Raw genomic sequence first — 540,686 nt, 5'->3', positions numbered from 1 at the left:
AGAAGAAATCTTGGCATGGGATCGTGCTACAAATCAAACATCTCACGGTTTCTCCCCCTCATGTTCAGTCTCAAGGAAAGGAGTTCTGTGTATCCTGGCAGAATGCTTCCAAGATACCAGTGTCACTTGAAAAACACGGGAATTGAGGGAAGTCTGTGTGTGTTTTGTCTGAAAAAGAAGATTTTAGAATCCTAAAAACCAGCAAAGTTTAATTCCCACCAAGGTTCTGGTGGAAAAAACCTGAACACCAGAGCAAACCAAAGTGGAATAGGAGAATACTTTTAATACCAGCAAGTCCAGCCATCAAATTCCAAGATCATGGAATGGTTTTTGTTGGAAGGGACCATAAAGATGATTCAGTCCCACCCCCTGCCATGGGATACCTACCACTGTCCCAGGGTGCTCCAACCTGGCTTTGGACACTTCCAGGGATGGAACAGCCACAGCTTCTCTGGGAAACCTTTGCCAGGGCCTCCCCACCCTCACAGAGAAGGATTTCTTCCCAATATCCCATCTATCCCTGCTGTCTGGCAGTGGGAAACTATTTCCAATTGTCCCTTCATTTCAGGCCCATGAAAATAATCTCTCTCCATGTTTCTTGTAGCTCCTTCAGGTCCTGGAATGCCACATTTGGGTCATCCCAAAGCTTCTCTTCTCCAGGCTGAACACTTGGAGCTCTGGAACACCAATGACTTTTATGGATTGAGGCGATAAATGAATTAAATAAAATATAATTAAATAAAAAAAATAAATAACAAATCAGTTAAAAGCCCTTTTCACCCTTCTGTGTTCCCTGGGGTTATGGAGCGAACACTTTGGATGCCAACTCCATGTTCCTGATGTGGGGACACATCCAAGAGTCACTGGAAGGGCTCCCACCAAGATCAAGACCCCAGTTTGGGAAGGTTTCTCTGGAATGAACTTGGAGCCAGCTCAGCAGCACCCTGGGCATGAAGGAACACAGGATTTTGGCTCTGGGCTGTGAATTCCGGACGTTCCCTTTAATTTTTCTCGGGATCTCATTCCTGTGTTAGTGGTGTTTGTGATAGGATGTATTCCCACAGCTTCAGGGGAAGAGGGAGTGGGGCTGCTTTGGGATTCGTTCCCTGCAATCCTGATCCTACACTCCTGACAAGTGATGTGTTAGGGCGATGGAAATCCAAATTCTGGGAGTGTATCTATGATGTTTTCCTTCTGGCACAAAATAAATCCTCAGCACAGCTCATTTACTTGTTTATCACACATTTTTAAGCTCTTGGCACTTGGCAAACTTCTTTTCCTTCTTCTCCCAAATATTTTAACCCCTGCTAAACTGTGGGCACCAAACCCAGAAGTTGCCTCTGGAAGCAAAGGATTTTCCATCACAGTCCATGGATACTGAAGGCCTGATCCATGTATTTTTAACTCCTTAACACTCCCCAGTCAAGCCCAAATTGAAATTGTTTTAATTGATTTTTAAATAGTTGAGTTCTGGTTGAACTTTGAAATAGGCGAGTCTGGGGGTTATGGAATATCCTAAAGATCCTGTTTCCCCATCTGGGGTCTGGAAAACAGGTGGATAATGTTTAGTCTCCAGCTAATGGACAGGATGTTAATGCTTTTCCCGCTTGGAAAGGAGCTGCCTCCTGTTTAGTTACAGTTCAAAATAAAACAAATATTCCATTAGCAAAAGGAGGTGGGAAGGAAAATCCCTTTTTTTGCTCCCCTCTTCTCCACAGGGTTCCTTCCAACTCAATATTCCGCGATAAAGCTGTACGGAATGCAGAGGATCCCAGGGAGTAAATTCAGATTAGCACCTTGCTGCCAGCCAGAAGAAATCCAGCAAAACAACCCCCAAAGTTATTCCTAATGGCAAGAAAAGAGGGAATTCCTGCCAGATTTACTCTCCTGGTGTTCCAAGACTCCGATTAAAAGAGCTGCTGATTTCATGGAGGTGATTCCGGACAAATTCCAGCTGATCCCAGCTGTTCACCAGGGAAAATTATAAGGAAAATAAATCTAAATACATCAGATTAAGTGGTGTTTTTCCAACAGCTGGCTGTGTTTTTTCGTTGTTCCGCAGAAAGCAGCATTCCCTTGTAAGATCCCAAACTTCATGTCCTCCTACAGAAGCCTCTTGACTTTTAGCCACCAGAATTATCCCAAAAATTTTTTTTTAATGTAAATATCTGGCTTCCCAGCAATAATATTTTTCCCTCAGTGTTTATTTTTCCTTAGTGCTGAGCGCTCACCGTGGTTTGCAAATCCAAATTATTTGGGGGAAAAGCAGGAATCTCAGTTTATATCTGCGTCCTGAGCCTGAGTGTTTTCAGGGAGAGTATTCCTGCCTCCAGGTGCTCCTGCAAGGATGAGAAAATGCCCTTTTTTAGTCCAAGTTTGGGTGTGGAATCTTGGCACAGGAATGGCTAAACATGGAAGGAGCAGCTGCCTGGAGAAACAAACACCTGGCAAAATATTTTGGGGAATTTCAGGATGAGTCATCCTGGGCCTTGCTGGGGAAGCTCGGCCCCAGCTGCAGCTCAGGAGGTTGCCTTTAGTTCCACAGAATCCCATGGAATTACTGAGGATGGAAAAGACCTCCGGGATCGTTGTGTCCAACCTGTCACCCAGCCCAGGAGTGACACATCCATGTATTCCTTAGACTCCGCCAGGGATGGGAATTCCAAACCCTTTTGTGCCGTTCCAATCCTTAACAACACAGTCCATGAAGAAATTCCCATCTGCCTTCATCTCTTATTCCATCCAGGCCTGTTCCAGGGTTCCAAATGTCCCTGGGTGATTCCAATGCTACTATTCCATTCCATTAAGAAATTCCTATCTCCTTCATCTCTAGGAGTTCAAGGACACTTCCAGGAGTGAGCCTCCAACCTTCCCGGGCAATTCCAACCCTTTTCATCATGAAATTCCCATCTGCTTTTATCCCGTTCCAGGACTGCTCCAGGGATAGGAACTCCAAACTTCCCTGAGCCGTTCCAATGCTAACACCTCATTCCATTAAGCGATTCCCATCTGCCTTCATCTTATTCCATCTTTTCTCCTTTCAGCTCTCCTGCTTGGAGAAGGTCTATGCCAAGATCCATCCCCGCAAAGCCGATGGAACGCCAGGAACTCATCGCAAGCCAAGTGTCCAAGATCATTAAAATCCCAATTAATCCCTTTTGATCCATCACCAGCGCGGTCATTAGGCACGGTCATTAAGCTTCAAACTGCAGAGTGAGACTTGCATGACCATGAGGGTTTTGCCAGCCTTCAGGATAAAAGTGTGGATTAGGGATTTCTGGAGGAGGAGGAGAAGGATTTGCTGAGTTTTCCCACTGCTAATTTTCCAGCTTAGTACTTATCTCTAATAACAATAGCAGTAATGATCCCAATTAATTTCAGGAATGGCTTTTGGAACCATGTCCACCTTCAAATATACAAAAATCCATCTCCAGAAGTGTTCCCAGACCAACCACTCATCTTTAAAAGGAATATTTTCCCAACTGGGATTAAAAAATTAATATTCCTAGGGAGCAGTGGGGTTGAGAATGGCCGGATAACCTTTGGAAAAGCAGCGGGAATGGCTTTGGGTCAGGCCATGAACTCTTTGTTAAAGCATCTGCTTTTACTCTGGAATATTTAATGATTGCCAGGAATTCCAGGGATGGAGGAATGCCAAGGTGGATAAAGGAAAAGTATCCCTTTGGATGGAGCTGGAGTTCCAAACCCCAGAACGTCCTGCCCCAATTTTTCCCATCTGGATTCATTATCCCTTATAAACTGGGATTGCAGGGAAGTAGGAAAATGTTGCTGCAAGCACAGAGAAGGCTCCAAGTGTGGAGGAATTTTCTGGGATACCCACAGGCAAGGCAAACTCCAGCACTGAAAAGGACGGATCCAACCTTTGGGACCTTCTTCTCAGGGAAAACACATTCCATGGGGAATTATAGCAAACAAAAACCTGGGAGCTGGACATAATGTGGCACCTCGTTCCATCTAAAATTCCTTTACTTTTCCGTATGGGAATCACAACAGCAGATACAGGGTACCCACCAACATTCCAGAGGCTGGTGATTTTATGGATCCGTTTTTATAGCTCAGAGGAATCGGCTCCAGGTTATCCCAAAAATCTGTTGGGAGCACCAGGATGGCTGCAGTGGGATTGCCAAGCCCAGGCTTGCATTGGAAGCTGGAAGAACATCCCAAAATATGATGGATCTGTTTTTTTTACTGCCTAACTGCTCCCAGGCATGTGAACACATGGAACCGCATCCTTGGAAAAAATAAAAATAGGAAAACAGGTTGGAGCCTGAAAGTGTCAGGGAAAAATGTGGGAGAGACAAGGGAAGGAAGCCAAAAGGAAGGGAAAAAAGATCTCAAATTCCTTAAACGTCATTTTTAGGTCCATGGATCCATGTCCAAGGATCCATGCTCATCCAGGAGATGCTGAGGCTGCACATTTCCAACTTTCCAAGGGAAAAGTTCAAGAATGGATCCATGTGACTCCACAAACACTTTCCTTTCCGGGGCAAAAATTGAGAATTCTGGACACAGACCTGGAGCTGGGATAGGAGCAGGGAGCCATTTATAGGCCCAGAATGCCCAACTGCAATGCCAACATCCAAGCTTTCCTGCCTTTTCCCAGAGCTGGGACAAGGTCACTGTGGGCTGAGCCACAAGGATCAGGTGGGAACTTTGTTCCTTTGGAAAACAGGAGTGTATGGGAAGGAAGTAGAAGCTCAGAATTCCAGAATTTCAAGGACAAAATGCAGGAGCTGCCCCTGGCATGGAGCGGCTGGGAATGGAGCACAGGAGAGTGCGTTGGCATCTCTCCCTTCTTCTCAACATTCCCAATAAAGGTGGAAAAGCCACTTTGGTTGTTTTGCTGGGAAGAGAATTCCAAGGGTATCTCCACACCTTGCTCCTTCCACAGAGGCTGCTCATTCCAAGCCTGGCAGCTCCACGTGACCCAGGATAACCCCTCCTTATCCAGGCTTTGGAAAACTAAAGTTCATCCCAGCTGGATAGCACTTCTTGGGGATTCTTGTGCTGACACATCCCATCCCAGGGGTTCACATCTGGGACACTCATGGATTCATCACCTCACCCCTGAGTAATCCCAAATTCGCATCCAAGTGGGAATGACGTTGGATCACGTGTGCCGTGACGGAGGAGGCAGATCTCTTCTGGGGATCCGTGTTCCTTGGGGCTTTTCCAGTCCTTTCAAGCTGTTCCCAGCGAAATGTTGGCAGGAGCCAGAGTTTGCTCTGGCGGAAAGAGGCTGTTCCCTCTAATCCCCCTTTCCCAAGAAACTGCTCCGGCCATCCCAGGGCATTCCAAGCAGGGAATGACCGCCAGACCCTGCTGTGTCCAGCAGCAGAAGCTGGAACAGTTCCCTTTGGAAAAGCAGGATGAGGATGTGGAGCTCATGGTAAGGAGCCCTGTTCTTGCTGGGATCCCAGCTGGAGCAAGCAGGAGGACTGGGAATGACCCCACCCCACTGTGCTCTTGGAATCCAAGAGCTCCTTACCATGGCAACAGAGCCAGGACCACAACTTGGGATTTTTCCAGCTGCTCTGGGTACATTCCAGGCTGTTCCCACGGGGAGTTTGGGCTCCTCAGTTTGGCACCAAGACCTCCAGAGGAGGAGGGAATGAAGCGGGAAGTACAATCCCTAAAATCCCACAGAACTGGGAAGAACAAGTAGCTGCTATTCCCAGGAAACAGCTGGAATACGTGGAGAGCAATTCCAGTGGGAAAAATGGATCCCACCAAAAGAAACCACTCACTCCTCATCCCTGGAGCTGTGGCTGTTTGATCCTGGATGGATCACACCAGGATAGGGTGGATTCTTCCCCTTTAGGGAATGGCTTTTGGAATCCAGGTGGGAGTGTTTCAACATCAACATTCCCACTCAGAGCCAGAACCGACAGGGAAATTTATAGTCTGAATTCCATAGGAGATCAGTGTGGAATGCTACAGATTTAGAAATAAAGATTGGGAAATCAGACAGAGAAGCTCTGAAGGAAGGGCGATGCCAGCACTGCACATTCCTAAAATCATCAGCTGAGCCAGTGGATGCCACTTTTCCATCTCTTCCTGTTAAAAATCCTGGAGATGGTGCCTGGTTCCAATCCTGCCAAGGCATAGTTCAAAGGGAGCAATCCTGGTTAGCTGCTGGGAATTCCCATGTCCAGGTACCACAGTGGGAAGAGGAGCCATGGATGCTGTGGCAATGCTGGCAATAAACCAACCAATCCCATTTATTCGGGATCAAATCCATCCCATCTCTTTTCCCTCTGTTTATTTGCAGCAGGATGAGAATGACATTCCCATTATTTTCCAAGCTGCCTCACTTCCAGTTCATGCTTCCCACTTCCCTAGGGATAATATTGGCTCTATCCAGCTCTGGCTGCCCTGTTGGGGTTTCCCAATAGCTGCCTATCCTTTCCAGCTTTTCCAGGGAATTTTGGAAAACCCACACCAAACCTGGGGTGTTTAACTGGGAAACGAATCAGCTCCAGTGGGATAAATTAATGGGAAGCTTGGCCTTGGCACAGCACATTCCTTGGGGAAAAGACCTCCTGAAGCTGAAAGTATCCAGCTGGGATTTCAGTTGGAGCCCTCAGAAAATCCCAGGAGGATTTGGGAATGGGCTCAGCCTTTAGGAACAAGCTCCTGGGTTTTTTTTTTTTTTTGCCATGGATTTTTCCTTCAATCTTATGCATCCAGTGTCTCATTCCCTGCAAAACCAGGGAGGAGAGAATGTTTACCCAGTGAGGTCAGTGAAAAGCTGCCTCCAGCTGGGATCTGACCTGCAGGTGGCCGGGAGGGACAAGAACCCAAGGATTTCATCCCTTTGGAAACATCAGCCCTGCTCAGAGCATCTCTGGTTCCTCCCCACCTTTCTCCTGCTGCTCCTTTCAGGATAACAATGGCAGGATCCAGATGCTTATCCGCAGGGCTCTTCCCATTTCCACGCTGGCCTTCACCAAATTCCATGGGGAGGTCCGGAAGCAGCCACAGATAACCTGGCAAGCTGGGCTGGCTCCCCGGGAAAGGTAAAACCCTTGGAATTACAGCAGGGCAGGGAGCACCTGGAACAGGATCCCTAATTCCTTTCCAACATGGGAATGTGACCGAAATTAACCAGTGAAATCCCATCTTGGGAGCTGGAGAATGGGTCCCAATCCATGTTTTTTGTGGCTGTTTCCATTTTCCCAGTGCTGCACCAAAGCCCCAGAATTCCCTTTGCTCCATCTATTACCTTTCCATAGGCAAATCCAGCACTGTGTGCCCACAGCCATGGCATGGAGGAGGATCCTGTGGAAACACCAATGAATTATGCTGGAAAAGAGGGAAAATTCCTTTTAAACCTCTAAGGAAGCATTTTCTTCCCTGCTTTCAGGGTAAAAAAAATCACCTTGGAGCTGGGTGTAGAATCAAGGGAAGATTTTCCTCTAGCTGTGATTCCCTGCCCAGCAACCCAGGGAATTTTCCCTTCGTGTTCTCTTTTTTTCCCTTGCTGAGGCAGGGAAATTCCAGCTGAGGCAGTCCCAGCTCCGGCACATCCCTTGGCAGTAGCACCCACCTCCTGTGGAGCCGCGATAAGGAGGGAAAGGAGCAGCCTTGGGACACGTTCTCCAGCCAGAAAACTCTGCCCAGCCTTCCCAGCCCTTATCTTTATTGCCCACATTCCTAACAATCCCAAGTTTTATTTACAGAGCTCTCATCCCCAAGGTTATGAGAAGCTCTGGGCGCATCCATGGGCAGGATCCAAGGTGAGGATTGACAGCAGTGCAATTCCAGCAAAAATCACAGGATTGATCCTCCCTGCTCCGAAGGCAGCTGGGAGCAGGGAGGCAGAGCTGGGAGCCTCTGGAAAAGTGCTGATGTTTTCCTGCCTTGCTGGGACCCTCCCAGCAGGAAATTGGGCATTGTACTGGGAGCGCTGAGTTTTCCGGACAAATCCTGCCAGGATCTGTGTTCTGCTCCGCCGTGGGCTGGGAGCTCTTTCCTTGGCCATGGAGGGACGCCCTGGCTTCCCAAAGCAGCTCCAAGAAAACCTTGGGATGGGGTTTAGAACCTGGCTTAAGGCAGGGATTTGATCCCTAAATTCTGTTAATCCAGCCTCTGTTATAATGGAGCGAATCCAAAGGGAGCTGCAGGTCCTGCCCCAGCGGTGGTGACCTCTGGCTGGAATCCAGTCTGGGATTCTGAGATTCTGGGAAGATCTGGGGACATTTCCCTGGGCCACTGAGCCCTGTCCCAACACCAGAGGGATTGGGAACACATTTAGGATTGAATCCCAGCCACTTCCCAACTTCCCAGCTCAGCGACTCCAAATATCCCGGGGTCAGGAGCAGGGATTGATTCCCATATAAATCACCCGCACAGAGCAAAGGCCATCCCATTCCAGGAAAACCTGAGATCGTGGTGATGCTGCAAAAAGGGCAGGATTTGCTTCTTCCCAGAGCCCAAGCAAGGAATTAAAACCTTGCTTGACTTTTCCCAGGAATTGTAGAACTTGTTTTGTTTTCCTTTCCCCCTTTCCCAAACTTCCCAATACCTTATCAGCTGGTTTGCTCTGGCTCCAGCTTTTGGGATCTTGTTTTTCCATCAGTTTTCCAGTGGAGTTGATAGGAGATTATTCCTCAATCCCATTGAAAAGTAGGGAAGCACCTCTGGATCCCCCCGGCAGCCCCCGGATGTGGAGCCAGCAGCTCCTGCCTTCCTCCCATTGAATTCCCAAGCAGCCCCATTTCCTTGGATAAATAGGAGGGGGAAGAGGGAAAAGAGTTAAACTGGACAAAACTAGAGGGAAGAAAACTTGGAGCAGCAGGGAAAAGGAAAAGCTCTTGGAATTGCTCTGGAAATCCCACCAGGCTTTGCTCAGGACTGGGAGTCTTTTCCATGAAAAAAAGGAATTTTGGTGTTTTTCCCAATCCAAACCATGGAATTGGTGCACCAACAGCTGGGAACAGCACAGGGCTTTTCTTCCCTCCTGTTTGCCATGGATTTTCAATCCATCTGTTCCACACAAACCGTTGGAACTGAGGCCACACTTGCCTGGGTTTGAAGAGGGTAAAATGGGAATTCTTTGGGAATTCTGTCATTCCAGCAGCTCCCAGAAGGAGGTGGGATACTTCTGATCCTGCCACAGGGATTATCCTGCTGGGATAATCTTTCAATCCAACCATATGATTCCAGTGGGAATATCCAATTTTTCTCACCTCCCAGCCACAAACTCCATCAGCAGAAAGGAAAACGGATGATTTTTCCCTCAGGATTCCCCTCCTATCCCTGGAATCATGAGTGCTACCCAATTCCCAGGGCAAATCCAAGGCCCTGCCGGAGTCTGTCCCTCTTCCTCCTCATCTCCAAGGAGGAAGATTTGTGGGATAGAAGGGAAAACCTGGAAAGGAGCCCAGTGTGGGAAGCAGGAATGGTGATGCTGCTGGCTGGATCAGTCTGGGCTTTGCTGGGATCAGCTCCTGCCGGGAATGACCCCAATGTTTTCATGTGCTTCAAGCCATTTTCCTGCCAATTTTAAGGAATATTTGAACTTTCAGCTCCTCTCCCTTCTGAATTTTGGGATCTCTCCTTGGATGGAGAGAGGGGCTGGAGCGGCCACATCCCGATGTGGGGGGGCTCTGGATTTCCCAGTGGATATTTATAATTTCCTTTTTTAAAATGTAGTTTGTTCTGTGACATGATCCAGCAAAGGGATCCCACATTCCCCACGGGATCACCTGGGGGGAGAAGATTCTGGAAAGATCAGGATCAGGAGAACAATAATCCCAGGCTGGACTGCGTTGGGAATGACCTTAAAGCCCATCTCATTCCAACCCCTTTGGAAAACAAGGAATTGATTATCCTGCTTCCACTGCAGGTTGGATTTTCCCCTTTGTGGAGCCACATCCGTGGGTTTTTTTGGGATGTCCTCACTTTTATCCCCCTCTCCGAGCCCATCCCAGGCCGCTGCCGTGATCCCGGGAAAGCTGGGCAGGGTCTGGAGGAGCCGCTCGTCCCTTTGGAGAATCCCACCCTGCTTTTCCTTCCAGTTGTTGCCGCCCTGCCCGGGCAACACCCGGCGCTTCCCGAGCCTCGGGTGTGTTTCCAACCCTGCCTTTCCCTTCACATTCCAGAGCCACCTCCTTCCCGGGATTTGGCACATCAGCGGGAACAGCGATTCAGCGCAGCTGGGCTGGGACGGCGTTAAAAAGGCGGGAGGAAAATGGGAAAACAGGGAACAATCCAGCTGGGGGTGTTAGAACCTCTGGGATTGTGCCAGGGCTGAGTCATTCCCGGCCCTCCCAGCCCCTCCGGCCGGGAATGACATTTGGGAATGGCAGCAAAGCCCGATTGGCTCAGCGCAAGGTGGAGCTGGAGCCGCCGGAGCCAGCCCAGATCCTGCTTTAACCCCATCCTTGGTTTTTGCTGCTTGCGGGAATTTGGGAAGGACTGGAAGTCTGGATTGTGCCACAAATGTGGGAATTCCAACAGGATGGGATGAGCAAAGGGGGGAAATCAATATTTAATAAGACAGCCTGGTGCTTCCCTGCCTCTCCTCCAGGAAAAATAAAAAATGGATCTATGGATACACCTTCCTTGGTCGATGTCCTAAACATCCCAAAGAAAAATGGGATTACCCAAATCCTCCACCCCGGATTCCAGTGCCTTTTCCAGACCTGGCTGTCCCCATTTCTGGGATCACAAGGCTGGGTTTTAAACTGCTTCCTTTGGAATTCTCCCTCTGGCACCACATGGCAATACAGGTTTCGCCTTGGATCCCCTGCTCTTGATTTTAGGTGGAAATTGGGAATTATGTTCCCTAGAGCTCTTGCGGGCAGAGAAAACCCGTTTTCAATGGGGAAAAGAGTGTGAGACAGAGGGGGGAAAAAAGAAGGAATCAACTCCTCATGGATCCCCTGGAATGGTTCATTCCCATGGTAATTCCCATGGTAATGTTTATTCAGGCAGCATCTGCCTAAGGACACACTCCCTTTTATTTTTATTTTTATTTTTATTTTTATTTTATTTTTATTTTTATTTTTATTTTTATTTTTATTTTTATTTTTATTTTTATTTTTATTTTTATTTTTATTTTTATTTTTAGGTTTAGTTTTAGTTTTATTTTTATTTTTAGTTTTAGCTTTAGTTTTAGTTTATTTTTATTTTAGTTTTTATTTTTATTTTTAGTTTTAGTTTTAGTTTTAGTTTTAGTTTTAATTTTAGTTTTAGTTTATTTTTTTAATTTTTAGTTTTAGTTTCCATTTTAGGCTGGTTTTGTTTTTCTTTTCATTTTTACTTACTCCTTAATTATTCCACCTGGAAAACCAATCCTGCCACCAAACGGATGAGCTAAAAGTGGGAATGTCCAGCAGAAAATCCCAATTTATGCAAAAAAATCCCTCCCAAATATCCTAAAGATGTTCCCTCTTGCCTCCAGCTTCCCACAAGGAATAGACACACAAATCCCTGTAAAAACCACACAGGAATTCCCCATCCTTAGTGAGTTCTCCACTTTCTTTGTGTTTTGGGAGAGAAAATTTCCCAATTTTCCTTTCCTTAGGCAATCCCTGTTTAGGGAGGTGAGTTGGAATTCCCTCAGGAACAGCAGGAGCTGCCAAATTCCCTGATGGCTCATTCTGGATGACCAGGAAATTTGGAAATGAGAGGGAATTTTGCAGAGTTGCAGCATTTTCCCCACTCTGGCTGGTCTGAGCTCCAAATCCCAGTGCAGCCCCTCCGGATGGGTTGGATTGTTTGGAGAAATCCTGGAGTTTATTTGTGTGTGTGCTCTCCAGGTGTCCTGGTGGCATTCCAACACTAATATCCCCAAACCTCCTGCTGGAATGAAAGCAGGGAATTTGGCTTGGGATTTAATGTCCATCCTCCCCTTCATCTTCCCCCCTGCCATTCCAGAGCTCCCCCAGAAATATTCCTTGGAGAATATCCTGGTGGGAGGAGTGGTCCATCCCCATGGAAGCCTCTGATTGAATTCCTGTTTTATCCTAAACTGGCTCCATCTGGAGGAGAGGTTGTCCCCACCCCACATTCCCACCCTGGACCACCCAGGATAGTCCAGTCAGCAATTCCAGGGCTCCAAACACATGAAAAATTCAGGAACAATAAAAAATCCCTCAGATAACAAAGGAAGAGGGTAAACATCCCTTGGAGTGAGGATTTTCCCTAGGGTGATTGCCCTGTTCCCACTGGGATCTGAGGAGCTTTTCCTTCTTGGATGGAAGGCTTCCAGAGGCATGATTCCCACTTTTCCAGCTGCCATCCAGCCTAATATTCCAGGTGTGCTCCACTCCTTCTACTTCCAGGAGGAAAGAGTTTGGGAAGAGTGCCCCACTTCTATCCCAAAGAAATTTCCAAGCACGGATCTGCTGGGGGCAAGTGGGATTTCTCCTCCCTGGAATCGAAGCGACTGCTTCCAAATGGAAACAGAAATTGAATTCGTGGTTTTAAGCACAAAGTGGGCTGGAAAAATGGGACAAAACTCAGGGATCGTGTCCTGACTTGGCAGCCAGCAAATTCCTTGGAGCTGCTAAAAACACCTGGAGCTGGCAGAGACCCCATGGAGCTCCTGGAGTTTTGTCTTGGATTTTATCTGGAGAAATACAGAATTCCTGGATTTGCTCCAGGTTGGTTTGAACATCCCTCCTCCTCCAGCTTTAGCCTGGAAGTTGCTCCAAAGTTGGAAAAATGTGGACAGGATAAAGGGAGGGAAGAATCAAAAATGCCAGCATTGAATCTGGACCCAAGGAACCAATGCCCTGCTTCCATGAAAAGGAGGGAGATGCCTGGAAGGAATGGGATATTTGGGATGGGAACTGCTCCTTCCTTTCTTTTTTTCCATCTAGGTGGGCATTCAGCCACTCCATGAAAAAAGTCATGGAATGTTTCAGTTGGAAGGGATCTTAGTTCCTTACCTCATTCCATGGGCAGGGACACCTCCCACTGTCCCAGGGTGGTCCAAGCTGGCCTTGGACACTTCCAGGGATGGAGCAGCCACAGCTTCTCTGGGAATCTGTGCCAGGGCCTCCCCACCCTCCCAGGGAAGGATTTATTCCCAATATTCCATCTTGGCCTGTTCCCTAACAGCAGGAAGCCATTCCCCTTCTCCTGTCACTCCATCCCTTGGGAATAATCTCTCCCTGTTTTCCTCCTCGGCTCCTTCAGTTCCTGGGATGCCACAATTGGATTATCCTGAAGTTCTTCTTTGCCAGGCTGAGCAATTCCAATTCTCACAGTTTTTCCTCCTGGCAGAGCTGCTCCATCCCTCTGATTATCCCGGTGCCTCCTCTGGATTTGCTCCAATAGCTCCACGTCCTTCCTGTGCTGGGAGCCAGACCTGAATGCAGAATTCCAGGTGGGACTTCCCCGCAGCACAGGAGGAGGGATGTGAAAACCCAAACAAAGCAATTCCTTTTCCTGGCGCTTGGAATTCTGTTCCCATTAAACCCCTTCTAATTCCTGCTCCTCTACATTGCCCAAATTCCCAAAATTTTGTGGAACAGGAGCTCCCCCCCCATTCCAAGAGCCTTCCCAGAGCTTCCCAGCCCCGTCTCCGTATCCTTGTGGTGTCTCCAGAGGGAGCCGAGTTCCTCCAATTCTTTTCCCCCGCACAGGTGTCCCCGCCTCCGGCTCCATTGTCCCTCATCCCAGTCCTGGGATTTGCCGCCGCTGGCGTCACACATTCCACGCCCTTTTCCTTCTTTAACCTCCGAGCGACACTTTTAAACCAATTCCTTCATTTTCAGCAATATTGTTATTGGTTTTAATTCGTTGTATTGGATATTCCCTTTGGTGGGAATTCCGCTCTCCAGGAGATCATTTGGATTGGATTCCTATGGAAAACAGGGGGTTATGGATGTGTTCATCCAAAGAGGGTTGGGAAAGAAAATCCTTCTAAAGTTTGGAGCAAGGACTTGGATTTTCAATGGGAGCATCCAAGAAACTTTAAGGAGTGTGGAATATTCAATAAAAATCAAAGAAGTACCAAAAATTCCCCAAAATATTCCCACATAAGCTTGGAACATAGAGATGTTCCTAAAAGTGATGGGAGGGAGATTTCCTATCCATGAAACTCTTGGAAACAGAGGTAAACTTTTTCTTTTTTTTTTTTTTTAAACCAAAACCAAACCACTGGAAAATGTTTTTAGCTTTATTTTTGCAAACATTCCGTGAATATTCCATGGTTTTGAACAAGAAGTTCTTCCCTGGGACAGGATTCCTGATTGGACATCCTGCATGTCCTAAGAAAGAACATTCCCATAAATTCCTTGATTATCCTGGAATGACTTTTAATATTTAAATGATATTCAAATATTTTGGGATTTTCCCCAGTTTAGGAATATCCAGAGAAGCTTTAGTTAAAAATTCCCTGGTTTTGTCCAGGAAAATTTTCTTGGATAAAAAGGCCAGACTGGGTTGTTGGAAGAAGTTGTTGGTTGGAAAATTGTGGGATCAGCTGGGTGGACAAACCATTATCCGTGTTTTTCCAACAGCGGAGCTGTGTCCTGGGCTGGCAGCAGGGAACTGCTCCTGTGCTGAGCTCTCTCATTCCAAGTCCAAAATAATTCCCCCCATTCCTGGAATTCTGGATAAATCCAATTAGAAACAGCATGCAGGTGGGGTTTCTCCCTCCCATTTTTTTGGGAAGTTTTTCCTCAATGCTCTGGTTTGGGAGTGTTGGCTGTGGCTCCCTGAATCTTCACTCAGATGGAGATTCCAGAAGATATCCCAGCCGTCAGGGCTTTCCCAGGAATGCTGTGCATGAGCAGGTCTGGGGATAATACAGGGTTTTAATGGGATTTTTGGCAGCTTTTTTATTTAGGAGGGAAGTGAAGGAGCAGATTCCTGGTTTTAATTTCTCTGTTGGATCACAGCTGTTCCCTCAGCAATTGCAAACCCACCTAACCCGAGAAATCCTGGAATGAGCAGTGGATCCATGGCTGTGCCAAGCAGGAAATGACTTCCCAGACTCCCAGGGTTAAATCCTGAATCTGCTGCTGCCAGAGTGACGCTTGAGGACAAATCCTGGGAATGCAGGGAGGGAACTGGGAGCATCCCAGCATCAAAGTCTGGGACAGCCCATTCCAGTGGGATTGTCCCTGCCCTGCTCATGGATGAGCTTTTCCAGCCCAATCCTCAAATTCCATGAGGAATCCTCATCCATGGGATGCCAGGACAGTGCTGGCTCGGGATGGCACTAGAGCCCGGCCGAGCTTGGCTCCATCCCGGTATTCCCAGGACCTTCCCACGACCCAGCTCCTATTTCAGGGCTCTTCCATCTATTTAAGGAAAGGGGAAAATGTGCTGGAATCTTTGAGCATGCGCGGGAGAGGCCGCGTCAAATATTCCCTCTTTTTTAGAGGCTGCTATCCGCAGATCCCACGGCTTTTTAGCCGGGATGTTTTCCTTCCCCTTTTAGCAACACGTGCCTGAAAAATCTCGGCCCCTATTAGGGCTTGGAAAACTCAGCTGCTGCCGGAGGGAATAAATCAAATTCTTGGAGGGGGAAAAAAAAAATAAAAAAAAAAGCAGGAACACCACAAAAATAAAAGCATAAAAGCAGGAACGCAGCGTGTCATACCCAAAACTTTGGGATGGGAGCGAGGAGCCGGCGGGAAAGGTGCTATAAATACGTATTGTACTGTTGGCTTTTTGCAAATATTAGGGTGAATGCTGTGTGTGTAATGTTAAAATAACTTTGTTTTTATTTCTGCTATTAACAAAATTTTAGAGCAGTAGGGGTAGCTGATGTGGGTATGAGTGAATTCTGTTTGGTCGGGATAACATCCAGCAAACGTGCCATGAGGACCCTGCTGCTGATATGCCAACTATCAGCATCTGCCCTCTGATGAAATTACGGACCAGGGCCCGAATTGGAAGCGATAAAGAGGAACCCAAACCACACCCGAGGGACACGCACGCTCTGGAGGGGCGGACCCGAGGAGAGGCCGTGCAAAACAGCTCCCGGGATATGTAAACTGCCTGCCTTATGGATATGCCTCAGGGTCTGTGAAGATGCAAAGGACCGAGGTAATGGGAAAGGTGTTTAAGGGGTGTCCCGAAGGTGAGGGGGTGCTCTTGGCTGAGTGCCAGGATGCACCTTGCCATAATCTTTGCTTTTCTTTGTCTCCTGTTGCCCTTTGTTAAACTTTGTGAATTTTCACAGGAGAGCCAACGTGTTTCTTACAAAGGGAAGCCGGGAAGCACAACGGGGTGCACGCTACAGGAAGCCGCGGCCTCCGGTGATAAATAGGAAAGCCTGGAGCACAGGATGTGTTTCGGGAGAGCTCGGCGGGACAGCGGGATGTGACTCCGCTGGTCATTTGTCCACTTGTCCGGCGGCATGGCCACGCTCCGGCCGCTCCTGCTGCTGCTGCTGCTGGCCTGGCGCTGCGGAGGGGAGGACGCGGAGGTGCTGTGCGCCGACAGCGCCTGCTACACCCTGCACCGGGATGAGAGCAACTGGAAAAGCGCCCAGGAGCGCTGCCAGGATAACGGAGGCAACCTGGCGCCGGCGGGCAGCGCGGGCGAGGCCGAGCGGCTGCGGGAGCTGCTGGCCACCGCCGGCTGGGCCGGCCCGGCCTGGCTCGGGCTCGCCCTGCCCCGGGGCCACTGCGTGCGGCCGCAGGAGCCGCTGCGAGGCTTCTCCTGGGTGGCCGGAGGGGAGCCGGGCAACTTCTCGCAGTGGGCATCCGAGCCGGCCGTCACCTGCGTGAGCGCCCGCTGTGTGGCCCTGAGGCCGCCCGGCCCTCACGGCCCCGCCGGCTGGGCCGACCGGGCCTGCCGGAGCACGCTGCCGGCCTTCCTCTGCAAGTTCAGCTTCCAGGGAATGTGCGGGCTCCTGCCGCTGGCCGGCCGAGGCACGGTCACCTACGCCACGCCGTTCGGGGTGCGCAGCGCCCGCCTGGCCGCCGCTCCCTTCGGCACGCTGGCCGAGGTGCAGTGCGACAGCGGCCGGGCCGCGGCCTTCGCCGTCTGCAAGGGGCCGCTGGCCGGGGGCGGCTTCGCCTGGCACCCGCCGGGTCCGCTGTGCCCCGTGGACTGCGGGCACCACAACGGGGGCTGCCAGCAGCGCTGCCTGGACGTGCCCGGCGAGCCCCCGCGCTGCGCCTGCCACCCCGGCTACGTGCTGGCCGCCGACATGGCCTCCTGCCTGGCCGAGGATTCCTGCCATCCCAACCCCTGCCAGGGCTCCTGCCGCCCGCGGCCCGGCGGCTTCGAGTGCGGCTGCGAGCCCGGCTACGCCCTGGCGGCCGACGGGCGCGGGTGCTCGGATGTGGATGAGTGCGAGTCCGGGCCGTGCCAGCACCAGTGCCACAACATTCCCGGCGGCTTCCAGTGCCTCTGCCGGCCCGGCTACCGCCCCGCGGGGCCCGCTGGCCACCAGTGCCACGACGTGGACGAGTGTGCCCAGCCCCACGCGTGCCCGCAGCTCTGCATCAACATTCCCGGCTCCTTCCGCTGCACCTGCCGGCCCGGCTTCCAGCGGCAGCCGGGAGGAGATTCCTGCCTGGATGTGGATGAATGCCTGCGGGATCCGTGTCCCGGCGCCTGCCGCAACTTCCCCGGCGGCTACGAGTGCCTGTGCCCGCCTGGCTCCCTCCGGGACGCGGATGGCCACGGCTGCAGCCCCGGAGAGGCGATCCCAAACAGTATCCCACAGAGCTCCAGCAGCATCCCACAGAGCTCCGGCAGCATCCCAAAGAGCTCGGGCATCCCACAGAGCTCCGGCATGCCACAGAGCTCCGGCATGCCCCGCACCACGCGCATCCCATGGACCACGAGCATCCCGCGTTCTTTGGGAATGCCCACGGCGGGATTGGGGGCCGGCTCGGACGAGCACAGCGCCGACGGGCCGCGGCTGCTGCTCTACTACATCGTGGGCAGCCTGGTGGCCATCCTTCTCCTGCTGGCGTTCGCCCTGGCGCTCGTGGCTTGCAGGAAAAGGGCGGCCAGGAGGGAGAAGCCTCCGGCCAAAAACGCGGCCGATAATTATTGCTGGGTGCCCGAGCAGCCCGAGAGCCGCGGGGAGCGCAGGTAGGAGAGGGTTAAAAATCCCAGTGGAAGGGTGGGAGGGAATGCTTTGTGCCCAAAGTGAGCTCCTCGGGCTGTTCCAGTGGGATTTGCAGCCCTGCTGCTCCAAGGGTTAACGAGAGGGAAGAGGGAATGGGGTGGAATTTGTCTCCTCAGCTCTGCTCCAAAAGGCAAATTCGAAATTGTTGGATCGTTTTCCTAAAGGGAAACTCCTCACTTGGAATCCTCCTGCAGCCCCTTGTGCACTGCTCCCTCTGGATTTGCCTCGTTCTTCTGGAAAAGGGTTTGAAGTTGGGATGGGAAAGGATTTGAAATTGGGATGGAAAAGGGTTTGAAGCTGGGATGGGAAAGGGTTTGAAGTTGGGATGGGAAAGGGTTTGAAGTTGGGATGGAGAAGGGTTTGAAATTGGGATGGGAAAGGGTTTGAAATTGGGATGGAGAAGTGTTTGAAGTTGGGATGGGAAAGGGTTTGAAATTGGGATGTGCCTCAGCAGAGCTCGAACAGGCCCCTGCAGGCACAACCAGGGTGGGGTTTAAGAGTTATTTTTGGGGTTTTATTAAAAATCTGTCACCTGAAACCACGGAAAACTGCTCATCACGGAGCCAAGGAATGGCATAAAGGTAGGAAAAGCTGTGTTTGGAGTAACCACCTCCTCATTTCCTGAGTATCCTGCCTAAATCCACTTCTAAAAAGAGAAAACAATGCTCTCCTTCCCATCAGCCACATGAGAGGCTGGGCTTTTCCTGTTGGATCATTTGTTTTGGGAAGGATCCTTCCCGGCTCCAGGCTGAACATGCTTTCCCTCTCTCCCTGTGTAAGGAACATGCTGGAATTGGAATATTTGCTGTTTATTCTGTGTAAAACTCTGTAACTCCCAAAAAACTCTCTGGGCCAGGTTGCTCCCCAGGTACTTCCCAAAACTCCTTGAGCCTTTTCCAGCGGGAATTCTGCCCAAAATCCTGAGGGGCATACCCAGCAGCACCTCCCTCCATGGTTTATCCATGCTGTGAAGGGCTGGAAAAGATCATCCACGGGATTTGAAGGGTCCAGCAGGTTCCTGAAGTTTCTGCTGGAGTTATTTTGTCCCTGGAGCTGAATTGCTCCAGGAATGGGAATAGAACACAAAGGAGTTTGTGGTGGGCAGGGAGCTGCATCCTGTCATTCCCTGTGCTGAGCAAAACCCTTTCCTGCTTTTTTCTTGTCTTGGGGCTCCATTGTGAGCTGCAAACAGGAAAATGGAGCTGATAGGAATGTTTTCCTTGTGCTGCCTGGGTTGGGAGAAAGGGAGGGAATGCAGCACAGGATTCTTGGAAATCCTGCCGAAAATTCCCAGATCCCAAGGCAGCAGAGCATTGGAAATAGCTGGATCAATGAAGGAAATCCCATGTAATTATGCTGGATTGGGATCTGTGGGAAGTGACAGCCTTGGGGTTTTTTATGGGATATAAGGCTATAAAAAAGGAAAAGAAAAGGTGAGGGTGGAATCAGAGCTGGGAAAAACCTGAGGTGTGTTGTTTATTCCCCAAAAATCAAAATCCTGATTTCTGTTGCAACCTCTGTGTATTCCATTGGGGAATGATGATGGATCTAGGGGAAGACAGGGATTTGTGCCAAGGTTTAGGTTTGATTCTCCCTAATGGAAGGTTTCCTGCTGTAGCATCCTCCCTCCTGGTGCAATTCCACCTGGATCCAACGTCATGTCTCTCATTTTTCCTGACACATCTTGATCCATGGCCTCCTTAGGGAGTTGCCCAGGGACTTGTGAATCCCACAAAGTTGGAGCAGGATGATTTGGTGCCCTGTCTTCCCCAGAAGATGGGATGTTCATCCTGCTCCTTGGAATTTTTTGTCATGGATGAGATGAGTGTTTTACTTTCTCAGAATGAAACTCTTGGATTTACAGGATAAAGTTATCCCAATAGCTCTCTCTGGAAGAAATTCCAAGAAAACCTGTATGAAAATGTGTTTGCAGTGGGTTTTAATAAAGATATTCCTAAAAATCCATGGTCTGGTGCTCCTAATCTTTGTGCTCCCCACGGTGGGTGGGTGGTGATCCCAAATCCTTTCCTAGGGCTTATTCCATGATCTCAGCCTTTCCCAGGATCGGTGCTCCTGGCCAGGGGCCATTCCCTTCATCCCTGCTGAGGCTATGGGGTGGGAGCATTGGGATGGGCTGTGTTGGATCCCAAAACCACAAGGTAGGTCCTAAATCCATGAGGAAAGTCCTAAACCCGTAAAAAAGGCCCCAAAGCCACAAGAAAACCCTAAATCCATGAACAGGGTCCCAAACCCACAAGCAAGACCCTAAACCCAGGAGGAAGGGCCCAAGTCCATGAGCAAGATCCTAATCCCATGACCAAGTTCCTAAAACCAAGAGGAAAGCCCACGAGGAAGGACCTCAACCCACGGGCAAGGTTGTAAGACCATGACCGAGTTCCTAAAACTGTGAGCAAGGCCCCAATCCCATGACCATGTTCTCAGTCCCACAACCAAGGTCCTGAGTCCATGGCCATGGTCTCAATCCCACAACCAAGGTCCTAATTCCATGGCCAAGGTCCCAATCCCACAACCAAGGGCCTGATTCCATGGCCAAGGTCCCAATCCCACAACCAAGGTCCTGAGTCCATGGCCAAGGTCCCGGTTATACAGCCAAGGTTCCAGTCCCATGACCAAGGCCCTAATCCCATGGCCATGGTCCTAATTCCGTGGCCAAGGTCCCAGTCCCACAACCAAGGTTCCAATCCCATGACCAAGGCCCTAATGCCATGACCAACATCCCAAATCCATGAGCAATCCCTTTGATTTCATCACCTCTCTGCGTGAGGGACTTTTTGGGATCAACTAATAGGATAGACCCCTTTTAGATCCTGTTATCCCATGATATTTCACATTATTTTACATTCCGTTGCTTTCCATTCCTTCGTGGACAACTGCCAGCATTCCAACAGAGCAACCTCATCCCAAAACCCTGCAAAGAAGCCAGAAATTCCCCCCCCTGTTGACACAAACTCCCGGATTCGGGGGTCAGGACAAGCATTCCGAGTGCCCACTCCGAGCAGAGTGACAGGGACAGCCGGGATGAGTCAGAGCCAAAGGCAAAGGCAGGGAAAACATGATTAATGGGATTGGGGAAGAGGAAAGGCAGCCTGTCAGCAGGCAGGGCAGTGCTGGCACCCTGACTCAGCCTGCAGAGCACTGGGATAAAAGGGAGTTATGAAAGCGTGATTAATCCCATTCCTCCCACCCCATCCCGATTATCTTTTGGGGACAAACGTTGTCAGTCGGGCAAGGCCAGTGAAGTGGGATCATTGTTTGGGAAGGCTCTGTTTTTTCCTGAAAAAAACCTTGACAAGGAATTTTTTTATCTGGCTTTGCAGTTACTGAAAAAAAAAAAATAACAGCAGGAGCAGAAATTTATTGTTTTGGGTTTTTTTTTTTTTCATCTCCACCGCGTTCTGTTTTCCTTCTTTTCCTGTGGTTTGCCAGGATCCCTTCTCTTGGTGGTTTTCTCCAGAAAACAGAAGCAGAAGTAAAAGGAAAAGTGGAAGAAGAATTGGAAATAGTGAAGTGAAAATTGTGGGAACAACAGGTGTTCCTAAAGCCAGATAAGGTCAGAGTTATCCAGCTCCCAGGAGATTTCTGGGAATGATCCTGCTTGGATAAATTCTTTGTTCCAAGCTCCTCCATGGACACTTTCTCCTTGAGGTTCATCCCTGCTGCTGGAATTAAATTCCATGGACATTTCTTTTCAATATTTGGGGCAGATCTGAAAGGTCCAATGGGATTAAAGAGTTGTTGTTTTTATTATTATTAATAATAATAATAATAATAATAATAATAATAATAATAATAATAATAATAATAATAATAATAATAATAATAATATCAATATTAATATTATTAATTACTACTACTACTACCACTACTAGTCACAACTTCCTAACTTCCCTTTTCCCCACAGCTTCACGGGATTTACGGGAAGCACCCAAGGTTGTGAGAGGACAAAACAAACCCCAAGGGTTCAAGAAAGGACAAAGAAAGTTCAATAAAGTTCACTAGAATTTAATAAAGAAACCTCCTTGCCGTGATCCGAGGAAATTGGGATTTGCTGCTCATCCCAAAGGCCAATTGCAGTGCCCGGGGCTGTTGGAATTCCGTGAAAAAACAGCCTCAAATCCCCTTTTTGTGGAGTGGAGAAGCTTGGGACATTTGGGCTGCATTTTTAGGTTGCTCCTGTCTCTGTTCTGGCAGCACAGAGGGATCCCCAAAGGATAAACTGATGGAATGGGATATCCATTCAGAGGTGTCTGTGGGGAGTAGGGGAGATAGGGAGAAAAGTCATAATAATGCTTAATAATAATAATAATAATACCAACTAGTAGAACTAGATAAATTATATATAATTATAGATGGAAATATATAATTATATGTTAGTTTTTTATTGAAGAAGTTTTCCTTAATCAAACCTAAACCGTTCCCCTTCATCCCATTCATTATTCCCCAGGAACATATCCCGATTCCACCTGACTCCACCCTCCTGTCAGGGATTGCCGAGAGGGAAAAGTTCCCCCTGGAGCCTCCTTTTCCCCAGGCTGAGCCCCTTTCCCAGCTCCCTCCTGGTGCTCCGACCCCTTCTCGGCTCCCTTCCCATGTCTGGACGCAGAGATGCTCTGTGCTGGATGCAGAGCTGGACACAGGGTTTGATCTGCGGGATGAAGATCCCAGCGGGATGAAGATCCCAGCGGGGTGACAATTCCCAGCGGGGTGACAATTCCCAGCGGCGCTGCTCCCACCCCGAAACCCCGCTGCCGTTTCGCGCTTTTCCCGCGGCTCACCCCGTTTCCCCCGTGTCCCGCGGGACGCCCCGGGCGCTGCCGCCGCTCCCCCCGCGCAGCCGGGCGGGCCCCGCCGGGGCGGAGCCGCCGGGAGGATGCGGGCGGGGGCCCGGGGCGGCGGGGCGGGGGCGGGGGCAGCGCCCGGCCGGGATTCACCGCCGCGCTCCCTGCCGGCCCCGCGGGCGCTTCCTTCCCCCGCCGGGGCCGCTATAAAGGGGGCGGCCGGGCGGAGCGGGCCATGCTCAGTTCGGGGCGCCGCCGGCCGCCCCCTCCGCGGGACATGCGGCCGCCGCTGCCGCTGCCGCTGCCGCTGCTGCTGCTGCTGCTGCTGCTGCTGGGGACGGCGGCGCTGGCACAGCCGCTGGACGTGTCCCCCGCGGGCGCGCAGTGCCTGGAGCACGAGTGTTTCGCCGTGTTCTGGGCGTCCCGCTCCTTCTCCGTCGCCAGCGAGGTCTGCCAGCGGGGCGGGGGGCACCTCATGACCGTGCGCTCCACCGTGGCCGAGGAGGCGATCGCGCTGCTGCTCCGGAACCGCGAGGGGCGGCTCTGGCTCGGGCTGTCGCTGTCGCCCTCCTTGCCCTGCACCGTCCCCAACCGGCTGCTCCGCGGCTTCAGCTGGGTCACCGGCGACCAAAGAACCGATTACACCAACTGGGCGCCGTCGGGGAAGCGCTGCGGCGAGCGCTGCGTGACCGTGTCCCGGGAGCTGAGCTGGGAGGAGCGGCGCTGCGAGGAGCCGGCCGACGGCTTCCTCTGCCAGTACAGCTACGGGGGCACCTGTCCCCGCCTGAGCACCCAGCCCGGTGTTCCCGTCACCTACAGCACCCCTTTCGGCGCCCGCGGAGCCGACTTCCTGGCGCTGCCTCCGGGCAGCGTGGCCGTCATCGCTGACCTCGGGCTGCGGCTGCGCTGCGACGACGGGGACGGCGCGGAGCCGCGCTGGGGCCGCGACACGCCGGGAGCGTGGACGTGCGAGCTGGGCGGCGGCGGCTGCGCGGGGACGTGCTCGGAGAAGCGCGGGCGGCCGCGCTGCTCCTGCCCCGAGGGCGCCGTGCTGGCCCCGGACGGGCGCGGGTGCCGCTCGCCGTGCGAGGGAGCGCAGTGCCAGCATCACTGCGTGGTGGCCGAGGGCTCCTTCGTGTGCATGTGCTCCGTCGGGTACCGGCTGGCGGCCGACGGCGTCAGCTGCGAGGACATCGACGACTGCGCCAGCGAGCCCGGGCCGTGCGAGCAGCAGTGCGTGAACACCAAGGGCGGCTTCGAGTGCCGGTGCCACAGAGGCTACAGGATGGAGGACGGGCACTGCCAGCGCCAGCCGCCCTGCTGGGACCTGGCGTGCCAGCAGCGCTGCGAGGAGCGGCCCGACGGCGACCGCTGCGGCTGCCACCCCGGCTACGCCGTGGACCCGCAGAATCCCTCCCGCTGCCTCCCGTACTGCAACACCACCGAGTGCCCGGCCCTGTGCGGCGACGACGGCGGGGACTGCGAGTGTCCCCTGGGCTTCGTGCTGGACGAGGACGAAAACCTGTGCATGGACGTGGATGAGTGCGACAGCGGTCACTGCCAGTTCAACTGCACCAACACCCCCGGGAGCTTCCAGTGCCACTGTCCCCACGGCTACTTCCTCCAAGGCATCGACTGCATCCGCATCCTGGACGGGGACGGCGAGGAGGCGTCCTCGGGGGATTTGGAGCTGGAGCCGCGCACGCCCGTGCCCAGCCGGCCCCCGCCGCAAGCGGAGCCGCTGCACCCCGGCGTGGTGGTGGGCATCGCCGGCGGGGCCCTGCTGAGCGTCCTGGCCCTGGCGGCGCTGGGATTCCACCTGGCCAGGAAGCGCTGCCGCTCCCACGGCTCCATGGATTACAAGTACAGCGGCCCCCACGAGAAGGAGCTGGGGCTCCAGCCCGTCCCCTCCGCACAGAAGCCGTAGGGACAGCGGGTAGGACAGACAGACACTGGACACTGGGAGGCCGAACTGGGTGACATTTATCCGCCGCTACCCTCTCCCCCCCGCCGCCCTGTCGCGCCCCGGCTGGAATTTTTGAACGATAATTCGGGAAAAGCTGGGATAGCATCACTCCCAGAAATACCCGCTGCTTCCCTGCCGGCTCTTGGAACGCCGGCGCAGGAGAGCGGGGACAGCAGAACACCCCGAGGCTGCTCCGCTCCCGCTCCTTGTTCCCGCTTCCTCGGCGTTCAGCTTTCCTTTTCCCGAGCCGGCGGTCGGGAAAACCGCAAGGAAAAATCCAGGAGGGATTGCTCCATGTGCAAGTGACTCTAAATCCGTGGGATGGGAGCACGGTGTGACCAAGGCGGGGACTTTGGAAGAACACCTCCACCCAAACCCCCCTCTCCTGGGCTGGATGATGTTCCCGAGCCGGGAGGCTCCTGCTTTTCTTTGGGATGGGGTTGGTTTGTTTTAAGCTGAGGGAAGGAGGAGCAAAGATGTTGTGGGAAGCACTTGTCACCTTAAGCCACTGGTGACAGCAGGGACTCGGCTCGGTGTCACCAAGGTGGGACTGAAATTCCTGATTCCCGTTCCCTCTCCTTAGTTTTTGCGGGATGTGGAGGTTAAACAGGGACACGAAGGCTGCTGGGGTGAATTTTGTAGGAAAGGTTTGCGGTGCTGCAGAGCCACATCCAGGTCCTTCCACGACTTTCCGCTGGTGTTGCCTAAAATTTGATTGTTGGATTTTGGATTTGTATTTGACCCCTCCTACCCACAGGGATTTTCTCTGTTCCCTCGTGCAGGGCTGACTCTAGCCCAAGGCAAAACATTCCCAGGGGTGGGATTCCAGCAGCCACAGCCTGGGGGGGGATTCTGAGAACAATCTGGTTTTCCAGCTCCATCCTTCCCTGGGGAGCCAAAGGGGGTCCTGCTCCGGCTGCTGTCCGAGCGGCCGCTGGCAGCTTTACGCCAGTGAAATATTATCCCAGAGAAGTTTTGGAAGGCTGGGATCAGAACAGGGGCGTTCTGTTCCCCCACATTCCCCCTTCCCACCCTATGAACTTCCCAGCAATCAGCATCCCCCCTGGAATGCTAAACCTCCTCTGCACATTCCCAGGAAAATCAAAATGAGGCGTTTGTAGGAATTGTGGTTTTCCTAAAAGGTCGTTATCCTGAAGGCTGCATAACTGAGGGTCCTGTCCCTGGATCCCTGGGGATGGATTAAAGTGCAACCACATGGAGTGAGGGCTGTAAGCCTGTGGATGTGCCAGGTTTATTTTAGGACAGTTTGGCTGCAGTGGGAGGGAGGGAGGGAGCTGTTGTGATTATCCATAATTATCCAGAAAGAGATATCAAAATAGGTGTCACTTGGGAAAATAGCCAAGGAAAAGGAAGGGAAAGAAAGGATAAGGTTTGAGAGTGGAAAGACTTTGCTGAGGCATCATCACATGTGCAGGATCTGCTTCCCATGGATCTTTCCTTGTTATCCAGCTCAAACCCCTGCTCATTCCTGGGTGGATCCCAGGTTTTGCCACCACACCCCCAAAATCTCCTCCTCCCCTCTAATCTCCAATTCCCACTTCGAAGTTTTATCTTATCACAAATTCCTTCCTTACGGTGATGCATCAGAGTCCTGATATTCCCAGCACTCCCTGTTTTATCCTCTCCCCCACCCCGGCCTGCTCCCCCCGGGCCCATTTCTAAATCCTTATTTATTTATTGGAATTTTACCCTGTCTGATGGAATTTTTTCATGGAGATCCTGTGTGGACACCAATAAAGTTTTGCCAGTCTGGTTTACAGGACCTGTTCTTTCTCCCCTTCCCAAAAATTCCTCCAGAAATCCAGGGAAACCCAGGAGCATTCAGGGATGAAAATGTTCCCAGCTGGTTACTTCCCCAGTGGGATTAAAATGGAAGGAATGAGCCATGAATAATGGACAACACCAATCCCATTCCAATGACAAAGTTAAACCCCAAATAAGCTGGAAGTGGCTCGCTCCATGGGACCTCCATGTGCTGCTCCTCACCCTGGGGTTCCAAGCTCACCAAAATCTGGTTCTCCTGGTTTTTTGGGTTATTTGGTGGAAATTTGGTCCTGGATGTGCTAAAATCCTGGGAATTTTGGGTAGGGAGATGTGTATGATAGGATATTCTGCTGCAGATGCAGCAGAGCTGACGGGCTTCGGGATTTTTCCCGCTGTCTCCCTGTCTCTTGGGAAGAAATGGGAATTTATCATTTATCAATCAGGAGGGCCATGTGCTCCCGATTAATATCTTGGGATCCTCCCCATCCCCGGGGAAGGCTCCTGGATGCCGGAATGATGGCAATCAATCAACGACAATAACCACTCAATCAACGGCAATAACCACTCAATCCATGGAATTTGCTCCATCCCAGGCCAGTCTTATGGCTTTTTATTTCGGAGAGCGGCGCACCCGCCAATCGGACCCGGCATCGCGGGCCCTCTCCATCCAACATCCCCTTTCACCCCGGGTTTTTGGGGTCCCCTAGAAGGGGGTGGTTTTGGGGAGCAGGGCCCCGGGCGCGCAGCAGGGCTGGGGGCGCAGGGGGTCCTGCTGGCAGGGCAGCGGGGGGCACACGCAGCCCTTGGCGTCCCCGCGGGGCGCGGCGCAGTAATCCAGCGGCTCCTCCTCGTCCTCGCTGTCCCCGCCGTCGGCGTCGGCGGCGCGGCAGCAGCACAGGCCGGCGTCGCGGCAGCGGCGCAGCACGCCGTGGAAGGAGTTGCGGAAATTCTCGGAGAGCAATCCATAGAGGATGGGGTTGGCGCAGCTGTTGGAGTAGCTGAGCAGCAGCGAGGCGTTGTGCGCGCTGGCGTCCAGGCGGCCGGGCAGCAGCAGCTCCAGCAGCTGCACCACGTAGAAGGGCAGCCAGCACACGACGAACATGGCCACCACGGTGACCACCAGGCGCGTCAGCTTGCCCTCGGAGCGCCGCCGCTGCTGCCAGCCCACGCCCTGCGCCACCACGCGCATCTTGCCGGCCAGCAGCAGGTAGCACAGCGCCATGGCCACCACGGGCAGCACGAAGCCCAGCGCGCTGCTGTACACCACGAAGGCGGCCGCCCACGCCGGGCTGGGCCACAGCAGGTCGCAGGCCACGGCGCGGCCGTCGCGGGTGACGGCCGTGCCGGCGAACACCGGGATGGGCGAGGCCACCAGCAGCGCCAGCAGCCACACGCCGCCGTTGACCAGCTTGGCGACGCGCGGGCGGCGGTAGGAGGCGGCGCGCAGCGGGTGCACCACGGCGATGTAGCGGTCCAGGCTGAGCACGGTGAGGCAGAAGACGCTGCTGAACATGTTGAGGCCGTCCACGCCCAGCACGGTCCGGCAGAGCGCCCGGCCGAAGGGCCAGCGCCGCAGCGCCGCCGCCGTGGCCACGAAGGGCACGCTGAGCATGAAGAGCTCGTCGGCGATGGCCAGGTTGAGCAGGTAGATGTTGGTGGCCGTCTTCATCTTGGCGTAGCGCAGGATGACGAAGATGACGAGCGCGTTGCCCAGCAGCCCCAGCAGGCACACCAGGCCGTAGATGCACTGCAGCACCACCATGCCCGCGATCTCCGCCGCGCTCCCGCCGCGCTCCGGGGGCCCCCTGGCATCTCCCAGCGCTGCCACGGCCATGCTGCTGTTGGGGGGCGGCTCAGAGCCGGCCCAGCTGGAGATGCTCCAGAGGGGGATCCCGGCTGCCAGGAGCTGCTCGCCGTCCGTGCTCATGGCGGGAGGTGATCCATGGACAGCAGAGCGGTGATGGGGTCAGCCTGCGGGCAGGGCACAGGGGTGAGGGCTGTGGGGCACAGAAATCCCAGTGGCCACATTCCCCTTGGAGTGGGAACCTCCATCCACCACCCCCTGACTCCCTCCATCAACCCTCTCCCCGCCTGGACACCTCCACGTCATTCCTCAGGCCGGAGCATCCTGGTTTTTTGGGATCTCAGAGGCTGTGGGGTGGGGTGGGAGTTAACCCTCCGTGGCGCTCCTCAAACCAGGTGGGATGGCCTGGGAATCCCAACCTGGCCTAGGAATCCATCCCAACCTGGCCTAGGAATCAATCCCGGCTCGGCCTGGGAATCAATCCCAACCCTGCCTGGGAATCAACGCCATCCACCTTAAGGAGCCCCTGCAAATCTCGAGGATTTCATTCACCCTGCCAAGGAGAAAGCCAGCCGGGAATATTTTACCTTTCAGTATTCCAGGGATTGAAGGAGCCTCGCTACTTCCTGCCGGGGGGAAGAAGCCGCTGTGGGAAGATGCTCCGGTGGGATCCGTCGCCAACGGAAAGTCCTACTTGACCTGGATCAGATGACCGGGAAGATCCGGACCTTTTAAAGCGAAAGACAAAGCAGGGATGGACCCGCAGGATCTTCCTCCTCTCCCGCATCCCTATGCCGCAGGCATCGGCTTTCCGTGAAAAAATAAACGCGGCGCAACTTTCTGCTCCAGGATTTCCTCTGGAAAACAGCGCAGCGCCCTCCGCCCTTCTCCCGCCGGGCTGCGCTGTCCTGCGGCTCCCGGCCGGAGCATTCCCGCTCCAGCGGCTCCTTCCCGGCGCTGCGGAGGGCGGGATCCGCAGCCCGATCCCCCCCCCCCCCGCATCCCAAATCCCGAATCCCGAATCCCGCATCCCAAATCCCTCACCCCGCCCTCGCATCCCCCCGCGGCTCCGGGGAGAGGCAGGAGATGGAGAAGGAATGGTTGCCTTGGCAACGCATCCCTCATCCCGCATTCCTGCCGCGCATTCCCGCCTTCCCAGCGCCGCAGGGCCCCCGGATCCTTCCCGCTAGAGCCCTTTCCCTGCGGCACCGCATCCCAGCATTCCGCGTTTGGAGAGGTGAGGGCCAGCCCGGCCTGGCCCCACATCCAAACCCACCGGGAATTCCACCCCGTTTCGCAGTCTGTGCTGGAACTGAGGGTGCAAGAAGTAAAAATGGGAGGAAATTCCATCTTTTTTGGGTTTTCTTTTTAAATCCCTTGCTGGGTTTGGAGGGGTTTTTTTTTTTTGGATGGGAGGGATCCAGGGAATCTTATTCCTGGCAGCAGCTCAGCCCAGGTCATGGAATCATAGAATCATGGAATCACAAAATCGTGGAATCAAAGAGTAATAGCGTCATGGAATAAAGGGATCACTGAAGTTGGAAAAGCCCTCTAAGATCATGGAATCCAATGTTAACCCAGCACTGATCCAGGTCCCCCAGTGCCACATCCACGTGAATTTAAATCCCTCCTGGAATAAGGAGTCCACCACTGCCCTGGGAGAGAAATTTTCCTGATATCCAACCTAAACGTCCCCTGAGGCCATTCCCTTTTATCCCTTTTGTTCCCTGGGAGCAGAGCCCAGTTCTCACCCAATTCCTCTCACAGACTTGTAGGGAATGAAATTCCCCCAGATCCTCCTTTTTTTCCAACATTCCCTTCTCCCTCAGCTCCTCCTTATTCGATTTATCCCAACCCTGGCCTGGAAGTGATGAAGCAAACTTGCCTCAGTCATCCCAAAACCTCAGCACTGGAAATTTTTGGGAATTTGGAGCTGTCTGAATGAACCCATCTGGGGCCCTACTGCCAGGATGGGAATAGGGATAAACATCCACATGATACTCCTGGGAATGGGCTTGGAAATCCTGGGAAAGCAGGTGGATTTTCTCCTCGCTGCTTAAATCCATGACCGTGGTTAATGGTGCAGCTGGCACTGATCCCGCTGGGAATATCCAAGATCCAGGGAATGCTGGCACCCCATCTCAGCCCCCAATTCCATGGCGTGTTCCAGTGGGATAAAGGGCAATGGGATCCCACTGTGCTGACACAGAAATTCCCGGGTGCCAGCTCAGGAGCTCCGGGCGTTCCCGTTGCAGCAGGAGACCGGAAAACATGGAATTAAACAATGGAAGCGGCCGCGGATTCCATGGGCCCCCTCCACCTCCCGGAGCAACAGGAAACCTTTAAATGCTCCTTTACTGTAAAGGAGGAAACTCCGCCATGGATTTGAGCCACGAGGTGGTCCCAGAATTCCATGGAAAAATCTGGATTGGGAGGAGCAAGAATAAACTTGGCCCCAGGGGGACAATTCCAGGTGATTGGAGCATCGCTGTGGGATAAGGATGCTCTGATTAGGAAGTCTCGGGCTTCTTCCCATTTCAGGAACATCCATAAAATCCTGGGATATCTGCGGTAGGAAGGGGCCCACAAAAAGCCCAACTCCTAAAAGTCCTGGGATTCTCCTCAATCCCACCCTCAGGAGTAGCTCCAGATCCCAACCTTGGAGCCTGCTCTGATGCTGAGGGAAAAGTGGAATTTGCTCGGTGCATCCCAAGGAATGCGTGGCTTTTGGGATCGGCAGTTCTGGGATTTTAAGATTCGGGGTTTGTAAGGAGCCTCTAAGTCAAGGAATTCCAGGGAAACCATCCTGGGGTTTAGTGGAATGTGTTTTTCCCGACGTCCAAGGGAATTGTTCAGCTCTCCTTATCCTGGAATCCCATTAATTTTCCTCTTTATTCCCATTATTCCTGTCTAGAGATCCCTCTCCTGCTCTCTCACCGGGGCTGGATCCCAAAGACTTGGGAAAAGTGGGAAAAGTGGACAGGAGCCTGTGGTTCTGGGAATTAATGAACCCCTGAACGGGGTGGAATTTTCCTGGACGAATTCCCATTTAAAGGGTCCCGCTTCCCTTTTCCAGGCAAATCCCCTATGGAAACCCTTTTCCATCCCTTGGATCTTCCCTGAGCCTCCAGCAATTCGGAATCCACGAATCCCACACCATCCCAGAATATTTGGAAGGGATCCTAAAAGACACGATGTTCCAGCCCCACTTCCATGGGCTGCTCCCAAATTTCCCCACCTCCTCCCCCGCCTTCCTCCCTCCTTCCCGATTTTCCTGAGGAAAGACCGAAACGTGGAGATTTGCTGCCCTCTCCTGGGAGCCGCCAAATCCTGGGATTTGGGATGCTTGGAAATGTTCGAGCCTTATGGATTGTAATTTTGTACGGTTTTGTAATTTTTTAAAGCTGATTAAAATCTCCAAGGTATCCCCACGAATGACAAGAACTGTGGGAACAGGATCTTTCCCAAATTCCAGAAAAAACAATTTTGAATCTTTTTTTTTCCCTCCTTAACCTCCAATTTTTTGGGAATTGTGGGAAAACCTGGATTGGGAGCAGGATCTTGGCCAAAATCTGGCCTTGTCTCCCAGGAAAAAACCTTGAAACTTCCCAAGCTTTTTCCCCCTCTTAACTCGGAGCTTTCTGCTCCTTCCTGGGAAAAAAAAAATCAGAATTTGTTTTTGGAAGTAAAGGAATTCACAAAAATTCCTGTGGGGTTTATGAATATATTGGAGAAAAATTTTGGGAGAATCTCGGGATGAAGTGGAAGAAAAAGGAAAAAGGATTTATCCACTTTGGGAATTTATAAAGTGAATATCCCCCAAAAATTCGGGAAGCCTGGAATTTTGATGATGTTTGGATCCTGGATGTCAGTTCTATGGATCCATGGCTGATCCTCAGGGTGTTTCCATGCTGTTTTCTCCCTGGAAAACCTGGGAAACGTGCAAAGGCCACTGTTTCCCTTTCCCGGTGGGAGAGGAGGTGGCATTATCCCGGCGGGAAGTGGAGCCGGAGGTCAGAGGCTGATTCCCGATGCCAGGTGGGAGCTGGGGTGTGTTTATCCAGTCTGGGATCCACACTGCAGCTCCTTATTCCCGGCCTGGCGCTTTTCCCGGGAGCTCCTGGGCTCTGGCAGCCGCTGCCACATTCCAGGCCCCGCTCAATGCTCCTGTGTCTGCTCCTCCAAAAAATTCCCACTGGGATGGGGGATCGGGATGCAGGGATGGGGGACAAACGTGGTGGTGTCCCAAAGCTTGGGGATCCCGGGATTGTGGAGAGGAATAAGGAGTGGATCTAGCCCCCATGGGGTGGGGTCGTGACCAAGGAATGCAAGGAAGCTCCAGTGGCTCTTCCCATTCCATGAATTATCCTTGTCCCTGCTCCAATCTGATCCCAATCTCAACTCCCGAGGAATTTGGGGATGATGAGGCAATTCCCTATGGCTCTTTTCCTAAAATCTGCTTGAAAAATTCCTCTCAGGTTTGGAGGGATGAGAAATCCTGATTAACATTGAAACAGCACCTGGAATTTGTCTGAATCCTGCTGGATTCAACAGCAATGGATGAGCTTGGATTTCCAACTTGGAAACACCAAAGGAGCGCTGGGAAGCAAATTCCATGGGAATTTGGGCTGGATATAAGGTGTGGTTCTCCTTGCTGGGAGCTCTGTGTCCCAAAACTGATGGAAAAGGAAAGAACTGGGAATACAGAATAGAGGGAAAGCAAGGACAGCTCCATATGAAATCCCTGAATATTCCCTGTGTGGTTGTGGTGAATATTTGGGAAGAGCAGGATGGAGCCGGGACAGAGGGATGCATTATCCACCCTATATCCAGGCTGACATCACCTCCCCACTCCCTCATTCCATGATAATTTTGGAGCTCTGGATCCAGAGGCTTTGCTGCTTCCTATGGGCTCCTGGAGGTTTTCCTGGGGAGGCACCAGGAATTTTTATGGAAAGCCGGCTGGGGATGAATGGAGTCCAGAAATAGAAAAGCTGGAGCAGCTCCAGAGGGAGGAAATCAGGGAGCCAGGAAGCTTCCTGTGCTCCCAGAGTTGGGATGGGGACATTGGGATGGGCTTGAACACCTGGAAATGTTGGATACACCCTCACTGTGAACTTGCTCCTCCTTTTAATTCAGGCATTGATTTCTCTTCCCACTCAAATAATGGATTCTGCCCTTTCCCAGCCATTCCCACAGCCTGGATCGCTCTCGAGTGGAGGAGAGGCTTTTCCCAGGAATCCCAGCTGCTCATCCCATGAGGAAACCCCCACTGTGCTTCCCAAATTCTGGCACCAAAGCCTCCTCAAACCCATCTGCAAACAGCTGGAAAAAAACACTGGAAAACATGGAAAATCAATTTCTTTTCCTGGCAGCAGCTCCTAATTGTCTCTTTTCACCGCTTTCCCACTTTTCCAGGAGTGATTTTCCCTTAAATCCGGCTTTTCCCGCTCAGATCTGCCTCTGCACCTGCAGGATGAGAAAGAATTCCCTGGTGCAAACATGGCTGGAGCAGCATTCCCAAGGGAATGTTCCGGTGCTCCCAATCCCTTCCCAGAATCCCAGTGTCCCTCAGGAGGCGCCCTCCTGTTGGATATCCCATGGAATTCAGCCCAGGAGTGTTTTCCTCCTGTATCCCTGTGCTCATCCTCTGCCAGAGGCTCAGGAAGGGCAGCAATTCCCAAGGTTTTGATTCCCCAGAATGTGGTTCCTGCAAGCCCCAAACCTAATCCCGGTGGGAAGAGGGAATGTGAGGGATGGATCCCAAACCTGTGGAGTCCTCTGTGAGCTGGTTGATCCCACAGAAAAAACAGGCAAAGGTGGATTTGCTGTTGGTTTTGGGGATTGGAGCAGCTGGTGGGACAAGGAGAGGGATAAACCCCGAAGGGAAGCTGGGAATATCCTGGAAGGATCCAGAAGTCCCTAAAAAAAGCAGTGAATCCATCTGTTCCTGGTAGGGGTTGTTCCCTGTTCCTGGAGCAGTGGGAAGGGCTGGATTTTCAGGATTGGATGATCCCAGCTCTGCCAAGGGGCCTGACTTTTCCATATATCAATTCCATATTCAGGTCCTTGTATCCCATGGCTGGGACTGTGATGGGAATTGCTGCCACGGATTCTTATAACAATCTGATGGGGAAGTTTGAAAACATCTCCCTAAAAAGATATTAAAAAACCCTGGAATTTTAGTGGTTGAATTTGCCCCAATGCAAGGAAGAAAGGAAGGAAAAAGGAAGGAAAAAGGAAGGAAAAAGGAAGAAATTTCTTGTTTCTTCCTCTTTGCTTTCATCCATGGGATGAATAAATAAAAACCTAGGAGCAGGGAATGGGAAGGATGATGCAAGGAATGGGATTTGGGATGGGAACCGTGATATTGCAGGAAAATGACCCGGCACAGCAGGAATTACAATAATGTCATTCCTGTTTGCTCTGGCTCCCATTTAATCCTCCAGGAACTCTGACATTTCCCAAAGAATTCTGCACCTCGGGAAGTTTGGTCAAACGTTGCACCTTGCCAAAAGCCAGGGGATATTGGATCCTGCAGGAATAAATGGGAAGCAGGATGTGATCCATGGTCTGTGGATGGATGGGAGCCAGATGTGATCCCACATCCATGGTTGGATTGGGATAATGGGAATATGGGATCCCATGGGATAGTTTGAGGTTATCCCATGCCAGCAGCAGTGTTGATCCCAACCCAGCTTTTCCAGGGGTTTGGGCTTTTTTTGGGGTATTTAACATGTTGGAATTAAAAACTGGGATGTGAAAAGAAGACAAGAGGTTTTCCTCTGGAATTCCAGTGCTTGTGTTGCTCCTTTTCCTCAGGGAATGGTGGGGAAGGGCATCCAGGGTCTGAGCCTCACCTGTGCTGCCCCTTTTCCTTAGGGAATGTGAGCTGGGAAAGGGGAACTGGGGCTGACCCTCCCTTTCCCTCATAGAATATGAGTTGGGAAAGGGATCCGTGGGGTGCTGCCCCTTTTCCTCATGGAATATGAGTTGGGAAAGGGATCCATGGGATGTCATGCCTTTTCCTCATGGAATATGAGTTGGGAAAGGGATCCATGGGGTTCTGCCTCTTTTCTTCATGGAATACAAGTCGTAGAAGGGATCCATGGGGTGCTGGCCCTTTTCCTCATGGAATATGAGCTGGGAAAGGAATCCATGGGATGTCATGCCTTTTCTTCATGGAATATGAGTTGGGAAGGGGATCCATAGGGTGCTGCCCCTTATCCTTATGTAATGTGAGTTGAGAAAGGGATCCATGGGGTGCTGCCCCTTTTTTCTCATGGAATATGAGTTGGGAAAGGGATCCATGGGATGTCATGCATTTTCCTTATGGAATAGGAGTTGAGAAAGGGTCCATGGGGTTCTGCCTCTTTTCTTCATAGAATACAAGTTGGAGAAGGGATCCATGGGGTGCTGGCCCTTTTCCTCATGGAATATGAGCTGGGAAAGGGATCCATGGGATGTCATGCCTTTTCTTCATGGAATATGAGTTGGGAAGGGGATCCATAGGGTGCTGCCCCTTATCCTTATGTAATGTGCGTTGAGAAAGGGATCCATGGGATGCTGCCCCTTTTTTCTCATGGAATATGAGTTGGGAAAGGGATCCATGGGATGTCATGCCTTTTCCTTATGGAATAGGAGTTGGGAAAGGGATCCATGGGGTTCTGCCTCTTTTCTTCATGGAATATGGGTTGGGAAAGGGGAACTAGGGCTGACCCTCCCTTTCCCTCACGGAATATGAGTTGGGAAAGGGATCCATGGGGTGCTGCCCCTTTTCCTCATGGAATATGAGTTGGGAAGGGAATCCAGGGCCAGATCCAAGGCGGAGTTCCGGCAGAATCCATAGAGGGGCTCATTTGCTGGGATAATTGTATGCTTTGCCCTTAAGCGTATTGATTCGGAAAAGTTAATCAGGACCATTTGGAAGCTCTTCCATGAAAAACCAGAAAATCCCATTAAACTGATTAAAACTGAATCCATCTTAAATAACCCCCTGCTCCTTAAAAATGTTGAAACAGGGAATTGTGTTCAAATAAAATTATTTCAGTCAAACACGGCTGCCGGCAGCTCCCGCCTGCAGAGGTGTGCGCGGAATTCTGGGATAATGGGAATGCTGGGAAGGGGACAAATCTCTTTCTCTGGGATAAATCCTTGGGAGGCAAAACTGGGAGCAGTGGGGGAGTGCTGGAAGTGTGGCCACGTCTAAGGGAGGCATGGGGCACAACCTTTTATTTTCCACGGATTTTAGGGAAAAATTTCTCATGGAAAAGGTTGGAAAACCCTGGCAGAGCTGCCCAGACATCCCAGTTCCTGAAGGGATTTAAAACTTGGGAATGTGGTTTAGTGGTGAGGGAATGGTTGGATGCTTCCAGCCTTTACTCTGCTGACATTCCGTGATTTTCCTTTAAAAATGATGCTTCACATTCATTTATTCCGAAAACATCAGATTCTGTGGCTGGGGAATATTTCTGGAAATTTTAAACTGAAACCTGGGAAGGTCCTGAAAAATGGTCCTCATAGAAGGGCCCAGCTTGAAGATGGAGTTTGGGCTCTGCTCATCCGTGACTTGGAATCCCAAAGGATTTGGGATGACGGGTGGAATGCGGGTTTTCCAGCCCTGGAGGCTCCGGCCCACAGGCAGAGCTGCTCTTCCCATGTGGGGGCGCTGCAGGAGGAGACTGGGACAGAACGGGATGGCGGGGAAACCCTTGGGATGCGCCTTGGGATTTGCCTTGTCCCGGGAGCCGCCCCTGATGATGTCAGCCCCTGGAATGACACAATTCCTTCTGGGAGGAGCCAGGGGATGGGGCTGATCCTGGCAGCATTCCCATCCCTGCCACCCCATGGAATACTCCAAATCTCCCAAACTGGCTCTTCCCAAATAAACAGCTGCTCTTGGATGAGGCAGCTCTGGGAGTTTTGTTGAAATTCCAGCATGGAGAATCCAGCAGTGGGAACTGATTCTGAGGGGTTGGGAAGGCGTTATCTGCTCGGAGCTCAGGATTATCCCTGATTTCATCACTCAGCCAGAGCCACTGGGAGATAACCGGGATTCCTCCCAGTTTGCTTCCCAATGGGTTGATTTTCCCTTTGGAGCTTCCATGTCTCCCTCTGGATAAATCTCATGTGTAAGACAGACTTTTGTATTTCCAGGGAGCAATACCCACATCCCTAGGGAATTATGGGAATAATGGGAATGATGCCACTGGCTCCCATCCCGAGCTCCATCAGGGATCAATCCTGAGGCATTCTGAGCATCCCACTGTGGCCAGCCTGAGGTTTGATTCCCCTTTCCCAATGTTTTCCAAATAGAACAGGCTCTGGCACAGTGAGGTATGAAATTCCATAGGGATGTTTTGGAGCTTGGCATGGGAAGTGTGTCCTATGCTCCACGCCCTTGGCATGGACTTCTCTTTGCCAAAAATCCCCTTTTTTGGGTCACCAAAGCTTTTCCAGAGGCAAATCCTGTTAAGAAATGCTTGGAAAAATGCCTTCAGCCACAGGGTGGGATTCTGGGGTGTCCAGGAGTGGGAGCTGAGGATCCCTGCGGATCAGAATTTTCTGGGAGGTGATGCACAGGAAAGTGGGAGCGGATTGCAGGGATTGAATCCTTCGGGATGGATCCAGCAGCAGCGGGATGAGCTGGGGATGCCTTTCCCCATTCCCGCTGCTCCAGCGGATGTTCCCTCCTGAATTTTGTCCCGTTCCCGGTGAGCGGGGATGGATGAGCATCCTCAGTTCCCAGCCCTGACCTCCCCGGAGCTGCCAGGCTGCTTTATCTCCGCCGCAGCCCCCGGATGCTCCTTGCAGCATTCCCAACAAAGGAGGTGCCAGCGGCGGCTGTTTGTCAGCGCCTTGTTCCTGACCGCGGGAATAAATCCTGGATCCCTCCTTCCCTCCCTTCCCTTCCCAAGGCCGGCGGCCGGGTGCCAGCCGAGCCCCCCGCGCTGCTCCTAATCCAGCAGCGGGAGCATCCCTCGGCGGGAGCAGCGGGAAGTCGGGATAATGGGGAGCCCATTAGCATCTCCATGGAGCAGCGGGATGCGGGGATGCTTCCTGAATCCACATCCTGGCTTCCCTGCGCTCCCAGGTGCTGTTTGCCCACCGAGGTGCTGGCCTTGGGAGCAGCTGCGCCTCCCAGGGCCAGGAAATATCCCGCTCCTCATCCTCCTCCCGCTCCGGGGGCCCTGCATCACAAGGCCCGCGGTATTTCCTTGGATAGCGGCGCTGTGTTTGTCGGGATCCCCGGGAGATGATGAGGTGTTAATGGGAGCAGGGATTGGGATTGACACTCGGGGGACACGGCTGCATCCCGGCTTCCCAGCCAGATGGGAAAACCAGTGGGAAACCCCCCGCCCCAAGCCTAAAAGGGCAAGGAGTGGAGTGGAAGTTCGGGATGCAGGGATGCCTCAGGGGCCAGGGGTGGTGCCTGTGGATTGGGAATGTTGTCCTGTTAGGGGGTCTTTTGTGATGGAAGTGGAGGGGGAAAAGGGGCGGGAGTGAAAGTTGTGTGCTCCAGTGAAAGTTGGGCTGCTCGCTGTGGAAATTGGGATGCCCTCCGTGAGAATTGGGATGCTGGCTGTGAAAATCGGGATGTTGGCTTTGGAAATTGGGATGCACACTGTGGAATTTGGGATGCTCGCTGTGGAATTTGGGATGCTGGCTGTGGGAATTTGGGTGCTCATTGGGGTAATTGGGATGCTCATTATGGAAGTTGGGATGCTCTGGCACCCTCACCCTGAAAGTTGGGATGCGCCTGCATCCTCCCAGTGAAAGCTGGGATAAACCCCAAAATATAAACCAGAATCCCGGTGCTCCATCAGGTGAATCCCGGTGGATGAGGTCACTCCCAGCCGCTATCTCTGGAGATAAGGAGCAGCCCCGCCGTTCCCAAGTGGAGCTGGGACTGATGAGCTGTGTCCTCTCCAGAGTGGATTTCATCGCTGGTGGGAGACCTCGGGAAGCCCTGTCTCCTCGGAGGAGATTGAATCAGCAGAAAAATGGGGCTGGAAATGTTGGGAATGGAGACAGGGAGGCTGCTCCTGCAGATAAGCCGAGTCCTGAGCCCTCGGTGCTTCCCGGTGGGATGAGGGCTGGGTGGGACTAGAATCATCGCATGGCCCCAGGGAATGGCTTTTCCTTGCTGTAAAAGAGAAGGAAAATCGGGAGCTCCTGCTGTGGTCCAGCTGAGTCCCCTGTATTGGTACCAGCAGAGTTCCTGGGATTTTGGGATATCTCCTTTCCACGGTCATTTGGGACTTTGGGCATGGAGTGAGAGGACAAGGGGAAAAGCTGGAGGAGGGTGGATTCGGGTTGGATATGAGGGAAAAATCCTTCCTGGGAGGGTGATGAGGCCCTGGAACAGTTTTCCCGTAGGAGCTGTGGCTGCCCTATCCATGGAAATGTCCAAGGGCAGGTTGGAGCACCCTGGGACAGTGGAAGGTGTCCCTCCCCATGGCAGGATGGAGTGGAATGAGCTTTAATCTCCCTTCCAACCCAAACCATTCTGGAACTAAATGATCCATGGCAAAAATAAAATTAAAATCTTATGGATATTCCTGGGGGGGTCTTGCCCCATGACTTTTCATCCATAGGACTGGAATTGCCCATGGAAGCTCAGGGAAGGACCAAATCCACGTGTGTGCCACGTGCCGCCATTCCGGCCTCTCCCGAAATCCCTCGGTGCACACCTGGCCCAGGGAGGGGGAGCGGGGGGGCTCTATCCCTGCTCCCAAAAAGCTGGAAATAGCAGCAGCTCTGTTGATTCACAACCACAGCCCTGACTTCCCTGCTCCGGATCCGAGGTGTTTTTTTTCCAACAATCCTCCCTTTTTCCCCGGTGAGCCGAGGGCACACGGAGCGGCCAGGGCTCCCCTGGATATTCCCGGGGGGCCACGCCAGCTCCTCTTTTTCCCCTTGGAAAAAACAACCCCCGGTGCATGGAGCATAAAAAAGCCTTTGTGCGGCCGGGCCCGCATCCCTGGGGAGCGGCAGCGGGATCGCACCCTGGGCAGGGAAGGGCTGGAGCCGCCCCGGGAGCCCCTGCCATCCCGCAGGGTGATGCCTCCCCGCGCCAGCCCCGGCAGGAATGTTTGCTGTCACCGCAGCCTGCGGCAGGGAAATATTTTCCAAGGGAAAAAAAAAAGGCCTCCCAGTGTATTCCGCGCCACCAGCTCCAGCGGGCTCTGTAGCCGTCTTGTTCTGCCGCCGCCGGGACACCGGGCTGCAGGAAGAGAGGAGGCAAAGGTGGGAGAGCTTTAAAAAGCTCTGGTTAAGGTTGTTCCACCCTCTGGAAAAGGGATTGGGAAGCTGCAAAACAGCCCGAGCTGCAAAACAGCCCGGAGGCTGCTTTTGGGGGAGAGGGCGGTTTTCCTCCGGCCTCCAAATCACAGCTTCATATCCCGGGATGTTGAGAGATAACCTGTCTTTTTCCGAGTGGAGAATGTAGGTCAGAGCCCACTCTCCTTCCCAAAACCCAGTGAGGATGCTGCTGCTGCTGCTGCTGCTGCTGCTGCAGGTTGGGCTGGAGTCTGTCCCTGCAGCTCTTTACTCTGGCACCAAAACAAAACGCACTCAGAAAACTGTGAAAAATAAGCCCAGCTCGGGAATGCAGCTGATTGGGAGTTTTTCCGACAGAAAGTGCCGTCCGATCCGCGGAAAACCGTTCCTGGGGCGGGTGTTGATTTGGGCACTGTTTCCTCTGAGGGGGAAAAAAAATTCAGAGTGAGGGGGGAGAAATGTTTGGAGAGAGCCGGAGCTGCCGCCATCACAGAGCTTTTCCATCCCTCTGCGGAGCAGCTCTCCCCTGGAAATTCACTGGATTCAGCAGCCCAGTAGCCCCAAAAATGTTTGATTTAAGAGGCCAAAAGCACTGGATTTAGCAGGCCAAAACCACTGGATTCAGTGGCCCCCAAAACATTGGATGTAAGAGGCCAAAAGCACTGGATTTAGCAGGCCAAAACCACTGGATTCAGTAACCCCTAAACCATTGGATTTAAGAGGCCAAAAGCACTGGATTTAGCAGGCCAAAACCACTGGATTCAGTAGCCCCAAAAACATTGGATGTATGAGGCCAAAACCCCTGGATTTAGCAGGCCAAAACCACTGGATTCAGTAGCCCCTAAACCATTGGATTTAAGAGGCCAAAAGCACTGGATTTAGCAGGCCAAAACCACTGGATCCAGTAGCCCCAAAAACATTGGATTTAAGAGGCCAAAATCACTGGATTCAGTAGCCCCAAAAACATTGGATTTAAGAGGCCAAAAGCACTGGATTTAGCAGGCCAAAATCACTGGATCCAGTAGCCCCAAAAACATTGGATTTAAGAGGTCAAAAGCACTGGATTTAGCTGGGCAAAACCACTGGATTCAGTAGTCCCAAAAACATTGGATTTAAGAGGGCAAAAGCACTGGATTTAGCTGGACAAAACCACTGGATTCAGTAGTGCCAAATCCATTGGATTTAAGAGGCCAAAAGCACTGGATTTAACAGGCTAGAAACAGTGGGTTTAGCAGGCCAAAACATCGGATTTAGTAGCCCCAGAAATGCTGGATTTAGTAGCCCAAGGCACTGGGTTTAACAGGACAAAATCACTGGATTTAGTAGCCTAAGGAATTTGATTTAGGAGCCCAAAGGCACGGGATTAAGCAGGCCAAACCCACTAGATTTAATAGTCCAAAATCACTGGATTTAGCAAGCTCAAAAGCATTGGATTTAGCAGTCCAAAGGCACTGGATTTTGCAGTCCAAAACACCGGATTTTGTTGCCCAAAGGCAATGGATTCCATAGCCAAAGACATTGGATTTACCAACCCAAAGGCACCGGATTTAGTAACCAAATCCACTGGATTTCAAAGGCCAAAATCCCTGGATTTAGTAGCCCAAACCCACTGGATTTAGCATCCAAAGGCTCTGGATTCAGGTCTGAATTCAGGTCTGGATTCTACCTGCCAAAGGTCAGCAGTGCAGGGGACAAGGTCCCAAGGACACAGGAATTCTGAGTTTTCACAGTGTCCAGGGGAAAAAGGTTTTTAGGGGAAAATGTCTTGGAAATATTCTGAATTCTGGCTATGGGAGCCAGCCTGGCTGGCATGAACTGTGCCATCATCCTACTCAGGACAGGCAGCCTGAAATTCCCTATTTTCCACCTTTACCAGTGCTGGGAGCAGGTGTCAAACGCTCCTCCTCAAACTGAAAATAATTTTTCTTAGTGGAAACAAAGGATTTCCATTTCTCTGCCAAAATTAGGCTGATCCCACACTCAAAGCTTCCCTGGATTTTAAAGCATGAGTTGAAATGGATTATTTTTGCCCCTGGAAAAGAGTGGAACTGAATGAAAATATCTTTGCAGGTGGCAGCGACCTGCAGGGCGGTGCTGGGATGGGGTGGCTCTGGAATTCCCACCGTGATCCATCTGGGCCAGGCTTAGGGCAGGGGGATCCGAGTGTCCCGCTGTCACCGCGGTGCCGCCAGTGCCTCATCCCGAGGCACAGACCCGGGATTGTGCCGACCCCGAACAGATTTATGGGGTGATCCTGGCCTGCTATTAGTGGTCATGGAACCGCAGACTCCCAGACAGGGCCCGATCCCAAGCTCCCGTGGTTTTTTTGGAAGCAGAAATCTCCCCTCCGGCTGTTTTGATGCAGGCTCTTGCCAGGGACACCTCATTCCCAGGAAAACGGGGTGCCCTGGCAGCAGACTGCCAGGAGGGGACATGGAGGGTGACATGGAATGAGAGGTGCCTGCCTTGCCGAGCTCAGAGCAGCTCCGCCGGCTATTTATACCCGGAACGCGGGAATGGAGCCGCTCGGGATAAATGGAGCTATTTTCAAGGTCTTGGCCAGGTCTAACTGGTTTAAACAAGGCCGGGAATGACTCACAGGGCTATAAATGTCCGTCAGAATCCTCGGAGAGGCTGTCTCTGATGGATCTCCTTGGAAAAGCAGCCTCCTGGAGCTCTGAGAAAGCTGGGACACGTTCCTGTCTCCCTGCTCCGGCACCCATTCCAAATCCCATCAATTCCAAATGGCTGGGACTGGTGGGACTGGGCCCATCTCTGCTTTTATGGGATGTGTGAGGAATTTGGGAGTTGAATCCCTTTATTCTGCTCCTTGGATGATGTGCTGGACCATCCTTGGGGGTCATTCATTCCCCCTGCCCTGAGCAGCAAATTCCCAGTGGGAATTGAAGCACCTCAGCCAGGCTGGAAGCTCTCCAGCAGCGCAGGGGTTTTGTTAGGAAATAACAGGGAGCTATTAAAGCCCAGGGTTTTGGGAGGAGGCTCCAGATTCCATTTTCTTCCTGTTTGTTTTCTTCTTGGGAACCCAAGGACATTTCAGTTTTCAGCAACTGATCATTAAACATAAAAAATAATTCCCGGGATGAACCCAAACCCTGGATATTTCAGTCAGGTGAAAAGTTCCCTGCCCGCTGGGAGAAAATATCCACGGCTGGATTTTCCTGGGATGCGAGGAAGACTTTCTCTCCTTTCTTTCTTGATCTGGGCATCTCCCTCCGCTCATCCTTCTCCCTGTGCCGTGGGAGCTGGGGATGAATCCGTTAACTCCCGGTTTTCCGCAGCCGCCCGGCTCCTCCGACCGTCATTCCAGATGCCTGCGCATCTTGTTTATCCAGCAAAACGTGCTGCTGGAAAGCCGGGAATGGGCATCACGTGGCCCACGGCAAACAGCCGGCAGATGCCCTCTGTTGATTTTGCTCCGGAGCTTTTCCAGAGGCTGCTGGGCTCTTCCAAGGGGGTTTTGCCCATTCCTGCTGTTATCCCATCCCACCATGCCAGGATCCCCACCTCATGCCGGCATTGTCCCCAGGGAGCATTGGGAATGCTGTCCCAGGAAGTTGTCGTTCCCATTGGGATAAATGCTGGTGCTCCATTCCTAATAATGGGGCTTTATTCCCATTGGGATTTTCCAGGATTTTATTTTATTCCAGCAGCTCCTTCCCTTCATTGGTGGATTGGATAATTACAGAGCAGGAAGGAACGTTAAAACAGGGAGTGAAAATGCCAGAAATAGGGATGTATCCTGACTGTCTGGATCCTCAGGAATCCTTGTGGATGAAGCCAAGTGGCCTGCCCCTGGGATTGAAGGATGTCATTCCAGAGTTAAAAGGATGGATATCCTTGGGATATTAAAGAGACAAAATTTTTGCACACTCCCGACTTTTCCTTTGTTAGCCTTGCTAAGGCCTTGGAAAATCTTTCCCGGAATTAAGCAGCCCCATTTAATATGGAATCTAATTAGGAGGGACTTGGTTGAAGAGTTCCTCAAATAGTTGAGTCAATATTGGCCGGTGTAATTGTGGGAATTCCCAGTGGAATTCCGGCACCTGTTCAGGAGCTGAGGCTCCATGGGTGGGGCAAAAGAGGGAATTTCAGTGGTCCCCATCCGAGTCTTAAAGTAGGTTTCCCAGTATATGGAATTTGTGGGAACTTGGGAGCGGGATCCTGGTGTGTGTTCCCAAATTGGTGCTGAATGTGACCTTGGGATGTGCTGTTGGCTCTTCCTGGAGAGCTTTGATAGGAATGCTCAGCTTAATTCCAAGTTTCAGGAAAGTGAATCATCTTCGTCCTCATCCTCATCCTCATCCTCATCGTCATCCTGATCCTCATCCTCATTCCCATCCTCATCTTCCCGTGGTTTGTTCTGCTTGTTGGAACAGAAGCTCCTGGGAATGCTCTCAACCCAGCAGAGCTCTTGACCTTACAAAGATTGATCCTACAGGAAAAATTGGGAATAAACCCAGCCAGAGGCAGCACAGGAGCAATGGGAGCTTTCCTATCCCACTCCACCTTCACCCTTTTCTCTTCCCGCCTCAATCCCATCTCCCACCTCTTCCTGAAGTACTTCCAGGCACTGATTCATCCATAATTTCCATCTCTTATCAGGAAAAGGTCTCAATAAATCCGACAAGTTGCCTTTTGTCTCCAGCAATCCTCCTGAAGGGCGGCTCTTCAGGAGACACCGTCTCCCAATTTCCTGATTTCAAGGGAAAAACCCAATCCTGCCTTTCTTTCAGAGGAGCAGCACAACCGGGAGAGTTCATTATCCTGGATTAATGATGATAATTATCAGGAGAAGAGGGATAATTATCCAGCTTGGAGGGAAGGCGCCGGCGTTGCTGCAAGGGATGGATGCAGGAAAAGCCCATCCAGGCTCCGGCCATCCCTTGGGAAGTGGGAGCTGCCTCCCAAGCCTTAGCTCCCAATGCAAATAAGAGCATCATTTCAAAATTAAATTTAAAATAAATATTAGTTAAATATTAAAGAGAAGAAATCAGGTGGAGATGGCCCGGAACTCGCTCTTTCCAACCGGGAATGTTTAAATAAGACACCACAGAAAATTTTTCTTTTTAGCAGTCCCGATGTTCCTTAAATGTACTTTTTATGGGAAAAATACCAATTTTCCTGCTTCTTCTCCTTAGGAGAGATGGATTTTATCTGTGTGGAAGGGGAGAAGGGAATGGGAGGTGGTTGGATGTGGGAGTGGAGCCTCCGGAGTCGATCCCACATCCAGCCGCTTTTCCAGGCCCTCTTTGCTGAATACAAATGTTGGAATTGCTCCGTGTCCTCGTGTTCCCAAGACAAAGGCTTTGTCTGAGGAGCAGGAGTGGGATGTGGTGGCTGTGGTTGTCCCTGTGGGCACATGGAATGGGATGGGCACCACCATTCCTGGTGGGATGTGCTCCATGGATGGATGGAGCAGGATGGGGGAATTGTGGGACAGACAAAGGGAAAATGGGATTTAAGTGTCTGGGATGGTAGGAACGTCCTGAAGGATCAAAAATCCAAGGATTAAGGGCAGCTCCCAGTCCACACCTGGATGGAAATCCTCACCTTTGGTGGGGACAAAATTCCAAGTCCTGTGGAGCGAAAGCCTGGCAAAGAGGAAAAAGCAGGAAATTGGGAAAGGCTGCCGAGCTCGGGATGGTGTCACCTCCGGCCACCCTCACGTGGAGGTGCCAGACGTGCTCACATCTGTGCCAACATCTGCCCCAACATCTGCAGGGCCCAGGCCTGAGGGTGGGAATTGCCCAGGGAAAGGCTCATCCCGGCCTCTCCGGAATCCATCGGAACAAACCTTGCTGTCCGAGGGAAAAGGGGGTGGAAAATTATCCGAAACATCAGGATCCAGCCAGGAGCAGAGAGCAGGATCCTTGAGCTTGCCCGGCAGCCACATCCCAAATTTCACCCCATCCTCCCAGAATTCCCCCTTCCCGAGCCTTTGGACGAGCAGAGAGCCCCTTGGGAAAGCAGGGAGCGGGGATCCAGCACTCGGGGTGCACCGGCCCCTCCTCCCAGCCAGGACGGGCGCTCTGGGGCTGAGGGCCGGGGGTCTCTGGGTGTCCCCCCCACCCCGGGGCGTCGCTCCCGTCCCCCCCACGGGCGCAGCAGGCGACAGAGGGCGCCCCGCCACCGCGCTGGGGCCGCCCCTCCTCCTTGTGGCGTGTCCCCCCTCCTGCGGGAGCATCACCCTCCGGGCCGTCCCCCCAAAATCCCCCAAATGCCGGCAGAAAGCGCCTGGAAGGGGCGGCGGGTGGCTGGGAGGGAGGTGGGCTGTGGCTATCGCCGCGGCTATCGCGATAGAAGCAAGCGGACGGGGTTGTTTTGCTTCGGCCGTGGATCGTCCTGAGGGATTTGGGAGCGCAGGGAAAGAATCCTGGAGGGGTTTTTGGGGGGTTAAAAACTCTGGGCGATGTGGGGCAGGGGGAGCCCCCTGGGGAGAGCAAGCTCCATAAATAAATAAGTAATTAAATAAATAGACTAATAAATAAATAATCAAAAAAACAAATAAACCGGGTTTGCGGTTGGCTTGGGTTTTCGGCTTCTTTTTTTTTATTTTTTTTAATGACGGTGGTCAGATCGAGTTGGGGATTCATGGAGCACTCCCCGGGAGCGGCGGGGATGCTCCCGGAGGAGCCGGGCGGGCACCGGGAAGGGGCGGCGGGAATGGGGGGAAGCCCCCGGTGCCTCCCTGTCGCCCTTGGTGCCCCCCCGCCGTCACGATTTAGACCACGGGGGGGGTGATTTTGGTCACCCGTCCGTCCTTCCTTCCTTCCTTCCTTCCTTCCTTCCTCTTTCCCTCTTTTCCTCCTTCCCTGCTTTCCCCCGCTCCCGGGCGCTCGGGCAGCGGCGCTGCCCCGACGGAGCGCACCGGGACCGCACCGGGACCGCGCAGGGCCGGCCCCCGCGGCCCCGCCGGCGCTGCCCGCCCCTTTCCCTGCTCTCCCCGCTCCCTCCACTCCCGGTTTTCCTGCCGGGAAGAGCCGCGTCCCGACCTGCCGGCCGGGCAGAGCCCCGCGGGGAGCGAAGGTGAGCGGGGAGGGCACCGGGCACTTCGGGGGGACACTCGGCCGCTCCAGCGGGGCCATTCCCGGCGGGAATGCTGCGGGGGAGCCGCTGCCGTCGGGGCTGGGAACGGTGTCCCCCGGGAGCGGGATGGGGTGGCAGCCGAGTCCGGGGTGGCAGCCGCGTCCCCCGGCGCGGGGCGGCGGCGGAGGCGCGCAGAGGTGCGCGGGGCCGCGGAGGAGCCGCTCCCGCCTAGGTGTGAGCTGATTATTCAAATGGGCAGCCGAGGACCTGGGGATTGGAGGCTCGCCCGGCCGCTCCGTGCTATATCACTGGGGCACCCACGTCACTGCAGCACTTGTCCTCCTCTTCCTCCTCCTCCTCTTCTTCCTCCCTCCTCCCTCCTCCTCCTCCTCCTCCGGCTCCTCCATCGCCTCCGGGCGCCTCTCCGCCGCGGAGCGCTGCGAAAACCCACCCAAGGAGCGGCGGCGGAACAAACCCACCCCAGCCCCAGCGCCGCTCCATCCCCCCCTTCCTCCCTCCCTCCTCTTCCTCCTCCTCCAGAGGCTCCGGCGGAGGGGAGGGAGGGTTGGGGACTTTTTTTTTTTGCCTTTTTTTTTTCCTCCTTTTTTTTTTTTTTTTTTTTTTTTTTTTGGGTCGCTCTCCGCCGTCGTTTGTTGTGGCTGTTAAATTTTAAACTGCCATGCACTCCACTTCCAGTATGCTGGGAGCGGTGAAAATGGAAGGCCATGAGCACACGGACTGGAGCAACTACTACGGGGAGCCCGAGGTATGGACGGGGCCGGGAGCCCCAAAACCCGCCGGTGTCCCGGGCCCGGCACGGGATTAACTTTGGCACCGGCTCGGCACTGCGGGCGGGGATCCGAGGTGCGGGTGGGGGTGCGGGCGGCTCTTCCCTGTTTTCCCTCCCACCCCTCCAGGTATTTTTCTCTCTCCGGGCAGCGATGTCCCTTTCCCTTCCCCTTTCCCTTCCTCTGCAACTCCGCTGCCCGGGACGGCTCCGCCGCTCCTGCTGGCACCGCGGTTTTATTTAATGTAGATACCAAAATATATTTGGGTTTCATTAAGAAGAAAAACAACCCCCCCTACCCCCCCCCCCCGTGGCGTCCCCCCACCACCACCCCGCTCCGGGATTTATTTAACCCTTTCCTCCCGTGCCCTCCGCGGAGCCCCGCGGCTGCGGCGCCTCCGGCTCCGGGCTGGGCTTGGCTGGGCTGGGCTTGGCTGGGCTGGGGCTCCCCCCCGCGCCATCCCCGTGCCCTGTGTCGCTTGTCCCCGCAGGGCTACTCCTCGGTGAGCAACATGAACGCGGGGCTGGGCATGAACAGCATGAACACCTACATGACCATGTCGGCCATGAGCAGCACGGCCAACATGACGGCGGCGGCCACCTCCATGAACATGTCCTACGCCAACACGGGCATGAGCCCCTCGCTGACGGGCATGTCCCCGGGCGCGGGGGCCATGCCGGCCATGGGCTCGGCCGGCGTGCCGGGCATGGGCGCCCACCTGAGCCCCAGCATGAGCCCCATGGGCGGCCAGGCGGGCTCCATGAACGCCCTGGCGCCCTACTCCAACATGAACTCCATGAGCCCCATCTACGGCCAGTCCAACCTGAACCGCTCGCGCGACCCCAAGACCTACCGGCGCAGCTACACGCACGCCAAGCCGCCCTACTCCTACATCTCCCTCATCACCATGGCCATCCAGCAGTCGCCCAACAAGATGCTGACCCTCAGCGAGATCTACCAGTGGATCATGGACCTGTTCCCCTTCTACCGCCAGAACCAGCAGCGCTGGCAGAACAGCATCCGCCACTCGCTCTCCTTCAACGACTGCTTCCTCAAGGTGCCGCGCTCGCCGGACAAGCCGGGCAAGGGCTCCTTCTGGACGCTGCACCCGGACTCGGGGAACATGTTCGAGAACGGCTGCTACCTGCGCCGCCAGAAGCGCTTCAAGTGCGAGAAGCAGCTGGCGGCCAAGGACGGCTCTGCGGGCGCCGGGGCGGCGGCGGCAAGAAAGGCCCAGGCCAGGCCGCCAGCCAGGCCCTGGGCGAGGGCAGCTCCTCGGGGGGCTCCGACGGCTCCGCGGGCGCCGAGTCCCCGGCCAGCTCCTCGCCCTGCCAGGACCACAAGCGCACCCTGGCCGACCTCAAAGGGCTGAGCCCCGGGGAGCCTTCGGCCTCGCCGGGGCAGCACCTGCTGGCGCCGCCGCACGCCGGGCTGGCCCACGAGGGGCACCTCAAGCCCGAGCACCACTACGCCTTCAACCACCCGTTCTCCATCAACAACCTGATGTCCTCCTCGGAGCAGCAGCACCACCACCCGCACCATCAGCACCACCACCCGCACAAAATGGACCTGAAGGCCTACGAGCAGGTGATGCACTACTCGGGCTACGCCTCGCCCGTGCCCGCGGGCCTGGCCATGGCGCCCGTCACGAACAAAAGCGCCCTGGAGGCCTCGCCTTTGGCTGGAGAGACTTCCTACTACCAAGGCGTGTATTCCCGGCCATCATGAACTCCTCCTAAGCAGGAAAAGCTCCTGGAAAAAGGGGGAAACCTTTCTCCCCCCCCTCCCCAATACCCCTCGCAGTGGACTCTGAGCACGGTACATATCCGGTATATATATATATATATCTATTTTTATTTTTTTTTTCTGTTGGCTCCAGATGTTTGCATCCATTCGGAAATCTGTAGCCGTGTGGCCCCTTCCCAAATCCACCCAGGGAGGGGGCGAATCTCCACGTGGGGTGGTTTTGTTTGGCAGGGTGGGCACGGGGGGGACTTGTTTTGATTTTTTTCGTTGTCGTTGTCGCCACGAGGTCTAAATATATCTATTTTTTTGTGTGCGAGTGAGGGGGGCGAAAAATAACCCCAACCGAGGCAGAACCAACCCCTCCTTCCTTGTGAATACTCCTAGTTCGGAAACCGAGAACCAAAAGTCTTGCAACGTTGTAAAAAAAAAAAAAAAGAAAAGAAAGAGAAAAAAGGGGTGGGAGGGGGGGAAACAGGGGGAAAGCAAAAAAAAAAGAAAAGAAAAAATACGAAAAAAAATTTTAAAAGGCAGGATAGATTGTTGTAATTGAAGCAAATGCTTGATGTTCCCGGGAGAGTAAACTACTTGGATCTGATTAATTTATCGTTTCTGTATGCTTTATTTATGGCTTCGAGCTGTGTACTCTGGTAGCTGGCGGCCGCAGCTGCCGCAGAACTCCATTAAAGTCGTATTGGCGGTGCTTTTCCCCCTGCATCTCTGTTCCGCCGCCGCCGCCGCCCGACGGGACCCCCGCCGCTCCCGGCTGGCATCGCCGCTCTCCCTGCCGGCATTCCCGGATCCCCGGACCCGGCTGCGACCGCTCCCAACCCGGCTGGGATCGCTCCAATCCCCCGCCGGAATCACTCCAGCCCCCGCTGGGATCTGCGATGTCTCTGCCGCCCTCCTTCCATCCCTCCGGACCCCCTCCATCCCTTCCAGGATCCCCCCTATCCCCGCAGGATCCCACTATTCCTTCTAGGATCCCACTGTTCCTTCCAGGATCCCACTGTTCCTTCAGGATCCCACTATTCTTCCAGGATCCCACGACACCTCCGTGCCCGCGGGATCCCCAGCCAGGATCCCGCTATTCCCACCCATCCCACCCCGGCACAGCTGCCAGGGAAAACCCGCACCCGCGCCCAAATTGGGAACCAGGGACCCCTTTCCCAAAGCCCCGCGATCCTGGAAAAATCATCCCGGCTGCGTTAACCGGGGGGGATTGGGACTCGCAGGACATCCCTGCCTTTCCCGGGACAGCATCCCGGTTTTTCCGCGGGCAGTGGAAAAGGCACAGATCTTTTTATTTTCAACATCCTCTCCTTCCATTCCCTTTTTCCCCCTCTTCCCAACCACTTGTTGTTTTTCCCACGCGGCGCCGCCACGCCGCGATGTTGCTTTTCCCAACTAACACCCAAATCCTTCTTAAAATTCCGCATTGTCCGCGGCGAGAGAAAAGGGGAGAAAGGGAACGAGCGGGGAGGAGCGGGGCGAGGTGGGGGGGGGGGGGGGGGGGGGGGGCAGCAGGGGAAAGAGGAGAAGGGGAAAAAAAAAAAAGAACCTTCCCAAAAAAACAAAACGGGGCTGAAATGTGTCGGGATCTCGGCAAGGACACACACGATGGCAAGCGGGGCGTGCAATGGGTGGCATTAGCACATAAAAGGCTCCCGCGGCCAGCGGCACGGGGCGCGGGGGTGTCGCCGCTTTGGGGACAAGGGACACCCCCCCCAGCCCCCGCTCCCGCTCGGCTCCGATCGCATCTCGCTCCCTCCGCCGAGCTTTCGCCTCTTTTTTCTTCTTTTACCCTTCTGTTTTCCTCCTTTCCCCCTCTATTTTCTTCCTTCTCCAACACTTTTCTTCCTTCTCCCCTCCTTTTCTTCCTTCTCCTCTCCTTTTCTTCCTCCTCTCTCCTCTTTCTTCCTTCCACCTTTATTTCTTCACCCGTTTTTCGTTTTTTCGCCCCCTTTTGTTTTTTTCCCCTTTCCCCCTCTTGTTTTCCTCGCCCCTTGCATTTTTCTCCCGTTTTACTTTTTCTCCTTTCATTTTTTTCCCTCGGCCGTTTCATTTTCGTCTCCTCCTTTTCATTCTCTCCCTGTCTGTTTTCTCCTTTATTTTTTCTCCTCCTTTTACTTTCCTCGCTCTTCCCCCCCCCCATTCCTTTCTTTTAATTTTCCTCTGCCTTTTATCCCCCCTCTTATTTTCTCCTTTTATTTTTCTCCCTTTTTATTCTCCCTTCACCTTTTCCCCCTCCCTTTATTTTTATTTCTCCTTTCTTCCGTTTCTTTTCTTTCTCCTCCCTCGCCTTTTCTCCCTCCTTTCTCTCCACCTTCATTTTTTCCTCTCTGCTTTTTCCCCCCTCTTTCCCCTCCCGCTTCCTTTCTTCTCCCTCCTTTTTTCTCCCTCCTTTTTTCTCCCTCCTTTCTCCCCACTTTAATTTTTTCCCCTCCTTTTCCCTCCCTTTTTTTCCTCCCACTTCCATTTCTTCTCCCTCCCTTCATTTCTTCTCCTCCCTTTCTTCCCTTCCTTTTTTTTTCTTCTGCTTGTTTTCTCTCCCTCTTTCCTCCTCACTTTCATTTCTTCTCCCTCCTTTTTTCTCCTCCCTCTTTTCCTCCCTTTTATTCTTTCTTCTCACTTTTTTTCCTCCCTCTTTCTTCCCCAATTTCAATTCTTCTCCCTCTTTTTCCTCCTTGTTTTCTCACTCCTTTTTCCTCCACACTTTCATTTTTTCTCCCTCTCTCCCCTCCCTCTTCCCTCCCCACTTTTCTCCCTCTTTTTTTCCTCATTTTCCACTCCCGTTCCTCCTCCCCGCTTCACGATTTGAGTCAGAAACCACCCCCCCCAAAAAAAAAGGGAAATAACCCAAAAATCCTCCGGCTGGGCGCTATTTCTTCCCTTTCCCTCCTCCCCTTGGCATTTTCTCTCTCTCCTCCACACAATCCCAACCTCGCAGCGAGCGCATTCTGCTCCTGCCTGGTTAAGCAACCGTGAGCTGTGAATAAACAAAGTCAGTAAACAAAAAAAAAAAAAAAAAAAAAAAAAAAAAAAAAAAAAAAGGCTAAAAAAAAAAAAAAAAAGGACGAGAGCAGCAGGAGCGGCGGAGGGGGGGGGTGGCTGGAGCTCCAAATTCCAGGAGGGTAAACTTTCCCCACCACGTCAGAGTTCAGCAAATTTACACAGATCTTATATTGCGGCCCTTTCCCGGCGCGCCCCCCCCCGCGCCGCTCGGAGCGCGGCGAGCTGGAAGTGAATTTTATAAAGCTTGATCGATATCTTGGTAAAATATTCATTTTTAAACGGGCGCCCGGCGAAATCTTTGCTTTGTGCTAAAGTCAACAGTGGCACAGTTGGAGCTCCAATAAATGCCGGGATGCTCCCGAGCTGCCGCACAGCCGGGCCGGCGGCCGGGGCGCAGGTAGGGGGACACCCGCCGCTGCTTCTCCTGCCTTTCCTGCCCTTCCCTTCCCGCTTCCCGCTTCATTCCAAGCCCTTCTTTCCCAGCCCTCTCCCCCTCAGCCCGCCCGGAGCTGCCGGGGCCGCGGAGGCCGCGGGGGGATGGATCCAGGGTGGATTCAGGGTGGATCCACGGCGGATTTAGGGTGGATTCAGCGATCCGAGGAGCCCGCGCGTTTTTTGGGATCCCATCTCCCAATCCTGGAGCACAGGAGGGGTTTTGGGCGTGGGAGCCACCTCGAGGCTCCGATTTAACCCCGAACCGTGGACAGGGAAGGGACGTGCGGGCCCGGCTCCCTCCCTCTTCCCAAATTCCCAAATTCCTGAGCTTCCCCGAAATTTGAGAGTTCCATTTTAATCGTAGCGGATTTTCCCGTTTCCCCCTATTTTTTCCTCCTACAATCTTTTGTTCCTGGAGAGGATTTCTCCCGGTGACATTCCCGCGGCCCCCGCTTTCCTGCACGCCCGTGGGCCAAAAAAACCGGGATCCAAACATTCCGCGGGTGCGTTTGCCGGGAAAACCGGGAATTTCAGCGGCCCTTCCCGATGTTGGGACGGGTCACAGCTCGGAGAGGGTGTCCGTGTCCTCATGTCCCTGTCCGTGTCCCCTCACGGCGACAGGTGACACGGCTAATGAGCTCTGGCTAATTAGCGCTGACAGCTCCAATTAGCGCTCGGTGCCCGCCCGTCCCCCCCGCGGGGGCAGCGCCCGTCCCGGTCCGCCGCATTCCCGCTCCTGCCCCGCCGCTCCCGGCTGCTTTTCCCGCTTTTCCCGAGCATTCCCGGCTCCCCGCGATCGCCGGGATCGCTGTGTCCCTGCTCCGTTCTCCCGTCAAATCCCGGGTTCGCTTTTTTTATTTATTTTTGGGATGCGGTTGGGGAATGCCGAGCGGGACCGGGCAGGGCCTGAGCTCCCAAATCAGCCCCACTCCAGCCGCCTCTCTTCTCTTCGTTATCCATAGTTTTCTTCTATTTTTCCATGACTTCTCCCTCAAGGAAAAGCGACTTTTCCCCCTCTCCCCCCCCCCCCCCCCCTTTTAATTATCCCGGCCCTCAATGACATTCAGGGATGGCTCCAAGGACATCAAAGCACAAAGGGGACGGGGAAGCCCCGGTGGGATCCCAAATTCTCCCCCAAACCTTTCCCCCAGGATAACGCTGGAAGAGCCGGCCCTGCCTTCCCTGCCCGCAGCATCCAGCGCATTTCTGGATGATCCCAAAGAAAAAAAAACCCAACCAAATAAATCCCAAAAAAACAGGACAACTCGGGGCTGAGGATGGGACTAATTATTAATGGGGCTAAAAAGAGCTGGAACACCCAAGTAGGGCTTATCCCGTCTCCCGGGAAACTGATGGAGCCTTCTTTTCCGAGCTGTAATTCCGCTCAGGCTCAAGGCAATTCCCACTATTTCTCCCAGAAATTGTCCTAATCCTAGATTATTTTTGGAAAATCCGCTTCGGTTAGTCCAAAACCCCACAAAACCCAGGTAGGGTTGGAAAAGGGAAGGAGAGGGAAAAAAAGGTTGGAAGCTTATTCCCAGTGCCCGGGAATAGGAGAGGAAATATTAAAGGATGAAGGGGAATCCGCCGGGTCCGGATTTCTGGGAATGTTAAACCCGGGATTGCGAAGCTGCTGGATATGGGAAGAGCGGGGATTTTTTCTTTTTTTCTTTTTTTTCCTTTTTTCTTTTTTTTCCTTTTTTTTTTTTTTTTTTTTTTTTTTTTTTTTTTTTTTTTGGTGTTGTTTCCACATCGACCCCGCTGGAATGGAGGAAGGTGGGAGAGATGGATTTGGGAGTGGTTTGGTATAAAAGAAAGTAAATTAATTAAATTAAATTAAAGGGAACAAAAGGCAATAAAAGGGAATAAAGTAAAGCAAAAAAAAAAAAATCCAAAAATGGAAAAGAAAAAAAGATAAAAACAAAAGGAAAAGAAAAGGAAAAAAAAAATAGGGGAAAGAGACATAAGGAAAAGGAATAGGAAAATAAGGGGAGAAAGAATTAAAAAAAGAGAGAAAAAGAAAAGAAAAATTCAAAAAGGAAAAAAAGAAGAAAAATCAAAGGAAGCAAAAAATATACAAAGAAAAAATGGGAGAAAAAGAGGGAAAAGTAGAAAAAATATCCCCGCAATTGGTTCTTTTTCCACGAAATATTCTGAAAGGAGCACTCCCGTCCCGGAGTGTCCAGAGGCTGTGTAACGCTGGGAAAATCCCAGGATCGGCTCCAGACGACGGGGACAGGGGTTTTCTGCCCTCCGCAGGGATGGATCCCAGAGGGACAGAACCGGGAAGAGGGAACGGGAGAACGGGAAAAGCTGCCCCGAGCCCGGGACCGGATTTCTTTGGAAAAGATGGATGGAGGGATGCGGGGAGGGATGCGGGGATGGATGGAGGGATGGACGCTCCCTCCGGGGCTGCTCTGTTTGCAGCGACAGCTGGAAGTGGAATTCCAGGGAAAAGAAAGGAAAATTAAGGGGGGACAAAAGGAGAGGAAAAGAAAAAGTGTTTAAAAGCGGGGAATGAGGTGGAGGCAGCTGCAAAGTGAGTGGACTGCTCCAGCTGGATTTTCCTTTTCCTTTCCTTTCCTTTCCTTTCCTTTCCTTTCCTTTCCTTTCCTTTCCTTTCCTTTCCTTTCCTTTCCTTTCCTTTCCTTTCCTTTCCTTTCCTTTCCTTTCCTTTCTTTCCTTTCCTTTCCTTTCCTTTCCTTTCCTTTCCTTTCCTTTCCTTTCCTTTCCTTTCCTTTTCCTTTCCTTTCCTTTCCTTTTCCTTTCCTTTCCTTTCCTTTCCTTTTCCTTTCCTTTCCTTTTCCTTTCCTTTCCTTTCCTTTCCCTTTCCTTTCCTTTTTTTTCCTTCCCATTTCCTTCCCTTACTTTTCCCTTTCTCCTCTTTCCCCATTTCCCTTTTCTTTTCTTTTTTCCTTTCCCTTTTCCCTAATTTTCCCTTTTTCCCCTTTCATTCTTTCCCCCCTTCTCTCCTTTTCTCACCCCATTCCAGCAGCTCCCCCTCCTCACATCCACCTCATTCCCACTCCACCCTCTCCGCTTCCCCTGGACCACAGAGCCATTTTCCAAGGAAAATGTGGGAAAGGCAGGGATCATCTGGGATGAGGCTGTGCTTTGCCTCCCACCAAAACTGGAATTCCTCACACTCCAATAATTCCTGCATCCAGATCCCGGGGAAGGCCGGGCAAGGAGCTCTTCCTTGGGAAGCAGCACTTTTCCACAGGGTTTTCCTCCCACCAGCATTACAAGGAATGCTCTTTTCTCTGTTGGAAAACAGCTGGAATGGAAAGGCGGGGATTTGATTCCTGCCCCTGCTCCCCAAGGCAGCGATACTGAGGGATTTGGGAGCCCTTGGAATGCTTTGCTTATCCCTGCTCCGTGCTCCCTGCTCCCACTCTCCCTGCCCTCTCCTTTATTTATTCAGCTAATGGACAGGGAGTCGGTGGCAGCGGGAGTTGGATAAATCGGGATTCATCCATGTCCTCATCCTTATTAAAGGCCAAGATTCCCATCTCTGACTGCCTCTTTGTGTCTGTCCTCGGCAGCGATACCTGGGTCACGCTCCAGTAATTCCCGACAGGAACGGGGACATGGCCTGGATATGGATCCTGCCTGGGATATGGATCCTGCTGGCCCTCATGGAAACAAACAGCTGTAAATTCACAACAGCACCTCGGGAATGCTGAGCTTCCCAGAAATTTGAGGGATGCACGGGAGGGGGGTGGTTTCCTAAGGAAAAATTCGGCGGAAAAATCCCATGAAAGTGAGTGGGGATTAAACCCTTTCCAAAGCTTTCCTGAAATGCCCCACCTTGGATCCACAGTGGGAGGAAAACAGGGAAGGAAGTTTTTTGGAATCATTCCTGAGAATGGGGGGAAACAAATCCAGCAGCCCTGGGTGGTAAAAGGGACAGAAGGTGGGAATTGTTTCCAAAGGGGTTTTTCCAGGAGTTTCTGTCCCCTTGGGTCCGATTGGAGCCACCATTCCCAAACCCATAAAATCCCTGCAGATGTCAAGCTGATGGCAGAGTTGTTTTTTTGGGAGCATCCAGAGGAAATCTCTGCTTTGGGAAGTCACTGTTTCATCCCTGCTGTTCCCTTTGTTTTGTCTGCTTCCACACCCTCTTCCCCATAAATTCCCAATGTGGGTTTTTAGGGGGAGAAGGAAAAAGACTGGAAAGGGCCTTTTCCATAAGGAAAGGCAAAAATCAGTGCCTGACCAGGAGAAATTCCCATGAGGAAAGACTCTCCAAGGAATAAATCCAGCAGGAAGCAGGTTCTGGAGCAGGGCTCCTTTTCCCAGCACAAGGATGTGAGGAGAAGGAAAAGGAGGAGCAGGAGGAGGAGAAGGAGAAGGAATTAATCACTTGGGGGTGACGGGAGCTGCTGAAATGGGATCGGGCTTTCTGCAGGAATAAAAGCCCCGGAATGGGGTGGATCTCCTGAAGTGCCTCTTAACCTTTTCCCTATCCTGTTCCTAGAGGGGAAAATAAATCCCACCAGGAGTTTTCCTCGCAAGGGCGAAGAAAAGAAAGGAGTGTTATCCAGCTCTCCAAGGTGCTGGGATTCATGGAAAAGGAGGAGATGTAGGAGAATGGAGAAGTGGACAGGACAGGGAGCTTGCTCCAAGCTCTGGATCATCCCATGGATAAAGCAGGAATTTCAGCCAGTTTTAAGGCAGGAATATTTTCATTCAGCTGAAATTTGAGATATTTGGGATCAGGAATAGCTCCTGTTGGGATGAGGAAAGGGAGAACCACCTGGATGTGCAAGAGGCTGATCCCATGGGATCATATACAGGAATGAGCAAGGGGGGTTGGAACAAGGAAAGGTTTGGGAATCAGTGGGGTTTGGGATGCACCAACGTTTGGAATGGGGCAGGATTTAGGATGTAGCAGGGTTTAGGGTGTCGTAGGGTTTGGGATACAGCAGTTTGGGAAGCAGCAGGATTTGGGATAGAGTGAGGTTTGGGATATGGCAGGGATTGGGATAAGGGAGGATTTGGGGTACTGCAGTTTAGAAGTTTAGAAGCACAGTTTTGGGATTCAGCAAGATTTGGGATATGGCAGGATTTGGGATACAGAAAGTCCTGAGACTCCCAACACCCCAGAATTCGGGGTCTCCCTGTGGGAAGCAGGGCCCTATCCCAGGCTCTGCTCCCAGATCCAAAGGGGGCCAGGAGCCGTATCCATGCTCAGGCAGGGAGCCCAGACAGATCCGGCATATTTTTCCCGGTTACTCATTAACTGCAGTTCCTTGACAGGATCAATATTCCAAGCAAACACTTGAGCAGCCCCACTCCGCTTCCCTCTCCTTTCCTCGGCAAAATGATTTATTCCGAAAATGCAGCTGCCTGGAAAAGCGGCTCCGGGGAAAGGGGAGGGGGCTTTATCGGTGGGATATGCAAAGCACATTTATTCTGGCTTTTATCTCTCCCATTCCATGTTGATCCCATCCATACAGATGGATTTGGGGCAGGTAGATAATGAAAAGTCAAGTGGAAAATTTACACAAAGGCGCTCCCGGCTCCTGCTTTTCCAGCGGCGTTGGAATTGCTTTATTCCTTCATTCCTTAAAGCGGGATTTCAAAGCTTTCAAACGTTTTATGTCTAACACAAATCTGTTTAATTCCCACCTGGAATTTTTTCCAGCGTTAATTTCCTCGTTAATTACCGAGGATATTTGGATTAAACACGATCCAGCTCCTTCTCCCGCTGATCCATCTCCGTCTCCTTCCCGCTGTGCCCGAAGTCCTACCGGGAGCTTCCCGTGCCACCAAAACCTCCGGACCCATTCCCCAATTCCCTGTAAGTGGCTTTTCCTTGGGCCAGGCACTTAATGGAGGGGCATGGGATGGGAGAGCACAGCTTGGAACAGAAAAAAATCCGGGAGGAAACCGGGAGAACCGTTATTAATAAACATCTCCTGGCCATTTGGAGGCTGCTCCAGCTTAAAGCAATTAATTCAGGATCCGGACATAAACTCTCCAGCTCTTTGACAGCTTGGAGCTGGAATAAAAATGCCAGTTCTCCAGGGAAAAGCCAGGATAGTTGGCTCTTTTCCGGACTGTTTGCTCATAGGCCCAGGGAGCAATCTTCCTGCGGAATGAAATGCAAGGACACAAACAACGTTCCGGGGAGAGAATGGGAGATGGGAATGAACAGTTTGAACTATTTGCTCAGCAGAAGGGCGTCCCACAATGCCGGGCCCATGGATTTTCCATGGATCACCCGGCTCCCCAATCCCTTTTGTTGTGGAGCCCCGGCCTCCGGCCAGATAAGGGCACAGCTGCAGCCCTTCCCTGATTCCCTGATTCCCTTATCCCGCTGATCCAGGAAAAGCTGCCTCCGCTGGCATTCCCGAGCCAAGATCCGGGCTCTGGCCCATGGTTTTTCCATGGATCCTGAATCCTTTTGTTGTGGAGCCCCTTCTTCCAGCCAGGTAAAAGCTCTTCCCTGATTCCATGGATCCAGCAAAAGCTGCCTCTGCTGGCATTCCCACAGCCTTTGGTTGATATCTTTGGGAATAGCCAGGAAACCCTTTTGGGACAAGGAAAGGTTTTAGGGGCAGGAAAACCCTTTGGGGCAAGGAAAACTCTTGGAGCAAGGGAAAAGAAAACCTCTTGGATAACAGGAAAAGACTCTTGAAAAAAGGGAATCCTCTTAGGGCAAGAAACATTTTAGGGAAAGGAAGCACTTTTGGGCAAGAAAACCCTCTTGGATAAAGGGAAAATCCTCTTGGATAAAGGAAAACCTCTTGGAGCATGGAAGCCCTTTTGGGCAAGGAATTCTGTCCTTATTCCAAGCAAGTTGCAGGAATGCCACATTCCAAGGGATATTTCCAGTCTGGCCTAGAGATGCAGAGCTGCCAAATGCAGAATTCCATATTTATTTAGGGCATAGCAAGCCTGGAATGTGAAAATCCTAAATAGGCATCGTCCTTCCTGGGAGCTCTATCTGGGAGCCAGATGTGAAATACTGGGAATATCCTTGCTGGGCACCACTGCATCCAGGCCCCAATTCCCTGAAAATCCAGGGAAATTTCTCCCTCTTCTAGTCCAGGCCACCTCTCATCTTGCTCAGGGTAGGGAAATGCTGGAATTCTAAATGAATTGGGAGCAAGGCCAGCAGGGATGATCCATCCTTTGCTGTTCCCACTTTTTGTCCTGTTGGGTTCTGGGAGCTGGGAATAGCCCTGGGCTGTTGGAAAGAATCCTTTTAAGGACTTTAGGGTTGAAAAGGGAAAAGGTTGTGGATTCGGCTATCCAGAGCTCCATTGATGTCCCAAAAAATCATGGAATCATTGGATTTTTTGGGGTTTTTTTTCTCCCTTCTCCCATTTTTCCTGCAGGGTGGTCAGACTGAGGCTCCCGTTGTTCCTGGGGCTGCCCACAGCTCATCCCACATATCTCTGAATCCCGGACCACCTGGATATTCCTGATACTCTGATACTGCATTCCTGGATGGCCCATCCCAAAATCCCTTAGGAAGAGGGCTGGGCACCTTGGTTCTGTGAATTCCCATGGAATATCCCAAGTTGGAAGGGGTGAGGCTCACCGAGCCTATACCAATTCCCATTTTAAAGGTAGATCCAACTGGATTTCCATTCCTGGGATTGTTCATCCCAAAACCCCTCAGGAAAGGGGTTTTATGTCTTTACCATAGTTGGACTCCTTAATTCCATGATTTCCCAAGGAATATCCCAAACTGGAAGGGATGAGGCTCACCAAACCTATCCCTATCCCCATTTTGAAAGGCAGATCCAGCTGGAATTCCTTTTCCATGCTCCACCAGCTCCAACCTCATCCCAAAAGCAGGATGGGTTAATTAATGAGACGTTAAAGAGGCGGAATGACACTTCCAGGAGCTCATTCCTGAGCCACTCTGCCGGAGACAAAGAGAAGGTGCCGGTGGTGCCGGGTAATTTGCGCGGCGTTCCCGGGGAATAAATTTAGGGAAGCAAATATCGTTATGCGGGATTTAAATTAAAGTTGACACTAATGTAAATACGGCCAAGCAACTCCGTGTTTAAAAACTGGGATGAGGCTCCCGCTTTTTAATCAGCTCCTCTTAACTCCGTTGGCATTTCAAATCCAGCGGTTAAATTGGATACAAAGCCAGGAGAAGGAGCTGCCAGAGGGAGCGGCTCCTTCCCGCAGGATGCACGGGATCAAGGGGTGGGATAACATAGGGAGAGGTGGCCAGGAAGCAGCTGGAGATGATCCAGCATTCCCATGTCCTATAGAGATTCCCAGCCTTCTGCTCTGGATCCAACAGCACTCGGATTCTCTGGAACCCATTGGCACTTGGTTCTTCCCACCCGTGTCCAGCTCATCCCAACATCCAAACCCAGAGCCAGAGGCAACATTCCTGGTCCTGGGGGGGTTCTCCCAGCTTCCCACCACGCTGCTTCCAGCCTGAATCATGGAATGATTCATGTTGGATGTGATCCTAAAGCTCCTCTATTTCCAATCCCCGTCAAAGTTAAATCATGGAACTGGGGAAAAAAACAGGGAATAAAAGCAGCAAAGCGGAGAGGAAGGAGCGTTCCTGCCTCAGCTACTTCAAAGTTGGGTGATCCTGAGCTCTGGAATAACAATGGGAGCTCTGTAACCTGGCAGGGCCTGGAGTCATTCCTGTTCCAGGAACAATGGATTTGGCACTGGAATTCTGCTGCCTTCCTTTCCAAGGGAATAAAGTGCCCCTGGCAGCAGTGCCAGCACTGGTTCTCTGCCATGAGATAAGGCCCTGGAATGAGGGATCTTTTCAGCACCATTCCAGCACCATCCCAAAGTTTTCCAGGTCCAGCTGGATGGACTTGGGGCCCCTCATCCCCTCTTTGCACTTCCAATATCCACGTTTGTTTCATTTGTTTTGGGAGTCAAATCCCACCTGATGTGGGATAAAATCCAGCCCAAATCCGTGTTTTGTCCGTGCTGAGAATGTTCAGCTCCAACCCCAAAATGACTTTGGGAATGGTGGGAATAATAATAAAAATATCAAAAATATCAGTGGAATATCAACACTAATATTAATAAAAATATTTTAAAATATAATAAGTCCTTTTCCTGGAATTTTTTAACAGCTTGCATGGAATTCCTGGTGTCCCAAGTTTCTTGGTCAATTGGGGCTGCCTAGATCCAGCCTGAGGCACAGGGTGGGCAGAGGCAATTCCTGTATGGGGAATTGCCAAACACAAGAGGTGATGGGATCGGTGTTATCCCAGGAAGATCCCACCCAGAAGAGATGATTCCCACAAGGCATCTCCCACTCCTGGCCTCATACCCAGATCCCAGAATTTCACCTGCTGCCCTGGCAGAGGATTTCATATTCCTAATCCCAAATTATGGTTTGGGATGTCAAACAGTCATGCATCCCATTAATTAACCCCTCTGGATATCCCAGGGATTTTAGGAACATCCAGTTCAGGGGGAAACACTGGGAAAACTCCCTCAAAAGTGCAGACAAAAACCTGAGGTGATGTGATCCCATTTTTCTGGGTAGGAAGGGGTGTCCCAGGAGCAAGATTTTCCTGGGAGCCATCCCCCAGCACCGGGGCTGTGTCCACAAACCCCCCCTTTCCCGAGGAGTTAAGGAGCTTCCAGACACCCATTGTCTTGCACAATCTGATGGAAAGCAGAGGGCTCCAAGGGCTGGGAGGGGAGGGGCCGCCCTGGCTGCCTGGAAATGGGGATGGATGGGGCTCTTGGATAGGTGAGACCTTTGGAGTGGGATAATGGATGGAGGGGAGCAGCCGAGTGGCCCTGACATCCCATTCTTTAGTGGCTCGTCTCCGCTGGGAGACGCCGGGAAGGGATTTGATGGAGGAGCAGGGAAGGAGGTTGATGGAGAGCAAGGAAAGGATTTGATGGAGAGTGGAGAGGCTGATAGAGAGGGAAGCTGGTAGTGGAGAAGTTGATGGGATCTATCCTGATTTTCTCCCCAGGCCAGCTCACACCTCATGGGAAAACAGGGAAGAGGTTGCCTGGGGATGTTGTTGGCTAAGCCAGTTTTAATTCCACGGTTTTCTCAGTTTTTAGGGAGAATTGATCCTGCAGGCTGGATGGATCCCATGGTCAGAGGTGCAGCACCCGGGGAGGGCAAAAATCCCATGATAAAGATGCTGGAGCAAATTCCAAATTGCCCAACTGGGCAACCCTGTGGAAAATATTTGGAAGGGGAAAACCAGGTGGAGACATTGCTGCTCTCCCAAATTCCTTATGCTGGGAAAACTGGGAGCCCCTGGCATGGCAGCCCCCACTGGGTAGGGTGGGTTTGGACACCTTGAGACAGCCAGGAATGTCTTCCATGTCCTGGAGTGCCTCTGGAATCCCTAGATCACCTCTGTGCGAGCCAGAGATAAGGAAGAGGGTAGAAGTTGGCTGGAATTGGTTGGATGCACCACCCCAAATCCTGGCTGCTGTTTCCAGTGACCCAGGAATAGCTCCAGCCAGGTATGCTGGCAATGTTTAACAACCCATCCGTCTTTCCCTGCTCCCGCTCCCAGATCCCTTTGTTTGAGCCACGGGGCCCTCCAGTCTCACCGTTGTCCTGCTTATCTCTGGGATTAATCTCCCAGGAATCCTGGTATTAATGTTAAACCTGGTTTTACCATTCCCAGTCTGCTGGATCCACGTTGGTGGGACTCATCCCATCATCCCAAAATCCTGACTACCTCCCAAAGTTTTGTTTGGGGGTGGTATCCCGCCAGATTTTTTGGGATGCTGCATGCCCAGCACCATCTCCCCAGCACGATGTGGGAGCGGGAGCAGCATGGAATATTTCCAGTGGGAATGGGAAGGGTGAAGGGGCTGAAGCCAGCGTGGCTGAGGCACAGAGAGGGAGCCGGGAGCAGGTGGATGTCGGGAAGGGAGGTTGGGCTCAGAATTGCTGGTGGAGAGCTGTGCACACAGCCCTTATCTCATCCGGCCGTGTTTGCCCAGCAGGAGCAGGGAGCCGGCTGATCCCGCGGGAAGGGAGCACAGCTGGAGTGCCCAGCTCCCGGCTTTCCACCATGAAGGGGCTCTGAGCTGTTCCCTTGGCTTTTGAACAAAATCTTGGAGCTTCCTGGTGCTTAAACACTCTGGATGGACCTGCTCTCCATGACTCCAACCATATCCATGTCTTGGTCGCATCCATAATCCAGCCACATCCATGCCTTGGTCACATCCATATCTCAACCACATCCCCGGCCTGGTCACATTCATAATCCAACCACATCCATGGCTTTGGTCACATCCACACTTTGATCACATCCATAAGATGGCCAGATCAATACCGTGGTCACATCCATGCCTCGGTTCCATACATAATCCAACCATATCCATGCCTTGGTCCCATCCATGCTTTGGTCACATCCATGCCTTAATCATATCCATAATCCAACCACATTCATGCCTTGGTCCCATCCATGCTTTGGTCACATCCATGCCTTGATTGCATCCATAATTCAACAATCCATGCCTTGGTCACATCCAGACCTTGGTCCCATCCATAATCCAACTTCATCCATGCCTTGATCACACCCAGACCTTGGTCCCAAGCGTCACCTCCAGGTTGCACGTGCTCCGCATCCTCCAAGCCTCTGGAATATCCCACCTGGAAGGGATCTGCCATGAATATGCTGGTGCTACACATCAGGATGATCCATGACTTCCTTGGTTTCCTGGGAGTGAGCCCAGCCTGTCCTTGTGGGATCCGGTGGGATGATGGTGAGGGGACACAAGGAGGGTGGGAATGAGCTCTGGATTTGCGGGATGCAGGGACAACTGCCACTGGAATTGCCAGGAGGAGAGCAGGAAGGAGCTTTATTTGGGAAAAATCAGGTTCTGTGCCACTCACCCTCTGCTCCATCCTGGCTGTATGGAGAACCTTGGGAATGTCCAGATCCTGATTTACAATGGAAAATAATCCTGAAACTGCCAGTGGCTCCTTCCAGCCTCTCCTCCATGGGACAAGGGTGTTTTTCCATTACATTAATGGAATGGAGATGCCTGGAATGTGCAGCCACATCCCAGCTATCCCAGGCCTCCGGAGCATCCCCTAGAATTCCTTATTTCCCTGAAGAAGACTCATTATCCCATTAACATCGGAGCAGCTCCGGGTCACTGTGAATGTCACCAGGAAGGGGCTGATTGACTCCCTGCTGCCGAGGGGTTTTCCTGAGGGGGCTTCCCAGGACATTCCTGGCTGGATTGAGGTTGGATGTGATCCAAGAGGCAAATTGAAGATCCTCACCCCCCTTCCCTGGAATACCTGGCCTGGAATAACCCCGTATTCCCGCAAATATCTGTCTGATTCCAACTCCAGGAATGAACTTTTCCAGCCCTCCCAGACGGAGCTGTTAGAGGAGTGACCAGGCTTTTCCGTGGAAACCCATTTCCATGCCCAGTCTTCTCCCCGAAACATTCCCTTCCATGGTCATCCATCCAGGGAGTCCTGACTGTCCCGTCAGTGTGCAGAGCTTGGAAAAAGCCCCTTGGAAAAAGCAGGATTTCCACCCCACAGCTGGAAAAGCGGCCCCTTCCCTTTCCCTGCCTAATTCCGGGCGGAAACCCAGCCTAGGCTGGCAAGGGACAGAGGCTTCCCTGTTTGGATTCGGGATGGGGATTTCTGCGGCTGAAAGTGGCTTTGTGATTTTTCCAGGAACGCTTCCTCCCTGGCTCCAGCGTGGGATGCACACCGCAAACGGGCTGTCGAGGGGAAGGAGCAGGGAAAATATTTAAACAAGGATTTGGGAATGAGCTTGGATAGCTCACTCCGAGAGCAGTTTCCGAGGCCGGTGTTAAAATGTGCTTTTCCCTCGGAGCCTCCGGAGTTTTTTAAGGACTGGGATTGGAGTTTTGCGGCTGGAAAAGGCCATAATTAATCATTTGTGTTCCCAGTGTGGATGTGCTTCCAGCAGGTCCTGTTTATTTATCCCATTTATCCCATTTATCTTCTCCCCTCTGGATCAAAGAGCCTTTTAGCACCCTGGAGTTTTCCCCCCAGGAAGCTGATCCCAGGCTCATTTATCCATGATCCCGAGCAGCCCTGCTCCTGCTTCCAGCACACTCCAGCTTCAGGTTCAGTGTGTTAAATCCATGGATATCCCCCAGGGCAGAGACACATCCAGCACCCAGCTAAAGCCTGTGGGAAGCAGGAAAATCTTTCCTCTGGGAATTATAACTGGGAAGCTGCAGCCTTTACCTGGAAGGAGGGTGCAGCCAGGTAGGAATCAGGATATTTCCTCAGGAAACAAATGATAAAATAAGAGGGAATGGCCTCAGGAGAAGGTCAGTTGGATATCAGGAATTTCTTTATGGAAAGGCTTGGAGTGGGACACTGGTAGAGTCCCCATCCCTGGAAGTGTCCAAGGAGCAGCTGGGATTCTCACTCAGCGCTCAGATAAAGTGGGAAATGGACAGAGGTTGGATTTGATATCTCTGAGGTCTTTTCCAGCTGGAATATTCCCACAATTCCATAAGGGCTGAGTGAAGCAAGGGCTTCACATCTCATTTCGCTGGAGGTTGTGGGGATAAATCCAGAGGCTCCTTTCCACCTCCTGAGGCCTCTTCCCACCTCCACAGTGCTGGGATTTGGCAGAAAGGAGGGGAAATCCTGCTTCCCAGCTTCCTGGCGGCCAATCTCAGAGAGCCCCACCCTCCAAAGGGATTTGGCCTCCTTTCCCAGCTGGAATCCTGAGGGAGCTGGGGTCTGCTCCGAGGTGGGAAGGAGTTGGGCTATACTTCCCATATCCTGCATCCCCAACCCCTGTGTTTCCCTGGCTGCCTTTCCAAGGTTTCGAGGAGCCAGTAATCCTGAGGGATTGGAGCTGGAGGTGCAGGAGTTGCAGCTCCCAGAGCGTTCCAGCCATGACGTGAGCACGGAGGCATTTCCTAGGCCTGGAGAGCCCTTGGGAGTCTGGCCTGGGGGTGGATCCGTGTTCTCCAGGGGCTGGAATCCTGGCTCTCCAGCTCTAGAGTGGTTTAAGTGGAATTCTTGGTCGGAGTTGCAAAAGAGTGGAGCCTCCCTGGGTGTTCCAGCAGGTGAGGGGATGGATCAAAGCTCTGCGTGGCCTTGGAGCTCCAATGTTTCCCTGGATTTCAGCAATTCTGCTTTGGATTTGCTCCCAGTTCAGGGCCTGATCCTTAAATTCCACCCAAGCCAGGATATTCCAGCCTGAGGTTCCTGGGGGGATGCTGCAGCTCCAGGGATTGCTTGGAGCTTGACCAGGCCCATCCCAGTGGAGCAGGGAGCTGGTGGGGGAGAATTCCAGGTTTCCTGGCTCCTTCCTTAGGTGACCTTGGAAGCTTTATCTCCATGAGTCACCCGGACAAATCCTGGACATTGAAGGGAGTTTCCTCTTGGATCTGAAAAATCGGGAGCCAGCCGCACATTCCTTTGTGGTTTTGGGGTGTGCCAGGATCAGGAGAGATCAGGGGCAGAATTGCCTAGGGAAAAGTGGCCTCAAAACTCTTCCCAGGTGCTGCAACCCCTGGATAATTTTCCAGGAGTTTCCCCCCTCGGAATTCCAGAGGGAGCAGTGTCAATCCATGGACCCACTGAGCTTTCCTACCCAGCTTCCAGAGGCAGAAACAGGGTGGCCAAAAATTGAGGAATTGTTTAATTCCTCCCTAAATTCTGGGACTTGGGATTTCCACCTGCACTGGGAGTTGGGATGGAAATTCTCCAGCTGGGAATATGGGAGAAGTCCAGCTGGATTTCTATCCATGGGTGCTATAAATGGGGGGGATCCAGCTGGATTTCTATCCCTGGATGCCATAAATGTGGGAACAGGGCCTTGGGAAGTCCCTGGCACAGCTCCACCTCCGTCCCTGTCCTGGCAGCTCCGTGGAGGAGCTGTCAGGATTTGATGGAGTCAAGGAAAAGTTCAGGAACCTTGGAGTTTGACTGTGCCTCGGAGCTCAGGGAGCACAAATCACATTCCCAACAGTTTTACGGGAATCCTCCTGTCCTCTGGGGGGGCTTCTGCTCCAAAATGATTTTATGGGAGAATTCCAAGGAAGTGGAGCTGTGTTCAGTGCCCAGGGAGAGTTTTCCCTTGCTGTGTCCACTTTCTCACAGCCTCTGGAAAAACAGGGCCTTCCTTCAGAGAGGATTCTGCTCCAAGCTAGTGGAAAACTGATTTTATTGGAGAATTCCAAGGGAATGGAGCCATTGTTGGTGCCTAGGGAGAGCTTCCCCTCTTTCCTGCTCCCTCTTTCCCACAATCCCTGGAAAAACTGGGCCTTCCTTCAGAGAGGATTCTGCTCCAAAATGATTTTAAGGGAGAATTCCAAGGATGTGGAGCCATTTTGGTGCTTTCCCTCCCTGCGCCCCTGAAACAACGTGGCCCTGGGAAAAGCAACAGGGAGGTGGAAATTTGGGAAGGGACTGTGAAGAAGGAGAGGAGCTGGAGCAGCTGCATTCCTGTCCCAGCACCCTGCAATTCCTAGGAATCCCAAAGCTCCGGGGGGGGGGGGGGGGGGGGTATCCCAAAGGATTTTTACCCCAAAAGAAGAACGAGGTTGGAGCAGAGGGCTGGATGGGCTGCAGGAAAACTCCTGGATGGGCCCAGGGGTGCACGGAGCACCCCAGGAAGCGAATCCCAAGGGAAAGGCCTGCTCCAGGCTGGCTGCTCCTCAGTACCTGGCTCCAGGCGCCGCTGGCAAATCTGGGATATCAAAGGCCTGTCAGGCTGGGGAACGGGACAAAGGCCGGCGCATTAATGATTAACTCCGCTAAAAGCTGCGGCTTTTTCATTCCCAAGGCGCCGGGAAGCTCCAGGCCCATGTGACAATCCCGGGCATTTTGTGGCAGATTGGGAAAAGCTCGTGAGCAAACACAGGTGCTCCGGAGTCAGGGACAACCACAAACAGCCGCAGCTATTCCAGCCGAAATTAACTCCTGTGTTTGCCTCCCGTTTTTCCTGCCGGGAGATTTTCCCTGCTTTTTTTTTTTTTTTTTTTTTGCCTTTTTTTTTTTTTTTTTTCATTTGAGGCTTTCAGTGGTCGGGGAGAGAGAAGAAAAGGAGTGGGAAAAAAAAAAAGGGAAAACTTCCCCAAAGGCTCGTCACATGGAAAAAGCTGAGGGAAGTTATTAAACAGGGAAATAAAATGCGCATCTGGTTTTTTGGGGGAATTTACTGGGGAATCCCAAGAAAACGCGGGAGGGATGTTGTGGGATAACCCTGGAGCAGCGGGAGGGGAGGGAAAAGGGGAATTTGGGGATGTCTCCCCCCGAATCCGGGTGTGACCTCGCTGTGGCTCAGCCCGAAGGTCCCTCTAGTGGCTTTCTTTGCTTTCATGAGGAATTGCCGGGGTTTTATTCCCCGTTCCAAGATTTATCCCAGCTCCCAGCCACTGTAGGGAGCAAACAGCAGAAAATTGGGGTCGAGTTCCAGAAAGGAATATTGAGATGGGAGAAGGGGCGCAAAAATTCCGGGAGCAGCCTTGGGAATGAACAGCAGCGCTGGGATGGGGAGTGGGAATGTGGCTGGAAGGAGGAGTGGAGCAGCATCCCGCTTTTCCAAGGGAGGGACTTGCAGCCTTGCAGCGCCGGGTGATCCAGGCTGGAACAATTCTCTGGATTTTGCTGCAGGAAGGGCTTGGCTCCCGCAGGTTTATCCCTGTGGAATAAAACTGGATTAGCACCTCAAAAATTGGGATAACTCCCCCAAAGGGAGGAATATTCCAGTCTGCACCTTCTGAGGTTTTTTTGGGATGGGGCTAGTCTTCGGTGCAAATAGGGTGTGGTTTTGGGATAAGGGATGGAGGGGTAGGATACAGGGAATGGTTTTCCACTGCCAGGGATAGATGGGATATTGGGAATTAATTCCTTGCTGTGAGGGTGGGGAGGTCCTGGCACAGTTTTCCCAGAAAAGCTGTGGCTGCTCCATCCCTGGAAATGTTCAAATCCAGGTTGGATGGGGCTTGGAACAGCCTGGGATAGCTGAAGGGGAATGATCCACATGCTCCCTTGCATCCCAATCCATGATGGAATTCCATGATCCATTGCCTTGGTGACTTCAGCACAAAGTGGATTTAAGGAAAAATCACTCTGATCCAGCTGCTGGATCATCCGGAAAATCCAGGAAAAACAACCAACCTGCCCTGGTGAATGGAGCATGAGGAGAGTTGGGACAGAGAGCAGAATTCCACAAGGAGAGCTGGGAAGCAGCATCCAGACTTTATTCCAAGGACAACGGCTGCAGATGGGGACATTAAAAGAGGACATTAAATTCCATGTGTTCTGTGGGATTATCCTGGAAGCGATCCCGATTTATTTTGCCAAATTGAGCTCCAGCCAATTCCTCTCCCAGGCGATGATGGATAAATATCATTAAATTGGGAAAGATGGAAGCGAGCGATGCCCTTGGATCAGTGGGAACAAACACTCGGGAAGGGAAGGACAAAACCGGGAAATTGGGATGCAAATCGTCCAAATGAGGGAGATTAAACATGAGGGAAAAGGGGATGGAGGCTGGGAAAACTGGGAAAACTGCAGGGATGTCTTTGGAACTTTGTTTTCTAGTGAAAAAATGGGGGGGGGGGGGAAATTACAGAAATGCGTTGGGAAAACTTTTGGGGGGGTTTTCTTGAAAAGGGAAATATTGCTCAGCTTGGGAATGTTGTTTCTATTGGATCTCAGCAGTTTAGGGATTGCAGTTCTTGGGATTGAGGCCAGAATTCCTGGGAATGAATCTAAGTCTCACAACCCAGGCGGGGAAATCCCAAGCACTTCCCATTATCCAATGTGGATTACCATCCTGGAACATCTCCCTATTTCTGTTTTTGGAAAAGCCAAATCCCTGGACTGATCCATAGCAGGTGGAATTTAACCCTTCCTTTGCCTCCTTTCCAAATAAAAGATTTTAATCTCCCATTTTTTTTCAGAGTTTGGAATTTTTTCCTATATAAATTCCCAGAATACTTTAGGTGGGAAGAGACCTTAAGGATGATCCCATTCCCACTCCCTGCCATGGACAGGGACAACTTCCACCATTCCCAAACCCCATCCAACCTGATTTTAACTCCTTGGCTGAATATTTCCCATTGATCCACTGCTTTTGTTTTCCAGGGAGGGAAAATATGGAAAACTGGGATTTGGGATATGCTGGGCTGCTCTAGGACAGGGACATCCCTTGGAATTGGGAAAGATGGAGCAGATCCAGCTTTTCCTGCTTGGAAATATCCCGTCTCCCTTTCTGCATTCCCAGTGATTCCAGACCCTCCAAAACCCCAAGGGAGTTTTATCCCAGCATCCATAGGGAAATTCCAGGGTATTTGGGGGTTTGATCCCATTTCTCCCGTGGGATAGGGATGACTCTTGGCAAAGCTGGATTCCCAAGCCCAGCGTGGAAAAGCAGAAGGTTTGGGCTGTTTCCAGGTGTATTTTTCCTAAAAAAAACAAAAAAAACAAAAAAAACAAAAAAAAAAAAAAAAAAAAAACAAAAAAAAAAAAACACAGGAAAAAAAGGAAGTGATCCCGTGATCCCATTGGAATCGGGATAAAGATTTATTAGGGAGAAAGCAAATGAAAGGATGGAAATAATTCCTTTATTGCCCAGATCCTGACTGGGTATGTGATCAGTGACCTGGAATACGCTCAAATCCAGGATAAATTAGAGCTGGATGGAATTCCTGCCCCACACCGCCCCTCTCCTGCCTTTTTGGGCAGCAGAGGGAGCAGCCAATTCCCGACTTTCTCCGCTTCCTGCTTTTCTGGGAAGTCAACAGGCCTGGAAAGGCTTGGAATTCAGGAACTCACACTGGTTTAAGTGAGGTCACTGGCAGAAAAATGGGATAGGGAATACAGGATTTGGGAAGGAGTTGCTGTGCCAGGCTCATCCCAAGGTTGATCCTTTACCTTTTTCCAAGGTTTTTCCAGGTAAAAGAGACAAAAATATCCCAAATATCTCCCAGAGCCCACAAAGGGATCCCAAACTCAGAGAGATCCAATACCCACCATCCCTGATGGATTTTCCCTTGGAAACTCCCAAAATCCCACCAGCTGTACCTCTGGAATGGCTCTGAAAAGCCTGGGAATTCAAATCAGCTCCAGGTTTTCTCCTCCTGTGAGTTCATCCATCCATGGCTCCCTTTTCCCTTTATCTCCAAATTCCCTTTGTCCACCTGGATTTGCCCCTGGATTGTCCATTGTATTCCAAACCCGATGGGATTCAAGGAAAGGTCCTTTCAGATAAAAACAAGGAATTTGCACCTCGGGATTTATTGTTGGAGGTGGAATTCCTGCTAGGAGGTGATTTCCAAGGAAATTTGCATTTGGAGATGCCAACATCTGAGCAGCAAATTTTCTTGGAATCGAGAGTTTGGATTTGGAAAAGTTGTGCTGTTTTAATGGGAGAAAAGTTGGAAAAAAACTCCCCAAAAATCTTAAAATGCCAGATTTTATTGGATTCCTGGCAAGGTGGGAAGAGGGAATATTCAGCTGTGTTTTCCCTCTCCCTTCCAGGTTTATCCCTGGCAGTGGGAAGCGATTCCTGCAAATCTCCAGGAAGAGCCATGGATCTTCATTCCCAGGCTCATTTCCATGAAATAAATGTCACCATAAAAAACTGGGATCTCGGGAGAAGGCGGAAAACATATGGAGCTGTGCCAAGGAGGGCTCATTAATGTCCCACTTCCCAGCTGGAGTCCATAAAGGCTCCATTTCCCGGGATAATCGAGCTCCAAGGGCATGAGGAAGGCTCCACGGGGGAGCCATAAAACCTTGGAATTGCACATGGACACTGTGGAATCCCGAGAGTGGGGCAGGGCTTTGCTCATCCCAGGAATATTTTCCAGAAAACCTGGGAGCAGCCAGTGTTGGAGGCATGGAAAGGGCTCCAGGAGGAAGCACTGAGCTTTTCCCAGTTATCCTTGGAATGCTGGGATGGGTGGCATGGAGATGAGGGGCTGGAATTCCATTGGGAAACAGCTCATGGTGCAGTTTTTAATTCCACCTTTCCCTCCCTGCATTCCCATGGGCTCCAGAGGATTCTCCTTGGATCATCCCATGGTGGACACCAAGGAAAGTGGATCCTGGCTCCAGCCATATCCAGGAGGAAATTCCAGGGGATTTTGTGGGTTCGATTCCATTTTTTCAGGATGGCTCCTGGCAAAGCAGAGGCTTTGGGCTGTATCCAGGGGGATTTTTTCCTAAAAAAATGGACAGGAGGGAGAAAAATAAGGAAGTCCAGCCTGTGAGGTAGGATGAACATGGAATATCAACCTCATCCCACCCCCTCACATTCCTACTCTCACCCCCTCATATTCCTACTTCCAGTCCCTCATATTCTCACTTCCAGCCCCTCTCCCATCTGCTCCCAGCCTTCCATCCCGGGCCTTTCCATGCTGCCTGTTCCCTTTTTCCCCGTCTTGTTTGCTTTTCCCACCGCCGGCCCCTCTCCCTTCCCACCCTGGCATTTATTGGATTTCTCCCTCTTTTCTTTTTTCTCCCTTTCCTTCATCCTTTTCCAAGCAGAGAAAACACTCCCGGGAGTTGCTGAGGCCTGGATGAACTTTTGACCCTCCTGGGTTTGGATTTTGGAAGGAATTTTAGCCGGGGTTGTGTCCCTGCTCCAACACCTGGATCCCAAATTTCCTCCTCCCGGGATACTGGGCTCCAAGTCACATCCCAGTGGGAAGAGAACAAGGAATCTGCTTGGAGATTTCTGGGAATGATGAATTTTTGGGGGTCTGGGGGTAAAGGAAAAGCAAAATGGAGCAGGTGGGGTTGTTCTGGGATATTTGGAATGCTCCTGATTTTCAGACTTATTTCAAAGCATCATTCACAATATCCCAGTTTTTCCAAATCCCACAATTTTTTCATCCATTAACTATATTAAAAAAAACTTTTAAAATCCCAAATCTACAAAAATTAATTAATAAATCTGCCCCAATTAACTCCAAATTAAACAAAAAATGTCCCTTTTTAAGTTTTTACACAAAAAATTTCCAAAATTCCCAAATCCTTTCAGGTCCCAGATTTGACTCTAAAAAATGAGTGGGACACAGGATTTAAAGGCACCTGGATCTTATGTGGGATCTGGGAATTCTCCCTGGATCCTGGCCAGCTCAGCATGGAAATATCCCTGAAAACTGCTTCTCACAAATCCCCAGGAATTCTGTTCCCAAGTATTTAGGCCCAGCTGGAATTATCCAAGCAGAGCCCTGGCTTTTGGGATGGGTTTTGCAAAGCAAAGAGCAGTTCAAGGTCATTCCCAAGGATTTTTGGAGAGAGATTTTGGGAAGAGGAATTGCCAGGGCATTGCTTCTCCAGTAGAAAATTCAGGAGGCAGCTCTGTGGGATTCTCTGATCCTCCCTCATCCCAGAAAAGGGGGGCAAAGGTGGATTTTTCTTTTCCTGGAATAGAAACATTGGGCCATGGTGCTGTTTTCCTGGATTTTCCCAGTCCTGGCTCACACCTGCCACCATTCCCACCTTGCCAAGGGTGTTTTTCCCACTGAACAAACGGCTGGATTTAACCCTGGAGTGGGTTTTTTTTGGGATATCAAACCCTCTGAGTATTCCCACCCCATCACAATTCCCGCTCTGTCCAAGCCCTTCAGGGAGGCCTTGGAAAAAGGGGGAATGAAATTCCATCCATTGAGCCAATCCTGCTCCTCCCAACACCCTCTGGATCCCCTTCCCTCTCCATAAAGGACTTTCTATCCACAGCAACCGGGAAGCAGGAATGTTGTCCATGGTTTATGGCAGCTCCCGGGATAGGGAGCAGCTGCCCCTGGCCAGCTTGATTGGAAAAGAGGGAATGAGCCATAAATTAGGGAAAGTGGGAAGGAAAAAAGCAGGACCCTCTGGGACTCTCGTGGCTGTAGGGTCAGAATCAAAGGAAGGCTTGATTTGATCCCATAATTTCCACTGGCTCCCGGTTTTTTATGGGAGCAAGGACAAGGCCGGGCAAATTCCAGTGGCCATAATTCCCGGAGAAATACTGTACTTACATCAGGAAAAAGCTGGATAAGCTCCCGAGGTGCTGCGGGTCCTCCTGCTCTTGGAAAACGTGGATTTGGGAGTTTGGGGGATGTCAGGTGCCTGTGGTTTTTTTGTGGGAACAGGGAATTAAGGTGTGTTTCCCTTTGGTTCAGAGTGGGATGGGAATTCCAAAGCCACCATCCCAGGGATGCCAGGGAGACCCTGCCAGCTCTTTGGATGTTGCTAAAGGGAATGAGTGCCCAAAGCCGGGAAGGAGTGAGAGGTTGGAAAATTCTCACAATGTTGGATTCCCAAAGGCAACATTGACCACGCTTCTCCCTAGAACTCCAAACAAAATTCCAATGGAAACACATCAAAGAGACAGTGGCAGTGATGGAGATTCCTGGGATTTGTGGTGCTGGTGGACATTCCCAGTGCTGGGAATGATGTTTTAGGAATAATTCTCCTCCTCCCACCTTGTTTCATGTATCCATGGGGACACAGGATGGAGTTATCCCAGAATCCCATATCATCCTGCTCCCAACATTTATGCGATACCTCAGCTTGGGATGTGGTTTTCCATGGTTTAGGGGCTGGATTCCCCCACATCCAGAGGGACATCCAACCTCTCCTTCCCCTCATCTCCCCCAGGCACCAGGAATTCATTCCTTAAGGGAGATGATCCGGGGAAATCTCCCTTTATATTGGATAATGAGCCTGGCATTTTGGGAATGGGAAGAAGAGTGCTGCTGTGGAAACACCAGGGAAACATCAGGAAAAGCCCCATCCCTAAGGAACATCCTAATTGTCCTTGCTCCCAAGCAGTCGATAGCATCCAGCAGGCTGATCCCGAGTTTCTGGGAGCTCTTGGAATGCTCTGTTTTCCCCGGGATCAAGGAATTAAGGTTGGGGTTATTTGTATTGATTCCAGAGCCTCCAGCTCTGTCAGTCACGCTCGGATTTGTGGAGCACAAATTCCTCCTTTAAATGTCACCGTGCCTCATTCCCACTTCCATCAATAATTCCGGAGCCGGGATTTGTTTATTAACCCCCAGAGTTCCCTTCCCACCTTCCTCCTCCTTCTCACGCAAAAAAAGGGGGAATTGGAGTTCATTTCAGGAGGGAAAACCCTCTGGTAAAATTTATGGGCCCTCTAGCGGTTCAGGGGAATTTGGGATGGAATTTGGGGGTGCAGATTCCTCATGGTAATGTTTGGATGGAATTTTGGGATGCGGTTTCCTCATGGTAATGTGTGGATGGAATTTTGGGATGTAGGTTCCTCTCAGCAATGCTTGGGTAATGGGAATTTGGACTGGAATTTTGGGATGCAGGTTCCTCTCAGCAATGTTTGGATAGTGGGAATTTTGATGGAATTTTGGGATGCAGTTTCCTCTCAGCAATATATGGGTAATGGGAATTTGGGCTGGAATTTTGGGATGCAGTGTCCTGTCAGCAATGTTTGGATAATGGGAATTTGTTCTGGAATTCTGGGCTGCAGTTTCCTCTCAGCAGTGTTTGGATAATAGGAATTTAGGGTGGAATTTTGGGATGCAGTGTCCTGTCAGAAACGTTTAGATAATGCAAAGTTAGGATGGAATTTTGGGATGCAGCTTCCTCTCAGCAATATTTGGGTAATGGGAATTTGGGGCTGGAATTTTGGGATGCAGTTTCCTCTTGGCAATGTTTGGGTAATGGGAATTTGGGGTGGAATTTTGGGATGCAGTGTCCTGTCAGAAATGTTAAGATAATGCAAAGTTAGGATGGAATTTTGGGATGCAGTTTCCTCTTGGCAATGTTTGGGTAATGGAAATTTGGGCCAGAATTTTGGGATGCAGGTTCCCCCCCGCAGTATTTTGTTAAATGGGATTTGGGCTGGAATTTTGGGCTGCTGTTTCCCCCTGGTAGTATTTGGATAATGGGAATGCAGAGGAAGATTCCTGTAGCTGAGACAGCTCCATCGGGAGCCTGCTGCACCCGGGGATTCCCTGGAAAAGCGGAAGCAGCGGGGTTGCTACGTCATGCCGGGGCTGCCTCCCAAGATTCGGGATAAGGGCAGTATTTATGGAAGTTCTTTGGGATCCCTGGGCAAACAGCAAACATTCCCTGAGTCCTGGGCGGGCGCTTCCTTAAGCTCTGGCTCTATTTGGCCACGGGCCGTTTGTAAACTTGCTGATGATATCAGGGAGCCATTTTCCAAACAAAGTCCCGCTCCCGCCACCTTGAAATTCGGGAATATTGACACTGCGCCGGGCGCACGCTCCACAAACATTCCCGCCAAGGCCGCGGCCAAATCCAGCGGCGTTGTTTGGAAAACCTTTCCCACTCATCAGCCTCTCCTCACACGCTGGCACTGTTCAATTACCATCACTTCCAGAGCCTTAGGAAAACACCCCGTGTCCATGTAAATAGAGAGATCCGAAAACTCCCCGGAATGTTGGCTTTTCCAGACTGGAGGTGATGTTTTCCTTCGCTCCAATTTGTTCGGGAAACTAATCAGGCTGGGATAAAGCCGTCGGCAAATATGGCAGAGATTGACAGGCACATGTCAGAGTTTACACAGTCTGGCCAAGTGTACAGATCCTGCGGGATCATGCGCCGGGAATGCTGCGCTGGGCACCGGAGTGGCTGACACGGCCTGGAATGCGGAGCCTTCCCAGGGAGGGGGGAAAGCTTAGGACGAGGAGGCTCTGCTGCATCCTGGATTTTACTGAGGGGCTGGAAGAGGCCTGGACGGGGGTGTTCCAGCCCTGGGATGTTCCAGGCCTGGGATGCTCCTGGTTTTGAATGCTCCAGTGCTGGCATTCCCACCCCAGTCTGGAATGCAGAGGCTTCCCAGGGACTGGGGGGAAAGCTGAGAATGAGGATGATCTCCTGTTTCCCTGATTTCACTGGGCCATTGGGATTGGGATGCTCCTGGATTCGGATGGTCCAGCCCTGGAATGCTCCTGGACATGGAATCTCCTGCCCTGGGATTCTGATCACAGCCTGGAATGTGGCGGCTTCCCAGGAAGGGTGGAGGAAATGGAGTTATTCCAGTGCATACAGCAGGGATTGGCCTGAGATAGGGATGTTGTGCCGAGGGATCAGGGACTTAGATGCTCCCAGACTGGGATGTTCCAGGCCTGGGATGCTCCTGGTTTTGAATGCTCCAGTGCTGGCATTCCCACCCCAGTCTGGAATGCAGAGGCTTCCCAGGGACTGGGGGGAAAGCTGAAAATGAGGATGATCTGCTGCTTCCCTGATTTCACTGAGCCATTGGGACTGGGATGCTCCTGGACTGGGATGGTCCAGCCCTGGAATGCTCCTGGACTTGGATCTCCTGCCCTGGGATTCTCTGCACCGCCTGGAATGTGGCAGCTTCCCAGGAAGGGCGGAGGAAGTGGAGTTATTCCAGCGCAAACAGCAGGGATTGGCCTGGGATAGGGATGTTGTGCTGTTGAGATTCCACTGAGGGATCAGGGACTTAGATGCTCCCAGACTGGGATATTCCAGCTCCTGGATTTGGATGCTTTGGCTCTGGGATGTTCCTGGACTTGGATGCTCCCGCCCTGGAGTGCTCACCACAGCCTGGAATGCAGAGACTTCCCCAGGGAATGGGATGAAAGAGGAATTATTCCAGTTATTCCAGTCTTGGCTGAGTCCAGACAGGATGCTCTGCTGCATCCCTGGCTCTCCCAGGGAATCAGGGACACAGCACTGGGCTGCTCCCACTGGGAAGATCAATCCCTGGGATGCTCCTGCAGCAGCTCCAGCAGCCACCTGAACTTCCCTTCTGCATCCCAGTCAGAGTCACTTCCTTTTCCAGGAGGGAAATGAAGCTCTTTTCTCCCAGGATTTGCCCCTGTTGGAGCGGACACGGAGCTGCTCCAGGAACACCTCCAGGACAAAGGCATGGAAAAAATGCAGGAAAACCTTTGAGACAAAGCTGGGGAAAATGTTTTGCCACAAAACTTGTTGTCCTGCTGTAGCAAGGTCCAAAGGCCGGATTCCCTTGGGTTTTCCATTGCTCAATCCCACTTTTGTTGACTCCCACTCCAGAGCTGGAGCCAGCCCTGCTGGCACCTGGATCCCAAAATCCTGACTCATGAGGAGCAAATAAATCCCTGACGTTTCACTCCATCTTATCCAGAAAGAAAGGATTTAATGGACTTCCCCGCCTTGTCTTAACCAAGGGAAGTATCCCAGAGCCTGGATGTTTGCCTGGAGGGCATGGAGAAGGAGCCAACTTGGAATGTGTGCTGGGGGCAGCTGGAAAAAGCCCTGGGCTGGGAGCCCACAGCTCAAATCCTCATTTTTCAGCCTTTCAGGATCTTGAGATCGGAGCCGCTGCTGTGATGCCCATTCCAAACCTCAGGACATGGGATTTGTGGTTGCTGTGGGAATTCCTGATGGAAAAGTGAGGATTTCTTGAAGCAGAGGGTGGAAATACCACCCCCAGCTCAGGGATGTGGAGCTCCTCTCCTGCACTTTTCCCAGGTATATTTTTTGGAATAGCATTTCTCCAGGGTGCTGTGCTGGAAGTTTGGTATCTGGCTGATCCTAAAAGCCATGGATGGGTTTCCCCATCCAGCTTTGCCTCTGGATTTCCAACGTAAAATCCTTTGTGATAGATGCAGAGAGATAAGGAGATACTGAAAGAAAATTCCTGCCTTTCCCTATCCCGCTGTTCCCACAGGCTGCTCCAACCTTTCCAAAGGGGCGGAGCAGCCTCTGGAAGGACTTTTAAGGGAATGAATGGGTAAATCCAGGAACTGCAGGTCCATATGGTTATGGAGACTTATTTGGAATCACATTGGGAATCAGGGCGGCGCCTTTGGGGATGGCGGGGATCCAGCAGGAATGGGGGAGCCCTGCAAGGGATAGAGGGATCCTGGTGGGAATGGTGGGATTCTGGAAGGGATAGAAGGATCCTGGTGGGAATAGTGGGATTCTGCAAGGGATAGAGGGATCCTGGTGGGAATGGTGGGATTCTGGAAGGGATAGAAGGATCCTGGTGGGAATGGTGGGATTCTGGAAGGGATAGAGGGATCCTGGTGGGAATGGTGGGATTCTGGAAGGGATAGAAGGATCCTGGTGGGAATAGTGGGATTCTGCAAGGGATAGAGGGATCCTGGTGGGAATGGTGGGATTCTGGAAGGGATAGAAGGATCCTGGTGGGAATGGTGGGATTCTGGAAGGGATAGAGGGATCCTGGTGGGAATGGTGGGATTCTGGAAGGGATAGAAGGATCCTGGTGGGAATGGTGGGATTCTGGAAGGGATAGAGGGGTCCTAGTGGGAATGGAGAGAGTCCTGGAAGGGGTAGAGGGGTCCTGGTAGGAATGGTGGAGTCTGGGAAGGTATAGAGGGGTGCTGGAAAGAATAGAGGGATCCTGGTGGGAATGGTGGGGTTCTGGAAAGGATAGAGGGGTCCTGGTGGGAATGGTGAGGTCCTGAAAGGGATAGAGGGATCCTGGAAGGGATAAAGGGGTCCTGGAAAGGATAGAAGGGTCCTGGTAGGAATGGTTTGGTCCTGGAAGGGATAGAGGGGTCCTGGAAGGGATGGAAGGATCCTGGTGGGAATGGTGGGGTTATGGAAGGATCCTGGAGGGAGTGGTGGGGTTATGGAAGGATTCTGGAGGGAGTGGTGGGATCCTGGAAGGGATAGAGGGATCCTGGTAGGAATGGCGGGGTTCTGGAAAGGATGGAAGGATCTTGGAGGGAATGATGGGGTCCTGGAAGGGATAGAGGGGTTCTGGTAGGAATGGTAGGATCCTGGAAGGGATATAAGGGTCCTGGAAAGGATAGAATGGTCCTGGTGGGAATGGGGGTGTCCTGGAATGGATAGAGGGGTCCTGGTAGGAATGGTGGGATCCTGGAAGGGATAGAGGGGTCCTGGTGGGAATGGTGGGATGCTGGAAAGGATAGAGGGGTCCTGGTGGGAATGGTGAGGTCCTGGAAAGGATAGAGGGGTCCTGGTGGGAATGGTGAGGTCCTGGAAGGGATGGTGAGGGTCTGGCAGGGACAACGGGGTCTCAGCAGGGATGGGAATGTTCCAGTGGGAATTAGAGGGATCCTGGCAGAGAAACCGGGATCCCAGAAGCGGTGACGGAGATCCCAGGCAGAGCTGGAGGCTGCAGCCAAGGGCACCTTGTCCAAGGGGAAAAGCAGCCTCTGGATAAATCCAGCGGGTCGGGGCTTTCAGGAGCCTTGTTCGGGATCACGGCGGCATCAATCACTGTCGGCTGCTCCCGGCTGGAGCGGCGGCAGCGGCGCTTTGTCCGGGCCCCGCTCCCGCCGCGATTCAATTAGTCATGGTCAGGGGGTGCCATTCTTGTCCCGCCATTCCCGATTGTTCCCAAAGCAAACAGCGCCGGGATAGGCTCTGTGATCCTGCCGTGCCCTCGGCCGGGACACAAAGGGAAGCGCTCCCCGCCCGCCCTTTGGAGCTTGTTTGCCAACTCCGCGCTGGGATGCAAAAATCCCGGGATTTTTCACCCTCGTACAGCGCCCGTAAATATTTCTTTTTTTTTTTTTTTAATTTCAAACCCAATCATCGATCCCTGGAATGCCGCAAATCCATGTCCGCTTGGAATATAATAATGATGGACAGCCCGGCAATTAGCCGGGAACAACCGCGCTGCCACCGCGGCGGTGTCATTTACATCCCTGGAAAATTGTCACTCGCGGCTGGAATAGCCTCGGGAGCCATCTGGCCACCGGGCAAGCCGATTTCCTGCCCGGGGAGCTTTCCCGGGAATGCTGCTGGGCTCGCTAATTGCCTGGCACCTCCCCGTCTGTGCCCCCCGCGCCGCTGTCACCTCGCCCGTGGTGGTGGCAGTGCCACCCAGGAGCAGCTCCCGAGGGGTTGTAACCCCGGAGGAGCAGCAACTCATCATTCCCAGTGATCCCGCACGGCTGGAAATGCGGAATTGATGGAGCAGTTGGGGCGCAGGGTCTGGGTTTAAGTATGAGCTAAACCCTGGTCTGAATTGGTCAGGACTAAAGTCTGTCCTAAGGGTTTGGGCTGAAATCTTTCAGGAATGTTTTTAGCCTGGTTTCCCGACCTTGAGGCTTGGCTTGCTGGGAGGATAAATGGATTTCCAGGCTTGGAAAACACAGCATTTCCCATACAACAGGAATGCAGGAGGTTTTGGTGGGCCTGAGGTGTTTGATCGAATCCCATGCTCTTCCTTAATCATGGAGTGGTCTGGCTTGGGACATCAACCATCTCACCTTCCATAAATCCAGGTTGTTCTAAGTCCAACCTGGAACAATTCTTTTCTGGGAAAACCGTGCCACCCACTTAAGGAAGGATTTCTCCCCAATACCCCATCTAATTTTCCCTTTTTTCTGTCTGTACCATTGCTCCTTATCCTATCATTCCAATTCCTGATGGAGGATCCCTCTCTGATCCTGGAGATCCTGGAAATTGTGGTGTAAGGGAGGAAAATTCCTCAGGGCAGGATGAGGATGGAGAGGAGCTGCCTCCTACGTAGAGAGAGGGAAGAGGTTGTGATGAACTTGGAATCCCAGGATTTTATAAGCTGCAAAAAACCTCCAGGACACTTGGATCCAGCCCTGCCAACCCCAGAATTCCTGAAGGAAAACCACCGCCTGACACTGCAACAAAAGGAAGAAATGGGAGCCATCCCCACCATCCCATTGATATTCCTGCCTTGCCCCGCTCCTCTCCCAAACCCAAAAAGCGGGAGCGGTGGCAGCGATCCCGAAATGCCAGATGCTCCCGGGGTGTCACTCAGAGATGTCCTTTTTCCATAGTGGGATTCTCCCGGCCCCTTGACAGCTTGATTTAGGGCCGCCCTCGCCTGGGGGGGTTGACATGACAACTGCGGGATGTGTCGTAAATATCCCAGGAGAGGCCTGGAATGGTGGGGTGGGATTGTGCGGGGGGCATTGTCCGGCATGCGGCTGAGCCGGCGGCGGCGGTTTTGTTTGGGAAAGAAAGCGGGAAGGGTGAAAGGGAAGGGGAATAATAATGGGAAAAAAAAGAGGGAGCTCCATTGGGAGTCGATTTGGGCTTTGGTTGTGGGGCTTGTTGGACCACACGGCATCTCCCGGTGATCCCGAATCCCATTGATGGCAATTAGGCTGGAGAGGGACTTTTGACAAGGGCAGGGAGTGATGGGATAAGCGAGGCTGGCTTCCCACTGCCACAGGGATGCTGGGGAGGGATCCTTCCCCGGCAGGCTGGGCAGGCACTGAGTTTTCCCAGAAAAGCTGCGGCTGCCACGTCCCTGGAAGTTTTAAATCCAGCAACTTGGGATAGTGGGAAGTGCCCCTGGGAATGAAACCTAGATTTCAATCCCAACCCAAACCATTCCAGAATTTTTTAATACCCAGTCTTTCAAAGAGATGGTGTTTGAGCATTAAATTTTACTGGAACAGCAGAATTCCAGGATTCCCTGGACTTCACCACTCTGGGGTAAAACACAGCAACCCATGCTTGAAAAACACCTCAGCCCTGACACAATTCCAAGGCCTTTTCCCAGCTGGAATTTATAAAGCAGCACACACAGGTTGATTTTGGTTTCAAATTGAAATGAGACATTCCTGAAACAAAGGAAAACTTTCCTCTCCTCTCCCCCTTTTATTCCTGCTTTTATACCCAGCAAGACAAATGACAGGGAAAAGCTCCTTCCCACTTTTTTCCTTTTCTTTTTTTTTTTTTTTTTTTTTTTTTTTTTTTTTTTTTCCCTTTTGTAATTTGGAAAAAAAGAGCCCGACTTGAAAGGAAGATGAGCCCGAGCAGCAAGGGAACAAAACCCGTCAGCGGCTCCGTGGCCGGGGGGATTTCCAAATCCTGGAATGCACCAGGGTTGCAAGGGAACAACCTCTGTCATTCCCAAAGCTTCCCGAGGTGGAGGAGCTGAGGAAAAGGGGCAAAAATGGGGAATGATGGCAGTTAAATATGGAATATTAAAGGGGAAAAGGAGTGTCAGGGTCATTCCCAGGAAGGCTGGACTGCCTTGATCCCAGGAGGGGTGTGGATTTCCCATCCCAAGGAAGAGCTTGGGTAGGGCTTGGAGCAACCTGGGATAGCAGGAACTGCCCCAGGTTGTGGTGGGTAAAGCCTGGATGAGCTTTGGAGTCACCTCAGCGCTGGGCTGGGTGCCTCATCCAGGAGAAATCCAATTCAGGACCTTTGGCATTATCCAGGGCACATCCATGGCCTGGAATGGGATCAGGAGTCATGAATGCACCCCCAGTCCTTCCATTCCTTCCTGGATCCAGGAGGAATGTCTGGACCAGTTCTGCTTGGTGTGTGTTGGGTGTTTGTTCTTGTGGACTAGTGGGATAATGGGAAGGTTTCCAGGAGGAGATGGAGCTCGGGAATTCGTGGATGTGGCATTTCCATTCTCCCTTCAATATTAGTCCAGACTGGGATGTAGTTTGTGGAGGAAGCCACAGAAAAAGGGAATCCCTTCCCAAAAATCTGGCTGGACCCATCACCAGGTTGAAAGGAGGAATCTCATCCCATGGGAGAAGGGGATGGGATCATAGGGAATGAATGCCCAGGACAATCCTTGGCATTCCCACCTCCATCATAGTCCCGGGTGACATGAATCCATTCACTATGGGAATGCCAGGATGGCTGGGATGGCTCTGGAATGGTGTCACCTCTGCTCCCAGGAATCTCAGCCCTCCTCCTGGGAAGTTCAACCCCTCTCCTGGGAATCTCATCCCTGCTGCAGTCCTTCCTGTGGCGCTGGAAGCTCCAGGCTGTGGAGCTCCAAATTCGGGAATTTCAGGACGCCCAAGGTAAATAAAGGACCCTTTATTTTTCGGGGGGGACAGGGGGGAAGAATCCAGACTCACCAAACCTGTCTGGGGTTTTTTCCCTTTGAGGTTTGTCTCCAGGGATTTAATCCCTGGGTGGGGGGAAAAAAGGAGGATGAGGCAGGAGAGAAAAAGAGGATGACACAGGATGGGAAAAGGTGATTTTAATTGTCACCTGTGAGTCACACTGGAGGGGCCTTATCCCTAATTTTCCCTGGATAAACACCTGTTTTCCCTCTCTGCTCCAATCCATAAGTCCAAGATTTAGCTGCAATTGGGAATTTGAGGTTCTTTCTCCCAAATTATCCCAGAAAAGCACCCCTAAAAATCCAACTGCAATAACACCGATAATCTCCAAGCTAAACCCAAATCCCCCCAAATTCATCCCACTGGATCCTTCCTGCTTCACCCTGGCTGGAGCAACAAATCATTGGGATATTCCCAGAATGTCCAAAGGTTTGGGATACAGGTGGCAACATCTGCAGCTGCCCCGGGCAGGCGGGGAGAGGCCGCTGTGAATTATTTAACAGCGGTGCCATGACCTCCATTAACAATGGGAGATGCTTCCCGACCTGCGGGAAGCGCCCTGGGAAGCAGCTGGATCCAAATCAATCTACCGGGAGCCGGCCTTGAATTTATTATTGGAAGCGGGCTGGGAAGCAGCGAGACACGCCGGGATTTTCCCCGGGAATTCGTGGCTTAAGCGAGGCTTGGAATCAGCTCGGAAATCACCGATTTTCCGCGGTTTGCTTTTTTTTTTTTTTTTTTTTTTTTTTTTTTTTTTTTGCTTTTTTTTTTGTAAATTTTTCCCCTCTCCAACACTCCAAGGCTTTTCCAAGCGAAACTTCCTAATCCCCCGAAGTCGCCACTAGACTTCTTGCCTCCATGGCAACCCCAAAGCATTCATGCAAGTGATTGGCCTCCAATGAATTTTAGATAAGGCGGGCTGGCAGGGAATTGATGGGATTTTAATGCAGAAGGAAGCGCGGGGAGGGAGGGGCGGCGGGTTCATATTTGAATAAAGCAAACACGGCGCACAAAGGGCTGACAGCTGTAAATGACATTGTCAGCACCGAAATTATCAGCCAGTTTACAATCTGTTTGCTCGCCGTGAACAAACACCATGTGTGTGGCATCCCGGCGCTCCAAGGAATGGCAGGAATACTTCCCGCCTCCTCCGCGCCGCCGGAGCTGGGGCTCCAAGGAGCCGCTGCAAAAGGAAAATTGCCTTTCCCCCCCGCTTTTCTCCGTCTTTTTTTTTGCCTTTAAATTCAATTATTTTCGGGGTTTTTTCCTCTCCTTTTTGCTCTGTTTTCTGCAGGTTTTTTGGAGCATTGCTGGCTCCACCATTCCCGGCTCCAAACCTCTCGTTTCCCAGGAAAGCTGCATCCCAACATCTCTGCGGTTCTTTTCCCCCTTCCTTTCTTTGCTCAGCAGATCCCGGCCTTGATCCCCAGGAAGGTCAGCCCTGCTCCCGGGAATCTCAGCTCCCGAGAATCCGAGCTCTGTTCCCGGGAATCTCAGTCCAGTTCCCGGGAAATTCGGCCCCTGCTCCCGGGAATCTCAGCTCTGTTCCCGGGAATCTCAGCCCAGGATCTTCTGGGCCTTGGCTCAGCCGTGCCCCAAATGTCTGTGAGAAAGCACCCCAAAAATCCCAGTTTTCCTTTGGAATCAGGCTGGAAAAGTGGTGCCCCTTCCCCTCTGGATTCGTGAATTTTAAGGACCAAAAAAAAAAAAAAAAAAAAAAAAAAGCCATTTTTCTTTGGGATCAGGCTGGAAAAGCAGCATCCTTCCTCCTCTAGATATCTGATTTTAAGGTACCAAATAAATCCCATTTTTCTTTGGATGAGAGCTGGAAAAGCAATGTTCCTTCCCCTCTGGGTGTGTGAGTCTAAGAGACAAAAAAAAAAAAAAAAAAAAAAAAAGCTGGTTTTCTTTGGATACAGGCTGGAAAAGCAGTGTCCTTCCCCACCTCTGGAATTGTGAGACAAAGGCACAAGTGCAACAAGTTGTGGGATCTCAGCCCACCTTGATCCATAAATCCCACGATTATTTGTGTTCCTTCTTTGATCCATAAATCCTACCATAATTTATGTTCCCTCTGCCTCAGGTGCTGGGTAGATTCCCGTTTTTGGGGATTTTTCAGGAAGATTCCCATTATTCCCTGCATCTGTGGGCCCTGGTAGAAATTTTTGCCCTCAAGGTCCTTTATTCCTGGGAGATTCCTGGGAATGAGCGTCCCTGCAGCCCAACGTTCATCTCAAACCTTGTCCAGCTGGGTTTATCCCATCCCATCCTGACATTTCCATCCCAAACCTGGGAATCCACCTTGTCCTGCCAGTTCTATTCCATCCAAAGCTGGGAATTCACCTGGTCCTGCCAGTTCTATTCCATCCAAACCTGGGAATCCACCTTGTCCTGCCAGTTCTATTCCATCCAAAGCTGGGAATTCACCTGGTCTTGCCAGTTTTATTCCATCCCAAAGCTGTGAATCCACCTTGCCCTGGTGCTTTTATGCCATCTCATGCCATCTCATCCCATCTCATCCCAAACTTTCCAGCTGGAAGAGGCCATCAATCAATTCCCCTTCTTTCATGCAAATACAAGGGGGAAAAAATGGGAAAAAGCAGGATTTATTTGCTCAGCAGGGAAAATGACTGAGAGGTGAGCACGGCCTGCTCAGAGCAGATAAAGGAGCTGGAAAAACACCGGGAGCACCCGGAGCCGCCGTTCCGGGCAGCCGAGCATCCAAGGCCGGGGCGTTGGGATGCAAAGTTGATCCAATTACGGCTGAGGCTCGCTCCATCGTGTCCCTCTTCCCATTTGAATCCAAATCACTGCTCCCTGCTCCCTGGCCTGGCAGTGGGAAGAGGGGGCCGAGCCCCCAAAGGTGTTTGATTTGGAGTCGGGAATGTTTGCCCAAGAGCGGGAATGCAAATGCGATTCCCGCAGCCGGATAAATTTCCATATCAGCTCCAGCTCACATGGAGAGAGTAAACATTCTGTTTATCTCGAGTGTCACTTGATGATTCCCGGAGAATATCAACCTGACCTTGTGCAGACATTGGAAAAGCGGGAATGAAATATGGAGGTGGCCACATACAATTGACTCCAGCAGGAGGCGTCGGAAAAGCCGGCGTAATTCAGGGAGAGGGGTGAGACAGCGGGGTCGCCGCGGGAAAATTGGGATAAAATTGGCCCCGAGGAATGGCTCCACCCTTTGGAATCTTCTCCCTAAATCACAGCTCTGGATTGCAGGGAGATGCCGAACTCCGGGTGGGAAGGGCAAATTTAAGTGGGAAAATGACGTTCGAACGCAACACAGCACTTGGATTTTGGGGGATTTCTTTTAAACTCCTGGATGGAGTTTTTTCCCTTTCCTGAAGTTTATTCCTGCTCGTTCCAGGCTGGCACCTGGAAATAATGGAACTGGGGGTTGTACAGGGAATTTCTACATTGCTGCTTCCATGGCGTTTGAGATTTTGGGGAAGGAATATGGAGCTTTAGCAGGGAACAATGTCATGGTTAATGGGGGAAGTCAGTGATTAATGGGAGAAAATTTAATGGATAATGGGGGAAAATTCAATGGATAAATAAAGAGGGGAAAGGTCAGTGAATATTGGGTGAAAATTCAGTGGGTATTGGAGAGATATTCAGTGGTTAATGGGAGAAATTCAATGGATAATGTGAAAAATACAATGGATAATGGGGGGAAAGTCAATGAATATTGGGGGAAAATTCAGTCGTTAAAGGGGGAAACTTCAATGGATAATGGGGGAAATTTAACATAATGGAGGGGAAATTCAGTGTTCAATGAGGAAACTCCAGGGGATAATGGGGAAAATTCAGTGAATAATGGGGAAAATTGAATGGACAATGGGGAAAATTCAATGGATAATGGAGGAAAATTGAATGGATAATGGAGACAACTTAATGGGGGTAAACAAGGGAAAATGGAATGGATAAAGGGGAAAACTTTGTTACTGGGGGAAAATGGAATGGATAATGGGAATTCTTCCTCTGCCCACAAATCTTTCCAGGCTCTTTCAACTAGACTGAGTATTTTTATTCCCTGCTCCACCCAAAGGCAAAAGAAGTGTGGAAAAGAAGGAAAATTTTTCCCTGATGCTGCTTTAAGGAATGATTTTGGGTATTTAACAAGGAAAGGAGCCATGACTTCCCAAAAAATTCAGGAATGATGGGATCTGACATCCCGAAGCGCAAGGGAGCCAAACCTATTTTCCCAGGTAACTAAATCCATGTGAAATCACCATGGTCCCTGAAAATCCAAGTTTCCTGCATGGCATGGGATCCACAGGATATGAGCAGGGGGATTCAGGGTGGATGCCCACTCTGGATATGGGAAAAGCTGGAAGGATGATCCCAGGAGGGACAATTCCCAGCGCTGATCCAATGGCTTCAGCACAGACAAAGGCTGGAAAGGGAACAAAAGGCGGAGGAAAATAAAGGAATTCACAGCACCTATTTGGGATCCATTCCTGCCTTATCCACATCCCAAACCTGTCAGGGAATGTTTTGCCATCCAGATTTCCCAGGATTTAGGATCCTTCATTAATCCATAAGCATTGATTATTGAGGTAATGCTTCATATCCCAAAATCCTGGTGGGGATGGTTCCAATCCAGAAGCAGGGTAACAGAGCAGGGATGAGTTTGGGAAGAGAGACCAAAAGTAGCCTGTTCCAAAAAAAAAAAAAAAAAAAAATCCAGGAAAAATAAACCAAAGTGGATAGAAAAGGCTCCTGCCTCATCCTTGATCTGTTCCCACATTTTCCAGGGAATATTTGTGCTTCTAAAAGGCAGAACAAGGCTTTGGGCTGATCCCTAGAATTCCCTTCTGCTGCTTTGTCTCGGGGCAGCCAAGGAAAAGGGGGACTTTTCCCGGTGGGAAGGGAGGGATGGATCCTCCCTCACTGAGGGAATCATACTGCTGGATGGAAAAATTCCCATCTTATCCATTGGGATACAGAATTAATATTTAAAGTTCCAGAGAGGAATAAAAAAAATTCCTGAGAGAAGCACCCAGAATTCCCAACTCCTCTGCCTGCCCCGTTTTCCTGGACTTTTGAATCCCGAAGGAGATAATTCCATAATGGTTTCTCTGGGTTTTTGGAATGCAGGGGGTTCCAGATGACAAAATTCCCACCAGTTGGGGTGGGGGTGATCCCTACGGACCAACAGCATCCAGGATGCTCCAAACCTTCTTTAATCCTCTTGTTCCCAGGTGGTTTTCTCAGAGTTTGAGGAAAATCTTGGCTCTGTAGAGGCCACCCTGGAGCAACCTCCATGTCACTCCACCTGGGAATCAAATTCCAGTTCTTTCCTTGGCTCTGGAACTGGCAGAATCCCACCACTCCTGCCAGTCTCCCAAAGCCAGATCTGGTTCCGGAATGCCACATGGGAATTTCCCTTCTCACCATCCCATACCTGGAGAAAGGAGGAATGTGGCCACTCTGGGCTGGCAGCATTGGAAGTGCCGACTTTTTCCCCCATGGAATCTGCGGAGTTGCTGGCACCACCTCAACTCCTGCTCCATAATGAAGGAATTTTCCTCTTTTCAGGGAATTCTGATTGAGCAAGAATCCAGCGCAGGAGGATGGTGCCATCTAAAGGAACCAGAGCACACGGAGAGCAGCGTCCATGGATTCATTCCTCCTGCTTCCCAAGGGAATTTCAGATGGGTGTGGGACAGTCTCACACTTAGGGATAATGAAGGCCCGCATTTACATGGAATTTGCTTATTCCTGACAAAGCTGGCATCCAGAGATATTTCCCACCTGGCTTCTTTTTTCCATCCAAAGGAAGGTTGGATGTCTGGGATCCCCAATCCAAGGAAAACAGTGCCATCACCCGAAGCCCAACTGTGTGATCCCACAGGATTTAGGATCAGGTTTGGAAATGCCATATCCAAAGTAGAAAAGCTCCATCCTGCCCCAGGAGCTGCACTGGAGCATTGGGAATAATCACTGGGAACCAGAATCGTGAACTCTGGCACTGAATTCCTAAAATTCCTCTTGGCATACGCAGCCAACAAACCCAAACCAATCCCAGCATTCTGATTCCGCCTTTTTTCAGACTGGCTGCATGCTATGAAGGGAACAGTCAGGATTTATGGAGTTGTCACAAAATTCTGGCAAGGTGGGACTTCCCACCAAATTCCAGGTGCAGGAATTCCTTTGGGCAATGGATGAATTTTCCCCAGCTTTCCCCTTTTCCACCCTCTCTTCCCAGGCTGCTGAACTCCAAGGGGATCAGACCACCTGGGATGAGCACATCACGTCCCTGTCATTAATCACCGCAGTTACCTTTCCACCCGGAGCATTCCCTTTGTCGAAGCCTTGCCTGGAAATCCTGGAAAAACAAAGGGACACCACCCCGCAGGGCTGAGTCAACACCGCATTCACCTCCTTAATCCACAGCCCAGGCTCAGCTAAGCCCAGCCCTAAACCTCCACAGAAAGCTCCAAAGCGGGACCCGGCCTTTCCCGCTGCGGATAAATGGGATGATGACAGAATCCATTGAAAAAGTTTTCCTGGGAGTCCCAAAGCCACAGCTCCACATTCCCATCTCTGGTGGCACTGGGACAGCACGCTGGGACATGCTGCCCCATGGAGGTTTTCCTGGGAGTCCCAAACCCACGGCTGCGCATTCCGATCTCCGGCAGCAGCGGGAAGACGCGCCGGGACAGGTTTGTCCCATTAAAGTTTGGCTGTGGAGCAACAGGAGATGAAAGACCCGGAATCCGTCGTTGTCAACCATCCAAAGCACACAGGATACGGATCGGGAGAACAGGTCCCAACAGGATAATCCTATTTTTAGGCAGTCTCTGTAGGACATTGATGTGGAATCAAGAGCCAGAGGGTCTGGGATCATCAGGGATGCATCCATCCATCCGAAGAACTTGCGCCAGTCTCCTTGGGAATGGGATTCCCTGTTTGCAGGATCTGGCACTTCTTAGGTTCCACTGGATCCTCCATGAAATCCTGGAGTGGTTTGGATTGGAAGGGAGCTTAAAGCTCATCCCATTCCAAACCCCCTTGCCATGGACGCCTTCCACTATCCTAGGTTGCTCCAAATCCCATCCAATCTGGCCTTGGACACTTCCAGGGATGGACTGGCCACAGCTTCTCTGGGAATTCCATTCCAAGACAGCCCTATCCTTGCAGGGAAGAATTCCTTCTGTAATTCCAATCCTGAAGCTTCTAGCTCCAATCCAATCCTCCAGCCAGCCAGGTGCTCTGTTCTCCTGAATGCCGGAGCCTCCACCGCAGCATTCCCAGCATTTTTGCCTGGAAGTGTCATTTGGGGATCCTCGGCGTAGTCCCACCTACCCGAGCCTATTTGCAAAGTAAATTTACTCGGGATTTCCGATCCCTTGGAAAGTTTTTCCTCCTCTATTGATTTAAAATTACTGGAGTTGACATTAGGAACAGCTCAAACAATTAAAGGGAGAAGATAAATAACTGCATCCAGGTTCATTTTCCAAAATGCAAACACACGGCTCTACTTACTCCATGATCCTGCAATGAAGTGCCGTGGAATTGGCCGATGTATTTCCAATGGATAAAATGGGATTTTAGCCAAAAAATCCTGATTTTCTCTCATAAAATCCTGATTTTCACCCCCCAAAAAATCTTGATTTTCCCCTCTTGTGTAAGCAGCTCAGTTTTTTGAGGGACACCTTCCTCCTGGAATTCCAAGAGTTGGAATTTGATTGGAAAAGGACACAATCCATGCTGTGCTTCCTGTCACCAAACGTCCCTCCAGGGAACGTGCTTATTCTCTGGGATGCGATTATAAAAATTGGCTTTGGGATAATCCTGTTAGGATTTAAAAAAGAGGGAATAACAGCAGGGTTATGTTGTCAAGTGGTACCAGAGGGCTTGGGAAGAGTGAGTTTGGGAACATCCGAGGCATATCCTGAAGGAAGAACAGGGAAAATTAATTGTAAGTTGATGATGATGATGATGCCAATTAATCTTATGGAGAAACAGGAAAAGAGGATCATGGAAAAATAATAATAATGCCCATCTTGGAAAAGGCTGGTGGGAAGATTGGAATTTTGGGAAGCAGCACATGGAGCCAGGATCCCCTGGAAGTGGGACAAAGGCAAGCAGAGCTGCTCGTGTGCCCCAGATCCCAGCGCTAAAAGCCAAGGGCACTTGGAACTAATTGGGGTGTAAATTACAGATGAATCCCATCCTCAGGAACTGCGGGCCAGGAGCACAAAAGTCCTGGATCCTTAGGGATAATCCCATCAAACCTCATCCTGCAGCTCTTTGAAGGCGCCTCCAGCGCTCAGTGACCCAAGAGGAGAGCAGCGTCTCCCAGCAGGCTGAACATTCCAAAGGGAACTCCGGCCTTATTCCATTCCTCCATCGGCTCCCCAAGCCAATTCCAAAACCAGAGGAACTCAGTGGAATCCGATGGATACCACCACATTCCCCATAATTCACCACCTACAATCCCAGACCCTGGGTGGAAACCGTGCCCAGGGACTGAGAAGTGGAGTGGGAAAATTGCAGGGAAATTATTATTATTATTATTATTATTATTATTATTATTATTATTATTATTATTATTATTATTATTATTATTATTATTATTATTATTATTAGTGGTGGTGGTGGTGGTACAGACAGAAAATATATTTTAATAATATTTATTAATTTCATAATACTTAATAATAATTTTAAAATTATTGTTTAAAAGTATTGTTATAATAATCTTACTATCATTATTATTATTGCTTTAATGATATTAATATTTTATTGATATTCCTATTTTAATGATATTAATATTATTAAAATTTTAATTCTTTTTTTTTTCTTGCCTGCAACCTGAAAAGTCTGAGGAAAACAGTAATTCATTAAATTTATTTATTTATTTATTTATTTATTTATTATCAGCCCGTAACCTGAAACATTATTATTAGCATGATTGTAATTATAATCTAGTAGTAGTAGTAGTAGTAGTAGTAGTAGTAGTAGTAGTACTAGTAGTAGTAGTACTACTACTACTACTATTACGATTACTTTATTAATAATCACCATCCTTATTATAAGTATTATTGTTGGCTTAATGCTATCAATATTTAAATTGTATTGCAATTTTATTGATACTCATATTATTAATGATATTTGTATTATCAACATTATTAAATCAATTTTTTCTGCATGTAACCTGGGCTGAAAATTCACTCGGAAACTTATTGATTAATCAATTAATTACTAAATTAATTTTATTCATTTATCTCTCCACCTGCAACCTGAAAGATCATTGTTGCTTTCATAATTATTCTTGCTATTATAATAATATTTTTGTTATTAATAATATTTTTATTACTAATTATGATTATATTAATATTGTATATGTTAAAATATCATTTATCATCATTATTATCACCATCATCATCATCATCATCATCATCATCATCATATTTGTTAATTTTAATGTTAGTTATTATTACTATTGCGGTCTCTTTTTTTTCTACTTGTAACCTGAGCTGAAACATTGCAGGAAAACATTTGATAAGATACTAATACTAATAATACTACTACTACTAATAATAATAATAATTTGTTATTATTATTATTACTGTTGTTATTACAATTATGAAGGGAAAGGGAAAGGGAAAGGGAAAGGGAAAGGGAAAGGGAAAGGGAAAGGGAAAGGGAAAGGGAAAGGGAAAGGGAAAGGGAAAGGTGAAATGCCATTTGGAATTGTGCCTTAGGCAAATCTTGGTGTGCCTGGGAATCCCCTGGGCTGGGATGCACTTCCATTTTCCAGGAATTGGATTTATCACCCTGGGCCGCGGGCAGGGAGCATCTCAGTGCCAGGCCTGGCTGTGCCTTTCCCAGTCTCCAACCAGGAGAACCATGATGGGCATCCCAGTAAAACCTCGGCACAGGTGGGATGGGAGCTCCAAAATTCCCCTGACTCAGGCAGGATTCACCGCAGAGATCCCGCCAGGAGCGGTTCATTCCCCCAGGAATGCTCCCACCCCCTCCAGAGGAGAGTGGAGCAGGGTCCTCACCTTTCCCTGTCCTTTCAGTTTCCCGGGACAAGCCAGGAATCTCCCCAGCCAAGTGCTCTCTGTGTTTGCTGAGCCATTATCCCCTCCTGGCTCCCGAGGAGTTTCCAGGGAATCCAATCACAGCATTCCAGAGGCTTTCAGCCTCTCCTCTGGGCAAACATGGCCATCTCGGCCCACTCCAGGGCTTCTCTTTTTTGCTGGAGTTCAATATTTGTGGAGCTCCTTGGAAAAACATTGGGAACACCAGGCATGGCTGGGCTTGAGCAGGGAAAATCCTTGGAAAAGGGTGGGTGGTGGGGAAGGGATTCCCTCATACCACCCAGTCGGATTGGTCATAGAAAAGGCAAAACCAATGGGAACCACTGTCCTTGGAGCTGACTCGGTGATCCTTATGGATCCCTTCCAGTTTGAAATATCCTATGAAATCCTGGAATGGTTTGTGTTGGAAGGACCTTAAATCCCCTCTCATTCCAATCCTCTTCCACAGACAGGGACACTTGCATTAATCCAGGTTGCTCCAAGCCCCACCCAACGATTATCCAATGGTTCTATAATCCTTGGAAAATGGAACCTTCTCCATGATCAGACTTGGCTGTTTCCAAACCACTCAAATTTCCTGGGGGATTCCATCAAGGAATAACCAGATGCCAAAGGATCCCCTTGGAAATTCCTTGGACACTTCCAAAACTCTGAGCCCAGCGAGGGGTTGGAATGGGAGAGGGTTTGGAAGGGAATTCTGGAATTCCAGACAGATTTCTCTTGGCTCCATCCCCAGTGAATCCCAGAGAAGAGGCACCTGTGGAGTCTGAGGGATATCATGGCAACATCCCCCACCCCAAATAAAACAAGGATGTGTTAGAATTCCTGCCTTATTCCCAGATAAATTTGAATCCTGGCTATTCCAGCCCAAATGGAAGACTGAACTTTTGTAATTATTCCCTCCTTTAATTCCAGAGCTTGGGAATGGGAGCCTTTTGTTCCTGCAGACAATTCCAGAGGATCTGGTTGGATTCTGGAAACAACCTGTCAGAAACCAGGCTGCGCATTCCCACCAAATCCATGGATTGAGGAGAGAACATCAGCCCTGTTTTCCAAAGGGAGTTACAGCCCTGGAGATCATGATCCCAGTGCTATGAATTCCCTGGAATGGTGTCAGTGGAGTTGGATCCAGTGGCAGCACTGTCTCCAGGGAAAATTAGCTTGGAATAATCCAAAGAAAAAAATGCCACTCCCAAACTTGGTTATTTCAATTACAAAAAAAAAAAACCTCTTTGGGATTGCAAATGTTTTCCTGAGTCAGGGAATGATGGGAGGTGCAACCCAACTATTCAGGAAAAGAAGCAAATCCTTGGAATTCTAATAATTGCTGCAGCAGGTGGGAGGAATTTTTTTTCCCTTAGCTTGGCCAAGGCCAAGAATGAACTTCCAAAGGAAGGGATGGACAGAGGCAGCTGGAATTCTGTCTCTAAAATCATGGAATTCCTTAGAATTCAATATTCCATATTCCTCTCTCAACAGAAGTGATAAAGAGAGGGATTGAGGGTCTTTCTTTATGGAAGGTCCTGGTCACTATTCCCAAACTTTTCCCTTTGCTCCCCCTTCCCTGTGCCCAAGGACTGACATTTAGGGATGATCCATAAATTTGGGAACCACTGGTTACCAAAGGAAGAGGAATTCCTGGAGAGTGACAGGGTGGGAATTAGGGAATGCTGCTCCTCTTGTCCCTCTTTTCCCTTCCCAGTGGGGAAAACTGGAGCAGATTTTAAGGTCTGGTTCAGCAAAATATTGGAATCTTTCCCATTCCCACTCAGCGACTTCCAGGATTTCAGTGGATTTCCTTTTCTCTCCATGAATTTTATTCGTTGAGAGTGATGAGTTTTACACTAAATTAACTCTCAATTCATAAATAATTAACTCTTAATGACTCAGTTATAAATAAAGGGAAAACTCCCTGGATTTTCCCTGCTGAATATTTTCTCGGTTGGAAAACTTTTGGAAAGGGAAGAAATCCCAGCTCGGCTTTAAACAAATCGCATTTGTCTCCCGTTTTAAATGGATTTAATATTCCTTTGATCCAGGGAGATCTTTTCCTCAGCTTTCCTTAAATTCCAACCCTTTTCCAGCCCGTGTCCCGAGCATCCAAAGGTTTGCCGGATGCTCCCTCCAGTGGGCAAAAGATCGCAGAGCAGGAATGCTCCCATTTTCCACAAGAGCTGGGAGCATTTTGGGATTGACATCCAAAGGTGCTTTTCCATGTGAAAAATCCACTTTTTTAGGATCTCTCATCCATCCATTCCTGTGGAAGTGTGGCTGACCCATCCCTGGAATGTCCAAGGCCAGATTGAATGCGTTTGGAGCAATCTGGGATAGGGGAAGGTGTTGAGATTGGAATAAAATTCCCTTTAAAATCCTTTCCAACCAAATCCATCTTGGAATTCTGTGATCCCCTCCAACTGTGAATTTCACTTCCTAAAGAATCCACCCCAAACCAATTATTCCTTGCAGAGCCGATATTCCACTAAAAAATCGTGGATTTGCCACCCTGGAATGGCCACAACTCCCGTTGTTCCTCATCAATTCCAACACCGGCGGCTGCCAGGTGGGAATGTTTGGTTAATGAACAATGGGAAAGGCATTGTTTGGGATTTGGGAAGCGGAGCGGGAAGAATGGCCACGGTCAGCAGCATTCCAGGGTTCCGGAGGAACACTGGGAGAGCACCGTGACCCATCCAAAGGCAGCTTTCCCATTAAAGTGCTAAATGTGCTTGGAATGCTCTCCGGATTTGGGATTTATGGAGCACTCCGGGCTTGGAATTGGCCGTGCAGGAGGGTCACGGTGCCTGGGGAGGCTGGATCTATCCCAAATCTGCGGATGCTGGAAATGGGGGGCATTCCTTGGACACGCCGAGCCCGAGGTGTGTGTAGGGAATGTCATCCATGTGGTTGTATCTCCAGGAACTTATCCCATCTCCCTCCAACCCTCAGCATTCCGCGCAGCCCCTTTTCCCTGAAAAAGGCCAGTTTTCCCCAGCTTGGAGCGCCTCAGGACGGCTCTTTTCCGGGGAATGCCGCGTCCATGAGCGGGATGGCTGCGCCAGACGGGTTTAATTTGGGATCACGGCCTCTGTCATTCCTGCTGGCATCGCCTTCCCGGGAACAATGGAGCTCCCTCTGCTCCAGAGCACCTCCAGCAGGAGCGCCATCCAAGCCTTTTCCCGATCCACCCCCCCCCCCTCCCCGCCCCTTCCCGAGAAAACGCCGTTTTCCCATTAAGCCTGCAAGCAATTATCTGGGATTAGCAGCAGATCAAAAGGGATTACTTCCAGGATTGTTTTCCAAGCCCTCAGGGAAGGCGGGATGCTGATACCGAGCGTGCCGGGATGCGGAGGGGGGGATATGGGGAGTGGGGGTGGTCGAGCGCTGGGATCGATCCCGCTGGATCCAAGGATTTCCAGCAGGCTCTGTCCCGAATTTTGTCCTTTTCCACGGTAATTTTGGGACAGATCAGCAATTTTCTTCCCTCTGGGAAAGGGCATAGCTCCTGCTCCAAGCATTCCAGTGGGAAAGCACTGCCCTGGCTGCCTCAATTTCCCCATTTTGTGAGGGAGTGAAATTCCCTGGGAAAACCCTTTGGGAACATCCACCACGGATTCCTTGAAAAACGAGTGCTGCGCCTCGGGGGTCTCCTTAAGGAGCAGGAAAAGAGAGAATCTTTGGAGAGGGAAGCAGCCAGAGGTGCTCCCAAACATCCGCATTTCTCCATCCCGGAGTCCCAAAACAATTCCTGAAACAACAACTCTGGAAATTGTCAAAAAACCCTGGATGTGAGGAGATCCCAAGAATGATTCCCGATGATCCCTCGCCCAGCTCCGCACTGATCCCACTCCTTTCCCCGCCAGGATTTAGTGGGATAGGGATTGTCGTTGAAGCAGGAGCATCCCGGTGCCTGCGGAACTCCATGGATTTGAGCTCCAAAGGCTCCGTGAAGGGTGGGAATAATCTGGACGCAGCGGGATAAGGAGGCAGCTCCACTCCGATCATTCAGGCATCCAAGGGAATGGAGCTGGGAAGGGGCTGGAATACCGAGAGGGAGCTGGGAAAGGGGCTCAGACAGGAGAAAAGGAGACTCCAGAGGGACACCCGCATTTCCCACAACTCCCTGCCAGGAGGGAGCAGCCAGGTGGGATCGGGATCTGCTTCCAGGGAATAAGGGATGGGATGAGAGGGAAAGGGCTCAAACTGGGCCGGGATTGGGCATCAAGAGGAATTTCCTTATGGAAAGGGAGGCCCGGCATTGGAATGGGATCCCTGTCCCTGGAGGTGTGCAGGGAATTCTTGGATGTGGCACTCAGAGCTCTGGTGGGGATCGGGACTCGATTCTGGAATCTTCTCCTAAATAATTCTGTGATTTACTTCCCTTGTCCTCCCTAATATTTCTCCGTACCTCATTCCCTCTCCCACCACAACTGACGATCCCTAATTTTCCTGTTCTTCCCCCAAACCAACCCTTCCTTAGCCAGGTACCCAAAGCCAGGGGAATTTTCCTTTGGAAAAAGCAATTTCCATAAACGCCGTCGCCGCTAATGGCTCCTGATCGCATCTAATTCCCACAGCAAATTCCCGCTAATCCAGTTTGTCTGGGCTGCGCTACCTGAGGGAAATAATATCCATCCTTCCATCCCCTTTTCCCGCTTGTTTGCCAGGACTTCTCCAATATATTTTAATCCCACCATTTATCTTTGTCAACGGAGCACAAGGAATCATTTGCGGGAGAGCAAACGGAGGAGCGGGAGCTTGGAATTATTAACCAGTGGAAAGCAGGTGTTCTTCAATCCCGCCTTGATATCCTGGCAAAAACTTGGATCATTCTCCTGCTGAATCCCTGTGCCGGCAACAGGAGGGGAGGGAAATTCCAGGGGTTGGGATTTAGTCACGCCAGGGACGAGGTGGGAATAATCCACGGCTTTATTTGCCATGGAATATTATTTTGGCTCTTTTTCTTCCAGCATTTTTTGGTGGGAGAGGTGCGTGATGGGATACTTTTTGGAGTGATGGATCCTGTCTGGATCCAGGCAGTTTCCAGCCGGGATCCGCCCAGTTTCCAACCAGAATCCAGGGAATGAACACCCCCCCACTCTCCTTCCCTGTATTCTGATCCTGCTGGGAAGCAAAGCCCATTCCCGATGTTTTGGCGAAAAATTAGAACTGAACCCCCTCTGGAACGTCCCTGATCAACTTCCAGCCCCTTCCCTGTATTCCCACCGCTCCTCATCATTCCCATATTTGGAAGTTTTAACTGTTTTTTCCCAATTCTCGCTGTTTTCCCTGGCACCGCATTCCCGATGCCTTTGGAGACGCATTCCTGCACTTTTTGGGAAGAGCCATCAGCAGCCACCTCTAATTGGGGCTCCTGAGCCGCTCCTGCTTTTTTTAAGGAGTTTTTTTTTTTTTTTTTTTTTTAAGCCCGGCTTAAATGGGGCTTTAAATGGGGCGTCCTAATGAGCCTCATTACAGCAGATCCCGGGATTTAATTATCCCGGGAAAGGAAATTCCCGCGGCCGCAGCCACCCCCCGTGTCACCCCTCGTGTCACCCGCGCCCCATAAAGCATCGGAATGAGGCGAATTCCACTCAGGAATTCGCTTTCCCTCAGCGCTGTCACCGGGAGCGCGGGGTGCCGGGAGTTATGGGGTGCTGGGGACACGCGTCCCTGTCCCCAATAAATCCAGGAAAATCCCGGGATTTTAATAAAGGCCGCTTTATGGAGGGGCAGAATCCAGCGGCGCCTTGGAGCAACCGAGCGCCGATGCCTTGGGATCGGGAGGAGTCTCCCCAAAAAAGTCCCCAGCGTTCACCACTCTGCTCCTTTTCCGTGTTATTCCCATCCAAAAATCATCGTGCTCAGAGCCACGGAATCCCCGGCTCCTACAAAACTAAGGGAAGAGATTCCCAAAGGAAAACTCTTTCCCAGATATTTATTCTCATTTTTGTTTGGTTTTTTTTTTTTTTTTTTCCAGCTGTTTTCTCCCACATCCCGGGAGTTCAGGAAATCCAGGGAGGGGACAGGGATGGGTGGCACGAGGGGCATTCCAAGATGGAAAGCTGGAGCTGGGAGATCCTCGGCTTCCCGAGCTCATCCCGAGCCCAGACTCAGTGGGAAACTGGGATTTAGGAGGAGGAAACGGGATACAGGGAGTCCATGCTCCATCGGTGGGTTGGGGTGATGTGGTTTTTTTTGGGGAATCCCAACATCTGGGATGAGCAAACTCATCCATAATTCCCTCTGGAAGTGCTCTCTCCCCAAAAGTCACTAGATGGCGGCATAAGGCATCCTTTGCCTTTGGAAAAGCGGTGGAAATTGGGAATGCCAACTGCCTCCCTCCCTTCCCCAGCCATTCCCGGATTCTTGAAATCCCGAATTTCTGACACACCGACGGCTCAGGGGCCAGAGCGCCTCTGGATCTGCTTCATCCCAGCATTTGTGCCCGGGAAAAAGGTGGACAGCGGTCACAAATCCCAGGAATGATTTTTCCGAGAGGAAAACGGTGGCTGAGTGTGGGAAATGATCAGGTCCTGTTGGTGAGGTTAAAAAATGCTGGAATTCCTGGATTTGGGCCAGGTTGTGGAATTCTGTGGCCACTTTATTGGGAATTCATGGTTTTATGGCCTTTATTCTTTGCCCATTTTTGTGGGTTCTTTCCCTGGGCTTTTTCAGGGAATTCTCTGAAAATATAAATTTTTTATTTAGTTGGGCTTTTTTTTTAAGAGGATTTTTTTTTTTTCCCAGAGGGAAGGGTGTTTCCCAGGAGCACGGAATTCCTTACAGGTTTGCATCCCATAAAACAGCCAGGATTGGAAGGGAGGATATTTTTCTCCCAAATTTTCCCATTGTTTGCAGGGATTTTGTGGAGGTTTGATTCCCTCCAGATGTGCCCAGTATCTTTGTGGATGTCAGGCAGGATCTTCCCACTCCTTGGAAGGGGATTTGGGAAGAGCAGCTCCTTCTAGGCCTGGAAAATCCATTCTCTGAGGAGAATATTCCTTGTAGGTCTGGAATATCCTTCCCCAACGAGAATATTCTTTCCCAGCCTGGAATCTCCATTCCCTGATGAAAATATTCCTTATAGGACTGGAATATTCTTTCCCCGAGGAGAATATTCCCTCTAGGCCTGGAATATCTTTTTCCTGAGGAGAATATTCTTTCCCAGCCTGGAATAGCCTTTTCCTATGGAATTTCAGGTGATTCCAAAACCACCTTTGGACATCCAGCTCACAAATCCCAGGATGATGAACTCCACACTCCCAAATCCATAGGGAAGTGCGCTCCCAATCCTATTCCTGGCACAATCCATAAGGTTGTGTCTTACCCTTGACCAAAGAGAGGCTAGAAATGAAAAAAATATCTCCCAAAAAAGTCCAGGATGTGCCAGAACTTTTCCTTTTTATTAAAATCCAAAGCGTGGCTGACGAGGGACCCACCTGGATTTGATTTCTTGCAATAAAAATTCCAATAATTTCCCCCAAAACAATTCCTGAGCACTGGTTCCAATCTCCCGACCCTCAAGATGGATTTTAAAGGCTCTTGTAAAAGGAAGAATATTCCAATAATTCCGGTGCACGATTCCAAGTTCATCTTTGCCTTTATTTGACAGGAAAAGCGAAATGTGTAGAGGATTTTATTTCTATTTTTCCATTCTTTTTTTTTCCTTAGGATGCAGCAGGTCCAGAGAAAAGATTTCTTTAGGAGAAGGGGAAAGAGAGAGGGATCCCTGAGCTTGGAATCACTGAGGGAGAGGAATCCCAAGGTTTGGAATCACTGGGAAGATGAGAAGGGAGAGGGAAAAAAATAAGGAAAATAAGGAAATAGTTGAAATTTTAAGGATTTTCCCTCAAAAGCCTTCAAAAGATCAGGAGAAGAAAATGTTTATTTGACAAAATAATGTCTATGGGATTTTATTTATAATTGCTTTAAAACATGGGAAAATGGAATAAGAAAATGAAAATTAATTAAAAATAATTAATCAGGGATTTAACATTGAAATTCCTTTAAAACACGGGGAAATGGAATAAAATTAGGAAATATTAATTAAAAATAAACAATTACTAAAGAATTTGATTTTGAAGGATATTAATGATTTTAAATGGAAAAAAATTAAAATTAAATTAACTTTGAATTCAATTTGAACTAATTTAAAATTAAATAGAAATTTAAAGGTAATAATTTTAAATTGAATTGACATTAAATTGAAATTGAATTCGAACATAACTTTCAAGAAATTCCATTAAATCTAGATTAAAATAAAAAATAAATTTAAATTACATTTAAGTCTATTTTTAAAATTAATCCCATTTTATTGCATTTAAATATTAATTAGGCATTTTTATTAGAATATTGCATATTTATTATTTTGGAATATAGATAAAATAATGGAAAATTATATAATGGTTGATTTATTTAATTAATTTAACATAGTGAATTAAATTGAATCAATTGATTAAATTAAATATTTCAACTAGTCAGAGGAATAAGCCCCAATTTAATTTAGATCAAGAGCCATGTTAATAATTTATTCCTAATTTTTAAATTAGTTCCTATTTTCCCCACATTATTAAAATTTACATCCAGGTAAGAGCTAGAATTCCCTTGCTGGGACTGTTGGGACCAATACCAGTCGAAATTCCAGAGCTCTCCATTGTTAATAACTATTTATTATTTTAAAATATTTGATTGATTTGTTAATTTTTGATAATTTTATATTTTAAACATTTTTTTAAAATAATTTTGAGATCTGGGAATTCCTCCTTTCATTTCCATGGAATCTCTTTCTCCCTAAGGAATGAGGAAAGCTGGAATTTCCTCCAAAACTGGGAATTTCCTGGCAACAGTTTAAACCATTTACAAATCTCCTGGATTTAGGGAAATTGGGATTGATTTTATCCTAGCCTTGCAGGAAAGGAAAATATGATGGGAAAAGAAATAGAGAGAAGGGTTTTTGTGGGATTTGCATGAAATAACAGCTGAAAAATCCAAGTTAAGTATTTACAGTTTCCCATTCCTGTAATTCCCCAAGCACAGACTGGGAATTCCTTGGCATTTGTGTTATTCCTCAGGGTGACCCCAAAATTCCAATGTCACCTGGTGCTTCCAGGTTATTCCCAGCAAAAACTCAGGAATTCTGAATCCAGAAGAGATTTTCACCTTTTCCCCCCCTCTTTCTCATTTTCCCACCTTTTTCCTCCTCTGTTTTTCCACATTTCCGTGTCTGTTCCACGCTGAGGAAGCAGAGGGCCAGAAAATCCCCTTGGGTTGGGATTTTCCTTACAACAGCCTCACACCCAGCTTCAAATCCCTGGGAATGGGCAGGGGGAAGATTGGGAAGAGGCAGAAGTCACTCCGAAGCTGTTTTCCCAGGAGAATTGCCAGGAGAATTCCCATTCCCAGCGGTCACATTCCACTGCAGGAAACAGCAAGGATCTCCTTTAGAAAGGACGGTCAGGAGTGAAATTGAGTCAAACGAGGCAAACATTGTGTCTGAAAACCATTTATTGGTAATGGAAAAGGAAAAGGAAAAAAGGGAAAGGGAAAGGAAAAAGAAAAGGGAGAAAAGGGAAAGGGAAAGGGAAAGGGAAAGGGAAAGGGAAAGGAAAAGGAAAAGGAAAAGGAAAAGGAAAAGGAAAAGGAAAAGGAAAAGGAAAAGGAAAAGGAAAAGGAAAAGGAAAAGGAAAAGGAAAAGGAAAAGGAAAAGGAAAAGGAAAAGGAAAAGGAAAAGGAAAAGGAAAAGGAAAAGGAAAAGGAGTTTCCCAGCCGAAAGGGGGCCAGAAAAGACAGAAAAGAAGGAAGGAAAAGTCATTATCGGAGGTAGATCCTGATCGTTTTCCAAATCTGGATTCAGTTTTTATCAATGGCCTCGGCACAGCGCTGGGCTGATGACGTTTTTTAAATTTTAAATTGGTGGCAGCGTAAGCAAAAGTCCCCAAAAGAGGAATCTCCATCTCCGAAAGCACCCAGGAAAAACTCAAAGTCTCCAAAAAGCACAGGATCCAAGAGGCCCCCGAAAGACGCCTCTCCCAAAAACCTCATCCCAAAAATCCCCAAAAAGCCGAGAGCAGAGTCCCCAAAGCCAAAAGGTGCCACCCATCCTGTGCTGTGGTTCCTTTTCCTGCTCTCCGGCTCTTCCCAAGGGTTGCCATTGCTCCAGCCCAACTTTCCTCTGCCGGCCATTGGTGGGGACATTCCGGTGTCCCACTGGAGGAGCTGTGCTCCTGCTTCCTGCTCCCACCTCATCTTCCAGGAAATTCCATCCATCCATCCATCCATCCATCCATCCATCCATCCATCCATCCATCCTTGTGGATGAGCAAGCCCCAGCTCTGGAGATACCAAATGCTCCTCCTAGGCAGGGAATTCCCACTTTTGGAGGGGAATCCTCATGCCAGCTGGAAGGTTTGGATTTAATATTTTAATTCTGTTACTTCTGGATACTGAGGAAATCCGGATGGGTTGAAGGGATGCTGCTCCCACCAGAGCAAAGCCACATTCCAGACGGTGCCACAGCCTCTGGCGCCTGTTATTCTCTAAAACAATTCTTGATGGGGAATTCCCACCCTTGGGAAGCTGAGCTTTGGTCCAAGGGCTGGGCTGAAACTTGGGATTCATTGGTTCAAATCCTCCAGATTTTATTGGTGGGAATAACAACCAAAAGTATTTTTGGTTTTCCACTGGCATGAGGAAATCTGGGAGGCTGCAAGCACCTGTTCCAGGCACCTCGATCCTGTTTGTCATGGAAAAGCGGGAGCAGGATTTTACTCTGGGAAAATTTGCTGCTGACATCCGGAAATACCCAGCTACATCCCTTTGGATATCCCAGGTATGCATCTGGAAAATCCCCTTTGGATAAAGGAGGGACCAGGGCAGGATTGGCAGGGCTGGGGCTTTTCCAAGCTCATTCCCAAGTGTCCCAGAGGGGTTGGAATGGGATGATCCCATCCCAGGTGAAATCCTTCTGGGTGAATGCTGAAGGAAAAACGGGAAGGCAGGATAATGAAGACCTCTCCAGGCATCTGGCTCCCATTTGGAAGGAGCTCTGGGAATCTCAGGTCAGGCGGGATGTGCTGGAGTGTCCGTGCATCCATCTGTTTTCACACGGCCGGGAATGCTGGAAGCCTCCAGCCCCAGAGGGTCGTAAATCCCGGCTCCGCTTTTCGCTGAAATTCAGCCCTGTCCAAATCCCGCACAAAGGCCCGGCTCATTCCCTGGATTTATGGCCTCCCGGGAAGCGTTGGGTGATTAAGGCTTGGCCACCAACACGGAGCAAACAGTAGGAACTCCGACAGCTCCAACTGGGAATGTGGGCCGGGATTTATCAAACAAATCCGGGAGAAATCCATCTCTGTTTGGAAGAGCGGGAGATATATGGCATGTTTGGGAGATGGATCCGGCTTGGGAACGTTTGGGAGGGTTGGAATTCCGAGTCGGATCCGAGCTGGGTGTAGCCAAGGCAAATATACAACTCCAGGCAAGGAGCTTTTCCAAGGGTAACAACAACATTCCTGGGCAAGTGAGGTCATCCCAAATTTTCTAGGTTGGGATTAAAAAAGCTGAGGGGAAAAAGTGCTGGAAAAATACAGGAGAGGTAAAAAATAGGATAAAATATGTTGGAAGTGGCTGACAAAAAAAAAAAAAAAAAAGGGAGATGGGAAGGGAGAAGATGCTGGTGTTTCATTTCCAGGGAATAAAATAGGATGTTTGGGAATTTTTTTGACTCAATCAATTTTTTCCTGATTTAATTAATCCATTCCACTCACCAGCATCCCAGTTCTTACCAAAAAATCCTGTTGGAGATGAAAAAGCAAAGGAAGAGAAGGAAGGGTGTGGTGGGTAAATCCTTTTGGATGGATCCAGGTGTGATCTGACTTTCCTGTGGGATGGGCAGGGAAGGGATATTTCAGAGTAGTGGGAGCACGGCTGTGCCAGGCAGGAGGGGATTTCTGGGATTGAACAGTGCTGGAAAGGAGAATTCTGATGAATCCCAGCATGGAAGGAAGGAATGATGGGGAGAGGAATCCCAGGAAAGTGCCTGGACATGGCTGAGGTGCACCGGGAATATCCTGGATCTATCCTTAGGGACTTCCTTATCCCATGGCTCTGCCTGCCAGGAATGTAGAATAATTATGGAATGATCCTTAAGATCCCTCTGGTTTTCCCCAATTCATTAAAATTCTGGGTTTTCTCTTTGATTCCAATGATTCTCTGGAGTAATCCTGCATTGGGAAGGCACTGGAGCGCTGTGGGTCTGGAATTTCCTTTTCCCAGGGAACAGAACTCCCACAGCTCCCATAAAATTCCCAGCAGCTGCGTTTACAAGGTGTGAAGCCATAAAGCAGCTCCTGAATTTTCCACACCTTCCTCCTGCTCCAGAGGCTGATGGAGCACCGAGAGTTGTTCCTCCCAGTCCTTACGATTATTGCCCGGTGTTCCAACAGGCAATTCCTGATTCCCAGCACAGGAATCCTAAGGATCATCCTGTGAGAATGGCCAGGGACACCTCCCACTACCCCAGGCTGCCCCAAGCCCCATCCAGGGATGGGAATTCCAGGGATGAGAAAAGGGTTGGATGGCAAAGTTATCCCAAAAAACCTTTGTGCCATCATTTCTCTCCCATCAGGAGAGGGAAACGTGGAATTATTTTTCCCTTGGGATGAGATGAAGCTTTCCAACAGGAGCAGTGAAATCCCTGTATAGTTTAGGCTTCCCAGGAGGGAATATTTGCCTTGAGAATGCTCCTGGGAGCAGGGAAAAGTGAGGCTGGGAAGAGAGACAAATGAAATTAGCTGGAATTCTTGGCAGGAGTGGGAAGAGGGAAGCACCAATGGAGATCCAGACTCCTGATGGAATTCTATCCACAAATTGATAGACAAAAGAAGGATCAGCAGCATCCAGATGGAAAACACGGCTCTGCCTGGCTTGGAGTTCCTGCCCCAGAGTTTCCAGATACCATGGACCTCTTGGACTGCAGCTCCTGGGATTAGGAACTCCCAATCCCATTTATTTCCAGCCACCCCTGGATCCAAAGGCGAGGTTCCCATGCCTGGCAGTGATTTGGGGATTTTGGGAATCCTTGGAAGTGTGTGGGAGCCACGTGGAATCAAATCATTCCCAGCTCCTGGAGCTGCCACCTGTGCCGACATCTCCAGCATTTTCCTGGGAATTCTCAGTTTGGGTGGCACCAAATGCATCCTGATCTAAATTTAGGGAATTTTGAGTATCCCACTTATATTTTGTCCTTATATTTGTCTAGCTACAGTTCAAGCTGGTGGGAATGGCATAGGACGAGGTTTTGTCAACCACATTCCCATTTTTCCATGGAGGTGGATATGTTTGTGACCTTTCCATGAATCCTTTGAGAATTTAGTGAAGGAAATAAACAGGGAATTCTTGGAATGGTGAATTCTTTTTCCAAGAAATCTCAGGACAACTTTGCTTTCATGTTTTACATGATTTTGGGGATTTTTTTCCAGGGAATGATGGAATTTTAGGGCTGTGCTACTGCAGAACAGTGGGAATGGTTTCCCAAGCCTGGATCCCATTTGATTCTCAGCTCCTCAGCTGGAAGGGAGGAAAAGCTTGGAATGGCTCCCCTTGGGGTGTTTTCCATACATCCAAGAGCAGATCCATAAGGACTCTCTGTTTCCATTGAGAGGAAAACACCTCAGGCTGTGCCAGGGGAGGCTCAGGTTGGATTCAGGAGGAATTTTTTCATGGAAATGGTGGTAAAGCATTGGAATGGGATGGATCCCCATCCCTGGAGATGCCCAAACAATGTCTGGCTCTGGGAATTGGGCACAGGTTGGACTTTGATCCCAGAGGGTATTTTGCACCTAAACAATTCCCTAATTCTAGTTTTGTGCCTCCCTTTCCAAGGAATTCCATGTGTGCCCATGCCCTCTGCCCACTTGGCAAATTAATTCCTGACTCCAGCAGGACAGAACCAATGGAAAATGCTCCTGGAGCTCATTCCAAGCTCTATTTTAAAAACTCCCTGATTTTTTACCTTCTCAATGTCCAACCACAGCCAAAAAACCCAGGAGCCTCCAGCCCTGAGAAGCTGGAGAAGTCCAAACGAGCTCCAGGTTTTCCAGGCAGTTCATTCCTCATTTTCTGTGGCTCGGATTGTTTATGTTCCCTCCGCTTCCATGAAAACGACGTCTTCATTAAAGCTGAAAAATGGATTTTGGGATTGATGGGAAGCGCTGATTTCCCTTGGCCACCGGCAGGAATGGGAGTTCCAGGGAACAGCCCCGCGCTCGTTCCCGGCTGATGGATGGCCTTGGAATGTTATTTATTTCACTCTGGGTTTTTCAGCTGGTTGGATTAAAAATTAAAAATTAAAAATAAAAATAAAAAGCAGGAAAAAAGCCAAGGAAAAGCCCGGCCAAGCTTTGGGATCACAGTGAAATAAAATCATGGGCATTGTTTCCACCCTGGAGCTGAGGGATAGGGAAAAACTTTGGAATGGATTTGGAGTCCTCATTGCTGGAGGTGTCTGAGGATTTAGGGGGAAAATTCTGGGAATAACCAAGTGGTCTCTGTTTGATCACCCAAAGGTGCCCCAAAATCCTGGATCCGGATATTGGTCCCAGCTCCACCCCCAGCCATAGGATAATCCCATTATTGGGATTCTGGCTGTTCCAGAAATCCCCATTCCATCCCCTTGGAGTGCCAGGATTTAAGGGTCAGGGTCCCAGAATTTGGGATACATAAGGAAATAAATTCCCCAGCTCCCAAGTGCCTCCCCTTCGTGGCCACTCTGGATTTGCCATTCTGGATTCGCCATTCCCTGTGCCTCTGGAGCCATCCCTCCTCTCCCAAATGGAAACCAGGGGAAACTGTGGAAAATCAGGAAAATACTCAACACATCCCAAGATCCCCGCCTCAGGAAGCTGTGGCAGCTTTTCCTTCCCCTCACCCAATGTTCCCAATATTCTGGATGATGATTTCCAGTTCAGATGCCCCTGATGTGCAATGGGGAATTCCACTGCTGCTGTTGGAATTGAGGGAAAATGGGGTGGGAAAAGGAGAAGTGCTGCAGTTAAAGCCAAACAATTTCTGGTTTTATTCTGCATTTCCCTGAGCCAAAGTTTTCCCTTTTTTGGGGGGAGGAAAAGGAATTCCTTCCCTTCCTGCTCCACTACAACTGGTTTATCCCAAGCTCCTCCAGATTTCCAGGACTCTGGAAAATTGGAGGAATGGGGTGTATTTTGGGCTGGAATGACAATTCCAAACTGGGATTTGACATGATTTTCCCCCTTTTCCAGGCATCCACCACTTCTCTAAATCCCCACCTTGGGATTCACCTGTATTCCAAAGTTGCTTGATTCCCTTCTGGAGTTATTGTGTCTCACTTAAAAAACATTAAAAACTGGATTTTCCCATTTTCAGGTGTTATTCCCATATTTATGCAGGTTTAAATATTCCCTTTACCCAAAAAAACTGAGCTCACAGCTGTTTGGTTTTTCCTAACTGGGAATGATCAGGGATAAGGGACAGGAAATGGATGGGTTGCATCCATCAGCTGGGGACAGGAATATCCATCAGAAAACTAAACATTAAATTTCCTTTTCCCAAGATTTAGCATCCAGGTGTATTTAATCCAGGGAGTTAAAATCATCAGAGGATAATCCAGGTTATCCCATTTCCCTGTTTCCTTGGTGTGGATTTGGTTCTGTGGGATTTCTGGGATTTGATATTGAGCCGCGCTAGGGGAAATGGGATGAGGGATGCATGCATCCCAGATTTATTTGGGAAGGACTTTTCCCTGCAATGCAGCAAAATCTGGGATTGCACTGCCCCCCTGGACCAGGGATCTAAGGGGAGTTATTCCCAGGATTTTTCCTCTGCCTGGCAGCAACGCCTGGAAGCTCCGTCATGGCACATTGGGCTTTGTTTTTCATTCCAGGCACCCCGGCTGGAAAAATAAGGAGAAGGAGGGGGAATCCAAATCCAAACAACCCAGCAGCTGGAATTTTGTCTGGAGAAGGGCAGGGAAAACTGATTAATATCGACTCCAGGAGCAGCTCCAAGCTCCTGGCATGGGAATGGGAGCCTGGGGCTTTTCCCTGCCTTTGGAATTCTCAGGTGCCAGACTCCGGAGGGTGGCTGTGCCCGGCTTTTCAGTGATTTATGGCTCTTCCTGGATCTCCTGGAACTGGAATGGGTTCTGGCAGGGTGTAAATCAGTCCAAATATCCCAAGTCCCAGCATTCACAGGGTTGTGTCCCTGCTGAGCCCTTGGCTTTCCTCCTTCTCCCAGTTTTCACAAAAAACGGTGGGAAGCCAAAATGTTCAGCTGCTCCAGAAATGCTCCCAAAGGTCACAGCTCTCCCTAACTCCATAAAGGATGGAAAAAACTGGATTTGGGATGAGAAGTTGGGAGGGAGGAGGGCAGATGTCTTCTGGATTCAGGGATTTGGGGTTTTTTTGATCATTCCTGCTAAAGCCACTCTTGAATCCAAGCTCTGCCTTGCTTCTTCCAGGTCAATAAAACTTTTCCTTGTTGAATCCTTACCCTTCCTCCATTGGAAGTTGGAATCCCGGATCTCCTTGTTGCCTGCTGAAAAACTGCACAAATCACAGAAAATGGATCTTCCAGGGCTTGGAGATTTTTGTGGAAAAGCCAGAGGGTAGCTGGAGTTTGGGGATTTAAGGATGATTCGTTAGGATCATCTCTCCCAGTATAACCAGTGATTCCTGACTGGTGATTCCTAGAGATTCCTGGAAACCTGGGAAATGCCATTGTTGGGAATGGAGGAGAGAACCACCATGGACAGCAGGGGTGGGAATGGTGATGCTGAATCCCTCTGGAATGATTGTGTCTACCTGGAGGGTGTTATTTTACCCCAGGAATGATGGAGGAGTTGGGAAAATCTTGGGATCATTAAATGGTTTGAGTTGGAAGGGATCTTAAAGCTCATCCCATTCCATGGGTGGGGATACCTTCTGCTATCCCAGGTTTTTCCAACCTGGCCTGGAACATTCCAGAAATGGGCCATCCATGCATTGTTTGATCCTTCCTGAATCTCAGGATACACTGGATTAAAACCCAGAGTTTGGGAAGTTTTTGGATTTTTTACAGGAATTTAAAGACAGATAATTCCAATGCCTTAAAAAGAAAAAAGGTTTGGGATGTGCCAGCTACAAAACTTGGGAGTTGGGAACAAATCCTGCATGGTTTCATTGGATTTTCCTGGAATTTTTATGGCCAAAAAGGGAACTGGTTAAAGGACAATGAGGATAAAACATCTGGATGGAAATAAATTGGATTTTTCCTTGAAAATTGCATTTCTAGTGGAAAAGGGGCTGTGCTTGGCCTCAGGCTGTGCCGAGGTCAAGGGACACCATTCCAGATGGATCCCTTTAAATGAAAACACAGGCAAAATGGGGAACAGAGCCCAAAATTCCCTTAAATCTTCAGGAGCAGATAAAAATTCCCAAGGAACAGCTCAAAAAATGCCTCATCCTAAACTTATTTCCATCTATTCCCAAAATTCCTGTTGTTTTCCCAGGTTGTTCCTTCTGGCTGCTGGAATTTCTCCATCCTGTCCTGAACGTGTTATCCCGAATGTGTCAGCTCCCACTCCAGGATTTCATTGGAATTGAGTGCTGCATTAATCCATTGGCTGGAGTTCATCCTTTTCCTTGTAAATCCATCCCCTCCCGCCTCTGGCACGTGGAGCCCAATATCCGGGGGGAAATGGAGCCTTTGATCTTCCCTTGATGGAGAGGCTTCCCGGGATTCCAGGCAGATCCCTTTGCCTGGCCGCTGTCCATAAGAATTTGGGAGCACCAATGGATGGATTGAGGAGGAGGGGAAGGTCTGAGGTTTTCCATAGCTGGAATTAAATATTAATTAGTTCTAATAAATTGGATATTGGGAAGGAGTTCTTCCCTGTGAGGGTGGGGATGTCCTCTATAAGCTATGGATGCCCCATCCCTGTAAGTGTCCAATTCCATGTGGGACAGGTCTTGGAAAAACATAGGATGGTGGAATGTGGCCCTGCCACGGGAATGAGAGGATCTTTAATGAGAGGTCCCTTCCAAGATTTCCCTCTGGCATTCCCAAACTCTGGCTGGTATTTGCTGCCTCTTCAAGGGCTCTTTTCCATGTGGCTGGAAGGACAGACCCTGATCCAACGGTGTGGGATGGAACCATGGAAGCACAGCTGTGCCATGCCAGTGCCAAAGGATGCCGGAGCTTTTCCCTGGCTCCCGGGAGCGCGGTGATGGATATCCATCCCCAACACACACATGCCAAGGGATTTGTGTTTTTCTGGGATGCAGGTGTTGTTTAGAGAGAAGGTGGGAGTGCACAGCCAAGGAATATCTCATTCCCACATTCCTTCCATCCTATTTTTTCGGGAAGCGCGGGATGTGTCCCAGTGCTTGCTTCAAAGGCTCTCATTCCATCGGAAGCTGCAGGTGGAGAAACGTGGAATGCTGACAGGGATGGATCAGGTGCTCCTGAGTCATTCAGGAGCTGGGAATTGATCCCCATTTGCTGGGTCCATCCATGAGGTTCTGTGGAGCAGGGACACAGGGAATTGTCATGGTGCTCCATAGGGATGTCTCATGGGATCACTGACTCTTGGGATGTTGGTCCAGGCAAACTGGGATTACCCAGACCAGTGCAAACACTGATCCTACAAATTCAACCCCATTCCCAGAGTGTTCCTGGCAATGTCACAATCCCAGCTTTGGCCACTTTAGTAAACTCCTTGGGTGAGTTTTGGTTTAAATCCCTGGATTTTGGGTCAAATCCCTGGATTTTGGGCCACATGTTTACACACAGCCAGTTTTAACAGCATCAAACCCCAGGGAAGTAGCACTGCAGGGAAAAACTCTAAGGAGGGATCCCCAGTAAAAAAAATGGGAAGAGAAGTGAGAAGAATCAAGGATTTGCTATTTTTAGTGTTGTGCTTGTCTGAATTCTGAGCTTGCCTTGTGTTTTCCTTGGATACAGCCGATGCTTTTGGAACTCCTGGGGCTGCCGGGGCTAAACCAACAACCCTTAACCCCAAAAGGAGCCAGCCAGGAATTCTGTGGGATGAGGGAGTGGGGCCTGGAGCTCTTCCCAGATTATCCAGCAGCTCGGATGCACCTGGGTTTGCAGGGCAGATTCCCATGGCACGAGGCAGGACCATCATGGAATCACATCCCCAAGTGCCACATCCATGTCTGGGAAATCCCTGCCGGGGCAGGACAACTGTTTTTTAAGGAATTTTCCCAATATCCAACCTGAAACTTCCCTGGAGCAACTTGAGGCCTTTCCCTCTTGTCCTGTCATTCCCTGGGAGCACATCCTGATCTCACGAGGCTGCACCCTCCAGTCAGGGTTTGTAGGAAGTGGGAACGTCCCTTTGGAGTCTCCTTTTCTCCAGACTGAGCTTTCCCAGCTCCTTCCTGGTGCTTCAACCCCTTCCCACCTCCATTGTCTTCCCAGGACATGCTCCAGCCCCTCCATATCCTTTGTTTAGTGAGGGGAGACCTGGATTGCTCCTCCCCATACTCACATTTTGGGATGAATCCCTATTTCAGCACAACTAATCTGGACCTGATCCCCAAAGAACATTCCCAAACCTGACAGGAACGTGAGGGAGAAATAAGATAATCCATGGCTTTTCTCTGGTTTTTTTTTTTTTTTTTTTTTGTTAGAAATCATGGATCACAGAGCTGGAAAACCTCAGGCTGGGATTTTTGGTGGCTCTGGAAGTTCAGCAAAATTTAGGGAGTGTAGAGGGATCCAGTTTTTGTTCTTGGAACTGGAGGAGATAAGAGAGGATGGAGAAAAATCTTCTCTTTTCCTAATAATTGATTTTGGAGGAGCAAATCCCAAGGAACAAATCTGCTGGGCTTATCTCAAACTTCATCTTATACTCCATTTTCTGCCCTAAAAGTCCCTAAATTTTCCCACTCTGGGAAAGTGTCAGAGATGCTCTCTTTTATCCTTTGCTGCCCTCTTTTGCTTCCCAAGATCCAGATATTTCCTTGGATTTATTTCCTGTGGCTCCCCAAAACCACTGGAGAATAAATAAGATGAGGGAATATTGACTGATTAATTAATTAATTAAGACATCTGGGGAAGCTTTGAAAGGTGATTTTCCCTGACTTTTAGTCCTTTCCTGGATTTTTATCCCCATTTCTCATCCTCCAAGGCTCTGCTTTTGCCTTGTAATCCTAAGGGTTTGGGCTGTTCTCATCCGCCTGTGCCAAGAATCCAACTTGGAGGGTTGTATCCAAGGTTATGGATGTGTTGGCAGCAGTATCCCAAACTTCTGCAGCAATTCCACTGGATAATTCTAGACCGGATCCATGACTGGCTTGAAAAGAGGGATGTTTCTATTCCTAGATAGAACACAGGCGTTTTTATCCATTGGGTTTCCAGGGATTGGAATTTCATTGTAGAAAACACTGCATTTATTGGAATTTTACTTCCATAGATTCCCAGCCTCATGGGAGTGGGAAGTGTCTTCATGTGGCTTTTCCTTGCTGGGGCAGCTTGGAAGTTTGGGAAGGGGGAATTTGGGATTATTGGGTAGATTTGGGATAATTTTTTTTAAGCTGTAAATCTGCCAGGGATTAAAATAAAAATATCTCCCTCCTTGTGTTGGCTTTGGACACTGAAAGATGGCTTTTTATCCCTGAAAAAAAAAAAAAAAAAAAAAAAAAAAAAAAAAAAAGAAACGTGGAACAAGTCTGGAGGTGGCCAGGCTGTGCAACAGGAGCCGACTGTAACATTTTTCCAAGGATTCTCCTGGGCTCCAGATGTGCGGGCTGGGAAAGCCGTTAACGGCCCCAATTAGGCTTTAATTTATCTTCGTTTCCTCGGCCTTGCCGCTAAAAGTCACACCCCGGAGCCATTAAAGCTCCGCATTCCCATTCCCGAGTTTTGTCAGGTGCTGCCCAGCCAATCCAGCCCGAAACTGGACTTCATTCCCACCACCAAACAAAAAAAAAGGTTTAAATGGGTCAGGAGCCTTTCCCTGGACATCTGCTTGGAGGATAACACGGGGATATTTAAAAGGCTTGGAAGGAAAACAAAAAAAGGCTTCCACATTCCCAAGGAGTTTCAGCCCCTCGTCCAGCCCGTTCCCGAATCTCCCTTTTTGGCAGGAGAGCGATGGCATTACACATCCAAGGAGATTTATTAGGGATAATTTATGGCCGGAGCAGCCGAGCCGTGGGTTCGGGGGAGCAGAGCTCGCCACGGGCAGTGTTTTCCTTCCTGCACATTCCGATTGTTTTAGTTTATTCCAGAGGCACGGCTCGGGAGCTCATTTATTCCCGGGACACATCAACACGTGGAGTGAGATCACTCCCGTTCCTGGGGGTCGGCGGGCTGGAGGTGATGAAATCATGGATTTATCCACAGCTTATTCCAGGCGTTTGATTGACCGGGATCAATTTGGGCTGGACCGACAGCGTTTCCCGATGTTCCCAAGCAGCCGCTAAAATAATTATCGGGATCCGGGAGCGCGGAGCAGCTCCCGACACATGTTGGGAGTGAGGAGAGGACAATTCCAGGCACTAAAAATACATCCCAGATGGAAAACTCATCCAGCTCCGAGGGGGGAAAGCTCAACCTGTTGGAGGTTGTTATAAGTCGGGAATGGGGCAGCGAATGTTTGGGATAAGCCGAGTCCCCAGTAGGTCTTTCCTGCCATCCATGAACTGCTGACCTTTTTTCCTTGGAGAGCTGTTAAAATGGAAGCAGAGGGCAGAGGGAGTTGTTTTCCAACCCCTTTTGCACTTGTGTGGTCTGGAAAGGGAACAGATTTTCCCTGCTCTTTTCCAGGAGACAGACACAGGGATGAGGGGAAAACAGAGACGGCTTAATGAACCTTCCCAAGGTATCCAGGGAATCAGGAGCTGCGTTTCCATCCCACCAGGAATGTTCACTTTGCTGACAGCTTTGGATGGGATTTGGGATATTCCTGGTGGGGCGGTGAAAACCAGGGAAAATAAGAGGGATTTGCTGCTCATGGAAGTTTAAATCCATGGTTGGGAGGGGGTGAATTCCCTTTGGGATGCCACTCACCTTGGAGAGTGGGCAGGAGGGCAGATTGTGGGATGCTGGGCATCACAGGGATGAGGGAATGAGGGAATGAGGGAATGAGGGAATGAGGGATGAGGGAATGAGGGAATGAGGGAATGAGGGATGGGATTCCTTGTGGGTTAAGACGAGACCTGAGAATACTTTTTCAATTTATTTGGTAGCTGGACAATGAGCCAAAATAGAACAAAATGGGAAAATAAGATTAAATACATCCCAGGATTTCAGGAATTCATCCAAGGACACAGTCCTGTGGGCTGGAGCCATGGGAAGGTGACATTTCCAAGAATTACCATCCCGGAAATGTCAGGTATCCGACCTCAGAAGGATGCTCTTATCCAACCAGCCATGGAGATGAGTTATCCCAGAAAACAGTGGAGCACTTTCCCAAAATGGATCCAAAAGTTAAAACCAGGCAGTGGGATCCCTTTCCCTCCAAACAGCCATTCCCTCCCATGCTGCAATTCCAAGGACAATCCTAGGGAGCACCGAGTGATTTCAGCTGTGCTGGAGTGATGAAATATTTCAGACACACGGTCCCAGGGCTGATCCCAAGGTAGACAGTGCCTGGAAACACAGAGAAAGTTTTTGGGATTGAGCAGTGCATGGAAGTGGATTCCCAGAGTGTGAGGCACATGGAGGGCTCTGGGTGTAGGATGGAAGGAATTCCCCCAGGAATCTGGGGATTTAGTGACAAACTGGAGGATTTGAATCTCATGGAATTCCAGACTGGTTTGTGTTGGAAGGCACCTTAAATCTCATCCCATTCAAACCCTGACACCTTCCTCTATCCCAGGTTGTTCCAATCCCTGTCCAACCTGGCCTTGGACACACCCAGGGATGAGGCATCCACAGCTTCTCTGGGAGCCTGTTCCAAAACACAACCCAAACGTTACTCCTAAAAAATTAAACTCCCTAAAAAATTAAACTCCCAAAAAATTAAACTCCCTAAAAAATTATAATCCCTCCGAAAGTTAAATTCCCTCCCTTCTCCCATCATTTCATCCTTGGGTCTTTTCTCTTTGGAATGGCAGCTCCCTGGGAGGTGCAAGGTATCCCTTGCTTCTGGATGTCACCCAAGTATTCCAGTCTGACTGGGCAAAATCCCAGTGGTTGGTTGATCCCCTGAATAAAAGAGAAAGCTTTTCCAAGGGAATTAGAATGGGAAATCCTCCCTGTCCATCTGCAGCCAGCGGTATTTGGGAGATTTGGAGCTGCAGCTTAAGTGGGAGTTGAAGGATCCACAGGAGCATGAAAGAGTGGGAAAACTGGGCAATAAATAGGATATTTTTCTCCCAGAACACTGGAATGCTCCAACGATCCCATCTGGCCCTCAGGATCATTGGAACAGCCTGGACTGGGGTGGGTGGTTACAAATGTGCCAGAGTTTTCCCTGTGCCTTTGCAAATCCAAGGCTTTTGTGACTGGAAGGCTCGGCTTTAATGAATCCAGTCCCTCATTCAGCCCACTCTGGAGGCAGGGCCTTAAATCAGGAATATTCCTGAGGTTGCCTTAAATCAGCTTTAAGTGACTTTAATTCAGCTCTGGCCGATTCCTGATCGATTCCAACGACTCATTTCATCCCAGCTTTCACATCCATCCATCTTCCGATCTCGCTCTCCTCTTCCCAGCCCGGAGAAATGGGATCCAGCTGTTGGCGTTTAGGTCGGGAACGGCTGCCAAGGCGGGGAATTGCAGAGTTATCCAAACATTCTGGAAGGTTGGCTCTCCGTGCGGGAGGCATCCCTGACAAATCGGACTGGAAAGGGTGTGGAGAGGTCTCCTCATCCAGCCCCACCGCAGAGCCCCTTCCCGGGAATTCCTGCCTCCATAGCCAGTGGAAGGAATTAGCGACAAGTGGCTGGATGTGTCCCAGCTCGAACCCCCATTCCTTAGGGATGAATCCCTCTCCATCATCCATGAGATACTGGGATTGGGTTGGAATCCCAGGGCCATCCCATTCCATGTCAATGGAAGCAGGGACGCTTCCACTATCCCAGGTTGCTCCAAGCTCTATCCAGCCCATCCTGGAACAATTCCATGGATTTCTGAATCCACCACTCACATCACTGGAGGTTTAACCCAGGTTCATTCCTTCCATGGAGCAGGATAGGGATTTGGGTCTTAGTCTGTTCCTTCCTGGTCCCTCCAAGGTGTCTCCATCCTTCCTGAGCCATGGATTCCATCCTTCTGAGCCATAGATTCCATCCTTCCCAATCCTGGACTCCATCCTTCCCAAGCACGCTCCAGGCTGGAGCAGAGCCACGCATTCCATGGCCAAATTCCCAGTGATGGATGCAAATGTCATCACTTATTTATGTGGACATTTCATTATTTGTTTTCCTTGGTTTTCCAGCAATAACAACTCGTCCTCCATCCCGCCACCAACTTTTCATCTTCTGCCAGAGGCTTCCCCTCCTGACTTTCTCCAAATTATCTTAAAAACCTGGAATGATGGACTTAAAATAATTTTTAAAAGGCATTTGGTTGGATTCTCCAGGCTGTGGGATTCCGGCCAAACAGGAGCACAGCCGGAACACAGGAGGTCATTTTATTTTTGGCACAGCAAATTAAAATAATCCATGGAATTCCAGCTTCTCCAAGACATCCTGCATTGCATTTGGGAGCTCTTCATATTTCAGGTTCTTCGCTGCCTGACAGTGTTGGATTTTAGGGATGATTATGCGGATTTGGAAGTTTCCTTTTCCGTATTTACTGTCAGAGCCTTAAGCGCTGCATCGTGACCCAAGATGCCAAAATATGATCCTAAATCCATGGGTATATGGATATATGAGCATGAATATATGACCCTCTGGAATATTGTCCCAGAACTGTAAATTGGAGTGGCTCCCCTCATTTCCCTGGCACTGCCCAGCCCTGACCTGCCCCAGGCCTTAAGTCCAGCCTAAAATCCCTGGAATATCCAGCCAATAAATTTCCCCATGCTTTGAGCTTCTCCAGCATGGGATATCTGGGATCAAACCATCCCAAACCTGGCCCCATTGGAATTTTCCCCCTTCAGCCTCAGTTCATCAAAAGCCTCTGCAGTTCCTTCTTCTTCTCCTAATGAAGGTGGAAATGTCCATGGCAAGGGGAATTTATGGATGAAGAAATTCCAGTGGCCATCATTCCATAATAAGGCTGACAGGCCTGTAAAATATTGCCCAGAAAACCCTGGAAAAGGCTCCGGCAGCTCCCTGGAAGGTGACCCAAATATTTTATGGAGTGGGCTCTGACGACCTTCCCTTATTTATGAATTTTTAAATGAGCGGGACCTGTTTAAAGGGGGGGAAAAAAAAACCTGAGATATGAAAAAAAAAAAACCCAAACCAACTTCAGATGGTGACTTTAACCTCCCGTAGATTAAAAACCATTCCATCTTTTTATCCAAATTCCAATAAAAATCCTGTCTCCCATGGATTTAGGGACTGCTTCCAACGCCACTTAAAAGCTGATTATTTTCAGGGCAGGTCTTGCACTCCAAAGATTTTTTCTTTTTAATTATTTTTTAAATCCATTTTAAAGGATAACAATTTCTTTGGGAGATGTTTGGGACTGGGATAATTTTACCCAGGAAAACTGAGGGAATTTTAATGGAAAACCTTTCAATTCCATCCACCCTCCACTCACTCACTCACTCACTCTCCAAGCCCCATCCAACCTGGCCTTGAAGAATTCCAGGAATGGAGCAGCCACAGCTCCATAGTCCAAGGGCTGAATCTGGCTGTTTGGAATCTCCCTTTACTCCAAAGGAAGCCAAAGTTATTGGGAATGGTGAAAAGTCTAAAATACTGGGATAAACCAAGCCACTGATATCCAGACTCCTCCTCTGCCCATTTCTGCAGCCAGAAATGGGGAGAAAATGCTGCTTTTCCATCCAGGAGAGTGTTTAAGGAATATTTTACACCAAAGCCCCTTCATTCCCGTCTGGAGGGGTTATAAATGGGACAATCCTGCCTTGGGATAGAGCCCTTCAAACACCACAACATCAATATCCCGGCTCCTGGAAATCCAAGGAATATTTCTCCACGTCCACAACCCATTAATCATTTGGAAAGCCATTTATGGACCCAAATTACCAAGTGCCAAAACGCCCCTGACAGGGAGGGAAATTTATTCCTCTGCTTTATTGATGTTCTATTTATTATTAGAAATCAAATAAATTCTTCCCAGATTGGGAATTTTAAAGGGAATTCTTCATGGCTGGGTCCCATTTGTGCTCTGAATGCTGTGTAAAGGGGGAGCAGGGAAGATAAGCCAAAAAAAAAATCCTTTAAAAACTCCTTTTTTAGGATGTACTTGATGGGAAAAAAAACCCTTCCAGCCTGGCAGTGAGGTCGGGATCAAACACAGATTCCGGGACTCTGATAGGAAAATTTGGAAAGGTCTTTAGCGTAATCCTTTAATCTGTTTGCTGGGAGATCCATGAAAAATGCTTTATTTACCCTTGTAAACAGTGGCTCCCATTTCCAACGGGAGGTTAAGCTGTTTGGAGAAAGGCTTGGGAGGAAATCATTCCAAGGATTTTAAAGCTTAAGGTGTCATTGTTTGGGTTTTTTGGGATTCCTTCCGAGGAGGTGGCGGGCAACTTTCAGAGGGAGCAAATTCACTCAAATTCACCTGGAAGGGCTGAAAATCCTCAGTGACTCCGCTTTGTGGGGAGTCTCAGTGGGAATGGGCAAGTTTGGGGATGAGGCTGGAAGCTGGGAAGTGCCTGGAGCAGCATCAGCTCCCGCTTTAATCCAGCTCCAACACATCCCAATTTTCAGGAGATGCCATGATCCCCTTTATATTCTGCTTTAATCATTCCAGTCCTTCCCCATTCCAGGCATGGTTATCCAGCAGTGCCTTCTCCTGAGGTCGGGATAAATCTCTTCCCACGTGCTGGAATTCTGCTTATCCCATGAAAAAGGAAGAAGGGACGTTCCCATTCAATCCTTCAGGATTCCCAAACCCTGTTGGGAATGGCGAAGGGAGGAGCTGCTCCCAGGTGAATCCCCAGGAATCTTTTGGCCACCAGATGCCCCCACAGAGCCATCCCAGGTCCCTGAGGGAAGCTGGACACAATCCCTGGATTTTGGGAAATCTCCAGCTCCTTTTCTGCCACCTTTTCCCAGTGCCACTGCTCTCCAGGGAGGGAGAGTGGCAGGGATTTCTTTGGAAGTTCCCACCGCGTTGGAAGTGGTCTCCTGGACACTGGGAATGGCTGGAGGTGTCCCAGTCCCCATTGTAAGGGTTTTTGTGGTGAACTGGGAATTCCCAGGATTTCTGTATGCACCCAGGACAGTGCTGGATAAGGCTGGAGTAGGAGCAGGATAAAAGCAATGCTCCCAGTGGGTAAAGCATTTTTCCAGCTAAATTTTCTCCGGAATTCTGTGCTTCAGAGATTGTCCCACACTACAGAAATCAATAAAATCAGTAATTCTTTGGAAAAACGTCCTCCAAGTGCTCTCCCTGTAAACGCCCTCGCTCCAAGCTCCCCTGCCTTTCTTAAATCCCTTTGAAAGCCAGCTCCTGCTTCCCTCCATGCTCCCAGTGCCTTTCCCTTCTCCAGAAATAAATTGGGATGTCTCTTGAACTCATTTGCGCTCCTTGCTGCCTCCCTGCTGCCTTCCCGGCCTAACTCTTTCCATATGGCCGCGGCCCTTTCCATGGAGCGCCTCCGCCTGGCTTCCCCCGCTCACTTCCAAGCTCCTTAATTTTATGAACAATTTCCGAACAATTAGAATGTGGAAAAGTCCTCCGAGGGAAGCTGGAGGATCCTTGCCCCCGGGATAACGCGAATGCGGGCCAGACAAAGCCGTTCCGCCTGCTCCCTGCGGAACAATCCCGGGATGGGCTGAGCTCGTAAAGCCGAGATTTTCCATCTCCGCATTCCAGGGGCTGGATCCTCCTCCCGGTGCCACCAGAGTGACGTGGAATCACTTTGGGTTATTCCGGCTTCTTTTCCCAATTAGAGCCACTGATTCCCTCCCCTGTTCCCCTTCTTCCCGTGTTTATCCCGAGTAATGCCCGACACATGCTTATTTCATGCTATTCCAGTGCAAGGAAAACATCGGGAATGAAACCAATCCACTTTTAATGGATCAAATACCGGCCTGCGAAAAGCCACAATTTTCCAATCAGAGTTTGGATTGAGGCAGCCCCTCAGCATCCCATGGAATCCCAACAGTTTTCCAACAGCCCCTTTCCTCTTCTCATCCCAACCAGGTCATTTTCCAATCAGCCCCATTACACTGAATCCATTTATATTCCCCAAAAACACATAATGACGGGAATTAGCCCCAACCCCAGGCCTTTTTTTAATCCCTCGCCTGTTAAGTGGAACCACATCTATCTCCGAGCGGGAATTCTTCCGGAGCCCGATGGAAATGGATTCCAAACAATGCATTCCTATTCAAATTCTCCTCAGTTTTAATCAAAAAAAGCTTGGATTATCTGCAGCCAATATCTCTGAAGGCAGCCTGGAGTCAGGCCCCTCTGCTACCCCCCTGGTTTTTATGGAATACGCGGAATATATGGAATTAATCCATCTGAATATCCAATGTGATGCCTAATGACTTTGGGATCATAACACAAGCGAGTTGTTTGCAGTCCATAAATAAGGAATGGCTTTTGCTGGGATTTCCCAAACCAAAACAGGCTTTGATTGGAAACAGGAGGCAGGTCCAGCTTCTCCCTTTTTCATGGCTGAGGGAATTCGGGCTGGGAGGAAGGAGCACCCACTGGCAGTGCTTGGCAGGGGTTATTCACAATTCCTGCTGTCCCAGACCCACGGGATGATGGGAATATCTTGGCATGGCAGGGATGGGGATGAGATGGTCTTTAAGTCCTTTTGAATCCAACCCATTCCATGATTCCATGATCCTGTCTCTACCTGCCTGGAGCTGCCACTGGATTTTCTCCATGCCTGCCATGTGGTTGTTGGCAGAAATTCCATCTCCTCTCCCAGCTGGAAGATCCTTTCTCCAGGATATCTCGGAGGTCTTCTCAGCACTGGCTGCACAGCTGAGCTTCCTCGCAATTCCTGAATCCCAGCCCTGAACTGCAATCCCTGAATTCTCTGTTAAAGATCTTCTGAAACAGGAATAAAATCTCCCTGTCTGGGTGGATTTGCTCCCCACAATCCATCCCCTCTGCTATCCACCTTTTCCTGCCTGGGGCTGAAATTCCAGCTCCTCATTCCCACAATTATCAGGATCTCACCTGGCTTTGGATCAGCCTGAAATATTTGGGAAAGAAAGGTGATTCCATAGGGCAGCTGAGAACACCCCTGGGAGAGGCTGGTCTTCCACCAGGACCACGAGAGGGATCAGGGAACAAGAGATACCTGGAGCACAATTTCTGGGAATGCTGATCCGTGGATAGTCAGAACATGGACAATGGGAAGGGGAAGAGATGCAGGAAATTTCCCTGCCAGATCCCAGTCTCCATCCCAGGTTTTCCTGGCTCCTGCTCAGGATGGGGCTGGCATTCCCATCCCTCTGGACAATGGGAAATTCAGGAATCCTGCCTGGCTAAATCCATTTATTCCTCTGCATGCTCCTTGACTCCTGGAGATGCTGAGCCAGCTTGGCAATATTCTGGTATTCCAGTAAAATTAAAGATTAATTTCCCTCTAAATGCTCCATAATTTGATTTTATTAAAACTTTTACAAGGAGACAAAAGGGGGATTTTCTTCCCCCATCCCAAATATTTGCCAATAAATCCTTTACACCCCTGCAGGGTCAGGTACTCCACGGTTGGGAAACAAATTCCATGTAAAAAAGCAAATATTAGGGGGAGGATATAAAACTTTATTGGCACTAAAATTCCTACCCCCTTCTTTCAGGGAGCCAAAAAGGGAAGGGAGGAAAGAGGGAAATAAACCCTCTGGAAAACAGGGGGATTGCTGAGAGCACTTCCATTCGTTTTCCCTGGGAAGGTAAGACCTGGATTTGACAGCCTGGAGCCCCAGGAATTGAGGGGGGATTAGAGGAGAGTCAGCCCTGGGTTGGAGGGGCTGGGAAGGGAAATTCCTTGGCTGGAGATGGGAATTCCCAATGTGAACGTGTTGCATTCCAGCATTCCACGAAGGCTGGGGTTGGAAAGGTCTTTAAATCCCACCCAGTTCCACCTTCCACTCTCCCAGGTTGCTCCAAGCCCCATCCAGCCTGGCCTGGAGCATGTCCAGCTGTTTTCTCTGGGATTAAAAATCACCTCTTGGCTTTTCATCCCAGAGTTTTCAGCCCTGCTTAGATTTTTCTTCACCAGCAACTCGTCCAGAGCTTATCCAGCTTGGATAAAATGGAGTAGCCACTCCTTATTGGAACTGGCCAAGCATCTGCTCCAACTTTTTCGTTTTTATCGGGAAAATTTGTTTCCTGGGTGAAGGAAACACCAGCAGTGCTTCCACATCTCTTATTCCCACAAATCTTTAATATTGGATAATATTCCTTAATAAAAGCTGTTACGAGGTCCCTAAGCAACTCTTCATGGCCCTTCCAGGATTTATGTCCTGAGGAATCCCCGGGATGCAGATGTTTGATGTTATTCCAGATATGTAAACTGATATTAATTGTACACATTTCCCCCTGAAAAAACAGGGATTTTTTATTCCCCTTTTTCCCCTGGCTCTGGAAGCAGACATCTCATAATTCCTACAGCAGGGAAAAGCAGCACACGGAGTGAAAAAAAAAAACAACTGGATGAAAAATGTTTGTGCAGCTCAGCCTTTCCTTGGAAATGAAAATAAATGTCCCTAAATGTCATAAATTTCAATTCCTGCCAAGGCCGGAGCCCATCTCGGGATTGAATCCCGAGGAAAAATAGGAAACATTTGTTGGATCCGTCTGCTGAAAGCAGCGAGGAAATGATGTCATGGTTGGGAAAAGTGAAGTTTTGGAAAAATCCAGTTAACACACCTGGCTTTGCTGGGGAAATTGGGATGGCTGGAAATGGGGAAAACCCTACTCCATAGCAGGGTTTTCCAGGGAATATCACTAAATCTGGGATTTTTGGGGGAAAACACCCATCATCATCCTTAGTCCCGCTTGCTGTGCCATAGCTGGCAAAACAGTGGATACAGGATCATATCCCAAATCGCCAGGAATTGCATCCCAGCTTTCTGTGCATGCAGGATTTTCCAGCCCCAAATCCATCTCTGTAGCCTGGGAAGCCCCGGCATCCCAGAGAAGGCAGCTCAGTCCGGGATACCTTTCTCTTCCCATGGGATTTGCCAAACATTCCGGCATCTGGAGCAAGGGACATTCCCTTTGATTGTTTCCTGATGAGATTTATTCCATTTGTTATCCTTAACGCTCTCCTTGTTTTCCCTTCTCTCCCTCTGTCCTTCCCTTTCATCCCAGAATTTCTGTCCGTTTGTCAAGCACAGGGGAAAATTCAGGGAGACAGAAATAAAGATTGAAATATGTCCCCAATGAGGCTTTTTTTTCCCTTTTTTTTTTTGGGAATCTGCCCAATCCCAGGCCAATCCTGCAGCAGGGAATTCTGGTGAGATCCCACCTGGAATCCTGCAGGGATTCTGGAGCAGAATTGCACTTAGGCTTGGGGTATTTTTTCATTTGCCAATGAAAGCAAATCCATTTAAAAAAATAGAATTGCAGAAGAAAAGAGAAACTCTTCACACTTCAGGGTCAAGCTCAGCTATTGATTCCAGCTCGGGGAAAGCACGGATTTTCCCTTTCTTTTTTGAGGGAATGTCAAAACATTTCACTGCAGACTCGGTAAAACATTTGACATTTCCCAAGCAGAACCTTTTGTTCCCAAAAGCGTTTGTTTATTCCCGATTTGACCCAAATTAAAGAACAAAAGAGTTCAATAATTCGGGAAAACCAAACTAAACCCTCGGGATGGTTCAGGCTGACCCAGCATGACATAGTTGGGATTGGAGATTTTCCCCAAAAAAGTTGGGATTCAAAATGTTCTGGGATTTTTTTTTTTTTTGGCCACAAACTCCACTATGGGCTCAGCTTTTCCAAGGCTTTTGTGGTAGGGGAAGATCCCAGTGTTTCTTCTTTGGGATAGGAATGGGAAGGGGGAAGAGGAGCCCTCTTGGATGGTGGGACAACACATGGAAGTGGAGAGGAAGGAGATTTTAGGTTTAGTGGGATATTAAGGAAAAATCCTTCCCTGGGAAGGTGGGGAGGGACTGGAATGGAATTCCCAGACCATCTGTGGCTGCCCCATCCCTGGAAGTGTCTGAGGAGAGGTTGGATGGGGCTTGGAACAACCTGGGATAGTGGGAGGTGTCCATGGCAGGATGGAATGGGATGAGCTTTAAGATCCTTCCCATTGCCCACACTGGAGATTCCCTGCAAACCATCGTGGTGATTGGAGGTGGTGCCACCATTCCCAGGAATCCACACCATTCCAGGAGGAAAGTGAGGCACCCTGGCCAAAATGCAATTCCTAAATTCTCTTTCCTGTGGAAAACTATCCTTCCCTAAAAGTGCATTTCTGGCCCCATATCACCACTCCAGGATTCAGGGATTATCCCACTCCAGGATTCGGGAATTATCCCGGCCACACTCCCACATGGATCAATGGAGAAATTTAATCCCAGGAGATAATGAATCCCAGCTCCTCCCAGCATTTGTTGTTGGCATTTCTCAGGGCTTCAGGGGATTTCAAGGAATTATCTGGAGATCTGGCTCCTTCCAGGTGCTTTAATTAACTCCAGTGCTCCTCGGACACCTTGGAATCTGGGAATGCACTGCCCATCCCAATTTTCCTCCCAGATAGCTTTAGGAAGCATTTCTTGGTTTTCCCTCCAAACTGGGAAGTTTGTAGGGAAAAGCTGTGCCAGGTGAGTCAATAACAATAATGCTTAAATTCATTTATACAAAAAATTATGGAAAATATTACATTATATCAGATTTATTTATTTATTTATTTATTTATTTATTTATTGGTATTTAAATATAATCTGATTTTATTCCAGTTTAATATATATCCCTATTAAAATAAAATTCTGGGATTACACCTATTAAAATAGAAACTGGGATGTTACCAGTTAAAACAATTGGAATTCCATTGCTTTTTTACAGGATTTATGAATAAGTGGCTTCTACAAGCACCTGGGCATGTTACTGCAAATTTCCTGCATAATTCCAGGGATTAGCAAAAATTCCTTCAGGATCCTAGCATGGATCATCACCAACCCATCCATAACCCCTGCTCATCCTCAGTATTCTCTGATTTTCCCACTCTGGAGGGAAGAAAATCCAGGTCATATCTGGGATTTCTGGGCACATTCTGGTGCTTTGGATCCTTCATTTCCCAGCAGGCAGAGAATTCCAGGGCTCAGGACTGATCCCTACGGAAGGCTGAGGAGCTTGGAGCTGCCTTCCGTCAGATTTTCCAGCGGATGGAGCATGTTCTGCTCTGGAATCCATCCCCCCTGGAATATCCAGCATATCCATTTTATTAACCAAGATCCAAGGAAATTTAGGAGCCTGGCTTAATTTGGGAGAATTCACCCCACTTAAGCATTTTTCCATGTCCTGCCCAAGCTGGTTTCTGATTAATCAATGACCTATTTCCCATCTATCCCACCTTTCACTCCATAAATCACATTCCTGCTTGGAGAAACACCGGGGTTTTTATGATTCCATTTTTAAAAAAACCCTCATCTCTTTCTTGGAGTCTCCATATTTTCTGTGGAATATTGAACCATCACTTCCAATAGTGATGAGTCTGAGGATTTGTGGGATGTTCCAGAGGTTTCAGTGACTTTTGGAGCATTAATCTTTCCTACAAATAATCCTCATTCCATCAATAACTGCCTGGATATATTTTATGCTTGCTCACTATTCTCTATTTTTTGGGAAAGCAGGCATTGCATGGAAAAGGAGCAGCCCTTCCATTCCAGCACTTTCCATGGAGAAGGGGAGGTTTGTGGGAGTCCGAGCCTGATTTTGGGAAGTGCTGCCTGAAAATACAAACACGAGGCTCCAATCCCTCTTCCCATTCCCAAGGGATCCAACCCATTCTCTCCAGCAGGTGGAAATAGTAATTCCAACAAGGAAAATTAATATTTTGGGAGGTTTGTTGTTAATTGTGTCCCATCCTGAGCCATTTACGAAGACCTTCAAAGTCACGGGGAAAAAATCCTGGCTCCCCAAAGGAAACTTCCATGGATTTAATGAGCTCCCAGGCTCTCCCCATGGCTGGTTATTTATGGGGTGGTTCCATGAAGCATTGGCTAATGGATATGGGGAAATGGCTCTGGAGGAGAGTGGGATCCCTGCAGTGCTTGGAGCTGCGTGGTAATGGGATGTTGGGCTCTTTCCATCCCAAAAAAACAGGAGGTGAGTGAAAAAATAGGGAGAAGGTTACTGGTTTGTGGTGTCACTCCTGTGGCATCAGGAAAGGGAATGATTTTGTGGCAAAAATTCCTCAAAAAGCAGGACGCCCGTGATGCAAATGATTCAAGGCTGAATCCCACCACAAACCTGAGGGATCCACAGGGATCATGCAAAGAACCAATGGGATGATTAAGGGAGGGATTCATGGATTCACCTGAAACACAATCCAGGGTGAAAATGCTTTTATTGGGTGGTTTGCACCAATGGCAAGAAAAGCAGGACCACAGTTCAGGCTGAGGATATTGTGGAAACCTCATCTTCCAAAATCATTTTAAAGCAATTACAGAGGAATCAGCGGCAGCATCCGAGGGGGCTCTGCCAGGCCCCAGCTGGGTGCAGAGGTTTTGAAATGGAAACAACTCAGAAATTCCTAAAATATTCCCCAAAAAAGAGACATTTTCGCTTTTCCCCCAGCTCTGGTCTTGATTTTCCAGGCTGGAGGAGGAATGTTGTTGAATTTTATGAAAAGTGATAGTGGGACTCTCTGGAAGTGGCCATAAAAGATAACAGATTTTGTTTTAAAGGCAGATAAAAGTTACGGGCCCATGTTCCTTGGAACAGGAATTTCCTTGGATACCAATAAAAACGTTTGTTATGAAGCATTTCCTGAGGAATGGCTCTAACCCCGAATGATCCTGGTTATTTGCTGAGGAAAATGGGTTTTATCCTGGACAATAAACTTGTGGAGATTTATTAACCTGGGAAGCACATTCCAGGCTCCAATCCGCTCCCAGCCCTTGGAATTAATACCGTGGATAGAGTGAAAAATCTCTCTCCTGCTCCAGAGCCATTCCCTGCAGAATGTCTCCCATAAAAGAGTTCCCTGAGCAGCCCTTGAGCTGGATTTTCCCGGTCTTTGCCTGGGTCCTTCATTCCCAAAACCTGGGCTCTGTTTTAATGGGAAGATTTCCTCTGGATCACATTACTCTGGCACTATTCCCTGCAGGAATAACAGGAAAAATATTTGGAATAGGAGTATTTGAAACCACCCATTGGCGCTGCCAAGGTGATCTCAACCCTCTTTGCCTCATCCAGGGCCTGAACCCCCAGGAATTCCATGGAAAAATCAATGGGAGAGGGCAAAGGGAAGAGTTAAGGCATCTCCTTTCTCCCCAGCAATGAAAGCTCAGGGAATCCCACAAAATATTGGAATGGAAGTGGGAAAAAAGCACTGGGAACCCCCAAAATACTCCAGCCTCAGCTGCCCTGGGATGCTTGGAACGGGAGTGGGAGGGTTAACAGAGGAATTGGCATTTTGGATAAATCAGCACATTCTGCTCCTAAAAACGCCTGGATGTGGAACGGGAGCCAGGGCAGGCCCAGCCCTGGGTTTTGCAAAGCTTGGCCCAAGTGCTCAGCCCAGCCTTACAGCAGAGCAGGTAATTAGTGTTCATAATCAGTTTGTAAAGCTCAGGCGACTCCAGAGTGCCGGGCACTCCAGGAAAAAAGGGAATTTTCTCCTTCGGGATGCATGCGAATGCCAGCGGAACATCTGCACCCAATCTAGGCTCCGCTCAGCCCCCAAATATTGTTGTGGTTATGGGCAATTCCCTTAAAAGCCGATCCCTTTCCAGCCCCGCGCTACTCAGGATGAAATGTTTGCTGCTCCTTTAACTCTTTTTAGGGTTGGGGTTTTTTTGAAGTCAGAATTCCACATTCATGGTACTCCTATCCCACAGCTGCTTCCCTGCTCCCCTGCAATGACGGAGTTTTGTTTGGGAATCTTTGTGCTTACTCAATCCTTCCAAGCCCAAAAAGCAACCCCACTCATTCCTTGAAATGGAGAGGGATCCGTGGTGTTTGGAAAACAATCGGATTCCTGACAGCTTTTCCATAATGTTGGTGTTTTGTTATTGCTTGGGAGACGGGAGGGAATTTAATCCTGGAGCAAGATGGAGTTTGACAGCTCTGGCTCTGGAAGTTCTTTCTGGCATGGAATTTTTCCTGGAGGTGATTCCCAAAGTGGATAGAGCCAGGTGGCCCCGCCTCATCCAAGGTGGAATGAAGGAAAAGGAATTTTCATGAGGCAGGGAAGTTTCTGGAGGTGCAAAACTCCTTGGAAGGGTCTTGGGATCAACCCAGCAGGTGAAATGCAGGGAATTCCGACCATCCTTCCATGGACTCCCTCGGTGGTTTCTCACCTCCCCTTCAGCCTTGCTTGAGGTCTCCAGGCCCTCCTGGAAGGATAGAACTCACTCAGGATCCAAGCTGGGAATCCCTATGGATGTACTTCCAAACCCCACGGACACAGGACCCTCTGCTGCCAATTCCGGGTGGAGCGTTGGGTTTGAGGGACGTGGCTTTGGAATTCACCGGCTGCCTCCAAGAGCAACCGAGTTCCTGCCAGAGGGAATTTTATCCTCCCTTTCCAGCAGATTTCCAGCACTTTACTGGGATTTTTTTTCTCTCTCCCAGCACATTTCATCCCTTTCCCCAAACCTTTGGTTCTCCAGGAGAGGTTTTGGAGCGGCCTCATCCGTAACCTGACCTTGCCTCCTGTCTCATTTGCATCACCGGCTCCAGGGGCAGTGCCTGGATGCTGACAACCATTCCCAACCTTAAAATATGGCTCTGGCAATCCTAGGGAGCCAAAAGATGAATTCTCTGCTGGCTCTGGAGTGTTCCTACAGGAAAAGTTTTGGGCAGCCGGGATTCTCCTATGCTGCCTGGTTTATTCCCACTTTACCAAGCCCAAGGAATGTGGATCCAGCCTCCTGTCTCCTACTAGAATCAGGAAAATCTTTGGCAAACTGTGCTCCTCACTATCACACAGGGCATGGATGCTTTGGGACCTTGGGTCTTTCACTTCCCGGGGATTTTTCATGGATTCATGAGGCTTGGCAGCTCCAGGATGAGCTCCAAGCCCCTTCCTGGCAAAGGGAGGTGTTCCCTGTGGGAAGGGGCACAGGAACAGCAGTGGAGCAGAACAGAGGGAATTACAGCTCCTGAGGAATGAGCAGGGACTATTTTAGGGCCACTTCCCAAGGTTTAGGAATCCAACAGTGCCCATCAATCCATCCCAGCTCCTCTTCCTCGCTCCTTCTGGCGGCATCCGCGAGGTTGGGACCAACGGAGGCTCCAGCCAGCCCCGAAATGAAAAAACGTAAATATGGAATATTAAAACCAGACCTGCTCCAGAGAGGAACTTTGACATCGCCACAAATCCAAAGAAGAAAGGGAAAACTCTGGCACAGAGATCCCACATGACATCATTTTCTGGGATCACGGTGCCAAAACGGGGATATCTCCAGGAGTGAAAGCTTCGCTGCTCCTTGCCAGGTCCATATAACTTTGGGACTAAAAGGACTTTCATATTTCTGCTGCAGGAGATGGGATGGCAAGGAGGAGGGAGGTTTTCCCCACGGGAATGATTAAATTCCTATCAGTAATAACAAGGAAGAAAAGGTTTGTCAGCCGTGTCATTGATCTCCCTTCGCAATTCCTCCAAAATCCATTGGAAGCTTCTGCGAGGAGCCCCGAACCCACAGAGCTGCGTGGTGGTGGAGTGAAACTATTATTAGGGTTCAGGGAAATTCTTTCCTGCCATTTATCATCCCCAGTTTTCTACAAATTATGGAGAGTTCTGTCAAAACTCCGCCAGGGCCGCACTCCTGCAGCCGTTCAATCCCAGGGAATGGCTGATCCCACAAATCCCAGACCGATCCTTGGCCCTTCCCCTCAAAACCTTCCCATTCCAAACCTCTCCCAGCAGCTCCAGGGAATAAAAGCCCCTTCTCCAGCCTCTGGCTGGGAAATGAGGTGGGATTTTCCTGGGCCGTGGGCTGGGAGCAGCAGAGAACTTTTGGTGAAGGTTTCCAGAGGTAAAAACCTGCCGGATTCCCCGAAAATGAAAAACTCCCTATTAAGGGAGAGGTTATGAAGTGCCTGAGGGAGCTGGGAATCAAATTCCCGTTTCCAAGTGCAACTTAAGGAGTTGTGGGCAGGTTTATAACCCTGCAAATGAGGGGGGGGATTTGCAGCTTCTCCGGAGATCTGGGCACGGATTTTTCCAAGTTCCTGCACAAGGAGGAGGATTTAGCTGCAAAGAACCCAAAGGATTTGCACCGATCTGACTTTGGGAATTTTAGATCAGCTCTTTTCCAGCCTGGGCCCAGTCTTTGGTACCTTGGGATCATCCACAGGATGATGAGCCTGGATCTTCCCTGGGCCATCTGAGGGGATCCCCTCCAGCCCCTTCCAGCTTCTCCAGCCTGGAGCAAGGAGTGCTGGAATTCTGGAAAAGCAGATCCTGTGCTGGTGCCAAACATCTGCAAGCCCCAGTCCCCCAGCCCGTTCCTGCAGCAGAGGGATGGGTTTAAATCCTTAGGATTCCAAACACGCCAGGAAAGAAATCAATCTGGGCTCCACCAGCCAGTCTCCACTAACATTCCCCTCCTGCTCTGTGCTCCCCAAAGGGTGCTAAAGATATATGGAGCAGGTAAAGCTGATGGAAACGGTTCCAGCCTCGTTTTTTTCCAGGCTGCAAAGCCCATTCCATCGGAATTGCCGTGTTCCGAGGGATGGGATCGATTTTGACAGGACCACGGCTGCAGAAGTGTCAGGGCTGATGGTTTCCACCCCCTCACTTTGCTCCCATCAATTCCAAAAGTTCTGCCCCCATCAAGACCAATTTTCCCTGGATGCTGTCAGGCTGCCTGCTCTGTGGCCAGGCAGAGCAGCACCTCACCTCACCCTGCCTAAAAATCCCATTTTATTTTATTTATTTTGGGGATTTTTTTTTTTTTTTTTTTTTTGTGAGGGGGTCCTCTTCTCCCAGTATTTTCCATGAGCTGAGGTGCATGGTGCAGGCACTGAATTTCCCCAGGGATTTTCCCTGTGCTCCCACGGGAATACAAGTCCTGAGGGTGTTTTCCCACCCAACAAATCTCCTCCTTTATCCCTCTTCCCTGGGGATCCCAAGCCACGATGTCCTGGACCCTCCTAACAGGTGCCAGCTGGTTTAGGGCCTTTGGATTGGGGGTTTTGGTGGCTCTGCCTGCTCCAGGAATTCTGCTGGGCACAGGGAAATATTCTGGGGATGTTTAAGGAGAAAATCCCTTCTCCACAGGAAATCATGAAAATGGCATTTTTAATCACAGCCAGAGAGTGCCCAGGAATGGCCACCTTTGCCCTGTGGCTGTGCTCAGCAACCAGCTGTTTTTCCAGGGTTTTGGCAGGTCCATGGCAGTTTTGGATGGGAATAACTCAGGTGGTCATGCAGGATACTGGCAGGACAAGAATGGAAAGGATCTGACTCCAGCCTTGCTCATCCAGAGCCCCAGTCCCATATCCACAGGAATATTCCTGCCTGGGATATGGGAATGAGGAATCACATCCCAGCAGGACCAGAATGGAAAGGATCTGACTCCAGCACTGGTGCCTTGCTCATCCCAGAGCCCCAGTCCCAAATCCAGAAGGACATCCCTGCCTGGGATAAGGGCATGAGGAATCACATCCCAGAGCCCCAGTCCCGTATCCAAAGGGATATCCCTGCCTGGGATAGGGGCATGAGGAATCACATCCCAGAGCCCCAGTCCCGTATCCAAAGGGATATCCCTGCCTGGGATAGGGGCATGAGGAATCACATCCCAGAGCCCCAGTCCCGTATCCAAAGGGATATCCCTGCCTGCAATGCAGAGATGAGGAGCCCCAGCGGATGCTGAGAACTGGCACACAGCAAACACCACGCTTTAAGGTTTTTGCTGTCCCGCATCATTCCCAAAGCTGCTCTTCCACGCTCTGGAATGCGGTTTTTAATGGATAAACCTGGCAGGGGACGGGGCAGCTCCTCCTCCTTTTCCATCCTCATCCATCAGCTCCTCCATCCTCACATCCCTAAAATCCACTTAGCCGCAGTCGGGCTGCAGATCCTGCCCTGGGACTGTGCTCTCACCTCCTTGGATTTCCCGGGAACTTCCCTCCCTGCCGAGCCCTGCATTGGGAATCAGAGCCTGGCTTCAGCAGAGCCAGAACCGAATTTTGCCGCGCCGAGGCTGGAGACAGAGCCGTGTCCCGGGCTGGGCTGCGTTGGCATCTCCCTGTTCCCTCCCTCCCTCCTACCGAGCCGCGCTCTCCGCAGCAATCCCGGCGTGTTTTCCGCTGCCAGGACCTTCCCTGCCTGCCCCGCTGCAGGACCTGCCCCTTCCCACACAATGACGGGATCCACGCCAGCTGGAGCAGCCGGGAATGCGGAGCCCCATCCCGAGCGCATCCCAGCCGGCTGCCCGGGACCGCGGGGACACGGGGACAGTCCCCTGGATATGGGCAGCGCCAGCGGCGGGGAGGCGGCCACGGAGCCCCGGGATGCGGGAGAATCCCGGGAGGAAGCTCAGGGAGAGATTCCAAGCGATCCCACCGAGTCCTCCCGCTCCCGGTGAGCTCTGGAGAAGGGACGGTGCTCACCCTGAGTAGGGAGGTCACTGCAGTGTGCCCGCTGTTGTCACTTTTTATTGAGGTTCCTTGTTATAGAAATATCCCATAAAAAGTCCTGGAATTTTGGTCCGTTTCCATGGCGGGGCAGAGGCACTGGGAAGGGGCTGGAGAAACGGCTCCAGCACGGAGGGTGCCCCTTGGGGAAGCCGGGAATTGCTCCCCCGGGCTGGGAGAGAACCGGGAATGCTCCCGGAGGGAGGGAGGCAATCACGGCACCCAACAGTCCTCGGGAGTAGGGGGGAGGAGAAGGAAAAACTGAAAGCGAGGGGGAGAAAATACAATAAAATAAAATAAAATAAAGGAAAACTGAGTCTCTTCCGTCATCCCTTTCCGATCCAGTGGAGGCCAAGCGTCCCTCCGGGAATGTCCTGCCGGGGGTGTGCCGAGGCAGAGAGTCACCTGTCACCGCCCGGGCTGTCCCTTGTCCCCGCTCCGGGCTGCACGAGCCCATCCCAAGGTTCCAGGAGTCGCTGGGCGCTGCTCGGCGGCTCTAGGACGAGGAGGTCGGGATGGCGATGATGCCGTGCGTGGCGCTCAGGGGCTCCGCAGCTTTCCCCGCGGGGCTGGGCGCTTTTCTGTCCACCCCTGCAGGAAGGGGACAGGGGAGAAGGACAGGCGAGGCAGGGGATGGAGGCGCTCCGAGCACGGGGGGGACACCCCAAAACCGCCCCCAGAGCCCCCAGGAGCCAATGTGACCCCCAGTGACAGGGACAGCGCTGGTGGCACTGCCGGGGACACGGGGGGACCTGGCCAGGTGGCCCCGACCAGCCCCAGCCACGCACAGAACACATCCCTAAAAATTCCTAAAATTTGGGGTGTCCTGGACGGTGACTGTGCCGGGAAGGGGACAGGACCGTGCCACCGTTCCTGAGGCGATGGAATTCCTGCTGAGCTCCGTCCCACCCCGGCTCAGCGCTCGGGAATTCTGCCTTCAGGGATCGGGATATTTGTCCCGGGGCTGCTGGAGGCACGGGGATAAGCAGGGAGGGAAATCCAGGAAGCTGGGAAAGGGCTGAAATTGCCTGGCTGGGTTGTCCTTCCTGCTTTCCTGCCTTTTCCCAATTTTCCCACTCGCTACAGGTACCCTCAGCCCACCCTATCCTTCCTCCTCCAGCTCGTTTGTCGGATAAGCCAAGAAACCAATTTTAATCCGATTTTCCTCGTCCCAGACAAGTGGCAGAACAAGAAAACCGATCCAAAGGAAAAAATTGGAAAATTTCAAAATAAAAATTAAAGAGAAAAATAGAAACAAATTTTAAAACCACACGCAAAAAAAAAACCAACCCCACCAATAAATTTAAAACCTACACAGGTTTAGAGATAGTCTGGGGACAAAACAGCTTAAAAATTGGGTAATCAGAAAATTCAGGCCTCAAATAATTTTAAATACCTCGAAAATATGTTAAATATGCAAAGGTGACTGTGGTCGTTTTATATCCTTATTTTTTCCTTTCCTTCTTTCTCATTTTTTTCTTCATTCATTTTCCTTCCTTCTCTCCCTCTTTTTTTTTTTTCTTCTTCTCCTTTTTTTTTTTTTTTAATCTATAAATAATCTGTTTGAATTATTTATTTTCTCCCTCAATCGCTCCTCCCCGGCGCAGCTGAGGTTACGACTCGCAGCGGGTTAGAAACGGTAAAATTATTAAAAACCAAATAAATAAAAAACTCAATGAAACAAAAAAAAAAAAAAAAAAAAAAAAAAAAGGAAAACAACAACAAAAAAAAAAATTAAACGCCGGAGAAAACAACATAAAAAAGGACGAATAAACGGGGAATTAATTGCTAATTAATTAAAATGATAGAAAGTCAAATAATGCGGGGAAAATGACAAAAATGTCGAAGGGGATTTTATAGCCAGGGCGGAAAAATCGGGATCTTTAAAACGAGGGAATCGAGCTCTATTAATGAGGTTAAATAATTAACGGGAGATAAAAGCAACCCCCCCCTCGGACAGCTCAAATTGCTCCCGTGGGATTCCCGGCGGAGCGCTCGGAGGGAAATAATTCATTAATAACCGCGGGAGCCAATTAAACAAAACAACAGTTAATTACGATAACTAATAACCATAAACAAATCGTTAAATCATTGCTGTCAGTTAATGATTAATAGGTAATAACTGCGAATTAATGATTCCCTGTCAAGGCTTCTGTTTTGGAATCGGTGGGATGGGGGAACGCGAGGAAAGGCTCCTGCTTTGTCCCCGGCATTCTTACATTCCGGGGGAGATGAGCAGCCCGGGAATCCTCCCCATTCCCTGGCGGGCAGAGAAATTCCAATTCCAAACGGGATGGATCCTTCCCATCCCCGACGGGGCGGCCCCTCCCGAGCCCGGGGGTCCCTCCCGGCGCTGTCCCCCTCTGTCGCCGCTCACCTTGGCCGCCGGGCTGCTTGAAGGCCATGGCCAGCTCGCCGTGGTGGTGGCCCAGGGGGTTCCCCGGCGGCTGCCAGGGCGGGCCCGGCCCGATGTAGGCGCCGGGGGAGCCGCCGTAGACGCCGGGCTGGCTGGAGGGGGGGTACGCGCAGGCCGGCAGGAAGGTGCCCATGGAGGAGAGCCCCGCGCCGGGCTGGGGACAGGCACACAAAGGGGACAGGGGGCTCAGAATAGCGCGGACGGGGCTCCCTGTCCTCTCTGCCCACCTCCCTGGCCCCTCCCTGCTCTCCCTTCCCTGCCCCGTTCCAGCCCCACTCGTGCCATGATTCCCTGTCCCCCGTGTCCCTCTAACCCTCACCTGCGGGTATTTGATGTCCCCCGTGTCCCTCTAACCCTCACCTGCTGGTATTTGATGTCGCCGTCCATGGCAGCCTTGTCCTTCCCTGTCCCCTCCTGTCCCCCGTGTCCCCCAGCGCTCACCTGCGGGTATTTGATGTCCCCCGTGTCCCCAGCGCTCACCTGCGGGTATTTGATGTCCCCCGTGTCCCCCAGCGCTCACCTGCGGGTATTTGATGTCCCCCGTGTCCATGGCAGCCTTGTCCAGCCCGTTGACCGCCTGGCCCGGCCCGGGAAAGCCGCTCCTGTTCACTCCCGGGGGCCAATCCTCCATTTTCGGGGGGTACGCGGCCCCCTCGGTGCCAGCCAGAGCCCCTGCGGAACGAAACGTCAGCCCCGAGCAGCTTTTGGGGTGAAACAGAGAGAATTCCCGCTTTCCCAAACGCCTGGTTGTGTAAACCCACGGGCTGGGGGCACAAGAATCCGCGTTGCCTCCAGCGTCCCGAAATTTGGGATCACAGCGCGGGGAGAGTTTGCGGTGTCCCCCCCAAAACCCGCTCGCCGTCTCCCCCCCCGTCCCTCTCCCAATTCCCAATCCCCGATAATTTAGGGGCTCCAATTTCTCTCCCGACGAAGGGGATTTGGAGAAGTGACATCGGAATTTTAAGGATAAATGATTGCGCGGGGGGAAACGCATGCGGTTGATTTACTCGGGCTTTTGGAAGGATAAAAGGACCCGCAGCCCCCTGCCACGGCACGCTTGTCCCCCCTTGGAGCCGGCGGGGCTCGGCCTTGGTGCTGCCGGAGCCCCAAAATTCCCAAATTCCTCGGAAGAATCCAAAAGGCCGGATCCCAGTTGCCTTCTCTTCCCTTTCCTCCCTGGTTTTCCCTCTCCTCTTGTTTTCCCTTCTTTTCCCCTCCTTTTCACATATATATATATTTTATTTTTTTTAATCCCCCTTTGCAGAGAGAAATTCAGGGCTCCGAATTTGCGGTCGGCAATCTATCATCCCTAGGAAAATATTTTCCACATTTTTCATAAAAAGTTCAAGATGTGGCTGAGCCGAGGCCGCATCTGGCCCCGCCGCCCCGACGGGCTGGTGGAGCGGGGGGAGGCCCTTGGGAGAAAAAAAAGGGGGAAAAATTGGAATTGGGGGGGGTTGGGGGGGAGGAAAATATAAGAAATGAACAAAAAATAATTGGAAAAAACAGCAAAAAATTAAAGAAACGACAGCAACAAAAACTCGAATAAACTAAGGAGCTGAAACTAATAAAAAAAGAAGGAAAGACGCAAAAAGGCACGAAATGAGCTAAGAGGCACGAACCAAAGAAAAAGCCGAAAACAAGCAAAAAAAAAAAAAATCCCCGAACGAGCCGAAAGGCACGAAACAAACAAAAAAAAAAAAAACCCGAAAAAACCAAAAAACAACAACAAAAAAAACCAAACAAAAAAAACCCCAAACAAATTAAAAACCTCGAAACAAACAAACTACAAAAAAACCCCAACGGAACAAAAAAAATCAAAGGGACAAAACAAAGAGACAAAAACCGCTAAACCGACCAAGAAAGCGGGCTAAAAGAAGGACGGTGGGGGCGGAGGGGAGCGGAAGGCGCGGTACCCACCCGCCTGCTCCACGAAGGTGCGGATGCCCAGGATGTTGGTGACCGAGTGCGCCGAGGGCCAGGAGCGGGGCAGCGGCACCGGGGGCGCCCCGAGGTGCGGCGCGGGGTGCGGGGCGGCCTTGGCGGGCGGCGGCGCGGCCGGGCCCGGGTACGGGTATTGGTAAATGTGCGCGCAGGGCAGCGCGGCCGGCGGAGGCCCCGCGGGGGCCAGCGGGCCGATCTTGTTGCGCAGGATGCGGCTGATGGAGCTGACCGAGGGCACGTTGTACTTGTCGCACACGCCGTCGGCCAGCAGGCGGTCGCGGATCTCCCAGGCGAAGATGCCGGGGTCGCCCTGCTTGTAGTCGCGGATGTGCTTGACCACGGCCGGCGTGGTGACCCGCGGCTTGCTGCCGCCGATGGCCCCGGGCAGGATGGAGCCCGTCTCGTGGTAGCGGGCCAGGATCTTGCTGACGCAGCCGTGCGACACGCGGAGCTGGCGGCTGATGTCGCAGGGCCGGATGCCGAGCTGCGCCAGCTCCACGATCCGCAGGCGGATGGCGTTGGGCAGCGGGCGCCCGTTCACGAAGACGCCGCCCAGCTGGTTCACCTCGCCGTAGGTGTGCTCTGCGGGGCGGGACGGCACGGATCGGCACGGCACGCATTGGCGCGGGTGGGAGCGGCCGTGGTGCCCGCGGGGTGGGGATGGAGCTGCAGCGGGAAGGGGAGAGGGAAAAGAAGGGAGAAAGGGGAAGGGGAAGCGAGAAAGGGAGGGGGAAAGGAGGAAAAGAGGGAAGAAAGGAAAAGGAAGGGGAGAAAAGGAAAAGGGGGGGAAGGAAGAAAAATGGAAGAAAAAAAGAAGGGGGAAAAGGAAAAAGGGGGAAAAAGGAAAGAGGAAAGGGGAAAAGGAAAAAAGGAGAAAGGAAAAAAGGAAAAAAGGAAGAGGAAAAAAGGAAGGGGGAAAAAGGAAGGGGGAAAAAGGAAGGGGGAAAAAAGGAAGGGGGAAAAAAGGAAGGGGGAAAAAAGGAAGGGGGAAAAAAGGAAGGGGGAAAAAAGGAAGGGAGGGAAAAAGGAAAAGGGAAAAGCAAAACGAGAATGAGAGGGGAAGGGGAAAGAGAGAGAGAAAAAAGCCCAAGGGAAGGGGGAGAGAAGGAAAGAGAGAAAGGAGAGATAGAGACAGAAAAAAAAAAGTGAGATAAAAGTGACAGTAAAAAAAGAAGGAGGAGAAAAGACAGGGAAAGAATGGGAGAGAAAGAAAAGTCAGAAACGACGAAGGGGGGGAAAAGAGAGCACAAAAAAAGGAGAGCGGGACAAAAGGAGAGAAGGCAAAAGAACGAGAACGGGAGAAGGACTCGCAAGGAAGGAGCGGAGCGAAAGCGAAGGGAGGCGCGGGGAGGACGGAGCAGCGCGGAGCCCTCCCGGCACCCCGGCACCCCCGGCCGCCTCCTGCCCCTTCCCGGTGCCCTGCTCCGCCGGGAGCCGTCCCGGAGCGTCCCGGAGCCCGTGCGGGGCCGCACTCACCCATGGCCCGGCGCGGGGAGGGCGCAGCGCCCGCATAGAGAGCGCGGGGGGCGGCCGGGCCGGGCCGGGCCGGGCCGGGCCGGGCCGGGGGGTCCTGGCGGCGCCGGGAGCGAGCCCCGCTCGCGGGGAGCCCCCGCCGCTCCTCGGGATCAATTTGACGTGGGAACCGCGTCAATCGCGGCCGTCACGGCGGAGGCGCCGCCGCCCATTGGCTCCCGCCCGCTCCTAAATGGCCGCGGCCGGCGGGGCCGGGGGAGCCGCCCCCTCCGCCCGCCCCCTCGGGGCCGCGCCGCCGCCACCGGCACCCCCCGAGCGCCCCCGAGCTGCGGGAGGGCACGGCCGGGACACGGCCGGGACACGGCGGGGACACGGCGGGGGCTCACGGACCCCGGGCTGCCGGTGACCCGGAGCCTCCCCACGAGGGACAGGGGCACGGACAGGGACAGGGACACGGACAGGGACGCGGACAGGGACACGGACAGGGACGCGGACAGGGACGCGGACACGCACCTGCCTCACCTCCTGCCCAGACGGACGGGACCGGACCGGACGGGCGCGTTTTGGGGGACACGTATCCCTGCCCGGGGGTGTTCCCCCGAGGAAGCGCTGCTGCTCAGCCACTGGAGGCGAAATCCGCCCGTTTCGGCCCCAAAAAACCCGGCCCGCAGGCGAATCCGTCCAACGCGGCTGGATTCCCGGGGATTTTTATCCCCGCTCACGGAGAGCTCGGTGGGAAGACCGTGAGTGCTTCCCGCAAAAGACTGGAAGGGTGGGGGGCAGGTGCGGCCGTGACGGCCCTGCGGATCCCTGGGGATGGGTTTTTGGGAGGTCTGGGGGTCCCCTGCCCTGGTGGAGGAGCCTTTCCCCCTGTAGCCCTGGAGCCTTTTCCTCCCTGGTGCCGGAGCATCCCTCGCTGCCTGGGGATGAGGTTTTTCCAAGGAAAAAATCCCGTAAGGAAAAGACTCCCCAGCCTGCTCCCCGCACGCCACCCGCGTTCCCCGAACCCTGCCGAGTTCCCGGGAACATCACCGGGATCCAGGAATTCCCCGCAGGAATGCGCGCCTGGATATAGCGGGGGTGGAAAGGGAGAAAAGCAAACGGGAAAGGGAAAAAGCGGGAAAGGAATAATAGGAAGGAAACTAAGGAAAAGATGTAGAGGATGGAGGGAAATCAACCTGAAAAGAAAACGAGAAAGGAAAACAAAAATAAGAAGGGAAGAGAGGCAGATGATGAAGGGAAGTTAAGCTGGAGAAATGAAAAAATGAAGGGGAAAAAAAAGCAAAAAGAAAATAGTTTTTAAAATTAGGATAAAGAAAAATAACTAAGGGAAAATAAGGGAAAACAGAAAATTGTTGAAAGGAATTGGGAAAGAGAGAGAGGAGAAGAAGGGAAAGGAAAGGGGCGGCTGCTCAGGTGAGATGCGGCGGCGGCAGGAAAATCCCAATTAATTTGCTCCCTGTCCAGCTCCCGGCGGAGCTCCAGGAGCAGCACCGCACCCCCAAATCTGCTCCCCCCTGGCCATTCCCTGCCCTGTCCTGGTCGCGATGGTTTCCATCTGCTCCGGCTCCTCTTTCCCTTCTCCAGCCCCTCTTTCCCAGCTTGAACACGATCCAGCGCAAAAAAAAAAATTTAAAACCCTTAATTTTCCCTGTTTTTGCCAAAGCTGCTGGAATTTTGTGGGTATTTTCATGCCGGGCTGAGCCTCGGGTGACAGGCGCGATTTTACGTCATTAATTTTGCTGAATAAAAATCAAGAGGAGCAGGGAGCTCTGGAAGCTTCTCCCTTTTTTTTTTTTTTTTTTTTTTTTTAATTTTAAATATATTTATCAGGAATAGTGGATGGAAATATCAAGGATATTGGAAAGGAATGTCAAGGACGTTCTGCTGCAGCAGCTGGAGATTAGAATAGTTAAAGGTAGGGGGTCCTGGGTGTTTGACCAGTATTTATTCCCTACTATTTGTTACAAAATAATATAATTAATATTACACTGTAATAGAATAAAGCTGTTAAATTATTATTCAATAACAATGATATATTCTATTGTTGTGTTGCTATCTAATACTGCCATCCTGTGCTACATCATTTTATTATTATTAATTCATTGCTGATTCAGGAACGCTGGGGCTCTTGCAGGAGTTTATGGAGCTCCTTTTCCATCGGGATCAAACCAAACTGGAAAATCCTGTGGGATCAGGCACTCTGAAAACCCCCAGAAAGTGCTGGGTGCCTCAGCCTGTGCTTTGTGTGTCAGAGACAGCACAGAATTCCAACAGGATTTTTTTCCCAGCCTTTTGCCCAAAGGCAGGGAGTTGGAGGATCCCCAAAAATCTTCCTGGTCGCTGAAGAGGAGCGTTTGAGAGCTCAGCAAAATAAAATCCTTCTCCAGAGCTTCCCTCTGAACATCTCTGTCAGGTCTGTCAAGGCCACAGCTCCGATAATTAACAATAATATTTGTCAAAAGCGATTTTCTCCCGTAAAATCCCTCCCCGCCAGAGGCTCCTCAAACACACCCGGATTAAAACCACACCAAACCCCCGGGAGTTTTTCCATTTGAGTTTTTTTGTTTGTTTTTTTTTTTTTTCTCTCCCTAAAAAATCCCTCTGCGTTCTCTGATGAGAGATTCTCAACGTGAAAACCAGAGCGGGATCCCGGAGCCTTTAAATAAAAAATTCCTGATGGGAAAGGTTGCCGATCCGAGGGCAGCGCGGAGCGCTGAAAATCCTCAATAAATCGCATGGGTCCATCCTGCTTTTGTCTTTATTTGGATTTTCTCCTCTTTTTTTTTGCCCGGTAGCCGTTTCAATGGCTTTTTTTTTTGTGGAATCTCATTCCATGCCCTGAGTGCAGCGTGGGGATGTGCGGCTCCAGCCGCATCCCACAGCTCTGGATGTGCCCGGGATCCCCTCTCCTTCCCAGGGCTCGATATTTAAAAACACCGAGTTTTTGGGGAAGAATCCCGGTTTATCGGCGGAGCCCAGGGCTGGAAGGAGCGGGGGCATTGAAGGTCGGTCCCTGCGAATCCCGCTCGCCACATCTGGGAGCGGCGTGCGAGGAGCGGCCTCTGGAAAGGACCGGGAGAGACGGGAATGTGGGGAAAGGACAGAGCCGGGCTCCTTCCTCTCCCTGCCGCCATTCCCGGGAAAACCGGCATCTCTGTGCTGGGAATTCCTCCGGGAGTGCTGAAAACGCGCAGGGCCTCTGGTGGGAGCGGGAGGTGCCGTGAGACACCAACAGCTCTTTCCCATAGGGAAGGATTCCCCTGGAATTGTGAAATCCTTGAGGCTGGAGAAGCCCCCCAAAACCATGGAGCCCAGCCCTCTCTCTCCCTGGGGAATGAATATTCCCTGGCTCCTGCAGTGCTCTGAAAGAGAAACAAAATTCCTCCCAACATTTCCCTTCGGGTTGAGCTCCCGCTTAAGGCTGAGCGAGCCCTGGCTGGGTGTAAATCCAGGCGGGATCAGCTCCCGGCTCTGCAAACAAACCCCACAAACACGCGGGGCTGGGGCCGAGGGGCTGCTAAAGCCATTCCCGGTGTTTTCCTAGCGGGATGGATCCCCCCTCCCGGCCACCGCCGGGCCGCGGGCTTGGCAGGGAGCGGGATGTGGAGCTGTGCTGCTGGAAAAACACCTCGAGGAGGCTGGAACAGCACCCGGGGCTCGCTGGGGTTGGCACGGGGAGAGCAGGGAATCTGCTCCTCCACGGAAAGAGCTGGGAGGAGATTCGATAGGATTTGGTAATGTTAAAGTCAGGTTTTAGGGCATGGATGCGTCCAGCAGCGTTTGGGGCATGGATGGGTCCAGCAGCGTTTAATGCAGGATCTTGTCGTCCTGAGAGGGTCTCGTAGGAAAGAGGGTGGGGTGTACACGAGGGTGGCCTGAAAAGTGAGATAAATAATCCATGGATTTCCCCAGGGATGGCTCTGAACCTGCCGGGCTGCTCAGCCTGAAAAGGAGGAAGAAAAATCTTGAATTCCCCGTTGGTTTTCCTCGAGGTGAATTGGCTTCGATGGTGGAGGCGGATTTTAAAAAACATTTTATAGGGCTGGATATTAATTTATAAGTGCTGAATATGACATTATTGAATATATAAACACTGAATTCAATAATCCTGGATTTTCCAACGTCCCCTTTGCAGCTCTTTCCGCTGGTGCCACACTCCAGAGCCCCTGGCTGTGCCCAGGGTGCCATTCTGCCCCTCCAGAGCTCCCTGGTGCAGCTCCAGAGGATTTCCCGAGGGTTCTGGAGCCATTTGGAGGCAGGTAAACTCTTTTCAGGGCTCATTTCCCAGCAGAAACTCGTCCCAGTGCGAAGATGCAGGGCCAGAGCGAGGTGAGCAGCACAGAACATTGCAAACACCATAAAGGCCCCGAAGAATCACAGCAAAACTCTGTTTATTTCTCCCTGTGTGGGAATGGGGGATATAAAATGGGATTTAAAGCTGTGAAGAGCTGCCTTGTCCGCTCCAGCCGATTCCTGAATCCCAAAAGTCCCTCGGCTTCCCATTCCTGCCTGACAGCTCCTCCGTGCACATGGCCTTTAAAATTAAATATGGGAGGGGATAAAAAAGAACTTTTCCTCACTGCTCTGCCTCCCTGAATCTGCAGGAGACCATCCAAATAAACCAGAAAATAATTATTTACAGCCTTATAAATTACTGTCACTGATTTCTCCAGGAGTAAAAACACCTTTTTGGAGCAAAATGGGATTTTTCAATGTTTTTGTTTTTTGCAGGTTTGTGGGGTTGAGTAGATATATTTTGAGCTGGGGAAGATTTGGGGGTTCAGACTTGTTTGGTAAGAGAAATACGTAAGAAAAAGTGGCTGGAAAAGTTTAATTTTATTTGAGAAAATCTCAAATTTTGGTTCAAATGAGGTTTTTGGTAAGGTGAATTGTGCTGCTCTCCTGGAAGAGCAGTGGTGGGATGGAGCCTTGGAATGGGAATATCTGGGATGGGGCGCATGGACTGGGAATTCAGAGGAATTCCCCCCCTAAATCCAACACTGGGAAAGCACCCGGGATGTTGGAGTTATTGTGCATTACCGGAAGCGCTCCATGCCAGAATTCTAAGGCAGTAATTGGGATAAAATGGGAATGAAATTTCACATCTTGTCCTGGCAAGGGGGAAGTGGGAGCTCCCTTTGGAAAGGCTGCACACAAACAATGCTCCTGCCACTCATCCCGTGGCACCGCCAGCTCTCCGGGCACTGGTTTCCATTTATTCCCCGGGATTCTGGGAGATGTCAGCAGGATTTAACACACATGATGTGGGCAGATGAATGAGCTGGATCCTTTTCTGGGAACGAGAGCTCCTGGGGCTCTGTGTGGTTCTGCAGCTCCAGAGATGGAGGGATTTATTTCGGGAGATCTGGACTCCATTTCAGGCCGGGAAAATCCTGCTGAAGTCAAGGGGGAGCTTCCCACTCCCGTCAGCAGGTCCCAGGAATGCACTCAAAACACAGCTTGGCTTTAAAGCCAGGCTTAAGTCTTCCTTCTGAAAGGTGAGGGGTTTAAAAGAGCATTTCTCGTTTTACCTGGCTCTGGGATTGTAAAAGAATCCTGCAGGATGCTGGAAGTTTTATGGATCCAGGTTGGGACCTCTGTGTTGTCTGGGAGCTCTGATATCCCAGAATTATCTGGATAAACGCCATGGATGTGCCCAGCCAGCAGTTTTGGAGAGCCTGCCCCATCCCTCCCCTCTCAGCTGTGATTTCCTCATGGGAGGTGAGGGATTTCCAGCCCAAATTCCCGCTCCTGCCCCTCTCCACCTTCACTCCATCAAGGATCAATTCCTGTTTTAATCCTCCCTCCAAAGCAGCCCAGGAAGTGAAGAAATTCCCCCAGGGCAAGGCCCGGATTGGGTCATTGTCCCCCAAAACACACTTGGGAGTGGCCCAGCGCTGGGGCCACAGAAGCCTGATGGTTCCAGATCCTTCCATGGGGAACAGGATCCGGGGAAAGGGAGCATCAGCTCCAGGGAATACTGCTGGGAGCTCAAAACCCAGCCCAGGCAGGGAGACAAAGGAGCTCCCTGGGATGGAGGGAATTCCACAGGACACCCTCTGCCATGATCTTCTCTTCCCTCTCCTTACCTGCTCCAAAATCCAGCAGGGATTCACTTCCTCAAGATGGAATTCCTCTGACTGAAACCAAGAGATAACATCCACGGAAGGGAACCATCCCCATCCATCCCGAGCCCGGCTCTGGCATTCCCCATTGGAAATAATTTATATCCTCTGGTCTGCCGGGCTTGTCCCACCAGCCCTAATGACTGGTTCTGTTTAATTTTCAGCTGCTTAATTGCAGCCGAACACTTCAACACCACTAAATTAAAACAAGCTCCCAGCGTTTCCTTGCCTGGGCTCCTGGCCCCGCTCCAAGGGGCGCTTAAAGCAACCTCACACGGTTTGTTCCTGCCACACAGGCTGCTCCCTTCCCGAAAAAAACCCTCTGTGTGCCTAAACCCAACCAAGTGGGAGCATGGAAAACAAATTCCAGGTGGGATACGACTGGGATGAGGCTGCGTTCCCTCCCCCTGAGGGTATCCAGCCATTCCCGTGGCTTGGAAAAGGGTTTTGGGGCCAGGAGCATCCTACAGGGAGCAGAGCTCAGCCTGGAGATGCTGCCCTGATGGAGAAGCTGCTGTTGGTGGGGTTTTTGCCAGGCAATTCTGCATCTTGGAGCAAATTTCCCAGTGTGGAAGCACTGTGGGTGTCAGGTACCCATTAAAAAGGAGCCAGAGGAAATGGAGCTCCTCCAGCAGTTCATATTCCAGGGTAATAATGGATGTTTAGGGTTGGGATGTGCCCTTTCCAGCGCCATTCAGGGGGGGGATTGTTTGCTCTGGGAGTGGATGTGCTTGTGGAGGGCTGGGAATCCATCAGCAATGCCAGGGCTGGGACATGGAGCCGGGAGAGGGAAGGACAAAGAGAATCTGCAGAGAGTGGGGAGAAACGAGCTGAGGGCAAAGCTGGCTCCTTTCCAGCCACAGGAGCCTCATGGCTCGAGATCCTTCCATGGGGAGCCCATCCCATCCCATCCCATCCCATCCCATCCCATCCCATCCCATCCCATCCCATCCCATCCCATCCCATCCCATCCCATCCCAGCCAGGACAGAGGGAAAAACTCAACCCCCGAGGGAGGGAGGGAGGGAGAGCAACCCCCTTTAATTGGGGGGTAAAAATAACCCAAACCTGCAGGAGCAGCCCATGGAAAACTCCTATAAAGTTGAAAGGCCCTGGAAGCCGGGCAGGCTCCTCGTGCCCATAAATAATTTCCTCGTGGATCAGCGGAAACAATGCAATTAGGGGCCGGCTGCTGCAGCACGGTGGGACGGCAGCCAGGCAGGCCCTGGGAATGCTCAGACATCGTGCACAACTCCTCCCTGCTGCCTGGAGGTTTTTGGGCTTTCACTGGGTTTTTCTTGGCTTTTCTGTGGCCGAGATGACCCCAAAGTCTCTTTTTTCCCAGCCCCGCTACCGAAGAAGTCGGGATTCGTCAGTTCTGCTTTTCAGAGTTGTTTCTTTTTCCTTATATATAACTATCTATTTCCTTGTCTATAACTATCTATTTCCTTGTCTATAACTATCTATTTCATCTATTCTTTCTCTGATCCACTGAGGTCTGACCAGCAGGTTGGGTTGTGATCGCCCTTGGGGTGGTGTTAACTTTTTATACTATTAACTACATGTACTTTATTTACAATAATTTTCTAATATCTATCACCTATATTAGACAGTCTGTCTCTACTCTAAACCAATCCAGAAGTGTCACCATCGCAGCAGAAGATGAAGGACAAGAAGAAAGACAGGACACGCCCAGATTCCTCCATCTTGCTTTTTGAACCCCCATTCTAAATCCCCCAAAATTCTACATTTTCACCCTGTGACGAATTAACTATCATTGTACTCAGACCCTTGTGGCTTGTAAATCTTCACACAAAGTTGGGAATTGTTTCCATGGGATAAAATCGAAGGCACGGGTATTTTTCACTCCGTGCCAAGGTCTCTGAGCCCCCTGCCAGGGTCTTGAATCACCCAGAGGAATGTCCTGGGTTCTGACAGGTTTTTGCCTTCTTTAGACGAGACAAGGGGACAAGGGCCAGGCCTGGCTGCTGCAGGGACCGAGCAGGATGGCTGGGATAAGAGGGATGGGATGGATTGGGAAATGGGAGTGATGTGCCCAGTAAGGAGCTGTGGGATGAAGGGATGGTCTTCCATGGGGCTGTGTCCACCCTCCTCACCTCAAAAAAAAAAAAAAAAAAAAAAAAAAAAAAAAAAAAAAAAAAATCAAAGGAGGCCTTGCATGGACACCTGGAGGGAGGAGGAGCCCGGACAAAGCCTGAAAGCCGCGTTTGTGGAGGGTTACCTGATCCCGGTGCGGGCTGAGGTGAGAACAGCGGCTGCCTGATCCTTATCTCGGCAGCAGACACAATGCCCCGCGTCTGTCCCTGTGCCAGCATGGGGGGAAAACACCTCCAGAGCATTTCCTTCTGCTCAGCCCCTGGGCAGCAGCGAGGAGAGGAAGCCCAGAGCCAGCGACCCGCACGGGATCTGCTCTCCTGCAGGAAATTCCTTGCCCTGGGATTAACAAAGCCGCCAATAAACCTGAGCAGGATTGATTTTTCTCAAAAAGCTCAGTGGTTCAAATCTTCTGGGGTTCCTTCATATCTCCCTTAGGAGATGGATTGGCTCTTACATTTTTCCAAGAGAGTGAGAGTGACAGGGGACATCCATCCATCCATCCATCCATCCATCCATCCATCCATCCATCCATCCATCCATCCATCCATCCATCCATCCCTCCACCCTTTGGACTCCCATTGCTCCATGCCCACCCTTTTTACCATCCACTGGCCAATCTCAACCCCAAAAATCTTCATTTCTTCCCAGTGGGACACAGAACCGGGGGTGACCCCAAGCTGTGTCCCTATCCCAAGGAGGGGGCTTCCTCAGGGAGCCACTGGTACATGGAAAAAGGCTCCTGACCTGCTTATTCCTCTGTCCAGAGGGATTTTCTCTGGAGAGGGTTCAGGCAGGATCCTGGCTGCAAAAGAGGGATGATGAGCTCAAGAAGGGTGAGCAAACGTCCCAGGATAATTTGGAATATGGGGGAGGAAAAGAAGCCCGAGGGAACACAAGGAAACTCCTTTTCCACCAGCCCGTTATACCTCCACCCTGAGCTGCAATTCCCTATCCCTAATTAAGGATATTTGAACCCCAAACTCCACCTGGCAGAGCCTCCAGGGAAGTTTTCCAGCGTGGATCTGCTCCCTGAGGGCTCTGGTTCTGCTCCATGCCGGGTGGATGGTGGCAAAGCTGCGCTGGCCCAGGAGATGGAGCCACCACATCCCAGCCTCTGGCTCCTCCTGGAAAACCCCGGCAAGCCAGGGCCTGCCGAGCAGGAAAAGGCCCCTGAAGGGGATATCTTTCACCTCTTGGTGACTTCTTCCACAAATATCCCGTCCTTCAACACCTTTCTGTTGACAGAGTCTTTGTCAATAGCGCCTGAACTTCAAGCTCGATCCCAATCTCCGCTCCAGTGGGGGGAACCGGTTGTGCCAGAAGTGCCCGCCAGAGGCGTCTGGGGGGGAACACGGCCCTTTCCATGGAAAAATTCCTCCTCAATTCCCTGCGTGCAAGGGAATCTCACAAATCCCTGGTTGTGGGACACCCGAGGTGCTCAGAACAGACAGGAGACGTGGAGCTGCTCCATGAAGGTGTTGCTGGCATAAAATACATTTAAATTCCCAAAATGCTTCTTGGATTCAGCAGCACGTGGAGAATAATCCACAAAGAACCCCAGAATTGTTTGGGTGGGAAGAGATTTTAAAGATCATCCCGTTCCATGGACAGGGACACCTTCCACAACCCCAGGCTGCTCCAGACCCTCTCCAACCTGGCCTTGAGCATGAACAGGAAAAGTTGTTTGTTACTTTAAAAGCGTCCATGAAAAAGTCTCTGGAAAAAACAACAACAAAATTTAAATATCAATATGCAGATTTTTACCTTAAAAGGGTTTTTTAAAGTGTTACTGGATTAAAGGAAAAAACGGAGCAGCAGAGGTGAAGGAAGCACCTTTATCCTATCAGCCGTGAAGATCTGAAATTTAGGAATGGAGATAAAGTTCACCAGGGTTTCTCTGGAAAAGTTAGAAATATTTATGGATTGTCAGAACTACCCCTTAGCTGTGCATTTTCAGCAAAGATTTACGTTTTTTAAATAAGAGGGGGAAATAAATTTTCCTTTTAAAATGGTTCTGGAGAGGCAAAGCTCAGGGCTGGGCAGGTTTTTGGGAAGAACCTTTGGATGGCTCCAGTGGGAGGCATGATGTGCCTCCATGCACAGCTCCGGAGCAGGTCAGGTGTCAGAATCCTTGACTGGGAAACCTCCTGCAGGGGGGAAAAAGGAGGAAAAAACCGAGAAAAGAGGCAGGAATGCGCTGCCAGCCTGGAGGCTCCCTCTAGCGCCGCTTCCCAGAGCTGCCAGGGGCCGGGGATCCTCGCATCCCGGCAGGAAAAGCTGTGGAGGGGACAGCCAGCAGAGCTGCCCTCCCCGGCCATTCCGTGCCCCATCTATTCCCTGCTCCAGCCATTCCCTGCCCATCCATTCCCTCCCCGGCCATTCCCTGCTCCATCCATTCCCTGCCCCAGCCATTCCCTCCCCATCCATTCCCTGCCCATCCATTCCCTCCCCATCCATTCCCTGCCCATCCATTCCCTCCCCAGCCATTCCCTGCTCCAGCCATTCCCTGCCCATCCATTCCCTGCCCATCCATTCCCTCCCCATCCATTCCCTCCCCATCCATTCCCTCCCCATCCATTTCCTCTCCAGCCATTCCCTGCTCCAGCCATTCCCTCCCCATCCATTCCCTGCTCCATCCATTCCCTGCTCCAGCCATTCCCTGCCCATCCATTCCCTGCCCATCCATTCCCTGCCCATCCATTCCCTCCCCATCCATTCCCTGCTCCATCCATTCCCTCCCCATCCATTCCCTGCCCCATCCATTCCCTGCCCATCCATTCCCTGCTCCAGCCATTCCCTGCCCCAGCCCTCAGGACACTTTTGGGTGTCCTTTTCCAGCTGGTGCCACCAAAACCCCGGAGCAGGGACCCCAGGGACACTGAGCAGTCCTGGATCCCGGCGTGGCAAATCCCAGGAAGGGCTGACAGCAGTGGGAAGTGACGGCTCCCAGCCCTGGGGACATTCCCGTCTGTGTCCCCTGTCCCTGCCAGCACACACACAAGTGCCACTCGCCAATGTTTGCCCTGGCTGAGCTGAGATGGATCCATGTGGCAGTGTCCAAAGCCAGAGTTTGGTGTTCCTGGATACACCTGGGCACTCACCTCTCTCCCACACGCGTCCCCTTCTGTCCTGTCCATGTCCCCGAGGAGGGAGAGGCACAGGGACAGCCATGGGGACAATCACTGAGGAGCAAGGGACAGCCAGAGCATTTTCCAGCATCTCAGGGACTGCCCCAGATCCCAAATCCCCATCCCATGAGGAGCAGTCCCACCCCTCTATGCCCTGAGGGATGTCACTCTCCCAGGTCCCAAATTCCCAAATCCCCATCCCATGAGGAGAAGCCCCCATACCTCTGTGCCCTGGGGGTTGTCACTCTCCCACATCCCAAATTCCCATGAGGAGCAGTCCCATCCCTCTGTGCCCCGGGGGATGTGACTCTCCCAGGTTCCAAATTCCCAAATTTCCAAATCCCCAAATTCCCAAATCCCCATCCCATGAGGAACAGCCCCATCCTTCTGTGCCCTGGGGAATGTGACTCTCCCAGGTTCCAAATCCACAAATCTCCATCCCATGAGGAGCAGCCTCATCCCTCTGTTCCCTGGGGGATGTGGCTCTCCGAGGTCCCAAATTCCCTGATCCCCAAATCCCCAAATCCCCAAATCTCCAAATCCCCAAATTCCCAAATCCACATCCCATGAAGAGCAACCCCATCCCTCTATACCCTGAGGGATGTGACTCTCCCAGGTCTCAAATTCCCTAATCCCCAAATTCCCAAATCCCCATCCCATGAGGAGCAGCCTCATCCTGCTGTGCCCTTGGGAATGTGATTCTCCCAAATTCCCAAATATCCAAATTCCCATCCCATGAGGAGCAGCCCCATCCCTCTGTGCCCTGGGGGATGCTCCCACTCCAAGGCCTTCCCAGAGCTCCATCCCATGGAATCTGTGTCCCCACCCGGCACCATCTCCTCCCTCTCCCTCCAGGACCGCAGCTGGTTCGGGGGGAAAACAAAACGGGAGAGGGATCTGGTGCTTCCCAGAGCACGGAGGGTGGGATGTGCTGCTCCCACGGGATTTGAGCCCGGCCAGGCCGCTCCCAGCAGCGCTGCAGCATCTCCAGGCGCCGGGAGATGGCAATCTCCATCTTCCGATGGCATTCCCGGCGCCGGGAATGAGCCTGGTGAGGCCCTGACACCCCCGAGCTCCCAGCAGGGAAATCCCGCTCCAGCCCTTCCAGAGGAGCGGGATTCATTCCCCGTGCTCGAATCAATACCGGGTATTTACCCTGCGCCGCTTTATCCGCCCCCATCTTCCCGAATAAACGGGGCAGAGTTGGAGCGGCCCCGTTATCTGTTTGCCATCGGCCCCGGGTCTGGCGGCTGCTCGGGCTAAGCTCTGGATCAACACGGGTTCATTGGCTCCTGTCACTGCGGGCCGAGCCGAGTGAGACATCAAACCTCCCTCCTTCCCTCCTCCCTCTGCTGGGCTGCGCCATCCAGGCAGGTTTTTTAGGAAAGGCAGAAGAAAATGGGGATTTTGGTCAAATTTCCAGCATTCCATGAAGGGAAGAGCAGGGGGTGCTTCCCCTCCTGGTGAAGGAGGACACAGCTCCTTGTTTAACCCTATTTCTAGGAATAAATATGGGATTTAAAAGCAGCCTGGGAATCCAAATCTTGCTTTCTGAGATTCCCATTGCTCCTCTCACCTCTGGAAGATGGGGTGGGATATGTGCAGAGACAACCACAGCAGAGCAAGAGGGCACAGGGATGGGGCTGGGACCTCTGGAGTTCTCCTCATCCCTGGAGCTCATCCTCATCCCCTTCCCTGGGCAGGAAAGGCTCTGCCAAATCCCAGGGATAGACAACGATGGAGCCTCCCTGCCCAATTCTGTGCAAATTTGGGATGGTTTTAAAAAAATGGTGAAAGGGTCACCCCTGGGAGGCCTCATCCCGATGTCCCTGCCACAAACCCAGCAGGTGACAGCCACGTTTGGGTTTGATGACCTGTTCCATCCCAAAAACGGGAACTGAGGGCTGAAATCCTGGTGGATCTTGGGCATCGTGGTCCCACGCATTCCAGGAGCAGGGAATTGATGAAGCAGCACGTTGGCTTTATCCAGCTCCATTCCGGCTGCCTCTCCCAAGTTTCTGAGGGGAAAAGAACCATGGAGATTTGATTTTCCATCATTATAAAGGGAAAAAACCCCAAGTGTTTAAATAGGAAACATCTCTGCGTGGGATCCCACATTTTACAGGTGTCATGTCCCTTATCTGGCTGTGAGGTGAAAGGGGACACTCATTCCCAAAAAAACTCATTGGAAACGCAGCCATGGCATGTGGAAACACATCTCCTCCTTCCCACTCCTTTTTTCCCCCCCTTTTTAAGGGTACAAACGCCATTCCACCGGTCCCAAAATTCACCCGAGGGAATTTTCACTCTGGGAATTTGAGCCAGGCGAATTCCAGCCTAAATAACCTGCGAATGTGCGAATGCAGGGCGAGCTCCCTCCTCGCCAGAGATGCCCTGGCTGGGTTTTTTCTATTACTGCTATCAGGAGGATCTCGGCAGACAGATGCATTTACTGTTTGCCGCCCGAAGATAATGAAAAGAAACAGTTTATAAAATCAGATTAGGGGTGGAAAAATTGCCTAATGATTATAATTCCCAACCCCGCCGCCGAATAATGATGTATTCAAGAGTTGTCAGCCCGTGATGAAAGGGGCCTCATATGAGAGATGCTCGCCTCTGAAGCATGACTGCGGATGAATTGCAGCCAGATACAATCCCGAGATAAGGGACAATGAGAGCCTCGAGAACACTTCAGAACGGGCTCCTCAGCGCGGAGCCACAGCCGCAATAAAAAGCCCGTGAATTAAAAAAAAAAAATAATAAAATAAAAATAAGTTTCCGAGCGGTTTCTGATAAAAGACGAGCCAAGGTGAAGGGGGGAAAAGAGGGAGAATCCCTCAAAGCCCGGTGGGGAAAGGGAAAACGCGCTCTGTAGGCCCCAAAGGATGGGTTGGAAAGGGAATGCTGTGGTTTCTCCTTGGAAAATCTCTCCTGTAAGGCAAATCAGGGTGTGGGTGGGTGTGCCCTGGCTGGAGGGAGGGATCGGCTGCTCCCAAGGGCAAAGGATGGATCCACAAGGAAGGAGGGAGGCGTGGCTTGGGCATCCACCAACTCCTTCCCAGCCCAGGAACCACCCAGCTTCAACCTGCCCCAAATCCCTGAATGCCAGTAGGGATCAAAGAGCTCCCAAGGCCTTTCCAGGAGCACCCTGGGCATGAAAACGCTCCCAGAGCAGCACCAGGATGTGTCCCAGCAACGTGGAGAAGCCAGGAGCCCACATTCTCCAGCCCCAAAACCAAAGGAAGCCAAAGGATGGGATTGGAGTCACCCTTCCCTGGGGAGCAGCAGGCCGTGATCCCACCAGGAAGAAGGGAAAAAGTGGATTTTGCATGTTCTCCGTGGTGGTCTCACCAGGAAGGAGGGAAAAGATGGATTTTCCCTGTTCTCCATGGTCTGAAATGCAGATGTCTGCACTCAAAGCAGCCGTGGCACCGGGAGCGGCGATGATTTATGGGAAGCTGCACCAGCATTCATTATTCATGTGGAAAGCACGGGAAGGGCTCTGATAGGGATCGGGAAGAGCTTCAAATCCATGGGGGAGATAAACTGGAATGGATGGTGTCACCGGGAGCGGGGATGGAGCTCTGGGGCGCAGCTCAGTGTCACCAGGACAGCTGTACTGCCAGGACAAGGTGGGCCCTAATTCCACAGCTGCATCCCAAAATCCCAGCGGGAATCGCTGCTCCAGATTGATGCCAAGGCTCTGTTTGCTGTGGGTGCCCACAAACCTTCCTCAGAGCACATTTCCCTCTAAAATCCGCTGATTTTTAGCTCAAAATTCCCCCAGTGACCCCAAACTCCTGGGTTATCCCACTGGCATCCAGGACAATCCTGCGGCAGTGTCACGATCCCAGATCCCAAAAGGCAGGAAAAGGCAGGAAGTGGATTTTGGGGACAATCCCATAGCAGTGTCATGATCCCACGATGACCCCAGATCCCAAAAGGCGGAAAAAGGCGGGAAAAGTGGGAAAAGGCGGGAAAAGGTGGGAAAAGGCGAGAAAAGGCGGGAAAGGCAGGAAGTGGATTTTGGGGACAATCCCATGCCAATGTCTCGATCTCAGGATGATCCCAGATTCCAAAAGGTGGGAAAAGGGAGGAAAAGGCAGGAAGTGGATTTTGGGGACAATCCCATGGCAGTGTCATGATCCCAGGATGATCCCAAATCCCAGAAGGCAGGAAAAGGTGAGAAAAGGTGGGAAAAGGTGGGAAAAGGTGGGAAAAAGCAGGAAATGGATTTTGGGGACAATCCCGTGGTAGCGTTATGATCCCAGATCCCAAATGGCGGGAAAAGGCTGGAAGTGGATGTTGGGGATGATCCCATGGCAGTGTCATGATCCCAGGATGATCCCAAATGCCAAAAGAAAGGAAAAGGCAGGAAGTGGATTTTTGGGATAACCCCATGGCAGTGTCATGATCCCAGGATGATCGCAGATCCCAAAAGGTGGGAAAAGGCAGGAGTGGATTTTGGGGACAATCCTGTGGCAGTGTCATGATCCCAGAATGATCCCGGATCCCAAAAGGCGGGAAAAGGCTGGAAGTGGATGTTGGGGACAATCCCATGGCAGTGTCACGATCCCAGATCCCAAAAGCCAGGAAAAGGCAGGAAGTGGATGTTAGGGCTCATGAACATCAAAGGCTTTCCCGTTGCTGATTCCCTTGGATAAAAGCAGTTGTTTGTGGGATCAAACCCAGGCCTGCAACACCCAAAACTGGGCTGGCATCCCGAAAAAGCCAAATCCCACAGGAAGCAGAGCCAGCAGCACGTCCCAGCCCAGCACATTCTCCCCACTCTCCCTTCGCAATTTTCCCTGCCCTTGCTCAATTTTGGTTTGGATGATTGGGTGTTTGTATTTATTCCTCTGGCATTATTTCTATTTTTAGCTTCCCAGACTGCAGGGAAAAAATAAAAACAAAAACCCTTTAACTTTTCCTGTGGGCTCTCCAATTCTCGCAGCTCATTCCCAGGGAATGCCGCAGGGCAGAGCCCAGGAGCCCCAGCACCTCTCACCCCAGCACCCTGCTGGAGTTCCAGGGGCAGCACGGCCCTGCTCCATCTGGCAGCCAGGCCTGGAATTCGGGAGGAAGGAATCTTTGCCTCGTTTTCCCTGTTTCCCGCAGGATCCGTCTCTCTGTCACCTCGTTACAGCTCCTGCTACCGACTCCCAGCTGGGCTGGAGGCAGAGCACAGAGGGAACAGGAGATCCCACAACTCTTTCATCCCCAATTTTCTGCCCTTTCAGCCTTTCTCCACAGGTCCAGCTCCTGATTCAGAGGCACCCTGGATACAGACACCTCCAATCCCCAGCACTGGGCACGGATTTCAGCTTCCCAACCCTACCACATCCCATGGGAGCCCTGAAATCCCTGCAAATGGAGCTTCCCCAGCTCCAAAGCGGCTTCCCTGGGAGAGGTTCAGTCCCTTTCTCCACTGGAATATTTTCATATAATATAAAATATATAATAAATATATATAACATATAAAATATTATATATGATATATGGTATATGATATAGATTATACAATATACAATATACAATATACAATATACAATATACAATATACAATATATAATATATAATATATATAATATATTATATATTATATTATATATAATATATAATATATTATATATATATGATATATTATATATTATATATTATATAAATAATATATAATATAAAATATTTTCATATTTTCCCATCCATGCCATATTTTTAGGCCCTTTCTCTCTATCCCTTCCTGGTTTTGTTTTTTGGTGTTTTTTTTGTTGTTGTTGGTGGTGGTGGTGGTGGTGGTTTTGGGGTTGTTTTTGCTTTTGTTTTTGTTTTTTTTTTTGTTTTGGTTTTTTTGGGGTTTTTTTGTTTTGTTTTGGCTTTTTGGGGGTGGTTTTTTTGTTGTTGTTTTTTGTCTTTTTTTTTTTTTGTGGGTTTGGGGTTTTTTGGGGGGTTTTGGGGTGGTTTTTCTTTTGTTTGGTTTTTTGGGGTTTTTTTTGTTTTGTTTTTTTCTCGACAGCGAATGTTCTCCTTTTGTCCCCGCTCTTTCTGTGGCCCTGATCCTGTGACAAAACACTGACACCCGAGCATCCGAAGTGTCCGAGCCCGGCTCCCTGGAGCAGAGCCCCCATTCATGCCCTGCGCTCACCCCGTGACTGCGGCGGCGGCACAAACTCGCAGGGCAGCAGCAAAGTTGTTTGTTGTCCCTCAAACGCCTCCATTGTCCATTGTTGGGGCTCTTTCCTGAGCCACAAGGCACGGCCAGCACCCTCGGGGCTCCTGGCATGGTGATCCTAAAATTCTGCCCCATTTGGGAGCGCTGGGTAGGAATCTCCCTGCCTTCATCCATGGGATTGCGCTGCACAAATGAAGAATAAATTTTGCTCTCAGCAAGACCCCCCTGCCCGTCTGCAGCCCCCAGCCCCATCCAGCTGCATCCCAAATGTGCAGCTTTTCCCCCCAGATGCCAAATCCCTGCCAAATCCCTGTGGCTGGAAAAGGCTGAGGAGAAAAGGGCTTTTTCCAAGAGTGGCTGAATGCATCGGGCATGGTTCCTCTCCAGGGCCTCGTGCCTGCCCAAAGGAGACATAAAAGGTCCTTGTCCTCCCCAAATCAGCTGCCTGGTGGGAACAGGAGGGATTAAAAATATCCAAAAATATCTTGGAGCAGCCAGATCCAGGCCAGGAGGGCTTTTCTGGGAAATCTCTGCATGGTTTGGGATGGAGGGGAGCTTAAATCTCATTTGGTTCCATCCCACTGCCATGGGCAGGGACACTTTTCACTCTCCCAGGTGGCTCCAGCCTGGCCTTGGACAATCCCAAAGATCCAGGGGCAGCCACAGCCTGTCTGGGCACCCTGGGCACCCTCACTAACCCCACAGTAAAAATCCCTTCTGATATCTTATCTAAATTGGCCTCATTTTGTTTTAAACCAAGTTGAGTTTTATACTGTACAAAAAAAAAGCCTGAATCCAGCTCATTGGAAGCATGAAAAGTGCCCAAATCCAGCCCATTTGGAAGCACAAAGAGTGCCCAAATCCAGTTCACTTGAAAGCACTAAAAGTGCCCAAATCCAGCCCATTTGGAAGCACTGAAAGTGACCAAATCCAGTTCACTTGAAAGCACTAAAAGTGCCCAAATCCAGCTCATTGGAAGCACTAAAGTGCCCAAACCCAGCCCATTTTGAGGGATGCGGGGATCCAGGCACGAAGCTGGCAGGGGAGCGGGCCAAGGTCCATCTCCTGCCTCCACCGGCTGACACTTCCCTGGGCTGGGAGGTGACTTTGGGGACATTTCGGGGCTGTTTGGGCTGAATTCCCCCTTTTGCCGTGCGCCGGGGCGAGATGCGGGCAGCGGCCACACGGTGTCAGCGCAGATCGCGACATCGCGGCCCCGTCCCCAGCCCAGCCCCATCCGGAGCCCCCGGACACGCCGAGGGGGACACGGGGCTCCCTTCCCGCTGCACCCGCGCTGGGTGACACCGCTGTCACCCGGGTGGGGTGGCAGCAGGGCTGGGCCGCGCTGTCCCCTCTGTGTCACAGCGGATGGGACCGACGGGTCCCAAGGCAGTGACAGATGAGCTGTGCCACATCCCCGCTGCGGTGTGGTGATCCCAGAGTCTCCCCGTCCCTTTTCCTGCACGTTTCCTTCCATCCGTTCCTCTCCTTGGCGCTCCTTGTCCCACCCATCCTCTGCTGCCACATTCCCGGAGCATTTCCAGCCCCGGCCTCCTCTCCATGCGCCTCTCTTTGTCACGGAATGCCAGAAGGGTTTGGGTTGGAAAGGAGCTTAAAGTTCATCTCATTCCAGCCCCCTGCCACGGGCAGAGACGATGCCACTGCCCCAGGTTGCTCCAAGCCTCATCCAACCTTCTCCTTCAATAATGGGATTTTTTAGAGGCACGGAGAGATTTCCCAGCTCCACCCCTCTGGACACAGGGAGTCCTGCAGGTCCCTCCTTCCCTGAGCACCAGAATTCCCGAAAATCCATCGGTGCAGACACTGGCACAAGGCGAGAGGCAGCAGAGCCCCGGGCTTTGCTCTGAGGAGCAGCACACTCCAGGTGGGAATGTCCCATGAGATTTGGATTGGGAAAAAATCCACCGAAATCCCTCTGCTCTGCACGGCGGCTGTTTTGGGAATCTGGTATTGACCAAAACTCTGTTTTCCTGCCCTCACTTCCTCAGCCTGGGAATTGATGGCGCCTAAAGAACGAGGCCAGGCTCCCTCAGCCATTCATTCCCTGCATTATCCCTGCTCTGGGGAATTCCAGGATGGAATTCCACCGGCACAGAGACGGCTGTACCAGGGGGAATCCTCGGAGCAGAGAAACAATTCTGCTTCAACACCATCAGGTGTTTGGGCTGGGAAGTTCTCCCCGCAGGAAAATCCAGTGGGATTTTCCCCCTGGGGCAGATGCTGTGAATCCCTGCAGAGGGAGGGGAAACTCCTGCTCCGACTTTTGGGATTCTCCTCTCTGCCTCCAGGGGAATTCCCATGTGCTGACAGGGCAGGGAGCAGGAGGGAGATCTGCTCCAGCTCCCGAGCAAACCGCAACCCAGGGACCCCCCAAAAAAGCCCTTTCTGAACCCAAACCCTCAGGGCCCCACGGACACAACCCCAGGACGAACACCGGGCTTTGGAAGGAGAGGGTGGAAAACCGGAGACAGGAGTGATTAGGGGACATTTTGATAAGGGTTCTGCACGGGGGCAGCCCGGTGAAACAAACCCTGGGAACAAACCCAGGCTCTCCTATTGCCCAGAGGAGGCGTGAAACCCTCAGGAATTACCTGCAGCGGGTTCCCGGTTTGTGCCACCCTTCCGAGCCCCCATTCCCCGTCCCCAGCATTCCAGGGAGTGTGTCCCGGCCGGCTCCAGAGGGATGCGACGGGAGAGCCGCTATGGAACGCGGCTGCCAACATTAAATTCTGCTCCAGCTCTCCGCGTCACCTTCAATTTCTCTCTAAGCCGCCGTGTTTATTTAACCGAATCTGCCTCCCGTCACTCGGAGCAGCAGCACTCAACCTTTAAACAGCCCAAGAGCCACTTCAGCCCGCGGCGGGTGCCGAGAGCTCCCGAGCCGGGCAGGAACAAAGGAGCCGCCGCTTTGTGCCGTGGGCGCCGCCCGCCCCGCTCCATTCATCCCGCCCGGGCCGGAGCTCATCCCGAGTTTCCCAGCCGTCCCTCACTGGGGAAAGCTCCGGTGCCGCCAGTGAGTGACCCACGGCATCTCCTGGCCAGCACCCACCCGCTGGTGCTCTTCCCATCACCATTCCATCCCCAAATCCACTTCCCCGATGGATTATTTGGGACCATCGTCGCTGTGCATCAGCCTCCAGAACAAAACTCCTTCTCCCAAGGCTCTCCGAGCACCCAGAACTTCCCAGACTCCAGAGGAACCCAAGGGACACCTTGGATGATCCCCATGGGAGCCCCAGCTCCCAGCAGCTCCCTAATCCCACTGGAACCTCCCGAATCCCACTGGAACCTCCCTCTCTGTGCCACAGGGGCCAAATCCAGCAGGATCTCAGGCCCCGAAAGCTGGGAAGCCTCCCCAGGCACTTCCCTTGGAATCAGCCCTTCCCTTGGCAGGGGCTGAGGAGGGGACAGGGAAACCGAGCTGTGACCAATCCATCTCCACACTTGTCACCCTGGGAACGAGCCCAGCTTCCCGCACCCGTTCCCGGGAGTTTCGTGCTGGCTCCGGGCTCACCACGAGGCGTTCGGGAGCCCAAACGCGATTTGTAGGGAGGGAAAACCTTGGCTGGCTCCGCTGTTTACACTCGCCGAGCATAATGAAAATGTTAAAACGCCGAGTCACTTGACACCTGCCACCCCGGTAATGCACTTCCTTCACTTTTTTTTCTTCTCTTTTTTTCCCTTACGAGAGTTGGCGAATTTATTTCCAGCTCTTCAATTGCCTGAAGTTGAGGAGGACTCGCTGCATATTCAGCGAGCCGCCGCCAGCGCTGACACGTCTCACGTCCTCTTGCCGCGTTAAGTCTTTTCATTTATTCTCTTTACAGACAGCCCCGCGCTGAATGAAATTATCCCGGGTGTCCTTCAGGGAGATAATGCAGGGCTCTGGGAGCGGGTGCGGGAAGTTCAAGGCGAATAAGCCAGGCGGCCAGCACGTGAAGAACGAGCCATTGAACGCCTCTGACGGAGCTGTCATCGTCCCCTCGCCGGGCTGCAGACAGGCTCACCGGTGAGTGAGTGATGAGCAGCCCCGCAGCCCCGGGATGCTGCTCCCACCCCTGATGCTCACCTGGGCGACACCTCCCTGGGCGGGCAGGGGGTGGCGAGGGGTGCAGCCCCCAAACTGTGGGGATTTCGGGGCAAAATTGGGGTGCCCGTGCCTCAGGAGGGGCTCCGAGCCCTGGAATCACAAATAAGGGGAGGCAAGGTGAGCCCGGGCTGTGAACACTGAGGGTGAGGGAGGAGATGCCTCTGCTGGGGTTTTTGGGGTTATTTTTTGCCAATGATGATCCTCCTCCTGTTTGCTGGTTCAGGGAGAGGCAGGAGGGCAGAGGACGAGCGCTGCACCCCACAGGATGCCCCGCTGAGCACCCCTGATCCCGGCTCAGCTCCAAACCCAAAGAAAACCGAGATTCCACATCCACACGCTTCCCCTTCCACTCCACCAGCTCCGTCCTGCTGGGAGCTGGAGAAACAGGAACCAAAGAGAGCCTGACCTCAGAAACACCAACCCCTTTTCCTGCTTCCCCAATCTTTCCTTTCCCTCTTCTCTCTCCCTGCTGCAGCCACGTGTTTTCCTCCTGAGCCCCGGGGTGCTCTCAGCTATTGAAGGTGGCCGGAGCTCTCTCTGCCTTTTGTGCGAAACCGAGCCCGAGCAGCCCGGGAGAAAGTCGATCCCGGTGTTAATTTGGATTAGGGACGCACACACGCAGCAGAATAAAGCTGGGGCTGCGGGCTCCTCTCCCCGAGTAATTTGTTCTCCATTGTCAGCGTCGTGGTTGATCCCGAAATTACAGAGCCCGAGGAGTTATTCAACACGAGATGCTGGACATGAAAAGGGAGAGGGGCTCGGGAAATGACCGCGAGGGGAACGTTCAAATCAACCCTGAGATTACAGAGGCACAAAAGGGACTCCGAGCTCCTTCGGTTTCCTTCCCCCGCCTTGGAGCGTTACCTGAGAAGGGAAAAAAATCCCGAATGGGTTCAGCACGGCGAGGAGAAGCCCAGGAATCTCCTGCCTCCCCCTCACAGCCCAGTAATTACCCTGGGAGCAGCACAGGTCAGGCATTCAGCACCCGGCTAATCCCCAGGCAGGAGCTGCATCAGCTCACCTGCATCCCTGCTCCCTGGAAAAGCTTGGAATGGGGAGGGATTCATGGAGCCATCCCAGAGTGGTTTGGCTTGGAGAGGCCTTTAAATCTCATCCAGTGCCCCCTCCCCCCCCCCCTGCCCTGGGGCACCTTCCACTGTCCCAGGTTCCTCCAAACCCCATCCGACCTGGCCTGGAGGGATGGGGCACCCCCTGTACAGCTCACAGCGCTGGTGATCCCCAGTATTTCCCCTCTTTTCCATGTATTTTCCTCCTTTTTCAGGCCTCCCTGCTGCTTTGCTCTGCCTGCACAGAAATTGAAGGCTGATGTAATTCCCAATTTCCCACCAAATTTACAGCAAATTCCTGGGTGCGGAGCCGGGTTTGCCAACGCCGCTCCCCTCTCAGCAAAACCAAGAATCACCCCCTCCACACTCCCAGCCAGGAGCATTTCCAAGGCCCCCAAATTCCTAGAAAATCCAAAATCCAGCCAATTTCTCCTCTGTCTCTCACTCAAATCGGGGTTTTGTGAGCCTTCCAGGGGGGAGGAAACCAGACCTTGCTATTGCTGTGAATAATATTTGGTGATAAGGAAATCTTTCAGCTTTACTTCCAATTATCTTCTTTTTTTTTTTCCAAACAGCGAGTTTTATCTCAAAAAGAATCAACTTTTCTCCACCTTTGAAGAGCAGAACCCTCCTGATATTCATTACATGACTCAGAACCTTCCCTTTGATGGAAAACTTTGGATTAGAGGCAGCATTCGGCATCCTGATTAGTACGAATGTGACCTACTACTGCAGGAGTTTGTTCAGAGGAGCCATAGAGGAGGAAACAAACCCTCAATGGGCATTATCCAACATAAATACTGAATTTATTAAAGGAAAAAAAGCAGGGGGAGAAAAAAAGCAACCAAAATGGGCACATTTTTCTTGCTGGAACTGCAGGATCCCATCCCTGTTCATCCCATCGCCCCAATGGCTTCTCCTGCTTCTCACAGGGTTGAGTCCAAGAAATTCAAGTCTGAGTGGGCAAAAAAAGGGGGAACATCCCTAAAGCCCGAGCCCCACAAAGGAGAAGAGCCAACACAGGTATTTTTTAGTTGTTCCTGTGGCAGGGCTGTGCGGGGATGAACAACAGCCACCCAACACCTTGAGCTGAGCAGCACAGACTCCAGCAGCCCAGTTCCCACCATTCCCAGGAAAACAAGCAGATTTTAACAGGAAAACGAGCAGAATTTAACAGGAAAACAGTCCCTGTGCAAGCTGGGCTTGGCGCTTCTGTCCCTCAGGCTGCTCTGTGCCCACAAGGAAGCATCCAGGGCTGCTGGAAAAACATTTATCCATAAAAGCCGAGGAGATCAAACACTGTCCCTGCACACCCGAACTCCCGAGCCAGCCTAGCTACTGGGACACGCTGGCGGGCAGGAGCAGCAGGGCCGGGGTTACACATTATCCAGGGCAGCCGGGCCGGGCTGGTTGCGGGCAGGAGGGAGAGCAGCGCTGCTGTCCCGGTTAATGTGTAACTGCAGCAGCTGCCAGGGCAGGCTCCAAACCCGGGCCAGGCAGGGCCGAGGAGCCCCTCGGGGGGCACGGAGGGAGCAGGGGTGAGGGAAAGCTGGGGGGTTTTGCTTTCAGGTCATCCTGAGTGGGCCAAGTCCTGCTCAGAGCTCTCTGGCTCCCTGTGCCTTCCCCTGATGTCTCCCACTAATCCATGTCCCTCCTCCTCATGTTCTCCTTTCCCCGCCTGGATGGCTGTGGCAGGAGCTTCCCCCAGGGTTGGGTTCCGGGCCACAGAGGCCCCAGGGACAGATTTTGTCCCTCCTCCCACCCCACAATATCTGCCCTGTTTCCTCTGGGATTCCACTTTTCCTACCAGCCGTTCCCGCGGAAGTGGAAGAAGCTGGGAATGAGCCCTTCCCAGCCCAGCTTTGAAGAGCCCCTGGAGCTCTGCCCTGCTGTCACTTGGGATGTGACAGGGTTTCCCAGGAATGTCCTTGGTGCTGGGATCTGCTCCCACTGGGATCCGCTGTGGCACACAGGGAATTCCTGGGAGGGTCAGCAGCCAGTGCTTCCATCAAGGTTTTCCATTAGTGACCAGCAAGTCCAGATGGAAAACGAGACAAGCACCACCCTGATCTCCCAGAGTATCAGAGAATCATGGAATATCCTGGTCTGGAATGACCCGCCAGCATCATCCATTCCAGCTCCTGGCCCTCCACAGACACCCCAACAATCCCACCCCGAGCATCCCTGAGCTGGGTTGGAGCCATGACCATTCCCTGGGGAGCCTGTTCAGTGCCTGGCCACCCTCTGGATGAAAAACCTTTCCCTGATGTCCATTCCAAACCTTCCCTGTGGCCCTGTCTCCACTGGGGACAATATAGGGATGTGCCCCTTGTTGATGGAGTGACAAAACTATCTTTTGCCTCTTTAAAAAGGAAGAAATCTTTGAAGTTTCTTTCTTCAATTAGTGAAAAGACACCTCATAGGATTTGGGGAACTTCACCTCAAACTTTAGGACAGCCAATGGGACAAAAGCTAAAAAGTCTTGCCTAAGCAATTTACTAGAAAAAGAAGAGAACAAAGAAACTAATGGTTTCTGTGAGGTGTTTTACCAGGAGCAAGAACTTCTTACACCTGGGCTCGACTTTTCTCTGTAAAGAGCTTTGCTATTTTGCCTTTTATTAAAACTTTTACATTTCTAACACTACCACAGAAGCCATCTTGCTGATTGTGTGGCTTCTAAGGTAGCTGAGTGTGATATAGATCTCCAAGAGCTTATGGGACCTGGCTTGAGGAGAACAGATATCATGACAATCCTGCCTGGTCCTTCCCGGGAAGCTGGCCGGCGTTGAGGCCACCACTGTGGTGTCCCCTTGGGCACAGCATTCCCAGCCTGGCTGCTGATCCTGGCTGCTCCTGGCTGCTGCTCCTGGCTGACAGTGATCCCACCGTGCGTTCCCACCTCGCTGGGCGGTGGGAGACGGACGCGTGATTGATGGGGCGCCCGCGATACGGCGCGAGCGCTCCTTATCTGCGCCTCGCCGGGGGCTCCACGTCGCTCCCAGGCTTTGTGGCATCACTGTCACTCGCCTTGCCTGGTTTTTTTTTTCCCACCCTGCTTGGTTCTTTCCCACCAGGGAGCCTGTTTCACCTGCAGGGTTTGTGGGGTTGGGTGAAGCATCCCAGGTAAAATTGTTGTCCGTAAGCGTAGGTGGGCGCAGGGGAGCTGGAGGAGATGTTTTCCATGGCAGGGTGCTGGGAGATAAATCCATCCAGAGCAACTTCCTGAGGGATTCCAAGCCCAACACTGCAGTGGAGAATTCCATCCAAAAGGTTGGGCGTGCGTGGCAGGACCACCAAGGTTGGCTGTGGAGACAGGGGAAGAGGGGAGGACAAAACCAGTCAGAGTGGGAATGTCATTGGTGCCACCGGGGCATCCTCCCACTCCCTCTGCTTCCCCAGGAATGAGGGCCTCCACTTGGAAATGCTGGGAAACCTCCCCTGCTCTGCCAGGCAGGTGAGATGAGGCCAAGGCCACAGTGTCCCCAAGGCCACAGTGTCCCCATGGTGTCCCCAAGGTCCCCATGGTGTCCCCAAAATTGCTGTTGTCACAGGACCCCCACAGCCCACACATCCTCCTATGGTGTCCAAGATGGTCCCTGGGACTGCTTTGTCCCCACCAGCTCTGACCAGCGCCTGATCCTGCTCCATCCCAGGGCAACGCCCAGGAAAGGCAGAATAACATGAAATTAAATTCAATTCTGTATTTCACAAAGTGAAGAGTGGGTGCTTGCTTCCAGCCAAAACCTGGCTGGATGGGGCAATCCCCATCTCCCTCTGCACAGGTTTCCTCCTTCCCTGCCCTGTTCCAGGTGCCAGGAGCAGGAGCAGCAGCAGATTGTGCTGTGTGCTCAGCCTGGGGACAGCCCGTGGCCATCTGTCACCCCCAGGTGTGCCCAGCCCAGCACAGGGACAGGGCTCGGGCTCCTCAAACACACCAGGGTTGTAAAGAGGGGTGTGGGTTGTGGGGGTGCTCCCCCAGCCCCTCCACCTGCTCCTGTCTCCCCCCTCACCTTCCCTGCTCTGCTGGACTGGGCATCTTTCTAATTCCTTCTGCAAACCAGGCTGGAAAAAGGAACTGAGCCCAGAGCTGCCAGGTCTCGCTCTTCCCTGCCATGTCCCAGCTCTGTGCTTGGGGCACTCTGGATTCCTTCACTTTTGGGAGAGGGCTGTGGATGACAAGTGGAAATGCATCTCTTCAGCCAGGGAATTTTTGGGGCATTCCAAGCCCAGAGGTCCCAGGCGGCTCCCAGTCCTGGGACACAAAGAGGCACCAGCGGATTCTGCTGGCGAGGAGCTGGGTGACGGCAAATACTTGGGAATAAGCACCCTGCAATGAGGTGGAGCCCATCCCAACCTCCCCAGATTGGAGTCCAGACCTCCACCTTCACAACAGCCCCTCCAGGAGATTCCACACGGGATGTTTGAGGAGCAGAAAGGACTAAAGGCTTTACCTTCATTCCCAAGGCTGAGTGAAGCCCGCATCACTCTCCAGCGCCTGGGCCTGATGGTTTGGTTCATGCAGCTCTGGGACACGGTGAGATCCACACACCAGGTGCCAAAACACCCCCAAAGTATAAAAATAATGGATAAAAATGGGTTTAGTAATTAAATAGGGAGTTCTTATTCATAAAATAGGAGCTGGTTTTCAGCACAGCCCAGGTTTTACAGCACAGCCCAGCTGTCCCAAGGAATGCCTGTGGGGACCCAAATGCAGCTCCTGCTCCTTTGCCTTTTCCTGCACTTTCCTTCCTCTCTGGATGAGGGGAGACAGAAGCTGGAGCTGGTTTATAACCAAACTTACAGAGTTCCAATCCCTCTGGGCAGCATTCCCTGGGAATGGAGTGAAACATGGCCTGGACATCCAGCCCGAATTTCCTGCTGTGAAAGAGGAGACCCTGCAGATTTATGCAAATGAAGATTCTTTATGCAAATGAATATGTCTGCAAATCACCGAGGTTTGATTGGTATTTGTATGTGGGTAACATAAAATTACAGAATTATTTTCTCCCCCAGTTTCACTCCCTCTCTCAGCAACCCGGGCACTTCATCCAAGCGAAACAAGCTCGGCAAAGTTATGAATTGCCTGGAATGGGATCTCTATTGATCGCTGTGGGGATCAATCACTTTATCTATGACCAGGGGTTTCACTGAGCCCTATCTGACCCGGGAATTTCACACAGCACTCCAAGGTCTTCCCAGGAGCGGGGCAGGTGTGGGGAGGATCGGGGGCAGGTGGGATGGGGAAGGGGCTCTGTCACCTTCCCTCTGCCCCAGCGGCGTTTATATGTCACCCGTGGAGCCTTTGGACGGGACATGGGATGCCCAGGGAGCCCTCGTGGCCAGCTGGGAGCTCTCCATCCCTCTGGAATCCCGGTGGGATCGCACCTTCGGTAGGAGCCTCCTGCCAACGGGGATGGCTGGGAAGCGGTCTCAGCACCGGGCTCGGGATGTTTGGGAAAGGCTCTGGGGTTTTTCTGGGGTTGTCCCAGAGCTGGGCTCCATCAGCCTCACTCAGGATATTCCAGCATTCCACGACCGCTCCTCATCCTCCGGGGAAGTCGGGCAGCACCACCCTCAGTCACCAACTCAATCGCCTTATTTGCGAATAATAATAATAATAATAATAATAAATGATGTTAAAACCGAAAAAGGAAGAAGGACCCCAGAAAGGGGCGCAGGGGAGGGGGCAGCGGCCGGCGGCGCAGCGCGGCTCGGATCTCCCGCACACCGGCGCTATCAGCGGCCGCATCAGGCGCGTATCTAATGTAAACGAGCCCCGGCACATCAATACCGACCGTGCCACGCCGACACCGTGCCACGCCGACACCGTGCCACATCTGGCGGTTTGGCCGCTCGGCGCCCTGGCTACCGAGCCATCCTCGCTCGGCCAGCGGGACCGGCCCGGCGGGGGCGGGGGGGCCGCAGCCAGCGGCTCCTCTGGGGAAGGGGGGCCGGGGGGAGGGCTCTGCCCCCCGGGGGGAGAGAGGGGCCGGCTCAGCCTTAAAAGAGCCACCCAGGAACCGGCGTGTTCGTGCTCCTTCCCAATTTATGGCCGCGGAGCATATGGCCGGTGTTGCGCCCGGCGGCAGCCGCCGGGGACGGCAGCGAGCGGCGCGGGGGATGTGAGGCCGGAGGGACGAGCAGCGGCCCCGGCGCACGGCGGAGACAATGCGGGAGGCGGGGGGCCGCCGCCGGAGCCCCCCCTGCTAGGGACCCCCCGCCTCGGCACCACGGCCAGGTGAGCCCCGAGAGGCGCCGCGGGGACGCTCCCGCACGGGGACCCTGCCCAGGTGACTCCCCGGGGACAGCGGGGGGACGCCGACACCGAGGGACCCCCGCCCAGGTGAGTGCTGGGGCTCCCCAGGGGCTCTTCCCCCGCAGGGACCCGCCCAGGTGAGCCCGGCAGGGAGCGGGGGGACCCCAGGCCGGAGCCCCGGGGGCAGAGGGGTCACCAGGGGCGGCAGCAGCAGGTGGGAAGGCGCTTTGGGGGGCGGGGGGTCCGCGCAGGTCGGAGCCGGTGTGAGCACCGAGGGGGCGCGGCCCCGGCCCCGACGGCGCGGCTGCGGCACGGGCACGGGCACGGGCACGGGCACGGGCACGGGCACGGGCAGGGGCACGGCCACGGGCGGCAGCGGGGCACGGACAGCGCGGGGAAGGTGATCCCGGGGCGCTCCCCCTGCCCCGGCCGTGGGACATTTCTCATCCGCGACGGCAGAGTCCGCCAGAGGACCGGGAATGACCGGGACCGGCCCCGGCGGCGCCCCCTCCTCCTCCTCCTCCTCCTCTTCATCCCTTCCCTGCCCGTGCCACGCGTGTGCCCAAAGCTCGGGCGAGGCTTTGGGAGCCGAGCCCACCGAGCGGGCCCATCCCCACCCAGCCCTGCCTCCGGGCTCCCCGCACCCCCATTCGGGACCCGCAGCCGGCGCTGACCGGGGCGCGGAGACCTGCGCGGGGTGCGGAGCGAATCCTGATAAGGGAGCGAATCCTGATAAGGGAACGAATCCCGCCCGCCTTGCTGCTGCCTTCGCCCCGGGGCCGGCGGGCCCGGCAGGGAAAAATCATTTCTGACAAAGCTTAATCTCGTCGGGACACGTTTAATCATTGGAGACAGGGACGGGCAGAGCCGGGGGGCTCCGGGGGGGGCACCCCCGTTTGTCCGGCCAATAAACCGGTTTGGAATAGGCTGGGAAGGGGAAGGGAGCCCCGGGCCAGGCTTAGAGCTTGCAGGGAAATAAATAAGACAAAATGTGGGTCGGGGGGCTGCGGGCTCCCGGCTTTGTGCCCGTACCCCACGGCCTCCATCACTATGGGCAATAATTTCCAAAATCTCATTAAAGTGCATTTATCAAAGCCCTAACATGTGCCCTCCGGCTCTGCCATAACCCCGCCGGCCCCCGGGGAGCAGGGGGGGTTTCGGGGGGGGGGGGAAATCCCAATTTCTATGACAATTCGCCACCTCGGGAGCTTGGCTGCGGGGCAGATCCGCATCTCCAGATTTATAAGGAATATCGGTGAATTGGAAGGATTTCTGCGCCTTTGAAGCTTCGGGGGGAAGGAGATAGAGCAATCGTGAGAATAGGGAAGCTCATTTAGATTCCTATGTCCTGGAGAAGAATTAATTGTCTGCCGGAGAAAAGCAGGCCGGCGCCGGGATTTTGGGGGGCGCTGGGGGCTTTCCCTGGAGCTTCCATAGGGAATGCTGCTGCTGGCTCCCTTCCTGCGTGCGGGGGGATCTTCCCCCTTTTTCCCCCTTTCCCCCCCCCCCCTTTTTTTTTATTCCTCCCTTTTCTTTCCCCCGAACCATCCTTAACGCCTTTGCTAATGCCATTTTTTCCAGCCAGGAAACGAGCCGGGAATTTCAGCCCGCAGAAACTCCGTTACAATTAAGTTCCTGTAAGCGCCGGATGATTCGGGAGGCTCCGGTTCCCCTTGATTTTAGGAAATACGATTTTTAATTTTTAAATTTTTTTTTTAATGGAGCTCTCTCTCTCGCTGCCGGCGTGCGAGGCAATCCCGTGGCGTGGGCTCCGTGCCCACGGCCTGGCGTGGCCGGTCCCCTCCGAGCCGGAGCCGCTGCCGAGCAGCAGCAGCAGCAGAATTTCCTCTCCAGGGCTGGAAAATGCGATTTAAAGCCCTCCGTGCGCGGGATGCTATTTCTCTGCCATGGTTTTACTCTGATTTTTAAAATTTTGGTTCTATATTTTTACGGCCAGGGGAGAGCTGTCCCCTTTGGTGTGGCGGCTCTTCTCCCCTCCTGCACACTTTAAAACAAAGAGGGTGTTACTTACAGGGATGCTCCCGAAGTGAAGCTCCTCACAATTATCAGGACACGGGCTGCTCTTCCCTTTCCCCATTCATGCCAAGTGGATCTCATTCTAGGAGATAAAATCAACCTGTCCCTTAACAAAAGGCTTTGTGCGGGCTCCGCTAATCCGGGCCGAGCGGCAAGGTGCAGCCGCGCTCCGTTTGTTTATTTGCGGGCTGCGGGGAAGGGAAAACAATGTCTCGCATCTTTGGCTCCATCAAACAATAAATTGATCCACTTGTCGGCCGCTCCCGGAGCGGCGGAGCGGGAGCGGGAATAGAGCCGGGTAGGGAGGGGGAGTGGAGAGCGGCAGGCTCCTGCCCAGCACCCTGTCCTACATTTCTCCTACAATATGTGTTGTTACACTCGATGCGATTCGTGCGTGGGATAGGAGAGGGGAGCGGGGCTGGGAGCAGAGGGGGAGCCCCGGGGCCGTGCGGGGAGCAGGATCATCCTCGGGCCGCGGCCGGGAGGAGAAAGGCGAGGACACGGCTCAAAATCAGCCCCACGGGCCGCCCGCGGCGTGGCGAGACCCGGCCGGCATTGGGGCCCACGCGTGACCGCGGGCAGCTGCTCAGGAGGCCGCATTCCCCCTCCTACCCTCTGGGACTGTCCTTTCCGATCCTAAAAACCAGAAAAATCATCCTTAGCCCCACGGGCCAGGGAGCCACCCGTGAATGGGTCCCCGTGGGCAGAGCCCCGTGTCCCCGAGGGCCGCTCAGCGCCGGGGACTGGGGCAGGAGGGTCCCAGCGCTCCCGGCCTTGTCACGGCCTGTCCCGGCTCTGGAGCATCCCCGCCACGCGTGGGGCGAGCCGTGGGGCGCGGGGGGCTCGGGGCGGCCGCCCCGCGTGTGCTGGGAGGGGACAAGGCGCGGTCCCGGCTCTGTCGCGACAGTCGCGGCGCTGCCGTCGGGTTTTGGCCCCACGCAGCGCGACCCCGGCGCGGGGCAGTGTCCCGGCCTCGCGACCCCTCCTGACGTCATGGGGCCCTCGCAGCTCTGACGTCACACCCCCCTGGCGGCGACGTCACGGTGCCCCGGGCCGTCCCCGCTGTCCGCGGTTCGGGGAGGGGGCCGCGACCCCCGACGCTGTGTCCGGGACGCTCTGCCCGGGCCGCGGCCTCGGGTTCGGGTGTGGGAGTGTTTATCGCCATCATCATTATTATTATTATTATTATTATTATTGCTATTGAGCTGCCAGCCCCGCGGCGCCCGGCCCGCGCTGGCTGCCCCGGGGATGCTCTGCCCTCCCCTCCCCGGCCTCGGCTGCTGTCGGCGTTCTCCGTCCCGCCGCTATCGCGATTATCGCCGCTCTCCCCGCTCTCTTTTTTTCCCCAGCCGGGCCGGGGTGAATCCATCGGTAACTCCGGGATTCAGTGGGAATCGGCGGTGTCGGAGCGGGGCAGAGGAGCGGGCGGGGGCCGGCCCGAAGGGGTTCCCTCGATATCGAGGAGGAGGACTCCGCAATGGATGAAGAGATAGCCATTGAGTGCGGTTGAATACCATGACAACTAGGAACAACCTCAGATTTATTCCCAACAGTTAGGGCGCGCTGAAAGAGGGCGTCAATCACGTATTATTTCGCCACTGAAATAAATGCAAAAACTGCGCCGAGACAAAGGGTTCCAACAGGAGCCGGACATTTGTCTACATTGCGGACATTGTCCCCAGCTTAGCCGTCGGGTTGTATTTGTGTTTGCGCGGGGCCGACCACCCAGGATGCGCGCTGGGGCTCGCTTAAAAAAAAAAAAAAAAAAAAAAAAAAAAAGGGAAAAAAAAGGGAAAAAAAATCCCTGGCATTGTCAGCCACATCACATACTTTATGGGAGGCAGGCTGGGGGCTGGGGCAGGAAAAGTGGGGGGAGCGGCGAGGGAGAGGATGGGAAGGTGCGAATCCATGGATGGGCGCGGAGGAGGAAGCCTGAGGCGGCGTCTGCCCGGCGGCGTTGCGGCTCCTTCCCCCCGGGAAGGGAAACTCGGGCAACTTTTCCTGTCCAGAAATGAGGAGAGTGAGGGGAACCCCTTCCCAGATTGTGCAAACCCCGTGTCCCGCATCGGCCCGCGCATCTCCGTGGGCCCCGCGCTCCAACCCGGCCCGGGCGGGGCTCGGGAAAGGCAAAGGGATGGAAAACAGGAGAGAGGGAAAAAGAGTGGGAAAAGGAAAGGGAAGAAGGAAAGGGAGAGAGGAAGGAAAAGGAAGGAAAAGGAAGGAAGGAAGGAAGGAAGGAAGGAAGGAAGGAAGGAAGGAAGGAAGGAAGGAAGGAAGGAAGGAAGGAAGGAAGGAAGGAAGGAAGGAAGGAAGGAAGGAAGGAAGGAAGGAAGGAAGGAAGGAAGGAAGGAAGGAAGGAAGGAAGGAAGGAAGGAAGGAAGGAAGGAAGGAAGGAAGGAAGGAAGGAAGGAAAACGATAATGATCCTGGCCCTGCCCCATGAGGGTGTGCCTCCTGGGCAGGTGCAGAGACCAGGACGAAGGAAGAAGGCAATGAAAATGAAAGTTGGTGGCACGCAGAGAGAAGCAGGGGCGGTCTCTGCATCGAGCCCCGGAGCCGCTGCGGGCTCCGCGGGGCCGGAGCCGAGCGCTGCTGTGTGCGAGAGCGTGGTGACACCTGGGGTGCCGGCCTTCCCTTGGGAAGGAACTCCTTCTTTGCCCCTCTCCCTCCTTCCCCAAGCCCTGAAAAAGAAAGGGAAAAAAAAAAAACCAAAAGAAAGATGGAAAAGAAAAAAAAAATCCAGTGGTGTATGAGTCCATCGGGCTGCAGCCCATCGAATGATCCCAACGGGCTGGATTCATTCCCCTGGAAGAAGGTGGCAAAATCAATGAGACCTCTTCAAACAAGCACACACTCCCCCCCTCCCCAGCAATCACCGCCCGGATCTCGCCGGGTCGCGCCTGACGATCGCGTTTCGCCAGTTCGCTTAATTTCGGAGCAAACTAGAATCAATTACTCGCTGTTTAATTTCCAGCGCTCATCCCTAAGCCTCAACCAAAATATTGACCTAGGCGGGTTAGATAAGTTGGGCTCTTGCCATCTGAGCCGCTTCGGTGCCGAGCGGGGCCGGCAGCGCGGGGCGCGCAGACTGAGCGGCTGTGGGAACAGCAAATTAGTATTATTTATTATTATTGTGATGATTTGGGTTTTTTTTTTTTTTTTTTTTTTTTGTCGGAGGAAAACACGGGTGGAAAACACACTTGGGAGCGTCCGGAGCGTCGGGGCTGGTGCGCAGCTCTTTGTATGTAAATAGTGGCCTTAAAAAGAGCTGGGAAGTCGCCCCCTCCCTCCCTCCCTCTCTCTCTCTCTCTCCATCCCTCCCTCCCTCCCTCCCTCCCTCCCTCCCTCCGTCTCTCCTTCCTTCCCTCTCCCTCCCTCCCCGCGCCCAGGACCCTCCCCGCGCCGGTAATTAACTGACACGTTATACCACTCATCACCAATGGTGGAAGCTCGGAGCTCGCCCAAAACCCGCAATTTCACATCTGCAAACACTGTCTTCATCCACTTGACTTCCAAGACCCGCCCACACGTGGCCAACCTTTCCTGGGTTTAATGTAGGTTTTTTTTTTCTCCCTCCTCTCGGCAGGTTCATGTGTGGGGACCAGCCTTATATGGACTCCTCGCTCCAGCAATGGCTCGGGATTTTCCAGCGGCAGGCGCGGGTTCGGCGCGGCTGAACAAGATCCAGAAGTGATCTTTTTTTTTTTTTTTACTCTTTTTTTTTTTTTTTTTTTTTTTTGGCGTCTCTTCCCCCCCCCCCCCCCCCCCCCTTTTTTTTTTTTTTTTTTTTTTTTTTTTTTTTTAATTTTTTTTCTCCCTGGAGTTACAAACTATTCCCGAAACCAGCTGCTGCTCCCGCTCTCGGAATTTTCCCCCGTGGCACAACAACCAGCACCGCAGAGACCCGGCGCTGCGGCCGCTCCTCTCCCGCACAACCCCCGCCGCTTATTTTTCTATAAATCCATATTATTATTCTATTTTTGCCCCTTTTTTCCGTGCCCCCCCGCCCCCCGTCCCTCCCCGTGTCCCTGCGCAGTGTCGCTGTCGCCGCTCGGCGTGTGCGTGCCCAGCCGTGACCCGGCGGCTCGGCCAAGCCGCGGCTCCAACTTTCCCAGGCGGAATTTGGCCGGAACATGTCTCTGACCAACACAAAGACGGGCTTCTCGGTGAAGGACATTTTGGACCTCCCCGACACCAACGATGAGGACGGCTCGGCGGAGGGCGGCGAGGAGGAGAGCGAGGCGCCCGAGCCGCCCAGGAAAGCGGGAGTTTTGGGACAAACCCCCTTGGACACTGTTCCGACGCTGCCTTTGAAGAGCCCTTTCTATGATAACAGCGATAATCCCTACACGCGCTGGCTGGCGAGCGCCGAGGGCATCCAGTACTCCCGTGAGTGCCGGGGGGACGGGGCAGCGAAGACTGGGGGGCGCTGGGATGTGGCTCGAGGTGGGGGGACCCGCGGATGGATGGATGGATGGATGGATGGATGGATGGATGGATGGATGGATGGATGGATGGATGGATGGATGGATGGATGGATGGGGGGCTGCCTCTCTCCATGCCCGGCCTCCGGGCGGCTGAGGGGATGCGGGGGGCGGCGGGAGGGATGCGGGGGGCGGCCGAGGGGCGCTCCCCCATCCCGTCACCCTCCGCTGACCCACCGGGCACGGCTTGTCCGCAGTGCACGGGCTGGCGGCCGGCGGCGGCGGCGGCCAGGACCCCTCGGCCAAATCGCCGGAGCCGTCGGCGGACGAGTCGCCCGACAACGAGAAGGAAGCGGTGGGCGGCGGGGACGCGGGCAAGAAGAGGAAGAGGAGGGTGCTCTTCTCCAAGGCGCAGACCTACGAGCTGGAGCGGCGGTTCCGGCAGCAGCGGTACCTGTCGGCGCCCGAGCGGGAGCACCTGGCCAGCCTGATCCGCCTCACCCCCACGCAGGTGAAGATCTGGTTCCAGAACCACCGCTACAAGATGAAGCGGGCGCGGGCCGAGAAAGGTATGGAAGTGACTCCTCTCCCCTCGCCGCGGCGGGTGGCCGTGCCGGTGCTAGTCAGGGACGGCAAGCCGTGCCACACGCTCAAAGCCCAGGACTTGGCAGCCGCGACGTTCCAGGCGGGCATCCCGTTCTCGGCGTACAGCGCGCAGTCCCTGCAGCAGCACATGCAGTACAACGCGCAGTACAGCGCGGCCGGCAGCCCCCAGTACCCCACAGCGCATCACTTGGTACAGGCGCAGCAATGGACTTGGTGAGGGCCCCGCGCACTCGCCCCCGAGAGCGGAGGAAAACACAGAATTAACAGGCACAAACCGGGAGAGAGAGGAAAAAAATAACAAAAAAAAAAAAAAAAAAAAAAAAAAAAAAAAAAGGAGACAGACTGATGCTCCGAAAATTAAAAAAAAAAACAAAAAAACTGCGGGGGAAGGAATGGCGAGGGAAACGCTATTATTATTATTATTATTATTATTGCTATTATTATTATTATTGCTATTATTATTATTATTATGGGTTCTTTCCCTCTGCCGTTTCTTTTCCCCTCCATTTTTTTGGGGGGGTTCGGTTTCATTTCGGGGGGAGGCGGGGGGTGAGGGAAGGGAGGTGTTTTTTGTGCGTCATTGTTTACAGAAATTTTTTGCGCCATTCAGAGTGGTCCTGTCTACCTACAAATAAAATAAAAGAGGAGAAAAAAGGGGAGAAGGGGGGGAGATCGTCAGAATTACAAAAAAAAAAAAAAAAAAAAAAGGAAAAAAAAAAATAAAGAATAAAATCTCCCCGCGCTGCTCCTGTGATTTTGTGAGGAACCGGGGTGCGGCCGCCGAGCGGAGCACCCCAAAAGGGGAGCGCAGTTTGCGGCCCCCACAGCTGCTCCCGGGGGTGTTTTTGCCCCTTGTCGCCGTCGTTGTCTCTGCCGTGAGCCGCGGCCGGGGCGCTCCGTTCGCTCTCTCCCGTTTGGGGGTCGCCTTAACCACTCCCGAGAGGAGGAAAAATCCCCGCGGACGCTGAGACCCTCTCCGCCCGCAGAGCGGCCCCCTGGGCCTCCCCGACATTTAATACCAATTTTAATTTTTTTTTAAAGCTGCTTTTCGAGGGGAAAGAGTAGAGAAGGAGCCAATAACAACGACGGAAAGTCGCGGCCTCGGCGGCCGCCCCGCGTCCCCCGAGCCAGCCCTGCCTGGGCCCGGCCGGGGTGACACGGTCGAGCGGGGCCCCACGCTCCCCCCGGCTTCATTTTTGGAAAAAAACCGCTTTTTTTTTTTTTTTTTTGGTGGGAACAGTCGGTTTCATCCGCCGGCGAAAAACCGGAGCGGGGAGAATTTATATTTTCCTAATTTCTGTCTGTGAGTGCGCTGTTCTGCTGCTCGGTGCTGCTGAGATTTGGGTTCTGGCACGGCCCCGGTGCCCCCTCCCCGGGCTGGAGCCCCTGCGAGGGGCAGGGAGAGCCGAACTTCGGGCTCAGCCCTCGGGGATGCGCCGGCAGGGCTGGGGAAAGGGTTAACCCGGGGAGAACCCCCCCAAAAACTCGGAGGAGGAGGGAGAAGAGACAAGAGGGAGGCAAGGCGGGGCTGGGCGGCTCTGCCGGGCTGGAACGGGGACCGGGACCGAACCCGGGGCGGGTTGCGGCAGAGCAGCGGCTCCGAGCCCGCCCCTGCGGCTTTCGGGCTGCTAAAGATGCTTCAAAAAACGAAAACAAACCCAAACAGGCTTTGGTCAGGAGCCGCGGGGCCGGAGCAGCGCCCGCCCCGTCCCGGGGGGCTGAGCCCGGCCAGGACGGGGCAGTTCAGAGCCAAAGGTTCGAGCGGCGCCGGCCCCGCAGCATCCCGATCCCGCAAAATCCCAAACCCGCAGCATCCCGATCCCGCAGCATCCCAATCCTGCAAAATCCCAATCCCGCAACATTCCGGCGATCCCGGAGCATCCTGCAGCCTCCGCCCCGCCGCTGGGGTTTTTTATCCTTTTCCCACATTTTTCCTCCCCTCTTTTCCCATCCCTGCTCCCATCCCCGAACCACCGAGGCTCCGCGGAGCGCTGGAGCAGCCGCGGCCGCTTCCAGGCCCTGGGGAGCTGCGCTGCTGTCCCACACCCGAGAGGGACACAGCGACCAGAGCCGGTTTTCCCTTCTCCAAACCCGGCGTGCGAGCCAGGAGCGGACAGAATGAAAACTATCAATTTTTTTCTCCTTACTTAATTTTTTAATTAAAAAAAAAAATCCCCATTTTTTCCCCTGGTTTTGGGTGGCTTGGTTTTTGTTTGTTTTTTTTTTTTTTCCCATTCCCCTCGGGCTGCGGCGAGTCTATCAAACCAGTTGTGTGGCCCTAACCTCCGTGGCCTTATATCTGCCGCGCCGCCGGGCCAGTCTATCTTTGCACAATATACAGTAGACTTCAGAGAGCAGCACAATGGGGGAGGCAGGGAGGTGAGCATGTTAGAGGCGTGCATATTAACGAGCCGCAGCCAGGGAAGCCAAAGGAGCCGGCGAAAAACCGGGAGAGACGGTGCGGGAGGAGAGGAGGGGGGGGACGCCCTAGCCGCGCCTCGCCTGCCTCGGCCTTGGCTGTTTTCTGTTTTTGGGGCTCGGCATTGATGCGGAGCGCGGAGTCAGGGAGCGGTGTCCTCCGCGTTTTGTTCGGGCTGTCACTCGCGCTCATTGTTCGGCATGTTCTACATGTTGTATCCCATATGGCCAGCTGGGCCGGGGACCCCTGACAAAACCCAAATTGTGCCCAGCTTTCAAACCCAGCATTGTTGTCTGTGAAAGGCAGGCGAATTAAAAATTCGTGCTATATCTATTCTGGAAAAAAAAAAAAAAAAAAAAAAAAAAAAAAGAAAGAGAAAAAAAAGAAAAAAGGGGGGGAAAAAAAAGAGGGGGCGCAAGGAAAAAGAATCTCTGCTCTCTCTTAGAAGGCCAACAGAGCCTCTCCTCTTCTCTGACAAGTTTCTCTCTCATTTCACAGGAAATCCCCCCCCCCCCCGCAGCACCGAAAGGCCCGGGCGCGTCCCCCCGCAGGAGCCCGCGGAGCCGCGCTGCGCGGCCGCGGAGGCCCGGGCAGAACAAGGCGGCATTGAGGGCGGGCTGGGCTGCAGCTGCCGCCTCCCTGCGCGGCCCGGCCGTACCGCCAGCCCGGCTGGCACGTCCCGCTGCCTGCCGGAGAAATGGCCCTTTCTTGTCCGCGCTCCTGGTTGTGCAAGGCGGGGAGGAAGGGAGGGAGGGAGGGAGGGAGGCAGGAGAAGGAGGGACAGAAATTAAAAAGGAAAAAAAATTATATAAAATAATAATAATAGGGGAAATGAATAGTTTAATTTTAAAAAGAGGGGAAGAAAATAGCGAAAATGGGGAAATAAGTGGAGGAAGAAAGAGGAAATTTTATAAAGGAGAAACGATTGATAGGGGAAAAAAAAAGAAAAAAGGGGAAAGGAAAAATAAAAGGGAAGAGGAAAAAAATAACGAAAATGAAAAGGAAATGAAAAAGAGAAAAGAGGGAAAAGAAAAAGATAACGAAACAAAATAAGAAAAAGCGAAGGAAGAAAAAATAACTTGAGAAAGCAGAAAAAGAAAAACAACGGATGGGGAGGAAAACAGGGGAGAAAAGAGAAAAAGAGCGGCGAGAAGCCCCAGCCCGGGCATCCCCCGCGCCCCGGGACGCGCAGCGCTGCGCGGGATCCCCGCGGTGCCCGGAGCTGCCCCGGGCTCGGACGAGGCTTCCAGGATGGGGGTCCGGCCCTGGCAACCGCGGCCAGCCCCTCTCGGCCGCCAGGGCGGGTCAGGATTTGGGGATTTGGGAGCTCAGCCCGATCTCCAGGCCCGCTCCGTTTCCTTTTCCCCCCGTTTTTCCCGGTTTTGTCCCCGCGGAGCTTCCTCCCGTGCCCTGTTGACTGTAGGGCTTAGCTGGCGGCGCTGTGGGTTTTTCGGGGCTGCTCGAGGAGCCGCTCGAGGGGAAGCTAAGCCAATATTTACCGAGCCCAGGGCAGCTCCCGGCGGGTTCATTACGGAGTCGGGGGGGCTCCAAGGGCCCGGGGGGAGCCCCGGGGGGCGGCGCTGGAGCGGCAACAGAGCCGCGACCCCGCTCCGCGTTACCGGAGATTTGCGGGGCTCCCCCGCACATGACACCCCCGAAGCCCCCCGAGAAGCGCCCCTGGAGGGGTTCCTTGCTGTAAACGAGGGGCTGTGGTTGCGTTATTCGCCGAGCCCGAGCAGCGGCCGCGGGGAGGCAGCAGAGCTCCGCGGAGCCCCGCGCTGGACGGGGCGGAGGCTGCGCTGCCCCTCGGCGCCCCCGGGCCCGTCGGAGCGGGGCACCCCGAGGCTCCGTGTCCCCGTGCCCGGCGACACCCCCGTCCCCGGGCCGGGACGGCCGCGCGGCGGCGCTGCTGGATAAGGGACAGGGACGCGCCGTCGGGGCCGCCCCGCGGGGAGGGGACCCTGGCGGCCGCCCGGGGACACCGAGGGGAGGGACGGGCAGCTGGAGGGTGGGACAGGACCCGCCGGCCTGCGGGAGGAGCGGCCTGAGCCCTAAACCGGGGACATCGCTTTGAAATGCAGCGTGGAGATCGGGGAGTGATGAGGTCTGGCCCATGACTCTCACTGTGGACTGGTGCCGCCCCTCAAACTCCTCAGACCACAGAACCCCACCTTTGGGGCAAGCAGAGTGTCCCCAACACCCAAAACCCACCTTTGGGACAAGCAGAGTGTCCCCAACCACAGAACCCCACCTCTGGGACAAGCAGTGTCCCAAGCCCCAGAATTCACCTTTCAGACAAGCAGAGTGTCCCCAAGCCCCAGAACCCACCTGTCGGGCAAGCAGAGTGTCCCAAGCCCCAGAACTCAGCCTTTGGGGCAAGCAGAGTGTCCCAAGCCACAGAACCACGCCTTTGGGACAAGCAGAGTGTCCCCAAAGCCCGGGCAGGGTTTGATGCTCAGCACTCGCCCTTTCCACGCTGGAAGAACAAACAAACTGATGCCGAGGACGGCGTGGAATTCCGGAGAGATGGAGAGGATGAGACAGCACATCCACGGCTTCCTCCCGCCCCACAGGGAGCCACTGGGATGGGGACTGAACACCCAGAGGGAGCCAGGCACCTGGGCACAACAGGTGAGTGCCTCAGGACAGCCCTGGGCTGCTCCCTCTCCAGGTGATGCCTCACTGAATTTGAGTTTCATTCAGTGCTGGCGAATTTTCTGCATTTTGCCCAATGCCGTTAATTAGCAGTAATTATGTAGAGATTCAGGGAATTTCTGATGAGGGAGACACAGGAGAGACCCCTCCCTTCAGCTCCCCCATGGCCCTTGCAGGCAGCAGCCTCCCTCTTTCCCCCTTTCCCTCTATTCCTCTTTGCCTCTGTCTCTCTGTCTCTCTATTCCTCTTTCCCTCTTTCTCCCTCTCTCTTGCTCAACACTGGGGAATGTTGTCCCCACCTCCTCTCCCTCCCCGATATTTAAATTACCAGCAAACTCAGAGAACCTGGGATGCTTCAGCTGCAAAGGACAAGCACTTGATTGAGGGAAATAAAAAAGAAGAAAAAAAAAAAAGGAGGATTTAAGGTTGCAGCATCCTTCCCTCCCACAGGCCTCACAGGTCTCACCAGCCACGAAACTCAAAGTTTGTCTGAACATAATTTTATTGAACATAATTTTATTGGGTCATACAAAGTCTGGGCAGCTTCAGTGGGGTTCATGCACTGCCCCTGATTTCCACTGACACATCTGGGATTAAACCACCAGCAATCACATCCCTGCTCTCAATACAAAACATCCCAGATCTGCTGGGAAAACCCAAGAGCTCAGACAAACATCCCTGGGATTGTTCCAGGTTCACTTGGACAGACAGAGTGCCTCAATCCTGCCTTGGGATCTGCTGCTTTCTGTAGGATTCAGCCCCAATTCAGGGAGAAAGTTCTCCATGAGATAAAAACTGCAAGAAATAAATTGTGTCAAATCGTGATGGTCAAATCATTGCCTCTGATTTGGTCTGGCCAAGCAGGCTCAACTATTTCAGGGAAAAAAAAAAAAAAGCAAACAAGTTTAAGGAGTGGTTGTGTCTCTGGATGTGCAGGGATGGAGCTGCTCCTCCTCACCACCTGTGGGATCCATCACTCCTGGCTCCCACACACATGGCCTGTCTGAAGGGAAAGAGTTCAGCTCTGGTTGTTCAAGAGTCTTAAAAAGAACATCCCTGGAAGATTTACCCCATTGTGGAGCTTCCCTGCTGTTATCCAGACATTATTTCTCCCCTCTCCAATTAGAGCTGTCCCACAAAAAGTCACTGACTCCTAAAAGAGATGAAAGCACCACACAGGATTCCTAACCCGAAATCAGGCCAAGAGACTCAGCCTCGATAAATTTTGGGTAGAAATGGCCATAAATCCCTCAAATCCTCGGGGATGTGCCTCCATCCTTTGTCACACCACAGAGGAGCTCTTGGCAGCGCATCCCACAGGTAACACAATTCCCAACCCTCCTTGGTGCAGGTGTTCCCTGGGGGTGCAGCAGCGTGGCTGAAGGCTTTGCTCATCCTCTTCCTCCCCTTCACACTCCAGTGGCTTGGGAAGGGCTGCACAGCCTGCACACCAGCAGGAGCGTTGCTCGTTCCCAGAGTACGACAGGCATCAGCCTGAAACATTTCAGAGGGAGCTGCAGGGAAGTGACCCCTGAGTTCTTTCCCCAGGTGCTTTCCCAAAATCCCACAGCAATCCCATGAAAGTGGTTCTGGAGCCCCTTTGGCTGAGGCAGAGCCCATGGGGTGAGCCCAGGACTAAACCAGTGACTCCCAGGCCAGCCCTGTTGTGCCCTAAGAGCGAGAGGAGATGCTGCCCCACACGTATCTGCAGGGGCTTGGAACTCTCCCAGCAGGGAGAGAGGCCCTGGTTGCACATCAGACCCATCACAGGTGAGGAAGGGAAGGGATCAGAGATGATTTCAGACACAAACCCAGATCCAGGGGCCTCCACCCCTTCAACACCTCCCAGGGGGAGATGCTGGGAATTCCCACTCCACCCTCACGGACCCTTGGCCCCACTGGTGCTGATCCACCACGGCCATCCCAATCTGTCTGTGCTCCTTTGTACCAGATCCATGGATTTCCACACCCAAGGGAATGCTGGCAGTGCCAGGCACCTCACCAAGCTCCCCCTGCCAGGATGGAAACTCCTTGTGCAATACTAAATATCCCAAAGACAAAGGCCTTGAAGGGCAAAACCCCCTCCTGGCTCAGGGGATGCTTTTTAAGCTATGGATAAATGCAGGACCTGCCTTTGATGTCCCGCTCAGAGTTAGGGAACAGCTGGATGAGAACTCACCACAAAAGGGAATTCAGGGCTGTCATTAGCGGTGACTTGGGGTGGCAGCTGCTTGCTGTGGGTTCCAGGCAGCTCCTTGATTGGTCCCTCTCGAGTGGGGCCACTTAAAACTCCATATCACACGGGGGAAAAGGCAATGGAAGCACCCCCAGCTTTTTGTATTTCAGTTCTCTCAAGAGTTTGTGAATGAGGCGAAAATAAAACACCCCAGAGCCATCAAAGAGCAAAGCGAGCTGATTGTGGTGAGGAGGGAGGGAGAGGAGGAGGAATGGTCACTCAGTGTGCACCCAATTCCTTCCTGGAGCATCCCAGGGCACCCCACACACGGGAAACCCAACCTCCCTTCCACACAATGTCTTAGGAGAATTAATCAATAAACAGATTGCACAATGTAGCTAAAAAGTCAGAGGAATGCTAACACTGGAGGTCACTTTGCCCTGGTGGAGTCCATTCAGGATAAATTTTTATTCTCCTCCCTTCCTCTTGAACCATGGGTTTGCAAATAATAAATAATGAATACCTGATTATGGAAGAGCAGCCCCAGCGCTGTGTGGCAGAAACCCACCCAAAATTTGGCCTGTCCAAAGTCCCAATGGAGCACATCAGTGGCTCAATATCAAAATGCTGTCACCTCCAGGGCCAGCAAAGATGTCCAGCAGGGATTTGGCAGTGTTGTGGCAGATCTGGGAAAACCCCTATGACATCCAGCTCCATCTATCTGGTTTGTGTGGCTGCCCAGAGACACCAGCTCACCTCGTTTGTCTTTGGGAAGTTTTGACTTTGGAAAATGTGTTGTATTTTTTTCCCCTGGATCTCCCAGCACCTGTGAAGGGATAAATCAACTCAGTGGCGTGCCTGAGGCCATCTGGCTGGGCACATCATGGGGTTTGTGCCACTGGCATGAAGAAAATGATAAACAAGCCCAGATTTTCCATGTGGCTGTTGCCGTTGTGTCGGGATTCAAGCAAGAATCCGGGAGCAATCCCAGTTTAGCTCCACCCCGTTGTTCCAGGCTCTGTTCACACCCCGAGGGCAGGGAACAGCACCTACCTGGATTTGGGGTTTTCCTGCTCCACCTCAGCCATGGAGGAGCTGAAAAGCTTAACCGTTCGTGCTCCCTAATTGATGATAACCATTGATTATCAAACAGGGAGAATTCCATGTGTCCTTCCAGCAGCTCCTGCCCCTGGTCACCAGCAGGGACACTGGGGACCTCTCCAGTGCCCCATGCAAACATCACTCACTCCCCTAAATACCCAGTCTCTACTTTGTGCAGCTCGATTTTAAAGGCAAACCACAGCTTTTTGCCATCAATAATTCATGGGCCACTCCAGATAGCCATCAAATACGTAACCAAATTAAGTGAACAGTATCTTGAGGTTTGCAGCCCAAGGTTTCCTGCCTCAGCCCGCAGCATGCCTGCCTCTGTTTGGGTTGCCACTTAATCACTGCACAATATTTGCTTTGGCTTGGCTGTGTGTGAGGAGGGATTTATTCCATCCCATCTGGCTGCAGGAGGGGGAAAAGCCACCCTTAACTCCTCCGCTGGCTGCCTTGGGGACCTTTGGGAAGGAACTCCACAGTGGAGCAGCTAAAAATGCTCCAGATACCTGCTTTGACATGCTGTTTATCCATACTGTGAGTTTTTAAGGAATAACTCCCACCACTCCAGGCTTCCTCTTGCACCTCCTGAGCTGCCCACACAGCTCTCAGAGGTAATTGCACTCAGAGCAATCCCAGCTTTGTCTGTGCCCCTCGAAACCCCCCCAAAATAACGACAAGGGTTTAATCTGCATTTATTTGGGATGATTTCAGCATGGCTCAGCACAGCTCCCGGGGAGCTGGAGAGGAACAAGGAGCCCATTGTGCCTCATGTGCCACACTCAGAGCCCATCAAAGCCAGCGCCAGACTGGAAGATTCTTGACTTGAGATCCACTGGAAAAGCTCCCAGTGACTTCAGGAGGCTTTGAATCAGGTGCTCCAAGGAGGAGAAGCCACACTGGCGGCGGCAGGTTCCGTGTTCATCGCTGTTTGGAGATGGAACAAGAAGTTCTGAGAAGCCACAGAGGCAACAAACCAGAAAATACCAACAATAAACCTCAACAGCATTATCTGCAATCGAGTATGGAACGAGTGGAGAGAGCACTGAGTGCTTCCCAGATCTGCCCTGAAAACTTTGGGATCAGGGAGGAGGGGGAGAGCAGAGAACTTGCACCTGCAGCTGAGTTTGCCACAGCTTGGCACGGAGCAGCTCCCTGGGAGGGAAAAATGGGAGCAGGGAGATCGTCAGCCCAGCCCAGCCCAGCCCAGCCTCACCTGCTGGGTGAGGCACAGGGGAGGAACAACCCCAAAAACAACAAAAAGCAGCAGGGCAGGCACCCAGTGCATCTCCTGAGGGACCAGCACCTTCCTCAGGCAGCTCTGCACCCAGAAAACTGCCTGGAAAACCTGTTATCCTTGGAATGCTTGGGTGAGGTCTCCAGCCAGCACCTAGGGGGGAAGAAGAGACAATTCAGCTGTTATTCCAAGGGAGGGAAAGCAGAGCCAGCAGGAGAGGACCCGCTGAGCAGCAGTGGCACCGGAGGAGCAGTTTTACCCCTCGAGCAGCATCTCAGGCACCAGGGTTTGTGTTTCTGAAAATCCCTGGCACCCACTGTGCCACAAAAGTCACTCCACGAGGCCATCGCCAGGCTCCATCAGGAGGGATATTAATTGCCACAGAGACACTTTTCCCTCCCATGTCTGGATGTGTGCTCGGTGGTTCCTGCGCTGGGGAAATTGCCGCTCTCTCCTGATTAAGTGCTTAATTGTGGCCAGAGCTTCCTCAAGTGTTCCCAGCCCTGAGCTGAAGTCCCACTTCAAACACGTGCTGTTATTGACTTCCTTACCAATTTCCTCCCTGGGAATGCCTTCCAAAGGGGGCCTGAGGGGCCCTGGGTGCATCCCTCTTCTGCAGGGAGCCAAATGGAGAGCTGGGTGCATGGAGAGCACTCACTAACTTGGGCTCCAGCAAGATGTTTGACAGACAAAACCAAAGGAATTTAACCATGATTTTAGCAGCATTCCCATCCCTGGGAATGCTCAAGGCCAGGTTTTGAGAACCTTCATTCTACTTGAGGCAGTTCCCACCTGTGAAATCTCACCCACAGCTCCACAAAAAGTTTCTGGCCATGGGGAAAAGCTGAGGTTAAAATCCCCATAGGCCTCGCGACAGTGACACCAGCCCCAGCTCAGAGCTGCTTAATGGTTAATGGAATAATATTTCCATCCGTTGTAGATGAGAAAAGATAATTACTTTCGGGGTTTAAGAACCAAATGTGTTGATCCAAATGTAATCTCAGTGTTTTAGCATCTGATTATTACATCAGAAACACAAATGTCAACGGGCCGCAGCAACCGGGTTGTCAGGAGGGGGGGAAAGGGAGATGTGTGACTTAAATCACACACCAGGGGAAAGATGCCCCCAAGGGACTTTTAACTTGAGTTAATTAAAAATATTCTACTTCCCCAAAGCATTTTGGGGGCTGGGAGCTCATGTTTTCCCTCAGTGATCCTTCTGTTACACCCAGAACAAGGGACATCTAGAGGGGACAGCTGTGGATCATTCCCTGCTCGCCCAAACCAGGGATACAAATCCCAGATGGCTCACTCCCCACAGGAAGGAATGGCTGCAGGAATGTCATATACTGAGGGTGCTTTGGTGCTTCCATCCCGGGTCTTTTCTCTGGAATTCTTTCTGTCACCTCCATGGGCCCAGCTGGGCCTGCTTGTCCCTGCTGTCCTAAACCCAGAGAACATGGGAGAGGTTTCCTTTCCAACCCAAACCACCCCAGAACTGCAGCAGCAGCCCATCCCTGAGGCAGTCTGGACAGGAGATGACAGGATTTCTGTTCCCCAGGAATCCCTGTTCCCCAGGAATCCCTGTTCTCCCTCTCCCAAAAGCATCCAGCACACCCAGGGACCAGCACACGACGTTAACACAAGCGTGCTGCCAAGAACCAACTGGAATTGTGGTGCTTTGCTGCTGAACAAAGCCCTTGCCTTGATTTCTCAGCCAAGTTCAAGTTCCCAGCGGGCTGATTGTCCCCCACCCTGTCCCTGAAGCACCCAGGGCTGTGTGGAATTTTATTAAATTGCCAGCACGGGCGGCCGCTCAAAGTTTGTGTGGCTTGATGTGATCGATGGCAGCAAAACACGGGAAGAAAGGCAGGGGGAGGGGGGCACCCCTGTTTGTTAAGGCTTTTTCTTTTCCCTTTTGAATAAAATGTCAACTCCATTATATAGATGTCAACTCCATTACTGCAACACTCCCGTGGCAGCCTCAACATGGAACTATCTGCTAATAAAACAACTTTCTCGCAGGGGGAGCAGAGGGCAAGTTACCTGCTGGAGGTTCCAATCTGGTTAAGAAAATTCCTGTTTATCCCTGCAGGCACAAACACCATTTCCATTATCCTGGTTTCCTCCTCGTCTTTGTTGGCTCCAAAGCAAAAACCTGCTCTTGTATCCTGATGAGCCCATGCTGGTCGCGGACCTTTCCTCGTTAGAGAAGGTGGAAAATGAGGAGTGCAGTGCCTGGTGTTCTGCTAAAAAAAAAAAAAAAAAAAAAAATCTGGGTTAGAATCGTGGAATAGTCTGGCATTGAAGGCACCTGAAAGGTCTCCTTGTTCCAGCAGCAGCCAAGGTGGCAAAAACAGAGAAGGGGGATGCTCCAGGGGGATGTGCTGCCAAACCCTCTGAGGGGAGTTTGGGGACATGTGCCCCCCAAATCGGCAAGATCTGCCCACAGGCAGAAGGTACCAAAAGCACCACCCCAAAAGCACTTTCAGAGAAGCCCCTGGAGGGGTTTGGCATGTTTGTGTGCCTGGGAAACCAGGATACACTTGGAAAGAGAATTTGGGAGTGTGAAACTGGGGGCTCCCATCCCTCCACAGCTCTTTTGGAATATAAATTCTGTTTTCAAACAACCAGGAAGGCAGGGAAGCCCCTGAGCCTTGCCAGGCATGGGTTGTGAGAGGCCAGGGCTCCTCCCTCGCTCTCAGGTTCGCTGGCTGCACACATCCCCACGCAGACAGACAAAGATGAGAACATATTTAGACAAGAATAAAGAAACCCATTCCACGACGGGAGTTGTTTAGATAATTGATTTCCCTTGGACTTACAAGCACTAAATAACAGCCAGGCAGGCACATCTCCCAGATAACCTTTTCCTTCAAATCTCTCTTCCAAAGGATTGGCCTTTGACAGAGGTGTCGCTGGGAGTACAGCTCTGAGGCAGCTCGTAGGTAGGACCTCGCTGAGAGAAGGCCGTGACTGTTCCTCAAGCAATTATTTTTTCCCCCTGTATCCTTTGCATAGAGAGAGCTAATTAACTGCCTGCCAGGTTCTGCAGATCCAGGGCGCAGAATGAAGTAGCACAAATGTCATAATTAATTAGCAGTTTAACGCCAGAATGAACACGGCAAAGGTGCCCTGTCAATATTCCGGTGCTGGGGTGGGGAGCATTCCACGTGCCAGGCACTGGGGCACATCCAGCCTGGACAGCAGAGGGGATTTCTTCATGGAAAGGGTGGTCAGGCATTGGAAATGCCCAGGGAGGTTTGGAGTGGCCATTCAAGGAAGGAATGGGGGTGGCACTCAGTGCTCCGGGCTGGGGACAGGGTGGGCATCGGGCACAGCTTGGACTGATGGGCTGGGAGGGATTTTCCAGGCCCAGTGGTTCTGTGATCACACCACAGAGCCCCAAACTGTTGGAAGCTCAGCTGGAATCACTGAGAAATGAAGAATAACCTGTCATGTCCCCCTGTGGAGTTGGGCAGGGACAGCCCATGCCAGGCTGGGATCATCCCTGTCCCTGCACCACCCAGCCCCAGGCTCTGCTCTTTCCCAGGGACATCATCCATCCTACCTCTCCCTCATCCACCAGGATGTTTTGTTTCCCTATTCTTAGTGAGAATGACCCCTGCCAGTGGCCACCAGGCAGGCCCCAGCCCCTGTCCCACTTTCAGGGGTGTGTTTGGCACAGAGACACAAAGCTGTCACACAGATCCGAAGCCGTCACACACACCCAAAGCTGTCACACGCCTCCCATGGGCAGAAATTCCTTTCCCAGAGATGGAAGAGGGGCTCAGCAGCATGGAGTCACCAGCTTCCCTCTGGATCAAGGCTGACAGAGAGGGGTTAGACCTGGAGCAAGCCCCGCACCAGACCTGCCGCAACAATTAAAACCGAAACAATTAGAGTCATCAAGGCTGGCTCCTGGCAGGAGCCAAAACCCAAGAACTCCCTGAGAAAGCTCTCAGCCCTACCCTTGTTCCCTGAGCAGATGTTCCCAGTGCTGCTGGGCACTGGGGAGTGCATCCCACACACCTGGAGCCCAGCAGGGACAGCTCCCCATGGGACACCCCAAATCCTGCCCCTGTGAGATCCACAGCTCTGAAAGTAAAAACCCCAGTGTCACTGTCATGTTTTCTGGAAAAATCCCCTTGCCCAGGATTTTGCTCCTGGGAAGTTGAGAAGCCTCAGAGAAAAAGGAAAACAATAATTATCCCATTTGCTTCTCCTGCGTTGTGCTGCTTTGGAATGTGGTTGGAGATTGTTTATCCAACTTGTGAATTGTTTTGACTTAATGACCAATCACAGTCCAACTGTGTCGGGACTCTAGAAGGAATCACAAGTTTTTCATTATTATCTTTCAGCTTTCTGTCTGTATCCTTGCTCTATTCTTTAGTATAGTTTTAGTATAGTATTTTTTAGTATTATATTTATTCTTTTTTAGTATTATATTTATTCAGGTGCCTTCAATGCCAGGCTAGTCCACGATTCTATTATATTTAGTATTATATTTATTTATTATCTTTATTTAGTATCTTAATTTAATATATTTAATATATTTATTTAGTATCTTTAATAAAATATAGATCATAAAATAATAAATTAGCCTTCTAAGAACATGGAGTCAGATTCATTCCTTCCTTCTCTCATCTGGGGACCCCAAAAATACCACACCCCAGGACTCAAGCATGATTCCCAAGGGTTCCAGAGCAGGGCAGATTCCTGCAGGAAAATAAGAGCGAGGACTTACAGGCATCCGTGTCTCCTTCCATCCTCAGCTCCCCCAGCTCCACTCCCTTTCCTCATTCACCGTGGGAGATGTTCAGGGGGGAAAATAAGAGCGAGGGACGAAGCCCCTCATCCCTGCATCCGTTTGGGATCATCCTGCTGCCATTTCTGGGCTGTGCCAGGTGGGAAGGCAGCTCTGAGCCCGGTTTGGGTGATTGAAATGCCGCTGCTGCCTTGCAGAGCCAACTCCATGGTGACAAGCAGCTCCGGGAGCCGTGACACCGGCGGGTCAGAGCCGGCACGGCAGCACCGGGAGGGAACAATGAGGCGGAGCAGGAACCCGGGCTCCGGGAAAAAGGATGGCCTTGAGCAGGAGAGAACAGCACGGCACGCAGGAGAAGGTCCTTAACTTCGGTTTCCTCTGTTTTTTAAACCTAATGAAGTCTTTTATTAACCCCATCTGGAAGGGGCCAGCACCTCTCCAACATCTGCTCGGGGGCTTTGTTCAAGTGTGAAACTTCTCCGCTGTTTTTCCGAGCCTGGCTTATTCCAGCACTTCAACAATGGGATGTTCCCAGGGATTTCTGTCCCCCCAAAGTGCTGACTCCTGCAAGTGAGAGCCCCAAACCAGTGGTTGGGTAATGTCCATCAGCCATGAGGGACCATGCACTGCAGAGCTCCACACGGGAATGCTGCTCCTCGTGATGGAGCAGCGGATTCCCAAAGCTGGGAAGGCACCAGTGTCGCAGATATCTTTTATGAAAAATCCTTTCCTTAGGATTTTTCCTCCTGAGAAGCTAAGAGGCCTCAGGAACAAAATGTAAACATTGATTATCTGCTGCTGTGGAATGCAACAGGTGCATCTGTGATTGGCCCATGTTGGATGTTTGTAATTAATGGCCAATCACAGTCAGCTGGCTCGGACAGAGAGTCTGAGACAAAGCCTTTGTTACCATTCCTTTCTATTCTTAGCTTAGGTAGCCTTCTGATGAAACATTTTCTTCTATTCTGTTAGTATAGTTTTAATGTAATATATATAATAAAATAATAAATCAAGCCTTCTGAAACATGGAGTCAGATCCTCATCTCTTCATTCAACATAAGACCCCTGTGAACCCGGTCGCACATCAGCAGGGCACTTATCCATCCTGCCACTGCCTCCCACAGCCCAGAGGGAATTTCCCGGTGGAACAGCTTTGGATCCAGGCAGAGGTGGCTACAGCAGCAGGGATTTCTGTGGAGGAAGCTTGGGAGACATCTCCCACCACCACCATGTGCTGGTTTGAGAGCAGAACTTGCCTCCTTTGGGGCCACATCCTGCACAAATCCAGTTTAATAGACTCCTCCTGGCCCTGTCTTGTCCTGCTCTGTTATTGCCAGCTCCGGCCATTCCCCATCCAGGATCTGGATCACCTCCACGCCAGGCTGTCCCACAAACCCCAGGATGCTGCCCTGCAGCCTCCATGGGTCCCTCAGTGGGATTTAAAAGATGGATGCCTGTATGGTGTTTCCCAGCCTGCACGGTCTGGAGCTGCTGGCAGGGCCAGGAGGATTCAATATCCAACCATGGAGAATCCAGCAGCACGAAGGATCCAGCAGCACAAGGGGCTCAGGGCCTCTTGGTCAGGTACCATCTTGAGGTGATCTCACAGCACAACCTCAGCTCCCACAGGTTTGTCCCAGGCTAATTCCACCTCTGCCATGCCTGGGCTCCAGCTCCTTCTGCTCCAGTGATGGGGAGCAAGCCCTGAAGCTGCTCCTCAGCTGCCACTGGCAGGGGGGTAAATATCCCAAAATCCCCATTTGACACCCACAAGTTGATCCCCATTTCACAGCCACAGCTGGACCATCTTCCCTGTCTCTCCACAACCCTGGGAAACAACACATTCCCTATTCCCCTGTCAGCTCCTGCACCCATCAGACACAATCCTACCCCTCAGGGTTGCACAGAAAAGAGGGATGGATTTTTCCTCCAAAAGAGGGGATTTCTCCCCACTTTGGAGCTCCAGGGCACCGAGTCACTAAGGTTACTCCTAACCGTACATGGAATATTGCTCTGATTTTAGAATTTGTGGAGATCATCCTTCAGGAAGGGTCTCTACTTAATGACTTCCTCACACTGTATCTAAACCCAATCCAAATGGAGGTTTTTCCATCTTTTTATTTTCCTCTTCCCCAAGAAAACCCATGTGCAGATCCAGCTCTGTCAGAAGTGAACTTCCCAGCTGGACACGGGTGGCCTCTGGCTCCTTCACCCTCCCCACTAGGACAAGGATCAGCACAAGGATCTCTCCTGGGCAGCAGAGGCAGGGATAAAGCTCATTCCAAGTCACCAGTGCTGGACATGCACTGAACCCAGCAGCCAGGAGCATGGGAATGCTGGATAACTGTGGAAGTGCTCCAGGCCAGGCTGCACAAGGACCCTGGCAACCTGATCTGGAGCTTGGCACAGGATGGTCCTTCCAGTCCCTTCCATCCCAAACCAGGCAGGAATTCCACGGTGATCCCACAGGTAAAACCCATGGGAAAACATCCACCATGTGGAAGGGCTCCAGTTCCAAAGGCTGGAGCAGTCACGAGCAGCACAAGCCAGGAGGGAATTTAAACCTGGGATTAAATCAGGATCCTGGATTTTCCTGGTGTTCCCTCACCCATGCTGCAGCCACAGGGAAAGGCAGCCTTGTTATACCCACTAATGAAACTGGGAAAACATTATGGAATGAAAAACAGAGCCTCAACAAGGGGAGAGAGGCAGTGGGCCCAGCACAAAGGAGCCGGTGGCACACGCTGCTGCCAGTGGGATGGGGCAGGTGTCAGGAATTTGGGATCAGGGATCCAGAATTAGGAATTCAGGCATAGAGTGGTGCCAGAGATACATCTGCATTCTGTACTCCTAGGAAAAGCTGGAGGAGATGCCTCAGGGATATCACACAGAGTATTTCTTGCCACCTCAATAATTAGGAAAACCTTAATTTTCTCTGGGATATTTCACTTTCCTGCTGCCTGCACTGGAACCTGCTCTACTCCCATCCACACTCCTTTCCCTTTCCAGAAACTTTTCCCAGCTGGATCTGAGGACAGAAGACATTTCCCTGGGAGCTCAGTAGCAGCAAACATCCCCTTCCACAGGGAGGATTAAAGCTGGCTTGTCCCCCAAACCTCACGGGAAAACACATCCACCCAGCAAGCAGGAATTCCAGGGAAGGCTGTGTGAGACCAATGTATTTATTGGTGTGGGGGGTGGTTATCCCAAAAAATCCACAATAAGGAAAACCTACACCCACAAGGATAAACATCATGAAATGAAAGTTATCATCATGTAAAGACCTGGGTGGACAGGGACCTCCTAAACCTGACTTTAGGGCAGACCAGACCTGTCACAGGGTGTCCTGCTGTGGCCGTGCCAGTCTTGATGGGCATTCCTGATGGGCATTCCCGATGGGCATTCCTGCCGGGCATCCCTTGGGCGTCCCAGCCCGCAGTTCCTGGCTCAGGGCTCGATTTTTTTCCCCGGCGGCCGCGGTGTCCCGGTTGGTGCCGGGTTAATTTCTCGCCTTGCCCGTGAATAGCCCATTTAGCGCCACTTCAAACTCCCTAATTCCGGGGGTTTTACGTTGAAATGGTTTTAGAGTGCGCTGGAAACCCCGGGTTCCTTTTCCAATCTCGCCAGGTCTTTAGAAAGCAATTCCTTAAGCCTCCGTTTCCGAGACCCTTTTAATCTCTGCAAATTATTGGTGAGAGCTGAACCGAGGCGAGCCGCCAACACAGCGCTGAGAGAGAGAGGCCACCGCTGATTATTTAGAGGAAACCATCGCTTTTCGGGCCGAGAAATAAATTAGCATTTATACTGGAATATTGAAAAACGCGCCCCCCCAAAAAAAATCAGCCTCCATCTCCGTGTCAATTGTGGCGCACCGGGGTCAGCACCTCCGCTGTGACAGGCACGGGCTGGCACGGCAAAGGACAACTTGCGTGTGGAAATGAGCCCCGAGTGTGTCATTATCATCCGGGAGGCAAGCCGGGCTGGGAAATCACATCTGCACTCCTGGAAATCACATCTGCACAGCCCGGCATCCCGGCGACCTTCGGCGGAACGGGGGTAATCAGGGAGAGGGGAAAATCACCCCCAAAAATTAAAACACAAGAGTTTGGCTTCTTGGCTTTTTGCTTTTTGCAATCTCTACGTATTTGGTGGTGGGGTTTTTTCTGTTTTGGTTTTTGGGTTTTTTTTTATTTGTTTGTTTAGGGGTTTGTAATTTTGTTTTGTTTTCTTTTCTTTGGTGTTTTTTTGTTTGTTTGTTTGTTTGTTTTGGGGTTTTTTTGCTTGTTTGGTTTTGTTTTGGCTTGTTGTTGTCATTGTTGTTTTTTTGGGTTTTTTTTTCTTTAATTTGCTTTTAAACTACTTCCCTTGGAATCTGCAGCTTGATCCTGCCAGGGTAGGGAAGGAAAAAAAGTCCAGTTTTGTGTGGAACCTCCAGGTGATGGAGGGTTAGCTAAGAAAAACACGCTCTATAAGCAAGAAAGAGTTCAAGGTTAACGGGTTGTTTCTTTGTGAGACATTTGCCACATCAAAAAGATTTTCTTTACACTCATCACCGAAATGATGTGATGCTTTTTATCCCAAACATCACATTACTGATGTGGGGAAATTCCTGGGTTGCTGTCCCGCGACATCCTGGTTGGATTTTCCGCCCTGTGGCGCAGGAGCCTAGTCCAGGGTCCTGGGTGTGAGCAGGGGCTGGTGACACACCTGTCCCCTGAGTCCCTACCAACCAGCTCGCTGATGCCACATCCCAAAATCCCGGCTTACAGGGCCAGTCTGACACAAACAGGACCGGTCCCTTCCAGCCCCTCACCTCATTCTGCCTGCTTTGACCCCAAAACAGCGCTGAGGCCTCGGGGAGATCCCAAATGCCCGAGAGGCTTGCAGGGAATCCTCCCTACAGCATCAGGAGCTGCCTCTCCCTTCCCAGAGGGAAGCAGGGACACCACGCTCTGCTTCTCATCCATCCATCCATCAATCCATCCATCCATCCATCCATCCATCCATCCATCCATCCATCCATCCATCCATCCATCCATCCATCCATCCATCCATCCATCCATGCCCAGGGCAGGGTTCCTGCTTTGCCAAGCTGCTCCCTTGGAGGGAGGTTTCAGCAGCTCCATCCTGGAGTGTGAGTCCCAGAAAGGAGGGGACCTGCTCCAGTAGGGATGGGAAACTACAGGTGCCGAAATAAAATAAAGTAAAAAAAAGTAAAGTAAAAGAAAAAGTAAAGTAAAAAAAAAGTAAAGTAAAAAAAAAAAAAAGAAGCAAAGGGAAAAAAAAGTAAAGAAAAAAAAAATAAAGAAAAAAATAAAGAAAAAAAGTAAAGAAAAATAAAGAAAAGAAATAAAAAAAATTAAATGATAAAATAAAGTTTAAAAAAGGTAAAAGAAAGTTTAAAAAGATAAAAGAAAGTTTAAAAAGGTAAAATAAAAAACTAAAATAAGAAACTAAAAAAGTAAAATAAAATAAAATAAAGTAAAATAAAATAAAGTAAAATAAAATAAAATAATAAAATGATCAGCTTTTGGAGGAAGACTCTGATGAAGGCAGAGCTGGGCTTAGACACGGTTCAGCAGTTCACTGGTACCACTGGTGACACTGGTGGGCACCGGGGGCTGTGCTGGGGGCCCGACTCCAGGGACAGAGCTGTGTCCCACCCTGGGTTACCCTGAGGGGCAGCAGTGTCCCCACGCGTGGGGCATCCCCCGTGCTGCTCCCACAAGGATGTAGAGAGGATTTGGCTTTTTCTCTTCTCTTCTGTTCTTTTTTTTTTTTTTTTTTTTTTTTGAGCAGGGGAGGGGAAGAGAGGTACAGGGAAAAAAAAAAAAAAAGGATGGAGATGCCAGGAACTCTGTCCGAATGGTGGGAATATTGCAACTGAACAGAGCTGTCGGGATTTGCAAGGCAGCGCGTGGGGATTCAGGACCCGTTTAACTCCTGACCCTCACCGGGCTCTCAGACGTGGAGCACAAAGTTTAAAACTCAAACCTGCGCCCGCTCCGATCTTTTATCTTTTATTTTTAACAATCACCACAGAGCTGCAGGTGCCTTCCCTCCAAAAAGATCAGGAAAAGATGGGGTTTGAGAAGGGAAGGGTGCAGTCCGGAGGGTGCGGGACAACCCTGGCTGCCCAAAACCCGCAGAGCAGAGTCCGTGTGCGAGCACCGGCAGCACCGCGGGAACCGGTGCCGCTCTGGGGCGAGGCTGCTCACTGAACACCCCGAGTTTTACCAATTTCTGGGCAAGGCGCAGCCCCGCGAGTCCCCGGGCGCGCACCCCGCGCATCTCCCCACGCTCGGCTGCGCCCGCCCCGTCGCGGCGGTGCCCGGCCCGGGGATGCGGGCACAGCTCCGGCCGCGGGGTCTGGCCGTGCCCCGGCCTCTGAGCCCGGGATCAGCCAGGGATCAGCCCCGCTCAGAGCGGCCCCGACGTGCGCGGGGTGCCGGTGGGGCAGGAGCCCCGCAGCCGCTCCCCGGGGCGGGGGAGCGAGTCCCGCAGCCAGCCCGGCCCCGGCCCGCGGGCTCGGGCTGCTCCAGGCGAGCCTTTCGTTGCGCCAAAACCAACGAGCAAACGAAGAACGACCGAAAAAGACCCGAAAACGCGACCGCAAACGAAGCATCGGCCCTAAAGGGGCCCCGGTGCCGCGGGGGTCCCCGCTGGCCTCGCACCCCGCGGCGGCGGCTCCGAGGGGCCGGGAGCGGGACCGGGATCGGGAGCGGTGCAGCCCGACGGGGAGAGGGGACGGGGCTGCCCGGTGCTGCCCGGTGCTGCCGTCGGGGCCGGGCGGGAGCCGCTCTGCCCCGGGACACCGTGCCCGGGGGTGGCCGCGCACCGTGGCGAGGGGCTCGGGGAACGGGCAGGTACTTACGGGCGAGGGCGGCGGGGCCGGGGCCGCTCGGAGCCGCTCGGGCGCTGCCCCGGCGTGGCCGGGCTTAAGAGCCGTCGGGCGGGCGCAGGACAATGGCCGGGAGGAGGGGGCCGGGGCCGGGGGCCGGCGGGAGGCGGGGAGGGGCCGGGGCCGCCGCCGCCGCTCCGCCCCCCCGCGTCTGGCGTAAACCCGGCGCCGGGCTAAAAGAACCGGCGAGCTACCAGCGCCCGGGGCTGGTGGCCGCCGCCGCGGACGGCTCGGCGGTGCCGGCGGCAGCGCCCGGCCCGGCCCGGCCCGGCCCGTCGCGTCCCGCCCCGCCGCGCCATGTCGCTGAGCCCCAAGCACACGACGCCCTTCTCGGTCACCGACATCCTCAGCCCCATGGAGGAGAGCTACAAGAAGTTCGGCAGCATGGACGGGGCGGGCGGGCTGGGCGCGCCCCTCGGGCCGTACCGCCAGGCCTCCGTGCCCCCCGCCGCCGCCGCCGCCGTGCCGCAGCACGTCCCCGCGGGCGCGGCCGCCTACCACATGCCCCACGGCGTGTCGCAGTTCCCGCACGGCGCCGTCGGGGGCTACTGCAACGGCGGGCTGGGCAACGTGGGCGAGCTGCCCGCCTACCCCGAGGGGATGCGGGGCGGCGCGGCGGCGGGCGGCGGCTGGTACGGGCCCGGCGGCGACCCCCGCTACTCCAGCAGTAAGTGCGGGCGCGGGGGGCGCGGATGAGGAGGAGGAGGATGAGGAGGAGGATGAGGGGCGGCCGGGCGCGGGGGGAGCGGAGCCGCGGCCCCGACGGGGCGGGCGCTGAGCAGGCCGTCCCGCTCAGTCTCCAGGTTCATGGGCCCGTCGGCGGGGATGAACGTGGCCGGCATGGGCGGCCTGAGCGGCATCGCCGAGGGCGCCAAGGCCATCGTGCCGCTGCACGCCGCGCCGCGGAGGAAGAGGAGGGTGCTCTTCTCGCAGGCGCAGGTCTACGAGCTGGAGCGGCGCTTCAAGCAGCAGAAGTACCTGTCGGCGCCCGAGCGGGAGCACCTGGCCAGCCTCATCCACCTGACCCCCACGCAGGTGAAGATCTGGTTCCAGAACCACCGCTACAAGATGAAGCGCCAGGCCAAGGACAAGGCGGCCGCGCAGCAGCTGCACCCCGACGGCGGCGGCGGCGGCGGCAGCGGCGGCCTGTGCCAGCAGCAGCCCTCGCCGCGCCGCGTGGCCGTGCCGGTGCTGGTGAAGGACGGCAAACCCTGCCCGCCGCCGGGCAACGCCACCCCGGGCCCCGGGCCCGCCGCCCCCGCGGCCCCCGCCGCCGCCGCCGCCGCGCCCGCCGCGCACCCGCACCCCGGCTCGCTGGGGCAGGCGGCCGACCTGGAGGAGCTGTCGCCCAGCCCGCCGGCACTGCACGGCCCCGTGGCGCCCCTGGCCCCCCTGGACTCGGCCGGCGTCGACTACAACGGCGGCATGGTCAGCCCCAACCTGCTCTACGGCAGGACGTGGTAATAACAATCGGTGCGTCCCGTGTGTGTCCCCCCGAGTGCGCCGCTCCTTCGGCACCGGACGCTCCGCCCCGCCCGGTGCCCGCGGGGATCGCCGACGGCCGCCCCACCCTCGGTCCCCTCCCGGCCTCCCTTCGAGTTTTTTTTAAGTCTCTCCTGTTTTTGGACAAACGGCCCCGACGGCAGCTCCGAGCGCTTGCGTGAGTGTGAATCAGAGTGGATTTGTGTGAGTGTCGGTGTGACCGTGTCCCGGCCGCCGAGCGCTCCTCCCGACGGGGCGGGGGCGGCCGGGGCAGTGCGGGGCTCCGCTTCGGCCCGGCCCCTCGCCCCGGCGGCAGCGCAGCCCGGAGCCCCGGCGCATATCGCGATAAACCCTCCGAGGCGCGGCTCATCGCGGCCGAATTAACGCCGTGGGGGTGCCCCGGAACGGTGCCATCCCGTTCTTATCTCCGCCCGAGGTAAATTGGGTCGCAGCTCAGTTGAGGCGGGAGCCGTGGCAGGAGAGCCCCGCAGCGTCGGTGCTCGGGTTTAAGGGGAAAACCCCGTTTTTCTCGTTGTTGTTATCAAACACCGCGCAGTCAGTGAATGCCCGTGCGTGGACGGGGCGCGCGTCCCGCGGAGCCGCCGCAAGCCCCCGGCCCTTGGCTCGGAGCCCTGCGGAGGTGACGGAGAGCCCGGGGATCCCCGGGGCTGGACCCCGCTTCCCGCCGGGATCGGACCCCGCAGCAGAGGGGGCCGGGGGATGCGCGGAGCCAGAGCGGGGTTCATCCCCGCGCCACTGTCCGAGGAAATCCCGCACGTCGGGAAACGCTCCTCGGGACTCCTTCCGGCAATTTTCCTTTCTTTTATTTTTTATTTTAATTTTATTTTAAACAATAAAAAGGAAGCCTTGTTCTCAGGACTCGGCTGCTTCTTTCTCGGTGTACGGACTGAAGGACAAGCTCAAAATCCCCTTTTTTCTGCCTCTCTGTCGGCTGCTAAGGATTTAATTCTGTGTCCCTCCTGCCTCTGCCAGGCTCCCCCATCCTTGGGGGACCCGCTGAACCCCAGCCCCGGGAAGCACCGAGGGCTGCTCCACTCCCAGCTGTGCCATGAAGGAATGATTCTGATATTGAAAATCGGGATTTTGGCCTCTGCAAGACCACAGACTCAGTCCCCGACCTGTCCCCAAGCCTTATGTGGGAGCCTGGAGGGGAAGGGAATCTCCACCGTTCTTCTGGAAAGAGATCCCTTTCCTCCCTGGCTCCCACCCCTTTCCATGAGGGAGAATTTCTCCCTGCTGGGTCCCACAGGAAACGGCCCAGAGTGACTCCAAATTAGATGGTATTTGTACTTAAATTCTGGGGTGGGACTGAGCCCAGCCTGGTGAGTGGCTTCCCCCTCAAACTCTGTTAAATCCAAGGGGATATATCGGGCTCAGCTCCAGCGTGAGGGAAAAAACCCAAATGATACCTGTGAGCAAAGCAGCCTGAGGAGTTCCACAGGGATGCTGTCCCAGGGTGACCCCCAGGCTCCCCAGCAGCTGGGGGCAAAGGGAACTGCAGCAGAGCCCCAGGAACATGGTGCTGCCCAGCCAGGTCCTGCATCCCAGCCGAGGAAAGGAAGCCTCAGGGCCAGCACGCTGCTCCAAGCAGAGCTCCAAGTGGGCAGCACAGCTCCCAGGGCCCAGGCTGGCTCCACTCACACTGCAAGGGGGTGAGGAAGGATTGGGCAAAGTGAAGCCTGTAGGGATGAACCTTTCCCAAATGTTTACCCAGACTTTTTGTGCCCCAAAAAATTGGAGCAAGGGACAAAGCCACCAGCACGCGGGTCCATCCACCTTTGGAATGTAGGCAACCCACCCCACTCCTTCCTCCAGTCCATTCCCATGAAAACTCACCATCAGAGCTGGTTTTGTCCTGCTGGAAAAGCAAAATGGCTCTTTGTGAGCACCCCAATCTTTTCCCAGCTGTGGGAGAAGGCCCTGGGGAGGGCTGGTGGCTCCCAGCCCCGGGAATGCTGCATCACAATGAGGGATTCTGCTCCACCTTCCATCACTTGAAAATAATGAATCCACGTTGATTTCTTCCTTCCAAGTTAAACGGGGCTGTCAGGGCATTTTCCCCCCAGTTGCTGGTGATTAACACCTGGATGTTTGGAAAGAAGGGAGCTCCAAGGAGTCAGGGCCAGAGAGGGGTTGGGAACTTTACACAATACCTGGATTTAATTGAAAAATCCAAAGGGAAAGCTGAACTGAATGCTCTCCTCATTTCAATATTTTTTTTCTTATTAAACAAAGATTTTAAATGCTAGAAGTTGGGTGAAATTATTTTCCAATAAATCAACCAGAATGCGTGCACAGAAGCAAAAACACAAACAGGCTCTGGAGGGGGCTGGAAATTAACCACACGCCACTGCTCAGAATTTCAAAAGCCACTTTATAAAGCAAATAAAAATATTTACTGATCTGGTACACCCACACAGAAAATCCCTAGAAAGAGTGCTAAAAACGAATGGAATTCCTGCCCTTCGCAGCCGTTTTAAATTAGGTATCAAACAGACAAACCCACAGCCCCTGCCTGGTTATGCCATGACAAAACCCACGCCAGAAATGGGCACACGTCCAAAAAAAGTTGAAATGTTTTACTTCAGAGTCCGAGAAACCAAAGGAAGCACCTGCCAAGGAGCAGCGAGGGCCGTGTCTCTCTCAGCGCCGCCGGCTGCCTGCTGGGTCTGCCCCCAGAGTCCATAAAATCCCATTTCTGGGCATTCTTTCCAACCCCTTGTCTGTTTTCAGGCTCTTGTGTGTGGAGTAGAGGATGTTTGGAGTTCAGAGGGGCGGGCAGTGCTCGGCACAGCTTGGATTTGTAAGGAGGACAACGCAGCACTCCCTACTCGTCCGACGGCAATCCGCTCTTCCCAGTCCCTCCCAAAAAATCATCATCAGGTCCGTAAGAAATGTGCACATTTAAAACAGGCATCCGTTTAAAAACTACAGGGATGGTGCTCAACAATTTCTTTTTTTTTGTTTTCCCCTCACCCCACAAATAATAAAAAGAACAAAAGCAAAAATCCCGGACGTTTTCCATGTTTAAAAAATAAAACCAGGAGGCAGGAGCTAATTCCAGCTGTACCTTCCTGCGGGATGCGGGAGCGGGTAGGGCCTCCCGGGGCCGTACGCCTGCAAACAAACAAACAAAAGCAAGCATTTATTTTTGGGATTAGCAGCACGAGTAAACAAGTGGGGTGAGCTCCAGGCGCCATAGGGAACGGGGACAAAACATCCTCTGCTCAGAGAGGTGCCAGGGGCAGGGCTGAGCATCCCTCATCTGGCTGTGGAGTCTCCCAAAAACACGGGCTGGGAATGGATTGCTGCGCTGCACAGGCTTTGGAATCCTAAATAAATTCACCCCAACCAGCACCCTGGGCAAGGCACTTCCCACCTGTGACACCTCTGCTGCAAAAGGAGAAATGTTGGAGCCAGGGACGTGGGGCAGCTCACACTCAGCGTTTTTACACTAAAGTATTTTAAGGAAAAACGCAAGCTGTATTTGTTGCAGAAGAGGTGTTTTCCAGCACTCGTTCGCTTTAATAAAAGGTCAAAGAGATCCAAATCTCACTTTGGAAATTACTCCAAATTAGATGTATATCTGTACTTAAATTCAGGCATTTGGTACATCAGGTTACCAGGGGAAAAATCTGTTTAAAATTTTCACAGAGTGCCCCTGAAGCATTTAAAATGATTTCCAAACCTGGTACATTGCAGTGACCAGCAAGTTAATTAAAGGTGATGCACCAACACCAGCTACAGCCTTGGTTTGCTCTTTACTCAGGTATTTTGGGTGTGGAGGGAAAAAGTGGCTTCCTGCCTTTAAAAGAGAAATCTCTCTCCATCACAGCCCACGGCAGCTGGGATAACCACGGAAACCACGGAGCCATGAGCAGACCTGCCTGCCAGGGAGGCTCCTGCAGCCTTGCCCGTGCAGGGAAGGTTTGTTTCCAGGCTTGATGAACTCAATTAAAAAAAGAAACAAGTTGGCTACATCCCTTAAAAAACCCTTCCAAACCATCAGCACGGAAGGACAAAGCGGAGGCCTGGGAGTGCTGCAGCAGCCGCGGATGCGGTGGACGCTCCGTTGTGTGCTGCTCCGGGCTGGAATAAAACTGCCCAACACCTGCACCACCCCAGCAAGCTCATTCTTTGCTTCTCTGGGAGAGCTGGACGGCAGCAAAGCCCCACTCCCAGGGAGCCCCCCAGATCCATGGCAGCTGCATTAATTTTGTAAGCACTCTGCGGCAGCGCGTTTATTAACCTCTTCAGACCATGTTCTGTACGCTGTAAAAAAAGAATTCAGAGGTGAAAGGGCCCAAAGATAATTATTTATGCTGCTACGTGTCACCACTTCCACTTGAATCCCTTTTCAAGGCTTTAAAGCTTTGAAATTTTCAGGCAGCAAGGCCGGATTCAATGATTAGGCTGGCACCCTAAACCCTTTCAGGTACTTTCTCATTTCACTCCAGCCTCGAAGAAATAATGACATCTGAAAGTTCATTTAAAAATAACAAGAACAGAAAAAAAGCAAAAAAAAAAAAAAAAGAAAATTAAAAGCAGATAAACAGTTGCAGCACAACTGCAAAGGGAATTTTTAAAGGAAGCAAATTCACTGCAGCTAAAAGATTTGTGCTTCATTATGAACTCATCATGTATGTGAATAAAAATTAAAAAAAAGGGTTGTCACTGCTGGGTTAAATGTTTCCTGCACCCACAGGTGGGTCCATGCCAGCACCAGGGGAATTCTGTTCTGGGCAAGACCACACCTTTACCCAGGCTGTGGATGTCCACAGGGCTCCAAAGTGGGAATTAACAGGGATACCCTCACTGGGCCCCCCACTGCAAACCCTGCTGGGAAACCATCCCTGCTCCCCCTCACAATTCCAGCTGTTGCACACCACAATTTAAGGCTGGGAAAGAAGTGCTCCAAGCACAGATTCCATTATAGGGGCATCCTGCCTGGGATGAAGGACAGAGCAGAGTGTGTGCCATGGCAGACAGACTTTTCCAGGAGTCCATTTCCCAGACTAATTAAACCCTGCCCAGACTCCAGCAGCACAAAGATCCTCCCCCAATTTTCCCCCGGGAGCACGGCAGCCCCTGCTATGGATTAGTGCAATCAGGGATTTATTCCTCTGCCTCTGGGGTTTTGGGTAAACTTGTGTGGCACAAAACGAAAGATTTCTGAAATCTGATCTTAACCAAATTTAAAATGTATTTTAGAGCTCCACAGGTTGGGTCAAGGTTCAGGCCCCATTATTTCCCTGTGATTATGATCCATGTTGGTGATTTCTGCCTCCAGTCACAACCAGTGCTGGCAGGGTTTGTACTGGTGATGAGCTGTGTAACACACATCTGGGTACTGGGTGGGTGAGCGGGCTGGGAGGAAGAAAATTAACTTGACTTGTCCTGAGCTGAATCAGGCCCCAGCAGAAGGCACATTTCCAACAGTTTGTGCCCTAATTTCCACATAAAGGACAGGGCAATAGGGCTGTCACCTCCTCCTCCTCCCTGGGACTGGTCACTAACCTTCCCACAGTCCTGACTTCCACAAACAGCAGCAGAGCTAGGAGTTCAACCTAGATATCCAAAATTTATTTAAAATGAGTGTTTAGCAGTGTAAACACCCAGACTTCTGGTACAATATGCAGATCATGTTTTACTGGGATCACACCCCAAAAAAAATTCCCTAAGCACAGTCACCTGCTACTCTCAAGCAGCATTTTCACTCTGTGGCATTTTCATGAACTGCTGACCAAGTCACCTGCAATTTTGGATGAAGTTCTCCCCTCACAATTGCTTGTTTCCTTGTAACTGCAGAGAGCTATGTCCACATGCTTATTCCTCTGGGCTAGGAGAACCCAACATTTGCATTAAGCATCTTTTCAGCTCAGAGAAAGCCAATAAGAAATTCAGGGCAGAAATTCAGGAAGGTGTAAGAATCTAAATTTTAAACACGTTGAGGAGAACCCAAAAGGTCCAGTGGGCAGATTTCCTTGTGGAAGAGGAAGGCTGGTGGGAATGCTTGCCTCAGGCTCCAGGAGGACAGTGACCATGTCACTGGTGGTGCATTCCCAGCAGGGCCCTTGTGCCAGGGGTGCAGCCAGGCAGTCACCCACCTGTGCATGGTGACACAGTGACACTAAAACCTGCTCAGCAATGCCTGCCCATGCCACACTCCCTCTGCACAGCCCCAGGAGGAGGAAGCTGTGGCTGGGAGGGGAGCACAGTGCAACACACCATGTGGGGCCCCTCTTTCCTACCTGTCTGCCCCTGTCCATGCGGTCCTCGGGTCTCTGGGGGTATCCCATGGGCCCCATGCCCTGGTACTGGGCTGGCTGGAACTGGTTTGGGGACTGCATCACGCGGTTCCAGGCGAGCAGAGGAGCAGCTCCGGCGGTTCTGCGCGAGGAGAGAACGCTGCAGTGGGAACGGGGCTCCTGCACAGCCTCCCACAGCACAGACCCACTTCTGGCTTTGTCTCTGAGCTCAGCACGGACAGCCCAGTGCTAGTGAGAAACCAGGAGCAGGGAATATCTCCCCAAATCCTCCCTAAAGGCCGCTTTGCCGACCTCTTCCTTCGGCACAGCCACGAGCGGCAAACTCGGCCGCACGCAGCGGATTTTTCCAATTCCCTGGAAGGCTTCCGTGCACCTTTTATTGCAGGGGCAGATTTGCTGATCCCAAAGGCTCCCCAGCACACCCCAGGAGTAAACATGTGCCACACGGGAGCCAGGGGCTTTCTTTGAACGCCCAGACTCTTTCTGGGAGCCCATTCTTCCCAGTTAATTGCAGGTTGCAAATGAATTCTTACGGCGAGCATTCGGAATCTAGGGTAGGGGCCTTGGCTGCTTTTTCCCATCCATTATTCTGCTCAATATGTCAGGAGGTCTGATCGGGAAGAAACCTTTTCAAGTTCTATTGATGCCGTTTTCAATTGACCACGGTGACCTAGCAACATAAGCACTAATTGGCACGGGCTGACTGACATTTGGTGTACAGTTTATATGGGAACGCAGATCCCACATCCATTATGGCCCAGTTTGCCATCCTGGATTACCCACAGCAAGAAATGTTTTCATTTCCTTCAAGTACCCATTCTGACATGATAATTAGAAAGCAACAGGTAGAACACGTCCAATATTGTTTGATTCAAAATATTTAGGGGAAATACTACGGCCGTGATCCGGTTGTTACAGCTGAGCACGGCTGAGGGACAATTCCTTAAAGGATTCAGAGCAGGTGGGTCCTGCAGGACAATATGATGTTGTGAGGGAAAAACATGGAGAGTGGAGACAGTTAATCCTTCCTGACCCCTGCTGAAGAGGGACTTGGCTGAGCAGAGCAGGGCCAGCAGAGAGCAGAGGCTCTGCATCCTAGGTTTGGGATAGGGACAGCAAAGAAGAGAGGCTCTGCATCCCAGGTTTGGGATCACAACAGAGGCTCTGCATCCCAGGTTGGGGATGGGGACAGCAGAGAGCAGAGGCTCTGCATCCCACATTTGGGATCACAACAGAGGCTCTGCATCCCAGGTTTGGGTAGGGACAGCAGAGGCTCTGCATCCCAGGTTTGGAATGAGGACAGCAGAGAACAGAGGCTCTGCATCCCAGGTTTGGAATGAGGACAGCAGAGAACAGAGGCTCTGCATCCCAGGTTTGGGTAGGGACAGCAGAGGCTCTGCATCCCAGGTTTGGAATGAGGACAGCAGAGAACAGAGGCTCTGCATCCCAGGTTTGGGATGAGGACAGCAGAGAACAGAGGCTCTGCATCCCAGGTTTGGGATGGGGACAGCAGAGAACAGAGGCTCTGCATCCCAGGTTTACCTGCTGCCCTACACACCACCCCTCAGAAGGAGCCATGCTGTAGTTAAAGCCAAGAGCACTTTACATTTGTGGGGACTAAACTCTCAATCTCAACGTTCTAAGTTCATCCTTTGTTCATACTTGCTTTTCATTTAGTATTTTGAGTGCTAAGTTTTTTCCCCTCATGGTTCCTAGAAAACAGCAAACTCTCCAGGGAAAATGCACTGCTCAGCTATAAGGAAAGCTGCAGAGAATTACCTATACAGCCCCAGCTCTGGGGCTTTAATTAACAATCATTCTGCCTCTACAACAAGTGCTGGTGATAAATATGCCTAAAACTCACAGACCAGCTCTTGCGCCATGCCTGGAATGGGGAAGTTTGACACAAATTTCTTTAGGCATCAATTTTTACTTGGCAGAGAGTTCAAACTTTTTAAGTGTTATTTAGTGAAAAGTTGAGATATTTAACAAATTAAACACAACACCACTAACATCACTGCTTTGTTGGGGCACTGGTTGGTAATCTAAATCACCTGAGGGTGGAGATCTGTACACAGCAAAGCTGTAACCAAAAAAAGAACTAACCAAAAAAAGAGATCTGTGCCACTTGGAGCACCCCAGGAGCTCACACAGGCACTATCCAGAGTTAAACCAATTCAAACATTCAGCCAGATCAGATAAATTCAGGAGAGTTTATAAAGGAAAAGATTCCTGTCTTCACACCCCAGCCACTTTGGAAATTACTTCTATGAATAGTAAAAAAATCTGTTCAACCAGATGATACATTTCCATCAGCCAGGTAGCAAATTTCTCTCTATAAATTCTGGCCTGGCTCAAGAGCACAAAAAGGACCTCTGCAGTGCCCAGGAATGTCAGGACAGGGGAGAGGGACCCCAAAATTCAGTTTCCCTGCTGCACACCAAGGTGCACCACTAGATTTAAAAGCAAGAAATCCCGTACAGGAGACAGGAATAGCTGGATTATGGAGAAGCAGCTTTACACTCCTGGTTTTTCCTCCCAGGCCTGGGAAGGAAGATCCAGTTTAGCCCCTGCTGCACCATTCCATCCCTGAAATAGCACAGCTGGCAGAGACAGGGCTCCTTGCTTATCCCTTACTCAGAGTGGTGAATCCAGGCTATCCCAGCCTCCTGCCCACCCACTCCATCCCACAGGGCTGGAGCAGTCCTTCATTCCTTCCCTCCCTGAGCAGAAATCCCTGACTCCTCTCCTTCATGGCACCTATTGATCCTGGAGAGCTGCAGCAGCAAGAGGGGCAGGAATTTGGGGAACCAGCAGCTCCCAGGGAAAGAACAGGAAACTCAAAATGCCTTCAACAGGTTCAGATGCTTTTTCCTGTACCAAGTGTCTCTGTGTTTAACTTTCTGCTTAAGTCTCTGTGCAGCAACTCAACACCAGCTCTAAGCACGTTTGATCTGCTCCCCAAATCCAAAACCTTCCAAGAACACGGCAAAACTACTTATCCTCAGTGCTGGCAGAGCTTTTCATAAACCCTGCACGGTGTAACAAAGGGAAGGCAGTGACAAGTGACAGACCTGCAGCAGTCCTTCAAAAATCAAAGTATATAAATTGGATTTAATTAAGGGGTGGGAGTGGCAACTCCCATGGCCCAAGCAGTATTAAAGTTTGCATTATGAATGAATCTTGCCTTACAATATTCCACACAGATGAGGCACAGGACAAGGGAGCCAGGCTTACTTCAGTGGGGATCAAAATGGTTGCCATGGAAAGTGGCTGTGGAGAGCTCAATAAATTCCCCCAAAGCCCATATTTTCAATGGTGAAACATTTGCAAATAAACCCAGGGGGGGAAAAAAGCTGGGTGTTGGAGCAGAAACTTCTCTGCCTCCTCCATAAACATAAATAAATGTCATTATTCATAGCTGACACAGGTAGCCTGGGCTTATTAAGCCCACCCCACCGGAGGACACACAAGCCATCAATGAGGGGATGCATGTAAAACATCCCTGATTATCAAACCATGTCACATTCCTTCTATTCGATGGCACTTATTGGGCTGCAGATTCCATAATCCTTCCCTGAGTCCCTTCTGCATTTAATTCAGTTCAGCCTTAAGTAGTTAAAGAAACTGTTTTCAGTGGCAACTAATAACTACTGACCTACAGTGACACTGCCCTACAATGGGCTTGTCAGGCCTGAAAAACTTGTACCAAAGAAGCTGATTAGGACTTCAAGAGGTTTGTAGCAAGAATCAATGGCTGGTCTGTGCTAATGCTGCGGCTGTGGCACAGGAATGATAAAAGTGGAACACCATTAGTTATGCCTCATTAAGCTCCACAGCCCTCCTAAAAAGAAATTTGTTTAGCCTGTCCAAAATCTAATGCAGTTTTAAGCTCTCTGTGTTCAATTTCATAGTATCTCAAAAGCTTCAATAAGATAAAGGCCAAAGAACCAAGAACGGTACCAAAGCACCAACAGTAAAGTTAATTTTGAAGCCTGAGTTTTAATGGAAAGTGTTTTTCCCTCCTTTTTTTTTAATACAAAGTACTCAAGCCTTTTAAAGGATGAACACCACGTAGTGGGCTCTCAAAACATCAATAAATCATGGACATTAATTAACTCAAAAAACCTGCTGCACAGCATCATTTCCACAATTTTAAACCACAATACTGCAAACAGAGAAGGGAAAACCAAACACAGGGAAGGCTGGCAGAGCCCAGTCTGCCCTCCTGGGCACGTTTCACATCCCTCCTGCCTTACCTTTGTGGTGTCTGCTGGAACAAGGGTGTGGGACCTCTCCAGGACTCCTGGGGCCGAAGATCTGGAGGGCAAAATGAGATGGGAAAATAAGAGAGAGCAAGAACAACTCAGGAGCTGTGCTCACTCCTCTGTGTGTCCCAGAGATGCTTTTGAGAAGCCAGACAGGAAAGCTCAGGCTGGATGTGTCACAAACACAGTCCAAGTCATGGCTTCCTGCTGCTGGCTTGGACAGTGTCCTGCTGTCAACAGAGAAAAAGCAACTTTTTTGGCTCTAGCACATCTAACAAGCTTCGTAAGAGGAAATTATGAATTTTAATTGCTAGAGCTGGCATTGGTTAGTGCTCAGATGCTTTGCAGGTGTCTCCTCTTGAATTTTTGAAGATGCAAAGCCTTGTCTGTCACCCTAACAACTCAGTTTAATATTCATATATCTTACCAGTACATTCATTACTATATAAAGAATACAGGCACTCAAATACATACCCAACACTGTGTTACCACAACACACCATGTTTGTGACCAATAAGGTCAAAATATGGACCGGTTTTCCTCTAACTGGGCTAAGTTATTCCATAAAGGTAACTAAAACAATGGCCAGAGCATGGAATAAAGTGGATTATTCTGTTTTATTCACATTTAGGTAAATATAACTATATTTAGGATTAAAAGGGTGAAAAATTCATTAAAATAAAATATAAATACATTATCACTAAAGGTAAATTTAAAAGTTACTGCGGGCAGTGATAATACCCTAATAAAAACCTATTAATGATGTCCCAGATAATGGAATCAGACTGAATTAAGCCTTTTTGGGTAAAACCTTGGCCAGAGCCCCAGTGCTGGTGTGCAGGAGACCACCCACTCACCCATTGTGCAGGGCTGGTTTTGGTGGCACAAACAAAGGCCAGGCAGGAGCAACGCTGCCTTAACAGGGCTCGCAATTAAACGCTTGTTGTCCTTCTAAATAACCTGGTCAGCAAACAGGATAAAAGCAGCAGCTCCTCAAAAGCACCCAGGCAGCCCCCAGCACTCGGGGCCAGCGTCAATCAAAAGCTCCAGTTTCACTGACACCTTTGATGGCTTTCAATGGCCTTCAAGTGTGACCTAATTCCAACAGCTGGTTCCAGCAGCTGGATAATGGCTGGCACACTGACACCCTGTTGTGCTAGGACAGGGAAGCCTGGCCTCCCCTGCAAAGGGGAAGGGGGAAACATTAAATAAATAAGTCTGTGCCTCTCTCCTAGCTGTGGCTGGATTGTCTGTCCCAGCCCCAGCGAAGAGAACACCAAACAAATTCCCAGCCGCAGCAGCTCTGCTCTTCCTGGGAGCCTGCTGGGCAAAGCCAATCCAGCCCATAATTCTTCATTTATCCCCCATGCAGGGTTATTCATTCAGCTTTACACCTAGACACACAACTACATCAACCTGGTTTTACATCCCCAAACACACACACAGCTACCAACTGATGCTCCTCAGCTCCTCTTTTCCAGCCAATTTCCAGCCTGAAGCAGACCAGGACTGAGGGTAGGGAAGTGGCATTTCCCTGCTGATCAGCCTGGGAATCTCAAGGGCTTTTCCAGGCCTGAACAGGCTGCACCCACACAAAGCCATGTTTATTTTGGAATACAAGGGGAGGGCAATGGAATCCACAATGCTGCTTTAGGGGAAAATGAGCAGGTTTTCAACTGGAGCTTAAAATATTTTTAGAAGTTTTGGACAGCTCCTGAGCGGCATAACTTTAAATCAAAAATATCCTAAAATGACTGTTTCTGATAATTTTTAAGTTCACAGACAGCAGCAGCACAGAAACACAGGCAACATCTTGTTTGCAGACCCTTCCTCTGCATGTGAGCAAGGACCCAGGTCTCCTGCTGTAACCACACCTTTCTGCAGCTCAGTTTAAGCAAGACTTCAATGAAATCATCATCAAAACATTTAAAGCCCCCCTACTCATTTGTATGGCTGACAGAACAACCTTGGAGGAAGAGAGTCTGCAGCAGTGAATTGCACTTCAGAAAGGTACAAAACAGAAGAAGGAATGACAATTAATATTTTCTTTAGCCTGCAAAACTTAGGCATTTCCCAGAGCTATAAGGCCAAAGAAACTGCCTTGTCTAGCAGCTCCTCAAGTAACAATTTATCTAATCAGGGTGGCAATCAAAGAGAAGATTTTGTGTTTACTGATTGCACTAATCAAAATCACTTTTCCAAGGCAGCTAATTGACAAGTTTACTGCCTGCCACGCAAGTCATAAATCAGATGTCCTGCTCTGCAGGAGCCAAACCTGCCATTCCCAGAGCACTGCCACCCTGCACTTGACTCCCCAAGTTATCAGCACAGACAATTATTCATCAGCTGAAAATTGGCACATCCAAGGCAAATCAGGGAGCACTGGTGAGGAACACCCCCAGCCCTGAGGCTCTTGAGGAGGAGCTGGCTCCTGGCTTGACCGCATCGCCCTTCTGGAGGCTGATTTTACTGCAGCATGCCTGTGAAAACACCGCACACCAAGGGGAAAGTTCCTCTGCATCAGTCCCACTGAATGTGGGGATTTTGACCACATCAGCTGTGGTTTTTCAGGGATGTGTGGGCTCCTGGTGCTTCCCAGCCTGGCCACACCACAACTGCAGTTCTCTCACAACAGTACAGCGGATGAACACAACTTGCACACTGGAGAGAACATTGTGTCATCCAAGAGGCCTTCCCATTTCTCCTGATTTGATTTTCCAGCTGAAGGTACCAGTGCTCTGATGAAGGACTGAGAGATGACTGCAAAAGGGAAGAAGATGCTGTGCTCCAGACCTAGGAGCACCTCTGGGGACTCCAGGCAGAACATTACTGGGGGGAATTGGCCTAAGTGCTCACGAATTCCCAACCACACTGTGCAGCTAGATTGCTCCCACTCAGCAAGAGCCTCACTGCAGTGGCACAACTTTGGGTTTGGGGAGCTGTTGACACTCCTCATCTTCACAGGTCTGCTCAGCACCAGACCCACACAATCCGTAATCCAGGATGTGTTATGATCTTTGGGCAGGTGAGCATCCAAAAGGCTGATCCCAGCAGAAATCCAGGGCTATGCCACCTGGAGGTGTTCTTCTAACAAGGGTTTAAGCAAGTTTGACTCTACCTGGTAGAAGAGGAGCTGAGGCACACGTGGTTCACTTGGCATTGACAGAACCGGGTGGGGCAGGCTGGGGCCTGACCCTGCAGCCAGGCAAGCAGGATGGGTTTTGGGAATGGTTCTAGGAAGCAACACAGCCCTCAGGCTGTTTGATCCATCCTTTTGAGGGACATGAGCTTTCCTCAGGCCCCAAATAACGAGGCACTGAAAGAAACAATCTCCAAACTCTAAGTCAAGCGCTGCCATAATCTGTTGCAAAGACCTGACGCCGCAGTCAGAGCAAATGAGAAGTTAATTAGAGTTTAAGCCTAATCTCCTAGGACAGCAGCCTTAGCAGAAGAGGAGGACCACCACCCAGTGAAGTGCCAGAGGACACATTTGCAGTGTGCAGCTCTGTGGTGTCCCATGAAAGCAGAGTGCCAGGAAGTGGCTCCAGAGAGCGCGGCTGGCGCACGACCCTGCGCGGTGAAGGAGCCTCCACGAGGCAGCTCCACCTGGATCCTGTCCCTGCTGCTCCACACAACAGCAGCACAGCAACCTCTGCCTCATGCAAAAAGCAGCACAGGGAGGAGGGAAGAAAAGCCCAACCAATTGCTCTGAGGTTTGCCAGGCACACCTGCAGAACAGCGACTGGGGATGGCTGTGGTGCTCCAAGGGGGAGGAAGGCCTGCATCAAAGAAAGTCACCAGACAGCTTTCCAAGGCCAACAGATGGACTGGGATTTCTCCTCTAGCAGTGGCTCCAAGCCTCCTCAGTTTGAACCACTCTATGGCACTGGGGGGTATTTGCCTGCAGAGTGCTCCCTGCTCAGCACAAGGGGCTCAGGTGCCATGAGGACGAGAGCTTGGGAGTGACTCAGTGGCAGGACCAGGCCCAGGGATGTGGGACAGACAGAGCACATTGAAGCATTTCCCACAACACATCAGGACTCAGCAGGAACAGCAGCACAGGGACTGCTGGGCTCCCAAAAACCTCCCCAAAACCACATAAATATTCTCTTTTTGGAGATGAATTTGCGATGCCTGTCTGCTAGTTCTGCCTTCCCATTCCCCACATTCTTCTTTCCAGATCGTATTTAAACACAGATAAAAAGTGAAATAGATGAAGAGAGATGATGTTCAGACCAACCCAGCTGTGAGAAGCAGGAAGCAGAGGCACTTACTTGACAGCAGTTTGGGGATCTGCTGCTGGCTGCCCATGAGGGGCCTGGCGTAGGGGCTGCCATAGGCTCCGAGTGGCACGGCGTTGGGGTACATCCCTGGCATGCCCCTGTCCCTTGGCATTGTGTGCCTGTCATGGGGAGAAATGGTAAGGCAGCAGGTCAGGATGCTATGCTGGGCTCCATCTCCCAGCACAGCTGCCTCCCAGCCCATCCCAAGCCCCCTCTCTTTCCTCTGGGCCAGGGATGCACTGGTGGATCGGGGCCCAGGCACATCCCGACACACACACGGGCCTGAGGAGCTGCTGCCAGGGAAATGCTCAGGCTTCCAATGGCACAGCTGTGCTTTTTGTTGTGCCTGTGACATGCAAAAGGGTTCTCAAGTGCAGTCCCAGGACAGCTCTGTTTTTCCTTCCTAAAAGGGAGTGCTTTTCCTTCTTGCAGCTCCCCCAGAGCCGTAAGATGAAGAAGGTATTATCTCTTCCTAAGGAGACACTCCAGAGTCCAACTTTATTTGCCAGTCTCCTTTAAAACATTCCCTTCTCTGGCTCTGATAGATGCATGGCTCCTTGCACTCCCCAGTATGGAAACCCATTTAATTTTTAAAGCTTGTTTATAAAAGCTTAAAAGACATTCCTGTCTTCATTAGCAGTCTTAATTATCACTTGTGCATAACATTCTCATTGTACCTACAAGCAAACATCCACCAAACAAATTTTAAAAACCCTAAACAGCAGGAAAGTGACTTAGAACTAGCTGTTAAGAGGGGAAAAAAAGAATCAAAAAGCAAACAAGGCATTACTGCAAAATCACCGTAATGTTCAGTTTTCAACAACATTGAATTTAAATATCACACACTGAGGTGTCCAACATGGAAAATCAGCACCTAAACTTGGACACTCCATGCCCAATCCCTTTATTTTTTTTTTAATTTAGAAAGGGAGAAGGAGGGCAGTAACCCCAGCAAGGCAGCAGTAACCCCAGAGCCTTACCCCAAAGTTCTGAACGCTGACTGGTCCAAATGCACTGGTTTCCTGTCCCTGTTAAAGCCAAGCTGTGGTCTCCAAGGCCTGCCATCATTGTTGGTTTTTTCCCAGTCTCCTGGCTTCAGAACTGGAGCAGGTTTCCTGAACAATAAGAACAGTTCCATAAGTACTTGTCAGAGCAAATACTCAGATGGATAAATCAGAATTGAATGATTTGAAAGCTGACAGCTGACACTTACTTTGCCCCAGGTAACACTGTAGCCTTGAAAATAAAGTCTTCAGCAAATTGTGGATCTTTGAATGAGATGCTAGAAGAAAATATTTGAGGATTAAGTTCATTGCATAATGGAGACAAAGTGAAATAGTAGTCACTGCTTTATGACCAAGAAAGCTATAAACACACAGATAAGCAGAACAATTTCACTCTTCCAGATGGAATTCATGTTTTCCAGGACTAAGAAAGAATGAGGGTACAAGGAAAGAAAATAATGGTTCCCTGGAAAATTCAGCCTGAGTGATACAGCCTAAAGAGCAATGTCCTGACTGCACATACCACCTCCAAAGACAGGAGGAAAAATCCTTGTGACAGAGAAACAGGGACCGGCACAGAACAATTCCAATTTCCTGACAGTGGCAGATGGAAAAGCCAAACCCTTTCTTTAACTGATCACCCACAGGAACTACATCCCCATTTAGGACATCCTTCCTACTGTGCCCTGACAAAGTGTAACTCAGCATTTATTACTTTTCTACACAGCTGCTGCTCTGGTTGAACCAAGCTGTGCCTCTCTGGAGATAAAAATGACACAGATCACAAGTGATTTTCAGTGTTTTGGGTGCTGCACTTTGCACACCCTTGCATGGAAGCCCACAGTTTACTGACCTGACTGCAGAGTTCTGTGTCAGATCCCGCAGCATGGGAACAGGAGACTGCACCACCCTGGTGAAGAGAAAAACCTCTGTCAAAACACCACCAAACAGATTTCTCACCATCTGCTGCTCTGCCAACTAAGCCTGCAAAGCATTTATTTCAAAGTTAACCTGCCTTTCCCCTAAACCAAGTACTTCTATAAGCACTGGAGTGACTGAATCCTTATTTCTTAATGCCACCTCTTTTGCAGCAGATGTGTGGGGATTCTCTAGGTCTGTCTAGGGAAATCAAGGCTGGAGGAGGTTTCTTGTTCCTGTTCTGTCCAAGAACAACTCTAACTTGGTGATATTCTTGTCAACCATGACAAGAATGGAGAAATGTCTATTAGAGTGATCTGAGGTACATTTTCTGTCCAACCAAGCCATTGTTTGTGCACTTAATGCAAACAAGGCACTGAACACCTGCTTGTATCTCTGAGCACAGTCAGATAAATGAGTGTGCATCCTACAAGGAGAAGATTACACTGATCATTCCTCAGACTGGATGCACTCTCAAGAAAACTAAAAGTATAAATATTCTTACTATGTGTAGCTGAGAACAGCCCTGATTTTAGTGCTGCAGACTAAATGGAAAAAACCAAAATATATCTAAGCCAAAATATATCTAAGCTATCACTACCTGGATTTTTCTCAGATGTAATGCAGATTAGCATATCAAAAACAGAGTTTTGGGGTTTTCAGGCAATGTGCACTAATGGGATATCAGATCAGCCCACATTAACATCCACACAAAAGCAGAGAAGCCAAAACATGACCCTACTGAACCAGGCCAGCGAGCACTACCATTTTTATTACCCAGCCCTTGTTTCCTCATAAAACAATAACTAAACACATAAAAATCAGCCTTCTACAGGCAAAATGACAAACAAACAAAGCTTCCTCAGTAAATAAACAAATGCATTACAACATTTTAAAAATATCTGAGGCTGCTTTAAAAGCCAAGTTGAGAGGTTAAAAAATGGGACCACAGAATGCAAATTTCATTGAGCTGGAGGTAACACAGGCCTGCTCTGAACCCTCAGACCTACACACGTGGCTTTGTCTGGAGCTTTAATTTATTTCTTGAGGGCACAAAACCATTTCTGTTGCCATAAGAGCAGGAGGGGCCCTCTAGCAGCAGGAACCCCCCCAAAGGCCACACTCACTGGTCCGGCAGGACGGCGTTGTCGTTCAGGGTGAGCTTTCCCTGGATGCCATGGCACAGCTCCGGTGGGATGTCCACTGCCTAGGGAGGAAGGTTTCAGCTGCAGCACCTCAGACCTCCCATCTCACCACTTCCCCTGAGCAATAAGGGCAACCTACCTCTGTGTTCTTGGTCTTGTACTGCTCCACGATGAAGTCACAGAGGGGATGGTGCTTCCCAACAAAGAGAACGTCACCGCCAAGGCTGTTCCTCCTGGCTGGAGAAATGATGGGAATGGGGCAAGAGTTCAGGGGAAAGAGGGAAGGAAGGAATGCAGCAAAGCAGCAAGGCTGTCCTGGTGACACCTCCACAAAAGCCAAGTTTCACTGTGATTTAGGAGAAAGCTCTGAGAACATAGGAAAGACAATATCTACAAGAGCAGGATGTGTCTGGTCCCAAGGACAGCTGGTAGGCAGTAAAACAATGGGAATCTTGTGTTCAGTGGAGGAATGCTGAATTTAGAATAGAGTAACACTGCAGATACAGACAGAACAGATAAAAAACAACCCCAAACCCCACACAGCTCCACATTTTACGCACAAGAACCAGATGTTATTTCTGTACAACAGAGAAACAAACATTAGCCTTTATAAGCTGAACAAGTGTTACAAAACAAATCCACTGAGGATCACCAATTACCAGCAGCATCCCTGAGGAAGAGTCTGCCAAACTCAACCCAACCAAACATTCAGGACACCTTCTTCATTCATTTATGGTGAATTTCATAGGTGACAACAAAATACCTCAGTTCTTTAGCCCAACACCCCAATTCTTTAGCCCAACACCCCAATTCTTACTCTCTTCAGGAGTGAGGTCAGGGTACACTTTCTCCAGGGCAGCTCTGAGGCGTCGCTCATCCACAAAGGGCAACAACGCCACACCTAGCAAAACCAAAACAGAGTTTCCTCCCACCTGTTGAAAAAATCCAGAGCATCCCCAAAAACAGACACCAGCATGGCAAGCTCTGATAAGATTCCTTAGCCAAGAAACAGCCAGAACAGTGTGAATCTGAAGGAATCATATTTTTGCTTCAGAAGTCAGATCTTTCTGTGGCTTTATTCAAACAGACCCTGTTGCACTCAAATTGAAAGCCTAAAATTTTAATTGCAGTGTAAATTACACCCCTCCACGGAATCTGGCAGACCTTGGAAATTAACATTCTTTAAAGAAAGGAAAAGTTGCATAAATGCTGTAGCTCTTTTTCCATTCATTGTACGCTCCAAAATATTTCTATACTCCCCAAAGTATTTTTGGCACAGTACTAATGAGCCACTGATTGTGCAGAACAAGATCCATTAATTAAATGCAAAGGAGACAAAAGACAATTACACACCGAGGCTGATAAAAAGAGAAGAATGATTACTCTAGTTCAGGACAAATGAACAAATCTAGAATGCTGAAATTACCAATAATCATTGCCAATCCAAAACCAGTTACTGATTCGTAATTTGCTCTTCATACTATTTTCTTTACAAAAACACACCTGCTGTAAAATACTTGTCCCCACAACAAGTAACATAAGTTACCTTTGTGCAGCATTTCTCACTAAGATAATTTTCCAATTTCTTTCTATTTTTACAGGTTTTTAAGACTGATGTCTAAAAATTAAAAAGAGGACAGTTGAAGTTTCACCTTGCCAAGCATACTTCTTCCCATTCAAATCAATAGCAAAATCTTCAGGGTAGAAGTCAATGATGCTTGATTCCTGGAATTGGAAAAACAAAAATCACCCTTAAAGCCAACTTTGACACGGGTTCAGAATGTCATGTGGTGCCAAACAGAAAGGTTTTTGATAACCGAAACAGCTTTCATTAAAAGCCATTTAAATACAAAGTGAGGATGGGCACTTGTACTACTCAGAGATTTAAAACAAGAAATTGAGGAGGAGAGAAAAATAAGGATAAAGAGGAGAGCTAATCAGGGTAAGTTATCTGCTCCCCAACTAAGTTTTGGAAGATTTCTGGAAAAAACTAAGCCATCTGAAGTGTAAGATAGCTGGGAAATAACATCTGAATTCCAAGAAATCACTTTTAAGGATTTTGAAAAAATCCTTGCAATCTTCCAAAACCTCTCCCTCCTGGTCTGCAGCATTTCTCTGCCTGAAGTGAGAAGCAGCAGGTCCCCCTCACACCAGTGCAAGATGACCTGAGCTTCCAGAGACAGGAATAAATACAAGAGGGATTCTCACTGGGTCTGTCATGAGTTTCCTCCACGTGGGCGGCAGGAAGTTTCCACTGGCGGCCGGGAACACCCCCATCAGCTGCTCGAGAGGCTTGAACTGTTGAGAACAGACAGGCAGGTGTGAGACTCTTGGAATGAGAGGGCAGATGAGCAGTGAATGAGTTGATAAATCAGGAGCCCTACCGGTTTGGAGCCCTTCTCAAAGTCTGAGGGCATGTCTGCAATGCCCTCGAAATCCGACGCAAAGGGAGCGTAGTGGAAAGGGTAATACCAGTTCCAGGATGCACAGCCCTGGTGGGAGACACAAAAATCAGCAAATGAAAATCATGCAGCCCCGTCACTAAACATGACAACGTGGCAGAGAGCAGTTTACACCCCTGTTTTCCACAGCAAAATCCCAAAGCTAACTTGGGGAGGAGGTGTGGGAGCAGAGACCCCAGCACGCCCTGCTGGGTGTGCAAATGTGAACAGTATTTGCTGCAGACGTGCTGAGAAGCATTCTGGTTTTCACTGGTGCTCCTCTCTCCAGCACCAGCACTACTGCACACTTGGAGTAGCACTTTGCTCTTCCCCTCTCCTTCTCCTGCCTTGAGCAGTGGGGAATACAAAGTGTCTCCTCAGAAGGGAGAGAATCAAGTAAACTCAAAACACACCAGAACACCGTGCACCTCCTAAAGCAAACGTGGCTCCAGAGGGTCTAAGTCAAGCTTTCACCTCCTCAGCTATTTTTCTTAGCAGCACCAATTGAAACAAAAGCCCACTACTATTTTGACTTCTAGTTCTGAACGATTAAATGTCAACAAGGCTCCTCCAGTGATATTTTTGGTATACAAGTACAGCACCTATAATTATTCTCTGCAGTCCCTTGGACGGACTTGGAATGTTTCAAAAGCCAGGTGGATTGCTTTCATTCTCCTTTCTTTTTTTTTCCCTTTTTCCTCCTCCTCTCCAAACAGATGTCTAGTGGGACATGCCCTGCATTATTAGCTTTCTGTAGGAACAGAAAGGCATCCAATATATTCTGGCACAAGCTTTATGGACAGCCAGCAGTAATTACCGGAGTCAATTTTTATTATGGTGAGAAGAAAAAAAGCCAAACAAAGATCCTCAAGCAAACCTATTTTGAAGTTCCCCTTGCCCAACAGCTTCCTAACCTCATTTCCATATCAGCAAGGAGTGATTTTCTAGCTGCTCCATCCCCATACAACAGACTGGAATGGTCTTGTGCTCTTGTACCACTGAAGGGGACACTTTTACCCACAGCTCACCTGAAGGCTCATTTCTACCCCTGGAGGCAGATGGGCACATAGGGAGTTGTGGGAAAATACTCTGTCATGATTAAAAACCACAGTTTCCTTGTGCACAGGATCCTGATAATTCCTGCCTATAAAGGCATTCAGGTGACATCTGTCCTTCACTAAAGGACATCATGCACACAAGGGTAGGGGGAACTCAGCTTCCCTGCAGACAAGCTGCACCAGAGCTTGCAAACTTTAAACTTGATGATTTTCATCCCCCATAACAGATGAGTCAGAGCTCAAACTCAAGGAATGGCTAGAGCAGGAGGGAAGAGGATACATTCCCATTTTGTTCCAAGGGGGGAGTGAAAAACCTACTGGAAACTGCATTTTGTAGGCACCTGAGGAATCTGTCCTGCCTGTGCTCCCAGCTGGACAGGCGGCAGCCATTGAGGAAAAATACAACGTTTTAAGAACACAGCCCTGTGTGGAAGCTCCAAATTCCTGCTGGGACAGGACAAACTCCCTGGGTTGGAGCACACTGTGCTCCCAGGTCACACAGCCAGTCTGACTGACTTTGCCTTCAGGGCACGGAGCTCCTCATTAACCATCAGTCACCATGGCCCACTAATCTCTTGCCAATCTGACATCTCAATTATCAAAAGATTTAAATCTGACACAGATTACTTCAATCACAACACACTTCATGGAGCAGCATTACAATCTACAGAGGAGACTGACAACTCTCTCCCTTGCAAATTCTTACTGGCATTTCAAAGGCTTTGCTCTTTGTTCTCTCATTTAGGCACGTGCAGTGTCATTATTTGTGGGAAAGGGAAAATAGCAGCAGTTCTTGCTGCCCCCAGAATCCTGGAATCACTGAGGCTGGAAAAGACCTCTAAAATGAGAGTCCAACCTGTGACCAATCACCACATTGTCAACCAGATCAGAGCACTGAGTGCCACATCCAGTTGTTCCTTCAGCAGCTTCAGAGATGGCGAAACTGCATTCAAACCCCCAGTGTCAAACAGAATGGGCACACATCTGTTTTACACCTTCAAAAATCCCCACAGCTTTTCCAAAATGAGCAACAGACTGAAACAACTTCAGACCAGAAACTTTGGGGTACCTGATAATAATATCTGAGAACCCAGCAAAGCCCTTCCACGTAGGACTGCACAACCTTGCGGCGGAATTTCTCATCGGACGCGTCCACGTCGAATTTGTTTTTGTAGTAGCGCTGCTTCCAGCCAGTCTCCCACAACCTGCAACAAACCAGGCACAGGCAACATGTTAACATGGATGGGCACCTCAGCAGATGCACATCTGCAGGTCTGAATTACACTGTAAAACAAAGCCACTTGCTGCTTCAGTTGCCATTTATACACAGTTTAAATGAAAGCAGAAAAAGCGATGCTCAGCAGCAACAGAATAAAATATGACTGTTGGCAGAATTGACAGAGTTTTCCTGTTACCTCAAATATGAAGGCAAGCAAATGCATAACAATTTCTGTTCTGTTCAGAAAAGCTGTGATTACCAGAGGCACTTCTGCCCTGTGCTTGCTGCCTCACATCAGATGAGCTCCCTTTCACATAGGATTTTCAGTCTCTCAGGCCAGAGGTGGACACTGGGAGCACAGGAGCCAACCAGGCCACAGTTCATCCTTCCTTCACACAGCTCCCCCTCATGTCTGTCCACAGATGGGGCAGGGAAAACAAACACTGGCTCCTCTTTCACACACGGGCAGCTGCACCCTTCAGCTCTGCTGTATCATGTCCGCAAAGAACCAAACTGGTTAAACCACATAATCCCTTAATAGTGATTTGTTTTCTTACATGGAATTTTATTCCAAACCACTCCAAGAGGTCACCTCAAGCTGACACTGGTCAGATTCTCCCAGAGCCCTAAATCCTGTGTATGGAGCTTTAGGAGAGAGCCACAATCCATTCATGCTTCCTTACAGGATGCACATCCCTTTGGCTCTGCAAAGAGGATCTTTGCTTCTGTTTTGAGACAGTTGCTCAGGACACTTCCTAAATCCTTCCAAGACAACTCACACTGATGAGCAGGCAGAAAAGCCAAGAGATGCTTCCAAGACTTCCAGAAAAGCAGGTAAGCAAGAACAGAGCTCCTGGCACTGAAGGCTTGAGGGATGGAGTCAAGAACATCTGCAGGCTCTGAGCTGCCTGGCAGACAGACACTGGCATAAATTAAAAAAAAACCTTTCTGTGAGATAAAACCCATCTGTAGCTGACTGCAACAATTTGCTCTGGTTTCAAAGTCATTCTAAATACAGAATTTATTTTCACAAACAGTGTGGTCGTATCCAGGACATCAATGCAGTTCTTTTTATTTACAATGGCAAGCACAGAATTAATTTCCACTCAGAAAAGGATATGAAAAAATATTCTGAGCTACAAAAGCTTAAACTGTGGTTGAATGTAGCGCATCTTTTTCCTTGGCAATACCAACCCTGTCAGAACCACTGCTGCTTGTGAATCACCACAGTTCATTCATACTGTTCAAGCTTCTTTTAGCAGCTCTGCTAACACTCAGATGGAAATGAGATGGAGTAATATATCCTTAAAATTTATTATTTTATATAAAAATACTGCTTGATAGATGAAAAAAAAAAATCAGTCCATTCAGATATAGACACACTGGAAAGAAAATAAGAATGAGAGCATATAATAAGAATTGTGATATTGCTAGAGCTGATGGGCCACATAACACAAATATATTGTGATGACTGTGACCAGAACTCCACAAGGAAAGAACTCTGAGTCTTAGGCCATGGGTAGATGTGGGCAGACTCCACAGAAAACAAACCCCTGCGGCTGCACTTCTCAGGAACAGCTGTAAAGGCCTTCACCCTCGATGCAAACAGTTTCACTGAAATCCTTGACCAATGCAGACTCACTGGTGGTTAATTCCCAGAAAATTCCTGTCTCAACCATCCCAGGCTCAGCCCTCCTGAGACAATACAAGACCTCAGAGCCAAACCAGGGCCTGCTGCCACCCAAAGATGGTGGAGAGCACTGACAGTGCTGCCCACATGTGGGTTAAACAGCTCCCATATTCCAGGAGCATTCCGCTCACATAATCAGGGAATGTCTCGCCAAGCTCGGTCTCAGAGGGAGCAGTGGCTGGGAGGCTGCAAACCTGCATGCATACTAATCTGGATACTTAGCTTCAACAGCCAGAGCTCACCCATCTCACTGGAATTTACTGGATATCTTCACCCTCCACGTTAATTACCGCTGGATAAAAAAAGATCACAAAAGCATCCGAAGGCAGCGCTGCACTGAGCTAAATGGCATTAATTAGGCTGCATCTATCTCAGCAATTTGCTAACAAAGTGCTACAAAAAATGGCTTCACCTGATATTATCCTCTGGCTCAGGTTCACTGTCACTGTCCTCAGGTTTCCGCTTAATTCCTCCTCCCAGGGACGGGCTGCTGTCAGGAGTCAGGCTGGTGTTGGGAGATGCTGAAGTTGTCTAGGGTCAGAATTATCAGAGATAAACAGGGGAAGGTTGGTGGAGGTGGGGGGGAAGAGGAAGATTTGTTAGGCTTTTAAAAATGAAGTTAATTTTAATAGCTCTGTGATAATCACAAGGCTTCTCTTCAGCTCCAAAAAAACTCCAGGCAAAGGCTGCACAACCCATCACAGTCAAGGTGCAAAAGGGAAAAACATATCTCTTTAAAAGGCAGGCATTGATGCACACAGGAAAAGTTGTCCCTGGCTTTGAGAAAGAAACAAGTGCAATAAACACAGTGGCATTTTTAATCAATTCATATTCTGGATACAGTCCAATTTTGGAACACCACTGCAGCTTCTGCTGCAACTTCCTTTTGTGGCACTAGTGAAAAAAAGGTGCTTCCAACTCAGAACTGCCAGAAATACTCTGAGCTGCTTCACAGCTGGTCTCTAAAACTCCTCTCAAATTTATCTATTTTAATATTAGAACCTAAAAGAAATGTCTCCTGTTCCATAAAGGAACTAATTTGTGTAACTCATGTGCAAAAAAGTTTTGAGATTAAAAGGGAAGAGCAGCAGAAATTAAACCTTGAAAAAGCACATTGTAATTAGACTTCAGAGACAGAACACACATCTCTGTGATGAAAAAGAACTTTTAATCTGTTTGCTGTTTGGATGAAGATTTATACCAAAAAAGAAAATATCTGTCATAATTGTTATTTAAAGATAGCAGGACTTCTAACAGGGCACTTCTTTCCAGTTTTTCCCTCACTAATACCTTGCCCAAAACTTCATCCAAGTTTCTCCCTTCCCCAGGGAAAAGCATCATTCCAAGTAGAAATAAAGAAGACAATTTTATTCAAGCATGCTTAGAAAAATCCCTTATTAAGAAGAATCATGTTTGAGGTGCCAGCTTTTCAAGAAAACTGGACAGAGCAGACAAAAAGGAGTAACACAGGCAGTAATTCCTTCCTTTCTCTGTGCAAATGCCTCTGAACATCCACTCACCGAGTTCTGCCTGTCGTGCATCCTCATCTCAAAGGCAGCTTGTCGAGGGTTACAGATTGCCTGAGGGCTGGATCGATTTCCCAGGGCTTGAGGGGAAAACTGACCACCAGGAATAAAGGAAGGCTGATCCCTCTGCAAGATAAACACAGACAAGGCTGCTGAAAGAGCTGTGATCTCCCCAGTACTGGGATGATGCTCTCTCACAATTTTCAGATTAACATTATGGGGAAATGAATGCACAAAGTCACATTTTTTGAATACGGAATAGAAAAAAAAAAATCAACCTAACTTAATTTTTTAAAACTTTGAAGTAGTTACATACAAGGCAGAAAACACCATGATTACACCTGCAGTTCCAACATTCAAAAACTAAAGTAGACATTCAAATTCTTGCTAGTTTCTGCATTGGGTAAGGAATTCACTTACCTTCAATCTCTTCCTTTTTTCTTTTTGTCGTCTTTTAAAGTTATCCTAAATGAAGAACAAAGGGAAATAAAGTCAGTCATGGACACAGACTCCTGGCAAATGATTTCATTATAATCCTCAACTGATCATGCCATGAGGTTTTTAGGGAGTGTTCTGAATAAGACATGGGTCAATTCCTGTGTCTGTAAATACAACAGAAAGGGATTGAATTTTCTACCCTACCCTGAAAATCTATGGGGAAAAAAAAACAGCTGAGTACCCAAAGCTCCAAAACTTTGCTAAGGATTTAAATGATCTACTAAATTTAGCTGCAGCCTTATTTGAGTGACAGCAGTGTTGAAGTATTCACCAGAGATTATAACAATGAAAATACAAATTCTGGGTATTTTTCTTATTCTCTTAAAGGAGTGTCTCTGGCTAATAGTAAGTGATTAAAATCTAACTTCAAGAATGTCAGAACAACAACAAAGAAATTACATCATCATCTTTCCTCTTTTTGAAAATGCTGTCTTCAACTTCCCCAACAGCCAGCATGATCATCTGGACCCGTTGCAAGTTCACAAATCCACTTTCAGTCAGGTAGCCCTGCAGGTCAGAGAATAACAGAGTTGAAAAACAAGCCTGTTTTGTGGCAAAGACCCAGATATTTTTAAAGGAAAAGGAAAAAACTCACCCCAGTTTTGTGCACCACGTTTTTATAGATGTTCACCAAGCGATCAATTGCTCCCTCCCTAAACACAAAGCACAGGGTGACACTCCTGGTAGTGAAAAGCACAAGAGCTGTTCTTGCAGGACAAGAACACAGATTCTCATTACCTGATCTCCAGAGATGGCAGGTGAGGGAGGAAATCATTCCCCACAAAGAAGCACATGAAGACCCAGTCATCAACACTCCTTTCAAAATCAAAAGTGAAAGGCAAGCTGGCCATGGTGAGCTCTCTCTCCAAGTACTGCAACACACACACAAGCAACAGGAGCTCAGAGAACACTGCAGGGGTTTGGATGGAACTTATAGGGATTTATAGTTTTGGATGGAATTTTTAGCACCTCACCTCTCGCAGGACACACAGGCGGATGAAGATGAACTCTTGCTCTGAGACTGGCATGGTGTCGGCAAACTGATCGTGCTGAAAAACCAGAGGGGACCCACATCAGATCCAAGGGCATTCCAGAGCTTCTCCAGCCCTACTTGCAAGGTTTGCCTCAAGAGGAGTTGAGAGGGATCCAAAACCAGGCTCCCAAGCCCTTGTGCCAAGGGTGTATTTTGCTGCTTTGCACATCTGTTCAGTTACTGATTGTTTGTTCCCATTCAGTGGGAAAAACCCCAAACAACAAAACACCACAAATGTGGACATCAGGTTTGGCATGACACTTTTGTATTTTTATTTCCAACAGGAAAGCTAGGTATTCCCAGCAACAATTTGCACCATGCTTCAGCTAAAACCAGCAGCAAGAACAATTTGAGAATCTCCTTGTACACTACAGATTAAAAAAATCCTAGAAATAGCAAAATTCTTACCTTTCCTTGTTTCTCTCTGGGCAGGCCTTGGCAATCCTTAACCTCATGCCCCAGCTGGTTACAGAGAGCACAAGGCTTGGGTTTGTTTGGTTTGAACTCTTCTCTAATGATGGTGAAGTTTGGTTCGTGTGTAGCTAAGCCAAGCATGATCAGATCAGCTATCAAGCAAGGGAGAAAAATAAAATGTGATTAAGGATAAACATAATCAAGTTTTGGTTTTGTTTTTTTTTAATGTTTAGAAGCAAAGTGGATTCTGCTTCAAGCAAGATACTGATGTGATTACCCAGGAACCACAAGCAAGAGAGAACTCACCATCAGCCCCACACAGACAGTGGTGAGTGTTTGGGTCGTGGTTGGGTTGAGCTGCACAAAAGAAAATTACATTTTGTCAAAGTCATGCTAAGTAAGTTATTACTGAGTTTAACTTAAAACAAAATGTCCACATTAATTGGAATTTTACCTCTTTGTCTCCTGATGTAATCCATGATTTTATGCTCCCCTTCACCAGGAGCACTGGCATCTGACAAAATAACCTGAAAAGAATTGAAATAATGGCAACAATTAATATTGCCACAGGAAAAAAAAACAGTAACTTATATACTGAACACAGCATCTGACTTATGAATACCTGAAATTGTAACTTGTGGTTTGAGCTAAAATATTGTGATTTAAGATGAAATTATTTGCAATCAAGAAGCAAGTGAAGACACTTTCACTTTGCTCTGTCAGTTCCAGGCTGAAGCTGACACTGCTGCAAATTCCACTGAAACGACCACGTCACATTTAATGCGTCCAATAAATTATCAGGGCAATGAAATGGGCACTAGAGAACTCCCAGATTCAGCTCATTGATGCACTGAAACATGATCTCATCACCCCCTCCTCACCCTGACGAGAATTAGTGTTTATAAAACCCCTGTCTGATGGGGGAATCAAGCAGAGCCAACTGCCCTCTAATTAGAGTACTTGAACAGCCAGCTCATGGCACACAGCACAGGCAGCTGCATTTCCTGCCTGCACTGCTCCTTGTGTGCAGCACACACAGGGCAGAAATGGAGGAGTGGAGTGGCTGGGCAAGACCAGGGGAGAATCTCCAAGCACAGAAAGCCAAGAAAGCTGGCACTTCTATTTTCACTGCCTGCCATTAGAGGAACAGAGAAATTGAGCCTGCTGAGGAAGCAATTACAAAAAAGAAACAGTGCAAAAGATACAACTACAATGTATCTTGACACTTCCCACAAAAGCAGAAAAAGTATTCCTAAAGCCCTGTCTCCCCATTACGTGAAATTGTGGCTTCCAGCAGCAAACCTGCTCCTTGTCCTTCAATGAAATCACAGCAAATGGTGCTGGGAGATGGAGTTATCAGCACACAATGGATCTCTGAAGCCTCAGAGGGATGTGTATGCTGGCCTGCTGTTAATAACAGCTCACAGCCAGGCCAAGAGACAAATCTGTTAAATTTCTACTCTTCAACTGGATCTCAGCCCAGCCCAAACATCCCCTTCATCTCCCTCAAGTGTGAAAGTGGGAAACTCACTGTCAGGTTCTTCCAGCCCGGGTCGCTGTTCAAGCGGTCGGCGATGTAATAGCGCAGGCATTTAGCAAGATTGTCCATAAACTCAGTTCCCTGCAGAGGGTAGGAAGGAAAGGAATTAAACCAACATTCAGCCCCTAGAAATTGCCGGGTACAGGGCCAGGCCACTCACCGGGGTGATACAGTTGCTGTCAAACCTCTCCTTCACCTCCTCTGGAGGCAGAAAGCCACCTGGAGCAACAGAGAGCAGAGTTACATCCAGATGGAACACTGCCAACATTTCTGCATGGCAAAACCCAGACAGCTCCCCTGGGAATAATTAACTCATTGAAACCAGATTGTTTAATACAATTCCCACAAAACCAAACCAAACCAACTCTTATCACTGCATTATCTCCATCCTACAAGGTGCCGCCACATTTACAAACATTGTTACTTCAGCAAGGTGATTTCAAAGCCCAGCCAGCAGCAAACACTCCCCTCTCACTCCAGCTGTGTCACCACCACCCTCAAAGTTGCTCTGACTTTTGTTTCCTCATTGAATTTAGAGTTTCCACTGTCAAGTAACTCCCCTTGCTGGCAGCTTATTATCCCTGTAGAGGAGTATTTCCATCTGATCCCTGCTTTTAAGCCTCAATCCTCCTTTCATCAAGCCCTACAAACGTGTACTTCCTTCCAGAAGGGTTTTGGTTGTTTCTCACTGCATTTATCCCTGCTCTTCTGTTCAATTTATTTTCAAAAGGAATTAAGAGCACTCAACACAAACTCATTTCAGGCAGGAGACTGAAGAAGAAAAGATGACATTTTGTTTTGTCTCAGTTCTTAACTTTGGAAAACACAGATCCAGCCTTCTCCAGGCTTGTTCTCCCCTTCTCCCAGCAATGCACACACAGCTTTCTCCAAACCTTACTGAGGTGATCAAACAAGGTGATTCTCAAGGAAAAAAACTCAGATAAGGCCACTGCCCTACCTTTGGCCAGAATTTCTTGTCGGATTTTTTGCTTCTCCTCAGCAGCTTCCATGCCCTCCTTTGAGGCTCTGAATCTCCTGGACCTCTGTTGATTCATTTTGGCACGTGGGGCCTAAAAAAAGTACAGGAGAGCTTGGGTCACTTTTTGCATCTGGACAATCTCTCCTGTCCTGAGAGATGCTTTGGGTCACAAGTTATTACAAAGAGTTGACCTCTCATCAGACCTACTGATGGCCAGGTTGGATGGAGCAACCTGTGCTGGTGGAAGATGTCCCTGCCCATGGGGAAGCAGGAGATCTTTAAGGTCCCTTCCAGCACAAACCATTCTGTGATTCTGTGCAGTGAGGGGAGATGAGGATTTTCCAGCTGGAAACCCAGTGTGTCAATACTCACCACTCCATCTATGGCCATGTAAAGGAGTCTCCTTGGTCTCACAATGTTGAAGATCCTGTCGATATACTCAAAAATCGCCACCATCATCTCATCTTCATTTTTGGGCGCTGGCCTAAAACAAAGAGCATCCAATTTAACACCTGAAATGCCTCTCACCTTATCTCTCAATAAGGAGAGAGACACAGCACCTGCAAAGAGCTAAACAAAGCCTTACTTGTCCTCTGGGTGTGTGCAGGGGTGAATGATGCCGTTCATGTCCAGGTAGAGGTTGTCGAACTCCACCTCGTTGGGGTTGGGCTTGCTCGTGTCAATGGGGACCTTGACACCATTGCACTCCTTGGCCTGGGGATGCAGTGGGGACAAGGATTGCAGCTATTAATGCACAGGCTCATCAAAGTCTGGTTTGGTTTTAATGGCAGCAGAGGAAAAAGTGTACCCACACTAAGTAATAAGTAATTATTATTAAAATCAAGTGCCAGTAATAAGTACCCACACTACCTGCAGCTGCACTTTTCACTATTAAACAGCACTTCTTTCTACACCTGCTTTTAACCAGAAAACACAATAATGGGTTATGGAAGAGTTGTTTTTTTCTCCTGACAAGAAGTTCTCATACCTCATATTATTTCTTCATCCCAACCCACCTAGAGCCACCCATGTGCCTGGACTGCTCCAGCAGTGGATTCTTCAACATCCTCAACAACCACGGCCATTTTCGTTTCCTCACCATAATTTCAGGTTTGCTTTCTTTGGGCCTTTGTTGTTGTTGGGCTTGTGGTTTGGCTTTGTGGTTAGTTTGGTCAAAGGACAATCAGCAACACTGATTCTCCCTTCCATCAGCCACAGGCATAACACACATGGATTAAAACCCAAGAGCGTGGAAGAGACAGGACCTGAGCAAGGAAAAGCCTGATGGTTTTCTGAGGAATTCTGGCTGGAATGGGTTGTAACACATCCAAAGGTGGAACAAAGTGTGCTCTTGAATAGCTGGGCATAAAGCCAAGTTTAAAAATAAACGAAATGAATGGCATGTTTTGAGGTGAAACTACAGTCACAGGAGTGCATGGGATGGGGAAAACTGGGATACCCCTGGGTCTCCCATCACATGGAGCTCAGCTGCTGCTGCTGAGCCAACAACAAGCCCTTCCCAAACGTCTGTCTGCAGACTGCTACTCACTGAGTGAGTTCTCCACATGTCTGATGGAGATTCCGAGAGAAAAACCCCAAAACTTACAGATTACGCTGTCGACTTTGGACAACTTTCCTGCTTAAAGCAGCAGCAGGACTGGCTGACTTCTTACCCCCAAAACGAAACTCAAGTTTCATTCCATTCATTTCTCAAGACTTGATGTAGTATTTAGGTTTGGCACAGCTATCCTGAGAGATGCCACCTCCAAGCACTGCTGTTTGCCTCCTTCACTCAGCTCTCCAGACACCACACATACAAAATGAGGTGGTGCTAGCAGAAACTAAATGTCAGTGCAAACATTGTACCTTCCTCTGGGCTACCCCCCTGGATTCTCCCTGATCCCCAGCCCGTGGGATCTGAGCTCAATGGATTCAGGAGGAATCCCAGCTCTGTGAGGCAGAAAAGGAGCCCCCCTTCACAAGCCCACTGGGGTTCTCATGCAGCAGCCGTGTGCAAGGGAGGCTGAAGTGTGTGGCAGCGGTATCTCTTGTGATATAACTAAACTGTTCACTTCTCATCTCCAGCCTCTTTTGAAACCATTCAAAACAGATCTTCAAACATGATACTTTAGCTGCAGCTTTATTAATTCCTATCCATTTGATTAAGAATATTCTCTCCTGGATTTTTTTATTATCTTCAAGATCTTCCTCTCATTCTTCCCGCTCAGCTTAAGAAGAAGATTATTTCTTTTTCTTAAATCTGATTAATATAGCAAGGTAAGAGAACAAGGATCAACTTTTCAATATTTCAAAGAGACAAGCTACCGGGAGATACAAAATTTCTGATTAGAGAGATTTACAGCAATCCTAAAACACACACGGAGCTGATTACATCGTGAGAGAAGCTTAAATTCATCGACAGGAAGACAAACTACATCTTCTCCCTGCTGTCCTACTCCACTCTCAGATTTATGACCAGATTTGAATATAAAAAAATGTTAATGAATGTGATTTATCCGTGTGCTGTCCTGGCTGTAATTGCAACGTGCTCTTGAGTTGGAACAAAGCAATGTGGATGAGGACAGCAAGAGCTGCCACTTCACTTATGGCAAATCCAACTCAAGGAATTCGTTGTGTCTTTCCACTAATTTTAATAAATAATTTGGCTGGTACAAGCTCAGTTATTGAAGACTGAAAAAAGAGACACACCATCAGTAAAACCAAGGCTATGCAAACCTTTGTTTTGCCTAAATGTGAGAGCAGCTTTGATTACACAGAGATTAATCTAACATTTACAAATGTGCTGGAAAAGGCAAATCTGCTCTTAGAGACAGCTGCCCCAAACTGTTACGGATGTAATTGCTGTTTAAATTGTGGCTGCTTTTTGATCTTAAAGGGTTATTTAGGACAGCCCCTAAACTGAGGGTTCCCAAAGCCCCAGTAGAGGTCACATCCAGGAGTTTGGTGCAGAGTCCAGAAGAGCCAGTGCTGCTGGAGCTCAGCATTAAGGGAAAGCCCTTAAAACACTGTTAAGCTCTTAAACAAGCCCCTTTTTTCCATAAAAATTCCCAGGCGCATTCTTAGATCTTAATTATCCCCCATTAAAAATTCACTTCTTGCAGTGACAGGTAAAATAAACTCCCCACCTTGCCGAGAGGGCCTGAAATCACAGCTGCAATAAAACCACAGCAGCAGCAACTCACATTTTTAACCAAACCTGTGCTTCACTGCCCGAACCTGCAACACAAAACCATCCTGGAGAAGCCCAGAGCTGAACATCCTGCTGCAGGCAGGGCACACCTGCAGCCCCAACATGAAATTCCAACACTTCACTCTCTTTTCCCTGATCTTCTCCATTGTGCTCCCACTCTTTATCCCCTTCCAGGTGCTTCCCCAAAGTGAGCACATCCTGGGAGGAGGAGCAGAGAGGCAGAAGCCCCAGCACATGCCCTGAACTTTCCAAACCAGCAGACTGCAGCCAGTACAATCCAACAAAACAGAACACAAATTATTATGGGAAAAGCAGCTTGGGAAGCAAGAACTCCAGAGTTTGCCTCCTCAGAATTAGCCCTGAGGAGAACTTGCCACGCTCAGGGCACAGTAAATCCACCACGGTGCCAATGAAGGGAGATCCCCCCATCCTCCCTGTCCCTCTCACCGTGTCCCATAGGATGGCACAACACCCCCGTGCCTGCAGGGATGTGCCTGAAGGAACCAGCCCAAACAAACCACATAAACAAACATAATTTCAGCTGCAATACCGCCTGGAAAGGCACCTGTGGAATCCTGTGTCAGAGCCTTCGCTGAAACCTCCTGCTGCTGCTGCTATGGAAAGCCAGATTTTAGAGGGTGTCTTTGGAATAATCAGCTCCCTGTTTGGCCAGGAGATTATCCTGAACCAGAGTTCTAGTTCAGGGGTTTATCCCGAACTAGAAATCACCAGCAACGAGACAAAACCCCCTGAGGCTGCTCTAGGCTAGAGCACAAGCAGAGGCTCGGTAGCTGCACTCGTGTTTCCAGCAAGTCCCGAAGCTTGCTGAGGCTTCTAATTCCCACCCAAAAAAAAAAAAAAAAAAAACTTGTGGAAAAGCAGAGACTGCGAAAAACATTCAAGAAACAGCAAAAAACGCTCCCTACTCAAATTTCACCAGTGTCTCAAATTTTACTTTTCCGGGTCGGAATCACAGAGGGAAGAGCCGAGGGCGTCGGGAAGGGCTGGAATTCCAGGGAAGGAATTCCCGGGAAGGAAATCCCGGGAAGCGGCCGGAGAAGGAGGAATCGGAGGAGAAGCTGGATTCCCGGCTCCGGCGCCCATTCCCGCTTCCCCCACGTGCCCATTCCCCCCGGGATCGCTCACCCGCACCCCCGGCACTGAGCGGGGCACGGGGATAACTGCCCCCATAGAGCGGCCGCTTCCACCGGGATCAAAAACCCGGGAAAAACTCCAAACCCCACCCCCCACAAAAACCCCAAACATCCCCCAATCATAAACAACACCCGAACCAAACCCAAACAAAGCCCAAATCCCCCGACCCGCCTGGAAATGCCCCGGGGCAGCCCACGGAGGCACAGAGGGGACTCCGCACCGGGGGCTCAGCACCGGTGCGGCCCCACCGGCCCCGCTCCGCAGAGCCCCGAGGCGGCCACCGGCGGGGCCCGCGCGGTGCCGGGCGGCCGGCTCACCTTCTCCTCGACGCAGTTGACGATGATGGAGGGGTACTTGCGGCTGAGCCAGCGGAAGAAGGCCGGCACTCCCATGGCGGGAGCGGCACGGGCAGCGCCGAGCGGGACCCGCGGCGCTGGCGGCACTTCCGGGGTCGGGGGGCGGCGCGGGGCACGCCGGGAACGGAGGGAGGGAGGCGGGGCCGGGGCGCGCGTGCGCGAGGAGGCGGCGCCGCCATCTTGGGTGCGGGCTGAGGGTGGCGCAATGGCGGCCTGAGGGGAGGCCGGGAGCGTGAGGGGACAGCGCCCCGTAAAACGTGTCTGGGCAGCTCCTGGGGCACGAAAGGGACGCTCAGAGGGGAAAACAAAGCCAGAGGGCACAAAAGTGATGTCCAGGAGGAAAAGCGAAGCCGAACTCCTGAGACAGCCCCAGTGCTGCCCTCACGCTCAGCCAAGACACGCAGTGTGACAACTTCTCAAAAACCGCCATAAACGAACAGTTTAATAGAAGACTCGCCTTCCCTTAGCACCTTGTTAAAAAACAAGCATGGGGTGCTGCTGTAGGGTGTCACCATAGGACACGTAACAACATAACCTGCACACACTGCTGTTCTCAAGGTGAAAAAAGGGAAGTTTATTTTTTTACTCCAATATTTATATCTAAAGTGACAGTGGATTAGAGGGTGAAAGCGCCACCTCTCCAATGACACTGGACAAACCAACAGTTCATCAAAATTTTCCTCCTCCATAAAAGAATGCAAAACAATAAGTTATCTACAGAAACTGTGTGAGAAAGTTTGTTATAAAAATGTAAACATCACAAGGCTTAGAAAATCTTTAAAATTCAGGGTGACAGTGGGGTGCTTTAGGCTGCACACACACAGCAGTGTTGCCCAAGTCAATAATTAGGAGAGAAATCGATGATTTATTTCAGCGCTGCATGAGCTGCATGCTCAACATATTCCCTAAATCCAGAACAACCACTGTTACTTATATTCAGAAATCCAGAGCTGGCAACTTCCCCAGCACAGCCCCTCTTTTGGAGGGGATCCATCAGTAATTTCCACATGATTTAGGTAACCCCAGCCAACTCTTCCACCTGCTCAGGGGAAAGGTCTGCACCTCTTTTTGAGCTGTAGGTGTGAGTTTCAGTGTTACAACAAACACAGTTCAGCTATAGGATACACAGAATTTGAGTGCTTTGCCAAGTTAGGAATACACACATAGGCGCCAACATCTGGATTTACTACATCCTTAAGGCTTGGTGGTTCCAGCATGTCCTTGAGGAAAGGATGCACTAATGGGGTCTCTGCATGAAAATATACAAAGATCTTACATTAAAGAATGTCCTGACTTTGGACAATTTTGACTCATCCTGCATTTGGCAACAACAGGAACGATTCAGGGCACGGCTGCTCTGTGCCCTCTGAGGGGATATTTCCCTTGCTGAGAAATGTCTCCATGTGATTCCTGAGACCAACACCAGGCAAAAGAGCCGCCGTCCCCTTGCTCTGCCCGTGGCATAAGCAAACACTGTTAATTTGTGCCCGTATGACGGCACCAAAATGGAATTAAACGGCCGGGAATTAAACGGGATTAGCACGAGGCGGGTTTTGCTCCGCCGTGTCCCGTTGCCACACATCAGCTCCGTTAGCAGGGCAGCCACAGGGCCGAGGACAGGGAACAGCGGCCTGGGAGCCATTAACAAAAATAACAAAACCTCAGCAGTGCTTGCTGAGTCAACGCCACCGATTTGGGGAGCAGAGGGGAACCTTGGTACCTGGCTAATTCGCTGTAGAATAAATTAACCCGATATTGTGTCTCTCATTATTCTTATCCTCACTTGGCTGTTGTTAAGCCATTTTCTGTTGTCGTTCCTCTCAGTAAAATCTGTGACTTGAATAAATTTCCCCTGCAACTTTGTAGTGGCACCACACCTGTGGTATCAGCTGAAGATTGTCCTTTATCTGTTCCTTACAAAATGTTCCATGATTGAAGCTTCCTATTGTGTTCCTTCCAGTGTTTCTCCTCCCAGAATTTTGTAGGGATCACGGCAACTTAGCATGAACATTTTGTTTGTATTGATGGGCAATCAGTTGTTTTTCTGATAATGACGAAGAAAACAGAAGGCTGGCGGACGCAAATGAAAGGCAATCATCTTATCTTATAATTGCTTGGGTAAACAAGTGCTGGAAAAATTAATACTGCAGCAGACAATTCCTTGAAAAGTTGGTCTGAGCACGAGGAGCTGCACTGGGTGGTGAGCCCAGGTCTCACCTGCCACCTGCACATCCATGAGCCCAGCACAGAGCGGCGCACCCTGGGCAGGAGCAGGGAAGGTTTTCCTGCTCGGGCACTTTCCTGGGATGAGTGGTGTGCCGATGGGAATCTGCTGGGGGTGTGTTGATTCCAGTGCCCCTGTCTGTCAGCGTCACCTGCCACCAGGGCCGGGCTGCCGGGGTGACAGCTGTGAAGGAGCACAGGGAAGTTGACTGGCAGGATGTTTTGCATCTAATGAGTGTGCACAATAAGTGTATCATGAATAACGCTGCGGAAGAGCCCGGCTATCACTCCCACACCAAGAGGCAGAGATTGCCTGCATGTGGCTCTGCAGCCATCTGTCACCTGTCACGGGCCGCTGTCAGGGCTGAGCTGGACTGTGGTGGTGGAGAGCCCCACAGACTGGTGTCAGGCAGCAAAGTGGGCTGATACCAGCAGCCCAGAGCCACTCAGGAGGAGCTCAGAGCTCGAAGACACTGCGCTGCTGAGGCAATGTTCCTTGGCAGTGCAGGCTGCTGGATTTTTCAAGTGGGGCTGCTCCTCCTTTCCACGCTCCTCTCAGGCCTTGAGCAAGATACCCACCTCACAGCACAGGCAGAAGGCAGCAGTCCCACAGGACACAGGGAGCTGGTGTGGTAAAAAGGACATTAAAGCTCTCAGTATAGTCTGGCTTTAGTCACAGAATCACAGAATCACTAGGTTGGAAAGAACCTTCGAGATCAGAGTCCAACCCATGCCCTAACACCTCAACCATGGCACTAAGTGCCACATTCAGTCCTTTTCCAAACAGATCCATGGATGGTGACTCCACCACCTCCCCAGGCAGATGATTCCAGTACTTTATCACTCTTTCTGTAAAAAACTTTCTCCTAATATCCAACCTATCTTTCCCTTGGCGCAGCTCAAGACTGTGTCCTCTCATTCTGTCAGTTGCTGCAGTCCTTTAGTCGAGCCCAGCAGTCTCCCAGGATGTCAGCCCTGGTCACAGACTCACCCAGCTCCATCCTTGCTGCAGCAGATTTCCCAGTTCCCAGAACATTCCAGGCTGCACCTTCACTGATGGCAGACTGAAACCCACAGCAGCCAGCTGTGCCAAAGGCTCCTGCTCAGTTCCAAGTCACTTTGTGCTGTTCAGCTCTCAGCCTACAAGTTCCTCTTATTAAACGGAATGTTTTCCCATTTCTAGCTGGGTTTTGAGGGATGGGGTGCAGAGATTGGTGCCCATGTTGGGAGATGTGGGGCTTCAGCACAGCACAGCTTAATTGGGGTGCTGCTTTCTGCTTTTGAACTCGTCATCATTTATGAACTGCTTTAACATGTCCCCTGGTTTCTCCCTCCCAAAGAAAATCTCATGTTTAATGAACTTAATTTTAGATAAAAGGAATGAAAAGAAGAAAATTAAAAATGCATGAAGCTCCTGGAGTCATCCAATTACTGTGATGTCCACACAGCAACGCCAGCACGGATTTCACAAAGCAGGGAAAAGCAGGAAAGCACTGGGGCTTGCCACATGTAAATGCTGCTCTGTTCCAAAATGTGCTGAATTACAAATGGACATTTTATGCATTTTTTCTTCTTGATCTGCTGCAGAAGAAGATAAAGATCAAACATGCCAGCCCACCCCAGCAGCGCCTGTCTGCATACCCACAATGCTTGGCTGCTTCTTCCCAAACCCTGTTTAGTGCTGGAGTCCCAATATTGGGATGCCACAAGCCTTGGGAGGGGACTGTCATGGGGCAGGGTTCCTGTGAGAGCAGGAAAACACTGCAGGCCAGAGAGAGCACACAGACAATATATAGGACCCATTATGTTTATTTGGTATTTAAGTTTTCTTTGCCAATTAAGTGACAGGCAGTGCTTCAGCCTGTGGCACACTCACTGTGTAAAGGAAAACACAGATTGTTTCTTCCCCAAAGCCAGTGGGAGAATCTCAGTCATAGAATTCATCAAAGTCATCTGAATCCGTGCCGTGGGTCTGTGGGCGCAGCGCAGCCTCGAGCTCGGAGCTGCTGTCATCAGATTCACCCCAGAACGCTGTGGGTGAGAAGAAGGAAAGCAGAGGTGTAAAACCTTTTCTGTGGCCCTGCCACTTGTCACAGCCATTAGCACGAGGCTGACCAAGGGCTGGGAGTTGGGAGCCCAGCCCCAGGTTCGCGTGTCTGGCGCAGTGTCCGGCAGTGCAGCGGCTGTGCTGGACAGCGGCCTCATTCAGCGCTCCCACTCCATTGTGCCACAAGGTAGCTGGGCAGAACATTTCCACTCCAAGCAATTTACTTGACCAGCTGCTGCCTGAATTGCAGCTTTGTCTACTCTCTTCCCTTTTCTCCCCACTACTTGACCCTGCGATGAAGTCACCAGCGGGCCATGACATCAGAGTTGGCACAAAAATGGCAATGACATCACAAATGAAAAATCACCACTTGGAGATCAGAGCAGATCCAGGCAGGCCTGATCTCATGGAGAACACGGCTTTAACCTTAGGCTCTGGGAATCAGCAAACCCTTTCACTGACAGCAGCAGAATCCCACGGCAGTTCAGAGTGCCTGAGAGATTTCTGGAGATGTGAATTCTTCTGACCCATGGATAGGACAGAGCAGGAAGTGTGGCATGTGAAGTCAGGGCCACAGTGGCTGACAGAGCCACTGTTCCCACCTAATCCAGAGGCTGCTGGCTGTCCAAAGGCAGCGGGGATGAGGCCCAGGGCTCAGCCAGGGACAGCAGGAGGGGGAAGGCTGTCACACTCACACAGACACTGCAGCTCGTGTTTGAGGCACTTTGGTGCCTCTGATGGCACCAGCTCCATGAACACCTTATCTATAAATGCAGCATCTGCATCTTTCATCCTCCATCCCCGGCCCCCTGGGCTGCAGGAACATCAGAGCCAGCCCTGTGTTGGCTGCCACGCTGAACAGCTCCAAGAGAGGAAAGGGGCCAGGCACGCCAGAGCCTTTCAAGTGCCACCAAAGCAGCTGTCCTTGATGGCATCTGTACCCCTGTTCAATGCCACACTTCTAAAACCAGGCCATTGCGGACTGCCAGCACCCAGAGCAGGGCTCCAGGCAGAGAGATCCTGGCCCCCAGCACTGCCCCGCTGGCAGGAGGCTCTGTCAGAGGCGGCTGCACGCTCTGGAGGGCCTTGCAGGGGGTAAAGGGGGAACTGGAATGTGTGGGCAGCAAAAACACACAGGGTCCAGACACCAATTCAGAATAAAAGCAGCCTGGCCACATAAAACCTTCCAGCTGCACCCACCCATGTCCCAGGTCCCAGGGAAGACCAAGGAATGCCCTGGTTTCTCCCTCTCCAGTTCCCTCCACATGCTGTTAACTGGCGTTTGATTAAACCCTGCCAAGATCCCAACCCGTTCCACATCACCCCGCCACAAACACCTCCTCTCTGCCCTAGATCTGTCCTCCTCAGCTCCCTGCTGGCTCCCACAGGAGACAGGGAAATTCCATGCTTCCCCTTTACCTTATACAGATCATAATGTTGTTCTGGGAGGGCTTCTATGGTACAAATTTAACTAGAAAGCACTAATTTTCAGTAGTGTAACATTTGTCTCTTACCTTTGGATTTTATGGCAGGTACTGTTTCCTTCCGCAATTCAGTCCTGTAAAACATTTCAAACAATCAGCACAATGTCTCCAATAAAAAAATAAGTGATTTTTTAAAAAAATACTGTGAAATGGTTTGAAAAAACAGCAGCCTAGTAACTTCTGTAACTATTTTTTTAAAATAACTATTTAATCATGGACTTCTTCACCTAAAAGGTGGAGAAATTCATGTGTAGGAGGGACTCCAGCAGTTCCTGGAGTCATTCCCTGGTAACAGCACTGATTTACACCAGCACAGAGTTAAGGTACAGAGGAGCAGGGCCCTGCCAAGCTGCTGCCACCTTCCAGAACACGCAAAGTACAGAAAGACAAAATCCAAACAAAACCAAATCCCCCCAGTGCTGTTCCCTGCACTTCCTCCAGGTCCTGGTGCTGTCCCCCAGCCCCACGGCAATGTGCAATCTCCACTGCCTTTGATCTACCTTGATGTGTGTGCAGCCCGAGCCTGCTCTGCTAAATGGCTGCTCTTGTGTCTGGAGCATCACAGGCCCTTTTGAATCTCTCAAACAAGCTGGAATCATTTTGATCTTTTGTGCGCAGCGTGTGCATTGTGCTGGGGCTGGGGAATAATCACACGGGGGCAAACTGGGGGAGAATTAACTGTTACAGCAGCAGTCCTGCAAGAAGCTCCAAAAATAAAGCTTCAGCTGATTTTAATAAGGAAGATCAAATAGCAGATATTTGGGACATCACTGGGCCAAGCAGTGAAATGTAAGTCAATGTCAAGGTGCAGTTTGAAGCTGTGGCCTCAGTCACAACAGGACTCTGAAATGTCTGTGATTTGCTGTGTTTCATTTAAAAATGTGGCAGCCAATACAGTAGTGTTTAAAGTGGGGAGCTACAAATATTCCACTACTGTGGAGGCACTTGTGAAGGAGACAAAACAAAGCAAAAATTATTCCTTGCTAGTGTTACCCTCAGTATTCAGTCAGAATTTAGGATTGCAGCTGGAAAGGCACATGTGAAGTTTCACACACTGCAGCTACCAGTGGTGCAGCCACTCTTCCTTTTAACTCAGAGAAAGCTCCCACTGTTTAAATCTCATTTCCTCTCCAAAGGCTCCTGCTTTGTGGACAGAAATTCCCAGAATATTAAACACAGCCCAGGTTCCACCAAGGCACCAAACCAAGGCAGAAGTGCCAGTACCAAGTGACAGCTCTAGCAGAGTACTAACAGTGATGTAACTCATAATGACCTTATTCAGTGAAAAACCTTAAACTGTTGGGCTTCAAATGTTTCTCCAACATTCCTTTAGTGCACCAGCCCACTGGCTTTCCCTTTTATTCCAAACAAAACTCCACACTGCCTTGTACTCTCACTTCTCCTTCAAAGGTCTTCACTCAACAGGATACCCAGAAAGGATTTGAAGCCAGAGCCTCTGGGCTGATCCTGCTCAACACCCTGAGCTCCTGCTCCCTTTCCCAGATCTCCTGGTCCTCAGCACTTCCCAGGAGGTGCTCCATGCATCTCAGCCTATGAAAATCTGCTCAAGAGGCTGCACTGTTTTCCCTGGGGTATGAAGCAGGAAACCACTTGTTGCTGAGCTGTAGCTGGCGAGGCTTCTCCTATGGATGCTGGCACAGGAACCATTTCAAGTAGCAGAGGAGAAGATCAGGGGGCAGCAGCCATCGCTTCCCCTCGGCCACATCCCAGCCTGCTGCTGGAATGGGAGCGTGGGGTTCCTGGGATTTTCAGTTAGCTTCTCACAAAAGCCATTTGACAACTTAGTTTTCCTCAGTTCTGTCCCACTTCTCTCAGTGGTTGTTGTCCCACAACAAACACCAGCGGTTCAGTGCTTTGGGTCCAGTGCTGAGGATCACCAGGAAGGACTGCCCACATCTCCAGGCCTTGCTCTTCCAGATCCAGCTGAGGGATCCATGGAGAAAGGACCTCCACGGCTGTAGAAACATCTGGATACCTCACTGCCACCAGAGCTTCCCACAAAGAGAAAGATCAAAGCTGGCAGAAGAGCAGGGAGAGAGATGTTTGTGTTCTACTGACCACCATCTGCTGCCTGGGGTTCATCTTCCAGGGCTTACCCACCGGGTGTGGAATGGGGTTCACTCCCCAGAAAGCCAAGCCCAGCCATCCCCAGAGAAAGGAGATGGGGACAGGGTGGCAGCAAAGGCTCGGCACGAGAGCTGTCAGCACACAGATACAGAAAACGGCGTGAGGACATCAGAAAGGCCAGAGGGGGAACAGCAGCTCCAGAAGCAGCCCAAACCTGGGGAATGCAGCAGGGGATAAACCCTGGGGTGAGGTGTGTGCGGCTGGGGAGGTGCAGCAGCACCTTGGCGTGGCGCAGCAGCTGCGCTCACCCGCAGCCGCAGCACACAATGGGCACAGACCTCCGCCGAGACGGTTTCGGGCTGTAAATGGAGCCAGGCTGGTTCCAGCGCCTCCACTAATCCCCGCCGTGACCCTCCGATATCCATTTACACATTTGCTTCTTCCCTAAAATAATTCCAAACTGAACCCAGGCTCTGACAAAGAGAAAACCCAAACCAGTTTCACTTCAAAGAGCCTTTTAATCTCTCCATTTCTCTGATGAAACAGGCTTTTTGTGTATTGAAGATGCTGCAACAGTAAGGAATGAAAAAGCTCCAAGAAAATATTTTTTCCTCTATAATGAAAATTAATATTAAGAGGATGATGCCTTGTGAAAGCTGACCTAGAACAAAGGCTAGATGGAGTTAAAGAAAAAAGTAGGGATTTATGAAAAGGATATCCTCAATGGATGCACCTTGGGCAGTACAAGAGCCCAGCCAGGGCTACACCCAAGATGAACCAAAATGGTCACAAAAATGGATGACTGGTCACAAGGTCCCTCACTTTTATAAGTTCTGGTCCATTTGCATATTGGAATTAATTGTCCAATTATAGCTTTAGGTTAGGAAGTCTCATCCTTCTTGTTTTTCTCTCTTCATTCCGCTGTTGTTTGTGTTCTTGGGGCTGAGATTTGGATTGTTTGTCCTTGGTCCCCAGCTAGAGAGGGAATTGTTTTGTCTCCCTACTCTATGAAGAGAGCTTGCTATCCCTTAATATGAAGCTCAGATCTACACACTAAAGCAGTACAGAATCAGAAAAATATAAAAGCTAAAACCTGAGGCATCAAGGAAAATTCCAGGACAACAAGAGCCAAGGTGATCAAGGGAGCTTGCTGGAAAACAGCAGAAAACATTTACTGTGGCCTGAGGTTGTCTTGCTAAAGCACCTGTTGAACTTCTATGTTTTAGTGTCAAACGAAAAAGACACCCAAAAATTTGGGAAATGCTAAATGCCAAGAGAGGAATTTTCCCACCCTGGGAAACCAAGTACCTACAGTACATATTCTGCACAGTGTCACATAGGCAGTATAAACTCAAAAGTCCATTCATCATGCCAGAGCTGGAGTAGTAACACTGAATTTCAGTAATTTCACTGTGAGTAGGACGACCCTTATTTTAGGATACAAAGATTTCTGTCGAGCTGCATCTAAGACCAGTCTCTGTTTGGATTCACCACGCTGGAGAAAAAAAAAACCCACTGACACAAAGATGCATCACAACGCTGCAAGGACGCTCTGCAGGAGAGCAGGGGCAGTGCCAAAAAAATCCACTGTTCCCTCTGTGCTAAGCTGGCAGATGTTGGTGCCTCTCCCCACACACCTGGCAGGGCACTGCTTCTGCAACAGCTGGGGGTGCAGGCAGAGGAAACAAAGCCCACACAAACAGCTGGAACAGCAGAGAATCCTGCTGGAATTTTCAGTCAGCTTCTTACGAAGCCATTGGACAACTGGGGGGATAAAACCAGCAGATCCTGCCTTGTTCCTGGGTGCACCTCCCACAAATCCAGACCGACACAATGGCACTTCTCCTGGATTTCCAAGGGAAAGACATTTGTGCATATCCCGAGTTGCTGCCAGCCCCAAAGCTCTGGGATGTCTCCTCAGAGCACAGCAGTTTTCAGTGTCAGGACTGGCTCAAGAAGGGGGAAGGGGGGATGCACAGAGCCCGAGTGCCCCCCGATGGCCAAAGGCGACGAGCCCAGGAACGATTAAGAGATGAATCCCACTCTGCCAACTTCTATTTGCATGTCACTACAGCTGTGTTGGGCAACAGGGCTGAATACCGGCCTTCAGAGACCCCCCCCAGAGTCCTTCCAGCAGATTAATTAAAGTTTAAAAGACTTTATGCCGTGTTGGTGTCCTGACAAATCCAAAGCGGGCTTTGGTTCTCAGCTGATAACGCACCTTTAATCTCCAGATTATTTGGAAACGAGACAGCGCAAACAAGTCAAAGAAAAATAAAACGCCTGCATCCGAAATGGGGAATTCCCAGAAAGCGAGTGACCTCCACTGGCTGCATCCATCGCTACAGCCCCCCGGAATGCCACACACATAGCTGCCCACCCGCCTGCACTCGCCAGCATCCTCAGCCCTGACTTCTGATACCTTCTCCCCCCAGGACCACGCCACTTAACGCCCTCTCGCCTGCTGCAGCACCCTGACACCCCACCCAGAGGTGCATCTCCCTGCGTAGAAATATTCCCCCGGGAAAGTAAAGGAGCCAGGGAAAAGCGGTTTTCTTGCTGGAGGTAGAGCAGGCGGCATTTATGGGAGAAGAGGAAGCTCTGGCATGCACTGCTGAACAAAAGGGAACAAGTGGTCTTTACTCGGAGAGCAGCTTCCTATTAAGACTCACTCCGTCGTACATTATGCCTTTCATCCCCACTCAACCACAAAATGATTTTGCTGTAGGAAATACAATGGCAGAAAAAGATTTACATTGAAAGAATCTTTAATAATAAACTGTTGCAGATCTGCCTACTTCCCCATGATTTATAATACAATAAACATCGGATTCTATTAAGTCTCATGCACTGAAGACATGCACTGAAAACCCGAGTATGAAAGCCCTCAATTCTTCCCTTCTCCAGGCCCATAATAGTGAAACGAGCATGGATAAATGTGCTAAGAGTATCTCTTTGCATCTTTTATAGCTTGTGTGTATCAATCTGTAAAGCTTATTAAGAAAGTCATTGCTATGCAAAACAGCACCCAATCTCTTTCTCTTGCTTTTCAACAGCGCGCAGTGTTTAGCCAATAGGGCCGGGCCCCGGCCCCTCATTCCGCATTCATAACATGCAACATTTGCACAATGTGTATCTCAAAGGCTGCTGAATAGAAAGCCTTAATACTCATGTAAACAACTGCAAACCAATTACTTAATGAATCAGGCCCACACATAATGAGGTGCCAGACAAAGAGCTATAAATGCATTTTTGCGCCCGAGCCTCCGCTTTAAAGTAAAATCCCTCAGCTGTAGTTTGGGCTTAACTGGCACATGATAATTATTGTCTGGGGGACATCAGAGGAGCCACGGTTTTTATTCCGGTCCGGCGGGGTCCGCGCCGAGGTCACTCATCAGCTCAGTGACAAAACGCGGCAAAGGAGAATTTATAAAGTGCCACGGCCGAGCTCGCAGGGATGTTTATTCTCAAGTAGTGGGTTTGAGACCACTTGTGAAAGCAATAAAGCCCGAGGAGTGGCTGCCGGGAGCAGAGCTGCAGTGCCGCAGAACTGCGGCACGGCACAGCAAACAGCTCTGCCTCTTCCTCCTCCCTGTGCCGCACTCCGGGCACCCAGGGCTGCTCCCAAACCCTGCTGTGGCTGGGAGAAACTAACAGAAACATTTACAGAAACTAACTCTAACACTGACTTACAAGCTTTATTGCCATGGCTTTGTAAAGCAGCATCATCGCGTCTCCCTGCACAAAGTGTGCTGCTGCTGCTGCTGAGCACTGAGAGGCCTGGAATTATAGACCAGAGGGAATTATTTGAAATCTATTACAAATCAAAACTGGAGAAAAAGAAAAAAAAAGGTAAAAAAAATCTACAGCATCTAACTGAGGCAGAAGTGGCTGCAGGCACGATTGGCCGGCAGAGCAGCAATGGGGTTTAGTTTGAAAAGTTTTTATTTTAAATAAAACATAGTTAATTTTAAATTACACATTTTACTCAGCCGCAGTGATCCTATAAGTAAGTTCTCAAGCCCTTATCCTGCTCTTCCTGCTAGCCCAGGCTTCAGGGAAGGGCTAAAATATAACATTTCAAAAACTCATCTACAGGAACACCTTTGCATTTCATAGCACAGGGCAGGATAAATCATTGGCTTGTCATTCTCAAAGTGCCAGAAAATACGAAAAGAGAAATCAATTGAACCTAAGATGGTAAGAATTAATCCCACACAAAAGCAGGAACGCCAGTCATCAATGCTCAGTTACAGCTCATATTTAATGTGCTTGAATTATAGAAACTCTTATGATTTTAATAGCAATTGCAGAATCAGAACTGGCCTCACCCACAGCAGCCTAAAAATCTGTGCAGCAAGAAGATTAAAGCAAGGAGAAGCTCATATCCTGAGGTGTTCCAAACCTGCAGTGTTTGATTACAGAAACACCAACCTTAACCCTGGTCCAAGTACAAAAATAAATCAGGGGAGCTTCAGCCCTTTTCTGTCGGGGTTTTTCCCTCATGGAACCATTTCCAGTGTTAGAGCCTCACCTGGAGAAGGGAGGAGCGCTTCCATCTGACAAGAAGCTGCTTTCCAAATGCGTTCCCAAACTGTCACTTCCTTCAGGACTGTCGTGGCTGTGATCCCCACCTGTGCAGGAAAAACAGGGACTATGAACCTTCCAAGTTCCCATTCACATTAAGCAGAAAGGTTATTTTTGTTCTCCTTCCCCTTAAATGTAGATTGTTTTGGAACGTTACAGTTCTGTCAATGCTATTTGATACCTCTGTGTTTTCAACCATTCTCTTCCAATAGACAAAAATAAATAAATCTTATAAAAATCAAATTAAACACATATCTTGAGATTTTTGTGACTTAAACAGCCAAACACACAACTATTTCAAAACCTGTTATCCCCACTTTCCTTTCTTCCCTTTTCCCCTGCTCTGTGGATCTCATTTCCATTCTGTAAAGATTGATTTAGGGAAAAAAAAAAAAAAAGAAGAGGCAAATGGATTCATTCACTGGAGTCAGACAATTGCTCATCTTTGTATTCGTTTCCAAAGCACACGATGCTCAAGCACAAATCCCACTTTAAAAGGCTGCTTTGCATACATATATTTTCTATATATGTTTTTATCTACAGCACTGAAACTACAACCAAGCCCTGCTCTCACCAATGTCCCTACCCAGGATAATTCAGTATTTCTGTCCACATTGGATTCTCCACTTCCTAACTGGCTGTGCACATTCCCAGTCCCTTCTGCACTTGGACTGCAGCAGCAAAAGTCCTGCTTGGTCTCAGGCACTTCCAGAAAAGAGGTGCCAGAGTCAGCCCAGGAAGAGAGAGAAATCAAGAATGAGAGGGGAAAAAAGATAAAGTGGTTTAAAAAAAAAAAAAATTATCCCCCCTTTTCCATGATGTATCACAGCTCATGGCATTGCCTCTCCCCCAAAACCAGCGCTCAAGCTGCTGCTGCCTCTGCTTAGAGATGGATGAAGGACTTCCACCCAGAATTCACAATTTCACAAAGACTCAGAGGTCCTTGAGGAACTTAAGTGTCCAACATGAGCTGCTGGATGGCATCATCCACACTGACCTAAGTGCAATGTCCAACCTGGCGCTGGCCCAAGGAGCTTCCTCTATCCCAAACGTATCAAATTATATCAAACAGAGCAAAAGGTTGAGTGAGACTTATTAAATGCCTTAATTGGTGCACTCCAAGCAGCACCTCAGAATCCTCAAAGGAGGACCTCACCAGGAAGGACACGTGGGTGTGGGAAAAGTGGTCACCCAATTGTTGGCTCATTAAAGGTGGCTTGAAAAGGAAGGCAGAATCCAGCTTGTGCCCCTCCATGTTCCCATATAATACATAAAGAAGGGCTGATTTTTTCTTTGCAATAGGGCTTTTCCTCCTTATTCCTACAGGAGATTTTAGGCCTGGAGAGCAGCTGGGGGTGCTGTTCCAGCTGTTTAAAGCAGAGCCCAAGGAGTGGAGCAGTGACACCATTTTTATTCAAATCCTCTACAGCCTTAACGCCTGCTCAAATCAAAGACAAGTGAAGGGAAGAGAGAGAATCTGGTTTTGTTAAAGATTTAAAAAACCTGCCCCTTCAATAAAATCAGCAATTTCCTACTCATAAATGAGACTCTTAAACAGTCATCCAGCAAAACAAGAAATAATGGGTTTTATCCTTCTTAATCTCGCATTATTCACCTACCTCAGGAACAGCAGAAGAGCTGAACAATTTCTTTTGAGTCTTCCCCATAAAAAAACAAAGCATCCGTGGAGGAGCTGAGAATGAGCCCTGTATTCTGCTCTCCCCCTGTATTCTCACATAACCTGGTATCACAGGAGCCCGCTGTTATCAGCCAGCTCCTCCCTGGGCCAGCTGTGGACCAGGTACAATCCCTTTAAAGCCCATTGTCCACAGGTGGCCACCCATGAGTTCTGGACAGGGCATTAAAGAACCAACACAAATATTACTGGAATATTTACAGATATTCACATAAATTAACGTTTTGGTTCTCAATTTATGTAACAGAATGAAAGAAAAATGAATCAAAACTCCAGAAGTGTTCCCACAGTGCTGCCCTAAACGCTGCTTGGAAGTGTGTCCACACAGCTTTCACAGTGAAGTCTATCAAACCCCAAAGGCCCAAAAGGCTTTTGGTGTTTCAAACCAACACTTAAAAAATGCAGCAAATACCGAAATTAAAAAAAAAAAAAAAATCAACCCAAATTTGTATCCCTTAAGTTCAGAGAAAGTCATACAGCAAAACAATCCTGTATGGATGGCTGTCAAATATCAGTTCATCTAAACCCCTCAAAACAAGTTGTTTGAGCCCAAAAGCCAACACACAAGAGATGTGGCTTCTATTTTAGGCCCATAATGACTCCAGAGCCCCCGGGCCACAGCAAATGGTGATGATAAAAGGGAATGAGCAGCTGCCTGGCAGGGAGAGGAGGGGAGGGGAATCAGAAGCCCGAAGAAGATCACGGGCTGAAGATGAATCATGTCTGAAAGGAGCAGCTTGGCTTTCAAGCGAGGTGTGAGAAGCCTCACTCCTGGAGACACAGGAACAGCAGAGACAGCACCCTCACAAGGGACGGGCTGGAACTGGGTTACTGGGTTTGGCTGAGGAGCTTCTTGGCATTTTTACACACAGCAAGCATTAGGAGCTGCACGTCTGCTCTGTGAGGGAGCCAGGAGAGGTCAGGAAGTCTCAATGATGGCACTGGCTGGAGGGAGCCACTGTTATCAGGCAGCTTTGGTACAGGAGGCAGAGGGGAGGAGGCTCCTGGCTGGCACAGGCACGGCTCCTGGCTGGCAAGGATCTGCCCCATGCTATTCTAATGATCCCCAGTCAATTACTCATGGAAAGAATCAAACCAGCACTCTCTGGAGTTGCCATATAATTACTGGATCTCCACCACAGACACTGACCCCTGTAACACAGACGGCGGGCCCTGACAGGCTTGCAGAGTGGATATTCACACGGTGCAAACGTGGAACATGATTACAAGGAATTAAAGAGGCACCGTGCTCCCCACCTTTGTTTCTGCCAACGTGGGCCCTGTGATCTGACATTTAATCTGTGCTCAGGGCGAGCAGCTGGGTTTGCTCCCTCTGAAGTCGCCCGCGGCACGGAGCCGCCGGGGTGGGATTGTACAACCCAGGCGAATGCTGGGCCTGAGGTTAATATGCAGCCACCCCTTCCACCTGTAATGGGAATCTTTCCCACCACACTTCCTTGCCTGCTCTCATCTTCACTCCAGCCTGTGACTTGTGGATGTGAACACACCGTAATGAAACCATTTCAAAGCGGCAGCCATCAGACCGGTTTGCTTGCTTTTAAGCCCTACTCCCTTTAATTTCCCACTTTTGTTATCTCTTGTTTATTGATCTAAACTATCCATTACCGCTCATAAAAGCAGCGCCCACTGGGAACTTGCTACCCTGCCTCTCTGTAGCTTCCTCACAGAAGGACAAGCCAACCAAATGTCCTGAGGAATTGAAGACCCTGTGGATTTGGGAAACAAACAACCTGCAGCAATGCCTGGTGGCAGTGGCGTGTGCCAGACCCACTGCAGGAAATTAGCTTAAATCAAAGTCTGGTTGCCTCTGCACATAAGAGTGGCGTGGATTTCAGAGCCTGGAGCAGCCTGTTTGCATTTGCTGTGCAAAGAGCACAGCAGCCTAATTGCCTGCTGCTGCCAGACTCTGATGGAAGGGGTGCTCCACGAGCAGAGCAAGCGAGCTGCCATCACTGGAATAATGTATTCCCTCCTTGTGTGAAGGAACGAACTGGGCTCTCCCCAACACCAGCATGTCCAGAGCTGGGATATGGCCCTGCATGAACCCTTTCATTTTGGCAATTCCTTCTGTGGTCTGGCTTTGTCATAAGAGGCAGCAAATATATCCCCCAGTTCCTAAATGGGAGATGCCTTGCAAACATGCACACAAAACTCACTCATCCATTTTACAGTGACCACAGGGCCTGGCCTTTTCTCTCTTGCAGAAAAACCCACCACCACAGGCATCATTTAGTTTGGAAAGCCAGAATCACAAAGGATACCAAGATATTGAGGAAAATCCCCCAAATCCATCACAAATGTACATTGATCTACCAGTGGCTATGTCCCAGTCCCTGGGGGTTTGGACAGAACTCCCCTATGTCCAGAGCAGGAAGCTGCAGTGGCAGCCAGAGCTGGAACACCCTTACCTGGTTCTCGCCGTGCCAGCTCCCCCTGCTTTCCTTCCCCGCCGTTGGTCGGGATCGATGGCAGGCCAAGAGAGGATTCATCACTCTGCACAGGTGGCTCATCCCCACACTCTCCTGGAAGGGCCTCTCTCAGCACAGTCTGAGCATTCAAAACAGAAACAGCCACATCTCCATTATCCTCCCCCTCGAGCGTTTTCCAACACGCATTCAGGCTAATCTACGCTCCCAGGGTAATCTGCTTTCAGGGTGTTTCTGTTAGATGTTCCACTACCTGACATCTAGGGTGTTCCTCTGGGGCTGGTTTTGGGACAGAAATATGGACTTGAGTCTGTAATATTTACTCTATGTTCTGCCCTAACTCTCTCACTGATTAGTAAATCAATTAACATCACAGTAAGGGGCCGAGGCACTCACAGCCTATGGAATACAATTTCTATTGATTTATTTAAATAATTAGCTGTAAACTTTTGCATTAACTTAGAAAAACCATGAGTGAGCTACCATTTATAAAATGCTCTGCATGTTCAGCACCAAACCTCACTCTACTTTAAAAAAAGTCAAAATACATCATTCATTATAAAAATTCACAGAAAAAGACGAAGATAGAAGCCTCATGTTGGTTTGCACCAGAGCAAAGGGGTGAGCTTGTTCCAATGCCTGACTGGCATAAAGGGTAGGAACCTTAAAAGTCCCTTTTCCTGTGGGATGAAGCATTGGAGATATTTCCCTGAGACCCCAGGGCTGCTTAACCACAGACTGCCCCTTGCCCTTGCCCTGACTGCCACACTGTGCCAGGGCACAGCCACAGCGGTGCAGAGCCTCCAGTGCCCCTGACTTACCCAAGGTGTCAGTGCCCACCTGGCGCTCCTGCTCCTCCTCTCCTGAAGCCAGCAGCTGCTCAAACATCTCTGCCACCTGCTCTGGGAGCTGAACCTGGTGCTGCTTCAGGAACAAGCCATGGTGGCTCAGGAGAGTCCTCAGCGCCTCCGTGTCCCTGAGGAACAAACCAGCACCCTCAGTGAGACACCCCACCCACACGTGCTGGGAAAAGCCACCACCCATCTGGTCCTTAATTCCCACTTTTTTCTTTTAAAAATGTTCAAAGGGGGAAATGTAGGAAGCCATTTGTGAGTTCTGCAAGATGGTCAGGGCATCATCATCACCATGTCTGCCCTGTCCTGAGGCTCAGGACCCAAAGACACAACCCTGGTCTCAGCACCTCGCTTACTCCCTGGGGCACAGCCTGGCACCCACTGCCCCAGGCTTGTCTTTTGCTCAGAAAGAATAAAAAAGGAAAAGGAAAAAAGCAACTAAAGTGTCTTTTAATGTAGAAAATCTCAATCCTGCAATCCTTTTGTTTGCCAAAGCTGTTTTTTTTTTCCTGCTGCTCCAGTGAAGTTTCAGAGGAGTGAATTCCAATTAACTCCAGGAGTGTTTGTCCCTAAGAAACCATTCAGGAGACACAAGGAGCTGTTGGTGCCCGCAGGCGTATCAGCCTTGCAAGAGAGGCAGGTACTGCAGAGAGACCCTTCTGCAGCGCTCACAAGTGCCCCGATCCTGCCAGCACTTGAGCACTGCGGAGCCTGCGACAGGGAGGGAGGTCTAGACAGAAGCTAAGCAAGGCAGAATGGAAATTGTTTTCATTCCTAGGTTAAAGAGACCTGAAAAAAAAAAAAAAGTAATTCTCACTTGTCCTTGTGGCATATGCACGGAAAAAAAAGTCCATTTTGTGTAACTGCACTTTGTTGTTTTCAAAGGCCACGTGCATCTTCTGTCTCAAACAGAATAATTTCCTTCTCAGAATTACATTTGTCAGCCTTACTTTCAGATCCTGGGAATGGCTGGCTGAGAGGTGTCTGGAGTTCCTGCAATTCCCTGCCTGCCAGAGAGTGGGAGACACTGTGGACCTGATGAGCTGGGAGGACCCTGGGGCTGCCACTGGGGAAGGCAGGGAAATAAATAAACTCCTGAATGCTCCCACTGTGAGTGCCACAAGGCTCTGTGCTCCGGTGGCTCCGTTTGCCAGTGCTGGCCTGGCTGCCTCGGTGGATCCAGGGCAAGGACAGAGATGTTCCTCAGCCCTGGTGGGTTCTGTGTCCCCCATACCTGGTGTGCTCCTCATGCCCTGCTCTGCCCACGGCCTCGTTGGTGTTCTCTGGTGGGAGGCTCCTGCTCTGCATGCACTGGGACACGGCCTGGAGCTGCCGCAGCACCATGGCTTCCATCGCCTCGAGGTCACCCCGAGCCAGCCCGCTGGCCCCAGCACAAGCACTGCAACACAAAGCAGGGGGGATGAGCCCTGTGAGCACAGCCTGGAGACAGGACAGCCAGGGCACAGCCAGAGGGACAAACAAACATCCGTGGTGCTCTGTGACACACGAGGGTCAGGACAGGGAGGTCACACTCAGCACTTGGAATGTACCAGGTGCAGCCACCCAGGGAGAGGGAAGCTGAGCACATCCCCTCCAGCGGCAAGCTGGGGGACAGGCCTGTTTGGGGCTCCTCTTTCCTAATTCCCAAGGAATCCTCCAATCATCAACTGCCTACAAGAGTCTCAGTCTGTGGAGGCTGGGCATCGCTGTCAATAAAGTTGCCAGCAATTCCCAGTTCTGCACCTGGGGGCCCAGAGGTTGAGGAGGGACAGCGAGGGCTCCCTGGCACTGGTTTTGGCAACACTCAGTTCTGGGGATTCCCTTTGCTCTCTTGCTCCATGTGCTGTGTTTTTCTGGCACACATGGGCCGTTTGTTACCCGGGTGCATTCACTCACTCACCTGGGCAGCTCCGCTGTCCCCGAGGGCTGGCCCTGGTACAGCGCCCGGTGCCGGGGGCTTGTCCTCTCCACCAGCCCCTCCAGGAGCTGCAGCGCCTGGCAGAGCTCCTGGAGCTCGGCTCGCATCCCGCCGGACCTGCGGATGGACAGACAGGGTGGGAGTCACCAACGACGTGTGACAGAGTTCCAGTGCATTCCCATCGCATCCCTTGGGAAAATGAACAGCTTCGTTAGAGCTTTCCAAAGCCAACGGCAAGAACCACGTTCCCGAGCTCTGTAGGAAGGGGTAGGGGGTGGGAGAAGCACATGAGCAAACGAACCATCCAAAAATCAGCCCGGGCTGAGCCACTGCATGGAAATTGCTGCATGCAAATTACCCCCGTGCCGAGCACTTTAATTCCTTCACCTTCACAAGCGAAACAAATCTGGTGACCACCTACAGGTATGGGGACAGCCCTGGAACCTCAGAGGGGTTGTGATGAAGCTGCACCTCTATAATGATGCAAATGAGGACTTAACCACTGAAACAATGGGGCGGGCTAATCCCGGGACAGAGGTGTAAATGGCTATTCAGGTCCCCGGCTGCCTCTTTGTGGGGCTCCCAGCCCAGGTCTCGCCAGCGATGAACACCGCAGCCGGGGCAAAAGAGAGTTCTCTTTCTTTCTTTCCCCCACATGCGGGAGCTGACATGTTTCCACAGTTAACCCTGGCTTACTCTGCCTCCAGGGAGAAGCTCTGTGCACAAAAACTTGCAGCATTTGCACACTCGTGCTGAGCTGTGCCCAAAGCTGTGTTTTCCCTCCGAGTGTTGGGCAACAGTGAACAATTAAGTGGGGGCTGCTGTGTCTTTAGTCGAGTTTCCTAGACATTTAATAAGCAAAACAATGCCCGGGAGATCACATAGGCAGTTAAACAGTGCTTTCTCTTTTCCCCCAGCCTTACAAACCCTGTATTCCAGCGGCCGGCTCGTTTCCCATTGTTTTCCTCCCGCTGGGTGGTCCTTCCAGGGTGCCACTCGAGAGGGATACAATAATAAAAAGGGAAGGGGAAGGAAGGGACACCAACATAAAGAAAAACAAAATGTATGACAATCTGCAGCAGGCTACGGATCAGAGGTCAGCAAACAAGAGGTCCTTCTCTTTTACAGGTTGCTTCCTGGAAACAGTCTGATTAAGCTGACAGCTTGAATTATGTGTTACATTTTGTAATGCACAATCCATCTGTGCTAAGTCCTCCTCAATGCAGCTGAAGCAGCACAGGCATTAGCTCTGCCTTTTTCCACCCCCTCAGCTCAGGCCTTAAAATAGTCATCATCTTTCTGCACACTAATTCTCAGAGACCCTCTCCCCCCGCCTGCCACCCCCCGGGTTTAAGCCCTCAAAGAAAGGGCTGGGTGCTGCAGGGAATGGTAAGAGGACACGGAGCCTTTCCAGGAGTCTTCAGGAGCCCCTGTGGTGCCAGGGGGCTGCTGACAGGAAACCCATCCCAGGCTCTTCCCGTGGGGCTGGGTGTGAGAAGGCAGGGGAGCAGCCTCTGATCCTCTGGAACACTGTCCAACAATCACCAGTTCTGATAACTGAGGCAGCAAAGCTGCAGCACCCTACTGTGACCTGCAGCGAGATGGAAACCTTCTGCTCAATCACCTTTCCCAACAACATCTCCCTGCCTTGGCTGCAAACACTTCACTGCAGGGGAAAAAACTGAAAACTCCTTAAAAAACAGAGGCTGGCATCTCTGCAGTAGGACAGATAAAGATAAAAACTCGTGGCTTCCTGGCACACAACAAGGACTGGTTTTGCCTCTGGAGTCAGCCATGGTCTCTGCTCCTTTCAACACCATCCTTTGTACTCATTTCAGGTAATTCACCAGAAGTGTATGAACAATTCCTTCCCTCTGATGCCACAGTGACACTGCTACAGTGGGAGAGTCCAAGTTACAAATATTTCAACTTAAGGCAACAAATACACAGAATTTGGTGAATTTTAGCACATTTCTTCAGCCAGCACAGGAATTTCACAAGAGAAAACCACGGGGACTGGAAGGACATCACATGTTGTGAATCCATGGTGTGACAGAGCAGAGGAAGCTGCATTCCCATACTTTGTGTAACGTGTGCAATTGAAACTCACGCACTAATCACTTGCAAGCTTTTCCACAAGATTTTTGGCTAATTAATTTTGCAAGGCTCAAGTGTGTATGCTGCATTCCAGGTGCCTTGGAAAGCCCACCTGGCAGTGAGCACAGCAAGAGAACGGCTCCTGCTGGTGGATCTGCCTTTTCATTTTCAGGTAAAGCAAATTAAAACCTGTATCTTTCCTGCAGCACCAGCAAGCAGTGGCGATGATCCCACATCCATGGCCTTGAGAAGCAGAGGCATTCAGCTTGGCACAACGGGAGGAGAGCTCTGTGCTGCGGTTCCAGCCGTGTGCTGGGGACAATGCAGGCGCTCAAACCTTGTGCATAATTTCCCCGGGGCTCAAGAGCTGCTCTGTGTCTCATCAGGCACTGCACAGCAAGGCCTTGCAGGGAGGAACACAAGGTTAAACTGCTGGTGCTGGGGTCAGCTCTGACTCCTCTCACAGACACAGGCACTTGGTGATCTAGCCTGCTCTGCTGTGATTAACAGGTGGGATACAAAGGGAGGACTGGGGGAAAGCTTTTTACATGTAAATTAGATGATGTTTCCATAGTGAGCAACAGCCCGATGCAAATAGGAAAGGATAAAGTTACCGAAGTTTCTGCCATGGCCCCCAGTTTCTGCTCAGGTGTCAACACCCAAACCAGCACTGACATCAGCATCACCACAACATGCCCAGGAACAGAATTAACAGATTTAACAGCCAAGATGGGAAAACCCAACCAACTGGCAGAAGAGAACCCCTTCTGCAGGAGCACTTGCTCTCCAGGGGTAAAAGCACTGTTTCCTTTGCACCACAGCTCACTACAGACCTGCCAGCCCTCCTGGGTGACCTGGGCCAGCCCTCCTGGGTGACCTGGGCCAGCTCTGGGGACCATCTCGCCGTGGGCACTGCCCCACCAGGACAGGGATACACTTGCCTGTCTCATGAGGGCGTTGCTGGGCTGAAAATCCTGCCAGGATGGATTTAGCCCGATGCTCTGGAGCTGCATTTGTTGGCCACAAAATCCTGTAGCAGAGGACAGGCCCTGTGTCTGCAGCAAACTGTCCTCACCCTTTCTTACTCTATTTCTCAACAAAAATGTTCAAACAGTGGAAGTTTTACCAAGCAGATTGACTGGAATAAGATTTCTGAACATTTAAAGAACACCATCTGCATTTTAGTAACAAATCCTTTTAGTAGCAAATCCACCTGCCAGTTCTGACCCCGGTGAGGTGCCTGAAGCCCCTGAATGCCCAGCACAGGTACAAGGTACTAAAGGAAGGGGAGAACCTGGTGTGAGCTCTGGTGCCCTGAGCAGCCCAGCTGACCCAGGAAACAAGGAGGTGGTGGTACCTGTGTGGTGCTGAGCTGTCCAAGGGCTCCTCCTGGGCTGCAGGGGGGTTCAGTGGGGGCAGCAGGGAGCCCTCTGGAGCCTGGGCATCCCTGCCCTGCTCCTGCTGCAGGCTGGGAATGCTTGGCCTCGCCTCCTCCTCAGCACCGGCAGGGACCAGGAGCTTGGCACTGCTCCCCTCCCTGTGAGCCCACCAGCTGCTCAGGATAGGCTTTGCCCCTGTAATAACAGTAAAAAATAATAAATCAAAGATATAAAACCTGTAATTATTCTTCTCAAAACATCAGCAGGACCATGGAGTAGCTCACAGTGTAGGGACTGAAAGCAAGCTTACCCATGTTGTTCACCCTGTGTGAGAGAGTATCCATCCATCCATCCATCCATCCATCCATCCATCCATCCATCCATCCATCCATCCATCCATCCAATCCATCCATCCAATCCATCCATCCAATCCATCCATCCAATCCATCCATCCAATCCATCCATCCAATCCATCCATCCCTCTTGTCTGTGGGTTTCCCTGCCCTCGGCCCCTGTCCTTGCACGCTCCTCTCACAAGGGGGAGTCCAGAGAGGCTGCAGCCTTTGGGGTTTGGGAACAAACCTGGCACTTCTCAGAAACCCCCTCGGCACAGAGACCGGGGGAAATCAAAGCTGACCAAATCAGCTCTGGGGTAATCAATCAGCCCCCAGCCCTGCTCTGAGGGAGAAGGGAGTCTGCCTGACCCAGAAGTGACTCCTCTGGTGAAGCAGGTTCACATTACACCTCTTCAGATGAGGCTAAACTATGCCAGGGCCTCTGTGGGCACAGCAGTGAGGTAATCTTCCCTCACAGTGCCCCTGACCAGGATCAGCCCCCAGTGTGTCTTTCCCTGTCCTGTTGAGCAGCCTGGGAGGAAATGGAGTCAAAATGAACAAAGAGAGAAAAAGGGAGCAAAGCCACCACGCTCCAGGCCCAGTGCCAGAGGAGCAGGAGGAGCAGCAGCTGTGGGCAGGCTCTGGCTGGGGGGGAGGCAGACAGGGACACACACCACTGACATACCTGGAACACTTCCCGCCCTTGGTGGGGCTGCTTTGGCACCAGAAGCTGAGCTGAGCTGCTCAGAGCCTTCCTCACTGGCAGCCAGGCCCCCGTGTCCTGCTGCTCCCTCCTCACCCTCTCCAGCAGCACTGCCGGTCTCGGGACTGAGACTGAGCCCATCAGGGGATGGGGAGCGCAGAGGGGGCTCCTGCTCAGAGCCCAAACCTCCTGTGGCTGGGGCAGCTGGTGTGGGGCAGCCCAGCAAGGCTGCCACTGGATAGCTCAGTTCTCCAGGCACAGCTGCATTGGGGCCAATTCCCACCTGTCCTCCGGCCTGCAGCACCTGAAACACACAGTGGGACATGGCTGAGGAGACAAACAGGACACAAACTGTGTGTGGCAGCTTCTTGAGGGTGACACGCTGGGCTCTGAAGAGGAAAGTGTCACAGAATTCAAGACTTTGCTGTGGCATTAATATGACACAACCCCTGGCACACAGCCTGTGCATCAGAGTGTGAAATGATGGCTCAGATCTGCACTAAAGCTCCATGAGCCAAAACATCCAGTGGCAGAAGCTGCCTGCACCCCTAGCCCAGCCAAAGGGACCCCCACACATCAAACCCATCTCAATGGTGACTGGATTTTAGCGTCAAACCTCTGGGATTAGGATCCTACACAGGTTTGGAGACCCTGGACAAAAGCACCACATTTAGAGTTGCCCACAAGGCCCAGAGGGACCATCGTATTCTATGCCTGAGTCACTCAACAGATCCAGCTTCCCTCACACCATGGAACAAGGCAGAACTCCGTTTCACAGTCTCCCTCCTGCTCCTCCCATGGCAGTGACATGGCCTTTCCCACCAGGTGACACAGGACACGGAGCAGACACATTTTGAACGGCACTTTCCTCCAAGGACTGTTGAACTTGCACAAAATCAGCTCCAGGACACAACCACTCTGCTGCCAAATCCCTTTGTTTTAACACTTGCCTCTTCTCCTTTGCAAACCTACTCAATCAGGACAATTTAGGAGGAATGGCTGCTGTCACACCATGACTGCTGTAGGGTCATGGCCAGTTTATGCAAAGCCAAAATTAGCCAAAGTAATGCCACTGTGCACACTGAGCAGGGCTTCTTCTCCAGCCCCAAATTCCAGCAGCACAATTTGCAGTCACCTCCACACCTCTCCCATCTCTTTCACTGCCTGACCTCTTCCTCCCACACCAAGTCAGCTGCCAAGCCCAGCTGAAAGGAAACAAAGGCATCTTGTCTGCTCTGTGACTAAGGTTCCTTAAAAAAGCTCAAATTCCACGTAACAAGGAGCAGAACAAAAAGCCATGAAGTCATTCTAAGCAGCAGCAAAGGTTTGCCACTCAGATTAAGTTCACAGCTTATTCCATCACCACTGCTCTCAGGTTCCTCCTAATTACTTCTCAGGCGTGGGATTTGGTGCTTTCAAACGCCTCCTGCTCGGCTCTGGCAGCTCCTGGATGCAGTGTTCCAAAACAAATGGATTTCAAACAGGCACAGGCACAGCACATTCCTATCAATCCCTTTCCCTGGGAAGGGACTCTGCCACCCACAGGTGTTCCTGGGAGGCTCCAGCATGCCCAAAATGTTCTGAAGGCTCCAAGGAAGAGGCTCCAAGCTGACTCCCCAGCACAGGGGATCCAGGAGCCTGGGCTGTACAGCTCTGCCAGCTGGGAAGGAGCTCTTCAGGGCGGGACTTCTCAACTTAAGGACGCCCCTTGACACTGGGAGCCAAAAGTGCACATTTCCCATGGCTCAGGAACGTGCCAGACACTCCTGGAGGTGCTTCAGCACTGGGATATTGCTGGTTCTGGGATTGTCCTCCTGGGTCCCCAAGGCCCAAAGATGATCCCCAAAGATGTCACTGAGGGAGTCATCACAAAGTCACTGCATCCCAACCAGCCTGAAGGAAGCCCATCCCAATCCCAGGGCTGGGAAATAAAACCAGTTCCACAAGCTGTACTCTGGACATCCCATGTGCTGACTGCACACTCTCTCTGTGACTGACTCAGTGCCACATCACTGAGAACAAACTCCTGTGCTTTGGACAGAAGCAACACAATTGATGTGAAAAAAAAAAGAATTAAGAGCTGAAACACACCACAGGGACATGACAAAAACATACAATGTAGCTGAAGTTACCTGTTTTTTGGGAAGGAGGAGGAAGGGGATAAAGGAATCCACAATCCACTCCATTATTATACACAATTTGACAGTTTTGGGTACACACCACACTGTCATAGCGTCAAAATCCTGCCCACAGTTTTTCAACCCTCAAGTCACAGCATAAGCCTTTGATGCTCCACTACTGATGACAACTTTTCCATCAGCTGGAAATCCCATCTCCCACACTGCCTGCCCTAATTGGACAGCTCACATTCCAAAATAAACTCACCTTTCCCCACAACACCTCCCAGTTCAAACCACAATTTGCACCCTGCCACAGGCCTGCCTATATAGGTCAAGGCTGCTAGGCTTCACTGCTTTGTGTATTACAGTTTAAAGAACGCTCTAAATTCAAGGTTTTTAACTTTTTAATCTATGGGGAAAACTTCCTATAAACTCAGATTAACGACTGCTAATGCACTGAAGAAAGGAAACCAAAAACCTTCCTCCTACTATAAAAACAAAATAGTGTGGCCTCTGTTTCTTTTCTGATAAGAGTCTTAAATACCAAACATTTAACTGCATAATAACATTCCCTGGCAGCCAGCAGCCTGCTTAGCAGATACATAAAGCAGGTAAAAGGGGAAAAAGTTAATTTCTTGGCTGAATGATTCCATCGGTAGCTATAGGGCAAACTAGAAAGTCTTTTAGTAAAGTAGCAGTTGATTCTTCTATCAATCTGCAGCACACACACTCTTCCAAGGAATGCATTAAATATGAAAATCATATCCCGTTATCATCTGTTCCCAGCTTTCAGCCCAGTAAGCTTTCCTTAATGAATGCTGTAGCCTAAGGGACGCGCGTGCTGCCGGCTCCTCGGAATAATGGAGTGATGCTCCCGTCCTGCCTATTCCGGCGCCGCCTGGCTGAGGGGCTTCCACACACAGTCACAAGTGACTACTCTTGCCAGCATGCTCCAAGTTATTACAAGATGTTTTTAGACATTTCATCTAAAAGAGCTTTGCTGCTTTTAGTGGAGAAAACAGCTCCGGTCTTGAACTGTATCATTTATATGGAGATAGGAGGAGGGATTAGGAGCCTGCATTACTGCAGATATATGGCAGCAGATATTTAAGTATTCCTTGTCAGTCTTTTTGTCTGTTCCTTAGATATGCAATCTCCTTCTGCTCCTTCTGAGGAAAGGTCAAAACACACAAAATTATAAACACAGCACACGGCTCCTCGGCTGCAGTTCTGCAAATATCCCTCATTAGGAACATTTCCTCCTCGGTCACGACCATCTCCACACCATCCAGCACAGGAATTATAAAAGCCAACAAAAAGACGTGTGCAAACAGTCAGAGGTTTTTTTAATTCTGGCTCTCTGGATGAAACTATTGCACTTTTTATCCAGGTGGTTCTCCTTCTCTCGGGTGCTACACACAATTTCACACTGCACGTGCCAGCACTGCAATCCCCATGGAAAGGCTGCACAGCTCCGAGGAGAGCACAGTTTGAATAAAGGCCATTTCCCCCCCATTACCTGCTTGCTGGGTCCTGCCTCCTTGTCACCTCCTGCTGACAAGCTGCCCTCTCGAAGGGATAACAGGTTTTTAATTTCCCTTCCGTACCGCTCCTAAAAGGGAACAAATCCGTCACACAAAACTGGAGGCCGAACAACCCCCCCAGCCCAAGAGACACCACTTTGCAAAACGTGCACCTTTAAATGCAAAGCCCCCACAGCCTTTTTAACTCAGACCATATTGAAAAGCAGGGATCTCATTTGCTCCTCATTTTTCCGCTCCCCTGCCCAGGCAGCGTGGCCTGTACACAATCTGCTGCAGGGCTTTCATACACATTTATTCATGCCCATCATTTAGAATCCCACAGAACAGCAATAACCTGTTGGCTCATATTACTGTATTTATTTATTGTATTTATTGCATCCCAACCAGCACCTGTAGCACCAAAATATTGCTGCTGTGGTGTGTACCCATCACTTGGGATGAAACAAGCTCCACAACGTGTTTTTCATACCCCATCTTAAAACTGGCTGGGCTGTAGTGAGGAACAATGCCTGGCAGAATGTCCAGAGAGCAGCCCTGCAGGGAAGGCTCCGTTGCCACACTCTGGGGTTTATTGGAGCAGTGCTGGGAGCAGAGCTGGGCAGCACCTGTAATTAATCCTGCATGCTGCTAACTGCAGTCCCCAGCAGCAGCAGCAGCAGCAGCAAACTGGGGCTGAAAGCACTGCAGGACCCATGCTGCATCAAGGAACAGGCTTAGGAATGAATCCTTCACACAATTAACTCACCCGCCTCTGCCATTCGCTCCGCTCCCAAGTAGGAGCCACTCAGCAAACTTGAATTTTAGGGAACAAAACCTCACCATGTGAGGAGCTGAGATGCTCAAAAGAAACTCAGATGTAACTCCTGGATTTTGCTGCAAGCTGAAGTGAATTTATTTATACTCCTAAAAATTACTAACCAAACACATGCATCTTTCAGAAACAAAAGGAGTTTTGTGAGCTACAGCCACATAATAAATGTGCACAGAGTTGTGATAAAGCACTCCTAAAGGGCATTCTCTATGGAAAAAAAGGAGAGAAAACAGCAATAATTTCTTCCTGTGTGCTCCCATGATAGATTAAATGATTGCATGCTCCATAACTCTCCTGCTTTCCATAACTAACACAGAGGAGATGTCATTTGTTCAGCAGCTCTGAAAAGTAACTGTAACTTGGCAAAGATAAAATGGATGGCACAGGAACACAGAAATGGAAGGACTGAACAAAAACCCCACTGAACAAAAACCCCATGTGCAGCTCGACCTGTGGCACTGGGACTGGGACTCGCAGCAGGTGTCAGAGCCACCAGCCCTGACACTGGGCAGACTGGTGTGCACCAGAGCTGCTGAGAAGGAAAATCCCCTTCAGAACAGCAGGGGAAAGCTGGCACTGCAGCACAGCCCCCTTCCTGCTCTGCTTCAAGTAACAAGTAAAAATCAGAGGCAGGGAATGGCACACCCCAGCGACAGGCTCTGAATTCTGGGCTACTGCACTGCAGCCAGGAAAAGATGTTCTGGGAATGTCACCAGATCCAACAGGCTACTGCTGTGTGAGGAGTAAACACAGCCAAACGTTTCTGAGGAGTGCCACTGCTTTTAGAAAGCAAGAATGAACTCATTTCCCTCCCAGACTGTGATCCCTTAAAAACCTGGCTCCATGCATCAGTGGCATAAGCAGACATTGCAATTTCATTTTTAAAAATCTGGAATCATCACTTTGCAACATCCCAAACTGTACTTTAGGAAAAACAACAACAACATAATAATAATGTGACTCAGGAAACCTCAGAGCTTGGCTTTTTCTTACAGCATCTCTTGAATCTGGGGTACTTCAGACCTGTCTATCCTACAACCTGAAATACAGACCCTGATGGAGTTTGCTTCCAGCTCTAGGACATACCAAGAGATTCCTGCATAACAACAGCAAACACCCATGACCAAGTCTTAGAGGAAGATACTCCCATCTTCCAGATGTTTTCCCAGCCTGTGGTTTCCATGTGAGCCTCCAGCTGCAGGAATTCCCGGCGCAGGGCCTGGTTCCGGCGCAGGGCCAGCTGCTGCCGTGCTGACACTGCTTCCAGGTGCCTCTGCAGCTTCTGCCTTGCTCTGCAGGGCAAAGAATAAGCACTTTAAAGAGTGAAAATAAACCAAAAGCATCCATCACAATCCCTCTGCCTCAGACACACACACCAACACTGAGGGGAGCTGCCCCAGACACCAAAAAGGAGAAGACTCGTTCTTCCGCACACCTACATTTATATAAATATATATGTGCCACTTATCTGCAGATGTACATAGGGGCTGTGGTGTTCCAAAAGGTAAATATATAAAAAATCTTCTCTAACTGTGTTTTAAATGGATTATGTGCTAGTCACTCCTATGCCATTAAATCAAAATGAAATCTAGCAGAGGAACGTGTTCTGGAAGTCACCCAAGCGGGAGCAGCGAAGCTGGGGTTTCACAGCTGCCTAAATCCATGGTGCCACCAAGAGAGGCACTGGAAATGCATCTGACCCAGCTCTCTCCCACCTACAAACCAGATTCCCTTTCCTGATGTGCCTCCAGGGCAGCCACAGGCATTAATGTCAACACAGGGAAATGGGCACCCAAAGATGCCCCTGGCTCACAGCTCCATTTCAGCCAGGAGGAAAACTGCGACCCAAAGCCTCCTAGATGTTCAGAGAAACTGCAGTGCTAAATCTGTTGTATTAAACCAAATCAAATAAAACCAGGGAACAAAGTATATGTGATGCTGCCCCACCTGTCCAGATATTTTTTCTTTCATTTGTATCTGCATTTTCTGCCCCTTTCAGAAGAGGGGCTCCCACAGCACCCAGTCCCTGGAGCTTTACAGAACACCTCTGAGGAAAGGAATGGAACATTGGATTACACTTCTCAGTCCTGTCTGGCTGTTGGGGCTTCTGGATTTTTTCTTTTTCCTTTGGTTTGCTGTTTAGGGTTGGGTTTCATGGTTTTTTTGTTTGTTTGGTTGGTTTTTTTGGGTTTTTTTGTACAGACTGTCCGCCCATGCAATTTACATTAAATAGTTGCTGTAGAAAGAATCCAAAGAACAGGATCAGAACCTGGAATACCCCCTAGCGCTTCTTAAGGCTTTCAACTTTCTAAGACCCTGGGATTCTCCAGCATGGACTAAGCTGCGGTGATTTTGTAAAAACAGGATAAAGCCAAGCTGCACATTAGTTATTCCCAAGATTTTAGTATCCATAGAATGAGGCATTTATGTTACTGCTGCAGCTATTTCATCAATAACTTGAAGACATGAATTTTGCATTACACTTAACATGAATATAAATGTATTATTACTGAAAAACCTTCAAGACAACATTCTAAAGGCATTCCAAGATAACTAAACCTTTGTAACTAAAATAAAATAACCCTTAATAAGCTTTTAAACAGGCTTACAGGTGTGGATCAGCCATTGTGTATTCCATTCTCTGCCTTCCTAATTCCAGCCTTCTGGCTTCACTGGAAGAAAACAACACACAGTGAGATAAAAGCATTTCACCATCTGAGATCTCCAAACACCAGAATGAGGGGGTTTTGCAGGGGTTTTGCAGAGCACAGCCTTGCTGAGCAGAGAGGTCAGATCTGCTGGGAGTTACAGACTCATGTGCCAGCCCAGCTCTGAACAACTCCAAACTCCCACCCCTCTCTCTGTTCCTCACTGGAACAGGGCTGCTGGCAAGGGAAGAGATGCCTGAACACCCACACGGGACCCACCAAATCACTCAGAGACCCGAGACAGCCCAGGAAGGGCTCTGAACCCCACCATGGGCAGTTCCCAAGCCCACCCCTCCCTTTCTTGCCCCACAGTCCCACAACAGACCCCCTTCCATGCAGGAAACACTAGGCTGGGGCTGTTCCCAGGACAGCTGCCCTGAACCTGCCACAGGGATGGATTAGAACACACTTCCAAAACCCCTCCCCTTACAGACCTCACATGCAGCCAAGTATTTTATCTAGGAACTGAACTTGAAACCAAGCTCATATTTCCCTCCTGGCACCCAAGCCAGGTCCATCTAGAGGCAGGTGAGCCCCACTTGCAGCACTGCTGCAGGAACAAGTGTCAGGCAGGAATCCTGGTGGTGCTGAGAGCCTATGGAGCCATCATGGCACTGCCAAACACATGCCAAACGACAAAGTCACCCACACCTCTCCCAAAGCCATCCCACAGGGAAGGTGGTTTTGGGAACAGAGTAAAGCTGCCATTATTAAACAGCTCCAAATTGCACCTGAGGATGAACAACCGTGCCCTGAGGGAAAAACTGAAAATAATCAAGAGAGGATTCCAGCAGATTCTCCCTGCAAACCCTGCCACAAGCAAAGCCTCTTCAAGAACAGCATCAGGCTGTCATTAGGCAGCAAAGGGGACATCACACATCCCAACACTTTTTCATGGATTTGGGCTCTCCCTACACACACGGACATCCCTTCACAGTTTCACTGCAGAGAAGGGAAACAGGAAAAACCCTTCTGCCTCTCTGCCTGGGAGATCAAGGCGTCCCTTTGAGCCATGTGATCCTGGCAGTGCCTGGAGCAGGATTAGGGTTGCGTGTTAAATGTGCACAATTTAACAGCCACGCTCCATCTGGGATCTCATCCCTTCAATCTCCTCTTATGCCATGGACAGCCAAGCACACGCAGATTTCAAGATCTTGCTTTTACACTTCTCCAAGTAACTTTCCTGCACACTTCTCCAAGTAATTTTCCTGCCTCAGTGGAGAACACCGATATCCTAAGGGATGAAGAAGCCGATGGATGTGACCTGATGTGTGCTCTGATCCCCATTTCCCACTCTCCCATCCCGCAGGGAGCACACTGAGTTCCTCGGCTCCCCAAAACCCATTCCCGCCCCACCAGAGTGGGTTTTCAGTTTTTTCTGCCCGCAGCAGCCACTCAGGCAGGCAGGGATACCCAGGGAAGGTCTCCTGGGACAGGCACAGCAAACAAACCCCCGGGCGTGGGGCTGGACAAGGGCCCAGCACCAGGAATAAACCCCGGCCATAAACAATCTGAGAGGGGATTTAAAGTCCAGCTACACGTCCCGGCGTGCTCCATCGGCCAGGAGCCTAATCTTTGCTGACTGACTTCCCAGCCCTCTAGAACTTAGATATCCAAGGGGAAAATAAAAGGGAGACGAATGAGAGCAAGGAGGGGAAAAGCATCCGCCCTCCCTGGGCGGGAACTGAACCCCACCTACCCGCGGCGGGAGCCGGCTCACCTGGCGCGGGGCTGGCGGGCGCGGGGCTGCGCATCCCGGGGGCGCCGGTGCCCGGGGGCGGTCCCAGTGGCCCCGATCCTGGCGCTGATCCCGGTGCCGTTCCCGATCCCGGTGCCGTTCCCGATCCCGGTATCCGCCGGTGCCCACGTGCGGCTCCCGCCGTGCCCCGCGCGGGACCCCGGAAGTGCCGCCCCGCGTTGCCATGGGGACGGGCGGGCGCGGCCTGCGCCGCCCAGAGGCGCTTTGGAAGCCTTGAAGACTTTTTTTTTTCTTTTTTTTTTTTTCCTTTTTGTATTTCCTTTTTTTTTTTAAAAAATATATATAATTATTTATCGTCATCCCATCTCTCACCACCACGTTGTTACCGCAGGTGTTGAGCCCCCAGCTTGGTGCTGGAGGGCACCTATCCATATCACAGGAAAAGGGGGAAATTTGCAAAGTGCCAATCCAAAAAATAACTGAAAGCTGCTGAACAGTTACAGTTGGCTTTGCCGAGTTTATTGTACACCATGGATTTCAATAAAAAAGCCACCCTGATTTCCCCATCCTCTGGAGTGCCACTGTGTCCCTCTGGTGCTGTTACTTCTCCAGAATTCATATTGGAGAAGCCACAGCCGGGCACAGCCATCTCCAGCCCTGCATTCACATCTCCAGCTGGAGAATGAAAACAGAACGCCTGCCTTTCATTTGCAGATAAAAACTTCAATCCCTTTGAAAGGAAGTTGCCAAATGAGTGCTTAAATTCCAGGGCCCCAATAAAATCTGAATAGCGCGGGAATAATTGAAATGAAGGAGAAGCGATACATCAATAGACAAAATTGCAGAGAGCAGTGAAATGCTTAAGCATAATTAGGATGGCAATCAGAGTACAATTAGTACAAGATCATCACAGTAATTATGCTTCGTTAGAACTTCTGGCCAAGAACAGACACATGAAAGCTCAGCTGGAGGCTCTGGCTAGGGACATGCCTTGGCCTTGGGGGGATCAGGAGCTTTTGGGGTTCCTAGACTGGGTTTGGAGATCCAGCAGCATTCCTGGTGTTTTCAACACCTGCAGCCTCCAGCTCAGCTTCATGGATTTAAACACAGAGTGAAAAGCTCTGTGGAATGGATGTAGTGGCACCCAGCTGTCCCCAAATTAGCCTGGCTCAGATGTGTGTTCGTCTAAATACCCAGCTCAACAAAGTATGGAGAACATTGGCTTGAGTCAGAGCTTTCCCACTCCTGGAATGCCCAGCAGAGGATTTGGGAGCCTTTTAGTATTGCATTCCCATATAGAGCACTTGTCATGAAGACTGTTCTCCCACCTTCTTCTGTTTACTGAAAGCAAAGATGTGTTTTGGAGGTCTCCCTCACACCTTCACAAGAGCCCACTGGTGAAATCTGACCCTGCTTTCAGAAATATTTGTGCTCACTAAAACAACACCTAAAACAGTGCAAAACTTCCAGCACTGTCTGAAATCGTGACCCCACTAGAAGCCTTATTCCCAAACTGAAAAAACTGGAAGCCTTATTCCAGTTTTGAGGGTTTGGTGGAAAGGGGCTGATGGTCCCTGACCCATTGGGCTGCACAGTTTGTCTCCTGGGCAGCCCTGGGAGGTTTTGATTCACTATGGACCTCGGGCTGGGGCTTGAGGGTGTTTGAACTGCAGCAGGGCTCAACATCCTGCTATTTATTTAAGGAAAAATAAGGAAATAAGGAGCCTTAGCCTGGTCCCCCCGATGTATTTCCCACTTTGTTCTGTGTCTCAGTGCTCACTGCAGCCTCTGGGCTCATAACTGACTCAAGAATAATCTCCATCCTCCCATCCCTGATAAGGAATGTGGTCCCTTCCCTGAAAGCCTACAAAGAGGAGTGTTTTATTTGTATTCTCCCTGCAGTACTTCACACTTCTTTTAGATTGTTTTAATTTAATTTTGATGTAAACTGATAAGAGCTGTAAAACTGTCAAAGGAAGCTGCCTCCTTCTGTCGCATTAAGTACACTTTGAACGAAATGATGGCTTTGTCCCCAGTGCTGCCAAACCAAAGCATCTCTTGATTCCAGTGCAGGGATTGATGTGCACTAATCTGAACAGCTTTACACTCTTTTTCATTTAGGGAGGCAGCCACGTGTCCTTTAGCATCCCCCTCTCTGAGAAGTAACCACATCCCAGAAGGTGAGGGATTGGCCTCATGGAGCTGAGCACTTGGCCACAGGTCTCTCACCTAGCAGAGACCCCTGGCAGGCTTTCCCAGTTTTCCAGGGCAATGGATCCATGTGCTGCACATGCCTGCAGCAGGGATGGGAAGCCCCTGGCTCCCAGAAAAGTGGGAAACACCTTGTAAGCAGGAATTGTTAGTGTCCGTGGTAGGGTGTCATGGGACATGCAGCAAGTGGTGGTGGGGGGGGACAAATTTCCCTGGAAAGGGATTTGCAGAAACACAGAGATGCGTTAGGAAGAGGTTTTCCCTCTCTGTGCCTGGGTGACCCCTGAGATCCCTCGCCCACAAGCCAGGGCAGAGCCAAATGCATTTGCTTTTCTTTTTGTCAATGAGATACATAACACAGGCCCCAGTAGCTGTGTGAAAACATACAGAATTTACATAATGCCCAACACGAGTCCCTTTTGTTAATGACTCAAGTCCCAAATGCAGAGCACTAATAACACACCAGGAACCAAAGAGCAGTAACAGCAGTGAGTGATCTCAGCAGAGCAATTGTGAGGATCCATTTCCTGTCAGCGGCAATGCCTGGGAGCGGTAATTAGCGCGTTGAATTTAATGTTCACATTTTAATACATTTAAATGTAATAAAATGCTTTTATTAAGTGGTACAGTTCCTCCAAACTTGTTATTACTCGTGTCTGAATGCACAAGCAGTGCACACCACGTCTGGCCTCAGATCTGCTGCCTCGGGGAAGGTGACAGAGTTCCTCCAGCAGAAACCTGGAACACAGAACACAACGGCTGAGTACACAAAAACCTGGAGACCGCAGCAGTTACAAGCATGTCATGTTTATTACAAATGTAATGGCCTTAGCCAAAAGTGATATAATTGAAAAGCCCCTAGGCGTGTCACTGTCCATGGATTTTTAATTAATCCCGGAGAATTGAGATATAAGCACATACCACTGATATTAATGAGCCACGGCACAGGGAAAGGCCTGGTTTAGAGACCATTTTTCAGGAAGCCCCATCCTTCTCCAGCCATCTCCAAGTGCTTTTCCAGTGTCCTGTGCAGCACAGAAGGCTCCACGAGTGGAAGGGAGCAGGTGTGGCACAAATGAGGCTGTTCCAAGGCCAAGCATCCAGAGAGGACGTCAGGGAGATTTCGGGTCTCAGTCACTCGTGGCCAGGCTGTAAACACGAGGAGTCTCCATTCAAGTGTCTGCTGCTGTCTGAAGAGGAAAGAGGAGATTGACAGTGTTGAGTTTCCCCATCCCTGGAAAAATGAGAACTGAATTCAGGCTTTCTGAGATGTGAGCCCGGAGGCTGAATTTGAACCTGACCACTCACAGCCAAAGGGTTCCACCCTCATCTTCCCTGAAAGCATCTACACCTCACACTCAGGAGCGCCCTGTGCCATGGCTCCTTCAACTTGTGTTCCCCAAGCTGAACCAGTTCTGGTGTATTTCTGTTCAGGAGAGGGTATTTTGGCTCATTCAGGCCTGCAGTGACCAAACTGCAAGCGGCAGAAATGGCTCACAACACACAGCCAAGCTCAGTGCCACAAGTGCCTGTTGGAGTCCCATGGCTGGGGGGACCAGGGCCCCACTCAGCTGCAGCATGACCCAAGGAGACAGAACCCAGCACAAGGCAAAGCCTGCCACAAGCACCATGAGCTCCCCTCCTCACAGATGTGGGATGGAGACCATCCCTCAGGGGCTCTCAGGATTCCCTGTGCCTGACAGTCCTGCTGCAGTGAGGAAAAGGGGACATGCACCCACACCTGTTCCCAGCACACAAGGTCCTACCTCGCCTTCAGCGTGCCATCCCCTGCACCAAGCCATGTTTTTGCCAGGATCCTCTTTCAGGAGAACAGCACCTTCACCACCAAGCTGTGTTCCCTCTTCTGTCCACTCTGAAGCTCCTGCCAGTGGGGCCACAGCTTGGCCAGGCCACTCCATCCTGCTCGATCTCAGGCTTGCCACTGTTGCTGCTGCTGCTTTAAAGGACACAGATCTATCAGGCAAATTCATTAGTGTTTTAATAAATGATTGGATTGATCTCATGTACAGACAGAAAGACTGAAAAAGTTTAGCTTCTACAAGCCATGAAAAATCAAAGGGAGAATATAAAATAACTGGGGAAATCTTAGACGTTTTCCTGTCGGAGTTCAGAGCCATCGGTTTTGAAGAGCTGCTGCCTGCATTGACAGGGATGAAGCATTTGGACAAGGTGAAAAGCCCAGAGGATCCCAGCACCAGGCTCAAAGGGATGTGTCTGGCCCATTGTCTGGTGTGATTAATGGAGCCTTTGCACAGAGAGATAATGCAATGTTTGCTGTGCCGGGGACACCGCTGCACAGCACAAATATCCCAACTATGAGGAATATTCAAAATGATAACAACAGCAACAAGCCCTTCTATGTATGACTGGATTCCGCCCAAGACCACCTCAAATGATATTTGTTTATTTCCTAATTGTCAGCCACTTTGATGCACTCGTGGTCAGGTTCAACAAGTGCTCCAGGCTCCAAGAGTTTGAAACAAAGGGAGGCACTTGGGCGAGCCGTGTGGTGTGTGGGGCCAGGATCCGGGCGCGGCTCTTGGGACAGACACACAGACAAACACGGGGTCCCTGGAGGATCCCTGCCTTCCTCACAGCCCAGCATTCAAACATGCCCCCCTCCACATCTGTGTCTCAGCAGGAACACCTGCGGGTCACCAGGTGGAAAAATAAAAGCGAGCGGATCAGCAGGAGGGGAAAAAGCGTGGAGCTCTGAGCTCGCGCCGTAGGGAACCCCAACCTCCTGCCTGGGCACAGCTTTATTGCTGCCTCTGTTCCAGTCTCACTTCTGCCAGAGGTCTGGAGCTGAATGCCCAAACCTGGGAGTGCTTTGAGGAAGCACTGCCTGTGCAGCCAGCCCAGCTCTCACCTGGGGCAAGTCCTGCACTCTGCCTCTCCCGATCCTCCAGCGCTGTGAAATCCAAGTTTGAATGGACATGGTATTTTTCACTTCCCACCCCAAAGCACCATGCTGGTTTGCTGTGACTGATTAGGCATTTTCCCCCTGTCCTGTGCAGAGGATTTTTCTGGTGGTGAATGAAAGGATCCACACATATCAACTGTTCATTTGTTTGTAAAAAGCGGGAGAACAAGCACAGGACTATTCAATTAATTAAACTCTGTCTGCTCGGAGCTCAGCACCCCTGGGCCCTGCACTCCATTCAGAACATGCCAAACAGAAATAGGAACCTGAGGCTGAAGCTGACAAAAGGGCTTGAGCAGAGATGGAAAAACCCTCCAACAGCGCATTTGGACAGTGCTGAAAAACGCGTTCTGACATACCTGCGAGGCGGCATGGGGTGGGCAAAGGCTGGGGCTCACTTCCAGGCTTCAGGTTCCAAATGCTTTGCCCGTTTGCAGACACACAAACCCCACCAGCCTCTCCTGGCGGCCCGGGGGGTGACCTGTGCCCTGTTCTCATCGGGACCTGACCCGAGAGAGGCGCCTGACCCCGAGCATTCTCCTCCTGCCGCCCCCCGTGTTCAGTGTCCCCGCTAGTTCAGCGCAGCCACCTCCCGCTGTTACGGCTCCGGGACAAACCCTGGCCCCCGGCAGCACAGAGCTGCCCCAGCCGGGACACTCCTGAGCGCCCCAGCCCGGAGTTTCACTCCCTCAATACTCGCATTATTTATTTTGCAGGATGAGCGCGTTTGTTCTCTATGCCCGAAGCGCCGGGGACGCGCTGTCCGCCGGGGCGAAAGGCTGACAAAGAAAGGCGGAAAGGGGGAAATCCCCGTCCGGGATTTTCCTGGCGGAACCCCGGCCAGCCCACGGGGGCACGGGGGGCGCCCCGATGGACTTTGGGGAGCAGCTGCGGGGCCGCCGCTCGCCTTGGGCTGCCGCACCCGGAGCGTTCGGTCCCCGCTGCCGCTGCGGCCACGGAGCGAGCCCGGCCCCGGCCCCGGCGACCCCCGCCCAGGTAAGTGCCGCCGGTTCGCTCCCGTCTCCCCCTCACCGCCTTCCGTCCCTTTGGATTTTTTTTCCCTCAAAGCCATTGAACTGCGGCGATTTTACCATAGGGCACCGCCGCGGAGAGCGGGGGCCGCCGCTCCATCCGCTAGCCGGGGATCCAGAGTGAAACCGCCCCTGGTCTGGCTGCGCTTCCAGCGGCTCCGGGCAAACGGGACCGACCGCAGGCACCGGTGACCGCAAGCAGCGGCTGACCGAGCGCGGCGGGGTTGAACCGGGGCCGCGGGAGGTCGCCCCGGACCCGGCAGCCTGTGCTGGGGTGAAGCGATGCAGAAGGGTCCGCTCGGAGAGCCGCTGCCCGCCGGGGCACGGAGGGGCCCGGGTTCCCGCTCCCCGTCCCCCCGTCGGTCCCTTCTTACCTGGGCTCCGGGCTCGGCTCTGCCGCCGGTGCTGCCGCTCCCGCCGAGGCACGGACAGGCAGCAGCCACAGGGAATTTGGGGTCTTGCCGAAGCCCTGCCGCCCTTCCCGAGGGGGGTCAGCGCCGGGGATGCCTCCCCCTGGCCCCGGGATCCCCCCGGTCCTCCCCCCGTATCGATTCCAGTCCGGCGCTGGCAGCGTTTAGGCCGGGATTGGGGGATAATAGGAATATCATCTGGAGACAATTACCTTTGGAGCGCGCTCGCTTCTCCTCCCAGACACTGTTATTTGAGCAATAGGATCATTTGATTTCATATCGCACTAAATAACCCCCGGCCGCCGCAAATTGCCGCCTTCTCAACAGCCACCCCTTGGAATAAATTGCACGGCGACTCCTTGGGCTCCAGCTTCTTCTTATTTTTTTCCCCTTATTTCCCCCCTCCTTTTTCTCCTCTGCAGAACGGTATTTCGGGAGAGGCAGGGACAGAGGCCCGATGCTGGTGGATAAACTGCGTCCAGCAAAGCTCCAGCTCCCTTAATAAGCTAAGCAGCCAAGCCCTACCCGCACTGCTTTTCCTCATGTTTTTCTCCCCCTCCCTCGTCAATTTTTTTTTCTTTCTTTCCTCCTTTCTTTTTTTTTTTTTTTTTTTTTTTCCTTTTTCTTCTCCCCCTTTCAAGCAGTTTTTCCCCTGCCAGGTCCCACTGACTGCAGGGCTTGATGTGCCTTTAAGACTCTGTCAGCGCTCGCCTGATAATCTGGTCATCGCTGGCCTCATTAGATCTGTATTAATGTCAGCCACGGATTGCTAATTAGATTTGCGGGATAAATGAAATTACCCGAGTGGGCGGCGTGGGAGGGGGAGTGCAGTCTCCCAGCGCTTCCCAGGATTTACGGAGGGAAAAAAAATAAAAGAGGAAAAATAGAAGGGAAAGATAGAATTTTATTTTCCATTATTTTCTCCTTCCTTTCCCCTCCTGAGCCCCATCCCCTCCTCAGGCTCTCCTCTGACAGCCACTAACCAGAGAATTCCCCAAACTGCTACGTAGCTGGACCTGGGGGTTCTGCTAACAGAGCCCATCGGTGCTGCATCGGGTGCTCCGAGCCGGGGGATCCTGTGTGCCTTGGATTCATGGATCCCAGGGAGCAGCACTGCACTGCTGGGGTCTCACAGGGGTCGAGGGAGAGACTGATGGCATTATTCATCCTGTTTATTTATCCTTATTAGAAAATGGGATGAAAGAACAGGCCCCGGCGCCCGCCTTTTAAGCACCGGCTGAGCAGCGCACACACAGCCCCAATTAAACACTGCCCGGACGAGGCCTTTCTCCATATTGCAAACCCAGCTCTGTTTAACGAGGACCAATTAAATCCTGCTTCATTTTACCTGCGATCTCACAACAAATTCCTTTTCTTCTTCCCTGGTAATTACTGGCAGAATCAGCCCCGCTGTCGGGGCAGGAAGCCCTCCCTGATAACCCACCTGCACCCCGGCTGGATTCCAGCAGAGCCAGGGGCCCCTTCCTGCCCCCAGCCCCACCAAAACCCGGCTGGGATCAGCCCGGGCCTCCAGCCCTCTCCCACTTCAGCCCACCACGGTGCTGGCAGAGTGGGGCCCCTTCTGGGGAAGCATGTGGAGCTATTCCAGCCTGGCTCTTGCCTACATTCCCAGGCCTCCCCCGAGCACCCCACAATGTTAAAAACTGCACCCTGTCTCCCAGGGGACATCACTGCAACCGGGACATTCAATTAAATAATCCTGGCCCTTTGCACCACAAATAAATGGCTTTTTTTCTTCCCACAAATATTTCCTTTCCCAAGTTCCCTTTCAAAAGGGAAAAAAAACCAACAACAACAAAGAAACAAAACCCCAAACTGGAGAACAACAGGAAAAAAAGGAGAGGGGGGGAAAGAAAAGAAAGAAACTGTTCTCCTTTCTTTTCCCTGTGTGCAGGGTAATTGATAGGCTCTATCAGAGGTCAGGATTTGCATAAGAATTAAGAGCAGTAAATTAATTTAATATTCCATGCACATCTCCAATTATTCCTGCAGACCTTTGTCTCCCCGGCTGGCAGAGAGAAGGTTCAGCTGCTCTTCAACCAAACAACATCTGTGCAGTTAATAATTTGATAAACAGCTCATACAAATAGTTTCTGAATTATCTGCCAAACCAATGACTATTCAGTTTGGAAACACTCGGCGAGGGCTGTGCCGGAGGCTCCAGAGCCCCGGCCCGGGGATTTGGCTGCGCGGACAGAGATTCGCCCTGTGTATCCCTAAAATATCAGCAGCCCTCTGCAACAAAATCCCATCAAGAACAACATGTGAAATAAGTTTTTAGTAGTAATTAATAAGAGCCCACCCTGCCCAGTGTGTGCACACCACCTGGAGAGGCTCACACGGCCCCCAGCTCCGGGCTCCAGGTGGATCCATGTGAGGTCTGTGGCCCCATGAGCTGCTCTCGCTGGGTGCGGCATTTTCAGCCCTTCAGCTGCTTCCTTCCCTGCACAGCCCCCTGGAAAGGGGCTGGGTTCTCCTGGCTGTCTCCTTGGCCCAGTCTGCAAGGAAGAACGGCTGACAGTTGCCCTGCTAAATCCAAATTTCAGCCCAGGAGGGACATCCTGATTTTCTCCCAGGGAAACTCAATCTTACAAGAAAATTGAGGTGGCTCCTTTCACCTTACCCATATGGATGCAGAGGTCCAGCTCCAGGCTGGCCAAGCACCACCAGCTGGGGCTGAGTGCTCTGGAGCTGAGTCCCCATCCCTGGAGGGGTTTAAAAGACGTCTAGGTGTGGCACCTGGGGACACCGTTTAGTGCTGGCCTTGGCAGTGCTGGAGGAATGCTTGGACTCAGTGATCTTAGAGGGCTTTTCCAACCTTCACAATTCCATGATTCCATATCTGCATGGGCTGTGGTTCCTGCAGCACTCGCAAGCCTGACCTTAAGTTAGAGTGGCAAAGAGCTCCACTGGTGCTGCCACTGCTCCTCACTGCCCTCAGGCATTAAGCATCATTCCAAAATTAATAAAAAGTTGATTTTTAAAAGATTATGAAGTTCTCCAAGCTAAAGGAAAGGTTAATGCACTTCTCCATAGTCATACAACTTTCATGTCTGCTGTCATAAAGAGCTGATTATTTTCTCCCATCTAAAAGGAGAATTTACATCATGAACAGAAATCCAGTAACAGGGACAGGGACACAAACAGAAGCGCAGGGATAAGGTGCCAATTTTGGAGGGATGTCTGGGGCTTGATAAACCACTGCAGGCTTAACACAGCCAAAACAAGGCCAGACTCCCCACTGGGACCATGGGACAGGCCAGACCTGGTGCCTCTGCTGGAGGATGGAGATCCCTGCGCCCGGTGGAGATCCCACATTTGGGATTTGGAGCTCCCAGGCTCCATTCCCACTGTTACCTGGCTGCAGCGCCGGCTCCAAGCTCACCGTGGGGAATCAGCCCTCTGAATATTCAGCACCAGCAGCTCCAGGGCTGCTCAGAGCCAGGGATTTGCTGGGAAATGGAAGCTTTTTCCACTCCTTTCCAAAATTCAGATCAATGCACTGTGCTGTCTCTGGAGCCTGAGGCTGGTTTGACCTGAGTGTGTGTTTTGCCTCAGCTTTAATTAAATAAACACATTCCAGTTTTTATTTTGGAAGCTAATTGTGCTGTTTTAAGGAATTCAAATCCCCCTTTTTCCAGCCCCCAATTCCCAACGCTTCATGTTGTAAGGAGGGAATTGAACCCTCAGCTGTTTTCTGTCACCCAGCACGGGCATCCCTCCCTCCTGTCACATTCCTGTGGTTTGGCAGCCCAGGGCCTGGCACGGTAGGTTTTGGGATTGGGGAGATGCAATGCTGGCTCTGGAGAGCAGGATGCTGGAGATGTGGTGTTTTTGGGGCTGTGGGTTCACCCTTGAAGCCCTTTAGCCCTTCTGGCCCCTGGATTTAACCCCAGCAGGGGGCTTTCAGCACTGACACTTGCCAAGGGCCGCTGGGCAACTTGATTAATGTTTGCAGAGCTCTGGGCAGAGAGTGCCATGCGTGCGAACATTTTATCATATTCCAGCTAAGGCCACAGCCCCCCTGGACATCCTAGCACTGCCACATCAGCCCCATCCATGGCTGCACAGAGCTTCCTTTGGCATCTCAGCCACCCTACCACCACCAAAGACTGAGGAGGAAAAATCAAAACCCCAGCCTGTGGAGATTTCTGGTGCTCGGAAGCCAAAATCCCAACACTGCTTTTTGGCACGGAAGATCTCTCTTTACAGACTTGCTGTGCGCCACTCTTTTCTTTATGGAGCCACAGAAGTGTCTGTAATGAGAGATTAAAATAGTAGTCGTGCCCCGTGATTTATTTTTGAAGTTCTCGCGTCTCCGCGCGTGTAAACACCCCGGGCTGCGGGATAAATAACGCAGCGCAATATATTAACGGGGGAGAACACAGAGATGGAGAAGGGGGAAGGCATTTGCTGGGTGGTAAGTTATGGGGCCTTTGGAGGCAGGGCAGGGGGAGGCTGAGCACGGGGAGGGTTCGCTCCTGCCTTCCCCCCACCGATAAATCAGCAGTCTCGCGGCGCTGGAATAAAATATACCGGGTCCCTGTGGCGGGGTGGCACGCGGCGCGGGAGCACGGGCCACGCACGCTGACTGCAAATGGCCATCAGACGCCGCCATAAAACACCCCCTCGCCTCCCCCAGCTGATTATCAACTTCATGCATAGCAAATGACAGAGCGGGAGCGCCGGCGGCGCCTCCACCGCTCTGCCCGAGGTAAAAATAAAAAAAATAAAATAAAATATTTACAGACTGACAGGCTAATGGACACTTTGCCAAAGAGCCGTTCGAAAGAAGTAGTAAATGGGCCCGTGCTGATGCAGGGCAGCGGGCCCGGTCAGGGATCAGGACACACGGCACCGGATCGGATAACATCTAATTGGCAGGTCACATCCAAATGAGTGTAGTCATGCATCATCCGGAAGGCTTTCTGCTGGTTATAAAGACACTTGTAAACAATTCAGCCGCTGAACATGGCAATAATATGTTGATCCGGCATGTAATGAGGTGTTCCTGGAATCAATAAACTAGTCATGAAGAGCAGGGAGCAAGGTCAGCGCCTGCCTTTTTGATGACCTTTGCTGGCTGGTGAGGACATCATATACTCTGAAGAGGACTTTTCTCATATTGCAGAAGGCGCCGAGTGTCAGAACTTCCATTCGCAGCAAGCAAATGAACAGCCGGGCTCTGCATGCTAATGAAGTCCAGGCTATTTTCCACCTTTTCATCTGCACATTATGCTCTTGACTTTGGAGAAGGTGGGAATTAGGTTGGACCCTCGTGTCAGACTGCCTGATGGCTCGGCTCCGGAAAACTGGTAATTGAAGCTGATGACTGATGCGGAGGAGGCCTGAATTTGGAAATAAACAGTTTCAAGCACTGCATGTCATTTCTAGAGAGACTGCTGAGTGAATGGAAATGAGCTCCGTTTCGCCGATCTAATGCAGTTTCTCAGCAGGAAAAACACTGTCTTTGAGACAACAATGCCAATCAGTGAGATTTAAATGTCCTGGCGATAATGTAAGGAATAGCACCTGCCTCAGCAAACAGCACTTAGGGAAATGCTGCCCCGTGCTGAGGCCTGAGCCTTGTGTCCAACCCCCAGCTCCAGGCTGGAGGAGCTGGGACGCTGTGAGGCCAGCAGCAGGGACTGGTCCTTGCCACAGAAAAGCCACTGGTGACACTGAGGAACGTGGCTTTGAGTGACCTTAACTGAACATGGTGATCTCTGCACTGCTGAACTGCTCCTCCCTAGCAGGAGAGAAATCCTGCTGGCCTCAGCCCCACCATTGCTCTCCTTACCTTGTGCCAGCCTAGCTGCCAGCCCCTCAGGGGTGAAAAAATGGAGTTTCTAGACAAGGTACCCAAAGGCCAGTATGTTCAGCCTCAATTCTGAACATCCCAGCAGCTGGGAAACAATATTGCAGGTGTTATAAACCCTCCCCAAGTCCTGCTTGGGGGTGTGGAATGGGGCACAGCCACTCGTGTGCTGAGGCAGAAGTAGTCTCGCTGAGGCTTCCAGGGCTTTGAGGTGTTTTCCTTCAGACACAGAATCCTGGCTTGGAAGGACCTTAAAGTCCATCTCATTCTACCCCCTGCCATGGGCAGGGACACCGCTCACTATCCCAGGTTGCTCCAAGCTGGCCTGGAATGCTCCCAGGGATCCAGGGGCATCCACAGCTTCCCTGGGCCCCGTGTATCCCTTGCAGGTCCCCCCCAGGCACAGGCAGGACCGTGACTCACCTGCCCCACGTTTCCCCAGCATCCAGGCACCCACAGCTCCATGCTGGAGGCACAAGGTGGGGTGAGCTGCAGGCTGGGGCTCCCCAGAACCCCCCATGCCCCCGAGCAGAGGGATCAGCATCCCCCCAGGTCACCACGTCCCACTCCCCGCTGCCAAGAGCCGCCGGCTGGCCCCTCCCTGGAGGTGGCTGCAGCAGGAGCGGGTGTGTTTGTGTAATAGTTTGCAACCCTTCAACATGAAAGGATGGAGACGGATGCGAGTTATTATTATGAAAATGAACCAAGCAACAGACAAAAATATTCAGGAGATGTAATCTGCTTCCCTACAATGCGCTCGCGGAGAAGAGCACTTGGCAGACAGGAGAGTCGCCGTCAGATACATTGCCTTTTGTTAAATTGCTTTTGCTCTGACAATGCCTTTTAAAACCACATGCAATCTTAATTTAAAATACCCAATACCTCAAGGTATAGGGGCCCAGTGCCGGTCTCCAGCTTGGGATTTGTCCAAAACTATTCCCTCAGCTTAATACTGCTATTCCTCGTTTTAATCACAACAAATGTGGGAGCCTGAATTTGCTTGTAGGAATCCATCATTAAAAATTAATGGGGCATGGGTTGATTCCCCTGCCTGCCACCTCAGTGTTGCCCAAATCCCCAGAAGGTTTGCCCAAGGTTTCCCTGAGGGGCAGCTTTGAAACGCACAATGGGCGGAAAGTGAAGCTCAGCTTTTTCATCCTTTTAGGAAATGGTTAATGGTGAGGAAATGCCAAATGCGGCAGGGCAAGACACTATTGCATTTTTATTTTCACAGAGAGAGTGGTGGGGAAAAACCCCAAACAAACCAAGCAGCACTTGCAGTTTGCTGCTCCTGCCCTACTGCCCTCTCCTACTTCACTCCTGCCTGCTCCCTGGCACGGAGCATGAGGCTTCCATGAACTGAGGCTTTGGCTGTGGGTGCCAGCTCTGCACATCTTCACTCAGCACCCAGTAGAACACTCCACCACTCCCTCAGAGGCCCCTGGGTGCCAGATTTATCCTCTGCCCATGGAAGCTGAGAGCCTCGAAGTGCGTGGTGGCATTTTGAGGCTATTCATGAGGAAGGGCAGGTGTGTGTCCAGGCACGACACTGGCTCCAGGCTCAGCCCATCCATCAGAGCTCCTCCGGCCTCCCACCTCCACAGATAACCTCCTTCCCTATGCTAATTCCCTCAGAACATTATGCAGACTGTTTATATTTCTCTACAGCCAGAACAGGCTGCTGACACAAATCAGCCATTAGCCATTCACACTGAGGAGTCTCCGCTAATTGTGCAGAATGTAATTAGTGATTATGTAATATCTAAGCTCTTGCAACTGTCATTAATGTCCACTATTCACCAGAGATAGTTCTTACTGAATTAGGGAATGATTACTGCATGCTAAATCTACTTAATCCTAAATATGCTAATTAACACCGCCTGCACTTTAGACAGTGGTTAAAAGCACTAGTCACCTCAAAAAAAGGCTCTGATACACCAGAACCCAAATTGCCTGCGAAGGATTTTCCCTCAAAAGGTAAATTTGTTTAATTAAATGCTGTAGTAAACTGTTGGGCACGGCCCTTGATTAGTGCAGCCCAAGGAGGGGCCTTCTGGAATGATCTTGTGAGGTGCCACCGCAGGGCAGCAATGTCCTGCAGCATCCCAGGCCTCCTGCAGCATCCCAGGTCTCCTGCAGCATCCTGGTCCACAGGATGGACAGCACAGCCTTTCCCCCACACCTGCCAGTACTCCCCAACAGGCCTGACATGAGCAGGGCCCAATTTAAAACAGTTTTCCAAAGGCTGTCCCTCCAGAATTAACCACCCCACTCCTCAGGTCATAAACAACAGTATTCCTACAGACAGATATAGGAGCTTCCCCTCAATAAATTCTGGCTTAAATCCTAATTTGAAGATCAATTGTGTAATTTTAAGATTGATTGTGCAGAACAGACTTCAAATATGAAATGCTAAAGGAATGGGATAAACAGAGCAATTGTACAGGTTTGAAAGGTCCCTTTCAAAGGCCTTGGGTGTTTAATGTATTCTGGGTTTCTGTAGAAAAAAAAAAAAGATATGGCTGTAATGAACCCCAGGATAATAGCAGCCTGTGATTTATGAAGATTCCTCCTGCTTATATATTTTAGATAAATAATGCCCCTGTGTGTCTCTCTGCACTCATTCATAACCAAAAGCTGCCCGGGCTTGTGCAGGAATCTTTGGAATCAGCTCAGAGGGACGGGATAACTCATGGATCAGACACTGAATAAGTCACGGTGTGACAAGGCCAGGGGTGCCCTGGGCAGAGCCATGGAGAATGGGCACATCCAGAGCCAGAGGTGTGCTCCACACAGGAGCAGAGCCAGAGGTGTGCTCCACACAGGAGCAGAGCCAGAGGTGTATTCCACATAGAAGCAAACCTGGCTCAGGGGGCAAACACGGCCCAGGAACCTCGGCTTGCCCGCCACTGCAATCACCAGCGCGACGGAAATGAAAGAATTAGCCACACAATGAACCCCTAATTGCCTGGCAACAGCATTTAGGCCCCATTAGGTAGATTTGTAACTGCTCCCAGAGAAATAAACTCCTGTGTCATTAGATAACAAGGGAAGAAATAGGTTATTTCCTTTTTGAAAGGTATGAAAGCTTCCAATTGCCTGATGTACGTGCTCAGTAGATTATTTTCTGTCATCTCAGTTAATTGAATTTTACCCATTGCTCTTAGAATTCCTCCCTTTCGTGTAAAGGTTAAAAAGTTCAGAGGAGTCATATTTTTGAGCGGCGTCCATTTATCGCACGAGCCAACCCCAGCTGCACAAAGCGCGCCAGGAACAGGGAGCAGCGGCCAGCAGTGAGGGGATGGCTGCAGCATCCGGCTGGGCTGGCCTGGGATCATGGAAAAACGTCACTTGTGAGGCAGCCTCCAGCTGGGACACTGCCTGGAGCCACAGGAAGGGACCTGCTGCGAGCTCCGTGGCTGCTGTGCGGTCATTGTGCATCCTCCCCTGCAAAATAAAACCAAACTGGACAGCCAGAGTTAAACTAATTGCTCAGATTGCCAGGGTGCCAGCTGGGATGGAGTGCCACGGGCATGGGAGGAGCCCGTTATTCCAGCCCCGCTCCAGTGGTGGCTTTGTCACCCTGTGTCACTCTGCCTGCCGTCGCCAGAGGTGCCCAGCCCTCACTCTCAAGCAGCCCCCTCGTTTCTGCCTTTCCAAAGCAAACCTAGGCAGACATTCTTGATAAATCCAGAGCATGTGTCATTCCTCTCATCATCACTCTTCCCCCCAGTCACTCCTGAGAGGCAGCAGCACCTCCCATCCCCAGCAGTGCAGCCTGGGGAGCTCAAAGCCAAACTTAAACTTTTGTGGGGAGCTCTGGTTTGGTGCTGTGGGACATTTGCTTTGCAGACCAGCACCTCCCAGAACGAAAGGGCTGGCTTGGCCACAGAAATATTACCGAAACCATCATCTGGTGACTCCAGAGCCACTTAATTTTAAACCCTCCTGAAAAGCCAGCTCCATTTTCTGCTTTGGTGGAGACCAATTCCCCGCGCTGGCGTAGGAGAATAGATCAGCCCCAGCAGCGGGGCGTTGTTATCCAGCTCCCAACTATTATGACATAGTTTCTATCAGAGCAGTTTTCTTCTCAGCCAGTCGAGTGGAATGATCCCTGAAAGCCGCGGTTTGCGGCGGGGACGCGCTCGGCGCTGTCAGAAATCCGCGGCTGCCCACATGCAGGCCAGCCGCCGGAAAACAAGGCCGTGCTAAAGGGCCAGCAAAGGCACTGAGCAGGGGGCAAGCAGCAAAAAAACCCCAGGGATGGGAGGAAGTAAAATAAGTATGGAGAGATGAGTAATGTGGAGCAGCCAGGCCCAAGGAATGCTCCTTCCCAAAGCCTCTGAGGTGTTGCGTGTGTTGGGAGCTGGGCGTGCCTCCTCCATCCTGCCAGCCCAGCTTGGAGACAGGGAAACCTCCTCAACACCACAGGGGCATCTCGAACCTCGGGACTGGAGGGGTCTGGCACTGCTCCTTTTCCCCAGGAATGAGGGATTCAGGACTGGGAGGCCTGCTTTGGAGAGCTGGATGCCAATCCGGCCTCTTCCTTGGCTGGTTTATGGAACTCCTGAGGAGGACAGGAGAGGCCCCACAGGCCCCACATCACCTCCATGCTCACGTGAGGGGTTCTGACCCCATAGGTGCATGGGGGGCCATTTTCCCCATTTGGAGAGAACAGGATTGGGTTTCTGCTGGGCTGGGCTGGGGCTGGTGGTCCCCAAAACCCATCCCTGGTGGGCTGGAGAGGAATCGCAGACACCAGGGAGGGGGAGAAGATGGAAGGAAAGAGCAGGGCTGCGCTTTTCCACGCCGCCTTTTTGTTTTATTTGGTTTTAATTGCACCCCAGAGCCCCTCTTATTAAACATCCCTAATTAAGGAGGGCCAGGGAGCGGGTGGTGGCCGGAGTGAGGCGGGAGGCAGCATGGAGTCCCTCCACCAGCAGAGCACTGCGTGGGGATAACCTTGTAATCTACAGAAATCTGGGAATTATGATGGATATTACATAAATCAACCCCCCTGTGTCAATAAGGAAAAAAACATTTTTAAAAGAAAAGCAGCTGATAATTAACCCTGAGAGCACGGATTTAACCCAGATCACCTTGGGGAAGCGCCCGGACAAAGGCAGGCATTCATCCCGGCCTTTCTCATTTAAATAACCCGGCCTTCATTGGCTCCTGAGGGATTGCTCGGGAATTGCTAAACCGGAGGTTTGTTCGGGTTTGATGTGTAGTCGCATTGATTTCCCCCTCCCTCATCTTAATAAAAGGCATTTTACCGAGCCCCGGAGCGGGGCAGGGCGAGGCATCCCGCAGTGGGTGTTTGCCAGCCCACAGGAGCTCTGCTGACACCTCCGTGCTCATGGAGCTGCAGGATGGCTCTGAGCAGCATCACCAACCCCTTGCTCATTAGGAATAACCTAATTATTACTTAGCAAACCAGCTTTGCCGGGAGAAGCTGTGGCTGCCCCTGGATGGGGTTTGGAACAACCTGGGATTCTGGAAGGTGTCCCTGCCCGTGAAATGAGATGGGCATTAAGGTCCTTCCAACTCAAATCTTCCTGGGATTCTCTGCATTGATTTTGAGCCTGCCTTTTGGCTTTTCCAGAAGCCCATAGGTTCATTTAGGTTGGAAAAGCCCTCTAGGATCAAGTCCAGCCATTCTCCCCAGCACTGCCAAGGCCACCACTAACCCACGTCCCCATGTGTCCTATCCATGCATCTGTTTAATCCCTCCAGTAATGGTGACTTCCCCACTGCCCTGGGCAGCCTGTTCCAATGCCCAACAGCCCTTCTGGACAAGAAATTTTTCCCAACATCCAATCTAAATTTGTTCTGCTGCAACTTTTGAGGCCATTAATCCCATGGTATCTCCTCAGACAAGCACCTGCCCAGTTTTGCTCTTAAGGCACCCAGCAAACCTGCCAGTTGGTCAGATCAGGCCCCAGGGAAGCTTCTCCAGGCTGGTTCCTGCCACCCTACCCTAATGCTCCTCGCTTTCCCCCTGCATCCACAATTATTCACAGGGCAGCACCTGAAAACTCACACCAATCCTGGTCTTTCCTCTCGTTTTTCCTCTCTACAAGCCATCTGTGTGTGTGAGTGCTGGAACGGGGATAAAACAGCGATGGCTCAGGGGAGAAAGCTGCAGGCTGGAGGGAGAGCTCCTGCAATGCTCTTTCCTCTCATGGCTGCTGCTGGAAAGCCTGGCAGGGATGTTCCTGCACATGGTTCCGCAGCACCCACACACCCACACCTCCTGTAGCCCACAGGGAGTTCCCTGTCCAGGTCAGACCCTGCTGGCAGCCCCACACAGGCCAGAGAAGCCAAGCACACAGCCCTGGCAGGCAGGACACACAACCTGCCTGCTCACAGAGGGCTGCTGCTGGTGATGGACACATCCTTATTCGTAAGTATTTAATGTTTCTTAGGAAGCACTTCTAAAAGAAATTGGTATGTAATGACAGCACTCACTGGAAAACAGGCCGATTATAAAATGCACTAACTTATCTGGTATTCATTTGAAAAGTAAATGGATGCAAGTAAAGGTGAGAGTTCACTACCAATTCAAATATTTTGCTCTAACAGGCTCTAGCACTCCTACTTTAATTCAAGCAGAAGCACAAGTATGAATAATCAAACTGGATGATGCTCATCAAAACCTTTGTGCCTTGCACCATTTCAAATGGTCATTGAAGCTTAATGGCAAAAAATTTACATTATTCCTTTAATTTGTATTCTGTTCCTTCCTTCTGAGTGATGTGATTGTGATTTTCTGTTGCCGGCTGTATTATTTTGATGCAAATGTTATGTGCTGCTACAGTCCAATTTCCTGCTTCGCCCTCCCCTTTTCTTCCCCCAGGAAAGAAACGACAGCTAAAATAGTTCAGAATTGGGGAGGGATTCTGAAATAGTTCCTTAACTACCGCTCCCAATTAAAGCAAACAATGCAGGGTCTTGAAGCACCCTGAAAAGCTGAAAATTAATTATTAGTTGAAGGGGGAGGGAAGTGGCTTTGCTCCCCGGACCTTCAGAAAAAAAAAAACAAAAAAACCAAAAAAAAACAAAAAAAAAAGAAAAAAAAAAAAAAAAAGAAAAAAAAAAAGAGAGAGAAAAAAGTGAGGGATCCCAATTCTGTCTACAAAAGAATTAGAAAAGAAAATTTGTAATTCAGTTAAAAACTCCTTTTGCTGGCACATAATCACCTAGGGATGAATGCTTTATTGAGAGGCATGGGGCTGCAAACCAAAGCTTTGAAAACAGGAGGCCCCCGGGGTGCTCCCGGCACGTAATATATGCACCGACTAATTTATTGCGCTGTGACTAATTTCCATTCCTTGTGCTCGGAGTTGCCTGGCTAATTACAGGGATGTTTTCTTAACTTGGGTAATTGCGCTGCCCGTGCGCCAGCCCCACGCTGGCTTTGATGCGCCCCCATGGGGTGGCGGCGCAGGGCACCGCCCTAATTAGATTGGCTGCCTTAATTAGGGGAGATGGATGTGGGGGTGCCCAGCTCCCCACCATGCAGGCACCAGCCTGGCAGGGCAGCAGGGTGACACCCAGCCCCAAGCTGGGCCCTTCCAAAACCAAAGGACATCCCAGCATTGATGCCATCATCCATCCTGTCCCACCAGCAAGGCCAAGCTCCCAGAAGGAGCATCCCTCCAAACACAACAAGGGGACAGCCTTGCATGCCTGTGTCACTGGGGACAACCCCATGTGCCCATGGGGACAGCCCCGTGTGCCCGTGTCACCGCTGCTTTGCCCAGCCCCTCTCCAAATCCGCTGCCTTGGTTCTCCCTGTGGCGGTCACTCACGCGGGCACAGTCGTTATTAGGCAGATAATCACTTCCTTGAAATAATTCCAGCACTCAGCTCTAATAAAAAAGGTTTCTTAGCAAGGACTCTTGGTGAAAGGGGCTCAGCGCTGCTCCCTGCACGGTGTGGGTCAATTGGGTTCTGCTCCGTCCTCTCTCCAGCCCAACAATTGCCTTTCACCCACTGAAGAGTGGCCCAGGACACCCATCCAGGGCCAGCCTTGAACACTCACCTAAATAAAAGCTTGACATCTGAAATTCTGCTGCTTTACCCCTGCCCTGGCAAAGACTTGGTCAAGATTCTGGAAAATTAATGTTGTAGTGGTTAAAACCCATCCCCTAGCAGGGAAGGCCAAGGGAAGGTGGCAAACACCTCAGTGCCACAGGCTCTCACAGGGTGGTGGTGATGGAACCGTGTGGGAAGTGGTGCTTCCCGCTGGGATGTGCCAGCCTCTCTGCAGGACTGGGCCATGGCTGTGCCACCCACACCCATGGGATCCTGGCAGAGATGCCAGGGAGAGGCCATCCAGCTGGGAGACTGGGCAGCACCAAGAGTCCCCAGGTTGTACCCAACCTATGGGCTCTGACAGACCCTGCGCTCCTCCAAGGAGACTTAAGCCCTTGTCCAGTTGAAAACACTTTCCTCGAGCATTTGGGACCACCGGCAGCTTGAGGAAACATAGCCATTTTCCTTTTATATTCAAATAAACAAACCAAGTATTTCAGCTGCTGTTCAAAGGACCTAGTTTCACACACAGAGACACCTGAGAGAAGGAGAAATTCAGTGTCTCTACCCCAAAGTGAATTGACACGGACACCCGGGCAGGGGTGGATCCAGCACCGCAGATTCTCTCCACGGCTGCCCAGCCAGGCTCTGGGTGCAGCGCTCCTTCCCAGCACACCAGCAGGCTGGAGAGCTTCGAACAGGTTTGGGAGCTTGGTTTGTTCACCACGAAGCCAGCTCCATGTGGCCTGTTGTGCAATGCCAGCCATTCCCAGGGGGATTTTGGGACAAGGAGCCCGTGGCTGCCGGCACACAGTGCACGGGGCTCTTGTGGCCCGCTGGGCACCAGGGGTGCGTGGGAGATGCTCACGTGTGTGAAGCATCTTCTCAGGCTCACGCTTGCTGTGAAAAAGGAAATAAAAAGAGCCTCCCCCCCTCCAGCTGCCTTCGGCATCTCCTTTCTAATAACTTGGCATATTCACTTAATACAGGCCAGCTCCTTCCAAGTCGTTAGCGGCGGCGGGAGACACAGCCGGAACGCTGACCTGGTTTGCTTGCCAAGACAGAGCAAAGAGAAACCTTCACATAATCATTTCCAAACATTAAAATGGCTCCATTGTCATTATAGCTGAGAGATTGAATTCGCCTCATCAAAGCGGCGTATGACAGGTGACTCAATAGGCTGGTGCCAAGCGCGGAGGCAGGAGATTAGCAGGGCACTGATATCATTATTTCCGCCTATCACAGATTCGGCAGGGAGGCAATTGTAATTTCTGGGCTTATTAGTCTGCATTCGCAGGAAAAAACCTGGTGATAAACCTCAGTGTGACAGCCAGGCATTTGTGCAGCAAGTGCTGTCACAGTGACACTTGGAAAATGCCAATGTGGATACGTTCTCCTAATCCCCCCTAATGGAGGTTAAAGCCTGGCACAAAGGCACTCTTATCACTGATCGGGACACTAATAACATTTGCATTTTTAAGTTAAATATAGTAAGTAAAGAGTAAGTCTCCTCCTCGCGGCTTCGGCAATTAACTCGGCCTCGGAAGGATGAGAGCCGAGCGGAGATTCCAGCCAGGAGCGCTCTCTCCCATTCCCAGAGCTCCCACCTCCACTCTGGGCGGGTCAGCATTCCCAGAGCTCCCACCTCCACCCTCTGTGCTCTCCTTATCCTGGGACAGGACCTGGCAAAGCAAGGGAATGCTGGCTGGTGGAGGCTGGGCTGGGCCAGGGCTGCCCTTTCCCCCAGCAGAGGAGATCCTTCCCGTGCTTTCACACACTTTGACAAGTGGTTTTGCTTCAGATGGACTCTTAAAAAACTCTCAGGGTTTGTTTCCTGCCCCACGGTGCCAGCTGGGCTTGGGGCTCCTGTGGGAATTCCTCCCGGACACGAGCCCGGCACGTGTGCCACGGGCGGGCACACACACACGCTCTCCACAGGAATTTCTTAAGGAAAAGAATAATTACAGGTGGTAAACTGTTACTTTTCCACATTTAAATAAGAGACCAATTAAGAAGACTATGTAATTCAATTCTGGAGTGAGTGCCACTGAATTCAATTTGTTTCAGGTCAATGAATATAATGTGAAGTTATTAACAAAAAGGTCAGGGACTGCATATAAAATATACACACATGACACAGGCAGAGTAATTAGTACACATTTCACATGTTCTGCTGCTCAGACATATGGTGTAGAAAACCTGAGCGGGATTAGATGGTAATAAATGTTCCCCTCTCCCTCCCACCAGCTCCCTATTTAAATAGGGTTTATGGCTATTTCCCCGGTGTTCCTGGGAACTGCCCGAGGCTGAGCAGCCACAGCCCACACAGCAGGCACACCTTTGTGGCACCCTCACCAAGAATCACTCTGTTTTTCCCCGCCTGTTTGCTCCAAGTGCACACTCAATGTGAAGTTACTGCAATAATGATAATAAAACAGTCAAATTATACAGTTAAGTGGTGGTTGAATTTGAAAAAGTCCACAGCACACATTAAAAAAAAAAAAAAAAAAAAAAAAAAAGAAGATAATAAAGTCCAAAGCATCTTTTTGACCCTGAGATTGAGTACTGGACACCTGGATTCTCTTGCAGGTAAAGATGCCTTTCATAGGGGAGGAACACAACTTGGGGAAAAATCCTCTGAAAGTTACAGGAAGAAATCCCAAGGTATGAGAACTCTGCCTAGAGGTGCTCTGGTGTCCAGTCAAACCTGCTAGGGATTCTCTGCTGGTAAAGGATAACCCAGATGTTATGGTTTGTTTGCTCCAGCGTTTTCCTTGGCATCTTGTGTTCAGAATGAGATACACAACCCATTTCCCAATTATGCTTTTACCTCCAGTGTGGCCTGATGTGCTAAGGAAATGAAGTAGTTTGTGTATATTGATTAATAATTGCCATTTACCACTGAACCTGGGAGCAGAATCCTCAGCTGGAGATATTTATTTTACCCATCATTCCTGTCTGGGTTTTGTACAGCTGGCTGCAGAAAGCAACAGGAAAAGCAGGAAAGTGGGGAGCTCCAGGAATGGTAGGGACAGTCCTGGATCCACCCACATTTAGGATTTGTCTGCAAAGAGGGAACTGTGAAGTGACATTGGCTGGAACAGGTTCAGGGGTGAATTACACCTGAGATGGATGTGCTAATTCATGTTGCATTGGCCAGGTATTCCAGGCAGGATCCCATCTCCAGAGCAACCAGCAGGATTCTCTGGGTTTGCTCTGAGGTTAGTGCTCACAGGATAGCCTGTCCTTCAATCAGGGAGAGGGGCCTTGTGAGGTCTGGAATGGCCACAGCTCAGCCTTCACTCCATTCCTCCCTGCAGCAGCCCCTTGGGAACATCCCAAGTGGATCCCACTGGGAGATGGGGCTGCAATCAGCAGCAATCCCAGGCACAGCAGCAGCCACCAGGATTCCCCACAGGTGACACCTCCCAGGCACAGCAAAACCTCCCCAGGCTTCTGGGACAAAGTCTGATCAGTCCTGCTCAAACTGGCCAATTTCTCCCCACTTCCCAAAATCCAGCATCCCATATTCATCCACAAGAAGAGGAGTGAACAGGTTGCTGAATATAACATATGGAGATGCCAAAAAAAAAAAAAAAAAGGCAAACAGCAAACAAACAAGAGAAATCTATTTTGTTGTTAATTAAGAAGTCATTCCCTCCTAACTGGCCCCTTTGCTCTCCTCCTGATTCCCCGGTCGTTAAAAGCACTAAAGCAATTTAGTAAAAAAATTAACAAAATTTTACTGTCTGGCCTAGTTGGAAGAGAACCACATAAAAAGCAGGGAAATACCTACACAAAGCCTTTGTTTTCTCTTTCCCCCCCCCTTTCCTTCTGAATCTTCTTTTCCCCTACCCTAAAACCCCACGGCGCGATTCCCCAAACCTCCCCATGACCCGCAGCGGTTCCCAACCTCTCCGCGCCTCAGGCTGGGATTTTTGTGGACACCCCAGGGACGTGCCCGGCGTTTTCCCATTCCCGGGGGTGGGAGCAGACCTCCCAGGCTCGGGCCACCGCGGGGGCCACGCGCGTTGGGGACAGGAGGGGACAGGAGGGGACAGGAGGGGACAGCGCGCTGCCGCCCGCGGGGTCGGCGCCCCCGGCCCCGGCGCCTCTCAGCGCCGCCGCTCCCCGGCGCTCTCATTAACTGAGGATTGCGAATGGGTCAGCAGATCTATACACTCCTGTGTTCCCCGGCCTGCTTTATTTATTTCTTTCTCTTTGCAGGATGCTGAATAACTAACCTTTCCCTCAATAGGCAGATTCGAAAAAAAAAAAAAAAAAATAGGATCCATCGCACAGCAGCAGGATAGCCTTGCTCTGTTTTGACCTTTCTGAAATTAATTTCCCAATCTTAGCTTTCAAAATCAGAGATTGAAAAGACCTATTAGATCAGCCAATCCATCTTATCACTAGCACGGCAGCAAGCAGAGACCCCAGCCAAGTGCTTCTCTATGCAGGGAAAATATTCTGGAATAAGACAGGGCATGAATTTAAAGTGAAATACCTGTTCTGGAATATTCCGCACGTGGACACGCACTTTGGAATAACTGCAGCTGATCCTGACTCTACTCAGTTGACACCTGGAGCTGCCCACTGGAACAGAGGGGAGAAAAAAAAATCCTATTTTAGGGTAAGAAGTCATTTTTGTGGGGTAGTTCTGGGAAATAATTCTCCCCCTCTGACCCTTTTTTCCCAGGCAGGCTGTTGCTCACAGGGCAGCACCACTGGGGAGGAGAGGGATGGGTGCTCAAGGAAATTCTGCCCTGACCTGCAAGGGTGTGGATCAGGACACAAAATTCTGGTCTGCAGCTACTCCAGGAGCCTGGGGTGTTAACAGGCACCTCTCCCAACCTGCAGTGTAGCTCCTTTTCTGGGAGCACTGCTCTTCTCAGTGGGGCCCTGCTTTTCCAGACAGCAAAAAACTTGGGGGTAAAACCCGAATCTTATTGTTTGCTGCCCTGGCCAGCATTGCCAGCCCATGGTGAGGGTCCCCAGGAAGGCCCCTTGGTGAAGGGAGTGTTTCTGCTGCCACACATCCCTCTCCTCCCCTTCTCCTTGGAATGCCTGGGGCTCTGAAGGCAGTGTTGATCTGTTGGGAACAGGTCACCACCCTGTGCTGACCTTGGTGTCCACCTCCACCCTGCCCCTCAGTGCCCAGCAATGCCTGGCAGGCTTGGACATCTCCAGGGTGGCATTCCCAGGGCTCCTGGGGATGTCTGCAGGGTTTGGAAGTGCGGGGCAGCACCGAGGGGAATCCTGCTTCTCAAAAACGAAGCAGGCCTTGCAGTGGGTCTGGTCACACCAACCTGCCCCAGGTGGCTCAGGGAGGTGGCTCCAGCAGCACGTGGAGCCCAGGTGTGCCCTGTCCCCTCTGGAGTGACTCCACTGTCACACAGGGACGGGGGAAGCTGCTGGTGACGCCGAGCAGAGCTGTGGCTGTCACAGATATCGGTGCTGGGAGACAGGAGAACGCATTCCAGGTGTGTGGGAAGCAGCTTCTCCCCATGAAACGTGATGGGAAGGAAACCCTGCCGACACCTGCAGCGAGCGTGTGCGCCGAGGAGCTGGGAGCTAACACCAGCAGGTGCCTGGCAGCTTAAAGCCCTGCTACATTCCCCATCAGTGCTGTGGTTTGGTGAACAGCTCCGAGTCTTTTCCCATGGAAACCCCTCTGTTCTGCCTGGGCAGCTCTTGCTCTGTGCACCCAGCACCCCCTGCTCGGGGAGCACCGAGAGCACACAGCAAACTCTGGGCACTCAACAAGTCCTCTCCGCACACACTCAGGGCCAAAAGATCAATATTGACACTTTAGATGATTTCTCTCGATTTGTTTTTTCTTCAATTGTTGGGGCAAAGTTCCACTTTTCCAATATCTTGGGTTCTCGGCTAATAGAAACAAATAAAGTGAAAGCTTCTGTCCACAATGGGTGAGGAGCATCCATTGTCAGCGGGCGCTAATCGGATTAAATTGGCTCCTGGCTCTATTGCTCGGGGATAACTCACTCCTAAATTTTTTCCCATCTCAAGGGGATGGGCCATTGTTGCTTTTTCCCCCCCCTTTTTTTCCTATTTAAATCTGACAGATAGAATGAGGAGCGGCTGGAGCTGATGGGAACAAAGAGCGGAGCCCAGCCCGGGGCCGTGCCTGGTGCCGGCCCCCCAAGGCCCTTCTCCTGCTCGGGCATCTCTGCCCTCTGGAAAACGCATTTAAAGCCTGGATGCGGCCAGGCAGGGAAAAACCTGCGGCTGTACACGCTCAGGTCTCTGCCCATTATCATTTTAATCCTGGCACAGCCCCTTGGAAGGAGCAGCAGCAGCAGCAGCCACGTTCCAGCGAGCAGCCCGAAGAGAAGAGAGAGACGGCCTTAAATAATGCCACCTTCGCAGGGAGGCCCCGCCAGCCGCCAGCCACATCTTTGCCCGGAGTCTGATAATTTTCAAAGCTATTGGCAACCTGGGAATTTTCCTGCCTTATCACCAGGGCTCAGCTAACTTCACTAACACTAATCAGAGCTGGAATCATTCATTCAAGGATTGCATGATCATGTTTTTCTTTAGCGGTGACAGCTGCCTGAGCCGCATTAGCAATGCAGATGAGTCAGCCTAATAGGTTAATGCAGAACACGCGAAAATTAGGTTTAATCCCCAGTGAAATAATCTAACATTTTCACATTTCTTGATGTTGGGATAGAGACATTGGTGGTGACTCAATTAGGTGTAATGTAGATCAAAGCAAATTTACCTTCTGGCTGAACCTTCCCCGTAGTTTAGATAGAAGAATATAAGGGTTCTTTGCTAATTGGCCAATGGCTGTGGGGAGAATTGTAGGGAAAGGGAATCGCACTCCAGATCAGGGTCTGGAACGGGGCACGGGCTCTGCCAACACCAGGCACAGCGAGCAGCCCCTGCTCCTCTCCTCCTCTCCTCCTCTCCTCCTCTCCTCCTCTCCGTGCAGCCTCACAAATGAGCACGTCTGGGGGCTTTTCTGCAGTTTTATTTTACTCCCCCATTCGTTTTTAATGTCCCGTGCCGCAGTATCCCCGGCGAGGTTTGAAAGACCTCGTGCGATAAAAGGAGCGTATAAAGGAGAGGAAGGACCCCACCCCGTGTAATGTTTCCATTCCCGGGGAATAACATATCAAACAGCAATCGCTTCCAGTCGTAAAGGGAGGGGAACAAAAAATTACATGCCCTCAGTTGCCAAATTATTTTTTTGCCTTGACATCTTAATTCTTAATCCTTGTGTGTGGTCAAATCAGCCTACTATAGACAACCAATCAAGCAATTATTCCTAAATTATATTTGCCCAGCTCACATTGATTGGTTATTCTTTTCTTATTGGGTAAGCTCATTAATTCCGAGCAGCTTGCTTATTATGCTTTCCACATCATTTTCCTTCGGAGCCTATCTACTCACACCAGCCTGCTGATGTTTCAAGATGCCACGCAGAAAAAAAAAGGCCGAGTGATCTATTGCATTGTCTCTTCCAGCAATTACAATTCACATTGCTGATTAACTTTGATGTGAAAACTAATGAGATAAGGCAAGTTATCAAGGCGGACCTGATCGTCATCTCATTTATAGAGCATTTGCCATCAGTGAATGACAAAAACTAATGAAGATGTATCTGACAGCAGGCTGAGCCGCGGCCGAATTTCGTTTCTCATCAGCGAGTGCTCTGCTTCGAACTCATCAGTCTATCTGAAACATGTGGAAATTAGCTTAATAATGAAAACACTTCATCCAAATAGACAAATGTTTACATTAAAACAGCTACGTGATAAATAGATGTTAAAGATTTTATGCCTTCTTGAGTCTAAACAATGGAGCACAAAATATGTTCTCATATTCACTAAATCATGCCCATAAAAGCTCCTTCCCTGCCCACGTGCCGCCGCCGTACCTGCAGCGGGCTCCCCTCCCTGTGCCTCACCGAGATCCCTGGAATCGCTCGGGCTCTAACTCAGGGATGGATGCCCGTGTTGGATGCCAGGGGGGCTGGCCCTGCCCACACCTGGGGCAAAACGCTCCCAAAAGCAGCTTTTTTAGTGCTTTCTAAACTTAGAGATGCTGACATTTACCCAAGGTGGAAAAGAGACCCGGCTGGCCCCCTCCGTACTTTGCAGAGTGTAAAGCACGGGCATAATTCATGTAAATACAGCAGCGTTCCTCTCCTGAGCCGTCACCAAAAAGCCGCCTGCGGTATCAGCCCGGTTTAGAAATGCTGTGATAAAAGGGAGGCAAGGCAGAGCTGCTCCCATTTTTAATATTGCGGCTTTGGTATCTTTATTTATGAGAGACTATTTCATATTTGTCGGGCACTATTTCACACGCTGCTGCTACGTCCAAACGTGTCCCTGAGACTTTTTTGCATCTGGAATACAATATTTTTCCACAGCGCTGGTATCAGAACAACGCTATTTTTAATAAAAAAGACAGGCATCTGCAAGGCAGAAGGGTGAAACTCTCGCTTCGAAAATTATTCTAAAAATTGCCATACTTCAATTAAAATAAAGAATTGGTAAAAGATTCTCTTCCTTTAATATGGTATTTCCCTCTCCCTGAAAAATCTATACGGACAGGCTATGAAGCATTGCCTCCTTTAGGAAAAAAAAAAAAAAAAAAAACCAAGCACGTTATCCCAGTGCAAGAGGAACTTTAAATTTGATTTTTAAAAAACGGTTATCCAAGCGGATTGGGGAAAAAAAATTTAAAAAAAAATCTGAAAAAAGAACTAAAAAAAGAGAGAGCCTTTGCAGAAAAGGCACAGGAGCTGCTATAAATCCCGAGCAGCGGTGGCTCCGTGGAAAAGCCAGCGGGTCGCGGTGTCCCCAGCCTGTTCCCTGCGCCCCGCACTCACGGCATCCCCGGCTCGGCCCCGCTCGGGCCGCCCTGCCCGGGCATTGTGCGGCTCAGATCAGCCCGCACAAAGGGCCCGCATCCCGGCCAAGTTAAAAGAAAAGCCTGCTAGGAAGCGCCGCCGACAAATTACTACTTCAGCGCTGGATTAAATGTAAAAGCCCTTCACAGAGCCGCAGATAAATCCTGCGCGCTAGAAGGAACCATAAAAGTACTCGTTCAAGAGCTGCAGGCACAAGTGGAAAATTGACCCCAAAGATTTTTTTTTTTTTTTTTTTTTTAAAGTAGGCGAAGTTTATAAAATTTCTGCGGCCGCCGCAGGGAGAGGGTCGCGGCAGTGCGGCGCTCCCGGGCACCGGAGCTGGACACGTCCGCGGCCACCGGAGCGAGCATCCCGCGAAACCCCGGCAAGGTTTGCTTGGTGCCTCGGAGGGCTTTTGCTCTGCGCGTCTCTTGTTTGTTTGGTTTGCGATTTGTCGGGGTTTTTGGTCGGGTTTTGTTTGTTTGGTTCGTTTCTTTTATTGCCCCTTTTCCCTCCTTTCTTTCAGCCAGCTAATGAAGCAGAATGGTTTCGCTTTCACCACTCGCGCACGGAGTGGGAAAGCACTAAAGCACTGCTCCCATCCTCATTTCCCTTTTTCCCTACATCCTTCCCAATCCTGCCGTGAGACCCCCGCATCCCGCGGGATGCTCCGGGTCCCTCCGGTATCCAACAACTCCGAACGTGTCACCCGGGCATGGTTTATCGCTCCGGCTGCACAGCCATCGTTTGACACGTCTCAGGTGCCATCCTGGCCATGGCAGCGGCCCTGCTGGCTGCCCGGGTGTGCATCTCCGTCCGTGTGTCTGTCCGGGGAGACAGACACGGATGCTGCTCCTCCCTCCCCCTCCCCGGCCTTCATCCCGGCCGCCTATTTTAATAAATAATTACAGGCAGCTAAAGGATTTGTTCATTCCAAAAGGTCTCCCCTTCGCATTTCTCGGAGGTTCAGCTCAAGGAGACACCATGATAATAAGGCTGACTCGGGATCCCTACTCCACAATGTCATTATGAGCTACCATTTAAAATGGAAAAAAAAAAAAAAAGTCTGTATATTATACCTAAAAGCATTACAAGGTTAGTGTCTCAGCTTGGGGAATATTTAATGCTGCTGGGAAAGCAGCACTGCTGCTCTGAGGAGGAGGAAAAGGGTGAAAAAAATACACAACGAGAGAAAAACCCTTTCTGAAACACAAGCCTAGAAAAAAGATGTTGGGAGCGAGCACGGAGATCATTTGCATTTCCAATGACTAGGACTAATCCTCTGCTACCACATTTATATTTTCTTATTACTTTTCCTAATTGTCTTTTTTTTTTTTTTTTTTTTTTTTTTTTTGCTTGCAGCTTTTCCTCCCGTCTCTGTTCCCATCTTCCGTTATTGTCTGGCTCGGGCTGGATCACCCAGAGCTGCTGCTTGCTGCTGGCCCCTCCACACTGCCCAGGCCCCACAGCTGGGAAAACCTGGGTGCCTCACACACACACAGAGCCTGGGTGATGCTCCAAGGAGCTTGGCTCTGTTAGGGTTTGCTAAGAAACATTTCTGGGGGCAAGGAAGGGTTTTTGTCTGGTGCCCGGGGCATGGCGCAGGCAGAGAGCAGCCCCAGCAGTGTCCCACCCTGGCATGGGCACCTCAGGAACGAACCAAGCCCTGTCACCCCCCAAAAGCCACCTTGGGCTGGCAGGGAGTGGAGAACAGACCAGCCTGAACCCCTCAGCAGAGAGACAGCACCCACTCAGGGGGCTGTTCCCAAAATCCTGGGCTCCCTGGGCAAGGAGTGTGGTGTAATCCCCAAACCCTGCTCCAGAGGCTCTCAAATCCAAGCACTGCCTGAAAGTGGGGCTGTGCCTCACCCCCAGCTCACAGCCTCTGTCTCTGCTGAGGAAATTACACAACCAAATGCCTGCTCGAGACCAGCCACTAAACCGCTCCCACAGTGTTATCCTAAAATTTGCTAATAGTGGCTCTTTCACATAAATTAAGTGATAATGAAAAAAAGCCTCCCTTTGAATTTTATATATATTTCAGCAGAGAATAATGTTTTATTTAAAATAGTTACAGCGTGCCTTTTGATTTGGAGTTTAAAGTAAATAATATTTGTACATCTAAAACATACTCAAGACAAATGAAAAGCCTCTAGATGCTTTTGTATGAGATGCTGAAGAGCTCTACAAACTTAAAAGCACAACCTCAATTAAGCCCATCTTCATCTGGAAAAAAAATTAGCAACTGAAAGCTGAATATATTAGATAATGCACACTTGCAGGAGAGCATTCTCTTAGCAAAAAATTCTTGATAACCAACCTAAAGCTGGCCTTCGAGTTGCTCGATGCTAATTTTGTTTGAAACTGTTTAACTAACTCTGAATAGATATCCATATTCAACAAAGACATAATTAATGGCAACCTTTTCTTCTGCTTAGAAGACATCATAACAAGCAGAAAAGTACAAAAAGATTTTTATAGTAACTAATTTAAGGACAAAGGGTTGACCTCTAGCATTTCATTAAATAAATGGAGCGAATGAAAGAAGAGTGACAGTATTCATCCTTGTTCAATTCAAGCAGCCAATTTCAAAATGCAAATCATAATCTGCAGATGTTGGAGCCTGATATATTTTTTTTAAATATCATTTGTTCAATTTAAGAACATCAGACATTTGAATTTTAAATAAAATAAAAAAAAACACCAAAAAAACCCAAACCAAAGCAATTCCCAGCTCCAGGTTTAGGCGCAGCATGACTGCACGCTCGGAGCTGGGGTCTGCTGCCGGGGCTCTCCTCCCTCCCCACCTCCCCAGCCATTCATTTTAGACATTATTCTCAAAACCTTTTAATGGAGAAGTTCTGCTAAGCTGCACATTATTCCTGATTAGCACAGCTGGCCGCTGCTGCTGCCTCTGCAGCCCGGGGATGGCCGAGAGCAGCTCCGCGCGCAGCCCGGCCAGCGGCTCCAGCCTCCCTCCCTCCATCCCCACGTGTGGGCACCCAGCGACCCAGGGGGATGGATCCTCCCTGCATGCGCTCCCATGGCACAGGGACAAGTGTCCTGGCTCTGGTCCCCATGGGTGGCAGAGCTCCAGGAGGTGACCAGCGCACAGGTGGGGACAACAAGGGGCGGTGCGCTGACTCTGAATTTGGGAACACAACCCCAAACCTCCAGAGCTGGGTGTTCTCCCAAATGCCAAGGTGGGAAAGGAGGAGATTTTGGCTGGACCATGGATGATCTGCAGTCCTTTAGGAGGGGAGGGATGAAGTCTCAGTGTCCAGCTGGACACTTGGCACACACCAATTCCACGGGGTTCTGGGGAAGTCAAACATGAGCCAAGGCACAGGGGGAGCCTGGGGGAGCAGCTCCAGGTCACACTGCACTGAGTACAGATCCATGGAGGGCTTCCTTCCTCATTCCCTTCAATCCCCTCATTCCCTTCAATCACCTTTCTCCCCCAAGCTCAGTAGTGACATTAAGGGACACTTTTAATGTGCCCAAGGGGACCAAAGGGTGCGTGGCCATGCCTGACACAACGGCAGCACGAGTTCCTCCCTTCTCCTTTCTACACCAGCTCCCACAGCAGTTTCCAGGTTTGCAGGGATAAAATAGAGCTGTTACTGCTGAGCCTGGACACCTGTGGGGTTTGGTTTCTCCCAAGAAATGGCTTTAGGGTGTTTGGAAGTGTTTTTGGAGAAGCATGAGATTTTAACATTTATTTTGTCCATTGAAACACACAGAAGTTTCTGGCCTTACTGAACTGGGCACAGTGCACCAACACTGACATCTCCTCAGCGAGAGCAATTCCCTTCCTTCCTTAATAAATGGAAAAGATCCCACATTCCCACCAAAGGGCCCCTAGTTACTGCTAAGTTACAGTGAAGCACAACCTCTGCAGAGGCATGTATATTAATTAAATTGCTGCTGATTAGGACCCATCAGAGTGCGCGGAGAGGGACTGAAATAAACACCCAGGAGCACCCTTGGGGATAGGAGAGCAGCAGAGAGGGACTGAAATAAACACCCAGGAGCATCCCTGGGGAAAGGAAAGGAGAGCAAAAGTGCTGTGTTGTGGCCTCACCCCGAGCAGAGCAGAGCCATTTCTGAGGGCAGTTTTGTCCCTTCCCAAAGGCCACGAGCCCATCCTGGCCCCACTGGAGCTGGGCACGGGCAGGAGGAAGGGCAGGGCTTTGCCAGCCCTCCTACACAAACAGACCCTGCAGCTGTCGCAGGGCAAAATAAATGACTTCCGGAGGTTAGGGAGGATAAATGAATCCATTCAGGCATGAGTGAAGGGGACATTGTTTTCCCCCTCGAAAAAAAAAAAAATCCCTCCCCAACAACCTATATATTAAGGTATCAATGAACAACAAATTCATTCAGTTATGACACAGGAAATCTAAAGCAGAATGGGCTGCAAAACAAACTCGATTTATCTGCGCCACACACGCAAGAGGAAAAAATGCCTCTTGTTGGCTGCTCTGCCAGGGCTAGGGCTCCTCTCGAGGATTCCAGCCACACACAGAGTGTTTTCTGCCACTGCCTTAGCTGTGGGTGCGAACTTCTGAGATTAAGATTGTTCCCTTAGGTTTATCCTCTTCAGGGACAACGTGTGCACAATACGCCTTTGGAACGCATTTAAAGCCAGGCTGCAGATGCACATAATCTCCATCCCCCTGCACCACAAACAGGAGATGTGGAGGTTTAGTTTGTGTTTTTTTTTTTTTTTTTTTTTTCTAAAGGGAGAGGAATTACTCATTCAAAGAGAAACCGAGTTTTCACTGTGGAAACCTTCATTTTTATATTAGAAAAGAAGAGGCAAAAACTAAAAGGCTTGAGCTAGACCTGACTTCTCAAAACAAGGCAGCAGCTCCCTCCTCTCCCAGCTCTCAGCAGCAGCCCTGAGCCCACCCAGGGGACCCCATCTGCTCCACTGCATGTCTGGGCACATGCTGGGCCTGAGGGGACACCCCCAGCCTCCAGAAGGACAGAGGGACAGTGCCCGTCCTACCCTTGGCATTGCCACAGACTCACTTCCCTGAGCCCACTCCCCTTTGCTGTCCAGCACTAAACCCGAAACGTGGCTGAGAAACAAAGCCCATCCTCCTCTTATTTCCAAAACATTTATGCTTAGCTGTTTTCCCCGAGTAACGTTAAAAAAAAAATCTCTTAAAAACAGAGTGCAGCGGGTCAATCCTGCTGTAGAAATGTAGAATTGGTACCCAGCTGCAAGGAGCACTCGGCGTGCAGGGGAATAATCCAAAAGGTTTTAATTAGGCAAAGCAGCAATAAATGAAGGAATATGAGCTTGGATGAGAACACTCAAACGGATAAATAACGGGGAAAGGCGGGATGCGGGAAGGGGAGATCTCGCTCCTGCCAGGGAGCCCCGAAACAAGGCAGGGCACAGACCCGGGGGGCGCATTAATGCCGAGCACATCCCCGATCCCATGGGCAGCGCCAGCAGCCCAGCCCTTCCGTCAGCCGCTGGCTTCCTCCGCGTCCCGGACAGCTGCCCGTCCGTCTGTCCGGCCGCGGCTCCCTCGCTGCCCGGCTCCGGAGGGCTCCCCGACAAAGGCGCGATGCGCCGGGGCTCCCTCCCGGCCGCTCCTTAGCGAAGCAAGTCACGCTGCCGCCACAACTGCTCCTGTGTGCCTGTTTGAACTGTCCCTCCCAATTAGCAGTAATAAGGGACTCTGTAAAGATGAGCAAACACGGCGCATTCATTAGTCCCGGCGGCCCCCGCCCTCGCTGCCGGCAGCGCCGGGAGATCCCCAGGGCACCGCTGCCGAGGATGCCGAGCGCATCCCGCCCGGCCCCAAAGGCAAATTAATGACGAGCCGCTCCGAGAGTTTGCCCGAAATTATTTTATTCTGCCCCAGAATTGATTACTCCCCGCCTGGAAATATGTCCAAATCAATACGCCGAAGCTCAGGACGAAAAAAAAGACATGCTCTAGCCCCATTTATTTATCCACTTTTTTGAGGAATGGCACATAATTTACTGGGTCGGAATTGCTAAGCCTTTCCAGAGCGAGGACTAATGACCGGCTGAAGGGAAGCAATGCCTCCCATCCATCTCCCAGGCGAGCCACGAGTCCCCACACGCTGCTGGTGACGACCTTGGCAGTGGCCAAGACGCCCACGGTGACAGAATGTGCCTGAGGCCATCATCAGGCGGGTGGATATGGGAAGGGAAACATGTGGGTCGAGGCAGCCACCAAAGGAAATGCTTTTAAACCTCCCCACAAGGATGAGTGGTGCCCAGGTGGGGGTCCCTGCACAGCCTGTTCCTGCCTGGCCAGCTGGAACCAGGCTGGAGCAGCCAGTGCCTCAGGGGTGAGCTGAAAGCGATGCTGAACATCCACCACAAACACTGGAATTCTTTGGGCAACACCTGTGGCTGGGCCTCAGCACTGCCCAACAACCACCTGCCCTACCCAGGGCGTGTGGATTCAGCTCCCCAAAGCAAATGGCACGAGGGACACCAGGGGACAAGGACATTTTGCTGAGCCCCAGGCCTGGGGGAGGTGGCAGCAAAGGCTCCCCACTCTCCGGGTGACATGTACCTGCCAGAGTGGCCCAATTGCCAATGCTCTGCATGCTCTGCGGGGCCCTGCATTTTCCAGGGCATTAAACGCTCCTATCCCCCCTGGGAAGCTCGGTGGCAGCTGTCACGCTGCTCACGGGGGGGTGGCTCCTGCTGCTCACCATCAGTGTCACTCGCGAGCTGCTGGCGGGTGAAGGACGAGGTGGCCCCGGTGGCCCCAGGAGCTGCCAGCACCAGCACTGAGGGGCAGCTACAGCAGCACATCTGCATGGACACTCACGGGGCCTCCTGTGCACTGCCACCCACGGAAAGGATGCTCCTGATTGTGTTCCAACAGGAGATCTCAAACCTTTCTGCCTGCTGCGAGCCCTTCAGGCAAACATCTGCATGTAAAACAGAGATGTGAAGCAGCAGAGCACTGCAAAAATCCAAATCCAGGGCTTGCTGGCTTCCCCTTGAGCAAACCCCTTCCTAGCCAGGCTGGTGCAGACATCTCTGAGGGCATGGTGAACCCAGGCCTGGGCAGCCTTGGGCTGGAAGATAATTCCCTTTGGCCCTGTCTCACAGACGAGGCGGGAGAAGGGAACCAAGGAAAGAGCAAAACACAGCGGGGATTGCAGCACACCTTGCTGAGCCCCAGCTCAGAGGCAGGGCAGGGAGAAGAGTGGGTTTGCAGTCAGAGCCCAGCCTGGCACTGCTGATGAGCCCAAGCCCCCCAGCCTGAGCCCTTGGCCAGGGGCTGCAGGGCACAGCCCAGCTCACACCCTGCTTCAGCTGCACTTGGCTCTGCTCACAGGGGATTCTTCTAGACTGAAACACTGCTGCTCCCCCATTCAGAATGGGAACATCTGTGAAAAGGGATCATTCATAATAAACTTGTGAGTGCTGGGTAGGGGAAAAAAAAAAAATACTCGTCCCAACAAACAACACAGCCTTTATTTCTCAGTGCGGCCGCCTGAGCCTGCAGCACCCTGGAGGGTGGGGCAGGGAGGGCTGGGGGGCTCAGCTCGTCCCCCTGCACCCCCAGGCTGCACAGCCCCCCAGGCACAGCCTGGTGCAGCAGGACAGGACAGCAGGGACACACGGCAGGGCCCCCATTCCTTCACTCGCCTCCCTCCCAGCCTAACAGGCACAAATCCCCCCATGTGGCAGCAACACAAACAAGTTTTATTACTCAATAAAATATTTGGAACAAAATAAATGGTTTTGTCAAACACTATATCTCCTCAAATAATAATGATGCACCAGCTCACCGGGAAAAACAAGCGACATTCATATTCTGTGGCAAAGGTTTATTTTGCCTCCCCGAGGAGAGGGGAACGGGCATCTCAATTCGGAATTCAGACACTGTATGGGAATACAGTAACTATAGTTCTCAGAGGGTTTGTGCAAATGCCAGCAAAACAAACCCCAAATCAAATTTATTAGCTGGTGGAGATCTCTAACAATCTTACACAGTGACTGATGAAGCCGTCGGGGAATTCCTTTCAACATTTAGTGATTTAAAGCCCCTACAGAAACTTCATTGTCTGCTCCAAGACAGAAAGAGTTCCTCGGTGCCCAGTGCTGCTCCGACAGCGGCACTGGGGTGGGTGACATTGCCAACGTGTGCTTTCCTTCATCTGGAAACATTTCCAGGAATCCTAACATCCTGTGGAGCACCATAAAGGGAGGAAGCACAAATGAATTAAGAACGGCAGCCTGTGTCCTGAAGGGCCTGTCTGTGGTTCGATGGCAAGGTGGGGACGTTCACTGCTGCCCCAAATGTGCTTCCAGAACCAATCTGGATGTCATTCCCCACATGGATCAGGCACTGGACACCCACAGTCTGCTTGGCAGAGCTGCAGGTTTTGGACACAGCCAGATCCCACCAAGTGCTGGGTGCCAGAACAGGGCTGGCTGCGCCTCAGTGGGTCAGAGCTGCTCTCTGGGAAAGCACCAGGACAGGAAAAGCACCAGGCTCCCACTCCAGGAGGGGCAATGCCCTTCCTGAGGATGCCTGAGGGGAGGAAGGTGAAGGTGAAGCTGAAGGCACAGCTCTGCCCCCAGAGCACCCACACCAGGCCAGCTCCCACAGAACTGCTTTTAAAAGCAAACCCAGAAATGCACAGCTCTAATTGCCAGGTTTTTTGTCATGCACGCTCATCACTGGGTCATTTGCATTTTAGCTGCTAAAATATCAAGGGGATGTTACTTAATCAATCACGGCAGCTCACAAAGTCCTAAGTGAGAGAATATTTTTTGATTGTCTCTGCTTGTATCTAAACATCTCACAAACCCGCCAGCCAGTTCTTCATTTCAATTAGGGCAATGCTGATCGTTAGCTAACTAATAAGGACCAATTTTCTGTCACAACTATTTCCTAATTAAATTCAAAACAGAGATTTCTAACCCAGATGGTCAGCAATGCTACAGATTTGTTTAAATTTGGTATCACAGTAACAAACTACTAATTAGGGTTTGTAAATACGCCAATTCCCTTATGACTTAGTTGTTAGTAATGCATACAACCGGTTTATTAAAGCACTAATTGTGTCTGGCTTTACTTGGGCCTAACACATAATCCACTTATCACATACTGGTACCAACTCATTTTGAAGGGATTATGAATGAAATCATAAATGAGGTCTCGCATCCCTTTCCTGGTATGCTTAATAAAGGTTTGCTGTCATATTTAGATGGCATATTTAGATTTGCTGCCTCTGATGGAGAGCGGCCCCACAGTGATGCTGACTCTCCATCCTCCAAAGGCCGCTTGACAAGAAAAGTTTCTGCCCCAGCTCCATTGGGCAGCAAATTGTCCCAGCAGCCAAGCCACTCCAAAAGAGCTCTGGCATTGCCCAGAGAAAACACTGAATTGTTTATTTCCCACTGAAGTTAAGCTCAGCCCCTCCACAGGGCTGGGGGCTCACAGGACCCTCATCCCTTTGCCTGGAAACCTCACAAATCTGGACCACCTTCCTGTAGAGGGATGGAGGCACCAAACCTCCTGGATTCCCTCCTGCCCTTACAGAGGGACAGCCCCCTGGAAAGGACCCTGTTATTGAAGGAAGGCTTTGTTCCGAAGAGCCCTTTCCCTTTCCTGGTATCCTTAATAAAGGTTTGCTGTCATATTTAGATGGCATATTTAGATTTGCTGCCTCTGATGGAGAGCGGCCCCGCAGTGACGCTGGCGCTCCATCCTCCAAAGCCTGTTTGACACAAAAAGTTTCTGCCCCAGCTCCATTGGGCAGCAAACTGTCCCAGCAACCAGGCTACTCCAAAGGAGCTCTGGCATTGCCCAGAGAAAACACTGAATTGTTTATTTCCCAGTGAAGTCAAGCTCAGCCCCTTCACAGTGTTGAGTCCTCTCAGAATCCTCATCCCTTTGCCTCATGAGCCTGGACCACCTTTCTGTAGAGGGATGGAGGGCACCAAATCCTCCTGGATTTGGAGGATTCCCTCCTGCCCTTGCAGAGGGACAGCCCACTGGAAAGGACCCTATTTTTGAAGGAAGGCTTTGTTCTGAGGAGCCCAAAGGGGTGACACCCCACAGCCGGGGCACTGATGCCCCTCGCCGCAGCGGTTTTATCAAGAGTGCACAAAGTAGGAAATAAATGATAGATAACTGTGAATTGCAAGGTTATGTAAACATGGAGGGGGTTCCAGAAGAATCCTATTAAAGCATAAAAGAAAAGCGTGGATGGTTTATCACATCACTAAGACCCAAGAATGCATTAATAAATAGAAGAATAGATAACGAACCGTGGAGTACAAGGCTAAACTATCTGCTATTGTGAGGATCCTGTGACAGTAGAAACAATGAAGGGGAAGAAAAAAGCTTTGTTGGTCTGCCACCAGAACCTTGTAGTGTATCTTTTATAGCCCATTTTTAATGAATTCACAGCACCTATCAGTTATTCTCTGCCCAAATCCCTCATTTTCCTTCCTCTTGAATGCAAATTCCCATGCTACACTCTGCCTTCACCATGACTTCCCCTGTTAAACTCGGGGGCTCTCTGGGTTTCAATGGCCTTTCAGCCACAACCACAACAGGTTTCTGCTTACATATTTCCAAAGGGTTTTCAGGATGGTAACAAAAGTGGGGCTCAATGCAAAGCAGGAGTACCTCTGAGCCTTGCTGCATCCTTTGCTTCTTCTGTGACAGGAGGGTGAATGCTCAGACAGGTCTGATTCAGCCCAGAGTGATGATGCCTAGACGTGCCTGCAAGGAAAAGAAAAACTCAAACACATGAAAGCTGCTGCTCCCCTTGCTGTTTTCTAGCCCTCTGCAAATAACACGGAGAATTGTTGGAGGGGACTTCATATTAATCCAAGAGATAGTACCCTCTTTGTAGACACTACTGAGACTCACTAACAGTTTATTTTCACTGCTCTGAGGGGGTTTTATCATTAAATAAGGACCTGGGATACATTTACTGTAGATTACTTTTATTTTTACTACAGCATCGTTAGGTACAGAGCACTAAGGAGCCAGGGCTGACTATGACACACACTGCAGTAAAACCCCACTGCCTCCAGCAGAATCCGAAATCCTGATGGACTTCCATGTAAAAAATCCCAAGGAATCTGTGCTGCTGTGCTGGCAGCTTGGTGAGGCACCAACATCTTGCAGAAGCACAGCCTTGATGAGTCTGGCAGGGGCAGAAGAAGGTCTGTGTTAGAGATGGGCACAGCACGATGGATGCCCCAGGTTTCAGAGCTCTTTTGGTGGCAAACCCACCTGCTGCAGGTCCCCAAACTGGGCCTCGTTTGAGGCTCACACTGGGAACTCCTCCTGCCTCCTCACTCTTCACATCCCCAGAGGATGCTGCCAGTAGGCAGGAGAAGCCAGCTGCCTTTCCTCACTCTGAGAAAATGGAATTAAAGAGACCTGACTGAACCCCAAGCAGGGGGCAGAAATCTGGATTTGCCTTTTTCTGGACTGCGCCCACTCGAGATCCCAGCAGCTCTTGATGCCTGTCCCACCAGCACATCTCCGTGAGCTTCCAGTGAGTCCTGCAGGACAGCCACACCACAGGGAGGGTCCCTTGTCCCCAGAGACAGGACAGGGGGACACCTCCCCTCTCCTTTGTGGGTGCCAGAGGTGAGGCACAGGCAGGGAGCAGGATGCCCTCCCTCCCCTCAGCCCAGAGCCTCTGCTCTGACCAGGAGGAGCAGGGAGCAGGCTGCTGCTCTCCCAGGCACACTTCAGGCCAGCGAGGAGTACAGCCGAGTGCTCAACAGGCTCTGGAAATAAGTGGAAGTCAAATAAGTTTGCCACTCTTTGTCCCCCTTTCAATATCTAGCTTTGATCAAAATCCTTGGATACTCAAGTGGTTGTTGACTTAATGTAGTAATGAGACATAGCCTTAAGTGAGGCCATTTCCGTGCCCATTCAGGCTCTCTGAGAGCAAGGGACGCAGGAGGAAAAGCCTCTCCTGGTCTCTGGGAGCTGCAGCAGAGCCCAGAGCAGAGGCAGCAGGAAGGCCTGGTGGCCACAGCTACACGAGGCACGCTTTAACATTTAACTCTTCAACATCCATTTTGTGCAACAGAGCCTCGCTGGCATGGTGCAGGGTGACACCAAGAAATCCACTGAAAATACCTCCTCCAAAAGCTGCAGCAGGTGGCCAGCTCCAGAACACCACTGTCACCATTGCCTCCTCCTGGGGAGCACTGGGGAAGAGGGTGGCACCATCCCAAGGATGTGGACTGGACGATCCTAAAGGGATCATAAAGGGTTCTGCGATTCCCTGGGGCAGGCTATGGACCTGAGCAAGGCGAGCAGGGAGGGAAGAGTCCAGGAGCCCTGAGAAAAGTTAAAAATTCTCCAGGTGACGGGGAGCAGCTCAGCCAATTAGGATTTTAATTCCCCTCGTTATGCACAGCCAGTCAATAAATTCTGCAGCAAGCAGCTGCTCTAATTCTTAAGCCCATTAAGCCCTACATCTGATAGGCGGGCGGGAGGGGCTGCCAAGGGGCACAGACGGTGCTCCTCGAGATATGAAACATTTCCTCTTGTGCATCTGGGTCACCCCAGCCAGCCCCACTCCCAACGGGTATTTTATGGAGGCAGTGAGCAAGAATTTATAGAAATATCCTGCCAGAGACACACACACACACACCACATATGGAGAGAATAAAGAGGTGACTGCATGAGAGGCGGGGAGGGAGCGCTGGTGCTGCGATGGAGCAGGAGAGTGGAGTCTGGGATGGAGCTGCAGGATTTGGGTGTCTGGAAACACAGGGAGATGGTCCCAAAGAGCTGGGCAAGCAGCCAAGAGGGAAGAAAAGCAGGATCAGAGATGCGAGGAGGAAGAAAACTCCTGGAGCAGCATGGCAAGCCCAGAGAGGGCTGGCTGCCTCTGGGGTGGGAGGAGGCCAGGAGCCACAACAACAATTCCTGCAGAGAAGGGGCAGATGGCTGGATCGGAGGTATTCCCCCCACTGCAGAGATGAAAGGCAGCAGAGAAAAGGGAATACACTGGGAGTGGAAAAGCCTTTGGCAGCCAAGACGGTTTTGCTTGTTAATTGGCAACAAGCTAACACATTAATTACAAGCTAACACATTAATTACAAAGTTACTGGATGGTCAGGAAAAACACTGGCAGCGGAGCAATTCGCATTCCTCCGGAGACTGAGCAGAGCCTGCTCTAGGAACACTGCCTCTGCCCACCCACACCCAGGATCTGAGCACCCCAAGGTCCCAGAGCCAGGCAGAACATGAACAGGGATTAAAAACCACCCCACCTTCAGCTGAGATCTTGCTTGTCTCAGATTAGCACGAAAGATTAATTGCAGGACACGTGCAACCGGCCAAAATTTAATTTATTCTCTTTTTATCCCTTAGACACAAATTTGAAAGTAAGCTGCCCACTGCACAGCAGGAAAACACCAGCCCTACAAGGCACTGCTCCCCCTGTCAGCTCCACAGGGCCCTGGATGAGAGAGCAGCCCTTAAGCCTTGATCAAGGCAAGGGGTACAAATGAAAGTTTGCCCTCCACTGATCTCAAATGGAAGAATATTTTGCTTTTCCCTGAACCTCCCAGCAGCTGGAAGGTTGGTGCACTTTGGTTTGGATTCAAAATCTTCTTCCCGGAAGGAGCTTATGGGTTCAAAAGCTCCATTATTAGGAAGAAATTCTTCCCCGTGAGGGTGGTGAGGCAGTGGTGGAGTTTTCCCAGAGAGGCTCCATGTGTTTATTGCAACTCCTGCAAACAGCACTAGTAAGTTTGCTAATAATGGCACAGATCAGTGGCTGCTGCTGGTAAATTAATTAGGAATGGCATCACTGTGCTCTGATTAGTTGCCATCGTTCCACCTTGTAATTTTGTCACCAGCTCACATTTCAAACGCCACTAGAAGCCCACTCGAGCAAGCCCATCCAGAAGGGGGGACCTGCAGTGCTGGGCACATGCTCAGAACTGAGAGAAAATGGCTTGAAAACCTTCAGAGCTTGTCAAGGCCAGTTTATTCAAGGTAATTAATCTGTCATTTTGAGAGCGTTATGTATTTCCTGCACAAGCCAGCTGACAACACGAGGCTGCTGCAGAAGCATCTCGGTGTAGCGGGCCCCAAGGAGCTCAGGGATCAGCCTTTCCCCTCCCAAAGCACAGCTTCAGCTGGAAATCCATGATTACGTGCATTGGCTTCTCTCCCTTGCTTGCTGGGGTTTGAACTCAAGGAATTAAGTGAAAGTTTCAATTCCAAAGCCCACTGAACACTCCAAATCCAAGGAATGCACCTCAAAGGCCTGTGGCTGCAGGGACAGGAGCCAATACTCCAGGTCTAGAACTGCAGCCCTCACCACCTCAGCTGTGGCTGCAACACAGGTGGGGGCACAGAAATCTTTCTGTCACTTTTGAGTTAATAATTTAGTAGGAAATGGGGTTCCTGTGGGTCATTAGCATTAATTATTCTGCAATGCCTTGCCCATGAGGAGAGATTGAGGACACTGTGACACACCCAGTGATGCACTGATGTACCTGCCTGTCCACCTGCAGCAGAGAGAATTTTGAGTGGAACCAGAAGAGCCTTCGGAGGTTTGGGGGAACAGGCAGCAAACCCTGCCAGGGCCGTTCGGATGCTCCATGGTGCAATCCCCGGGTGCTGCCACAGCAAATGGAGATCAAAAGCAACAATAGTCTGCAATCATGGATATCTGCATAATAGTTTTCCTGAAGGATGTTTGTGCAGGTGAGCGAGGAGTAAAGCATTGTTTCATCAAATGGTAATTTCCTTGTATCGCAGAGAATGAATCCCACTCGCTCGCCGGGGTATAATTCAATTAAAGGGGAGAACCCTACGCCAGGCAATGAAATCTATCGGCTTGACTGCCATGCTGCAAATCACACCAAGCAAGAAAATGGCATTTGGTCCTGACATCATGATTTATTTCCTACTCAGTATCTTATAATTCTTACAAGATAAGCCAAGACGAGAAATTACCACGTGCGCGTGGGGGTCACGCCTGATCCTCTTTTATTTTATTTTCCCTTCCCAACTGCAGGACTGGGTGTTTCAGCCTTATCTTTGAAGAGGCCAGTAAAATAAATGGAAATATTTCACAGAGGCCAAGCAACCCATGCTCTGCACCCATGGCTGGGTCAGGCATCTCCAACATCCAGGTACATCCAGCATGGGACCAGAGAGCCCCATGGCTTCTCCTCCCACAGCCCACTCCCCTTTCCTCAGGAGGATAGAGAGGAAGGAATGCTCTGCTCCATGGGGAACTCTCTCCTCTCTCCCTCCACAGGGAGAGTCCCCAGCAGCTTGGGAAGGATGTCAGCTGTCCGGGATGAGGCCCCAGCATGGAGCCCTGCCAAGGGGAGGCTCTCTGCCTGCCTCCCAGCCTAGGGACACTGTCCGTGCCGCAGCTGTGCCCATCCCACCTCGCCTGCCCACATTCTTCTCCCCTCCCTTGGCAGCTGCCTGTAAGGGCACCTCAGCCCATCTCCCTGGCTACCAGCAGGAATGCCCGGGCAGGGGGACGTGCTGTGGGGCTGCTGCCCTCCCCAGTAAGTGTGTCAGGAACCCTTTTCCATGGACAATCTGTGAGTTCATTGTCCACCCAACGCAGCTCGGCTCTTGGGCTGCCCATGTCACAGCCGCCCTTTGCACGGCACTGGGGGGAAGCTGTGGGCAGCATCACCAGACACACTTGGCTTCCTTCAGAGAGACTTTTTTAGCTATTTGACCCTCCTCCTCCTTATTTGCTTTCAGGATCTTAAAATCTTCCCCCTCCAACCATCTTTTCCTCTCCTTGCCCACACTTCAAATTCCTGAGCACAGGTAAACAGACATTCATTCCAGCCTGTCAGCAGGCAAGGAAAGCTAATTAAAGCATTGGTAGCACTGCTGGATGGCATTGCAATCCTCTGCAACTGGATCAGAAAGCTGTCTGGCCAAAAATAAGCAATATTTGAATTTATTGTATTTTTATTGTATGCAGTTTACCCCTTTAGCACCACTCCCCACAACATCTCTATCACAAAAATGTCCCCGCTCCATGGAAGTCTCTTCTCCCAGACCTTCCTGAAGGGCTGTGTGTCCACACAAACCTGACCTCCCGGTGAAGGCTGTTTTCTCCCAAGTGCCCCAAAAACTGTGCAAAGAATGGGGGTGAACAGGCAGGCTGGGGAAGCTGCAGCAGAGGACAACCCACCCCAGTGTGAGTCAGAGGAACAGATGGGTGACAGTCACCTTGTGCTTTGCACTTCATCTGTTACCTGCCCGTGCTTTTCCCTCTGGGAGACGTGGCTGCACCGAGTCACTCCAAGTTCCACTCCTGAACCAAAAGTTAATCTGAGTTTGAGAACAAAAGCAGTGCTGTTTGTCCTTGCACACCAAGGACTATGACTATTGAAAGGGTTCCTCACTACAGGCTTGTCACCGTCTCTGCTTTAATTTCCTCCTCTCCTCTGCTCCTTGCCTCCCTCCCGTCACTCCCGCTGCTCCAGAATTCTTGGCCAGGCCAGTGGGATGCTCTGGGTGAGCCCACGGCCCCCTCAGCTCCCTAACAAGATCATCACCTCCTGCCAGAGAAGAAACTCCCACCAAAAATCATTCTGATATCCAAACCCCGTTACGAACTGCTCTTTGACACAAACGGCCCCGGCAGCCCCAGCAGTTCCAAGCGCTGCTGCGGGTCAGACGCCAAACACCTTTCCGGAACCCAGGTTTCCCTTTCCACAGAATTTATTGTGCTCATCTGCCGACAGAATGAGGCAAAACCTGCAAACAGCCATTTTTAAGACACCCAGAGCATTTCAGGAGCCGGGGCAGCGATGTCACACACATTAACAGCTGGTGACAGCCCAGCGCTGTCACATTAGTCAGCGCTGCAGCAGACAAGCATTATTTGCCCATCAGCCTTGAAAGCTATCGCCACGACCTGGGAAAGAGACAGAGACAGGGAACACATGGCTTGGATGGAGTCACACAGAGCATCGTTATCGAAGTGAAAAACAGCTCGTTTTCTGAAGCTGTTGGCGGCGGAATTCTAGGTTATCCAGGTTATCTCCCGGCCCGCACAAGGAAATCTTGGTGCAGCCATTATCTGAGAGCAAACTGGTTCTGTAGTTTGCAAAATTAATAATATTTAGCCCGCTAGTTTCCGTAGTAACCAGCCTGCCATCCCTCCCTGCCTGCCCGTGGCAAGGTCTCTGAAGCATTTCACATAGTACTTATCCATTTTCTTGCTCTCACCTCGCTCTCACCTTTACTTTCAGCGCAGAACGCAACACAATCCACCGCCACTAAAGACTAGGCTGAGAGTCAGATTAAAATTATCCCTGTTTGCCCTGACCTCTTTTCTCTGCAGGTGAGAGTGTCCCCATTCAGCAGCTAAATGAAGCAGAAATGATGGAGTGTTTGTTTTCCCTGACTTTTCCTCAGCTTGCCAGTAAATTTACAGCCACGAATATGAAGTGTTAATTTAATGTTCCCACTGAGCATCTCATTGTCAACAAAGGCTTCAAACCCTACGAGAGGAAAAGGTTAGCTCATGCAGAAAATGACCCTTATGGCTTGATTGCCTTCTGGTCCAGACTCGCTGCGAGCAGAAAGCGGAGGGCTTTGACTCGCAGCTTAATGCATTTGATGGCGATAAATGGGAGCTCTCTGCTCGGCGCGGGGACGGAATCACCTGTAATGCTCACTTATTTGTCCGCACACACAATCTCCGCAGCCCCAAAGGGAAGTGCCCTCCTCGTTGGGCCCCCCCATCCCCTCCTTCCCCCCCCAAACTAATTTGACAGAACCGAAAAGTTAAACCCTTCATTATCCCCCCCCAACTTCAGCGGAAGGGGCTTGCTGGCTGCAGATTACAACAGGACAAATTAGCGGTGGCGTGAAGCATGAAATTGCTTTCTTCGCTTGGGTTTCAAAACTTTAAGGCCTCGTCTCTGGTGACGTGCAGGGAAAAAAAAAAAGTTCTTCCAGGGAGGATAAAGAATGAAAGAAGGAAGAAAGGAAAGGAATGGAAAGGAAAGGAAAGGAAAGGAAAGGAAAGGAAAGGAAAGGAAAGGAAAGGAAAGGAAAGGAAAGGAAAGGAAAGGAAAGGAAAGGAAAGGAAAGGAAAGGAAAGGAAAGGAAAGGAAAGGAAAGGAAAGGAAAGGAAAGGAAAGGAAATGGAAAGGAAATGGAAATGGGAAATGGGAAAGGAAAAAGGGAAGGGAAGGAAAGGAAAGTTACTTTGCCTGGAAAAAGGAGCTTAATACCCACTGTAAGTAACATTTACAGAACTAACTTGTAAACCAGTTGGAGCACAGGCAAGAGCCGCCACAATGTTTGTGCTACACTAACCCTGCTTGGGATCTTTAGGAGAAAAAAGAAAACCTTATGGTGGTGTGGAACAGGATACAACAATTCAAAATAGACTCAAATAGCAGAATTTATTTTCCTTACAGCTAAAACTAAATCTGAAAGCAAGACAGAGATTATGACACATGCTAATGCACACATGGTGGGACTATTCACTGGGAAATCAAGCAAAACCCTCTATTAGCAGCCAAAATGTAAAAAAAAAATAAACATCCCAACCCTACCCAGAAGCTATTGACTCAAAACCCACAAAAATGCCTTTTCACAAGCTTTTCTGAAAGCCCAGTACCAGAGAGGATTAATTTGGGTGAAACCCAAATGCACTGCTGGCATCTGAACTTCCAAAGCCTGTCTGGAGTAAGAGGTATAGGTAGAAGAAAATGTCACCACCTGGCCCAGCAGTTTGCAGCCCATGTCTCAGGGCTTCCCAAGGCAGACAGGGATTTCAGAGGTCACAGCTGAAGCGCTGGCATTTCATCAAGGACCTAAATTACACAAACGAGTCTCTAACTCATCCTGCTGGATGTGCACCTGCTGGGAGGCAGCCCCTCGCATCCCACATGAACACACCACTGAAATCCCAGCCCCAGGAAATCCAGGGGAAGCCAATGGGGCTCACAGGGTCATGGAAGCATTCATGAACGCAAGAATTCAATTCCACAAGTGCCATTTGAACAGAATTTCCTTCAGCAAGGAGCAGGCACAGGTCTGGCATGTCCCTGAGAGGAGCAGGAGTGTTTGCAGACACACAGCTGCTCCCAGGCCCCGATCTTTTATTCAGTGTGTGCCCAGCCACGCCAGGCTGGAGCTGCACGGGCTGCTCCCAGCCACGCCGCCTTTGGGAGCCATTTGCCGGTCACATTGTCAGTTAACAGGAGTCATTTTGAAAGCAGCAATTCAGTCTCTACACTCCTTTCCTAACAGCATTTTCAGCCTGCAATTTGGATGATAGGAAAATTACAACCCTGCTGCACTATATTATGTGATATAAATGTTATTGCAATTAAGCCGATGAGGAGAAACCCCAGAAAACAAAGATGTGTCGTCGCTGCTTTCTCCGCGTTCTCTCCCCAGAAGCCGACCAGTTATGGAAGGGCAGTGCAGGGGAAGAAGTGTTTCCATGAGCTGGAGGGGCTGCAGGAGCATGGGAGCAGCACAAAGCGCCGGGGACATGCTGGGATTTCAGCCAACAAGTGATTTCCCTATGGCACACACGAGGGAGAACTGCTCTGAGGAACAAGGAATGGCCAAAAGCAGTCCAGGCATCATTCTGGTGATGGAATAGGACACATCAGGGCACTCTGGAGGGGATTTCCCACCAATTACACCAGAAATTTTCATTCCTCATCTCCTCAGCACCCACCCAAAGATTCCTTCTCCCAGCTCAAGCTCCAGAGGCCTCTGGAGCATTTTGATGTAACTGGAGGACATCAGCCAGGTAGCACAGCTTCACCTCCCTGTGCAGAGCAGGAAAATGGCATTACAGGATACCTGTGCTGTGGGTGAGCCAGCCCCAGAGTCACCTACAGGCAGTGCCTGCGGACAAAGCCTGTCCCAGACACCAGCCAGCTCTGCAAAAACCTGGCACCTTCTCCCCAAAGCCTCAGCTGGGCGCTGAGCAAATGTTTACTGACAGGAGCAGCAGCCACAGTAAATGACTTTGATTTCACTGTTTCTGAAGAGGGGAAAAAAAATAAAGCAAAAAAGGAGTCCTAGCACTCATCATTTACTCCAAGGTGCTGTAACCAGGTAGAAACTTGTCTTTTATATGCTGAACTGTGTCCATGAAAACACATTATCTTTAAGTGGGCACTGGAGGAACCACACTCAACATTGACTTCTTCATGCCATCGCTAACACTGGATACTTCAATCATTTGAAGGTTTAAGTGGAGATTAGCAGAGACCTCACCTGCATCTCTCTCTGGCAGTTCAGCATGTTTTGGGCATGCTCTGCAGCAGCAAAGCCCCTGGAAGGCAAAGCCCTGCAATCTGCAGAACAAGGTCTCTGTCACAAAATCAGAGCCTGGAGAGGCATGTGCCAGATCCCACTGCTCAGGCAGCTCCCAAAGGGTGCCCAGCTCTTCCCAGGCCTGGCCAGCGCCTCAGCAGAAATCCTGTTTCCTCAGCAGTGGACAAGCTCAAATGCTTTAAGAAATATCCCAAGCAACTCTGCCATGCAAGAAGCCTGAGAAGCAAGACAGTTATTTCTTCCTTTTTATTCTTTTTTTTGGGCTGCCAGGCCTGGACACTGGAGGACTCCAGAAACTGGCAATGGCATGTGGCTTCTTTGAACATGAGGAAGCTGTGGAAAGCACTGGTTCCCATTATTTTGGGTGGAAGATCCCCAGTCCTCCAGCAGACGGAGCAGCCCCTTGCTGGCAGGGAAGCTGGGGTGCCCGGAGCAGGGCACGGGGCTCAAGCCCTGAAAGCTGGATGCTCCCCAGCCCTGTGGAAACCCTCCTGGTCCTGCCCCTGCCCTGGCAGCGAGGGGACTGGCAGCCACACGTCCCTAATGGCTGGCTGGGATGTGCTGCCACGTCCGGCTGATTAGCTGCGGGTGATCCGAAATGTCAGACCATTATGTGCGACAGCCAGCGCCACCGGCGCACAACGCCCTCCTAATCATGGCCTTGCTGGCTGTAAGTGGGAAAGGTGATGCTTAAAACACAGAGAGGAAATCAGCCTGAATTACTGAAACAAACCAGCGAAGCCCTTTGTTCCCATCAGCCTTTCCTAGGCTGGCGGAGGGCTCGTGTCCTCGCAAGGCGATTTGCAATATTCTAACTAAGATTAAGGGCATGAAAAGCCTCCTGTCCCAGCCCTGCACCCAGGTACCTGCACACCTGCCCTGCTGTGGGTCCATAACTCTGCTCTGTGAGCACTCCCATCCCCATCCAGGGGTGGGAGCATCTGGGAGGAAAATCCTGCTGAGGGCAAAGGAGCACAAAGCTCCTCACAGCACCCGCAGCCTATGGAATAAACACCCCCTGGTGCAGGGCAGGACAGGGGCAATCAGCTCCTCCTCACATCATTTGCTTCCAAACACAGCTCCTGTCCACGTGTGCTCTTGCCCCGGCACTCTGGAACAGGCAGCCTGAAAACACTCCTGGCCAAAACCAGACCCAAATGATGCTGCATTCAGCTACGGTCATGCTTGATACTTCTTATGATTTCTTGGGAAAATGTTGATTTGAAACATTTCTATACTCCACGCCAGTGCCACAGCAGGGAATAATCGCCCCATTTCAAGCTCAGAGCAAGGCTCAGATATAGGGAAAAATTAAACAAGGATAAGAGCAAGAAACCGTTAAATGTCAAAAATATTTTACTGCCAGTTCAACAACAAAGTCTGGAGGAGATAAGTTTGTGTGTGTACTAATGTTATATAAAAAAGTGATTATTCAGCCCTGGGAACAGAGCTATTGATTCCAGTAACAAAGGGCACTATATACACTACAGTGGGTTTGCTCTTTTTAGCCTGGGAAAATTGATTTTCTTCAACTTTCCCTTGAACCTGCAGTAGGGTTTAATCTGAACCTAAAGGAGCCTTTTAAGAACTCCCATAAATTAAAATTATATCTCTTCATTTGGCACATTTTGGGTTCCTGCTGTTCCAGCAGAACCACGGGAAGCGCTGGAGAAAGAGGTGGGAGGAAGTGATAAGGGCAATTTGTGACATCTTCCCTGCACACGTTTGTTTCCACACATTAGAAATAACAGGTAAACATTGAGATGTTTGTTTCCATACATTAGGAACAACATGCAAACATTGAAAGTGACCATGGGTGAAGGTGTGACCCCCTCATATCCAATTCTGTGATCATGGGTGAAGGTGTGACCCCTCACACCCCATCTCTGTGACCATGGGTGAAGGTGTGACCCCTCACACCCCATCTCTGTGTCACTGGATGAAGCTGTGACCCCTCACACCCCATCTCTGTGACCCTAATTGAAGGTGTGACCCCTCACATACCCCATCTCCATGACCATGGGTGAAGGTGTGACCCCTCACACACCCCATCTCTGTGTCACTGGATCCATGGAGATGTGACCCCTCCCAGAGCCCCTCTCTGTGTCCCTGGGCCCCATGGAGGTGTCCCCCTGCCAGGTCACACCATGCCCAGCCCCACACCCGTGGTGTGCCCTGTTTACAGCTCCCGCACACCGTCTCCTTTGTGGCCCCGCTGAAAACCCGCAGTGTGCAGCACACCACTGTACATTTACGCTCTTGTTTCCCCCCCAGTGAGGCAGTAAATGACCTTTTATTCAAACAACAATTCCTAAAACAAAACCAAAAGCCAGCCCCTGGTCAGATGTGCGCGCGGCGAGGCAGGGTTTGTTATTTAAGCGGCAGCCAGACTGTGTGCTATGCAAACAAACCCCACGCTCTGTTCTCCCAACCTCCTGCTGACTTTGCAACTAATTTTGTTAGCGAGGAGAACACACTGAGCCTGACATCAATGCAGCAAAGAGCCCCGAGACATTTGTTCATAACTTTGTAACAAACATTGATCAATCGATTTTTTGCCCGCGTGGGGAGGGAAAAGCCCACAAACAAAACAAAACGCATATGGGGAGATTTTTTTTTTAATGGCACAAAGGGCAATTAGGAACCCAACCTTCCAGTGAAATGAGATTCCTTACAGTCGTCTGTGCTTTTAAGTCTTCCCCTTATGCTCAATGGAAGCAAAATCTACTGCCAAGCCTACAAAGGAGGAAAAAAAATCAGCTGCAACCAAGAGATGGTCGGTGGGCCTGGTGCAGCATTTCTGAACGCTACAGAACAAAGACAGGTGAAGGCTCCTGACAAAGTGAAGGGCACCCCATCCCACGTGCACAGCCTTTAGCACCGTGTATCAGATCAATGCAGAACCAGCAAAACACAGAAAGCACTAATTAGCCATCCAAAATAACTGAGTGCTGTGCAAACAGCGCAACATGAGCGTGTTTATCCGAGCCCACTCCTCCAGCTGTGCCCCTCAGCAGCACAGAGGGACCCTGGAGGGGGCTCCTCACCTGGCCAGGCAGGACAGGTGGCACAGGATCCATGGAGGCACAGCTGATCCAGCCTGCATTCCCCGTGGTGTCTGGAACAAGCTGCTCCCCAAGCAGCCTCCCAGCCACTGGCACTGTGGCTCGGCTCAAAGGGAGCTCCCGGACACGTGTGATCACAGACTTAGGCAAAACTTGATCTGAGCATGTTTCAGCCAAGCCTCAGCCCTCAGCTTGGACATTTCATCACCCTAGGCAGGTGCCCGGGATCCTGCCTGCCCTTTTCCCAAAGTGTTCCTCAGCACTATGGGGTCAGAAGGCTCCTACCCCTCTCCTACACAGCCCTGGGATGTTACAAAGACACAAACCCACCTGGAATGGGAACTCCCACAGGAGGGACGCTGAGCCTGGAAAACCAAACAGCTCGGACACTGCAGGACCCAGAGAAAACACCCCCTGCATGCAAGAGCCCAGGGCTGCCTTACACAGCTCCAGGGAAAACAGCATTTTGATTTCAGATACAACAGCAGCCAGTGGAGAAGAAAGATGAAGCAACACTCCCAAAGTTTACTGTTGCAGCCTAACTAACAGCTCACAATAATACTTCCTTGGCAAGCAGCTGTGACCTTATTTTTCCTTCGGAAACAGCCCTGAGGTTTCACTGACACAGACATCACCTGCTCATTAGCAGGTCCCTGAGCAGGGAAATGCCACGGGGTGATTCCAGCACTGCCAGGCTGCTTCCCGGGGAAGGAAGGTGGCTGCCCAGACTGTGTCCCTCCTACGGCCGGTGACATTTAGCAGTCCCTGGGAGCTGCTGAGCCACAGAGCCCCTGGCTGTCAATCTCCTGCTCTGCATCCCTGGGGGCTGTAAGAGCCCATGACAGCAGCATCCCCTCCCAGCCCTGCCCCTCTGGTTCCTCACAAAACACTGAGATCCTCTGCTCCAAGTCCATCCCTACAGCCACTCTGCCTGGAGCTGCCCGAGAGCAGGTGGTGCCACTGGGCAGGGAGAGCAGGATTTTAAAGCTACCCCTGATAAAATGAGCTCTCCTAATAGTTCTGAGCGCTTCTACACTTATAGATCCTTACAATTTTTTATAAAACAGCACAGCCTAAAAGATTTCTGGTGGTGGCTGACAAGAGAAAACAGGAATGTTTTCCACAGATTGACCAGATGAGCACTTGGGTCTTGCTGTGCTTGCAGGCTCAGGGGCTCAGCCCCAGTGAAGCAGCCTCTCTCTCGGGACTTCTGCTGCTCAGAGTGACCCCGAGATGCCTTAGAAAGTCTCTTTTCCCAGCCTGGCACTCGAAGAAGGAGTCAGAACTCTTCAGTTCTCGGTCTCAAGGTTTTTTATTGTTTCTTATCTATAAAATTATTTCTTCTGGCCTGCCGAGGTCCATTCAGCAGGTCAGACAGAGGCACACTGACCACCTTGGGGTGGTGTTATCTTTTTATACTAATAACTACATGTACTTTATTTACAATAACTTCTCAATACCTATCACCTATGTTAGACAGTGAGCTTCTACCTCAAACCAATCCAAAAGTGCCAGCATCACAGCAGAAGACGGAGGCCAAGAAGAAGAAGAAAGGCTGGACATGCCCAGATTCCTCCATCTTACCTCCTGAATCCCCATTCTAAAAACCCCCAAAAAATCTATTTTTCACCCCGTGACAAACTATTATTCCATTTAGACTTTAGTGGCTTGCAGATCCTCATGTAAGGTTAGTAAATTTTTCCATGGGTCATAATCAAAGTCACAGATGTCTTGGGCTCTGTGCCAAGGTCTCTGAGCCCCCTGGCAGGGGGTTGTCCTGAATTCCAACACCTCTCCCCAGAGGCTGCTGTGGATTGCCCAGTCAGGGGAGCACAGAGCACCACCATCCATGCTGGCTGAGGGTTTGGGAGCCCTGTCCCCTGCGTGCCCTGCTCGGGACAGAGGTGGCACAGGGACAGACATCAGCCCAGCCGGCGCTGCGGCCGCACAAGCTGCGCTCTGCCCTGCCGCTATTTACTCACAGCTACAGATGTTGACAAAACAAAGAGCTACAGACAGACAGAACAGCAGCAGTGTTGGGGTGCAGACACTGCAGGCTCTATTCTTCAGGGAAGCGCCTCTGGCTTCCCCACTCAGCCCTGTGATTCCTTTGGGAATCATCTGGGCTGGTGAAGCTCGCTTTCCTGTCGTGGGACAAAGCTGGTGGGAGAGAACATCAGCCTTGCTGTTTGTCCCTGTGCTGAACAGAGCCCTTATCAACCCGCAGAAAAAACCAATTGTTTCAAATCAAGGGGCTGGAAGCTTGGGGATGGACTGGCAGCGTGCAGCTTCTGCTCGTCCCTCTGAGGAGCCACACAGGGAAAATCCTGGCTTTGCACTCCAGAGAGCCAAAATTAAAGGGATGACTTGTTCCACAGGGAAAAAAAACCCTCACAAGGTGCTGTGTCCCTAAATACTTTTTGGGACACACCACCTTGCATTTGAAAGCCACTTAAATACACAAAAAACCATTCAAACAGCAAAATGAAAAAATTTTGAAAAACACAAGAGAGTGGCCAGAGGGGCAGAAGGTGGCAGAGCTGGGTGTGGGAGATGTGCGAGGGAGCCTGTGCAGCACTGCCCAAACTCTGCACAGACTGTGCTCAGTCCTGCTCTCCTCCTGGCCAAGCTGTGCTGGGATGTCCTGAGAGCCCTGTGCTGCCAGTGACAGTGACACAGGCACTGACCCCCACTCTGAGTCCATCTGGGAGAGCCAGAGTCCCACACCAAGCCCTGCTGTGCTCACGGGCTGGCTGTGGGGACATGGCGCGTGAGGGGACGCGGCCTGCGAGGCCTCGGATGCCTCAAGCACCCTGCAAGCTGGGGAAGGGATTCAAGTTTTTAAACAGTTGCTTTTTTTAAGCTTCTGGTGTGAAGCAAAGTTCAGATCCTTCACAACTGGTAGGGAAAGATATTATTGCCTGGAACCATGCCCAGAAAAACTCAAAGCTGAGCTTCCTCCTGCCTGTGCTGGCTGCCAGCTCCCAGCGCTCCACCATGATGCCATCTGGTGCCCACAGGCAGAACAGCCAGAGAGCTTCTCCTGGGCAGATCTGGGAGATGTTCAGGGGGGAATCAAAAGTGCCCAGGCAATAACTCACAGCATTTGTTCTGCTGGAAGATTAACACCGCCCTTGCACTGCAGCAGTGTGTCTGAATGGCTCAGGCTGGGCTGCAAGGAGAACATGGGGTAATAGTCACTCCCAATTTTGAACATGGGGTAATAGTTACTCCAAATTTTGCTGTTGTCTCCCCTGGATGGGGATTTGCAGTGCTGCACTGCAGACATCCATCCCTGCTGCTGGAGAGCTGCCCTGGCACAGCATGCAGCCCCAGAGCAGCCGCCCACCCCACAGCCACACACCAGCGGTCCTGAAGGGGCTGTGAAGAGCCCTTCTGAAGAGCAAATAAATGAGTTGACTTCATAAAGAAAAGCAGGGAGCCAAGTATCCTCCTTCCCTCAGAGAAATGAGACTGATTATGAGGTAGGTGGGCTTTGGAGGGCCTGAGAGCAGCAGCTTTGTGCTGTAGCCGGTGGCCAGCAGACCCTGTCCCAGGACAGTGCCACAGACAGGACCGCTGCTCTGACTGGCCCTGTCACCCTCCAGGGTCCCCTCAGCACCTCACAGGTCCCTTCCCTGTACTGGGTGTTGCAGCAGGCACAGCTGAGGACATGTCAGTCCTGAGAGAACCCAGAATTCCCTTAAGTTTAGCCCATTTTGCCATCTCCAAAGCAACACAACAGGAAATAAACTCTGCACCCTTTTGGAGATCTTGCAGGATGCTGTTTCCCAGCATCCCTGGGGATCATCAAGATCTTGATTTACACTGGATCTGCCACTTGATTTACAATGGATAAAACCAGTTTGTCCCCATGACCAGTGCACTATTGCTTGGACAGCACACTGGTAGGTCCTGCTGTACCCCAGAAATGCACTCCTTCCTTCACCACGCTCTGCAAACATTCCCCACCACTGGCCAGGGAAAGTGGAAGAGATGAGTGGCTGGGTGAGAAGCTGGAGAGCTCCTGCCATGAGCATCAGCAACGCTGGATGCACTGAAACCAAAACAGATCCCCAGCGAGGAAAGGGGAAACACGAGGCGAGATGTTTTCCAAACAATCCGCAGGGAGCATCCGAGCCTAAAGCAAAGACAAACTTACTGAGTAGAAACAATGCAGGAGGAGGAGATGTTCAGCCCTACAGCGTTTTTTATGAGTCCTGGGAAAACAAATGTGCATTTTTTACAGGGAAAAGGTGCTCGGAATCCTGCCACAGCTCCTGTGGGAGGCCGAGTGTCCATTCAGCCGCATTTCAGGGCTGAGGGATTGATCCCTGAGAAGTGCCAGCTTTATTTCCTGGTGCACATTGCCACCTCGTGGCTTTCCTCTGACTTCCAGAAGAGCCTGCACGAGTCAGAAGTTGTTTGGAAATACTTCCATTTGTTCCATCACAACCTGCAGATGCAGAATGACCAGGCTCTGGAATATCACTGTTTATGGTTATAGAGCTCAACCTCAGCAGCTTTAATTCCACACCAATATTTTCCCCAGTTCCAGTTTGTATTGTCTGACATTATGGTAGGAGATAGAAGCAGGCAAGTAAAGAATTTCACACAGAAAAATGATAAATAATTAATTAACCCCCCCCCCAGCAACTGCATCTTCTGCATTTCTCCTGTTCCTCTGCTAATTCCGGGGCAAGTTAAACAGGTATGTTAGCTGCATAATTATTTGTTTGCAGAGGAGGTTGACACTGGTTTACTGAGTACAGACAAGCATGTAATTCCTCTGTAGCTACATGGTAATTATTGCACTATTATAGAGTAATTAAACATGCAAATAAGCATTAAACCAAGGGGTCTGTATGGTTGCTGCCAACAACTGCAGGACAGAAAATCAATAGTAAATCAAATTACAGTGTACTACAGCAGTACCAGCTATAGCAGGTAGTTAAAGAGCATCATCTTTTACACAGCAATTTTTGTAGCTTTTCTGGCTGCACAAGTGTCCAGCCTAATGACCCAGGAGAGATCTAATTTTGCAAGTTCTCTCTGTGGGTTAATCATTTTGTCATCCCATAATACCTTTCCTTTTCCTGAGGATGGGAACAAATCCATCACTGATCCTGAGACTGGTACAAACCCTCCAGAGAAGAGTTCTCCAGAGCTCTGTGACACATGAGCTTGGCTTTACCCCAGTTGGTTTCTTTAAGAGATAAATCTGAATATGAACACACCCCTGTCCAGCTGTGAGCTGGCTGCCCTAAACACAAACTTCTTTGCTGCACACCAAAGCCAAAATGTTCACAACATCCCTCAAGCCAAAATGTTCACAACAAGACCTCAGACCAGGTGCAGGGGTAGGACCTGACAAACTGAAATCTCATTTTTGCTCAGAGATTCTCCTCCTGCCTTTTTCACTTTTGTGAATGCTTGAGCACAACCTACCTCTAAAATTAGGGGTGTGTGTATGAAAGAGAGATCACAACACACACTGGAACAGAGAAGCTTCCCCAAGTAAACCAGTTGTAATTTTACTCCAAGTTTGCACCCAAGCCTGCGAGCCAAGCAGGCTCAGAAGGACCTACACCTTTAACATCCTTTCCTAGGGATCTCTGCCCTGTCATGCTTACTGAAAGGGATAGCTGCCCCAAAATAGCAGCTCCCTCCATTTAGTCAGCAACTTCCACTGCAGAAGCATCTCTGCTATGCCCTGGCTGTGGACAGTGACGTGGCTCTTGCACCAGCCCAAAATGCACAAAACCAGACTTGGGGCAGGCTGGCACGAGCTGTGGCCACTGCATTTTCTGGAACTACCTGAAACACGTGCCATGCTTCTCCAGCCATGACTCTTAATGTTTGACAAAGACAAATAAATACCATAAACCATTTACACCTAGGGCCAAAATACTGCAGTTTCCATCTTATTTTGTCCCCTCCAGTGGGCTCTTTGCAGGGCTCAATCCCACACCTGCTGCAGTCCAGGGGAAGCTCTGCCTCCATCCCAGGGGAACCTGGATCAGGGCCTGATGTAAAGGCAGGAATTAATGAAAGCCATTTCCCTTGCACGTGTCTGCAATGAGCTGTTCCTCACAGCAGTTTCCTCTCCTGATGCTGTGCTGCCATTGCCAAGGCACGGGCACTCAGTTAAACCTTGTTCAGGAGCCCTAGCACAATTTTAGATATTTATACAAATTCATTCCCAGTGACCAGCTGAAACAGACACATTTATTTCGACTACAGACAAACTTTGAGATGCATGCCAAGGCTCTTCTGACCCTTGGTTCCCTGACTCAGTTTCCAAACACAGAAATCCTGCATGGTTTAAAAGCAGGCTCTTGCTACCTTTAATGCATATATTTGTTAAGGCAGCAACCACAATCACAGCCACTGTTACCCTTCCCCTGCTCTGCCCCCTCACTTAGCAACCAGTCTGAGTGCTGCCAGAATTATTCTTGGCCTGCCAAGGAAACTATTTCTGTCCCCTGAATTTCATTTCCTAGCAGAGTTTAATTTATATTTTGATGCTTTCTGGTTGTCATGAAAACCCTCCTTTCCCTGCTAATGACAAGGAACTCTGCAGCCTCCTGCTCCCACTCCACAGATCCCAGCTTCTACCTCCATCCCTGGGGCTGCACCCACAGCTTGCTGAGGATCACTCACTTGTCAGCATGTGTGCCAAAAACAACAACTTTTCGGATTTCATCCATTGGTATCTCGCAGGAGACTTCTCAGGAGAAATTTCCTGCCTCTATACCGAGGACAAACCCATGCAGCTGGAGCTCCCTGCAGAGGGAGCAGGCTCTCCATCCCATCACAGCCAGGGATGGGAGTGGAAATCCCTCCTTTCAGATAAGCATCTGTCACCAAACTTACCTGCAGTCCCTTGCCAGCTCCATCAGGGCACATTGCTCTCTGTGTGGGAACCAAACAGAATTCTTGACTCGGGTTCCAGCTTCCCTCACTCAGCACCACTGGCACACCTGCAGAAGGGAAATAACTTTCCCACACTGCTGAACTTTTCTAGAATATTGGCCCAGCAGAGCTTTGGTCTGGAAGCAAGAGCTTTGGGCCAAGGGACTTGGAGGGGGTCAGACCATCACATTTCTCCTCCCAGGGTGTCCTGCTCCAGCACATCCTGGTTTTTGTGGATACCCACAAGAAAGGAGGGAGCTCCTGAAGGCAGGGGGGTATATTTTACCTCTCACACCCCAGCACAGGACCCCTGAGTCAGAGCAGTCCTGCAGGGACCTCCCTCACCCTGCAGATGCCCATGAGCTCCACCTGTATCCTGCTCTGCACAGCTCACGGTGGGTCACTCCCAGGAAAAGACCAGGCCTTGACAGTGATGCCAAAGGGATTTAAACCTTTCTAGCTGCCAAGAAGAAGGAAACACCTCTGTAATGTAAACCCAGCACACTCCATGCATGAGCGCTCACAGCCAGCAGCACTGGGGTACACAGGCACACAGCAGGACCTGATTTTTAGGTCTTACCTGATTTTTACACCAAAGCAGCTCCTCCACAGGCTCCTGAGGACCTGCTCCAGCACCCCAGGCTTTTCTACTGCTCCTTTGTGCCTTAGGGCCCTCCAGAGCACACCAAGCCCAGCCCTGGGTTTTGCCTCCTCTCCAGGTAACCAGGAATGCTGGCAAAGCCAGGGCAGAGCAGGGGGGAGCTGCAGCCTCTTCCCTCAAACACAGCTTCCCCTAGCAGCTGGGCAGTGCATGGGAATAATTTGTCAAACACTGAACTGGAATTGTGGATAAGAATCATGCTTTTTGTACAGAAAATTGAAAATGAAATAGTGCCTAGAACTGCAGCTATTACACGGCAAATTATCTTGGAGGGCTTTGGTGTAATTTAGATAAAACACCATATCTCTGATTTCAGAAATGTCAACATCATTCCAAATGTACATGTGTTTTTCCATCCTTTTCCTCAGAACTCAGAACTCCACGAGCCCCTCTCTCTCTTGTTCTCTCCATTTTCTTTTTAAATTGGCAAATGAGTATTCCATCTTTCAAAATTTCAGGTACATTGTTATATGTGGGAAAAGTGCATGTTCAGAGATGGCCCTGAATGGCTCCATTATGGATCTCATCAGCTGTGACACGCTCTCTGAAATAAAATCCATGCATTTGGATGAAACAGAAAAAATTAATACCAGAACAAGGATGAACTGTTTCAATTCCCTCCTGTGCCCCTCATATTCATGCTGCACTTCATCCCTAATGCTCTGTACCTTTTCTTCAAACCTCCTTCAAAGAGGAAAACACAGAAAGTGCAACACAGAAAATCCCATTCAAGCATACAAATCCCCCTTTTTTAGGTGGCCCAGGTTATCTGCAGAGGCTGTGCAGGCTCCATCCTTGGACATATTCCAAAAGCCAACCAGGCACAGTCCTGAGCTCCCTGCCCTGGATGTCCCTACCTGAGCTGATCCCAGAGGCACCTGCTGGCACCACCCACTCTGTGGGCTCCTGTTTCATTGCAAGTTCATTGGAAAATGTGCACAACCAACATGAATTTTATCTGCTTCTTGCCATCTCCAACCTCTGATCAGGTTTCAAGAGTGTCCTACGCTCTCCTGCTCATTGTCCTCCAATGGCTTCGCACTGTTCTCCTGGGAGAGGGGAAAACAGGGCTGGCAAATTAAAATAAAATAAAATAAAATAAAATAAAATAAAATAAAATAAAATAAAATAAAATAAAATAAAATAAAATAAAATAAAATAAAATAAAATAAAATAAAATAAAATAAAATAAAACAAACAAAAACCCCATTTTATTTAACTCTCCTTTCCTGACAAGGGAGCTGGAGCACACAGCCCAGGCTGTGGGAAATCCCACAGTCCTGGCAGGCTCTTATCCTGGTTAAAATGCCCTGGGAGTGGATAAAGGGGCAGATCCCCACCCCATGGCTGTTTGCAGTGACACCTGAGTACCCCAAGCACTTGTGGCTGTCCACCACTCCCAACAGCGCACGACAGGAATAAATAAAGGCGTTTCTAATTAGATTAAGGCTGATCAAAAATACACAATGAATTCCCATTCTTCTCTTTTACAAAGACAAACACTTTGTGAGATGAATGCATTGCCATCTAAGCCTTCAGCTTAGCCTTCAGCAACTCCTTACATTAAACCTCGCTACTTCCAAAGTGCCATGGACAGTTCTGGGCACCTTTGCTCCCTGCTCCTGCACACACACACACAGAATCCACCCAGGGAATGTTTACAGGGATGCAAGCCTGCAGCTCCAATTTACAAGTTCATTAACAGTGTCCCTGCAAAGATCAGTTTTTTTTTTTTTTTTTTTTCAGTTGGAGCCCTAATTAGCAATGAATTCTCATTATTTTTCATTGAAATCCCAAAGCAGCTTTGGCACATTCCCTTTGTTCTCTCGAAAACGGGGAAGTGGAGGAGCGTGAGGAAGATAAAGACACAGCTGATGATATACTTGGGGGGGGTTGTTTTCTCCTTGAGCCATTAATACACTTTGCAGCAATTTTCCTTACTATTTAAGATTTGAAGAAATATCTATTTCCATAAAGAAGCACTAACACCACTGTTGGCTGCTCCCCATCCTTCCCAGAAGGATGTGTCCCTAGGATAAAGTGCAGAAGGATGTGTCCCTAGGATAAGATGCGCCCTGTGATGAGGTTGGCTCTTCATTCTGTGCTCAGACAAAGCCTCCATCCATGTCCAGAGGCATTTTCCAAGTGTGGGGGGCACGAATCCAAACCGTGGCCATGAGAAAAAGCCTGAGAAACAGCCAAGCAGCCCCTGACTGCAGTGCAGCAGCAGCTCTGACGGGGAAATGTTAATCAGGGGGAGAGCTCTGCCAAGGCTTTCATTAGCCCTGATGAGGTCAGGGCCTGGAGCAGGCAGCTGGCACTGGCACTGTCCCCTGGCAGCTCCAAGGAGCAGGCAGAGGTGGCTCTGATGGTGGAGGGCTCTCAGAGGCTGCCTGCTCACTCTCATTCCTCCTGAGATGTAAATGCAAAATATCAATATCAATAAATCTAATTTTTCCCTGGGTTTGAGTCCTTTCGTGGCCACAGCAGGAAAACAACCAGTCCCACTAAATTTGATCTCTCCTTTTTAGTGCAGCTGATAAGCAAATAATGGAACACAGACATCAGTTTTCCCCACAGAAGAACAGTGCAGCACCTGGGGCATCTCTCCCTCATCCAACCTGCTCTGCATCCACTCCTGGAGCTGTGTGGCAGAACAGGGACATCTCCTGGCAGGGCACTGAGGAACACAACAAGAAATGGGTGCCCTGTGCCCACCCTGGTGACAAGCAGAACTCAGGAAAGGACTTGGGCTGTTACACTGTGCTGGTGTCTGCTCCAAATCCAGAGATGTTTTGGGCTCTTGGCAAATTCTGATTGTTTTTTGCCAGGGGGATGGGTAATCATCACATTGTTTCCACGGTCGTCCTACAAATTATTTTGATAATAAGGGACCTCCTGTGACATTAAGTACATTTTAATTACAACATTGTCTGTAATGCATATATCTAATTGCAAATAATTATTTTATCATATTTTGTCTGTAGGCCTGTTAGATGCATCAGATATTATCTTCTGACTCAGTGGTACAGGTTAATTAAAATTTCTCTTTTAATACTGTTTCAAAGCCAACCACATAATTTCATCTGAACACCAGCTGTGTCAGTAAAAAATTATTTTTTTGTTAGTTTTTGTCATGCTTGCCCATGGAGGAAAACCCGAGCTGTTTCTGCAGGCTGTAATTACTGCACTGCTTTCTGCAGTCGTTCATTTGCAAAGGAAGAAAAGAAGGAAGAATGTGAGGAACATCAGTGGCCAGTGGTTGCTTTGTGTGATACTGCTTCATTTTGAAGGATTTTTTTTGTTCTCCTTCTCATGTACAAAAAAGCATTTGAGATCTTCTCTTCAGAAGGAGAATTGAAGATACCACACAGCCTGGATTGTCAGGATAAACTGCACTAAGACAATCAGAGTGGTCATTTTGGGTGCTAACAAAGCCCAGCTTAAAGGTGATCCCAGCCAGAGTGGTCATTTTGGGTGTTTACAAAGCCCAGTTTAAGGGTGATCCCAGCCAGAGTGATCATTCTGGGTGCTATAACAAAACTCAGTTTAAGGGTGATCCCAGTCAGAGTGGTGATTCTGGGTGCTGTAACAAAGCCCAGCTCAAGGGTGATTCCAGTCAGAGTGGTCACTCTGGGTGCTCATAAAGCCCAGCTCAAGGGTGATCCCAGTCAGCTGCTTCCTCCCTCATTCATTTTTCCTCTGAGTGATAAAGACCCAAAGCAAGATGAGACAAAAATGAAAGTATAAACATAACATTCAGTCAAAGAAAAAAGAGACTTCAGGTTAAATACACAGCAATGTAAACCCAAGAAAGGTGAGGAGGGGACAAGAGGACAACAAAAACTCTTTCTGCAGGTGGCAGGACACTTCCTCTGTAAGTTGCAGGAACAACTGACCCTTATTTCCCCCTCTGAGCATCCTTTGCTGGGACCAGAAGTGTTTCAGCCCATCAGTGCTGTTTCAGACCCCAAACTCTGAGCCCGTGTGCTCAGGGCTGGCAGGGACAGCGTTAACAGCGTCCCCAAAGGAGGGGACGGGGCTCTGCCTCACCCGGCCAGAGGTGAACGCTGCCAGGAGGAAATTGCTGCTGCAGCTCCAGCGAGCTCACAAGTGACCTTTCCTCTTGGAGAGGGGTGAAGTAAACAACACTTATCTGGGATTTAATGCGCCCGAGACAAGCAGCGCTTTATCTCTGCTCCACACCACAAGGAGCAGGGAGGCACAGGGATGATTTTCCTGTTTTTACCACATAAGCCATCTCTTAGGACAGCCCTCAAGTTGAGCTGAAACGTTTCCTCATGGAAAGATCTCTCCTGGAGCAGTGGGTTATGGGCTTGCACAATGTGCCACACAAACTCCTTCGGGCAGTTCAACCTTTGGCAAAGGCACTCTGAGCTCTCCTTGGTGGGTTGATATTTTTACTCCATGAAAATTTCACTTCCTCCAGACTGTTTCCTTCAGGGACATGCAATCTCTGTTCTTTCTATTTCGGAATTTTTTCCATCAGTAGACATAAGTCCTTCCCTTTTCCCCTCTGCACAGTTGGATATTCTGGCAGAAGGAAATCTGACAGGGATTTTTGACAGTGGATTTCTCCTGTCTGTCATTTTTACTATAAGAATGACATCTGACTGCCTCATAGGCTGCAATGGGTGGAAAATTTTCCAGCAGGATTTTCCTAAATAAACCTCCACAGGCCAAGGGATGGTGAGAACTCCTTTGGGTGCCAAATGAGAAGGGCTGGAGGAGACTCTCAGTGAGGGTTAAATGGATGAGACACCTTTGCCTCCATAAATTCCAAACCTTTGCAGAGGTTGATCCATGGAAATCAGATCAGAGGATCCAGGCTTAGAAGAAATAATTTAGCAGAAATTCAGCACTTTCTGTGTGGTTTGAGCCTGAAGCAGAGCTTTGCAGGAGCAGGGATCCACGCCTGCATGCCCTAGAGGAACACTGCTAGGAAAATAACCCCTCAATTCTGGAGCCCACTGGAAAAGTCTTTTCCACAGGCTTAGTCATACCAGGGCAGAGAGGGCAGAGCCTCATTTCATTATAGAGCACCGCTGGGAAGCATCCAGGGAGGTGATTCCAATGCAGGGATAAGCAGCTCCTTAATGGATGTGTTGGACTAGGGATATGCAAGAGGACACAAAACCAACTTTGGAAATGCAATTTGAGGCATTTGGCTTGAAGGGCAGAAAGTCAGCAGTGGCATTCCATGCTAAGGAAACCATTACCTCACCTGTAGGTTGTCTCCTGTGTTTGCTTTTCCCCTACCTTTTCTCCTGGGCTCAGTATAAAGTGTTGTATTGACACAAGCAAGCGGAGGAGTTCCGTAATTTAATCTCTGCCATTAAAATTTCAGGCTCCACGGGAAAAGAAACCCTTCCTGTTCATCAGGTCCAGCGAAATTCAGGTGGCAGCCGGTGTCACATTTCCACAAACTCCACAAACCCTGCAGCACCAGGCTGCTTCCAGCACGGCGGGGAGGAAGGAAGGGCATGAGTTGTGTAATTCAGGGAGAGCGTGCTGGCCTGCGGTGCAAACTCATATTAATAATTCAGGCCACTCTATTTTGGACTGGGAATGCGCTGCCCCTCACCTGTACTGCTCAAGGCAGTGCCTGAAATAGAAGCTGCAGCAGGAGCAGCCCCGAGGGCAGTGCCAGCAGCCTGGCAGGGCAGTGCCAGCAGCCTGGCAGGGCGGGCACTGCAGGGCAGCCTCTGCAAGGTCAGCCCTTCCCTTTGGTCAGGGAGCCTTGGCTGAGCTGTGACAGCCCAGAACTCTCCCCTAGACTGATGGATGCTGGTCTGTCCTCCTGTGAGCCCAACCAGGAGGCACGAGGAGGATTTTCCCAAGGAATACTGAACCCCTGCCCAGTGCTGCCATGCCTGTGCTGGCACTGTCACCTTCCTCAGGACACCACACAGTGCTGGGGCCTTTAACAATTTAATTCTGCCACAAGTGATCACTGCTCTGCTGCCTGAAGTGACTGCTTTTTATAGATTTTACCTCAGATCCTGAAAGCTGAATGACCAAATCTCTTTCAGGAAATTATTCTACCTTAAGCACCGGCTTTCGGAAATGCATCATCTGACTTTCTGGAAATTGCAAATGTTGCATTGTCAGAAAACACAAGTCACAGGGCTTCACAAGTGGTTCTCCTGCACAGGCTGAAGTCACTGCTGCAGGTTTACTGGCATTCTCTGGCTTGTGCTGTCCTACACCAGCTCCTAAGTGAATCATTTGAAAAGTTGTATTTGGTGATATTTGAACTCAAAGGAAGAGCAAGGACTATCCCAGAGCACGGTGATTCCAGGCATGGCATCTCTGCTCCCTGGAGCTTTTCACAGGCAGAATTTCCAGCACACCTCAAACCAGTGAGTGCCTAAATCTATGCTTTTTGGTGCTAAGCACCACAACCATGCCCTGCTTATCACATAAGCACCACAATCCCTGAATCTGCAATGGCTCCTTTCTTAACAAAGCAGAACATGGAAAAAACGTGGAACAACCAGAAACTGACAGAAGAGACAAATTGGAAGCTGTTAGTTTTGTAAATCAATCAAAATAAAAGGGAAGGAAAAAAATTAACAAGAACAAGCCAAGACTTTAGCCATTTGCTTCCTCAGCCAGCTGCAGAAATTTATTTGTGCCAATGGAAGGGGAGAGCCAGAACAGCCCAATTCACTCTCTCAGGAAGATGCTGATGCTGAAATCACACCACATGATCCAAAATTTGAGAAAATTGCTGGAGAATGAGAACTGCTCCAGAAGGAGATGGTGTGTCATGGTGTGATGGGAAGGGTGTGCTACAGGAATTAACAACGATGGGAAGGGTGTGCAACAGGAATTACCTGGGATGAGAAAGGTGTCAATAGGAATTACCAATGATGGGAAGGGTGTGCAATAGGAATTATTCCCAATGATGGGAAGGGTGTGCTATAGCAATTACTCCCAATGATGGGAAGGGTGTGCTATAGCAATTATTCCCAATGATGGGAAGGGTGTGCAATAGGAATTACCTGGGACAGGAAGGGTGTGCAACAGGAATCACTGTAAGCCTGAGCCCAGTTCCACGGCAAGGGACGATGTGACAGTAGGGAATTTTCTGACTCCAAGCATTCAGCCTTTCTGTGTAAGAAAAGGGATTAATCAGGTTTTTTTCATTTTCAACGCTGTGCATCATCACTACCCACCTTTCTGACTCCAGCAAGTGATTCCTCACTTCTTACCACAGGGTTTGGTGGCACAGCCAGCCCTTGCTCTGCCCTTCCACAACCCAGCTGTGCTGCAGAGGGGCAGAGCTGTGCCATGCTCAAAAGCAGGGCAAGCACTGCCTAGAGCCCCCTACTCCATTATTTGTGCATTTATTTGTCCACTGCGACTTCCAAGCAGAACCTTTCCCTGCTCCTGCATGCACAGGAGGAGCTGGGACTGCCCTGTCCCCAGGGGGATGTGTTTCGGGCTTGTTGACCTGTTGTTTCAGTGACCTCAGGCCTCTGCAGCAGAAATGATCGCTGAGAGGGCTCAGAGGAAGTGAGATTTCTGCTTCTAACAATAGTAATTCCTGTGACGTTTTATTTTATACACCAATTCATGGCTGATAAAACAATTTCTATGTGATGTGCAAATTGATTTTTACGTCAATTTGTTAAAAACTAACAAGCATACATGCAAGCCATTTCCCTGAAACCCCTTGTTTTCTTTCTTAGGACCACAGCCTGCTTTGAAACTTACTAGAGTTTACTTTTTAGCCCAGGAATTTTACTGGGGGCATCTGAGGGCCTTGAACTGAAACCCTGCTGGCTTCTGCTTCTGGGATGGATTGTGCTTTTGTTGCGTAACTACGAGCCTGCTCTTTTACCTTCCCTGGGTGTAAAGACAGGGAAGAAATGAATAAGATGTCTTTACACAGAATATGTGCAAAGACATATTATTTATGTACTTATATATTTATATACTTACAGTGCAAGTGATTATTCAAAACCTGAGTGTTTTCCAGCGGAGATCCGCACTGGATATGGGGAAGAATTTTTTCCCTGTGAGGATGGGGTGGCACAGGATGCCCTAGAATCCCTGGAAGCGTCCAAGGCCAGGCTGGACGGGGCTTGGAGCCCCCTGGGACAGTGGAAGCTGGAAGGGCTTTAAGCTCCTTCCCACCCAAACCTGTGGTTCAGCGGTTCCGTGGCAAACCCAGAGCCTACCTAGGAGCCAGCTCCATTCCCGCTGCCCTGCCCGGGGCATTCCCGCGCCTCTCCCGGGATGCTCCGCTGCGCATCGCGGCGGTCCCTGGAGCCGCGCGGGGCCCCGCCGTGCCCCGGGGCTCCTCCCGGAGCTGCCCCCGGTAATTCCCGGTAATTCCCGGCGGTTCCCGGTGGTTTCTCCCGGGGGTCCCGGTGCGCGGGCTCCCGGCGGCCGCCCCGGTGACGTCAGCGCCACGCCGCGGTGACGTCAGGAGCGGGGCGGGCGGCAGCTCCCGGCGCGCCCCGCGCAGGGCGGGGGGCGGGAGCGGCGGCGCGGGGAGCGCGCCCGGCGCTGCGCCTCCATCCCTGCCCGCCGTGCCGCCGGCATGTTCTCCAGGAAGAGCCACGCCGACGTCAGGAAATCCACGCAGAAGGCGCTGGACCCCAAGCGGGACGTGCTGACCCGCCTGAAGCACCTCCGCGCTCTGCTGGGTGAGCGGGCGGTGGGCGCGGGGGGAGCCGGCCCCGGGGCCCTCAGACCCTCGGGGGGTGCCCGGGCAGAGCCGCGGCCGCGGGCGGGTCTGCGAGCGCTGCTCGCCCTCCGCTGCCGTGTCCGGGAGACAGCAGCGAGCTGTAGCAGCTCCCCGAGGGTAGCAGCTCTCCGTGCTGTGGGCAGGGAGCCTCCCCAGCCAGCGCCGGGCTCTCCCCGCCTCAGAGGCGGCCCCGGTGCGCGCCCTCCGTGAGGCGCTGCCAGAGAAAGTTTGGGGTGCCCGGGGAAAGCCGCGTGTGCCGCTGTCCCGGGGCTCGCCTTAGGCTCGCTGTGGAGCTGCGGGGAAATGCTCAGCCCTGGTCAGTTTCAGAGACAAGCTCGCAGAAACTCCGCTCTTGTCAATATCATCACCTCGGGGTGTTTGAACTCCGAGAGAAGTCGCGCTGTGGCGTTTTGTGGTGACTCCATGCTTGGGGCAAGGCTGGACGGCTCCAGGGGCGCCTTGCAGGTGGCGGCTTCCACCCTGATGGTCGTGGAAAGCCACCGATGAGTTTCGGCTGTGACCCTGCTGCAGATGGAAAGGCGCCGATGAATTTCAGCTGTGATCCTGCTGCAGGTGGAAAAGCCACCGCTGAGTTTCGGCTGTGATCCTGCTGCAGGTGGAAAGGCGCCGATGAGTTTCGGCTGTGATCCTGCTGCAGGTGGAAAGGCGCCGATGAGTTTCGGCTGCGAGCCGCGGTTCGGGAGGGTTTGTGTGGCCTCTGTTGGTTGTTCACAGGCGGCAGGAGGAGCAGGGTGTCGTGAGGGGAAGAGGCTGTGCTGGGTTAGTGCTGTGCCCCGCTGGTTTTCAGGTGATGCCGGTTTGTTCCAGATGCGGGTGCCGCACTTGTTCCTTGGGAGCTCCTTAAGGAGCTGGCTGGGAGCAGCCGCAGGGGGACAGAGTGTGGGGTAGATTTGGCCTGGAATTATCAATTAAAGGTGTTTGTGGGCGCTGATTTCAATTAAAGGATTTTGTGGGGCTGTGGTGTGTCCAGCTGCCCGGCTGGTCAGTGCAGGCACTCTCCGAGCAGCTCTGGGTATGCCCCTGATGTTTCTGCTCTTGGCAATTCCGGTGTAAACATTCATGGTAGCACGGGAGTGGCTTCTGGAAGATGCTCTCTTGATAGATACCCTCGCCTGGGTGTCTTCTGTTCACCACAGAAAAAAAACCTCCACACGTGGGAGTTGTTAAAAAAAAAAAATCTCCAGCATGTAAAGCTTTTGGTATAAAGGCTCAAAAGTAGTTGGATTTTTTTTTTTAATATATATATATAAGGCTCAAAAGTAGCTGGATTTCTTTTTTTTTTCCTTCCCCCCAGATGTGTCTGTCCTTGCCCTGGCCAGGGGTAGGATTGTGTGTGTAACTGCTTCTCTCATGTTGCAGTGCCACAAGTCCCCCAAATAGCTGTTCCTGCTGTCCTGTTTCCTTGGGAGATGCCAGCTCCTCTTCCTTTGTTAGTTTAAATCATGGGAATGTAATTGTAAACAAAATGTCAGTTACTCCTCTGTGATCCCACTGGAGCAGGAGGATACAGATCAGAGGGAAGACGATCATAGGGGAGGGATGAGCAAAAGGAATGTGTGTTTCCATAAATAAGGGCTCATGTGAGCTTTTGGTGCCTTAGTGGCACCTCTGTAAGTTTGTCCAGTGCCCCAAGTGAAAGAAAATATTCCACTTAAGTGGGTGTTGGTTATGTTGGTATCTCTCAAGCCTCCAATGGCCTTTAGGATCCGAGCTCCAGCTCTGTGGGGTGCTCTGTCCACATGGCAGGGCAAAATGCTACCCAGATCAACAACAGGACTTAAAATTGGCTGTTCAGTTGTGTTTGAGAAATGACCAGAACATTTCCCTTATTTCTTTATTGCTATGGAGACATTCTCACGGCCAGAACTTCTGTTAACTTAGTGAAGTTCTAAATACAGTTTGTGGAAGTGCCTTTTAGTAGTGTGGCCTTTTTTTTTTTTTTTTTAAAGATAGACTTAAAAAGCAATGGCCTGACAAAAAATGGTGGGGATGTACAGATTTGGCTCTTCCCCACTGCCTGGCCACAAATGAAGCTTCTGCTCTTTCCTAGAGTGGTTTCTGTGGGACTTTTCTAGGACAAAACCAGACCACTGTTCCTTAAGAAGTTTTTCTGTGACTCTTCTTGGGTAAAAATGCCATTTTTATATTGAAACTTCTCTTTCAATAGTGTGTTCTCCTTGGGCACAGGAGTCAGAAGTGCTGCTGCAAACAGATGTGGGATGCTGCTTTGTCCAGTGCTTTCAGCCTTTTCTCTGTGAGCAAACTCGTTGTGGGAGACACACAGAGTTAAGACTAAATGTGGAATTTGTGAGGTTACCAAGTACAATCCTTAACTGTTGCCTTTAAAACGTACCCGTTAGGAAAGCCCATGCTTTCCATGGAAGTGCCTTGATCAGAGATGGGAAAACAAAGGAGAGTTAGGGGGTTTTGGTTCTGGCACTGCTTGGCCTCTTGTAGTTTTCTGCACAGCTGCAGGACCAATGCTGGCTGGGTAGAAACTTTCCTTTTCTGACAGTCAAAAGGGGATGTGTGCACACTTCCTGCTGAATTCAGGGCTGGGATTGTTCCGTGGAGCTGCTGTGAAATTGGAGGTGTTAACATCATTTTGGAAGTTGTTCCAGTTGGAGGGGTGTTTTGGTAACGGGCTGTTTCACGCTGACATACTTTTTTTGAAGATAAGTGAGAATTGTGCATTATTTCTGGGGTGAGGCTGGTCATAAAGGTTTATCATTAACCAGGGTGTGGCTGCAAAATTCTCTTCATCTCCTTTAATTTTTCAAGTACTTGAGGATTAAGAGAGCTTTGAGAAGATAGCATGAAGTGACTTTGGGAGTTCATGGAGTTAAGGGATGACTTCTAACAGGTGTCTGTGATAACATTTAGCAGTTAAGAGAAAAATAAAAGGCAAAGTTGTGTGGTAGGGACATGCTTAGTGTTCCCTCTGGGTTTTTTTCAGTATGAGGAAGAGCAGTGAGGGTTTGGCAATAGACTCAGGCTCTTAAGTGGTACCTGAGTGTTACCCTAAATTTTAAATTTGTAGTAAGGCAGTTCAGTGTGACTGACAGTTATTGGTGAGCCAACATGTCCTGTTTATAGAGAAGAAATAGGGTGTGACCCTGGTGAGTGTCTCAGTGTTTCCTGAGTGTGCTGCAGCAGCTCAACTTGAGGGCTTGTCCTGTGTGGGAAAGGGGGAAATTATTTGGGTTTGGGGTGGCTGCTGGTGCTTGCCTGAGGGGTGAGTGCTCTGGGTGCCTGTGTGCAGCTGTAACAACCTGGGAGATAATTCCAGGAACTTACTCTGGGAGTAAAGATAAAAATAAACCCAAATTCCTGAACTTCAGCCCCAAGCTTGCTGCCTCATTTCCTCAGGTGCTTCTCAGCTCCTTCAGGCAGTGCACTTCCCCAAAGTCAGGGTTTTATCTTGTTACTATCTCAAGTGATAAATGGCACAGGAAACATTCCCCAGTGTTTTCCATGTCAGAAGCAGGAATGAGCCCTGCTGGAAGTTAAGCACATCTGTGGGAAAGCGCTGTGGCTGTAGGGATGTAGCTCAAATCACACTCACCCCTGAGTCACCATCAAGATTCCACATTTAGAAAAAAAGGAGGATTTGCTTTCTTGGTGAGGCAGTTCCTTTCTCTTCCCGTCGCAATTTAGAGGGAAAGTTTCCTTTTTGTTTAGATTTTAATGACCTCATTCCCTCATATGAAATCCCTGTAAATGAAAGCCTTGTTTTCCCCTGGAGTTGTGTTTAACAGGATGCATTCATGGAGAGGAATAATTGCTCTTAGCTTGCAAATTCAGAGCAGTAGTTTGCAGGAAACAAATATCACGTTAAAGAGTTTCCCTGCTCTAATTGTTTCCATAGTACAGGCAGCCAAGCAGAGCCTTACTGCTGGAAAGGTGCTAATTTAAATAAAAATCAGGTTGTCCAGGGCTAAAGTTATTCTTTCTTCTGTAGTTGTGGGATATTATTGAGCCTTCTTGCTGGAATCAGCTTTATTTTGGGTGACAGGTGGGTTTCTTGCAAGGTGAGTCTTCAATGAGGATATTAATATTGATATTAATTTATTAATTTTGGCTCTTCATCTTCTTCTGGGGGAAATGACCCAACTTTCCTTGACCCAATCAGTTGCAGTAAGGACCAAAGGGAGGAAATTCATGTGTGTTTAGCAAGTGTCAGGCTTAGAAAACAGTGGACTTCTTTCTTTGTAGAAAATAAACTTATTTCAAATTTCAGACCCAAGCTAACACTTAGGAAGGTGCTATGTGCTTGAGTTGCCATTATACTAAGAAATGAATTGATAATATGCTGTTTTCTGGTTTGATCTGCTTGCCTGATGAATGCAAAAGCTGAAATTGCATCCAAAAATTTTTGCTGGTGTTTTTCTCCAGCAGTACCTGCTTGTTTTGATGGTACAGAGGCCATTTGGTTACACAGCTAAGACTCAGCCCATCTTTTTTTTTCCTTTTTTTCCCTTTTCTTTTCTTTTTTCCTCCGTTCTTTTTTCCTCCGTTCTTTTTTCCTCCGTTCTTTTTTCCTCCGTTCTTTTTTCCTCCGTTCTTTTTTCCTCCGTTCTTTTTTCCTCCGTTCTTTTTTCCTCCGTTCTTTTTTCCTCCGTTCTTTTTTCCTCCGTTCTTTTTTCCTTCTTTTTATTTTCCTATTTTTTAAATTTATTTTTAGTGGAAAGCAAATGAGCCAAAGCCCTACTGCAGACTTTTGTAAATTCAGTGAAATCCTTTGCAAGGATGGACCAGCAGTTTGGTGCAGAATACTCAGTGAACTCACTAAAATAGTTTTGTATTGCATTTATTTCATTCTCAATTTGCAGAATGCCTGAAATTCTTGTCCTTCTGCTCTTGTGTAATTGCTCTGTTCCTCTTTTCAGATATTGTGGATGGAAGTGACCTCAAGCAGTTTTTTGACAACAATTATTCTCAAATTTATTTTATATTCTATGAAAACTTCATAACACTGGAAAACAGCCTGAAACAAAAAGGTGAGTTTTGGAGTTTTTCCAGCAGCTGTTGGTTCCATAGCTGTGCTCCAGGGCATTCCATTAAAGCCTGTCCAATGGTTGTCTAGTCCTCAGTTTTCTGTATTTACACTAATAGTTTCCTGCAGTACAGTGTGAGTGTTAATCACTTTAATTTTATGGTAGCAGGAGAGATGAGCATGGAAAATCACTCTCTGAAATGAGAGCAGCAGCTGATCACATTTCTGGGTTCATTTCAGCATTTACATGCCCATCCTCTCAGCTTGCTCCAGGCTCCTGCAGCTCCCTCTGCTCAGCTGAGACACGGCCAGAGCAGAGAGGGGCACTGCAGCCTGGCAATTGGGATCTTTATTTAACATGAGAAATAAATTGAGTGGCATCTTTGACTACAGCTGAACAAGCCTCATTCTGCTGTCTTTTATTGTATGTTTCTGGCAAGCAACGTTGTTTTGTGTCTTCTTGCAGGGAATAAATCACAAAGGGAGGAGCTGGACTCCATCCTCTTTCTTTTTGAAGTAAGTTTTCCATACCATGAAAACTAATTTGTGTTTTAAATCTCACTGTCATTCTGTGCTTGCTTAGAGCTTTGCAGTGAGGGGTGGAAGCAGGTATCAGTCACCTGGGTTAAGAGATGTTATCAGAATGCCCTGGAAATCCAGCAAGAGCACCTCTGTCCTGAGGAACTGGGAGCTGATGCTCTGAAAACAAGCCAGGTGGAATTTGGGAGCGCTAATGCAATCAGTATTTGGTTCTGTTTTAGGCTGAGGCTTTCAGAAAGTCTGCTTTCTGCTGTTTCTTTTCTGTTTTAACTAAACAAGAGTTTGCTCCTGTGTTTCATGGAGGGCCAGTTCAGAGCAGCAGCACTTTCCCCTCCTCTGTGTTGGTTTTGCCTGTGTCCCAGCAGGAGGCTGGGCTCTGCCCCTTCCCTTGGAGGCATTGTTGTGATTGCAGTGCTGGGTCTTGCAGCTCGAGGGGAATAAAAGGACAGGAGTTGTCAGCTACTGCACATCCGCTTGATCTGAGTGTGTGAAATGCTAATTTGGGTTTTTTGTTCACTATAACATCTTTCATTTCCATACCATTCCCTCCTGCCCAGCACTGGCCACCAGAGCATTGGCAGTGTCTGGGGAAGAAGTGTTACCTAGTTAACTTTTGCATAATCAAATTAGGATTGCTTTAATTTAAGCAAGAATAGTCTGGGATAGATCATTTTCCAAGGTACCTCTTTGGAGTTATTACCTAAATGTGTTTGGATGTGAGAAAATATCACTGGACCAGATGAAAGGCTGGCATATAAAAGTATTCTTATAATGCACACTGAAATTCTCTGCTTAAGCTCTGCCTGTCTCTAGTCGAATAGCTCTGGCAGTTAATTAAGTAAATAATTGGCCAGATTTCTCTCTTAAGGTTAAACACACAATCTATTGATTTCTTTCTCTTTTCTTTATTTCTTTCTACTGATTCTTCTGCTGATTTCTTTCTCTTTTCTTTATTTCGTTCTCTGTTACTCCAACTACTAACTTTTTACCCGAGTATTGCATCACAGAAATGTCATTTTTGTTTATATTTTGGGGTTTGTTTGGTTGAAAAAAGCCCTTCAAACTTTCAGTGGGAGTCTAGAAATTGAAGCTAAAGGTTAATTGTTGTCAACTCCTCTCACTCCCTCTGAAACACCGCCCAGACCCTCAGAAGTATGTGGCTTCATGGTTTTGCATTAATGAGTAGTTTGTGGTTGAAATGGAATTTACAGTGACAAGAGGAATGACGCTGTTTAGCCTAATGTGCCTGTTGTGGGGAAAATGGCCATGAGAATGATGACATGGAATCCTGGGGCTTTGTGATCTTGAATTCTCACTTTGCTGTCTCCCTTTTCCTCTTCTCCCTCATTTCCCCCTCTGTGAGACCAGATTTTCACCCTGAGATCCAAGCTGTGCTTTCTGCTCCTTGTGGCATTACCACAGGTCTGCTCTGGGGTTGTGCCCGAGGCAGTGGCAAAGAACACGAGCTCACAAATTTGCCAGGACTGTGTGGGGCAGGAGAAACTCTTCCTCCTCCTCCTCTTCCTCAGAGCCCAGCCCAGCAGAGAAGGTGTTGCTGTGTAGCTGAGCAAGGCTGTGCAGGTTTATGGAAGCTCGTTAATAGGCTGGGGCTTTGAATAAGGAGTGACATTGAATAGGAAGTAGCCAATGCTTGCTCATCTGGGTGGAGGGAATAACTGGGCATTCCCAGGGCTTGGAAAGGGGTGGCCAATCACCACCCCTTAATACTCCTTAAAAGCAGTGGCAGAACTTGCTGTCTGAAGGAGAACAAAATCAATGGTTATGTCTGAAGCAGGGGCTGCTTGGGGTCCCAGTGGAGGAGAGCTGTGCAGCAGCCTGGTCACCCCGTGGGAGAGGAGATGCTTTCAGTGTTTGTGTGGGAGTCAGAGCGATTCCCTTCACGATGGGGATCTGCTGGATTCAATGTGCAGTCCATGGATAGCTAACCCTGGGTGAGAACAGCCCAAGAGCCTCAGCGCAGGACAGGGAGTCAGAAATGCCAAGTGATGAAACATTCATACTCTAAGCCATAGGAAACAGAACTAATTGATTGTTAAGCTTTCCATATTTAGTGTGATGTCAGCAGGAGCCCGGGGGATGCTGCATTTTCTGCTAATTAGCTAAATGGGTAGTTACTTAGGATTAACAAATCCTGAGTCCCCATGCTGAGGGTCAACAGCTTAAAAATCAATAAAAATATTTATGAGGGAATTGCTGCCTTTGCCTTTCCTGGAGGTTTAGTGGGATTGTGCTGCTGTTGTGGAGTGACACCTAGTGTGTGTATTGGGCAGCAAAGCTTTTCCCACAAATCCTCTGGAAACTGACTTGGCTTGGTAGTAATTTATGGAAGTTCTAATTTTACACATAAGCTGCACAGCTTGACCACACAGCAACAACTTCAAACAGCGTGTTACTCAAAGAAGAAATGTTAACCAGCAGGGAGGAATGCCAAGGGTTAACTGTTGCAATTAATACTGCAAAATGCTTGGCTCTAACTCTATAAGGTGCCTTGGCCTTTTCCCAGATAGATATTTGTGAAGTGATACGGCAGCAGTACTGTTATTTTTCCCTGTTTCGGCTAAAAGCCCAGAATTATGTGACACACAATTTTTTTCTGTTGAGGCATGGCTCTCTCTATTTGCAGTGCATTTGCAGAACAGGTTGCTGTTGTTCCTTGTGTCCCTCCTGAGGGAGCAGCTCAAAACCTCAGATTTGAGGGCAGCTCTGAGTCCTGTGTGTCACAGACCTGCCAGGAGGTACACTGTGTTTATGTCCATTTTCTGGCACCAATAACAGTAGTGTTGGTTATATATTGGTTATATATATATATATATATATCTGTTTGTGAAAGTTTGGGGATTTTTTAAAATAATAAATTAAAAAAATACTGATTCCTCTGACACTGTGGTTTTTTAATCTCTAATGAAGTAGAAGCAGATTGATGGTTTTGAGATACATAGATCAATTTCTTCCCACTCTCAATAATTTCTCTTCTTTAGTTAAGAACAGTCATATCTGTTGTGCTGGTGGTGTTATAAAATTCATTACATTGATCCAACAAGTTCACTGGATGAAATGTTTTATGCTCAGAATTTTTCGGATGTAGAAAAGCTTCCCCAAGTCTGTGTTTTGTGCGGAGTTTGTGCTTTCTTGAGCCTGGTGCAGATGTGAATGCCGAGTGTCAAGCTCAGTAGAGTAACAAAGGGGCTTTTTTGTTTATAAAAGTGAAAGTGCTTGTAGCTCTACTTTTCTACAGATAGAAAATTACTTTTGGAGCCATTTGTAGTTTGTTCTGCCATAATTCCAATAACATTGCTGCTGTTTTTACAGCATTCTGTGGTAAATTCTAGCTGTATGTTTTACATGTTTTACATTCAGGGATCTTACTGTTTCTTGTTATGCCAGGGGCAGTGGTAAGTGCCCTGTGTGCTTTGGGCAGACATTTTCCCTCAACAAATAACTGTAAATAATTTATTAATGCAATAAATGGAGTATCCCTCCATTGAGCTTGAGCTGCTGCAGGCACACTGAGTCTCTTGGCTTGTCTGAGTCTGCGAATAGGAGATGGAAAATTCCTAAATTCATGCAAGCTTTGGTAGTTGAACACCCTGAAACCACCAGCAGCCCTTGAGCACAGAGGCCTGGGAGAGCTCTTATGCCTGGGCTTGGCTTGAGGTAGATCCACCTGCCACTGACTCCTGGAAATTGTGAATCCATTCCCTCAGAGGGGACATGATGCAGGCTTGGCACTGATTCTGCCTCCAGGGGTGGATTTGCCCAGTGAGGGCACCTTGGGGGTGGCTGTCATTGATCCAAGACCATCCTGGCATGTCCGGAGCAGCAGAACAGCATTGCTCATTGTCCCCCTGTGGCCATGGAGCTGGGGAACATCCTCTGGGATCCAGGTGAGGCTTGGGCCAGCCTCAGCCTGCCCTGTGTCCTGCAGCAGGTGATGGGCACAGAGCTGCCAGTCACGGTGAGATTCAACCAGGGGGGCAAAAGCGAAGGGGTTTAAAAAGAAATAGCAGTTTTGGTGAAATCAGAGGAAGTCTGTCAAAATATGAGCCTCAGTGGTTTTTGTTTTGCTTCGATAAAAGAGAGACACAGCTTTCAAAAAGCAGCATCCTGTGTAAACTAAGATTTAAAGTTAACATTATTCCTAGTCATGCAGGAAGTCCAAACGAAAAAGAACTATGGATAATCAGTTAAAAGAACTGACAGATACCCTGATGTGTTGATCAGTAGTAATACCTAATTTCTATTTCGAGTGTGTTATAATGGATTACCATATAGATGCAGCAAAGCACTAAGCATTAAATAGATCTATGTGTTTTCTGAAAAAGCAATATTATTTTGCACTGTGGGGTTTCTTAAAATATTTCTTATTAGTGTAGTGTGAAACCAGGAACAAGATGTCAATAGCCAGCTCGGATTCACAGCGGTGTGGCTGACAGCCTGGGCTGGAGGGGAGGAAACTCTCATTTGTTACATAGCAATAGCAGTGCATGTTCTTTAGAGCACCAGGGGTGGGGAGGGTGTACAAAATGTTGCTGGAAATGTGAAGTTGAAAAGGGAACAACTGGAGCTGGTTCATGATTTGTGCAGCCTCCTGTCGTGCTGCAACACCACCTCAGTCTGGGAGTGAAGGGCAAAAATCACCAGCTGGAAGCTGTGCTGGTGGGACTGGGCCTTAGCTTGGAACCTTCAGAGTTTATGTTTAATGATGCAGACTTTGCACCTGGGTGACTTCTTTTTGCATTGCAAGAGCAGAGGTGGGCTCTGCATTTGTGTCATTTAGAGTGGCCCTGCTCTGCTGCTGTGCTGTCTGCAGTGCAGGAGGGGGATGAGGCTGCTTTTTGAGAATGCCTTGCTGTGGGGCAAGACCATGCAGGTGATCGGTCACACCCCTTGCATTTTTCTAAAATACATATATTTATTGTTTTCCTGGTTTTGAGATGCTGAAAAGGAGAACACAAGGGAAGTGACTCAAGTGCCCACATTTTTTTTGCTGTGTGAAAAGACTTTGGAATATGGGAGCTTTTCTCAGATAGGAACTTCTGTCCTCTTTCTGATGGTTTGAACCCTTGGATTGTTTTTGGTTCAGTCACCTGACAAGGGTGTTGGATTCTGTGTTTTGTAAAGAGAACAGAATGGTAAGCTTGTTGTTTTCTGCCCTGACCTCCCCAGTTTTGTGCAGTTTAGAGTTTAGGCTTGTTTTTCCTGCTCGTTGTTGAACTGTGCAGCAGCATTTGTTTTCTGCTTTTCTCTGCATACAACCTGAAATTCTCTGAGACTTGGATGTGGAAATTGTTACCAAATTCTTTTTCAAATGGGTCTTTATTATGGAGCTTTGCAGTTTTGCAGCCTATGCAGCTCGTACCTCATTACAGCTCACTTTCTGGAAGGGAACTTGGTGTTCAAATTTAGATGAAACTGTGTAACAGACTAAAACAATGGAAACAAAATACTTGTGCTTTTGTCTGATTTTCCATGATAAATGTGCCAGTGTGTGAAGCTTCCTTCCTGCAGTGTGACACCTGAACCCAGCCCAGTTTTTGTGGCTGGTTTGCCGTAGGGTTTTGTTTCCTGGAGCTCTTCCTCGCACACCTCGGGCACACGGCTTGTGGTGAGCCTGGGCACAGACCCAGCTCCCACGCAGAGTTCCTGGGTCAGGTTGGGTTAGGAGTGCTCCTGGCTTAGCTTAGGACTCCTTCCTGCCCCGTGCCAAGTTGAGTAATGATTAATGCCAGAAGTAGTCTGGAGAAATGGTGAGCTGCCAGTGTTTTAATGTTTAGATGGATAACCATAACTCTTTGTCCGTGGATCCTGCAATCTGATTGGCAGAAGCCTGGTGCTTAACTAACAGGTAAAGCCCCAGTGTGAGTCATGGCCTCATTTTTAGCCAGTCAGATCCTTCATCCCAAGCATTCCTGCTGCCCACAGACAGGGAGCTCGACCTCTGGACCCTCTGCTCCTGGGGTCCTGCTGCCATGGTGTGCTGGGGGAGTGACGCTGAAACAAAGTACAAGGAACATGGGAAGGACCTGCCTGGTTTGCATTTGTATTCTGGTTAACCTTTCAGAAGTGCTATTTGCTGTGTCGGGAGCACATGCTATGGTGGAGGTGTGGAGGACCAGCCTGTCTGTGATCAAGGTCTAGCTCCCTATGTCCACAAACTTGTCATGACTACCATCCTCTGCTGTGGAGAAAGGAATGTTCTGTGTCCAACAAGACTGTTCTGAGTGTTGAATATAATTTGCTTTTGACAATAAAGGGCTTCAGAAGAGGTCTGTCCTGCTCCATGTCTCGAGCACACGCTCTGGCAGTGGTTGTGACTCTGTCACCCTCCTCCCAGGGGTGGCCCACAGTGCCAGCTGCTTTCTGGGCTGTGATGCTTTGTTTTTTCCTGTGAGCTTCTGTGCAGAACACCTTCACATGTGTCACTGTTGCTTAGGTGACCTATCATCCATTTCCATCTTGCATGTGGTATTACTGAGAACTTAGAGGTGCTTTGTTGTGCAGAAACTCGTGCCAGTCATTTTGTTTGATAATTGCAAGGAGCTCTGACTGTCAGTCACTCATAGTTTAATTTCATTTGATTTCCAAACGGAAGAGTGTTCAAAACTAGTTTCCTGTTTAAGTATATCTTCCTAATTATTTCAATGGCTGTAAAGTTGTAAGTTGGAGATGGTTTTTTGTGTGGAATTTATGTGAAGCCCTGTGTACTGCCAGACCTTTGAGGCAGCAGTAGGTTAGCTGTGCTGCTGCCACACCCGTGGTCAAGCCCTAGTCCATGTGGCCAGTAGTTTAAAATAAACTCTGTGTGTATTCCCATCTCATTTGTATGTTGTGCATCTGTTTCTCTGTATCCTCTGATGAAGCAGTTTTATTACAGAGAATTTGACTAGTTTTGTTTCCTGCAGAAAATATTGCAGCTGCTACCAGAGAGGATTTTTTATCGATGGCATTTTCGCAGTATAGGTAAGAAGAAATTGTTTTTTAAAAAATATGGACTTTTTAGTAGTTTTTTCACATCAATTTTTCTTTTAATGAGCAATATATGAGTAGAGTTATGAATATATGGTATTTGTGCAAGTTTGTCCCCAGCTGTCTTTTCCAGATTCTCATGAAATGGGGGATTTTCCCAGCATCCTGTTCGAATATGGCCTTGGCCATGACAGACACAAGATACTCATGGGTGGCTTCCTCAAACCAAGACTGTTTTTTCCCCATGCTCCAGTGCTATGGAAGCTTCTGGAAGAAGGGAGGATGTAGGAGGAGTCTGGCAGAGAGCAGCCTTGGGTGGCCAGAACACCTTGAAATCCACTGAAGTGGTGTAACTTGATAATTTCCTCTGAATCAAATGCCTTGGATTCGTCAGTGCTTTTCAAATTCTGCTTCCAAATGCCACCAGTGTGGCAACAATGGGTTTTTATGCTGCTTATTAAAATTTTATGGGGGTGTTCTATTCCTTCCAAGTAGTGCTTTTTGGTTGGGGTTGGTTTGCAGCACTGTCTGACCAGCTGCCATTTTTGTCATCAGAACAAGGAATTGCTTTTGCAGAGGAACAATGAGCGGAAGTTAAAGGTCAAGGGAAGGGCTGTTGTCACATTTCCACTCAGCACTGACAAAAACAAGAGGAGACATCTGCCTGGCCACTTCACAACGGTTCAGCTGCACTAGTCCAGACCAAATTGGTTCCACTTGGTTGCTCTGTAGCTGATACATTCTCTATGCTTCTATTGAGTGGTCTTTGTGGCAAAATTTTTTATCTGTGTCCAAAAAGTGATGTACGAAATTTGGCAGAGCATTTATTTACGCCTTTGCCATGTGATTTCCTTTTGCTTAACATTTCATGTGCATTAATGTGAATTTCCTATATATGTTAATAATTTTTACATAATCTTGTGAGCACTCCTTAAATGGGAAGGAGCCCATTTAAGGAATGTGTATAATTCACAGATCTTACTAATAATGAAAATAATTTGAGACATGGTCCTCTGAAGAAAACCCAGAGGAAAGAGACATCACAGTTAATCTTGGGTGGTGGTGATTGTAGTTGGGGGTTTTTCCCTATAGTTGTCTCAATACTCAGTGCAGTGGCCCCAGAATAAATTAAAGTAGGTTTTTATGAAATATTTTTGAAAACATTGTGGTGGGACATGTCTGATAATGTCTACTTAATTTTCCTAATCCAGGGTCGATTCTGAAGAAGCTTTTGCACACTGGAAATTCTCTCAAGGTATCATGTTGATGTTTTCATATTTCTTTTCACTTAAATTCCTGTGAAGTATGCTACCTTGCAGCTTTCCAGTAGCAGTGTTTTCCAGATTGTTAGGCTTTATAATTTTTTCTTGCTCACCTTTTAATCTCAAGTTTTATTATTGTTATCCTCGATTATTTTAATATGTGTTTTCAGTCATTTTGCTGCTCTCATGACCTTTGTGAAGTTACCTGGAGAAGGATATTGCTTAATAACTAATTTTGCTTAATACCTAATTGCTTAATTAGGTATTGATATTGCTTAATACCTATTTTTTTGAGCTTTCTCTGGCATTAGAGCTAGGATTATATTAATAATATGAATACCCTTGGTATGATGGCAAGACTTTGCAGCACCTAGCTGGGATGAAGCTCTCACCCTGCCTGCTGTGAACTATTTGCCAGTGTTACTGCACCTACAGACCTGTGTCACTGCCCTTTTTGGCCCCCTTGCAGCTCAGGTGTGAAGGAATCCGCCTGTTCCTGCTGTGGCTGCAAGCCCTGCAGACCAACTGTGGCGAGGAGCAGATCCTGATGTTTGCCTGCCTGGTGCCCGGCTTCCCCCCGCTGCCGTCCTCGCGCGGGCCCTGCACGCTGGAGAGCCTGGTCAGCCCCCCGGCCGCGCCCGACGGTGAGCCTGCTCTGAGGGGAGATTCAACCCCTTCTCCTCTGGGATTCATTCCCTGAAACAGTGAGAGAAGCAGAGAAAAGAGTGATCCAAACAATTCTTATCCGCTGCTCCTGTGTTGTGCCGAAGTGGAATGCAATATGGAGGTTGTTCACCCAGAGCGATGGTGTTTTGTTTCCTTGGCGTGTCCAGACTGTTGGTCAGCAGTCAGGAGGTTTTGTTCACTTGAGTTCTTCAGTTTCAGCTTAGATGTAGTGTAATATAGTATAGAACAATAGTATCATAAAGTAATTAATTGGCCTTCTGATAGCAATGGAGTTCTCCTCATCATTCCTCCCGCCAATCGGGTGAAATTTCAATGATAGGGTGAAATCCTCCTAGGACTGTGGTGGTGTTCACAGGGGTTCTTGGATGAGGGAAGAGATGTAGATCTGACTCCATGTTTCAGAAGGCTTGATTTATTATTTTATGATATATATTACATTAAAACTATGCTAAAAGAATAGAAGAAAAGGTTTCATCAGAAGGCTAACTAAGTTAAGAATAGAAAAGAATGATAACAAAGGCAGCTGTCTCAGACTCTCTGTCCAAGCTAGCTGGGCTGTGATTGGCCATTAATTACAAACATCCTGTTGCATTCCACAGCAGCAGATAACCATTGTTTACATTTTGTTCCTGAGGCCTCTCAGCTTCTCAGGAGGAAAAATCCTAAGGAAAGGATTTTTCATAAAAAGATGTCTGTGACATAGGACCTCCAAATCCTCCAGGGGGACGTCCAGGTCCCCCTCCTGGAGGAGGAGACAATGGGTGCTGCTGGTAAACCTTCTCCTGGTGTGCCTCTCCTGGAGGAGTGGACAGTGGGTGCTGCCAGCTGCCCCTAGAATTCTGACCTGGCTGCGGAGTGTGTCCGGCTGCTGGGCTGGTGTGGCTCTAGAGCTGCCCACTTCTGTCCCTCTGAGGGTTTGCTCTTTGGCTCTTGAGTGGTTTTAATTCAGATGCAGCAGCAGCAGGAGCATTTTACTGCCCCTCAAGCAGGTGTGGAGGTTTCCTCCTTGTTGGCTCACCACAACAATTTTTCACAGAGAAAATTGCTGGTGTCAGCCCTTCCAAGCCGTCAGGAATTTGGTGTCATCCTCACTGGGATGTGCCAGCACTGTGGACATCCAATCAGCTGCTGGACTTGAGCAGCTTGGTAGTGCCCTAATGGGTATTTTCAAGTCAATCTTTTACAGAAAATAGCTTTTATTTCAGTGTTTTAATGTGTTCTATGCTTAAAATATTTGATTTTAGCAAAGATATTTCCAGAAGAAATAACGCCGCTTTTGCCAGCTGTCTCTGGAGAGAAAATTGCAGAAGACCAGACCTGCTATTTTCTCCAGCTCCTGCTAAAATATATGGTAATTCAGGTGAGGAGGATGGATGTTTGAAACAGTTCATATTTGGAGGATGTATTTGTGGTAGAAATTAAGCCTACACTACATCTGTGCAGAGCTGGGTTTGCCCTTCCCCAGCACATTTTTTACTCTTAAGTGGAAAATCATCCCAAAGGTATTTCCTTGTGCCATTTTTGCTGAAAATAAGCAGTTTGTCACACTTCTGTGATAAGAGTTAATGAATGTTATCGAAACTTGCAGAATAATTGGCTGTTTTATGTGCTCGTGGTTGCATTTAGAAAATTGATGTGGGGTAAAGATTCAGTTTGTTCTCTTTGGACACATACCTAGATGAAAAGGAATGTAAAGGACCACTGGAGGAAGAGATAAAGAGAGATGGCTTCTGTGATGTTTTTAAAAGGATGCAAGTAACATGTACATAAAATTTAATTAGAAGTAGATCAGATGAATCTGTACAGGAAATAAATTAAGATAATGTATATATTTTAAAAGTACAAATTAAGCAACATTTTGAAATAAAGTGGAAGCTGTGCAGACAATGAACATTAAAGAGCCTTGTTATTAAAAAGAGATAAATTATAATTAAATACTTTGAGATACACTTTTTAGTATGAAAAGGCAAGACCAAAATAATATTTGGAAAGGGTTTTGTCATCTTGAATAAATGCTTTATTTTAAAAAGTGGCTGTATGAAATTATCAGCTTCCTCCACAGCACCCTTTGTTTTACATATCAGAGTCTCGCAACACTTCAGTTAAAGACAAAAATGTCACTCTTCTTTTTGTACTCTTGTTACCTGTGTGGGGTCTGAACAAACCTGCTTATTCTACAAATCCCATTGCATAGTGGTTCCAGTGTTCGTTTATTTGTGTTTATTCTGACAAAGAAAATATTAATGATAAAAGCAGAGCTCAAAGCGACTTTGTCAAAATGTAAGATGCAAATTTATTGAGAGCAAAACAGGACAGTTGCTCTTCTCTGGTTAGAACAGCTCAAATCCAGTGGCTTCCAGTGAGCTTGCAGGCTTTGGGGGGATGCTCTGTTCCTACTTTCCGTTCTTACTGCAGTTTGTAAAGGTAGTTTTGGAGCTGTGCTGCTTTTTCTTTTCTTGCTAAAGTGTAGTTGCTTGGGTTTCTTTGTGTTCTGGGGGAAACAATTGTCAGTATAACACATTAACTTAAAGTTTTTTGTTTGTTTAACTCTCTGACAAAGGCTGCCAGCTTGGAGTGGAAGAACAAGGAGAACCAAGACACTGGGTTTAAGTTTCTCTTTACTTTGTTCAGAAAATACTATCTTCCTCACTTGTTCCCATCTTTTACAAAGCTAACCAACCTCTACAAGCCTGTGCTGGGTAAGTAGTGGGTTTTGCCTTTGAAGAAAAAAGTTACTGCTCTCAGCAGCATCTCTGTTCTCAGCTGGTGTATCGCTAGAGCTCTGTGGGATGAGGAGCTTTTTCTCCCTGGTTTTGTGTAAAACTAACTTACATTGTAGCAGGGCTGGTTCTTTGTTTCAGCTTTTGCAGCCCTTCTCTTTTGCTTTCCTTTGTTTTGAGTGATACGAGTGATAACCTCAGGAAGGAGCTGTGCTGTTATGTTCTCTTGAGGAGAGATAAAGTTTGGATAGAATACAAGCATTAATAAAATAAAAGCAGTCAGTCATTGCATCTGTTACTTTTTTGGTGATACGTTCAGTACATTTAGCTAGAGTTAGGAAGCAATTACTAAGATTCCACTTTGTTTCTCTCTTCCTTTTTGTTCCCCCCCTCAGACATCCCTGATGTCAGGCCAAGGCCGGTGTATGTCACTGCAACACGGAACAATGAGAGTGTCTACTGCACCAAAATCCCCTACATGGCAGCTCGAGTGGTTTTTATCAAGTGGCTCGTTACCTTCTTCCTTGAAAAGAAGTATTTAACTGCTGTTCAGAATACAAAAAATGGAGGAGAAATGCTCCCTAAAATTATTCAGGTGGGCTTTAAAGTTGACCTCTCTTCTTGCGTGTGTGCTAACCTTACAGGTGATGTCACTGCACTGACAGCTGAAGCACAAAGAAATGCTACCCCGTAGTGAATTATTGATGTAGCTGTTTATTTGATTTTCTTTTCCTTTGATGGAGGAGGGAATCTCCAAGCAAAACCCTTTAGTAATTCACTAGAAGGTTTTTTTTACCCTCAAACTTGTTTCATTACCAGCTTCAGCAGTATTATATTTAGACTTTTGGAATTTGCTCTGTAAACTGTCATACTTGGTGGTTCCATGGACCATTTCCCAGTGACATCAAAGGCTGCTTTGTTTTCCTCTCAGTTATAGCAGCTGTTTACAGTGAGATATTAGAGAAATATTTCATTTATAAACTCATGGTTGAGACTCCTCTGGCATTAGATGCCTCACAATGAATTTTATAAATCGATGCTTTTGAGAGACTCTCCAGCTTCCTGTCAAGAATTTAGAATCAATCTCAGCTTACATTTGGTCTTGAACCATAGGTGAGTCTCAGCTGTGGGCTCAGCAGAGAAGCAACACAGTTTGAAGTAATACTAGCCTTCTTGAGCAGGTTTCATAAGCTCTTGGAGGTCTTTTACTCACCCAGGATAGTTCAGCTACCTTTGGAGGCATAAAATCAGCAGGATGGCTTCTGTTGTAGTGTTGGAAACAAAAAGGTTTAATAAAAGGCAAAATAACAAACAGAGAAAAACTGAGCCAATTGCAAGAGGTTCTTGCTCTTGGTAAAACACCTCACAAAAGTGATTAATTTCTTTGTTTTCTTCTTTTTCTAGTAAATTGCCCAAGCAGGACTTTTTAGCTTCTGTCTAATTAGCTGTCCTTAAGTTTGAAGTGAAGTCTCCAAAGTCTTATGAAGTATCTTTTTCACTTAATTGAAGAGAGAAGCTTCTGAGCTCATTTCCTTTTTGAGAAGATAAAAGATAGTTTTGTCACTCCATCAACAGAGAGCAAATTCCTATAGTTTGAGAGGTTGCAAGACGCAGGCAGTGCCAGAGCAAAACCTGGCAGAAAGGTGTTGGGCTTTATAATGTGTAGTGCTATAATCCATCTTTTCCCCAAGGTAAGGGGACTTGGGGATTCCTCTCCACTGTGCCTTCCTTTACACTCTTAGTGTGGCATGGACAATTCAATTGTTGTGTGCCATCAGGAAGTGTCCAGTTTGCAAAAACCAAATTCCTTCTTGGATGGAGTGGCAGACTGAAATCTGTTCTTGAGTGTTGTGCCAGATAGGCTATCCTGAGCTCTCTGTGGGGATCCCAGAGTGTGGTGGGTGCTGCTGCAGGGGGTGACAAAAATCACATTTTGGCCCCAAAAAATCCCCTCCAGTGTTACAAGCTGAGTACAGTGCGGCTTGACAGTGTTCAGGCAGAAAGAGACCTGGGGGTGCTGGTTGACAGCTGGTTGAATATGAGCCAGCAGTGTGCCCTGGTGGCCAAGAAGGCCAGTGGCATCCTGGCCTGCCTTAGGAATTGTGTGGCCAGCAGGGCAGGGAGATCATTCTACCCCTGTACTCGGTGCTGGTGAGGGCACACCTCAAGTGCTGTGTCCAGCTCTGGGCCCCTCAGTTTGGGAAGGATGTTGAGATGCTTGAGCTCATCCAGAGGAGAACAACAAGGCTGGTGAAGGGCTTGGAACACAAGCCCTGTAAGGAACATTTGAGGGAGCTGGGGCTGGTTAGCTTGGAGAAGAGGAGGCTTAGAGGTGACCTTATTGCTCTCTACAGCTTCCTGAAGACAGCTGCAGGTTGGACTCTGATACAAGAGGACACAGTCTCAAGCTATGTCAGGGAAGTTATTCGTTGGATATTAGGAAAAATTTTTTCACCGAAAGAATAACAAAGTATTGGAATGCTCTTTCCAGGGAGGTGGTAGAATCACCATCTCTGGATGTGTTTAAAAAAACACTGGCCATGGCACTTGGTGCTATAGTCTAGTTGAGGTGTTAGGGCATAGCTTGGGCTCGATGATCTTAGAGGTCTCTTCCAATTCTGTGATGCTGTGCTGTGCCTGCAGACGGTCGCCGCGGGCCAGGAGAAGAGCGCGGAGCTGGAGGCGGGCGCGGCGGTGCCGGCGGGCGAGCAGGAGCGCGGCCAGTCCAGCAGCAGCAGCAGCCTGTCGGACAGGAGGCTCAGCAGCTGCAGCCTGTGCAGCGTGGAGGAGCAGCACCGCGGCGTCTACGAGATGGTGCAGGGCATCCTGCTCTCCACGCGCGGATACGTCAACTTCGTCAACGAGGTGTTCCGCCAGGTCTGCCCGCAGCCGCTCGCTGCCCTGCTTCTTGTTTCTGTGTGAGACACACCCTGGGGGGCTGGTGCTGGGCAAACTTGGTCTGTCACAAAACTTGCTGGTCTGTCACTGTCAAGTTTTCTGAAAAATCTTTTTTGCCCAGGATTCTTCTCCTGGGATTCTTTCTTCCATTTCTCAGAGAGAAATGAAAACAATAATTATCTGATTGCTTCTCCTGTGTTTTGCTGCTTTGCAATACGGTCTGGAGATTGTTTACCAACTGGTCATTGTTTGATTGGTTTCATGTGAATTGTTTTAACTTCATGACCAGTCACAGTCCAGCTGTGTCAGGACTCTGGAAGCAGTCAGGAGTTTTCATTATCATTCTTTGTAGTCTTCTGTCTGTATCCTTTCTCTTATTCTTTAGTATAGTTTTAGTACAGCATTCTATAATATATCATATAATATATAATATAATATCATATTATATAATCATAAATTAGCTTTCTAAGAGCATGGAGTCAGATTAATCAATTCCTTACGCACCAGCAAATACCACACTGGCACAACAGCAGCCTTTGAGGTTGGGCTCTTTCCTAGGTCTAGTTTAACAGCCAGATTGTGGAATTTTTGAGGGAACTGAAGCTTGCTGCTTTAAATGGCAGTGTGGGTGGTGGTGTGTGCGCCTGTATGCACCACATCTGTGTCCTGTGTGGAGTGAAATCTGTGAACTTTCCTTTTCAGGCTTTTTTGTTGCCGCCTTCTGATATCTCCGCAACACGGAAGGTGGTGAAAGTGTACCAGAAGTGGATACTGCAGGAGAAACCTGTGTTCATGGAGGAGCCAGACAAGAAGGAGGACAGCCAGGATGCTGTTGCTCCCTTGGAAGACTCCTCAGTGCAAACAGACGGTAAACATGTATGGTATCCCTGTTCCTTACTTTGTCTGCTGCAATATGGGGCTTTTCACCTCACTGCGTAGAGGAGTAACATTTTAAAGTGTGGGGGAAAATAGAAGTTAAAAAATGCTTTCAGTTAAGGACTCACAGTTGAAATACTTACTGAGTAGCACTTAGAGTGCAGAGACAATTGCTGGTTTGAGAAACATCATTTGTGGTTATTCCCTGCATTTGTAAACATGACAGCAGAAACTTAGTGGAAGAAACACTGATGGGTTTTGCAGTGCTAAAATTTACTGTCTGGTGGCCTAAGCCATGGAGAGCTATTTCATTTTGGTGGTGACAAACTTGACAATATGTATTAATTTCTGTATATTGTAACTGGATGCCTTAATCTAGAAAATTTACCTGTAGATAAAGTTCCTGTGCATCATCTTTTAATATCCTGTTTTGAACCATCAGTAAAAGTTCTTTGACACTGTTTAAAGGGAAGTTTTCTAGTACTGAGTAAGTAGTTTGATTTACAAAACAGTGAGAATTACAGGGTTTTTACTTTGTTTTGTAGAGAATTTAAAGTTTTGCCACACTTAAATCTGCGTATTACGACAATCAGTGACCATGAAAAATGGTGAAAAATATTTTAAGTAACATACCTTCTAAAACTTTTATGAGCCTTCAAATTCCACATGCGGAAATGAAGAAATAATAGCCAGGAATTCCCTGTGGAAATGAGTGCATGCCATGCCAGTTCCCCTGCTTTTGCTGCTGACCTCAGGGATGGTTTTGTTTGAGTTGTGGCGTGTTCCTTTGTGCCCTGCCCCTGACCAGGCTGTGTTTGGCAGCTCTCCTCAGAGCCCTGCGGGCACAAGCGCTCCTCCAGCTGGGGCAGGACCTACTCCTTCACCAGCGCCGTCAGCAGGGGCTGCGTGCTGGAGGATGAGGACAGGGACGTGAAGGCTGGAGCTCAGGCTGCTCTGCAGGTGAGCTGGGTGGGAGGGGGACACAGAGGGGCTGTGACCTGCCTGGCCACAGAACTTGCGTTGCAAGTTCCATTAGACTCTCAGGGATGGAGGAAAAGAACTACCAGGGCTTGATTGGTTCTGTAAGAGACAATTTGGACTTCATGTGTCACTCTAAAACATGTATATTAAACCACATGACTGTGTCTTAAGGCCAGAAATCTGTATTTTAACATAGAAGGGTAATTTTTTTCCTCCTGGGAGTACTAGGAATTAATCAGAACCATGCATTTACGTTTTCTGAACTTGATTTATTGAAAATACTGGTGGCTGTTTAAGCATATGATGGCAGGAAATGAATTGCTGGAGGAATGTCCTCTTGCCTGCCCAAGCAGAGGACACACCCACAAATCATATACTGAGCCTTGGTGGGTGTGTGATGGGAGCCACCAGGCTCCTTGTTGGAATAACAGAAAAATGAAGTGATGGGTAAAACATGAAACTTCCTCTAAGGAAAGGGGAAGGTTTAACTAAAGGAGCACAGGTGTTTTGTTGTAAGTCTTGCCTGTTTTCATTCCTGACACTGTGCAAATGGACTGTCAATGCCAGGTATTCCTGACAAACTCAGCGAACGTTTTCCTGCTGGAGCCATGCACTGAGGTCCCTTTGCTGCTGAAGGAACAGGTGGATGCCTGCAAAGCTGTTCTCAGCATCTTCAGGCGCATGATAATGGAGCTGTCCATGAACAGAAAGACATGGTAAGGTTAACACACTGTCATCTAAGAGAAAAAGTTGTTACAGCCCACAACCAAACAAGTTATTTTACGAATGATCTGTGAAGTCTGAAGTGTGATTGTGTTCTCAGTAAGTAAGGCTTTGCCGCAGAATTAATGAACAGGTACAACTAATGGAACACAATATTTTGTTTTGGAATCAGGGAACAGATGCTGCAGATACTCCTCAGAATAACAGAAGCTGTGATGCAGAAGCCAAAGGAGAACCAGACAAAGGACATGTTTGCTCAGAGCATGGCAGGGCTGCTGTTCCGAGTGAGTGAGTGAGTGGGGCTGCTTGGTTTGCTCTGTCACAACTGCCCAGTTTTAGTTGAGTACTATGAAACCTGCTTGTATTACAGTGAAGGAGGGGTTTCTCATGTTTTGCTAGTAATTATTTTGTAAACTGTTACTGATGGAGGGAGAGTTGGGTTTGCTCTGTTACAAACTGTGGTAGCACAGATGGGATATTTTCAGTGAGTGTCTCTAAAGTGTACGAATCAAATAACTGTTTTCCCAAACGTCCAGCTGGCAAGTCAAAACTGAGTCACGCTGAGTGAAAGAGACATTTATGCTTCCTACTATACTTCCAGCCTGGATAGTGTATCTGGGTGTGTAGTGCTGCCCCAGGGCTCAGTCATTCTGTGGTTGTAGGACAGTCATTCATTCTGCTGTTATTACAGAGTGTCTTATTTCAGTTTGCCAGACAACATTTAGCCTGAGTTTTTTTTTTTTTAAATTTCCTTCATCAGTAACTTTCCCCATTATTTCTGGGAGTGTTTTTTGAGGGAAAATGGTGAGGCACAACTGATGTGCAGCACCAAGAGCCCTTGCCGATGTGCAGGTTGGAGTTGTGGGGTGGGCTTGGCGTGCTGAACTCATCTTGTCAGCCCTGCCCCAGGTGCCACTGGTGTCTCTCCCCTCAGACCCTCATTGTGGCTTGGATCAGAGCCAACCTGAGCGTTTACATCTCCCGGGAGCTGTGGGATGAGCTGCTCAGTGTCCTGTCCTCCCTGACGGACTGGGAGGAGCTCATCAACGAGTGGGCCAACATCATGGACTCCCTGACAGCTGTGCTGGCCAGGACTGTGTATGGTGTGGAGATGACAAACCTGCCCCTGGACAAGCTCAGTGAGCAGAAGGAAAAAAAGCAGAGAGGCAAAGGTTCGTCTTTGTACTTGGGTGCTTTTTTGTATCAAACCGATTAAAAATTGAAGCTTAACCTTAAAAATTAATTTAATGATAAATGCTACCTAATCTGGTGTAAGAACCTGTTTAATTAATTGTGAAGCACTTGGGATTTGTGTGTTGTCATCTTTCATGGGGGAGGAGAGGTAGTTGGGGGCAGGATGGGGTCTGCACCTAAAAGTTTTTTGGATGGCAGAGATTAAATGTGGTTTCCTGTGCTGTTGGCTGGCACTGGCAACTCTGTAAAAATTCCTTTCTGTGTATTTTTAGTAAAGTTTCTAATTGATAGTGTTTTAGCTGCATTTGCATGCCACCTTGAGATCAATGCACATAGTTTGAACTGCCAGTTGGTTTTGATTAATAGTGAAAGTTAACCTGTGTTCTGTAAAGTACAGGTTAACATTTGTCATGTCTGAGTCCATTCATACTTCAGCAAAAATACATACTGAAGCATCCAGTGCCCGAAAATTCTGTGTTCTTTGTCCTAAGGTGGTGTTTTAGAGCCTCAGAAGACAGCTGTAGTAGGAAGATCTTTTTCCTTAAGCTGGAAAAGTCACCCTGAAGTTGTGGAGCCAATGAGATTCAGAAGTGCCACAACCTCTGGGGCCCCAGGAGTGGAGAAAGCAAGAAACATTGTCCGTCAGAGAGCCACAGGTTAGACCTCAGCTGAGTGCTTTGGTACTCAGGCACACTCAGTTTTACATCTCCCTCTGAGGGGTGGCTGTTGCCAAAAGCAGCTCAATAATTTACTGCCCCAGCAGAGAGGTTGCACGTCCGTGATGTCTTGGCCAGTGTGAATCACAAAGTATCTTGGGAAATGCTCTGTGTAAGCTTTTAGTTACAGGACATTGAAGTGTGAGTTAAACCTGTTCGCTTTAGGGGTTTTTCTAGAGGTACATGGCTATTTTTATCAGTTCCTAAGAGCATTTATTACTGACAGGCAGATAGCAGATACTGATACAACTGTTTTCTGGGAGCACAAGGTAAACCAGATATATAATAAAGCAGCTATCAAAGGGTAATATTATTTATGTGCTCTCTTTTTCTTGGCATGATGAAGTTTTCCTCTCATGTTTACTTCTGCAAAGAGGAAAGCAGGAGGGAGACTGGGGAATGTTGGGGTAATGACTGAGACCCCAGACATGGAACAGATCTCAGTCTGTTCAAGCATTTCAGCAGCCTGAACCTGGCCTTTGTTTATGTCATGTCAGCGTGTTTCCATGTGCTGGTTTGCTGGGGCAGGCTCCTGTGGAAGCCCCCTGCTTTGAGCAGGAGCTGCTGGGCTGTGCAGCTCCCTCCCCAGTTCCTTACCAGGAGAGCTGGAAGGAGGGAGAGCACTCGGGGTGGTTTGTGGCTCCATGGCTGAGCCAGGGCCTCCAGCCTGGATCACAGAGTGCTTTGGCAGTAAAGTCAGTTCAGTGTGAGTTTTATTTCTAAACTCAGTGAGTCCCTGTTTGTACTCCAGTGAAGGGTTCTCTCTACCACTGCAGCATTTTCCCCTTTGACATCTTGCCAGAGCAGGAGGGAGAACCTGGATGTGTTGATCCACAACATTTCTTGTTTGTGTGTGTTCAAATAAAAAGCACTTCCACAGCTGCTGTGGATCAGAAATCCTGATTATTACCCTTTCAGTGTGGGAGAGTGTAGTACAATATTAACTTACATCTCAGGGGAGAAGCCCCTGGGCTTGCTGTTGAAAAGCTTTATCCCAAAACTCAGGTTTTTGTTGTGTTGTGACACTCAGAACTGCAATATTTCACTGTGTTCCTGATATAATTATTACTCTATTTTTTCCTGTAAGCTAAGCGAAGCCAGTCTATCAGCAACTGTGTCCATCTTTATGAGGCTTTGCCAGCCACTAAAAGTGTACCTCTTCTGCTTCACACTGTGAGCTCTCTCTTCCCTGGTATCTCTTACACTTCTTGTTCTCACAGACTGTCAGGTACTGTACTTTAAAGTCATCTTTGATATCAATGTTCTTTATATTTTTAAACTCTGTCTGTTCCCTTTCTGTCCGGTTGGTTCTTCTCAGAATGTTTGCAGCACTGCAAGCAAAGCAATTTTTGTTCATGTTGATATTAAAGACTGCCATCAATTGCAATTAGATCTATGCTGCCTAGTAACTAAAGTAAAAATTCCCATGTTTTGCTTCCTGGGAGGGATTTGTGACTCCTGAGTCCTGCCCAGACTCAGTACCTGCAGTAGCAAGAGAGAATTCTGTACATGGTTCTTTGGGGCCCTTTGGGGATTCCTGCTCAGTGAAACATCTTTGCTGTGTTTTCATCTCAAGTTATTTTGGGGAAAACACTAAAATTGTTCCAGTTGGTGAATTGCATTGAGTGTTTTATTTTATTGCTTTCTGTAAGACATTGAAAGTCTGCTGAAGTCAGTCAATACCAGAAATGTTTGTTTTTGTGCATGTGCCTCCTGAGATAACTTTCTGAAATACCTGTTTATTAAGTAGTAAAGCAATATTAAAAGTTGCACACTGCAGGATGGAAACACTGGAGTGATACTAGTTTTTTTTGGGGTTCTTTTTCCCAAATGCGAAGACAAATTAATTTCTACAAGTGCTGTGTTGCTCTGCAATCTCAAGAGTTCCTGTTCCTCCTTCCCCAGCATGTCAGTTTATTTTCTCTTGGGCATTTGCATGCCTCTGTCTCCTCCTTTTGTTTCTCGTTTGCAGTTACAGCCAAACCAAAAGTTGCCTGGTTGGATTTGTTCTCACAAGCTAATCCCAAGTTATTTGTACCTTAGAGCTTTTTTTACTCTACGTTTTTGCCTTTCTTTGTTCCTCCTCCCTTCCTCTCTTTCTGGAGGCACTCAGGGAGCACAGCCAGCCTCTCCCCACACTGCATTTAAGGGAGTTCTGTTGCCTCTGCTCTTTCTGTCTTGAGAGTGAACAGGGCCCAGCTGGGGTCTCCAGCACTGAAAACCCAGTTTTGTTCATGGGACCTGCTCCTCTTTGTTAACTCCCAAAATCAGTTCTCTCCTTTTCTAGACCTTTTATGCTGATCATGCATCTCTAAACTTTACAGTTTTTCTAAGGATATTTTACAGAACTTAAGTTATAACTTGTAAATTTTATCTTGGGAATTTTTAAATATTTGCAAGGGTTGCTTTTTCATAGAGCTTAGGTGAGGAGTTCACAGATGTACATATGAGCTCCTGCAAATATTTTGTGTTGTTATTAAATCAACAGAAGTTGAAGAATCTCAGCAGCTGGAAAATTCAGAAGGAACAGAAGCTGCAGGCCTATTTGCAGACCAAGAGCAGCAGCTAACTCGAAGCAGCAGCACTTCAGATATTGCAGATCAGATTCCATCTGATTTTTTCCAAGGTAATGCTAATAAAGTGCAGCAATAATGTGTTTTTCAAGGAAAAGATTTTAGACTAGTTCAGCCTCACAAATGCTGCTCTAAATTAATTTGGTTTCCAACTCTCCTCTAAAATATGTTTTTAGCTCATTTTCTTAGTTGCTGCATGGTTGGCAAGTTGTTGAAAGAACTTCTTTAAAGAAGTTAGAGACTGTCAATGCAGGATGTGACCTTTTGTAAAGCAGGGAAAATGAAACCTGGAATGTGTGTGCACTTTGTATGTAACTCTTTGACTTTTCACCTGACTTGCATCTGAATTTTGTGTATTCAAGCTGCAGTTGGAGTTCGCTTCCTCTCTTGTAAGTATGTTATGCTTCTGAAGGATTTTTCAAAGCTTCTTTATCCCATTTAAGTGTTGTATGGCCCTTAACTATAAATATGTGTAAACATAGCTGAAATTTACATGAGATCTCTTGTGTGTTTTGGTCCTGCAAATGTTTATAGTTCTTGTTTCCTTTCTGAAACTTCTAGGTAAAAAGGCTGGAAATTCAACTTCAGACTCCAAATCAGTTCAGGAAAATAAGGGATATGTAAAGGAGCACGAAGCTGAGCAAGTAAGGCAAATCCAAAAGAAATGTCTGTGAAGATCCTAGCAGTATTTTCTTTCTAATCAGAAGCCTTTTAGCATTCAGAAACTCTAGGAGGTGAAAGTGTGAAAAGTGATTAATCCCATTTCTGGTGTGGCATCTGGAAGTGAGCCCTGTAGCAGGTTATTGTCCTGCTGGCTGTGATCAGTTTGTGCCTCCTGATCTCATCAGCTGCTTCTGCAGTTGCCTCTCTGCTCTAGTCTTACACAAGGCTTTGGTCTTTTTTTGAAATATCAACAAGAAGTTTGTAACTGTTAAAAGATAAATAATTCATGGCTATTACAGAGCTACAGTACACTGGAATAAATGTTTGATGGTTTAAAGTGCTGATGAAAATGCTTCTGTTCAGCACAGCTCCTATCACCAGCCGTGCATGGCAGATGTTAGTGTGAGTTGACATCGGCACAGGCAAGCTTCATGCATTTTTAATGGCAACTTTTGACTGAACAGTTGAAACACTAAATGACTTAGCTTGATCATCTCTGTGAAATACGAAGGCTGAAAGATTTTTTTTTTATACCTTAACAAATTTAGGTGTGTTTGAAAAACATAGGTAAAAAATCTTGCTTGTTGGTGTGAAAACTGAGGTTGTGAAAGGGAGGATAAGGAATGAAATGGAAAGCCTGATGTTTTCCTAAGGACACTGACAAGCACTTGGGTACTCTGAATATTCATGAGGATGTCTTGACTGCGTTGTGGCTAATTTCTAATGACTGTGTGGGCGTGAAGTTTGCTGGAGTGTGGTGTAGTGCTCAGAGCCGTATAAGCTGAGATGGATTCTTTCCCTGCAGGTGCTAATGCAGAGGAGCAGCAGTACAGTTGAGTTGGATCCGAAAGCAGACTTGCAGCAATCTCACGGGTATTACAGAGAGAGGGAGAAAAGTGAGTGCCCCTTTTGCCAAGGGCAGCACCTGAAATCTGCCGTGATTTTGGTGCAGCCAGCCGAGACGCTTCTGTGGGGCGCTCTGCTGCTGCAGGTGTGAGCAGCACCGTGCTGTTTGCAGGTGAGAGCGTGAGCAGTGACACGTCCCTGGGCTGTGCAGCTGACGTGGACATCGCCCTGGTGGCCTGGCAGGCGGCTGAGGATGAGCCCGAGGCGGGGCCGGCCGCGGGAGCGGGCGGGGATCCTGCGGCACCGCGCTGGCTCCAGCTCAGCCCCTCGCAGGAGCCCGCCAACCTCACAGGTACCACGGGCCCACAGGGTGGGAGCTCACACTGTGCCCCACAGAATCACAGAGTAATGAGGTTGGAAGAGACCTTTAAGGTCATGGAGTCCAACCTATGCCCTAACACTTCAACTAGACTGTAGCACCAAGTGCCGTGTCCAGTCTTTTTTTAAACACATCCAGAGAGGGTGATTGTACCACCTCCCTGGGAAGAGCATTCCAATACTTTGTTATTCTTTCAGTGAAAAATTTTTTCCTAATATCCAACCTATACCTGTCCTGATGTAGCTTGAGACTGTGTCCTCTCAAGAGGAGCTGTGCCCCTCTCTTGGCTTATGTGGCACAGGGCACCAAGGACCCTTCATCATACTCACTCAGAGTGGAAGGGATTTGGATCATCCATTGATTTGCCAGTAAATGATGATCCAGAAAGTCACCACCCACCCAGCTGAAGATAACTGGGCTTCTTACAGTGGTAGCTGGGCACCCATGGGCCTGCCCATTAGCACACTAATATATGTTTCAAGCGAACAGGTTTTATTTCACAGCAGCGTGGTCTGAGGAAATGTCTTACTGTATTTTTTTTTTTTTGACTGATAGGACAGAAGTGGTTCATTCTTTGCCATTTGTAAAGGTACTCTTCATCTGGTAGTGTGAGTCAGGTATTAGGTCAGAGCTTAGTGCAGTAATGTAGGGATGTCTTACAGGCTGCCTTCCTGATGGATACACAATTTCAAAGGTACTTTTTCATGCTGACTTTTCCTTTGAAATATCTGTGCTTTAATGTAGCAGCACACACCTAGTCCAACTGGGACTGCTGCTTTACAAAAAGGTAATACTGCCCATGGTAAGAACGATCGTGTATGATAAATTCATTGTTTGTTGGTGTGGTGCAAGAATTGCTCCTTTGGGGGTACAAAGAGGAAGACCCACATGTAGCAACCTGGCAGGTAATGTGGAGTGAAAGGGGAAGTGGGTAACAGATGTGTCTTTGCCCAGCGGAGCCAAAGTGCCCTTGACTGCATTCCTGCCTCAGCCAAGTCACAGCTTGCTCTGCTGTGGAAACCTGATAGGGCAAGGCAGAACAGCACTGACACTGCCACTGGGCAGCAGAGATGCCACTTCCCTCAGCACAGATCTGTAGGAGGGCATTCTAATGTGCTGAATAAATAACATGTGGTTTAGCACTTTGGGACTTTGTAAATGCTACAAAACAAAAGGGAGGAAAAACCCCCAAAGTTGTTTTTTAAATATATTCAAACATAAAAGCATCTAAAATGCCTTTTATTTCACTAACCTTCCTTGAGTCCTCAGAGGACATGAGTTATTTCCTTCTGCCTGTGTAGAGGTTTCCTGCAACTTCCTTCCATGCCTTGATTGCTGCAGGTATGCCAGGAGCTGCATGGCTGTGCTGCTGCCTGTGACAGGAGAGCAGCTACCCGCTCTTGTCATTAAAATGTGCACTTCAGTGTGGATTTGTACTGTTTAATAGCATAAATCCCATTACAAATCCCTGACAGCCTTCTCCAGGCTCTGCTCTCTCAGGAGCTGCTCTGCATCAGTGGGGATGCCTGAGCACATTCCTCAAGACTCTTCAGCCATGTGTTTTTTATTCCTTTGTCCAGTTACATTGCCAGGTCTTGCTACACTGTGTGATCTTAAAAAGAAACCAAAAAACAAAGAAAGGGCTTTTATAAATATAAAAATATTACCTGTAAGAGCGAGTTATTGATTGAATACATCCCTCAGGTACCTGAATATTGCATTTAGCTGAATTTGCCTCCCTGCTGTAAAGCCCTCTGGGGTGGGGACAGTGTGGAGTGGCAGTGCTGTACCCTGTGATGCTGTCACCTGTGAGCCCCTTTGGCTGTCATGTTTTTCTTTGACTCAAAAGCAGCTCCAGCAATAAAAGAGAGATTAGGGGTAGAGAATTCTTGTGAGATGGAAGATTGTTAGGAGGAGTAAAGACCAGATTTTGTTGACTAAGTTCATGCTTAGGCTGCATTTCTAACTTGTGGAAATGGCACACTTTAAATTTACAGACAGCAGTGAGTTCCTGGCTGATGATTGCAGTATAATTGCTGGTGGAAGCCTTATTGGTTGGCATCCTGATTCTGCTGCTGTGCTGTGGAGGAGAATCCTGGGAATTCTTGGAGATGTGAACAACATACAGTCACCTAAAATCCATGCAAAAGTTTTTGGCTACCTTTATGAGCTGTGGTTTAAACTTGCAAAGGTATGTGGTACTTACAGCTAATGATAATTACATGTTTCTTTTGTTGTGGAAATGATTATTAAATGGGATTTAGTGTTAGCACCTGGAGCATAAACATGGCATGGGAGGGCTCTGCTGTAAAGGAAGCTTTGTCTTGTTTGGTTTCCAGCAGAGAATCCTGTCCAATGACAAGAGAATTTAAATGGGGTGAGGAAACAGTAGCAAAGAAAAAAGTAGTACAGACATTGATATTTGTGTAAAGGCCCACAGTGTGACTCAAACTGGCAATGTTTGCTTTGGCCAGGGAGCAGCAGCAGCATAGACCAAGCTTTCCTGGTGGCTTTGGCTGAAGCAGGAGCTCTGTATAGCCCCAGGTGTAGTACCTGAATGTATATAAAGTAAAAGTAAAATGTAATAATGCAAAGAAAAAAAAGAGCGTTAGAAGAGATACTGGTTTTATTAACGCTGTTCTTTAAAAACCATCAGATCCGAGACAACCTCGCTATCAGCGTTGACAATCAGTCAACTCCCTCTCCTCCCGTCCTGATCCCTCCTCTCAGGATATTTGCATCATGGCTGTTCAAGGTCAGTTCTGAAGTTCTCCCACAGGAGTATTTTCTTCTATATCAGAGCTGAATTGGGTGTGCCTTTAGTTGCCTTATTTTTAACTTCCACCATCGCTGCTGGCCAAGACAGCGTGTGGCCTCCAAAGGCTCTTTGGAGTTGAGCTAGTGCTTTGTGGGAGGGCTGCTGGGCACACATAGCATGGGCTGGCTGGTGGGGCAGGCAGGGAGTGATGCAGGGTGTGTTGTTGTTGCAGGCAGCCATGCTGCCCAGCGAGTACAAGGAGGGCAAGCTGCAGGCGTTCCGGCTGCTCTGCGCCATGATGAGCCGGCGCCAGGACCTGCTGCCCAACTCGGACTTCCTGGTGCACTTCTACTTCGTCATGCGCCTGGGGCTCACCAGCCAGGACCAGGTATGAGCTCTGCTTCCTGTGCCACTGCTGAGCCATGCCAGGGCAGCAGGAGATGCTCCAAAATCTGCTGCTGTGGGCACAGCAGTTGTTCCGGGTCTCCCTGTCCTCAGGAATAAAGCGTTCGGTGCGAGGTGAGGGACAGACTTAGTCGGGCCGTTAAATGATGGTTGTCTCACAGAAGCAGCTCAGTGCTCATGGAAACTCTTACGAAATATTCTTTGGACAAAATAAAGACTATCTAAGAGCACTTGCATGTTTTTATAGCTGTAGGAATAGGTCTTGCAGCTCTGCTGGGGTTAGCAACAAAGGGCACAGGGACCGCTCAGGAAATCCTGGGAGTTACTGGTTGTGCCTTTAGGAAACCAGACAGGTTTGATTGTTTCTGAGATGATAAAGAAGGAATTGTTACCAGATTCTTGCCCCCTCGTTTCCCTCCTGAAAAGTTAGAACATTTGGAAAACACTCCTTTTAAATAGATAAGAATAGAGACAGGGGTTTTCTCCTGGAAAATCCTACAAGTCGTGCTGCAGCTGCCCATCACTGCAGGGTTCCCCAGGTATTTTGTATCCCCCGCGCTGCCCATCCCTCCATGGTTTCCCTGGATATTTTGCAGCCCCACACTGCAATCCTTCCATGGTTTCCCTGGCTGTTTTGCAGGCTGCTGCTGCTCTTTGTTCTTGCTTCCCACTCTGGTGGCTGCATTTGCCTCTTGGTGGCACACTTGACCACAGGTTGGCTGCTGTGTGTGTGTCCTTCCCGCCTGCTTCCCTTAGCTGTGGAACTGGATGAGGTGTTAACTGGCAGTGCCTTGGAGCAAGGTGTTGATGGGAAGTAGGATCCTTATTCCTGCTCCTGTGTTTCCAGGACGATTGGATGCTCGAAGAGTGGGAGCCTCTTTATCAGAGAGAGTGTGGGATCACTGGAACAGGGATCCTAGCATGCTTTCCAGGATTTCAGAAATAAAGTAAACTTGGGGTGGCCTTTTTAACACAGAGTGGGTTTGTCTGCTAAGCACAGGCATAAATTTCTCCCTAGTAAGGAATGTTCACAGAAGGAAGGGTAGGAGGTGTCTCATGGAGGAATTTTCCTTCTGTATGGATCACTGGTGCAACTTCTGGCATTTATGTGGGAAAGCCACAGAAAACAGCCCAGCTCCAGGCAATCACCTTGGCTACTTCAGAAGAGCTTTTTTGGGTAGTTACATAATTAAAAGTATTACAGTCAGGAACCTCTTCAACCTGAATGGTTTTCAATATTTTGGTTTGCATGACAAGTGTTTTTTTGAACTGTATTTCTCTTTTTGCTCCTCATTCACTTAAAGATGCAAAACCAGGAAATTGCTGTTATGTTGTGTAGCTTTTGGTGCTGCTAGAAAAACAAAATAATCCAATTTTGAATATGCTATAAATGAGTACAGAATTATTCCAGCAAGTGCAGGCTAGCTTTGCAGCCTGCTCTTGGGGGGTGCATAAAAGAGCAGTGTGAGGAGGGTGTATTTTATAGGAGGCTCCCTTGGCTCTCCGAGCCCGGGATGTAGCAATTAGCTCAGCAGAGGAGACAGCAGGGTAATGAGCTGCAGCTAATTTGTCCATGTGGAAGTGTCTAACAACAAACATCCCTGGAGAAGTGAACAACTCTGTGCAAGAATTGCATCACCTCTCCAGGTGGGAGAAGCCGGCTGCAGGGAGCGAGCCGCAGTCAGGGAGCACAGGAGGGGTCAAGGGCCAAGTGACCATCTGTGGGGTGCCTCCCTCCTGAACTGCTCCAGCCTGTGGCACTGCTCTGCTGCTGGCCCAGTCTGGGCTTTTTTCCTGGTTTTTTATGAATGACATTCATTTAGGCTCACAGCCTTCCCTCCCTGGCCTCCAGCATGAAGGAAAGAGAACTGGGATGTTCACTACCACACTGGAGGCTAGGGAAGGTACTTTACCTATGGTTAGGGGGTTGAAAATCAGGAAATGTTCCTGGGGAGTGGTTGGTAGGGATGCTGTGGGGATAGCCTGCTGCAGTTTGGGTGGGCAAAGCTGCCTTCTGCTGCCAGGTGAGCCTGATGGTCAGAAAACTCCTGTTGGAGCAACTGCAACTGGGTGTGTCCTTTGGTTTGGGTAACAAATGCAGCTTTGTTAATCAGCCCAAAATTTGACACTGCAATGCACAGGTTTTGCAAATACCTGAACCAGGAATAGAAATGTATTTTATTATTGCTGTTATATTACTGTTGCTGGCTGCTCACTGTAACATTACTTTTTGCTTCATTCACCTGAAAAAGTCAATAAGCATCTCCTTGCTCCACAACTTCCTCCTTTTTGCTGAGTAACAAAAGGACCAGAACACAATCCCAAAAAGCTACCAACTCTTCTCAGAAAATCAACTGTTGGCATAATTGGGATTCTTCAGCTGAGGTCTTTTTGGCACTTAAATAATCCTTTGAGGTTGCTGGTGATTGTCTCCTGAGAATTCTGTGGACTTTTGTGTTGCCGTTTCTTATTTCTGTCTAAATTTCTGCTCGTAGAGAGAAAGTGCAGGTGAGGTTCTTACCTTGTAGGCACACTGTAAGAAGAGGCAGGTTGTCAATCCTTTTTCAGGTTTCAACCCTCTGCTGCTCAGTGTCATTTTTTTAGCCAGTCTCACCCTATTACCATGGTGAGCATCAGTTACTGTGCTTGGTGCCACCTGTCACCAACGCTGGGGTGTCACCTGGCACTCAGAGGTTACCTGCAAAGTGAGCAAGGGGATCACTTGTATTCCTGACTTTGGGAGTGCGTTTAACAAATAAATTTGAATTATAGTCATGCTTACTTGCCAGAGGACCTCTGGAGTAGGACACTTATGTTTTTGGAGAACATAATCAAAGGTAGAGACTTCAGAGGTTCTGTGTGGAAAGGACAGTGGATGGCCAAAGGGGGAGACTCTGCTGGTGGCTTTTTCAGTTCAGTGATATGGAGAGCAGAACAAACTTTAAATATGGAATAAGAGGAAAATCGCCGCAGTCCAGCCAAGCTGGCAGATGTCCTGGGTGATTAAATGTCAGCACAAGCAGCAGGCCTGCCTGTGGAGCACAGCCTGGCTGCAGCCAGGGCACTCAGCAGCTTTGTTTTAGTTCAGTTCCTTTTAGCAGTGCAAGGATGCTGTGGGTGAGAAGCTCTGTCAGTAGAGGTGCTGAGATACCAGTGCCCATTGTCCCAAAGTTGTCCCAAAGCCTCTTTATTTGTTCCAAAGGCACTGTAGGTGATGAGGGAAAGGAGGCTGCTGCAGCAGCTCCAAGCTTCTGTAGAAACACCCACTGGAGCTCTGTGTAGAAAATGGCTAATTTGTAATAGGAAGCATTTCTCAGCAGAGCTGCTACCAGAGAAGGCATTAATTACCTGTTTGTATTAACATTGGTCTGACATTTAAAAAAAAAAAACACTCAGCATTTGTGGGCTTTTATATCTTTCTGCCTGATGATGGAGGTACAACTGTGAGCAGAGAAGGCTGCAAGCATCAGCACTTTCTTATTCTTCAGTAGAACCTTTCATACCCTTCATCTTACGTGCATTACAACTGTGTGCCCTCTGCTCCCTTTGGTGGTTGGTCAGTGCACCTGGGCACTCCATGGCTCATTGCTGTCAGTGCTGCTCACCTGTCCTGCACAGCTGTACCCATTGGTACTCCCAATCACTACAAACTGAGTGCCTGCATCTGCCCAGGTGTCACTCAGCAGCCAGGAGCAGCAGCAGCTGTGTAAAGGTGCAATAAGTAGTGAGTAGCTTTGCTTTTGTCAGCTGTGGAATGGGTGCTCCTTGCCTGGGTTTCTGCCTGATGGTGTTGTACAGAAACCATCATGCTGTTTAGATTCTTTAAACTGCCATTTAAAATGAAATAACCTTAATGCAGTCTATTAAGGCTTAGATTCCCCTATTTTAGCTTCTCGAGACTTCTTTCCAATGGATGCCATGATTTTCTCCCTCTTTTAATCCACCCCTTATCTCATTTCCTGTGGAAAATTTGCCTGTGTGCTCCCATTATGTGCTTTGAGTGCTTTGAAAAAAGTGTTAACAGACAGCATGTTTCCAGTAGGGACAAACAAAAGTCCAAATGCCAGGGTCTCATAGGAACTCTCACATCCCCCTCTGCTTGCCCAGACCAGGCTGAGTGAGAAGTGCTGGATAAAAAAGCTGCAAGATTGACTGGAAGCAGGGGGGAACCAGGTCCTGCCAACTGCAGGAGCTGTGCGCTCTGGAGTGATTTTGGTAGTTTTGTTCTTTTCTGTTATTTTGTTGTAATTCATTTGTCCTTCCTAAGCTTCCATCCCACCCAAATTCTGCTCTTGTGGTCTGTCAGAGCTTGGAGCAGTGCTGCCACAGGCACTTGGGATTGATGTGTGTGGGGACACAAACCCACCTCCACTTTCCAGGCAGTGCCATGGCTTAGCACCCACACCCTTGTACCTGCATCCACTGCATGCTCTGTGTGTGCACAAACCAAAATATTTATTCTAGGCCTTTATCCTATTGCTCTCTCCACTTGTGAAAGTATCATACATGCTCCAAAATGGGAGAAATTAAAAAAACCTCCCTCTGTTATATTCCAGCCTTGAAGGACTTGGGGTATAAAATGTAACTATTTTGGGGTTTGGTTTTACCTGGCACCTTGAAATGCAGCTTTCTGATAAATTAATCCTGGGTCTCTTGAGGTTGTCAAAATACTTAATAAATTTGTGTTGCGACTTAATTTTTGACAAGTTAACTCTTACCTGAATCTTCATGGTAGGTAGGAAAACTTGACATACGTAAATGGAAGTAAATTTGTTCCTTTAAAGTAGAAAAGGGAAGTCTTAAGCCTTCTGTAAATTAATAATCTTTCCCGTGCCATAGATCTCAGCTGCCAGTGAGGTGTCTGTTGGTGAGGAACAGAGTGAACTTTCAGTGAAAAATCCATGTTGTTCCTGTGGAGGGACAATTGGAAACATGAGGAAGGCAGCTGGCAGGCTATTTGGTTACACCTGTAATCTGCAAAATCTTCAACTAAAATTAGGTGAAGAATATTTTTGCAATTGACCTTTCAGTGAACTTGCATATATTTATTTTGCTTACTCAGTGGATGTTTACAACCTTATAATTTGAATTACTAGATTAACCTACACTGAAATATGATGCCATTTATAGGGTTAATGCATTTGAGAAGGACATGCATGCGATTGCCCCCTCCTCTTCCCTCTTCCCCAGCTTTAACACCACAGAGCATCATTCTGAATTGAAATAGTCCATAATGGTCCTTTTTTTCACTTTTCTTTAACAACATGAACACTAAATTATAGCTGTGCAATTATGTAAACAATGGAAATGCTTCCAGAATGAATACTTCCTTTTAAATTTTCATTTTGTGTAATTGCTGAAAGGTTTGGAGCCATAATAAACCAAAATTATTTTACACATTTATCGTTCTAAAGGTCAATTATGAAAGAAGTAAAGCAACAACACTGTGCAGAATGAGTAAACCAATTTCCACGGCCATCACCATATGTTTTTCTTATGGCTTGTGTTTTCCAGTTGCTGTGTACATAGCATTCAATTAAAGTGATTCATTGACCAGCCTGGGAGCTGCTACCCGGAGTTTACGTTTGCAGGGAGGGAAGGAAGCCCGGCTCTGTTTGAATTACCTGATTTTGCCCTATCACTGATAGCACAGATGTCCTGGCTCCCTCGCCCTCTCACAAGCCTCTCTCTGCTGATAAGCTCCCTGAGCCCCCAGATTGCTGCCCCAAATGCTGTGGTGCTGTGAGCTGGGCTCTCTGCTCACTGGGAGAGGGGACAAGCCTGGCAGGCTACCTGTGAGTGCTGTCCTGGGCTGGTGCTGACCCTCCCCAGGCAGGGGACAGCCTGCCCAGCCCCAGCTGAGGTGCAGTGACCCAAAATGCCCAGGGTGATGTGCTCAGTGCCTGGGGTGAGCCTGGCTGAGCAGGTTTGTCTCCTGTCCTCCCTTGGGAGATGTGTGTTGTGCCTTCCCTCTGGGTGTGTGTGCCTGCACTGGGAATTTGAAGGGAAGCTAAGGACTGCTTCAAGAGCTTTTCAAAGGGAATTTTTGAAAGTTTCTCTCAATGGAAAATGATTTCTTTTTAGTATCACTGCATCTCGTAACTGGCAAGTAAATCCCTGCAGCATTTTTGGACCATGTGTGCTGTCACAGCATTCGTGTATGACAGTAATGTTTTGTGGTTCTCCTTGCCTCCCTATGGGAAGTGTTGTGTGCAGGGATCCATGTCCTGGTGTGTGGCAGATGGGAGCTCTGGGGTGAGGACAGGAGTTAATGCAGTTGTTTGGAGCAGCTCCCTGTGCCGCCTCCCCGGCCAGGTTAGCCCGGGCTCTTTTATTGTGGCACATGTCAGCAGCAGCCTGCTCCCATCTGCTGCCCTGCTGAGGGCCAGCCCAGCCTTACCTGGCCCTGCTGTACAGGTGTGCTGTGCTGGAGCAGCACAGAGCGTTAATCAGCCCTTAATTATAACAAGGTATGTCCTTTGTTCTGCGCCGACTGAGAGTTTACCACCCGCTTTATGAGCGGCTGCATCCATCTGCTCTGCTTCTCAATGTTTGCATTGACCCATATTGACTTAAAATGTATCAAAGGAAGTGATTAAAACAAGTTTAAACATTAACTTGAGTGGCATTTTATCTTATTCAGGAAAGTGAAAGCGTTATCTGCTACTATGTTAAAAACTAATACTGTTTATTTGAATATATAGTAGTTTCTTCATAGGATACTGGTGTTGCAAACGCTTAGTGGAACACGAAGTAGGAGCTGTGCAGGTCTTCAGAGGGCTTTGAGAAAATGGTGATGTTCAAGCATCTCTCTGTGAAGAGAAAATTGGGTTTGTCAGCTTTAGCTTCTGCTGTAGAGATTGAGCATGTGTTTGTCAGCTTTAGCTTCTGCATGAGATTGAGAGGACATTATAGGGGTCTCTAGCTCAGGCTGTCTTTGACACATCATGAAACCAGTAAGGATGGACATGGAAAAGGGTTTTCCTTTGCAACTTTTCAAAATTTTATTGAGTGGAAAATAATTATCTCCTCAGTATAAGAAATAGGTTGATGTAACTCTTCAGCAAATACAGTGTTGCAGGTAAAGGATTATATAGATTGTATGCCTAATTTTAAACCTGCTGAAAGCTTGCAGGGAAGAAATCTTAACCCAAATATAGGAACTTTGCTCTGTTTTCGAGAGACTGTGAAGACTTAAAATGTGGGAGGATTAGAGATGGAAGGCTTACCTGGAATGTGTTTTGTACCACAGGGTGATGGCAAGCAAAGCTGGGCCTGCTGCTCCGTTCCTTCAGGGCACCTGAAGCAGGGAGCAGGCCTGGAGGGGCAGCTCATCTTCTTGTGGCATGGAATTCTGAGAGATTTGAGGAACTCAGTCCTCTGGACTGCTGCAGTGCTTCATCTTATGTCCATTCAGTGTTTGGATGCTTCACTCTGAAGTCTTGTTTAACAGAATGGTTTTGTTTAGGCACGAAGAGATATGAATGGCGGTGTGGGCTTTGAACAGGAATTTAGGGGTACAAATGTTACCAAAATCACAAATGCACTTTGGCTACTCCACTTTGGCTACTCTACCCATGAAGTGGGAGGTCATGATTTCATGGAGGTCAGTTTGCACACGGTGCTCTGCTCTGGGAATTTGCACCTCAATCAGTGTGGGACTAGGGAACCTCAATGTTAAATCTTCTCAAACCTCAAAGTTAAATCTTCTGATACTCTCACTGTTGTTTTCGGGTGTCCTGGCTTTTCTCACAGATGCCTTCTCTTGCAGGACATCTTGAACACTGTCATAAAGCACTGCCTGCCGTGGTTCTTCTTCCTGGGGCTGCCTGGCTTCACGATGCTGATCGGGGACTTCCTCGGGGCAGCGGCGCGTGTGCTGAGCGCAGACACACCAGAGGTGAGCGCGGCTGGCTCGGCACAGCCACGCTGACTGGGGCAGCTGGGCTGGGAAATCCTGGGAGAAGGCAACACACTGCTGCTGCAGAGGTGTTTGATCCAAAGGCTGAAGCGTGAGGAAAGCGTGTCCTGTATGCCTGTAGAGCCCCGTGAGTGCGACTGCAGGGAGCAGACACTGAGAGAGAGCAGGGAACTCTCGGGGTGAGGCAGCATCTCAGGCTAAATGTCAGCACTAACAGAAATGTGACTCTAAACGATTAAATTATCAAAGGATAAGTCAAATAGCAAGTCAATGAGGGGCTGCCAAAATAAAGGTAAAGGTCTGGCAGTCCTGGGAGAGACAGGAAAGCTCTGTTGCATGTGAAGCACCAGCTCACGGGAGACCTTTTGGTCTGTTCGGGCTCAGGGCTTTTGTTGCTGCTCTTGACATTTGTGTGGCTGAGCAGGTGGCCCTGTGCAGGGCCACAGCCCTCTCCTGTTACAGCAGAGCTGGAATGGTTATCTAGCCACTCTTCTTCCATCAGCTCTTAAATAGTTTAGTCAGCCTTCCTGTTGATCCAAAGCTTAAATGCTAATAAGAAATGGATGCTCAGTTTTCCAGGGAAAAGCCATAAACCAAAACACCCTCTTCATTTCTCCTGTGCGCATAAAACTGGGTGTGCATTGCATGTTTAACATATACACAGTAGTTAATGTGTTTATAGCTCGTGCTGTGGTGCTTTTGATGGCTCTGTTGGAGCAGGGATCTCTCTGCACATTGATATCACCTATTTTTTTTGTGACTATTTCTGCCTGCTTGCCCTTCGCCAGGCTCCCCGCTCCGAAGCTCACACCATCCTTGGTGCTCTTGTGTGCTTTCCCAACACCTACCAAGGAATCCCACAGCTGGGACCCATCTCAGAAGCTGGTGAGAGCATCACAGGAAGTGCAGATTTGAAGGTAAAGCCACATGTATTGTAAATCCTTAGGTAGCCTAACCTGATTTCCCTATGCAGTGACTTCATTCCTGCCCAAGTGGTTGCCCTCACACAAACCTCTGTTGCTTTTGATAAACGTGAGGCACCACAGTGATCCCCTGCTCAAAATTAGGGATGGCTGAGGAGGAATCTCTGAGTTCCTCATGTGTGGCCTGAGTAGGCAGAACCAAAGGGAATGCAGAAATCCCTTCACATGCTTGGCTCCTGTTCTTGCTTCTTCATCAGGCCTTGGAGAGTTGCTGGAGGTGTCTTACTTCTAAAATTAAGACAGCTTTGTGTACTAAATAATACACTAAATTTTTCATGACGTACTTTGGTTAGAGCCTGAACGCTACAGTTTGTATGGAGTGACCACCACTTGTTGTTTGTAACTGCCCCTTGACACTGTAAAATGAATTGATTTCCTCTTGCTGCCTGTACATTAGTTGTAAGCTGATTTGATTTGTCCTCAAGGGCCTGTATGTTGGAGTTGTAATCAATGTTTCTCCCTTGACAAAATACAACTGGCATGAGGTAAAGATGCTTTAGCAACAGATGGGGAATTAAGTCACTTCACCTGTAACTATGTCCAAATTCAACAACTTTAAAGTAGATGTATGAAAAAGATGCTTATTCTAATTTATTTTGTTATTTTAGTGTTGCCTCATAAATATTTTATTGAAGAATGCCACAGAGGAGCCATGTGAAGCTGCAAGGTAAAATACTGAATAAAAGAAATGGGAAAATATCATAGAATTGGTTAGGTTGGAAAAGACCTTTAACATTATCAAGTCCAACCATTTATGGCTTGGAAAAGTCTTTCTTGCTGCTTATCTTCTGCTGCTGCCTTGTGCTTTGGTCCTGTGAGGTTAAGCCTTACTCTGCACCATCAAGGTGCTGGCCTGTCGTGCTGGAGGGGAAAGAGAGATCTCATCTTTGTGCATTTATTTCCTTTTTTTACCCCTAAATATTGCTTTAAATCTCCTGCCCAGCTCTCTTTTCCTTTTCCCAAAGATGCATAGCCATCTGTGGCCTCGGCGTATGGATCTGCGAGGAGCTCACGGAGTGCACGAGCCACCCCCACGTGAAGAAAGCCATCAATGTCATAGGTGTGACACTGAAGGTATTGCTGTGGTGGGCTCTGATCACTGTGCTTTGGAAAAAAAGGCATTTCCACTTTGCAAATAATCACTGATAATCTGAGGCACTGAAATAATTCAGTGCACAGGCCACCCCCACGTGAAGAAAGCCATCAATGTCATAGGTGTGACACTGAAGGTATTGCTGGGGTCGGCTCTGATCAGCGTGCTTTGGGAAAAAAAAGGCATTTCCACTTTGCAAATAATCACTGATAATCTGAGGCACAGGCTGCTGCTGTGGTGTCCTGTACAAGTGTGCAGAATATTTGCAAAAACAGCTTGTGTGCCTATAGACTCCTTCCCCAGCAAACTCACATAAAAGATCACACAGTGAATGTCAAACCTGCTGGTTCCTAATGCTGACCATGTGATCTCACAATCCTAACATTTTTTATTCTTTGCAAAGATGCAAAATAATGAAATGTAGAAAATCTAAATGCAGTGTATTGTATCTGAGTATTTTATTTGGCTTTCAATCACCTTTTTTCTTCCAGTTTTCCAACAAGCTGGTAGCTCAGGTAGCCTGTGATGTCCTTCAGCTGCTGGTGTCTTACTGGCAGAAGCTTCAGGAGTACGAATCCTCCCTGTGCCGGAAAATTACGGAAGTACGTCAGATTATTTAAAATGTTTGCATGAAAATCATATGTGAAGTTGTCTTAATCCCTTCATTGGGCTGCTGTGATTTTGTTAACTGCTTTTTTTTAATTGTGAGGGAGGTACTTCCTACACTCCCTGGACCAGTGTAGGTCTCTTGTTTGTAGCGACTTCTTTGCATAGTGCTCAGTAAAATGTTCTCTTTGATTAGCACGGGTAGTTAGGTGCTCCTATGAGAACTTAACCTGTTCCGTGCCCTGTGGAACTGTCTTCACACTCTGTGGAAGGTCTGTCTCTCCAGAGGAAGAAGCTGAGTGCCTTTCTGACACTTGCTTGTTTGTCTGCAGATCCTGGTGGCCACCATCGCGTTCCTCCTGCCCGGTGCTGAGTACTCCTCCATGGAAGCAGATAAAAAGGTGTGTCACTGAAAAGAGCTGTCTCCATTCCTTGTGCTGTTTGAGGGAGGTTTTAAATGAGGTTGCTCCTAACCAGAGCTGAATTTTAAACTTTCCAATTCATACCCTAAAGTCTGGGTGAATTTAATAGAGTGTACCTAAGCACCGTGTTCTTGTTCAGTTCATAGTTTCACTGCTGCTTTGCTTGCTGGACTGGTGCATGGCACTGCCCATGAAAATGCTGCTGGAGCCTGTGTCTGCTGGTGCTGTGGAGGATCAACATGCATCCAGAGCTCCTTTGCTGGATTATATTTACAGAGTGAGTAGGGGAAAAGAAGGTGATTTGCTCTGCCCGGCTGTTTGAAGATGCCTTTCACACACCCAGATGGCACAGAAGCAGCTTTGTAGAGCACTAGAAAATCATGTCATGCAGGTGAGAAGTTACAAATGGAAAATGTTAAGAAGATAAGATTAGAGATGTAGAACAGACAGAGGATGGTGAAGACAAAGGTAAAATGCTTAAAACAACAAGCCAGGCAATGTAATCTTTGCAGTAGTATTTGGATTATTTGAAGTGGGTTGTTAAAATACAGAACAAGCCCTGAAGCAAGCTGTTAAAAGCACAGAATCAGTGCAGATGGAGACTGTTGATTTAGAAATGCTGAATTTGGACACGGGTGGGTTGTGTAGTGTGTCAGAACTGGGGGGCCTGCTCGCTGGGTGTGTTGGGGACTGTCCCAGGTTGTCACTGGCTCCATGTCCCTGCAGGTCCTGCACTGCTGCATCAATGGCTCCAGCACCTACACACAGCAAAGCCACTATGTGCTGAGCCTGGCCGACCTCTCCTCCTCGGACTATGACCCCTTTCTGCCCCTGGGGAACGTCAGGAGCTCCTCAGAGCCAGCCCAGTGCCCCTCCTCCGCCGATTTGGGTGACCTGCTCACCGTGGCTGAAGGTAAAGGCGTGCCCAGAGTGTGGGCTGGGCCAGCATGTGTGTGCAGCAGTGGGAAACAGAGTTCCAGGCTCCATCTCTGCCTTGGAAATATGCTTCTCCTTACTGCATGTAGCAACTGTTCCTTCAGAATTGGGAACGACTCTCTGGATGAATTCCAGTTGCTTCTGTGATAGGATATTTGAGTTCATGGCCAATGCTGTTCCTTAGAACAAATTTATGTTTAGAAGGTGTAAAAGGAAGGAGAAACACTGTAAACCACAGATAAATAGTTTTACACTGAATATGAGAAAACCTAGAAATGAGGAGGTTTCTGGCCATAAAAGGAGTAACATTCTCATGGGAGAAATGGAGGCACAGCAGTAGCTCAGAGCAAAGTCACTTAAGGAAATACCTTATGGATGTGCCTGGGCTGAGAGGGCCATCTGAGCATCCAGGAGGTCTCTCCCTGCCTCACTTCCCACCTGCCAGGGATGGAGGAGCATTGCTTTGCAGTGACATCTCTGGTTTGCCTTGGCTTTTCTGCTGTGCCACCCTCCTGTTCTGATAGCTCTGGGGATGTGGTGAAGTAAAATAAAACTGTGGAATAGGTAGGATTTCTTGGAAAGCTGTTGGAAATATTTCCTTGAACAGGAAGGATCAGCAGGTCACATAGGGCTGCAAAGTGGGAGAAATCTGCAGGTGCTCCTTTTGTTTTGCCTCTTGCTGCTCTTACTGATCCATTGTGTTTTCCTTGATGGTTTCAGAGAAGAGGAGGAGGAATCTGGAGCTGATCCCCCTCACGGCGAGGATGGTCATGACTCACCTGGTGAATCACCTGAGCCACTACCCGCTCAGCGGGGGCCCTGCCATCCTCCACAGCCTCCTGAGCGAGAACCACGACAATTCCTACGTGGAGTCCTCTGAGCTGTGCTCGGAAGTGTTCCGCAGCCCCAACCTGCAGCTCTTCGTGTTCAACGACAGCACCCTCATCTCCTACCTCCAGATCCCCGCCGAGAAGAAGGCGGGAGCCGAGCCGGCGTCGGACGTGCGGGTGATCGTGCGGGATATCTCAGGGAAGTACTCCTGGGATGGCCGGGTCCTGTACGGGCCTCTGGAGGGCTGCCTGCCCCAGCGCAGCACGGCCGCCGCCTTTGCCATCTCCAGAGACCCACAGCAGCAGCAGGGCCTTTCCCAGAGCGATGGCTCCCAGCTGGAGGAGGGAGAGGACGCCCTGGACCAGCTGCTGGAGAGGATCGGGAGCAGCAGCCCCGAGTGCCTCCCGCACCCGCAGCGCAAGCTGAACGAGCCGGCGCCGCCGCCCTGCGGCATGAGCGCCGAGCAGGAGCGCGCCATCACCGAGGCCCTGCTGCAGCAGAGCGCCCAGGAAAGGGAGTTCATCCTCAAGTGCAGCTCGGACTGCAGCATGAGCGTGGCCCGCCAGGAGCCACCGCCTCCTGTCCAGCCCCAGGCCTCCTTTTATTTCTGTCGGCTGCTGCTGAACGACTTGGGAATGAACTCCTGGGACAGAAGGTAGGGAGAGAGGAACATTCTTAGGGTACCCTCCTCACTTTTTACCCCTGACACACTTAAGAAAACGAGCATCGTACAGCTGGGGGTAAGAGCAGAGTTTTGAACTTCAGTGATGATTCGAAATACACACCAATAGATTGTGCACAACAATAATTCTAAGAAATCATGTCATGTTAATTCTCTTAGCTGTTTGGATGATGAAATACTGTGCCTCCATTGTGTTGCATTTGCCTTCAAACCTTTCCTATTTATTTTTAGGAAAAGCTTTCATCTGCTGAAGAAAAATTCAAAGTTGCTGCGAGAGCTGAAAAATCTGGATTCCCGCCAATGGTAGGTGATGTGTACTGAGCACACCAGTGATAAGGTTCGTGTTTCCCAAGGAAGAATGAGTCACCAGAACCAAAACTTCATTCCTGTTGAATCCAAATATTGGTATGAAAATTGGACTGTTTGTTTCTCCAGAGTTCTGTAGCCTGAATGGAGAAGCCACCTGCACTGGCACATTCTCTGTGTACAGAGAACTCCAAATCAGTGGCAAAGAATAAGAGATTTTTTTCAAGTCTGCTTTAGCTGAGAGGGGAGGGAATCAAATTGATTGTGATCTGGGTACAGCTGATACAAAACAGTATTTTTTACAGAGTGATCTCTGTCTCAGGAGCAATGCCTTGAGGAGTGATCCACCCAGAACTGCTCCCCAGCCAGGAAGTGGCAGAATGAAGTTCTGCATGTTATGGGTTTCTTTTCATTACTTGACATAGAGCTGTTTGAAAAACATCTGAAGCATTGCAGAGTTCTGAGTTTCTACATCAAATGCACTTTGCATGTTTTCAGATAAGCCAACTGTCCTTGTCAGCCTTGTAAAACTTTGCCCAGGGTCTGAAAATCAATAATGCCTCTTCTGCCTAGTATGTCATCACCCTGTAATTAAAATTCTGTACGTCAAATTGTGCTCCCATTAACACCTGTGCCACCTCACTGTCTCTGCAGTGCTGCACAGATCTGAGTCATTAACCCTGTAATTAGAGTTTGGCCACCAGTTTTGTGGCTGATGTACAGGAGGACCAGGCTTGACTCTGCTCTCTAAGCTGGGGTGTCTCTGCAGTGAGGTTTTGGTGGCAAAAAGGGGGAGGAAATCTGAAAGTGACTGATGTATTTGTGTGCATAAAAGAAATTGACACACAGAGCTAAATGTGGGTCATACGTTTGTTTGGAGTGCTGGGGGATCTGAAAAATAATTTTGAGTTGAAGCTTGTTTAATTTTGATTTCTTTTTCTACCCTGTGGCAGTCGTGAGACTCACAAGATCGCCGTGTTCTACATCGCTGAGGGACAGGAGGACAAGTGTTCCATCCTGGCCAACGCCAGGGGAAGCCAGGCCTATGAAGATTTTGTGGCTGGGCTGGGCTGGGAGGTAACAGCCATAATTTAGACAAGCTACCTTGTTGCTGAGGACACTTATGCAGTTTTTAATTTAAAAAAAAAAAAAAATTTGCTACACACTGATGCTTACCTACTTTTAGCTTTTGCCATGGTCAGAGCACACTCAGCACAGGAGTTCTTTATGACATGTGTGAGTTTAATTTGCTTTGTCAAAATGGTGTGTCATAATCTAAATGCCGTGGACGTTTTGGTGTTTGGGAAATCCAGAGTAGCTGCATGTCACATTTAAGGATCCAAGTGCCACAGCGAGATGCAGCATCCTCAGGCTGGTGCTGTTGGGAAAACAAACAAACCTTTGGACTCAGGCTTGACTTCAGAGAGGTGTTTCTTCTGAATGAAGTTCTGGAATAATTTATTCTAAGGGTGTTTTTTCTGTACAAATCTTCAGTTTCTTTTGCAGTTTTTCTGTTTTTTTCTTTCTGCCTTTTGTGATACTCCTGGCAGTGGGAGCTGCCAGCCCCACAGAGCCCTTAGCCAGCAGTCTGTGGCAGAATGCTGTTGTTTCCTTGCTGCTGTTTGCTGGCGGAAGGTAAAATAGCTGGATAGATAATGACTCAGAACCTAGTTCAGAGAGATTTGTTTTCAGTAAATGTCAAATACAGACACGGGAAAGACAAATCTAACGGAAAGATCGCAGAGCTGTAGGGGAAGACTTCTTTTTGTCTGGGATGGAAAGACTTCTTTTTGTCTGGCTACAGAAACCTAGGGTGGTGATTTCATTAACCTTGATAGAGAAGCAAATCCTGGTGATGTGTCAGTGCTTTCAGGTGGCTGCTGTTTGTGCCTTTGGCTCCCTCAGGTCGACCTGTCCACGCACGGCGGGTTCATGGGCGGCCTGCAGCGCAACGGCAGCACGGGGCAAACCGCGCCCTACTACGCCACCTCCACCGTGGAGATCATCTTCCACGTGTCCACCAGGATGCCCTCCGACTCAGATGACTCACTGACCAAAAAGGTAAAGGCTTTGCAGTGTGTTTCCATCAAAATCAGAGCTGGAAGCAGCCTTAGCTGACTGGTCCTGGCAGGCTGTGCCTGTGTTGCCACGTGGTGCTTCTGCAGCTGGGCTGGCTGAATTAAATGGCATCTAAATTCTGGGTTCTGAAACACAATTAACATTTCCATGGTAGCCTCAAATGCCACCGTGGGTAATAATATTAGCAATAATTTCATTTGTACATTGTCTGCCTGCCAAAACTGCTGTAGGTTGGTAGAACAAAGCAACCAAATGCAGCATCATCAAACTGTCCTATGGGGAACAGTGAAGGGAAAGAGGGCTGACAGGCTCAGGAGCCCAAGCAGCCAGCTCAGAGTTCAAGGCAGCAGCCAGTTAGGCACAAGTCTGACAGGCAGCCTCTGCTTCAGACAGTCAGAACCCAGCCCAAAATTCAGTACTTAATTGTTCATCTTTCCTAGCAAGGAGCGATTTCAGGTTATGCTGTTTGCCAGCTGCTGTTTAGACTCAAAGATTTTTAGGGCAAATAAAATCTCTAGCTTTTTAATTAGGATGGGTAACTTGTCCTGCAGAGGTTGTTAGCATGCATCAGTAATGCTGCAGCAGCCATCCAGTTGGTTTCAGAATGATGTGTGCTTTTCTTTGAAATATAAAGGTGGAATCTCTGATTACTGGTTCTGAAAAATTGCCTGGTGTTTTGTACTGAAGTCAGACCTTGTCTTTTTTATTCTGATATCTGTCACTAAAAAAAAGGAAAATCAACAAAATGACATGTTCTTCTTCATGGATGCAAGGCTATGGAGTAAAGTATTCTGAGTGCTTCGGGAAGGAGCAGTGAGGTAGTGGTGTGTAGGACTGGGCTGTAGAGTCTCTGTGACCATACCAGTGTAGAACTGTTTGTATTTTCATTATTCCTGACCAGTATTTGTCCAGCTGCTAGACCAAAACTCCAGTGATGAATGATTTACAGTTGCCCTAGGCAACATATTCCATATTCCTGTGCTCCACTTCTTGTACCACAAAAAAAATCTCTGGTAGCGGCTACTTTGCTTCAATTTAAGCCCATTGATTCTTATCCTGTTGCACATGGATATGAAGGGCAGATTATTTTGCAGCACACTTGTGCATGTCTGAGAACTGCTGCCATGTCTTTCCCAGACTTAGTTTTCCTACACAAACCATGGCAATTTGTTTAGTCCAACCTTCCCTTGCAAGTCCTGGGGTTTGTGGAAGCCTGGCAAAGGCAGTGGGATATGGTCCGGCTGTTGAGTAATTCATCACCTGGGAGAGGAGAGCACAGTGTGGCAGAGCTACCACAAGGAGAAGAAAGGGATTTAGCTGCAAACAATCCACTTACTTTCCTTATTTTCATCTATGTTATGGGTTATCACAGGCACTGAGGGTCTCGTTATTCTCTTTGTCTTCCCTGTGTTTGCTCTAAGAGAATTCCTTCTCTGAGAAACAGAAACCAAAAGCATTTAGTAGCTGTCAGTCTCCAAGTTTTGTAGTGCCAGGAAACCAGGCCAGCTCCAGCACATGCTGTCTGCAGAAAATAACTGCAAAGGAATTGCTCTGGGACCTTTTCAGAAAACCTGAGGTCTGCTCTAGGAATGGAACCCTGCAGGGATCAGACTGGGAATTCCAGTGAAGGACAAATCTCTGAGCAGGCTCATGGACCTGAGGAGTGGCTCAGATCAGATTACTTTCAGAAGGCTTTTCAGTGTGTACTCATCCATGGTTCCACTCACACAGTTTCATGCAGTTTGTCACAGCTTCTGTTGTGAGCACACATGCAGTTCTGTTGACATGCAAGGATTGTTGACAGATTTTGCAGACCTGCAGCTGTGAGTGGAGAAAAGGTGCATTTCAGAAGCACTGCACTTTCTGGAAGGTGGACAACTCTCTGGGCGTAGGTCCTTGCCTCACATTGTTGGGGCAGAATGGCCAGGTTAAAAAGATTATTTCTAACTTCATATTTCTTACTTCTTGCCATCAATGCTTTTGTTTTATGGGAGTGTGGAGAGAAAGATGGAAGTCCATGGCATTCATTCAGTTCCTGCTCCTACAGCTGAACTGTACCTGGTGATACAGGACAGTGGTGCTGGGAAGACAAAAGTTCATCAGGATGCAATGGGGGCCACAGCTTCTTTTTTCTTGCCCTCACTCTGGGATCTAAGGTCCCTCTAATCTCTGAAATCTTTTTGATTGCTGAGGTTTCTTCTCTGCTTATTTTGCTTCAGACCAAGAGAGGCTTCATCCCTGTCAGCACACTCCCAGCTGAACAGAAGGACTGACCACCTGCTGCCCTGGGGAGCCACAGCAAAGCCATAAATTCTGGGGGCTGGGGAATTCAGCAGATGTAGTAATTTTACTTAAATATGTTATTGTGGTTCTTTTTTTTTTACTGAACGCAAGGATAAATTAAGTTCTGGTATGAATTTCCCAGAATAAGTGCATTTCCACTGGGGATGAGCTTGGCCCCTTGTTTTTGTGCAGTAGAGCTGTGATTTGCAGTCTGCATTTTTTTTATTTGAGGTAAATGCTGACATTATATTGCTAATTCAGGAGGGAAGAAAAAAAAAAGGAAACAAAAGAAGAAAGAAAAACCCCTCTCCAAATAAGTCTTGGCCCTGACAGAAATCTTTCCTAGTGGAGTAAACAAAATTCAGCTGGTCTCTTTTGCTGCTGTAGGGCTCAGCATCATTGGTTCCAAACTTTATCTGCCTGTCTTGTGGCAAGAGTGAAAATCAATCCCAGGGATGGCATCCTACAGTCCCTGTCTCATTCTGCTCAAATTGTGCTTAACGCTTTAAAGATGTGCTGCCGAATTTCCCAGTGATTTATTTCATCTTCTCCATTGTCAGAGCAGAACTTTTTCAATTCAGAAATCTGGTTGCAACCCCATACTGAACTCTTGCTCCTTTGCTGCAGAAATTTGTTAGCTGGGGCTAGATTAGATTTTTAGCAGCTAATCTGACTGCTGTAGGGGTTTGCAGAGTGGGGACAGAGCTGTGCTATTGGATTTGTCCAATTCATTTGACTCCAGGACTATAATTGCACTTATGTCTTACAAGGCTTTTATGGCCTCGGGCTGGCGAGCAGCAGAAAAACAAATTGGCAGTGATACAGTGAGAGTGAAAGGGAATGAAAGGCACACATTATCAGTCTCCAGGCAGCCCTGCTCTGGCAGGAAGTTTCTTGCTTAATTTACAAATAAAACTTAGATTTTAGGATGGGCACACAGTCAGCCAGACAATGGGGATGTCAGGCCCCACTGTTACTTAGCAAAAGTAGCAGCCATGCCTCCCCAAAAGCAGGAATTCTTCAGTCAAACAGACGACTCCTCTCTGGGGCCAGCTGGCTGTGTAATGCAATTAGGAGGGAAAGGAGGTCATGCCGGAGGTGTGCACCGTGACCAGTGTCACCCACAGAGCCCAGGGCTGGAACTGCCCTCCCAGGGCTGGGGCTGGAGCTGGAGCTGCCCCTGCCCTCCCAGGGCTGGAGAGTGCAGCCCCGGGCAGGAACAGCAGGGCTGACCCATGCCTGGGGCTGGGGCTGTGTCCCAGCACCCTGATTACCAAACCAGGGCCAATTCCCGCGCCCACCAAAAATTCCTATGCACAGGGGAGGACACTGCCAGTGCCACACTGCCTTCCCTCAGTGTGCACATCACTCCACACTGCTGTTGGGGTTTGCTTCCAAAGCCAATCTGATTTCATGTCTGCTTTGGGATTTTTTTAATGTAGTTTATCTCTTTATTCCCCCCACCCCTAAACTGGATGGGAGCACAGCCTGGAGCTCTGGCTCCGCACGCATTGACCATGGGGCTTTCGACATTTCTTGCTGAAGTCCTTCAGGGCACTGAGTTTGCCCCACAGCTGCTGTTTTGAATAAACAACCCAGGAAAATAGCAGCTGGCTTATTGTCACTGATGAGATTATTGTAACGGCTTTTTATCAATGGAGTTACCTCTCAGTAACAAATATTTTTGATTAATGCCAGTTTTTTCCTTATAACATTATACCTTGAGACTGTGATGCTTAAGGATGTGTGGCTTCAAAACAAGGGCAGTAACTCAAGCTCTGAAACAAGTTTCTGTCATGCACTGGGGATTGTGGCAGAATCATGAGCACAGCAAGTGTTGGTTCAGCTAAGTTCCCTTCTTCACTGAATTTTATTCTGAAGGGTGCCATATCAGTACAATATCAGTAAAACCTGTTTATTATCAGAACAATTCCTTAGGATTTTACAAAGGGTCCCTCAAGCAGTATTTGGACATATTTTCATGGCTGTTTTTATAGCAATATGTGTTGTTTCTCACCCCAGAAGCCATAGGAGGCACAACAGTACAGAGCCTTTTCTTCAGAAGAGCTGAGCTGCATTTGTGAGCTGCTCTCCACACCTGGGCAACAAAATTGCCTTATGGAATTTATTCCATGTTTATTTTTTGGGCTTCCTTCAGCAGAGGAAGGTTTGCTGGGTGCCACCATTGCAGGCTCTCTGTGCTGGGGAGCCAGTGCCAGAGCTGGCTTGGGCTCAGTCTGGCAAACGTGGGCACTTCCAAATCCCTGGCGGGAGTTCCCTGAGCTCAGCTGGGCTGAGCTGGGCCCATCCTGGAGCGGGACAGCCTGGCCAGGCATCCTCAGCATCTGGGACCTGCTGTGCACAAGGTCTGCTCACCCAGATGGGTTTTGGGGTGTATCTGACTAAACCTGACATCTCCCTTCTGATCACTTTGGAGGTGACCTGGCTGCAGCTGGTCACAGAGAGTGAGATCAGGGTTTTGTCCTGTGGGTGAATTCCTGCTGCCTTTGGTATGTGTCAGTTTGTGACATTCCCAATGTGAGTGTTTTCTTGTGTGTTGCTTTGTTTTTACTAAGCTTCTGCACAGATATCAAGGTGACCACAAGAACAGCAATTTCTGTTTGCTTTGTACATATAAGAAGCTCTAGTAATAGTATTGTTCATGTTCCCATGTTTTTCCAAGATAAAAATGGTTCATGTTTTCTTCAGATAGAGCTAAAATTACCTTTATTCATGGGTGTAAATAAAACAGCATTATTATCTTCTATTTAATTTAAAATAAACTGAGAATCTCAGCTCTTCTGGGAACTGAGCTTTATTTCATTCTGCTGGAGCATGACCTGTAAGCCAAGTTCACAGTTGTAACTTTTAAAATGTTTTCACAGTGTGTTGGTTTTGCCACATTTCTCTCGTGACTGAGGGGTCCAGTTTGTCACCAATACGTAGGAGTGAAAGTTTTTCCTTCTAAAGGCTCTGCCTGGCTCTGACTAGGGAAGCCTCATCAGCACAGCGTGGGCTGATCCAAAGCGTGTTGGGGTTAGTTGTTATTTACCAGTGAAAATCACCACCTTCTTTTCCCTTTTTTCTCTCCCCCTACACAGAGTGAAGTAGCAGAGCTTCGTTTTGGCTTCTTTGTTCGCTCTGTTGTGCACATTGTTCTGGGGGTAGCACCAAATTGGAGGGGGGGAGTGTCTTTTAAGCTTTAAGTGGGACTTTAAGTCTCTTTATGCTTGGAGCTGGCATTGTGTGTGTGGATTACATTTTAACTTTAAAGCTTACAGTTGAAACCATTGTGTGAGGCTTGTACGTGATTGCCAAATAGTTTTTGCCATCTGTTAGATCACCTCCAGCTCCTCCAGCAGCAGAGCAAACACACACACACACACACAGAGAGGCTCTCAGAGGCTTTCTGTGTATGTCATGTTTAAATTTTTTCTGTATTTCATGCAGCTCTGCTCCAAATGAAAAGGTGTAACTCCCACAGTATTTCCCATTCTCCTGTACTTCACACTGCCCAGATATTTTGCTGACGTTTCAGGCAGGAGACCCCTCCAGACAGAGTCAGTGAGGAGATGTTTGTGGATAATAAATTCTGTTTAGTGGTTCATGACAGGCAGTTTCTTGACATTCTGAGTCAAGGCATTTTCATATTTCTGTGACAGCTGCCTTATTTTAGCTGGAATACAATGCTCCATTGGTTAATGCTTTGTTCCAGTAATTCAGTTTTCCATCTTAAATCACTGTAGGTAATGTACATTTACATATCATGCTAATGGCTAGTTTGATAATGACTTAATTAAGCCATCAGACAACAATGAGTTCTAAATGAAGCAAATTATTGAGCCGATGCTTTCATGAGCAACTGGAGAAAAACAATATTTTAACTTTTCCGTAATGAAATATTCCTGCTATCGAGCATTGTAATTCAATTTGTGAGCCGTGACCCCTGGTGCAGCGTGGTTATCACAGGGATTAATAAAGAGCCAATTTGCTGTTGCAGCTCCGTCACTTGGGGAATGACGAGGTGCACATCGTGTGGTCCGAGCACACGCGCAACTACCGCAGGGGCATCATCCCCACCGACTTCGGCGACGTCCTCATCGTCATCTACCCCATGAAGAACCACATGTTCTTCATTGAGATCATGAAGAAACCCGAGGTACGTTCTGGGTGCCTCCCTGGCCCTGCTGTGCTGTGCCACAGTTGTGTTGCTTTCACCAGGGCTCAGTGGTTTAGAGCTTGAATCTGTTTGTTTCCCAAATCAGCCTGTCCATGTCAGGTGAAGGATAAGCTGAGCAAAGTGCCTTGCTGACTCTACTGTGCCACTGAGCAGTAGTTCTGCTGCTTTCAGCAGGGCTCGGGATTTAGAGTTTGAGAACTGTTTTTGCCCAAATCAGTCTGTGCATGTCAGGTGAAAAGCTGAGCAATGAGCTGACTTTAAAACTGGCTTTACTCATGGTGATCGGAGTGATTGCTCATTCATTTTATAGCCATACTTAGCACTGAGTGAAACACTCCAGAATAATCAACCTACAGAAGTTAGGCAAAGAACAGTGTTTAAGCCACTGTGAATGTCCTCTGAGGCAGTGAAGGCAAACCATTCACGTTTTGAGCTCCTTGTGTGGTGTTGGGTCACTGCTGTACACACGGCACCAAGCAGAACCTCACGTCTGTGGCACTGTCATTGTCACCTGACTGGGTGGGATGATGCAGACATTGGGCATCCTGTCATCAAACAAAGTATGGGAGGTTCACAGCTGAGACCTTTTTTTGGAAAAAAATGCATTTTTTTGCAAAATGTCAGAGGTGTGTGTATGTACATCTGTGCATGTGTGTGAAAAAGCCACTGCAGTCAATGCTCGTCTGGTACACTGTGGATGCAAAAATATGTGTAAAATATACTTTGTGAAAGTAGTCATTGTGATAAATTCCCTTTGCCTTAGAGGAGGGACAATATTTGTCCAAAGGGGTGGCCAACTGTGGTAAATGCCTCCATCATATCCCATATTGACCAGGTGTAGACACTATTTTTTGAGTTGCGCGCGATGGAGTTGTTGGATACAACAGTGCTTTGTGAGTAGACATTTCAAACTTGAAAAATTTATAATAGTGGGTTGCTGGGGTTTTTTTACGCTCAATGTTGAGCTGTGCAGTTTAGTTTTTGAGCGTTTTCGCTTTTAGCTTTTTTTAATGTTCCATCAGGGAAATGAGAATTTAGCGTTAGGAACACGCTTGAGACTTCTCTGGTGCAATGGAGAAAAGCTGTGTCATCTTACATATTAGTCAAAACCACCCAACGGGCAGCCAGAATAAGAGCTAACTGGAAATTTAGTGTTATCCCTACATTTAAAGTACAAACCATTACAATGTAATAAAATTAATCCAGACATTTCCAGGGCAAGTGTGGCTGACCTTTTGTTCACCAGCTACTGACCCCGGGGTGAATGAACGAGCCTTGCAGAGAGAAATGTCTGTTGTTTGGCTTCAGTCCCTGGCATTTAAATTGCATTCCCTAATCGAATGAAAAGGCTGTCCTCTCTATCAGGTTACAGAATCCATGGCAACATTTGGCCTTTTATATCCATAATGTTAGCCTTTTTGTTTGCAGCCAAGTAGAGACACCTGGAGCAATGTTAACATTAACCGCTTTAGCATTAATAGCTTCATTATAGAAGAATTTCTGATCAGATAGCTGTTACTTTTGTTATATTGCTTCAGCTTGTATTGTTTTCATTTTTGATCTCCCTGCTTGGCAACCCGGCAATGATTTGCAAATTTTTTTGTCTTGATTAATTAAGCAATATAATTATCAGGAACTGTGCTGCAGTCTTTGCCCGACAAAGCTTGGGAGGGAAGACAATAGTAAGTCTGTTAGTGTGAATGCATTCCACGCGTCACAGATGCACGAGGATATTGGGAACAATGAGAGGAAAAGCTGCCTGCGAGAGGGGACAAAGCATGCCAGGCAAGCTCCGCACTGCACATACCGCCAGGGACATGCTGCGGGTTCCCTGGGACACAGATGCCTCGTTAGATTGCAGCTCGTCATCAGAGATTAATTCTCAGCCATTTGGTACAATAATTTACCCATTCCCCACTCTTTTAACTAGTGCTGCTTGCTGTAGAGGGGAAGTCTTTGTGCTCAGAAGGTTTATTTAACCTTGCCTACTTTTACTGCGGGCAACAGAAATAATGATTTTGCTGTTGGAAATTGGAACGAAGCAGGTGTTTGCAGTGGGCTGAATATTAATTTTTGCTTCACGGATAACTTGCAGTGACATTTGGAGTACTCACAGAAGGGGATCTTTCCCTCTATTTTTTTTTAAATTGATTCCTGTCAAAGCAGGCTGTTTGTTTGTGGTGGCCACTGAAGCCCTGCTTTGCTGGCAGGGTGTTGGGTGCCGGACTGGGAGCGGAGCCGAGCGGGGAGCGCGCCCTGCACGTTCCACTGGCCTCCCCCCAACCCTTGTTAGGGCAGGGCCCCCGTGCAGATGGAAGCTGAGGAGAAGCAGCTCCAGTGACTTTGATGACCCTTGGCAAGGCCACTGTGTGTGCTGGGGAATGAATAATTCCGAGCCCTGCGCGCACCGGCTCGGATCGCGGCGGGCTCCAAAGCCCTCGGCTCTGCTGCTGCTCTCCCTAGCCAGGATACACTCACCCTGTCCCTGGGTTACATCTGTAAATTCTGTGGGGCAGTGGTGAGAAAGTCTGCCCCGCTCCCCAGCTCCTGGTGAGTGTTAAACCGTGAATGCAAGTGCTGTAAGCAAAACCTACTTGTCCAAAAAGCCCAGCAGGGAATTTCCCTGCTCCAGTAGCATCTGCTGATCTGACTTTACATATCTGGTATTTGTGTGGTGCTATCACTTCCATACTAGTATGTACTTAACCTCCTTATCTGTACTTTTGCATTCTTTTCTCTTGCTGTCAGTGCTTCTAGACAGTGCATGGGATAAAAATTTCACTTAAAAACATTACTGCCTAGAGAGACAAAACTTGATGCCCCATAATGTTATCATTTTGGTGGCATTGATTTTCCTCTGTCCCCTTTCCTTCCAACTGCCTGGATAGTCATGCCAGCAGTAAATTAAAAAAAAAAAAATGAAAAGAAGGCAAAACCACTATGGAAACATTTTACACTTTTCTGTTTTATTGGGGGTGGGTAATTATTTGAAGTAAAGGAATGACAGAATAAGTGTGCGCAGAGACAGCTGTCATTTCCAGATGTTACATTAAACCAAAATTTCTTCTGTAATTCATTGCCACTTCTAATTAGAGGAATTCCCTAGATGCAGGGGATTTATATTATTCCCTTTGTCCATTTATTGAATGACTGTCACAGTCACCCACAAGCAGTTGGAGAAGAATAATAGAGGGTATTTATTTATGTGATAAGCCTCTGTACAGATGGAAAAAATCCGTAGCTTAAATATTGATAATTGTTGCTGGCTTCTGTCTAGGGCTTTAGTTGGGGGGTTGTTTTTATCATTTTGAGTCTCTGAGAGGGAAATGAATTTGAGTATTGCAAGTACTGAAAGTTGTGCATTTAAACATCAAAATTTTCTGGGTTGGGCAGGCTCAGGTCTGTTTTGTGTCTGCAGTTGTGGAGAAGGTTATTTTTAGAAAGCATCTCTTGTTTGTAGTGTTGTCTTTATCTGCACAGCCTCAGGTCACCAGAGGATGTCACACAGGGGTTTCCTGTGGAGGTGGCCCTGAAGGAGCAGCATTTGGGCACCTTGACCCACTGGGCCCGTTTGTGCCTGTCCCCACCCTGCTCAGAGCAGAGCCCCTGCTCTGCCATCGCCTCTGCCTTCCACACGCCTGATCTTGGACCAGCTCAAGGTTTCTTTCTCTTCTATGAAGTCCATGGAAGGAGTTTATAGAGGATTATCTGAAGTAAATACGTCTTTGCAAATCCTCCTGCCAATGCTGAAGTCAGCCAGTGAATCAGGGTCTCCTGTTGGGATCCCAGATGGAAAACAGCTCCTGATATTCACTGCCAAAGGCATATTGATTGCAAATTCATAGATGGCCCCAGTTTCTACGTGTAGCAAGCCTGTGCTTACCCAGCAGAATGTTCTGAGTCCTGTGTGTGTCTGTGTGGTGTGCTGAGGGCAGTCATGGGGAATTTAAACACTCACCAGCTTGGGAGACGAATGTCACACTGCAAGTCTCAGTGTGAGAAACAATGTGGTCACACTGTTTTTGTAGCAAAATGTTGTACCAGTCTCCTGCAGTGGTTCTGAATCCTGCTTTTCTCTTTTGGGCGCCCAGGTGCCGTTCTTTGGTCCCCTCTTCGACGGCGCCATCGTGACGGCGAAGCTGCTGCCCAGCCTGATCTGTGCCACGTGCATCAACGCCAGCAGAGCCGTCAAGTCCCTCATCCCACTCTACCAGAGCTTGTATCCTTTTCCACAGGGCAAGGCTGCCCTTGGTAGGGTTCTCACTTGGAGCATCATCCTGCAGAGAGGTAGGCTGGGATGAAAATCCTCCTGTTTGATTTCATTGGGAAAGGTCAGAGCTTTCTTTGCATGCCAGCTGGATGTTCTCAGTGGCTCACACGCAGGTGCCATCCGGTGTTTTCAAAGTGGAATGGTAGCAGCATTGGAGTCTCACCAGCAGCTTCCACCTCGCTGCTGGTGGGCTTGGGCTTTGATCTGTGAGGAAAGGTTGCTTTCACACTGATAGAAGTTGTGGACTGTGTATGTCAGGCTGGTAGCCAGAGCTCAGCCATGTTCTTATCCTATCCAATTAACTTTACTTGGACTCATTACATTAATAAGGCAGATGGGATTTGTCCTCAGATACAGATGTTTCAGGTCCCAAATTCCTGTTTCTTTCCAGTCACGCCCGTGTTTGGGCATTTTCAGAACCTGTTTTCCACCAGTGGCTGGAAGGCAGCTGGAGATGTGCTTCTCTGGGACAGGAGTTGTGACACAGACTGTGGTTCTTGGGTGCTACTCAGACCCACAGTGTTCACCCATGCTGGGGTCTTCTCCTAATGCCATCATAGATTTCATAGTTTGTTTTGCTAATCACATCACTTACCTCAGGACAAACACTCACTGCACTTTGCTTTCTCTGGGGAGCATTTGATTTGAGTATTTTTCTAATCACATGACTTTGAGAGTTTGTGAAATGTTTTGATCTTTGAAAGAACCTTAAGTTTAAGATGCCTATTTTTTAAACATGGAATATCCTCAAAGTACTTGCTAGGGTTTTGTTTTAAAAAATTAAACTAAAATAAATTTATCCAGTATGTGTTGCAAAAGTCATCAGAAATTAAAAGTATCATTGCAGTTAAATAGATTTGTGTTAATAACTAATTGTTTACTCATTGTAAAGCAAATGGTGGTGGTTGTGCAGACTGTGGCAATGCCTGACAGGTGAGTCAAGGCTCGCTCTGTTTTTTTCTGTTTCTTGAGAGAAATCTAACAAATTCCTGAAACTGTGCTGTGCAGAATTTATCTTAATCTGTTTCTCAGTATTTAATAGTAAAGTAACAGTGTATTAAAATAGATATAAGTAGCAGCAGTTATAAGAAGGAAGCTGTCTCATCCCCTCACTCCCAGCTGGAGTCCTCCCATGTTTTGGCACTGAGCATTTTGTGAGTGAGCAGCACTCGCCAGCTGGCCGTGCTCCTGCTGTCCAAGGGGGTGTCCCCGAGGGTCCCCGTGCATCCCTGGGGGGACAGAGCTGCACAGACCCTGCAGCACAGGGCACTGCTCTGCACAGGTCCGAGGCAGCATCTGTCCCCACGTTCTTTTCCGCCTTTTTCTGTGTCTGCTTTTGCACCTGTGCTGTCCATAGTGAATCAACCGCCACTTGTCTGTCTGATAAATGGAAATGGATTGAGAAACTCCTGAAATGGCACAAAGGGATGTGGTGGGCAGGTCCCTCTGGGGCCATACTGGAGCAGGAGAGAAAGCTATCTGTAATTCATTCCCCAGATAGTGCAGACTCTGAGATGCACTACAGCCAGCAGCTGGAATGTGAGTCTGTGTAGATGTGTAAAGGTGGTGTTGGGCCTGTCCAGTGCAGCTCCCAAAGGGTGAGTGACTCAGGTCTGGTGTTTGCTGTGCCAGCTGCTGTGAGCAGGACATGAGGCAAGCAGACCCAGCAGTGCAAACAGTAAATGGAAGTGCCATGGTCAGGCTGGAGATGGAAATAACTCAAAAAATATCAGTGAGAGGGAGAAATAGAAAGCAATGTCCCTGGCACAGTGAGGGATGATGTTTGGCACACACCAGTCATACCTGCAGTTGGAATGAGGGCTGCAGGCTGGAGTGAGGCAGAGCTGAGGAGGATCTGCAGCTTCCCTTTGGCTCATGGGTCATGGTAAAAGGCAACATCCCTGCTAAGGGTCAGTAGCTGAAGCTGTTTGGACTCTGGTGTGGTCACAAACGGAACAAGCACTTCATCTGGTGTCCATGTGGGTTCCATGAGGTGCTGCATCCGTGCTGGAGCAGTGGAGCAGTGTGAAGTACCTGCAGGGAGTCATCCCTGTTCTGCCCTGGTGGTGCTGGGAAGCCGGGGCAGCGTCTTGCCAGCAGTGACAGCTGAAGTCACTTGTTGGAAAGTCTGTAAACTCCGGCTACAGCTGCACTTGTCAGGGGCTGTAAGGGAAGTGTAATCAGCCACAGAGATTAATTTGCATCTCAATTAGGAAAGAGTCAGGAGGAAGCTGTAGGGTCTGTTGCTGGAAGGTTGTGGAAGAAATCTCATCAGGCACAAAAGGCTCCCGACTTGGTGCTCCATCCAGCGGAGGACAATATCGGAGTCTGGTTTCCATGGGGACCGGGACCGCAGAGCCGCGGGAGCATCGCGCTGCCCGCAGCCGCTTGGTCACGATGACACAAATTCCACTGCCGTGCCCAAATACACATTTCTGTTGGAAATCTCTTTGAAAATTAGGAAGGTAACTACAGCAGACCACATCAGATTATTTTTTAATCTCTTTTTTTACATTTATGTAACGCTTTTGGTTTTAAGGAATTCAGTTGGGCAAGAGATTAGTTTAAAAGCAATTAACTATATTTAAACTTCAGTTTAGAGCCATTGTGGCTACAGGTTCTTTGTGTCCATGGAAGGGCACATGATGGCACTCCCAGGGTGCTGCGTGCACAGCTCAGTTGTCTTTGGAGCTGTGCTGTCTCTGCTGCTGCCGCAGTGCTTCCATGGGCGGGAATGATTGTGCATCAGTTTATGTTCCAAACTCCCATTTTATTCCTCCTTGGTGCCATGGAGCAGAGAGGCTGAGTGGCTGCAGCCCCTGCTAATTGGGACTGATGCCATCCTTGAGTAACTGCTGAGCATGAGGCAATGTGCTCCAGCAGCCTCTCCAGGCTGCTTTTTTCAGGCAGTGTCTGACTTTTAATGTGACTGGGACTTAGAGAAATCATAAGAAATAAGATGACTTAAATTTTACAATAACAATAAATAATATTTAAGCTTACTATAATTGTTGTATTGAAAGGAATATATTTATGCAGGTTTTTGAGTGCATCCGTGTCTCTTTTGCATGTGCTGGGGAAAGGAAGGAACAACCTCTCTTGCAAACAATTAATTACTTGTCATAACTAAGCAAGGGTCTGTTCTGTTTCTAGCAATGCTGAATTTTTCAAAACCTGGTGGGAGTGGGGCTGTAAAAGTGCATCTCTGAATGCTCTTCCAGCTTGTGTGAAACAAGCTGTGTGCTGGGAAGGATTTCTGAACACTTGTGTGATCTGGAGTGCCGTGGCACTCAGCTGCAGCAGAGCTCCTCTCTGGGAGCTGCTCTCATCTGAGGATAAATACTGGGGGGAAACAGGGTTTGGATTGAAGTATTACAGGTCTGATTGGCAGCTGCTGTCTAAGCTGACAGTTCGTAAGCTCACGTGCTTGTCAGCCTTCAGACATGAAAATGTAGCTGGTTTGGCAGGTATCAGGCCTTTTGGTTGGCCCACAGTTCAGTCCTGGTCTCCAGAAAGACACTGGGATTTGGAAGTGGCGATGTCTGAGCAAAAAGCTCCTCTTAGAACGCCCAGGGAAATGCAGTTCTCATTGCCCAGGTTATCTTTCCAAATGGAGCCATTTCTTTTCTCCTTGGATTGAATTGGCTTAATTTAAAAATTGTTTCAGTGTTACTTTGAGTATCTTACAGCTTTGGTTTTTTATTTCCTCCACCATTTCAAATAACTCTTGTACTCTCAGTCCTTCCTGACTGGGATGCTAAGTGGATTTAGAGAAAACTAGGAAATACCTCAATGTGTCTGAAACATTACCTCAGCTTTGAGGAGCTCTTTGTAATCTGCCCTGGGGAGAGTGGAATGTGTCCTGTGTGCCAGTGCCAGTGGGCTTCTTCCCTGTGTGTGTTTTTCAGTGACTTCTGGTAGTCTTCATGTTCTTAGCAATTCAAGCTACTACATGCACTTCCTGTGAATGGGTAAATAGGGACTTAGTTCTTGTTGGGGTTTATTAAGGCACTGATTATGAAATTATCTCTGTGCACAATCTCAGTTTTGGGATGAGTTGTTTGTTCTTATGGGCAGCAGAGGGGTTTGATCTCATGCTGCCTGTTGACTCCTGCACTCCACTTTGCTGTGACATCGGGCTCTGGAGGTGTCTGTGCATCAGGACAGGCACAAATTAGCATGGTGGGGATGAGAGCTCCTTATGTAATGTCTGAGCACTGGATGTCACCATTTCCCAGCTCGCAGTCTGCACTCCTTTTTGAGGACCTGAGGAAAACACAGCCCTTACCCTGGAGAAGTAATTTGATACATGAGTAACTCTCTCACTGTTTTCTCCACTGTAGTGGCAGTGGTGTGCCTGCTGACCTGTGCCAGCCAGCAGCTCACTGGGGTAAAGCCAAAACTCCATCTAAACACATAACAAAAAGACATTCATAACTTTAATTCATTACAACTCATCCAGATATTGACATACTAATATATCCTAGATGTGTTAATATCTGGAACCAAGAAGATTAAGCAAAGAACATCAGCTTCAAATTCTGAATTAAATCCCTTTCTTGGCTTAAGTCAATTTCTGATTAACTTAATAGAGAGTGCCCAATCTGCTTACCTGCTTTATCTGTGAAAGAAAGGTATTTGCTATGATGGACTTAATTGTGTGAATGGCTGTCAGATGTTCTGGAGGCTCGTGTGGTGTCAGACACGTTTTGTGTCCCTCTCAGTGTGTGTTTCGTGGCACTGGCATTTGGAGCTCTGCTGTGGGTACAAGGCAGCGTTTGATCCTGCCGGGGAAATGAGATGGAAAGCCTGTTACTCCTTTCAGAGAGGGTTCACAGTTTGTCCCCTTTATTTCATCCCAAGCAGTGGTGCCCTCCAGCTATATCGATGCTGATAGGAATGGCTATGAAATTCTAAAGCATGTGTCACAGGAGCTGTGACAATTTATGTGACATGGCACCTGACGGTGTGCTGCGAGCGGCCAGCCCTGGCTGGCAGGAGTGCCTGTCAGTGCCCAGTGTCTGTGGGCAGCAGCAGGTCCCTCTCCCTGCCCTTGGCCACGGGTGCCCAGACCCGAGGGGGGTCAGGCACTGGCAGCCCTGCCCTTCATCCTGCACGGCCCCTGCTGCAGCCGATCAATGGCCGGGCTGGCTGTGCGCTCTGCCTTCCCTCCTCACAGCCAGAACCTTCTCCAGGCAGCGATCGATGCCTCTAATCTGCTCCAGCCTGTAATAAGTCATGCGAGGCAAAGCTTTTAGGTGGCATTACATGGGATTGTGGAGGCGGCTCCTCAGCTCTCATTCATAGAGCTCTTCATGGACTCACAGAGAATCCACTGCGTCCCCTCGGTGCATATCTAAAGAGTATGAAATGCTTCTGCAGGTCTAAACTCCACATGCTGCTGCACTATGCACACACAATGGGATCACATTTCTCTATTTTCTGTTTCGTGTCCATTCCTGAACCTGCTGGCAGGCCCTTGTTAGACACACAGCTTGTACCCGCATTGCTGGGGGAGCAGGGAGCAGCCAGGGGGGCTGCACGGCAACGGTGCACTTTATTTTGTCACTATAACATGGCTGGGAGCTGCCATATCCTCCCCCATGGCTGGGAGCTGCCAAGTTTGCTGAGGGATGTTGAGAAAGTCCCAGGCTGATTCTGATACGGAGTTTCTGTGCTCTTCAGTAGCACTGAATAAACCCCAGCAGTAGTAGAGGCACTTCTTTGCTGGCTGATATAATGGAGAGTTCCAAAGACAAACCTGGAATTAAGTGACATTGAGAATGTAATGTGTTTTTAAATGAAAAGTGAGTTCACTGTGTCCGGGGGAAAAACCCAACAAAACAAAGTTAATGTTGGATTTCTAAATGACATGTGTACTCGTATGTGTGTGCTGGTTACAAACAAGGGTCCTGAACCACACAGCCATGCCTCTTTAAGCCCTGCCAGAGACTGGGAAGTTCTGATCTTGCTGGAAATGGTGTGGTTTGGGTGGTGTAATTGTGCCCTGCCAAGGCCCTGTCCAGGAGCCCTGGATGGGGGTGCCTTGCAGGCAGCTTGCAGGGGCACACAGTGCGGGACAGGGCTTTGTTTATGAGCAGTAAATATCCCTTTCACGAGAAGGTGTACACAGAGGTGCAAACACCTGTCCTACCATGGCGCTCAGTGTTTTCTCCTGGGTTACACAAAGAGCCTCCAATTTGTGTTTCATGAGAGGCGCTCATTCTTTGGTTCTTTGACTGAAGCAAAATTGGTATATTTGGGTTACTAACAAGATGGGATGAAGTAGTAGTGGTAGTTCTTGCCGGTTTGCGAGGGCTTCGCATTCTGTGTCTTTGCAAAGCAATTTTTGCCGTTTCCCCCCCCCCATTAACTTTGAAGGGATACGCGTAGCTAAAGCTCCATTGTGTCTTTCAGGAACTTTACTGTGAATTCCCGCTCGGGTTTTGTCACCGACGGGTCGGTGAAAAGCAGAGTTGTGTTTCTGTGGCCGGGCTGAGCGAGGGGCGCTGGCAGGAGCGGTGCCGCTGTCGGTGCCGCAGCCGGAGCGGGCGGCGGGGCCGCGGGCCGAGCCCTCGCAGGGCTCCCGCGGGCCCCGGGGTCGCTCCCCCGGGCGAGCGGGGCTTTGTGCGGCCGGGCCGGCTCATTAGCATGCGGGCCGGGCGAGCGGGGCTCTGCTGGCTTACCAGCTGTTCCTGCTGCTCCCGACAATGTCCGGCGGGCCGGGCTGGCCGCGCTGCGCGGCCGCCGCTGCGCTCCAACAGCCTTTCCGCTGGGGATGCCCACGTGGCACCGCAGCGCCGGCCGGCCTCGCATGGCATATGGTGTCTGGATTCATACAAGATGCAAAACTATTCTGCCGCTAATGCACAATGACTCATAGCATTGCTAATTTTTCCAACAAAAGCCCACTTCCACACCCACACTTTTAACCCCTCAGGCTAAAAAGCCTCTTCTTTAGTTTCAAAGCCATGGAAATGTAAGGAGGTGGCTTCTGGATCAATATCTGAAACCCTATATTTATTTAAAGCATATGCACGCTCTAACACGTATTTTAAATTTCTGTGAAAGCCGGTTTGCAAATTGCCACTATAACGTGCGGCAGGTTTTTTTGTTCCAAAGTGGATTCGTTGTCAAATGCTGGGGTTTTTAAATTTTTCGGTAGTTAACGTATTAAAAAAAATAATCTGAAATTGCCACCATAGATAATAAAAGGTTATTTTCATTTAAGAGGAGGGAATCCAAGCACTGTACCCAGTGGATCTACAAGGATTACGTATTCCGGCACAAGTTCCCAAGCCGCTCTGTGTAAGCAGTTTGTAGTATTTGGGGATCTTTGCTATTTACTGGCTCTTCAGGGACAATAATAATGCGCTTTCCAACTAGAGGGAGCTGCTGGTATCCCTGATGCTGATTCTTAACCTCTCAGTCTAATTCCTTTGTGCGGAACGTATGGCGATCGTTCCGATGTTTTAATAAAATCAAGTTAAATTACCCCGAGTCGTTTAGATTAAAAGGCTGCCTCTCAGTTCTTGCAGCGCAATCATCAAATTAAACTGCGAAATTCGAGGCAAACTGAAGCCGATCCTCGTTGCTTTTTGTAGAATTATACAGGTCATGAAAAGGCTCCGAGACAAAAAGCGTGCGGGAAGCAGGAGTGCGGGAAGCGCCCGCTCCGCTCCCTCCGGCGGAACAAAGGAACAAAGGGACCTGTGGCCAGGCTCCGAGGTGGCCGGGCTTGGTGCTCAGGCTCCCCGGGAGCCACTTGTTACAGGGTCCCCCGCGGGCAGCGCTGCAGCCGGTGAAGGCTCCTGCCGGCAGGATTTAGGAAGGGTCTTTCCTAGGGAATGGTTTGAGGGCTCCTGGTGGGCTCCATGGTGGCCTGTGGTGGGATGCACTGTGTCCTAGCCAGGCCAAAGCCCACGTGCTGGCCTTGGAAAGGCAGTTTCCATCCAGCAGGGCTGTTCCCTTGTCCCAGGAACAGCGGTGGGAAGGCTCAAAGGCTGCAGGAGAGCAGATCCACGTGTGGGCATTTCCATGGGTACTTCCCAGCACTCCAGGGACTGGTGGTAACACAAACATGCAATCACCAGTACAGGTTTGTGTTATTTTTCAAACTTCTCTTTTGAAGAGACCCTGATTTCAGTGTGTGGTTCTCATCAGCCATGCATGCTGAAATTACTTAATGAAAAGTTTAGGAATAACTTTCTAAACAGGAAAAACATTTTTAGGCTTAGATTTGTATTTTCGTTATGACTTCGTTTCTCTGTTATTGAAAATGAGTGGCTGAGTTGAGTGCTGGCCATGCTTTGAGGAGGTGAGACAGATCTGACTCCCTTCCAGCCTGACTGGCTCTGTGCAGCTGATACCAAAATGAGGCAGGCACAGAAATTTTTGTGCCTGCTATATAAAACATACTTTGATGGGCAGCACCATAATCCTACATCGTCCTTTTGAGAAGGAAGGCTTCCCCTCCACCTGCATCTGAAAAGCTTTGAAAGCCATCCTGTTACTGGGGACATGAACATGGTGACATCAACTGAGAGGAATAGGAGAAAGCTACTTATTGTAGCAGGTTTTCTGGCTGGTATATTCAATTTATTGGGTTTTTCTCCTCAGCATTGTAGTTCTGTGTGTATTTCCCAGTGCTTTTAACTGTCAGGTTCTACTGTATAAACAGGAGCAGATGGCTTTTGATGATTTCTTAAACTTATGCTTAAGAACAATCTAGTGCTGCATGTACAGTATTTCCTGTTAAACAAAGTCTCAGGTAATTTTCTGGGGTTTAGTACTTCTCTGAATTGGCCTGGGCTGATTTTTTGGAGAACTGTATCTGTAACTTGTGCTGAGAGCTGGATTTATAGCACCTCTTTAGGGTCCTCCATCTGACTGATTTTCACCTGTGAGACAGTGTGGATTATCTAACACCTTGCTGGCCTATGGTTTTTGGCTTCCTGAAGTAAAACTGGCCTTCCCCTGCACACCTTCCAGCTGGAAACCCCTGAAGGGCTGTTTGGGGAGCAGTTATTTCTCAGTTATTTCTCAGTGTCTCAGTCCTGCAAAGCCTTGACACCAAAATGTGCTGTGACAGTGAATCCATTGCAGCTTAGGGAGAGAGCTCAAGCTCCCAGCCCTTTCCCTGCGTTTCTGGAAGCTCTTTCCTGAACTTGTGCCATCCCTATGACCCTGACTGGCTTCTTGGTATAGAAAGGGACTTGTGAGGACTGTGCTTGCCAGAGTGGCACCCTTCAGGCAGTGTGGCAGGGCAGGCAGGATCACAGAGGCCCAGAGCACTTTGGAGCACAAGCCCTGAGGCTGATGCTCAGACAGCCCCCAGATCATAAGTGAACAGGGCTCTGCACTTTGAATCTCTGTGTCCAGCCCACCACCTTCCTCTCCCTACTGCAAGCCTCTCTCAAAGCTGGGGAATGTGAGGCTCTGAAAACACCTTTTCCCACATGCAGCTCTGGTGGTAAGAAATAGAAGATTTTTCTGTCCTTAACTGTTAAATACAAGTCTGTATTATCTGAATGTTTCAGGTTGTCGGAACAGCAGTTACACCCACATGTGCCAGGCTGAGTGATCGAGGGAGAGCACAACCCTCGTTGTTAACTCCCCAAGCCTGGCAGGAGAGAGGGATTGTTCCATCCCAGGAGAACTGTTTGAATTCAGAAACCTTTCCTTTCTAGGCTTTTGCAGAACCTGTTGGGTTTTGTGCTCCCGTGTTTTATGACTTGTTGCCATGATAATTCAGCTCATCTTACAGGTTTCTCTAATTGTGATTGATGTGTAATCATTCATTTTATTGAACCTCATTAAGGTCTGTGAACCTCTGTCCCAACTTGCAGTAATTAGAGCCCAGATAGCCATTCCATCTGTTCCCAAGCACTGGTTAATTAATGAACTTTTAACGTGTTCTTTGCCTTGTAAAAGCCCTCAGTATTCTCAAGTTGCTGAATAGGATTTGCATGCCAGCATTTCCGTTTGTTTCAAATGCCACAGCAACGTGCAGTTTGGAATCCCAAAAGTCAACACACAAAGTCCCAGGATCTCGGAAAGCAAAGTGGAGAGATTTTACTTTCTGTTCCCACTTTGTGCATCAATTACAGTATCTGTGAAACTGGAGTTTGCAAACAAATGCCTCACAGGGTCTCCAGTGTTCTTTACTGCCCAAACCAACGGGTTTGAATCTTCTGCTGTATTGCTAAAGAGAAGACACAGACATCAGTAAACCAAATGTTTCATTTTTCATGGTAGTACTTACTGGAAGAACATTAGAAACGTGATACCTACAGACACAGATTTTCCTGCCCTCATATTTCATCCTTTTGTTACATTTTGAGCATCAGGCCTGAGACAGCTTTGCTAGTTTTATGTAGCATTCATTACAAGGAGATTTTTAGGATGGAGCAGAATCCAGCACTGCTCCTGGAGTTGTCAGAGAGATTACTGTGGTCCAGGACTGGGAGAAATCAGCAGGAGCCAAGCTTCTGAGAGTTTCTCTGCTTCACCTCTGTGCATTCTGACTGTGCAGTAAATGCTGAGTCAGTGATCTGTGTGCAGAGAATAAATCATTGCATTTTAAAACAATTCATTCCATTTCTGTTTTCTGAGCAGACAGGAGAGGCAGCATTTCCAGTGGCAGGAGTTTAAAGAAAATGTTGGGGGTTTTGTGCATTGTTGTGTTTGTGATCTGCTGCTGGTTTTTATGCACAGGACTGTAGTGCAGGGCTGTAGCTGTGCTCTGCCTCATTTGGATTGATCTGTGTTTACCTTCAATATTCAGGACAAGAATTAAGTCATACTGCTCAACTCCCTCAAAATCCCTTTTCAGCATCCAAAGGCCAACCATCTGTCCAGTGCAGCCATTCTTTCCTCCCCCAGTATGAGTTTTAGCCAGTGCTTTGAGCAAGGCTGTATCCTGAACAAGCAAAATATGAAGGGAAATAAAGGTCTTGGGCCTGGGGCCATGTTTAGCAATGCAAACCCTGTAAATTGCAGATAATTTTTGTGAAACAAGTGCAGAGAGCCCCTGGTTCTGTGGTATTCAGTGTGCTGGTCTGTGGCATGGTGGGTGTCCAAGGCACAGGCAGGCTTCTCTGTGAAGAGATTTCCAGAACAGCTACTTTTAATGCCTCTTTCAGTATTTCTGTGTGCCAGATCCTCATCTCACCACCGATCCCACATTTCAAACAGTCTGCTTGGCAAATCCATGTGTGCTCCCCTGCTCCCTTTTAGGACTGAAGTGTTTTAAGTGACTGGCAGATCTGCAAGAAAAATGGATTTCTCTCTCAAGCATTTTGGGAAGTGCAGGTGTTTTGTGTGGAAATGTGCTGGCTTGTGTGCAGTGTCAGATGTGTGGGGCTCAGTCATTGTGCTGCCTCTGCTCCATTGCTGATGTTCTGCAAGTCCAAGGCTGGGATCTTGTTGAATCTTTTCCAACATGTTCTTCTTCTGGCTGATATTTAGTCAGAAACAAATCCATTCAGCATGTGCATTTACCAAGGTGTGTTTGTAAATCATACCACTCCATTACAGCTGGTATTTTAGGGGGTGCACTTCTGTTTACATGAAGAAAACTGGGATGTTCTTCCTGGGCAGTCCCTCTCCTGCTCTCCACAAGCATTTGCACTCAGTTTAACACATTTTCAGATGAAAAAAATGTGCAGGCAATCTTGGTGAGGTTTGAGCAGCAAACAGGGCATCCAGGTGAAGGAATGAGAGCAGGGACCTCTTGCCCCTCTCTGGTGGGATCCTGCTGTTGCCTGTGCTCTGATTTTCTGGATGTGCAGAGATGTCCCCAGTGTTTACTTCTCGGGGCTGATGGATGTTGTTCCCACTGCAAGGACACCTACAGGCACAAATCTCTGCTTTAATGCAACAGAATGAGTTTAGATACTGCATTTGTATTTTAGCAATATTTTCTTTTAAATCTGTAAGCAGGGATTGCATTCCCTGGAATGGAAGTGCTAATTCAGGGAATTACACTTAAGGCTGTTCTCTGTCAGGTAACTGGTTTTATACAATAGGCATTTACATTAAGATTTTAATATTGCCTGTATTTTGTTTAATACAAACTTATTTTTATTTTTAGATTAAAAAGATTAAAATATTTTAGCAGCCTTTCTGCTATTTTAGGTTGCCTTTAAAATGTTTGATGTTATTTGGGTTTATTAAGAGAGATAAGAGGGATGTTGTTCTATCAGCTGTTAAATATTATTGCATGTTAATCCATATTTTAAAAGTTCAAAGTCTGTACTAGCTCGTGCTTCTCTGTTCTTGTTGCTGTTGGTACAGAAGTGCTCGTATGGAGCATTCCCATTTGTGTGAAAAATAGAATTCAGCTCAGGCTATGCATAGATTGTCAGAAAGATTAAAGTGTGCATCGTGCAATTTTTCCTCTTTCAGAAAGGGGCCTTTGATGTGCTAATGTTCACTTTCTCTCTTTTCATGGCGAAGTGCTGGGCATTGTTTCGGGCTGCAGAGCAGTGTCTGCCTCAGAGAGGCAGATTCGAACGCCCCAGAGCCCAACCTTGCAAGGTAGCAGCATCTGCAGGGAGACTGTCTGCTGGCATTGTCCAGGGATCAGATAGCAGTGTGCCTGCTCAGATAAACACCAGGGCAGGCAGCGAGGAGAGGTGGTGCCAAAACAGCCAAATATTTAATATCCAATATCCCACTTCTGTGTGCCAGTGTTCCTGCTGTTACACCGAGTCACACGCCGCAAGCCCAAACTGGAAAGCTTGGCAGTGCAAGAGGCGCCCACTGTAGGCTCTGAAATCACACCCAAGACAAGGCTGTCATGTATTTCCAAAGTTATTTGGCAAGTGAAATTATTTGGATGGGCTCATCTTGGGTTGCAATGGGCATTTTCCAGCTAATGGATGAAATCCTGCAGGCTGCTCACAGGGCCAGCTTGAGCTGATGTAGCGGGGGCCTGATGTGAGTGGTGACGGTCATAGTGACAAAGGTGTGTGGAGAATGAGCAGCTATGAACTGCCTTTCTAATGCCAAAAGAAACCAATTCTCCTTTTGTAATTGACTGGGAAGGAATGATTTCCTGAGTTCCTCAGAATGTAAGAATGGGAAGGGACAGTGTGTAACTGGGCAGGAGTGAGTGAGTGCTGGTTGTGTCCAGCAAAAGACGGATTAGTTGGTATTTGAATGATAAAAGCCTTTCTTTTCAAACTGGGTGAAATTTGAGACAGTAAGTTAAACAAAACCTGGAATAAAACTTGAATACAGGAAAACCTGACAGCAGCATGCAGTGTTCCTGCTGTGTAGCTTCTTCCCTGGGTCGCTGTCCCTGCCTATCCCCCCTTCTCCTCTTCCACCAACTTTGATGCTTCATTAAAAATTCATCCTGTGCTCCGAGCCTTCTCTCTGGGATCCTCACAATCTCCTTTTATACCCAACATGACTCAGCAGTTAAGGATGTCACAGAGCTTCAGAAGTTTAGCTTAAAGGGCACTGGCTGGAAGCAGCAGTGATAACACTGAGGCAGTGATGAGCTTCCCAGGTTTGTGCTCGAGCTGGCTCTGTGTGGAGGCAGTGCCCAGGTGGCAGCAGGATGGAGCTGCTGGGCACACACACAGGCTGCTGCCCCAGGGTCCTTTCTGAGCTGTGTGGAGCTGCAGACGGTGCTGGGAGGCACGTGCCGGGGAAGGGTCGGCCGTGCTGTGATTTGTGGTGCCCTCACAAAGGAGCGGCTCTGTGCTGGCTGCAGAATGAGACGTGTCACAGGGGCCTGGCAGGAAGCAGATGGAAGGGGCTGTGCGGAGCAGAGTGCCTGTCGCCGGGGGCTCCGGGGCAGCTTTTTGGTAGCCTTGGAAAAATGACTGGAGCAGCTCACATGTCACCAGTTGCCATCCACCTCTCCTGCCTGCGCTGGCTTGCAGGGACCGGTGACTTTCCTGCAGGATTCCCCCCCTCCCATCACAGCTGTCTGTGCAGCGGCACTGCCTCGCTCATTTGCCATCTCAAATCAGATTAATTGTCCATTTTAACAAAGTGCTGCCGCTCTGCGAGCCGGCCGTAATCTCATCGGGGTGGAAGTGGGTGCTCCATAACCCAGACACCTCGGGGATGCAGGAGTGCAGAGCCCAGTGCTTGCACAGCACTGTTGCTCACTGATGCTCTTCCCTGATGTACCTGTGTGATCCCCAACCTTGTGAGCACCTGGGGGTCTCACATGGGCACAGGCCATTGCACATCTCACTTGGTGACATGCAGGGCCCAGCCCCAGCCTGCTCTGCTCCTGCACTGCTCTTCAGAAGCTTTTAACCTGAATACACAGAATGCCCCCAGCTGGGAAGGGCTCCAGCAGCATCTGAACTTTTCTTTGAGACTGCCCTGTGATTTGTCACTTCTTGTTTCTGCCATATTTATTCCAATAGTCAGGAGTTTTTCTTTTGCACTGTTCTGGGGTTTGGCACTTCCTTTCCCCTTCCCCTGTGTGTTAATACCTGTATCCAATATGTACCTGTATATCCAATATGTACCTGTATACCACAGTCTGGTTGCTGGTCTCATTGTCACTCCTTTTCAGAGCTGGTTTGAACATGGCCAGTCCTGGGTGCTGAAGCAGGCTGGCAGCTCAGGTGTGCAGCCAGCCAAGCACACTGGCTGCCCTCTCTCCACTTCCACCATCATTTCTCTTGTGCTTGGATTTAGAACTTGGTTGTTTAATAGTGTATAGCACTGCTCACTCAGGAACTTATTCTGTAATTAACTGTAATGCTAAGACTTCATGGCCATCTGAATTACTAGAAACTTATAGGAAAATTTTTTCAGAAACAATAGAACATTTAGAGGAAGTTAACAGCAGTGAAAGCAATGCACTGAGTTGCCTTTTTGTGAAGGAGTCACTTATATTTTCAACTTTGCTCCCTCTCCACTCTCATAAGTTTAAACATCCCACCTCATAAGTTTAAAAAAAGCAGATTTTATAATTATGCACCAGAATTTTAATTACTCCTCTGGGAAAATGGGGAGCCATCACAGCATACACACTGGCTGAGCTGTGCTGTAGGAGTGGAATCCAGTTTCCCTACTGGGAGATCACTTTCAGGGGAAAAAAAAAAGTTATTTCAAATGCTGACTTAATCATCTGCTTTTGGGGATGCTGTTTGGCCGAGGCAGCCGGCAGTGAGTGCGTGCTGCTCTACCTGTTGTGGGCTGTCTGTTGGAAGGGTATGTTCATTTAATGGATTTTAAGCAACATTATTCAAAGATCAACAGAAGGCATTCTGTGTTATATGAATAAAAGATTTCCCCGTGCTCCTTGTTAACCCTGCAATGACAGTCAGTGTCATTGAAGTGCAGCCACCTGGCAGGGTGCTCTGGCTTCAGCTGCTGCAGGGCCTGGCTGGAGGCAGCACCAGGTGTTGCTGTGCAGTGCCAGCCACTGGTCAGCGTGCCCAGGGTGGCCAGAGGGACCTGCTGGGGACACAGGTACAGCAGGGAAAGGGACACTAAAAATGGAGCCCTGACTGAGCCCTTGGTCAGCCCTGGGAGGTGCTTGTCTGTGCCACCCACAGCCCCATCCCCAGGGCAGCCCATGCTCAGAGCCTGCTTTGGAATATCCACAAATGCATCAGGTGATAATTTTCATATTCCATCCTCCTTATATTGGTTTTAGTTTATAGTTGGGAAATCGCTGCTGTTCCTTGCTTGGCTTTCTCTTATTTGTTCTTCCTACATCGAGCAATTTCCCAGCTTGTATCACCACAGCAATAAGTCTGTTTTGTGTTAAGTGTCTTGCAAATGGTGTCGCTCATAATAGATGTGACCAGCCACTGGTCAGGGTGGCCAGAGGAACCCTCTGTGGGACACAGGTACAGCAGGGAAAGGGACACTAAAAATGGAGCCCTTGGTCAGCCCTGGGAGGTGTTTCTGTGCCACCCACAGCCCTGTGCTCAGGGCAGCCCACGCTCATTCCCTGCTTTGGAATGTCCACAAACGTCTCAGGTGATAATTTTAAACCTCCATCCTCCTTACAGTGGTTTTAGTTTAAAACTGGGAAATCCCTGCTGTTTCTTGCTTGGCTTTCTCTGATTTGTTCTTCCTTCCTACCCTCTAACATCGAGCAATTTCCCAGCTTGTCTCACCACAGCAACAAGTCTGTTTCGTGTTAAGCATCTTGCAAATGGTGTCACTCATAATGGATGTGATAATAAGCCCCAGTTACTTGTCCCTGATTGTAATAAATGTAATATATAGACCTATAATAGACCTGAAACTGAGCCATTTAGTGCTAGACACAGAAATAATGAAAAGGTCTGTAATAAACTAGAAGGGGCAAAATTACTTTGTGTAATTGTATTTTGTTCTGCTTGTAGCTGCCAGATCATCGTACCCTTATCAAACTGACAGGGTTTGGTAACATTTAGTAGGTGATAAAATATATTTATAAATTGAAAAGACTTGTTCCTTAATGAGTGAGCTTTGACAGTCAATCAGTTATATCCAAGACACAGAGGTGCCTCTTTCTGAGATGTCGTTCCACAGGCTGTGATTTAGTTAAAACTAAATTAGTTGAGCTTCTTTTAGCAACAAATTCATTTGGCATGTGCATTGATATTCCATATAATTCCAGGAATCCCTCTATCAGTGTGCTGCTCAGCAGCAGCTCAGTGAGGCTGGTCTCCTGAGCACACAAAGCCACCTTAGTGTCACTGCAGTTGTTCCATGGGGTGGGAATCCCATGAATGGCAGTGCCGATAATTTTGTTCTAGACTGAATGTAAACAATTTTGTGGCATATTCTCATTTAGAAAGAGTCTGGCATTATCTCCCCTTCTCCTGTCTCTGGCAATTTAGGTTCAAAGCTGGGAATTCCAGAGGCTGGCACCTTCAGGTTCTGAATGGTTTGGAGTATGGCATTATCTCAGGAGATTCCCAACTGTACTTTCACCTGAGTACTGCTGTGATGGAGCTTGACCTGTTCCTTGTCTCCAGGTGCACTATGGAACAGATCTCATGAGGCATGTGAACTCTTCTGGACAAGAATATCCTTGTGTTTAGGGAGAGGAGTGGCAACAAATGTAGGAATGTTAAATATAAATGGCTGTTAAACTGGAGACACTGCAAGTCTGTGTGTTTGTGTATGTGCAATGACCATAGCATAACAGCACCAGTGCAAAAACCTTTATAACCCTCTGTTTTGGGTTTCTTTTAAATTATATAATTTTAAAAATAATTATATAAAATAATTATTATAAAATTTTAATATATAAGTGAACACCAACAGCATTTTTTCATCAACGGATATAATTCATAAAATAAACTCACAAACCTTGTGGGCAAGTCTGTGCCTTTCCTACATGTCTGGGTATAGGACAGGAAGGTGTAGCTGGCCCAGCATCCCCTGCCAGCAGCTCCTCTTCATTTATGGTGGGAGAATCTCATTGCGCAGCTGTCCTGGCTGCACCACCTTGGGATCTGGAGTTTGTCTGGATCCCTGTGAGCTCTACCTGGATTTCACAGTGGAGCTAGTGTGCATCCTGGCTGAATGGCTTGCTGTGGTCCTAGCATGGCTTCTTGCTCTCCCCAGTGCCCTCAGGAGAGAGGAGCTCAGCATCACTGCTCTGGGGCATTAGGAAGGTGGTTTTCAATTGGACCTGGGCAACTCCTGTCCCTTTATCTCTCAGAATTGAGGAGGGAACCATATGGCTACTTCCAGAGAAAGTATATTTGTAGGGAATCATGCCCCACTAATTTGCTGGTGGAAAACCTTGTGCCCATGTGTCACAATCCAGAACTCTTTCATCAGCAGCCTCTCAGTGGATAGATCTGTGTGCCCTGCAGAATGAGTTACCAGTGAGGGCTCCTGCAGCTCTGAACTGCTAACAGGCCTTTATGTCACCATTGTAATTGAAATATTTTCATCCAAGCCATGTTAGTACAGTGGTAAGCACGGAATGCAGTGGCCGACTGGACCTTGGATGGGCAGAGGGCTGGTTGCACCATACAAAATGTAGACTGCCATGTTTTAGGCACAGTTGTGTGTGGTTTGTCACCTCTGTAGCACATGAGGAACATGCTTAGTGGGAACAAAGTTAATAAAGGGAATGAGGTGCCGGCCCAGCTTTTTTTTAACAGAGCAGGTACAAGCACAGCTGTAGCTGGGAGGAGAGCATGGCAAGGACTCTGGTAGAATTACAGAGCTTTGGGTAGGGATGTGCTCTGGTGCTGTCACAGTACAGAGTGGTATGGGAGCAGGGGGTGACCCGGTGTCCCTTTGCTCCTGCTGTAGGGCAGTTGGTCTGTCGTGGTACGTGTGTCTGCTCCCGAGGGCTCCCTGCCTGCAGGAGTGCTTGGAAATTAAGATGAAAGCTTCTTTTCTGCCTTATTCATAATAAATGCAAGGTTCTCCCCTGAAGCACTTGGCATGACTAATGTGCCACATATTCTTGCTATCCCAGAGCAGCAGGCGAGTGCTTCTGCCAGACAGGTGCTCACAGCACACCTTGGGCCCCGCACTGCCCAGCAGCATCAGGAGCCAGGCGCCAGCATGGAGCTCCCCACAGGCAAGCATGTGCTGGAGCCTTTAGCCTCAGGGCACCTTCAGTATGGCTTTGCTGTTACACTGCTTGATTTCCTCAGAGATGCTCTGAACCCATGTGAAACGTGTTCCTGTTGTTGTTTTGCTGCAGTTTCCCCCTTAAAGCAATTACTGGCGACCGTCTGCGTGGGAGCCGCCGTTTCACACCGTGCAGGCTGGGAAATGCTCCCTGTGACTCGGAGCACTCACAGGTTCCCTGAGACCTGAGGCCCACCTCCATCAGTCAGCACCAAGGTTCTTTGGTGATCTTTGTGATGGACCCAGGTCCCACTGTGGGGTGGAAGGTGACAGAGCTATGGGCATCATGCTGAGGCGCTGGGAAAACAAACACTCCACAAATGAGGAATCCATTTGCAGGCCTCTCTATGCCTGTGGGTCTCAGGGACAGTCATGTCTCTTCCACACCAGGGTGTTCTGGGCTCCAGCCATCCCCCCCCCAGCACAGAGGGCTGCCTGTCAGCGTGATTGGTGGCACAGCAGCAGAAAATTGTGCTGCAGAGAGGATGAGCTCTTGCTTTTGGCAGCAGAGAATCATCTGCCCGTTTTGGATAAGGAGGAGAAACAGCAGCCCTGGCACCGGCCGGCCCTGCTCCGCCAAGGGAGCCCTGGCTCCACTGACTGCAGTGGGACAGATGGCCGTGATGGGGGCTGGCCATGGGGACAGGGGCCCACAAACCCCCTCGGTCACACAGCCTCTGCTCTCATACATCTTGTGTGTTACATGGACCGATGCAAGGCAGGCATCGCTGGAAAGTTTCCATCTCAGATGCTTTGGTTTATAAAAAGCACACAAGTCTGTGGTGGCTGACAGGTACAGTTTGATTGCACCTGTTTAGTGAGGGATATACGTTACTAAAATTCCCCCAAAAGTTCTCGGTGAAATTCGTGCGGCGGTGGTGGTCACTAGACCGTAAATGATGGCGAGCCCAATCAAGCAGATTGAATTTCACACCAAGACTGCCTAATACCACATTTTAAAAGCACAGTAACTCCATCCTCTTCAGAGCTGGGGAGGACAATTAGGTGCAGAAAGGTCATCAGCCAACAGATCTCTGCTAACCTCAGTTTCATGGTCCTGGCTTTGGTAAGTCCCAAACATTTATGTTCTTGTTTTTTACAAACCGCTGTCGCAGTGTCAGGAGCAAACCCTTTTTGTGAACCATGATACAATCAGGAGGAAACTGAAATAGATATTTCTTGCATTTAACAGTAAATTCAAAGATTTTCTGCAGGTCTCTAATTGGATAAAGAAGGAATTGGCATTGTTGATGTATATCCAGCCTTGATGTCCGATGGGCTGGAAAGAGCTGTCTCCCTCTATACTTTGAGCTTCTCCACTGGCCTGATGCCCCAAAAGCCCTTCTCTGGGTGGGCTGCACGTCGCAGATGGGAGTTGCAGCAGGTCCATGCCAGCAGGCCGCATTAGGGTCCCTCTGGAGCCGCAGGAACAGGCGTTGCAGCTCCCGTAGACCCTGGCGGTGTCCTGGGTGCCAGTCATGGCACTGGTGCCCTGTGGTGTTGGCACAACCTGTGGGCATGGAGAGCAGCCAGGCATTTCTCCCCAGCCTGGGCACAAACCCACTAGCAGTCCTGTCTTTTACTTGCCCGCTGTCTCAGCAGAGTGCACTGTTCCTTCCATGTATTGGTGACAGTATATAAATGCTGCCAAAATGTTTTTATTTTCAAACAGTAGCATGGGGCAGGACGGGCTGGCCATTACCATCAGCAGGAGTGGGGCCCTGAGAGCTTTGCTTGAGGTCAGCATGGAATTCAGGTTAATAAGCAAAAGTTCTGTATTTTCAGGATCTGCTTGAGTTTCTCAACATGGCAGTTTGGTATGGTTTAGTGTTGTGTTTGTGTGTAGGGAGGGAAACAGTGGGAAGATCCTGGCCCTGGGATGGCTCAGGTCACCTGCAGAACCCAGATTTTGAGGACTTTGAAGGGTTTTCAAGGTCATTATGTTTTAAACTGTATGTCTGAAATTGGCTCTGTGTTGTAGAGGTTAAACCTGGAAGTGATGCTGGTGGTGGCTGGTATCTGCCCCTCCAGTGAATTTTCAAAAGCTTCTGCCTTTTGTGTCTTCCTTTGCATCCTCCATCTGGAAGGATGTCCTGTGTGTTTCACTTTGCAGGTCATCCTGCTGCTACAATAAGATGTGGTTTTTTGCAAATAGCTGATGTTTACATTTTAATATGTTGGGGTTTTTTTTTCAAACAGCCTTCAATGTGTGGTTGAAATGTTAAAATAATTGGTATGCAGATAAAACACTACTAGAAGCTCATAATATTCAAATAATGAGATTTGATTGCTGTATTCAAATAGGACCTAAATTGCTGCTCTCCCACAGTTTTATATGTCAATATATATCAATAATTCACACCTTGTCATGGCTCTCAATGTCATTATTTCATATGAAATGAAAAAAAAAAAACAAACCTGTTTGTGTCTATCTAAAACATTTTGCTCTGGAGTTTTGCCTTGGCAGAAGCAAAATGTAAAATAATGAAGCCATGGAGGGGTGGGTCAAATTGCCGTACATATTAAAAGAGGAGCTTTTGATCAGCTTCTTTGAGGGTCTGGTATAACTCCATTTATCTGCAGATCTCAGGGGACGCCCCGAGCCCCCAGATAATGGGGGACTTAGTTAATCAGGGCAGCCAGCTGTCCAGCTTTCCACCGGGGTAGGGTTCAAGCTCACAGCCCATCCTGCGCATCCAGGCCTGCTGCAGCCGTGGATTTGTGTGTTCCCTGCAGCGCTCCAGCCCCAGGCTGCTCTAGGAAAGCCAGGCCGGCACTTGGGGCTCCCTCCCAGCTCTGCTTTGAGCTGAGGGGTTGCTGATCAAACCAGTATTTGTATGGCACTTGATCTAAATCCTGCTTGGTGTTGAGGGCACCTTGGTGACAGAGCTTGCAGGGGAGCTGTGACACAAAGGTCAGGTTAAAGAGGTTCAGAGTGAGGTTCGAATGTTTGTAACTCAGTGATAGTTTGTGGTTGGCTCTTGGGCTGAAGGCACAACATGTTTCTATAGGGCAGCCCTGACAGAAGTATTGCTCCAGAGATTTTCGGGATAGACTCAGTCCTACAGGGCAATAAATAGGAAACCTTGTGATGCTTTTTTACAGAATGGAGGTGGTTTTTTTACAGCTTGTTCATGATACCTCCACATTCAAATTCCTAAATTACAGTAAAATTTCAGTTGACTTTTTCTTTTTTTAATGAATCCCTGTGCGTGTATACTGAGGCAGAGATAGCAGGGAGTTTAATTTCACTTTGCTGCAGTCACTTAACTCCCTTCTGATTAAGCTGTGAGCACAAACAAGCAGGGGCATCCCGCTCGCTGCCCGTATGGCAGAAGCTGCTGTGCTCTGCTGCTCCAGGGAGCCCAGGAGGGCACAGGGGGAGTGCCAAGCCAAGGTGGGTGGGTGGAAATGGGGTGCCAGGAGAGGCCTCGCTGCACTGGGGGTGTCTGCACCCACTCTTCTGCCTTTTCAGCCTGCAGGAGAAGGTGCTGAGCTGGGCTCTTCCTTGCGTGCCTCCAAAGCGCTGGTGGATCTGCAGGGCTCTCCCCACCTTGGAGTGTCCTTCCTCAGCTGCCTCTCCCGTAGCTGCTCAGCTGTTTGTCCAGGCGGTTTTTCCCAGTCTTTTGTGTGGGATACGAGCAGCATCCTCCAGCTCATCAATAGGATTTTACCAGGTGCAGAGCAAACCTGGGCAGCGTTTCCGTGCAGCGTTTATCTGAAGCAGGCAGCAATGCGAGCTGTGCCGAGCCGTTCTGTACCCAGCAGGGCATTATCAGGCAGAGCCGTTTCCTGGTTGGGAGCATCCCCGGCTGGGGCCGAGCGATGAATCGAGCGCGCTGCCGGCCGGCCGCAGGCTCAGGTGGCCGCTGTCCCCCGGTGTCGCCGAGCCCTTTCAGCGATTTGTCACGGCCGGCTCCGCTCCCGTTGCGGCAGCACGTGCCAGCTCCGTGTCACGGGGGCCGCTGCCAGACGGGCCCGACACCCCCGGACCGCGCCCGCCCGGCCGCAGCAGCGGCTCCGCACGGCCCTGGCAACAGCCCAGCGCCGAGGAATCAGCATCTCCATAATGAGGAGTGAATGGCATCCATCAGTCCCTTTAGAATTGGGCCCAGGCGTGTGCCTCCTCTCCGAGGAAGTTTGGCAGCCTATTCATTAACAAGAGTCATCAGGAGTTCAGCCCATAAAGGGGAGGCAGCCCCGCACGCTGCGGGCTGGCGCTGTCAGGAATGCCTTCTCTCCCCGGCTTCGGGCAAGGCAGGAAAACTGAGCAAATAACGCTGTCAGCAGGTGCAAACGCTGAAATGCTGGCTATTGATTTTCTTTCTTTAGGCTTCCACGGGAAGTTTATAAGAAGATTTATCACATATCAATCGTCCTCTGCGAGCGTTAAATGCAAAATTCTTCCTTTCTTTCTCTTCCCTTTGTTGCCACCACGCCTGCAGGAACTCGCCGTGCAATGAGAAAGTGCTTTGCTTATTCCCTTCGAGGTCGACACTAGACCACTGTCTCCTGGTTTTAAGCACTGCTTTTCTCTGATTTTTTTTTTAATAGTGTTTCAGAGTGGTTTTGTTAATGTACTGCAAGTCACAAATGGCACTTCAATATTAATTAGTAATGCTTTTCAATTCTAAATACCCTCACCTGCATTCTGTTGTCACTGGTGTTATTCTCCTGCTCCTAATTTCTAAATTCAGCTTGGCCTTTGCTCCCACCGAACAGCCTTGCGGAGCTCGAGTGCATTTCCCCATAACAGAAACACAATGAGGCGCTGAAAACTTTTGTTTTCACTGAGGAAACGGAGAATGAGATGTCATCCTGGCTCCTGCGAGCCCTAATTCATAAAGTCATACATGAGGCTCTCCAGCCCATTGTAGGTTTGTCCCAGGCGTTATCCTGTTATTGGAAGTGTATGATTCACCTTCTGAGCAGACAGAAGCTGCACACAAAAGGGGAAGATTTGCTTTCTCCGCTGTGAAAGGCTGCCGCAAGCAGGGGTCCTATTAAGACAGCTGGAAAGTTGCTTCAGCTTGTTACGCTTGTAAGTTTTATTGGTGACTGGTTTTTGATTACACATTTGAATGCTGTGTGTTCCAGGTTGCCGAGTTTTAATTAAAAGGCAATAGTCTCGATGTTAGCTCGCTTTGTTGTCTGCATTATTCAGGCCATAATGCATGCAAGTTGTGGGCTGGGTTTGTCCACTGTGCATCATTTATTTGGGATACATAAGGTTGCACCTTCTAGCACCTGCCCTAAATACAACCGTCACGCTTTTGGAATTGGTTTATTGTGCTTAATTTCTTCCAAGAAGTCCAGTGATCAAATGAATGTGGAGGGAGGGGGGTGTTATCCCTCTGTCCTGTAGCATTTTTTCTCCAATCTAGTTACTTTTCTGGTCATTGGAACAGGAATATTGAGTGCCAGGATCTTCCCATAGTGCCACAGCCTGTCTATGATGGAGGGTTTTGATCTGGGGCTTTGCTCCTGTACTCAGCAGCTCCCAGTCAGGAAGCTCAAGAGGTATTATCCTGAATTTCCAGCCCTGAATGTATCCCCTGCTTGTTGCTCCCATTCAGAACCACTGGGCAGTTCTGGTCTGGCTCCCTGCCCATTCCAGCCTGGTCAGTGTGGATGTGGGGCTGGGGCTGGGATGCTCAGGGATGCCATGGGACAGCCTTGAGCTCTGCACACACCTTTCCTTAACGGGGCATTGCAGCTACGAGGAGAGAGCTCTGTACCTCGAGGCCATCATCCAGAACCATAAAGAAGTGATGACGTTTGAGGATTTCGCCGCTCAGGTCTTCTCTCCCTCTCCCAGCTACTCCCTCGGTGGAACTGGTGAGTTCTGTGCATTATTATTCTTCTCTGTAGCCCAAAGAAGCACTTGAGCAGCAGATGTACACCTGTTTTTTGTAGATAAATGCTTGCAAATTTAAGACGACTATTCTTCCCCTGAATCAACTAATGAATATCAAAAGGAATGATGACATTCATTTTAATTTGTTTTGCATCAGAGCTATTCACACTGCTCCTTTCTTCAGCTATCCTGTTAACCTCCAACTCCAGCAAGGTTAATGAACTTTCTCACAGTGATGGGCTCGGGCTCATTCAGGACTCCAGGTTCTTGCTGAGCTGGGAATATGTTGTTCAAAAGTGAGGCCTGAATCGGGGCTCACTTATCAGAAATAGTTCCTCGCAGGGGAAGCTGCTGTTAATGCTAAATGGGGATTATGCTGCTGAGCTACCAGGGTCAGGGATTAATGCACAAGAAGCGCAGGATCGGTGCTGTTGGGGAATCGCGGCGGCGCGCGGGATGCAGGCACGGAGTGCGCTGCGGGCTGCCCTGCAGCACCTGGCCTGGAGCCTCTGCAGCAGGGTTTGTGATGGGGTGTGGGTGTGAGGGGCTGTGTGGTGTCTCTGTGTGTGTGTGTGTGTGTGTGCGCATGCACATCGGTGCTCATCAGTCATCTGCCTGCTGAGAGGTGACAGCAGTGTGCCCAACTCGCGGAATTTACTCCTCGTGTGCCTTGTGGAGGGTCAGGTTAGTGTGCAGTCACTGTCGCTGTCCGGCTGGTTTGATTAAGTGAACCTCTCCTGAAAGGGAGCTTTGGCTCTGAAATGCACATTTCTAGTGCCTTCATAATGTGTTTTTTTCCAGCATCCAGCATGTATCTGGACACCATGTGCTGGACTCTCTAACAAAGATTCCTTAATCTGTCGTTGACACTGCTAGGGTGACACTGGCACTTTCTCCTCATTCCCTGCTTCTCTTTTGGATTGCTGAATAGATTATTTCCAACCTGTATAAACGTTGCAGGACATCTGCTCTATTTCTCTTTAGCCTGACTTGTTAGCAGATATCTTCCATCTAAACTGAAACACTGAAGGAAGAAATTAAATTTGCTCACATTAATCACTTAGGAATAAAACCAGCCGTGCAGCATTGTCTGGCGTTGCTGGCTCCAATCCTGGCGTGCTTGGAGCTTTGTGAGGAGATAAGAGGCCTGTGCTGGCCGGGCAGTGGTGGCCAGGAGCAGCAGGCAGAAGGCTTTGGAGATAAGCACTGGCAGGAGGGGGGAGGAAGCCGGGGCCATTTACATAATCGCACCTCCTCGTCCTGGAGAGGCGTCAGGGAACACGGGATGGATCTATTGATCTCTGCTGAACTGGAATACTAAACAACGCTAGGAACGCTTATAACTTAAAGCTTTGATTAATGTTTCCTACATTAAAAAGTAGAACAGCTGTGCATTAAATTCTTTTATACACCCTGCCAAAAGTCTGAGACAAAAAAATCGCCCATTTCAATAGGAGTGCGGGCCCGTGCCCAGGGCTAGTTGTTAGCACTTGAATCGTTTATCTGTCGACGTATCAGCAAATAGAAATGTAGATATAGTGATTTGTTTTTGCTCTGTGCATAGCTGTGATTCATTTTCATGTTGTTCTTAGCACATGGTGTTGTGTCACATGTGGTTTGACAGGGCAGACCCCTCCCCAGCCCCACTTTCTGAAGGATAAGCTGTGTGTGCCAAACACATTTAAACTGTTTCCCAGTAGCTCAGGATTTCAGAACACTGTTAAATCAGGAGTACCTGGGTATGATTTCATTATTTTAATTGCTTTTAAGTGCAAAGCCTCCCCCAGTCAGGTCCCAGTTTTCAGACTTGTGAACCTCAGAATTAATTTCCCGCTCATGAACTGGAGGCTGGCCATCACTTCTGGTGTCAGAATCTCTGCTTCAGAGAGTCTCCTCACATTACCTGCTGATTCTCCTGCATATTTAGTCAGTGATGAGCAGGGGCAGTGTCAGCTGTGGCCATGGGGATGTGTTTTCCATCAGATGCCCCTCAGCAGTCAGCAGGGAGGCTGGATGCAGTCCCAGCAGCTCCACTGTTCCCCAGCCAGGCCTGCTCCAGGCATCGATCCACCTGTCCTGCACCTGCAGGAATCACCTGTCTGCCACTTAGGAATGCAGGGGGCATTTTTCTATTCTGAAACAGAAAAAAGGAGTCAGGGAGCAGTTAATAAAAAGAAGCACTTTTCCCTGAAGGAGTGGTCAGGCACTGACACAGGCTGCCCAGGGAGGCACTGGGTTCCCATATCTGGAAGTATCAGGAGATGTCAGGAGATGATCTTGGCGTGATGATGGTGGTGCTGGGTTGGCCACTGGACTTGTTGATCTCTTCCAGCCTTGATGATTCTGTGGGATGCATGGAGCTGGCACAGGTGGCAGTACAAGCCAGCTGGTACCACTGACTCTGCTGAGCATGAACTGCTCAGGTAAATTTAAGATTAATTCTCATCTGACCTGATTCTTGTAATGCCCCTCAGTGCTGCAAATGCATGTGTGCAGCAGAGAGGGTCAGGGAGCAAGGGTGCTTGCTGCTTATCCCAGTGCAGTGTTCTCAGCAGTTACCCCAGCACAGGGAGAAATCAAACTCAGCTCTCAGTGACACACTGGGGTCTCGCTGGCTATGACATAATTCTTGGAACTGGATGTTTTTGTGTTTTCTGATGCTGCCCCTGGGGATGCATCCCCAGACTCATGTGGGATGTAGTTTTCCTGCCCTGGCTTAGTCTCCCTGTCACCAGTCTTGCAGGTGCTGCATTTTCTGCAGGAAAATTGTCTAGTTGATGTCCTTTGCTGTTTTGTGGAGCAGAGCCTTATACTCCCTGTGTGGATTACAGATAGCCCTGATACCTTCAGCGTTGGAAGTGGAGCCTCATAGGCAGAATGGCCATCCCCAAACTCATGCAGGGGATGTGCAGATTAGGAACAAAAGCTGGGAATACGGCCCTTTGTTGTTAAACTGGTGCATTACATGCTGTATTTTAATTAGGCAGGGTTTGAGAGGCAGCCCAGGAAATCCTCCATAATTCAACACTATTGAATTATTCTCATTCTTTCCCTCTGCAGATTTCTCTCCTTTCAGTGGACAGGCTTTAAGCTGCTGCTCTCGCTCTCTCAGCCAAAACCAGAAATAATTATTCAACAAAATACTTGTGTGTTCTTTAAAAAAATTGGTGAAGCTGAAGTGGGCAGAGCAGCACCTCGACTTCATCTGCCTCAGTGGCTCCTTGGGGCTTTGGTGTGCTTTAGTGTAAGATCAGCAGCCAGAAGCAGGGTGTGAACCTTTGGAAGTGTATTCCAGGAGAACTCTGCAGTCACAGAGGATCCTGTGCGAGGGGTTTGTGTGGCCAGGGCCGGTCCCTGCGTTCCAGGGAACCCCCTAGCGGAGCGCTGCCGCCGCCGGCGCCTCAGGGGTTAATGGGAACGGGCACACTTGACTGCTGAGAGGACTGATCTAATCACTGCCATATCCAAGTGCATCTGTTCACCATGAGGTCATTCTTGTGCATGCTAATGACTTGGAAAATAAAGCACAATGCTCAGCGTTATCAGGGAGGATATAGTGTAAATCTTGGCTTTTTTAGTTGCTAATGGCTAGTGTGGAACGGGCAGAGAAAGCATCTTGGATTCTCCAGCTTAATGTTTTTAAAGAATCCTTTTCAGTAGATCATCAGAAGAGCTGTGCTGGAAAACTTGGACATGTGGTATCTGTTGATAAATGGATTCTTAAATGAATATTATGGCATTGCCCAAGCGCAACACTTGAGTCGAGGAACTATTGAGGTTTTCAGCATTCCCTGGTTTTAAAGCCCCGGGAGCTGTGCCTGCTGATTTACATAAAACCGAGATTTTGCAGCCTTTTTGTTGCAAAGGTGACACATGCTTTCCTTTTGTCTCTGGACTTTTGCATGCATAAAGTTCTTGTAGAAAATATTTGAATGTACAGCAAACAAGATCTGGCTTATTTTAAACCACTTTTTGTTCAGTGCTGAGCTTTATCTTTCCTACTTTAAAGGAAAAGGATTATTTGAATTGGACATGCAGATTTAAAATAGATTTTTGACAGAAACAAAACCAAACCCAGACAGTAATTCTTGTTTTAAACAGGACTGATGCTTTTAGTAACAGTAATTGAGCTAAGGATTCATTTTGCTTTAATTTGGTTTTTCTGGGGTTTTTTTACTACTTTGGGGTTTTTGTTATTTTGTCTTTTTCCTTGAAGCTCTGTAAGTGTTTTGTCAGATCTGTGTCCATGTCCTGTGTGTGTGTATATATATATACACATACACACACACACACACACATATATATAGATATGTAGGATTTTTGCCTGTTTTCCTGGGAATTTTAAAAACATACACATCTGAAACTGAGTAGCTGTGCCATGGTATCAGAGCAGTGTGTGCAGTGTGTGCCAGGAGTCGGGTTTAACCCGTGTGTCAGCCTTGCCTGAAACGGAACAATTTGTTTCTAATATATGGGATTTAGGAAATTCCTGACTGTCCTGGTTACTGGCAGAACAGGGAATTGCTGCTAGCATGGAGCATGGCTGAGGTGGGACACTGTGCAGCGTTGGTGCCACCATGGTGGTGCAGGTTGTCCAGGCAGTGAACAAAGAGGAAAAGCTGAGGGAAGTGGAGCAGAGGAGCCAGGACAGTTATCACAAGAGGCAGGACTCAAGGGCTTTCTCTTGTTCCTCCTTTCCTGTGAGGACTATTCAGGATGAGGCACAGAGACCTCTCCATCTGTTCAGTCCAGGTAGTTCCTCATCCTCAGCAGACTGGAGGCTGCCACAGCCGGGCTGCCCTTGGGAAGTTCCTGCAGTGCACCAGCAGAGGTGGGAGCTGCTCCCTGCCTGTGTGCTCTTGCTTATCAGTGCTCTCCCATCATTTTCCTGCCTTAGTGTCCCCGTGAGGGTCAGGCATGTTCTGGCATTAAGCAGGGCAGGGTCACAGGTGCCACAAAGTGCTGGGGCAGCAGCTCTGCCCTCTCCAGCTCCCAGGCTGACTGATGCAGGGTATGCCCAGGAGCCCAGATCCTGCAGAGCCCCAAGGAAGTGGCTGCCTGCCCGGTGTGCTGGGGCTGTCCCTTGTGCCCCCACTGAGGGTGGACAGTCTGAACTTGTCCCCCGAGGCTGGGCAGGTGCTGGGACTGCTTCCCCCTCCAGCCTGATGCTCCCCTCGGGATCTCCAACAGTGCAGGAGGGTGTGAGAGCCACATCAGGGTTCTCAGCCTGGCCCCCTGCCTTTCCCATGTAATTAATTGGCTCACAGGGTGCTCCCCCAGCTAGGCTCTCCAGGAGAGGAGGTGCTGAGGGAGGGTTTATCCCAGCAATCAGGGCTGGGATGGGCAGAAATATGAGCTTGATGGGCCATCTCTTCTGCCCAGTGACAGCTCCAGCTGCTCGAGCTGTCAGCTCGCAGAAGGCTCCAGGCAATGTGGCCCCTTTGCATTTTCCCTCTGCACTGAGGGGCTGGCAGAGACCTGCAGCAGAGGCAGAGCAGAAATGGGGCAGAGCTGTCCTGCAGGGCTTGGGCTGCCCCACCTGTGACACCCACATAGCCCCCAGCACTTGGGGTCCCCCTGCCTGAGGCTGAGCCTTGCAAAACTAATCAGCAGCTGCTCCAACTTGAGAGTCATTAAACTTCAATGTGTACATTTCAGGCTTATTTCCGAGGTGCTCAAACCCCGGAGGCCCACAGTGGTGCCAGGCACTCCCACCTGAGCTGGGAGCTGTGGGTGCTGTTTTAAGGCCCATTCTGCCCCAGTTATTAACTTGTAGTGTCAGAGTCTCTTTACTGTGTCACTTACAGCTTTCCAGGGCACAGGAGGAAGTGTGTGGCTTTAACCCAGTTTCAATTATCCATGGGTTTTTCTACACAGGCTCAGGATGCTGCTTACAGTGTGCTTGAAGCCTGTCTTTGGGAGTTGGAAGCAGGAATACTGTGCAGAGTTATGACAACGATTCTCTCTGGAATTTTATTACCTTTGCATTTACTAGGAAGGAAAACAAAGATTTCCACAGACTTGTCCTGGCTGAAAGGTTAATAGGGGATTGGAACAGTTCACAGCCCATGTGAAAACTTCATGGTTCTTCTCAAGTACCAATCTTCAGCATCCTTACAGGTTATGCTCTTACCCACCCTTGCTTTCAGGGGTGTTCAGCTGCTTCATGAGCAATGGCTAAAATGCCATTCCTAGAGTACATGCCCTGGGGAAGGAACCAGGTTTATTTTATGGACTGAATTTAAGATGCAATACACCATCTCTCTCTGGCTTCCTGCAAGGTAACCTTGCATTTAAAGTGCCATCATCTATATTTTAATTCTGTTTTTAATCCCTCCTGCAAGAAATGAATTTTAAAAGCTTAATGCTCTCTAAGCAGCCTCACCTGTGAGAGGCCCTCCACTGTGTGTGCCTGTGTGTCTTAGTGTGACTGCTCATGGACAGGTTTTATGCATTCAAGGACTTCTCTTCTCTTCTGACACCAGGATGGCTACACTGCTCAATTCCTGGAGTTTTAACCTGGCTATAGTGTCGCAGATATCTAGGTCTCCATGAAGCCTCAAGTTTTAGTCAGTTTTAAATGGTGTGACCAGCAACAATGCTGCATGTGGAGCTGAGGCATGAAGGAGCTGCACGCCACCATCCCACAGCAGCACGTTTGACAGAAGCACAATGAATATTCATTCCAATTTTTGCCAACATTCCCTCCTTGGTTATTTCATTCTCAGACCCCAGAAGAAAGTGCATGGGTGTGTGTTTCTGCAGATCCCTGAGGGGAGCTCCCCTTCCTGCCTTCAATGGGGTGTGCTGTGTCAGGTTGATGCAACCACAGCAGTCACAGGGTGCTGGTCCTGCACTGACATGGTTTTATTCTCTCCCTTTGGTCCTGCACTGACATAGTTTTATTCTCTCCCTTTGGTCCTGCACTGACATGGTTTTGTTCCCCCATTCTGGTCCTGCACTGATGTGGTTTTGTTCTCTCCCTTTAGATTAGCGTGTTAATGCTCTCGGTACAGTAACAGCCACAGGTAAGAGCGACGCTTCCTGCAGGCCCCTCTGCTGTGGTTCATCAAGAACACTCTCCTTGCCCTCCTCCTCCCTTGCTGCCTCTGCTCCATGCTCAGCTCTATCTCCTGTGCGCCATGCTCAGCTCACACCTCCTCTGCTCAGCCTCCCATGCTCTGTGTTCACCTTGTACCTCCCAAACTCCGCGTGCAGTTCTGCCTCCTGCGCTCCACACGTGGTTCTGCCTCTAGGGTGCAGTTTTGCCTCCTACAGACACCACTGTAATGCCTCCTGTACATTAATGCCACAATATGCGTACAGTAATGCCATCTCATGATCTGTGAATAGTACAGACTCTCTATGTGCCAGGTAATGCCTCCCATGAGCCACACAGGGTAATACGTCCCACGATATGTGCCTGGTAATTATTTTTTACTTCTAAGCTGCTTCAGCTTGTCCATTTGGAGAAAACTATTATTTTGACCATCTGCCATTCTGCCTCACTGCAGGAATGTCAAGCACAACACCTCCCTCGAAGCCCTTCCCTCCCCCACGCTTTTCTCCCCAGCCAATAGCACCACAGGTTTTGTTTTAATCCAAAGTTGACAGCTCTCCATTTTTCACAGAAAATGCCTTTACAGGCTAAGTCACACTTTCCACCTTTTTAAAATGTGCCATTTCCCCTCAGTCAGTTTTCTCAAAGAACCAATCTGGTAAGTAAAGGCTGTCTTTGAGATGCAAACGCAGGGCTGCAGGCAGGCTGAGGGGGTTCACACTTCGGGCTGTGCTGCTGCTGTTCCACTCCTGCTTTCAGTCACTCAAGCACCCAGAGCTGCTCGAGCACAAGCACAGGTTACACCTCACCCTGGAAGTGCAGCCCAGAGCCAGGGTGAGTCTTTGTCCTCAGGCAGCAGCTGAGGGCTCATCCTGCTGCCACACTGACCTGTGGCCATGGCCCCACCTGTCCTGCAAGCACAGTGCCCTGCTCACCAGTACCCGAGGGCCAGCTCAGCCAAGGCCCTGCTGCATTTTGGGGCATTTTCTACACGTTTGAGATTTACCTGGGCTAGGAAGGTGAAGGGAGGAATGAAGAGCTGTGGCCTGGCCAGACACAGCTGAGAATGGAGTCAGTTGCTGCACTGGAAGTGGGTCTGTGCTTCAAACACAGCTATCCCTCGAGGAGATTCAGAAGGGATGCCAAAGGTGCCAGCCTTCAGAGAAGGTTCAGAACATTCCTGTGCTCTCCCTGCCTGGTTCCAAGGCTGTTCCTCCCTCCTACCTGTAATAAAAAACTTGTGTTTACACTTCGGGAGAGAATTGCAACGTGGTTTTAAAAATACTGTTTCCTTAGGGAGCTGATGAAACACTCTCCCTGGGAAATGCCTTGGGACAGGTCAAGCCCTCAGGAGCAGGGCAGGGCGTGTCCCTCACAGAAGCTGCACCTGGATTTGGTCATTAGTGCCTAATTTAATGACCATGTGCTCACCTGTTCCCCCTCAGCCAGCCTGGCCTCCAGGGAATAACCAACAGGTGACTCCACTCAACAACAAAGCATAACCCCCCATACCCACAGCCCCCCAAGACTCTTTCCCAGTGGTGACCATGAGCACCAGTAACAAGGGTACCTGTTATGTGGTGGAAGAAATTGTGATTCTCTAGAATTTTTCCAAAGGTTAAGGGACCTTCCAGGGAGAATTCTGTGCCAGCCCTCATGCTGGGAATGCTTGTTTCCAGCTCTCTGTAACAGTCCAAACACACAAGAACAGTTTAATGACACAGCAATAAACAGTTTTGTATCACCCACACAGAACTATTTTATGTTGGAGCTTCAAGTGTGGAGGATAGGAGCTTCCCACCTCCTTCCCATGGGGCTGTTGGGGCCCTGAGAGCCACTGGGGGCTGAGCAGACCAAAAGGGGGTGATGCTGGGGGGCTCGGTGCTCACCTGAACACTCCATGGCTTCTCAGGGCTCCTTACTTCTGGGAGGAGCAATCTGGCAAAGAGAAATGCCTGCTTTCTCTGGGAAGCACAGTACGGCAGTTCTTCAGCTGCCTACAGCAAATTCCTCCTCTGGAGTTCAAGTTCACCTGAGTGATCCCAGGGGAGGGGCTGAGCTGTGCCACACAGTTATTCTGAGGACACAGCTGGTTTTCCTGACTGGGTTTTCCTTGCCTGCTCTGTTTTCCAGGCTGCCTCACCACAAGTGCAAGCGCCGACCTCGCTGGCACCGCTGGCGTCGAGCTGGTGGAGCTGCCCCTGCTGCCACGTGCCTCCAGGAGCAGGGTCTCTGGGAAGCTCTGCCAGCACCCTCAGCAAGGTGTCCACCTGAGGTGTCCACCTGAGACCCTGGACAACAGAGCTGTGGCTGGAGCAGCCCACAGCACCCGAGCACAGATCAGAACGGTCTGGGTGAATACGTCTTGAAGGGGCTGGGTGAGGGGTTTGCTCTGTGAAATGGCCCTTCCCCAGTCTGGTCAGACATGGCTGGGGACTGGATGTCACCTGTGTCACCATCACCACTGCACTGGCACCTGGGTGCAGGTGCTGCAGCCAGAGGTGAACCAGCACTGAAAGTAGTTATTTAATGTACCCTTAGAGCATTGCTTTAGTCATTCCAGGCAGCACTTACCTGTGCATCAGGGAATTTCTTCTAAAAAGAGGCTTTCCTGTGACTGGCCAGGTAGCAGATGTTCCCTGCCGGAGCACAGGTGGATGAGGGAGGAGCTCTCCAGTTGCTGCTGTCCCACTGTGGGAGTGCCATGGCCTTTCTGTGCTGTGTGCAATGGCTGTGCACTGGAACTGCTCCCTAGAGAAACAAAAATAAACAAATCCCTTCTAGAAGAACAAAAGCCACACTCCTGCCATGACCCCTTCCCAGCACAGTGTGAACAAGTGGGTAACCTCCTCACCTTGTCCCAGCAGGCTGTGACCTGTCTCCAGCCAGAGTACAGCACAGCTGAAGGCTTCTGAGGACTCTGTGTGCCCTCCTGGCACCTGCTGTAGTGAGCAGAGCTCCTGTTGGCAGTAGCTGATCTGTTTGGGTTTACACATTTCGTAGGCTGATGGGGTGAAAATTGTTATAGTTAAATCCCAGGTATTTTAAAGCAGCAGAAATCTGAGATGCAGCAGCCACAGAGCCCTGTCCTGCTGCTCCTTGGTTGCTCCTGGGCACACACACACATGCACACCTCCCAGCAGAATGGGAGCTGCTTTAAGCAAAGGGATTGCATTTTTGGGAAATGTGCCGTTGGGCCCCCATCTGTTTTTGCACTTACACTTGGTGTTACAGCCATCTGTCTGTCTGACCATCTGAGTGCCAGCACCTGGCCAGAGGCCACCCTGTGCCTGTGGGGCACATTCCAGCCATGGCCAGTGATGCCAGTGTGCTCTGTGCCCAAGGGGCAGCAGCTCAGCCTCAGTGCCTGACAGGAACTCACCTGGTGCAGCTGCTGGAAGGGGCCTCTGTCACTGAGGGCTTGGACAATTGGCTTGATTTTCTGCCTCAACCCACAGTTGGGTTTTGCTTTCTGTTGATTTTCTGTCAGTGAAGGAACCTAGAAAATAAAACATGTATTTTAATTTATTTTACATTCAGGGCCGGACAGGCAAGGCTGTCTGGCACTTAGTTATCTAATAGCTGGTCTGAAACAATTTCAAAGGCATCCTTCTGAGTAAGGAGCCCTTTCTCCTTAGAGCAATATGTACCTCTAATTCAGGGAAGAATTAAGACATCAATGAAAATCATGTTTTCCTGATGTCAAAAAACTGTTAATTTGTACAAACTCCACTGTGGTTTTGCACCCTGAACTGGATGACAAAGCCACTCTGTTCCCCCTCACAAAGTGAATAAATCTTTGCTCACAATAAAATTCTCCCCAGAGCAATAAAAGGCAGTACCTGTGTGGTGTGTGGCGGCAGTGGGAGCTGCTGGGGCTGGAACTTGACGACACTGGTGGTGCTGCAGGTGCCATGGGTGTGCAGGCTGGCTCACAGGGACAGGGACAGTCCCTGCTGGACGTGGTTCTGTCCCTCTCTGCAGGAACAGCTGCCAGGTGTGCAGCAGGCAGTGGTGCTCCCAGACTGGAGTGCTCTTGAGGAGTTCTCACCATGCTGCGACTGGCACAGGGGCACCCACGCTCATGCCCTGCGGGTCCCACATGGCAGCAGTGCCCTCTGCCACCCTGCAGGGTGGCACCTCCTGCCAGCCCAGCCCTGCCCACGGTGCCAGGCACAGAGAGACTTTTGGGGCACCCAGAAGCCACTGTCCATAACCTGCTTCCCTGCAATGTCTCACGACCCAACCACCCACGTTAAAAACAAGAGGTTTTTAGTGGTGTACTCTACAGTGACATTCCTTAAGCAAATGCAGGGGGCTGCACTCAGCCATAACAATGTCTGAAAAGACAAAGGAAAGTTCCCTTCCTCTGCTGAAGAGCCACAGCAAAGTCCTCTCCTAAATTGCTTTCAGGTGCTCAAAGCAGAAATGGAGAGTGAATCCAGCTAGCCCCAGATAAAGCTCCCTTTGCAGAATTAACTGCACACACTAACAAGCTGTAGGGAACCCAGCTCCCACCTACCTGTCCCAAGGAGGATCCCAGACCCAACACCACCACCCTTGGAGTGGAGAGGAGGCTGGGACTGCTGTGTGCACTCAGGGGTTGTGCTGGCACCCCTCACCAGGGCTGGCACCCTGGCAGCAGCCAGACCAGGGCAGGCTCTGGCTGGAGGGCATGTGGCTCTGCACAGCCTGGCACTGGCACCCGGGGGGGCTGAGGACACTGGGGACACAGGCAGGACACTGCCACAGCCAAGGGGCTGCAGCAGCACTGGCAGAGCCAGCCCAGCATGGGGCAGGAACTTGGGCCCAAGGCACCCCCAGCTCTGCACCGATGGCAGCAGCTGCAAAAGTGGCATTAAAAATGAATTAAATTTTATATATATATATATATATATATAAATTAAAAGACTAGTTTATACTTACCATGGAGTCTCAGAATGGATGGTGTTGGAAAGGAACTTAAAGCTCATCTCATTCCACCCTTACCATGGGCAGGGACACTTCCCACTGTCCCAGTTGCTTCAAGCCCTGTCCAACCTGCCTTGGACACTTCCAGGGATCCAGAGGCAGCCACAGCTTCTCTGTGCAACCTGTGCCAGGGCCTGCCCACCCTCACAGCCAAGAATTTCCTCTCAATATCCCCTCTAGTTATACCTTCCTTCAGCTTTAGAAGGATGCCTAACATTTTTTACAAACATTTGCATAGGTATTATTCCTACACCTATTAATATGCTCTCTTTAACTATAGAAAATATATTAGGGATCTCATCCTATGTTCTATCTATTGTATGCTACAGTATTTCAAAATATATATCTAATGTTTGATGTTATGCATGTCTATATGTTTCTATTAGCTAGAGTATATATTATAGGTATTATATACACACAGATACAATATTATTACATTAAGAAAAATATATGCAATCTGTGATCTATAATCTAGGTATAATACAAGATATATATATAATGTGATATGCATTATATATTATACAATGTATTATATAATATATGCACTGGATGCATATATTATATAAAATATATGTTTATAATAATAATAGTAATAGTAATAATAATAATAATGATAATACCTATTAATATATTCTATAAATATTGAATCTAAAGGTAATAAATAATTTTAGAAAAAAAATTGTTATAAGTTACATAAATACAAAATATTACCTTTACATTATACATGTATATCTACATATGCACACATCCCTGGGATATATTTCAGCTATATGAACATATCATGACAAAAACTATAACATTACTTTGTCAACTGTAATACTGTGTGCAAATACATGCAGTATACTTTTCTTTAAAATGTATATAAGGAAATCATATAAATCATATCAGCAATGTATGGATTCTATATAACATGATATAATGAAGATGTAATATTTAGCACATTTATGATGTGCATCATGGAGTATTCAGTGCACTACAAAGATAAAATAACATTATTTCAGACCATGACTCTCATGTATGTATAGTGGATATGCCAGGTGTGCACACCTACACTCTGTCCTGAACAGCACACAAATCCTGGCTGCAGAGCTGACAAAACCTCCTGTCAGACAAGATTGTTTAATTACATCAACATTGGTACTGTATCAGTAATTATGTATAATGCACAGATGATATTATGTACTGTAAATAATACATTTAATATGCATTGTCTAAGTGGCAATATATAACAGACATATATTAGTATCCATTGTATAATATAATATGCTTTGATATAATACATGTAATAGAATATTACATTTATACATAGTGTAATATATTATTACATGTAATATATTATTACATTACCTACAAATTACCTATTATTATTACCTGTGTTATTACCTACATATTCTGAAGTTTACTTATATAAATCATTTATATTGGATATACTGCTATAAAAAGAATATATTTTTTACATTTATTTTATCACAGAATCCTAGAATAGTTTGGGTTGGAAGGGCACAATAAAGTCCATCTCATTCCACCCTTACCATGGGCAGGGACACCTTCCACTATCCCAGGTTCTCCAAGCCCCATCCAGCCTGGCCTTGGACACTTCCAAGGATCCAGGGGCAAATGCAAAATATAATTTATTCTATGTAATAAATTCTGATTTTCTTCTGTGTGTGTGTAACTAAACCAAAACCTCCCAACTCAGACACCCTCAACTCTATGTCATTTTCCTCACATTTGTCATTGGACTGATAATTCACTATAGGTAATTTCCCTCTAAAAAACTGTAGAAATGAGCCAGTAAAAACACCATGGTCCCATATCCTGAGAAAGCAGAACCTGATTTAACCTGCAGCTGAACCATGCTCCTTTGCTCTGGTTAAATCCTCCCTGTCACTCACCTTCCCCATTCCCTAAGGAAGGCTGAAAGCCTCAGCAGAGCCGTACAGCACAAGAGCCAGGCAGGAACAGGCTGGGCCGTGCATGCCCTCGCCTTCAGAGCTGCGAGGGGGCTTTATTAGAGCTTAAAAACAGTGCGTCTTTTTAAAGAGGAACAGGTGGTTTAGCTGGGCCTGGCTGCTGCAAGTAATGTCCCAATTACTGTGTCCTAGGAGGGCTCCTGTGCCGGTGTGGGGCTCCTGCTGCTGCCACTGTGCCCATCTTTGTCCAGCTTCAGTCCCTGGCTGCCTGCTGAGGAGAGAACAGCGCGGTCACATCAGCACTGGGGGCAGCCCAGCACGTGGATCCAATGGCACAGCTAAGAACCAAGCCTGGCAGTGTCCAGTGTGGACAGCCCACACTTGGCATGTCCCATCTCAACGATTAATGTTGCCAGAGGCAGACCTTTGTCATGTGGACTCTAAATGACATTTTATTTAAATCATTTATAGCCCCAATGAGGCTTCTTACCTGCACGGAAGGATCTGAGGTGTTTAATGCCATTTGCAAGGATGCACCTGCAAACCCAGATCCTTCACCGAGGGGAGATGCCTGGGTGCTTCAGGGAACTGCTGACCCACCCAGCCTAAAACACTCACCACAATCCAGCATTCCTGACCTGGGAGCAATGGGCAGGAGGTGTGTTGGCACCAACACCACAGCACCCTGCAGCACCCTGCAGGCATGGCACACCCCAGAGAAACACCTGTGACTCCATGAGCCATTTCCCAGCTCATCAACAGCAACACCTTTTTTTAAACAGGCTTGTGTTGTGCGAGGAAGAGTGAAATCCAAGGCAAAAGCCAATGTTTGTCCTGTTTCCAGGCTTGCCCCAATCCCATGGATACCTCCCAGCTGCCCACCCCAGAAACAGACCAGGAGGTGCTGGGCAGGGCCCCCCAAAACCCTGAGCTGTGTTTCCCAGTGAGTGCATCCAGCAAGGCAGCTGACAGATGCCTTACTGCACTGATGGCTACGAGGGACAGCGGTGTTGGTACCAAAACTTGTAAAAACCTTCCCTGGGGACAAGCATCCTCCAGAGAGTCTTCCCCTGCGGGCAGGAGCAAAAGCAGGGCAAGAGCAGCTTGCCCCAGGTCCCCAGCAGCTCTGAGCCCCTGGGGCAGGGATGGTGTCCATGCTGTATTTTCAGGACCCTGCAGGTTCCTCTATCCAATCTCCCTTTCCCTGTGCTCACAACACTCGGTCCCACACCACACATTTGGCTCTCAGCGTGCTCAGAGAGGAGGAAAGCTCCAGCACAGCAGGCAAACCCCTCTGCCTGAATGCACAGAGCATGAGCAATCTCTGTGCCAGCTGCCTCCACTGCGTCATATTTGGGGCAGGATCAGTGTTTTCCATGGTGCCCAGACCTGTTCCTGCTGGATGCACTGAGAGCCATCAGCAGTTGATTTGTTAGCTGACGGCAGGAGGCTTTGTTTGCGCAGCGCTGGCCGGCCGTGCTGCCAGGTGGCCGGGACGTGGCACCCAGCGGGCAACACCTGCATTCCCAGGGTCTGCACTGAGAGCACTCTGGGCTCAGACACACTGCTCGGCCCCTGGGACAGCCACCCAGCCACAGTGGCCTTGGAACTTCACAGACACACAGCAGGAGAGAGGCCCAGTGCTGGGGGCCGGGGCAGTGGGACAGGGCAAGGCAGAAACTGCTGAGGGGCAAAGACAGATCTATCCCCAAAACACGGCCCAAAGGATACTGGTGTGAGTGGGAGGCTTTGTAACCTGTCATCGAGGTACAATGCCCTTCACTGCCAGGTGGCATGAGATGCAAAACAGAATGCTGATGGCTCCCTGCAAAACCCCTTGGGTTGGGGCTCACCTTCACCAGGAACCTCTCCAGAAACTCCTCAGGCCATCGGGGCTCACCTTCACCAGGAACCTCTCCAGAAACTCCTCAGGCCATCGGGGCTCACCTTCACCAGGAACCTCTCCAGATGTCAAAAGTTAATTCCATCCCTTTTACAGGATGTTTGTGAACAGAGCCATTTCCAGCATACTCCACTGTCACCTCTCCTTACTCCTCCCCAACACAGGGGTCTCCACTAATCACCCTTTCTGCTCAGCAGGACATGAAACACATGAGTGCCATAGGTTACCCACACAGTTCAAAAAACCTGGGGACTTCTGGCCCTCAGAAATTTCAGCTGATTCTTATCAGGAGAGACGTGGATTTATCTGACTATCAGGAAATGGACAGCGGTATGAAGCTGTTGTTTTGTGGCCTGCTGCTGCCACAGGGATTGAGCACGGATTTCAGCAGGGACACTGCTGTGACAGTGGATGAAGCCATTAAGCTTCTCTGGAGGAAGTGCTGGGCATGGTCTGGAAATGGTGTCCAGTGGCCTGAGAGGACAGCCATGTGTGCTGGCAAAGTCCCCTTGGGGAGCAGAGAGCCTGCTCCACGGACAGCTGCAGCACCGTCTGCAGCAGCCCAGGATCTGGGGCTTTCCAAGGCCAGGGACGCCAGGAGAGGCAAAGCTGCACCTCTTGCCAGGCAGGCTTTGCTGCCTGCATCTCCCTGGCTGAGCTCTTTTCCAGTGTATTGATTTACAGCTAAAACCACAGCATTGCCTAGGTCTGAAGTCAGCCCTGGTACTACCGAGTCAGTTTCCTAGGAGCATACCCATACACTGGTGCTGTTCAAAAAAACCCCAAAAACCAACCAAAAAATCCCCAAAACCCCAAACAAATATTTCTCTAGAAAGATGTTCTTTCTCTACAAGCTTTGCTTTATCATAAAATACTCAGCCTGTTCCAGGAAACTTTCCTCCAGGAAGCGCCACCACCTGCCTTTCCCACAGTGAATCAGGGTTAGGAGTCTTTAGGGGAGAGAGGATGGCAGGAACAGACTGGAAACCTCTTCCAGGGAGCCAAAGCCTCAAAGCATTGCAGCCCCTATGCCCACACCAAGCCCTCACAGCCCTCTGGCCCTTCACACAGCAGTTTGGGAGCAGGGATTTGCTCCTGGGGCTGCCAGCAGATTTGCATGCTGTGAAGTTCACACTGTACCTGCTCCTGCTGGCAAAGGGGGAGATCCTATAGGTGCAAACAACACCTGACTGTGAGAGGGGTTTCACAAACCCAGCATGCACCTTCCCCGCTTACACAGATTTTACAATTCTGACCAAACCCGTCAAGATTCCCACACACAAACGCAAGCCCTGGAGATGGATCTATCTGCATAGATCTGTATATATCTATACATACAGCTACCAAAGGCAGCTGCGGGGCACAGAGGACCAGGCAGGAGCTGGCTCCAGCCCTGCCAAGAAGCAGAGAAATGCCTGGCCTTCCTTGCCCCAGCTCCACAGCTCATGGCCAAGGCAGGGTGATGCTGCTCTGCCGAGCCCCACACCTCAGTGCTGAGCACACCCAGCAGCAGGCACCCAGCAAACAGCACAGCCCTCCTAGGCAGGGATCGCTACAAGTTCTGCACTTACAGGTGCTGCCTCTCCTCGAGCTTTCCCTGCAACACCTTCCAGGGAAGGCACCTGGCAGCTCTCCCCAGCAGCAGAGCACAGGGCAGGCTCTGCCCAAAGAGAGCAGGGGCAGGGCTGGGGCTCCAACCCACGGCCAGGGGACCCCTTTGCTCAGAGGGCAGCCTTCCCCCAGAGCAGCCACGCTGCACCCTGCTTTTCTCCTCCCTTTAATTCCTTTTTAATTAATCTCATCAAAGGGCACGGAGCAGGCTGGTGCCTATGGAGGCACCCTGCCAGCTGCAGTGCAGAGCCGGGTGCCAGCCCCCTCCACCCCATCCTCCCCGAGCCCCCAGGGCCAGCCCGGCAGGGAGAAGCAGCAGGGGTGGGGGCATGCTTGAATTTGAAAATATTTTATTCGAATAGTAAATAATTATACAGTTGAAACAGTTCTATCGAAGCACTCTATAAATAGCTAACAGTTAAGAAAATAATGTGTGTAGAAAAAGAGATTGCATCTAAAAGTAAGAGCTGTTGGTTGCACGGGATAAAATGGTTAAGATCATGTGTTATTCTAGGTATAAAAGTTAAAACCTTTTTAGCAGATCCCTTAAGAAAAAAAGATCTTCTAAAACGCACAGTGAAATGGCAGGTGGGGAGACAAAAAAGCGCATTAGAATATCTGCAATCAAATAATATCAATCTTCATAATTAATATAAATAAATAACGAATAAATAACATAATTAATCAAACCAACATATACAGATAGACAACTCATGAGCTACCTTAGAAAGGGCAAACGAACAGAAACAGAAAGTTGGCATGTCACAGTTAAGGCAGTTTCTACAGCATTTTCTGGAGACCATCAACAGCAGAGTCAAGGCATTTGTGGCTACACTAAAGGAAACGCTTGTTTCTCTCAAGCAGTTTGATCTGTTCACATCGATAAAAAACAGAGCAAAGGAACAAAATTAAAAAAAAAATAAAATAAAGAAAAAAGAAAAAAGAAGAGAGAGACCCCGGGAAGGTAAGTGTAAAGCCAGATTCCAGCAGGTCACAAGCCGTATTAAAGCTAATCGTGTGGCGGCCCCGGGGGAGCAGCACGGGGCGGCGGGGAAGGCACGGGCGGCTCAGCAGGCAGGGCGCAGCGGCACCTGGAGCAGGATGACCTGCCGGTTCTCCGAGGGGTGGCACTTGTTGATGTGCCGGGTGAGGCCGGGAGAGCTGTAGAAGGTGGCCGGGCAGTACTTGCAGGGGAAGACCTGGGCGGCGTGCAGGAGGCGCAGGTGCCGCTCCTGGCTGCTCTTGCTGGGGAAGGTCTCCCCGCACACGGGGCACAGGCGGCACTCGGCGGCCGGCAGCTCCTCGGCGCTGGGCTCCGGGGCCGGTGCGGGTACCGGGGTTGCCGTGGGTGCCGGTGCAGCGTGCCCCACCAGGTGCTTGCGCAGGTAGGCTTGCCGCCGGAACCGCTTGGCGCAGCGGGGACACTCGAAGAGCCCCTCCTCGGAGCCCGCCTCCGAGGCTCCGCCGGGGCTCGGCGTGTCCCGTTCGCTGCCGCTGCCACCGCTCGCCTCCTTCGGCGTCTCCTCCGCCGGGGCCGTGCCCGGGCCCGCGGCCGGTGCCCGGCCCGCCTCGGGGCCGCTCTTGGTGGCGGGCGGACGCGGTTTGTGCCAGCGGCGGTGGGAGGCGAGGTTGGCGGGGCAGGAGAAGACCTTGTCGCACTCGGGGCAGCGGTACTCCACCCGGACGATGCGGGAGCAGCGGTGCTGCGCCAGCGCGAAGGGGTCCCCGTACTCCTCCTTGCAGAGCTGGCAGATGAACTCGCCCAGCGGGCGGGCGCAGCCACCCCGCGCCTTGGCCGGCACCTCCACCGGGCCCTCCTTGATGCGCAGCCCCAGCACGGGCGAGGTGGTCACTTCGTCCTCGAAGGTCAGCTTGCGGATCGCCTTCGTCTTCTTGCCCGACGGGGCCTTCTGCCGCCCGGGTTCGGAGGCACCCTGCGGGCGCTTGGCGGGCAGCGGGCGGCCCGAGGCGGGCGGCGCGGCCGGGGCGGGCGGCGCGGGGACTCCGCCGGGGCCGGGGTGGGCGGCGGGCGGCTCGGCGTGGCCGGCAGCGGCCCAGAGCTTGAGGTCAGCCGGGGCGAAGAGGATCGGGTCCATGGTGCCGGGCACGGCCGGCGCGGGGAAGGACTCGGCAGAGACGGGCGAGCCCAGGCTGAAGCCGCGCTCCAGGTACTTGTCCCTGCTGACGGGCCGCGTGGGGCTGTACAGCGCCTGCACGGCGGCATCGGGCGTCCCGAACGGCACCGGCGGCGGCGAGTCCCGCGGCAGGGGCGGCGGAGCGGCGGGGCAGGCGGGCGGCTGCGCGGCGCCGGCGGGGAGCGGCGGTCCGGCGGCGGCTTCGCGGCAGCAGCGCGCCCGGTAGGACACGGGGGTGGGCCGCCGGCTGCGCTTCACCAGGAAGCCCCGGGGCATCTTCGCGCCGGCTCCGGGCCGGCGGCGGCCACGACGGAGGCTGCTAGCTCTGCCCGCGGCGCGGCCGCCGCCGCCGCCTTTAAGCGAGCCGGGGCCATTGTTCGGGCCGGCGGCGGCGGGACGGGCCAATCAGCGGCGGCGGCGGCGGCGCGGCCGCACCTGAGCCCGGACCGGCACACGCCCGGCCCCGCCCCCGCCCGCCCGGCACGCGCGGCCTTTGTGTGCCGCCCCCCGCGCCGGCAGCGGGGCCGGCACCGGGTGGTGCTCTCGGGCCGCCCGCCAGCCCGGGCCGCGCCGCCGGCAGGCTCGGCACGGAGCACTGTCCGCTCCCGGCGGGCCGACTGTTTGCGGGCTGCGGGGAGAGGGGAGTTCGGCGCATGAGGAGGCGCTTGTGGCGGCGGCACAGAGGGGAGCGGGGCTGCCCGCCGGGGGTGCTGCCCAGCGGCGGCAGCAGGTGGCCAGCGACGGGTCTGTCCGAGCGGGAGGAAAAACGAACGGGTCACCAGGGCCCGGCCGAGCCGGCAAACCTGCGAACGGAACAACTCCGCGCTGCTGCGGAGTCGGGGCAGGCGGAGCCACTGCCCCGGCCCGCTGGTAACCGAACCTGTTACTCTAACCCTAACGGGTCAGGCCCGGTTCCCGGTACACGCAGGGATGGCGGCAGCGGCGCTCGGTTCCAGCCCGAAGCGCTGCGCGTCGGGTACGAGGTGCGATGGGGAGCGGGCAGAGGGGTAGGCGCCCAAGCAAACACGCCCGGAGCGGCCGAGGATGCGGCAGGTGCAGCCGCGGCGGGCAGAGCCCCGGGCCGCGGCCCCGCTCCCGCAGCCCTTTGTCCGCGGCGGCGCGGGGCTGCGCGCGGGGGGTCGCGGGGCCGCCCCGCAGGTGGCGGGACCGGGGGATGAGGGGCGGGGGGGGAGCGGAGCCGCCGCCAGGCCGGGGGCGCGTGCGGGCAGCGCCCTCCCCGCCCCCCGCCGGGCCCTTTGTGGGGGGCGCGGGGCACGCGGGCGGCACGCGAGCGAGCGGGGCCCCCCCGCGCGCGCCTTTGTGCGCGTCATTAGCATAAAGCTGCGCGACCCTCGGCACAAAGGGCGGCGGGCGGGGGGGCGCGGGGGCCGCCGCTCCCCCGGACACCCCCCGGCGGGCCGGGACAGGCGGCGGGGCAGGCAGGCAGGGAGGGGGGGGGGGCTTCGAGGGGCCGCCCCCGCCCGCCCGGGTTGGACAGGCGTGCGGCGCGGCGGGGCGGGGCGGGCGGCCCGCGGTGTATTAGCATACAGCTGCGGCCCCGCGGGCACGCGCCGCCGCCGCCTCCCCGCCGGGCTGCGAACCGAGACTCCCCTACACCGACGGGGCTGCGAACCGAGACTCCCCTACACCGACGGGGCTGCGAACCGAGACTCCCCTACACCGACGGGGCTGCGAACCGAGACTCCCCTACACCGACGGGGCTGCGAACCGAGACTCCCCTACACCGACGGGGCTGCGAACCGACAGCTCCCTTCACCGACGGGGCTGCGAACCGAGACCCCCCATCACTGCCGGGGCTGCGTACCGAGATCCCCCCTGCCGTCTGTCTCTTACCTGCAGGCGGGAGCAGTCTGTAGGGATCGGTCGGGGCGTACATGGGCAGCTGGGCGCGGTGGTGCCGCAGGTAGCGCAGGACGGGCTCCCGAAGCGATGGCCGGCCGGGTTTCAGCCTAGGCAGCTGCCCGGGCACCTGCAGGACAGAGCTGTGTGTCAGACAAACGGGACTCGGGGTACACGGCAGCGAGGTCCCAACACGGCCTGAAAACATGTCGGGGTTAGGATACAGGCAGCAGTGGGGTGTGGAATGGGGCTCACATTGAGTACACCCTAGGGCCCGTGGTGCTCGACTGTTTGTTCACCTCTCCCTCACAAATAACCAGCCACAGGTGCAAGGGTTGTGTGGAGCAGACCCGTGCGGAACCCCTGTCAGAGGGGTTTTGCCAGAGGAATTCCACACTTCCCCTCGCCCCCCACATGCCCTATATTTACTGTGGCTGCTTTTACCAAGCTTCAGCCCGGCCCAGCTGCAGCCAGAGCACCAGGCCATGATTGCTGACGGACCACAAGCGCTGCTCCGGTAGCTCTGGCACGGCACGTGTGCCCAGGGCGTGCGGCAGGCAGCATCCAGCAGCTGATGGAGGTGCAGCCCCCAGCCCAGCCCTGCCATCTGCATGTTTGCATCGCCGGGGCTGCCACAAACACATGGCTGCGATCCCCGAGGGGTAAACACAGCCCGTGCCAGCGGCCCTGCCAGAGCCCCGCGCTGCCAGGGCAGCCTCGGGTGACAATTTCAACACAGGCTAAATGCACAGCCCGGCCCAGAACATAACTGGCTTTTCTGTGTCTGTGCAATTAGTGCTTCGATTAGCAAATATTTCTGTAAATATTATCCCTAGTGCAGGACATTTTCTCTTTTTTCACTTTCCACTTTCTCTGGAAACTAATCAGAAATATCTGACTTCTGTGCATTTATGCCCACAGCTCTTAAACATCTCTCTCCCTCATTTTTGCACTTCATTAGTAATTTTTCTGCATGCTGAAATGAGCTAGAATATGAGCATCAGGAGGCAAAGACAGTAGGTCTCTTACTTCATACAGAAATACAACCAGTCCTGAGGCATTTAAGAGATATTCCAAGAGCACATGGTACCAGCTCTGGATCTGGGAATGTGCCCAGAAGGACCACCCAATGAAAACATAAATTGTAACATTTAGCAGACATAGTTAAAATCACTGTGAAAAAAAAATAAAAGTCCAAAATGCCAAATTTTCATTCAGAGGGAAATGAATGAAATCATCACCTATGTCTATAGGAATCCTGACTCACACAGAGCTGCTTCCAGGCTTTGCAAGGAGGCTCTCTGTGTCAGGACTGCTGCCACAAAGGGTAAGGCAAGCAAATCCTTCATTTGTAGGGCACAAATTCCCCTCTCTCCCAAGTTGTTCACACTAACAGCATGATAAATAAGTTTGAATGATGGCAAGAAAAATACTTCACATCAGGGCCCTCATTCTGCACAGAACTTAATTTTGCACTCTTTTATAGAGGTCTTCCAAGAGAACCCAAATTAAACTGCACCATTCCCTTTCTGGGTCAGGACAACAGGAGGCAAATAGCTCTGAGCCCTTTGGGGACAAGGCAGGGCTGAGCACACATGGCTGCAGCTGGGATACAGCAGCATTGGGCTCTGGAGATAGATGGGCTATGGGCTCCACTTCCTCCTGCCACCCTGCCTCCATTTACACTCAATTCCATTCATTTTCTGCACAGTTAAAAACTCAGTGAGCACACGTTTAAAACCCAGTGCCACCATCTGGAACCACATGGGGTTAAACAAAGGCGGAGGAGTATGAGCAGGGACAGGGTGAACTGGTCCCGGGTACTGGGCTGGAAGCACCAAAATCAGACCATAAATTCTGTTTGGGATCAGCCAGAAGTTCCTCAGGAGGTGGGGAAGGCAGCTCTGGGGGCTGCCTGGCACCTGCTGCTGTTATTAGATCTCCCCATGGAGCAGAGTGACTCTGGATTTTGGGCAGGCAGTTCCTGGCTCCTGAGGCTTTATGCCTCTGTTATGGTGCTGGGGCCAAAGCTGTAAAACAGCATTAGCAAACATTTTAATTCCACCCTTATTCAGGAAATCCACTTATCACTGAAAAAGCCACTTGCTTTCACCCTTTGGACTACAAAAGCCATTCCCTGTGGTTAGGTGTTGAAAAACCTACCCAAGGCTCAGCTGAGAGAGGTGTAGGATGGCCCATAGCATATTCCTGTTAGGGAACACCCCTAAACCCAAGGGGGATACATGGACAAGCCAGGCTCCTGATTCCACTTGTACAAAATTGCAGCTATAATGCAAAAATGCAGTCATGGACAACAAAGCAAGTTTGAGTTGCACTGGCAGATTTGAGAATACACCCAAAGCAGAAAACTGAACGCTGTGCTGTACATGGTGATCCCCTGTGAGGTACACAGTCTGCTCTGGCTTCCCCGAAGAGAGAGGTAAACAGAAACATAAAGCTTCAGGATACAGATGGGAGCAGAAATCAAAGTGACCAACACCAACAAATTGCCTAAATAATAAAATGCACTCGCCAGTCATTTTTCTTACCTCTTCTGACATCAGCATTTGGTGCAGTTCCTTCTGCAGATCAATAAACCGATCGTGATAGATGGCCAAGGACCAAGGTTCCCTGAAGTAGCTGGGTAAAAAAGAAGAAATTTAGTTATCTTGTGAACCTCTCATTAACCACTAATAAAGTATTTACCTGCTTTTTTGCCTTTATAAATTACAGTTCTGGACCCATCATGATCGTTTGTTCATAAAATGCCTCCTTGTAACAGCATGGTCAATCAATTCTTTTAATGGATGTTCCTGATGTACAGCCAGCTCCAGTAATTACATTTAAAGTGGCTTAATTCAGAGCTGTGGCAAGACCCAGTGAAGAATCCTGATTTTATCAGAATTTAAAAGCCTGAAGACCTGTAAAGAACGGTGTCTCCATTATCTGTCCTCATTTGAGAAAAGCAGATTGCAGGATTAACTGAACTACTGCATAAACAAATTAAATTTGTGTAGACAATGACACAAATGTTGTTCATCATTAAGGTTTCTGGATTAATAAAAGCCAGAAAAACAGGCCACCACAGCGCTGCAATATGTTCTTTGCACTAGTGTGATGAAGCTAAATTGAACTGATTCTAGGAGGAAGCTCTTGTAACTTTTTCTTTTCAGTGACAGCATTCACAGCAGCATTCTTCCATGAAAAAGGAGGAAAAGGATGGAGAGGGCACTGCTCCCTGTAGAACCTCATGGCTGTAAATATAACTGGGGGCAGCCAGATTACAAAGCTGTGATTTACTTCTCTCTATAATGAAAGATAAATTTTACAGCTCGGGTGAGATGCTGGGAGTGTAATTCTTGTTAATGCTCACAGTGGTCAGGAGGTGCCCCGTGCTCATCTTCATAATGACCGAGCAGATGTCAGCAGGCTCACCCAGGAAATTGGGAGAGGGGGGAATTTGTGTGGTTGCCACCAACACTCAAGCCTTGGGAATGGCAGCAGACCCTGGCACTGCCCTCTGGAGCACAGGAACCTTCTCACCTGGTTCAGCTGTGTGGCCTTTAAGTAAGCACCTACATAAGGCAACTTAAACATGCTACACAGATTTAACAATCCTGAGATTCCTGTCCACAGAGAAGTAATGTGCAGTTTCCTCTCTGCAGATTTTACTTCCTCCATGCCCAAGGGCAGGATTTCCCCCTCCTGCTCTAAAGACACCTCAGCTCTCCCTCACACCCATTGAAATGCTCTGTGCACCTGGCACAGCTTGGCTGGATGTCCATGTGCTTGGCCCCTCTCTGCCCCAGCACATCATTCCCCTCTGAGTGCCAGGCTGGCTAGGGCTGCCTCTTGGAATCTGCTTGATCTGCAGCACAGCAGGGCTCTCTCTTCCCCACAGACCTTTTCAAAGTATAAATATTAATGGACACCATTCCAAGCATCACATCCTTGCTATAGCAAGTGCTGCCTAGCCCAGGAGTTACTGGGACTGACACCTGCTCATTTGGATATGCAGGTTAGGATGAGCTCAGCTTTAAGGATCCTTGTTTCAGTAACTGCACACCCCAAAGGTGTGCAGAGAGCTGGAGAAAAACACAACATCCCCCTATATTTAAAACCTCTTCAATTTCAGAAGAAAAACCCCACCCAACACAAACCTTTAACTCACTGTTGATAATAAATAGCAAAGAGAGAAAGGGAGGTGTTATACAAGAATACATTAAGGTAATTAAAGACTATTTTTACTGATATGCTGTGGTAAAAGTCATGTTCTGCTGGCCAATTGTTTTGTCTTCAAACTGGCATCTTAAGACTATAATCCTGAGCAGATGATTTCCTCTCTCAACTGAGGGGTAACCTTCCCAACTGCCTTACCTCAGTTAAGGGGCTCACCTGCCTCACTGAGGCGTTGCACTTAATGCTCTTTATAAATGTTTCAGAGGTGCTACATATTCCTGCTATTGTCACCAGCTCCATCTATAATCACAACTTTACTGTTCTGGTCAATTTACACAGATTTGGAGCTCAAAACCTGAAATTTGAATATTAAATGCAAATAAAATGCCTGGTTTTGGGGAGCAGAGAATGCCTTGTCCATATTTTCTAGACAGACTGCCAGAAGGAGCTCCTAACTAACCAAAATTTACTCCCAGACTTCCTTCACTTCCCTTCACCTGAAGAACACCAAGGGCCATTTGGAGATTCAGCTCACACAAACAATTCACTTTCTTTGCTGGCTCTGTGCTTCCATCTATTTATCTTTTCAGTTCCAATCACCTTTCTCAGGATGGGTACACGGTGTTTTTGACAGAGCAGCTCTACATATGGCTGCTAAAGGGAAGCTTAATAATGAAAAACCCCATTTGAAACCAACAAGTTGACTTTCTGAGGCTCATTCTGAATTTTATTACCACTTCAGCAGCAGTCCCTCAGGGCAAGCCGTGGAAGGCTTCAAAGTATAAAGCTCTTCAGTGTACGAGACGGAGCTGGCACCCTCCCAACAGGGGCTCAGCGGCTCCTCCGCTATCACAAGAACGGCATCTGCCACATGTGTTTGCACCATTTAGTCTTTCATAACCTGCCAGAGTGATCAGGCTAAATGTGTACAAGATGACAGTGTCTGCCAGGAACATAAGGGGTGTGCAAACTTGGTCACTTCCTAGCGGGGATCCCTGCTGGAAGCCTTTCTGGCGATGACAGCGATTGGGGGAAGGCGTTTGTGACGGGTGGGACGGAATGGGCTCCTGCAGAAGACAATGAACAACATCCTCTGCGTTGCTAAGGAGCTGGGCTCACCTTTCATTGACAAACAACATCTCAAGTCTGTTCTGCCTCATTTGTGAGGTGTAGCCTACATTAGATGAGAGGCAAGGAGGAAGGAAATATTTTGTGGCACAGAATCCTTCCCTTTGCAAGAAATATAAATAAAATGGACAGAGCTGAGCACTGCTAGCAAGCAAAAATGAGTGTACACACAGCTGTCCACCTGAGAGCTGCCTAGAGTCACTCTCCATTTCATTTGCAGGAACACACCACATTGGAGAAGAAGCCTCTGCTCCTGTGGAAGATGGTTCTATGTTCTGGCAGCAAGGACCCAACACTGACCTGCCACCTGAGTCAGGTCTGGTGGCATGGGGGTATAGCATTGGAAGATACTCCGTCCCTTCTCAAATCCTCAGATTTCAGGACATACAAAGTCATTCTCCAGCACGTGTGGGCCCAGTGAGTCTCTCAGTGGTGCCTTTGGTGATAGCCATGATAGCCAAAGCTGGGAGCCCAGTCAGGCAGGGAAAGGCTGCTGCTCACACATCCCAGGAATCACCCCAGGAGAACAAGCACAGAGGAGACTGAAGCTGTTCAGCTGACATGGGCTCAAGTGGAACACAATTACACCAGGAGTGCCTACACAGAGCAGGGACTTCCACTTCTCAGGAGTGGGAAGAGTAAAGTGTTACGGAGTGATGGGATGCAATGCAATTTCAATTTTCAGGCCATCCTGACAATACTTCCCAACCACAGCCTGCAGATGAACAAAAGTCTTTTCTCCAACACAAGCACAAAAGATGGAACATCCCATCTTGCCAGCAAAATTAAAAATGTGTTGCTTTGAGAACAAGATATGTCTTTAAGACTCTTAATTACCAAGATATGGTAATACCAGCAAAAGATACCAAATGTTTCCTGATATACCTTGGATAGCTGGACCAGGAATCATAGTGTGTTAATTTAAAGACAATATAAATAAATGCTCCAGTGAGCATTTCCTGCATTCATACGACCAATAATTTCAAAAGACAGCTTGTTTACATAGGTAAAAAGCAAGACCAATTTGTGTAAAATCCCCTAGAGCACCACCTGAGAGCATTGTTCTTCAGCACAAAAGACATAACATATTCCCTGACCTGCAATTTCTTAACATTCACCTACCACTGCTGAGCAGCAAATGCAAACCAACAGCCTGTTTGTAGCAAGAAGGGCCTTTACTGCCTTGCTCTGCAGTTGTGCTCCCTGAACACCTGCTTGTCCAGGTGTTTGAATATCTCCTGTTAAATTCAGTGATCCGGGACTCTGTTACTGCTCTCACTCGGTAATTAGTGAAACCAACAACCTTATGGACAACAAATCTGAGTGAATCCACAGAGCAGGTTCACAAAGTAACAATAGTGCTGACAAATTCACAGGCTGACATTTCTTTTGTTCCTTTTGAGAAGCAAACCCTGGAGAGGAAGGCTGTGCTTTTTTACCTCTTCTCACATAAACTGCAATGTCTTGTCTTTGGAAGATGACTGGTTTAAAACTCGTGGTTTACAGTCCCCTTTTAAACAGCACTGCAATGGCAAACCAGTGCAAAGGACAACTGCTCTTGCAATTCTGTTCTGGAAAAATGGCCACTGACTCCAGACCTCGTTGAGGGTGACACTGCTCCTGCTGGTCCAGACCAGCCTCCCTGGGGCTGCTGCAGGGACCTGCTGACGTCAGGGGGTGACACTGCACCACTCACCAGCATCCTCCCTCCCAATATGCTGGTGATCCATCATGACTGATAAATCAGCTCTCCTGCAGTTTTAATATCCTGGAAATGTTACAGCACTGTACCCAGAGGCACCTTCAAAAAGCAGATCCTGGTATTGAGATAATGCAGCCCTTTCCTGTTCTCCTAAGTGGCCTCAGGAGAGACTCCCTGTTATTTCAGCACTGGTATTTGGTAAAGTTTAGACACCTTAGTAGATCACAGCAGTTGTGGTGTATCAGCTCTCACTGAACTGCTCTCTGAACTTTCTAACCTCTGTGCTTTTTAAAGCTGCTGTCTGTGCTCTATGAGCACTTTGTGGCTGACCCTGACATCAGGCTTACTGCATTTTTTTCACATAGTGTTATTTCACACATAATGTATTATGGAAAATTATTTAAAGGAAATTAAACCTGAGGCACAAAACCATCAAACAGGCTGTGTGCAGGAGTATGATTGCTTTTCTGTAATTGTTTATGGATTCAATCATTCATAACGGTTTGCATAATTACTTGTATGAATCAGCAAGGTTTGGCTGCAAATTAATGTGGCAGGGTTCAGCTGACAAGCTTTAACTTACTAATTTGAATGTGGGGTTTCTTAGTAACATGGCTCTTCATTGGCAAGTTAGCTGCTCCTTTAAAGCTACTTAATATCTGGAAATCTCCAGCCATTTGTATCGATTTGCTCAGTAAGTGCAGCGGTAGCAGAGCACTGCGGGGTGAGCGGTTAATTCCGGGAGCGAAAAAGCCCTCAGTGCTTTGATATCCCTTTCCTCTTTCCTTTCCCTGTCTCTCTCTCCTCAGGAAAAGCATACACATTTCCCTCTAATTAGGCTGCAGAAGGTACAGAGCAGCACTAGTCCCTCTCAGTCATGCTCACTACCTGTTACTGAGTTCCTTTCTGGTCTTTTTTAACCCTGCAGAAGAAACATCTCAGAGTCTGCCTGATGAACAAAAGCCTACAGTAGAGTCCCTCAAATGTAATCCCACTGTGGGAATGGTGTGGGATCCAGCAGATTCCAGACAGCAGCAGGGCTTTCTAGTGCTCCTCTTAACAACCACTCTTCATTTCAGAAAGCTTGGGTTAAAACCAGCTTTTCCATGCTGGTAGCATGCATTTCATGTTTAAATAATCACTGATTATCCAGCCTGTAAGTAATGAACTTCTCACTACCTTTTAACAATAATGCTGAAAACATTAAATGTTGTTCTTTTCCTTAATGCATTTGTTATATTGTGAGCTTTATTAGTGTCAATAAACAGTCCAGTGTGGTGTTTCTGCTTGACAGTCTCACTGAATGACACTGCTTAACAGATTACCTTCAGCCTGATGTTAACAGCACCAGGATGTGGGAGGTGAACTTCAGTGGAAAAACCTAAATGATTACTTCAAAATAAGAAAATGCAGTTCATGCAGCTCAAAGTACTTTTGAGCATTTAGCTTGTACAGCCAGTATGAAAATGCAACGTGAAAATAAAAGACAGGGCTTGAAGAGAGCAGCTAAGGAAACATCTGGTGCTGTTATCCATGTTTACAGTTTCTGGGTGGATTTTCCAAAGCCTCTCAGGGAAAGGGAGCCTGACTCCCTTCACATATTCCTGCAGCATGTTTGGCAGCCTCATGCTCCATGGCCTGGTGCAGCTGAAGCTGTGTCACTTTGTGGATTTTCTTCAGGGTCCCCAGCTCCTGGACAGCAGCACACAGGCCTGCTGGGAACCACCTGGCATGGATCTCCACAAGTCCATGCATGCATCACCTGTTCCCTTCCTCAGGGAAAACTGAATCCTACCTGCATTCTGGCACTGAGGAAAAAATATTTCTTTGTGACTACAGTTTACCTAAATCCCCTGTGCTTTTTGTCCTACACTCAAGTACTGCCACAAAACCCACTCTCTCAGCTCCTTCTTGCCAAAGAGCCCTGGTCATGTCTGCTGGGGGCTTCTCCCCCCTTATGGTGCCCAAGACCCCTGTGCAGAGAAGCAAATTTCCAATTTGACAAGTCCTGGAAACAAAGCTCTTGAAACAAAATATAGCCAAGTGTTTTTGAGCCCTGCCTGGATGACCACGCCTGTGAGGTTTCTCTGCTCATCCCTCATTAAAGCACACCCTGCCTTTGTGCACTGCTCCCCTGTGCCCCTGCCTGGTGCTGCCCTCACCCCACCACTGCTGTGAGTGCCACACAACTGAGACACAACCAGCATCTTCTGCAGGTCATGGCTAACAACCAGTTCATTAACACACAATTACAAAATCCCAAGTAAAAGCCACTCACATCTCATTTGCAAAACAAGCTCCTTAAGTATTTTAGAATCTAGTGGGTCAGATTTTTATGCATTTATGTTAGATTTGATTTTCATTAATGCCAAATGAACCTTACATAAAGCACTTCTATCTCATATTAAAGGCATGATGCCAGTGAGCATCCAGTTGGTTGCTAAGTATCAGGAGATCCTCTAATTATCTGTTTTGTACTTAAGATGCAGCAGAGGGAGATTCCACTGCTCTGTGGACATGTTCCATAACTTGGCAACTGCCTTGCAGCTGCCCTCAGCTCAGGAGGACACAAAAGGAATGCTGGTTACATTCCTCCTCTGTGAAGTAGTGTGGAGGACTGATGACCAGTAAATCTATAAACTTAAAAAGAAAAGAAAAAAAGCTTCAGACCTCTCTCTCCACCCCTCTCTTTTATCTGCTGCTAGGGCAATAATAATGGAAATATTCTGAAGGCCTTTCAGCAAGTGAGGAGGGGCCAAGAGCATGGCATACACCATGGTATCCCTTCAGAGCACATCACCAGAATTCGCTTCCTTTTTTTCTTCAGGAAAAAAGACTCCCTGCAAGAAAGACTCCCTTGCTCTTGGGGACTCAAATTCTAGTTGACTTTTTGAGATGCAGCCTGATGGGAAATGAATAAAAATTGCAGAAAACTCCTTCCTGAAGTGGATTCCAAATCTAGTGAGTAATGCCATTGAACTCACAGGTGATGAGCCTTTGGCTCCTACATTTTTTCCTGCCCTGGCATAGAAGAACTGCACTGTCAGGCCCCTCTGCTGAGGAATGCACTGGCTGCAGGCCCAAGTGCAAGGAGAGCACCCACTGCATGGCACAAGGCAACTAGAAAGGAGGACAATGTGTGCCTCACCTCCTCCAAGAGTCCAGCCAGTGACCAATCCTTCCTTTGGTTGTAGGTCAAGTCCTGCAGCTTTTAAATCCTGCTGAACTCACACCCAAATCAATGGAGCTATTCTCCAGACAAAAGGGAATGTTGTTTCCCTCATTATTCCCATTAGCTATGGCTCCAGGCACACAACCAGAAAGAATGACTTTGTCAAGTTTGCTGGATCTCAGGGGCCTGTTGTTAAAGCTAATTTGAGAATGGCATTGGCACATTCTGGCCAGGAAATCCAGTACCATGGGGTTAACTTTCAGCTCTTACACCGAACACAAATCAGTGAGGAAATTCACTGCTAGGTGCAGTCTCTAATTATTTAAAAGATAATTTGCATGCTACACAGAAATAAATTAGCTCCCAGGTGACAGCTGTTCCACTGTGTCCATTCCTGGAACGAGATGCCATGCTGGGAAATCTAAATGCAGACCAAAAGATTAAAACACTGCATTTTCCTGCCTCGTAGGAAGGCTCTTCCCAAAACAGAGGCATAAAGAAGAGAGGAGGGGAACAGATGTTTCCAACCATCAAGTTTACAAGCTGAACTAGCACACCACATTTTCACAGTCTATATTTTCATTTCACTAAGGGCACTTCACATCTTGCCAGTAGATGTGGATGCAAGTGTAACAGGTACTACTTTAAAAGGAAGGTTTTGAAATCCAAAGACAGGAACTCAATCCTCACATCAGGTTTGTGTTCGTGTGGGATCCTTACAGACCACATGAACGAGGCCAAAACCAGTTGTTTTATCACACACATAGAAATCAGTGAATGCATTTTCCTATTCTGAACCAAAAGCCAAACAGGCACCACTTTTTCTCTACATAAAAGTCTCAGGACAACTCACAAGAGTTTTTCAGTGGGTTTTCTAACAAACAGTCTTCTCATGGTTTGATTTTAGCAGTGTCTGTTGCACACTGCACACACATGTATGCACATTTTATGTGACACTGTACTGTGGGGAGGTAGATGTGTTGCAGATGTGATATATTATGAGAGTACATTATACTGCCTCTGTTGCTCCACATTCTTCTGAAACCATCAAGTTTCTTTGCCAGCTTGCTGTGTGCCAGGACTGCTCCATGGGGATGCCAGGGAGTTTACCTGTTACACCTGCTGGAGAATGCTCCCTCCTCACAGGGTGGACATGTGTAACACGAACACCAAGCTGGGATGAGCGGGAGTGTCTCTGTGTGTGTTAAAGTGCCACAAGAGCCACACAAGCAAGGATTAAAGAGCAGCATATGTTCACTGCTGCAGAGCAACATATGGGATTTCATTCATAGGACCAAGGAGCAAGAGGAGAAGGAACAAATCTATCTAAAGATAAGGTAGAAAGAAGACTGAAAACAACTGGAGGCAATAAAAAAAAAAAAAAAAAACAGATAAGAAAAACCTGGCAACTGTAATTCAGGAATTCTGCCACAGGCTAATGAGAGGCGAGATAAAATAACGAGGCAAAAGGTCCCAAACAACATCACTGTCTAATGGCTGTAAAAGACAAGTCCAAAATTAGCTCATCATCACTAATTAAGGAGAGCTGAATGGATGTGATGAGGCCCTGATACATGGTATCCCTCTGTGCAGCACACCAGGGATCCTTTGGTCAAGGTCAGGAAAATACTGCTACCTGTGCTGCAGGCTGAAATCCCAAAGCAGGATGATTTATTCTTCCAGATGTTACTACTGATGTGAAACTTGCTGGTGCCTCTGACAAATGCCCCATATCACATGTCAGAGTGGTTCCCAGAAAAGGTGAGCTCACAATGTGTGTGTGCACACTGTGATGCCCCAAAAGGACTGATGGCACCTTGCACAGCCCAGGGAGTTCTCCGAGTGCTCCAAATGTACCATCAGCATGAGCCGTGACAAGGAGAGGAAATCAACTGCTTAGCTCATCTCTCATGCACTTGTGTCACCCTCCTTCAGCTGCTCTTTAACACTCACTGACAGTGAATTTCAGGTGAATTTCACATCTGCTGTGCCCCGTTCCTCTCTTGTAAAACAACCCCAACATTTGCTATAAATCAAGCCCTACAGCAGCAATATTCACAAGCATCTTCTAGACCACAGTACACTCTTCACAGCAAACTTTTACAAACTATTATCTAAATACCAACATTTAATCTGAAAATTTTGATACCATTTGTGTCTTTCTTCTAATCACTTGTAAATAGAAGAAAATCAAACCTGGAAATGTTTCAGGCACCACTTTGTATCACAATAAAAACTGATCATTTGTTCCTGAGCCTGGCTTTCTGTCTCTACCCAGCTGATGTAAGGCAGTACTTCACTACTCCATCTGTGACAGTTTCTGTTCCAAAGCACCATTTGTGAGGGATTTCTTCAAATGAAAATCAAAAGCAATGAAACATTCTCTCAGAGGAGATGGCACATGACTAGAACTAACCAGGCCTTCAATCTCTCTCACCAGATAAAAATAGGCAAGTTGCTGAGTGTGACTATCACCATGAGTTATTTAAAATCTCCCTATGAACTTCTGACTTAAAAATTTGATTCAAAGCAACAAAAATACTTTTAAAAGCGACTTTTGAACATGAGTTCAGTAATAAAGGATTATTCAAGTTCAGCTTAATTATTAACCTACTGAATATTCTAAACAAAAGTGATAAAGACACCAAAATGCTCATTCAGATGAAAAATAATCAAGTAAACCATTGCTCCTCCTCTAAGTAAATCTTAGACACAAAGCTCTTTCCAGGAAGGTCTTCAGGACTTACATTTTTACCGACAATATTGCTAAATAATGGAAAATATTTTTAAATCTGTTTTTCTACCTTTTTTTTTTTTTTCCAAGGGAAAGCAGCCAAAAGGCAAAGCACAATGAGACAAACCTTAAATTCTGCCAGAAGGAAGATTTTGAGCACAACAACGAGCTCCCCTCACCTGTAGAGGTCTGTGAGCTGCCCGGCCCCCCAGCGGTAGTACAGGTCATTGAGGAGGCGCTCGTGCTGCCCGTACAAGCAGATGTAGTTGGACACAGGGAAGGGTTCCTTGGAAAAGCAGGTGATGCTGTCCACCATATTGTATCTGCTGAAGTGTATCCTGAAGTAATTCCCCTGACTGGCCTCCCCAGTTACAATCTCTGTTCCCTAGAAGAGAAAACACCAGGAAAGCTGTGGAGACACGAACACCTGACCTGGCACACGTACAGGGTCAGCGAGGGCTTCCCAGCCTGCAGCTCTCACTGCTTAATATCCACAACTCTCCTGTTAAAACTGAGAGACCACTCCTGGCACAGCAGTTCATTGGGAATGTTGCTGTGGCTTGGACACAGATTTTCCATGTGGTTTGGTTTGGTTACTGCCCATCCCACTGTCACTGCAGACACCTGGGGAAACCCAGGCCCTCTGGCTGTGCTGGCAGCATGACACTGGATCCACAGAGACCTGTGACCTCCTGGAGCAGCTGCTGGAGTCAGGAAAGATGACCTGGGGCATCCCAAACAACACTGGATAGCTCATCAATGGATATGACTCATCACATTTACTGTGATGAATATTGAATGTTCACACTCAAATTGTAGCACACTCAAACTTCAGCCACCTAAATCAATCACTCAGACAAAAATGTAAAAATTTCTTTCAAATCTCACATTGCAGTGGGATGATCAGATTACTTGAAGCTATTTTTTCCAGTTGTATTCCTGTCACAGTTTTATACATTTCTACAACCTGTTGCTAGGCTACAGAAGCCTTTAGTATTTCCACACCTAAGCTAGTACCTTTCACTAGCTTCTCTTACTTCTTTCTTAGAAAATTCTTTTAGGATTTTTACACAAAGTTTCTAGAGTGGCTTTAAAAAATATCGTCCCTTTTCAGGTAATCAGCAGGTAATCAGAGTGGCAGCAAAATAAGTCTAATCATATTCTAGCAATTTGGAGTAAAAAAACCAATTCTCCTCTCTGATAATCCTTTCTGCTCTCACTACATGCTGCTTTGGATGGCTCATCCTGGATCTGAAAAGCAAGGTGAGCCATGCTTTCATTCCTCTCCCTAAACCATTTCCTTTTTAAAAAGCCCATTTGTTTCACTGCTGTTCAGGTTTTAGAATCAGCACTGAAGTAGCTTTTTAAAAGCTGCTCTTTAAATCAACTGCAAAAATGGGCTTGATGCAGAAATTCCCAAGGAGAAAGGTAGAATCTACATGAAAGAGGATCTTGTCTAGGTGGAAAGTCCTCTCTGGCTTTAAAAGACATTAATCTAGACCTTTTCTTGCCTCAAGTTCTCCAGTAAGAGAATGCAGCCCAGCATGGTGAGTGCTTCCCCGTGCCCTGTTCCAAGACAACTCTCACAGCTGCAGGACTTGCTATTTTCTAGCAGCACAGAGCATCTCTTCCACAATACTTCCTGCTCTTCTATAAATCAGCTGAATTTCCCTGCCACACTGCCATCATCTGTATGCACTTGCAGCACCATACTGCAGGGAGTAAAGAAGGCTGAAAGCATGAAATGCTGCTAATACTGTTCTGTGTCCTCTGCACGGAAACCAGGGGTCTTTGGAGAAAGCCAAATACTAGGAAATGTGGAAAGGAACACCCAAGAGGTTCAGTTAGCTGAACTGAAACCAGAAACCAGACTGCTCCTGGTTTTCTCTCCAGCTGTACCTGGTGGGTACTGTGCCTCCAGAACCAGCTACCCTAAACAGGAACACCTTTTCAAACAAACAGGGAGGACAAAACAAGAAAAGTTCCATTATTTAACTTACACGATCATACGGGTCAATTTCTACATCCAAGGGCACAGGGATTCCAGGCTTGGAAATGTGCAAGTAGTTATAACCTCCAGGAAGAACACCACCTGCCATAAATGAAAATATGAGGTTTATTAAGTCATTAACAATGAACAAAATAATATATTTGTCTGTCCTCCTTCTGTCATTATCTTTTTCCAGTACATAAGGAGCCTTGAGTGCTGTACTGCACTGGTTTAGATGATTTTCAAATGTTTTGAAAAACCATCATTTCTAAGATTAGATAGACCTGCCTACACTATAGAAGAGCAAAAATACCTGAGAGGAGATGGAAGTGTGACAGAAATCCAGCTGGACATACCTTGAACTTTACACCTCCTGTATACGGGGATGAGTCTGTCTGAGCCTTCTGGTGGCTCAGAACTGGGCTGAAGCTTTGAATCAAAGAGACTCAGCATGGAAACAGCAAGCTCAAAGCCAATCTCCTTGGAGTTGAAGTTGCTGTGTGTTAATTCATCCCTGTAGTATCTCCTGGAGAACTTTGTGAGAGGACCTGCAGCCCTGATGCTGGCATCGTTGGTGTGGAACTCGGTATCAATCACAACTCTTCCATCAAAAACAAGGCAAGCATCAGTGACAGCCTTAAAGATGTCATAATCCAGTGTCCTGTAGGCAAAGCTAAAAAATGCCTAAAAAGAGATGTAAATAAGTGAAGATAATTATATATTACTTATTGGTTGACTTCATACATTAAAACCCAGATCTTATTCTGAATGTTATTTTACAAAACAAGAATGTGAAATACAGTGTGATTTTAGCCACACTATAACAGCAGAGAGACCCTTCTGATCCAGCATTTACAGCTACCAAAGTTAAGACCAAGACAGCAGAAAGGAGAATTACTAAACTAGACTCATCTGCTTCTGGTTATTAGATAGTTTAAAAACTCCAACATTTCACTCCTGTGAAACTCACAGCAGCAAGTTTCAGTGCCCTTAGCACATACTGTGTGTGCCCTCAGCTTTTAAAACCATCAGACAACAAGTTGCTGTCCCTCCAGCAAGAAATATTCCTTTACTGGCTGAGGAAAGGGTGGAAGGGTTTCAGATAAGCACATTTTCCCTTGCTGCCTTCATTCTGAAAAGCCCAAGACTTAATTGTGCCAGGCCAAAGCAGCATCTGTAATCTGTACTTCCATTAGCACCAGCTCAGGACAAATCTGTGACTGGGGTAAAGTTGTTACCCAGTTGTACCCCCAAAGAGCTTTCCTGGGGATTCAGGGCAAGTGTCAGATACTCAACTGCCTGAAAGAAAAGGCACAGGGACCTGGAAATTTTAGCAGTACTGGCATAAGCAAAGATGCGACAGTGAAGGAGACAGAACCCCTGGGCTTGTTCATAGATAAACTGAGTGATTAACTATGCACAGCTAAGGGAATTCTGGCCATCTCAGGGAGCCAAAAATCAAAGAAGCTCTGCCCATGAGTGCAGGAGGACCACACAGCCCCACATTCTGCTGGCTGACAGGCAGGACAGGGTCACTGGAGGGTGCAACCTCCAGGTGGGAGCCATCTGTCAGCCTGGGCAGGAGGTAGGGAAGAGGAAGGCTGCTGCTTTAGGGAAAGAAGAGATTTTCTCCTGTTGTTTTTATCCTGCAGGACTCAACAAATTAAGCCCCCAAGAACTGCCAATCAACAGATGATACTGGCTGCAATCCCAAAAGGCCCAGAGCTGCTGCAGAGATGATTCCTGCAGAGCCTGGTCTCTCATGAATGCAGCTGCCTTCCTGGTGGGGCTGCTCTCCAGAGCCTGCTCCTCCTCTGAGTCCAGCCTCCCACATGGCTGGAGGCAGACACAGCAGCCTTGCATGGCAGCTGAACTGGTTCTGGAGAATACAAAGCCCTTGATATCACAGGTAATTGAGGTCTATCATCTTAGAGGCTGTGAAAGAGAGACCTCCACAGGGAAAGACCATGGATGGAGGAAGGAGGAGCATGGGGCACAAATGGGCAGGAGAAAGAAACCCCAAAGCAAGGGGCACCTGAAGGAACAGTGCAGGACCATGCAGACAAGGTGGTGGGGAAAAGGTGGGGCTGGAGGGGAGCTGGTCAGTGGATACCAAGTTCCAAAAAGCAACCACGTTGAGATGTTTGTGGAAGGATAAAAATAGAGAGATTTCAAGGAAAAAGAAGAGAGTGGGAAGAATGTCATTACTGATATGAAGACCAGGAGACTGCTATGGATAGAAGTGCTGTATGAGGTCTTCACCCCATCACAAAAGGCTTTACCATCCCTATGTGAAAAAGAAAAGGGCTGCAGAGCAGGGACCCCAACACCTGAGGAGCTCTCTGGGAGAGAGAGGCACAGGGCTCATCCTCTCCACAGCTGACCCCAACAGTTGCACAGAGGGGAGTGCAGAGGGTCTTGGTGGCTCCCTATGGATGCAGGTTTTGAAGTGCCTCACTCCTGTGGATTAGCCCAATAAAGGAAAACAGAACTATGCTGGCCCTTAGGAAAGGCTAGAACTTGCCCCCAGGCTCAGAGCAGAGCCACACCAACAGCTTCCATAAAATATTGGTACTGGAAGTGAAAGAAACTGGTGTAGAGGGAAAGGAACTTGCTTAAAATATATTTTCATTAAGTTACATACTATCCTAGTGGTTTTGGCTTCTACTATGACAATTAAATGCACATAACTATAGACAGGAGTAACTGCACATTTAAATAAGAAAAGGATTTCTAGAATTACTTTGAAAATGAATTAAGAGTATTTGTCACTCAGCAGTCACAATTACTTGTGTGTCAGGTGACTTAAATACATTTTAATCCAAATCAGTCAGGACACTAACAATAGGTTTATTTGGATTTTTAAAAAATAATCATTGAGACTAACAAGTTCAATCTCCTAGAGACAATGAGGAAATAGATAAATCTATGATGTAGCAGGTAAATGTGATGGCTTTTTATTGGAATTTACCAATATAGCTGGATGGGATGTGCCTAAGCTTGTCTGGCCCTTGCTGCTGAACTAAATAGTGGCAGCTGTGGTGTTTTACCCCAGAGACACTTTTGGCTGGCTGGATGCGTGGTGTTTTACCCCAGACACTTTTGGCTGGCTGGATGCTGCAGCTGGGCACTTGGAGACAAGTCCAGGCTTGCAGGAGCTCTGGTGGTGGCAGGATGGAGCCTCCTCCTTTAAGAGGGTCTGCTCCAAAGGTTTACCTTTGGTGGAGAAGCTTTAAGGGAATGGTGAAGGAAAGGAGTCAGTTCTGATGGAGGGTTTTGATTCAGAGCTTTTATTATTCTGGCCCACAGGCCTCTGAATCCAGCAATAGCTCCAACAGAACTCTCTGAACAGCATGGTTGCTGTTCATTTTAACCCCAGGGAGAGGGGAAAGGAAGGGGTAGGAAGCCACCAACCAGGTACAGGAGGGGAGGTCTCAAGGGACAAAGGACCTGGATGGCCCAATGGCCCCCAGGGGTAGAGGGCATCCTTTCAATCTGCCAGTCACTTCTGGAATTCTAGGACTGACAGACAGTGCTTGGCAGGAGAAAGGAGAGGTGAATGATACACCTGGGAGGGAATCTTCAGGGGAAGGACCTGAAATCACAACTCAACAGCTTTCCTGTTAAAAGCCCAGCCTGAAGGGAAGGCGCGGGCAGCGCGTACTTACAGAGCACTGCAGGTGGAGGAGGGTGGAGGCAGTGGTGAAGGCAGCCCAGGTGAGGAGGCCGTCATCACCGTGTCCCCACTGTGCCAGGATGCTGTTGGGGTGCACAACCACACATGCCCCTTCCAGGGCCTCGCACACTGCTTGTTCCAGGGCGGCCTCGAGCAGGCAGAGGCTGGCAGAGCCCGGCGGAGCCCACACCAGATGGATGCGGGAACCCTCGATCCCAAGGGATAAGAGGCCTTCTACCGTGGTGTACGTGTCAATTGTGTTCCCATAGACAATGATGTTCTCTAAGAGGGAAAAAAAACGGCAAAAGATTTCTAAGACATACAATGAAAACCTTATTAGTGTAACTCAGATGATAATAATGTGGAATTGCACTCTTTGACCCTCTTGTTTCTCTGATGCTATGAAGCAAACAATGTTACCTAGCAACAGCAGCTAAGATAATTTAGTGAAGAATCTGTACAAAACATCCCACAAAGTAGGCAAATACTTAACACAGAAATATGATATTCATCCTGACCCCATAATCTGAATTATTTTGATTGAAAAGCCTCTAGGGCTTATAAATAAATAACCATTTTTATTTTGTTCTCCCCCTCTCCCTAATTTTGCTCATTCAAAGGACTGACGGAGAGGGGAGCAGACAGAATCAAATTCAATACAGCATTCAGAAAACCCCCACAAACCATGGAAAGGCCAAATTACAGAAAACAAGCCCTTGTGCCACATGGAGGTCACCAGTGCTGCCACTCCCTTCTGCCAAAGCCTGATCTCCAGAGAACAGGGATGTACCCGTCCCTGGTGGTGAGGAGAGCTCAGCACAACTCTGAGGCAGCTGCACATGGCACAGAGCCCAGCCCAGAGCCAGTTCCATCCCTGCTCACTGCTGGGAGCTCAGCAAGCTGCAGGCAGCCATCCATCCCAGCAGCTGCCATGACAGCAGCGTGTAGGAACTGCTGCTCCTTCTGCAGAGCATCAGCACCAGCACAGAAACAGCTCCTGAATGCAGCCCCATCCTCCTGCCTGGGGCAAAGAGAGCTCAGACCTGATCAATCCCTCCTGCCTGGCACTGCAGGGCAGGGCCCTGCTCATTCTTGTCCTGAACTGCTGCCACTTCAAATGGTACAGTCAGAGCTGAGCAGGAACATGAGGAGGGGAGGATCTGTTCTATGTGAGCATGATAGGGCTCTCTAGCCTAAGGGCTGACAATAAGAGAGGCAGAGCTGGGAGGCAGCAGAGCAGCTGTGTGTTTTATCTCAGGATGGCTTCATATAAAACCCTGACATTCCTCTGAGCAAGACTGAGACCTGCTGCTCTCTCTTTCATTCCCTCTACCCTCTTCTTGGAACAGGAAGCATTTGTCTGTTGTGTGATCCTCTAAGCCTTTAAGCAACCCAGGCAAAATGGAACTCCTCATCTGAGGGCCAGAGCCCAGCCCTGCAAGCTCTCTGTGTGCCACACACCCCACAGCCATGCCACACTCAGCTGCCCCAGCCCTGAGCAAGTGGCAGGGTCTAGAGGGAGGCAGGAACACCCCCACCTGCCTGCCCATGCCCTCTGTTTCAAATGTGTCCTGTCAGTACAAGGATGCCCAAAAACCACCTTCCCAGTGCTTTCATGTTTCTCACCTGGGCAGTGCTACAACCAACCCATGTTTGTCTCAGTGGTGGCATTTCCATCTTGTCACAAGTGACAGCATACCCAATGCCCTGAATTGTAATTTTTTATGGGCTAAGCTAATCTCACTGGACCATGTTTCACTGCATGAGATGCAGGGCAATACTAATCTGAGCAGGCACACAGCCCCAGCTCCCAAGAATATTAATGATAAAAATGTTAACAGATGTTCTACTATTCCCCTTTGACTACAAGGTTATTTCATTTGTCCCCATCAGTTTGGCTACTTGTAGGTGCCAAAGAAACATCTCTCTTCATAGCTGCCAGAGAAAAGTGCCCCATGAGGACACTGCACACCAGTGACAGAAAACGTTTCTGCTGTTCACAGCCATGACCCGAGGGACAGAATCATTTTATCTGCAAATGTACCAATTTGAAAACATGTGAAGAAAAGATCTTACTACTTCCATAAATATCATATAGAATACAGGAATGTTCCAGTGTGTCCATCACTTCCCAAGCCAGAAGAATCTATCCCATAGCTTGTGCCTGCCAGGACACCTGTCTGCAGCTACACTGGCCTCAGGAGAGTGCCAAAAGAGAAGACAGATGTAAGCCTGATTGTTTTTTCTCTGCTGCAGCAGGGTGTAATGCAAGAAGCAGCCCAGTAGAACCCCTGGGTAAAGACCAGCTTTGCTCTACTCATTTTTATTAACTCCACGTGCTGACAGTGCAGGCCAGGATGTGGTGTGCAGGTGCTGACAGCCTCGTGCTACATTTCCATGTTTTCAACTTGCAGGGAGTAAAAGATATGAGTGAAGAGGATGCTGTGGCTGGAAAAGGAGGATGAGGAGGGCTTCCCTGAGGCACAGCCAAGAAAAGCTCCATTCTGACTGCAGGGCAAGGCTGGGCTGAGACCCTTCACGCTTGGGCAGCACAGCCCCCTCAGAGAGAAGCTCAGTTCCTGCAGTAGACACTGGCATTTGGGGATGGACAAGATCAGATGAGAGTCCTACATTTCTCAAGGAAAATTAAAATTCTGGTTTATATGGTAATATTAAATACAACTGCATTAGATCAGGGAAAGCAATGCTCCTTTATTGACCTCTTGTAAATCAACAATTTACTACTTCTGCTTATTACAATATTAGTGGCTTTTTAGATGACAGTGCTAGTAGTCTAGGAACTGCAGATATTCATTATGGACTGAAATTATGTCTACTGAACAGAGAGCAGTTCCTCAGGATGCTTTTATTATTTAACTACATGAAAATGTATGTATCTGTGAGTAAACATAATAACCTTCTACAGAAAAAACAGCCATAAATAAAGATCATTGCAGTAGTTTTATCGTTTATTACCTGAATGTCAGCGTCCTGTTGCAGAGCAGACTCATTAATTTTCCTCAAGTAAGAAGCACAAGATTTCAGTGACCCTAATGTGACCTGAATCTTTGCAGTTTGCAAAAGCCAAAGGAGAAACCCAGTATGAGCTAAAGCATTGGTGGCTCCAGTCAGTGATTCATGCACTGGAATTTTAATGCAAGACTATTCCTACAAACACACTTTTAATAAGGCAGTAAACTATGCTTAGGTGAAGAGAAAAAAAAATAATTGCTTCATTTTGGGCCATTAAAGCAGTTTTGTTCCTTACTTTACTTCCATCCTACTTTTATTTTCATGGAAAGTGCAGAGCTAATAGGAGATGAATTTCAATTAGTCCCAATTACAGCTGTAATAGGTTCCATGCATTAGGTGGCTGGGTTTATCAGTAAATCACAGTAGTAGCCATGGGGCCAGTGCTTGCCCTGGTCCCAGGCCCTCAGCAGCAGAAAGCCCTCCCAGAGCCCTGGCACAAGTGTCAGGACTGAAGGAAGGATGTTGGTAAGAAAAACAGCTGGAAGAAGCAGCAGGGTGAGGAATAAGAAACTGAGATCAGTGGAGGAAGACTCTCCAGCTGGGCATTCTGCACAGCAGCAGAGAATGTGATGGGAAGAGCAAGGAGAGGGAACTGAAGCCAGAGCAGGGGGAAAGGGGAAGGTGTCACATCTCTCCTGGACCACATCTCCAGAAGTGCCTCCAGACCAACCCCATGGTGGTGTGAATTTACCTTCTCTACACATGAAGCCAGGCCAGGGCCTCATTAAGAGATGCAGCTCCACCTTGCAGCCAAGGCCAGCAGCAATAACAAAGTGAAGATGAGCATTCCATGACTCCAGCACTGCTGCTGGAGCAGGTGCACTCATGCCAGGGCAGGTGAGACAACCTGACTGTGCCATTTGCTGCAGAGTGACTGATCCTCCTGGCACTGTGCATCCCAGCCAGCAGCTGCTCCCAGGCACAATCCTGCAGAGGGGCACCAGAGCACATTCCAGGACTGGGCACACAGGGAGTTACATGAAGGACTAGCAGCAGCAAACAGGGAAAGCTAACACTCTCATGTGTCTATGCAAAGTCAGCTGCTGTAGCAGCTGGATGCCAGGTAAGGCTGTGTGGGCAGGGCTGGCACCAGCTGGAGGACAGGTGGAGGCCAGGAATCTGGCCAGAAACACTGCCATGTTTATGAACCCCTGTGCTGATCACAGCAAGACCTGGAGGATGATAAAGGAATTCCCAATGCTTTTAGACCTTCCCTAAAGGACTGCCAAGCAGGTGTGAACCTTGCACCACACCAAAGCACTGCCAATTCTCATTACACTCCACAAACAAGGCAGGTAAAACACATCTTGAGGAAAGTCCTGCTCTTGCACTCTGCCAGCAGGAATTCGCCACAAGGACAGCTTTCCTGCTCTGAACGGTCCTGACTCACAGCCAGCAGGAACTGACATTTCATCAACTCATTGACTCTCTGGTCTCTGTTTTTCTAGCTCAAAGTTGACTCAGAAAGCTGGATGGTCCCAGATATTTTCCACAGTGCACACACTAGTGAACATACAAACAGAGCACACATGACAAGGCTGAGAAAATACAGGGACGGTGCACATCAGCATAAATGTCTGATTTTAAGGGTTAAAAAGTACCAGGAACTTGCAGTTCTATGTGAAAATCTGTCACTGATGCAACTGAATACGATGCTGACAGATACTTCCTAATTTATGCCTACTTTCTTTGTGTTATGCCACAAATCTAGATATTTTTCTATACAGTAGAAAACCACATCCACTAATTAAATTATTATTTCACTGGTGAATTATTGACCTTAGACAGATTTGCATTTGGGACTCATTTGGTTTTCCATAATAACTGCAGATAATTAATCTATCTGAAACCTTTCTTTCCCAGCTAAATATGCTGGGTATCAAAAATAACTAAAAATTATAAATTAATCTGGGAAACAAAGCCCAGATGAAAGACTGTTAGAATTCATCAGGCACCAATTATACCAGGGAATAAAGGAAGTAATAAGCCTAGGAAACATTTCTCTGTGTGTGCTTACCTGTGGACCTGATGAGGCGGTGTTCCTCCAGCCAGAGTGCTGCCTCGAAGCAGTCCTGGGCATCATTGAGAGTGAAGAGATTGGAAGGGACTTTCTCTGTGTATCTCTGTGGCCACTGGCTCGTGACTTCACTGATATATTCTCCCATGGGAGCCAAGGCCTGGAGAAATGAGTCAGTGAGTGGATATGGCACAAACCTTGGAGATGTTAAAACAACTGACACTCTCACTTTGGCTACCCAAGGACTGCTGTTCTGGCACATCCCAGCCCTTTGTCACACTCAGCAGCAGCAAACACACCCATGGCCACAGGGAACATGGAGTATACACATGTGCATGTGGTCCCTGTTTCCTGTGGGATGTGGGTGACCACTTCAAACAGCACTGCCAGTGCAAGTGCACGTGGCAAATGCCAGGGACTGCACAGCAGAAATGTCCCAACACACAGAAGGGGGTGTCAGCATCTCTCTGACCGACAGATCACTTTTAACAGCTCTGCCTCCACCTTTTGTCAGCAAAAATCAACCTTCTACAATGACAGATTTTGTCCCAGAGAAAGGGATCAAAACCTGCTTCATAGCTCAAATGAAGATTCAGTAACATGGTCACTGTGTAATGTTGCTTTACAATAACAAACTCAGTTTGAGCAGAAAAAAGCAAAAAGGGAATCTCATCTCTGACTTCCTCAGCATCACTGAGCCATGTCCTGAACCCTGTTCTCACTGCCAGCCAGATCAACTGAAATATTGCTGGGTCATATAAAACCAGGCATGACACCAAAAGGCCTCACTCAACAAGTAAATCTCTAAATCCTAACACATAATGTTACTAAGCATTAATTTGACTGCTTGCCAAATAAGGAACAACTTTCAAAAAGGATGGACTAGAGCTCTGTGTAATAAAACAGAAGCTACTAATTTCTTCTTATCCTTTTGTATAGCTTGAAAATGAGAATAGATGATAATGATGGAATTTCTCCTCAAAGGCAGATAAAACCTGCCTTTTCCCTTGCTATCTTTACCTTTCTCTCCCACTGCAGGTACTTGCCATAAATTACTTTGCAAGTCAGAGTGACCTCCAAACACCTTTACCAAGGAGCACTTTTCCAGCCCACACTTCAGCTTTTGTTTCATGCCTGCTGAGCAGTGCCCATGTGCTGCTGTTTAAGTGTGCCTCTGCTCTGAGAAGGGATCACAGACCACACAGCCTGCTGCACACAGGCAGACAGACACTGCTGTGGGATGTGGTGCAGCACTGCAAAGCTGCACACATTGCTTACATCCATCTTCTGATTTTAAAGGCAAAATGCCTTGCTCACAACTTCTACCCACCCAGGTAAGGCAAAGCTCTGCAATAAAAGGGCTGTACCAAGCTGCCTGTTTGGTTATGGGGCCTGATGGCCTCATGGGGATACAAGAGCCAGAAGCCACCCTGCCCAGGGAGTCTGAGTGGAAGCTGACCCTGTGGAGCTGGAGGTCAGCTTGATTCCACGTCTCCCATGCAGCTAAGGGTCTACTTCAATCTCATTGGAAACTCAGCTGTGTGCTACAACACCAAGCAGCACCATGGACATGCCTAGGCACGGTCATCAAATGAGATGAGTAATTAATTTGATAAGGAATTCTCTCCATTTCCAAAACTAGGTCAAATGGTGTTAGACCAGCTGGAGTTCAGTCTCCTGTGGCTGGGACCACATGTCAGTTGAGCCTGCTCCTCAGCAGGTTTAATGGTGATGGTGGCAAAAACACCAGCAGCTTTGCCTCCTGCCCAACCCTGAGCAGTAAACTGTCCAACCCTCCTCTCCTCCAGCTTCAGCACCAACACAGCCCTACACCCTGCTGCACTGCAGGGCTGCAAACTGCTGGTGCTAGCCTTGCTCTGCCTAATCCCAGCAACACCACTCAGTGTGGAAAACCTGGGAATACTGTGCTGCTCACCTGGTAGCTCTGTCCCGTGCACAGAACCAGGTAGTCGTACGGCACTTTCTCCTTGGAAACGACGACGTATTTGGCACTGCGGTTTATGCTCGTCATTTTACCAACCACAACGTTAACCCAGGAACAAAGTGACATCTGTGCATAATCTTCATCATTAAAGCAGTGGCTGCAAAGAAAAAATATCTGTAAGTGACATTTCGGCAGCTGACAGCAGGCATTAATTAGACATCTGGTGAGCTCAGCCCAGGCCCCCAGTGGTCCTGCTCCCTTGCTGTGAGTTTACTGCAGCCTATGGTAAAAGATTAGGCATTAAGAAATACTCAGTTACAAATTGACAGCTTTCTGCTGAACCCAAACAAGGCTTCCAGCACTGGGCCTTACAATCACGTCATTTAAGAACAAAATCAGAAATCTATGCTTTACTGTGCTTTTCCTTTGCAGGCTGATGGGAGCTTTTGAAAAAGCTCAGAAGCTTTTGAACCTGCAAAAAAAATAATTCAACAGTCCAACTCTTTCTCCAAGACAAGACTTCTTTATTCAGCTTTTCCTCAACTTTCCTTCCTTTGCTATTCAACTTCACCAGTCATAGCTAAGGTGAGACACAAATGCAGGGAATGCATCCTCCCATTTTAGCATCCGTATTCCAAAGTATTAGTCCATAAAGTTTCAAAATAAATAGAAAGCTAGAAAATGGTTCTCAGAACTAAAAGCAAAAGGCAGAGTTCTCAAGTCTCCTATTGGTAACCCTGTTCCAAAAGAGCTTTTCCACAATGCAAGAATGACAAATACCAAAAGCACACTAAACTGGTTCTGAGTGGTGCACTCCAGGATGTTCTGGGTGTGCATGGAGCACACATCACAAACAAGGTGCTCTGACAGTGTGAATTTCATATCAGTACCCTAAAAACAATGTGTTTGCTTTGATAGTCTCAGACAAGTTTTGTTTTTCTCATGTTTTAGGGGTATTACAGCCTCCTCCAAGCAAAAACCATTGGATATCCCTATGCATTGGAGAAGTATAAAAGATATCTGGAAGCTGCTCTTTAAAAAAGCCAATTTTAAAGCAAAATCCAAATGGAACAAAACCTCTTTTAATGCCTCAGCAATGAAAATTACAATTATTTCCAAAGGCTTGGAGTGTGCCCCCAACCAAGGATCTCCAACCAAGTAAATACTAAGACATTTCTTACTGCATTTGTACCACCCTCTCTGCTTAATAATAGCATTCAGCAAAGACAAAGATTCCTGAAGATGAAATACTTCCATACAGATGTGCAACAAACACTATAAAACATGAGGAGAATATTCCCAGCTAGGTCCATTGTGACCCCTGAATGCCATGAGCCTGGCAATGGCCCACCATGGAAATGCACAAGAGGTTGCTGGCCACTGTGCAGATCCAGCTGGGCTCAGCTCCGTCCCTCCCCAATACTGAAAACCTGCACCAGGCAAAGCCCGTTCAGTTAGGTTCTTTCAGTAGAACTGGACAAACCCATTCATAGCTTTGTAGAGCAATAAACCCACAGGATCTAGCAAAGAGAATGCAACAGGTTTAAAACATGCAAAAAAAGAATGGCTGGTGTCACACAGATGTCTGGTTTTTGAGACCAGAGCAGCTCTATAAGAAGAATCACTGTGAACAAACAAAGAAGCTGAGTCTTACTCCTGCCAGGAACTCAGGAGGGGCATGGCCAGCACAAAGACCCTGGGCTTCACCCAGGCTGTCAGCTCAAGTCACCACAGAAAATACATGGCAATTTAGAGGTCCAAAACCTTCACTTTCTATGTATACTTAGTGATGAAAAATATTCCACTTTCTCCCATAGGACTCAAAGTGATTAAACAGAAGGGGCTGGGCCCATGCTCAAGCATTTGATGCTTTTCTGTGGCACCAGCAGCTGCAGCAGAGCGCAGACAGAAACCAGCACTGACAGCTGCTGCTTTGCCATTAATACCAGGACACACATCCCAACACAGAGCTCCTGGTTCCATGTTAATCATTGCTACTAAACTCCCAAAACTGGCATTCAGGATGCCACAGGAACAAACACAGTTGATTTTACAACCTGGGGAATTTTAGGATTGAATTGCCAGGCCTTCTGTGATGCTCTGCATCCTCTGTACTCAGAGATACCAGAGGGAAAAAAATAAGGGAAGAAAACCACTGACAGTTCTGAACTGTAACAATGCAGAAATCTGTAAATAAAATGGACATTAAGGACAGAGGAAGGTTTTCAAAAGCACCTTTATAATTGAGGTGCACAGCTCCCAGGAGATTGACACTTCAAAATCACTGGGATGCTTTTAGAAATCATACCCTGCAGAGTTCAATTTTCACTCTTAATCTACTTTCAGATTTTAACAGCTAAATCTGTGAGGTGGCTCTGAACTGCAACTTTCTGTCAGGAAGGATGCTTTGTTAGTACAACTCTTTTCTACAGTGAACTTAGGAAAGAGACTATGTGCATTTATGTGAGACTATAATTCCTTCATTTGCTAGATTTGCACTTGAACACACCCCTTTCTACAGTAGAAAAAGTAATACAGGCAACTACTTTTACAAAATCTCTTGTTCAGAGCAAAATGAGATCAGAAGGTTTTAAACAGGTTCCCACTACATTATTTTCACATCTTGGTAGAGATTCCATTTGTAAGGTTCAGCAAGCAGACATGGAGCTGTTTTGTCATTTAAAGAGCCAGTCCTTTAGTGCACTGCAGCTCATGGAGGAAAAGATTTGGTGAAATACAATGTAAAGGCTCCAAAGAGTCACATGCCAATTCTAAATAACTTAGTATATGTTCATTCCCCAGCTATTCAGAGTAACTGATCCATTTTAGTTCTATGCTTCTCAATGTTCAAAACAATCATGTTCAAGTCCACAGTGATGATTTATCCAAAATAAAACCCAAAAATACTGTATTTTAATGAGAATTATGTACTTTGAATTTTAAAGACGTAAGATCTTATCTGACTAAATGGAAGCTGTTATATTTTTTGAAAAACAAGGATGTCTGAAAAGTGTTTGACAGTCCCTAGACAAGGCTCTTCCTCCATTTCCCTTCAGCTGTACACAGCTCTGGTCTGGACAGACTGCCACAGCCCAGGGACTGGCACTCACAGCCCACAGCAGCAGAACTGATGCAGAACAGTTCTGCCAAACTGATCAACAGCAACAATTCCCCTGTACCCAGCAAAATCCCCACCAGCACTGATGGACTCTGCATCCCACCACACACTGCCCAAAGTCAGTCCCTGTCACGTTACCAATATTAATTCTTGTAGGTTCTTCGGTTCAGTATTATTTAGAACAAAACTCATGGAAGTTAAAAACCAAACAAGATTTAAAAAGTAAGCAGACATCTTGTGTCATTTGGCTTCAGCATGGAGATTTAAACAATCTAAAAAGCCTCAGAAAGCAGGGCCCACTTCCAAGGTATAACACAGTGGATTGCTGTCCTCAAGTTACTGCTTTGGCACTATTTCCCTATTCATAATTCTATCCAATTCCTCTTGTAGGTGAGTGCATGCTGGATAGACAGACTGGAGTACTTTGGGGCTCTCTATGGATGTATCTAAAATTTAGGACAAGTTCACAAGAATTACAGAGTGTTATGTTTTCTGCAGGAGTTACGGAAGTGTTTAGACATGAAGTCAAACCTGTTAATTAAAAATCTTCTGTATTTGGAAATCAGTGGGTCTTTTCCTGGAAGGCCATGAATGGAAATCAAGGTCAGGTTGTTGAACTTCAGACGTGGCCTGTGGAAAGAAAAAGAAAGAGTCTCAGTTGGAAGAAATTCAGAGGGCACATCCAAGGAACAGTATAGCTCAGAATTCCATGTTCAGGAGGATACAGAAAGCAATTCCTTTACACAGGGTCAAAGTGTTTCACTCTACCCAAATACAGGTATCTCTGGATACAAAGAGAAGAACAATTTCCACCACAGTTTCAGCAATGCTGGGGCGAGGAGGGGGACAAGACTGACAGTATGTTGAACTAAATGTGATCTGACATTTGAAAACAAGTAAATATGATGAGTGATTAAGCCTTCTAATCTTCAAGGCTTTCTGTAAGTTAAGGATGGACTGATGCAAATGGTACAAAGGAATCAGAATGTTTTTTATCAACCAATGTTAATTTGTTATTCATACATTTAAAAAATATATTCAAACATAGTTAAAGGTCATACTTAAACCAAGGAATTTCAAGGTTATGGCTGCCCCTCTCAAAATGCATATTAATAGTTTAATTCTGGATTATGGATTATCTGTGGTAAATCTCCATGCATACTCAGGCCAAACACAAAGTAATAAATAACCTTAATGTAACAGTGTGCATATATTTATACAGATTATGGGCCTGATTCTCATTTAAATTAAGGTCACTCTGCAAAGGTGGATGTAAATAGAATTTGCTTTTCATTTGTGGCCACCTTATGCTGCCTGAGTGATACAAAATGGTCTTCATGTAAATGAGAGCGAGCCTGATCCACAAGGCTGAAAGCAGAGTGTTGAAGCGATGCCATCTGCACACCGGGAACGTCGCTCGTGGGGTGCGAACAACAACTGCAGGAACTTCACACACCAACAGAGCACAGCTCCTTGGCATTTATTTACAGGGGATCAATTGCATAAACACCCTACACATCCTCCCAACCTCAGAGCACTGAGATTTCATTTCAGAGTGGAGCTGAAGTCATCTGTACACGCTGCATGGTCTCTTACCAAGAAGTGCCCAAATCCAGGGGCTACAGTCACATTACATTTAAATACTGTTAATACTAAGAATGGAAATCTTGTGAGCTAGCACCAGAAACATGGCATAATCAAAGTTTCAGGCACTATTAATGTGCCTCTTTTGCATGACTGCACGATGATGCACTTTATTGATCTGGTCACATACCATTTTCCTCTGCAGATGCTCTATCTCTATTGAATCCCCACGCAGGCATCCAGGATTTCCCCAGTCATATGGTATTTGTTCCTTCTTCCCCACTGAGTGGGAGGCTTCAGTCAGACCTTCCAGTCAGTACAATTTACTAACTAATGATTTACTTCTACCTCAGCACTCCCATGGCATCCCCATATTAATTCATGTTTCCCACTCATCTCATAGGCATCAAAATGTTGATTAGCATCTTCTGGGATGAAATGAGAAAAAATGAGTAGAATCTTTGATTTCTCCTTCACACTGAGGAAAAGCCAGGCACAAAGCATGGTGGCTGGCAGCTCCCCAAGTGCAGGGTGGTTCAGGGGCAGAGCTGCTGGGGCTGGTGCCTGTACTCTGAGTGCCACACGCTGCCCCTCTGGCTCCATGGTTCCACACAGCTCCAGGCAAACAGTGGCCCCATCTCCACACACAGACAAACCTCTGCTGCTGCTAAGTGTCAGAATTTGGTCAGTGTTTAAGCACAGGCTGATGGTATTTGTGCAAATTATCAGAATCTTTAAATAAGTACCAAATGTCCTATCTTGTGTTCCAAAGGCCTGGCTCCAGAAGCGTAGCTGGCACGTGTGACCCCAGGATTTAAAATACATTTACACACACACACAGGCACTTAAGGACAAGCCTGAGCACTAGAGGGGAGCTGCAGCTCCTGCTGGCACTGGCAGAGTCACCACAGGGTGACAGGTGGGGGATTTTGTACTTTATTATTTCTAGGCTAACAAAAGGATGGCTCATTTACTACAGCTTTGGAGTCCTTACTGGTGCCTAAAAGCTCTTAACTGGAGAATAACCAAGGCCCTGGACATAGGCAGTGGTGTCAGCACAAGGACTGACTTAGAGGCTGCTAATAACAATGTCCAACATGAAACAGGGTTCCCATTTGATGAAAAAGCCTTCCAGTTAAGAGCCTGAACCAGTGCAACATTAAACAAGTGCACCTGCATTTTAGAAGCAAATAATTCCAGCAGGGATTCACGTTGCTGTGGATACAGAGGGAAGAACAGCTCAAAGATACTGGTAAAGCAGGGAGGGATTAGAGTATCTAGGGAAATAAGTAAAAGGTGTTAGGTTTCAGTGCAGAGCTCTAGAGGACAGCTACAAAAAGAAACGGAACACTCTTGTCCTCAAAATAAAACAGGGTTACCAATCTATTGAGCATAATCAAAAGGACACAGAAAAGTTTTAGTACAGTTTTTACATACATCTTGGTGTTTGTGAATTTGTTAGAGCATTCCTTGCTCATTTTGCTGGATTTTTTTGCCTGATGTCTGTTTGGTTTTTTTTTCCTTCTGTGTGTGGCATAATGATGGAGGCTTAGATGGTGGAAACTGCCTGAGCAAATAATTTAATTACTTGCTTTCATTTAACCCCTCATTATCACAACAAGTCAAGCTACTTTTGTTACAAAAAATAAAGTGCAGCAAAGCAGTCTCCATGAACCTGAGATCTCAATTTATTCAAAATCTTGCACTTTATAAGATTCTTTTCCCAGTTATCAATAAAAATTAAAATAAAGGAGTGACAGAAGATAATGTTTTATCTGCCTCCTAAAGTTGGTAACTATGTGAACTGTTCTCCTGTGTACACAATCTTTAAACAATAATATCTGAAATTATAACCTATCCAAAAGTAAAGTCCTAATGACACTGGACCCTCAGCTTCACTGCAGGAGAGCCCTTATAAAAATGGCAGCTCGAGATCATTCTGAAAATGGTAAAAAAAAAAAAATCTGATTTCAGCACTAAACACTGAAAAGTAAGATGTGATAAAGTCTTGCAATAACAAAATTTTGAAATCAGAAAAATCTCTGTCCTGAAACGAAAAAGGAACACTAACCTTTTGCAGGGAGGAAGGAGCCCAGAAGCAGAGAACATGATGAGTCCCAACAGGCCAAAACCTGTGGTCAAGGCACAGGAACTCAGCTTATCTAGGTGTCACTCTCAGTGTACAAGGCAGATGGAGACAGTTCTCCTTTCCCCCATAAATGTAACAATTTATCCAAAGCAGGACTTTTTAAAAAGAAAACATTTCAAGAACACAGCAGTCAGAAGAGAGAAGACACTTCTCCAAAAGGAAAAGGAATCCAACAGATTTCCCAGCTCCACACCAAACTCACACAGCTTAACAAAGGTTTCCCATACAAATAACTAGAAAGAAACCCCGCTCACTCAAGTTGTCCCTCTAGGATAAATGTGCTACTCAGTACCACAGCCCTGCTTGCAGCCCCTCCCCAAGCAATGTGTTCCCATGCGGTCTCTCCATGAATTCCTTTGCCAGCCCCAGTGTTTTCCTTTCCCTCTGCTGCCTCTGCCTCCCCAGACAGCCACACTTAGCTGCAGCAGAAGGGTTTGTTGTTGCTATCAACACCTACCAAAAGCAGCTCTTCTCAAGAACCTGCTCTGAGGGCATCAATTACAGCCCCCAGAGCAGGATTCCAGATTCACTGCTGACCAACAGATGTCCATTTCCAAGGTACCCCTTTTCAATTACCAGGAAACAAATATTAGCCAGTTCTCCCTTGGACTGACCTTAGGAAAAAGTGTTTAAATTGTGAATGAATTTGCTCAACAAAAGAAGGGATAACAGCACAGTGTTCACTGGGACACTTGCCAATGCAAGGGTCAAGGAGGGGCTTTCCACACAACCTGGCCCATGATCACTCTTCCTCTCTCAGTAAAATATTTCATCATGCCCCAGTTACTTCCTCCTGGTATTAAAACAACAGAATCCCTTCAAAAACTTCTATTTTGATGAAACAGTGCTTTGTTTTTTGAGATTTTTTTCTTTTCCAGAAACTTCCTGCCAGGGTTATTGGTAATTTTATCAGATGCTGTCATCCTAAGAAGAGCCACCTCTAAGCCCAGGCCATGAAAGCCACCACTGTCACCATTTTCAACATCTTAGCAAGAATCCATTAAAGAGCTAAAGAACATTTCCTTCACCCTTTGACTAAAACCCTTCAAGGATGCTTAGGAATCCTTCTCCAACACTGGTAGCTGGGCATCTCACCAAACTTTGAACTTGATGGTTCACTACTTAGTAACAATTACATCAGCAAGTTATCAACGTTATTCTCGTACTCAATCCAAACACAGCTACTAGAAAGCAAATTAACTCTATCCCAGCCAAACCCAGGGCAATCCTGTCTTAGAAGCTGTTCCTCTCCAGTTAAATTTGGATTCTCCTGCTAGGTCTACTCCTCTCACTCTTCCCCCTTCAAGTGGTTATTTTACTGAGGTTATATTGCTTGTCTCTCATCCTCTGTGCTGATCATTTTCCTAGATAATATAACTAAAAACACCAGCAACTCTGACTCTGTTGCCTACCAATTCTTTACTAATTCCTAGTTTTTTAGGTGGCTTTACATCAGTCTACAATCTTGATTTCTTGCTGAACATTACCAAACATGTTTTTTTACAGTTTCTTCTTTTGAACTCCCATCCACCTTATAGCTCCATCCACCTTGTCCCCCTCCTGTGGCTTCACTGTTTTTGTCCCTTCCAGTCACCTCTCACTTCCCAGAAACTGGTTTTGCTTACAGAAACTAGAGCGTCCACTCAAGATATGCAGCATTTTCACAATCTAGGTTACTAAAACCAACATGGCCAAGTTTCTACAGTATGAATTGTTCTGAAACAGGGCAGGGAAAACTAAAAAGCTCTTTTCCTTGCCCCCTCAAAACACACAGCCAAATCAGACCCATCCATATCCTTCCACAGCTACAGCATTCACAAGGGCAGCCCTGCCATCCCAAATCTAAGTTAGCTTTGAGTCTGACCTAATCAAAGCATTATCCAACCACTGCTTCAGTGAGACCACTTCCTAAAATTACAATTTCCATTCCACAAGTGTTCCAGCACTTCATTTTCTTCATAAATGGCAATTATTTTTCTAGACAGAAAATGAGGGATACCTGATGATGGCCTTGGTAGTTATAGTCTCTTGCTATTTAATCACCTTGCAGATTCCAAACTACATCTGAGAGACATCAACACCATTTCCCACAAACAAAGGTACCATAAATTGAGCAGTAAAACTAAAGTGTGGTAGAAACTTCATCACTGCTGTGCCAGTGCTTCAGTGAGTAACACACAGTGCAGATTCCAGCTTGTTAATAGGACATTTTCAATATTATTGGCCAATTACCTATGTTTAAAGCTAAGGTGATGGGGTTTTTATGGCTGTATACCAGATTCCAATTTTTCAAACTATTGGAGAGAAGATAAGTATCCTGACCCCGTGACGTCACCTGGTGTAAATCTGGCTATGTTGCCTTCAGAGTAGGCACCCTTGAAATATTCCCAGATGCCACCAGGCAGACAGCCCTTAAATCTAGAAAAAATTGAGGTTTAACCACATGTGCTCCTCCTGCCAGCAGGAGAAGACAAAACTCAAAGTTGCACATTCTGAGGCATCCCTGCAGTGCCAGGTCCTCACAACATAAGGCTGGCAGCCCAGGAAGGACAGGGACATAGCTGGCAGAGGAGTCAGCTGTGCCAAAACTCCTGATCCCAAACATCCATTTTTCAGTTATTGACCTCCACATCTCAGCACCCTCACTCTGGCCCTCACAGTACACACACAAACAGGAATCAAATCCACACTGATCACTACTGGGAAGGATCACAGCTTAGCCAGACAATTTTTTCTCCACTGCAGCAACCTGCCCAGTCTGCTGTGCTTCCAAGGCAGCCTGGAGACTGCTCTGGAGGGCTCAGCACGGCACCTTCTCCACAGCTCTGGGAACAAACTTCAAACCAATGAACAGAAGAGAAAGTGGTGACATCTCCTCCATAGCTTTAGCAGAGAGCTGGAGAAGCTGGGTGCAGTGTTTGCACTTGGAATGCTGCTGTGTTTGCTCTGAACTGGATCAATCAGAGGTACCAGGTTACCAGGCTCAGAGCTGTGGATGTCCTGCTGAGTCACCACGAGGAGATGACAGATGCAGCTCAGCATTCTATAAAAACCCTTGTGACTCATTCCAGTTCTGAGCAGGCTTTTTATAAGAAAACTACTATTTCCAAGATCAGCTTTAATACTCACCAAAAAGTAAGGAGTATTCAAATAAAAATAGTAACAAGAAAAAAAAATCTACAAATACTTACAAATTTCAAGTGTGAAAGAACAGTTTAGGCTCAGAGATGTGTTTGCATATTCCAAGGGCAAGTATTTCAAGTTGAAGTAATCTTATTTAAAACTGCAGACAGTCTCAAAAGCAAGATTGCAACTATAAAATAAGCCCATATTGATGCTAATTGAGCCTAATTTTCTGGCAGAGGCTGTTAGGAAGGCTGCTCCTGACCCACATCCTCTGCCCTGTTTGTGGCTTGTATCAGTCACTGCCAGCACTCATTGTGATGCCGACTACGTGACAAGGCCGGCCCTGACCCATCTGATTTATCTCTGTCACAACTTGAGCTCTGCCCACCACAAGTGATGGAAGGCAAACAATGACTGAGGGATGCAGCCTGGTGACACTGAGCACATGGCCTGGGCTCGCCCTGCTCTGAAGGGAAGGCAGAGGGAAGCACATGTGTGTCAGCTCACGTGGCAAAGACAGATAGGACAAAACAGTGGGCATCACTAACCCATTCATTGCATGTTAGCTCTGTGATCAGCAAGTAAGCACTAACTATTTAATTAGTCAACTAATTAGTGACCGGCAACACGGAAGGCTTCAGATGTTCCCAGACAAATGCAAAGATAAAAAGCCTAATTAACGATCAAGCATTATGCTAACTGCAGCCAAACAGGCCAGATGTGTGGGATATTGCGTGCCCCAGTGCTGCCAGATAACGGGCTCTGACAGGAACCCTGCTCAAACCCTGCCACCTCAGAGCTGATCCTGGGTGCTCCCAGCAGGAGACACTGTCCTGCAGTAAAAAACTCAGGCTTACTGTGCTGGATTCCAATTCTACTCTGAGAAAAAAAACTTAGCCCTTTGATTAAAATATACTTAATTCTATCTCGGTCTTATATGCAATAATTATTTTCATGTGCCCATAGGGAGAAGGAAATAAATTTCATAACAACTTCATATTAAATATTGTGATTTTGGGCACCATTCATTTATGGCTATCTAATGTAGCAGGTTATGTACAATCCAACATCCTCAGAGATATATTTGCATCAGGGTTTGGATTAAGGAGGTTTTAAAGACCATGGATTAAAAATGTTTTTCCTTAAAATCAAAGACAATAGTAATTTCCACAGCTATATGCTAAGAGGTGGATAAAAGCCAATGGGTTCCCTGCACTGGAACCAGTGACAAGACATTGCTGGGAGCGTGCTCCACAACCCTTAAACCAAACTTCCACCCCTACATTCTGCTCCAGGAGCCAGGCATTGGGACTAAGTGGAAACACTGGGGTTTGTAACCCTATGTCCTTCTGGTCTAACCCTGCTGCCCTGCCCATCCCTTTGAAACTAGCAAAGGAATGAAGAAAAAACCCAAAACAACCAAATAAGAACCCACCCACTGTCACACCAAGAGCTGGCCAGGCAATGGGTCTGCCACTGCTGCTGCAGTGCTGCTGCCTCCACTGGGCACCTGGCCTTCTGGCAAAAAACCAAAAAAATCCCTGTGCATCCTCAAGAAAAACAGCTCTACAGCTGAAAACATATACCTGCACATATAGCCTGAGCTGCATGGAGAAGTCCAAAGCTCCTTTGGAGTTTGGGTGGGTGAGCAGTTGTGCCATGGCTGCCCTGTGGCACTGCACCCCAGGATGTGCTGCCCATGGCACAGTGGGAGGTGTCCTGCCATGGGGCAGCAGAGCTCATTCCTAGGGTCATTTCTTTGCTTAATGAAAAATGGATCTCTTCAGTCTCAAAGAAGTTGAAAACACTTGCAAGATCAAGTTCCAATAATTGCCACATCAGTAAGTGAATTACATTTATGTGTTTCCATGGTGACTGGTAATGTAAAATAATTAAGTATGAAGAATAATGATGAGAAAACAACTTCCTCTTTTTAAGGATTAGGGCTCACAAATTGATTCAGTCCAGCTATTTTTAGTGCATGTAACCTTTGCAGGGAATATTAGAAAATTATGAGTAAATTAAACTAAATTGTTTTAAAAGGCCTTCACACTGATCAGGAGGCTGATGTGAAAATTAAAACCTAATCTTCTGCAAATTTATCCCTCTATTAATATACATTTGTGACACTGCACTAAGTGCTGGTTCTGAGGTTCTCTGAGCAGCACCCCATGTCTGAGGCTGGGTGCCAAGACAAGCTCAAGGAGGATGTATCCTGCAGCAACTCTGCCACAAATTCAAGCCCTGGCTGCAAAGGCTCTGCTGAGGGAGCTCTGAGGGCAACACCTGCAAAGGCCTGTTCACTATGAACAGACTCAGCTCTAAAGGTCAGGTTTAACTGAATTTGGGGTGGAACTGAAAGCCTAAAAGGTGCTGGAAGCAAGAGGATGAGGGGAAACTATTTACACTGAGATCGGATGCTTTACAGGAAGTCAAGAACTAAGAGAAGGGCAAGAAGCAGAAATTTTTTTCTACACTGCTCCAGCAATACAACATCTATAAAGCACTTAAACTTATTCCTCTCTTGGTGCATTGAAAATATCATTTGTGATGTTATCAATGGCTGTTGTAGAAATGTTAACCATGTCAGTTAAGCTAACTCCTGGCTTAACTGAAAAAAGAAAAAAAGGCAGAATTTTCCATTCTCCGCCCCCCATAAAAGCATCAGACAAATCTCAGTTCTTGCTGCATCTTGTAAGAATCACATTCAGATTGAGTTTTATATTCATTTATGCAAGTCTTTTAGTATTTGATTAAACTCTGCAAAGGAACTGCATTCTCACAGTCTGACTGCCCAGTAAGCCCCTGGGGAGTACAACAGTGAGGCAGCAGAGAGAGCACCCCGTCCTCGTGTTGGGAAGGCTGTTAAACAGCAAAACTCATCCCCAGGTTTCCCTGCCTTAGACTTGGGGAAAGGGAGATCCAGACAAGTTTGAGATCCCACCAGGAACTACTGGCTTTTAAGGACAATACTGCTTGAGGGGATTGGCTCCACCTCCCCTCACAAGACTGCAGTTTAAGAACAATGGCCAAAGCAACTTTAGGTGTTTTCAGCACACATTTTCAGCATGCCTTCACCTTAAGGGTCCACATGCAACCAGGAGTTGCTTAGAATCCCACGAGTCCCAAGGCAGCCAGGATGCCAGCACCCATCTCTCCATCCATACTGGAATCCTGTGACTCCCAAGGCATCCAAGGATGCCAGCACCCATCTCTCCATCCACACTGGAATCCTGTGAGTCCCAAGGCATCCAGGATGCCAGCACCCATCTCTCCATCCACACTGGAATCCTGTGACTCCCAAGGCATCCAAGGATGCCAGCACCCATCTCTCCATCCACACTGGAATCCTGTGAGTCCCAAGGCATCCAGGATGCCAGCACCCATCTCTCCATCCACACTGGAATCCTGTGACTCCCAAGGCATCCAGGATGATGGCACCCAACTCTCCATCCACACTGGAATCCTGTGACTCCCAAGGCATCCAGGATGCCAGCACCCATCTCTCCATCCACACTGGAATCCTGTGACTCCCAAGGCATCCAGGATGCCAGCACCCATCTCTTCATCCACACGTGCTCAGACATTTAACACCCAGTACAGTGAGACAGACTCAAGGAATGCTTTAAATGCAATAAACAACCCCCTTGATACAAAAGGGAACACATTCTTTTCAGCAAAGGAAATAAAATTAAGAACTTACCAAAAAATCAGTGTTTCCAGAAAAGAGATTCCAACATCAGATGCACCAACCACCACAATTCTACTGTTGATACACACTTTTGGTTCCAGCACCAGCTTTCGATTTATGAGGTTCAAAGAATATTTCAGCTGTTAAAAAATAGGTAAGACATAGAAATGCATTAAAAAACCAGTCAAAGCCTGCTAGGAATCATTAAACTCTCAGTGATGCATTACCTTGCATTCACACAAAACTGCTTATGGCTCACTGACATGACTAATACCATTTTTCTGTGCACAGCACCAGATAAGTGGTACTAAAATATGAGGAATATGTGCATGTTTAATAGGTCACAGAAAATTACAAGAGCTGAATGGTCTGGTTTCTCCCGAGTAAGATGCTCTGTAATCCTTGCAGAAGAAGGCAAAACACTGCCTCTGCTATCACTCACTGCCATTTATCGAACACCTCAAGAACTGGTATTTACATACTGCTAAGGCCATTTTTATACCTCCTAGAGCATTTTTTACTCTTACTGGTTTATTTATAGAAATGATTTTACTTATAAATTAATTAGGAACTTGTGTTTTGAGTGGTTGTGTGTTTAATTAAAAACTCCCTTTCCAAAATTATCCCTTTCTTAAGTGCAGAGCAGCTACCTGGAAAGCCAGGTTGCCACAGTAGTAAAAGAGAAGCTCAATGCCACTGGGACCAGTTCTCCAGTCACAAATCTTACTGCCATGCTGGTAGTTACTAATTTCAGCTTCCACATCACTTCATGCACATTCTGGCTAGGGGAATAACTCCATGTGGGTTTTTCCATGTGTCTCTAGGTCTCACTACCTAATAGAGATTCTCAAAGCAAATATACAGCTAAGAGACAAGAGATATTATTGCATTTGACAGGTTGTTTTTTTTTCACCTTGACTATATTTAGCTTTCAAATTTCTGATGAAAGACAAGGAAATACTTTCCATCTCATGGTACAACACACTTTGCACTTTTCCTACTTCTCTGGGTTGCCTATATTCCCATTTCACAGAATGGGTAACTGCAGGTTCATAAATGCACTGGGAAGACCAATACAAAATGGAGCCACTTTTGTTACTTGTCAGACACTTCTCCTATAAATTCCTGCTGTGGCACTCAAGAAGGAAGCAATCTAAGGCTGCTTCTAACAGGTTTTCCTCTACTACAAATAGGAGACAGCACCAGTAAAATTAAGTCCTCTAAATTCCTCCTAAGGTAGCACAGTAGAAATACATTCTCTATATATCAGCTGACAGAGTAACTCACTAGATGAAGAGTACTCTCTTTAAAAGCTGTGGTAATTATATGGACCTTCTCAATAAGTACATAGCACATTGAGATCCCCAAGAGATCTTTAATGCCATGTCTTTGCACTGGTGGGGCTCCACAGCTGAGGTTTCAGCACAGCCCCACTACACTGTGTAATCACTAGAGTGCTGTCCTGCTCCCTTAAGGAAGCATTAGGGATCAATTCCCTGCCCAATGGCATGACTACACAGCAAGTCATTCAGAATGTTGCAAAATTAAATGTCACCTTCGGTCAGGCAGCATTATTTTTTACTGCCAGATAAATGTTCTTTGAGCTGCACTTCACCACAGTGCAATGATGACATCCAGTGGCGAGCCAGATCCATCTCAGAGACTGGACTGCCCTAGGAAGATTCCAGAAGATATCTCAAAAAGCATGCCAGCCCAGGGTGGCTGCTTTATGGTGGTCAGCTGTGTGGCAGCCAGCACAGGCCCACAGTGAAAAATGCCTTGGTGAGGGACAAAACCACCCTGCTACTCCAAACCAAGTTTGCACAGGACACAGGCAAGTCCCTACAGAGAACCTCCATCATCCCATTTAAAGTCAGTGCTCTTGAAAAGGTTGAACACTTCTTACACAAGGCTCTGCCAGCAAAAAGGGTTTTAATCATAAATTAAATAATACAGACTACATCTGTAACATTTCCACATTTCAGAAGCTGAAAAAGCCCTTTGTATTTCCCCAGAAGTGTACATCTTCAAAAGAGATTTCAGGAAACGAGAAGAACCAGTGCCAAGTATTACAGACATCCCCCACTACTTAAAATCAAACTCAGACTGCATTTCTCATAACACGCTAAATGGTTATGCCCCAGCTACAGGAGCTGTTGCTCTGCTGACACGTGTGGAGCTCTCCCAGTGCCACAATCAGCCATGGAGGACTCTGTGCCCTCACCTCAGAATTCACATTCCTGGGATTGGCAGACAGCAATTCTGACAGGCTGGGTTTTGCTGCACACACAGACTTGCAACTTCCTAGAAAAGCAAGAGTTTTCCTCCTACTGGAGGAAAAGTGATTAAGTGATATTTGTGTTGAAATGCAGCTCTTAATAAATTAATAAAATGGTAAAACCATGAAAAGAAACTACTTGTAATGTACCCAATCAATGAAAATAGGCAGGAATGCCAGCAGCAAACAGCATAAACCCAACAGGCCTCGAGGCAATGCCAAGCTCAAACATCTCCTTCTGCTGCTGTGCTGGTGGTTTATTTTAATGCACTGCAGCAATGAAAGCAGGAATACGATTTCCCTGGAAAGAGTTGTCTAATTTACAAAACAGCTCCTGTATCAGTGACACAAAGGCAGCCTATGAGCAGAATATAACCTGGTTTGTTCCCCACACAACAGCCCCAGTATCAACAGCTGTCATGCTCCAGAAATCACCTTGCTACAGCTAAGTACACTAAACAGCCCCAGGGAGTGAGGAATTAGATGGACTGGTCCTATAATACCACCTAGTTTAACAAAATGTCAGGACAAACAGCTACCTGTGCTCCCCAGAGGGGTAATCAGACATCATAATTGACAGGTCAATAGCAAACTAACATGTTTGTTTTGTATCCAATCTATTAAATAAACCAGCAATCATTAACTAATGCAAGGCAAAAAGCATTAATTGCCATTGGCAGAAAAGGCATATGTGGAAAGGAGGATTTTCTTTGGTTGTCAGATGATTATTTGGGGTACTGGCACCCCTTAACCCCATGCTGTTCCTGTCTGGGTGCAGAGGGACAGAGGAGCTGGCAGGGGTGGCCATGGGCAGGGGTGGCCTTTTGGCATCAGCCCATGGGGCTATTCCTGCACACAGACAGCCAGTGCCATCACTCTGAGCCTTCACACTGGACCTTGTTAAAGCACCGATGCAGCCCCCAGACAGTGACAACACACCCCCTGCATGGAACCACAGCTTTCACTTACAATCTCACAGCACAACATGGGCCAGAGCAGGATTAATCTATGCCATCCACAATTCACACATCCTTCTACCCCAAGCAACCAATGGAAAAAGAGTCATGAAATATTGATTAGGTTTCAGCAAACACATTATTTCCTTTGCACTTTCCAACCACATACAGCTTCACATCCAGCTTTTCTGTTTGCTTTGTACATGCCTTGGGAATGGATTCATGGTACATTTACCCATGATTTTACATTAGATGTTGATGGTACAAACTCACACCCAGAATATTTTGAAGGTCCTTTTAGTTCTGATTTTAAACATTGGACCCTGGGATAGCTGTAGTTTTTCTACATATATTTATAATAATTGTTCTACAATAGGTCAGGGTTTATATTAGCTTTGTTCTAACAAACAAAACCATGGAAATTGAACACCCAAAAATGTGAAACTAAAAATTTGGACAAAGTGTTTTGGCCCTGACAGGAAGAAAACAGCCCTGTGTTCTGAACTGGGCACTGGAAAGTCTATCCCAGTAACACTCAGTGGTGTGTCACAGCTGCTGCAGTCCACTCTGGGGCTCCATAATGCTGCAGAATTTGCAGCATCACACAATTCTTTTGTTTGGAAAAGACCTCTAAGGTCATCAACTCTGACCACTAAACTTAGACTTGACTTTATTAGACCCAGAGGACTTGGGCTTTGCCCAGCTAAAAGCACTGAAGTGTTGGCTGCAGTTCAAGCACCTAGCAGTGGTCCACATTCAGAAGGGCTGCTCAGGGCACTGCCTGGCAAGCATGGGGCAGCCTCATTTGTTGTGTTCCTGGTGTCTTCACTGATCCCTCACTACTGCTTGGAGGGGCCCTCCCAGCCCTGGCTTGTGGGATTCCACATCTGCCTGCAGTGCTTTTGTTTTATTTCAACATTTATTACTGAGAAATCCCAGTGATAGTTACTGCTCTGGAGGATCCACATGATCTGAGCTGTTACTGCAAAAACCACCAGAAGCAGCGAAAGCAATTAACAAAGCTGTTAGCAGAGGAGTGCTGAGCTCAGCGACAGTGACAGGCAAACAAGAAGGTGAGCAAACAGAGCTATTTTAATTTCAAGCTCCATTTGAACCACAAGTTAAAAAAAGAAACATCAGTGTTTACCAAGGCGATATGAACCAAACTGATTGGAAAATGCAAGCTTTTCCAGCCTGCATTAGGAATTGTTTTCTAAATACTAGCTACATTCCAAAAAGCCTCATTAGAAATCTCTGCAAACATGTTTTCAAAAACTGTTTCCAAGCATTCACAGATTTATGCAAACACCAGAAACAGAAGTAAAAGAAACAGTGATGAAGAGTTCAGCCTTAATTGTTTTGTCTTCATCAAAGAACCCTTCTTTAGGTACTGTGGCTCAGACAGAAAACAACTCACCTTGACAGAATATTTTCATCCACAGATCCCCAAAGCCTTTATGGATGAAGTCAGTATTATTACGCCATTATTATGGCTATGTGGGTAAATGCTGATCTTCAGTTTGTGGAAAAAGCCACCTCTATACTCATAACCAATCATATGCCAGTCCCTATGGCTCCATACAAAACCAGGGATTTCCTGCTGGACTCCAACCAGCAGCAGAAGAGAGCAGAGCATGGACACAACTATTTTATTTCCTCACAGAACCACTGTTACCATGGTAAAAAGATGCTCTTTTTCCCTTTGAGCACTGACATTTGGATCCCCAGCCCAGAGAGGGCTGGGCAGTTCACACTCACCTAAGGACCTGACTATTGCTTGCTGCTCTCCTTCAAAGGCCAAAGAAATGAACTCAGAATGGTGCCACTTTCGGAGAGGTCAGTTCTCTCCTGCTTTTCTGGGAAGAAAAGGAAGGACAGAAAGGCACAGGAATTCAATCAAAGCATTCAAGCTGGCAAGGGGGTAAAGCACATGGCTGGCTCTAGTCCTCTGACAGCAGCCATTGCTTCCCAGGTTATCTGGCTCTGATTATTCTTCAAGGCAGGAGGAAAGAGAGTGGCAAATACAAACTTGGGGCTTTGGCCAAGGTCTGACCCCGTTAGCTCCACATCCCTCTGAAAGAGAAGCAAGCCTGACAGTCCCTGGGGAAAGGAGCCCTACAGGGACCCCTGGCCTGAGCACAGGGGCAGCTTACATGGGTCTCTGGGCACACTGAGCCAGCCTGCACAGGCAGCTGCCCACCCACACCTACAACAGCAACAGAGCAAGAGAAGGCACAGGCACCTCATGTACAGACTCAGGGCAACAGAGGAACCAATTCAAATATACTGAACTCCTTGAAAAATATGAGGTATAAAGTTAAAAGCTTGAAAAAACCAGAATAAAAATCTTAACATTTCATACTGAAAATAATGGACACGAGGTAACATATAATAGTCTAGGATATGAGGGGAGATTGATTTGTAGGGTCAGCAAATCATGTTTTAGTGAAAGCAGACTTCTGTGGCAAAAATAGTTGTTTCCTCCTTATAAACTGGAATTATCAATCTAACAAATAGCTTTGAAAAAGCTTTAAGCCAAGTCTGACCTGTTTGTAAGCACAAGTGCCTATTTCAGTTTACTGCAAATGTCATTAACACCTGTACAGCACTGACACCACGCATTCAAAACAAAGATAGGTCATCTTACTTTTAATTTCACACATGCACATAAGTGGTAAACATTCCTGTTAATGATGCCATCTGGTGCCTCCCACAACGGTGTGACACTCAGCCTTCCAAACAAAATGTAATGGCAGCATCACACAAACCCCACTGACATTTACAGTGAGGAAATTTGTTATCAGCCTCACTTCAGAACGCCTGTTTGTGTGCCTACTGGTGCCATAAAACCATCACCTTCACCAGTCAAGGGGAAGAACAATAAATAATGGATTTTCATCCATGCACATACTACAAAAGCATTAAAAATTCATTACTCAAGCACATGAACATTTTAAGCAACAGTTACTGCTTTAAAATTTAATACTACTCCCCTGGTTAAGTGAAAACTATCCACAGCAAGCCTTTGTTTGTAATCCCAGCATCCACACACAAATTGTAACATGAAGGAACTCTGCCATTTTAACTTTGATACATGAGCCTTGATATTTAAAATGCAGGGAATTCTCTTGTCCATTCTCCTTAAGCTCTCTGCTATATTTGCTCTTTATCTTAGTAGCAGCCTGATGATGAAAATAAACCCCAAACCCTGAAAAACCTTCCATATTTTAGCCACATTCAGTACATTCCAGTGCTTCAACTGCACATAAACAGAACTGAAACTGCCAGAATGAACCTTTATTTGCTACAGGTATGCTACCAAGCCAGCACACACTTAGCTCCAAGGCAGACAGAGGGTAAAATAGCAGTGACTGCTTCCCCTGAGTTACTCCAGGCTCTGCTGTTCCAGAAGCACCTCCAGGAGCAGAGCTGGCTGTTCCTGTGGTCATGCCAGCAGACCAGAACAGGGAATGGCCAGTGCCCAGGATGGGCATACACTTCAAAGCAGAGGCTCTGCTGCTTCACAGAACTTGTGCCTCTCCCTTTCCACCTTCTTGACATTTTTCTGTGGACACATAAGGTGACAAACTGTGCGTTTTGCACTCTCAGCTGCAGCTGGAAGCAAAGAGCTTTGTTTGCTCAGAAGAGATTTTTCTGTGGCAGCCTCTGTGAACAGCTTCTTCCCCATATTTTAAAATTTTATTTAAGTCCTTTGAATTACAACTGAGCTAAAATTTTCAGGCTGTGAACTGGCTGGGACTGGAAAGCAAGGTGTTGTTAACAGTCAAATTATCAATTCTGAGTCCTTTCTGTTCCTCTGCCTGCACAGGTCAAGGTAAAGGCTTCTGCTCAGTCTGGGCACTAATGAAAGGTTCAGACAGCTGGTAATGAACAGGTCTAAACACCAGAAAGCAGAAGCCACAGAGAGTAAGTAAACAGAGTCCCAGGAGTTTGTTGGAGGGGACAGCAGCATCTAGGGATGAGTTTTCCATTGAAACACTCCTATAGATCAGTTTCATTTTTGTTTTTTAAACAAGCTTTCCCACAAGAGAAAGTTTGTCAAGTTCAAAAACATTTCAGACTTTTTTCTGTTTTGATCTGATAGCTAATTTCTCCTTTTCTTTTTACAAAGCATGGTAAATATATACTCTTTTAAAGTCCTGCAATTTTATAATGGACATAAAAAGCTCAGAGAATAGAGAATCTCATCCAGGATGGCTCCTACATTCACAAATCATTTGAGTATGTAGTTGTGTACATACACTGAAATGGAACTAGTTCTAGGATGAATCTAAAAGCAAGCATCTACTATCCTCTCATGTTCTTGTTTTAATTATTATTTTAAACTGCTCTCAGGCCATTTACTCAGCCTTTACCATAACCATCATCGTGGAATCAGAGAAACACAAAAATACCACCACACTTGCACTGGAAACTGTTGACTTTGCAGTGCCTTGGCCTCCATTTTCTATTTGAACCTCACACTGAACTAACTAAATTTATACAACACTTCATGGGCTTCAGCAACTGTTCTGTCTTTTTATGAGCTGGAGCAGAAAAAACAATTCTAAACTGTGCAATAGAGCCTGACAGCTTGAATGCAGCCATGAAATAAAAACATAATAAACCCAATAGCATGCAAAATAATAAAAGGGCAAAAACAAGGAAATAATTCAACAGATGTGTGCCATTTTTGTTCTTCATTGTGGATCAGTTATTCTTGTTAATTATATCACCTATTCTTCCCTTACATTGATAATTACATGAAGCAGATGGAGAACAGAATGCTCCCAGATGGTGAGAAAGCAAACAAGTTTATAAATTGTTTATTTATGAAGAAATAATTAAGAATTATTTCATTACCTATAGCTTTCTACTCTACCAATAATGACATGCATCATGAAGGCCAGCAGCACTTTATAAGATATTCAGGATTCTGTTGTAACCCACTGTTTTTTGGGTAACATGACTGCAGTGACTGACAGATGTGCAAACCAGAATAATAATCTAATCTGTTTTAACACTGAGGGAATTAGGAGTTTGGATCTTTGGATCTCCTGCCAGTTGGCACTCCAGCACTGGTTGCTGATCCAGAATACAAAAATTAGAGATTTCCTTTTGCTCTGGAACAGCTGTATAAAGTGTTTGATCTAATGAGTAGGCAGGAGCTCTGTCAGGTCTGTGCCCTGAACCCCAGCAGAGCAGACGTGTGGCTGATGCAATTCTGAGCCAGGATGTGGCACCTCTGCCACACTTGCTGCTCAACAGGTGTCCTAAAGTCTGGACACCTCAGGACCAGATGCAAACCAGCAACTGTGTCATTCCAGAGGGCTGCAGGACTTAATGGGAGGCAAGCTTAACATCTCCTGCTTTGTGCCTTCTCAGACTAGTCTTACCCAATTTATCCAAATCTCTTCAGCAGAGCAATGGGAGACAGATTTTGGTAGGAACTGACACACAAAACCAGCAGCAAAATCTATTTCCAATCTCAAAGTAAGGAAGAATTTACAGCCCTTCAGGAAATGGAGACACTGCCTGGGGAGTGACAGGGTTTCTGAGGCAAAGATGAAGCAGCACAGAGCTGTGGTTTAAGAGAATAAGTGAAAAAACATGTGATGGCCTTAAAACCTACAACAAAGCATGAATGAAAAGGATGGCAAATAGGGGAGGAGCAGGGAGAGCTCCTAAGCTCTGTATTTCTCTGGAGTCAGTCATTTTAGCAGTAAACCACAACACACACCAAAAGCCTGTCTCAAACCAGAAACAAGACTGAACCAGGGGAAATGCCACAAGGGCCTGGAGAGAACAGGGTGAGTGGAGAACTGCATTTAAATGGCCACACAGGCAACAGTTGGCTGTGGAGTTATAGGGTAAATTCCTGGAGTTTAGGAGCACCTTTCTCCAGCTGACACCTAGCTCTGACACAGCCCACAGGAGGAAGGATCTATGCTTCCTTTAAAACCACATAAACAGCTCATGCTCCCTGTATGAGACAGGAGGGAGCAGGCCAGGAATCCATGGGAGTGGCACTTCCCCTTTGGTGGTTTTTCCAGACACCATAGAAGAACAGAGAAAGTTGACAGAGGGACAACAAGAACAAGTTGCCACACATTGTGCTCATCTCTCTGTAATAAATCGATCCAAACCTGCAGGAAAAGCACCTCTCCAGCACAGGGAAGATCCATGTGGACTGGCAGTGCTCAGGAATTAGTTGAGAGCAGAGCTCCTGTGGTTTAGATGGGTGGTTTCTCTTCTGGCTTTGGAAGAAGGAAGTAGGAAAGAGCCCATGCATGCCCTGGATCTGTATCTATGAGTGAATTCCTTTTGTGCCCTCAGCAGGCTGGAATGTCCTGGGGAGAGCTCCCACCTGCACTGAGATACAGAGCCACTGACATCCACACACAAATCAGGAGCTGTGCCCCCACACAGAACTGCTGAGCTGCTCAGCCCCAAGCTCTTACTGGGGAAAAAGGCACTTTGCAGCTAGAAAAGGGGAGCAAGAGCTCAAAAAGGGCTGGAATGAGAGGAAGGCAGCTGAAAAAGTAACAGATTAGAGGCAGATGTTGATTTGTTGATTACTAGGTATCAAGGACATCTTGTGGGTATCAAAGCAAGAATATCATCACCACAATTATCCCCATTACCAGCAACAGATACTCAAGCAACCAATTAGGGCAGGCAATCAATGAAAATTTTACATTTCTGAAATCAACTTGCATTTACGATTCTCATCCTGTAGTTCATGTGAAAAATCTTGCCACTACTGCAGAGCACTCTAAAGCAGCAATTAGTGATAACCTGCCCTCCAGCTCATGGGAACAAAGTGGGCACAGATTCACCTCTAGAGGAGCTGCTTTCAAATAGGAGAGGATAAAGCCCTCTTGTTTTAAACCAGCTTGTTGAGCTGGAACAGGGACATGGGATAAAGAAATGAGGAGTGGTCTCAAATGCCTGGAATCCCTGCTTGTCCAATCCAAACGTCTTGCAAGATCCTGCCCTGGTCTCATTTGGAACCACCAAAACAAAGATGATAGGAGACATTTTCTCCTTACTCCTCTGCAGGTGCTGGCCTCAGATATCTTCCCACTAATTCCTACTCCAGACTCTTTATCTGCCTTTCACCTTTCTCCCTCTCTTCTCCCCACTTTGCTCACAACATTGCTCTCCCATGTCCTTTTCCCCTCATTTTCCAGCCTGTTGGCATATTCTACAACCAAAATGTGTTTCACCTTATCTCACTGTATTTCCTAAGGTGACACTTCTCAGCCTTTCCATTCTGCTAGCACATTTATCTCCTTGGTGAGACAAGTTGTTCTCTGCCTCACAGATTGTACCTTACTGTTTACAGTCGATCTGAGAAGCCTTTTAATCACTACAAAAAGGCAGAAAGATAATGTTGTGCCTACTGAAACTCGCGTTATATTCATTTATAAGACACACCTGAGTTTATTTGTAACTTCACTACAGTATTGGGCAAGTAGTGCAAGACCGTTGATGGGGATCAATCTTCCTTTACAAGGCATCTGAGCAGAGAGAGGGCAAGGGCCTTGTGCCTGGCTGCAATCCAAGGTCTAAAAGCAGCACCAGCTCCTTACTGAGGAGTACACTCAGTTTCCCATGGCAGCCTGCTCCTTATGTTACACAGCTTCCCAACGTAGGGTGGCCAAAGGTCACTTCATTCACTCGACAGAAGAGTCAATTTAGCTTTACATGGTTTCAAGTTCTTGGTATTTCAGAGAAGCCAGCAGTAGCAGCAGACTAGCTTTATCCTCAAGTTACGACCCAGCACTTAGCCCCAGATGTCCATTCTGATAGAGCACAGTCTGTCAAAAATCTATAATTCATGTAGAGGCAGATGCATGGATACTTGGCTGGCCTTGAGTTGGGGTTTTTCCAATATAACTTCTTAGCAAAAATTTCACCCATTCTATTAAAAAGAACTCTGAATCTGAGATTTCAAACCATTATGCCACTACCCACAGAGAAGCTCAGAAAACCTCAGGAAGAACACAAGCAGACAAAAGATTTGCAAATTTTTCAAAACACAGGATGTCTGTGATTTCCCAGCTTTAACAAAAATGCTAAGATGAGCTCTTTTAAGAAGAGAGCAATCACTTTAAAGGTTAAGAATAAGAAGCAATTTAAAGAAAAGCAAGAGTCCATTCTGCAGATAAGAGAAAGGCAGGGACGTACATGTGAAGGGAAGGCTGTTGAACAAAGCCGAGCCCAGACCAACAGCCTTAGCCATGTTCTGGATTTTGCTTTGCCAGCTGCTGCCTAATGAAGAGTTTTAGGTGCCAAAACCTACTGACTAACTGAGAAAAGGACAGCTCTAAAAATATTATATGGAAGCCCATCTCAGCCAACTGGAAGTTAGTAGACAGACATAAAGCTCCCTAATTATGTTTTTCCACAAAATTACGACTACCTACTGAGAGAACCCATCACTAATTGTGGTTTTCCTAATATTTCAGCCTCACTAGATACTCTTTTGAGGAATCACCTTCATGCCAAATTTTAGTTACTTAAAAAAATGTAAGAGAATGGGGTGTAAGTTATTTTAAAAATGAAATGAAAAGAGACTTTTCATTTAGACTCTCCAGGCCACACCAGTTCTTTGCAAGTAAACCATTTGCTAGTGAAAACAACCTTTTCCTTTACTGTTAAGTCACTTGGTGTTTTAAGAGTGTCATGCATGGAAGAAACCTGACTTTGGGACTGAAAAATAAAACGTACTGAAGCAATCTCTACAGAAAGAGTCAACAGCACGACGTTGCCTTTTTTCTGCTTGCAGAGCACGACACCTAAATAAAGCCAGCAGGAGCAAGGGCTCAGCAGCAGGCAGAGCATTTAGAAGGCGCTGGGAGGCCACGACAAAGCTTTGCCATGGTGGGCAGCGGAGCGGGAAGGGCTCTGCTCCAGCGGCTGCCGCGTGCGCCGGGCGTGGCGGCGGAGCGGGATGGGGATCGGGCAGCCAGCGCGGCTGCTGTAATTAAGGAGCAGCCCGTGAGCACTGGGAGGTCAATGCCAGCCCATCTGCCAGGCCCTGCACGAGCTGGCACGGTGCCTCCCGCCTGCTGCCACTGCTGTTACCCACCTGATCCTTGGAGACTTGCTCCGACGGAGCGCTCACGCCAAGCTCTTGCAGAGGATAGACAATCTGTCGTCTCGGCCGCACGGGAGCCATGTAATGAAGGGCAGATGTCAGGGAATGAGCACAGGGATGCTGGAACTGAAAGACAGCAATCCATATTTCAGCAGAGAGAATGTCAGAGCAGTGTATCGCAGATGTCTGCTGCATGGCTTCACAAACACACACTTCTTAGTTCTGTTGGCTAAATCTGAGACAAAAATCAGCAAATAAACAAACATACTCAGAGCAGAGAAATGAATTGCAGATAATTCCTGACACTAATGAAGATAATTATGAGAGTAATTACATTACTATCTCTGTGGGAATGACAGATAAACAAGTGGTTTGGTTTATGGGATTTTTCAGCACAAGTATTTTCCCCAGGAGGATATTTTTCTCCATAGTGATCATGAATCAGCTTGATTTGACCTCATTAAGCTGTGTTATCTGCTCACTGCTAACCTTTGCTCGCCTGGCAAGGAACAGAGATGAATTTATATAGAAATTCTATACCAACTGAAATGTCTGGTTCATCCAAGTGATAAATGTTAATAAACTGTCAGAAATTTGAAAAGAACAAAACCCTGACGCTCAGCTGAACAGCCTTGATCATTAGAAATAGCTGTATCTGTCTATTATACCATGACTGCCTCTGGCATAACTGACAACATGGAAGGGAAGAAAATAGGAGAATTACAGGAAATACAGAATTAACATTAATGCAAACTAAATTACACTCAAGTGCCATTCCTTCCACAAATACTAAAAACTTGAGGTCACTAATGTTGAGAACTAAGTAAAATATCACACTTTGCAGTTATTAGATAATAATATTAGATAAGCTTAAGTAACTTAGAGTAACTCTGTAGCCAGGTAGCCTTGAAACAGTCAAAACTGGAATCACTGGTAAGATTTAGTTTCTCTTCCATCCAGTGCCATTAAACTGCATTTTTGTGAGTGCCTCTTCAGAATCTGAAAGCCTAATGCTACACAGGAACATTGGTTCCTCACAGGAACACTTAGAGCTCCACAAAAGTGCATGGGAAAACAAATCCTCCTGCAAATGTACCCAAGTCTAACCTGCCAAAGAGTTCCCACGTGAAAGCCAGTGGTGGTTCAAAAACACCCAAATCACCAAGGACAGCACCCATCTCAGTCACCAGCTAAACACCAGGTGCCCAGTGTCTAGCCAGCCAGGCAGAAGCCTGAGCTGGTGGTCAGTCTCCAGGGGAAAATTCCATCTGTCTCAAGACAGCCAGGTATGACCAAGGGATGAACTGCCCTTGGGATGCACTGTGTGTTTCCATCAGAGGTGCCAGGAGCTTGGGTGATTGCCCAGGACAGGCAGCAGATTCAGACAGTTTGCAAATTTTACCTTGTGCTGCCTTTTCTGACATGAGACTGATGACAAAACACGTGTGAGCGCTTCTGAATTACGTTCTTCTTGGAAATGGATTTTCTCCATTGGAAGTTCAGCTCTTACAGTTCTCCCATGATCCTTGCAGGAACACAAGTCCCCCCATTCAAAAGCTAATGACGTGCCTGGGTCCCACTGACTTTTGGTGAAACACAGTCTAGAGTACCTGAATCTCCTTGGAAGGGTTTTTATAAGCCACCTGACCTGGATGTGTTCAGGATGATTATCTTGCATTTACTCAGGCTGCATTACCCTTGTGCTGGGCAGGGTGCCAAGGCCATTTCCACTCTCTGCACCCACCACACTTCCTGAAGACACTGATGGACACCATGGATCAACCCTGCTATGCAAGAGCTGCGTCCATGGGTCCAGAATATGTCAGGCGGGAAGAAAAGAAGGTAAAGTTTGCTGCAGATTGACAAGAAAATCCCGTCATTCATTGAAGCAAAGAAAAAAATAAAGTGAGAAAATATGGCAATATTTAATACAAGAAACACTAGTCACATTCTCCTTACCTTACTCTCCACATATTCTGGATAAATAGGGTAGTAAAGAGAAGATTTGTGTCCCAAGCGAAGAATCTCCTTTAGAAAGTATTTTGCATAGTGATGAAATACAGGATTCAAGACAAAGTGGAAAAGATGTCCATGTTCCTCTTGCTGGTGGTCATTAAAATTAATGAAGTCCTCAATATTGTAATGTGATCGAATATACTCAGTATCCTGGAAAATTAGGAAATTCTGAGTCAGCAGTGATCAGCAGCTACCTTGACAGGATTTTAGCAAATACCAACCAATGAGTCACCTTCTGTCAATCAGGGAACTACATTTGAAAACTGAAATCAAGTGTCTTTGATAGCTGTCCTCAATTGAAAGGCACTGACTGAACAGATTTTTTTTGAAAATCTTTTCATTGTACCAAAACCTCTCCTTGCAGCTTGCCCTTTTTTACAAGTTACATGCACACCCAACCTTTACCCCACAATGCCTAATACAAGTTAGACATCCAAATTGGGGGGAAAAACCCCAATTGTTTTTCTGCATTCAAGGCACAGAAGCCCAGGCTGTGCCTCTCACCAAACTCCAGCTGAAAAAGGGAATTCCACAGAGCAGAGCTGTGTAAGAAATGCCCTCCAACAAGTTTTCCCTGTAGAAGTGATAAGCTGATATTTTTGCATGTTTATTCACTCAATATGTCCTCTTAGCTCTTAATATAATCAAGAGAATTACTCTCAGAAACAGGAGTTACTGTTCTATTGTGAAAACTAAGCATTAGAACTGCTGAACAACCTAAAATCCACCTTTTCAGTCCTAGCAGAATGTCACAAAAGTAAGACTTGGAGAATGTTTACTATTCAATAATAATATGCAATGTCTTTTTTTACTCCATCAGGTAATATGCTTTTGTTTTCAAGTACATGATTCACTATCACTTAAAACTCTACTGTTGAACAAAAAAGTTAGGAAAGCAAATCTAAAAGAAGAATTACTGCTCTTTGCAGGATTTGTGGCAAAGCTGCTTATTGACTTGAAAAGTAGAAGGGAAAGAGGTGATTAAACACCTATTTAGAGGCAGAATGGCTTTGTGCTGAAGTACAAAAAAAGTGCAGGAGGAAAACTTTCAGGACATAGCAGCAACTTCTTGAAAGTAATAGGATCTTTTTTTCATCTGTGTGTCAATCATTATTTGTGAGCAGAGAAATAATACAGTGGGCATAGGGTAGACAGCTTCTACAAGCAGCATTTTTACAGACACTTTGTTAGGTATAAGTACAGCGCCCAGCACAAAACTCAGCCTTACTGTGAGCAGCAAGCACCACAGAGCTCATGGAACACAAACTGAATTTACCATTTCATCCCTAGTGACAGCAACACCAACGACTTGATCCAAAACTTCTGCTACAAAAGCCTGTAGTGGCATCCCGTCCTGCAAGGTAAAGGCAACAGATGCACATTTTGAGTTTCAGTAGAATCTCTTCCTAATGGTAACTGTGTATTTCACCACAGAATCCCAGTTAAAACACTCTCCTCCCAGTGCAGCTCCCAGGCACCATCCCAGTTTAACCAGCCTGCTCCCCAAGAGGGAGCCAGGCATGTGGCTGGACTCTGGACCACACAGACCTTTCCTCACTGACACTTCAGTTGGGTACAGCTGCTGGAGTGCTGCAAGCTCAGCCACTGCTCCAGTCCTGATCTTAGGACAGAACTGAGCGCATATCACCAACAAATACTCACTGGATCCGTGCGAGTCTCAGTGAACAACTTTGAGTCATTCCACATATTTTCATTCAAGCTAAGATTTTCAATGAGCCTTTTGACACCCTCCAAGTCACTGGTTGCTGCTTTTCTTACGTTAAATGACCTAAAAAAAGGACAAAAAAATAATTAAAGTTGACTCTGTGACAAAATAAGGACAACTGCCAAGCTTAAGACATCACCCCTTCAGAAGTACCAACAACACCATTCAGAAACTGTAACGGATTGCTAAATGACACTTGTTCCAAACGCAGATATGAACTCATTGCATGTAATAGAAAAAATCAGAGCACCTCCTTGAGGCAACTCCAGAATCCTGCTTTATCTGCTATTAAACACTCAGCCCAATCTATAACCCGAGGTACCACCTGCCTTCAAGTGAGTAAAAGTCAGCAATAAAGGCAGGCAAAGAACCATAAAATGAATCTGGAATCTTAGCTGGACATTGTGGCACATGGGGAACAGAGCTAGATTAAAACAGGGAAAGGCAAGAAAAAATGACAAGACCGAAAAATAAAACTGAGCCAGCTGTCATGGTACAAAGTAAAGTAAGAACATAAATTTTTCTGAGAGCAAAATTACTAATTTTTGCGTTAGGCCTTGGTGCCTCAAGCAGTAACAAAAGAGGATAATCCTACATGATTGCAACACCTCTGCTAAGTGTGGAGTGCCAGTTTGTAATGACACAGTAGTGACCTGGTACCAGAATACCTGTGCCACACAGGGAACACCTTACCTACAGACAGCAGTAACCTGGCACTTAGCTCATTTACAGAATATTAGCAAACACCTTCCCACCTAGTAGTGAGGAAGAAAATTCACTTCACACTGACAGTCTACAGCAGCTGAGGAGCTCTCCCAGTGTCTGTCAAAGGCAGAACCCCTTCCTAGATACACACAGCTCATGCAACCCACACTAGTGGAGTGCTGTTCAAGAAACTGAACTACAGCTTCAGTTCCAAGAAATAAGTTCTTTCGCCCACACACAAAAAGTTGTGATTCACACAGTATATAATCTTTTTATTCCTGTTATTCTGGCTTTCCATTTAAAAGTGGATGTGCTATTCTTCAGCCTCAGTCACACTGAGAGGCATCTTGTGGAATACAAGCTTAATGAATAGCACTGGTACCTTAAAAAAACCAAGATTCTGGTATGTTATGAGAAATTTCAGAGCTGAATTCACTGACCATTTTTGAGTGATCAAAAGCACACATTTGGTTACTAAACTACAAATTAACCCTGACCTAAGCGAGCATCAGCTGAGCCTCACAGCTTCTGACACATTTCCACTGTGGATTGCAAGACCCAACAGTGCTGAGAGCTTCAGCTCACTCTTGTGAAAAGTGCATATTATATGGCTCTACACAGATATTTACTATATGTATTATGTTGTATTGATTAGTAGTGCTGTATTAACATTTTATTAGTATGGTAAATGTAGTTTTGTAATTAAAATGTAACTTTTGTAGTTAAAATAGAAACTATGTATGTGGGATATTTTTTTAAATAAAGGAATGAGGTACTCGCACTGAGATAGCAGCCACAGGACACCTAAATCTTTCAGAGAAAGAGAATTTATTGCTCCATTATCAGAAGAAATGAACTTCCCACCTCACTCAGCCTTGAAGATGCCATCAAGATTAAGAAGAAGCTGACACTGACCAGACAGAATCCTTGGTTTGAATGGAATTTATGCATCATGTATGAGGTGTATGAATATGCAACGAGCTATTGCTTTTAAGGGTTAATCCTCTGTTAATATGTGTCCTTTTTTGGGCTTATTTTGCCCAAGAAAGAGGTACCTGGACATCCGTAGCTGTTTGTTTTTATTGTCTTGTATTGTCCTAATCCCAAGTGTTCAAATTTTTATTACTCTAATTATATTGCTATTTTTATAACCATTTTATTACTATTAAACTTTTAAAATTCTAAAAATAAGTGATAGGTGGTTTTCACACTCTGCAGCCCAACTCCTCCCATCACTGCCCAGCCCACCAGCTTTGCCCCACCCCTGCCCCAGGGAAAGCAGCTGTGCCTACAGGGAGCTGCATCTGGACTGTGACAACAACAGAAATGTGAAAAGTTGAAACTGCGTTTTTTAAAAAGAGCAGATCTACCAGCTCCACTGGGATTATGGAACAGGAGGAAGGACTATCCAAGGTCTGTACTCATTTCTCTCCCAGCAATGAATTAACTCATTGTAGATGCTCAAGTCCTTTGACTGCTCAGAGACAAGGACACTATTATTATTATGCCTTTTAGTGAAAATTGAGGGAAAGTGCCCATTAAGAACCTCAGCCTATGCCTTGTCATCTGTTATTTTTTTCTCCTTCAGTGTTAAGTAGCAGACTCACAGTTCCATTTGCTGCACTCTTGCTTTTTGTGTACTTAACACTTTTTCTTATTCCTTTTTACTACCTGTACTAATCAAGAGTTCATTTTGTGCCTGTGCCTCTTCTGACTTTGCCCTTTCACATCCTCATATTCCCCTCTTCTTACCCCACTTTTCTTTTAGTCCATTTTCTATGACTTCCTTTTCACTGACATGAAAGCCGTAGGTGCAAGTACAATGTGTTGATCTTTCACTTTCACAGATTTTGGTTATTTCCAAGAAGGTATCTGCTGTTGCACCCTGTGGGTTTTGTTCTGCAGAAACTTTCCAAAAGCTCTCTGGTTTTTCCCAAAGCTTTTCTGATTCTGAACTTCAATAAGCAGCTATTTTCCCTTACTTTCCTGCAAAGCTGCAGGGGGATTTGGAAAATGCTACTGATGACCCTATTTTGTTTTCATGAAAGGATAGGCGTCATTTGGAATATGCACAATGTAATCAGGATGGTAACTTTTTTTTAAAGAGCCTTGATAACAAGTTGAATTTTGCCCAAAATTGCAAGAGGACATATTACTCCCAGCCCTACTGGTGGATTACTGAGCAGCTGGGCCTGAGATTATCAGGAATTACTCCAGCAGCTCTCTTCCCAGCCAGCTGGATTTTTACTCAGGACCCAGAAGGAAAAGATTCATCCCAGGGCAAAAAGCTTCTGCCTCAGTCCAAGAGTAGCTGGCCAGCTCTTGCATGAAGTATTTGTGTACCACCAGAGGTGATTAGGTACACAATTAAACCTAGAAGTACTTTGCTAAAAACACACCGTATTTGGTACATTAGGACCAAAACAAGAAAAAAAATCTCTAACTATGCCACAATTTAAGCTTGGTGTTTGGGCCAGAATACGCTCAATATGCAAGCAAAACTTTGGAAAACTCATTCCATGTAACAGAAATCACAGCAAGAAAGGTTTGGTGTTGCAGTTCACTGATATCTCAGCCTACAGAAGTTTTCAGAGCATCACAGAAACTGAAGGTGTGAAATAAATGATTCAACACCAAAAGTAAAAGAGAAATTATATAGAACAGATAGTCAACAGTGTTCCTGCTTGTGATATGTATGTCCCAGAAACACATGACTACAGTTCTCTTAAGAAAGCTACAGCATATTTCCAAGAATTAAACCTATACCAGGCTATCAGGTGCCAGTGTCACACAGCCTGACCCATATCCTCAAGGCCAAACATAGCGCTGTTGTAGTTATAGTGCAAGAGTTCTATTGTCATTATATTGCAAAGGTTCCATATTGCTAGAGTCTTGTACCTCCTTGAGGTTTCTTGTGGGTAGCTCCTCTAAGCACTGGCTCTTCTTTGTCCTCACAGCAGCCAACTGAATCCAGTTCCCCCTCAGCCAACCAATCCACTCTTTTATAACACTCTTCTTATTGGTTACAGCTGTGGCCTGTTAAAATCAGGCCTGCTCCTAAGCTTTAGTAATTGGTTCAGCTGCAACTCTTTAGGGGATATGATTACATTCTATACCACCTTCATTTACCCACATAGCACCACACTCCTCTGCTGGCCTTGGCCCACAACCAGGGAACTTGGAGCCACTGGTCTATACCAATGTCCATCTTCCCTACCTTAGTACTGCATACACAAATCCCAAATGAATCCTCTCTCACTGTGTCGGGGTTTTACAGAGAGGACCCTCCCTACAAATGCCAGCAGGGGTGTCCCACAGCAGGGCTGTCCCAAGGCATGACTCACGTGAGCAATCCTGCCCTGTGGAACACGTACAGCTCCCGACCCAGCCTGGACGGGCAGGAAGGGACGGCCCGAACAAAGCTCCGGATCAGCGGGAACTCGGGGACATGGTGTGGCACCAGGATGACACACAAGTCTCTGTCCTGAAAGACATTGGCAGGCAATAAAAGCATTCTCTAAGCCCTCTGAGGGGACAGACAGCCCTGAATGCAGGGTTTACACTGCACACCACCCAAGCACTGCTCTGCCTGGGCAGCACCAAGGAACTAACAGCTCAGAAATGGCTTCACTTTAAGCAAACTATGGGATGAACCTATGGGATGAACCTTCCTTACTACATCTGGTGATTCCATTGTGACATTTTATTTCAAAGACTGATATTGTTGGATGGATAAATTACATAAATTTAAAATTTCTGGGTCAGCTCTCTCTAGGAACTTTCTTTGGTGGTAAGCAGTGTTTTTGAGTGTGCTGCTTCTTAGAGCCATGACAGTGTTTCTGGTACCCAAGGCCTGTCTCTAAGGCACACTGCCATGCAGTTCTTTGTTAGATGACTTTACAACACTGGTGTGCATTAGAAAGTCTCAGAAAGTGGACGTTGTTACCTCAGACAGAGTAATCACACAGGGCATGAGTGGGAAACAGCTGCTGCACTGTGAATCCACAGTGCCACAGTTCAGTCTGTACGTAAATATTATGAATCTCCTTAATACCACTGTTTTATAGGTTTTAACTCCATCTCCTTTAATAAACTTTGCTGATTTTGTTTTTTATTGTAGGTACAGTCTGGATCTGCACATGGTTTTAAAGGAGTTTGAAGCCCTTTTTCTAAATTTGCATCTTAGAGAAGTCCCTATGGAACATAAACTGGCGAGACTATTTACAAGAGCACACAGTGACAGGGAAATGCCTTCATACTGACAGAGAGCAGGTTTAGATTACATGGTACAGAACAATTCTTCCCTGTGAGTGTGAGGAGGCCCTGGCACAGGCTGCCCAGAGAAGCTGTGGCTGCTCCATCACTGGAAGTGTCAAAGGCCAGGTTGGACAAGGCTTGAAGGAATCTGGTCTAGTGGAAGGTGTCCTGCCTATGGCAGGGGTGGAACTGGATGATCTTTAAGCTCCTTTCCAGCCCAAACCATTCCAGGATTCTAGGATAAACAGAGGACTTAGGTATGCATTCCATGAAGTCCAGAAGCAGCCAAGGAGGGGAGTAGCTCAGCACAGGGTAACCAGGCCCAGCACACTCATGTGGGGCAGACTCACTGGAGCAGTAGACCCCGATCCCCTGGCTGCCAGCTGCCCTGCTGTCCTACCACACAAAACCATTCCAACTTTCATTATACTCACTGGGAAAACATTGAAAGCATACTGCAAAAAATCCAGTGACCTGCAACAAGAGCAAATATTAGCAAATAAAGCACATATCAGAACGATCTGACACACTATGATATTGACATCCCTGCAAGTGCAGGAGCATTTATTCAGCTGATCAGAAAATTCCAATAGATCATCAATAACCAACTGCTGATGTTGTATGCTGCACAGCAATTTCTGACTTCTAGTGCTTAAAGCATCACTTAACAAGAATAACCAGGATGTTTGATGTAACACATGAGGCTCCCCACTAAAAGGGTGGGGAGAGGAACTAACAAAACATTGGCTCCCATGTTGTTGACTCCAGCCTCTTCAGAAGCCATTCCTGGACTATCACACCAGCATTAGTATACAGCAAATATTACTTCAGGTTACAAACAGTTGTTGCTATGTTCTACAGTATTTTCAGTCAGCACCAAGGGCTCTGTGACTTTGCACTCAGGAAAGCCTGCCTCATGTGCTCTGACAGACTAACAGGAACATCAATACTTAGAATTGTTTTTAAACACTTCTTTTCACTTCTCACCCACTGACTTAGAGCTGTCCCAGTCTCTTTTCCATGGTGACAGCAAATTGTGACATTTCAGTTTAAAAAGACTTGAGAAATCTCACCAAAGCCCTGCTGTTTCTCCCATGTCTAAGGCTATCAAAGAGCTCAAAAACCCAGTTATGCTGAAATTTCATAAAACAATTTTCCACCACACAACATGTATATTTTGGAGAAATTCATACAGATAACATGTTACCTTATAAATGCTGATAAATCCTCTTCTCCTTTCAGAACTGTAATTAGGCTCCCTTTAATTACCTCTTTCATAATATTACTTAAAAGAGAAATAATTTGTAATTGCAATATCTATGCCTGAATAAAAAAATTAAATCTGCAAGTACAGATCAGGATTTGGGCATTATATATTATTCTATATAATACATAACTAAGACTAGTTAACAGAATAGCTCATCAGGGGAAAGGAAAATGCCAGTGCAACTATTCTGAATTGCAATTTTCTCTCTGGTATCCAGGACAGGAAGGCTGTCTCCTCCTGATATCCACCTTGGAACCCACACTGCTCCACAGGTAAAAAAAAACAAAAAACAGGAGCACAGCATTGAATGATAAATACAGTGAGAAACATCTTGAACAGAAACAGCAAACAAAGCAAAGAGCTCAGGAGGCAAAAAAAAAAAAAAAAAAAAAACAAACCAAAAACCCACAAAAAAACAAACAAACAAAAAAAACCAGATCCTTAGGACAGGAAACCATGAGTGAGAACTCAAGAAGCCTACAGTGAGATTATTTACTGACAAATCTCTAGCAAAGCTCTGAACTGCTGTGTCAGTATAATGAAATCATTCCATAGCAAGCCCCTTGCCTCACTAATATTTCAATATAAATCTTTCTTATTCTGCAATAAATATCTTGCTCGCATTTTTACACTAGATTGTCCCTAAATTAACTGTTCTGGCACAGTCTCTCAGCAGTGCATCACACAGTTCTTATCACACATTAGTTGGTCAATGTTTCCAAGTACAACACAAATCTTTTATGTTGACTTCCTGCACTTCACTAATTAAACTAGTTCTTAACAAACTTGAGCCATATTTCTGGGTATATAATTTTGGAAATAGGTACATAAAATGCAATGTCTTTGCTCTGTTTTGGTAGCCTTGTATATTTGCATTTGCAGCAGATTCAGTGCTTGATCCCCTTGGTTAGGTGCCCTTCTTAATCAAAAAACTGCTGAAGAAATAGAATCAGTTTAAGGAATTCTCATTTTTCCTCTCAGTGAAGTTTACTCTTACACTTCTTTTAAGCCAGAGTTCAGAAGTTGCTACTCACCAATGACTGAGCAGACAGATGTTTTTTCAAACTGTACATGTTCAACTGTACACATGTTCAGCTCATCTATCAAGTCCTTATCCTGATGCCTGCTGTCTGCAGATATGACATGGATTTGAAAGCATGGAAGATCCTGGGTGTGCTCAGCTGCTTCATCTATCCCGTATCTTCCTATCTACCATCACATTGAAAAGGAAAAAAGTTCCTGGAGAAGTTTCTGCTGGTGTGGTTGAATATATTCAAGTGTGGAGAGAAATTTTAGAAAAAGAGTCTAAACCTCATTTATAGCCCTATTCTAATCCATCAGGATCTAAGAGTGTAAGGTCAGCAGCAGCAATCAAAGAGAAAATCCCTTTGTCTCCCCCAGCTGTAGAGGATTCTAGAATACAGAATAACTTCTTTCAGTGACTGGAGACAGTGTTTAGAATGGGAAAATTTACCTGTAGAGCTAAGAACAGCTTTATTGCCCCATGCAATGAGATGACAACTACTGTAACATGTAGCTCCTCTTGCAGCTAGCCAGCTTCAGAGTGTCTCCACAGAAGGAAACATTAGCCTTTTTCCACAACCTCAACTCACATTTTTTCCAACAAAACCTAATTCTTCACATTTTGTCCCCATAGACCTGTCAGAGCTAGGAAGTTGCAAGTGGAGGTTGAAACATTATTACTGAAGATAAAAAAAAACAAGCAAGAAAGAGGTCAGAAAAAAATCCCATCTCACCACTGCAGGTGCTGTCACTTGCTGATTTGTCCTGAAAACATAACCTTGACAATGGTTATTAATGGGAAAGCAGTGACTCTTCCTCCATACTTACCTACTTTTATACTGCTCATCGATACAAAACAGACGGATACTGAAAACATTTGAAGCTCCTCCATTCACAGGATGCAAATCCCCCTCCTCACCAGTCTCCAGCAGAGGCGCTGCTGAGCCTTGAGAGTCTACCAGCGGTTCAGTCTGGGAAACGGTCACAGCTCCGTCTTTCTGCAACAATAACAGACAAGGGCTCCCTTACAGCACTTGAAATTGTTTTGATTAGTTAAGCCCCATCCTTCCTCTTCTCTCTGTCACTCTTTCTTCCCACTCTGATGGCTGCTCATGGGGAGCTGGATGGGTAAACTCACCCTGACCAATAACTCTGACCTCCTCCCTCCAGACCCGTGCCCCACAGCAGAGGCACACCTGGGCCAGAGCAGAGGATGGGGCAGGAGGGAAACTCAGCAGTATTTGCTTGTCCTCATCTCTGCCAGCCTTGCTCTGTATCAGCTCTGAGAGCCAGCAGCACTGCTGGGTGTGTGCACAGCAGCACTGTGCAGCATTACCTGCACAGCTGCATCTGCACCAGGAACATGTTCCAAGTTTTGAGAAGAAACAGGCTCTGGCTGTTGACTTGTTTGGTTGCTTTCATCTTCATCTAAGTAAAAGAGAAGGTGCACAAGGTTTAATAATGTGAGCTTTACTCTCAGAATCACAGCAATAGCTGGAGTGGGCCAGGCTACCTCTATCAAAAGGTTTCATTTTAACAACAACAGTTAAAGCAGACCCTCCTACAGTTACCAGGCTAGAGCTTCATTAGACCATTTGATTTCAAAGCAAAAAACAAAAACAAAACAAAAAAAAAAAAAAAATCAGACCTGTACAATGTAAAATTAGACCTGAACAAGAACATTTGGAAGCATTTCCTAACTTGTGTTTATCCCTGTGTCAAATCTTTCCCCTATCTAAACTGAAAGACAGGAGTCAGTGTATTGACTGATATCTTAACTCCCATGTGTTGCTAACTTGCTTTCTGGTGATCACAAAGACAAGCAAGGGCTCTTGATTCTCAGATTAATTGTCCCAAAATAATTGCAATTCAGGTTAAATCCCAGCCAAACCAGAGCTCATACTGGTGCAGTAAGAGACCAGAAACAGGGATTATAATTCCTTTATAAGTTTTACACAATAAACTGCTGAGGTGTAGGTGTTGCTGCTGAAGAAAACTCATCAAGCAAGGACACCCTTGCATTTGGAAAATCGAGTAACATTAAGGAAATAAAGGTTTCTGAGCTCCAAGAAGAACACAAAATAAGCTTCAGAAAACAACAGAATTCATCCCTTCTCCCTCTGAATTTTACCTTGGGACACTCACATAAGCTACATTCATAGACAGAAGCATTTCTTCACACAGTAATGGGCACTTTGTAAAAAAATACCTCAAAGGTTTAAAATAAGCAATTAGAAGAAAAAATTAGCCAGAAGCAATTAGAAAAAAAAAATCTTGTCTCAAAATCTGTTTCTCTGTCAATAAAAGAGTGCAGATGCAACATGCAGGGCAAGGAGAAATGCGGGGGTTAGGAATCATGGATTCTCTGGGGGTATCACAGATGTGAGCCTTCACAGAAATGATCAAATGTCGTCTTGATTAACCAGCTCCATTTCTCATTACCAACAGCCTTGCAGGTGTCAGAAGTTAATTAATACAAGTCTCTTGTTGTCATGTAAATATTGATATGTTGTTCTGACTTCATACTAAAATGCAAATCCTTAATGGCTCCACCATCCACTCCTGTCAGACGTGGCTGCATTGCTGTTTACAGACACGCTGTACACGAGTGATGTGAAGAACTGCAATACTATCACTAAATCAAGTAAAGACCACAAACAAAGAAAATTAAAATAATTCTGTGATTGCTGGTTTGTTAGCTGAGGTACAGTCATCAGGATCAAGAAGCCAGTTCACCATGAGGCCTGATGAAAAGCCCTTGAATCATTCCCACTGCATCATGTTTTCTAGCAACTAATTCATGACACCATATAGAGTAACAACCAAATTACTGTAATTACCCTGAAACCTAAGTGGCATATCAGTACAGACTGTTGTATACTCTTTCATTATTATTCAGCATTACATTTTGAAAGGAAAAAAAATATCAACCTGTGGTCTCTACTTAAAGCTAAAGAGCTTGAAAAAATGACCTTTTTATATGTAGGAACATAAAATTAGGAAGGAATGCAGCTTACACTTTAAAATTTCCAAGCCTTCAGATTCCATAAAGCCAAGTCCAGATCTTCTATTGATGTCAGGTCACTGAACCTGCTCTGTCCTCACAGCAGGACACCGCCCAGCAGCAAGTTCTCAATGCAGCCACTAAAGCAGCCTTCATGGAACGGGCAAGGCTTTGCAATACCCACAAACGCAAACCACATGGCACTAACACCACAACAGATTTGAAGGACACGGGCTGGCCTTCATGCTGGAAAGGCTTATCAACTCCTGAGATGCAACTCTTCTATTCTAAAATGTACAAAGCTACAACAAAAATTTTAACTACTATTTCATGATAACGGAATTGATGTTCCTGAGCAGTGAAGGCACAACTTTCAACTTTGCTATCAGGTTTCTCGTGTAGTAATAGAAAAAGCCCTGTTGTCAGAGATTCATTAAAATAACTTCTGTTTTTATGCTAGAACAGCTCATCCTTAAAGTAGCACCCTAATAAGTTGACATGGCCCATGAAAGCAGCTGTGAGATAGCTGCAAGGTATAGGAGGGACTTTCACACAACAAGCAGATTTTTTCCTTTCCTGGGCAGCCGATTCGCTGTGACACTGAAGCCCCAAGAGAATTGTTTCTTGTGGCAAAATCTTCATAGCATAACAAGAGAGATTACTCTCCCTAAGCAGACTGAAGAAAGACTATTATAAGTTTTGTCTTACATTGTCAGTGGGAAAGGAAAAAAGGTGGGGAGGAGAAAGGTTTTAGTCTGTTTTTTTTCTTATTATTTTTCTCTTAATTGTGTTAATAAAGTTTTCTTTATACCCTTTAATGTTTGTGCCTGTTTAGCCCTCCTTCTCTTAATACTGATCTCTCAGCAAGAAAATAAGTAAATAAATTCTAGTAAGTGCACTGGCACTTAGCCAGCACTAGACCCACTACATAATTGGGGCATTGGCCAGGAAATCAAACAATTGGCAAGCCAAAACCTCTACAATCATTAATGATTTGCACTTAAGCTAACTGGAAATCTACAAATAATTATTTTTCCCCAGAGCTGCTCTTGTCATTCCAAATAAAGGGATACTACTACTTTAAGGAGTTTTACCTGAAGGCAACCCACAGGGTTGCAACTACCATCAAATCTAATGAAGTTTTTAAATGAAGAGAGAAAGGAAGGGAGATAGATTTACAGAACTGCTAACCATGCTGCTTAAAACATTTCTAAAAAGCACACAGATGTCAGATTCTGAACAGAACAGCTTATGCTAAGTTTTAACATTTAGAAAAAGTTCCATAGATTTCCTAAAATTATTAAAAAAAAAACACACAACAGCTGTACTGTCAAACCCTGTAACCACATTCTCACTGAAAAGCTCAGCAGCACAGAATTTGCCAGAAAACACAGACCTACAATTTGCAGGCTCTGGAGAAGGGAGAGGACACCAGGACAGGAGCAGCCCTGGGATGGGTAAGGCTGGGAGAGAGCCCTGGTGGTTGGTCACCTTGCCCAAGCCTCTGCTCAAGCAGGGTCACCCAGGACTGGGCTCTGGCTCCTAAGTCATCTCTCTCCCTCCTCAGTCTCATTCCTCCTCCTACCCACATCTGTCACCTCTTCTGAGCTAATACTCCTGGAGCTGCAGGAGCACAGGATCAAACAGGACACAGGCAGCTTCCTCCATCTCCCATGTGCAAGATGCTTCCTTGCAGGGGAGGGGAAGTCCACAGGAGCAGCTACAAGACCCATTTCTCTCCCTTTTTTGTTCTGTGACTGCCAGCTTTGAGGTGCCAGCTGGTGACAGCCCTGCAGCTCCCTGGTTGCCTTTTTTGCCTGCTGCTTTGTGTTCAGAAAAGCAGATACATAACCTAGTGGTGGAGGTGTTTTATTCCACTACTGATAATTAGTAGATAGCAAGATGCAGCCCTTCTGCACAAAATGCCCTTTGACACTGAAAAATAAAGACAACAACAGTAAATCATTTACATGACACTTCTGTTCTACAAACAGGTGACATATTTGTGCTACTGGTTTTTATCACTCACAGGAAGCAGCTAGCACGTGTTGCTATATTGGGCCCAATATAAAAGCAGAATAAAGAGACAGTCTCTGATCTCCCAAAATCTTGTAACCCAGGAGACTGCAAACAATAAGCAACGAGCAGAAGCTGAACCACAAGGAAAAAAGATGACATAAGTCAACAGGACAACATAACAGGCACAGTTAGGCCAGCTGCTCAGCTACCAACAGACCTCACTTCACCACCAGATTTTACAATCTCATCTTCCTTTAACAGCACAACTGTGTCTGATAGACAGTATACGCCACACAACAGCTTTCTGAAACTTCAAGTCCACATTTATCCCATAGTTATCCCACAGGGCTGCTCCCCACAAACAGCAATCACTTCTGAGTCAAAGACCAGGGCTATCAAAATTCCCCTCCTCAAGCAAAAAAAAAAAAAAAAAAAAAAAAAAAAAAAAAAAAAGGCATCCTACTTCAAGACCAGGGATGTTAATTTGTGTTTTCTTCCTAGTAAACCTATACATCCTTTTCCAACCTTCTGCAAAACCTACTCAGAAGCTAGACACGAACACACTTTGTATTTGTTTAGCAATATTTAGAATATAGATACCTCCTTGAACACTTGGCTTCCGTGGCACTTCGAGAATATCCTCAGGATGCGGTTTACAGAGTCCATGGAAAGGCCCTAAGTCAAAACACTCTTGTAACAAGGAGATGTTCACATCAGAACATAAGCTCATGAATCCTACTGCAGTGCCACCAACCTGGAAGATAAAAGCCCTGTCACATGAACCTGCCATGCTAGGAAAGCACAAAAAAAAACTGAACAAAAAATTTCTGAAACATCAACTTTTATGTTCCATCTCTGCGGAATGACTGTATAATGAAAAACTATAAAGGAATTATTTCAGCAAAAGTTAAAGATTCGCTTTTATTTTTTTTTCCTTGTAACATAGGTACTAGGACCTCCACAGTAGATGTTCAAATTCCTGTTTTAGCTATGACTTGCAAGAGTGTGAGGCTTATATATATAGGCCAAATAATGACCTGGAGTTTCAGTAAAACATTTGCTATGGCAAATACACAACATACTTCCAAAAACATAATTTTGCTTAAAGTTACAGTGCAGCTAAGTAGAACCTCATTCAGTTATCTGTAATAGCTGGCTCATTACTGGACACTGATTTGGACCCAAATTGGGGTCAAACTGAAGGGTGTATTTAATTCTCCTAAGAAATTAACTCAAGAAATCAATTCTGTATAATATAAGCAGTACCAAATGCAGTACGTATTTGCAGCACTTGTAAGCCCCAAATATTTCTGTGTTCTGAAAAAAACCCAAGAACTAGTCTTAAAACCCAAATGCTCTGGCAGACATGAAAGTGATGGGATCCCTGCAATGCTGGCACCCATGGTACTCTGCATGCCTGATTGCTGCTGGAGTTCTCAGCAAGCTGCAGCCCTCAGCATGACACACACTGGGATCAGAGAGACCTGGCATGCTGGAGAGCTTCTGGCTTTAACTGGGACAAATCTAGAAGAAGGAAGCTCTTAAATTTTTTGTAGTGTATGCAACTTTCTGGTGAAACACATTATCAAAACACATTTTTGTTCCTCCTCAATGCACATAATGAAAGCCTTTAGAAACCTAATGAAAACTCACATGCTGGATTTGTACAGCTGTTTTATCAAGCCATCAGCACATCAATAAAGACTTGAAAAAGTGTGACGTTTAATTTTTCTGCCCTCACACAACAAGTGATTGTTTGTTTGCCTTGTTTGCGTAACCAACAAAGCTGGGGTGCCACAGTTGCCTGGCTGCTGTGCAATTTCAGGCCCAAGGCTCAGCAGAGGCTGATTAACCAATCCATCTACCATATGTGCAAAAAGAGGCTGCCAGCTTCCTTCTCCACAGGGGAAGCTGGCATCCATCATGGTCTGTGTGGAGGTGCTTTCCCAGCCCGCCGTGGCAGTGGCAGCTGGGATAAACTGGGGCTTGGAACACCTTTTGGTGGTCTCACATTGAGCTCTGAATGTGCCACTGGAATGTCTTATTTATAGCAACAGCCCTCTGCAATGTGCCATTACACTAATGGTGCATTGTTTCCCATTTGGCTCCCAATGGCAGTGATTACATGTTGCAATTTTATAAAACCATTTGCCACAAAAAGCAGATTTTGGGAATTAAGGAGGTTATATTGCCTATCAGTTTGCACTACCATGCACAATTACCAACACATGAAAATCAGGAATTTTCAGTAGGATAACTATTACCATTCCTTTCTTATTTAAATTAATTCCTGGGTTTGTCTACATTTCAGCAAAAATTCGTTTGAACCAAGAGAAAGAAAAATTATCTACAGGACTTAAAACTGTGAAAGAATTACTGGCTACTCATTTTCACATGCAATATTAGCTGTCATTGGGAATGAAAACAGGTCAGCTATAATGCAAATGTCTAAAATGACAACATGGCTTCATCAAGACAGCCTGTCCAAATTACTTGAAAATTACTGGGAATTGCTGCTTCATTTCTGAACTGGAAACATCACTCCTGAGGACAGACACAAACTACATTGAGAAGGGCACTCACTGTGAGGGTATAGAGCATGAATTCTACTTTTAACAGGTGGGCTGCTGTTTTTGTCCCCTGAGCTAGAGTGGCTGTCACACAGGACATCACTGAAGCTATGATCAGACAAAATCAGAGGTCATGGCAGACTGACCTCACAAACAGCTGCCTGATTTTCTTCACCTTCACGTTCTATGAGATCAACAAGGAGATATTCACCATAGGTTTCCTTCAGAGTCTCACTTTGAGGTGTCCAGATTAGCATGAGATCATCATAATCTTCCAGCCTACAAAAAAGAGATCAGGTAATGTCCTATGGCTCTGCCATTAACAGGCCCTGATACTTCTGCTCCACTCCATTAATATATGGAAGAATATTACAAATACTTGTTCCAAAGGCTGCACCCATAAATCACTTCACCTAGGACACATTCCCAGTGCACACTAAAGTGGGAGTCTCAGCACCAGAGACAGATCCACACCCAACAGCCAGCAGAACCCACCAAAATCTGCACTGCTCAGTGGAGATGCTTCTCTTGCCCTAAGAAAATATACGAGAATCTCAGCTCAAGATTCTCCTGCCTCACTCTCCTACAACTGTAGTGGAGCATTCATACAGGTCCCAACCTACATAGCTTTTTATTTAAACAGGCAACAGAGACTCTTTCCCACCAGGCTGCTATTTATAGCCAGGGTCAATGTAACTCTGAATGAGAAAATCCAGCTCTTTTACCAGAACAGTGGCACAATTCCTGAGTCACCCATGCCGAGACTATGGCACAAAGGTGGTGGCAAACCAGCTTTAGCACTCAACTGCTATCAATAACATGAAGCCACTTGTATTTATCTCTCAGGAAAACGCTGGATTGAGTGGTACAACCAAAGACAGCAGAAACTTCGGCTGCGTTGGGCTGCCAAAAGGAACAACTGCAACAAACTGCAGGAGAAGCCCTCCCTGCTCCGGGCCGGGAACAGGCGGCTACCTCGGCTGTCACACCGACACCCCAGGAACACTCGGAGAGGCGGCACCGGGGCTGTGGGAGCCCGGCACGGTCTCTGCCGCCACCCGGCGGCCCCGCCAGGCACGGGCAGCGGCTGCTCCGCTTGCTCAGGATGCTCAAACCTCCTCCTCCTCCTGCACGGGAGCCGGGACCGGCCCGCGGCGCTTCCCTCCTTGTCAGGGATGCACAAACGTGCTGCACCAGGGAGAACCGGGAACTTCGGAGCTTCCCGGGGTTTTGGGGGAAATTCCTGCTGTGTTCCAAGGTCCCACTGGGTCCCCCATGCCTGTATGTGATACCGGTAAAGTTGGAGATCATTGCTCCACACAGGCAGGAACCCAGAAACAATAAACAGATTCTCAGTGCTACTCTTTATGTGTGTCTGGATGTGGAAGGAGCCTTAAAGAAAACACAGCTGGGCAAAAGAGGTTCTGTTACTCGTTATATCAAACACTGACCAAGTTCCTAAGCACTGCCTGACTCCAGCACAGGAGAGGGGATCAGGGGGTCCCTGGATGCTTTTGCTGCTCCTGCACACCAGAATGGATGTGAGCTCTGGGTACAACCACCTTTGTAACCAAGGCTAGGGACCTCATGGATTCTAACCTTGTTCCTGCTTCTTTTTTCCCCCTCAACTAAAATGAAGCTCTGGCAACAATGAAAACTCCATAAAAACTTACAGTAACTCATTCCTTACCCCTCAAGCCAAAATAGTTACCCTCATCTCCTTCACAGGGAAAATCTGCAGGGAGGTTTTCTATTATCAGAACATCACCACCTCAGCACAATTAATTCGTTTGTTTTTTTGAGGTTCGAGAGCTTATTAACAGATTTGCTGAACTAAGAAGGGTAACAGAAGAAGACTGTATCCTAATTGAACCCTGTTATTTCATGGAGTCCATAACAGATACACACCCACACACCCCCTTCAAGTGGAACATTGTGCCAAGTGTTTTGAGTGCCCTGTGTCATGCTGCTCTGTGGGACACAAGATCACACACAAAGGTGCAGATGCCCATTCCTGAAGACTGACCCTGTGACAGTCAATGGACTCTGCACACACCCATTCATCTCCCTGTACACTACTCTGTAGGAACACAACCATTTCAACTTGTTTATTCTGCTTTTAGTATCTTCCACCACTACCACAATATTTAACAAAGTAAAGAAACCCTCCAAACCTCACTAAGCTTTCCAATATAAAAATGCCACTAAATCCCTCTACTGTGAGTGCAAGCACAGAGCTGCAGATTTGACTCTTGCCTACAGGGAACAAACCCAAGAATGGCAGGATCTAGACAAGACACCAGCAAGAACCTTAAACATCAAAGCTTAGTGGGCTGCATTCTGACACATTTTCACATTATAGAGGCCAGATAGAGAGCAAGTTCGAAATCGATGGTTAAACGAAGTATCAGTTTACAGCTGCTTTTCACCCTCTGTAAGCAGGGGAAGAGGGACAGAGATTAGGCTAATCTCCTCTCACTGCCCCAGAACATGTTGCTAGGCAGGTGGCTGCAGACAACATCCACAGAAGAGTCTCTAAGGGCTCCCACTGACTGTTACTATGGATGCCAGTGAAGCACAGGGTGAATGCAGAGAGAAGGGAAAGGCAGAGCTCCTTCTGCAAACAGAAATTAGCCTTACCTGTTATCCACTGATGGGCAACGCTGAAGTATGAATTTTGTACCACCACTGTGTAATTTCAGAGGCAAACTGGTTTCCCAGTTGATTTTCTATTAATACCAAAGCTAAAGCAATTTTTACTTTTTATAACAAACTACCAAAATCCCAGACAAGATGGCAGCTCTTATCAGGAATATTGCTACTCTTAAGTGACACTTCCAGTCATGCAAAAGAATATTTCAATTGACAATATCCAATGACTACAAAAAAAAATTAGCTTAAACTGAAAAAAAATTAAAGGACAAATGTGATAATCAGAACCAAGACATATGGAAAGATTTTTAATCTTCAGGCATTAACTCACATGCCTTCTCTATATAAAAGTCTATTCACTTACAGGTGATACACAACTCAAAAGAAACACTCAAAAATACTAACAATTGTACATCTAGTTAGTATGAGAGAGATTTTTAACATTGAAGTATCCAGAGCTACAGCAGGAGGATGTGAAGTGGCAAAGGTCAGGCCTCAGTCCTTTTTCTTAAAATGCTCAAAAATTGAGCAACAGGAGGAACACAAGCTGCAGATTTGCTTCAGATCCATGTGGTAAAATTTAATACATGCAATAAAACACCTCTCAGAGACAGGCTCCTGTCAGAATGCAGCCCAAGCTGGCAGCATGAACCAGCCCATAAATAAATGGTGTGGGGCTTTACCAATCAGACACATTCAACGTGGCATCACCATCTGCAGGGCACTGGTCAGTACAGACTCCCCCCAAATCCATACCATGTGCTGAGTCTCCAAGGAACACCCTTCTCCCTAAACTTCAGTCTCCACTGCAGGCATCAGAAATGCTAATTTAATCACCACTCTGCTACCTAGCCACAAAGCAACACTTACATTTACTACTGGTAAAAACTCCAGAATAAATCAGTTAAATCAAACTACTGCTTCATAAACCATTACCCTACCAGCGGTTTTCCCACAGGGAAGAGGACAACAAGTAACTCAAAATTTGATGGATACATGTTCTGTTTCAACCACACCACAAGGAAGCATCTCCACAGCAACAACAGGAAAAGCTCCAGGCCCTTGGGTCAGAAAGCTGGCATTTCTCATGTCCTGGACACAACACTGGCACAGGCAGAAGGCACATGGCAGGAAAAACCAAGAGTGGCAACAGCAGTCTAGTTCTGCCAGCAGATCACAGAACAAACATCACTAACAAAAAATAGTCTTCCTACATAGCTAACTAGCATTCAAAAAATACATCTTGTGATGAAATAGAATAAAACCAGCATAATCCTAGAACTACCTAGTTTGGTTATCACAGAAAACTATCACCAGCTGGGGGCTAAGTACAAATCATAAATGGGATGGGACTGCTGGGAACATGCCTTGAGCTGTTTTATTTTCCACCATCAGTATCATTACATGGTTATGACAATGGGAGGATGCTGTCAGCTCACATCTCAGGCAGCAGACAAAGAATGTTACAGCTTACTTTAAAAGTTTTTTGACCAATCACACAAAGCAAAAGCATACTGACAGTAGTGCTATCCAATCACCATAAGCACACATTCCTTGGTTAAAACAATGCTCGAGAGCATTGTTTTAGAGCAGCCAAGCTCAGCTACTGATGCTGCAAACCAAAGAAGGAAAATGCTTCAGTTTCCCCCAGCCAGATGTGCTCAGGGAAGCAGGATCAGGGAGCTGCGTTACCTTGCTTGGCGCACATACAGCTGTGGGTGCCAACGATGCCTCGGGCATGCCAGCAAGGTGAAACGTCTCTCTACATGTGAGAGTGGAGCAGGCACAATTCTTTCAAAGACATCCCCCAGGTCCAGCTCTGAATGGCTAAAACCTGTCAGGGCAACAGAGAAACTTCATTATGAAAGCTTTTAATTAGCAACAAAAATGTCTGAGGAAAATGGAATGTCAAACTTAAACCACAGATAGTAAAATGCCCCAAGTCTTTTAAGTTAGGCAATGAGGCTGAAATGACAGCAGCATAAATGTGTGAGAATCATCACCAAAGTCATCTAATTAACCCAGCATTCCAAACCTGAATAAGCTTCAAAGCAATCAGAAATTGGTAGGAAACAATCCCAATAAGAATAATATAGCAAATTCTCTATGCCTGCGGAGAGTCTCTGTCAGGACTCACAATGCTGAAGGAAAGCTGATGTTGGTTGACAGGGTGGATTTGACAAAACCCTTAATTCAAGCCCTGTTCTCTGTAGTTGACACACCACTACAGTCTTTTAGTGTGACTTGGAACCAATATCTCTGGAAGCCAACATATCAGAAAAGTTCTAGCTTCCTTTTCAGCTCAATCAAGTGCATGCTTGGTTTATCAGTCAGAATTCAGGACCAAAACTCCAAAATTCCACATCTGGTGCTACTCTCTGCTTAACATGTGTATTCCCTACCTTTGTACTTCTGTTCTAGAGGAAATAATCTGAGTTTCCTTCTATGTCTCCAGCAGCCCCTCTGAGTCTCACCAAAGTGTTCTCTTCCAATCTGCACTGGCATGGCTAAGTAAGAGAAAGTGCCCAATTTCAAGTCTCTTGGCTCTATTCAAACAGAAATCTCCACAAAACTTGCAGGTATTGATTTTTGAGCTCTTTATTCCTTCCTGATGTCCTGTTTCTGGCAAATTTAAAGATTGCATGGAATGGACAGAATGCTGAATGGCTGCTAGAGTGAGCATGGAACCTCTTACACATGGGATCTTCACAAGATGATACTTTTAGATGATGATTTTCACATGTCTAGAAACTGATAACTCTTCTTAGTATTAAAAAAAGAACACCAAAACAAGTTCTCAGTGTGCATTAATCAGGTAGGCAATAGCTCTCACTTCAAGAATAAAACAGTTTTAAGCTCTTACCTAACCTCTTCTCAGCTGGTATAAAGAGAAGTATAAACTGCAGATCTGGTAGTAAGATGAAAGCTTTCCTGGACAAATAAACATATTCAGTCTTTCATTATTACACTCAATGACAGGCATCACCTAGCTTTTTCAATATATACTTTTTCTTTTCTCTCCAGTGTCTCTAACCTTCCTTCGTAAGTCCACATTTAAATTTAAACATTTCTGACAATATCATGTGAAATTTATCTGGGTAACTTTGACTGGCTTTTCCTGCCTTACTTCTTTCAAATTTCCCAATCTTTACATTTCAAACATCCTCTTTTTTACAGCAGTTTCCCAGTGGTGAAATATTTAAGATATCAGGCCTCTGTTGGCAGATCTCTGATGGGGCATCTGAATGAGACTGCTTGGCTTGATAGATGATTTGGCAGCAGGAGAGGACACGTGCCTCACTACTCAAGGCTACACAGGAACTCACCTGACAATTTCTTGGGAACATCCAGCTGCATAACCTTCCTTTGCCACAAAGAGATGCACAAAGAGCGTGTTCAAAGGCTGCAAAACAAGGAGTGAAAGTTTACACACCATGCAGAAACTCATGTTTATTCCATCAGCCCAAGCATTAGTACACATAGACATTTCCAACATACATGATCTGCACTCAAGGAGCAGCAAAATATACATAAGTGACTTCACAGCATGTGTGGATAAAGTTATGTGATTAAAGTGCTTTACATAATTTTGTGCTTCTGCAACATTATTTCTTTCTACTCAGTTTAATATTGTTTACTACAATGTACACTGTACATTTCATATTGAATAGTATTAATTCTTAACTGACAACATTCAACCACATTAAACATTCAACATGTGTCTGACATTCTTTTAAAGTTCAAAAAAACTCAAACCAAAAGCTCACCTGCTTCTCATAATCCTCATAATTTAAAGGTTTTCCTTTAAAGGTAGTAAGAAAAATTACATATGTTAAGATGACATCATTAGACACACAAATACCAGGCAGAAACAGGGCAGACTAACAGACACCTTTATCTTGTGCACCTCCAGTAAACATGGAAAAACCCTGTGCTGGAATGGCAAGGGCTATTAAATCAGCTGCCCTCTAGCATATTAATTACAAGTGCTGGGTCAGTGAAGGTCTGCCTGTAGATAAAAATACTTTAAATGGAAAACCTGAGATGTTCTGAATACTATAATGTTCCATTAAAATACCAGAGCTAGAGGCACCAACAAACTTTAGCAATTTAAGAGCAACAATGATTTCAATAGAGGCTGCAGTACATGGACCAGCATGAGGACAACAAGCTATTGTAACTAACATCTAAAGACATCCCTAAGCATCAGGCAGTTTGTTTTTTAGAAGCAAAGGGAAGAAATAAAAATATATATTACTGTTGAGGTCTGAGAGGACACCAAGTAAACCAGACATGGACTGTAACTGTTTCTGAATAGTGCTGGTAACCAGACAATCCAGTAAAGCATCTTCACCTATTCCTTTCTGCACAAGTCAACTCCCACTTCAGACCCCAAAACAATTTCTGTAGTCTAGGAAAGACAGGTCAACTACACTTTACAGAATTCCTATGTTGAGATTACCTCAGTTTTGAAAAGCACACCTGCATGGATTTAACCTACAGTTTACCAACAACATCTCATCAAGTTATACCCCAGAAAATGTTCAGAGCTTCTGCCAATGCAGAAGCATAAAACACTGAATCTTCTACACCTCCTTTAGCAAATAAACTCCATTCTAGGAAACTTGAATGCTGCCTGTCTGTTTCAAGGTATTTTTCACTACTGGTTCTGAGCAGTAATTAATTTTTCTTGTCTTTTCTCTGTAGGCCCCTACAGCAGATCTGCAGAGCCACCAGACAGTCTGAGGGACACCACAGCACAGCAGAACCCCCCCCAGCAGCTGCAGCTGAACCCTGAATGAAGTGGCTGCCCACAAGTGCCACTCAAGGGACAAAGTCCATGACAAGGAAACCACAGGACCTTTTTGCACACTCACTTTGGTTGTACTGGTGGTGTTTCCTTTAAGAGTACACATTTTCAAACACTGTTTTTGTCAGTTTACCTCCAAGCTATTGCTTATCACAGATGACTCTGGGTAAGTGATGAAGAAAATGCCCAGAGATAACCGCAGCACTGCCAACACCTTGTTATGGCACGTGCTGCACACCTTAGAGTGCTTGGGATTTAACATTTTCTGTATTTTCTCAACAGTCCCACGATCTAGTTCCCAGCTGGACTTGGTGAAGGGGGAGCATTTGAGTGCTAAACTTGTAAAGGCCTGTTTCTAGTCTGAAGATCCTACCAGAAAGTCACAAGCAGCAGTGTCCCCACCAGCACTGACCAAGCTCACTGCAGAACAAAGCTTCCCCTTGTCAGCACCAGGGTTTGACAAGGACTTCATCACCTTCTGTACCCAGAATGCCTCAAATCTACTGGAAACAGACTGTAAACACCCACATGTATTTGCCATGCCTGAGCCTTAAATGAAAACTCAACTAAAATCACACAATTTACTTACAGTGCACTTATTGTTGGGGTAGTTTTCATGCAGGAATGGTTCCCATTCAGCCTGATCAGTGATGTTCCAATTTGGATAGTCCAGAAAGGCAGTGTGTGCCATAACCTCATTCTTCTCATTGCAGAGCGTCAAAGCAAGATTTGATAGTTCTCTATTAAAACAATTTAATTTTGCACAAGTTGAAGAAATTTCGCATAAAAAAGTGACTGTGAATTCAGCCTGCTGGAACAGCAAAATTAGCCATGTCCAAGAGGGTTCCCAGGATGAGGCCTCAATAAAACTTAATCATCCACATGCTAACTTGGAATTGTTGCTTCAGTTCTACCTATTTGTATTCTAGCACTATAAAAATTCAGGTGAGTTTTCAAATCCTCAATCATATTAGTAAATTTGAGATGCAAGACTTAAACATTCCCTTCCATTTGTATGTTTCTTCACAGATCTATTTTCCCCCAAACAGCTGTTATCTGGGATGTTTGCTATTAAGGGGGAAAAATATAAGTGACCCACCAGCACTTATCTATCACACAGCCTGTCTGCTGATTGTTTTTTTTTTTTTTTCCAACAGCATTTCTTCTGAGCTTTTACAAAAGGAAGCTAGTATAGAATTAAACCTTGTCCACCATGGCAGAGACCCAGGTTTGCAGTCATGCACGTGACAGATATAAAAGTAGATTTCCTTTCCACTTTTAGAAACGGCATATAAAGTCATTATGTCACACCATGTCAAGGCTCAGAATGTTTTCTGCCATTTTAAGTGTAATTTCCCAAAAGGTGACAACCCAAAACACCATTACTTACAAGAGATAAGTGACATCCATCCTTCCAAACACGTCTTCTGTGACAGAGCTGAAGAGGCTGATAATGGCTGGGACATCCCGTGACTCCGTTCTTCTGACTGTGACCACTTCTGTATTTCCACTTGAGGAGGTCACCGTGGCCATCCCACCGGCTGCCCTGAGAACCAAAGAAAACACTGCTGGCTCCAGCCATCCCACCGCCATCCCCTGCCCAACACAGCCACTTCAGAGGGGTTTTCATAACAACTCCAAATCGGGGCAGCTCCTATGGATTTGGTGCCTGGTTCCTGCATACCTTCCCACAGACACACTGCCTGTCCAGTGCACACCTGAAATGCAGCAGGCAATCACTCCTGTGGGCTGGATCCTAATTGTTTTAATAGGCTACAGCTGCTTTCTATTGATTCATTTGCATGCAAACCAGCTCATCACCAAGAACTTCAAGCTCAAAGGCCTTCAGTGGGAGGCTCAGCTGCAAACAGTCGGGGACACAACCTCCTGATTAAACAGCAGCTTCAGGTGAGTTAACTGCATTTTGTGCAAAACCACTCTCAAATTTCTACTTTCTGACACAGGAAAAAAAAGAAAAAAAGGTTTAAAAAAAAGAGGGGTTTTTTGTGGTTCTGCATTGACTGATTGGTTGTCCCGTCCAGTAACTTTAGAACACACGGGGCAGCAAATCCTCCAAGCACCTGCGAGCATCCCCTCGGGTCTAACACCCTTCAGCTGTGTGTCTCTGCTCAGTACTGCAGCCAACAATCAGACATGTGAAATAAAGCGACCAAACAACGGCCTCCCGCAATTTCTTAAATGTGTGTGCAAAATATAGCAGCACTAACTAGAAAAAATAGCAAAAAACCCCAAAACCTAAACCAACACACGTAGACCAGCAGAGAAATCTCGGCGTTCTGCCAAACGCAACAGCTAACAGTGACTCCAAATACAAATGTGATGTTCAGTTATATGGCATCCCAATTCCCAAATAAAACGAAAAACCAAAATAAATGCGTATTTTCGCACCTTTTAAACACAAATAGAGTTACATGCACTCCTACATCTTTCACAGACAAACAGGACATTCCAGCGCCAGTCCTGAAATTAACCTGAAGCGACACATCCCCTGCAAACACGCGTCAATTTAACAAATGAAAACTAACACGGACTTTAAAGGGCCATTCATCGGCTGAGCTTAGCGCACTAAGATAACTTTAACTGCGGAAAGCCGCTTGCTGCATTATCACAGTCAATTGTTTAACTTAACGCAAAACCCCAAAAATACACCCGCATCTCCACCGGCTCCCCTGAACGCTCCCGCAGACAGCAAAACCAGCATTTTCACAGTAAAAATATACCGTTCTCGTAAGGAAATGCGCTGTTCTTACAGCAGCTCCTGCCCTTGTCCCACGGAGCAGGAGTAGAGGGTTCCCTCCCACCTCCTCACACAAACACTCCTGAAGCACAAATAAGATTCTACAAGGGTTTTGTTTTTTTTTTTTTTTTTTGGTGTTTATAGCACAGACCGCACACATACCTCAGGAGGGCTCTGAAGAGCTATAGAAGGCTGCGGACGGGCGGCTCTTAAGGGGCACCCCCGGCGGCTTGGGGCGGGGCCAGGCCGGGGGTGGTACCGCGGGGTTGGGCGGGGCCTGGACGCGGAGGGCAGGACACCGGGACTGGATACCGGGGCTGGATACCCGCGCTGCCCATGGACACCGGGATTGGACACCGGGGGCTGTCCATGGACACCCGAGGCGGCCTCACGGACCCCCGGGCGCGAGCGGCCCCCTCAGGCAGGCGGGCCACGCCCCCGCACGCGCACAGACCCACACCGCCGAGCCGCCAGGGGGCGCCCCGCAGAGCGCCCGCAACTCACCTGCCCTGTGCCCGGCGCGGAGCGAAGCGGCCACAGAGCGTCCCAAGGACAGGAGAGCCCGGACAGATGGAACAGACGAGCCCACGGACGAGACAGGCCGAACAGGCGGTCCCACGGACGGAACGGACAGTCCTGCCGCTGCCGCCGCTACCGCCCGGGGACGCGTCGCCGTTACCGCGGCAACGACGCACGGGCGGAGCTGCGTGAGGTCAGGGGTGCCGGGGCGGGGCCTGCGCACACAGCGGCGGCAAGATGGCGTCCACGGCGGCCGGGAAGCAGCGCATCCCCAAAGTGGCCAAGGTGCGCGGCGGGGACCCCCCGAACCCCTCGATCCCCCTTAATCCCCACTCGCACCGAGCCTTCCCGTCCCGGCGGACTCCGGCGAGGCGCCGGAGGAAGTTGATGGTCTCGGTGCTGCGTTGGGAAACGTGAGCTGAGCCCCCCCCCTTGTATTTGCCTTGCAGGTGAAAAATAAAGCACCCGCCGAAGTTCAGATCACAGCGGAGCAGCTTCTGAGAGAGGCGAAGGAGAGGGAACTCGAGCTTCTCCCACCGCCTCCGCAGCAGAAGATCACAGATGTTGAAGAGTTAAATGACTATAAACTCCGGAAGAGGAAGGTACAGTAAAAAAAACAAACAAACTAGTTTAATCTCGATATTCACATAAGGCACTACAATTCCACTGTTTTTAGCTTAAACAAGATGTAGTCCCTATTCCTTGTGGACTTTCCAGGTGGATACCAATTCTTTAAAACCCCTTTTTCATGCTATTCTTTAGCAGAACCTGCAATTTACAGATGTGTTGCTCGACAAAATCTGGTAGCAAGCTACATCTCCCCCGTGTCTATGTTCAGAACACTGAAACAGTAATTACTTACACAATTAATAGGTGTTTTATTCATTACCAAGTATTTGGCCAGCCATTATAAAAACACGAACAAACAAAGTAAATAACATTACAGTAATGCTGAGTTATAGATCTTATTTTGAAATAATTGCTTTACTTTTGCACATTTAGCCATGGTTTTGCTTGGCTTTTTGCTTTGAAAGTGCCTAAACAAAGGAAGCATTTTATATATATTATAATACCCCATAAGCTATTTTTTATGTGAATGGGGTCTGCAGAAGGATTTCTGACTTACAGATGTAAGTTTCTCCTCAGACTTTTGAAGATAACATCAGAAAGAACAGGACTGTTATCAGTAACTGGATAAAGTACGCACAATGGGAGGAAAGCCTGAAGGAAATCCAGAGGTAACAATGCAGCTGCAGGCATCTCTTACAAACCTTTTTTAGACCCACACCAAAGCCTGGGAGGCACATTTTACCTGCCCTGTGCTCCTGTTTTCCAGAGCCCGTTCCATTTACGAGCGTGCCCTGGATGTGGACTACAGGAACGTCACCCTCTGGCTGAAATATGCCGAGATGGAGATGAAGAACCGCCAGGTCAACCACGCCAGGAACATCTGGGACCGGGCCATCACCACCCTGCCCAGGGTGAACCAGTTCTGGTACTGTGGCTGAGCACTGAGATCCCCTTCTGGCCCCTAAACCCACCTGGGGTTGTGCAGATTATCCTGCTTCTCCAAGTGTTCAGGCTAGTCTGGGAAAAAATGGAGGAAAGTTGAAGTTTTGGGAAGGTTTTGTACTTTTTAAGTGGCGAGAGCCTTGGGAGAGAAGGATGTTGGTGTACCTGGATGCTGCCTGAATACTGTGCTTACAGGCATTTTTGGGGTGAGGGGAGCTCAGGGATGCACTCCAGAAATCCCTGGAGGGAGGTGCTCACCATGTGATGGCAGAACCTCCATCTGCTTTGCCCAGGTACAAGTACACGTACATGGAGGAGATGCTGGGGAACGTCGCTGGCTCACGCCAGGTGTTTGAAAGGTGGATGGAGTGGCAGCCAGAGGAGCAAGCCTGGCATTCCTACATCAACTTCGAGCTCAGATACAAGGAGGTGGACAGAGCACGAAGCATTTATGAGAGATATATCCTTTCCAGAGCCTGGGTTAAGGTGTTCATTCTGTATTTCCTTCCCAAGTATTCCGCGTCGTTGCTGTACTTTTCCCTGTGGTGTGCTGGGAATGAGCCAGCAGGAGGTGTTAAAAGCATGTTTAGGGAGAGCCTCCAGATGCAGTGCAGTGGCTGTGGGTCCTGCCACAATAGTGTCTGTTCAACTGCACTGCTCATACAACCAGCTTTTGTAGCCTGCTTTGTTCTGGGTTTCTCCTCAGATTTTCCCTGACCTGTTGCAGACATCTTTTATGAAAAATCCTTTCCTTTGGATTTTTCCTCCTGAGGAGCTGAGATGCCTCAGGAACAAAATGTAAACATTGATTATCTGCTGCTGTGGAATGCAACAGGTGATTGGTCTCATGTTGGATGTTTCTAATTAATGTTCAGTCACAGCCCAGCTGGCTCAGACAGAGAATCCAAGACAGAACCTTTGTTATTCATTCTTTGCTATTCTATTCTTAGCTGGCCTTCTGATGAAACCTTTTCTTCTATTCTTTTAGTATAGTTTTAATGTAATATATATCATAAAATAATAAATCAAGCCTTCTGAAACATGGAGTCAGATCCTCATCTCTTCCCTCAACCTGAGACCCCTGTGAACACGGTCACACTGACCCTTATCCCTTTTTAACTTCACAGTAAGGCACAAAACCTTTTCCATGCTAATACCTGTTAGTGTCTTCTTCCCACGTGTGTGCCATGCTGGGAGATGTCCCTGGGAAGAGCCCAGCTGGGGCTGTGCCACTCAGGCAGAGCTGTTTCCTTAACAAGAGCTGCACTTGTCCTGGTTCACCCCGAGGTGAAGAACTGGATCAAGTACGCGCGCTTCGAGGAGAAGCACAGCTACTTTGCCCACGCCAGGAAGGTGTACGAGAGGGCAGTGGAGTTCTTCGGGGAGGAGCACATGGATGAGCACTTGTACGTGGCCTTTGCCAAGTTTGAGGAGAACCAGAAAGAGGTAAGGTCTTCATTTGAGTCATGCCAGTGTTTTTCATCTTGAGTATCAAAGGCATTTAACCTTCATGCAATACTTGCAGTTCCCAGCACCTTGTGACTGCAGTCTGAGTTAGGGGGACAGTTTTTGTTTTTTGCTCACCTCTAGTTGCCTTTTGGTGACATCAGTAGAATGTGCTCTAAGGGAGATCTGCCAAGCCCAAGACCAGCAGCATTGGCTCAAACCTGTATCCTCACACTGGAGAGGTTCTGAGAGGTTTTGTGCCTGCATAATAAAAAATTGGATTGGTCCAGATGTTTTTCACAGTCTCTAAGGTTCCCAGGCTGTTATGAAATTAAAGACATTCTGTGAACCCCAAACCACAACCTCTTAAATTTAAATATTGTAAACCTGTAAATGAATAAGAGATGATGGGGGCTGGCATTTTCAGGTTTATTTTTTCCTTCTCAAAGTTTACTCTTCAGGGAAATCTGTTTTAGTCCTGTTCTAAAACAATTGCTTACCTTAGGATGTCCCACAGTTCTATGTTCTATTAAATATTACCAAAAGCTCATTGAAAAACTGTCAGGGAGGACAGAAACTGCTTCGTAAATATTTTTCTAATTATATTTAATATTTTCAGTTTGAAAGAGTGAGAGTCATCTACAAGTATGCCTTGGATAGAATTCCAAAGCAGGATGCCCAGAATCTCTTCAAGAATTACACCATCTTTGAGAAGAAGTTTGGGGACAGGAGGGGAATTGAGGACATCATTGTCAGCAAGAGGAGATTCCAGTATGAGGAGGAGGTGAAGGTATGTGGAACAGGTACCCTTCAGGCTCACTGTTAAGCCAGCTGGTGATTAAGGGACCATGAGTATTTTGTGATATCAAGGCTGATGAGTTTCAAGTTACCCTTGAAAGTCAGTCAAAAAAAACCACCAAGTGAATGTTCATTTTAGAGCCAGAATTCCATCCCTGGGGCAGAGAACGATATCTGCATTCACTGCTTTTTTTGTTTCTGCTTTCTAATCTAGATTGTGCCAGGTGAGGGTTTTGGATTGAACTCAAGGCTTGGTACCTTTAAGGATAATGCACTTTAGCTTATAGTTACTACTTAAGTTAGGGAATAGCCATTACGGGACACCTTACCTGTGCATAAAAACCTTTTTTTTCAGGAAACACCTGTGCCACACTTGTTAAAAATGGAAACAGACTCCTGGTACTAAAGTGTCTTCTATTTGTTGTAATAAAATGAAAGGCCTAAAGCATGGGGGCCCACGGGCAGAGCAGGAGTGTTCCCGTCGCACTGGGGCTGCTTCAACAGCCATGTCCCCAAGGTTGCAGGTGGAGCTGCGCTGCTTCCCTGGGTCTTTTTATCCTGTTTTTTGTCCCTTTGGATTTTTTTGATTGGTTTCTTTCTGTATCCTTCATTTCCATTAAGGTTTTAGGTGCTTGATTGGCCCATTAAGTTCTGTCCAGGTTGGCTTTTTTTGCTTGGAGTGTGATGCACTTTACTTAGGTGTAATACAGTATGTTGAGTACTGTATTTCTTATAACTACCCTTTTTTTAACCCCTTTTACCATAACCAAACTAACAGTACATGCTTAACAATTATCAACTGTTTTATAACAGTTTCTAACCTATTTTTAACACACCTGTCTGCTGTTTAGACCACACTGTGCATTTCATCACTCCTCGTCTCTTCTCGCACTTTACTTGGATCGCCTTCATTGAGACAGTGCTGAGGGCAAAATAACAACAAAATTTAAAGCAAAGTCAATTATAACCCAAAAGCATTTCATCACTCCTAATCCCTTCTCACACTTGGATTGCCTTCATTGAGACAGTGCTAAGGGCAACATAAAAACAAAATTTAAAGCAAAGTCACCTATAACCCAAAAGCTCCGCCATCAGCATCCCCAAGAGTGACAGTTTTTGTTAATATTCCATTGATCCGTTTTTAAAAGGGAAATTTAAAGGAGAATTTACTTATCTAAGTAAAGGATGGGGCTCTGTCCATTGTACTGACTGCAGTTTGCTTGCTGTTGCCCCTGTCCCCTGTGTGTGGAAGGCCAACCCCCACAACTACGATGCGTGGTTCGATTACCTGCGGCTGGTGGAGAGCGACACGGACGCCGAGACCGTGCGGGAGGTGTACGAGAGAGCCATCGCCAACGTGCCCCCCATCCAGGAGAAACGCCACTGGAAGAGGTACATCTACCTCTGGATTAACTATGCTCTCTATGAGGAGCTGGAGGCAAAGGCAAGTAGTGACAATTTGGGGTTTTCCTTTCCTTGTAGGAAATAGCTGCTGGTGTTTTAATAGCTAAACCGAGAGCTAAGTGTTGTCTGTGTTACTAGTTTTGTGTAACGTGCTTTACTATTTAAATATAGAGAATTTTTCCTCTTCCAGTTTTCCCTTCTGTGCATAAGGAAGGTGTGAGAAATAGCTACTCACTTTTCATAGTTTAGGAAGGTTCATTTAACCTTATCAAAAATACAACAGAAGACTGAATAGAAAAAAAAGGTTATGCTGCTGGGAGCAAAAGATTTTCCCTGCCATGTGCTCACCCACAAAATGGAGGTTTTTCCCTTTTAACCCTTTAACCCTTCCCAAAGTTCTGTCCATCCACCCCTTCTTTGCTGTTCAGTGGTGGAGATCTCTTCCTCAAATCCTGACTGGAGGTCAGATGTCACCATAGTGACAAGCCAGCCCTCCCAGATGTCCCAATCCAGCTGTCCCTTGATAACCACGCCAGAGTTACAGCATAATTATAAATCTATAAACTTTTCTTAACCTATATACATGATATTTGTCCATTAATTGTGAGAGTCAATCATTGCTCATCTATCACAGAGGGAAAAAAACAAACTTGTTTTATCCCAATTAATTCAGAAGCAACTGATAACAAAAGCAGGAATGGGGATTTCTGGTGGCCCTGGCTGAACTGCCCATGGCAAACTTTTACCTGAACTTGTGAAATAGTTTTATAGTTAATAAAAACTGTTTGTGAAGCAGCCACATTGTTGCTCTTGTGATCTTAGAGGCTATGCAAGTATTGGAACATTAGAGCTGCTCTGAGTACAGAAAACTTGTTCAGTGACTGTTAAAGGAAAAGACTTATTTTTCCTCCCACAACCGAGACACTCCTTGTTTTATTGTTGGCTTGCCAGCACTGAGCCTTGCTTTCAAAAGGTGAGTCTTGTTGATTCAGAAGCTACCACCTTTGAATTGTGCAAAGTAAGTAGATAAGCATTGCTGATTCTAACCAGCTTGACTGAGATACTGTTCTGCAGTTTTGCAGTCACTGCAAGATTCAAATTCAGCATGATCTCAGCTGATTAACAAAGTGTTTTACATGCTGCCTGTTCTTGCAGGATGCAGAGAGAACCAGACAGGTGTACCAGGCATGCCTTGAGCTCCTGCCCCACAAGAAGGTATGGCTCCTTCATCAGTCTGGCTTGACTTTTGGGGTTAAATGCCCTAGATAAGATCCTTTAGTTCTCTTCTTCTGCTACATTCAGGGGTGTAAGCAGCTCCAAACAGCTGCTAGTGGGTTCATGAAGACTTTGCTTAAAACTTCAAGTATCCCTTCCAGTTTCTCAAAACATCCACCTTCCAAAATGGTTTTCCAGTGGGGCCTCCATGGTCATCACCCCTGAGGCAGCTGTTTGACAAAGCAGCTTTCAGGTCTGTCTTCCCCATTGCAATCAGTCTTCAAGGCTGATTGATTGGGGTTTTCTGGGTTTTTTTTTTTTTGCTTGTGAACTTAAACTAAAATATCCCTGTGGCCAAACCTTTTCAACTGCATTGCCTTGGACTGTCAGAAAATCCTTGTTCATATTTGTCGTTTATTATGTCATCTGAGTGTCAGAATAATCTCAGTTATTAAGAGCTGATTAGCTATTAATAACTGAGATTAGCTATTAATGATTAATAGCTATTATTGATTCAGCAATAGCTTTTGTTTTGCCCATTGATGATTGCTTAAAAAACTTTTCTGCAGTTTAAAAGACTTCTGTCCTGGCCATTTTTGCTTTCATCCCAATATATTGTCCTGTTTTAGATAATGAACCCTAAACCTTTCAGCAGGAAAACACTGAGATCAAATGAGATTACCTGCAGTAGCAGTCATATCTTGTATAGACAGAATGCTTATTTTTTAAAGCAACTTGTACAGTATTATATACTGACTTTCCAGCCTAAATAGCACTTTGTTCTTTTTCTTCCAGTTTACATTTGCTAAAATGTGGCTGCTGTATGCACAGTTTGAAATTCGACAGAAGAACCTGCCCCTTGCCAGAAGAGCTTTGGTAAGCTTTTGTCAGAGCCATAATTGACTTCTCTAACTAATAGTAACACAGGAATGGCATTAAAAGATCTTAAATTGTCCTTTTTAAATTGCTGATTTAATCCACTTAAAATAAAGCATCCAAGAAGTCTGCAGGGGCCAGCATTTACTGTCATGTATGATTTAAAAAGAAATGTAGCTTGTTCTGATGAATTAGCCCCGGGCAGAAGCACAAAGTGCTGCTCTGAATGCAGAGCACCCACATCAGCTCAGTGCTCTTACAAGTTCTTAGCTGCTGCTGATGGCTTGCAGTGATACTTGTTCTAACAATTGTGTTTTAAAAAGCGTTGTAGATGAATGGGAGGTTTGCCTCTAGGAAATTAGGACCTGCCAAGCTGTGTGCCAGTCCCAGCTGCTGACAAAAGCAATCACTGGGATTTCAGGCAGGCTCAGGAGCTGCTGAGCAGGTTCACTCTGAGTGTCAGCATGAGGGGTTAGCATGGTGTGATGGGGCAGCAAGGAATGGCATCTTTTGAAATGAAAAACTTCCTTTCCTTTCAGTTCAGATATTCTTAGCAAGCTCAGGGATAGCATCAGGCATTTTGAGAGAAAGCCAGTGTTGGTAACAGTTCGGGTGGTTTGACTTTCAAGAGCAAACTAGTGGGGTTTCCACTCAAACAGTGATGGAGGGCACATGGAGAAAAACTGAGCACATTCTGAAATACCAGTGGCATCTGCAGAGCTGGAGGCCCATAACAGTGACCAAACTGATAATCCCAAGTGGTGGTTTCCTCCATTTTTCAAAAATTCCAAGGCACTAAACATTAAGGAACATAGTGCAGGAGAACTGTGGTAAGGGAATTCTGTCTCAAATTGCCTCACATTGGCTTCAGGGAGCAGAAGCCACATTGCTTAGTAAACAATACTAGTCTATAGAAGTGACTCTAAGGCCAAGCTCACTACAGCCTGTCTCAGATATAGCCCATTCTTAACTCTTGTTTTAAGAGTTTCCCAGACTAAGAATGCAGAATTGCCTCTCACAGCTTGGCTCAGGAGAGACAGTTTTCTTCAGAGACTGAGGTGCATCAGAAAAAAAGTGCTTTGTAAAGACATTATTCTCCACCTGTCCATTGCTGCCAGCCAGCAGGCAGGGGTGGGCAGCCATTCTCTGTTCCAGGAGGAACAGTGTGGGCCCACAGTTTATTTGGTGTAATTTGTTTTATGAGATGCTTGGGAACTGCTTACCTGCCAGGCTGGTACTGTGCAAAAAACCAAGTTGTAGTTCAAACACTTAAAAAATCAAGTAGGGGTTTTATTTTCTTGCAAGATCACTAAGAGTTTGATTTTTTGTTTGTTGTTTTTTTGTTTTTGTTTTTTTTTTTTTTCTTTAATGCACAACAGGGGACATCCATAGGCAAATGCCCAAAAAACAAACTGTTTAAAGGCTACATTGAGCTGGAGTTGCAGCTGCGCGAATTTGACCGGTGCCGAAAGTTGTATGAGAAATTCCTGGAGTTTGCACCAGAAAACTGCACGTCCTGGATTAAATTTGCTGAGCTGGAGACCATCCTTGGGGACATTGACCGTGCCAGGGCCATCTATGAGCTGGCTATTGGCCAGCCCAGGCTAGACATGCCTGAGGTGAGCAGGGAGGGGCTGAGTTAAGATAGTCATTGCACAGTGTGGCTGATGAACATGTTGGTAGGAAAATTAATCCACAGACACCAGAGGTTTATGTCCAAAAAGGAGACAGAGGAGTCCTTTTTGGCTTTGTTCCCCTAGGATCTCTCAAATTTTTGGAGGATGCAACCTCCCTTTTTATCCCAATTTCCCGGCCACATTTCCCTTCTCCCTTTCCCCATTGGCTGAGGTACTTGAGAGGTACAGAATCCCCAATACGCCTGATTCCAAAGATTTCCCTCTAATGTATAACCCTCCCTTTTAATTTTTAATTCTTAAGGAATTTGGGGGTTTTTCTTTCCCCATTGTTTCTTTCATCTTTCAATGTCTAATTTCATTTTTCAGCAAACCTAGGATTTATTTGTGAAAGCAAATATCTTTTTCCATTCATCAATCAGTGGAATCCTTCCCATTGTTTCTTTTATCTCCCAGTGCTGGTTTTATCTACCAGCAGACCCACAGCTTGTTTGTAAAGACAAATCCACTATTCCTCTCAATGTCAATAATCCACCAGATGAAAGATGAAGTGAAAGTGAGTGGTTGATGGGCATCAGGTTTGGTGCTGCTCAGCCCTGCCACCAAACACCCTGATCCCTGAACCTTTTCTTGTGGTATTTTCAGAATTCCCCATCGTTGGAGAAATGATTGAATCTGACTGCATGTTCCTAGAAGGCTATTATATTATATTATATTATATTATATTATATTATATTATATTATATTATATTATATTATATTATATTATATTATATTATATTATATTATATTATATTATATTATACCAAGCTATACTAAAGAATAGAGAAAGGATACCTAGAGAAGACTAAAAGATAATAATGAATCTCGTGAGTCTCCCTCCAGAGTCTGACACAGCCTGAACATCGTTGGTCATTAAGTTAAAACAATTCCCATGAAACCAATGAAACAATGACCAGTTGGTAAACAATGTCCAAACCACATTCCAAAGCAGCAAAACACAGGAGAAGCAATCATATAATTGTTGTTTTCATTTTTTTTCTGAGGCTTCTCAGCCTCCCAGGAGAAGAAATCCTGGCGAAGGGATTTTTCAGAAAATATGACGGTGACATTTTCTTAGGGAAATTTTACCTTTATCTGCGCTTTTCCCCTCCCAGTGTGCTAAGGAATGGACATGATGAGAGGCTTCTCTATTGCAGGTGCTGTGGAAATCCTACATTGACTTTGAGATTGAGCAGGAGGAGTTTGAGAAGACCAGGAACCTTTACCGGCGGCTGCTGCAGCGCACCCAGCATGTCAAGGTGTGTGGGGGCTCCCAGCACAGGGAAAGCCTGGGCTCACATCAGCCCAGGTTCAGGCTCTGAAGGGGGGAGGGAAATTCCTGAATTCCATACAACAGGCCTATCTCAGGCGAAAGAAGCTTTTCCAAGCAGCCCTCTTTGCTGAGCAGCTTTGGTTGCTAAAACATTGCAAGGAAAACTGATTTTTCCTGTGTTGCTTGGTGCTGTCATTGACAAAATTCACACAGATTTCTCATGACTTGAAACAGACACAAGAAATTGTTCCACATATGTCACTCTTGTGCTGAGAATGACACAGGAACAGGTGAGAGGCAATATTGTAGAAAGAACAAGACAAGGCTTTATTCAAGAGAACATGTGGTTTTATAGAGTGATACGATAGATTCTGTTGGATTGGCTAACTAACAAAAACACCTTCCTCATACTTCATCCTTGAGGAGAACAGAAAGACCAAGTAGAAAAACACTACCTGCAGATTTATACTTAACAATCAAGTTATAACATCCTTACAACTCCCTAAAAGTTCTCACAAGCCCCTGTGAGAAACTCTTGCTGTTTCTCTCTCTCTGTCCCATGGCATCCACACACATGCCTTCCATGGATGCTGTGTCCTGTCACAGACATCTTTTATGAAAAATCCTTTCCTTTGGATTTTTCCTCCTGAGAAGCTGAGAGGCCTCAGGAACAAAATGTAAACAATGATTATCTGCTGCTGTGGGATGCAACAGGTGCATCTGTGATTGGTCCATGTTGGATGTTTATAACTAATGGCCAGTCATAGGGAGCTGGCTTGGACTCTCTGTCCGAGACACAAGCCTTTGTTATCATTCCTTCTTTTTCTATTCTTAGCTGGCATTCTGATTAAATACTTTCTTTTATTCTTTTAGTATAGTTTTAATATAATATATATCATAAAGTAGTGAATCAAGCCTTCTGAAAAATGGAGTCAGATCCTTGTCTCTTCCCTCATCTTCGGGCCCCTGTGAACACGGTCACAGAGTCCTGCTGAAGTGGGGCGAATCTTGTGTGAAAAAAATTATTTTCTGGGCACCTGCTGGCCTTGATCTTTGCTTTTTTTTATTATTTTCATTTGCTGCTTAGTTGTTTGTTGCCTGTGCCCTCTGTGTGGTGGCTCAGAGGAGGGCTGGAGCTCTGTGTGTGTGTGCTGTGCCCGCAGGTGTGGATCAGCCTGGCACAGTCTGAGCTGTGTTTCTGTGCTGTGCCCGCAGGTGTGGATCAGCCTGGCACAATCTGAGCTCTGTGTGTGTGCTGTGCCCGCAGGTGTGGATCAGCCTGGCGCAGTCTGAGCTCTGTGTTTCTGTGCTGTGCCCGCAGGTGTGGATCAGCCTGGCACAGTCTGAGCTCTGTGTTTCTGTGCTGTGCCCGCAGGTGTGGATCAGCCTGGCGCAGTTTGAGCTGTGTGTGTGTGCTGTGCCCGCAGGTGTGGATCAGCCTGGCACAGTCTGAGCTCTGTGTTTCTGTGCTGTGCCCGCAGGTGTGGATCAGCCTGGCGCAGTCTGAGCTGTGTGTGTGTGCTGTGCCCGCAGGTGTGGATCAGCCTGGCACAGTCTGAGCTCTGTGTTTCTGTGCTGTGCCTGCAGGTGTGGATCAGCCTGGCGCAGTCTGAGCTGTGTTTCTGTACTGTGCCCGCAGGTGTGGATCAGCCTGGCGCAGTCTGAGCTGTGTTTCTGTACTGTGCCCGCAGGTGTGGATCAGCCTGGCGCAGTCTGAGCATTGTGTTTCTGTGCTGTGCCCGCAGGTGTGGATCAGCCTGGCACAGTCTGAGCTCTGTGTTTCTGTGCTGTGCCCGCAGGTGTGGATCAGCCTGGCGCAGTCTGAGCTGTGTTTCTGTGCTGTGCCCGCAGGTGTGGATCAGCCTGGCACAGTCTGAGCTCTGTGTTTCTGTGCTGTGCCCGCAGGTGTGGATCAGCCTGGCGCAGTCTGAGCTGTGTGTGTGTGCTGTGCCCGCAGGTGTGGATCAGCCTGGCACAGTCTGAGCTCTGTGTTTCTGTGCTGTGCCTGCAGGTGTGGATCAGCCTGGCGCAGTCTGAGCTGTGTTTCTGTACTGTGCCCGCAGGTGTGGATCAGCCTGGCGCAGTCTGAGCTGTGTTTCTGTACTGTGCCCGCAGGTGTGGATCAGCCTGGCGCAGTCTGAGCATTGTGTTTCTGTGCTGTGCCCGCAGGTGTGGATCAGCCTGGCACAGTCTGAGCTCTGTGTTTCTGTGCTGTGCCCGCAGGTGTGGATCAGCCTGGCGCAGTCTGAGCTGTGTTTCTGTGCTGTGCCCGCAGGTGTGGATCAGCCTGGCACAGTCTGAGCTCTGTGTTTCTGTGCTGTGCCCGCAGGTGTGGATCAGCCTGGCACAGTCTGAGCTGTGTGTGTGCTGTGCCCGCAGGTGTGGATCAGCCTGGCACAGTTTGAGCTGTGTTTCTGTGCTGTGCCCGCAGGTGTGGATCAGCCTGGCACAGTCTGAGCTGTGTTTCTGTGCTGTGCCCGCAGGTGTGGATCAGCCTGGCGCAGTCTGAGCTCTGTGTGTGTGCTGTGCCCGCAGGTGTGGATCAGCCTGGCGCAGTTTGAGCTCTGTGTTTCTGTGCTGTGCCCGCAGGTGTGGATCAGCCTGGCGCAGTTTGAGCTGTCGGCGGCGCAGGGCGAGCGGCTGCAGCGCTGCCGGCAGGTCTACGAGGAGGCCAACAAGGCCATGCGCAGCTGCGAGGAGAAGGAGGAGAGGGTCATGCTGCTCGAGGCCTGGAGGAGCTTCGAGGAGGAGTTTGGCACCGATGCCACCAAGGAGAGGATAGATAAACTGATGCCTGAGAAAATAAAGAAGAGGAGGAAGCTGCAGGCTGAAGATGGGGTAAGGAAAAGTGATGGCAGTAGTGGCTGTGTGCCCTGGGTGGATTTGTGCCCATGTGCTAACATGGGCTTTAATTTTCTGTTATTTCTGTAATGTCACCCTGATTTTTTAAGATTTTCTAAGCCTTCTGATGTTTATATTCTTGTAACAAACTTTCTCACACACTTTCTGTAAAGAACTTATTGTTTTTGTTAGGAAAATTAATCCACAAACATCAGAGATTTATGTCCAAAAACAAGACAGAGGAGTCGTTTCTGGCTTTATTCACGTAAAGGGAGAGGCCATGGGGCATTCCCCTGGGATCTCTCAAATTCTTGGAGGACACAGCCTCCCTTTTTATCCCAATTTCCCAGCCACATTTCCCTTCTCTCTTTCCCCATTGGCTGAGGTACTTGAGAGGTACAGACTCCCTGATACACCTGATCCCAAAGACTTCCCTCTAATGTATAACCCTCCCTTTTAATTTTTAATTCTTATGGAATTTAGGGGTTTTTCTTCCCCATTGTTTCTTTCATCTCTCAATGTCTAATTTCGTTTATCAGCAAACCTAAAGTTTATTTGTAAAAGCAAATATCTTTTTCCATTCATCAATCAGCGGAATCCTTCCCATTTTTTCTTTTATTTCCCAATGCTAGTTTTATCTACCAGCAGACCTACAGCTTGTTTTAAAGACAAATCCACTATTCCTGTCATTTTGCATTCTTTTATAGAAGAGGAGAAAAGTGATGGGACTGTTGGTTTGTCCAGTGTTATTGGAGAGGTGGCACTGTCACCCTCCAATCCACTGTCACTTTTGGAAATCTATAAGTGTTAGAGTCAGAAATTAAACTCCCCTATTTTCACCTTGAGAACAGGTTTTTTCATGTCCTACAGTGACACTCTAATTTCTCTTTCTTGTTAGAAGCACCTCCTAATAGCCAACATTAACATGCAAATTAACCTCACTCTGTGGTATTTTTCTCTCTAGTCTGATGCTGGATGGGAGGAATATTATGATTACATTTTCCCAGAAGACACTGCCAATCAGCCCAACCTCAAACTCCTGGCTATGGCAAAGCTCTGGAAGAAACAGCAGCAGGAGAGCGAAGCTGCAGCCATGGATCCTGACAAGGACATTGATGAAAGCCAGACTTAGTTCCTTGCCTTTTCCCACCCCTTTCTTGGGCCATTGTACAGTATTTTCATTGGTGATAAATAAATGTATTTGGAGAGTTTTAGTATTACTGACTTGAGGTGGATTTTGTGTGGAAGACAAGCACCATCTTGGGGTGGATTCCCTTTAACATTCCTGCAGGTGTCCATCAGTTAAAGGGCTCTGCAGCTGGCACCAGTGATGGGAGAACTGGGCAGTGACTTCACTTTGAGCACAAGGACCTGTCCAAGGCTCCCACAGCCTATCCCAGGCACTGCTCAAGGACATCACTGTGCCAGGGCAGCAAGACCTTGAGTGAGAGAGGTCTCCAGCCATCATCCCTGATGAATTCTCCAGTAATTCTGTTAAATTCAGTCTGTGTGTGAACACTTACCTCCATGTGCTGGCAGACCCCAGCAGAGCTGTGTCACTGCTCTGGGCTGGGCATCAAATCACTCTGACCTGTCCAGCTGTGGCCAGAGCAGATTTTTCTGCCCTGCCCCTCCTGCACCTCTAATAACACATGCTTCCCCTCCCCTTCCCTCTCATCCCTGAGTGTTTCTGCTGACCCACACCCCATTACATTGTAAATCCCATTTCTATTTTCCCTCTTTCAATCCCTCCTGCTGCTCTGTGCCCCACTGCTTTTCACAGTTCATTTTGATGTTTCCTCTGCCCTACTCCCTATCTCTGCTTTTTAATTTCATTTAATTGAATTTGTTACGGAGTTTTCAGCAGTGCTAAGATTGTTTTCTTGTGTATATTTTGGTGAGGTTTTTTTGGGTGGCTTTTATTTTGTGTTTGTTTCTTTGGTTTTGCACTGCATTTTCCAGGAATTCCTTCCTTTTTTGAAGGTGGAACCTTGCCTCTTTTTTTGCCAGCTTTGCTGCATACTCTGCCAGTTGCTGGTGTTATCTCTCTTGATAAGGGCAATAGTGAGGTTGTCAGCAGGGGCTCAGGTGAGCACCTTGCCTGTGTCAGCACAGAGAGCTTTAGCAGCTCTCCAGAAAGCAGCAGGGCTGCAAGGCACAGGGTCTGCCAGGGGAAGAGCCATTGTTAATCTGAGTTAAAAAACCAAACTTTCGGATTTTCGAGCCAGGTTGATTATCGTGGGGTGGTTGTTTGTAAGAACAGGATTTGGAATTTTTTGCCTTTTCAAACCCTGAAACTCCTGTGAGGAGTGATCTGGACTGACACCCTGAATGCAGCATTTCCAGGAGTGAAACCATTCCCCCTTTGGAATAGTGGGACTTGGGGGTTTGATGGATTTTTCTCCTCCCACAGCCGTGTTCCCACCCCATTTCTCTCCCTCTGCCCTCTCATTGTTTCAAGCCCATCTTGAAAAGGGCAAACAGGACGTTTTAATTCCACAACAAGTAAAGCAAAACATATCTGCTCCTGTGACTTCTGGGCAGTGAGTGGTCCCATGGTTGAAGCATGACCTCAGGAGTGATAATGGACACAGATTTCTGCCCTCCTTTCCCTTGGATTGTGTGAGGCACCTGTGGAGCAGAAGCCTTGTGCCAGAGATGCCACAACTCTCCAGGAGCACTTGCCCATGAAATTCATGCCTCTGTTACACCCAGCATGAACCTGAGATGTTCTCTGAACAATTCAGCATTAATCTTTTTGCACATTTCCAAAATGGGGAAGCCAAGCTCAACAGTGGGGCCCACGCATCTACAGCAACAGTTTTCCCTCACATTGCTGAACTGAAGAAGGAAGGAATTCTTCCCTGTGAGGGTGGTGAGGCCCTGGCATAGGGTGCCCAGAGAAGCTGAGTTTTAAGGTCCCTTCCCACCCAAACCCTTCTGGGTTCTCTCAATGCTTTGTAGCCTCTGTCCTCTCTGAGCTTGTGCTCTAATAGGTACTGAAATATTCCTGCCCATTTGATTTATGTCCACCTGCCTTGCTCCTGCAGAGCTGCTGTTCCCATGTTTAACTTATGAAACCCCAGTGCCCTCCTGGCCTGCCTGGATTTATCACCAGGCTGGGTGGAAGAGAAACATTCCTGCTGGAAAGGCTGGGGAAGGAGAAGGGGGACACCCCAGTGGGGAAATGGCACCCCAAGGTTTAACCCTGCAGCAGCCTGGCACCTGAGGGGCTCTGGGAGAATGGCACGCTTTTAGATCTTGCAAAAGTCAAGATTTTTGCAAAAATCAGGTTTTCATGTGGAAGAGGGAACACAGAGTGTGGATTTGTGTCGTGGGAAAGTGATCAGCTCAAGTGCTACCTGATCCACAGGGTGGGCAATGGAAATTTATGGGATTTAGGATGCATTTATTCTGGCTCAGCTACTTTCAAACCAGATTTGTACATGGAATTGCTTGTTTAAGAGAGGGCTGACTCCATCACTAAGTTAGGAGTAAACAGATTTTATGCTCTGGAACTTGTGAGGCACAACTTAAACGATCCCTGTCTCCCACCAACTGAGCAACAGCTGCTGCTGTGTTGGGGTCTGGAAATTAGTGACTTCACAGGCTGCAGGCTACCCTTGGGTTTATAGGGAGCATATTTTTAATGTCCTGACTCTGTTCTGCACAGTATCTTTTGTGAAGCCGCCTTTTCACCTGTTTTCTATGAAAAATATCCTTCTCCGTGAAGGATTTAAAGTGTTTGTGCTCATTCCACTTCTGTAGATACCATCAGTCAATAAAATGCTGCACTTGAAAGAAGATAAATGCTTGTCTGTGCTTGGAAGTTGTGTTCTATCAGTGGGTGGTTTATCTGCTGCCACAAGAGCTCAGGAACGAGATAAATCCGAGGACCAGGATGGAATATCCTTCCTCAGTGGGAGGTGGGAGGTGAGGGCTTCTGTCACTCTCTTGGTGGCAATTTGAGGGCAAATTTAAGGCAATTTGAACTGTTTCCTCCTACATGTGCCACAGGCACAAGAGTGGGCAAATCCCTGGTGGATACAAGGATGTCCAGGGAAAGAGGAGGAGCTCAGCAGTGAGACCCTTGAGTAGAAATGGGGAAAAAATCTGAGCTGTTCCATGGGAATGTGAGTAAATTGAATGTGTAACATTAGAAGAGACAAATTCAGGGTAGCATGGGTGGGAGTAA

At 48.9% G+C, this 540,686-nt stretch overlaps 13 protein-coding genes and 3 long non-coding RNA genes across 31 annotated transcripts; 7 read left to right on the top strand and 9 right to left on the bottom strand.

Annotated features, from left to right (window-relative positions):
- The first annotated feature begins 15,375 nt into the window (after positions 1–15,375).
- On the top strand, positions 15,376–20,045 carry CD93 (CD93 molecule). 3 transcript variants are annotated; one of them, XM_063152690.1, is made up of 3 exons: positions 15,376–15,628; positions 15,874–16,038; positions 16,175–20,045. In XM_063152690.1, exon 3 carries the CDS (start codon positions 16,352–16,354, stop codon positions 18,047–18,049), a length of 1,698 nt encoding a protein of 565 aa, XP_063008760.1. In that variant the 5' UTR covers positions 15,376–15,628; positions 15,874–16,038; positions 16,175–16,351; the 3' UTR covers positions 18,050–20,045. The 3 variants fall into 3 exon arrangements, with proteins under 3 accessions (XP_063008760.1, XP_063008758.1, XP_063008759.1); XM_063152688.1 differs by having other exon boundaries at positions 15,740–16,038; XM_063152689.1 differs by lacking the exon at positions 15,376–15,628 and having other exon boundaries at positions 15,644–16,038.
- Positions 20,046–21,338: 1,293 nt separating this feature from the next.
- Positions 21,339–22,943, bottom strand: LOC134416821 (uncharacterized). Its single transcript, XR_010027411.1, has 3 exons — positions 22,879–22,943; positions 22,119–22,350; positions 21,339–21,809 (listed from the first exon to the last, which is right to left on the bottom strand). It is a non-coding gene; the product is annotated as an uncharacterized LOC134416821 (long non-coding RNA).
- Positions 22,944–22,973: 30 nt separating this feature from the next.
- Positions 22,974–26,625, top strand: THBD (thrombomodulin). Its single transcript, XM_063153364.1, has 2 exons — positions 22,974–23,104; positions 23,188–26,625. The coding sequence occupies exons 1-2, from the start codon at positions 22,974–22,976 to the stop codon at positions 24,806–24,808; spliced, it is 1,752 nt and encodes a 583-aa protein (XP_063009434.1). The 3' UTR covers positions 24,809–26,625.
- A 595-nt stretch (positions 26,626–27,220) lies between these two features.
- SSTR4 (somatostatin receptor 4) lies at positions 27,221–29,583 on the bottom strand. The gene is made up of 3 exons (XM_063152687.1): positions 29,481–29,583; positions 29,024–29,164; positions 27,221–28,603 (listed from the first exon to the last, which is right to left on the bottom strand). Exon 3 carries the CDS (start codon positions 28,557–28,559, stop codon positions 27,336–27,338), a length of 1,224 nt encoding a protein of 407 aa, XP_063008757.1. The 5' UTR covers positions 28,560–28,603; positions 29,024–29,164; positions 29,481–29,583; the 3' UTR covers positions 27,221–27,335.
- Positions 29,584–48,391: 18,808 nt separating this feature from the next.
- On the top strand, positions 48,392–50,522 carry FOXA2 (forkhead box A2). Its single transcript, XM_063153511.1, is given in 3 exon segments — positions 48,392–48,531; positions 49,044–49,769; positions 49,772–50,522. Coding segments are annotated over 3 exon segments (1,323 nt in total). The 5' UTR covers positions 48,392–48,444; the 3' UTR covers positions 50,282–50,522.
- Positions 50,523–136,891: 86,369 nt separating this feature from the next.
- On the bottom strand, positions 136,892–153,610 carry PAX1 (paired box 1). Its single transcript, XM_063153362.1, has 7 exons — positions 153,575–153,610; positions 142,751–142,992; positions 142,144–142,373; positions 140,732–141,421; positions 139,332–139,483; positions 138,773–138,965; positions 136,892–136,986 (listed from the first exon to the last, which is right to left on the bottom strand). Exons 1-7 carry the CDS (start codon positions 153,608–153,610, stop codon positions 136,892–136,894), a joined length of 1,638 nt encoding a protein of 545 aa, XP_063009432.1.
- A 23,424-nt stretch (positions 153,611–177,034) lies between these two features.
- Positions 177,035–178,784, top strand: NKX2-2 (NK2 homeobox 2). Its single transcript, XM_063153510.1, has 2 exons — positions 177,035–177,629; positions 177,922–178,784. The coding sequence occupies exons 1-2, from the start codon at positions 177,374–177,376 to the stop codon at positions 178,485–178,487; spliced, it is 822 nt and encodes a 273-aa protein (XP_063009580.1). The 5' UTR covers positions 177,035–177,373; the 3' UTR covers positions 178,488–178,784.
- Positions 178,785–199,824: 21,040 nt separating this feature from the next.
- Positions 199,825–200,994, top strand: NKX2-4 (NK2 homeobox 4). The gene is made up of 2 exons (XM_063153509.1): positions 199,825–200,197; positions 200,327–200,994. The coding sequence occupies exons 1-2, from the start codon at positions 199,828–199,830 to the stop codon at positions 200,992–200,994; spliced, it is 1,038 nt and encodes a 345-aa protein (XP_063009579.1). The 5' UTR covers positions 199,825–199,827.
- Positions 200,995–203,387: 2,393 nt separating this feature from the next.
- On the bottom strand, positions 203,388–236,126 carry XRN2 (5'-3' exoribonuclease 2). Its single transcript, XM_063152686.1, has 30 exons — positions 236,002–236,126; positions 231,905–232,032; positions 231,691–231,802; positions 231,298–231,409; positions 230,500–230,558; positions 230,331–230,420; positions 229,254–229,326; positions 229,106–229,156; positions 228,794–228,951; positions 228,327–228,401; positions 228,091–228,224; positions 227,948–228,005; positions 227,752–227,859; positions 227,275–227,319; positions 226,849–226,980; positions 225,741–225,859; positions 223,489–223,624; positions 221,305–221,412; positions 221,129–221,218; positions 220,573–220,645; positions 219,738–219,821; positions 219,060–219,157; positions 218,903–218,982; positions 217,711–217,767; positions 217,067–217,135; positions 216,834–216,968; positions 215,845–215,972; positions 211,562–211,622; positions 207,285–207,423; positions 203,388–204,150 (listed from the first exon to the last, which is right to left on the bottom strand). The coding sequence occupies exons 1-30, from the start codon at positions 236,074–236,076 to the stop codon at positions 204,088–204,090; spliced, it is 2,850 nt and encodes a 949-aa protein (XP_063008756.1). The 5' UTR covers positions 236,077–236,126; the 3' UTR covers positions 203,388–204,087.
- A 3,930-nt stretch (positions 236,127–240,056) lies between these two features.
- Positions 240,057–268,947, bottom strand: KIZ (kizuna centrosomal protein). 2 transcript variants are annotated; one of them, XM_063152683.1, is made up of 13 exons: positions 268,802–268,947; positions 266,983–267,045; positions 265,518–265,665; positions 263,538–263,627; positions 259,881–260,202; positions 258,839–259,055; positions 255,367–255,501; positions 254,701–254,865; positions 253,453–253,588; positions 252,595–252,733; positions 248,417–248,516; positions 241,825–241,868; positions 240,057–240,294 (listed from the first exon to the last, which is right to left on the bottom strand). In XM_063152683.1, exons 2-13 carry the CDS (start codon positions 267,009–267,011, stop codon positions 240,191–240,193), a joined length of 1,629 nt encoding a protein of 542 aa, XP_063008753.1. In that variant the 5' UTR covers positions 267,012–267,045; positions 268,802–268,947; the 3' UTR covers positions 240,057–240,190. The 2 variants fall into 2 exon arrangements, with proteins under 2 accessions (XP_063008753.1, XP_063008754.1); XM_063152684.1 differs by lacking the exon at positions 268,802–268,947 and adding an exon at positions 268,781–268,801.
- Positions 268,948–271,547: 2,600 nt separating this feature from the next.
- On the bottom strand, positions 271,548–337,419 carry LOC134416259 (uncharacterized). 9 transcript variants are annotated; one of them, XR_010027209.1, is made up of 7 exons: positions 337,320–337,419; positions 336,138–336,246; positions 308,800–308,895; positions 293,763–293,851; positions 272,758–272,965; positions 271,913–272,181; positions 271,548–271,729 (listed from the first exon to the last, which is right to left on the bottom strand). It is a non-coding gene; the product is annotated as an uncharacterized LOC134416259 (long non-coding RNA). The 9 variants fall into 9 exon arrangements; XR_010027211.1 differs by having other exon boundaries at positions 272,758–272,948; XR_010027214.1 differs by lacking the exon at positions 293,763–293,851 and having other exon boundaries at positions 272,758–272,948; positions 337,320–337,418.
- Positions 337,420–337,639: 220 nt separating this feature from the next.
- RALGAPA2 (Ral GTPase activating protein catalytic subunit alpha 2) lies at positions 337,640–431,981 on the top strand. Of its 3 annotated transcripts, XM_063152679.1 has the most exons (41): positions 337,640–337,790; positions 342,742–342,852; positions 343,315–343,364; positions 350,312–350,369; positions 351,587–351,630; positions 352,107–352,281; positions 353,569–353,684; positions 354,885–355,023; positions 355,440–355,639; positions 357,688–357,921; positions 358,645–358,818; positions 359,641–359,778; positions 360,367–360,515; positions 360,695–360,806; positions 361,457–361,694; positions 362,208–362,372; positions 363,520–363,660; positions 364,921–365,058; positions 365,567–365,649; positions 366,474–366,564; positions 366,687–366,866; positions 368,891–369,084; positions 369,550–369,648; positions 369,884–370,039; positions 377,828–377,956; positions 378,766–378,894; positions 379,569–379,627; positions 379,926–380,034; positions 380,545–380,655; positions 380,992–381,060; positions 381,221–381,358; positions 381,808–381,994; positions 382,738–383,503; positions 383,762–383,833; positions 384,790–384,913; positions 385,742–385,897; positions 392,199–392,357; positions 396,470–396,597; positions 420,947–421,068; positions 428,077–428,115; positions 430,281–431,981. In XM_063152679.1, exons 1-40 carry the CDS (start codon positions 337,685–337,687, stop codon positions 428,079–428,081), a joined length of 5,754 nt encoding a protein of 1,917 aa, XP_063008749.1. In that variant the 5' UTR covers positions 337,640–337,684; the 3' UTR covers positions 428,082–428,115; positions 430,281–431,981. The 3 variants fall into 3 exon arrangements, with proteins under 3 accessions (XP_063008749.1, XP_063008751.1, XP_063008752.1); XM_063152681.1 differs by lacking the exon at positions 363,520–363,660; XM_063152682.1 differs by lacking the exons at positions 337,640–337,790; positions 342,742–342,852; positions 343,315–343,364 and adding an exon at positions 348,187–348,541.
- On the bottom strand, positions 422,925–429,844 carry LOC134416258 (uncharacterized). Its single transcript, XR_010027206.1, has 3 exons — positions 429,718–429,844; positions 429,154–429,371; positions 422,925–423,221 (listed from the first exon to the last, which is right to left on the bottom strand). It is a non-coding gene; the product is annotated as an uncharacterized LOC134416258 (long non-coding RNA).
- Positions 431,982–434,435: 2,454 nt separating the features above from the next.
- On the bottom strand, positions 434,436–523,617 carry CFAP61 (cilia and flagella associated protein 61). The gene is made up of 27 exons (XM_063152674.1): positions 523,436–523,617; positions 521,564–521,719; positions 520,763–520,913; positions 518,690–518,766; positions 518,227–518,294; positions 517,056–517,197; positions 512,858–512,990; positions 510,742–510,895; positions 506,455–506,546; positions 505,947–506,116; positions 503,263–503,302; positions 501,916–502,055; positions 497,803–497,929; positions 497,417–497,494; positions 496,084–496,290; positions 494,116–494,250; positions 481,797–481,924; positions 471,766–471,864; positions 468,108–468,273; positions 466,172–466,331; positions 461,114–461,403; positions 457,802–458,129; positions 457,456–457,547; positions 455,635–455,840; positions 445,090–445,180; positions 442,535–442,670; positions 434,436–435,302 (listed from the first exon to the last, which is right to left on the bottom strand). Exons 2-27 carry the CDS (start codon positions 521,704–521,706, stop codon positions 435,220–435,222), a joined length of 3,636 nt encoding a protein of 1,211 aa, XP_063008744.1. The 5' UTR covers positions 521,707–521,719; positions 523,436–523,617; the 3' UTR covers positions 434,436–435,219.
- On the bottom strand, positions 438,879–441,054 carry INSM1 (INSM transcriptional repressor 1). Its single transcript, XM_063152678.1, is given in 2 exon segments — positions 438,879–441,003; positions 441,006–441,054. Coding segments are annotated over 2 exon segments (1,440 nt in total). The 3' UTR covers positions 438,879–439,612.
- A 43-nt stretch (positions 523,618–523,660) lies between the features above and the next one.
- Positions 523,661–537,708, top strand: CRNKL1 (crooked neck pre-mRNA splicing factor 1). 3 transcript variants are annotated; one of them, XM_063152676.1, is made up of 15 exons: positions 523,661–523,735; positions 523,900–524,052; positions 524,597–524,688; positions 524,787–524,945; positions 525,256–525,422; positions 526,230–526,408; positions 527,028–527,198; positions 528,459–528,650; positions 529,766–529,825; positions 530,621–530,701; positions 532,081–532,320; positions 533,535–533,636; positions 534,918–535,025; positions 535,078–535,183; positions 535,450–535,490. In XM_063152676.1, exons 1-15 carry the CDS (start codon positions 523,688–523,690, stop codon positions 535,473–535,475), a joined length of 1,884 nt encoding a protein of 627 aa, XP_063008746.1. In that variant the 5' UTR covers positions 523,661–523,687; the 3' UTR covers positions 535,476–535,490. The 3 variants fall into 3 exon arrangements, with proteins under 3 accessions (XP_063008746.1, XP_063008745.1, XP_063008747.1); XM_063152675.1 differs by lacking the exons at positions 534,918–535,025; positions 535,078–535,183; positions 535,450–535,490 and adding exons at positions 536,240–536,488; positions 537,456–537,708; XM_063152677.1 differs by lacking the exons at positions 534,918–535,025; positions 535,450–535,490 and having other exon boundaries at positions 535,026–535,151.
- Positions 537,709–540,686: the final 2,978 nt, after the last annotated feature.

This window comes from Melospiza melodia, chromosome 3 (genome assembly GCF_035770615.1).
Source record: "Melospiza melodia melodia isolate bMelMel2 chromosome 3, bMelMel2.pri, whole genome shotgun sequence".
Taxonomy (NCBI): Eukaryota; Metazoa; Chordata; class Aves; order Passeriformes; family Passerellidae; genus Melospiza; species Melospiza melodia.
Note: the sequence above shows the minus strand (reverse complement) of the source record. Positions and strands in the feature narration are given on the sequence as shown.

What these genes read in the sequence shown, in the direction of transcription:
- CFAP61 (XM_063152674.1), bottom strand. Translation starts at nt 521,706, where the DNA reads ATGGCCACGGTGACCTCCTCAAGTGGAAATACAGAAGTGGTCACAGTC. An exon ending in CAGAATATGTGGAGAGTAAG is followed by an intron (nt 494,251 to 496,083) that starts GTAAGGAGAATG and finishes GCTGTCTTTCAG; the next exon opens with TTCCAGCATCCCTGTGCTCA. An exon ending in GCACGGGACAGAGCTACCAG is followed by an intron (nt 466,332 to 468,107) that starts GTGAGCAGCACA and finishes TCATTTCTCCAG; the next exon opens with GCCTTGGCTCCCATGGGAGA.
- THBD (XM_063153364.1), top strand. Translation starts at nt 22,974, where the DNA reads ATGCGGGCGGGGGCCCGGGGCGGCGGGGCGGGGGCGGGGGCAGCGCCC. An exon ending in GCTATAAAGGGGGCGGCCGG is followed by an intron (nt 23,105 to 23,187) that starts GCGGAGCGGGCC and finishes GCTGCCGCTGCC; the next exon opens with GCTGCTGCTGCTGCTGCTGC.
- NKX2-2 (XM_063153510.1), top strand. Translation starts at nt 177,374, where the DNA reads ATGTCTCTGACCAACACAAAGACGGGCTTCTCGGTGAAGGACATTTTG. An exon ending in CGAGGGCATCCAGTACTCCC is followed by an intron (nt 177,630 to 177,921) that starts GTGAGTGCCGGG and finishes GCTTGTCCGCAG; the next exon opens with TGCACGGGCTGGCGGCCGGC.
- RALGAPA2 (XM_063152679.1), top strand. Translation starts at nt 337,685, where the DNA reads ATGTTCTCCAGGAAGAGCCACGCCGACGTCAGGAAATCCACGCAGAAG. An exon ending in ATGGCATTTTCGCAGTATAG is followed by an intron (nt 350,370 to 351,586) that starts GTAAGAAGAAAT and finishes TTCCTAATCCAG; the next exon opens with GGTCGATTCTGAAGAAGCTT. An exon ending in CCATGGAAGCAGATAAAAAG is followed by an intron (nt 381,061 to 381,220) that starts GTGTGTCACTGA and finishes GTTCTTGTTCAG; the next exon opens with TTCATAGTTTCACTGCTGCT.
- XRN2 (XM_063152686.1), bottom strand. Translation starts at nt 236,076, where the DNA reads ATGGGAGTGCCGGCCTTCTTCCGCTGGCTCAGCCGCAAGTACCCCTCC. An exon ending in TCAACTGCGTCGAGGAGAAG is followed by an intron (nt 232,033 to 236,001) that starts GTGAGCCGGCCG and finishes CTGCATCCCCAG; the next exon opens with GCCAAGGAGTGCAATGGTGT. An exon ending in GCCTGTGTGTCCTGCGAGAG is followed by an intron (nt 228,225 to 228,326) that starts GTGAGGTGCTAA and finishes TGTGTGTTGCAG; the next exon opens with TACTTGGAGAGAGAGCTCAC.
- NKX2-4 (XM_063153509.1), top strand. Translation starts at nt 199,828, where the DNA reads ATGTCGCTGAGCCCCAAGCACACGACGCCCTTCTCGGTCACCGACATC. An exon ending in CGACCCCCGCTACTCCAGCA is followed by an intron (nt 200,198 to 200,326) that starts GTAAGTGCGGGC and finishes CGTCCCGCTCAG; the next exon opens with TCTCCAGGTTCATGGGCCCG.
- CRNKL1 (XM_063152675.1), top strand. Translation starts at nt 523,688, where the DNA reads ATGGCGTCCACGGCGGCCGGGAAGCAGCGCATCCCCAAAGTGGCCAAG. An exon ending in ATGAGGAGCTGGAGGCAAAG is followed by an intron (nt 528,651 to 529,765) that starts GCAAGTAGTGAC and finishes CTGTTCTTGCAG; the next exon opens with GATGCAGAGAGAACCAGACA. An exon ending in CCCTTGCCAGAAGAGCTTTG is followed by an intron (nt 530,702 to 532,080) that starts GTAAGCTTTTGT and finishes AATGCACAACAG; the next exon opens with GGGACATCCATAGGCAAATG.
- SSTR4 (XM_063152687.1), bottom strand. Translation starts at nt 28,559, where the DNA reads ATGAGCACGGACGGCGAGCAGCTCCTGGCAGCCGGGATCCCCCTCTGG.
- PAX1 (XM_063153362.1), bottom strand. Translation starts at nt 153,610, where the DNA reads ATGGACAGGACAGAAGGGGACGCGTGTGGGAGAGAG. An exon ending in GGGGCAGGAGGCGGCCGGGG is followed by an intron (nt 141,422 to 142,143) that starts GTGCCGGGGTGC and finishes TTCCCGCTGCAG; the next exon opens with CTCCATCCCCACCCCGCGGG. An exon ending in CAAGCAGCCCGGCGGCCAAG is followed by an intron (nt 136,987 to 138,772) that starts GTGAGCGGCGAC and finishes CCCTTCCTGCAG; the next exon opens with GGGTGGACAGAAAAGCGCCC.
- CD93 (XM_063152690.1), top strand. Translation starts at nt 16,352, where the DNA reads ATGGCCACGCTCCGGCCGCTCCTGCTGCTGCTGCTGCTGGCCTGGCGC.
- KIZ (XM_063152683.1), bottom strand. Translation starts at nt 267,011, where the DNA reads ATGGAATACACAATGGCTGATCCACACCT. An exon ending in GGGACAGCGGAGCTGCCCAG is followed by an intron (nt 254,866 to 255,366) that starts GTGAGTGAGTGA and finishes TTTGTGTTGCAG; the next exon opens with TGCTTGTGCTGGGGCCAGCG. An exon ending in AGCGCTCCTCCCTTCTCCAG is followed by an intron (nt 241,869 to 248,416) that starts GTGAGGCTCTAA and finishes AATGTTTTACAG; the next exon opens with GACTGAATTGCGGAAGGAAA.